The sequence below is a fragment of the Lithobates pipiens genome, unplaced genomic scaffold, assembly GCF_037356315.1.
Source record: "Lithobates pipiens isolate NorthernLeopardFrog02 unplaced genomic scaffold, aLitPip1_a1.2 Scaffold_27, whole genome shotgun sequence".
NCBI lineage: Eukaryota > Metazoa > Chordata > Amphibia > Anura > Ranidae > Lithobates > Lithobates pipiens.
The window spans coordinates 65,242,405-65,819,120 of NW_027507788.1; the positions used below are offsets into that span (position 1 = coordinate 65,242,405).

General features: G+C 42.9%; 2 protein-coding genes across 35 annotated transcripts in view; one reads left to right on the forward strand and one right to left on the reverse strand.

Annotated features, from left to right (window-relative positions):
- The first annotated feature begins 543 nt into the window (after positions 1 to 543).
- LOC143933904 (excitatory amino acid transporter 2-like) lies at positions 544 to 409,653 on the forward strand. The gene is made up of 10 exons (XM_077457022.1): positions 544 to 767; positions 175,398 to 175,570; positions 275,336 to 275,488; positions 278,803 to 279,053; positions 283,716 to 283,896; positions 300,185 to 300,311; positions 332,432 to 332,665; positions 366,291 to 366,485; positions 366,573 to 366,707; positions 407,725 to 409,653. The coding sequence occupies exons 2-10, from the start codon at positions 175,441 to 175,443 to the stop codon at positions 407,987 to 407,989; spliced, it is 1,671 nt and encodes a 556-aa protein (XP_077313148.1). The 5' UTR covers positions 544 to 767; positions 175,398 to 175,440; the 3' UTR covers positions 407,990 to 409,653.
- Positions 409,654 to 436,352: 26,699 nt separating this feature from the next.
- LOC143933905 (uncharacterized) overlaps positions 436,353 to 576,716 on the reverse strand; it is a 259,725-nt gene continuing 119,361 nt past the window's right edge. For 32 of the 34 annotated variants that reach the window (XM_077457035.1, XM_077457039.1, XM_077457040.1 and 29 more), the window contains 114 exons: positions 573,916 to 574,090; positions 572,653 to 572,753; positions 570,740 to 570,961; positions 569,980 to 570,154; positions 569,522 to 569,599; positions 568,857 to 568,909; positions 567,075 to 567,219; positions 566,860 to 566,970; positions 566,572 to 566,713; positions 565,589 to 565,732; positions 561,985 to 562,116; positions 557,984 to 558,085; positions 557,770 to 557,880; positions 556,863 to 557,019; positions 556,752 to 556,778; positions 556,476 to 556,631; positions 554,285 to 554,560; positions 553,469 to 553,586; positions 551,755 to 551,834; positions 550,894 to 551,429; positions 547,926 to 548,031; positions 547,281 to 547,391; positions 546,993 to 547,009; positions 546,372 to 546,395; positions 545,918 to 545,941; positions 543,624 to 543,659; positions 542,790 to 542,901; positions 541,276 to 541,374; positions 540,400 to 540,422; positions 538,795 to 538,900; positions 536,974 to 536,993; positions 535,871 to 535,891; positions 535,250 to 535,352; positions 534,337 to 534,386; positions 534,128 to 534,233; positions 532,962 to 533,057; positions 532,116 to 532,144; positions 531,663 to 531,689; positions 528,474 to 528,585; positions 527,927 to 528,025; positions 525,297 to 525,319; positions 524,428 to 524,533; positions 523,379 to 523,398; positions 519,665 to 519,685; positions 519,101 to 519,203; positions 518,553 to 518,605; positions 518,343 to 518,448; positions 517,600 to 517,695; positions 516,830 to 516,867; positions 516,352 to 516,390; positions 514,018 to 514,129; positions 513,526 to 513,624; positions 511,577 to 511,599; positions 510,707 to 510,812; positions 509,684 to 509,703; positions 505,983 to 506,003; positions 505,418 to 505,520; positions 504,494 to 504,552; positions 504,287 to 504,392; positions 503,475 to 503,570; positions 501,490 to 501,527; positions 501,011 to 501,049; positions 498,614 to 498,725; positions 498,312 to 498,410; positions 496,353 to 496,375; positions 495,404 to 495,509; positions 494,395 to 494,414; positions 490,241 to 490,261; positions 489,676 to 489,778; positions 488,810 to 488,868; positions 488,603 to 488,708; positions 487,792 to 487,887; positions 487,098 to 487,135; positions 486,619 to 486,657; positions 483,589 to 483,700; positions 483,097 to 483,195; positions 481,195 to 481,217; positions 480,247 to 480,352; positions 479,185 to 479,204; positions 475,030 to 475,050; positions 474,466 to 474,568; positions 473,600 to 473,658; positions 473,397 to 473,502; positions 472,585 to 472,680; positions 471,873 to 471,910; positions 471,394 to 471,432; positions 469,071 to 469,182; positions 468,579 to 468,677; positions 466,635 to 466,657; positions 465,687 to 465,792; positions 464,625 to 464,644; positions 460,493 to 460,513; positions 459,929 to 460,031; positions 459,039 to 459,091; positions 458,829 to 458,934; positions 458,017 to 458,112; positions 457,308 to 457,345; positions 456,829 to 456,867; positions 454,480 to 454,591; positions 453,946 to 454,044; positions 452,685 to 452,707; positions 451,766 to 451,871; positions 450,838 to 450,857; positions 448,649 to 448,663; positions 448,083 to 448,185; positions 447,384 to 447,430; positions 447,166 to 447,271; positions 446,382 to 446,477; positions 445,704 to 445,771; positions 441,631 to 441,660; positions 441,428 to 441,533; positions 439,410 to 439,502; positions 439,192 to 439,262; positions 436,353 to 437,400 (listed from right to left, as the gene is read on the reverse strand). In XM_077457035.1, the coding sequence (XP_077313161.1) occupies positions 437,104 to 437,400; positions 439,192 to 439,262; positions 439,410 to 439,502; positions 441,428 to 441,533; positions 441,631 to 441,660; positions 445,704 to 445,771; positions 446,382 to 446,477; positions 447,166 to 447,271; positions 447,384 to 447,430; positions 448,083 to 448,185; positions 448,649 to 448,663; positions 450,838 to 450,857; positions 451,766 to 451,871; positions 452,685 to 452,707; positions 453,946 to 454,044; positions 454,480 to 454,591; positions 456,829 to 456,867; positions 457,308 to 457,345; positions 458,017 to 458,112; positions 458,829 to 458,934; positions 459,039 to 459,091; positions 459,929 to 460,031; positions 460,493 to 460,513; positions 464,625 to 464,644; positions 465,687 to 465,792; positions 466,635 to 466,657; positions 468,579 to 468,677; positions 469,071 to 469,182; positions 471,394 to 471,432; positions 471,873 to 471,910; positions 472,585 to 472,680; positions 473,397 to 473,502; positions 473,600 to 473,658; positions 474,466 to 474,568; positions 475,030 to 475,050; positions 479,185 to 479,204; positions 480,247 to 480,352; positions 481,195 to 481,217; positions 483,097 to 483,195; positions 483,589 to 483,700; positions 486,619 to 486,657; positions 487,098 to 487,135; positions 487,792 to 487,887; positions 488,603 to 488,708; positions 488,810 to 488,868; positions 489,676 to 489,778; positions 490,241 to 490,261; positions 494,395 to 494,414; positions 495,404 to 495,509; positions 496,353 to 496,375; positions 498,312 to 498,410; positions 498,614 to 498,725; positions 501,011 to 501,049; positions 501,490 to 501,527; positions 503,475 to 503,570; positions 504,287 to 504,392; positions 504,494 to 504,552; positions 505,418 to 505,520; positions 505,983 to 506,003; positions 509,684 to 509,703; positions 510,707 to 510,812; positions 511,577 to 511,599; positions 513,526 to 513,624; positions 514,018 to 514,129; positions 516,352 to 516,390; positions 516,830 to 516,867; positions 517,600 to 517,695; positions 518,343 to 518,448; positions 518,553 to 518,605; positions 519,101 to 519,203; positions 519,665 to 519,685; positions 523,379 to 523,398; positions 524,428 to 524,533; positions 525,297 to 525,319; positions 527,927 to 528,025; positions 528,474 to 528,585; positions 531,663 to 531,689; positions 532,116 to 532,144; positions 532,962 to 533,057; positions 534,128 to 534,233; positions 534,337 to 534,386; positions 535,250 to 535,352; positions 535,871 to 535,891; positions 536,974 to 536,993; positions 538,795 to 538,900; positions 540,400 to 540,422; positions 541,276 to 541,374; positions 542,790 to 542,901; positions 543,624 to 543,659; positions 545,918 to 545,941; positions 546,372 to 546,395; positions 546,993 to 547,009; positions 547,281 to 547,391; positions 547,926 to 548,031; positions 550,894 to 551,429; positions 551,755 to 551,834; positions 553,469 to 553,586; positions 554,285 to 554,560; positions 556,476 to 556,631; positions 556,752 to 556,778; positions 556,863 to 557,019; positions 557,770 to 557,880; positions 557,984 to 558,085; positions 561,985 to 562,116; positions 565,589 to 565,732; positions 566,572 to 566,713; positions 566,860 to 566,970; positions 567,075 to 567,219; positions 568,857 to 568,909; positions 569,522 to 569,599; positions 569,980 to 570,154; positions 570,740 to 570,961; positions 572,653 to 572,753; positions 573,916 to 574,090 (9,641 nt within the window). In that variant the 3' untranslated portion in view covers positions 436,353 to 437,103. The remainder of the gene's footprint in view (positions 437,401 to 439,191; positions 439,263 to 439,409; positions 439,503 to 441,427; positions 441,534 to 441,630; positions 441,661 to 445,703; positions 445,772 to 446,381; positions 446,478 to 447,165; positions 447,272 to 447,383; positions 447,431 to 448,082; positions 448,186 to 448,648; positions 448,664 to 450,837; positions 450,858 to 451,765; positions 451,872 to 452,684; positions 452,708 to 453,945; positions 454,045 to 454,479; positions 454,592 to 456,828; positions 456,868 to 457,307; positions 457,346 to 458,016; positions 458,113 to 458,828; positions 458,935 to 459,038; positions 459,092 to 459,928; positions 460,032 to 460,492; positions 460,514 to 464,624; positions 464,645 to 465,686; positions 465,793 to 466,634; positions 466,658 to 468,578; positions 468,678 to 469,070; positions 469,183 to 471,393; positions 471,433 to 471,872; positions 471,911 to 472,584; positions 472,681 to 473,396; positions 473,503 to 473,599; positions 473,659 to 474,465; positions 474,569 to 475,029; positions 475,051 to 479,184; positions 479,205 to 480,246; positions 480,353 to 481,194; positions 481,218 to 483,096; positions 483,196 to 483,588; positions 483,701 to 486,618; positions 486,658 to 487,097; positions 487,136 to 487,791; positions 487,888 to 488,602; positions 488,709 to 488,809; positions 488,869 to 489,675; positions 489,779 to 490,240; positions 490,262 to 494,394; positions 494,415 to 495,403; positions 495,510 to 496,352; positions 496,376 to 498,311; positions 498,411 to 498,613; positions 498,726 to 501,010; positions 501,050 to 501,489; positions 501,528 to 503,474; positions 503,571 to 504,286; positions 504,393 to 504,493; positions 504,553 to 505,417; positions 505,521 to 505,982; positions 506,004 to 509,683; positions 509,704 to 510,706; positions 510,813 to 511,576; positions 511,600 to 513,525; positions 513,625 to 514,017; positions 514,130 to 516,351; positions 516,391 to 516,829; positions 516,868 to 517,599; positions 517,696 to 518,342; positions 518,449 to 518,552; positions 518,606 to 519,100; positions 519,204 to 519,664; positions 519,686 to 523,378; positions 523,399 to 524,427; positions 524,534 to 525,296; positions 525,320 to 527,926; positions 528,026 to 528,473; positions 528,586 to 531,662; positions 531,690 to 532,115; positions 532,145 to 532,961; positions 533,058 to 534,127; positions 534,234 to 534,336; positions 534,387 to 535,249; positions 535,353 to 535,870; positions 535,892 to 536,973; positions 536,994 to 538,794; positions 538,901 to 540,399; positions 540,423 to 541,275; positions 541,375 to 542,789; positions 542,902 to 543,623; positions 543,660 to 545,917; positions 545,942 to 546,371; positions 546,396 to 546,992; positions 547,010 to 547,280; positions 547,392 to 547,925; positions 548,032 to 550,893; positions 551,430 to 551,754; positions 551,835 to 553,468; positions 553,587 to 554,284; positions 554,561 to 556,475; positions 556,632 to 556,751; positions 556,779 to 556,862; positions 557,020 to 557,769; positions 557,881 to 557,983; positions 558,086 to 561,984; positions 562,117 to 565,588; positions 565,733 to 566,571; positions 566,714 to 566,859; positions 566,971 to 567,074; positions 567,220 to 568,856; positions 568,910 to 569,521; positions 569,600 to 569,979; positions 570,155 to 570,739; positions 570,962 to 572,652; positions 572,754 to 573,915; positions 574,091 to 576,716) is intronic. The other 2 variants (XM_077457049.1, XM_077457050.1) reach the window with 2 other exon arrangements.

The window sequence follows — 576,716 nt, forward strand, 5'->3', positions numbered from 1 at the left end:
TCCACGTACTATATACCCAGCTTTACTCCCAGGATCATTAGGAGAAAATAAAGCAAAAAAGCATGAAAACAGGAATGTACTTAATCCACCACATTTTAGAACTGGTAAGCTAACTGCCACATTTGCTCGTGCTTTCAACCAAACTGCCAAACCAACACCAAATTGATCACATGCTCAGCATCATGGCAGTTGCAGATTAAACAGAGGCTAAGATGGCAGCCTCCTTGTCTGAAAAGGATACGAGAGTTTAGTTCCACTTTAACCAGTGAAATGTCATAGTCATTCAAGCTTCTCTGTGCAAAGAAATATTAGCAATGACTTTATATAGGTCTTTTGAAGAGAATAGAGGGGCAAAAGAAAGAATGGGGCAGTTACTGTATTTGTGAAAAGGGGTCTGACCCCTATTTTAGTGTTGAGGTACATTTTTTCCTCTGTATGTTATAAAATGGAAAAAAAATTAATGGGGTCAGGGAATGGCTTTCTGTCATATAGTACAGTATTACTACTTGATGCAGTTTAATCCCCTAACTGGATTCCTTTCAGAAAGATTTAGCTATCAGTTATCTGCCTTCCCTTGAAAACAGTGAAGACGGGGACATTGGAGCATCCAATTCTCATCCAGATGTGACTTTTCCTGTCTTAATTATTCTCTAGACTTTACTACTATCCTGCATCTGTTGTTTTTCATTTTTTTTCTTATCCTTCTGGGCATTGCATTTTCCACTTGACAGAAGTCATTGTCAAGAAAACTGGACCGTCTGTGTAAGGTAACGCTCTAACAATATTGTTGTAGCAACATTTCTTCAAACAGAGCCATTATAGTTCACAACCAGTAAGCAGAAATGTGTTTTTTAGTAGTCAAACTTCTATCTACTGCTGTAATTGTATTGTTGTTGGTTGCTATGGCATTGCTGTTTGCAGCATTTTGGCAAATAAGCCCATGCGTACTGAACACACTGTGCCGCTTTGGTTATAGAATTTAAAGTTGATGCTTTTCTTATAAAATGTATGTTGCCTACTTAGATGTTTAAGGTGAATATTTCATTTTGATAACAGAATTTTGGAGTTATGTTTTTTTTAATTGTACTGTATATCCATAAGCTTGATACACCGTAGAAAGACCTTAAAAATGTATGCCCATCAAGTTGTATCAGAAAATTTCTAAGATTCTATATGTAAATAGAAAGCAATTGTAACAAACATACCACTGTTATTGTATTACAACGAATGACAACTAAATTGTTCCAGAAGCAGGTGACTGGTATGCTACTCATTTTTTTTTATTCTGCAGAGCTTTGGACACTTTTCCTATATGTATTTCAGGGAAATTAAAATTCTAAATTTTGCTAATCCTTATTTATTACTTGAATGCACGCAGTTACAGAAATATACTCTATTTCCAATACATATAAATGTATACTTCTAAGCATTCTGTATAATAGAGGTACTGTATTAACTTTCCATTTAAGCTTACATAAATACAATATATGCAATTTATTGGATAGAATAGGATATTCAGAGTGGGGAGATTTTATTTATGACATTTGTATTTTATAGAAAAGAAAAATCACTATTGAAAAAAATATTTGTACATGCAGACTTGAAATAACATCTAGTAGTTTATTATTACAATGTAACTTCAAAAATTGTGTGTGTCTTAGTGGATAATTATCTGTGGTTTCTAAGCACAGAACAGTGTTAAGCGCTTAAAGATCAATGCAGCTTTTAAAGAAGCAAGCTTTAATAAAAGATCCAAAACCTGGGGGCAGTCTGTATCACATCAGAGTGCAAAACAATCCAGAAATCCTCAATTGTTGTTCCTGTGAGTTCTCTTTTAAGTGGAAATTTTTGCTGAGGCACCTCCAAAGGGATGCTGACAATGTATATTTCCTCATTACAAAACTGAAATTGCGCTAGTGGTTATAGAAATTATGAAATTAATGAATAGAATGATTGAGAAATTGCATAGTAAAACAAATACCAGTTTGTTTAAGCAGTAGCTTAAACCAGGTATACACTTTGAAAATTATAAATTTGTTTTAAACTTTTTCACCATGGAAATTCAGTTTTGGTGGTCACGATGAGTAGGTGGGGTTGCACCACTCCTGCCTCCAACACTCAGCTGATTGGAGGAAGAATCTGCAAACAGTTCCATTGCTGTGCCTGATACCACCATTAGCAATTGACACTTTCCATCACAACCAAACCTGTTTAAATAGTTTAAATAGTTGATAAGGATAAGAAAAAAGACACAGGCCCATCCAGTTTAACCTATGTGTGTATACATGCTTGATTTTATTTCCCCCCTAACAAACCCTCTAGCTTTATATATTCTGTTTCTTGAGGAACACCTCTAAAAGCTTTTTGAAATTGTCAACACTCTCAGCTAAAATCACTTCCTGGGGGAGGGAGTCCCACAATTTTACTGCTCTAGCATTAACAAACCCTTTCCCCAATCTAAGGTTGAACCTCCTTTCTTCTACTCTCAAATCATGGTCTCATATCCTCTTCAAGGACCTTAGAGTAAACCGTTTATTACAGTTGCTGATGTCACCTTTGATATATTTGTATATTATAATGATATCCACTCTTTAAAGCCTCTTCTTCAAAGTGAATAATCTATGTAATTAATATTCACAGCTGAGGTCCTTCACCCCCCTTGTAGATTTTTTTATTCTTCATTGATATCTTTCTAATTCAAATATGTCTTTCCTGAGGATTGGTGACCAAAACTGAACTGCATATTCAAGATGAGACTGAACCATCGACTTGTAAAGGAGTAGAATTATTGATTTATTTGTTGAACATGTTTATGGCATGAAAGTATGTTGCTAATTTTATTATCTGCTGCTTGGCATTTCTTGCTATTTCAAAGTCTGTGATCTAAAAGCACCCCAGATCTTTTCCCATCATTGATTCTCCCAGAGGAGCCCTTAATAATGTGTATTTTGGTACCCAAGTGCACAGTTTTACATTTCTCAATATTGTACTTAATCTGCCATGTAGCTGTCCAACCACATATTTTGTCACAGATTTACTGTAATCGAGCTACAGCATGGGTCTAATTAACTAAGAATAAGGAGAAAATGTAGTCACTCTACATCTAGTTTCTCCCAATTAAGCCAATTAAGACCTCAACTAGGTAAACACGCAAATGGAAAAGTGAGTAAGAGAGCATTAGTCAATTTCAATTTGGCATAGTCGTGTTCCATAACTGGCAATTTCCAACAAGTTTTCTATATGGAACTGCACTACAGTATTTAGCTATGATCATGTGTGTACATGTATGCCAGTAAACCATTCGTATATGGGGTGTGCTCTACCTTGTGTTTGGCTATTTATTTATTTAACAATTAGTGTGCATAGTTTGTGTTCTTTTGCCATGAATGCTGTTTATAAATGATTATTACAGAGCAATGTCTGCTATTCCGTAAGGTTACATGTATTTATCATTTACAGTTACATATCTGTTAAATGTTAATTTATTTTTCATGTTACATTTCTTTTTTAGGAGACTATAGAGTTCTAATTATCTATGTTCATTCTTTAATCATAATAAACTATTATGCAAATCTAAATGCAGTCAGCACATTGGCCCAGTGGTCTGCACCGATGAACAAAAAGCACTTAGGTCATGAGTTCAAATACCAACCATGCTAACACCCTGCGTGTTGTTCACTAGTGTTTGATTATTATATTTCAACACAATAATATTTTTGCTAAATAACATACCATTATATGCAATTGAGCATGCAAATTATGGAGACAACCATGATGATGTGGCAGTGGCGATTAGGCATTCGCCCATTTTCAGTATACTATGCTGTTTAAAATTTAAGCAGGTGACACCTTGGGTAATGTACATTTTTTGGGGATATCGCCATTGAAACTTTAGGGAGGTGGTAGGTAGCATAGGTGGGATTTGAACCCATGACCTGACTGTTGGTAGATCAGAGCATTAAGCCACTGTGTTGATCAGATTTCTACCTAGAACATATAGTAGTACCATGATGGAAGGATAAACATATATAACTCGAAGTCAACATTCTAAAAAATATATTTAGACATAAATAACAATTATTATATAATAGAGACCTAAGAGTCTGGTTTGGATTGGGGGGACCCCCACACTGATTTTTTTTCTGATCAAATTAGTTTTACACCCAGTTGTGGTGAGCAGCACTCCACTGCACAAAGCTACGTAGAGTTCCCTGGACACAATTAAGAGCTACCCCTAACTTTCTAAACATTACTAAAGTTAATGTATATTTTGAAAATGTTGTTGCAAAGTAAACAAGGATTAGAAGTAGTTAGCAACTAGCTAGTTTTAGGTGACCATACAATTTACAATCTGATTGTACAAGCTCTGTACAATCTCCTTTGGATTTACCAAAACTATATAATGGGAGGACACACCAGCTATCCGATCACTCTGTATCCAATCAGGCAGGCCTTTGCACTACATAATTGATGGCAGATCTAAAGGAGATTGTACAATCAGATTGTATAGTGATTGTATAGCTGAGCTTTACAGAACCCAGTACACATTTCTCCTGTTTTAAATACTACAGCTATCAATATAGGCTGTTATTTGATCTCTTACTCTCCAAAATGAACAGATGATCCCTGATTAATTTTATTAGAAAACCGTGCACCTAGCTTTGGGTGGCTGTGATCTGCTGGAAGGAGGGAGGGCAACGATAGGTGTGCGCTAATGAAGTCAGATGATGAATGCTTATCTGTGTCTTACTAGATTCTATGTATAATATCTACATACCAGCAAGAGATGGAGCGTTGTACATGTACAAATGCGGGAAGTCTACTATGCATAGAATCAGAAGTGATGTGTGTTCTGAGGATCACTAAACATGAAATTCCAAACACTACATCTCCCTAAACCCTGGGAATACCAGGACATCTCCCACACTTACCTTGCAAATCAGCAACATTTCCTAATGATAAAAAGGATTGGAGATAAACAGCATTGGACCTGTTAAAAGCTTGCTCTTTTAGTTTTGAATTTACACTTTTTTCTATTTAATGCCTTGCATGTGTGCAGAATACAATTATTTAGTAGCAAAGTATGTTTAATAGACAATGAAAGGTGTGTTAACAATACATTCCACTTATAAAATATTTTAATAATCCTCAAAAAAAAAAAAAAACTGTTCAAAACCCATTCTACATTTTATTTGGACAATAGGAACACTATTTTGTACATTCATCTACTTTGCCCACAAAATTGCCTGACATTTAATGTTGCAACCTTTTTTACAGAACTTTACAATAAGGTTAGATGGCCCCTGCTCTAAGGAGCTTACAATCAACTTAAAGCGGTTGTAAACCCGCTGTTGTGGTTTTTTTTGTTGGCCACCTGCAAAGAAAAAGGCATAATGAGCTAGTATGCTCCGCATACTAGCTCATTATGAAATACTTACCTTAGAACGAGGCCCACGCCGAGGGAGCTGACATGTTCCCTCTGCGTTTCTTCCGGGTATCGCGGCTCCGGCACTGTGGGTGGCCGGAGCCGCGATACCCGGAAGAAACACAGAGGGAACATGTCAGCTCCCTCGGCGTGGGCCTCGTTCTAAGGTGACATGTTCCCTCTGCGTTTCTTCCGGGTATCGCGGCTCTGGCCACCCACAGCGCCGGAGCCGCGATACCCAGAAGAAACGCAGAGGGAACATGTCAGCTCCCTCGGCGTGGGCCTCGTTCTAAGGTCGCATACGCGCCGGAGCTTTCTTCCCGGCAGGGTCCGGCGTCTGCCGGGCTTCCAGCCGGGAATCCCCTGTGCACATGCGCCGCTGCAGTCAGCGGCGCATTGCGAGTGGAATATCACCTAAGCCGTACAGGTTTAGGAAATATTTTTTTTTACCTACTTATTATAGGCTTTCCTGTAGGTAAGTCCCCAAAATGACTATACAACCGCTTTAAATTGGACAAACCTTAATTTCCATAGTGTACAGCAGGAACAAAAAAGGTGAGCACTAACCATGTCAAAAATTTTAGGATATAACAACTTTCACCACCCCACCCTCATCAAAGGTTTGTGTGCAGGATTAACCTTTTCGCTGCCAGCTCCGTATGGTCCTACAACACTGCCCCCAGGTGGCCAAGTCTGTATGCAATACGGACCTCATTTCTCCTTCTGCTATAAGCTCATGGTCACTTCGATCCCACCCCTCGCAAACTCTGATCCCTCTGTGGCTGTCCTGCAGCTGTCACATTCACTCCTTTGCCCTTCCTCCTGATATTTGTGTTGCAGGGAAGCCACAGAGGGATTGCCCTGCAAAAAAAATACCCCCCAGTGCTGCTCCGACCCCCTCTCCAGTGCTCACCCCACTTGTCTAATTACTAGGTGCTGCCTGCCCGGCACAGAGGGATCATTTTTTTTTAAAACTGCCCCCCTGCGCTGCTCCAACCCCCCCTCCCACTGCCTTGATGTACCCCTTCCATGCTGCTAACTGGCTCTCCGCTCCTTCCCTCCCGCCAGCTGCAGCCGCTCACAGATTGCGGTCAGCATGGAGGGGGGAGGGAGGTGTTGCAGGGTGGGGGCTGGTAAACGTGTTTTACCACCCCCTCCTTTTCCTGAAAGAATGCAGCCCAGCATTCTTTCATCACTGACAGATATGACACTTTATGAATCAATAAAAGTCTATACAGACTCCTTATTGATTCATATGCAGCTCAGCTCAGGTTGCAGAGAAAGTCCTTTTCTCTGTTTCAAAAAGAGACATTGGAGGTCTTTTTAGACCCCTGATGTCTCTCCAAAGCTCCCCCCCCCCCAAAAGAAGTATTTAAAATAAAAAGTTGTAAAACAATTAAAAATAATAATAACACTGGGGCGGGGTAGGCATTAGCAGTAAAGTGATGCTTTTCGCCTGCTAGCGGGGCATTTTTAACCCCTGCTAGCAGCCGAGGAAAGGGTTAAAAGTGATAGAAAAGCATTGCTGCCGAAGCACTTTGCAGACTCTTCGGCAGTGTTGCCAATTGATTTCAATGGCAGGGGCAGTTTAGGAGCAGTGTATATAACAAAACGACACCGCCCCAAAGATGCAGCTTGCAGGACTTTTTTTTCCTGTCCTGCAAGCGCACCGCCGTAGTGTGAAAGAACTCAGGCTTTCACACTGGGGCTGCAGAAAAGGCAGTTTACAGCCACTTTTCGTGTGCTATTTTTAGCAAAAAAAACCCTGTAAAACGCCTTAGTGTGAAAGTAGCCTAAGGGTAGATTTAGACATGTCAGTGGAGGCCGTTTGGAGAAGTTTTGCTGCCCCACTTTGATGGTCCTTCCTGGAGCTTTAGTGGCATTGATTGTGAGCTTGGATTTTTTTTCTGTCTGGTAAGCGCGCATTTAGATTGATAATCAGCACATCAGTGGTGAAGGAAGATTTGTTGGTGCACTGAAATCTACTTAAAGAATCACTTCTTTATTAATTTAAATGGACTGTTGCACTCTTTTTTCCTTAGCACTTTATTGGGCACATTAATTTATTTATTTATTTATTTAATTCATCACGTTGGGACTCAAAGTGTTTTTTAAGTTATCTATATTTATTATCTTAATTTATTTATTAATTTATTTATTCACTAATATCATGTTTTTGATCAATTTTAACAAAATTATTTATTTTTATATTTTATTTTCAGTTGTTAATGTTCATTTATTGTTATATATCACTACTCTTATGAGGAGCATATCGACTCTTTATATTATTAAGGGATTGGTATCATTTATTAATTTATTATTATTTTAAAACAAACTTTGATGTGCATAATATTACTGGCGATCATATGTCCATATGGTAATATATGTCAATATAGGTGTAAATAATTTTTGGCGTAGAGATTTGTTAGGATAGCGCAGTTATATTTTTTGTTTTATATTGATCCTTGATGTGTATTACATTGTAATAATTGCGGCTTTAAATAATTAGAGTATCTTTTGGTGTTGTTTCTAGGTAAGCGCAGTATTTTCCTGTTTTTATATGTGTCTAAATCTCCCTTGTCTTGGAAGCCCAATCTTGGTTAGAGTTGGCAGGAAGCTTCATTTTTATAAAAATGAAACTAGATCAACATTAGGAGTTGTCTAACACGTGAGATTTGTAAGTAACAATCAAAAGAGAAGGGTCAGTTGATGCTCATAAACAAGAAACACATGGTCCCACTGGACAACGACACACAAAAATCTACTTTTGAGGGCCAAAATGCAGAACAATTACAACAGACATAACATGCATCAAACCACAGCTGGTGTGGGCCATTAAGTACACTATAGCACCGTGCCCGCAAATAATCTGGCTTTTTTTCAGGCAAAGCAAACCACACTAGTGCAAGCCTTTATATAACATAGGTTGGATTGATAGCACACCTACACCCACACAGTAAAGGACACACCCACCAGTGTAATTCATTCTGTCTCTTCATGTATGCCTCAAGTACTGTTGATCAGGTACACACACTCTTGGAAAGAATGCATACGTTGTATAAGCATATGTATCTGTGCAGTGTATAATGGAAAAGATCAAATGTCCAAAACCTCTGGCCATGATCAGTGATACCAAAAACAAAACAATTCAAGTTGTAAGTTGTTGGGCATGTGGAGGGTACAAAGCAGGATATGTCAACTTTGTGAGGGCTGCTTCACACAAATTGTTGACAAGCACATTTGTCATCAGCGTCCAACATTTAAATATGTATGCAGGATCACACCATACTTATAAATCTATATCTGACCAAAAAAAACTGTAATAGATTTGGTGTAAAACCCACACTCGTTTTATTTATAATGTCATTTCTTTTGTTTCCATTATTTGAAACCCATTAGAAATATAATACCTTGTGAAAAAAGAAGCTATACTACCACAACAGAGGAAGAACATACAAACCTCTAACCAGATAGTGACATGCTTGGGATTCGAAATGTCGACCCCAGTGCTGCAAGGCAGAAGTGCTAACCAGTTATCCCTGGGCACACACAACACAAATATACTTTGTATATACACCACCTCTTCATCTAGATAGATAAATAGATAGATATAGATCTATATATAGGTATAGATATGGAGAGAGAGAGAGAGAATTATATCTGTTCTGAAAACATTACACATTACTAGCTTTGTAAAAAAAAAAGGAATAAGTAGCAACATAAAATCCCAGCAAGGACTATTTATTTTATGAATTAAAAAGTTAATCTCGGGGGCGTGGTCTGGCGCGCGAGAGCGATGGAAGCCTGAGATGGAGCTCCGGTGTAGAGCAACGGCTTTAGCAACTTTCCGGGACGAACCGAAGCACCATGGGCAGACTCTCCAAAGGAGGAACCCATCACAACCATCCCCGGACACCAGGAACGTCTAAAAACAAGGCGATCCCGGATATATTCCTGTCCCAAGGACAGGGAAGGAGAGGCCCGGCGGAGGCCAATATGGCGCAGGCGAGCACGAGGGAGGAGGAGGAAGAAGACTTTGATACAGAGTCCTTAGCGAACTCCGAGGAGCTGGTAAGACACCCTCTACCACCCGACCACCCACTCACACATGCAGCAATGATGGAGATTGCTGCGGACATTAAATCTTCCTTCTCCACCGCCATCACTGACCTTAAAGCAGATATTATAATGCTGACTGAGCAAATGGCAGCGGGGGATAGAGCGGGCAGACAGAGGGACAGAGCCATTCAAAGGCTTGAGGAGGTCTCACATCAGCATTCCCTACATCTAATTCACGTAAACAGACATTTAGAGGACCTGGACAACAGGGGACGAAGATCAAACATTAGAGTCAGAGGAATTCCTGAAACGATCGCCCCTGACCAAATTAAACCTGCTCTCTGTTCAATATTCAACAGGCTCCTGGAAAGGCCCCAAGAATCCCCCATTGAATTCGATAGAGCACACAGGGCACTCAGACCTAGAGCACCTGATCCTGCGCCTCCTCGTGACATTATCTGCTGTCTCACAAGCTTTACCCTAAAAGAAGAAATTCTTCAAAAAGCGAGACAAAATGACCAGATATTTTTCAATGACGCTTCAATTCAGCTATTCCAGGACCTTTCCCCTATCACCCTCAGGAATAGGAAAGCTCTCAAACCACTCCTCGATGTACTCAGGGAAAAGGGAATACAATACAGGTGGAAATTCCCCTTCGCCATACAGGTCTCTCACAACGGGAAGGTTCACATGCTACGCACCCCAGATGAGCTACCCACTTTTTGTAATTCCCTACAAATTGAGCACATTGAACTTCCAGATTGGTATCAAGAATTTAAGCTTCCCCCTCTGGCCACTGCCATGGCTTCCCCCTCTCACATCTCGCCGAGCAAATCGCCATTTGTTAAGGGGCTAGGTGGAAAGAAACAGAAGCTATATGACAACTTCAACCTCTCCACACCTCTGCATAAAGCCAGCAAAATTAGAGACGGCCGCTAAACTACCCTTAATCCTACTGGCCTGAAGACCTATTCATAACACCCTTTTACCAATAACCTGCTATCTAATATTTTCTTATAAGGGAGGCAATCCTGAAAACCTGTCTTAATTCCTCACATACAACATGACTTTTTAAGTTCTAACCACTAGATGGCAGCATCTGGTCACAGAAGAATACTTGAAACTGCACTTCACTCATATTCTTTCCCCCTTGTACAGGCGATTCTAACTTTTTCTTTTCTTACAAGTCATACTTGAACAACACACTGAGGACCATCTATGAATCATCGGGAGACCTCCCTCACACCGCAGGAGAACTGATGTCTGATCAATCGTCACCATTGCCTTTCATATCAAAGACCTGCCTGATTAAACAAAGATTCACTGAGGTATTCCACTGTTCTGACTGTGGCTTCAGATGGAACTTCAAGGTAAAAACTCTTATGTTTATCCTCCACACCATTTTTCATACCTGCACCGAGATGCAACATACCATCCATCTGAGATCAACGTCTCCCACTCGTTTAAGCTACAGGTCATGACCACTCAGGTGTTCTTTTTCTCTAAACCTCCAACTCACACAACTTACAACACCCAAGCCACCCCTATTCTGTCTTTTCAAGCTACTGAAGGTCCAAGTTCCCATCTTAGAGGGCCTTAGCTATATTTTCACAGGCCCCACCTAAGTCACCACTCTGCAGATGAGACACACGATAATCTGGATGCATAAGAAAAGTATTTACTACACCTTTGGAGCACACAAAACCCTGCAATCTTTCACTTATGGTTGGTCAGAAGTGTAACCTACCTCCTGGAACGTGAGGGGAAATTTCTTCTAACCAGCATTTTTTCTTACAGTTCACTATAGACATTATGCTTAATGCACAGACCTTCCTCCTGTCTTCAGGACCAGTGGGCATGCCCACAGTTTTGAACATTTTGTCCACCCGGACTGCACAACATGTTTTTTTCTTCTTTTTTCAGAGAGCCGTTGCTCTACCGGTTTTTCATGACGTTTAATTGTTTTTTCTTCTACACACTGTTGTTATTTACTTATTGATATTGTATAAGTAATTGCTCTCAGTGGGTTCACGCCACGTTCCCCACAGAGAACAACTTTTCTCTTCACATACTTGCCTAAGGATTATTTCCTTTCATAAACATTCTTCACAGATTTACAGACATTAAGTTGATCGATACTACACTTACGCCACATACGTTACTACTCTTTTCTCTCCAATTAGTTCTTCTCCCCCTTTCCTCTTTCTCGCTCAATACTCTCTTTCCTCCCACCCAACCTTTGCTCTTCTAATACCCTATCCCTCACTCTTTCCCTTCTCTCTTTCTTCCCTTCTCATTCCAGACTCTAATTATGGCATACATAGAATTAGGCAAAACGCCTACTATAATATCACACAATGTGAATGGCTTAAACATCCCTGCGAAAAGACATAAATTACTACGTGAACTCCAAAAGAGTAATCCTCAGATTGTATTCTTACAAGAAACACATTTTATCAGCACACAGGTTCCCAAGTTAACAAACAACCTTTTCACACAAGCATATCATGCAACAAACCCCCAAGCCAAGACAAAAGGAGTCTCCATACTCATAAACAAGAAATCTAAATTAGATATCCAACACCAACTAATAGATCCGGGAGGCAGGTATCTATTTCTGAAGGGGACTATAGGCAATAAACCGATCACACTGGCAAACGTTTATTTCCCCAATTCCTCCCATGTAACCTTTTGCAAACTGATAGTAGACGAGCTTAAGGGGTTTGCAGAGGGTTGCATCCTCTTAGGAGGCGATTTTAACATCCCCTTAGAACCACACCTGGACACTTCTTCAGGCAAATCAAGTATAGCTTATCCCACCCTAAAAAAAATCAAAGGTCTTTTAAAGTCCCTCACCCTCATTGACACATGGAGATCACTAAATCCCTCAGAAAAATATTTCACGTTTTTCTCTCCTGTCCACAACAGATACTCCAGAATAGACCACCTTTTCATAACACAAAGAGACATCCAAAACTTAACTAAGGCCAGAATCGGCTCGATTGGCCTTTCTGACCATGCCCCGATAGCGATTAAACTCAATCTATACAACAACCGCCCCTCTTCCTTCAGTTGGCGATTAAATCCTTCACTTCTGGCAGACCCAGATGTTCAGGCTCAAATTCTCAAAACACTGAAAGATTATTTTTCTGAGAATAACGACCATGAAATTTCCCCAATGACAGTGTGGGAAGCACACAAAACTGTCATAAGAGGAGAACTGATCAGATGGGGGGCCAGAAAGAAGAAGGAGAAAGAAAAAAAGGTATTTGATCTAGCCCAAAAAATTAACAGACTCGAATTGGTACATAAAAGATCTCTGGCCCTTTCGAGCTTAACAGAACTTACATCAGCCAGGAAGGAACTTCAAGACTTACTTGACAATAAAACTAAACAAAACTTATACTTCCAAAAATCCCTATATTACGAACACGGAGATAAGGGAGGGAAACTCCTAGCTAGAGCACTTAAAGACACCTTGAACTCAAACAACATCCATAGGATTCGCACTAGAAATGGTTCCATTACTCATGATACACGGAAAATAGCAGAAACATTCCATAACTACTACGTACTCAAACCAATATAATATCCCGGCACAAACAAGAAAACAACCAGGCTTCTCTACTAGAGATCAAGCAATCTCCTCTTACCTAACTAACTGCGCAATGCCTTCTATACAAGCAACTGACACTGAATCCCTAGAATCATTGATCACCAAAGCGGAAGTTTCTAAAACTATCCACGACCTCACAAATGGGAAGAGCCCAGGCCCAGACGGCCTGACAGCCCAATATTATAAAACCTTTGAACATACTCTAGCAGAACATTTGACCACAGCATTCAACTCCATTATTTCGAGCAGCAGACCTTCTAGTGAATTTCTAGCAGCACACATAACTATTATCCCTAAACCCAACAAAGACCCCTCAGAATGCACAAACTATAGACCCATTTCACTCCTCAACCTAGACCTTAAAATTTTGACCAAAATTATCGCCAACAGACTTAGACCGCTCCTAGGCAATTTAATAGGACCTGAGCAGGTAGGTTTTATGCCCAACCGAGAGGCTAAAGATAATACTACAAAATCTATTAACCTGATTCACAGGATGGGGAGGGAGGGGATCGGAGGCCTTCTCCTGTCCACCGACGCGGAGAAGGCCTTCGATCGCGTCGCCTGGGACTTCATGTTCAGGGTGTGCGAACACGTGGGATTCGGACAAAACCTAATGAAGTGGATTCATGCCATATATGCAAATCCTAGTGCTAATATTAAAGTGAATGGCTCTCTCTCTAACAAAGTCTTGATCAAAAATGGCACAAGACAGGGGTGTCCGCTCTCACCCTTGCTCTTTATTCTGTCGATTGAACCACTAATAAGAATGATAAACAAACAAGAAGCGATCCATGGAGTTAAGCTGAATAACAAAGAATACAAAACCGCGGATGATCTGCTTTTCTACATCACACAGCCACACATATCAATCCCCAATCTTTTGAAAACATTCCAAGACTTTACTCACCTCTCCAACTTCAAAATAAACCAAAAAAAATGCGAGGCTCTGGGTTTGAACCTAGACTCGAAAACAGAGAAGCTGACCAAGTCCAACTGCCCGTTTAAATGGGAACCAAACTCCCTGACATACCTTGGCATCCATCTCTCCCAGAACCCGCATTCATTATACTCAATCAACTTTCAACCTCTCCTGACAAAAATAGAAGCTGACCTAAAAAGATGGACAAAAGGGAGGTTTTCCTGGTTTGGCAGGGCTGCGATCCTAAAAATGGCAATACTGCCAAGACTTCTATACCTGTTCCACACCCTCCCGATAGAATTACCAGAAACTTTCTTTACAAGACTTTCCCGAATACAAAGAAACTTCCTTTGGGCAAACAAAAAACCACGCATTAAACTCACTTACTTATTTAAACTAAAACAAGAAGGAGGGATTGGATTACTGGATTTCAGGAAATATTACCAGGCCGCACAATTATCCAGAATTATAGATTGGCACTGCCATGCTGCTCACAAAGACTGGGTTAACCTGGAAAAAACATATGCCACCCTAGACATAACACACCTTCCCTGGTCAAACTATCTAAACCTCCCGCTTTCAATTAAACAACATCCCACTATTAACAACACACTCAAAATTTTTCATAAGGTGGCAGTCCCCCTAGGATTATCCTCAAGCCCAAGCCCCCTCTCGACCCTAGCTAACAATCCAGATTTTATCCCCGGCCTTAATAACCCTAAGATGTACACTATCTTCCCCTCTGACCCACTACTAATAACAAACTGCACTCAAAATAATAAACTGAGATCTAGACAGGATATAAATAGGGCTTTCACCTCCCTTTCCCTATCCAAATGGTCATATTTGCAAGTGCATGATTTTATATCCAATAATAAACACAAAGACGCAATTTTTAGACCCATGACCCCATTTGAACTTATCTCTCAAAAAAAAATCCCAATCAGAAAAACAACCTCTATCCTATACAAATGGTTACTAACCCAAAATAAACATGGAAGAGATACATACAAAGCCAAGTGGGAAAGGGATCTCAACATTCAGATCTCCACCAGTCAATGGGAAAAAGCAAACATTTTCACCCACAAATGTGCACTCAGCACACGTATGCAAGAAATTTCATATAAGGTTCGTACGCAGTGGTATATTACACCACTTACCAAACACTACTGGTCCCACCAGTATTCTAGGGTCTGTTGGAGATGTGGATCTGAGATTGGCACTTTCCTTCACATTTGGTGGAACTGTGAGAGACTGAAACCCTTCTGGAATCAAGTCCGACATTGGACCAACTATATTTCAGGCTCTCAAGCGGTTCTCGATTCGGCTTGGTGTTTGTTACACATAAATGACCTTTCTTACAGAACATATAAAAAATCCTTGATCAGACATTTTCTGAATGCAGCTAAACACCTGATCCCACTACACTGGAATGCACGATCCTTACCTTCCATTGGGGATTGGCTCCGTAAAATTCAACATATTTGTGATATGGAAGAAATCATTGCCATCAAACGAGGCTCTATTACTCAATTTGTGCAAATTTGGGAACCATGGCGGAATTTCGCCAAAACAAAGATATTCCATACTCTCACAACATGATATATAAACCCAAGCTTTCCATTTTCTTACTTTGAGAATGTACCTGAGATTGTGTTTCTAGGACCATTGATACTGGTCTACTAATGCTATATCCACTCTATAACCTGTGTCTAGTAAATTTAATTTCACCACAACATTACCAAGAGAATTACTTTGCAATGATATGATTAATCTCATTATACCTATTTTTCTGTCATAGTTACTGTATCAGCCTCATTACGTGATTTCAGCTTTTAGATATTTTCCTTGTGATTACAAGTTTAAGAGCTATGTCCATAATTTTCATATTGTTTTTCTTCATTCGATACAATCTATTTTCTGTATCTACTTTATTCTTTCTAATAAACTTTATTGTGAAAAAAAAAAAAAAAAGTTAATCTCAAAATTAAAATGTATGATTTTGTAGAAGTAACGGTAATACAATGAGAATCCTAAATGTCTTGCAGGACAATTTTATGGGTCAGATGGTAGATGCACCAACTATAAATAAAGCGTTACTGGAACTACTGATTACCAACAACACAGGCCTGATCACGGATGTGGAAATATGGGGCAATTTCGGCAACAGCGATCACAGGTCAATTGGCTTCAGTATAAATCACACAAATAGGAAACATAAGGGGAATACAAAGACACTAATCTTCAAAAGAGACAACTTCCCTAAACTATGAACCTTGCTACAAGGCATAAATTAGGATACAATCTTAGGAACAAAGAACAAGGAGGAGAAATGGGTTTGCTTTAAGAGCATATTAAATAAGGGCATTAGCCAATGCATCCCATTGGCTAACAAATTTAAACAAGTGAAAAAAAGTCCTGGATGGCTTAACTCCTATGTAAAAATGCATATACAAGCAAACGAGAAGGCCTTAAAAAAATACAAAGTTGAAGGATCATCATCAGCATTCAAACTTAATAAAGAATGCAACAAGAAATGTAAGGGTGCAATTAGGTCAGCTAAGATAGAACATGAAAGACACAGCGGAGGAGAGCAAAAAAAAAATCCCAATAAATTCTTTAAGTATGTAAACAGCAAAAAAAAGAGGACAGACCACACTGGCCCCATAAAGATTGAGTAAGGACATCTGGTTACAAAGGATGGGGAGATGGCAAAGGTTTTGAATTTATTCTTCTCCTCGGTCTTCACAAAGGAATTGGGGGGCTTCAGTAACTAAAACTGCAGTGTTTATCCTCATGACACTTCACATGAAGCACCTCCATGGTTAACAGAGGACAGAATTAAAATTAGACTTGGGAAACTTAACATTAATAAAGCACCGTGACCAGATGGCTTGCACCTGAGGGTACTTAGGGAACTCAGTCAAGTAATTGCCAGACCATTGTTCCTAATTTTTACTGACAGTCTACTGACTGGAATGGTACCAGCTGATTGGAGAAAAAACAATGTAGCACCAATATTTAAAAAGGGCCCAAAATACATCCCTGGGAATTATAGACCAGTTAGCCTAACATCAATAGTATGTAAACTCTTGGAGGGGATGATAAGGGATTATATACAAGATTTTAGTAATGAGAATGATATCATTAGCAGTAATCAGCATGGATTCATGAAGAATCGTTCTTGCCCAACCAATCTATTAACTTTCTATAAGGAGGTGAGTTGCCATCTAGATAAAGGAAGGCCCGTAGACGTGGTGTATCTGGATTTTGCAATCACAGTTCCCCATAAATGTTTACTGTACAAAATAAGGTCCATTGGCATGGACCAAAGGGTGAGTACATGGATTGAAAACTGTCTACAAGGGCGAGTTCAGAGGGTGGTGATAAATGGGGAGTACTCAGAATAGTCAGGGGTGGGTAGTGGGGTCCCCCAGGGTTCTGTGCTGGGACCAATCCTGTTTAATTTGTTTGTAAACAACCTACAGGATATGGTAAACAGTTCAGTCTCGTATGTGTGGACAATACTAAGCTAAGCAGGGCAATAACTTCTCCACCGGATGTGGAAACCTTGCAAAAAGATCTGAACAAATTAATGGGGTGGGCAACTATATGGCAAATGAGGTTGGATGTAGAAAAATTTAAAATAATGCATTTGGGTGGCAAAAATATGAATGCAAACTATACACTGGGGGGAGAACCTCTGGGGGAATCTAGGATGGAAAAGGACCTGTGGGTTCTGGTAGATAGTAGGCTCAGCAATGGCATGCAATGCCAAGCTGCTGCTAACAAAGCAAACAGAACATTTTCATGTATTAAACATGGGATTAATTCCAGAGATAAAATGATAATTCTCCCACTCTACAAGACTCTGGTCTGGCCTCACCTGGAGTATGCTGTCCAGTTCTGAGCACCAGTCCTCAGGAAGAATGCACTGGAAATGGAGCGAGTACAAAGAAGGGCAACTGAGCTAATAAAGGGTCTGGAGGATATTAGTTATGAGGAAAGGTTGCAAGCACTGAACTTATCCTCTCTGGAGAAGGGATGCTTGAGAGGGGATATGATTTCAATATACAAATACCAAACTGGAGACCCCACAATAGGGATAAAACTTTTTCACAGAAGGGAGTTTAACAAGACTCGTGGCCTTAAACTACATAGAGGGTTCTTAACTGTAAGAGCAGCAAGGATGTGGAATTCCCTGGTCTTAGCGGAGGGCATTGATAGTTTCAAGAAACTATTAGATAAGCACCTGAATGACCGCAACATACAGGGATATACAATGTAATACTGACATATAATCACACACATAGGTTGGACTTGATGGACTTGTGTCTTTTTCAACCTCACCTACTATGTAACTATGTAAGAATCAATGGTTGACACTTGCATTTATATACAAATAGTACATAGTTTGCCAGCTCTCACAAATCCCCGGTCTGGAACGCTTGTTTGTCATTCCCAAATTCCAGAATTTACTATAGCACAGGGCTAAAATTAAATGAGAGTAGAATTGTGACTAGTTTTCAGTCTGGGCATGCTCAGTTGTGTCAGTATAGAGTTCTAAAAACAGGGGGAATGTATCTCTTCTCAGACTTTCAAGCATATTTCTGCTTTCACAACAATATTTCAAGAAATTTAAAAGCAAATCATCTCCAAACAATATACCACATGTTTAGGATCCATTTAATATATGAGATTAATCACTAAACATTATTTCTATGTGCAATTCCTGTGCTTCTACCACGAGTACTGATTTATGTGACCTATAGTGAATTTGATTTTGCAACTATTTATTCCCTGCGTGCTATAGTGAATACATTTTCTGACTAGATTTAGTTGTTTTCTATGGATTTTTGCCATTTGTGACCATTTGTTCCCCCATTTGCCGACTAGGTTCTATAGTAAATAAACCCCTATGTGTCAAATTATTTCCCTGCATAACTTGATCATTAGCAAACACTAAAATTGAGACATTGATTCCAACTCTCTATATCATAATATATAATTTATCTAGTAAACAAATTGAACAGCATGGCTGACATACACAGCTAGGCTCCACCTATATGTAGCACACCCCCTTATGAGTCACAAGCAGAATGGGTTCCCCCAACCTGCACAGCCAGGCACACCAAATGTCCACAGTCACTCCAGAGTCAGAGAACAGTCCGTGACTTAAGTTTTTTTTTTTTATTGAGAGATAATAACTTGGATAGGGTTGGGAGATTATGGGATGCCCACTTTACTTGAAAACAAACTTCAGAAACACTCTATCTATATACAGTCTCTATATACAGCTCATCTTCTTATTCCAACACACACTTGCTTGCAGAACCCAGCTATGTCACCCTGTAGTAATTTTCTAGCAAAGGCTCACTACAGGCAGGGACTCTAAGCCCCTATACTTGAAGAACAGATAGGGTGACACATCTCACACTTTCCCAGCAGTTCATCTCTGAGGTCACTGAACCCAGCACCACCTCTTTAGGTCTTGCTAGCTCACCTTGCTGCAGTTGCCCCTCTTATTAACCCCCCTGGCTAATTCCCCAAAGTCCTCCAGACTGACACTCACCAGCCCACCTGGCTGACTCTCAGGAGATCTCATGGATGTGCTGACCTGCTCCCACTGTCCTCTCTTTTTGATCCTCTGCCTTCAGGAAGGTTTTCCTCCTTGTCTTGTAGGATTATTCTTATAGCACCTAAATCTCAAGCACATGGTCACCCCCCCCCCCCAGACTAGAAGGCACCCTCAAGTGCCACCGACAGCCTCCTCAGCACACCAGCTCCATATTTCACATGACTGCCCCTGCTGGCATGACTCATGCTTATTTATGAGGAGACCTGCTCCCCGACAGACCTTTACTGGGGATTGGCTGAGTTTCTCATAAATATTCCTAACAGCCCTTCCTGACTTCCACCCACTATGTCTAGAACATTCTCCAATTTTCCAGAGAACAGGGAGAAGCACCAGAAGAGCTGTCAGGGTGAGTCATCCAGCCCCTGAGCTCTTCTTTATATTACTTGATGGTGTGTTTGTGTCAGTTCATCCTCGCTGGCATCTTCTGTCCTGTACCACTAACATAAAATCTTTTGTTATATCTTTTGCTTTGGATAACTGATGTTCATGACATTACTGGAGGTGCAGTTGTGTGATCCTAGTTTTATTACCATTGCAGTTTACATTTGTGTGTGGGTTTGTGTTTTTTTTCCCTTTCCCTCAGAAATGTTATTTTCTTTGTGAACTTTGTGAATCGGTACTGCTCAGACCTTGAAGAAGGGGACAAAGTTTGTGCTACAAAACAGGTCCAATAAATCCTTTTAGTAGGACTTGCACTTCTTTATTAAGGTACAGTGGTACTCTTACAAATTTTATTACCTACTGTACCTTACAAAGTAAAACACAGTATAATTGAAAAACAAGGACACTTGCATGGAAATAAATGATTAAGGCTGGGTTCACATTGCAGCGGTTACGAGAACCGGATGTGATTCGCACCGCACTGCAGTGCAAATCACATCCGATCTCTGAGCGATGCGAGTTCAGCCATACATATAGTATGGCTGAATTCGCATCGCACCCGGCCCAAACTCGCACAGGACCCTTTTTTTGGTCCGCAGTAGAATCGGATTGCATGGGTGTTCACACCATGCGATCCGATTCCTGTCCGAGTTTGCAGATCACACTGCGACATGCGAACTGATCTGGGGGTGTCATTAATGTTTCACTGACACTCCCAGCAGTTCGCATAGGGCAGTGTGAACTGCCGCCGGGAGGTATGCGATGCGGGAACCCGCAGCGGATTCGCGGCGCTCCCACATCGCTGCAATGTGAACCCAGCCTTAAATAGCACATAGGGTACCTGCCTTTTAGCATAACAATTTGTCCCCAGGTCAGAGCATTTTGTAAAAAGAGTAAGAAGAAAAAACATATTGGGAAATGTGTGAATTTGTGGGTGTTTGTTACTACAAATGGATATCCCACAATAAATCTAATAAAAAAGATATATTTTTTTACAGAAATAAATAACGTTAAAAAAGTCACTTCCTTCATACAATTTTCCACGCAATTGATACACATGTTTTGCCTTGCGGCTTCTTCAGGAAATGTGTGGACTTTGTTTCTAATAAATAGATACAAAGATAAATCAAAAAACAAAAAAGTACACGTACAAAATGAAAAAAATTAGAAAGTAAAGAGAATAGCATCAAAAACTTATATGTGAATATATATCAATACATACATGGATGCATCCGCATGGATGGCGGGGATTTCCAAACCGAAGGTTCTTACCTCAATGTTTTGATGACTCAGAGCTGGGTTTATAGTAGAGGGTTGAAGTCAGAGTGAAGTTCACCCAAACAATCCCACCGACCAAAACCTCCCAAATATGCTGGATCACCCGCAGAGAGAGATATAAATCAATGACTTATATATATTTTAAAACTGTGTATCCTGTGAATCAATCAGAGTGTTAATATGACATGTCAACCTCTGTGTATGTCCATATATATGTACTTGATTCAGATACTAGGTACTAGGTACTAGTATCCTAAATAAATTAAAGTTAAACTGACATGATATGGAGAAAAGGGAGCGAGAAAAAAGGAACAATATAAAAATAACTGGCATGAGGAATAAAAACTAATTGTATAAAAATCATGATGTATTAAAAAGTTACTACTGATGCAACTGTTAAAAAAATGTACACATATAAAAATATATGTACATATGTGCATGAACATAGAAACTATAAAGTATGTACGAGGCGCATGGCTACACAGAGGTGGATGCATCTAAAGCTCTGTGCATATATATATATATATAGATATACACATAAAAACATGTACGTGCACCTTGAGTTAATGATGCACGCCAATGTGTTTAGTTACTATTTTACATATTAGGGAGAAGGAACGCACATTAAACACATGTGCGCACATATACACACGCACGCGCAATATATGCTCTCACGTACCCATGCATATACATGCGCGCACACGCGTGCACCACAGGACAACAATGCACAACAATGTTTTCATAGCTATTTATGAAAGGAAACTTCAATCGCGCAACCTGAATAAACTAATCAAACGAGTGCTCACAAATTTCCGTGTCCAGACCACTCCAAAAGATCAATAATCAGTTAATCAGTGATAAAAAATACTTAGAGTTGATGAAAAATATCCCTATTATACCACTCAAATGGATATTGACCTTCAAACAAAGTTGTTTCTCCAGAAAAGATATAGGGATATTTTTCATCAACACTGAGTATTTTTTATCACTGATTAACTGATTATTGATCTTTTGGAGTGGTCTGGACACGGAAATTTGTGAGCACTCGTTTGATTAATTTATTCAGGTTGCACAATTGAAGTTTTCTTTCATTTATATCTAAATCTTATATTCAGGTTTTTTAATTGCAGCGACTGTTTGTTTATTTTTCCACTCAGAGAGTAAGGTGTAGTGATTCACTCTTTCTAGGTAATGGCTACAGCTATTAATATTGGTTCAAACCAAGAGTAATTTGATAGCGCAGACTTTTCCTTTCTAATACTTTCATAGCTATTTATAAGAGGAGAAAAGCATATTGTACTATACATATATTGGTTATGCACATGCGCGCGTATATATATAGAAGAGGTGAGGATAAAAAAATTAATTAAAAAAACTCTCCAAGAGGTAAGGGCACATTAGATAACAGTAGAAATGTTAATACTCTCATTGATGCCACCAGGGGAAAGTACATACAGAGTATATATCCAGTACGTTTCACGTGCACAGAGCTTTTTAAATCTCTCTGCTGCAAGAAGGGCGCTGGAGATCTGTTCAATCACCCAAACTTGAAGGCCTGCAGTGGATTTTTGGTGAACTGTAGCAAAGTGTCAGGGAACACTATGAGGGTCTGTGCCACCCTCTATAAACCTTCTGTGTTCACCAAATCTTGTTCTCAGTGCCCAGATCGTCCGGCCTACATAAAGCAGGCCACAAGGGCAGGTAAGGGCATAAATGACATAGTCTGATGAACAATTAATAAAGTCCTTTAGTTGATAGGATTTCCCTTTTGTTGTGAATGATTTTTGGCCATGACAGACAAAATGGCAAGTTTTTCATAATTTTTTTTGCATTGATACATGCCTGTAATAGGGATTAGGACAGGTACATTTGGTGAGACAGTATTGGTCTTTAATTTGCTGGGTGCAATTTTATTTTTCAAGTTGGGAGCTCTCCGGCAGGTAATGATAGGGTGAGCTGGTAAAATAGTTTTTAAATGGGGATCCTGCTGAAGGATATTCCAATGTTTCGATAGTATTCCTTCCATATTTCTGTGTTTAGAGTGAAAGGTTGTAACAAATCTCACAGTACCAACCTTGGGATTTTTGTGGTTTTCCCCGAAGGTATGATTCATAAGCCTCATAAATCAGATCTTCGGGGTATTGTTTATCCAGAAATTTATTTTTGAGCTGGGTACTCAATTCAATGTAGTCAGACTCTTTGGTACAGTTTTGCCTAAGCCGGCAAAACTGACCCTTTGGGGTATTTTTTATCCAGTTGGCATGGTGGCAACTTCTAAAGGGCAGATAGGAATTTCCCACTGTAAGTTTGGTATACTTTTTGGCACAAATCTGTTGACCATCGTGACTTAAATCTAAGTCTAGAAAAGCCATGATAGAAGGGTGGGTTACAAATGTAAAGGACAATCCATAGGTATTGTTGTTACAGTGTTGGATGAATTGAGGACTGGAGAACCATCCCAGATGAGAATGAGATCATCAATATACCTCCCAAAGAAAACTATATTGGCTGCAAAAGAGTTATCTTTATAAATATGATTATTTTCCCAAAAACCCATTGCAAGGTTTGCGTATTAAGGGGCAGAGTTGGTCCCCATCGCAGTACCTTGCAGTTGCTGATAGAAATCATCATCAAATGTAAAATAATTGTGCGTCAGGCAGAATTTTGTAGCTTTTATAATGAAGTCTGCCTGATGTGGATTGATTAATGGGTCTAGGAGCAAATATTGCTCCAATGCCATTAATTCAAAAGTATGTGGAATTGAAGTGTACAATGAGCACACGTCCAGTGAGAGCCAGACATAAGTTGGTTCCCAAATGTAAGGCTGCAAGAGTTCAAGTAAATGTGTGCCATCACAAATGTACAATTGTAATTGGCGGACTAAGGGTTGCAAAAATTGGTCTATGTAGAGGCTGAATTCAGTGCTAGCACTGTCCATAGCCACCACAATAGGCCGTCCTGGAGGATTTTGTAAGCTTTTGTGGATCTTAGGCAAGAAATAGAAATATGGTATGGAATAGAAAGGTTTTCGTAGAAATGAACCTTCAGTTTTTGTGATAATACCATCTCGGAGTGCATGGTCAATCAAAATGTCTGCTTCTTTGGAAAAATCTGGGGTGGGGTCCTTTCTAAGTTTTTTATAGGTAGCTTTATCGGTGAGGAGTCGCTGAGCTTCCTTCATGTAGTCAGTCCTGTCTAAAATTACAATGCCTCCTCCTTTGTCTGCAGATATTATCACTAATGCCGCGTACACGCGATCGGGATTCCGGCCAGAAAAAGACCGATAAGAGCTTTTCATCGGAAAATGTGACCGTGTGTATGCTCCATCGGAATTTAGCTGTCCGAATTTCTGCCAACCAAAAATTTATAGCATGTTCTCACTTTTCCCGATGGAATAACTTTCTATTCGTAATTCCGATCGTGTGTATGCAATTCCGTCACGCCAAAAATCACGCATGCTCAGATTCAACTACGAGACAGAAGCTATTGACTACTGGCTATTGAACTTCCTTTTTACTAGTCCCGTCGTACGTGTTGTACGTCACTGCGTTATAAACGATCAGCTTAAACTACTCTATAGAACGTTCCAGATATAGACTGGGCACAGTCACACATTCGTCTAAGGCTCTCCAGTTCCTAAATGTCTTGCAGGACAATTTCATGGTTCAGATGGTAGACACACCAACTAGAAATGAAGTGTTACTACTAATTTAGGAAACAGCAATGTCAATTGGCGATGTCAATGTCACATAGGTCAATTGGCTTCAGTATAAACCACACAAATAGGAAACATAAGGGAAGTATAAAGACACTGCATTTCAAAACTTTTCTAAACTACAAACATTGCTAGAAAGCATGAATTGGGATAAAATCTTAGGAACAAAGAACACAGAGGAAAGATGGGTTTGCTTTAAGAGCATATTAAATAAGGGCATTAGCCAATGCATCCCATTGGCTAATAAATGTAAAAGAGTGAACAAAAGTCCTGGATGGCTTAACTTCAATGTAAAAATGCATAAAAAAAGCAAAGGAGAAGGCCTTCAAAAAATACAAGGTTGAGGGATCATCATCAGCATTTGGACTTTATAAAGAAAGCAACAAGAAATATAAGGGTGCAATTAGGATGGCTAAGATAGAACATGAAAGACACATAGCCGAGGAGAGCAAAAAAAAAAAATCCCAAGAAATTCTTTAAGTATGTAAACAGTAAAAAAGAGAGGACAGACCACATTGGCCCCATAAAGAACGAGGAAGAACATCTGGTTACAAAGGATGGGAGATGGCAAAGGTATTAAATTTATACTTCTCCTCAGTTTTCACGAGGGAGTTAGGGGGCTTCAGTATCCAAAACTCCTTACACCACATCACAAGAAGCACCTCCATGGTTAACAGAGGACAGAATTAAAATTAGACTTAGGAAACTTAACATTAATAAATCACCAGGACCAGATGGCTTGCATCCAAGGGTACTTAGGGAACTCATTCACGTAATTGCCAGACCATTGTTCCTAATTTTTACTGACAATCTACTGACTGGAATGGTACCAGATGCTTGGAGAAAAGCCAATGTAGCACCAATATTTAAAAAGGGCACAAAATACATCCCTGGGAATTACAGACCAGTTAGCCTAACATCAATAGTATGCAAGCTCTTGGAGGGGATGATAAAGGACTATATCCAAGATTTTAGTAATGAGAACGGTATCACTAACAGTAATCAGCATGGATTCATGAAGAATCGTTCTTGCCAAACCAATCTATTAACCTTCTATGAAGAGGTGAGTTGCCATCTAGATAAAGGAAGGCCCATAGACATGGTGTATCTGGATTTTGCGAAAGCATTTGGCACAGTTCCCCATAAATGTTTACTATACAACATAAAGTTCATTGGCATGGACCATAGAGTACATGGATTTAAAACTGGCTACAAGGGTAAGTTCAGAGGGTGGTGATAAATGGGGAGTACTCAGAATGGTCAGGGTGGGTACTGGGGTCCCCCAGGGTTCTGTGCTGGGACCAATCCAATTTATTTTGTTCATAAACGACCTGGAGGGTGGGGGTAAACAGTTCAATTTGAGGACAATACTAACCTAAGCAGGGCAATATGGTTGGACTTACTTCCAATCCTCTTACAGGCCTGGATACTGGCCATCCTGGCTTAGCACCCCAAAGTGCCCGTGAAGTTCGGGAGAAATATGTTAAGTATTTTACAGATAGGGGGGCCACTGCAGTGACAGACAATGTCAAATTTTTAATAATAAAAAAAAAATGATCTGATAAAATCTTGAAATTTCTTTATTGCTTGTTTTTCTTTTTGGCTGTCTCCTAGGTTCTCCTAGTGCACTTGTAGTGCCAAGTGGATTTTCCTTTAGAAAAAACACAAAATTACTTACAAAACTGATATTGAGCATTGAAAGAAGAAGCCACACATTGTTGTTCCTCAACATTTTTACTCTGTGTATATTCACATGTGCATTAGAATTTTTTTTAGAAAAATATATATTTTTTTTATAATTATTTTTTTTTTTTTTAGAAACAGGCATGCTTTAAAACATAACATACACAACTCTGGAACTTACAAAGTTCAGCATATAAAAACTGAATTCAATATCAGACATTATAGTGTCAAAAATGTCTTGACATTGCCTTCATCAGATGGGGTGATATCACCCCTGTAAAAGCCAAATTTTGAAGATGCACACAAATTGGGAGTCTAAATTGGTATTTCCCTCCTGATCCCATTCCTAATGTCAACATGTGCTATCTCCCATCATGGGGATCAATGAACGTGTTTTGGGGGTGCAACCCCTTTCTCTCATCTACTAGAGTTATGAGGAAGGGGTTGCACCCACAAAACGTGTACATTGAGATCCCCTGATGGCAGATAGCACATGTTGACACACCGTGTTCATCTTCAAAATTTTGCTTTTAAAATGTACAAAAAAAATTTGTTTGTTTAGTCCAACAAATGGGAAAATTTATGGGATTTTAAAGAAGTTTATATTCTCCCCAACACATCTATCATGTTCTTCATTTGTTGTTCCATAACATTCAGTTTATTGCTAATAATGTTGATTTTCCCATTCCACATCATGATGTCGTGGATGAGCCTTTGGGCGCTGTCAGTAGTGAAAGGTTCAGCTTGCTGTTCCACAACCAGCACATCACCTAAAAATTGGTTAAAAAACATGTATTAGAAATATGCAGGGATACATATATAACCTGAAGCTGGGGTGTCAGACACTCACCTGTTTGGGTGACAATCTCGCCCACTTCCTCCACCTCTCCTTCCTCAAGATCCTCGGGGGGCTTGGGCTGATTTCCCCTTCTTAGTGATGTGGGGGGGGGGTCCCTCTGAGTCTTTTCTCCCCTATGAGAATGAAACAAAAGGTATACTTAGCACACAGATATTTGAGTCCAGAAATAGGAATATGAAACATTGCTTGGAAATGGTGTACAATTGTCTGTTTGGGCAGAGTTCCAAGTTGAAGACATGATTAATTAGCTTTTAACCAAGCTGGAATACTTACCTTTTTTGGACAAGTTTCACAGATGGAGACACCCCAAGTATCCACTGGAGCACCTGTGTGAGTTACCCTAAAAAATGTGCTCTGGTGTCCCACACTAGTGCTCCTGAGTCCAGATGTTTAAACAGCTGCTGAGTGTCCTCTCCTTACTTTCCACTGAATCAAGTTTGTAATTCATTCTAGTTTCAAAGACATCTAGACAACAATGTCCTAAACTTTTTTTAATACAAATTAGCATGACCAAATGTAGTTAACCCTGTATCATCTAAAAACATTGTATTTAGTTGACCAAATGAACGATGTTTCCTACGAACGATTACTGTGCCCACAAACATGAAAGTAGCCATTTAAAACTGTACAACAGTAAATAAAAGCACATGAAGCAGCATGCAAGTTAATAATCATAATAGGAACACTAGACAAGTACTTCCTTTTTTTAAGCACTTTCTTTATCCTTCTGTACTGATCCTGCTCCCTTAATTTTAGGTCTGACCAGCGTTTTCTTAATTGCTCCTTTGATCGTCGTATCCAAAATTTCTGTTGCAGACTCTTCACCACTTTCATCATGATTTTGGCCTCTCGCGGATTGGGCTTTGGGTATAGCCAGGGGCAGACTGACACCTCATGGGGCCCCCGGGCAATAGGAGATTACGGGGCCCCCAGGCAATCAGACATTATGGGGCCACACAGTATACACAAACACACACATTCAGTATACAATCACACAGTATACACAGACACGTTTTTATTGGCTGAGAAGGTACTTGAGAGTAGTGAGGGACGAACTTCCGACGGGATGTTTCGCGAACGCGGACCGCGAATGCGGCCGATAGTTCGCAAACCGTAACATTCGCGGCGGGCCCCAGTGACTTCAATGGGAGGCGAACTTTGCAAAACTACAGGTCAAATTTGCAGACACAAAATAATTACTAGCTGTGCAAACATAGTCCCACCACATGGCCAATGACATAACACATGTATGAGGTGAATCTGGGATCGACAACTACAAGCATTCTTTTTTTATATGTGAAATTGTGACAATTCAGGACTGTGGAGCGCATGAAGGCAATGGAGGAGAGGGAAGGTCAGGGTAGGCAAAGAAGAGGGTGCAGGAGATGATCACCAGCAGCGTGACATACAGCAATGACACCTGCACCGTGATAGAGTGATCTGGCACCAGCACCGTGATAGAGAGCACTGACATCAGCAGCGTGACATACAGCAATGACACCTGCACCGTGATAGAGTGATCTGACACCAGCACCTTGATAGAGAGCACTGACATCAGCAGCGAGACATAAAGCACTGACACCAGCACCGTGATAGAGTGATCTGACACCAGCACCGTGATAGAGAGCACTGATATCAGCGTGACATAAAGCACTGACACCAGCACCGTGATATACAGCACTGACACCAGCACCGTGATAGAGAGCACTGACATCAGCAGCGGGACATACAGCAATGACACCTGCACCATGATACAGTGATCTGACACCAGCACCATGATAGAGAGCACTGACATCAGCAGCGTGACATAAAGCACTGACACCAGCACCGTGATATACAGCACTGACACCAGCACCGTGATATACAGCACTGACACCTGCACCGTAAGCAGCCCCAGGAGGAAGTCAGCATAGCACAGGGATGGTGGGAGCCCCTCATAATGAGCATAGCACAGGGATGGTGGGAGCCCCTCATAATATGCACAGCAGAGGTACAGCCCCAGGAGGAAGTTAGCACAGCACAGGGATGGTGGGAGCCCCTCATAATAAGCAGCCCCAGGAGGATGTCAGCATAGCACAGGGATGGTGGGAGCCCCTCATAATAAGCAGCCCCAGGAGGAAGTCAGCACAGCACAAGGATGGTGGGAGCCCCTCATAATGAGCATAGCACAGGGATGGTGGGAGCCCCTCATAATGAGCATAGCACAGGGATGGTGGGAGCCCCTCATAATATGCACAGCAGAGGTACAGCCCCAGGAGGAAGTCAGCACAGCACAGGGATGGTGGGAGCCCCCCATAATAAGCAGCCCCAGGAGGATGTCAGCATAGCACAGGGATGCTGGGAGCCCCTCATAATAAGCAGCCCCAGGAGGAAGTCAGCACATCACAGGGATGGTGGGAGCCCCTCATAATGAGCATAGCACAGGGATGGTGGGAGCTCCTCATAATGAGCATAGCACAAGGATGGTGGGAGCCCCTCATAATATGCACAGCAGAGGTACAGCCCCAGGAGGAAGTCAGCACAGCACAGGGATGGTGGGAGCCCCTCATAATAAGCAGCCCCAGGAGGATGTCAGCATAGCACAGGGATGGTGGGAGCCCCTCATAATAAGCAGCCCCAGGAGGAAGTCAGCACAGCACAGGGATGGTGGGAGCCCCTCATAATGAGCATAGCACAGGGATGGTGGGAGCCCCTCATAATAAGCAGCCCCAGGAGGAAGTCAGCACAGCACAGGGATGGTGGAAGCCCCTCATAATGAGCATAGCACAGGGATGGTGGGAGCCCCTCATAGTAGGTTGTAATTAGCAGACTGTCACTCAACCCTATATACTGTAGTACACTATACCTTACCAGTCCTTAGAAGGACCTTTGTGGAACTAGTAGGTTGTGATTAGCAGACCGTACCTCAGTCCCTATACTGATAAAGGACTGCTGCAGAATAGGGCAGCAGTCAGCAGTAGTGCACCTCAGCCCTATATATTGTGGACCTATACCAGTCCTTAAGGAATAGCAGACTGTACCTCACTCAACCCTATGTACTGTAGTACACTATACCTTACCAGTCCTTATAAGGACCTTTGTGGAACTAGTAGGTTGTGATTAGCAGACTCTACCTCAGTCCCTATACTGATAAAGGACTGCTGCAGTATAGGGCAGCAGTCAGCAGTAGTGCACCTCAACCCTATATATTGTGGACCTATACCAGTCCTTAAGGAATAGCAGACTGTACCTCACTCAACCCTATGTACTGTAGTACACTATACCTTACCAGTCCTTATAAGGACCTTTGTGGAACTAGTAGGTTGTGATTAGCAGACTGTACCTCAGTCCCTATACTGATAAAGGACTGCTGCAGTATAGGGCAGCAGTGAAGTATAATATTCTTTCTATATTTGGAAGAAAGAATATTATATGTGTACAAGCCTATTACCATACTAGTCCTGAAAAGAACCTTTGTGGGCTTAATAGTAACAGCTACTGATTAAACTGACTGTCCCTGCTGCACACAGCATCCTGTCCCTCTCTCTACACTGACAAATGACAGGCTGCTGCAACAATGACTTGAATAGCAGTGCCTCAAACCTATATCCTGAACTACACCTAACACCTATACCATACCAGTCCTTAAAATAACTTTTGTGGACCTAATAGCTAGTGATTTGGGTCACTGCAGTCTCTCCCTGCTCCACACAGCAACCTCTCCCTATAGTGACAAACGAAAGAATGTAAAATGGCCACCGGATCGGGTCTACTTATAAGTTAGGGGGAATGTCCAAGTGTCCATGTGCTGTAATGTCTCAATTGGCTGTCCTGTACCACATGATGGATGTGTCATCATAGGTCAAAGTTCTTTTACACAGTAAACACGGAAGTCCGCCGGGTGAACAGTGGCAATAGTCCGCCGATCGGGCAGACCGCGAACAGCCGAAATGCGCCGCAAAACGACTGCCAGGCGAACCGTTCGGCCATCCCTACTGGAGAGGTGGGGCAGCTATAATCTCTGGATTTTTAGACCAAAAGGATGTCGGTAAGGGACATTTCAGAGACAGATGTAAAAAAAAACACAGATTTTTACATACTTTTCATGGTTTTACTGAGGCTGGCAACTTTGATGGGGCCCCCTAGTGGCATGGGGCCCTCTGGCAGTGCATGAGTGGCCCAATGGTCAGTCCGCCCCTGGGTATGTTTGTGACCAGCTTGAAAAATTCTGAGGTCAGAATGATAGTCTTTTCTATTTATTAACAGTCAATTTGCAAGTCATGAGTTGAAATTTGTGTGCGATTAATGAAGCAAACATGAATATGTCCCTTTTTTATACACAGGATGAGCTCAGACAAGAGGAGGGTCTAGAAAGCATCAGCCAGGAGGAGGCTGTGCCCAGTGGCAGCCAGGAGGTGGCTGGGCCCAGTAGGAGCCTCATCCAATCCCAGGTGCCTCCCCTCTGCCTTACCACCAAAAGGCCCAGGAAGGGGACAATGACGGAGGAAGCAGCACTGGGCCTCATTATGGAAGCCAGCGATTTCCTCAGGACCCCCCTCCAGATGCTCAAGAGGCCTATGGCTGCTATCTAGCCACCAGGTTGCTGGAATTGGAGAAGGGCAAACACCTCCTCTGTAAGGGAAGTCAGCATAGCACAGGGATGGTGGGAGCCCCTCATAATAAGCAGCCCCAGGAGGAAGTCAGCATAGCACAGGGATGGTGGGAGCCCCTCATAATAAGCAGCCCCAGGAGGAAGTCAGCACAGCACAGGGATGGTGGGAGCCCCTCATAATAAGCAGCCCCAGGAGGAAGTCAGCATAGCACAGGGATGGTGGGAGCCCCTCATAATAAGCAGCCCCAGGAGGAAGTCAGGATAGCACAGGGATGGTGGGAGCCCCTCATAATAAGCAGCCCCAGGAGGAAGTCAGCATAGCACAGGGATGGTGGGAGCCCCTCATAATAAGCAGCCCCCAGGATTAAGTCAGCACAGCACAGGGATGGTGGGAGCCCCTCATAATAAGCAGCCCCAGGAGGAAGTCAGCATAGCACAGGGATGGTGGGAGCCCCTCATAATAAGCAGCCCCAGGAGGAAGTCAGCACAGGGATGGTGGGAGCCCCTCATAATAAGCAGCCCCAGGAGGAAGTCAGCACAGCACAGGGATGGTGGGAGCCCCTCATAATAAGCAGTCCCAGGAGGAAGTCAGCACAGCACAGGGATGGTGGGAGCCCCTCATAATGAGCACAGCAGAGGTACAGCCCCAGGAGGAAGTCAGCATAGCACAGGGATGGTGGGAGCCCCTCATAATAAGCATAATGACTGAGTCGTCGATGCAACGACAACTGCTTGGAAATCCGAAATTCGTAAACAAAAATTCGTATTGAGTACAGAATTCGGACGCACGGCAATTCGTATTTTTGGGAAATTCGTACGAATTTGAGATTCGTACGAAACTAATCGCACATGTCTACTCCACAGCCTGATCCTGATGGTGAGCCACCAGGACTCTAATAACCAGATAGGGCCAGGGGACCCAGACCCAGAGTGGGAGGAGGATCTGGTCACAAAGGATCGGAAAGAAGGAGAAGCTGAGGACTCTTCTACGGGAGAGTCTAGCTCGGACGAGCCATTCTCAGCCTCCCATTCCCAAAAATTGTTTGTCCATTCTCTGACCGAGATGTTTCAAGCTGGGTTTAAATTACCCCCAGTCCAGGAAACTTGACCCTCCTATTCTACTTTGGGTTCTCTTCGACCTCAGCAGGGTTCCCAGGCATTTCCTTTGCATCCGTTGTTAGGACAGGTGATCTATGCAGATTGGGATCATCCTGACAGGATATATTTACCTCCAAAAAGGTTTCCCCTATCCCCTATATATTGTATCCTATGGAGGAGAAATTCAAGAAGAAATGGGGTACACCTCCGCCATTTCTTCAGTAAATAAAAATTTGACCTGCCTGGTGGATAACGCCCAGGTATTTAAGGATCCGGCCGATAAAAAGCTAGAACCTTGCTAAAGGCCTCCTTTACAGTAGCTGGTTCAGCTGTTCAGCCAGCGATAGCGGCTATTGGCATCTGCCAGTCCTTAAAGGATCATGTTAAGAAATTGGTCAGAAAACCTTCCTTGTCAAGGAGAAGCTACTGAGGAATTATCAGAGCTCCCTCGCACCTTGTGCTTTGCAGTAGATGCATTAAAAGATGCAATCAAACAGATGTCTAGCTGTGCACTTCTGTCTGTGCATATGCGCAGGGTCTTGTGGCTAAAAAACTGGTCGGCCGAAACACCATGCAAAAAGCTTCTTATAGCTTTCCCCTTCCATGATGAATGCCTGTTTGGTGAAGATCTGGATAGGTATATCCAAAAGATCTCAGGTGGGAAAAGCACTTTTCTCCCTGTTCATAGGAAGAATAAGCGACTCTCCTTTAAGATTCCCCGTGCTCGGCTGGGGGCATGGCCAGAAGCCGAGGACGACGGACGTGTCTGGGGAGAGCTCCGCCGAGGCCTAGCTCCATCGAGCCCCATCCTCGTCCACCGCAACTTTTTTCTGCCCGCCGGCCTCTTCATCTCGCCGGTGGGCCATCGGAGCTCCGGACGGAGCTGATATTTTTGCCGGATCCGCTGACGTTTCTACTCCGCGGCGGCGGGCGGCGAGACAGGCCGGACGCCGCCATCTTGCGGCCTACACCGCTCCACGGAGCCTCCGGACGGCGCATCCTGGGTCCCACCCCAGCCGGGACTGCGGAAGACACTCAGCGCGGACCCCTCAGGACAGCCTCCCCTGCACCGGACCCCCGCTGGTCGCCGCTCGGATGCCTGTAAGGAAGCCCAGACTCCAGCTGGAAAGGTGAGCTCCGGCGCCCATCTTGCTCCACCCGAGGCCTCTAGCAGCATAATTGCTCTCCCTCTTCTGTGGCCGGATTGCTGCCCCATCCATCGCAGGCATTAATCCCTGCCTCAACTAAGCCTACCAACCCTCCTGAGTGACTGCCTGCATACATCAGTCACACCCTCCTACCCTGCATCTACCCTCGGCCTGCTCAGCGGCCATCTTGGTTCACCCATCTCCTTCTCCTACTCCCTGTAGCCTGCACCTGCTTGCTATTTGCCCTGGTTTCTGTCCTAGCTGGTGCCCTCTCCCCTTATACAACCCAGTGGGGCAGTGGTGTCTGGATCTTCCCCCCCTGACTGTTTGGGACTGCTGCGGCCTGCTCTCCTGCTCCACCTCCCCTCCCCTCACAGTTGGCTTGTGTTCTCTAACTGACAGCATACTTTCTTGGGGTCTCATCTTGGGTCCCTCCCTGTTTGACAGACATGTGATCATCCTACATAGGCCTTAGCCGCCTTCCAATGCTCCAGTGCTGCTCACAGTCGCTGCACCTCTATGGGAAACACCACATGTAACTGAATATACACCTAGTCCCAACGCCTCATGGTGAAATACGGGCCGAAAAACACCTTCCTCAGTCTTTGTCCCCGGATTTGCGGCCCTCACAGACTCTGGATCGATTTTTAAGCAGACCGGCCTCCCCAGCTCCTTCTCCAGGTTCTTTCACGTACACACAAGTGGCCTCCCAAGTACCGGCACAAGACAGTCCACATTCCTTGTCACATAGCCACTCAGTCGCGATGTCCGCCCCGGTCACAGACGATGTACTTGATGATAAACTGCGAGTTCTCCTGCAAGACTTGACAAAGTAATGTTTCTAAGGAAATGGGTAAACTGGCCCATGAATTACGGGGGGAGCTTGCCCAGATTGGGGAACGGACTGATGTCCTGGAAACCAAATTTGATGACCTGATACAGTATGTCCACGTTTTGGAAGAAGACAACGCCGGTCTGAAACAATCTGTCTCTCAGCTCCAATCCCAACAGGAAGACCTGGAGAATAGGGAACGTCGCCAAAACCTTCGGATTAGAGGCGTCCCTGAGGCCGTTAGTGAGGGGGAGATCAAATCATACCTACTTAGTCTCTTTAATGTTGTTGCCCCTAAAATCCTGGACATAGACTGGAGAATGGATAGGGCCCACAGATCCCTGGCCCCAAAGCCTCCTGCCGGAGCCAACCCTAGAGACATTATCGTACGCTTTCACTACTACGATAGCAAGGAAGCTTTGACCATGGCCACCCGGAACAAATCCCGTTTGGAATTTAAAGGGGCCAAGATACAAATTTTCAGTGACTTATCCCCTATCACTCTTGCCAAGCGTCGTAGCTTCTGCCCTGTGACTGCCCATCTGCAAAACCATCAGTTCCCGTATCGTTGGGGGTTCCCCTTCCGCCTCTCTACTACTAAAGATGGGATTCAATACTCTATGAGAGATCTTCAGGAGAGTGAAGCTTTCATACGTAACCTGGGCCTACCACCGCTTCCAGATGAGGATCCCATGCCGCTTCCGACGACGCCCAGACCCTCCTCCATTCCTGCTCGGATCTGGACCCCTGCACGCCAGAAGTCGCAGAAATCCTTTTCTACCCCTCAGCGTAACCTGCATCCTAGACTCCCTCCCTGATGGAAGCTTCCTTGTGTAGTGTTTGGCTGGCCTCGGCCTCGGCCCCTATCTCACCATGTTTCCTCTTTAACAAGGGGTGTTTGCAACTTTAGTTACAGGTTATATTTTTTACTGCCCCTGTTTTTTTCTGGTTGTTGGGACTACAGTGTTCTGCTCTTATTCCCTGTAACTATTGCTGGAAGGTGGCGGGGTCTCTCCAGATGAGCTGGAACCCCTGATGTGCCTCCTTTTGTTCCACGGCTACGGCTGTGGACTCCTGGGTGGTTTTTACCCCCCAGGCCTTTTTTCTAATAGTAATGTTTTTTTTTCTATTTTTTAGGCCTATTTTTCTGCCTTTTTTTCATTTTTTGTTCAATTTGGATGCACTTTTCTACGCTTTATAATCGCATTGTTGTTATTATATGCCTTCATCTGCCTTTCACTTCTAGGACACACCACGGGTCCCAGTATCTTCCTGGTTGGTATGGTTATATCCGTTTTTTGTATGTATATTATGGGTATCTTAAGCTTTCACTGTTTTCTACACGATGGCTTTGAGGGTACTTACTTACAATGTTAAGGGCCTGAACTCAATCCATAAGCGCTGGTTAGCTTTGAAGGAGTTCAAGTCCTCAAATGCAGATGTGGTCCTAGTCCAGGAGACCCACTTTCGCCCAGGGGGATCTCTTAAATTTGCAGCCAAACATTTTCCGGTCTCTTTTATGGCCTCTGACCCCTCTGGTAAAGCAGGGGTGGCAATACTGATTAAAAAGACCTGCCCGCTACGGGTTAAGTCCTCATTTATTGATCCACAGGGTAGATACATCCTCCTGGACTATGACTACTTATCTCGTTCTCTTACTGTTATTAATGTCTATGCCCCCAACTCGGGCCAGATTCACTTCCTTACTGAGGTCTTGGATAACCTGGGCACCTATGCTCAGCCATTCATGATCCTTGACGGGGACTTCAATATGTCCATGTCTGCTAGGAAGGATAGGCAGACCCTGTTTTCAGACAATCCCTCCTTAAAAACGGAACATCAAGCTACTGCGTTTCGCAAGCTCATTAGATCCCATAACTTCTTAGACATCTGGAGGATTAAACACCCTACGCATCGGCAATTTTCCTTCTACTCTCCCCCACACAAGATGTACTCCAGATTGGACTACATCTTTGTTACGGCGCCTCTTCTAACGTCGGCAGTGGCCTCAGAGTTAAATCCCATAACGTGGTCTGATCATGCATCGGTCCAGCTTGACCTCGCCCTCACCCTCTCTACACCTAAGACCTGCCACTGGAGATTCAACGAGTTTCTCCTCCGTGATCCGGTTACCGAAACCCATTTATCCCACGGTTTAGCCGAAATTTTTCAACTTAACGAAGGGTCGGTGCGGGACGTGTCCACTCTTTGGGAGGCCCACAAGGCCGTTTTTAGAGGATTGTGTATTTCGGCTGGCTCCCGCCTTAAGCGAGACTCGGCTGCGCAGAGACTAGACCTCCTTTCGCAACTGCAAAAAGCTGAAGCTCTGCTTTTTTCCTCCCCATCGGTGCCACGTCTTCGCACAGTGACCTCTCTCCGCGAACTGTTAAAATCCTTAGATATGCATAAGTGCTCTAAAGCTCTGCTTTGGGCTAAACAGAGGTTCTATGAATTTGCCAACAAGCCTCATAGGATGTTGGTGAACAAGCTAAAGCCCCGTCCATTTCACTCCTATCCTGATCTCCTGCTGCAGTCGGACGGCACTCCGACTTACTGCCCCTTGACGATGTCTAAAGTATTTGGTGCTTTCTACAAAAAATGATATAACTGCCTAGCTTCAGACCCTAACCATGTGTTCTCCCAAGACAGCTTTGATGATTTCTGCGCTTCCTTGAAATTGCCAGTGTTGTCTTCCCCACAAGTAGACACCCTGAATGCTCCCGTTACACCAGAAGAATTGGCTGCGGTTGTAAAAGACCTTCCGTCCCATAAGTCCCCGGGCCCCGACGGGCTTCCTTATGTTTATTATAAAACTTTTCTCCCGACGCTGAGCCCTCATCTGCTTAATCTCTTTACCTCCCTACAGAAGGGCATTATACCGCATTCTCAGTTTCTCCATGCACACATCACAGTTATCCCGAAGCCGGGTAAATCCCCTACCCTACCAGATAATTACAGACCCATAGCCTTACTTAACTCCGACTATAAAATTTTCACCAAAATCTTGGCTAACAGGCTTTCCTTATTGATCCCCGCCCTGGTTCACAATGACCAGGTGGGATTTGTACTGGGCAGACGGGCTGGGGACGGGAGGATTCGGACATAAGTGGAATTTCCCTCAGACTGAAAGAATACAAGCTGTCTCTTTTTGCAGACGACATACTCCTCACCCTGACGAAACCTCTAACCTCCCTTCCCAAACTTCACACTCTTTTAGATTCATTCGGTAGACTCTCGGGTTATAGGGTTAATACGACTAAAACCGAAGCGCTCCCTATTCATATTCCCCCCACGCTTCGAGCTTCCTTGGAATCCACATACCCCTATCGTTGGTGCCCCGTTTCCCTCAAATACCTCGGCATTAACCTGACCGCCAAGTACAGCTCCCTCTATGAAGCTAACTATATATCTTTAATAGCGGAAACGCATAGACTGCTCAGAAGTTGGTCGTCGTGTCCCCTATCTCTCCTGGGCAGGATTAACGTATTGAAAATGGCCATACTCCCTAAGTTTTTATATCTTTTTGAAACATTACCAGTTGCTATCTCTATGCCTCAGCTTAGGAATATTCAGCGAGCCTTTGCTAAATTTATATGGGGGAATAAGTTGCATAGGATAGCCCAAACAGTGGTTTTTGCTCCACGGTCTCATGGAGGACTGGGAGCCCCCGATATAGTGAAGTATTACTATGCAACGCACCTTCTGGCGGCTGTCTCCTGGTCGTCATATTTTGCTACCAGTAGATGGTCAGAGCTGGAAATTAGTGTGGTCACCCCTGTCCATCCCTGCTCCATGCTGTGGTCTGATCTGATCTCCTCTATGGCTCAGCTTAGGCGCATATGCCTTGGACCGATGCTTTTTACTCTCTCCATATGGAAACAGTGTCACAAACGGTTCTCTCTCTCTTCTCCATGCTCACCCCTGTTGAATGTCATTTTTAATCCAGATATGCCTGACAGCCTCTCGGTGAAGAATATGTTTCCTTGGTATAGGTCTGGCATCTTCCAACTCCGCCATCTGGTGCATCCGGTATCTCGCAAATTCCTATCCTTTCCTGAGCTTCAGGATAAATATGACATTCCAGATCGACTCTTTTTTTCATACATTCAATTTAAACATTATTTCCACTCCAGATCCCCTGACCTGACTTTGGCCAACCCTAACACCTTTGAAACTTTGTGCTCCCAAGGTCCATGCCAGAAAGGACTTATATCCTCTATATATAGTGTCCTCCACAATTCAATCTCGCCCACCACAGAAACACATCTCTACATGAGAAGATGGGCTACAATTTTACCGTCCCCCTTAACCATTTCTCAATGGCAGGACGTCTGGACTTCTACTTCTAGAGTCTCCAGATGAGTGGAGCAGAGAGAGACGGCCTATAAGATACTAATGTTCTGGTACAAAACCCCTGAAATGTTACATAAATATGATCATTCCATATCTAAGCTGTGTTTGAGAAGCCTAAGAGATGAGGGCACCCATTACCATATTTTCTGGAGCTGCCCTTTGATTATACCTTTTTGGTCTATGGTCCAATCCCTACTACAATCTGTTTTGGAGGTAGATATCCCGTTAGACCCTAAACACTACTTGTTAGGCCTACCTATCGTGGCGTTATCTAAACACGCCAAGAAACTGACAGCCTATATTCTCCTAGCTGCCAAGAGAGTGATTCCTGCTCTTTGGTTGTCCCCCTCCCCTCCGTCCCAGCCGCAGCTAATTTCTGCAATTGCATACATACGCAGGATGGAACGTATGACTGCGCTGGTACAAGACTCTCTACCCAAGTTTTCTAAAATATGGGACAGGTGGGACAATTCCACGTTTAACCCTGAGACGACACATTAATCTATGGCTATTTACGCTCGGGAATGTTTTTCTCAGGTTTGACCTTGGGATTCATACTCCACGACCCCTCCCACAAATATAAATACATCTCTTGGTCTATTTACGTATCCTTATTGGTAGATTCGTAGTGTGTCCTTTTCTCCTTACCTTTTGACGTGCTGTATTAAAATGTTAACATTTTATATCCCGCCTGCGGTGGTTTTCTTTGTTGCTGTTACATTGTCAATCTTGATTATTTGTATCGGAATGTACAAATTCATCTGTTGTACAAAAATCTTTTTTTCAATAAATATACATTTAAATAAAAAAAAAAAGATTCCCCGTGCTCCAGGACCTAGTTCTTCTTCTCCCAATCGGTATCGACGGCCTCAGCAGTCCGGTTTTAAAAAAATGCAGGTTTAGAAAAAACCCTGGATTCCAATGTCGAACAAACACCGTTCCAAGTCTACCCTGTGAAGGGGTGCCCCCACTCTTACGGGTGGGGGGAAGACTTCAGCTGTTTTTGGATGCTTGGGAAAAACAGGTTTAGGACAAGTGGGTCATTTCCATCATAACGTCAAGATAGAGTTTCGGGAGTTTCCTCCAACTCGGTTTCTGAGCTCAAGGGTTCCGGCGGAACCAGAGAAAAGGAAATGTCTGCTCCTAGCCTTAGAGCATCTGCAAAAGCAGGGAGTAATCATCGAGGTCCCACACAGGGAAAGGTTCAAAGGGTTTTACTCTAACCTGTTCACCGTACCGAAACCGAATGGGGAGGTAAGGCCCATTTTGGACCTCAAATCTCTCAATCTATTTCAAAGTGTCCGAAGTTTCCGTATGGAATCAACTCGCTCAGTGGTAACATCCCTAAAGAAAGGGGATTACTTGGCGTCCATAGATATCAAGGATGTATACCTTCATGTGCCCATCTCATCTGCATGCCGCATCAACGTTTCGCATTTCGCGGTAGAAGGGTGACATTTTCAATTAGTTGCATTGCCGTTCGGTTTGGCCATGGCCCCTATGGTCTTCACAAAAATTCTGGCCCCTGTATTGGTGGTCCTAAGATCCCAGGGAAATGCTGTGGTAGGATATCTAGATGATCTTCTTTTGAAGGATCAATCTCGTCCCGTCCTGCTCCAAAACATCTTAAAGACCGTACAAATTTTGCAACACCTAGGCTGGATTCTGAATATAAACAAATCAAACCTTCACCCCACTCAAGTATTAATGTACTTGGGCCTAAACTTGGACACAGTCCAAGAAAAGCTGTTTCTACCTCCTGTAAGGATCAACTCCATAGTGGAGCTCGTCCGGAAAGTGAAAAAAGAAGAAAAAACATCTGGTCGCCTTTATATGAGGCTATTGGGCAAAATGGTTTGGTCTTTCAGCGCAGTCCCTTATGCTCATTTCCACTCCAGGTTGTTCCAGAGCAACATTTTAAGGTCCTGGAACAAAACAACTCTAACTTTGGATCATCCTATGGTCTTGTCCCAACAGACTCTACAGAGCCTAACTTTGTAGTCAAAAACCAGCAATTTAAAGGTCGGGAAATCCTTTCCACCAGTGGCCTGGAAAGTTGTGAAAGTTGTGATCACAGACGCCACCCGTCTGGGCTGGGGAGCAGTTCTGAGGGAAGCATCAGTCCAGGGACAGTGGTCTCAAGCAGAGAGGACCTTGCCAATCAATCTCTTGGAGATTCGGGCAGCCCGACTAGCTCTGCATCTCTGGACGACCAAGCTGTAGGGTCTCCCAGTCCAAAGTTCAAACCGACAATTCCACAGTGGTCACTTATATCAACCACCAAGGGGGCACCAGGAGCGTAGCGGCTCAGAAAGAGGTGGATCACATATTAAGATGGGCAGAGAGGCATGTGCCATTTCTGTCGGCGGTATTCATACCGGGGGTAGACAACTGGAAGGCAGACTATTTAGGTCACCAGAAGTTGTTGCCAGGGGAATGGTCCCTTCATCCTGAGGTGTTTCTCCAGATTTGTCAGCATTGGGGGACCCGGATGTGGATCTCCTAGCATCCAGGTTCAATGCCAAACTGGACAGATTTGTGTCCAGAACCAACGATCTTCTTGCAGTCGGGACAGACGCATTGGTGACTCCTTGGAACCGGTATTCCCTGCTGTATGCCTTTCCTCCAATCCAAATCCTGATGCATCTGCTGCGCAGGATACAGGAGGAACTAAGACCAGTGATCCTGGTGGCCCCAGCCTAGCCCAGGAGGTCCTGGTACATGGAAATTGTGAAATTGGCAGTAGGGAACCAGTTGCTCCTTCCGTTACGCCCAGATCTATTGTCCCAAGAACCAATATTCCATCCTGCTTTACGGTCGCTGAATTTGACGGCCTGGCTATTGAGGCCAGAGTATTAAAGGACCGCGGGGTTTAGAGGTGCAGCCTTGTCCACTTTGTTAAATGCTAGGAAACCGGTTTCCAGGGCCATTTACTACAGGGTTTGGAAATCATAAATTTCCTGGTGCGATGAGAAAGGTTGGAACCCTCGTAAGTATACAATTGGAAAGATCCTTGCTTTCCTTCAGGCAGGAGTATGCTTAAGATTGGCCTTGGGCACAATTAAAGGTCAGATTTCGGCCTTGTCTGTTTTTTTTCCAAAGATCAATTGCAGCCAATTCCTTGGTGCGTACCTTTGTGAAGGGAATGACGCACCTAAGACCACCGGTTAAGCCCCCCTTATGCCCCTGGGACTTGAATTTGGTACTATCAGCCCTTCAGGATCTAGCCTATTAAGCAGATGCCTTTAGTCCTATTGACCAGGAAATTAGTCTTCTTGGTGGCCATAACTTTGGCCAGAAGAGTGTCGGAGCTAACCGCCCTTTCATGCAGAGAACCTTACTTGATTCTGCACCAGGACAGGGCAGTCTTGCGCCCTTGTCAGGAGTTTTTGCCAAAGGTAGTTTCCAACTTTCATTTGAATCAGGATATCATTCTGCCCTCCTTTTTTACAAATCCCGGGTCTAAGGAAGAAAGGTTACTCCACTGGATGTAGTGAGGGCTATTAAGGTCTACTTAAGGGCATCAGCCCCTTTCAGGAAGACTGACTCTCTATTTATTCTGCCTCAGGGTCCTAAGAATGGACAGGCAGCTACGACTTCAACTATCTCAACGTGGATTCGCCAAACTATCGTTCAGGCATATGAGTTGAGGCACAGGGTTCCACCGAGAGACCTGAAAGCACATTCCACTAGAGGGGTTAGTGCTTCATGGGCAGTGTATTGATGGCTGTCTATGGCTCAGGTCTGCAGGGCAGCCGCTTGGTCTTCAGTTCACACATTCACCAGATTTTACCAGGTGGATGTCAACTCTCGAGAAGAGACAGTCTTTGGTCATAGCGTGTTGCAGGCGGCCTTATAGGGCCAAAGGACAGTTGGGACTTGTCTAAGCTGTGTATCCCTCCCCTCAGGTGCCTTGCTTTAGGACATCCCAGATAGTCATGAATAACTGCTCTGTGTCCCGTGATGTATGATAAAGAAAAACTGATTTTTTATATACAGCTTACCTGTAAAATTATTTTCTTTGAATACACCACGGGACACCGAGATCCCTCCCCTCTTTCCTGGGACTTTTCATTGCTTGCTACAAAACGGAGGTAATTCCCGTATGGGAGGGGTTATATGGGAGGAACCTTTTTGCTATTGGTTGCCAGTGTCCAATCACCTAGAGGTAGTGTATAACCCATATAGTTGTAAATAGCTGCTCTGTGTCCCATGATGTATTCAAAGAAAAGTATTTTACAGGTAAGCTGTATTTAAAAATCAGTTTTTTATAAGCATTTTAACTCCTGACTTCTGACAGGCAGGAAGAGAGAGGGGGAGAGAAGACAGCACAAGTGAAAATGTCCAAACTGGGCCCAAAGTGTCAATATTTTGCGTGGCCACCATTATTTTCCAGCACTGCCTTAACCCTCTTGGGCATGGAGTTCACCAGAGCTTCACAGGTTGCCACTGGAGTCCTCTTTCACTCCTTTATGACGACATTACAGAGCCGGTGGATGTTAGAGACCTTGCACTCCCCCACAGATGCTTAATAGGGGTTAGATCTGGAGACATGCTTTGCCAGTCCATCATATTTCCCCTTAGCTTCTTGAGCAAGGCAGGGGTTGTCTCGGAGGGGTGTTTGGGGTCATTATCATGTTAGAATACTGCCCTGTGGCCCAGTCTCCGAAGAGAGGGGATCGTGCTTTGCTTCGGTATGTCACAGTGCATGTTGGCATTCATGGTTCCCTCAATGAACTGTAGCTCCCCAGTGCTGGCAGCACTCATGCAGCCTCAGACCATGACACTCCCACTACCATGCTTGACTGTGGGTAAGACCACTAGTCTTTATACTCCTCACCTGGTTGCCGCCTCACACACTTAACACCATCTGAACCAAATAAGTTTATCTTGGTCTCATCAGACTACAGGACATGGTTCCAGTAATCCATGTCCTTAGTCAGCTTGTCTTCATCAAACCGTTTGCAGGCTTTCTTGTGCATCATCTGTAGAATATGCTTTCTGCTCGGACAACAGCCATGTGGACCAATTTGATGCAGTGTGCGGCATATGGTCTGAGCACTGACAGGCTGACCCCCCACCCCTGGCAGCAATCATACGTCTTTTTCCCAAAGACAGCCTCTGTTTATGACGCTGAGCATGTGCACTCAACCTCTTTGATCAACCATGGCGAGGTTTGTTCTGAGTGGAACCTGTCCTGTTAAACCATTGTATGGTCTTGGCCACCATGCTGCGGCTCAGTTTCAGGGTCTTGGTAATCTTCTTATAGCCTAGGCCATTTTTATGTAAAGCACAATTCTTTTTTTTTCAGATCCGCAGGGAGTTCTTTGATATGAGGGGCCATGTTTAACTTCCAGTGACCAGTATGAGAGAGTGAGAGTGATAACACCAAATTTAACACATCTGCTCCCCATTCACACCTGAGACCTTGTAACACTAACGAGACACCTGAGAGAGAATTGGGCCTAATTTGGACATTTTCAATTAGGGGCATACTCACTTTTGTTTCCAGCAGTTTAGGCATTAATAGCTGTGTGTTATTTTGAGGGGACAGCACATTTACAAGCTGTACACTCACTTTACATTGTAGCAAAGTGCAATTTCTTCAGTGTTGTCACATAGTTTCATAGTTTCATAGTTTCATAGTTAGTAAGGTTGAATAAAGACACCAGTCCATCCAGTTCAACCTGAGTGAGTGTCTACAATTGTCCCTATCCCTGTACATTGCACACTCTCATTGGTCCCTACCCTCAAGGAGCCCCCAATTCTAGGTCCCCATTCATATACTAGGGCTGATTTTGGACAGAAGCCAATTAACCTACCTGCATGTCTTTGGAGTGTGGGAGGAAACCGGAGTACCCGGAGGAAACCCACGCAGGCACAGGGAGAACATGCAAACTCCAGGCAGGTAGTGTCGTGGTTGGGATTTGAACCAGTGACCCCTCTTACTGCTAGGTGAGAGTGCTAACCACTACACCACTGTGCCGCCCGGCACAGATATATATAATATATGAAAAGATATAATAAGTCATTGATTTATATCTCTCTCTGCGGGTGATCCGGCATATTTGGGAGGTTTTGGTTGGTGGGATTGTTTGGGTCCTGAACTTCACTCTGACTTCACCCCTCTACTATAAACCCGGCTCTGAGAACTCAAAAGATTGAGGCAAAAACCTTTGGTTGGGAAATCCTTGCTATCCATGCGGATGCATCCATGTATGTATTGATATGTATTCATATACTGTATATGTTTTTGATGCTATTATCTTTACTTTCTAATTATTTCATTTTGTACATGTACTTTTTTGTTTTTTGTTTTATCTTTGGATCTATTTATTAGAAACAAAGTCCATTCATTTCCTGAGTGGATTGGTATGTAAAGTGCATTGCTACACTTTACATACCAATCCACTTTTTTGAAACAAATGTATCTATTTGTTGTGTTAGCTGCTTGATTTCATTCATTCTAAGTTTCCAGGCAGAGCAGTGTTCCCCAGATTGCATGCATTTCCTGAGGAAGCCGCAAGGCGAAACATGTATAACGATTGCGTGGAAAATTGCATGAACGAAGTGACTTTTTTAACGCTATTTCTTTCTGTAATAAAAAAAAATATATATTTTTTATAAACTGTATTGTGGTATATTCATTTGTAGTAACAAGCATGCATAAAGTCCCACATTTCCCAATATGTTTTAGGAAACACCATCCAGGGTGTGTATTTCTCTCCAGCTGAAGTGCCAAAACAAACTGTCAGCCCGTCCATTGTGGGACCGATCGGAACATGTTTTGGAAGCTAGCCATGCCTCATTTGTCAGCCTGACACACCAGCTGGGGAAAAATACACACCCTGAAAGGTATCCTCATGGCGACTGACTCATCCCGGCTTTTGAGGGCAGCCTGATGCCATCTCCTCCGTGACAACTCCTTGGCTCATCAGGCTCCCTCCTCATGGCTTTCCACACCATCCTGGAAAGAGACTCCAGTCTCTGATTTATATTTGGACTTTCCCTTACGATCTATCATTGCTTATCCCACCTGCTTGTTAGTGCATATATACTGGACTGTATAATATGTTATAATTTTAACTTTTATTAAACTGTGCTACACTATGCCTGCGTGACGCTATCTTTCCCTGCTCCCTTGTATTACATTATTTCATGATATGTTACAATCCAAGAGTTCATTTGTTCAAGATTCAGCCCTTAAAAGATGGGAGAAAGATCTAATGTCCTCTGTTTCAGACCTCCAATAGCTTTATTTAATTTACTACAATAACAGGGCTTCCAAATGTATCAACTATTGGCAGCTTTCATAGATGTGGTACCTAACCCCTGTCCAAATGTACAGATTTGCCAGTCTAGATAACAAGAAGTGCTGGAGAGTTTTCTCCCAAACAGGTTTTCTACCCCATATACTTTGGTACTGTCCTCACCAGTGGTGGCTGGTGCTCAAAATGTTTGGGGGGGGGGGGGGGGCGCAACTGAACTGAAAAATTCTGAAAAATACTGAAACAAAAATATCAGTTGCAGCCACTGTGCCCATCATATGCAGCCACTGTGCCCATCATATGCAGCCACTGTGGCCATCATATGCAGCCACTGTGGCCATAATATACAGCCACTCTGCCCATCATATGTAGCCACTGTGCCCATCATATGCAGACTCTGTGTCCAGCAAAAGCCGCCACTTGTGCCCATAATATGCAGCCAACTATGCCCATAATATGCAGCAACTGTGCCCATCATATGCAGCCAACTGTACCCATAATATGCAGCCAACTGTGCCCAGCAAATGCAGCCACTGTTTCCATCATATGCAGCCACTCTGCTCATCAAATGCAGCCAACTGTGCTCCATCAATTGCAGCCTTTGTGCCCATAATATACAGCTACTGTGCCCCCCCTGCCCGGCACTTACCCATCGTGGAGGTGGATCAGGCAGCGGGACAGACAGCGAGCTGTGGTGGCGGCGAGCCTGCGCATAGCGCGGCGATGGATGCAGTACTCCTCTGTGCATGTCTTCTTCCTGTTCTGTATGGTGGCCAATGGGATTGCCTCTACCTTTAGCCAATCAGGTGCCCAGTATTAGAATTCAGGCCTCCTGATTGGCTGAGTGGCGGTTCTGTGCTAGCAAAGCAAATATTAATTTGCTTTGCTAACACACCTGGGTGCATTGTGAGCACAATGGTTTGCATTTTTGAAGCATATTAAAGCCTGTGGCTCTAATCAGGTGCTTCAAATCCCCCCTCCCCCACAGCTGTAAATTCAGATGCCCAAAAAGAGGATGGACACCTGAATGAGGGGTGGCTACAGAGGCTGTGCAATGCGTGAATCTATCCATAGTACATAGAGGGAGTGGCTGGAGTGAGGGGATGGCGCCCGAACGCTCCTAATGGACGCACCACCACTGTCCTTGTCATGCGTTTTTGGGGCAGCATAGTTTTTAAAAGGGTTATACAGGTTTTACATCTATTTGTACTACATTTAATTTTTCATTTGTTATGTATAACACTAAAAACGTTTTTGCCATTTACTGCTTAAGTGTTCGGGTTTGGCTTGAAGCAAAGGTGTTAATCCTAGAGCCAACATCTATAATATATTTATTTTTGCAATATTAAGCTCTACCACTACTAAACGTATCTTTCACTGCTAGAAAAAATCTGGGTAACTTATCCACATATTCTGGCAACTACATTTTAGGACTTAAAGCAGAAGTAAACCATCATCAAAAAAATAAATGGGTTGCACTAATTTACCATAGTGTATAAGCAGAGCAATTCCTTGCAGCACTGCAATGTCCACACACGCCTTTATGGCAGCTGCTTCCATCTTCACCTTGTCTTCTTTATGGTTTGGAGTCTTTGGTCATCCCGACTGGCCAAACCAAGATGATACAACCCCAACACATGTGCATGGGATTTACTTCGTCCTGGAACAGAATCATATTGAGATTGTATACTAAGCTGTACATGGTCAGTTCAGTGTACACTCAACATATTATAGAAGAGAAATACACAGTCTAGAACTAGATTTGGACAGCTCAGTAGATTTTTTTTTAAAGAGGGTGCATGCATTCTTTAATGCACAAACCATGACTGGATCTTGACAAACAAGAGATTGTCGAATCAGGGAATATCTGATTGCCTTCAAGGCATCAGGTAGGAATTTATTTTTCTCCTCCTGAGAAAATAGGACCATGTTTTTCTAGGGTTTTATATGCCTTCCTTTGGATCAACTGTGGGTATATGATTATATTTAGACCCCTTTCACACTGGGACGGTGCAGGCGTCGGCGGTAAAGTGGCAATATTTTTAGGGATGATTTACTGTAGTTTTAGCGGCAGTATTCGGCCACTAGCAGGGCAGTTTTAACCCCCACTAGCGGCCAAAAAAGGGTTAAAACCACCCGCAAAGCGCCGCTGCAGTGGCGCTTTGCAGGCAGTATAGCCGCTCTGCCCCATTGATTTCAATGGGTAGGAACAGTTTAGGAGCAATGAATACACAGCTCCTTCACCACTCCAAAGATGCTGCTAGCCGGACTTTTTTTTACCTTCGTGCTAGTACACCACTCCAGTGTGAAAGCCCTCCGGCTTTCACACTGGAGTGAAAAGAGACACTGTTTTCCTGTGCTATACAGGCGCTATTTTTAGTTATCTGTAGCGCTTGAAAAATGCCTCAGTGTGAAAGAGGCCTATGGAGGGTTTCTGTTTATACATTCTATTTATTTTTCTATTGGTTGAACTAGGTAGAAAGCCTAACTATGCATGAAACAGAAGGAATGTTTTATTATCAAGAATTATTTCTAACGATCATTTAATAAATTATTGCTTTGGACTTTCAGAGCTTTCATCTGCCTTTGATTCTGTTTCCTGTATAGTTGGATGTGTCTGAAGACCCTGCTTCTTTTGGGGGCATTTTCTGATATATGTGAGCTGCATAACCAAAGCAAATTAGCTTGACCAGTAAGATGCACCAATGGAAGGAGCCCCAGACTAAATGATAAGAGTCCAAATAAATGTATTGGATTACATTAGAAAATGATCCACATATTTTTTCATTAGGGCTTCTATTACAATTAGAAGAACCTTGAATGGACTCAGAATAAGATTTTGCTGGTTCAGCTGTATGCTGGATCAGATGTAGAGAAGCTGATTGCTGGACTAGGAACGTTACTAGCCAGTAGCAGGTTACAGTACAGGTACGTGAGCAATCAAGATAAGACCTTATCTTAATTTTAATGGAAAACCCTTTTTTCCAACCCCCCAAATGAAATAAATTAATTTGGACTCTTATTGTTTGGTTTGGACTTGTTTACCCTTATATTGGTGCATATTATTCCACTAACCTGCTGGGTACCGACCGGATGGTAGCCCTGTCTGTTGCAAGCAGCCTAACCTCAGCAAGTGAGCTCTCCAAATATTTTTGTCCTCTCACTACTTTGCATGAACTCACATCAAAGTCCCAGCACCTCTTGGACATTTTTTTCTTCTTTATTAATAGGATTATCTTTGACATCCTCCAGTGCCAATAATAGAGGATCTAGTGCTGTGGTTTCCAAACTGCGGCCTGTGGGCCAGATGTGACCCTTTGCTAGCCTTTATCTGGACCTTGGGGAATTAATCCTCCCACTAATACAAGGCACTATTCCTCTCACTGACAACAACAGTGGGGCATACTGTAATTTCTGACACTGATACCAATGATGAGCACTATTCCTCCTACTGAGACAAACAATGGGGCGTAATTCCTCCCACTGATACCAATGATGGAGCACTATTTATCCCACTAACACCAATGATGGGGCACTATTCCTCCCAAAGATACCAATAATGGGGCAGTATTTCTCCCACTGATACAAATGATGGGGCAATACTTCTATCCACTAATACCAATGATTGGGCACTATTCCTCCCTCTAATAACAATTATGGTGCACTATTCCTCCTCCTACTGACCACAATCACTATGTCATTTATTTTCTCCTACTAACCACCAAGCCTAAAACATTGTTTATTTCCACTGAATACAGGACAATTCCCACTACCACTGATCACAATCTGCCCCCCCCCCCCCCAAAGTCACAAGGACAGTACACTGGCCCTTTGTTTATAAAGTTTGGAGACCCCTGTTTGTAAAGCAGTAGTAAACCGCAATAAAAAAAAAAAAAAAATCTTAAAGGTAATATATGCATCGCATAGTAGCACTTTATTTGAAACTTACCTTAAAACGAAGCCCTCTTGCAAGGAGCGGTCACCGCTGGGCTTCCATATGCGTGGGAGCCGCAGTTTACGTCACAGAACTCTGAAGGGGCATGCCTTTCCTTCAGAGTGAATGCACTGGTGATGTCACTGGGCCATTCACAAGTAAATATCTCCTAAACGGTGCATGTTTAGGAGATATTTTCTGTACCTATAGGTAAGCCTTATTATAGGCTTACCTATAGGTAGAAATCAACCACTGCAGTTTACTCACAGTTTAATACATGGGTTTACTTCTGCTTTAAATCAGAAACCTAAAACCTCACATGTTACAAGTTACACAGCTGCTTACAGACTGCTGCCAGCTGTGAGATATCTAAATATTTAAAAATCTTCCTCTTCCACACAATATGGTCCTGACAGAAAGAATCTAGCCTTGCACAGCAATTTACTTCATTTTCAGAAGCCTTGCTGCTTGCCACAAATATTTGGCTCTGCTGCCATTTCCATCTAATCACGAACATTCTCTCTTTCTAATGTTTCCAGAAGTTAAGCAATACTATTTAGTTACGTTATTTTCTCATGACTCTTCATTTAGATATAAAGTTTGCCCCCTTCTCTTTCTCTCGTTCTTGGTTGTGCATATTGTCTTATATGTTTTATTCTGTTCTGTTCTAATTTCTCTCTGTTAAATGTTAAAGTAGAACTCCATTTTTTTTTACGCTTACCTTCAACAGAGTATGACATGCTGTCTCCTCTTATTCTTTTCATCACAGCAACATTTTGATCTATTCTTGGCCTGAATAGGCTGCCATACAATTCTGTCTGGCTAACTCTCAGCAGAGACTGCAGCCCAGCAGTCAAGTGTACAAACTTCTGTAGCTTTTTGCACCACAGAGCTGACCTCATGATGCCCATTTCCAAGTTGTTGAACTGTGCTTGACCAGTGTAGTTCAGAGGTACCCAACCTGTCTCTTACTGCTATACCACTTGTACTCCAACATCCCCATTTCTTACCCTTCTAAAATGATGAGACCACACATTAATTTTGGAGAATAAATGGCCATTGCAGCCTATTTATTATTCACACCATATAAATAACTCCAATATCAAATATATACCAAAATATCACCCCCTGTAACAACTTGTTTAACTCCAGTCTGTTAGTCTTTGACGGCACCCCCAAACTCCAACACATATTCCACCAATACACTGCGGGACCTTTTTCCACATGATAGGCCTCCAGCGGATAATCAGCTCGAAGATAACCCCCTTCCTGCAGTGCTACCATTTTAGTATTCCAGGTAAACTGTCGCTGGAATACACCGGAGCGGCACATACTACCGATGAGTCCCCCACCCCTTTCCATCACATATATTTACTGCCCCCGTCAAAGACCAACAAAACACCGCCACAGCCTGCAAGGATGACACCTTACCCTTAAGGGTTCCCCAACACCCCCAGGGCCCACTGGATCCCATCTTGTAGCCCCAGCACCCATAAAACAATTTCCCGCTACCTAGAGGTGTATTCCAAAACCCTCAATTACAGGCCCACATTAGTTTCCACCTCTACTTACCTTATCACCATGCCCCCCATTCTGAGCCACAACCTCCCCACCACCTGAGTGTTAGGCAACCTTACAAAAGTCATAAAATATCTGACTTAACGTCCAAGATCAACTGATCATCCGAAACCAAAAGCATTAGCTCTGGCATGCATAACCCAAATGACCGGCGGTCTATCCCGCCACGCCTAACGTTCCACTTCCGATATCACCTTGCTCCACCTCAACACACATAGTGAACACATGCCTCCCTCTTCTAGCTACCCAACTCTGCCAACCAATCTCGCATCTGCTCTCCTGGCCCCCAACAAATATACAGATAACAAAGAAAATCCAGACAGGGCGTCCTCCATCTGGACAAAAAAAATGCCAAACAAAGGCAGCACCAACTTTAAAGTAAACCAACGTACCCCACACCAGAAACAACACAGCTTATATGTACAGCCAACCTTCCCTTCCCCCCCACTCATTTTTTTTTATTTATTCCACCACCACATGAAGGCATAGGTAAGTGCAGAATCTCTTTGCTTCCTACCTACCATTCCTCCTTACTGCCGCCTCATCCAACCCACATCTGGCCGCTTCTACAGCCGCCCCGATGCGGACGGAGTGTGAAGCATATTCTGCACCATCCAACCTTGCGTCCCAGCGGCATTTTCAGAACACCCACCCGAACTGGAACCTTGAACAACACTTCCCAGCCTTGTGCCGCATGAACTGCCCCCCATGCCATCTGTTCCAAACCCTAGAAACTCCCTTACCATTTTGTCACATTTTTTTTTTTTATTATTACCCTGAAGCCTGGTAACACAAACAGCAGCACCTCCACTCCTCTAATCCTTTGATCATTTATTTTTATTTTTTTTAAACTCCTTTTTCAATCCACCCTGCACAGCAGGTTAAACAAAAGCCAAATACCCACCAGTTTCTGCTCAATGGCAGACACCGATCCCCGTTTACCAAGTTCCTGGAAGCACAGTACCACCAACCTTACCCCCCACATAGCCATGTTTGACCTCAGACTCCTGCACCAAATAATCCACCCTTCCTTTCATACCTTCACGTAAGCCGCCCATGTGGACTCACTGGCTGACTGCCCTGTTACCTTCCGTGGTGACTCCAATGCCATCTCCCATATTCAGCTTGAGTAGGGAACTTCTCCCCCTCTATGGCCGGCTAACTCTCTGAACCTGTCCCACTAAAAATAGATGCAAGGAGTAATCCCCCCATGTTTCCGATGGCTGCAAGATGAATAGCATATAGAAAATGTTAAACTGCACCTAACGCAACACAAAATGGCGTAGCCACCGTATGACCAGAGACAATGCGGACATGTGGTTGACCACATAAACCACACCCACATAATTGAAATTCAGCTCCGTGTCAGGTTCCTGCATGACACTTACCCCAGCTCCATAACCAGAACCACTGGAAAAATTCTAATAGCACCCATTTACGAATGAACACCCCACTTCCACCCAACAAAAATGGGGCCAAAATTCCTCACTCTGTTTACCCTGCCATGTTCGTGACCTCTTTTCTCATCAACCTTACTCACCGGTTTTAATGTAAAAAAAACACCGAACTGACAGGAGCTCACATTGCACTGCCAACCCACTCCCCTTTCTTTTCGGCCAACCATCCAGAGGGGGGTATACTCCCCCAAGGAACTGCTTCGGGGGCCTCTACTATTACAGAAACTGCATCCGGAGGCCACTATCCTTTGATCCCCACAAAGAGACGGTCTAAACTGTTCATCATCCCGTAGCCAATCAGATCCCCCTTTTTAACATGTGCACCTACCAATGGCCTACATATAATAGAACAACATCGAACCATGTTTGGGTTCTTCCCCCCATGACAATCGCATAATAGCGACCGCCTTCCGTAAAATCAATCGGTACCTCCTCTTACCTTCATCCTTTTTCATATTAACCCATGCATTGTCTCCCCTAAACACACTGTCATGTCAGGCCCTGTACTACTTTTTCTTTTCTGTCTTTTCCGTTCCGGGCCTCACTGTCTGGAGTCATCCTATTCACACAATCTGTTTTTCCATTTCATGTGACAGTGCTGCCATAGTGCATACAGATAGGAGCGGTGCAGAGCAGACCGCTCACCTGCCACAACAATGCTTCAGCGATGACAGCAATGTCAGTACCAACTTAGCTGCTAATTAAAGATGCACAAGCATGTGTTTTGTTGTACCTGGAGATCAGATTTAGGTAATACTGTGAATAGACCATAAATGGAGAAGCAGCTGATAGATGAGCTTACCTCTTTGTCACTCTGCCTTCTTGTCCAATCAGCATGCTAAATGTTGGCATTTGAGCACTGCAGCACAACTGCCTGGCTTCATGTGCTGCATCGCCTCCCAGTTTGAGCTCTGTTGTACATTAGATGACAAGACGCTCATTCAAGGTAACATTCAGGCACTGCTTATAATTAAAAAAATATGGATGATTATGTATTACCGGTACTTAATACCGTGGTTGCATTAAGCGTCTTCTTACCTAGTTAGAGTTCACCATTGACTGTATACTGCTTTTACCTTTAAACAAATGTTATACATTTAAAATTTTTGTAATTGTCACCCCCCCCCCCCCCCCCCAAAAAAAAAAAAAAAAACCTAACTAAGCTGGTAAAGAAATCCTTTCCACCTCCTAATTACTTTAGTGTACTGTAAGCAAATGGATTTCACCAATGACCAATTACTTATTTTCATCCTGAATGGTATCTTTCTAGTATTCCTTTAGAAACCCTACTAAAGGAACACCATAGGAATTAACATACAGTAAAAAATATAAAAAAAAATGTAATGAGAGTACACCCAACAGGCATTCACTTGAAAACAATCAGCACATGTATTACATTACAAAGATAGAGCAGATATCCCACCTTTCACTCGTTATGTGATCAATTGATAATAGGAAGTATTGTTCTTAAGTAATTCCTATAATGACTTACCAACTTTTCCTTTTCATGCACCAGGTATGTAAAATGGGAATTTAGCTAATATGGGCAATAAAGTTTATTTTAAACACACGTCATCTTGACGTCTTGAGCAATGATTTGTGGTCAGCTATAGTGATCGTTCGGATTTCAGTAGTTAACAACAGTACAGACAATGGAAAATGACTGCTGATAGCTCCCTATAAGTTACTGGACTTTAGCATATTGTTCTTTGTCTTACAAAATCATCTTTTTGTGTATCCTTGTAATGTAGTTCTGGTTATGCTGGGTATTCATTTTCCTTGTAAAGATTATTTAATGTCTAGAACAAATGAAAAACTCTATCTTTTTTATGGATTAAAGTTTAGCCAGCTGTGGCCAGATGCCACATCGAGACCATAAATTGATACTTAAAGGAACAGATTATTGCATATTTGTAATCCCTTGAATATTCTTACTGGCTCAAATACAACCCGGGACTGTTTTTTCTGCACTAGGAATTTTTCATACATACATTATTCCTGGAAGAGCTCCAGGTTATCTGCCAATTTCACCCCTCCCTGTGCCCTCCTTTACTTGCCAGCTGTCTCTATCCTGCACTTGATATAGTTTAGGCAACTACTGGAATAACCTGATGCAAGGTGTGGAATTGCTCTCACTTTTACTAGATATCGACTAATGGAGAAAAGAAGTAAAATATAAATTATACCATTGAATCCTGATACTTAGTTGTTAAAAAATATATACAGTGAAGTTTTCTCCCGATTTTTATTTTTTGCATGTTTGTCACACTTAAATGATTTAAATATTAAAAAATATATATATAAAATTACTATACAAAGATTACCTGAGTAAATACAAAATGCAGTTTTTTGATGATTTTGATGAATGATGATTTAATTTATTAAGTGAAAAAAAGCTATCCAAACCTATGTGGCCCTATGTGAAAAAGTAATTGCCCCCAAAACCTAATAACTTGTTGTGCCACCCTCGGTGGCAACAACTGAAAACAAGCATTTGCAATAACTGGCAATGAGTCTTGCACATCGCTGTGAAAGAATTTTGAGGTGTTGTTTTTGTTGATCGTTTAGCATACTTCACTTTGTCAGGCAGGTCAGCAGTAATCAGGCCTGGATGTGGCAAGTGAAATTCAACTCTTTTTTTCAAAAACAAAATGTGGTTAATCACAGATCATTCATGATTTGGCAAGGGGGGAGGGGGGAGGATTACTTTTTTTTCACACAGGGCCATGCAGGTTTGAACAGATTTTTTCCCCTTAATAAATGATATTAATAAATCATAATTTAAAAAACGCATTTTGGATTTACTAGGGTTATCTTTGGGCAATAATTTGTTTAATAATAATAATAATAATAATAATAATAATAATAATTTGTCTGGTGATCTGAATTATTTTAGGTGTGGCAAATATGCAAACAAATAAAAAATCAGGAACAAACAAATAAAAAATCAGGAACAAACAAATAAAAAATCAGGAAGCGGGAAAATACTTTTTTACATTACTGTATATGTTTATAAAAAACAGCTAGTTTATGTACTTCATAATTTTCTTTATATGGGATTACATAAAGCATAGCAGCCGGTCTGTGCTGTATTGCACTGTTAATCAAATACTGTGAATAGGGATGAGCCCGTGTTTGAGTCGAATGTAAGTTTGACTCGAACATCGGGTGTTCGCCGAATAGCGAACAATTTGGGTTGTTCGTGGCAAATTCAAAAAGCAGTGGAACACCCTTTAAAAGTTTATTTTAAAGGCTTATATACGTGGTATTGTCATAAAAATTGATGTTTTTTTGAGAGCAGTGATTTTAATAATGCTTAAAGAGAAACAATAAAAGTGAAATATTCCTTTAAATTTTATACCAGGGGGGTGTCTATAGTATGCCGCTAAAGTGGAGCATTTTTCCCGTATTTAGAACAGTCCCTGCAGAAAACAGCATTTCTAAAGGAAAAATTGAAATTTGAAACTACTCATGGCTATAATGAATTGTTGGGTCCTGGCAATACAGATAAAAGTCACTGAAAAAAACAGCATAGGATCCCCCCAGTCCCTTTGGGTCTGGTATGAATATTAAGGGGAACCCTGAACCAAAATTTAAAATAAACATGCTTGGGGGTCCACCCAAATTCCATACCAGGCCCTTCAGGTCTGGTTTGGATTTTAAAGGGAACCCGCTACAAAATGTAAAAAAAAAATGGCGTGAGGGTCCCCCAAAAATCAATACCAGACCCTTATGCGAGCACGCAACTTGGCAGACTGCAGGAAAAGAGGAGGGGAGAGAGAACCCCCCCTGCACCGTTCCAGGCCACATGCCCTCAACATGGGGATGGGGACAAGGGCCTCATCTCCACAACCCTTGCCCGGTGGCTGTGGGGGTCTGTGGGCAGGGGGCTTATTGGAATCTGGAAGCCCCCTTTAACAAGAGGACCCCTTTAACAAAGAGATCCCGGCCCCCCCTGTTTGGAATGGTAACAGGTACATTGTACCCATACCATTTCACAGAAAAAGTGTCAAAATGTTAAAAAATAAACAAGACATTTATAAAAATGGCTGTTTTTAAAACTTTTTTCGCATTGATACATTTCTCCTGGGGCCGGACCCAGGTCCCCAAACACATTACACTTTTTATGACAAAAACTTGCATACTAACCCTTACAATTAGCACTTTTGATTTTTCACGTTTGTGTCCCATAGACTTTAACAGTGTTTGATTGTTCAAACTAACTTTTTGCCTGTTCGCATGTTCTGCTGCAAACTGAACCGTGAACATGCTTACACAACAAGAAAGGGGGGCGTGGCCTGGCGCGCGAGAGCGATGGAAGCCTGAGACGGAGCTCCGGTACAGAGCAACGGCCTTTACAACTCTCCGAGACGAACCGAAGCACCATGGGCAGGCTCTCCAAAGGGGGAACCCAACACAACCACCCCCAGACACCGGGAACTTCTAAAAGTAAAGCGATCCCGGATATTTTCCTATCCCAGGGACAAGGAAGGAGAGGCCCAGCGGAGGCCAATATGGCGCAGGCTAACACGAGGGAGGAGGAGGAAGAGGACTTTGACACAGAGTCCTTAGCGAATTCCGAGGAGCTGGTAAGACACCCTTTACCACCTGACCACCCTCTCACACATGCAGCAATGATGGAGATTGCTGCGGACATTAAATCTTCCTTCTCCACGGCCATCACTGACCTTAAAGCAGATATCATAATGCTGACTGAGCAAATGGCGGCGGGGGAGAGAGCGGGCAGACAGAGGGACAGAGCCATTCAAAGGCTTGAGGAAGTCTCACACCAGCATTCCCTACATCTAATCCACGTTAACAGACATTTAGAGGACCTGGACAACAGGGGACGAAGGTCAAACATTAGAGTCAGAGGAATCCCTGAAACAATCGCCCCTGACCAAATCAGACCTGCACTCTGCTCAATATTCAATAGGCTCCTGGAAAGGCCTCAAGAATCCCCCATTGAATTTGATAGAGCACACAGGGCACTCAGACCTAGAGCCCCTGACCCTGCTCCTCCTCGTGACATTATCTGCTGCCTCACAAGTTTTACTCTAAAAGAAGAAATTCTTCAAAAAGCGAGACAAAATGACCAGATATTTTTCAATGATGCTTCAATTCAGCTATTCCAGGACCTCTCCCCCATCACCCTCAGGAATAGAAAAGCTCTCAAACCACTCCTCGATGTACTCAGGGAGAAAGGAATACAATATAGGTGGAAGTTCCCCTTCGCCATACAGGTCTCCTACAATGGGAAAGTTCACTTGCTACGCACCCCGGATGAACTACCCGCTTTTTGTAATTCCCTACAAATTGAGCAAATTGAACTTCCAGAATGGTATCAAGAATTTAAGCTCCCTCCCCCGGTCACTGCCTTGGCTTCCCCCTCTCACATCTCGCCGAGTAAATCGCCATTTGTTAAGGGGCTAGGTGGAAAGAAACAGAAGCTATATGACAACTTCAACCTCTCCACGCCACCGCATAAAGCCAGCAAAATTAGAGACAGCCGCTGAACCATTCTAAATTCTCCTGGCCTGAAGACCTATTCCTAACACTATCTTACCAATACCTTGCTGTCTAACATTTTCCCTACACATAAGGTAATACTGGAAACCTGTCTTAATACCTTACATACAACTTGACTTTATAAATTCTAACCACTAGATGGCAGCATCCGGTAACAGAAGAACTCTTGAAACTGCACTTTCATCCTATACTATCTCCCTTGATCAGGTGAAATAACTTTTTCTCTTCTCACAAGCCATACTCGAACAACACACCGAAGACCCTCTACAAAACACCGGAAGACCATCTTCACACTTCCAGAAAGCTGCTGCCTGAACGGTGGTCACCACTGTCTTCCATGTCGAAGTCTTGCCTGATTAAACAAAGATTTACTGAGGTACACCACTATACTGACTGTGTCTTCTGATTGAACCTCAAGGTAAAAACTTTTTATGTTTATCATCCACTCCTTTTATTTACACCTGCACCGGGATGCAACATACCATCTGTCTGAGATAAACGTCTTCTACCTGACCAAATTACAGGTCATGACCACTCAGGTATCCTTTTTCTCTAGATCCCCAACTCAAATAACTTAAATTACCCAAACCACCCCTATTCTAACTATTCGAGCTACTTCAAGCCTCCACCTTAGAGGGCCTCAGTTATACTTTTAAAGGCCCGACCTCAGTCGTCAATCTACAGGCGAGAAGCACGATAAACTGGCTACATAAGAAAAGTATTTACTACTCTTTTGGGATCCACAAAATCCTACAAACTTTTACATTAGGGTAGTCAGAAGAGTAACCTACCACTTTTAGTAGGAGAGGAAACTTCTCTAGACGGCATCTTTATTACAGTTTTCTATACACATCCTGCTTAATTTACAGGACTTCCTCCTGTCTTCAGGACCAGTGGGCATACCCAAAGTTTTGAACATTTCATCCACCCGGACTTCATAACATTGATTTTTCTTCTTATCTAAGAGAGCCGTTGCTCTACCGGTTTTTCATGTCGTTTAATTGTTCTTTTTACATACTGTTGTTATTTACTTATTGATTTGGTATAAGTAATTGTTCTCAGTGGGTTCACGCCACGTTCCCCACAGAGAATCACTTTTCTCTTCACATACTTGCTTAAGGATTATATCCTTTCATAAACAATTCTTTACAGATTTACAGACGTTAAGTTGACTGATACTACACTTACGTCACTTACATTACCATTCTTTTTTTCTTTGTTTAGACCTTCTTCTCTTTTCCTTCTCTCTTGCTCAATACTCTCTTTCCACTCACCTAACCTTTGCTCTTCTAATTCTCTATCCTTCACCCTTTCCCTCCTTTCTTTTTCCCCTTTTCCTTCCAGATCCTAAATATGGCATACATAGAAGTAGGTAAAACGCCTACTATAATATCACACAATGTGAATGGCTTAAACATTCCTACGAAAAGACATAAATTATTACGTGAACTCAAAAAGAGTAATCCTCAGATTGTATTCTTACAAGAAACACATTTTAACAGCACACAGGTTCCCAAGTTAACAAATAACCTTTTCACACAAGCATACCATGCAACAAACCCCCAAGCCAAGACAAAAGGAGTCTCCATACTCATAAATAAGAACTCTAAATTAGATATCCAACACCAACTGATAGATCCGGGAGGCAGGTATCTATTTCTGAAGGGGACCATAGGCAATAAGCCAATCACACTGGCAAACGTTTATTTTCCAAATTCCTCCCATGTAACTTTTTGCAAACTGATAGTAGACGAGCTCAAAGGGTTTGCAGAGGGTTGCATCCTTTTAGGAGGCGATTTTAACATCCCCTTAGAACCACACCTGGACACTTCTTCAGGCAAATCTAGTATAGCTTATCACACCCTAAAAAAAATTAAAGGTCTTTTAACCACCTTCAGACCGGACCATTTTGCTGGTAAATGACCAGAGGTCTTTTTACAATTTGGCACTGCGCTGCTTTAACTGGTAATTGCGCGGTCATGCAATGTTGTACCCAAACAAAATTTGCGTCCTTTTCTTCCCACAAATAGAGCTTTCTTTTGATGGTATTTGATTGCCTCTGCGATTTTTATTTTTTGCGATATAAACGTAAAAAGACCGCAAATTTTGAAAAAAAATGATATTTTCTACTTTTTGTTATTAGAAAAATCCAATAAACTCAATTTTAGTCATACATTTAGGCCAAAATGTATTCAGCCACATGTCTTTGGTAAAAAAAAAGTCAATAATTGTATATTTATTGGTTTGCGCAAAAGTTGTCACATCTACAAACTAAGGTACGTTTTCTGGAATTTACGCAGCTTTTAGTTTAGGACTGCCTATCTCATTTCTTGAGGTGCTAAAATGGCAGGGCAGTACAAAACCCCCCCAAATGACCCCATTTTGGAAAGTAGACACCCTGAGGAAATTGATAAGTGGCATGTTGAGCCCATTGAATATTTTATTTTTTTGCCTCAAGCGATTGAATAATGACAAAAAATAATTTTTTTTTTTTTTTTACACAAAGTTGTCACTAAATGATATATTGCTCACACATGCTATGGGCATATGTGAAATGACACCCCAAAGTAAATTCTGCTGCTTCTCCTGAGTACGGGGATACCACATATGTGGGACTTTTTGGGAGCCTAGCCGCGTACGGGGCCCTGAAAACCAAGCACCGCCTTCAGGCTTTCTAAGGGCGTAAATTTTTGATTTCACTTCTCACTACCTATTACAGTTTTGAAGGCCATAAAATGCCAAGATGGCACAAAACCCCCACAAATGACCCCATTTTAGAAAGTAGACACCCCAAGCTATTTGCTGAGAGGCATTTTGAGTCCATGGAATATTTTTTATTTTGCCACAAGTTGCGGGAAAATTACAAACTTTAATGTTTTTTTATTTTTTTTTCACAAAGTTGTCACTAAATGATATATTGCTCACACATGCTATGGGCATATGTGAAATGACACCCCAAAATAAATTCTGCTGCTTCTCCTGAGTACGGGGATACCACATATGTGGGACTTTTTGGGAGCCTAGCCACGTACGGGGCCCCGAAAACCAAGAACCGCCTTCAGGTTTTCTAAGGGCGTAAATATTTGACTTCACTCCTCACTACCTATTACAGTTTTGAAGGCCATAAAATGCCAAGATGGCACAAAACCCCCACAAATGACCCCATTTTAGAAAGTAGACACCCCAAGCTATTTGCTGAGAGGCATGTTGAGTCCATGGAATATTTTATATTTTGCCACAAGTTGCGGGAAAATAACAAACTTTTTTTTTTTTTTTTTTCACAAAGTTGTCACTAAATGATATATTGCTCACGCATGCCATGGGCATATGTGAAATGACACCCCAAAATAAATTCTGCTGCTTCTCCTGAGTACGGGGATACCACATATGTGGGACTTTTTGGGAGCCTAGCCGCGTACGGGGCCCTGAAAACCAAGCACCGCCTTCAGGCTTTCTAAGGGCGTTACAGTTTTGAAGGCCATAAAATGCCAAGATGGCACAAACCCCCCCCAAATGACCCCATTTTGGAAAGTAGACACCCCTAAATTTAGGGGTACACTAGTGAGACTAGGTAATAAATGGTAATAACAGTTATTACAGTCACAAATGACACCCGCCGGGTGATCAGGGGGTTAAACCTTTATTAGGTAATAAATGGCGGGTGCCCTGAAACTATAAAAAAATAACTAACCAACCAGCGTCACCTGTAACAGTTATATGGTGATCACTGGTGAAAGGGTTAACTAGGGGGAAATCAGGGGGCTTTATGCGGTAGTATATGGGGGTCCCTGGCGCTATAAAAAGCTGCGGCGAACCTAAATACCTACCTGCCTAACTAGCGTCACCTGTGACACTAATACAGCGATCAGAAAAATGATCGCTTATTAGGCTGGGTTCACACTGGAGCGATGCGGGAACGCCATGAATCCGCGGCGGGTTCCCGCATCGCATGCCTCCCGGCGGCAGTTCACACTGCCCTATGCGAACTGCTGGGAGTGTCAGTGAAATGTTAATGACACCCCCAGATCAGTTCGCATATCGCAGTGCGATCTGCAAACTCGGATCGCATGGTGTGAACACCCATGCGATCCGATTCTGCTGCGGGCCAAAAAAAGGGTCCCGTGCGAATTTGCGGCGGGTGCGACACGAATTCAGCCATACTATCTGTATGGCTGAACTCGAATCGCACAGAGATCGGATGTGATTTGCACTGCAGTGCGGTGCGAATCACATTCGTTCTCATAAACCGCTGCAATGTGAACCCAGCCTTAGTGACACTGGCGAGGGGGGGTGATCACGGGGTTAAACCTTTATTGGGGGGGTTAGGGGGGCACATTAGAACTAAAGGGGGCTAACCCTAACTGCCCTAACAGTTATTACAGTCACAAATGACACCAATGCAAAAAAAAAAAAAAAAAAACAATTGGTGTCACTGTGACTGGGGGGGCAGGGGTAATTGGGGGGGGTGATCGGGGGATAAAGGGGGGGTGTGAGTGTGCCTGGCATGTTCTACTGTGTAGTGTAGTGCTTGTGCAACTCACCGATGCTCTCTCCTCGGTGCCGGAACGAAAAATACCGACACGGAGGAGAGAATACATCACTTCCTCTCCTGTGTTTACATTACAGGAGAGGAAGTGATGTCACGGGACATTTTCATTCGTCGGGAGCGATCGCGAGGGGGTGGCCATGAATGAATGGCCGTCCCCTCGTCCGGGATCGCTCCCGAACGGATACCGACCGCCGCAGGCACCGGGCGGGGGCCCGATCGGGCCCCCGACCCGCAGGCAGGCAAGGACGTACATGTAAGCCCTTATGCCTGCCCGTGCCATTCTGTCGACGTACATCGTCGTGCGGCGGTCGGCAAGTGGTTAAAGTCCCTCACCCTCATTGACACATGGAGATCACTAAATCCCTCAGAAAAAGATTTTACGTTTTTCTCTTCTGTCCACAACAGATATTCCAGAATAGACCACCTTTTCATCACACAAAGAGACATTCAAAACTTATCTAAGGCCACAATTGGCTCAATTGGCCTTTCTGACCATGCCCCGATAGCAATTAAACTCAATCTATACAACAACCGCCCCTCCTCCTTCAATTGGCGATTAAATCCTTCACTTCTGGCAGATCCAGTTGTTCAGGCTCAAATTCTCAAAGCACTGAAAGATTATTTCTCTGAGAATAACGACCATTAAATCTCTCCAATGACAGTGTGGGAAGCACACAAAAGTGTCATAAGAGGAGAACTGATCAGATGGGGAGCCAGAAAGAAGAAGGAGAAAGAAAAAAAAGTACTTGACCTAGTCCAAAAAATTAACAGACTCGAATTAGTACATAAAAGATCTCTAGCCCTTTCGAGCTTAGCAGAACTTACATCAACCAGGAAAGAACTCCAAGACCTACTTGACAATAAAACTAAACGGAACTTATTCTTCCAAAAATCCTTATACTACGAACACGGAGATAAGGGAGGGAAACTCCTAGCTAGAGCACTTAAAGACACCTTGAACTCAAACAACATTCATAGGATACGCACTAGAAATGGTTCTATTACTCATGATACACGAAAAATAGCAGAAACATTTCATAACTACTATTCAAACTTGTATAATATCCCGACACAAACAAGAAAACAACCAGGCTTCTCTACTAGAGATCAAGCAATCTCCTCTTACCTAACTAACTGTGCAATGCCTTCTATACAAGCAGCTGATACTGAAACCCTAGAATCATTGATCACCACAGCGGAAGTTTCTAAAACTATCCACGACCTTACAAACGGGAAGAGCCCAGGCCCCGACGGTCTGACAGCCCAATATTATAAAACCTTTGAACACACTTTAGCAGAACACCTGGCCACAGCATTTAACTCCATTATATCGGGTAGCAGACCTTCTAGTGAATTTCTAGCAGCACACATAACTATCATTCCTAAACCCAACAAAGACCCCTCAGAATGCACAAACTATAGACCCATTTCACTCCTCAACCTGGACCTTAAAATTTTAACTAAAATTATCGCCAATAGACTAAGACCACTCCTAGGCATTTTAATAGGACCTGAGCAGGTAGGTTTTATGCCCAACCGAGAGGCTAAAGATAACACTACAAAATCCATTAACCTGATTCACAGGATGGGGAGGTAGGGGGTCGGAGGCCTTCTCCTGTCCACCGATGCGGAGAAGGCCTTCGACCGCGTCGCCTGGGACTTCGTGTTCAGGGTGTGCGAACACGTGGGATTCGGACAAAACCTAATGAAGTGGATCCATGCCATCTATGCAAATTCCAGTGCCAATATTAAAGTGAATGGCTCTCTTTCTAACAAAGTCTTAATCAAAAATGGCACAAGACAGGGATGTCAGCTCTCACCCCTGCTCTTCATCCTGTCGATTGAACCACTAATCAGAACAATAAACAAACAAGAAGCGATCCATGGAGTTAAGCTACATAACAAAGAGTACAAAATCGCGGCATACGCAGATGATCTGCTTTTTTACATCACACAACCACACATATCAATCCCCAACCTTCTGAAAACATTCCAAGACTTCAATCATCTTTCCAATTTCAAAATAAATCAAAAAAAATGTGAGGCTTTAGGTTTGAATCTAGACTCGAACACAGAAAATATGACCAAGTCCAACTGCCCGTTTAAATGGGAACCAAACTCCCTGACATACTTAGGGATTCATCTCTCTCAGGACCCGCATTCATTATACTCAATCAACTTTCAACCTCTCCTGACAAAAATAGAATCAGATCTAAAAAGATGGACAAAAGGGAGGTTTTCTTGGTTTGGTAGAGCTGCGATCCTAAAGATGGCAGTACTGCCAAGACTTCTATATCTGTTCCATACCCTCCCGATAGAGCTACCCGAAACTTTCTTTACACGACTTTCTCGCATACAAAGAAATTTTCTGTGGGCAAACAAAAAACCACGCATTAAACTCGCTTACTTACATAAACTAAAACAAGAGGGAGGGATTGGACTACCGGATTTCAGGAAATATTACCAGGCCGCACAATTAACCAGAATTATAGATTGGCACTGTCATGCTATTCACAAAGACTGGGTTAACCTGGAAAAGGCGTATTCCACCTTAGACATAACACACCTCCCCTGGTCAAACTATCTAAATCTCCCGCTTTCAATTAAACAACACCCCACTATTAACAACACACTCAAAATTTTCAAGAAGGTGGCAATCCCCCTAGGATTATCCTCAAGCCCGAGCCCCCTCTCGACCCTAGCTAACAATCCAGATTTTATCCCCGGTCTTAATAACCCCAAGATGTACGCCATCTTCCCCTCTAACCCTCTACTAATAACAAACTGCATTCAAAATAATAAGCTGAAATCTAGACAGGATATAAATAGGGCTTTCCCCTCTCTCTCCCTATCAAAATGGTCATATTTGCAAGTTCATGACTTTATATCCAATAATAAACACAGAGACGCAATCTTTAGACCCATGACCCCATTTGAACTTATCTGTCTAAAAAAAATCCCAATCAGAAAAACAACATCTATTCTGTACAAATGGTTACTAACCCAAAATAAAAATGGAAGAGATTCATACAAATCCAAGTGGGAGAGAGACCTCAATATTCAGATCTCCACCAGACAATGGGAAAAAGCAAACGTATTCATCCACAAATGTGCACTCAGCACACGTATGCAAGAAATCTCATATAAAGTCCATACGCAGTGGTATATTACGCCACTTACCAAACACTACTGGTCCCACCGGTATTCTAGGGTCTGTTGGAGATGTGAATCAGAGACTGGCACTTTCCTCCACATTTGGTGGAGCTGCGAGAGACTGAGACCCTTCTGGAATCAAGTCCGACACTGGACCAACTATATCTCAGGTTCTCACGCAGTTCTCGATGCGGCTTGGTGTTTGTTACACATAAACAACCTTTCTTACAGAACATATAAAAAATCCTTGATCAGACATTTTCTTAATGCAGCTAAACACTTGATCCCACTGCACTGGAATTCACGCTCTTTACCTTCACTCGGGGACTGGCTCCATAAAATTCAACATATCTGTGATATGGAAGAAATCATTGCTATCAAACAGGGCTCTATCACTCAATTTGTGCAAATTTGGGAACCTTGGCGCAATTTCTCCAAAACAAAGATTTTCCATACTCTCACGACATGATACATAAACCCAATCATTCCATTTTCCCATTTTTAGAATGTATTTGAGATTGTGTTTCTAGGATCACTAACACTGGTTTATTACTGTTACATTCACTCTACAACCTGAGTCTGGTAAATTTAACTTTACCACAACCTTACCATGAGTATTACTTTGCAATGGTATGATTAATCCCATTATACCTTATTTTTCTGTCATAGTTAATATATCCTCCTCACTATGTGATTTCAGCTTTTAGATATTTTTCTTGTGATTACAAGTTCAAGAGCTATGTCCATAATTTTCATACTGTTTTTCTTTATTTGATACAACCCATTTTCTGTATCTACTTTATTCTTTCTAATAAACTTTATTGTGGAAAAAAAAAAAAAAAAGAAAGAAATAAACTTGCAGCTACCTCACTATACATTTGAAAGATGGAGAGTAGTCTCATAAATGCTTGTGGCTAACTCTTGTAAATATTCAGGACTAGGGTTGAGCTCAGGCATGCATGGATACAAGTCCAAAACCATCTGCGCTATTCCTCCGAGAAGCTGTTAAAGATGATAGCAATCGTAGGTGGCAGAGGCTTTCCCCACCCCATAGCCACACCTATGCAGGGAGGGATGCTTCTGCCAATTAGGATTGGCTGTTGGCTTTGACAGCTTCCCAGTGGGATAGCTCAGCCAGGATCGGACTCACCTGAGCTCATGACTGTCTAGGATATTAAAACTTCAACAAAAGGGATCATATTTTTAACGGATCAACAGTAAGAATAAACGACATAACCAAATGTAATAACAGGGCAGGGATCCAGGTGACATCAATGACTTAATATGGCCATGTGGGCTTAATAGGTCAATGATACCAACGGCATCCCTGCCCTTTGTTATATGCAGTTACGTAGTTGGGAATTCTTAAACCACAGCTGATTGGGAACACAACCTATCATGTGTCCCACTGGTTCAGGTCATGGTGGGGATGCTGGTGACATCCTTGACCTAATAAAGCCACATGGCTATATTTGGTTGATGACATTATTTAGATATGTAACTATGTAACTATGATATGGCCATATTGGCAAGTTAGGGCATTATTGTAATCTGCATCCCAACGCCTTTGTTACGGGTGGCTGTGGGGTGGGGAATTCCAGTCTAGCCTAGCCCAGTCTAGCTAGCCTGCTTTCAGGTGACAGCTTCCCATGGCTTCAGGCTGAACTGAGTTTGGCCCGAGTAGCTCATCGCCATTGACCAGCATTGTCCAACTCCCCGCAGCATATCCTTTCCTCATTCCCCATTACTGAATGACAAAGCCTCATTCTCTGCTGTGTCAAGGAATTCAAGATAAAAGGTAAAATTTTTTGGTACTATGTAGGCACAATTAAAGAGGAAGTAAACCCTGAGGGGTTTTACTTCCTCTTTGTCTCCCTGCAAAGGTAAAGCATAATGGACTAGTAGCCCATTATGTGTCACTTACCTGATACAGGAGCAAGCGATATTAACGCTGTCCCCTGTAGCACAAAGCGTCCATCTTCTTCCAGATATCGCTGCTCCGGCGCTGTGAGTGGCCGGAGCAGCAATGACGTCACTGCCATGCACGGGAGCCGCCACTATCAGCATATCGCCTTTAGCAGCGGCATGCTCAATGTGCCTGTGCCTGCGCCTGCCCTGTCTGTTTGCAAATATCTCCTAAACCACATGGGCCTACAGGTAAGCCTTAATCTAGGCTTACCTGTAGGTCAAATTGGTTGGTAAGGGTTTACAACCACTTTAAAGTGGATGTAAACCCAATTCATGAAATTTGAGCTGGACACATATATCTGTAGTGTTTTCTTTTTTTTTCAAATATAAGTTTTATTGAATTTTAAAGAGGGGTACGGGGAATGTACAGTACAATGGTGGCCATAACAGACAATAAACATACATGGTGGCATTTAAGAAAAGGCCCACTCTCTGTCCACAATGTAGACCAAATAATAATGTCACAAAAGACAAGCTAATGTAGTATTTTACACATACACCATTTGACAGTTAACATTCCTAATCCTGTATGATTGGGTATGAGATGTTGCCTTAATTTCTTAATTGAAAATTTAGTCGGATTGTCTGCTCCCTGACCACTATAGCGGAGATGAAAAAGAAGGAGGGTACTGAGGTATCCAAAGATAGAATCAGTGGGTGAGAAAGTGAAAGATAGAGCAGGAGGAAGGAAAGGGATGAGGGTGTTGTTCAACCCGGGAGTGATGCATGTAATGATAGTATCACTCTTCTTTTGGCCTATGTCAGGTTACTCTTCAAGGGTTTAGTAAGGACTTTCCTTCATCAGAGAGCATGAACATGTTCTACAGCCTCTGGACTTTAGAGTGTTTTTCTGGTTTGCGTTGTGCCGTGAAAACAAGATCCTCTACTTTTTTAATGTCCTCTACTTTACGCAACCACAGTCCATTAGATATATAAAAACAACTTAGGTAAAAAAGGGCAATAGGTATGCAGCCTACCCTGCTAGGTCCCCCCAGAGGGACTAGAGTATAAGAAAAATAGAAAAAAAGAGTAATCCGACGCTCCCTATATAGTGAGATATGACAGTCCTATCAATAAAATATAGTGAATAATGATGTGGCTAAAACAAAATAAATGTGATAGATGAAAAGTCTAAAAAGCGACAAAGAATCTACTAAGTCGCCTTACTGAGTGCTAAACTCCTTAGTTGCTAAAATGTACATGTGTCATATGTGTCCCATGTGACATAACAAATATTAACAATGTGAAAATAAGCCGTGATATTCATACAGTGCCAAAAAATAAAAATTGCATAGAAAAATTACATAAAAAATATTGCATTAAAAAATAAGTAAAATGTAAATGTGAAATAAATAAACACATCAGATAAGGGTAACTCTCCGCTGGCTTACATATAGGAAACATAACACATACAGTAGAACACATCATACATATAAAATAAATATAATATTGCATACTTGATAACATAATACATCCAGGAGGATCTGCTATAGTGCAAAAGCAGCCTCATCATTCCTAAAAAAATTTACCTGGATATCATAGATAAGGACGAGCTCCGGCGTGTTCGCACACTCCACCAGAGTCCACCAGGAAGTCAGAGCGGCGCTGCGCTAATCACAGGCAGTGAGACATTTCCTGATGTGCGGCTGCAGAGATTGGGAAATAACTCACTGCTTGTGATTAGCGCAGCGCCGAGCAGACTTTCTGGCATGCTCTGCACATGAACACACCGGAGCTCATCCCTAATGATAGAGCCCAGCATGAATACACATTAACAATATATAAATAAGAGTTAGAATTAAAATTGTGCCCCCCTTAGTGGTGGGGAGGGGAAAACAAGGGATAAAATGAGGTAGAATCAGATATTACCTAGTAAAACCTACCAATGTGCCTCTCTCCCTGCTACCCATGGGGTCGAACAAGTGGTTCAAATGTCAGCAAAAAAGCAGGGGCCACTAGGAACTTTTATCCGGAGGTAGTCTCCAATGGGCATAGGTGGCATCAAAGTAGGAAAAGGTGTCAGGGGACTCCAACAGAGGGGCATAACAAAGGGAACACTGGGATTAAGGCAAGATGGCGATATCTGTAAATATGATATCTCACCGCTGTGGCAGCCACCGCTAGTCTTCCAGTGAACTTATGCATGATCTGCGCCAGCTCCTCTGTGGCCTGGGTGAGCGGGCTCTCCTCTGACTTGACCTGCCTGGGTGGGAGACAAATTGTGGAAGCACTTGCAGCCAGTCTGAAATCTCCAGGGTAGGTTGTTTTCTAAATGTCACCGCTATAGGGAAGCCCCATCTATAGCTAATTTCAGAGTGCTGGGCTATTTCTAGTACAGGTTTCAACATTGCTCTTCATTGCAGGGTGGCTTGTGCAAAATCTGGAAGGATCTGAATGGTAGCCCCATCAAACTCAGTGTCTCTGACTTCCCACACCTTCCACAAAACAATTTCCTTTTGGGAGTACTGGTGGACCCGGCAGTTCACATCCTTTGGGTGATTTAGATCTGTGGATCGTGGGCCCAGAGCTGTTAACTGGGAAGGCGTCATGGACTCACCTGCAATATTCCTGAAGATGGATAGCACAGTTGCTGCTAGGTCTTCTGTACCTGTGGCTTCGGGTAAGCCCCAGAGTTGCAGGTTGTTTCTCCAGCTGCGGTCCTCGATTTCTTCCAGTTGCAGTTGTTGTGTGAGCATAGCTGCCCCCTGGGAGGTCTGTGTATCCTCTACCTTCCGCATCCTTCACTCCAATGCAGTCACTGTTGCTTCTCCTGCTCCCATCCATTCTTTGAGTACTGTGATGTCCGTTCGTATCCTATTTCTATTTCTTTGTGGTGGGAAGCTTCTAGCTCTAGCCTGCTGACAAGTGACTCTATGTCAGATCTCGTCAGCAAGGCCTGCAGCAGCGCCCTCAGCCCCGCATCAGCCCACAAGATAAGAGGTGTAAGGTGCAGGTGTATCGTGTCCTGGGTGTCAAGGTGAAACACCGCTGGGGTACAGAAGTCTCCCTCCAGAGTATGAGAGGATATGGGGGAGGCCTGGGGATCCCACAGCACTAAACTCAGATGTGCCTCGTGGCGTCCACCAGTAGCCAGGGAGGTCTCCTGGGTGATGGTTTGTGGTCTGGGAAGCAGCTTCTTTCTGTTCTTTCCTCTTCGCTTCCTTGTGGAATACATGCTGCGTTTTTTCTGGAGATGATTGCTGATATTTAGGCTGGGTAGGCCAGGACGGACCGGGAGCTCCACAAGAACAAGTCCTTACTCAGCCATGTCTAGACCATGCCCCCATCTGTAGTGTTTTCTTATCTTTCTCCAAAGTCCTGAGTCCCATGGCTTTCTCTTGCTCCATTCTTCTGTTATCAGCATGATAGCGTCTGACAAGTTCTCTGACACGTGATAAAATCAGCCGGAAATTTGTGTCAGGGCGGGTGCTATAAATAGATTAGCAGACAGCTGGTCAATTTACAGCATAGCTCTACAAGTCTCTGCCTATGTGGAGAGGGAGTGTGTGGCTTTCCTCCAGTCAGCTGTCTCACAGTGTATGGCAAGACTCCCCTCCCCTGCTGGAACAGGAAGAGAAAATTCGAACACAATGTGCCCTGTTTAAACAGTATATAAAGCTGAAAACAGCAGATATACATGTACAAGGTATGTAGGGAGATTTGTTTCATCCCTGAGTATCATCTGAGGCTGTTTACTTCACTGGGCATATGTGAGGGTTTACCTCCACTTTAATATCCCTAAATTTTACCTATAATACAGAAACTGTTCCTCATAGTTACATAGTTAGTGTAGCTCTCACCCCCGAAGGAGCCGTTGGAATATTGCCCAGGGAAATAAATCCTTCCTAATCCCTGAAGAGGCAATCAATGATTGCCTGGATCAACTTTACCTATAAATATTAGTATCCAGTTATATTTTACTAATTTAGGAAAGAATCCAAGCTTTTTTTTAAACAATCTATGAAGCTGGCCAGAAACAGCTCTTGAAGGAGTCTACTGTATATTACATTTTCACAGCTCTTACTATAAAGAAGCCTTTTGTATTTTGAGGTTAAATCTCCTTTCCTCCAGACGTAAAGAACATTAACTTGTACTCGGAATCAATCTGTGGATAGTATAGGAAAGGAACAAAGAACAACAGAGAACATTGACCTGTGGTGTGCCGGGGTCACGTGGTCAGTATGCCTAAAAGGGGGCATACACAAGTATGAAATTAAAAGAATGAAATGAAAAGTAAAAGAAAAAAGGGAATGGGTGAGTGGGATACGGGAGCCTACAACCACAAGGAAGGAGGCAAAGGAGGGAAGGCTTTATGCAGCCTGACTCCTCTTAGAAATACAGGATGATCCGCGGTCAGCCTTACACTTGTACTCGGAGTCAATCTGTGGATTGTATAGGAAAGGAACAAAGAGCAACAGAAAACATTGACCTGAGGTATGCCAGGGTCACGTGGCCAGTATGCCTAAAAGGGGGCAAAAATAAACACAGTAGGATGAAAGTTTAACAAACTGATTTATTACACACTGAATTAACGTTCAATCTGCCAAATTGACAAACGCTTGTGACATCTCAAAAAGTGGCTCTGGGATAAACCCATAGAAACAAGACGACTTCCACCTACCCAAATTCTAAATAAAGGCCGGGACCCCTTGGCGCAAAGCCACGGAAGACGCTCCTATCCTGAATGAATGGCAAGAGTATGCTTTAGGGTCAAGACCCCGATTGGCCGAGGGGACGGCAATGAAGTATGCATTGAGCTGTGGAGAGGGGAGCACTAGGAAAAGGCAACAGAGGACCATCCCTGGGTTTATCAGATGTAGCACTGACGAGCTGGTCTAACACCAACACCGGGCACCACTTCTTGCCAGGCTCCAAGTACCTGATGACAGCACGGCCTCCTGATTGCTGCATCTTGCGAGCATGCAGATGTAAACAGAAGAAGCAGGGGTGCCAAACCAGTTGATTGGCTACACGTATGCGAAACCCTGGGCCAGAAGCATAACTCCCCTGGCCTAAGGAACCATGAAAGGCCAGATATAGCGCTGCCTTGAACACCACGCTGGTAAACAACCCAAAAGGAGACCTTGAAAGCATGTCAGATATGTCACGCGATGGGAGGTTTGCAGAGCACAGCAGGAGGGCTACTCTGCTGGATCCCTTTGCGGATGGCTTAAATAGGGTTGCGCAGAAAATAAAGAAAAGCCTATCGGGGTCTTAAAAAAACATGAAAGTCTCAGCCAAATACGCCCCAATAGTGCTGTATGCTGATTTGAGTTGGAAGTGGCAAAAAACAGAAAAGCAAATAGGAACTGGATGTTAACCATCAGGACTAGGAAACCTTTCACCAGAAAGCCTGGAAAACACCCCAAGCAGTGTCATGAGCCTTCCTGGTATATAAAAATAAAGACTTATCGATCAAGGCTGCTGCATCAGCCCAATAGAAATCCAATCCATCACAAATTGCTGGAAACCGAGGAGAAGGCGTGATGCCAGCATCTGCATCCAAGACCTGGGCCTACTGGTACCGGCCTAGGCACCAAGAGGGTTCCAGAATCCACTAAAAGCCCCTGAGCCAGTAGAGGCTGCTGGAGCTGCATTAGGTTGACTTACCAATGGTTCCATACTATTATACAACTCCTGGCTGAATGTAGCTAGGGAATTAAAGGTAGTGTGGATTTGGCACAGGGAAGAAACCACAGTCCGCAGAATAACCTGCTCTGCACTTGTGTCCGACACACAAGGGAACACTAACCTAAATAGCTGGGCTTACCAAGACGAAGCCAGGAAAGCAATCCCCCTGCGTTGTAATACTGCCATCAGATCAAAGAGTGGAAGCTAGCTATGTGTGAACAATGAGGTCTTGGGATGGTCCAGGTTCTGAGAGCGAGTGAGCTACCGTGCTCCGACCCCCCAGCTGAAGAAGGAAGGAAAGAAGCAAAATCCCCAATATCTGCTGCTTGAGACATGACCTGCATAACCGGAACTTGAAACCTGAAAACGTGTCCGGGTACTGAAGTACATGGTAAGATGTAAATTTATGAAACAGAAACCGTAATATAATGAATGTAACCCGGCTGAGGAGACTTGCCACTGCCCAAGCCAATTAAAAATGACCAACTTAACCATGCGAACCTGAAAATGAGACAGGTAACTGCAGAGGAGATGCCATGATATGACCGTGAAGACATGAACTCAAAACACAACAAATGAACGGTACCCAGTGAAATTATGAAAATTGCAACCAGAGACTGAGTGGAAATGACACAGAACTGGGTCAGGAACATAAACTGCGAGAGAAATGTGAGCAGACTATGAAAAGTAACCTGTGACAAGAATGTAAGCTGCGTGAAGGAACGTAACTGATCGAGCAATGTGAGTAGCGTGACCTGACAAAAACGTGCAACAGCATGAGAACCGAGGCTGCATGAGAAAAGCAATCAGCATTCTTTCACGAGAACGTGAATTGATGAACAACATGAGAAACATGAGTAACACGGGAAAACTTGAGAACCATGAGCAAACGAAAGTAACATGAGAAAAATGTGAGTAACATGAGAAACGTGAGTAACATGAGAAAAACACGAGTAACATGAGAAACGTGAGTAACATGGGAAACGTGAGTAACATGGGAAAAATTTGAGTAGCATGGGAAACGTGAAACATGAGAAAATGCGACTAACATGAGAAAACGCGACTAACATGAGAAAACGTGAGTAACATATGAAACGTGAGTATCATATGAAAACATAAGTTTCATATGAAAACACAAGAGTAGTATGGAAAATGAGAGTAAAATGGAAAGACGAGAGTAACATGGAAAGACGAGAGTAACATGGAAAAACGAGAGTAACATGGGAAACGGAAACTGCATGAGAAACGGAAATTGCATGAGAAAACGTGAGTTTGAACGAAAACGCAATCTGCGTAAGAACAGATGAGGAGACTTGCCACAGAACAAGCCAATTAAAAAACGATCACCTCAATCTGTTAAACCCATAGACGTGATGGGTAACCTGCAGTGAAATAACGTAGACAACCCAGCTGTGTGAAAACGACCAGAGAACAAACAGACAAAACAGCCCATGAAATAACAACAAACCTTGGTACCTGACAAGTATGAGGATGTGGGTGCCAAAATGACGAAACCAATAGCGCATGAACATGAACCTAATGCCAGCACCACCCTAGTGTATGCAGTAAGTGATCCCGAGCAACCTGCAGCACCAAGACAGGAAATTAAAAACAAATACTCAGGGCTAAGGTACCCACAGACGGTGGCGAGTAGTAGTAAAGGTGTAATGGTGAACGTGCATGTATGATGTATGGCATATGGGCGAGAAGAATGTGGGACGACAATCAATTAAAAACAAAACCTCAGCTCATATGGATCTGTAAACGTGATAGATCCTAGATGTGAGCGCTAGCTAACGGAAATGCAGAGAACAAAAGGCTATGACATGAGAAGGCTTGCAGCGTGAACAAGGGCTACGACATGAAATACTACGACATGAAATTCTATGACATGAAATGCTACGACATGAAAAACTGCAACATGAAAAGCCACGACATGAAAAGCCACCACATCAAAAGCCACAGAACTAAATGCCACTACATGAAATGTTACACAGGACAAGCTCCAAATTAAATGCTACGGACAAAAAAAAACCTACAAACGAAAACCAATGATCTAAAAACTATGAATGAAAAGCTACAAAATGAAAACCTATGACCGAAATGCTACGATCTAAAAATTATGTAAACAAGTGGCAATACAGTGCTATCTGAAAAATATTTGAAAAACAAAAATAAACTATGCTTAAAAAACTGAATGGAATGAAACCATTAAAATGAAACGTGAATAAATTAGAAGCTGCAACTCAAATGTGAGATACACACAATAATGCCAACAAATTTTCCAAAAAAGCTGCGCTACAATAAGTGAATGGCTATATAATATCTAACTCATATAGCATAATAAAGTAAAATAGAAAATGGTGAGATAAACCTTATTCAATTTACCATATAGTGTTAACCCATGTGACATAGATTAAATACAAAAATATGAAAGGTTACATACAAATGCATACACCACAACCACTAGGATCAGGATATTGTCTCTAAAAAAAAACCTAGATATAAAGGGTTAATTAGTCCACTTTTCAGGTCAAACAATATTCCATAGGGTCTCCACTGTGATGGTAAACAACACCCACAAAGAAGTGCCACAGAAAAGAGCCAGGATCCTCCACCACCAACAATACTGCCGCTTACCAGCTGCTTTGATCCCTTGTGAGAGATTAGATGTCGCCAATGGCTTATCACCCAGCCAGAGTCTATGTAGCAGAGAAGGTGGATCCCATTTTGAAATGCTCCACTCAGGCAATAATTATGCTCTTATGTACACACCGCTCATTTCCCACATTCAAGAGAAAGTAACCACCATAGCGTAATACTTTAAATTACTTGTTATTCTATTCTGGAGATTCTTCATTATGATAAAGCATAAAAAGGTCTGAAAAAATAAGATTTACCAACACCTCCAAGCATGGGTATTGTAAAATACTTTCCGGTTTTGTATTGCTGTTATGGATACAGTTCATTTTGTCTTTGAAAGTTGCTCGCACAAGGGTACATGTAGATTCAGCAGTCCACACACTTATCCACAGGAGGTTTAATATCTTATCAGTTTATTTGAACTTTTTTAATGATTTTTAGATTCCATTACTTCCTGTAGATTGTCTCATCATTCAGATCGAAAAATTATGACAGAAATGCCATGAATGAAAACTACGAATTACAAAAATGGACAAAAAGAGGCTCAGCTAAGCGTGGTATAGAAAGTGAGGATATCAATGGCACCGATTTAAACAACCCTGAAAAACAGTTAAATAGGCTGCACCCACCTAATGTGCTCTCAGTACATTCCCTTATTACCTCTTCCCTATTGTGTAATGACAAGCCTATAGGGGATCTGTATTGAAAACAAAAGAACAGTAACAGCAGCTATATAAGCCACATGAAGAAACCTGCATGTCTCCCAGTGAAAGGATTCCAATACACAGAATGCAGCCTACTCCTAATGGAAAGAACTGGACGCTGTAGCTAATAATTGCTACATATCCCACATGGTTCAACCCAGAGATGCATGGAACCGCCATCTCATAGACATGTGCGATTAGTCTCGTACAAATTTCTGTAAATTTCTACATTCGGGAGGATCCAAAATCCGAATTGCCATGCTTTCTGAATTTTGTAGGAAATACAGACTGTCATTTACGAATTTCGGATCCTTGGGTTTTTGTAACAATTATGAACATTCGTTATGATGAATTTAAAAAGCAAAAAATGCCTTTCTCAATATGGCAGTCATCGTCGTCGACTCATGATGCTTATTATGCTTATTACCATCCCTGTGCTATGCTGTGCTATGCTGACTTCCTCCTGGGGCTTTAGCCCTGCTGTGCTCATTATGAGGGGCTTCTACCATCCCTGTGCTGTGCTGACATACTGAGCACAGCAGGGGTACAGCTTCAGGAGGAAGTCAGCACAGCACAGGGATGGTGGGAGCCCCTCATAATGAGCACATGGCTGCCATGCACAGTTGCTCCAGTTTTTGCCTGCTCCAGTTTTGATAGATCCCCCGCACTGTGCGGGGTCACCGGGGATGTGCGGGGTCACTGGAAATTGTTTGGTGTTACCGCACATCCCCGGTGACCCCAATCAGTGCTGGGGGTCTGTCAAAACTAGAGCAGGTGAAAACTGGACCAGCTGTGCATGGCAGACAATCAGATTCTCTCATTCATTTTTAAATCTTAACGGAACAAACTAAAGAGAAGCTGATTGGTTGCCACGGGCAACTGATCCAGATTCTGTTAGTTCCAATTTTGATCAATTTCCCTAAATGTATTTTTATCTGTTCTAGCAGTCATATATGTAAAGAGAAGAATGGTGGGGGCACATAAGGGCACATTAAGGCACATAAGGGCACATTGGAGCACATCAGGGCACATTGGAGCACATTGGGGCACATCAGGGCACATTGGGGCACATCAGAGCATATTGGAGCACATCAGGGCATATTGGAGCACATTGGGGTACATCATGGCATATTGGAGCACATTTGGGCACATCGGGGCACATCAGGGCATATTGGAGCACATTAGGGAACATCAGGGCACATTGGGGAACATCAGGGCACAGCATTTACCAGCCAGCATGCGTGTGTAATAAGTTCTCTCTCCGCTGCTCCCTGTCAGCCCCTCCTCTCTTCTCGCCCATCCCAGATGATGTCACAAGCAAATAGGGATAGATGAAAAGCAAGGGGAGGGATTGTGTGGAGGGACAGGGACCAGCTAAGACTAAATGGCCATCTCTGCTGCAGACAGTCAGTTCAAGGAATGTTCAGAGTGAGGGAGGGGTACCCCAGCTTTGGGAAATTGATTTTCAAAATGCTAACTGCTCCATTAGCTGGGGGACAACTGGGATCTTTAGGGTGACAGGACGTTTCCCGTCACAGAAAACACCCGCTCACTCTGGACACTTGTCGGAGGGCAGGACAGTAGCTCCTTGGCAATATCTGCGAGGGCAGGCCACTCCTCACTCTTCTCCTGCCAAAAAAACATGGGATCTGTGGTGGGGGGCACTGGTGGGGCTGACAAATGGGACATGACAACCTCCTTTGCTGATATGGGTTTCTTGGGGTGCACTATGCTGGAGGTTCCCATTAGGGTGTCCAGTGCCTCAGCCAAGACAAAAAATGCTACTGGTGGGGCTGACAAATGGGACATGACAACCTCCTTTGCTGATATGGGTTTCTTGGGGCGCACTATGCTGGAGGTTCTCATTAGGGTGTCCAGTGCCTCAGCCAAGACAAAAAATGCTATGCTGGCAGGACTAGATGATGCATGGGAGAGGGGTTGTTCAATATCTTCTTCCTCCTCTTCCTCCTCTCCCAGCCTTACCATCTGGCATCCCGCCATGTTGTCAGAGCACTACACTGCGCAGCCATTTTGCCCTTGATGGGAGGGTCACGCATGGCAGCCAGCATCAGTTCTGGGCAAGAGGCGGTCAACTCCTGCTTGCGCCTGCCCATTTCCATCAGAAATGTGTTTAGCAGAGCCAACACATCAGGTTGAGGGCCACCACCAGGCAAAGGTTCCTCAGCCGACTTAAACCGCTCCAATTTGCTCTGAAGGTGGTTGAAGAGTGAAAGGACATGACCAATGCTGGCATCCTCATGGCTTAGGTGTTCTGTGACAGCGAGGAAAGGTTTGAGGACTGCCACAATCTGCCCAGTTATGGCCCAGTCCTCCCTGCCTAAAGGTATCTCTATGCCAATGTTATGATCACAGTCCATGTTTCAGCATTGCTAGGGTTGAATTCCACCTAGTCCCCACATTCCGTTTTAGGCAGTGTTCTGGAAGGCCTGCCTTCCTCTGTTCCACCCTGAGGAGGTGGCTGTCCCTCACACTCCGATGGAAGTGGCCTGCCACCAATGTGCCGTCAGAGACAGGAAGGCATGCTGGGCACTACACGCACTTCACAGGTCAGTGATCAGGTGCACTGCCTGTCCACCTGCCCTTCCAATCTCCTCCTTGAGCACCCCAACACAAGACCTGTATAAGGCTGGCACCACAGTTTGGGTGAAGGTCTTACGTGATGGCACACGGTACTGTGGTGCAACAGCCTGCATCAATTCCTTGAAAGGCTCACCTTCCACCATGTTGAAAGGTGCTCATCAAACTGCAATGAGCTGACCGATCAGGCGTATTATTTTATGTACCTACGCCCAAGACATACCCTTACTCTGAAAGCCACCAAAACCTTCCAGGGTGGCCTGGCTGGTATGGATTGGATGTGGGGTGGTAACATCATTCTTTTCTGCCTTATACTGGCTGGTATTGCTGGCACTCATGGTGGCTGTGGCGGTGCCACTATTGGTTCCCCTTTTGGTGTTTGGAGGAGTGGCCATAATACTTTTCTCCCCTAACAGCACTGCGTGGTGGTGTACATGCATGTGCTGGTTCATGCCACTATTACAGAGATGCCCTATGTCTCAGCCCCGGCTGACCTCCCTGCCACAGTGATTGCATTTAGCCTTCTGACAGACACCAATTCTTTTAAAATGCTGATGGAATCCCTTCCACTGCAGTGGTCACACTCTCTTCTTGAGCTTCAGCAGGAGCAGGAGGAAGAGACCTGAACATTTCAGGTATTTTGGGTGCTGTGATGGATTGAGGCCCTATGGTTGCATTGGCCCATTCTGATGCTGGAGGCTTATAAAGCACATGGGCAGTGGTCTTTTCAGGAGAGAAAAGTAGTGGGGACTGAGGGGAGATACTTTCTGGGCTGTCGGTGGTGGCAACATGGGTAGAGGGTTGGAAATCAAATTTGTCTACAACAATGTCAGGAAAGCCTGCTTCCACCTCTTCCACATTGCCAAGGGAACAGTGATCATTAGAAGCAGTAAACTCTGTCTCCTTGCTGATCACTGCCAAGCTCCCTGTAGTGCTGATGGTGATGGCACTGGCAGCAATGGTGGTGGTGACATCATCATGAGCCTCGGCCTCCTGACATGTTTCCTGCTGCATGGACAGGATCTCCAGCTTTGTATGTGCACAAATGTATGTGCACTGGGAACCCCTTTGGCCTGCCATCTTCCATAAAAGGTACCAATGGGCACCATGCTACCAGCAGCAGTGGCAGAGGTGGTAGCGCCCATTTTGCTATGAACTGTGCTGCTGGTTCTAGGAGGTAAATCCTTCAACAGCTGGTGATGTGCAAATGTCTGCTGTTTGCCAGTCTCTTTACCAACAGCAGTCTTCACTCCCGTTCGCCTCAGCTTTATGGGAGGTGAGCTGAGCTCAGAGGGCACAGAGACAGAACTTCCCACCTGCTGCTCATGTACACAGCTCATAGCTCTCACTCTCCCAGAAGCCCTCTTACTGCTTTTTTGGCCTTGTTTGCTGCTCATTTTAGCTTTAAAAGTTAGAAAAATGATTTTGATCACAGCAAACGAATAACCAAAATCACCAAATGTACAAAAAAATATTATACCAGCAGAAAATAACAAAATATTAACTAAATGAAACAAGAAATGAAAAAAAAAAAAAAATCTCTCAAAACCAACCAAAAAAGAATAAAACACTAACAGATGATACACTCGCACACTACAACAGATATAAACTAAAATGAACAATGAAAAACTAAGGATTTCAAAGATATTCGCTCAGATGCACAGACAAGTAATTGTGTGATCTGCTTCACTACACTAACTAACCCACAAAGGGAAGTCACATGATCGGGCCTACCCTGTAGGCCTCAGCAGCAGAAGAAAACCTCTGATTGGTCACATGTTTCCGTAGTAACGAAATTTGGACCGAACAGTGAACACATCTTACGAAAATTCATATTTCAGATTGGAAATTCTTCAACGGAATTTCGTATTTCGGATAAAAAGCAAACTACCATCAGCATTGACTTTCATATTGAGGTATATATATTTTTGCCTTTAAATTCATCATAATGAATGTTCGTAATTGTTATGAAAAATTCACGAAAATTTGTATTCCGTACGAATCGAAATTTAATTTTCAGACACGAATTCCGAAATACGAATTAATTCTAATATGAGATGGAACGGAACGAAACAAACAAATTTTTTGATGGCGCACATGTCTACCATCTCATCTGTCCCTGGAAGAACTTCTGTGAGTGAGGCATTCAGAAACGACAGGCTCTACTGAAATAAAAGTTCTAGAACCACACAGCCCCCAAGGACACATAATAGAATAAAATGGGATGACAGGCGACAAGAAAGTGTCCTGTCATCTCCACAGCCTGTTTCAACCCCTGAAGACCCACACCACTGTGCGTGCATAGCACATGGTGTCAGGGCACTGACAGTGTGGCCCCATACAGGTGAATGGCAGCAGGTAGCACTGTATGCTAATTGTTGCTACTGCGGATATTCCCAATCCGCTGCCTCTACTGAAGGAGGCAACACTTGCTTGAGCTGGGTATAGAACAAATTCCACATACTTCAGGCGAACAGTGAGATCCTTCACTAAATGCTGAAGATTAAAGATCTAGCCAAACTACTGCCTGTAGAACATGACCTGTCAGAACCTTGACTAAGAAGTCATTCGGATACTTCATGATAGGTATGCCCTGGAAGTGTAGCAAGGCTTGCACGGGAGCCAGAATTGCAGAGAACACCAGGTGGCTCTGATCACAGTTATAACAGGTGTCAGAGGATGATTCCTGCACTGCCATTTATAAATGCACAGCAACAAATGTTTACGACATCGCTGGTTCGCTGGCATATAAGCCTTTAAAATTAGCACTTTAGATTTTTCATGTTTGAGTCCCATAGACTTTAACGGTGTTTGGATTTTTGAACTAATTTATTGCCTGTTCGCATGTTCTGATGGGAACCGAACTGGGGGGTGTTCGGCTCATCCCTATCGTACACACGATCTGACTTTCTGACAACAAAACCATGAATTTTTGTTCGAAGGTTGTTGGCTCCAACTTGTCTTGCATACACACGGTCACACAAATGTTGGCCAACAATTGCGAACGTGGGAACGTGTTGACGTACAAGACATACAAAGAGCCAATAAAAAGGAAGTTCAATAGACAGTGCGCCGCCCTTTGGGCTCCTTCTGCTAATCTCGTGTTTATCTTGTTTTAGTAGAAGTTTGGTGAGAGACGATTTGCGCTTTTCAGCTTCGTGCTTTTCAGCTCATTTCTGCTTTTCAGTTTGTGCTTGTCGGTTCGCATCTGTTCATCAGTGCGTGCTTGTCAGTTTGTTCCTGTCTTTCAGTGCGTTCTATTTATAGTTCACTTCTGATTTTCCATGCGTTCTTGCCTGGTCATTTCTGCTTTTCAGCTCGTTCTTCTCAGGTCCTTTCTGATTTTCAGTTCATTCTGTCAGTTTGTTCTGAGCAGCCATTCGTTTATTAGCCATGTTGCAGTTACATACTCAATGTAGAGTTCGTACTGTTGTTGGTCTTGGTGTTGGAGTTATTGCTTTGACCCAAGTCCAGTCCCTGAACAGGCAGAGGAGGAGTTTTTGTACCAAGAATTGGTTGCTAAATCGTGACCAATGCTCTCATATGCCTTTGTTGTGGGAGCTCCAGGAGAATAATACTGATGATTTCAGGAATTATCTCCAGATGACGGACCCTGTCTTCACTGTCGGTTGGCTTTGCTGTCCCCTTATATTATGAAGCAGGACACCTGCATGCGGCAAGCCATCACTCCCGAACAAAGGCTTGTCGCCACCTTGCGGTACTTGGCGACGGGGAGAAGTCTCCAGGACATCAAGTTCACGACTGGGATCTCACCCCAGACTCTGGGAATCATTATTCCAGAGACCTGTTCTGCCATCATTCAGGTCCTGCAGAAGGACTATATTAAGGTAAGTTTTATCCTTTAACATCACATTCTATGTATTTAATGTTTGCTAATGTATTGTATTTATATCATCATTCCATAATTACCATGATTGTTATATGCTGTGAATGTCCTCTTTGTCCTCATGTATGCTGTAAGCTTTTAATACTCGTTTTTTTGTCCTTCATGCATATTTGCATGACCTCCCCAGCATTCTATCCTGGGCCCAAACACACCTAGCCTAGTTACATAATAATGTATTTTGTCAGCTTCATTGTAGTGCTTACCCTAAATACCCCCTAAAATGTGTCCAAATGTTATTGTTGTCCTTAAATTCTGGCAGCGTGCAAGAGGCTTTTTTTGGGGGTCAAAACTCATTTGGAACTCTCCCTCCTCCCAACTGCTAAGTCAACCAATACTCTATCTGCTGACTTTGCCAAACCCATACACACTATACCTACCACTTTTGTGGTCAGATTTATGGATGAATTCACCAAAGCATGTAGTGAAAGGGCCTGCCTGAATACTGTCAAATGGTATTGTTTAAAGTTTTATTCTCCTATTATCTTGATAGGTAATTGCAGAATGTAAAAATGTTCTTCAATTTGTACAGTGCGTATTCACATTTTTGGATTATGACACTTCTTACCTGTCCAGTGGGCTGCCAATAGTGTAAGTAAGGAGGGCTGGCCAAAGTAACACACATTATTTATGCATTCAGGCCTCAATGAAGTGGAGAGGGTTACCTGTCCAAAACACCCCCCCACCATAAAAATTTTACAATGGACCATCAGAGGGGGGTGAGGAATCTGATAAGTGGACCTTATACTTTTGGCTTTAAATACTCATTTCAATATATGTTATACTTATTTTGGCCAAGAATGTTTGTGTCTAATCTGCTTGCAATGTTATGTTCAAAAGTACCATTTTTTTTACTCCACAGTTTCCTTCCAACCCACAGGAATGGGAGACTGTGGCCTCCCAATTCCACCAGCAGTGGGACTTTCCCAACTTTGGTGGTGCGATAGATGGGAAGCATGTCTGGATTGTCCCACCACCCAGTTCAGGGTCAAACTACTTTAATTATAAGGGGTACAGTAGTATTGTGATGTTGAGTTTTTACAGGTGGACATAGGGAAGAATGGCCGAATGTCTGAAGGAGGAGTGATCACACAGATAAAATTTTACCGGTTTCTTCAGAATGGCACCTTGATGTTGCCACATCCAGCTGATAACGTGGCGGGCCACCAGTTTGTTTTTGTGGCGGATGAGGCCTTTGCACTGGGGGACCATCGGGTGAGGCTGTTCCCCATGAGGACCCTGACCCCGGAGCAGAGGGTTTTTAATTACTACCTGGCCCATGCCAGAAGAGTGGTCAAGAATGCCTTAGACATAATGGCCAGCCGGTTCCGGCTTTTCCAAGCGGCCATCAACATGGCCAAATACAAACTCAGTTACATCATCTTGAGCTGCTGCATTCTTCATAATTTCCTACGAAAGGTGCAGCCAACTATCTGACCTTAGCTGCGACTGAGGCCGACTTTTCACCGGCACAAACTTATGACGGTGCTTGAAAGTGGCCATCCTGGCTTGCCCCCCCAAAGCGCCCGCGAAGTACAGCACAACTATGTGGAGTACTTTGTGGGTGGGGGGCAATTGATTTACCAGAAAATCTGGAAGCTGTTTAAAATATTTTTTTTTAAACTAAACTCATATTTCATTTGATTTACTGCTAGTGTTTCTGTCTCTTAGGTTCTCCAATGGCCTTTTATTTTTGGCCATTTTCTTCAATAGTGCAAACATAACTTATTTGATACATGAGGTGACAATCTCTACTTCAGCTTTTATGTTGTACTGTGGGTCTGCTACACACACACACATTGTTTTTGTTGTTAATGTAAGTAATACATTAATGATAAAAAAATAGTCATCTGTTTCAGCTCCATTAAATAATTGCTTGTAGTCCCTAAAATGGCCTGATTTTGGCAAATTTTACAGCACAGGGGGTTATTTAGTAAAGGCAAATCCATTTTGCAGTGCACTTGTAGTGCAAAGTGGATTTGCCTTTAGTAAATACCCCTCATTGTCACTGTAACTACACCAACTTAAAAAAAAACTGGTATTGAGCATTGAAAGAAGTCACACATTGTTGAGTATAAAACATTTTACACCAAGCACATTCACATGATGCATTTTTTAACAAACCAACATCTTGGTGTATAATAAGGATGAGCCGAACACCCCCCTGTTCGGTTCGCACCAGAACCTGTGAACAGACCTAAACTTCGTGTGAACTTTAGAACCCTATTAAAGTCTATGGGACTCGAACGTTTAAAATCTAAAGTGCTAATTTTAAAGGCTAATATGCAAGTTACTGTCCTAAAAAGTGTTTGGGGACCTGGGTCCTGCCCCAGGGGACATGGATCAATGCGTTTTTTCAGGAGCAGGGATTTTAATAATGATTAAAGTGAAACAATAAAGTGTAATATTCCTTTAAATTTCATACCTGGGGGTGTCTATATTATGCCTGTGAAGGGGCGCATGTTTCCCATGCTTAGAACTGTCCCTGCACAAAGTGTCATTTCTGCAGGAAAAAAAGTATTTTAAAATCACTCGTGGCTACAATGAATTGTCGGCTCCCGTAATACAGAGAACACTCAATGAGTGTTCTCTGTATTACGGGAGCCGACAATTCATTCATTGATTAAAAAAAGTGTGGGTTCCCCAAAATTCAATTACCAGGCCCTTCAGGTCTGGTATGGATATTAAGGGAAACCCCGCGTCAAAAAAAAAAAATTGACGTGGGGGTCCCCCTAAAAATCCATACCAGACCCTTTATCTGAGCACGCAACCTGGCAGGCCGCAGGAAAAGAGGGGGATGACGACGAGAGAGCGCCCCCCCCCTCCTGAACCGTACCAGGCCACATGCCCTCAACATTGAGAGGATGCTTTGGGGGTCTGTGACCCCTCAAAGCACCATGTCCCCATGTTGATGGGGACAAGGGCCTCATCCCCACAACCCTGGGCAGTGGTTGTGGGAGTCTGCGGGTGGGGGGCAGGTTTCCGTTACATCAGAGGGGGGCGGGGTCACCCATACGTCATTGGGGAACCCCTGGCTTCCCTCGCTAGCATCAGAGGGGGCAGGGTCAGGTGACAGGTGGCCCTGTCCCTCCTAATATAAGAAATGTCAAGTGCTGGGATCCTGCAGTGTCTCAGACAGTGGAGACAGAAAATGTATGGATGGACTGCTCTGGACTGAAAATCACCCATCGCTGGATCAGATCAGCCATAGCTGGACCCCGGAGAGATGATCATCCATTGCTGGATAGCAAGAGGGGATTACCACCGCTGGAATCTTTTTTTTTTTTTTTTTTTTTTTTTTAATAAAGGAATTTTTCAAAAGTGTGTTTGTCTTTAACCATTTTTAATAGCATTAGCATTTTTAACCATTTTTTACACTTTCTTTGTGAAATGGTAGGGGTACTTTTGTACCCCCTTACCATTGCAAACAGTGTGGGCTGGGATCTGGGGGTCCCCTTGTTAAAGGGGGCTTCCAAATTCTGATAAGCCCCCCCACCCTCAGACCCCCACAACCACCAGCCAGGGTTGTGGGGATGAGGCCCTTGTCCCCATCAACATGGGGACATGGTGCTTTGAGGGGTCACAGACCCCCAAAGCATCCTCCCAATGTTGAGGGCATGTGACCTGGTACGGTTCAGGAGGGAGGGAGCGCTCTCTCGTCGTCCTCTCCTCTTTTCCTGCGACCTGTCAGGTTGCGTGCTCGGATAAAGGGTCTGGTATGGATTTTTAGGGGGACCCCCACGTCAAATTTTTTTTTAATTTGAAGCGGGGTTCCCCTTAATATCCATACCAGACCTGAAGGGCCTGGTAATTGAATTTAGGGGAACCCCACACTTTAGAATGAATTGTCGGCTCCCGTAATACAGAGAACACTCACTGAGTTTTCTCTGTATTACGGGAGCCAACAATTCATTGTAGCCGCGAGTGATTTTAAAAGACTTTTTTTCCTGCAGAAATGACACTTTGTGCAGGGACAGTTCTAAGCATGGGAAACATGGGCCCCTTCACAGGCATACTATAGACACCCCCCAGGTACGAAATTTAAAGGAATATTACACTTTGATTGTTTCACTTTAATCATTATTAAAATCACTACTCTGCAGTTTTTAAAACTCTTTTTTGCATTGATCCATGTCCCCTGGGGCAGGACCCAGGTCCCCAAACACTTTTTAGGACAGTAACTTTCATATTAGCCTTTAAAATTAGCACTTTAAATTTCTTCCATAGATTTGTACAGGGTGTTCCGGCTTTTCGAATTTGCCACGAACAGCCCAAATTGTTGACTGTTTGCTGAACAGGCGAACAGGCAATGTTTGAGTCGAACATGAGTTTGACTCGAACTCGAAGATCATCCCTAGTGTATAACATGTATGCTTGACAATATATAGCCTTTTTGTGGCTAAACAGGCATGTTTAAAACCATAACTTATACATCCCAAACTCAGGTACTTACAAAGTTCAACTTTAATAAAGTGAAGGCCATATAGACATTATTATGTCAAAATTGTGTTGATTTTGCCTTCATCGGATGAGATGATCTCACCCCTGTAAAAGCCAAATTTTGAAGATGCAGACAAATTGGGACTCAAAATTTACATTTTCCTCATGATCCCATGCCTAAAATGTGTGTAATTTCCCTGCATCTATTTTGCTAAAGACACAAAACAAACAGTGTGTCAACACGTGCTATCTGCCATCATGGGATATGTATGCCTTTTGTGGATGCAACCCCTTCCTCCAAACTAAAGTAGGTGAGAGAAAGGGTTTGCACCCCTGAAACACATCCGTTGATCCCCATGATGGGAGCTAGCACATGTTGACACACTGGGCCTTATTTCAGAAAGAACAATCCACTTTACCCTACAAGTGCACTTTCAAGATTTAGATCTAGATTAACTGCAAAGCGCTCAGCAATAGAATATGAATAAATTAATGTCTGTTGTGCCTCCCTGTGTAATCTTAGTGATAATTATTTGCAAACCTCATAAATCAGGAAAAGGGTGTGACCAGACTTATACAGTAAAGTACATGTTGTGAAAATAAAAACATAAACAAACTTCAAAAATTCATGTATGACATCAATATTGAAAATACTTAATATCTTCCACAGTGGTTTATAAAGCCAGGCCTTCTTGTCCACATCAGTGGTCAAACACTCCCATAGACACACTCCTAAACCTTGTGGACCGCCTTCCCAGAGGAGTTGAAGCGGGTATAGCTGCAACTCTATATTGAACCCTACAGACTAAAACTGGGATGTCATTAAAGTTCACTCCAGAATCAAGCCAATCAGAACAACACACCTCTTCCTGGTAGTGATCCCATCACTTACCTCACCTGATCTCACTATTGACAGAGTCAATTGTGTTCCAAAACCTTCCTATCTACCTTCAGAAATCCCTCATGATGGTCTGTTAAGCGTACTTTTTTTTCCCCAAGCTAACCGATTGCGGGCTACCCCACCTACATGTACTGTGGGGCAGTGGCTTCTACGGGCAAAATACCTGTACATCTTCTGCATGTGCCAACCAGCTCCCACTGTGGTTGGACCCGTCGGGACCCCCCGATCATTCTCAACAGAGGCAGAACGGTGGTCTACCTATATAAACAATGCAGATCGCTGTTCTGTGACAAGGGAAGACAGAGATCCTGTGTTTCTGCTAAGCAGGATTTAACCCTTTTTCGGCCGCTAGCGGGGATTAAAACCACCCCGCTAGCGCCCGCAGACCGCCGCTAAAACACCCGCACCAGTCTCTTGGAATATGGTGGGATTATTATCCAATGCTTGAAACTACTGCTATCTGGTAAGAAGTGATTCTATGTGGTGATTAGGGATGAGCTTGGTGTTCATGTTCAACTTAAACACCGGCTGTTCGCCGAATCCAGAACTTTGTGGGCCATTCACGCCATATTCGCGTGGCACTCACGGCCCACAATGCACTGCGCCATCGCAGTGCATTTCTGGCTGATGATTAGCCAAGCATGCACTTTGACCCCGCATGCTTGGCCATTCACAGCGCCGGCAGCGAGGAGAGCCATAATTGGCCACAGGCAGGATGCCTGTGGCCAATTATAGCTCAGGGGGGTTTAGTACATGCCCCACACTATATAAGGCCGCCAGCACGGCGCAACCTAGCGCAGTTACAGTGGGTGTATTGTGCCTCCTGCACAGTATACACCTGAAGCTAACCCTTATTACTGGTGTTGTTCTGTTTCTCTAACACAGGCATCTTCAGCAGTTACAGTGGGTGTATTGTGCCTCCTGTACTGTATACACCTGAAGCTACCCCTTATTGCTGGTGTTGTTCTGTTTCTCTAAAACAGGCATCTGCAGCAGTTACATTGGGTGTATTGTGCCTCCTGCACAGTATACACCTGAAGCTACCCCTTATTACTGGTGTTGTTCTGTTTCTCTAACACAGGCATCTTCAGCAGTTACAGTGGGTGTATTGTGCCTCCTGTACTGTATACACCTGAAGCTACCCCTTATTGCTGGTGTTGTTCTGTTTCTCTAAAACAGGCATCTGCAGCAGTTACATTGGGTGTATTGTGCCTCCTGCACAGTATACACCTGAAGCTACCCCTTATTGCTGATGTTGTTCTGTTTCTGTAACACAGGCATCTGCAGCAGTTACAGTGGGTGTAGTGTGCCTCCTGCACAGTATACACCTGAAGCTACCCCCTTATTGCTGGTGTTGTTCTGTTTCTCTAACACAGGCATCTGCAGCAGTTACGGTGGGTGTAGTGTGCCTCCTGCACAGTATACACCTGAAGCTACCCCTTATTGCTGGTGTTGTTCTGTTTCTCTAACACAGGCATCTGCAGCAGTTACAGTGGGTGTCTGCAGCAGTTACAGTGGGTGTATTGTGCCTCCTGCGCTGTATACACCTGAAGCTACCCCTTATTGCTGGTGTTGTTCTGTTTCTATACCACAGGCAGCTGCAGCAGTTAGAGTCAGTGTATTATGCTACCTACACAATATACACTTTAAGCTACCCGTAATTTCTGGTGTTAATCTGTTTCTATACCACAGGCAGCTGCAGCAGTTACAGTTGGTGTATTATGTCACCTGCACAGTATGCACCTGAAGCTACCCCAATTGCTGGTGTTCTTCAGATCCTATACCACAGGCAGGCAGCTGCAGTAATTACAGTCGGTGTACTGTGTCATCTGCTCAGTGTGCACCTAAAGCTACCCCAATTACTGGTTTTCCCATCTCCCTGCAGGCCATTAGTATGTCTGGAAGGCCAACAAGGAGAGGCAGACAGTCACGAGCCAATAAAAGAGGGAAAGCAGGCTCTGTGTCTAGAGACAACAGTGCTCCTCATCCTCTCTCACCTAGGCTCAGGGTACTGGCAAAGCAGCTGCCAAGACATCCTCTTTCCTTGTCTCAATGTCATCAGTCACTCCTTCCCTAGACCCACCATGTCCTTCTGAGGAGTCCACCGAACTGTTTGAGCACAGTGTTGGGTACATGCTCCAGGAGGATGCCCAGTGTTTTGAAGGCTCTGATGATGATACCCAGATAGAGGAAGGCAGTAGCGTGAGCGCAGAGAGAGGGGATGCTCAAGAAGGATAGTAATCTGTCATGTTCCACCAGCTGCAGCATACTGCCAGGTTTGCTCAAGTGATGAAGAGGAAGGGGATGATGAGGTCACTGACTCCATGTGGGTGCCTGATAGGAGAGAGGAGGAGGAAGAGGCACATCTCCAATGAGGCAGGATGCCCTCCGGGGGCCAGCTTAAGGGCAGCACATCAACTGAATCAGACCGCAGAGCTCCGCCTGTGCAGGGCGCTGCCTCTGCGTGTTATTCCAAAAGTTCTTTGGTGTGGGCCTTTTTTGAGACGAGTGCATCAGATCACACCCCTGCTATTTGCAACATATGTCTCAAGCGTATCTCACGTGGCCAAAACCACATGCTTGACCAGACATATGTTGACCTGCCATGCAGCTCGTTGGCAAGCGTACCTTAAAGACCCACACCAAAGAACAAAGCGGACCTCTCCTTGCTCCTCATCAGCTGTGATCTCCAACCCCACTATACCTTCAGTCCTCTCTGAAACCTGCACTGAGAAGAATGAAGGTGTAGAATTAGGTGTGTCACAGCCAAGTACTTGTGGGCAGCTGCTGGACCATTGAAAGAAGTTCACTCCCAGTCATCCACATGCCTAGCGGTAGACATGTGCAAAAGGAAAAAATTTGTTTAGTTTCGTTTCGTTTTAATTCGTTAATTCATTAATTTCGTTTAGTTATATTCGTTAACTTCCTTAAATTCGTTTTCGGATTTCATTTAGTTTTCTACCGAATTCGAAAAATCGGCCACATTCGAAAATATTTCAACGAAATTCGAAAATATTTCTACCGGATTCGAAATGATTTCAACATGATTCGACATTATTTCAACCACATTCGAAAATATTTTGTGACCCGAATTTAGGGCCATGTATCTCGGGGTCACTTAGTGCTAGAAACTCCAAATTTGGGTATGTTGTAGTGCTAGTACTATTGTGTTTGCATATTAAATTTGGGGTTTCTAGCTATAAGTGACTCCGAGATATGTGGCCCCAAAATCGGGTCGCAAAATGTTATTAGTTAATAGAGCAGAGAATGACATTTTGCGACCCGATTTTGGGGCCACATATCTCAGGGTCACTTATAGCTAAAAACCCCAAATTTGGTATGCAAACACAATAAAATTAGCTCTACAACATATCCAAATTTGAAGTGTCTAGCATCAAGTGACCCCGAGATACATGGCTCTAAATTCGGGTCACAAAATATTTTCGAATGCGTTTGAAATAATGTTGAATCATGTTGAAATCATTTAGAATGCAGTTGAAATATTTTCGAATCATGTTGAAATAATTTCGAATGCATTCGAAATTGTTTCAACATGATTCAACATTATTTCAACCGCATTTGAAAATATTTTGTGATCCGACTTTAGGGCCATGTATCTCAGGGTCACTTAGTGCTAGAAACTCCAAATTTGGATATGTTGTAGTGCTAGTACTATTGTGTTTGCATACCAAATTTGGCGTTTCTAGCTATAAGTGACCCCGAGATATGTGGCCCCAAAATCGGATCGCAAAATGTCATTCTCTGCTCTAATAACTAATAATATTTTGCGACCCGATTTTGGGGCCGCATATCTCGGGGTCACTTATAGCTAGAAACCCCAAATTTGGTATGCGAACACAATAATACTAGCACTACAACATATCCAAATTTGAAGTGTCTAGCACCAAGTTACCCCGAGATACATGGCCCAAAAGTTGGGTCACAAAATATTTTCGAATGCGGTTGAAATAATGTCGAATCATGTTGAAATCATTTCGAATGCAGTTGAAATAATGTCGAATCATGTTGAAATAATTTCGAATGCGGTTGAAATAATTTCGAATCATGTTGAATTCATTCAAATTCATTCATTATATTTCTTTCGTATTCGTTGTAATTTGTTATTTTTTTATTCGGACATTCGGATGCATCCGAATGTCCGAAAGATGCAAAATTCGGCCGAATTTCGATTCGTTACGAAACGAATTGCACAAGCCTACCCAGCGGTTGAATGCTAGCTTGGCTAAATTGCTAGCACTTCAACTACTGCTTTTTCAGTTGGTAGACTCCGCCCCTTCCGTGAGTTTGTGCAATGTGCGGTTCCTCAGTGGCAGGTTCCCAAATGCCACTTTTGCCCATGGAAGGTGATTCCGGCTTTCTACTGGCATGTAGAAGGCAATGTCCATGCCTCGCTGGACAGGGCAGTCAGCAGTAAGTTGCATATTACCGCTGACTCATGGTCCAGCAGGCATGGACAGGGACATTTCCTATCTTTCACGACCCATTGGGTCACTCTTCTGGCAGCTGGGAAGGATGCAGGGCAAAGTGCAGTAGTGTTGGCGATTGTTCCGCCACCATGCCTCCAAAATGCTACTACTGGTTGCGACACACCTCTCTCCTCCACCCCCTCCTCTTTTTCTTCCTCCATGGCCTCTTCCTGTGCTTTGTCCTCGAAACTAGCGGTGCTCCGTAGGCATTCAAGGGGCTACACAAGTACGCAGAAAAAAAGATGCCATGCCGTTCTTGCGCTGATTTGTTTGGGGACAGGAGCCACACTGGGGCAGATATTTTGTCAGCTTTGCAGGGGCAGGCCGAGAGGTGGTTGATGCCACTCCAGCTTAAGCCAGGAATTGTGGTTTGCGACAATGGCACCAACCTCCTCACCGCCCTCCAACAGGGACAACTGACCCATGTGCCCTGTGTGGCTCACGTCCTTAACCTAGTGGTGCAACAGTTCTTGGGCAGGTACCCAGGCTTACAGGATGTCCTGAGGCATGCCAGGAAAGTGTGTGTGCATTTGCTGGCTGAGCTCCAAAAGGAATTGAACCTGTCCAAGAACCTCCTTATATGTGACATGCCCACCAGGTGGAACTCAACGTTGGCCATGCTGCAGTGACTGCACACGCAGCAGAGGGCCATCAATGAGTACCTGCGCAACAACAGCACCAGGACAGGGTCAGGGGAGCTCTTTTTTTTCACCACACCAGTGGGGCATGATCAGGGATGCATGCACTGTCCTGTCACCATTTGAGGAGGCCACGAGGATGGTGAGCAGTGACAGTGCATGCATCAGTGACACTGTACCTCTTGTCCACCTGTTGGAGCATAAGCTGCATGGAATAATGGACAGGGTACTTGAGGCAGAACAGAGGCAGGAAGAGGAGGACTTCCTTGCCTCTCAAGACCCCCTTTATCCAGACAGTGTTCCTGCTGTCCCACCCATCACACAGGAAGAGGATGAGGAGGAGGAGGAGGAGAAGGATTGTGTCAGCATGGAGGTGGAGCCTGGCACTCAGCAGCAGCAGTATTTTAGGGATGATTTACAGTCCCAAGAAACCCGTGGACATGTACGTGGCTGGGAGGAGGTGGCTGCGGATCATGTTGTCCTTAGTGACCCAGAGGACTCCAGACCGAATGCCTCAGCAACTCTCCTTGATCCACGGTACATGGGATAAGGTTGCGGACCTTATTTTGCCATTGCAGAGGGAGCAGAGGATGAGACATCTTCGGGAGGCCTTGAAGAAAGGTCTGTGCAATGCGTTCCCAGAGACTGGGAGGTTACAAATTTATGGTCCTGGACAACGTGTTGCTGAGGCTTCGGTCAGTCACAGAAGGAGCGATGGAGAAGGTAGCCGTCTGACCAATGCATTCAGGCAATTTTTTAGTCCACAGCCCCAAGGTATGATCGGTTCCAGCGACCATCGCCAGAGTCTAATTTACATGGTGCAGGAATACCTAGGGGCAAGGTCAGACTTGGACACTTTTCCCACTGAAAATCCTTGGCTTACTGGGTCTTGAGGGTGGATCACTGGCCAGAGCTTGCACAGTATGCAATTGAGCTACTGGCCTGTCCTGCATCCAGCGTTCTTTCGGAATGCACAATCAGTACTGCTGGAGGCTTTGTAACCAATCACAGGGTGCGCCTGTCCACCGACTCGGTTGATCGACTGACCTTCATAAAGATGAATCAGTCTTGGATCACCACCAGCTACCAAGCACCTGAAGCTGATGTAACCGAATAATTTTTGAAATGTCACATCCCTTCAAAACTGGCTATGCTGATGCTGAGTGACTGTCCTGTTATGTTGATTGACTATCCTCTTCCTCCTCAATGATCCGGCTGATAGCTTGGAAGAACATTTTTGGTTCTGGGTGCAGCCACCAGTGCCCAAGGCCCAATTTTAGCCCCCGTTTAACAGGGGCGTGTAATTACAATTTTTGATGCAATACTTTGCAGCAGGGCTCATTCCTGCTCTCCAACTAGAGTATCTGTGAGGGGTTGCAGTGTTGTGGCACCAGTGCCTAAGGCCCAATTTTTCAGCCCCCATTTAACAGGTGCATGTAATTACAATTCTTGATATAATATTTTACAGCAGGGCCCATTCCAGCGTCCACCGAGAGTAAATTTGAGGACTTACAGTTTTGTGGCACCAGCACCACCACAACCACCAGAGGCCCAATTTTTCTACTTCTGTTCAACAATGGCATGTAATTACAATTCTTGATATAATAGTTCACAGCAGGGTGCTCCAATCGCCCACCAAGAGTCACTTTGAGGCTTACAGTGTTAACTTGTGGCAACACCAACACCTTAGGGCCAAATTTCTGCAGAGCATATAGTGCAGGCCCCTACTTTCAAACATCCAACTTACAAACATCTCCTACTTGCAAACGGAAGGAGACAACAGGAAGTGAGATGAAAAAAGACGGACAACCCAAAAAAATTATACAGGGGTGATAACCCTTCCCTATGTTTTCCAAAAAGCTTAAAAATAGATTTTTTGACTGGAACTACACTTTAAAAATGTACCAGTCCATTTCATTTAAAACAATCCTACACATTGCAGAATATTGGCAGGGCATTGCTGGGTATTGCAGAGTATTGGCAGGGAATTGAGGGGTTAATTGTCGGTGAACAGCGCTGTGGGCACTGCAGATCCAGCCCACAGCGCTGCTGACACCGATCCGTCCCCTCTCACTGTACTGATCGGTTTGTTTACTAGTGATGACGGAGTGATCACATGATAAATGGCCACGATGAGCGGCCGTTTACCGTGATCCGTGATGTGCAGGGTCCTGTGGACCCAGCGGTCACGGATGCTCTTGAGTTCCCGCCCCAGGGGGTGGGAGAGAGAGGAATTCTGGGAGAATGTCATATGATGGCCTCCCAGAGTTAAGCAACCGCCCTGTAGCCGTCATTCGGCTATGGGTTGGTTGTTAAGTGGTTAATATCCATACAAGACCCAAAACGGCTGGTAATGGGCAGGGGGGCTACCCATGCAATTTTTCTAAATGATTTTCATCCGTATTGCCGGAGCCAGACATTACATTAAAACCGCAAGCAGTTTTAAATGACTTTTTTTCTGTTAAATATCATTTTGTGCAGGGACTGTTCTAAACACGGGAAACACGTGCCACTTCACGGGCATACTATAGACACCCCCAGGCACGATATTTAAAGGAACATTTCACTTTTTTTTCACTTTAATCGTTATTAAAATCAGTGCTCCCGAAAAAACTGATGTTTTAAAAAAAAAAAATTGCATTGATCCATGTCCCCTGGGGCAGGAGCCGGGTCCCCAAACCCTTTTTAGGACAATATCTTGCATATTAGCCTTTAAAATTAGCACTTTTGATTTCAAACATTCACGTCCTATAGACTTTAATGGGGTTCTAAAGTTTGTACAAATTTTTGGTCCATTCGAAGGTTCTGGTGCGAACCGAACCGGGGAGTGTTCGGCTCATCCCTAGTGGTGATGGGATATTAAAGTCTTTCTTTTTTTGAAGAGCACAGAAGTTTTTCACATACTTGGTTCACTTAGCTCCACTTTGCCAGTTGAACATTTTTTTATGCACATCTTTGTATGCACATTTGTTTATGCACCTTTTATGAACTGAATCATATATTTTTCACTTTATGAGTCATTTCATCAAATTTGTTTTATTTATTTTTATACACTTGTTTTTGCAGGAGTGGACTTTATGCCCTTACATTTTTGTCAAATGTATTTTTGCACTGTGAATATTCTTATAGATTAGCGCACCTGTTTCTTTTAATAAAAAAAAAAAAACCTGCAGAGGTAATCAAATACCACCAAATTAAAACTCTGTTTGTGGGAAAAAAAAGGACATCGATTTTATTTGGGTACAGCATTGCACAACCGCGCAATTGTCAGTTAAAATAATGCAGTGCCGTATCGCAAAAAATGGCCTCGTCATGAAGAGGGATAAACCTTCCGACAGCTGAAGTGGTTAAAGAGAAATTACTGGAGGCTCCGTAATGCTAACCAGCTTCTCGCTCAAGCTGCCAATCTACAGGTGCTTCCAGATTTCTCCCAACACAAGTTATAGCAATGCAGAAACATCTAAGGTCTTGAGTAATCACAAGATCATATTTAAATGAAAATACCAAACTAAACTCAATATTTCCCACCAGGTCTCTTCCTACACAGTCACCTCTGTGGGTAAAGATTTTAGACTTCTTCGAGAATGTGACACTGTCCCTACTCCTCAGTTGTCCAATGGCTCCTCTTCAACTTCATCACCTTCTCATATTGTTCAGGACTGGCGGGTTATGTCTCACAAACATTCTGCACTAAAGAAATCATAAAGGCTCAAATCCCTATGATTTTTCACCATATTCAGTTCCTGTTCCTTGAGTAAGTTGGGGTACCTGTCACTGTACTCCACTACACTAAGAATGTTATGTAGTGTACAATGCTCAGGTTCCTTATAGACTGTATTTTTTTACTCTGCTCTGATGGATTTGTTTTGTTTCAAATTGTTATACATACAGCTTCCACTGCACACCGTTATATTTTCTGTTACATATTTTCTTTGTTACTTTAGGTTACTCCCTGTTGATCTGTTTATTCTAATAACTCTCCTCATCATTCAGGGCTTCATATTACACCTTATCGAATTGTAGCCTGCATGATCATCCAAATACTATCCACTATATTCTGAGAAAGATCTTCTACCCACATCATCAGCATGGCCTTGTCTTAACTGGACCTACTCCTTTTGTATCATACATCTCTACTCTTATATCATTTGGATTGCTCACCATGGGACTTAAGCTGCTTTCCATTAAAGCATGAGGCCTAAATCATCTGGCCAAGTGCCACTCTCTGTTGCAAGAAGCAACATACCACAAGGCTGACATTGTTGTTGATCAAGAAACCCACTGTGACTTCACACTCAAATGCATTCATTTTCCCCACATATTCATGGCTTCAACCACAAAAAGTTGTGTGCTGCTTGCACATTAAAGACTTATTAAAGATGGGAAACTCCCAGTAGTTCCGATGGCCAGTACACGCCTGGTATGTTCCCACCCTCATATATCTGGTTTTTGCTTCTGAAACAGATCTCATGTGATCCTACTTCTAACTAATCCCCTGAAATCACTTCCTTTTGGCCTACTTTAGTTCATTATAAAATACATTTTACTAAATCACTAAGACTATATCTGGGCGTGCACAAGGATAACTCCAAACACCTATCAACATATTTACCTTACTCATTGGCAGACACGGAATTCCATACTTAAAATGTTGACCCCCCCCCAATACAGCTGCATTGGCAGAAGCCTTCTTATATGTCAGGAATTAAAAAATCTTTCACAGTTCGAGTTGTCATGGGTAGGATGGCTAACATTCTTCAAACTTATGATCCTACCCAACATCCTATACTTATTTTGTACCTTTCTTATCCCAATTTAGTCCTCTTATCTCTCTGTGCTAACAACTCCTCTCAAAAATTTTCTATGTCGAGGCAAGAGGGCATGATACTTCTTCAAACAGCTCATAAAACATTTGAGGGTTGGAGCTGTGGGCATGCCGGATGTCAAAGAATGCTATGTTGTCTCAACTAGCCCAGCCTAAACACTGGTTCCTTGCTCCAGCAGAGGCCCTATGGTGCGACATAGAATCAATACTTACGCATACTGTGAAACTGTATTTTCTCTTGCTGGCCAATGTTTGGAAACCACTTGATCTGAACTTTATACCTTTGACAACATGCTCTGCATTAATCCATCAGCCAGACCAGGGTCCTCAGGTTCACCCTTTACTCTTCCCTATTGAGACACTGAAGATTCTTGTTCCATATTAGGGATGGGACGAATAGTTCAGCCCAAGCATGAGTTTGGGCCAAACATTGGCTGTTTGCCCATTCGATGAACACCCAAATTTTGAGGCATTTGACGAACACTCAAATTATCCGAGCATTCACAGGTTTGCCCCCCGAATGACCACAATGCACTGCACTGTTGCACAGTGTATTGGAAGCCATTATTGGCTGTAGCAATGAAATTTTTTTTTTTAAATCTTTATTCATAACAGTGTATAACAGAGGCAGAGGCGGAGACAGCCCTTTCCTGGGCTAGCTGTGCCTCCCCCTCCTCTTCCCTGGACTAGATGTCAGTAAACATCTGCAGACTGGATCTGCTTGCTTCCGTTTGACAGTGCACTCCCTCTCCGCTGTTTCTGTGGCTTAGAGAGACCTGGAGTGGTTACAGTGTATCCACAGTGAACATTAAAAAGTCTTGCATACCTGTTACATTCCCTGCCAGTATGACCAGCAGGCAAAGGAGAGCTAATAAGCCTAAACAGGAGAAGTAGACACCAGCAGGTCAGCAACAAGACAGATTGTGTGGCCAGACATCTCTTTTCCAGGAGAGAGGAAGGATTCCCCTGTAGCTGTCACAGCTTTTGCAGGACCTGCGAGATCTGAGGAAAGGAGAGCAGTGAGTCTGGCATCAGCCATCGTCAGTTCGGAAGATGGGCATAATGAAAGAAGCTTACCTGGGTCAAGTGGTATTCAGAGAAGTCTGCAAACAACAAATGCAAAGATTGGGGTGAAACAGGTTGAGGGTGAGTCTTGATGGACCTGATTTACTTGAATTACCTATGTCTCTCCATATATCTGCACCACCTCTTCATTCTGTACCAGCTGCATCCCTTCAAACTATAGAGAAGCCATAGCCATCTATATAGGTCCAATCACAGCAGGAATCTCAAATGCAGTTACAGCCTCACCCATATTTATTATCTCAAATGCAGCAGACACAGTTACAGCCAATGCCACAATTACAGACTCTGCTACTGCCACATTTACAATCACAACTTGAACAGCAATCAGAACAGCAGCAACAGCTAATGCCACAGCAAGAGGAGTGGCAGCAGCAGGAGTCGCAAACACCATTACAGCAGCAGCTGCAAACACAGCACCAGCTACAGTCTTTGCAAACACAGCAACACGTACATATGGTTTCTCAGACCCAATTGCTAATACAGCAAACACAGCAGCAATCTGAGTTACAGCTAAGGCCGCTGTCCCAGCAGCAAGAATAGACATTGCCACAGCCACAGTCACAGACACTGTCACAGACACTGCTACAGGCGCACTTGATGCCCCAGACCTCTCAGAAACAATTTCAAATGCAGCAGCACCTAGAATTGCAGCAACGGCCACAGTCACTGTCCCAACAGCAGGAACAGGAACAGACATTGCATCGGCCACAGTTGCAGAGCGATAACCACAGGTAGAGCTACAACAAGACAGACATTTTTGCAATCGCAATTTCAGACTCAACTGCAGATACAGCATCCACATCAGTCCCTATCACTGCAGACACAATCACAGGAAGATTTCGTTTTTCAAAATCAACTGCAACCACATCAGCAATTAGAACAACAACTGGAGGCACAGTTACATTTACAGATCAATCTGCAGGAATTTCCCCCACTGTATCCTCTCTTGCAGAATCAGAGGCAGCTGCAGCAGCAGTGTCTAGAGCAGCAAATGCAGTCACAATTATTTTGAGAACCACATTCAGAATTACAGCTACAGATGCAGTTAGAGAGACAGCTGCTGCCACAGACACGAGGGCAATCACAGTCTCTCTATCGCAGGCACAGCTATTGCAGACATGGCCTCAGCTGAGGGCACAGCCGCAGTTAAAGTGCAAGTGGGGCAACAGATACAGCAGGCACAATAGTAGGTACAATTGCAACAGCAGTCTAGACATCAGGAACAATTTCAGAGGTGCACCTACAGCCGCAGTCGCAGACACAATTGCTGCTACAGGTAGAGCTTCAATTACAGAATCAACTGTAACAACAACCACTGATGTAATTGCAGTCTTAAATGTAAGTAAAGCTACTGTAGAAAAGCTGCAACCATCGGTACAGCTACAGCCACAAAACCAGAAACAAAAACAACCATATAATCAGTTATATTCAGGTGCTGCGGCATCCAACACTCTTGAACAAGGCTGGAATATTAGAGAGCATATTAGATCTCTCCCTACCAAGGCGGACCTTGAGAAAAATGGAAACTGCTTTTAAACAGGAATTAGACTGCCTTAAAGTGAACACTACACAGTTGGATCATACAATTGAGGCCTTAGAAACCAAACAGGATGATATTACACTGTCAATGAAGCAGTTAAAGGACAAAATAGTTTCACAAGATCAACAGATAAAATCCTTATTTTCTCAATTAGACCATCAGGTAAATAATAATAGGTGCTCTAATATTAGAATAAGGGGCCTCCCTGAGACAGTCAGGATGCAAGACCTTAGCTTAACCTTACAGAGCATTTTTAATTCAATCCTGGGATGAATAGCCACTACCCAGATTGAATTTGATCAGGTGCATCAGGCATTTAGGCAATCTAGTCTGGGCATTAATGCTCCTAGAAATGTTATCTGAATGTACAAATAATCGATTAACGATTCTGTCATGAACAGAATGCATTCTAGACAATTGAGTTAGGGGGCACTCTTTACATCTAGAGGAAACAATATTTCATCTTCAAATACAGGAAGGTTTCTTCACAGTAGGACCTGTGAGAATGTGGAATAGGCTTCCTCTAGAGGTGGTTCTGGCAAGCTCATTAGATTGCTTTAACCACTTAACAACCGGCCCATAGCCGAATGACAGCTAAAGGGCGGTTGTTTAACTCTGGGAGGCCGTCATATGACGTCCTCCCAGAATTCCGCTCTCGTGCGCCCCCTGGGGCGCGCACTCGAGAGCATCCGTGACCGCCGGGTCCACAGGACCCGCACATCACGGTAAACGGCCGCATCTGTGACCGCCAGATCCTGTCATCGCGGCCGTTTACCACGTGATTGCTCTGTCAAATGACGGAGTGATCACTTGTAAACAAACTGGCATCATGTTATGTTATGATGCCGGTTCTTCCCTCCCCCTCTCTGTACCGATCGGTACAGCGGAGGGAGAAGAGATCGGTGTCAGCAGCGCTGTGGGCTGCATCTGCAGTGCCCACATCGCTGCTCACCGAAATTTAACCCCTCAATTCCCTGCCAATACTCTGCAATACCCCCCAATACTCTGCAGTACCAGCAAATACTCTGCAATACCCCCAATACTCTGCAATACCCCCAATTACTCTGCAACACCCGCAAATACTCTGCAACACCCGCCAATACTCTGAAACACCCGCCAATACTCTGCAACACCCGCCAATACTCTGCAACACCCACCAATACTCTGCAACACCCACCAATACTCTGCAACACCAGCCAATACTCTGCAACACCAGCCAATACTCTACAATACCCGCAAATACTCTGCAACACCCACAAATACTCTGCAATACCCACAAATACTCTGCAACACCCGCAAATACTCTGCAATGCCTGCCCATACTCTGCAGTACCCGCCAATACTCTGCAGTACCCGCCAATACTCTGCAGTACAATTCCAGCCAATACTCTGCAGTACAATTCCAGCCAATACTCTGCAATACCCTGCCAATACTCTGCAATACCCTGCCATAAATTGCCATACCCAGAGATACCCAGCCGTACTTGGAGATACCCTGCAATACACAGCCATAGTCGGTGACACCCTGCAATACCCAGCCATAGACATCCCCCCCGCTACCCTTTGGTGCTTCTACCGACTCGCCAATACGATCAAAGCCAGAATCTTTTTTTTTTATTTCAGGCTTCCCAGCTTAGAGGTGAGATCTGAGGTCTTATTGACCCCATATCTCACTGTAAAGAGGACCTGTCATGCCATATTCCTATTACAAGGGATGTTTACATTCCTTGTAATAGGAATAAAAGTGATCAAAAAATGTATTTTTGGGGAAAAAAATGTCAAACTAAAATAAATAAAGTAAAATGAACAATAATAATAAAAAAAAAATTATTTAAAGCGCCCCTATCCCCATGTGCTCGCATGCAGAAGCGAAAGCATACTTAAGTCCCGCCCACTTATGAAAACGGTGTTCAAACCACACATGTGAGGTATCGCTGCGAACGTTAGAGCAAGAGCAATAATTCTAGCCCTAGCCCCCCTCTGTAACTTAAAACATGTAACCAGTAAAAAAATTTTAAAGCGTCCCCTATGGGGATTTTTAAGTAGCGACGTTTGGCGCCATTCCACGAGCGCGTGCAATTTTGAAGAGTGACATGTTATGTATCTATTTACTCAGCGTAACGTCATCTTTCACATTATGCAAAAATTGGGCTAACTTTACTGTGTTTTTTTTTTAAGCACAAAACAGTTTTTTTTCCAAAAAAAGCATTCGAAAAATTGCTGCGCAAATACCATGCGAGATAAAATGATTGTATTCTCCAGGGTGTTTGCTAAAAAAACATATATAATGTTTTGGGGTTCTATGTAATTTTCTAGCAAATAAATGATGATTTTTACATGTAGGAGAGAAATGTCAGAATTGTCCTGGGTGCTCCAGAACGCCTGATGGCGCTCCCTGCATGTTGGGCCTCTTACACAGTGTGGCCACATACAAAGTCTCACACATGTGGTATCGCCGTACTCAGAAGTAATAGCAGAATGTGTTTTGGGGTGTAATTTGTGGTATGCATATGCTGTGTGTGAGAAATAAACTGATAATATGACAATTTTGTGAAAAAAAATACAAAAATATCTTGATTTTGCAAAGAATTGTGGGAAAAAATGACAACTTCAAAAAACTCATCATGCCTCTTACTAAATACCTTGGAATGTCTTATTTCCAAAAAGGGGTCATTTGGGGGGCATTTGTACTTTTCTGGCATGTTAGGGTCTCAAGAAATGAGATAGGCCATCAGTCCTTCGGGTGTGATCAATTTTCAGATATTGGCACCATAGCTTGTGGACTCTATAGCTTTCACAAAGACCAAATAATATCCACCAATTTGTACTTATTTTTACCAAAGATATGTAGTAGTATAAATTTTGGCCAAAATTTATGAAGAAAAAATTACTAATCTGCAAAATTTTATAACAGAAACAAAGAAAAATTCATTTTTTTACAGAATTTTTGGTCTTTTTTCTTTTATAGCACAAAAAAAAAATGAGCGGTGATTAAATACCACCAAAAGAAAGCTTTGTTTGTGTGAAAAAAAGGACAAAAATTTCATATAGGTCCAGTGTTGCATGACTGAGTAATTGTCATTCAAAATGTGAGAGCACCAAAAGCTTAAAATTGGTCTGGTTATTAAGGGTGTTTAAGTGCCCAGTGGTCAAGTGGTTAAAAAAGGCCTGGATTCTTTACTTAACCACTTCAATACCGGGCACTTAAACAACCTTCCTGCCCAGACCAATTTTGAGCTTTCAGCGCTGTCGCACTTTGAATGACAATTGCGCGGTCATGCTACACTGTACCCAAATGAAATTTTTATCATTTTTTCCCCACAAATAGAGCTTTCTTTTGGTGGTATTTGATCACCTCTGCGGTTTTTATTTTTTGCTAAACAAATAAAAAAATACCGAAATTTTTTTTTTGTTTCAGTTTCAAAACTTTGCAAATAAGTAAGTTTTCTCCTTCACTGATGGGCACTGATGGGGTTACACTGATGGGCAATGATAAGGCGGCACTGATGGGCACCGATGAGGTGGCACCAATGAAGTGGCACTGATGAGGCGGCATTGATGGACACTGATATGTGGCACTGATAAGCGGCACTGATGGGTGGCACTGATGGGCGACACGGATGGGCACTGATAGGTGGCACAATTGGCACGGATTGGCAGGGATAGGTGGCACAGGTGGGCATGGGTTAGGCGGCACAGGTGGGCATGGGTAGGCGGCACAGGTGGGCATGGGTAGGCGGCACAGGTGGGCATGGGTAGGCACTGATAGGCGGCACAGATGGGAACTGATAGGCGGCATTGTATTATAATATATTGTACTAATGGATGCCAATCAGTGCCAATCAATAATGCATGCCAATCAGTGATGCCCATTGTGGGCACTGATTGGCATCCATTATGGGCACTGATTGGCATCCATTGTGCCACTGATTGGAATCCCTGGTGGTCTAGGGTGGCATACCTTGTTCTTGGCATCCCTGGTGGTCTGGTGGCGTCCCTGGTGGTCCAGAGTTGGCATCCTTGGGGGGGCTGTGCTGATAATCAATCAGCACAGACCCCCCCTGTCAGAGGAGCAGCCAATCGGCTCTCCTCTACTCGCGTCTGACAGACGCGAGTGAGGAAAAGCCGATCACCGGCTTTTCCTATTTACACTGTGATCAGCCGTGATTGGACACGGCTGATCACGTGGTAAAGAGTCTCCGTCGGAGACTCTTTACCGAGATCGTAGTTGCCGGGTGTCAGACTGACACCCCGCAACAACGATCGCCGCGATGCGCGCCCCCGGGGGCGCGCAGCGGCTCATAATCCTGATCACGTCATATGACGTCCGGTCAGGATTATGAAACCACTTTGTCGCCGTCTATTTGCTATGGGCGGGCGGCAAGTGGTTAATGTACATTTATATAACTGGGTACTAACATTTATAGGTAAAGTTGATCCAGGGAAAATCCAATTGTCTCTCGGTGATCAGGAAGGAATATTTTCCCGAGTGTAGCAAATTGGAGCATGGGTTTTTACTTCTTCCTCTGGATCAACTGTGGTTGAAGGATTGTGTATATGGGATTGTGTTTGTTTTTTTGGTTGAACTAGATGGACTTGTGTCTTTTTTTAACCTGCCTAACTATGTAACTGTCTGGAGTTTGGCAAGGGCTCAGTTATGTCCCTGTCAGGGCTGGCTTAGCCCTTCCTCCTTTGGGTTGGCTGCTCAGCTGTCGGCTAATTGCCAGCTCTCTTCTCTCCCCACAGTTACCAGCTGTTCCCGATGATGCTCATCTGACCTGCCTATTTAAAGCCTTCCAGCTCATTTCTCCATTGCCTTCACGTTGGTCACATCACAAGGAACCATCTCCTGCTGTTTGTTTCAAGACTGGCTTGCTGACATCCCTCCTGGCTTCTTATCCTGCTTGCAGTTGCTCTCCTTGGATCCCTGACTTCTGGACTGGCTGATTACCAAATCTGGTTTATGAACTTTGGACTGGCTGACTACCCAATCTGGCTACTGGACTCTGGCTATGCTTGACTACGCTTTTTTCTATTTACCTTTTTATTTTTATTATTAATAAACAAGTTTGATTTGATTGTACTTCTGTCTCGGTCTGTTTCATGGTTCCTGACAGTACGTGAAGGCCATGAATTCAGAAGATACAGTCAATCCACTTGTTGGTAATATTTTTTCCAGATTGGATGAGCAAGATCACCGCATGGATCAGTTTGCCTTGGTGTGACAAACACTCCTGAATTGCACGGCTCACCTGGAATCCACCACGGTGGCTGCTCCGGTATAACCTGAGTCGCAGGCTATCCCTGCTGCTGCGCCAGTCTCTGTGCAGGCACCCGCCTCGAGTATTACCTCTATAAGAGGTATGTCTGATTCTGCTCCGCTTCCCCAGCGATTTGGGGGGGGCGATCCAGTTCAATGGAGAGGGTTTCTCAATCAGGTTGAGATATACTTCGAAATGCTGCCCCAGGCGTTTCCCATGGACAGAAGCAAAGTAGGTTTCGTGCTTTCTGAGAGAGCCTTGGCCTGGGCTAACCCTCTATGGGAGATGCAAAAACCTGTTGTCTTGAGTTACCCTCAGTTTGTGGCCTCCTTTAAAAGGGTTTTTGACGTTCCCGCACACTCCGCTTCTGCTGCTAAGTTGCTCATGTCCATCAAACAGAGTACGAGAACTGTTGCCGACTACGCCATTGAATTCCGTACTCTGGCAGCAGAGGTTGCTTGGAACAATGAGGCCCTTGTGGCTGCTTTTTCTCATGGTCTCTCGGATTCCATCAAGGATGAGATAGCAGCCCGAGATATACCCACTGAGCTAGAGAGCTTGATCTCGTTTGCCATCCTCATTGACTCCAGACTCAGAAAAATACTTTCTTATAAGGAGCGCTTGCGGAAGCCTCCTGTACGTTTGCTCCGAGCTTTGTAGTCCCACCCATGCCTCCCTCACCTCCCATGCCTCCTGGTACCGAATTGGTCAGTGAAGATGAACCCATGCACCTGGGCTTCACGCATCTCTCTGCGGATGAGAGAGCCTTTAGGAGGAGGGAGAGATTGTGCCTTTATTGTGGCCAGGCAGGTCACTTTTTGAAGTCTTGTCCTACCCGTCCAGGGAACGCCCGAACCTTGAGGTCCTGTCATGGACAGACCTTAGGTGGTGTTGTTTCGTCCCCAGTTATCCAGAAGGATAAGCCCCTGATTTTGGTCACCCTTTCTTGGGCTGAGTCGTCCATCGAGATACAGGCTCTAATCGACTCTGGGGCTGCTGGCCTGTTCATTGATGCTGCCTTTGTTTCACAGCACTCGATTCCGCTGCAGCTGCGTGACACTCCACTTGACATTGAGGCTCTTGACGGGAGACCTTTACAGCCTGCCCATGTGACTCATGAGACTGTTCCGTTGTCCATGGCCGTAGGGGCTCTTCACCATGAGATAATCCAATTCCAAGTTATTTCCTCACCCAGATTTCCACTGGTTATTGGTTATCCTTGGTTATAGAGGCACAACCCCTCTTTTGATTGGCTCCGTGCTGAGGTTCTCTCCTGGTCACCACAATGCAGTGAGACAGGCTTCCTGAAGGTATCCAAAGTCCTATGCACTACTTCACTCCCCTCCCTGCTGGAGGAGTACCGTGATTTTGGCGATGTCATTGATAAAGGTCAAGCCGGTAGTTTGCCTCCACACCTGCCTTATGATTGCGCAATTGACCTTCAACCTGGTGCCATACCTCCTCCTGGCCGGGTTTACCCTTTGTCGGTCTTGGACGATTAGGCCATGGAGGAGTATGTTGCTGACGCACTTTCTCGAGGTTTCATCCGCAAATCCTCGTCCCCTACTGGTGCTGGTTTATTCTTTGTGAAAAATAAGAGCAGTGAACTGAGACCTTGTATAGATTATAGGGGTCTCAGTCATGTCACAATTAAGAATGCCTACCCGATTCCATTGATTACAGAGTTATTTGACTGCCTCAAGGGAGCAACGGTTTTCACGAAGCTTGACCTGAGAGGGGCGTACAGTCTCGTGCGCATTAAGTAAGGCGACGAGTGGAAGACCAGAACAGGCCATTAGGAATACCTGGTAATGCCTTTTGGCCTTTGCAAATCCCCGGCAGTTTTCCAGAAATGTATTAACAATGTCCTCCGAGATTTGTTGCAGTTGTGTGTGGTGGTTTATCTCGATGATATCCTCATATTTTCCAAGTCCCTGGAGAGCCACCACACAGATGTCTGTCGTGTACTTCAGAAACTAAGAGAGAACAATCTCTATTGTAAACTGGAGAAGTGGGAGTTCCATCGTGAACAGGTTACATTTCCACTGCTGGTTTTTCAATGGACCCAGAGAAACTTTCGGCAGTCCTACAGTGGCCTCAACCCATGGGTTTACGTCCTCTGCAGCATTTCCTGGGCTTTGCCAACTACTATCGGAAGTTTATTCGTAACTTCTCGTCTCTGGTCAAGCCTCTGACTGATATGACTAGAAAGGACGGTAACCCCCAGAGTTGGTCTCCGAAGTCCATTAAGGCCTTTGAGACTATCAAAGCTGCCTTTGTTTCTGCTCCTGTGTTGGCACATCCTGATTCTACATTGCCTTTTATCCTAGAAGTTGATGTTTCTGAGACTGGAGTTTGCGCCCTTCTGTCTCAACGTCCTAACTCTGAGAGCTCTATGCATCCGTGTGGCTACTTTTCCAAGAAATTGTCACCTGCTGAGTGCAATTATGAGATTGGTGACAGAAAGCTGTTGGCGATCATTTTAGCCCTGAAAGAATGGAGACATCTCCTTCAAGGTACCACTGTGCCCGTTCTTATTCTTACTGACCATAAGAATCTTTCATTCTTGTCTGAGGCTAAGCGACTCTCTCCCAGAAGGGCACGATGGGCTCTTTTCTTGTTGAGCTTTAATTACATTGTCTCATTCTTACCCGGAACTAAGAATGTAAGGGCTGATGCCTTGTCACGACAATTTTCCTCCACTTCCAAGTCGGATTCGGTTCCGGTTTCTATGATTCCTCCTGACCGTATCTTAGCTATGGTTTGCACCAGTCTTACTTCTCCTTTGGGCGACAAAATTCTTGCTGTTCAGGTCCATGCTCCTCCTGATAAATAGTGATGGCCGAACGGTTCGCCCGGCGGTCGTTTTGCGGCGAATTTCGCTGTTCGCGGTCCGCCCGATCGGCAGACTATTGCCGCCGTTCGCCCGGCGGACTTCCGTGTTTACTGTGTAAAAGAACTTTGACCTATGACGACACATCCATTATGGGGTACAGGACAGCCAATTGAGACATTACAGCACATGGACACTTGGACATTCCCCCTAACTTATAAATAGACCCGATCCGGCGGCCATTTTACATTCTTTCTTCTGTCACTATAGGGAGAGGTTGCTGTGTGGAGCAGGGAGAGATTGCAGTGACCCAAATCGCTAGCTATTTGGTACACAAAAGTTCTTTTTAGGACTGGTATAGGTGTTAGGTGTAGTTCAGGATATAGGTTTGCTGTGCTACTGATTGTTGCAGCAGCCTGAGTGTCTTTTGTCAGTTTAGAGAAAGGGACAGGACGGTGTGTGCTGCAGGGACAGTCAGTTTAGTCATTAGCTGTTACTATCAGGTCCACAAAAGTGCTATTCCAGTTATTGTTCCAGTAGCCTGTTTTGTCAGTTTATATAGAGACAGGCAGGAAGCTGTGTGTGAGGCAGTGAGGGTCAGTTTAATCAGTAGCTGTTACTATATTAGGTCCACAAAGGTTCTTTTCAGGACTGGTATCAGTGGTATGGTAATAGGCTTGTACACGTATAATATTCTTTCTTCCAAATATAGAAAGAATATTATACTTGACTGCTGCCCTTCTGCTGCAGTCTGCTAATCAGTCACACACAACCTACTTGTTCCACAAAGGTCCTTATAAGGACTGGTAACCTGGTGTAGGGTGCTATAGTACATAGGGTTGAGTGAGGTACAGTCTGCTATTCTATAAGGACTGGTATAGGTCCACAATACATAGGGTTGAGTTGCACTACTGCTGACCGTTGCCCTATACTGCAGCAGTCCTTCATCGATATAGGGACTGACGTACAGTCTGCTAATCAGTCACACACAACCTACTTGTTCCACAAAGGTCCTTATAAGGACTGGTAACCTGGTGTAGGGTGCTATAGTACATAGGGTTGAGTGAGGTACAGTCTGCTATTCTATAAGGACTGGTATAGGTCCACAATACATAGGGTTGAGTTGCACTACTGCTGACCGCTGTCCTATACTGCAGCAGTCCTTCATCGGTCTAGGGACTGACGTACAGTCTGCTAATCAGTCACACACAACCTACTTTTTCCACAAAGGTCCTTATAAGGACTGGTAACCTTGTGTAGGGTGCTATAGTACATAGGTTTGAGTGAGGTACAGTCTGCTATTCTATAAGGACTGGTATAGGTCCACAATACATAGGGTTGAGGTGCACTACTGCTGACCGCTGCCATATACTGCAGCAGTCCTTCATCGGTATAGGGACTGACGTACAGTCTGCTAATCAGTCACACACAACCTACTTGTTCCACAAAGGTCCTTATAAGGACTGGTAACCTGGTGTAGGGTGCTATAGCTCACGACAGTGTTAACTACCTCACATTTCTAAAAAGGAATGAGGCATGGATCTCGGAGGAATTCAACACATGTGACCAGTAGACCATGTATATGTCGATAAACAATTTTTTTAATCGAGCACACAGACCTTCTTTCTTCATTTTGCTCACTTCCTTGTCCAAAAAAAGCACACCGTACTATATGCCCGTACCCTACTCTTTGAAGAGGTTGAGCGGTGTCATATTTCTACTGGGGCTGCTTATTATGAGGGGCTCCCACCATCCCTGTGCTGTGCTGACTTCCACCTGGGCCTGCTTATTATGAGGGGCTCCCACCATCCCTGTGCTGTGCTGACTTCCTCCTGGGGCTGCTTATTATGAGGGGCTCCCACCATCCCTGTGCTATGCTGACATCCTCCTGGGGCTGCTTATTATGAGGGGCTCCCACCATCCCTGTGCTATGCTCATTATGAGGGGCTCCCACCATCCCTGTGCTATGCTCATTATGAGGGGCTCCCACCATCCCTGTGCTATGCTCATTATGAGGGGCTCCCACCATCCCTGTGCTATGCTGACATCCTCCTGGGGCTGCTTATTATGAGGGGCTCCCACCATCCCTGTGCTATGCTCATTATGAGGGGCTCCCACTATCCCTGTGCTATGCTCATTATGAGGGGCTCCCACCATCCCTGTGCTATGCTCATTATGAGGGGCTCCCACCATCCCTGTGCTATGCTGACTTCCTCCTGGGGCTGCTTACGGTGCAGGTGTCAGTGCTGTATATCACAGTGCTGATGTCAGTACTCTCTATCACGGTGCTGCTGTCAGTGCTGTATATCACGGTGCTGGTGTTAGTGCTTTATGTCACGCTGCTGATGTCAGTGCTCTCTATCACGGTGCTGTTGTCAGATGACTCTATCTTGGTGCAGGTGTCATTGCTGTATGTCACGCTGCTGATGTCAGTACTCTCTATCACGGTGCTGCTGTCAGTGCTGTATGTCACAGTGCTGGTGTTAGTGCTTTATGTCACGCTGCTGATGTCAGTGCTCTCTATCACGGTGCTGTTGTCAGATGACTCTATCACGATGCAGGTGTCATTGCTGTATGTCACGCTGCTGATGTCAGTGCTCTCTATCACGGTGCTGCTGTCAGTGCTGTATATCACGGTGCTGGTGTTAGTGCTTTATGTCACACTGCTGATGTCAGTACTCTCTATCACGGTGCTGCTGTCAGATGACTCTATCACGGTGCAGGTGTCATTGTTGTATGTCACGCTGCTGATGCCAGTGCTCTCTATCACGGTGCTGCTGTCAGTGCTGTATATCACGGTGCTGGTGTTAGTGCTTTATGTCACGCTGCTGATGTCAGTGCTCTCTATCACGGTGCTGGTGTCAGATGACTCTATCATGGTGCAGGTGTCATTGCTGTATGTCACGCTGCTGATCTCAGTGCTCTCTATCACGGTGCTGCTGTCAGTGCTGTATATCACAGTGCTGGTGTTAGTGCTTTATGTCATGCTGCTGATGTCAGTGCTCTCTATCACGGTGCTGTTGTCAGATCACTCTATCACGGTGCAGGTGTCATTGCTGTATGTCACTCTGCTGATGTCAGTGCTCTCTATCACGGTGCTGGTGTCAGATGACTCTATCACGGTGCAGGTGTCATTGCTGTATGTCACGCTGCTGGTGATCATCTCCTGCACCCTCTTCTTTGCCTACCCTGACCTTCACTCTCCTCCATTGCCTTCATGCGCTCCACAGTCCTGAATTGTCACAACAATTTCCCATATAAAAAAAGAATGCTTGTAGTTGTCGATCCCAGATTCACCTCATACATGTGTTATGTCATTGGCCATGTGGTGGGACTATGTTTGCACAGCTATTAATTATTTTGTGGCTGCAAATTTGACCTGTAGGTTTGTAAAGTTCGCCTCCCATTGAAGTCAAAGGGGCCCGCCGCGAACGTTACGGTTCGCGAACTATCGGCCGCGTTCGCGGTCCGCATTCGCGAAACGTCCCGTCGGAAGTTCGTCCATCACTACTGATAAACCTTGTGACCGCTGCTTTGTCCCAGAGAGTCTCCGTACTGCAGTGCTCCAGACTTATTTTCCCAAGGCAGCTGGTCATCCTGGGAGGAATCAACTAATTTGGGCCATCTCCCAACAATTCTGGTGGCCTAGTCTATGGGCTGATGTTACTGATTTCGTAGCTGCCTGTCCCGTGTGTGCTCAGAGTAAGACTCCACGACACCTTCCAGTGGGCCTCCTACAACCCATACCCAATGGAGAGAGGCCCTGGACTTACCTGTCTCTGGATTTCATTGTGGAATTTCCCAACTCCCAAGGCAACACTGTTATCCTTATGGTGGTTGACCGGTTCTCAAAGATGTGTCATTGTATTCCACTTAAGAAGTTGCCCACCTCTAAGGAACTGGCTTCCATTTTTGCTCAGGAAATCTTTCGCTTACATGGGCTGCCCAAGGTGATTGTCTCGGACAGGGGCAGTCAGTTTGTCTCCCAGTTCTGGCGAGCCTTTTGTGCACAGTTGGGAATCCAGCATGCGTTCACTTCTGCGTATCACCCGCAGTCTAATGGGGCCGCAGAGCGAGCCAATCAGTCCTTGGAGCAATTCCTACATTGCTATATTTCTGACCACCATAACAACTGGTCCGACCTATTACCTTGGGCAGAGTTTTCTCACAACTGTGCCTTGAATTCTGCCTCCCAATTGTCTCCATTTATGGCAAATTATGGTTTCCAACCTTCCATGTTGCCTGACTTGTTTGTTCCGCAGAATATTCCTGCGTTAGAGGAGCATCTCTGTAGTCTTCGTTCCACTTGGGTACAAGTCCAGGAGGCTTTGAGTCATGCTAATGATAGGTACAGACTCCATGCTGACCGCAGACTCCTGCCTGCGCCTTCCTACCAGGATGTGGACAGGGTCTGGCTGTCATCTCGCAACCTCTGGCTTCATGTTCTCTCACTGAAGTTTGCACCTCGGTTTATTGGGCCTTTCCGTATCCTTCGCAGGATTAACCCAGTAGCTTATGCGTTGGAACTTCCTCCTAGTATGCGCATCTCAAATGTGTTTCATGTCTCCTTGTTGAAACCATTGGTCTGTAACCGATTTACCACCTCGGTGCCACGTCCTCACCCTATTCAGGTTGGGAACCATGAGGAGTGTGAAGTACAATCCATTGTTGACTCCCGTAGGTTCTGTGGGCGCATACAGTACCTAGTGCATTGGAAGGGGTGTGGTCCGGAGGAATGTTCCTGGGTTTTATCCACTGACGTACATGCCCCTGTCCTCTTCCGCGAGTTCCATAGACGGTTTCCCCTAAAGCCCGGTGGTCCTCCGAGGGAGAGGGGTCATTGGGGGGGGGTACTGTCAGGACTGGCTTAGTCCTTCCTCCTCTGGGCTGGCCGCTCAGCTGTCGGCTAATTGCCAGCTCTCTTCTCTCCTCACAGTTACCAGCTGTTCCTGATGATGCTCGTCTGACCTGCCTATTTAAAGCCTTCCAGCTCATTTCTCCATTGCCTTCACGTTGGTCACATCACAAGGAACCATCTCCTGCTGTTTGGTTCAAGACTGGCTTGCTGACATTCCACCTGGCTTCTTATCCTGCTTGCAGTTGTTCTCCTTGGATCCCTGACTTCATGACTGGCTGATTACCCGATCTGGTTTATGAACTTTGGACTGGCTGACTACCCGATCTGGCTACTGGACTCTGGCTATGGTTCCAGACATCCCCATTCCCACGGTCAGAAATTCTGACGGAAAAAGTCTGATCGGATTATGTTGTCAGAAAATCCGATCGTGTGTGGGCTCTATCGGACTTTTTCTGTCTGAATTTTCGACAGAAAAAGTTTGAGAGCTGGATCAAAAATTTTGCCACAGCAAAGTCAAATCTGACCTTTTCCGATCATGTGTAGAGAATTCCGATGCACAAAGTGCCACACATGCTCAGAAAAACTTTGGAGACGAAAGCTATTGACTACTGGCCTCTACGTAGTCCCGCCATACATTTTGTATGTCACCTCGTTCCAAACGATCGGATTTTCCGACAACTTTGTCTGACCGTGTGTATGCAAGACACGTTTCGGCCAAAATCTGTTTGTGGTCGGAATGTCCGACCATGTGTATGGGACATTATACTTTATCCCAGATATATCACAACTGCATTTTTTGCGACCTCTTTTAGAGGCCTTAAGACAGGCAGGGATTACATACCACTGGTGCTCTCCCTTTGGGTTATACGCTAAAAAGGGTGATGTTACTGCGGTCTACAGATCATATAGTGATTTAGCAGGCTTCGTGGACATTTTAGGCCTCTCAGAGGGGACTTCCCCGAAAATCAGAGGATGGATTTTGCACGAATCGCATTACCATCGACTAGAGTAAGGTCCCCAGTGGTTCTCGTAGGAGACAAAGAGCGACAACTAATCGGAGAACGGTCGACTCAACTTAAATGCACTTCAGGCTCAAGTGGACATGGTCCAAAATTAAGGGAGATACTAACATAACTTACGGTCTCTCTTTTATCTCTGTGGAAACCAAATGACGTAACTAATTGTGTATGGCAACATTTCTCCAAGGAGACAAAGAGCCTTCATTTAAGAGACCCATAACTGGGTTGTTCGGAGCCATGTCCTTTTTGGACACTCACACATGGCCTGGGGTGTGCGAGCAGGCCCTGTGTGAGTCTGGTGGTTAGGATTGTGTGTTTTTTTTTCTCTTCTTTGTGGGAAGGGGTACCTGGTCCTGTTTCATGTATATTATATGGATACCACATCTGACCTATGAAATAAACAATTACGTTTTTTTTCCTATAATGTCTGTGGGATGTGTTCTTCAATTAAACAAAATAACATTTGATAAGAATTAAGACATCTGAATCCTCAGATTAAAATGCTGCAAGAGACACATTTCAAGTCCTCTAGAACCCCCAAATTGCCTACACATACATTTAAGCAGTGGTATTTAAGCTTATCACCAGTCTTAAAGGCCAGAGGGGTGGCTATAGTTATCCATAAGAACTGTCCCTTTCTGGTCAATGATTCCTGTATAGACCCCGAGGGCCGCTTCGCTTTTTTGAAAGGTCAGATCCAGGGCCAAACATACACTTTTGCTACAATATATGCCCCCAATCTTCATCAAATAACATTTATAGAAGGGGTCCTCTCCAAACTGGTATTCTTCCAGAAGGGCATACTAGTTCTGGGGAAAGACTTTAATCTAAGCCCCAACCCAAGGCTGGATATATCAACTGGAAGGTCAGCACTATCCCAGAAGGTCTTAAAGCGTTTTTGGAAGACTATGCAGTCAAATTCTTTAATTGACTGCTGGAGGTTGCTTAATGCATCTACAAAGGACTATAGTGGTTGCTTAATGCATCTACAAAGGACTATAGTTACTATGCTAAATTCCATAAGTTATACAGTATTCTAGAATTGATTTGCTATGGTTGGAACAGTTTTATTTAGATCTGTTAGAGGGAGCAGTTATCGAACAGATTATGTTGCCAGATCATGCTCTGGTCTCAATTACGATTAGACCTCTGATAGGACAGAGAGCGCATGAACGAAAACATTTTGGTAGCCCCTATGGCCTTAGTAGCAGTCACTGAAGCAATTACAACATACTTTGAGATAAACAATACAAAGTCTCTCAAAGGGTAATATGGGAAGGGCATGGACTTATAGGTTCTATGAACAGGGCAAAAAAATCCTGGGAAAATGCTGGCCAACATTTTGAGAAAGATAAAGGAAAAGTGCCATGTTCATAGGCTTGTGTCGTGGGATGGACAACAGGTCTTTCAATCATCTGAAATAACTAGGCTGTTCCAGGAATTTTATTGCAATCTCTATTGCTTATATCCAGATCGTCACATGCTTCTTTAAAACATAGAAAGAGGATCAAAAGCTACTTAGCAGAGAAATCCAAAACTTTCTCCTGACCTGGTTACTTCCTGTGAGGAACCAATTACTCAGAAAATATCATTAAGAACCTACCCTAGGGGAAGAGCCCTGGATCCGACGGATTTAATAGTACATACTGTGGGAGGTTTTCACAGCTTCTACTCCCACATATGCAGGATTACTTCAACTCAGAGGCTCTTAAGGCTTATGTAACAGTAATCCCTAAAGAGGGAAAGGGCCCTACACTATGGGGCCAATGCGCAAGGCCATTTTCGTATATTCACAAAGCATTTGCACCTGTAACATAACGTAATTCCCCATTTACGATTAGACATGGCGCACGCATTATTCAACTCACAATTAAAAGAAGCTGAAAGTGCAAATATTATGGAGGTGATGTGGGTGATGTGAGGAAGTATAGCTATAACTGTCCAAGTGACAAATATGCTCAAAATAGAATGGAAAAGTAACTTTCTGTGAACAAGCCTGCTGCCAGTGCTAATGTTTACTGCGCCTGCAAAATCTTAGTAAATGTCAAGCCATGCAGATGCATTTGCATAAGTTGAACAGGCGCACCTCTCAACTTGACTTTTTTTTTACGTTGGTTCACTATGTTTTTTTTAAGGCTATTTGCACATAGGTCATGTTAGCATGAAGAAAAAAAAATAAGAAAAAAAAATGGCGTGGGGGTCCCCCTCAAAATCCATACCAGACCCTTATCCGAGCATGCAACCTGGCAGGCCGCAGGAAAAGAGGGGGGAACGTGAGAGCCGTACCATACCAGGCCACATGCCCTCAACATTGGGAGGGTGCTTTGGGGTACACCCCAAAGCACCTTGTCCCCATGTTGATGAGTAGAGATGGACAAACTTCAGAGGGTGCTGGAGATGTTCACCAGCACCGTGTTATAGAGCACTGACACCAGCACCTTGATAGAGTGCACTGACACCAGCACCGTGACAGAGCACACTGACATCAGCATCGTGATATAGAGCCCTGACACCAGCACCGTGATATAGAGCACTGACACCAGCACCGTGATATAGAGCCCTGACACCAGCACCGTGATATAGAGCACTGATACCAGCACCATGATATAGAGCACTGACACCAGCACCGTGATAGAGTGCACTGACACCAGCACCGTGATATAGAGCCCTGACACCAGCACCGTGATAGAGTGCACTGACACCAGCACCGTGATATAGAGCACTGACACCAGCACCGTGATAGAGTGCATTGACACCAGCACCGTGATATAGAGCACTGACACTAGCACCGTGATAGAGTGCACTGACACCAGCACCGTGATAGAGTGCACTGACACCAGCACCATGATATAGAGCACTGACACCAGCACCGTGATAGAGTGCACTGACACCAGCACCATGATAGAGAGCACTGACACCAGCACTGTGATAGAGAGCACTGAGACCACACCAGCACTGAGCACGAGAGCACTGACACCACACCAGCACCGAGATACAGAGAGAGCACTGACACCAGCACCGATATAGAGAGCACTGACAGCAGCACTGATACCAGCAACTCGCTGCTGGGCCCCAAAAATATGACACTACTCAACCTCTTCAAACAGGAGGGTACGGGCATATAGTACGGTGTGCTTTTTTTGTACAAAGAAGTGAGCCAAATGTAGAAAAAAGGTCTGTGTGCTCGATTAAATAGTTTATAGAGATATACATGGTCTACTGGTCAAATGTGTTGAATTCCTCCGAGATCCATGCCTCATTAATTTTTATAAATGTGAGGTAGTCAACACTGTCGTGAGCTAGGCGAGTGCACTTATCGGTCACGATCCCCCCTGCTGCACTGAACGTCCTTTTGGACAGGACACTGGATGAGGGGCAAGCCAACAGTTCCATTGAAAATTGGGCAAGCTCTGGCCAGAGGTCAAGCCTGCCCACCCAGTAGTCCAGGGGTTCATCACTCCTCAGAGCATCCACATCGGCCGTTAACCCGATGTAGTCGGACACCTGTCAGTCTAGGCGTTCCCTGATGCTGGATCCGGATGAGACCTGTTGATGGGTCAGCTGAAAGAATGACCTCATATCAGAAGTCACCAACACATCTTCAAACCGGCCTCTTCTTGAAGGTGCTGTTGGATTGATACCCACAACTCTTTCTCTGGGAGTGGTAATTCCTCATCTGCCAGTGCACGCAAAAGCAGAATGCAGCATTTCTCGAAGAAAGGCCTGGAAGTGCTCCATTCTTACAGCCCTCTGTGACGGTGGTAACATTTCCGCCATTTTGTGTTTGAACCGGGAGTCTAAGTACGTAGCCACCCAGTACTGGTCCTTGACCCTTATGCTTTTTATACGGGGGTCCCTGTTAAAACACTGGAGCATGAAGGCCCCCATTTGCACTAAACTGGAAGTGGTGTGGTGGCCTGGCTCCTGCTCATCATCCAGGATAATGTCGTCCTCCTCGTTCTCCTCTCCCCATCCACGCACAACAACAGGGATCCCAGAAAGGTTTAAAGCATGCTCTTCTTGCTCCTCCTCATCCACCCCGGCACCATCCTCCTCTGACTCCTCTTCAGACTCCTGTTGTTGACTTTTCTCAGATAGAGTAGCCCCCCGGGAATTCATCCAGCATTGCGACTTCCGCATCTTCCTGCTCCTGCTCCTCCACGGCTTGATCAATGACACGACGCAATGCATGCTCCATAAAGAAGGCATAAGGTACCATATCACTGATGGCGCCATGGCTGCGACTGACCAGTTTGATGATCTCATCAAATGGCTGCAGAAGTCTGCATGCGTCGCGCATGAGCAGCCACTGGCGAGGTGAAAATACCAAGCTCCCAGAACCTGTTCTGCCGCAGAGTTTGTACAGATAGACGTTAACTGCACGTTTCTGCTGGAGCAGCTTATCAAGCATATAGAAGGTTGAGTTCCATTGTGTCGGGCAATCGCAAAAAAGACGTCTGACTGGCAGATTGTGTCGCCGCTGAATGTCAGCAAGGCGAGCCACGGCCGTGTAAGATCTTCTGAAATGGGCCGAGATTTTCCTTGCCTGCCGCAAGATGTCCTGGACCCCAGGGTATTTGACAACGAATCACTGCACGACCAAGTTTAAAACGTGTGCCATGCATGGCACATGCGTAATTTTGCCCTGTTTCAATGCGCTAAGCGGATTGGCACTGTTGTCACACACCACTTTACCAACTGTCAAATTGAGCGGTGTTAGCCACTTATCTGCCTGTGAACGCAAAGCTGAAAGGAGTGCAGGACCAGTGTGGCTCTTGGCTTCCAGGCACAACAGACGCAGCACAGCATGGCAACATCTCACCTGGCATGTCGAATAGGTTCTGGGGAGCTTTGGCGGTGCAGCGGAAGAGACGCTAGCAGCGAAAAAGGAGGAGTCAGCTGAGGAGGAGAGGAAGGAGGATGGAGTAGGAGGAGGAAGAGAAGAGCCAGGCCTGCATGCAATCCGTGGCGGTAAAACCAAATCTACGCTGGTGCCATGGGTTACATGCTTGACGGCCGTCAGACGGTTCACCCAGTGGTCAGAAAAAGTGATATACCTTCCCTGCCCGTGTTTGCTAGACCACGTGGCTGTGACACTGTGTGCCAGAGATACATTCACTTGCCGCTGAACATGGCCATATAGCTCTGGGATGCCCTTCTGCAAGAAATACTTCCTTCCTGGGACCTTCCCTTGTGGTGTTCCAATGACCACAAATTTTAAAAGGCCTCGGGGTCCACCAGTTTATATGACAGTAGTTGGCGGGCTATCAGTTCTGACAAGCCAGCCATCAACCGTTGGGCAAGAGGGTTATCCGGCGTCATCATTTTTTTACGCTCAAACATTTGGCCCACGGAAGCCTGCCTTTTTCCAGAAAAATGTGAGGATGGCATGATGGAAGGTGGAGTGGAGGACAATTGTGAGGAGAGAGGAGAAGAAGAAGTAGAAGACGAGGCTGGATGGTGAGAGCCTGGAGTGTGGCTTTGTGGGTTCCGTTGCTCCCAGTGATGGCAGTTCATGTGCCTTCTTAAGGCGGTCATCCCTAGGTGAGTGTTGGGCTTACCGCAACTTATTCGTTGACTGCAAAGATTGCATATGGCAACACTATTGTCAGCAGCGGACACGTTAAAAAAAGCCCACACTGCGGAGCCATGTGCCGGCGTCCTGGGAGCCCCAGATGTGGCCGTACATGGTTGATGCCTCACTCCTGATACATTAGCAGTCTGCTTTGTCCCTCCTGTGCAATGTAAGTTCTTCCTGCTTCTCCTCCCTATCTGCTGGTCCATATCGCCCTCTGAACTCCCCTCCTCTTCCTCTCTTGTGGGCAACCACGTGACATCACTAGACATGTCATCAACAACTTCCCCACTGCTATAATTAGAGATCTTGCAGTAGGCAGCAACAGCGGGGACCAACCTCCTCCTTGGGCTGATCTGGGTACTGTCGTCAGACTGCTAAGTGGCGGTTGTTGCTACCTCCTCTTCCTGATCCAATGCCAAGAATGGCTGCACATCGGAAATGTCTTGATATGGAATGGAAAATAATTCCTGTGACTCAAGCGGAAGATATATGGTGGTGGTGGTGTTGGTGGTAGTGTCTTTGGGGTGCACATAGCAGAGAGTGAAGAAGAGGCTGCAGATCAAGAGGATGAGAAGGGTGCAGAAGAGTAAGGCTGAGTGAGCCACTCAACCAAGTCTGGTGCGTCCTTTGACGTAATCACACGCACCTTCTGCAATTTGCCACTTTGGCTCAAGCCTGTTGCTCCTGCCCTACCCCTACCACCCCTGCGGAAGGGCCTGCCTCTTCCTCTGACTGTCATTTTTTAAATGACCCTGTGACAAAAGTCTCTAGAGAAGTAAAGTATGTATGTGGAAGAAGGTATATAACACCCCGCTTCAATCTGTCATTTTTGGGGGCCACTGGTCTATCACACCAGTTAGAATACTTTTTTTTAATTGCATGTGTCACTCTTTGTAGTATCACTGCAGAACCGCTCAGCAGTCACAATGCTGCACAGTGGAAATGCACTATACTATGCTTTCAATATGTGCAAGTATTTTATACGTGTATTACACACCTATATACTGTACACCAAATAGTACACCTATACCAGTCCTTAAAAGGACCTTTGTGGACCTAGTAGCTAGTGATTTGCAGACTGTCCCTTAGTCCCTACACTGATAAAAGACTGATGCAGAATAGGGCAGCAGTCAGCAGCAGTGCACCAGCACCCTATATACTGTACACCTATACCAGTCCTTAAAAGGACCTTTGTGGGCCTAGTAACTAGTGATTTGCAGACAGTCCCTACACTGATAAAAGACTGTTGCAGAATAGGGCAGCAGTCAGCAGCAGTGCACTAGCACCCTATATACTGTACACCTATACCGGTCCGTAAAAGGACCTTTGTGGACCTAGTAGTAATAGCTAGCTAGTGATTAAACTGACTGTCCCTGCTCCACACAGCGTTCTGTCCCTACACTGACAAAATACAGCTGCAATCACCAGCACAGCAGTGCACTGAACCCTATATACTGTACTACACCTATACCAGTCATTAAAAGGATTTTTGTGGACCTAATAGCTAGTGATTTGTGTCACTACAGTCTCTCCATGCTGCACACAGCATCCTGTCCCTACGCTGACAAAAGACAGGCTGCTGCAATCACCAGCACAGCAGTGCACTGAACCCTATATACTGTACTACACCTATACCAGTCCTTAAAAGGACTTTTGAGGACCTAATAGCTAGTAATTTGTGTCACTACAGTCTCTCCCTGCTGCACACAGCATCATGTCCCTACACTGACATAAGACAGAATGTAAAATGGCCGCCAGATCAGGTCTATTTATAAGGTAGGGGGTATGTCCAATTGTCCATGTGCTGAAATGTCTCAATTGGCTGTCCTGTACCCCATGATGGATGTGTCATCATGGGTCAAAGTTCTTTCACACTGTAAACACATATGTCACACACAGAAGGTAACCATAATCAACACTACCTGGTCAGACCACTCACTAGTCCTCCTTTCTTTGCAAAACTCCCTGACCCGGTCGTCGGGTTCAAACTGGCGTATGAACGAATCCATCCTGAGTGACCCCATTAAAACCACAGAAATAGAAAAATCCTTAGATATAGGAATATTTCCTACTCAACAATGTAGATGACATCTCCCCCGAGACCCTCTGGGCTGCCCACAAAGCCACCATTAGGGGCAAATAATCAGCATAGCAACTAAAGAAAGAAAGACTAATAGACATTAAAAAACTTGAAAAGAATTTTGCTCTAAAAATCCCCCAAAAAAGCAAAAAAAAAAGCCCTAAAAATCCAACATAAGAGGTGCCCCTCTAAAGCCCTAATAGATCAATTGGACGCAGTAAAAGTGGAGAAACGCTGCAGTGAAGGTAAATTCTATAACTAAAAAGATAAAATAGGACCAATACTGGTGTCTAAGCTATCCCCACGGCCATGTACCCACTGCCTTCCCAGGATTAGAGTAGCAGGCAATTCTCCCTTGGCCGACCTCAACAAGGTACTAGAGGCTTTACGTGGTTTCTACACCATCCTCTATAGCATGACCCCCACGGATAAGGACCCCTTGATTTCCGGAATTCCTACCAATACCAACTCTAACTGACGAACATAAGGACGTGATGGAGGCGAGCATCTCTGCTGAGGAAATAAGGCAGATCACCAAAAACCTCTAAGGCCGCGTACACACGCGGGGACTGTTCGCTCAACTTTGTCCGTCAAACAGTTTCAGCGGACAGTCCGCTCAAAATTAGCATGGACGGACTTGCCCACACACGACGAAAGAACAGTCCGCTGAAACCGTGCGCGATGACGTGAACGGCACGTACGACGGGACTAGAAAACGACGTCCTATACACTGCAATGCAACCTTCGGCGTGTAAATTCTTTCTGAGCATGCGCGAGACTTAGTTTGACGAACAAGCCTACACACGGGCGGACTGTCCGCTCAAACCAAGTTTCAGCGGACAGTTTTTCGGAATTTCCGAAAAACTTTGTTCGTCAGACTGTCCGCTGAAACTGTCCGCTGAAAGCCCACACACGAGCGGACTGTCCGCCGAAACACTGTTCAGCGGACAAAGTTGAGCGAACAGTCCCCGCGTGTGTACGCAGCCTGAGTAGGCTCGGCTCCTGGGCCAGATGGCCTATACATGCCATACTATAAAGCCTTTGCAGACACGTTAGCACCTCACATGGCAAAATTATTTAACGCAAAGGCACATGGATCTCCTTTAGACTCCCTTTAGACTCCCAGTTCAATACTGCCTACGTAACAGTAATCCCCAAACCAAATAAGAACCTCAAAGTGGTTGAGAATTATAGACCAATCTCCCTCAAATAATGACCTTAAGATTTTGATGAAAATCCTGGCCAACCGCTTCCTTCATAAATCAGTATGTCCATAAAGATCAAGTCAGACCCAATCAGAAGGGCCATTGATCTAGTCTCCCTTCTACAGTCAGGTTGGGACGAGGGCCCCAAACAAGAAGGGATGCTTCTATCCTTAGACCTGCACAAGGTATTCAACACAGTCATATGGCCTTATCTATCCGCTTTACTGGAGCAATGGGGATTCGGAAATCGCTTTCTGGGCATTCTACACTCCCTCTACTCTATACCAACAGCACTGATTATCCTCAGCGGGCACCACTCTAAACCTTTCAACATAGTACAGAGCACTAGACAGGGATGCCCCTATCCCCTTTAATATTCGCCATAGCCATTGAGACACTGGCAGTCGCAATTCATTCCAGTCCCAATATCCAAGGAATTTCCTGCGGTTCCCAAATACACAAATGCGGCTTCTTCGCAGACGACATGCTATTATTCATAACATCACCTATCACGTCCCTCCCCAACCTCTGTAAGCTCCTGAATGATTTTGCAAGGGCATCAGGTCTCCAAATTAACTATGACAAATCCCATGCCTTCAACATATCTCTGAAACCAGCCACAGTGGAGATGCTGAAAAGCTCCTTTAAGTTTAGATGGAACGTCTCTTCAATAGAATATCTAGGGAATAACTCTACCACCAAAATAGACCAACTGTATACAGCAAATTTTCCACCCACATACCAGAGACTTGAGTCGAAGTTGAAGGCCTGGGCCAGTGAAGAACTATCCTGGCTGGGCAGGATCCACTCAATAAAAATGACACTCCTCCCCTGACTGCTATACTTATTTAGAGCTATCCTGATTAACCTAAGGAAGGACCATTTGCAATCTCTCCAAAGGAAAGTCATAATGTTTATCTGGGGAGAAGCAGGACATAGGTTGCCAAGAAACACTCTATACCGACAGCGTACACAGGGTGGATTAGGTCTACCAAGACTACTTTAGTACTATCAGGTGGCAAGACTTGCTCAACTCTCTACAGTCTATTCCAGAACCCGAAAAACCAGACTGGATCCAAATAGAAAGACAGGGGGCTCCCACCTTTACCCTCGACTAATTACTATGGATCCCCTCCAGGGAAAACACCCCCATACTCTCACTGATCCTTTGGCAGTCCCTAACCCTTTGAGATAAATTGAAAGCCCATCCATCCTTAACCTCTGACTGCCCCCCCCCCCCCCCCCGGCCCACATTTTCAACAACCCTGACTTCGCTCCTAGTCAGGACATAAAATCCTTCAAATGGTGGTTGGACAAGGGGTTGTATAGGATCGGACACTTCTTTACCGCAACAGGCATAATAACTATAAAATTCTGTGAGCAACAACTGGAAATCCCCACATCTCCACAAAATATGGAAAAGGAAACCCATCCCACCTAGATTTACTCCATAGTTATGGACAGTACAAGCCACAGATCAGGAGAGAGGAATCTCTGTTATCTACCAATCACTAACCCAGCAAGTAGGCAAAACCCCTTACTTGACTGCATGGGAAATGATCTCCAAATTCAATGGGATCTTGAAAATTGGCAGAAATCTTTTTCCAGAGCCTATAAGGGGGGATAAAGAATATTTTCCTAATATAATCTAACCTCAAAGTAATGACCAGATGGTATCTCACACCTACTAAATTAGCCCACATGTATCACTCTGCAAACCCCCACTGCTTCAGGAGATGTGAACTGAATGGCTCCATGGCCCACATATGGTGGGAATGTCCCAAAATCAGGCCATTCTGGAAGAGGATGTTTAACCTAATCCAAACAGTGGTGGGCCTCCAGATACCTAGAACCCCCGAAGTAGCCCTTCTGAATGCTAATATCCCAAAGAATCCTAAATGGAATCACAAATTAATCCACTTCATTCTTTTGGGCGCTAAGCTGACAATTGCCAAGACCTGGAAATGCCCCGGGGTCTCCTTCTCAGCTGCCAAGCTCAACATATCTTGGATGATGATGTCCAAAGAGAAGTTGACCAGTGTTCTGCTAGACTTTAAATCACAGTTCGAATCCACCTGGGAACCTTGGGCCAAACACATGGGTATTTCCCTCATTCCTGGGATGCAAGCATAACAAGTAAGCCTCAACACTTTCCCTTCAGCCCTATCAATTCAACACATGCAGTACTCTTTGCCACCCAGTGGAATTGGCTACACTCCGGGTGTCCCAGGGTGGCTGTACCGGCACAGTATGATCCCTTTAGGGGTGTAGGGGGAGATCCCCAGGGTTCCTGGAACCAGGTTTTGCAAGGCAGGTGTACTGTGAGGTATCTCAATTGCTTTTCATATCTGTCAATGAATATGCCCTTTCCAGGCCTACAAGAGGCACTTTACGTGATGCTGCATTGTATGTCGTTTTCATGTATCGCATGTTTCTTCTTTTTCATTTTTGATAATAATAAAAAGCTTGAAAGTAAAAAAAAATTAAAAATAAGAGACTTCCGGTTTCGGCCGTAACCGGAAGTGACGCCACCTGCCTCCTCCCTGACACTCACTGTTTACTTCGGAAGAAGGACTGTACCTTTAGTGTTATTTGATTTTTTGATTTTATTTGTGCACTGGACTCATAATTTGTTTTCATTTGTATTTTATAGTGTATATTGTTTCAACTTTATCTGTCTTTATACATAGTTCTTAAATTTTTACATTTTATTGGTGTATACAAGCGTTATTAACAATATTGCTGTTGGTGACACTAAAGGAGTTTTGCAGCTTTGCCACCATTTTTTGCATTTAATATCTACAATTGTAATCTATACACAGTAGCGCATAAGTTAATTTCTACTTTCTCTCCTAGAATCTACATAATAACAAGAGGACCGCCTCACCCGATAATTTTGTGTGTATATATATATATATATATATATATATATATATATATATATATACATACATATACACACACACACACACACACACACACACACATACGTACATACACAAAACGACACCCATAATATACTACATTCCTACAATTGATCTGCTGATCATGGGTGCAATGCTTTCCAGGATCCTGATTAAATAAATTATAAATGCAAGTTTTTTACCTGCAAAAAGTTGGACTTTTTTTTTGTTTTTATAAGCTGAATTTATCCTTTTCATTTAACCTTTAAAGTGAACCTTCCCTTGTCTTTAGTCAGCCACCTGAAGTCAGAGACTCCCTAACCAAGCTGTTATAATTAAAATGTCACTTTTGGATGGATTGACCATTTAAACCTTAAACAGACTCTGTGTCAACCTCATTGACAAAAATTGCACATAAACCCACAAAATCAAGTTTTTTTCAACCCATACTAGCAGTGTTTTTCTTTTAATATACAGTATATATATTTGAGGGGACAGCAAATTTAATGTTTTTGTTGGTTATAAGCATAACATATCATATTGCTGATACAATAGCTGTAGGTATGAAAAGTCAAGTCATTAGATACCAGTTTCCAATATCATACTCTGTAATATATTTATGATAGGTAATCATTGTATCAGGTTGTTACTACAATCAATCTCTCATTAGCTCAAAGAGATAAAATGTATAAACTTGGTTTACTAATGAGTTGACAATGCAGTTTAGAGCATGTGCTAATTGGAGCTCTGTTGGGTAGATATAGATTATATGAAAATAAGCTAAACAAACTAAAAGAAACTAAAGAAACAAACTGTTCATCACATTCAGGTTGGAGTCAGAAGGTTGTATTCTCAACAGATACAAAAGAAAAGGAAAACACTGCGCTAATTCAAATGCAAAAATAGTGAAACTACAATATTCCTGTGGAAAACACAGCCAAGCCACTAGCACCCAAACAAACCAAGTTCAAATTAACATATATAAATCAGTGCAGCGCTTAAAGGCACCTATCACAATAAGTGAGAATATACATTTCAAACAAACAGACAAATAGTAGTGATAAAAAAGTCCACTGGATATGTGTAAACAGTCCCAAAATTAATCACTCTGGTGCATCTGGAGCTTTGTTAGAGTCCTCAGATGGTATTCATGGCTGAATAACTCGCAACGTTCTCAGACCTCCGAACCTCTTGAAATGGATTTTAAGCAAGTTAAAGAAGGTAGGTACTCTTACCAGATGGGTTGGACACATCCACCTTATAGTAGTGTGTCTTACGAGCTTACGGGGGGGCTCCAGCCACTCACCCCAATACACCGGCCGATATTTTCCCCTTGGGATTCCTTGCGATATCCAGATGGAGAAGGTGAATGGAGTTTCTGTACCATGAATCACTGTAGAACCTGGTGCCAGAATTCTTGTGAGGGTTCACTATAAAGGGGACTGTGATTGGTCAAGATGATGTCACTTGTCCTAAACGGTCCTCCGGCACAAGCTGCCACCACACTATCCTTGTGTGTTGGGTTGTTTTGCTCACTTCTCCACTAACTTGCTGCTGCAGGACACAAGCCAGCTGTTTTCCTGGATCAGAGCAGAGGCCAGGACTTATGGGGAGGCCAGGCAAGATAATCTAACCAAGGTTTCCACTTCAAGTTAACTAGCTGGAGACGATTTTGTGTGGAGGCGAACATTAGTTCATACGTGGCATGTGGGTGGGTGGTTATTATTACTTCTCGTATGGAGTGAGTTGCGTGGTCTTTCCAGTGGCGGGTTAATACCAGTCTAGCACTCAATAGGATATGGGAGATTACTGTTTTGGTTTCCCCTGGGTGTGTCTCAATGGTTATAGATAGGAGAGCCAGTTCTGGGATTTTTTGGATTTTTAAGACTTGCCTGATCAGTTGGTATACTGATTTCCAATATGTTTTTATCACTGAGCAGGACCATAAGATGTGATAGAGAGTTCCTTCTAGTTGATGCACAAGTCACTTTGAAAGCCTTTTGCCATTGGTCTGGAGTAAAAGTAATCCCTATTTCTCTTTACCAGGTGGACATTGTTAACTTTTAATGTACACATCTTTGTTATTGAGCATCATATAGAACAGGGATCTGCCCTTGGTTTTAGTGTTTGTGCTAAAGTAGAATTGAGATAAATTCCATGGTATAGATATATGAGTGTTCAGGTGTGAACAAAGAAAATGGGTAATACGTAGGTAAGTGTAGTAGTCATGCGAGGTTAGTTCAAACTCTATTTGAAGGGATCGGAAGGTGTTTTGAGTTGGTCCAATCATTAAGTCTTGTACTACTTTGATCCCTTTTTCCATCCATCTTCCGATATTCAAGTCAGGTATAACTGTAATCAGGCTTTGTATTGGTAGAGGTAGTATTGTGTTCTTAGTCTGTTGGAAAGGGAAGTTTACAAGTGTATCCCAGGCTTGTAGGGAAGCTAATATTGTTGGAGATAAAGTTTTGTTCTTGGGGTGATATAGTGATGTGTAAGGAGTAAGTGATAGAGGTTATGGTCAAGGAGTTGGGTGCTCTATATTTCTGTCCATCTATTCTTTTTGGAGGTAGGGATGCATGACTTAAGCTGGGTTAGTATGGTGGCTATGGCGTAGTCTTTTAAATTTACCATCCCTATGCCTCCTATCTTCCTAGTTGTAACCAGTCATGAGAAGGCACATCTTGCTCTCTTATCTTGCCAGATATAATGATTGATTAATGGCTAGGCTGTATTGAAAAAAGAGTTGGGTATAGGTATTGGAAGCATTCTAAATATGCAAATTAATTGGGGTAAGATAGTCATTTTGAAGGCCGCTAGTCTTCCAGTCCATGAAAGTTCAACTTTAGTTAAGTCTTGGAGTTTTGCCTTTAGTTTGTCTACAAATGGTCTGTATTGAGTGTTAGAGTGATACCAAAGTATTTAATCCCCACTCTCTTCCATGTGTACGGATATGCTTTGGCTAGTTTCTGTTGCATTGCATGAGGTATATTCAGGCCTAGTATATATGATTTTTATTCATTCACTTTATAATAGGACAAGTGGCTAAACATTTGCAGTGTATGGTGTACCGAAGTCAGGGAATTCTCCACATCCGTGAACATTAGAATGACATCGTCAGCGAATAGGCTGATGGTTTGTGATGAGTTATGCATTTTAATCCCTGAGATGTGAGGATGGGTATGGATGTGACACACCAGGGGCTCCATCAACAAGTTAAATATTAGTGGCGATAGGGGGCAACCCTGGCGCGTCCCATTCATAATAGCAAATGGGGTTGAGAGAACTCCAGATGTAAACACTTGGGCCGTAGGGTTAGTATAAAGGGCCATGATTGCAGAGAAGATAGGGCCTACGAAACCGAAAGCGGTTAGAACTCTCGCCAGGTAGCCCCAGTGTATGCAGTCAAATACCTTCTCCGCATCCAAGGCCAGGAGAAGAGAAGGCGTCCCCGTCATATTTACATTGTGAATGATATTTATTAGTCGCCTAGTGACGTCTGAGGTTTGGCGTCCCTTGGTAAATCCTGATTGGTCAGGATGAATGAGATCAGGGAGAACATTTGTTAATCTTTGTGCTATGAGTTTAGCAAAGAGTTTCAAATCGTTATTGAGAAGTGAGATAGGCCTGAAATTTTGTGGGGTGGATGGGTCTTTCCCTGGCTTAGGTATGGTTATTATCAATGCTTTCAACATTTCTGAGGGGAAAGAGGAAGAGGCAACAGCTGCATTGAATAAGCGGAGTAGGTGGGGAGATAGAATTTGTCTAAATGTTTTGTAGTATTCCCCTATGAATCTGTCAGGTCCAGGGGACTTGTTGGATGGTAGTGAAGCTATAGCATTGTCGATTTCTAGAAGATTGAAGGGTAGATTCAACTGTTGGAGTTGGTCTGGTGTTAGTTGTGGAAGGGGTAGTTTGGCTAGAAAGTTGGTTATCTGTTCTGGATCAGGTTGATGGGTAAGGTGGTCTTTTATTAGATTATACAGGGATCCATAGCAGTCACAGAAAGCATCCGCAATATATTTTGAGTGATGATGTTTATGTTTTGTGGTAGGGTGAATAATATACAGTATTCTTGCTTTGTATCTGTAACCTTATAGGCGTTGGGCAAGAAATTTCCCTGCTCTGTTGTTGTTGGCATAATAGGTCATTTTTAGTCTTTTGGTTGATTTTTCAAAATCTCCCAGAAGACAGAGTCTAAGATCATTTCTAATTATTGACATTTTGTTGGACAGGGAGTTTGAGGGGTGTTGTTTATTTTGGGTTACTAGAATCCAGATGCTGTCAGTAAGTTCTTTTATATGCTGTTGCCTCTGTCTTCTCATCCCTGCCCCAATTTTGATAAAGATACCCCTCATGAACACTTTGTGGGCATTCCACATGATAGAATAATCAGATACAGAATCTATGTTATCAGCAAAATATTCTTTTAGATGAGTTTCTAAAGTGTTTCCGGTGTCCTCCCTCTGCAAGATATAAGGATTTGCTATCCAAACTGGTTTGGCCCCTGACGAGCGTGAGTCTGCTATAGTTAAAGTTACTGACACATGGTCAGACCAGGTAATATCATTGATCGTTGTTTTGGTGGTATGAGTTAATATCTTTTGGTTGACCAGGAAGAGGTCATTGCGGGAGTAAGAACGATGTGCTGTAGAGAAAATATCTCTTTCTTCTGCATGACAACAGTGCCAAGCGTCTTAGAGGCTGTATTTATGGCGTGAGTCTTGAGGAGAAGGGCTTGTGCGAGTGGATGTAGATGTTGTATCCATAGTTTTGTCAGGTGCAAGGTTGAAATCTTAGCAGATCACTAAGGCACCTCTCCTAATCAAGTCAATCTTCTTCAACAGTTTTTTGAGAAATTTAATTTGATGGGAGTTAGGTGTGTAGACATTAGCTATTGTGTATGTGACAAAGTTGATGTCGCAAATTATAATGAGATATCTGCCATTGGAGTCTTTGAGTTCATTGTGGAGCTGGAATGAGACCGTGTCTCTAATCGCTGTTAGAACTCCCCTTTTCTTTGACTCACCGTTAGCGGTGAATATGTAAAGGTAGTTTTTGTGTAAGCATTTGGGTTGTGCATCAGCACAAAATTGCGTTTCCTGCGCAAACAGGATATCACTTCTGTATTGTGTTGCTTCAGTCCACAATGATTTCCGTTTTGCTGGGTGATTAAGGCCTTTTGTGTTAATGGATAAAAAGGTTACCCCCATGTGGACTGTGTGTGAATGCTTTGCTGCTGAGCCTTTGGGAAGACTGCCAAGTCATATAGCGGGTGCTTTTCTCTGAATATAGGCAGGGAGTGTTTTTGTGGTGAAAGAAATGCGTGGGAGCTGTTAGTTAAGGTACTTATGCGTTGATAAAGCCTCATGGGAGGATATATGGGTGAGTTGGCCGTGGTTTGGCGTAGGCTCTTGTAGTCCATGGTGTACATCTTCTTCATAGGTGGTTCATGTGGAAATAGTTGAGTGCAACCTTTGATAAGTAGTCAGGGGACAGCAAATTTTCATTGTTATAAAAGCTGTACACTCACTACTTTACATTGTAGCAAAGTGTCATTTCTTCAATGTTGTCACATGAAAAGATATATTAAAATATTTACAAAAATATTGTGAGGGGTGTACTAACTTTTACTGTATAAATATAAATATAAATATATATATATATACACATACACAGTATCTCAGAAAAGTTAGTACACCCCTCACATTTTTGTAAATATTGTAGTATGACTTTTCATGTGACAACATTGAAGAAATTACACTTTGCCTCAATGTAAAGTAGTGAGTGTACAGCTTGTATAACAATGTAAATTTGCTGCCCCCTCAAAATAACTCAATACAGCCATTAATGCCTAAAATGCTGGCAACAAAAGTGAGTACACCCCTAAGTGAAAATGTACAAATTGGGCCCAATTAGCCATTTTTCCTTCCTGGTGTCATGTGACTCGTTAGTGTTACAAGATCTCCGGTATGAGTGGGGAGCAGGCGTGTTAAATTTCGTGTTATCAGTCTCACTCTCTCATACTAGTCACTGGAAGTTCAGCATGGCACCTCATGGCAAAGAGCTCTCTGAAAATTTGAAAAAAAGAATTGTTGCTCTATATAAAGTTGACCTAGGCTATAAGAAGATTTCCAAGACCCTGAGACTGAGCTGCAACATGGTGGACAAGACCATACAGCAGTTTAACAGGACAGGTTCTACTCAGAACAGGCCTCACCATGGTCGACCAAAGAAGTTGAGTGCACATGCTCAGCGTCATATCCAGAGGTTGTCTTTGGGAAATTGACGTATGAATGCTGCCAGCAATTCTGCAGAGGTTGAAGGGGTGGGGGGTCAGCCTGTCAGTCTCAGATTATATGCCGCACATTGCATCAGATTGGTTTGCATGGCTGTCATCCCAGAAGGAAGCCTCTTCTAAAGATGATGCACAAGAAAGCCCACAGTTTGCTGAAGACAAGCAGACTAAGGACTAGGGATGAGCCGAACACCCCAATGGTTCGGTTCGCGCCAGAACCTTTGAACGGACCGAAAATTCGTACGAAATTTAGATATTATTAAACTATTAAAGTCTACGGGACTCAAACGTTCGAAATCAAAAGTGCTCATTTTAAAGGCTAATATGCAAGATATGCAACAGACAACACCAGCAATAAGGGGTATCTTCAGGTGTATACTGTTCTGGAGGCACACAACACCCACTTTAACGCCTGCAGATGCCTGTATTAGAGAACACCAGCAATAAAGGGTAGAAACAGGTGTATACTGTGCTGTGCTGGAGGCTCACAACATCCTCTAACTCCTGCAGATGCCTGTATTAGAGAAAAACAGCATAAAAGGGTAGCTACAGGTGTATACTGTGCTGGAGGCACACAACACCCACTTTAACTCCTGCAGATGCCTGAGAAAAGAACACACTGTCCCTGCCTATCTTGCTCTTTCCCTGCACGCCGGAACACACTACACAAGGCTGCCGCGCTGGCGGCCTTATATAGTGTGGGGCGTGTACTAAACCCCCTGAGCTATAATTGGCCACAGGCATCCTGCCTGTGGCCAATTATGGCTCTCCTCGCTGCCGGCGCTGTGATTGGCCAAGCATGCGGGGTCACAGTGCGTGCTTGGCCAATCATGAGCCAGCAATGCACTTTGATGGCATAGTGCATTGTGGGCCATTCATGCCACAAGAATTTGGTGCAAATGTGTCCACAAAGTTCTGAATTTGCCGAACAAATGAACGGCCGATGTTTGAGTCGAACATGCGTTTGAGTCGAACACCAGGCTCATCCGTACTAAGGACATGGATTACTGGTATAATGTCCTGTAGTCTGATGAGACCAAGATAAACGTATTTGGTTCAAATGGTGTCAAGCGTGTGTGGCGGCAATCAGGTGAGGAGTACATAGACAAGTATTGAGGAGCTACAGTTCATTGAAGGAATATCAACATTTATTGTAACATACTGACGCAGGGCATGATCCCTTCCCTTCAGAGACTGGGCCCAGGGCAGTATTCCAACACGATAATGCCCCAAAACACACCTCCAAGAGGACCACTGTCTTGCTAAAGTAGCTGAGGGTAAAGGTGATGGACTGGCCAAGCATGTCTCCAGTTCAAACCTTTTGAGCATCTGTGAGGCATCCTGAAATGGAAGGTGGAGGAGCGCAAGGTCTCTAACATCCACCAGCTCTGTAATGTTGTCATGGAGATGTGGAAGAGGACTCCAGTGGCAACCTGTGAAGCACTGGTGAACTCCATGCCCAAGAGGGTTAAAGCAGTGCTGGAAAATAATGGTAGCCACATAAAATATTGACAATTTGGGCCCAATTTGGACATTTTTACTTAGGGGTGTACTCACTTTTGTTGCCAGCGATTTAGGCATTAATGAGTGTTTGTTATTTTGAGGGGACAGCAAGTTTACACTGTTATACAAGCTGTACACTCACTATTTTACATTGTAGCAAAATGTAATTTCTTCACATGAAAAGATATAATAAAATATTCACAAAAATGTGAGGGGTGTACTCACTTCTGTGAGATACTGTGTTTGTGTGTATATATATATATATATACATATATATATATATATATATATATATATATATATATATATATATATATATATATACATATATATATATATATATACATATATATATATATATATATATATATATATATATATATATATATATATATATATATATATATATATATACTATAAATATATATTTAATTTTTTTTTCAATTTTGCGTATGAGCTTGTAAAATTTGACTAGAGAATTTGAGGTGTCAGTTCCCTAATATAGCCAGCCCACTCCTTCTTGGCACAGTCCCCCCCGGGGGGGTCATCACATTCATTTGCACCGCCTCTATTAACAGAACACATTACAGTCTGTGAACAGAGGATAAGACATTTTCTGATAGAAACTGCAGTGTTGAGTGACCATCCATCATCTGTGTACTCCAGCCCGAAGTGTTAGTCTGAGCGCAGGATGTTCAGCGCTTACTGCAGAGGCTAAATAAAAGTAAGCCCTTGTACACATGGTCAGAAATTCTGACCACAAAATCCGTAGGATTTTTTCAGACGGATTTTGTCTGAAACTGGTGTTGCATACACACGGTGGGACAAAGTTGATGGAAAATCCGATCGTTCTGAACGTGATGACGTTCGTTCGTTCCGACGGGACTACATTCAGTTGGCACTTTGTCCGATCGGAATTCCCTACAAACGATCGGAAAAAGTCCAATCGGATTTTGTTGTCTGAAAATTTGAGATCCTGCTCGGAATTACCGATGGAAGATGTTCGATAGAGCCCCCACACGAACGGATTTTCCAACAATATAATCTGATCGGACCGTTTCTGTCTGAATTTCCAACCGTTAGTGCAAGGGCTAAGAGTTTTCCCAAAAGCAGCAGCAGCTACACATGGCACACACTTCATTAGTGGTATTTTCTTTTTCCAATGTAAATTGATAGAGTACTGTTCTAAATATTGCCATTTTACCACTTTTAATAAATCCACTGGCTTAAAGGATAAGTTCACCTTCTGTAACATGGTACACACGTATTCAGGGTGTAACATGTTACTGTAAGCCCCCTCCCCCAACCCACCATTGTGACAGCTAGCAGGGGATCTCCTCCCCCCTCGCTGTCACAATTAAAAAAAAACATTGCTCTGCAGGGCTCCACCTGCCAGGTCGCATCATTCATTCACAGAGTTCTCAGTGAACTACCAGGGTTCTGTTCAGCGGTCTGGTAGTTCATTGATTCTTCCTGTTGTTGTGGAACTGTCTGCCCACATGACATAAGGGCAGACAACTTACACTGACAGTCTGTAGGTGTCCAGCATGGCATGTGCGCTCTACTAATCGTGGGTGCAATGCTTTCCAGGCTCCTGCACAAAAAACGCACACTTTTGTTACCTGGAAAAAATGTGCATTTATTTTTTATGTTCTTTAACCACTTGCCGACCGCCGCACGACGATATACGTCGGCAGAATGGCACGGGCAGGCATATGGGCGTATATATAAGTCCCTGCCTGCCCGCGGGTGGGGGGCCCGATCGGGCCCCCCCCCGGTGCCTGCGGCGGTCGGCATTTCTTCGAGAGCGATCCGGGATGAGGGGGCGGCCATTCATTCATGGCCACCCCCTCGCGATCGCTCTCGACGAATGGAAATCCCCCGTGACATCACTTCCTCTCCTGTAATGTAAACACAGGAGAGGAAGTGATGTATTCTCTCCTCCGTGTCGGTATTTTCCGTTCCGACACGGAGGAGAGCGGATCGGTGAGTTGCACCAACACTCTACACACACAGTAGAACATGCCAGGCACACTCACACCCCCCCTTTACCCCCCGATCACCCCCCCAATTACCCCTGCCCCCCAGTCACAGTGACACCAATGTCATTTTTATTTTTTTTTATTTTTTTTTTGCATTGGTGTCATTTGTGACTGTAATAACTGTTAGGGCAGTTAGAGTTAGCCCCCTTTAGTTCTAATGTACCCCCCTAACCCCCCCAATAAAGGTTTAACCCCGTGATCACCCCCCGTCGCCAGTGTCACTAAGGCTGGGTTCACATTGCAGCGGTTTATGAGAACGAATGTGATTCGCACCGCACTGCAGTGCAAATCACATCTGATCTCTGTGCGATTCGAGTTCAGCCATTCGCCGCACCCGCCACACCCGCCGCACCCGCCGCACCCGCCGCAAATTCGCACGGGACCCTTTTTTTGGCCCGCAGCAGAATCGGATCGCATGGGTGTTCACACCATGCGATCCGAGTTTGCAGATCGCACTGCGATATGCGAACTGATCTGGGGGTGTCAGTAACATTTCACTGACACTCCCAGCAGTTCGCATAGGGCAGTGTGAACTGCCGCCGGGAGGCATGCGATGCGGGAACCCGCCGCGGATTCGCGGCGTTTCCGCATCGCTCCAGTGTGAACCCAGCCTAATAAGCGATCATTTTTCTGATCGCCGTATTAGTGTCACAGGTGACGCTAGTTAGGCAGGTAGATATTTAGGTTCGCCGCAGCTTTTTATAGCGCCAGGGACCCCCATATACTACCGCATAAAGCCCCCTGATTGCCCCCTAGTTAACCCTTTCACCAGTGATCACCATATAACTGTTACAGGTGACGCTGGTTGGTTAGTTATTTTTTTATAGTTTCAGGGCACCCGCCATTTATTACCTAATAAAGGTTTAACCCCCTGATCACCCGGCGGGTGTCATTTGTGACTAATAACTGTTAGGGCAGTTAGGGTTAGCCCCCTTTAGTTCTAATGTACCCCCCTAACCCCCCCAATAAAGGTTTAACCCCGTGATCACCCCCCGTCGCCAGTGTCACTAAGGCTGGGTTCAGATTGCAGCGGTTTGAGAACGGATGTGATTCGCACCGCACTGCAGTGCAAATCACATCCGATCTCTGTGCGATTCGAGTTCAGCCATTCGCCGCACCCGCCGCACCCGCCACACCCGCCGCACCCGCCGCAAATTCGCACGGGACCCTTTTTTTGGCCCGCAGCAGAATCGGATCGCATGGGTGTTCACACCATGCGATCCGAGTTTGCAGATCGCACTGCGATATGCGAACTGATCTGGGGGTGTCAGTAACATTTCACTGACACTCCCAGCAGTTCGCATAGGGCAGTGTGAACTGCCGCCGGGAGGCATGCGATGCGGGAACCCGCCGCGCATTCGTGGCGTTCCCGCATCGCTCCAGTGTGAACCCAGCCTAATAAGCGATCGTTTTTCTGATCGCTGTATTAGTGTCACAGGTGACGCTAGTTAGGCAGGTAGGTATTTAGGTTCGCCGCAGCTTTTTATAGCGCCAGGGACCCCCATATACTACCGCATAAAGCCCCCTGATTGCCCCCTAGTTAACCCTTTCACCAGTGATCACCATATAACTGTTACAGGTGACGCTGGTTGGTTAGTTATTTTTTTATAGTTTCAGGGCACCCGCCATTTATTACCTAGTCTCACTAGTGTACCCCTAAATTTAGGGGTGTCTACTTTCCAAAATGGGGTCATTTGGGGGGGGTTTGTGCCATCTTGGCATTTTATGGCCTTCAAAACTGTAACGCCCTTAGAAAGCCTGAAGGCGGTGCTTGGTTTTCGGGGCCCCGTACGCGGCTAGGCTCCCAAAAAGTCCCACATATGTGGTATCCCCGTACTCAGGAGAAGCAGCAGAATTTATTTTGGGGTGTCATTTCACATATGCCCATGGCATGCGTGAGCAATATATCATTTAGTGACAACTTTGTGAAAAAAAAAAAAAAGTTTGTAATTTTCCCGCAACTTGTGGCAAAATATAAAATATTCCATGGACTCAACATGCCTCTCAGCAAATAGCTTGGGGTGTCTACTTTCTAAAATGGGGTCATTTGTGGGGGTTTTGTGCCATCTTGGCATTTTATGGCCTTCAAAACTGTAATAGGTAGTGAGGAGTGAAGTCAAATATTTACGCCCTTAGAAAGCCTGAAGGCGGTGCTTGGTTTTCGGGGCCCCGTACGCGGCTAGGCTCCCAAAAAGTCCCACATATGTGGTATCCCCGTACTCAGGAGAAGCAGCAGAATTTATTTTGGGGTGTCATTTCACATATGCCCATGGCATGTGTGAGCAATATATCATTTAGTGACAACTTTGTGAAAAAAAAAAAAAAAAAAAAAAAGTTTGTAATTTTCCCGCAACTTGTGGCAAAATATAAAATATTCCATGAACTCAACATGCCTCTCAGCAAATAGCTTGGGGTGTCTACTTTCTAAAATGGGGTCATTTGTGGGGGTTTTGTGCCATCTTGGCATTTTATGGCCTTCAAAACTGTAATAGGTAGTGAGAAGTGAACTCAAAAATTTACGCCCTTAGAAAGCCTGAAGGCGGTGCTTGGTTTTCGGGGCCCCGTACGCGGCTAGGCTCCCAAAAAGTCCCACATATGTGGTATCCCCGTACTCAGGAGAAGCAGCAGAATTTATTTTGGGGTGTCATTTCACATACGCCCATAGCATGTGTGAGCAATATATCATTTAGTGACAACTTTGTGTAAAAAAAAAAAAAAAATTTTTTTTTTGTCATTATTCAATCGCTTGAGGCAAAAAAATAAAATATTCAATGGGCTCAACATGCCTCTTATCAATTTCCTTAGGGGGTCTACTTTCCAAAATGGGGTCATTTGGGGGGGTTTTGTACTGCCCTGCCATTTTAGCACCTCAAGAAATGAGATAGGCAGTCGTAAACTAAAAGCTGCGTAAATTCCAGAAAACGTACCTTAGTTTGTAGATGTGACAACTTTTGCGCAAACCAATAAATATACAATTATTGACTTTTTTTTTACCAAAGACATGTGGCTGAATACATTTTGGCCTAAATGTATGACTAAAATTGAGTTTATTGGATTTTTCTAATAACAAAAAGTAGAAAATATCATTTTTTTTCAAAATTTGCGGTCTTTTTACGTTTATATCGCAAAAAATAAAAATCGCAGAGGCAATCAAATACCATCAAAAGAAAGCTCTATTTGTGGGAAGAAAAGGACGCAAATTTTGTTTGGGTACAACATTGCATGACCGCGCAATTACCAGTTAAAGCAGCGCAGTGCCAAAGTGTAAAAAGACCTCTGGTCATTTACCAGCAAAATGGTCCGGTCTGAAAGTGGTTAAATTAACTTATCCTTTAATTTTTCATTTAGCTGTTTTCTAGCTCCAAAAAATAGAATCAGCAAAACATAAAGATGAATCCAGGTGGCACACTTTTAATTGGAGGTGGCATGTACAGCTGGCCACCAAAGTTAATGGCTGCCTACAGCCATATTTGAGTGTACGGCAATTTTGTGATGCATCGGTGTAAAAAGGAGCACAAATGATGCATTCTCCCAAATTGACAGACTGGGGGTTATTTATGAAAGGCAAATCCACTTTGCACTGCAAGTGCACTTGGAAGTGCAGTCGCTCTAAGGCCGCGTACACACGGGCGGACTATCCGTCCAACTAAGTCCGTCAGACAATCCGACAGACAGTCCGTCCTACTTTTGAATGAACGGACTTGACCACACACGATGAACAGACAGTCCGCTAAAAAGCTTGCGCGATGACGTGTACAGCACGTACGACGGGACTAGAAATATGACGTCCAATACACTGCAATGCAACCTTCGGCCGTGTAAATCCTTTCTGAGCATGCGCCATACTTAGTCCGTCCAACTTGCCTACACACGAGCGGACTGTCCGCTGAAACCAAGTTTGGACGGACTGTATTACGGAAATTCCGAAAGACTTAGTCCGCCAGACTGTCCGCTGAAAAAGTCAGCTGAAGCCCACACACGAGCGGACTGTCCGCTGAAACACGTTTCAGCGGACTAAGTTGGACGGACAATCCTCTCGTGTGTACGCGGCCTAAATCTAAGGATAAGATCTGAAATGAGGGGAAGCTCTGCTGATTTTATCATCCAATCATGTGCAAGTTAAAATGCTGTTTTTTGTTTTCCTTGCATGTCCCCCTCTAATCTACAGCGACTGCAATTCCAAGGGGATTTTAAGTGCACTTTCAAGTGCACTTGCAGTGCAAAGTGGATTTCCCTTTAGTAAATAACCCCCACTGTCTGTCTGCATGACAAACAAATGTTTTTCTTAACCACTTCAATACCAGGCACTTATATACCTTCCTACCCAGACAAATTTTGAGCTTTCAGCGCTGTCGCATTTTGAATGACAATTGTGCGGTCATGCTACACTGTACCCAAACTAAATTTTTATCATTTTGTTCCCACAAATAGAGCTTTCTTTTGGTGGTCTTTGATCGCCTCTGGGATTTTTATTTTCTCCTTAACAAATAAAAAAAGCAGGACGTTTTGAAAAAAACATGTTTTTTTTTGTTTCAGTTACAAAACTTTGTAAATGAGTAAGTTTTCTCCTTCATTGATGGGCACTGACAGGGCTGCAGTGAGGGGCACTAATAAGGCGGCACTGATGGGCACCGATGATGTGGCACTAATGAAGTGGCACTGATAGGCGGCACTGATAGGTGGCACTGATATGCGACACAGATAGACACTGATAGGTGGCACAAATAGGCACTGATAGGTGGCACGGATTGGCATGGATAGGTGGCATGGATTGACATGGATGGGCGGCATGGATGGGTACTGATAGGCGGCACGGATGGGCACTGATAGGCAGCACGGATGGGCACTGATAGGCAGCATTGTAGTGTACAGTATTGCCAATCAGTGCCAGACAATAATGCATAGCAATCAGTGATGCCCATTGTGGGCACTGATTGGCATCCATTGTGGGCACTGACTGGCATCCCTGGTTTAGGGGGGCATATCTGGTGCTGGGCTTCCCTGGTGGTCTGGTGGCGTCCCTGGTGGTCCAGTGTGGGCATCCTCGGGGGGCCTGCACTGATAATCGATCAGCACAGACCCCCCTGTCAGAACAGCAGCCGGTCGGCTCTCCTCTACTCGCGTCTGACAGACGCGAGTGAGGAAAAGCCAATCACTGGCTCTTCCTATTTACACTGATCATCCATGATTGGACACGGTTGATAACATGGTAAAGAGTCTCCGTCAGAGATTCTTTACTGAGATCATAGTTGCGGTGTGTCAGTCGGACACACCGCAACTACGTTCTCGGTAAAGCATCTCTGACGGAGACTCTTTAGCAACAACGATCACCGCAATGCGCGCCCCCGGGGGTGCGCAATGGCTTAACATCCTGATCACATCATATGACGTCCGGTCAGGATGTTAAAACCACTTTGCCACTCTCATTTTGCTATATGGCGGGTGGCAAATATACTACAGTGGTTAAATACACTGCACACAAGAGATTGCTGTTCACAAGAGATTGCTCTGATACAGCAGAAAAATAGGGAATGCCGGCAAGAGATTTAAAAAGGGACAGGGTAAATTTAGATCAGTTTCTGTTCCCGGCTGTTAATTTATCAGTACATGGATTTACTTCATGTCTATGGGGGTGATTTACAAAGAAAATATGTGCTGCTCCTCGCCCTGCGCCTCTACTGATGGCGCCCGGTAAGGCTCCGCGTATATTTCCATATTTACAAAATGGTGTGCCGGTAACAGAGCTCAAATATAGCGATCTCGGCGCATGGGAGAATACAATCTGTGCACCATTATGGACATGGCTCATGGCTATCTCCAATTCAATATTGACAAAAGATGAAGGTGCCAATATTATGGGGTGATGCGAGGAAGTTTAGTAACAACTGGCCAAGTAACAAATATGCCCAAAATAGAATGAGAAAGAGAGGCACGGAGCAATGCCGAAGGTATTCGGCAGGGGGCCGGCATGACAGGGGTTAACGGGGTGGAGCCAGGTAGGGGGTGAATGCATGGGGCTGGCTGGCTTAGAGGATGGGCAGGCCCCATACCGAGCTAGGCAGGAAGCGGAAGGGGAGAGGCCAGTCTGCACGAGGAGCCGTGAGGGTAAGGAGCTTCTTCCTTCCCTGCGGCCGTTTGTCTATTCGTGGTCGCGAACCACCCCCCCCCCCGTTCCGGATCTCTGCAGGGGGAAGTCGAGCGGCCGCTAGTAAAAAACAAAACAAAAACAAAAAACGCTTGCTGCTGCTCGTCCGGCCGGCCATGTAACAGCAGCTGCGGGCTGCGGCGGCGGTGCACGGCACCGATTGGCTGCATGCCCAGGTTGGGGGGTTATTGACAGGAGCCGGAGACGGGGAGCTGTCCCTGTGCCCCCTGCTGTATCATGGCCTAGGAGGTCTAGGCCTCCGGAGCGCCTCAGCCCGGAACTCTCCTTCAGAGTCCAGCGCCACTCTAGGAGCCCCACTGAGCATGCCTCTAGGGACCCTCCGGCTCCTGCACGCAAACGCCGTACTCAGGCGGGGCGGTTAGGCCCGGGAGGAATCCACTGCCCCAGTGGGACTCACGGGATGGGGCGGGGGTCGCCCGCAGCCCATTCCTCCGCGGGGGATCAGAGCTGCAGTGCAGCGCCTGGGTCGGCCTCTGGGGACGCCCGGGTGGCTCGGCGGGGGGGAGCTATGGCTTCGGGGACCAGCCTGATGCCTAGAACGGCTGGTACCCCCCACCCCTTACAGGAAGGGGCGAGGGATCGGATGGAGGTCAGCAGCGGTGCAGTGTTGGAGGCAGTGTTGGAGATAGGGAGGACGCCCCCTTGTCGGAGCTGGAAGACGGGAGCGAAGATGAGTCAGTTTCGGTGCCGACAGCGATGGAAAGCGTGATGACGGCTCGTGGAGGTCCAATTCCGCGGCAGCCTGGTAAGCGGCCATATGGCCACCCCTTGTTGTCTTCTATGTGTGCGCCTGTGGTTGGGGGTATGAGTGCTGGGGTGGGGAGCATGGTGTGTCTGTCTCAGGGACAGGGGGGAGGTTGGATTCAGGAGGGCCAGGGTCCGGTTCACAGGATCTGGCGCTGTTACTGGCGGGTTTGAGAGATATCTTGGGGCGGCTGGCTCCGACGCAGGGTGCTGCGTTGCCCACGGCGGCTTGGGTACCTACCTCGGATTCGATAGTTAGTGGAACATGGCCCAGGGGATCCGGGGCATTAGGTGTGGTGCCTGTCACGACCTTGGCAGCTGTGGGGGCGTCTCCTGGCCCGGGGACAGGGGGCACAGGGAGCCGGAGCTGGAGTCGCGAGTGCGGCGGATGGCGATCAAGGTAAGTCGAAGTAGAAGGAAGTGGACAGAGTGCGTTTGGCAGATTCTGCCAAATGCGAGGTGTACGCTTGTTTTGAAGGGCCGCTGGGAGCACACCTGAAGCAGGAGGTTCGAGAAAAAATATGGCGAGGGGAGTATGTTGAGATCTTTTTGCTTCTTCCGCTGGAGAAATTTAATCTGGACAGAGGTAAGTTGGATGATAGCAAGAAGGAAGAGGAGGATAAGAGGAGATACAGGCTCATCCCCCGATCATTTGCTAATTGGCTTCACGCGTTTGCCATTCTAGCTAGTGTGGTGGGTGAAAGAGCGCCGAAAAACTGCTCCGCGCTGTTTTGTTACCTCGATGCGATAGGGGAAGCTCACCGAGTTTACAGGGGTCTGGCTTGGCTCAGGTACGATGAGCAGTTCCATCAGCGAAAGGCGGTACGTCCATTATTGCGTTGGGATCACAAGGACATTAGTCTTTGGATGCGTCTCATGACTTCGGTGCGGCCTGGAAATTCTTTTTTTCAGGCGGGGGCCGGCGGATCTTCTGCCTCGGGACAGTCGGCCAACAAACGTAAGGGGTGTTGTTGGGCTTTCAACGAGGGGACTTGCAAGTTCGGCACCACATGCAAATTTAAAGTGCTCCGGCTGCGGTGGCTCCCATTCCTTTACTAGATGTGCACAACGAGGCAAGGGTGGAAAGGGGGAGCTTGCAGGAAAAAGGGAAGACGCCGGTGAGCATAACAAGGATGCGCCCATTTCTAGGTAGGTATCCACGGAGGGAGGCGGCGGAGCTGCTGGTTTCAGGATTCGTCTAGGGCTTTCGGATTCCGTGTAGACTGGCACAACCACCACCTCCTGCGGATAATTTGAAGTCAGCGTTGGCCCATCCAGAGGTGGTGTCTGCGAAGTTAGCGAAGGAGGTGGAGTTGGGACACATGGCTGGTCCGTTTTCCTCCCCGCCGCTGGATAGGTTGGTAGTTTCCCCTTTGGGGGTGGTTCCCAAGAAGGAACCCAACAAGTTTAGGTTAATTCATCATCTGTCCTATGCCAAAGGGGGTTCGGTGAACGAGTTCATAGATGCAGATCTATGTTCAGTTTCTTACACTTCCTTCGATGCGGCGGTGCGTTGGGTTTTCGAGCATATGGGCAGGGAGCTTTATTGGCAAAAACGGATATTGAATCCGCTTTTAGGTTGTTGCCGGTGCATCCGGACAGTTTTCATTTGTTGGGTTGCAAGTGGCAGGGGTCATACTTTGTTGATCAGTGTTTGCCCATGGGGTGCTCCATTTCATGTTCCTTGTTTGAAACTTTTAGTTCTTTCTTCGAGTGGATGGTCCGGGAAGTGGCTGGGCTTCAGTCGGTCATCCACTACTTAGATGATTTCTTGTGTATTGGGCCGGCCGAATCTAAGCAGTGTAGGATTTTGTTGGCTACTGTTCAGCACATGGCGGAACGCTTTGGCATTCCGCTGGCAGCGTTAAAAACGGAAGGCCCAGTGAATGCCTTGTGTTTTCTCGGGATTTTGATTGATGCTGTGGCCATGGAATGCCGCCTCCCGGAGGACAAGTTGACTGCGGCGGTTGTTGCGGCACGGGGTGCTGGTAAGTTGACGCTGCGCCGGCTTCAGTCACTTCTGGGGAAGCTCAACTTTGCTTGTCGAATTATGCCGATGGGCAGGGTTTTTAACCGCCGGCTTCGGCAGCTACAGCGGGGGTTTCAGCGCCAGGGCATCACATTCGCTTGACATGGGAACATAAGGCTGATCTGGGGGTTTGGGAATCCTTTTTGGATTCTTATAACGGCAGGTCTATGCGGATGTCAGAAGCCTTGTCCAGGTTTGACTTGGAGCTGTTCACGGATGCAGCGGGATCGGCAGGTTATGGGACATATTTTGGGGGCCAGTGGAGTGCGGGCCCGTGGCCGTTGGAATGGCGTGAGGCGGCATTTACTCAGAATTTGGCCCTTCTGGAACTATTTCCCGATTGTGCTGGCGGTGGTGCTTTGGGGGTCACAGTTTTGTAACAAAAAAATCAGTTTTAATTGTGATAACATGGCGGTGGTGCAGGCAATTAATAGTGTGTCAGCGTCCTCGCCACCGGTGATACGTTTGTTGAGGCGTCTGGTGTTGGCATGTTTGCGATGCAATGCTTTTGTTTATACTGTTCAGATCCCAGGGTGCACTAATTCATTGGCCGATGCTCTTTCTCGGTTTCAGTGGGACAAGTTTCGTTTGTTGGCGCCGGGAGCTGCGCAATCGGGAGTTCCTATTCCGGCATGGCTGTGGCGGATTGCCTTGGAGTGACCGCGGCGCTGATTCGACGGTCGGTGAGTGAGGCGACCTGGTCCACATATTCAAAAACCTGGGAAGAGTAGTTTGTTATGGTTCGGAATTTGGGTGAGGTGGTTGATGTCGGGGAAGAGGTATTCTTGGTGTTGTATTTTATCGGAAGGAATGCAGAAATGGGAGTTTCGGTGTCGACATTGAACAGTAAGTTAGCGGGATTGGCGTTTTTGTTTAAGTTGATGGGTAGCAAGGATTGCACTAAGGATTTTTTGGTGCGGCAAGCGGTTAAGGGATACCGCCGGGGCCGTCAATCGGCGGATTGTCGCCGCCTGGTGTCCTTTAAGTTGTTGGGATCGTTGTTTCAGGTGCTGCCAGGAGTGTGTTCATTGGACTATGAGGTCCTGTTGTTTAAGACGGCTTTTTCCTTGACATTTTTTGGGGCGCTGCATATCAGGGAATTGGTTTCTTCATCAAAAAAGGGGTTTGATGGGTTGCAGTCTGCCGATGTGCATTGCAGCGGTGTTTCTGTGTTGTTTTGGATCAGGAGGTCCAAGACTGATCAGGTCGGGTGGGGGGTAAGGGTGGAGTTATTTGGTGTGGACGGGTCTCCGGTTTGCCCGGTACAGGTGATGTCTCGTTTCCTGGAGTCTCGCCCAGCTGGGCCAGGACCCCTTCTATTGCATCCGGATGGTTTGGCATTGTCTAGGTATCAGTTTACGGCAGCGTTTAGAAAATGTCTGGGGGTATTGGGGTTTTGCCCTTCAGACTTTTCACTCCTCACTCCTTTCGGATTGGGGCAGCTACTGAGGCAGCCCGCTGGGGGTTAAGCGAGGGGGTATTATGGCACATCGGCAGGTGGGAATCAAGGCGTTTCCGCCTGTATGTTCGTCCACAGTTACTTTGAGTGAATATTTGTGTGTTTTTTTTTTTTTTTCCTTTATAAGCTTAATTCAGTTTAATATTTTCCATTAAAAAGAGAAAACCATACATATATAGAGAAAAGGGGAAACAGAAAAAAAGAACCAACAATAAAATTGACATCTACTTGGTTATCATTGCCATCTTATTCTTACTACCTTATCTCTTTATTTAACTCCTTATTTTGTTAGATTTTTCCACGCCCACCCTTCCATCTTCTCCCCATCTGTTGACCTTCCCCATACCCACTACTCTTTATTCCAATAATGCTTGGGTATAATGCTTCGTCTTTTTAAATATTCTCCACTTTTCCCACGTTCTACGGTATTTTATCATTTTATTTTCCTCCATTTTTCTTAAGTATTCCATATTATTGATATATTCTATTCTTTGGATCCAATCTCTGATCAGGGGTTGTTTCACCTGTAACCAATTTTTTGGTATTAAAGCTTTTGCGGCATTGAGTAAAACGGGTGTTAATGAGTTTTGTATACTTCTTTTGAAGTGCTTACACGTTTTTACATCTACCCCTAAAAACAAACATTCCCCTGGGGTTAAAGGTATTTTTTGCCCTGTTATTTTCTCTATATATTCTGTAATTTTACTCCAATATTGATTTATTACTGGGCATTCCCACCAGAAGTGGAATATCGTTCCCGGTTTCCCACATTCTCTCCAGCATAACTTGGAGTTGGATGGTTCCATTCTATGTAATTTATCTGGTGTTAAATGCCATCTCATTAGGCATTTATAATTTACTTCCATTGATCTTATATCAAATACAGAGTAATATACTGAGTTAATCATTTGGGTCTCATCGACTTCATAACCCAAGTCCCTCTCCCATTTGGCTATAAATGGGATTTGTCCTTGGCCTTCTATTTCCGATAACCAGTCATATAGTTGTGAGACACAATGTTTAACTGCTCTTTTCTTTGTACATAATTTTTCCATTGCTGTTAACCTTTTTTCATTTCTTATTGGTTTTGGGATGGAATTAACGAAGTGCTGAATCTGGAGGTATTCCCAGTCCTTCACTATTTGCCAATTGTGCTTCGTCATTAAATCTTGTTTTGACATTAACTTCCCCTCCCTTATGATGTCTTTTAATTGTAAATCCCTCATTCGATTCCCTAGTGATGTGTCGTGACCTGGTATAAAAAAACTCGTTCCCTCCAGAGGGATTAATGGTGAATTATATTGCCATTTGTTTTTGCGCTGTGTTGTGTCCCATTTTTTTAGTGCCGTTAAAGTGATTTCGTGCGTTCTACTACTAATTGCTCTAAATTTTGGTGGAATCCATATTTTTTTTTTTAACTGTGACCCGGTCAATATCTCCTCCATTTTTGCCCATTTTTTTTTCGTGTTTTGATTTGTCCATTCAACCAATCTCGTAAAAATAATTGCTAAGTAATATCTGTGAATGTCTGGTAGTGCCATTCCTCCCCTATTTTTTTTCCTAGTTAATAAATTAAATTTTATCCTGGGTTTTTTATTTTGCCAAATAAATTTTGAAAATAATGTTCTTAATATATTAAAAAAAACCTATTGGGATATTTATCGGAAGCATTTGCATTTTGTATATAATTTTTGGTAATACCACCATCTTCAGCACACTGATTCTTCCCATCCAAGATATTTTTCCTTTATTCATCTTCGTTAATAACGCTTTGACTTCGTTTATCAACGGGATATAATTAGCTTGATATAACCCCCGGGTTGTTTTTGTTATTTTGATCCCTAAATATGTTATTTCTTTTTTTTCCCATGTGAAAGGGAATTTATGCCGTATCTTTTCTTCCTCGTGTAGATCTAATCCGATATTCAGGATAACTGTTTTAATTGGGTTTATTTTGAAATTAGAAAGGGCCCCGTAGTCTCTGATCTCCTTCATCATACCTGATAGGGATGTTTGGGGGTTGATCAAGTATAGGAGTATGTCGTCCGCGTATGCCGCCACTTTATGTTCTTCCCCCCCCATTCTTATTCCTTCTATGACTGGGTTGTTGCGAATTTTTGCTAATAAGGGTTCCAGAGCTAACACGTATAGCAATGGCGAGAGGGGACACCCCTGTCTTGTACCATTCTGCATATCGAACGCGGACGACATACTCCCATTTACCCCCACTCTGGCTGATGGATATGTACCGTATATACTCGAGTATAGGCCGACCCGAATATAAGCCGAGGCCCCCAATTTACCCCCAAAAAACTGGAAAACTTATTGACTCGTGTATAAGCCGAGGGTGAGACATGGCTGTCCATCCCTGTGTGTCCGTCCATCCCTGTGTGTGTGTCCGTCCATCCATCCCTGTGTGTGTGTCCATCCATCCATCCATCCATCCATCCCTGTGTGTGTGTCCGTCCATCCATCCCTGTGTGTGTATCCATCCATCCATCCATCCCTGTGTGTGTGTGTGTGTGTGTGTGTATTCATCCATCCATCCATCCCTGTGTGTGTGTGTGTGTATTCATCCATCCATCCATCCCTGTGTGTGTGTGTGTGTGTGTGTGTGTGTATCCATCCATCCATCCATCCATCCCTGTGTGTGTGTGTGTGTGTGTGTGTGTGTATCCATCCATCCATCCATCCATCCCTGTGTGTGTGTGTGTGTGTGTGTGTGTGTGTGTGTGTATCCATCCATCCATCCATCCATCCCTGTGTGTGTGTGTGTGTGTGTGTGTGTGTGTGTCCGTGCAGCCTTGTGTGTGTGTCCAGCCTACCTGTGTCCCAAGCCTCCGTCCCGAGCCGCCGTCGTCCCGAGCCTCCTCCGTCCCGTGCCTCCTCCGTCCCGTGTCGTGCCGATGGATCGCCGCTCCAGGATCGCCGCTCTTCTCGGCGGCCATTCTACAATTCAAAAGCCGCGCCTCCGCCTCCGCCTGTGATAGGCGGAACACTCAATTTCCCAGCAGCCTGTGTTCCGCCTATCACGGACATCCTCTCATACTCGTCCGTAGTATGAGAATGAGCGGATGTCCGTGATAGGCGGAACACTGACTGCTGGGAAATTCAGTGTTCCGCCTATCACAGGCGGAGGCGGAGAAGGAGGCGCGGCTTTTGAATTTTAATGTCCGCCGTCTGTCTGCTCGATACGCTGATCGAGCAGTCAGACAGCGGTGACTCGAGTATAAGCCGAGGGGGCACTTTCAGCCTCAAAAAAGAGGCTGAAAATCTCGGCTTATACTCGAGTATATACGGTATATATTAATTTAAAGATACACACTCCACAAACCCTTTACCTAGTGTATCATCACAGCGCTGTGGATAACTCAATATTTTATATCTTAGCTGCCACTTACCATAAAATGTCACATATAAAAAGGTGCATACAAAAATAGTAGTAAACTTCCAAAAAACTAATTAGTTGCACGTGGCGCTATAACCTGTGTACCTTTCAGTGCACAAATCCTCACCTCCTCAGTGATCCTATCTCAAATCATAAATTGTCTAATCAATAACAAAATATATAAATATTAATCACTCAGTGAATACCCAAATTTACATTTAAATTACACATATAGTGAAAAATATATAATCAAATGTGAATATAGTCCATCCACCACACAATATTCGAAAAAGCATCCAGATTCCAGAAAGTCTTTCTATAAATGCATAAGAAGAATATCCAGTGCTCAGATTCCTTTCTACAAGTGACTCCTTCACCACACCATCCGTGATTTATGCTCCCCCCTTCGTGAAAACACTCACCGACTGCTAAGCCTTACACTCTCGTGTGAGGCTCAAGGGCTTTCAAATGATCTCTCAAGATGAAATTCAGACCCCAGCACATCCGATTGGAACTTCTCCACTTACGCACTTCATTGTATAAATATATACCTCAAAGAGAAATCACAGAGGGAGACCCCAATAGTGTAATACTGCAAACACTCTTTAATGTATAAAAAATCTCACTCCTTATGCACTCACATGAACTTAAAAACGCAAAATCACTTCAAGAGAGTAAAAAGACTCGCTTCACAACTTCACTCCACAATATTATTCTGAATACGTCGGGGCATTGGTGGTCACGGCGGACTCATAAGATACGGTACTGTATCGCTTGATCTCACCCCTCCTCGTGCGTCCCGCCTGGTCCCACACAGCAGGTCTATTTGAAAAAGGGCGCCTTCAAGTCAGATGAAACAGTCCTCTTAGTCCTGTGCCTCCTTCCCAGCTCCGTGTATGTCAGCTCAATAGTCACCAGATAGCCACGCCCCCGACATGTTTCGTCACATCAGACTTAATCATGGGATTGGCTATCTGGTCCAGCATCCCTCCTTATATTCCCCCATCGTCGAATCAACGTCCTTAATTTTTCTTCTGTCACTCCCATATTAATGGAGTGTATACTAACGTCCATAACACGCGCCGACGCCAAATGCCCGATTTGCGCATGCCCAAATCACAGCATTCGATTTCTCCATTTCGAAAACTGGTGTATCATACCAGACATTCGATTTGAGAGTTTGCTACAGTTTCCTGCCCGTGCGTCGATATTTGTCACGTGTGTCGAAACATTCGATCTTAGATATTGCATTCGATGCTTTATAGGTTCCGCTCCGGTCTCAATGCTTAACAAACTCTGCATGCTAATAGATCTCGCATGCGCCGGGATCGAGACAAAGTGTCCCCATCTCCACAATAATCAAGTATTGAGTTCCATGTCCCCACATTCCATCATTGAGAAAATGTGGAACCCATTCCACATTTTCTCAATGATGGAATGTGGGGACATGGAACTCAATACTTGATTATTGTGGAGATGGGGACACTTAGTCTCGATCCCGGCGCATGCGAGATCTATTAGCATGCAGAGTTTGTTAAGCATTGAGACCGGAGCGGAACCTATAAAGCATCGAATGCAATATCTAAGATCGAATGTTTCGACACACGTGACAAATATCGACGCACGGGCAGGAAACTGTAGCGAACTCTCAAATCGAATGTCTGGTATGATACACCAGTTTTCGAAATGGAGAAATCGAATGCTGTGATTTGGGCATGCGCAAATCGGGCATTTGGCGTCGGCGCGTGTTATGGACGTTAGTATACACTCCATTAATATGGGAGTGACAGAAGAAAAATTAAGGACGTTGATTCGACGATGGGGGAATATAAGGAGGGATGCTGGACCAGATAGCCAATCCCGTGATTAAGTCTGATGTGACGAAACATGTCGGGGGCGTGGCTATCTGGTGACTATTGAGCTGACATACACGGAGCTGGGAAGGAGGCACAGGACTAAGAGGACTGTTTCATCTGACTTGAAGGCGCCCTTTTTCAAATAGACCTGCTGTGTGGGACCAGGCGGGACGCACGAGGAGGGGTGAGATCAAGCGATACAGTACCGTATCTTATGAGTCCGCCGTGACCACCAATGCCCCGACGTATTCAGAATAATATTGTGGAGTGAAGTTGTGAAGCGAGTCTTTTTACTCTCTTGAAGTGATTTTGCGTTTTTAAGTTCATGTGAGTGCATAAGGAGTGAGATTTTTTATACATTAAAGAGTGTTTGCAGTATTACACTATTGGGGTCTCCCTCTGTGATTTCTCTTTGAGGTATATATTTATACAATGAAGTGCGTAAGTGGAGAAGTTCCAATCGGATGTGCTGGGGTCTGAATTTCATCTTGAGAGATCATTTGAAAGCCCTTGAGCCTCACACGAGAGTGTAAGGCTTAGCAGTCAGTGAGTGTTTTCACGAAGGGGGGAGCATAAATCACGGATGGTGTGGTGAAGGAGTCACTTGTAGAAAGGAATCTGAGCACTGGATATTCTTCTTATGCATTTATAGAAAGACTTTCTGGAATCTGGATGCTTTTTCGAATATTGTGTGGTGGATGGACTATATTCACATTTGATTATATATTTTTCACTATATGTGTAATTTAAATGTAAATTTGGGTATTCACTGAGTGATTAATATTTATATATTTTGTTATTGATTAGACAATTTATGATTTGAGATAGGATCACTGAGGAGGTGAGGATTTGTGCACTGAAAGGTACACAGGTTATAGCGCCACGTGCAACTAATTAGTTTTTTGGAAGTTTACTACTATTTTTGTATGCACCTTTTTATATATACGGTATATAGATTGTTTACCCATTTTAGCATTTTTGGGCCAAGTCCCGTTGACTGTAATGTTTCCATTATAAAGCTCCAATCGACTCGGTCAAAAGCTTTTTCTGCGTCGATCGAGACCAAAATCATTGGAGGATTGGTTTCCTTATCCTTCCCCATTAATAACAGCGTTCGCAAACTGTTATCACGGCCCTCCCTCCCTGGTACAAATCCTGCTTGATCTTCATTGATCAATTCTGGGAGTAGGTTTTTTATCCTCGTTGCCAACACTTTTGCATACAATTTAATATCTGTATTCAAGAGTGCAATTGGACGGTAATTAGAGCAACTCGAAGGATCTTTACCCGGTTTTGGAATTAATATGATATTAGCTAGGAGTGATTCTTTCCTCGGGAGTTCATCCTCTGCCAGTTTGTTCCAGAGTTTACATAACTGTGGGACCAACAGCTGTTTGAATTTTTTATAATACCTGATGGTGAAACCATCTGGTCCTGGGCTTTTCCCGTTGGGCATGTCCTTTATTGCATGCTCAATTTCCTCTGGAGTGATTGGGGCCTCTAGGCTATTAGACATTTCGGGGGTTATCTTTGGTAGATCTGCTTCCCTCAGGTATTCTTGTATTTTAATTTTCCTGGTATACTATATTTACTATATTAATAGTAAAAAGGTCAAGTCTGAGCATGTAGGCCCTTTACAAAACAATCTAGAGTTGGTGACTGGGGACAAAGAGAAGGCTAATTTATTAAACACTTTCTTCAGCTCTGTGTACACAAAAGAGCATGGGGGAGCGCATGTCCATAATGGGGGTGATAGTGACACAGCCCCAAATGATCCACAATGGCTCAAAAGTGATATGGTCCAGAAATACTTAGACAGAATAAAGGTGGATAAAGCACCTGGCCCTGATGGCATCCACCCACGGATCCTAAAAGAATTGAGCTCTGTAATTTCAGAGCCATTGTATCTAATTTTTAGGGACTCATTAATGACGGGAATAGTCCCACTGGATTGGCGCAGGGCGAACATGGTGCCTATATTTAAAAAGGGATCAAAGTCTTTACCAAGTAACTATAGACCTGTTAGCTTAACTTCTATAGCTGGGAAGATACTGGAGCATTTAATAAAAGACCACATCGACGAGTTCTTGCTGAACAAAAACACTTTAAGCAACAGACAACATGGATTCATGAAAGACAGAAGTTGTCAGACAAATCTGATTTCTTTTTATGAGGAGGTAAGTAAAACCTTGGACAGAGGGGTGGCGGTGGACGTGGTATACTTGGATTTTGCAAAAGCATTCGATACAGTTCCCCACACATGGCTCATGTGTAAGGTAAAGTCTACAGGTTTGGAAATATCAGTTTGTAAATGGATCGAAAATTGGCTAGAAGACAGAATTCAGAGAGTAGTGGTTAATGACTCTTACTCTGAATGGTCTAAGGTTATCAGTGGTGTACCCCAAGGTTCAGTGCTGGGACCCTTACTTTTTAACATCTTTATAAATGATATTGGGTCTGGGATCAAAAGTAATATTTCTGTCTTTGCAGATGACACCAAGATATGCAGTGGAATAACGTCTTTACAGGATGTCTCCAATTTACAAGCCGACCTCAATACACTGTCTAATTGGGCGACTATGTGGCAGATGAGGTTTAATGTTGATAAATGTAAAGTTATGCATTTGGGGCCTAAGAATATGCATGCATCATACATGCTAGGGGGAGTACAACTGGGGGAATCCATAGTGGAGAAGGATCTGGGGGTTTTGGTAGACCATAAGCTCAATAACAACATGCAATGCCAAGCTGCTGTTTGCAAAGCGAGCAAAGTCCTTTCTTGTATTAAGAGAGGTATGGACTCCAGAGAAAGAGATATAATTTTGCCCCTGTTCAAATCATTAGTAAGACCTCACCTGGAATATGCCGTTCAGTTTTGGGCACCAGTTCTCAAAAAGGATATCGGGGAACTGGAGAAAGTGCAGAGAAGGGCAACCAAACTGATAAGAGGCATGGAGGAACTCAGCTATGAGGAGAGATTAGAGGAACTAAATTTATTCACTCTTGAGAAGAGGAGATTAAGGGGGGATATGATCAACATGTTCAAATACATTAGGGGTCCATATAGTGAACTTGGTGTTGAGTTGTTCTCTGTACGGTCAACCCAGAGGACACGGGGGCACTCTTTACGTCTAGAGGAAAAGAGATTTCATCTTCGAGTACGGAAAGGTTTCTTCACAGTTAGAGCTGTGAAAATGTGGAATAGACTCCCGCCAGAGGTCGTTCTGGCCAGTTCAGTAAACTGCTTTAAGAAAGGCTTGGATACTTTCCTGATGGTACATAATATAACTAGGTACTAACATAGGTAAAGTTGATCCAGGGAAAATCCGATCGCCTATTGGGGGATCAGGAAGGAATTTTTTTCCCCTGCTGTAGCAAATTGGAGCATGCTCTGCTGGGTTTTTTTTTCGCCTTCCTCTGGATCAATTGTGGGCATAAAATTGGGTATCTGGATTGTACGATTATTTTTTATTTTATTTATTTGTTTTTAAGGTTGAACTGGATGGACTTGTGTCTTTTTTCAACCTGACTAACTATGTAACTATGTAACTATGTAACTATGGTCTCCTTCTGACTTTCAGTCTCCTTGTTCCTGATTGAGTATAGGGCGCTATAATATGTTTTAAACGCGTTTGCTATTTCTGATGTTCTGTGTTTTATTTCACCATTCGCGTTTTTGATTTTTTCTATATAATTCATAGCTTTTTTATCCCTTACTATTCTGGCCAATTGTTTCCCAGGTTTATTTAGGACATGAATGAAAACTGTGCTTTTGAAGTTCATAAATAAGCAGAGTGCTGATAAGTTGAAATAGACAGTCTCTTAATGCATCCAAATCTTCGTTAGACCATCACTGTGCTCAGTAACACAAAGTGAATCCCACCACCGATATCAGAGCAGCTTACCAGATGGTTGAGATTTGCACAGCATTCATATAAACACAGCCTTAGTCTTTTCACAACAAGACCAGACCAACACCACAAGATTTCTCCAGGTAGATAGTGATAAACCCTTGGACTCGGCAAACAGTGTATTTTGTGGCGGCATGGACCATATAAATTAAAGAAGGACCATAGCGTAATACTGTATTTAACACTAAATGTATTTAAAAGCAAATGATACTCACAATATTGCAGATAGTGAAGACATTTAAAAACAAAGATGCCGGCCGGCACACACGGAGCCCTTCCTCCTTCGTCAGTAGCGTGGTGACGTCACTGCATGTCCTCCCAGACGCGTTTCGCCATCAAAACAGATGTTCTCAATGGGGATAGGGTGGTCAGTAATTCACCGCTATTTATGATACCACACCTCATTCTGGCGTGCAAGGAAATGGCTGGAAACCATCTTAATTAAGGGAGAAATTGCCCATAGTTTGCCCAACACATAGATATTGTAGAAAACAATAATCAACTAAAAATAAATGAAAAATAAGTGAAAAATTTGATATCTTATAAAGAGAACAAATGTGCCGTCCAACAGACACAAACCTCACGTTCCTGCGTGTCTGTACGGACAACACACCCGCCCGCAAAACAAAAAGAAGGATGAGAATAGAAAAGTTATTATATATAACCACAACAAATAAAATGTTGTAAATGAATAAAAGTGAGAAATAAAATTAAAATAAAAATGAAATGGGCACATCACGAATAATATGATTGGAAAGGAGAAAGAATTCTATCTAAAAAATAAATATTAACCCTATAATATTGTGAATATCGTGAAGATACATTAATATTATTTCAAATTTATCCAGAGTAAGCATGGACAAAATATGAATTCAAACCTAAAAAAAGTGTGTATAAAAAAAAAGAAATAATGCGGATAAAAATATATATATATAGTAAGTCAATAAACCGCACATCCTTGCATGACAAAGCGAGCGTCTTAAGTAACCCGGGAAATCGGGCAACTATATTAGATGTACAATATCCCCCCCCCCCAAAAAAAAAGTGTTGGATGCATACTCCTGCAGCACTACAACCACAAATATGTATACATCAATAAGTGGGCACCCAAAAAAATAAATTGTATCATAACTAAAACACATACAACTTATAATTGATAGGTCACTAAGCAAACTAAAGGGGATTCAAGCATTATTGATGAAAGCGTTGACATCTGTGTCGACGTTTAACCCATATGGAGTATATGTTTTTAGGCGATGGATCCATGCTATCTCAAGCTTTGAGATTTCTCTCCCCATATAGCTCCCCCTCCAGTTGGGCTTAAACTTATCAATTGTTGACTGGATCTCTATTGTGTACCTGAAGACAGTGTTTTGAAACCAAATGATTCTTAAACCCTTTTTTGATATTTGTAATGTGTTTGTTGATGAACTTGTAGGGGGCGTTTGGTATGGTCCACATATTGCAGGCCACATGGGCACTGCAAAAGGTAGACCACCCCAGTGGTCTTTATTTTCCTTATTGGTAGAGCAGTTTTTCTTGTTACCAGGACCTCTTAAATATGAGATCTGGGGTCAAAAAGGCCTCGGATCTCATATTTGGACTCAAATGCAAAAAAAAAAAAAAATTGTAATTTTGATAAAATGACAACAAAAAAATGTGCATTTAAGACGTATGGGCAAAATTGACGCTTTGACATCGCTTCCGAACATGAACATAAAATGAAGTGAAATGAGTACTCTTGTGAGGAGTATGATGCCTTGAGAAATGCCCTAAAAAGGGGATGGGAGGGTGGGTATCGCGCACAGGAACCGACAAGGAACACAGCCGAACGGGCTGATTAAATACTGCTCCGGGCTCCTCCCATAAATTCAGGCCACCATACTGGCCTTCTTATTTATGGTTCAGAGCCCTATGGCCGGTACAGATAAGGATGACAAACAGGGTTAACACAAACTTACCACTAGAAATGGACCTGAAAGTGTGCCTTGGTCTAATGTACGGTATACCAAAATAAGGGGGCAAAAACATTCAGGTAGGGATTGTGCTTTATTGATTTAATCTAGTTACTGAGTGAATTTGACGAAGGCCTGTGCCATCTCTACTTGTGGATTGGGAATATAGCGGGCAAAGCAGGTGGACTTCCATCTGCCCAGTTTCCTGATTACGTGGTCCGGGACCCCTTGGCGGGAGGCTGTTGAGGCTGCTCCGATACGGAACGAATGTCCGGAGTACTGAGCAGGGTGGAGCTGAAGGATACGTAGAAGTATCCTAATATGTTCCATGAACCGGGCAGCGTTTAGGGGCTTGGTATAGAACGGCAGGAGCGGACTAGCGTCTGGTTGATCGGCCAGAAGGGACAACAGGCGGGTGAGAGTGGAGACTGGACACCAGCTGTTGTTGGTCTTATAATAATGGATGTACCAGAGCCAACCTGTTGTGTTTTGGAGACCGCTAGATGTAAGATGAAATGGTCTTCATAACGGACCAGGTGGCGTTTGTGAAGCATGCGTTCTGCGGGGTTGTTACAGGTGAACTCTCCTGGAAGCCGTAGAAGGCCAGATGTATGGCTGCTTGTAAGACCACGCTAGGATGTAGACCGAAGGGTGACGTGGCCAGGATATCTGACATGCTTCTGAAGATATCTCCTGTAATAAGCAGGCGTTTGGTGCTGATCACTGGCTGGCGCCTCTGGACGCCACGCAAGACAGCCCTTACGACATGGTAAGAAAACAACGAGGGTTCAGTAGGGTCCTGGAGGGACGTGAAATGTTGGACACCGGCTAGATACATCTGGATTGTATTGTGGGATGATGCGAGTTCCGAGTGGCAGTAGAAGATAAAGGCCAGGACTTGTTTGACACGGGATGTCTCTGTGCCGTGGCGTGTCATGAAACAGTTGAAGGCCCTTCAGGCCATTTGGTAGACGTGAGAGGGAAAGGTTGATGAGCTGAGTTGCTTCTAGAAGGTCTGTGGCTAGTCCAGGGTCAGCTTAGACCAGGCCGGGATAGCTGCTGACATCGGTTTGGCTTCGGGCACCTGTTCAAAAAACGAGACAAAATTAAAGCGAGAGAGGGCATCTGCTTCCAGATTGCATTTACCGGGGATAAAGGAGCAGTAGATATTGAACTGAAATAGTAACGAGAGCTGAACCAGCCAATGCAGGAAGGACATCCCCACTAGAGACCTGGACCTGCCTTTATTAATGATTTCTGCAGTGGCCAAGTTATCTGGCGAAAGGGCCACGGTTTGGCCCGACCAGCTGCGGCCCCAGATGTGTGCTGCTGCTACGATGGGGTACAACTCAAAAAGGGAGGATATTTCGGAGAAGCCGGGTATTGCCAGTATCTGGGGAGGCCAGGGAGCTGCGAGCCAGAGGTGGCCAAAAATTGCCGCGAAGCCTGTGGAGGCAGCAGCGTCGGTCACCACCTGGGGTGAAAGGGAAGATATCGAGGGAATGAACAGGGATACGCCATTCCAGGATGACAGAAATTCCTCCCACATAGAGAGGTCCGCTATCGCCGCGGAATCAAGGCTGAGGACCTGCTCTGGATCCTGCGTGTGGGACAGTAACACCAGTAGGCGGGACACAAAGGAGCGACCCTGGGGGATGATACGCATGGCAAAGTTCAACATGCCGAGAAGGGATTGCAGCTGTTTCTTGGTGCATGCTCTGGAGTGAGTGAAGTCCTTCAGGACCGCCCTGATGCGGGCCAGTTTATCCGGGGGGAGGCTGGCCTGCATGGTGTTGGTGTCCAAGTTAACCCCGAGAAAGGTGATGGACTGCGCTGGACCATCCACCTTGTGTTCCACAATAGGGACATTGAGATTCCTGAATACCACCCTCAACTTATCCAGGTCCCCTGGAGGTGAGCCCGGTGGCTCAATCAACAGGAAGTCGTCCAGGTAGTGCATGACCTCTTGACACCGGGCTACGTGTAGGAGGATCCACGTAAGCAACTGTGCAAACGTGTCAAAGAGCCAGGGGCTGCTTTTAGACCCGAAGGCCAGCTTGGTAGAAAAATAATACAGCTCCCACTTGATGCCATGCCAGCACCAAAGAGATGGGTGGATGGGAAGGAGCTTGAAGGCATCCAAGATATCGGCCTTGGAGAGCCAGGTGCCCATGCCTGTCTTGAGTATGGCCTGGATGGCCATGTCTACGGAGGCATATTTAAGAGAGAACTCCTCGGAGGGGATGAGAAAATTTAGACTGGGGATAGGAGAGGAATGAGGCACTGACAAATCGTACATCAATCTCAATTTATTCGAAAACTTGCCTTTGACAAGTCCAATAGGGCTGACTCTCCAGGTGTTGAAGGGGGGCTGGGTGAAAGGGCCTATCATAAAGTCCCGATCTAACTTGGCTTGCAGGAGCTGATCTATGGCCTGTTCGTCGATGGCTGCTGACCGTAGGTTCCGGCACTCATATATGACATGAGGGAGAGAGATGAGACCTGTGTGGAAGCCTTGGGTGAAGCCTTGAACGAGGTAGATGGACAGCGAGGGAGTGGGGTGTGCAGCAAGGTAGAAGCTGAGTCACGAGACGTCGACCCGGCTTAGTCACGACTTCTTGAGTTGTTTAACCTCGCACATGAGCCTGGGGTGAGCCCTTTGGCACAGGGTGCAAATATGGAGCAGCCGGCATTGGCTAAAGTTGCATGAGCCGTAGTTATAATTGTTGCAGATTGCTGCTCCTCCTATGGTCTTGACCGGGCGCCCAAATTTATCTAGCTGAGGCAGGCGTGTTGGCCCTGAGCAGTACCCGAGATAGAAGGGTTTTCTGAGGGGCGAGCTGCTATCGAGTTGGCGCACCAGGTGGCGGTGTGGGTGGCCGACTGGCAAATTGCGCAGAGGGGAGAACGTAGGCCCGCAAAGTGGCGACAGAACAGCTCAGTGTCCATGACGCTCCAGTCAGTAGGAGTCTGGAATTGCAGGAGTCTGGCGGCCGCTTTAGCAGAGAAAGAGTGGTGGTAGTCGTAGAAACCGAAACCCCCATATTTGTAGCCCAGGTCTACGACTATGTGGAGGTACAGATCCAGCTCCTCCCTCCTGCTGGGGGAAGCTGAGCTGATGACATCCCTCAACATGCCAAAGGCCAATGTAAATTCTGTGACTGAAACCTTCCTGTCCAGCCTGGGATCTTTGGCCTTGAGGACCACTGACATATCCCCCCACGTTTACGCCTTGTTCTCCACAAGATCATGGACGGAGATGAGCAGGGAGGTGAGATTGACGTCCTTGCCCTCTAGGATGTCCTTCCTGACGTTGGCCGGGACCAGATGAGAAGGGTACACCATGGTAGTGCACCCTGTGGTACCTGTGAGAGAAATAGCCACTGCCTGGGCTGCTGGTTCGGGAGAAACGGGCTGGCGAGTCTCCAGGAGGGCCACCCTATTCTGGACCTCAGAAACTGAGGTAGCCAGGGAAGACACCAGGGTATGGAGTTGAGTAATAGAGGAGGCGATAGAATCCAGGGAGGTCTGCTGGGTACTGGATCCTGCCATGGCTGGAGGAGGGAAGAGGAGCTTGAAGAGCTCAGCCTTCCTGGCTGTCACAGGAAAGGGTACACCTCTACGCCTCAACTCTGATGTCAGTCTAGGAATGGTCCATGTTCTGGGGGACCGCAGGCTGCCACTCTCTGAAACTGGAGATGGGGACAACGGGGCTGTGAGATTCTCACTGCTAGCCAGGGACATGGTGGTGTAGTCCAAGCCTAGGCGAGTCAACTTGTCCTCGGGGTTGGATTCTCTCTGAGCGGAACCTATTTAGGGTGACATGGATTACAAGACTCGCTGGTGATCTCTGATGGTATACATACCTAATGAAAAAAGGGGCACTCCTGCTTACGTGCGCCTTCTCCATTTTTTTTTTCTTACCTAAGGAGGCACCGTCCGAACAGGTGCAGAGTGGACCTACTGAAACTCGACTGACCTAAGAACATGAAGGCAAAACTTGTTGAGAGTTCTACACCTGTTTACAGACAACTAGCTGAAATAGTGACTTCAGTGAGGTGGTGAGTTTTGAAATGAAATGAAATGAAATGAGACAAACAAAAATGAAATGTTGCCTTTAAGTGAAACGTCTGCCATGACAGAGGCGCTACTCGGTCGTGTTACAGACGCAACTGACAACGAACCGGACTCTGGAGCAATTACTGAAATGAGGCAATTAGTGAAATGAGGCCAATGAGTAAGTCCCCGGCTAGAATCGGAACATTGCAAAACAACTGGAATCTAACCGGGATGCAGAACGTGACAGTGAAATTAGTGAGTCCGCCATGGCAGAGGCCCGGATCGCCATGCCGTAACCTTACGACTGAGCACGAAACGGACTCTGGAGCATGTACTGAAATTAGGCCTGTCCTGGGGCGAGCCAAGACGAATTTAGTGCACAAGTGTGACTATTCATGTCGGAGCGTGATAGGTGAAACGAAATGATACCCATGACAAAGACAAGAATCAGAGGATGCGCCCATGCTTTGACAAATGAATCCTGTCTCTGGAGCATGTACCAAAATGAGGCCAAACAGCTGGGCACACCGGAACGAATCGGTGCATCTAAAAAATGCGACAGGATTTGAATCGGAGCGTAATAAGTGACCAGAAATGATATGCCATGACAGAGACAAGAATTAGTGACTGGACCAATGATTCGACAAAGAATCCATCTCTGGAGCATGTACAGAAATGAGGCCAAACAACTGGGTGCACCGGGGCGAATCGGTGCATTCCTGAAATGCGACTGGATTCGTAATAGAGCGTAATACGTGACAAGAAATGATATGCCATGACAAAGACAAGAATCCGAGACTGCGCCTGAACCTGTGAGTGATTCTGTCTCTGGAGCATGTACTGAAATGAGGCCGAAAAACTGGGGCACACCAGAGCGAATCGGTGCATCGAAGATGCGACTAGATTCAAATCAGAGCGCGACTTGTGACAGAAATGAATGAAATGATTTTGAAATTATTTGAAATGATCCGGACTGATTAGAACATTCTGACATGATGAACAACCGCCTGTAATTTTTAGAAATGATCCGAACGATTCGGAATGTTTAGAAATGACCAGTGACTAGTCCGAATGAATGAAATGTCTGTGAAACGAATGCCTAATGTGGTGTCACGAACGAGTGACAACGACTTCTTTCGAGAAGCTAAGGAGCAGCCGATGTTTGCGGTAACGAATGCGTGCGACATGATCGGAATACGTTTGTGAAATGTTAGTGAGTGGTTTCTGAGTTCAGACTATCGCAGTTTAGTGACATAGTAAAACATGAAATGAGAAATGGGAGCCGAAGCCCTACCTGCGACAGCCGGACCAGATGCGTTGTACGACAATGGCAATTTTGAGTATTGCGACACTCTGACAACGACAACACACGAACGCTCACGAAGACAAGACAGACTCGTAACACGGACTCACGGAGACGGGACTAATGAACACGGGAACTCACGAACACTGAACTCACAACGTATAATCTCGAATAGTCGGCCCTAGATCTCTGACGTAACAGATATCGCGCACAGGAACCGACAAGGAACACAGCCGAACGGGCTGATTAAATACCCCTCTGGGCTCCTCCCATAAATTCAGGCCACCATACTGGCCTTCTTATATAAGCCAGCCAAGTGGAGACAAGCAAAATTAACAAGTCAGTTTCCATAGTAGTGGTATTTGTTGTATAACTATTTGTATGCGAACAGCACTTGGATTTTTCTGTGCATGCTCAGATAGTGTATTTTTTGGGTTAGAAATTTTTTTTTTTTTTGTTCAATAAATTTTTATTGTTTTATAAAGGATATACAAAGGCAAGTGGTACAGGACATGTTGACTTGTACAGTTGTATTTAACAGTCGATGCAATAGAGGGAGGGAAAAGGGGAGAGGGAGAGAAAGGGTGAAAAAGAAATGGATAAGTAGGTGGTTACACAAACAGTAATGCAAATACTGGTTACTACACAGGGTATATCTTATCAGGATTAAGATCTAGTTCACAGAATTCTTATATTTGTTGGTCCAAATTTTCCATTGCTTATCAAATAGATCGCACTTCAATGTATTTATGGCAAGAGCACGCTCTATAGTGTGGTGTTGGTTCACTCTTCTAATTAGGTCAGAGATGTTTACCGTCATGGCAGTTTTCCAATGTTGTAATATCATGGATCTAGCAGAAAGAAGGATGTTGGAAATAACAATCCACATATCATGCGGAAATTGTTCAATACCCATATGTAAAATTCCTAGGGATGGATTGGGGCGAGTGACAATACCTGTGAGTGATGTTATAAGTTGGAATACTTGGTTCCAGTAACTAACCAAATTGGGACACTCCCAAAACATGTGCAGTAGATGTCCTAGCTGTCCACAATTTCTCCAACATGTATTTTGGGCAGACGGAGAAAATGTTGCCAGTCTACATGGTGTGTATTGCCATCTGTTAATAATTCTAATAGTCATTGCCCAATGATTAATAGAACGGGAGGCTTTTTGGATTTCCCGAAATGTAGTTGTCCACTGATCATCTCTAAATGTTTTCCCTAAATCCGCCTCCCATTTATCAATCGATTTTGTTTTCACAAAGGATTGTTTATCATGTAGAAAGGAGTAGAAAAGCGAAATGCCTTTCCTGGTGGGGCGTTCGCGAGTTAAGAAGTTCCATGCACTGGATGGCATTGTTATAGTAGGGGGAGGGTTACGTTTTAGAAAATGTGCCACTTGGATACATGTAAACTGGTACTTGTTGGGGAGATTGTATTGAGCCATAATCTGTGTGCTGGAAAGAGCTGTACCATTAGACAATAGGTCTTGGATGGTATGGATACCGTGGTTGGGGAACTGTTTTAGGGATAGCATAGGGATTTTATGCTCGAGCAGGCTAAGCGGAAATTTGAATTCCACAGCATTTTGAGATTTATGGGTATGATGTAGGAAGAACCTCCATGCTTGTAAGGAGGCTATAAGGGTGGGAGCCATGGAATAGAGAGCCCAGGGTTTCCAAACATCACTCACGAGCAGTGCCACTAGATCTGGCATTGGGGCCATGTGCCTTTCCAGCTCAACCCAAGGTGGTGAATCGATAGTTTTGAACCAGTGTTGGAGTTGGTCCAGTCTAGATGCCCACAAATAATCAGAAACATCAATTAGTCCTACTCCACCTACTCGGTTATTCGGGATCAGGTTACTAGGAGAGCAACGAGCTTTTTTACCATTCCATATGAATTTCCACAGAGTAGTAGATAAGGTCTTAAGGAAATGGGTTGGGATAGGTATAGGTATGGATCTGAACATATACAATATGAGAGGAAGAACTAACATCTTACACGCTGCCAGTCTACCCATCCAGGAAAGTTCAGTCTTGGCTATGCATTTAAGCGTTTCATCTATCTTTAGAAGCAGTGGCTTAATGTTGACAGAGACTAGAGTTTTCGTGGAATTGGTGATTTTTATACCTAAGTAGGGTATGCCATCCTCTTTCCACACATACGGAAGGGTGGTTTGAAGTTGGAGTTTGATACGTTTGTCAATTCCTAAATCTAGAATCAATGATTTAGCGAAATTAACTTTATAGTACGAAATCTCACCAAAGTTTTTTAAAGTTTCATGAACTAAGGGGAGAGATCTGGACGGGTTTGTCAGCATCAGTACAACGTCATCGGCAAACAAGTTGATAACGTGGTTACGAGATCCTAACACGTGTCCAGTAATATCGGCCTGGGATCTAATGGCCTCCGCCAGAGGTTCTATCATAAGGTTAAAAATGGTTGGGGATAGTGGACACCCCTGACGGGTGCCATTAGAAATAGGGAACGGTGTGGAAAGCATTCCAGCTGTTAAGACTTGGGCGGATGGGTTGGAATATAAAGCCAACATTGCGTTGGAGATGAGACCTTGAAAGCCAAATTTTTGGAGAACTGCCCTCATATAACACCACTCCACCCTATCAAATGCCTTCTCTGCGTCTATGGAGAGCAGCAGAGAAGGAGTTTTAGTCAAATTAGCATAATGAACAATGTTAATAATGCGTCTTGTAGCATCAGAAGTTTGTCTCCCCCTGATGAAGCCCATCTGGTCGCTTTTAATTAAGGAAGGCATAAACTCTGACAGTCTAAGGGCGATAAGTTTGGCGTAGATCTTTATATCCGTGTTTAGGAGAGAAATAGGTCTAAAATTACTAGGGGTAGTGGGATCTTTGCCAGGTTTGGGAATGGTGGTCACGTATGCTTTTAACATTTCATTTGGAAAGGATACTGAGTGTGCTGCCCGTGTGAACATCTTTTGGAGATACGGGGAAAGAATAGTGGAAAAGGTTTTAAAATATTCATTATTTAGTCCATCAGGACCTGGGGATTTCCCATGAGGGAGTGAAGTAATGACTGATGTAATTTCATGGCTTGTGAACGGTGAATTCAGCAATTCAAGCTGTGATTCGGACAGTTTAGGGAGATCTAAATCATTGAGGAAATGCTGTATTTTGGGGACAGTGGGTTGAGGAGTGTGGGGGTCGGTGCTAAGGTTGTAAAGCTCACCGTAATATTGTGCAAAGTGGTTTGCGATTTCCTGAGGATTGATGATTTTATGAAGGGATGTAGGGTGTATCAGGTGGGAAATCCAGTTTTGGTGCGTATTGCTCTAATCCTATTGGCAAGATATTTACCTGCTCTATTTGCACAGGCATAGGTACGTAACTTCAAGCGTCTAAGGTAGAAATCATAGTTTTGGGCCAAGTGATCTCTTAATTTTTCTCTAAGAGAGGTTATTTGGGTAGTCCGCTGGGGAGAGGGAGATGCTTTATTGAGGGTTTCTAAATTGTGGATATCGGAAGTAATGGAGTCTATGGTTGCAGTATACTTTTTTTTAGCTCTAGCTCCTAGCTGGATAAGGATACCTCTAATAAACGCTTTGTGGGCGTTCCAGAGTGTGAAGGGACTCTCTACTGAATGTTCATTTTGTTGGAAATATGTTTTAAGGTTTTGAGAAATCAGTTCCTTGGTACCGGGGTCCGGTAGTAATCTAACACTGCAGCGCCAGATGGGTGACGAGGGAGAGACACCCTTCTCATGAATAGAAAGTGATATGGCAGAATGGTCAGACCACGTAATATCATATATCTCAGAGGATGAAACATTTTGTAAGGTCCATTGATCTGATAAAAAGAAGTCTATTCTGGAATAAGACCCATGTACATGGGAGAAGAAGGTAAAGTCTTTCTCGTTGCCATGTGTGCATCTCCATACGTTGTACAGTTTTTCAGAATGCAGGACCGTATTTAGACAGGTGTTGTTGTTACGTTTAACATTAGAAGTGTCAAGTTGTGGGTCGATAATGAGGTTAAAATCGCCACCAATAATGAGACTACCGTATTGGATAGGTTGTATTTTACGGATTAGTCTATTCAAAAATCGAATCTGTCGGGTGTTTGGGGCGTATAAGGATACAATGGTGTACGGTTTAGAATTAATATTACCCTGGAGAATAATATAGCGACCATTGTCGGCTGTGATGGATTTCTTGAGATGGAAGGAGACCGTGTCACGGATGGCAAGAAGGACACCTCCGCTTTTTTTATTCGGGTTATTTGCCAGGAATATATGTGGGTAGTTTTTATGTGTACATTTGGGATGGTTGTCCTGTTGAAAATGAGTTTCCTGTACACATAAAATATCCGCCTTTAGTTTCTGAGCTTCGGTCCACAGCGAGTAGCGTTTCACAGGGTGGTTGAGGCCTCTGGCATTAATGGAAACAAAAGTAATGGTCATATTTCAGGTAGGAAAAAAATGTGTGAGTGTACTCACAGAATCCTTTGAGAATTGTTAGAGCCATCTGATCTCCATGAGATTGACAGAAGAGATGCTGCCATGGTATTCAGAAATGTAGTAGAACAGGAGATGAAGATGAAGGGTCCATCACGTGTAGGTCCAGTGCTAATGGAGCAAAGGGTGTAACCACAAAAATAAACAATAACGTATAGAATAATAAAAATAGAATCATATAAGCGATCCATATGCAAACAAAGCTGCAAAAATGACAAATGTCAGGGGTAAGAACAAGGAGAGATGAAGAAATCCTTGTGCCCAGGGAGAGAACATATTTGTCAACGGTGTGTGATTATTTACTACCATCAGTGAAATTTTTGGGGGCTCGTCTGCGCGAAACTACTTGCCACTCATCCGGAATAGGGCGTAGTTGTGTTGCAAGTGGTTCCAGAGGGCTTTGTTGTGGAAGTATGCCCCATTGACGCAGGAGTGCGATACCTTCAGCTAAAGTGGTAACTGTGTGCGTGGTACCATCATGTGAGATGGACAATTTTGCTGGGTAACGCCATTTGTGTGGTATATTGTGGTTGCGCAGGGCCTTAGTGATGGTTGCTAAGTTTCGGCGCAATTGCAGAGTATGCCTTGATAGGTCAGGGAGGAGGATCAATTCAGCATATTGAGATATGTTGTTGCCCCGAGTACGAAACGCAGTCATAATTTGTTCCTTTATATGATAGTAATGCATCTTGAGCAAAACATCCCGAGGGGTACCTTCAGGGAGAAATGCTGGCTTGGGGATTCTGTGAATCCTGTCAATGGTCAGTTCCTGAGGAGATAATGTAGGGATAATGGTGGAGAATAGCGTGTGTACATACTGCAGTAATTGGTTTGGAGGTATGGCTTCAGGAATACCTCTGATTTTAATATTGCACCTCCTAGAGCGGTCCTCGAGGTCTGCTACTTTACTCTTTAGCCATGCTATCTCTTCATCATGGGACTTGTGGGCCTCTACTAAAGTATTGAAGGAAGTTGTGCATTCCCCCATGTTGCGCTCCACTTGATCCACTCTATTACCTAGGGCCAATACTTCCCTATGGCAGTTAGTGATTTCTACAGTTAGGTCAGCTTGTATGGAGGCTTTGAGTGACATCAGCATCTCCTTAAGGACTGTATCTGAGACCGGTCGATCGGATGTGGGGTAGGCCGCAATCAGGTCGGATGCCGGTGGATGTATAGCGTGGCCTACAGGAGCAGATCTGCTTACCTCCATGTCACGGTCCGCTCGGTTTACCTCTGGAGAAGATATCCGTTGCCTTTGTTTGGCTGGACTTCTAGTCGTTGGGCTATTCGTTCCCGAGGAGGAATCGCTGAGGGAAGTCGTTCGGAGGTGAGATTGTTGTGAGGCCTGCTCTTGAGTTTCAGTCACGCACGAATCGGCGCCATTTTGTGTGATTCCGCGCGCCTTGAAAAGGTTCGGAAGTTTCCGCGGCGGTTGTTGATTCTTTCTATTTTTTGGCATCTTCGGTAGAAGCAAAGGTGTCTACACTGCGTTATAGATAGGTTTATGTGGAAATATGTCACCAATGGAGTTGCTATAGGGTTGTTCTCTCCGGTGGCCGAACGGAGCTCTCAGCTCAAGCGTCCATCTTAGCGCTCGGTCGCCACGCCCCCTTTGGGTTAGAAATTTAAGGACACCCTTAACAGATGTACCCACTTTGGAGAGAGAGAGACTTTTGTTTATTTTATTTATTTTTGGGGGGGATTTTTTTTTATGTTGTCAATGTGTGTTATTTGTTGGTTTCACTTCGATTCAATTGTCTGTGCTGCATTATTTTGCAAAAACGTCCTCACGATGTTGTGACTAATAAATCCTTAATAGACTGTGCGTTTGTGAGCGCAGTCCTTTTAACTCCTGTTAATTTCCATTGCAAAATGGTGAGACCTCAAAACCATATTCTGTCTCTCAAATTAACATACATGTGTTTTTTGCTTCTCTTGCTCTTTTCCAAGTTTTGCTTTGTTGACCAATAAAATTTCTAGAAAATGTTTATGTTTTATGTGTTTTGTTAATAATTTGATTTGCAGATGCATGCTCAATCCAAGTAATGCATTTTAAAATCTAGCTCAAGACAATCCTATTCTAATTGTGGGCATTTGAGGGAAACCAAGTGAGTGTTAGAATTCCTGCTTGTCTTTTTTAAGTTGGTCCCTTTTCTGAAAATAGGCTCCACTTCCTGGCACATAGCCAAACAGGAAGTGAGGGTAAAACCCTATCAATGTCTTTCCTTGGAGACACATAGGTCAATCCAACTAGTGTACCCATTAGGCAAATTGTACTCTAGCACGTTGTTGTGTACACCCCAAATTATTAGGTATTTTGGGGTTTATCCACTCTGCAATACAAGTGTACTCGCTGTAAATCTGAGGGGACTGGCAGTGGTTATTTTATCATCCAATCATGTAGAAGCAAAGATGCTGTCTCAAGCAACTGCACTTCCAAGTGCACTTGTAGAGCAAAGTGTATTTGCCTTTAATAAATAAACCCAAAAGTCCAAGATGCCTAATAATTTGAGGTGTACAGAGCTAAATGCTAGAGTGCAATTTACCTAATGGGGAAACTATTTAGCTTGCCCTGTGTGTCTCCAAGGAAAAACATTTGTAGGGTTTTACCCTCACTTCCTGTTTGGCTATGTGACAGGAAGTGAATAAATTTGAAGGAGAAACTGGCAAAATTTGAGAGGTGTCTTCAATGTCTTCACCCTATCAGGGGTGCAGACATCCCCAAAAACTGACAAGACTTCTAATCCCTCTGCACTCTATCCCCAAGTAAAAATAAGAAAGGATTCCATTTAGTTTAACTATGCAAAGACACATTCCTAAGTTCAAATGTGATACATGTCAATGGCCCATTTAGACCTTTTTAATAGAAAACACCAGTTGACTTTCACTGTAAACATTTGTTAGTCCAGTCCTGGAAATCTGCATCTGCATTACTATTAATTTCCATCAAAATTGTGTTCCTGCAGCTAGATGCACAAAATGCATCTAGATGCGCGACTGCTGTGTATGCGAGATGCGCAACTGCTGTGTGCACAGAGATATATATATACCCGTGGAGCATATCTGGCTCCCGGAAGCGGTGGCCAGCACACAGGAATGACATCACGCCCCTCCAGTAAGTTGCTTGTACTGCTGCTAATTTCTTCCCACCACCATGCCCCGATCACTGTTCTCTGAGGAAGAGATGATCCTTATTTGAAAATTAAGATCATTTTTTATCTATTTTTAAATAGGGTGATGTTTGTGTGGGTCATGTATGCATGTCTAAATGATATGGTCTCAAAACACACACCTATCCTGTGTACAGATTCACTTCTGGGCCAATGTATATTGCTTCCTGCTTCAGGGTGTGTATCTATCTATCTATCTATCTATCTATCTATCTATCTATCTATCTATCTATCTATCTATCTATCTATATATATATATATATATATATATATATATATATCCACAGGGATCTTCAAACTACGGCCCTCCAGTTGTTCAGGAACTACAATTCCCATCATGCCTAGTCATGTCTGTGAATTTCACTGTACCAGGCTGCATGCCCTCAACATGGGGGGGTGGGTGCTTTGGGAAAGGGGGACGCCATGTTGATGAGGACCCAGTGCCTCATTCCGACAACCTTGGCCTTGGTTGTCGGGGTCTGCAGGCGGGGGGCTTATTGGAATCTGGGAGCCCCCTTTAATAAGGGGGCCTCCAGATCCCGGCCCCCCACCCTATGTGAATGAGCATGGGGTACATCGTACCCCTACCTATTCACCTGGGGGAAAAAGTGGCAATAAAAAACACACTACACAGTTTTTTAAAGTAGTTTATTAGACAGCTCCGGGGGTCTTCTTCCGATTTCTCTGTGCTTTCCGGTTCTGACATGATGCTCTCTCTCGCTGTAATGCTGTGTGCCAATGTGTCCACGGCATTACAGCAGGAGAGAGCGTTGTGTCAATATTGGAAGAACAGAAGAAGGAAGAAGAAGAAGAAGATGGCGGTGATGAAGGAGAAAGCTGGGCTCCTCTCCTAGCAAAAGAGCAGAAGATAGTGGAGGAGCCCGGCGAGAAGAACCGGAAAGTGTGGAGAAGTCGGAAGAAGACCCCGGAGCTGTCTAATAAACCACTTTAAAAACCTGTGTAGTGTGTTTTTTTATTGCCATTTTTCCCCCAGGTTAATGGGTAGGGGTACAATGTACCTCGTACTCATTCACATAGGGTGGGGGCGCCGGGATCTGGGGAACCCTTATTAAAGGGGCTCCCGGATTCTGATAAGCCCTCCACCCGCAGACCCAAACAACCCTGGCCTTGTCCTCATCAACATGGGGACAAGGTGCTTTGGGGTGGGGGGGCTGCAGGGTGTCCTCTTCCCTAAAGCACCCACCCCCCATGTTGAGGGCATGCGGCCTGGTACAGTTCAGGAGGGGGGTGCTTGCTCGTCCCTACCCCCTTTCCTGACCGGCCGGGCTGCGTGCTCGGACAAGGGTCTGGTATGGATTTTGGGGGGACTCCTATGCTGTTTTTTTGGCGTAGGGGGTTACCCTTAAGATCCATACCAGACCTAGGTGCAGGTGCTGTAGTTGCCATTGCGCCATAGTTGGTCCGTTGGACCAGCATACAGACGAGCGGACTTCCCGACAGGAACTGGGTCCGGCGGACTTTCAGCGCAAAGATTTAAAACATGCTTTAAATCTAGGTCCGCCGGACTTTGGGGAAGAAAAAGTCTGCTGGAGTCCACACACGATTGAATTGTCTGACCGACTGTGGTCCGCCAGAAAGTCTGATTGTGTATACATGGCATAACATGTCTCTGTACAACTCGATATTTACGTAAAATAGATAATAGGAAGACGCACTTGAACAATTAAAATGGAAGTAAGCCCATCCATTTAAACAGTTTCAAAAAACGGCATGCCGGGAATGCTAACTGCACATTGGCTGTGCTCTCAACCACACTGTCAAACCATCCAATGGCTGTTGTCATAACTGATCACATGTGCAGCACCGTGGCAGCTGAAGATTAAACAGAGGCAAAGATGGCAGCTTCCGTGGATGAAAATGATAGGGGAGTTTACTTCCACTTTAATTCAAATTATAGGAAATCAAGCAGACTCTTGCGCTAAATCTTATTTATTTAAAATCTAACTGTGTAGGGTCACCTTTAAAGATCAAGATCTGAAAAAAAATGACTTATTGGGTTTATAAACACTTCTCTATTCTTAGCAATGTATTGAGAGATTTGGGTGAAAAAAAAAAACACATTTCAAAGATATATTAGAAGTGATAGGAATGAGATTAGCATGAAACGTGTTAATTAACTGAGAACACCTACTAATTGCCTAACAAGACGCATCCAATGAGATGAAATTAACCAACTGTATTGGGCGTGCGCTATTATCAATGTGAAAACCCCAGTTACCCTAGCGCCAGTTGCAGTTTACATATGCGGGTATTTATTATCGCTATTTGCGCTTCAATGTGTCCCGGTTAGCACATTCAATTTAATGACTTTTCCGGAGCACCAATTAATGTATGAACTGGTGCAGTGCCTCCTTCTTAGTAAATCACATCATGTTAGAGTTGAATTGGGGCAAATTTAGATTATGTGCAAGTCCTGTAGTGCTGATTATTTACTTTGTGTGCTCAAAATATATATTAGCAATTGTACACATTTTGTAAAAGATGTTCCTATGTTTATTAACCGCAATTTTTATGTGTATTGTGTTATAGTGGTTGTAAACCCTTACAAACCACTTTGACCTACAGGTAAGCCTAGATTAAGGCTTACCTGTAGGTCCAAGAAATATCTCCTAAACCTACACGGTTTCGGAGATATTTGCCAAAACATTTCCGGACTACAGGGGACAGCGGTGACTTCACTGGCTCCTGTGTCAGGTAAGTGACACAATAATGGACTACTATGCGATGTTTAGGGGTATAGGAGCATATTCTATAAAAAAATACTTGGATTTCTTAATTTAACACAAATTTTACACTGAATTTAAATAACTGTCCTTCTTTTTCAGGTTGTACCCTGACTCTGGCCATTGTTTTACCAACATATCTAGGATGACTAATCACATTGAAGTTCCTATTTCTGATGGACATCATATGAGCCTAGAAGAATTTCCCAAACCATGTTGGACAAAGTACTGTAGCTGGTTTAAAAGAAATCTTCTCTTGATCCTAACTATAGGAGGTACATGATTAACTGCAGTGTTTGGTTTTTGTTTTATGGTAGATGTTCATACTTTCAGTTTACATTTTTTTTTTTGCATGATTCAATTCCCTGAAGTGGTCTGTGCAACACTCTATCATCTGCTGTCCTAGTCCTGATGAAGAGCAGGGGCAGTTCCAGATACATTTTTGGGGGGTGCTATGGCGGAGTTTGAGGAAAAAGGGATGCTGCTAATGTGACACCACTATTGCACATCTGTAGGTGTGACCATAAAGAGGGCATGACCAGCATGTGGATGTTTCTTCATGGTCTGTGACTGTGGAATTAAGGTAGTTTGTCAATGCGCATCTGCACAATGGAGGTTGGTGTGCCCCCTGTACAATGGTGATCAGTATGTCCTGATCTCTGTATACCAATAAAAAGTCAAAAAATACAGCCCAACCCTACACTTCCTTTATACAATTCTACAAATGGACTTATAAGTACAATGGTAAAACTTATAAATGAATATCCAGTGCAAATCAACCAATGTATGGAAATATAATAGTAATGTGTCTCCCTCTCTGCAATTTTTTTGAAAAATTGCAGAGCTGCAATGTGCAAATAATGCTGTAACCCCCTACATAAAATAATAATAGCAAAGATGCAAATCAACCAGTGTATTGAAAAATAGTAGTGATGGTGTCTCCCTGTCTGCAAAAGTTAAGAAATACTGTAGAGCTGCAATGTGCAAATAGTGGTAAATCCCCTATATATAATCATATTAAAATGATATACATATGAAAATGATGTAGATTTAAAACAATTGGTGTACACATTTTACATTTTATTATTAATATATATAGGTGGCTTCACCACTATTTGCACATGCTGCAAATTATGGTTCTGGTCAAACTGTGCTAACAGTGGAAGGGTCTTAAAGGGGCATTGTTAAAAAATAGGCTTGCGTTACACACATGGTGTATAGTTCAGGAGTACCCTAGGCATAGAGTGAAGGGTTAAGGTGTGTGCACTGTGCTACATACAGAGTGCAGGGTTGAGCAGCATGCTAAATGCACAGTGCATGTTTCAGAAGTGCACAACTCAGGGAATGCTCTCCCTTCGAAGTACTATGTACGAGGACTGAACCCCAAAGACACCCAATCTCTGACCTCTACACACTCTTGTTCATCTCTTTTGACCTTAAACTGAATAAAGCTAGCCAACAGTGGGAAATTAATCTTTCCCTAGACCTGATAACTGAGGATTGGAAATACATCTTCACCCACATCCATAAAGGATTGACTAAACATTGCTGTGGAACAATTTTGTCCCACTCTTCTTTGCAGAACTGTTTTAACTCAACCACATTGGAGGGTTTTCCAGCATGTTTTTCCGGCATAAGATCATGATAAAACATCTCAATTGGATTTAAGTCCAAAACCTAAATTTTGCTTTGTTTGAACCATTTGGAGGTGGACTTGCTGTTGTGTTTTGGATCATTGTCCTGCTGCATAACCCAAGTGCACTTGAGCTTGAAGTCACAAATTAATAGCTGGACATTCTCCTTTAGAATTTTCTGGTAGAGCTCAGAATTCACAGTTTCATCAATTTTGGTAAGTCGTCCAGGTGCTGAAGCTACAAGGCAGCCCCAGACCCTCACACTAGGGATGAGCCGAACAACCGCCCGTTCGGTTCGCATCCAGAACATTTGTTCGAACACGCGTACACTGTTAAAGTCTATGGGACACAAACATGAAAAATCAAAAGTGCTAATTTTAAAGGCTTATATGCATTATATTGTCATAAAAAGTGTTTGGGGGACCTGGGTGACACTTTAAATTTAAAATTTAAATTTTTCGTTTTAAATAAACAGTATTATGCTATGGATATTGTTTGATCTTTCCTAGTTCCCTACGGCTTTTGTCAGAGGGGGGCGTGGTCACCCGTTTACATAAACAGGGTGGCCTCACCCCCCTCTGACAACATGGGGAAAGCAATAGGGAAGTCACCGTGCGTCAGAGGGGGCAGGGTCATTGGGTGGCCCCTCCCTCCATTATATAAGAACTGTCACCTCAACAGAAGCGTCACACAGCGGAAGACTCCCACTGAGGCGGAGCATGTGGAGGACAAAGCGGAGAAGAAGCCGGAGGAAGATGCCAGACGAGAAGAACAAAGGAAGAAGCAGAGGAAGAAGTGGGGGAAGAAGAAGATGGAGGAAGAAGAAGAATACCGAAGGAAGACCAAACGAAAGAAGATGGAAGAAGAAGAAGAAGAAGTGGGGAAAGAAGAAGAAATTAATAAAGGACTTGTCAAAAACCGTCTGTTGTCTTTTTAAAACTTTTTTCTAAATGATAGGGGTACCCCATTACCAATTCACACGGGGGCAGGGATATGGGGGTCTCCTTGTTAAAGGGGGCTTCCAGATTCTGATAAGCTCCCTGCCCGCAGACCCCCACAACCACAGGGCAAGGGTTGTGGAGATGAGGCCCTTCTCCCCATCAACATGGGGACAAAGTGCTTTGGTGGGGCCGATACTCCAAGGCACCCTCCCAATGTTGAGGGCATGTGGCCTGGTATGGTTCAGGAGGGGGTCTGGCATGGATTTTGAGACCCCCACACAGGGTCTGGTTTAGATTTTAAGGGGCACTCCAATGCCATTTTTTTTGCATGGGGTTCCCCTTAATATCCATACCAGACCTGAAGGGCCTAGTATGGAATTTAGGAGGACCCCCACGCATTTTTTTTTTAAATTTTGGTTTGGGGTTCCCCTGTGGGGAAATTCAATGCCGTTTTTATCAATGAACTTTTAAGTGTATTGCCGGACCGAAAATTCATTATAGCTGGCGCTAGCGATAGTACTTTTAAATGACTTTTAATTTCATTTTGCACTCAGACTGTTCTAAACACGGGAAACATGCGCCACTTTACAGGCATACTAAAGACACCCCCGAGGTACGAAATTTAAAGGAATATTATACTTTTATTGTTTCACTTTAAGCATTATTAAAATCACTGCTCCTGAAAAAACAGCCATTTTTAAAACTTTTTTTGCATTGATACATGTCCCCTGGGGCAGGACCCAAGTCCCCAAACACGTCTTATAACAATAACTTGCATATAAGCCTTTAAAATTAGCACTTTTGATTTCTCACATAGACTTTTAAGGGGTGTTCTGTGGCTTTCGAATTTGCCGCAAATACCTCATATTGTTTGGTATTCAGCCAATGTTCGAGTCGATCTTATGTTCGACCCAAACATAAAGCCCATCCCTACCTCACACTATCACCACCACGTCTGACTGTTGGTATGATGTTCTTGTTATGAAATGCTGTATTCGTTTTATGCCACATGTAACGGGATGCACACCTTACAAAAAGTAAAATTGTGTATCATCAATCCACAGAATATTTGCCTAAAAGTCTTAGGGATAAGCAAGATGTGTTTTGGTAATTGTGAGATGAGCCTTTGTGTTCATTTTGGTCAGCAGTGGCTTTGCTTTAAACTCTTTCAAAGCCAGCCATCTCTTTTAAATAGAGTTCAAACCTATAACGTTACACACGAGGAACTTTAGTGCCATGACATGTTAACCTGTTGAGAAAGCATTTGATACTTTCCTTAAAAGTATTGGGTGGAAGGTTCTATGGTGCAAGGGTAACATAGTGGTTATAAGGTAACATTGCAATATGTGAAACAGAGGCAGCATTATGGCATGAACATATCAAGTCTATAAGAAGCAGCAACTTCAAGTCAGAAAAAAAGACCTGAGAAAAAACAAAAAACACAAAAACAAAAAAAAGAGCATATGAAAAATGAAAAAAAGGAAAAAAAAAAACGATTATCCAGACCAAACCTGGGAGCACAAAAGCCTAGGGCTGGAAAGGGAGCATGAGAGCCTCCAAAAGATGGTGACGGGCTCTCCGATGAATGAGAGATCTGGGTTTCACCTCAGGAACAGTAGTAGAACACAAACTTGAAAACCAGAGTAACTTGAAATACCATCAGGCGGTCGCCCCATGGGCCATGGGGGTGGGTAAACCCTCTCAGATGTTAATGGTTGATCATAAACAGGAACCAAAGGAGGGCTAAGACAAAATAAAGAGCAGGGCTGAGGCCATGTTAGGTGTTATTCAGGTCGGGTACCTAGAAGCAGGGCGTCTTTGGGGAGTAGAGTTGAACTTAGACAACTTTTGCCGTACTGGGGTCCAGATGTGACTTGGGATGTTTGGTGGTTTAGGAGTAGCAGGAAATGGCACAGGGTCTTTATCTGGAAGAAGTGGTAGGCCTAAGTTGCATAGGAAGACATCACTTTCCTGGAAGTCTCGACGAGAGTATTGTATGCCTTTCCGGGATGCAGAAAGGCGGAAAGGAAACCCCCAACGGTATAGGATTTTGTGGGATTGGAGGTGCAGCATCAGCAGGCGTAGATTTCTCAGTCTTGCCAAAGTAATAGGTGAGAGATCGCTAAAGTTCTGGATCTTAGACCCTTTAAACTCAACCCTGGATTGGTTGCAAGTGGCAATAGTGAGCGCTTCTTTGCTGTCGTAGTAAGGGAATCTGAGGTTAACATCTCTGGGATTAGCTCCCGCTGGTGATTTGGGAGTGAGCGATCTATGGGCTCTATCTAAACGCCAGTTTATATCAGCAATATTAGGAGCCATAGCATTAAACAGGTAAGGCCTGAGGCCTTTGTCATCCACTGCTTCAGGAATGCCTCTGAACCTCGGGTTTTGTCTGCGTTCTCCATTTTCCAGATCTTCCTGCTGATTTTGGAGCTGGGAGACTGTTTACTTTATAGTGGCATTGTCCTCCTCCAGCACTTGTACATACTGCACCAATTCATCAAACTTAGACTGCAGAGTATCTGTACATTCCCCCAGTTGGCCTTTTTCCCCTCTCAGTTCTTTAGCTAGTTTCCCCACCTCTTGCGCAATGTTATGGGTGAGGGCTTGAAGTAAAGACTGTAATTTGGCATCCTGGACTTCTTCTGTTAAAGGGGGGGTGATCCCTGTGTGATCATGGGGGGTATATCGAAAAGAGTACCTGTGTCAGACTCATAGTGCTTTCTTGTGCCCAGAGCGGCATCCTGGAAAATCGAGGCCGCGGATGCAGGCCTATTCACAAAGTGGTCCATCGTGGTGTAGGCTTGAGGCTTTAGAACTGCTGTGTATGTCTATCTTTGGTCCCCGATCTTGCCCATGGGGCGCACGACCGCCACGGGTGTCTAGTGGAGTGTCTCCCGTGGGTAAAGAAGCTGTGGAGTCGTTAGCGGGAGGAGATGCGGCGTGGGACGAAGCTCTGGACTTGCGCGTCCGCCATCCTCAGAAGCCACACATGCGCCCGACTTCTGCGTCTGTCCAATTTTATGGCCAGTTGAATCAAGTCTTTCAGGGAGGTAGGAGTTTCAACTCATGTCAGCTCATCTTTAAGTGTTTCTAAAAGGCCCTGACTGCATTGATATTTGAGAGCGGCCTCATTCCATCCAATATCCGCAGAGCATTTTTGGAACTCAACAGTGTAGTCCTCCACTGGTCTTTTTCCTTGACACAGGGTATGTGTTAGAAGTTTTTGAGGTAATTAATATCTTAAAAGATAAAAGTTTCTGAAAATATATGTAAGTTATATGTTTGGTGGTAAGTGATGGTTTCTGAAGGTCACACAACAGCAGATCGTATAGATAGGAGTTGATTTGCTGAGTAGGTATTTCTATTTTTGAGTTACTAGTCAGAACAATGGGTGGAGTTATGCTACTTATCTATAGACTGAACCATATTGGGTATATATGCAAATGTGGGTGTTATTAGGATATGCTGACATAACATCTTGAAACAGTATAAACAGTATAAGAATGGACTAGGGTTATAGGAAAGGTAGGATTGGTGGGAAGAGAAAGGATTCTACACTTTGGAACTGAATGTAAATCAGAAGACCCATTCCTCCTTCTGAGGCCATCACCATGCCATATGTTACCAGATGTCAATCTTGTCTTTGCTTGTCTTTCTGAATAATAAACGAACTATTGGATGAACGAAGGATTCTTCAATTTCTACTCCTGAAAGTACGTTTGAAATGCCTTGGAAGGAAGACAGACTTTACTGATTCACATATTACACAAAGACTTTGCTATTCATTAAGAAACGCCCCTGTGAGTGAGTATGTAGAGTTTCCATTAAACTACATTTACATTTTTGTATTTACTCTCTACACTTCACTTTTAACATTGTCAAGCCAGCCGAAATGATCAATTTCTACTCCTTGACAAAGGGGGGAAATGAGTTTTGGCAACAAATGATCAAAGAACCTAGAAGGAGGCGTTTGCGTCAGATGCGGGCACCGGTCCAGAGAAAACAGTGGAGGTTGAGTTTTTTTTCTCTTTGTTTTCTCACCTCTCTGTACACAGAAGATTCACGAGATTGTCTTCTAAACAATTTTTTGTCATTATTATAATCAGGAAAGTCATATAATATGGTGTACATGATTTCTCGCAGATGTACAAACAAAATATGTTTAAAAAGTGTTAAAAAGTTTAAACATTTTAAAAAACGAGAAACAAGATTGTTACCGAATTGTACAGTGTAGGGTGTACAAAGCATGGTAGCCAAGACTGTCAGTAACAGATCATTCTCTGAAGAGTATGTGACATGTGAGGAGTGTATTACCAACAGAGAGATGCAGATCAAGTTACAGACTGGTCAGTCATGCCATGACATTTTTCACTTTTATGGATCAAAGCACAATATATTTTTGTGTTAAATTTTCCAGATACTTGGAAGAGGATTCATTGGTGAGGAAAATATATTTAAAATGTATTATTACTTACTAAAAGTAATTGTTTTAAAAAAAAAAAAAATTTTTAGGCCTTAATAACTTTTTTTGAGAGTTCATTGAGATTTTTGCAGACAAAGTATCTGTCTGAGTAAATTTTAATTAATTATATAGGCTTACTGTAGGGCAAATATATTTTTAATAACAAAAGATAACTTATATACAAACATTTGAAGATCTGAAGAAAGCCCTTATAAATTTAGTATTTTTGGTAAATATAGAGATCTCTCTCAGCCATTGTAAATTCAAATTGTATGTGGATGATGAGACAATTTCATTGGTATTTATAAATAAATGTGTTAAGGGTGCATTGTCCAATGCTACAGATCTGAGACATAGTGGGTTTAGCACCATTTGTTTTGAAAAACATCTTATGTTACACTAAAGGTGTTATTTCAAGGAAAACAGGAGGTGTCAATACACACAACTTTGTCTAATGGCAATTGAATGATAAAAAGATCAGTTGTAGTGTGAGGGACAGAGCCACAGTTGTGTAAATTAATCATGAGAATGTCACTTTTTCAACTTTTAGTGGACGCATTGAAAGCTGAATTTAAGACTGCCATGTGAGCAGCCAGTGACAGAGCAGGTGTGATTCATTCAATCATACTGTATGAGGGGAATGCTGGGTTCTGAAAAGAAACTTCAACATGATCAAATTTCTTTCAGAAACAGAATATTTAGGAAAGCCCAACCTAAATTAATGTTCTTTTATAAAATTAAAATAAATTGTCAGTGTAGAGAAAAAAACAGTAATCTGGCAAGATTATTCTTTTACAAGATTTAATATTAGTCACAGGATAAAGAGGGGGACTATGACATGTTGTATTAGTTAGAATCAGTACAGACTGATAAAGGAGATAACATTTATTGTAAAAATAAGTGGATTACAATAATAATGGATAGAGTTATTTTTAAATGAAAATATTTATTTTTGCATATCCAGGTACCTGACTGATTGATTGATTTTTGTTTTAGCTTATGAAAAAAATTCTGAACTACTCATTTTAGAACACTTTGTCATCAAACTTCTGAAAATTATTTTATTGGTTTATAGAATTATCTAAAGTGAAAGAGGCCTAACCTGATACTACAAAGTATTGAGGGATTTGGCAAGTCTATATAGATTGATTATATTAGTTTTTTCACTTGCTACAGGAGGATTACAAGGATATTGTTTTTTTAGTAAATGTTTCTTTTTGATAAATTAATTGAGGTAATTCTAGAAAAAATAATATTTTTTATAAAAACGAAGTTGTTGTGAACTTATGTCATATTCCATTGGGGTTGAATTTCAAACCATGGAATCAGTTAATGATTTCAAATTTTATAGGACAGGTAATGAAGGACATGTATGCTATTTTAGGTTTAGTAAAGTTTTTGTTTCTTATCATCTTAAGTACTCGGGTATTGTAGAACGTATGAATAGTATTGGTTAAGATGATAAAGGTAAATATTGGGTGACGTATTTACCTGCTATAGTTTTAGTTTAAAAACTTTATTATTTTCTAAACATAGGGTTTGTTAACTTTTTGAGTTAATGACAGTCTTTTGAGATTAGCATACTTAGTTTTTTTATATTATCTGTTGTATAGAAAGTAGTATGGATGCAAATTTTGCAAACAACAAGTATAGGTATTTCAGAAGTTTGTTCACAAAACATGGCTAGGCCTTTGCTAAATTTAAATAGAAATGATGTCTTGAATGAGATTTCTACTTCTAATGAGTATGTTTAGTAATTTATTCCAGTAGCTAACGTTATAGTACCAAGGATGTCAACTGGGATATCAGTTGGGAAGATTATTTTGTTATTTTTAAGGTACATTGGGATTATAGTTTTTTGTTTCAAAAGTATTTGTAAAAATAAAAATAATTGGAAAAAATAAAAATAATTGGTAAAAATAAGAATAAAATGGGTAAACACAGAAAGGATTATCAGTTTAAAATGGTTTAAATTGATTAATGAAAATTATTTAGGAAAACATAATTTTTAAAAGAATTTGATACTTGTTTTCATTTTCTTTTATAGATATATCTTTCGTTTCTAAATTTAAAGAAAACGATTTTATTTTATTTTTTATTTCGTTTTTTAAAATTCTTCCATGACAATGCAACAAGCACAACTAAATTTCTATCTGTTACTATTTCTTGTTTTTTCAAAAATTATTATTTTTTGATTATGTTATCTAGGACTATCATTTTTTGGTGAACTTGCATCAAAAGCGACATATTGATCGTTCGATCATTATGTGAGGGGGAGTTAGGATGTGCTTCTCATAAGAATTTTTTTATGAATTATCTGAATAATGATGATAGTAGTAAGATAATAGGAAAGACAAAAAGGTATAATTAGAGTATATGAAGAAAAGGATTTCAATGTGTCTAAACAAAGTTATTGTTGAATTTAAATAATTTTGGAATGTTTTAAAAAAAAAAAATAGAAAAAGTTGCTTGCTGGTCATGGATAGATGGATAAATAAATCGAAAAATAAATAGAATGATAGATAGAATATATAAAATATGACAATCGAATAATGGGAAAGTTTTAATGTATTTTGTTTCAAATCTGTATTAGGGTTAGAATGAAACAATTTTATAAATTGATTAAGGAAGACACGAAAAAAGGTGAAAAAATTATGACAAGTATTTTTAGTCGGAAAATGACTTCTGGTTTATCTGATCCAGTGATTAGCTATGGTACATCTGGAGCAATTGATTCAAAATGTGTATGAAAGGGCCATAAATGAAGTGTGAGTGATTTAGGTAATATTTAAGTTGTGTGAATGTCATTTTGGAACCAGTTGTTCTCTATGTTCAGAGTTTATGACTAAAGGTCAGTAGGTCAGTGGTTTCACAGATAAGAAAACACATAGAGAATGTGTCATATAATGGAACAATATACTTGAAAAGAAGATCATTTTTAAAGTAAGATCATAGATTATTCATAAAATATTTATATGATATGGTTAAAGTTATAAGAGTTTCACAAGAAGTTAAATACATTTATAAAGTGGAAAGAAGAAAATATTTAATATTACATGATTTAGATGGAGAATTAATTAAAATTAAATATAATAGTTTATACTTTCTCAATGGAATGAAATATTTAAATATTTTTCATAGAAACATCTCAGAATTTTTGAAAATGTTTATGTACAAATTCTGACTCACTAAAATGTATTAATGTTTATTGTATTGTTTGTATTGGAAAAAAGAGAATCAGAAACATTTATTATTTAAGATGAATGCACTTATTATTTGTTGATTATAGTGCATTGAGGGGGAATATGTTAGAAGTTTTTGAGGTAATTAATATCTTAAAAGATAAAAGTTTCTGAAAATATATGTAAGTTATATGTTTGGTGGTAAGTGATGGTTTCTGAAGGTCACACAACAGCAGATCGTATAGATAGGAGTGGATTTGCTGAGTAGGTATTTCTATTTTTGAGTTACTAGTCAGAACAATGGGTGGAGTTATGCTACTTATCTATAGACTGAACCATAGTGGGTATATATGCAAATGTGGGTGTTATTAGGATATGCTGACATAACATCTTGAAACAGTATAAGAAAGGACTAGGGTTATAGGAAAGGTAGGATTGGTGGGAAGAGAAAGGATTCTACACTTTGGAGAATGTAGATCAGAAGACCCATTCCTCCTTCTGAGGCCATCACCATGCCATATGTTACCAGATGTCAATCTTGTCTTTGCTTGTCTTTCTGAATAATAAACAAACTATTGGATGAACGAAGGATTCTTCAATTTCTACTCCTGAAAGTACGTTTGAAATGCCTTGGAAGGAAGACAGACTTTACTGATTCACATATTACACAAAGACTTTGCTATTCATTAAGAAACGCCCCTGTGAGTGAGTATGTAGAGTTTCCATTACACTACATTTACATTTTTGTATTTACTCTCTACACTTCACTTTTAACAGTATGCAAGATGGTTTCGGCAGTGGCTGTGCACTGGGGATTGTCATACAGTTGTGCATGGATTCAAAGAAAGTTTCCACAGAGTTTAGTAGGGGGTAAGGATGAGCCGAACACCCCCCTGTTCGGTTCGCACCAGAACCTGCGAACAGAGCTAAACTTCGTGTGAACTTTAGAACCCTATTAAAGTCTATGGGACTCGAACGTTCACAATCTAAAGTGCTCATTTTAAAGGCTAATATGCAAGTTACTGTCCTAAAAAGTGTTTTGGGGACATGGATCAATGCAAAAAAAGTTTTAAAAAACGGCAGTTTTTTCAGGAGCAGTAATTTTAACCAGTTCCCGACCGGCGCACGCCGATGTACGTCAGCAGAATGGCACGGGCAGGCATATTGGCGTACAGCTACGTCCAATCTTCAATGCCGCCCTGCCATCGTGAGTGCGCCGCCGGCTGCGTGCTCGCGTGCCGGTCGGGACCCCATGAGTCCGGTCGCGTGTCCCGTGGACTCAATCGCTGCGGGCATACCCGCGATCGTCTCACGGGGCGGCTGAATGGAGGAAATGCCATGTAAACAGCATTTCCCCATTCTGCCTAGCAACTAGTGACGCTGATCTCTGCTCCATGTGATTGGAGCAGAGATCAGTGTTCACTAAATGAAAGCCCAGCCCCCACACAGTTAGTAACACACCCCTAGGAACACTTAACCCCTACCCTGCCACCCACTGGTTAACCAATCAATAATCCCTTATTGCGATTTTTTTTTAACCAAAAATATGTATAAGAATACGTATCAGCCTAAACTGAGGGAAGAAAATGTTTTTTTTATATATTTTTGGGGGATATTTATTATGACAAAAAGTAAAAAATAATGCGTTTTTTTCAAAATTGTCGCTCTATTTTTGTTTATAGCACAAAAAATAAAAACCACAGAGGTGATCAAATACCACCAAAAGAAAGTTCTATTTGTGGGAAAAAAAGGACGTAAATTTTGTTTGGGAGCCACGTCGCACGACCGAGCAATTGTCAGTCAAAGCGACGCAGTGCCGAATCGCAAAAAGTGGTCTGGTCTTTGACCAGCAAAATGGTCCGGTCTGTAAGTGGATAATAATGATTAAAGTGAAACAATAAAAGTGTAATATTCCTTTAAATTTCGTACCTAGGGGTGTCTATAGTATGCCTGTGAAGGGGCACATGTTTCCCGTGCTTAGAACTGTCCCTGCACAATGTCATTTCGCAAGGAAAAAAAGTCTTTTAAAATCACTTTCCATTATCGGCTCCCGTAATACAGAGAACACTCAATGAGTGTTTTCTGTATTAGTCGACAATTCATTCATTGATAAAAAAAAATTCAAAATAAAAAGTGTGGGGGTTCCCCTAAATTCAATTACCAGGCCCTTCAGGTCTGGTATGGATATTAAGGGGAACCCCGTGTCAAATAAAAAAAAAAAAAAATTACGTGGAGGTCCCCCTAAAAATCCATACCAGACCCTTTATCCGAGCACGCAACCTGGCAGGCCACAGGAAAAGAGGGGAGACGAGAGAGCGCCCCCCCTCCTGAACCATACCAGGTCACATGCCCTCAACATTGGGAGGATGCTTTGGGGGTCTGTGACCCCCTCAAAGCACCATGTCCCCATGTTGATGTGGAGAAGGGCCTCATCCCCACAACCCTGGCCAGTGGTTGTGGGGGTCTGCGGGCGGAGGGCTTATCAGAATCTGGAAGCCCCCTTTAACAAGGGGACCCTCAGATCCGGGCCCCCCTGTTTGAAATGGTAAGGGGGTACAAAAGTACCCCTACCATTTCACAAAGAAAGTGTAAAAATGGTTAAATAAGACAAACACAAGACAAATCCCTAGTAGTGTTCCAAGAGATTATGGGCTCATGCTTGGGGTTCTCCGGACAGTAAAGAGATAATGAACCCCACTTTTACTGTTTCAGTGCAAAAAGTCTTAGGCTGGGGGGCCAGGTATAACAGACAGGTGTTTTTAAACGCCCTGAACTTCTTCCGGTTTCCCGAGAATCGCTCAGGTGTGAGGACCCTTAATTCGGGAAGAGTCATTACAACTAGGGATGAGCTTCACGTTCGAGTCGAACATCGGCTGTTCGCCCGTTCGGCGAATTCCGAACATTATGGGCAGTTCGCGCCAAATTCGTGTGGCGCTCACGGCCCACAATGCACTGCGATGGCGCAGTGCATTGCTGGCTCATGATTGGCCAAGCATGCACTGTGACCCCACATGCTTGGCCAATCACAGCGCCGGCAGCGAGGAGAGCCATGATTGGCCACAGGCAGGATGCCTGTGGCCAATCATAGCTCAGGCTGTGTAGTACACGCCCCACACTATATAAGGCCGACAGAGCGGTGGCCTTGTGTAGTGTGTTGGCGTCTGTAGCAGTTAGTGGGTGTTCTGTGTACCTTCAACACAGTATACACCGATCGTTAGCGGATGATTTTTCGTTCTTGCTCTTCTGTAGTGGTTGTTGTCTGCGTGCCCTGACTGCAGTATACACCTCTATATTCACCTATATAGCTAGCGATATATCTATCTTTTATAATAGAGCTTTCAGTCAGTGTTAGGAGATTGTGCGTGCTGTCTGCGTGCTCTGAACGCAGTATACACCGCTATATCCACCTATATAGCTAACTATCTTGCTCGTTTTAAATAGAGCTTTCAGTCCGTGTTAGGAGATTGTGCGTGCTGTCTGCGTGCTCTGAACGCAGTATACACCGCTATATCCACCTATATAGCTAACTATGTTGCTCGTTTTGAATAGAGCTTTCAGTCAGTGTTAGGAGATTATGTGTGCTGTCTGCGTGCTCTGAACGCAGTATACACCGCTATATCCACCTATATAGCTAAATATCTTGCTCGTTTTAAATAGAGCTTTCAGTCAGTGTTAGGAGATTGTGCGTGCTGTCTGCGTGCTCTGAACGCAGTATACACCGCTATATCCACCTATATAGCTAACTATCTTGCTCGTTTTAAATAGAGCTTGCAGTCAGTTGTAGGAGATTGAGCTACACTTTAAAAATGTACCAGTTGAAAATTACAAACAGATTCAACTTAACACAACAAATCTACACAGTCCCTGTCTTGTTTGCACCGCCTGTATACTGCTGTTCTGAGTATATAGGGCCTGGGGGCCACACGCATTTCCTTTTTTTAATATGGGTACGGGGTTCCCCTAATATGCGTACAAGACCCAAAGGGGCTGGTAATGGGCAGGGAGGGCTACCCATGCCATTTTTCTCAATGATTTTCAACCATATTGCAGGAACCAGATATAACATTAAACCGCAAGCAGTTTTAAATGACGTTATTTCCGTTAAATGTCATTTTGTGCAGGGACTGTTCTAAACACGGGAAACACATGTCACTTCACAGGCATACTACAGACACCCCCCAGGCATGATATTTAAAGGAATATTTCACTTTTTATTCACTTTAATTGTCATTAAAATCAGTGCTCCCGCCAAAACTGCCATTTTTAAAACTTTTTTTTGCATTGACCCATGTCCTCTGGAGCAGGAGCCAGGTCCCCAAACCCTTTTTAGGACAGTATCTTGCATATTAGCCGTTAAAATTAGCACTTTTAATTTCGAACGTTTGAGCCCCATAGACTTCAATGGGGTTCTAACGTTCGTACGAATTTGGGGTCCGTTCGAAAGTTCTGGTGTGAACCGAACCGGGGGGTGTTCGGCTCATCCCTAATTACAACTGCAGGAGCTGCATTGGCCCGATCATGTGAAGAAGGCGCCCCACTGGAGGATGCCCTGGAACTGCATTCACAGGAATAGGATACACTGTCGGGTGCTGGGGACGGCCTTCAATTTGGAAATAGCCCTTTTGTGGTCTCTGAACTGCCTGCGTGAGAGCTGTAACCTGCTGGCACAGAGCCTTGAGAGGGAAACCTGCTCTGTTGGCCTCTGAAAGGGCTGGTTTGTACTTTCAGAGTACTCACCAAGGCTGAAATGCTGAGAGCGGCTCCCCTTGCAGCTGAGTGCACTTTACTCCTGAAGGTGGTACAGAGGGTATAGGGCACAGAGGGGCATGGGTTACCAACAGGAAGGTGGGTCTTGAGTGAAGATCTCCCGTAGAGCTAAAATGCCGTGCAGGGGAAGACTTGACACCAAACTGGAGCAAGAAGTCCGGCTGGGGCTCAAACCCAACAAATCCAAGTTAGTGGCTGAGGATGAGTCTTTTGGAGGAGGCTGGGGTTCAAACACAGGAAGTCCAGCATAAGCAAGTCCTTAATACAAGCTGGATCATACACAGAAAGCAGGCAAGTAGAGGAGTCCTTTTTTTTGTAATTCTTTTATTTAATGCCGGAAGAAATAACAGGCACATGGACAACAAAAATAGAACATACAGAATTTCAAAACATACAGCTTACAGTATCACCCAGGTGGGATATACATAGAGACCACCCCCAATATAGGCTTAAACTAAACAAGATAACATTCCCGAACCAGGGGCTAGAGTCCCTTCTCAAGACCTCCAACACCAAGTAGGCAAACCAATCCCACCCGGGTGGGCAGTAATCATCGCATGGCCATGCATTACAGCGAGATGCTCAAATTTTTGTTGTTTTATAAAGAAAGGGAAAAGGAGGGAGATGGGCGATGAGCCAGGCCCCAGGCGGACAGAGCATATACTTGTTGAAACTGGTCATTCCCAGGGAAGCCCACAACCCACCGCTGCCTGCCAGGGCTAACCGGCAGGATCTAATCATGAAAGATAAAGGGCTGAGGAAGCGAAACGGTAAGGGGGAAGGGAATTACGGAAGGAAGGGATTCCAGGGGGAGACAGGGAGGAAGGAGGGTCAGGGAGAAAGAGGGGGGATCAGAACAGAGAGACAGACCAAGAAGAAGAAACACAGAAAAGGCTCCAGGCGAGCTAAAGCGATGAAGGCTAACAGAAAAGAGCAAAACAGGGACTGTGGGCGCCACCCGACCGCGGGTGGGGGGCCGAAGCCAGCAAACAGAGACTTTCTCTCAACGGGCATTTGAGGCTACCACCCGAAGGTACGCCTCAGTGTAGGTGAAATGATTCCAAGGTCTCCAAGTCTCACGAAAGGCCTCCTCCCTATTATGAAACGTCGCTGTGAGGTCTGCCATATCTCTTAATTCATTTACTTTAGAGAACCATAGAGCCATTGCCGGTGGGTTCTCTGATCTCCAGCACAAAGGGATACAAGCCTTCGCCGCGTTCAGCAGCTGAATAGTCAACCAGTTCCTATACTTTTTAATGGATCGCTCCGACAGGCGCAGCAGGCAGGCCGCAGGGTTCCCCTCCAGAGAGACACCAGTCAGACGACCGATCGTGTCGGTCACCCCGCGCCAGAAGGGTACCAGCTTGGGACAGGCCCAAAAAACGTGCAGCATCCCTCCGCCTCCCCACAACGCCAGCAACAAGCCGGCACCTGGGGGAAGATGCGGTGGAGAACGGATGGGACCCTATACCACCTAGTTGTGATCTTGTAGCACGTCTCCTGAACCCGTGTAGCCATAGAGGATTTCTGTGCAAAATGGAGAATTTTCTGCTGTTGATCTGGTAAAGTGGGTGCCAAGCTCCGCCTCCCACTTCGCCACGAACGGGGGGACATACCCCTCAGCCGGACGAATCAGGGCAGAGTAGAGAAGCAGTGCCGCACCGGTTCCCCTCGATGACAAATACGCTCTAACTCCGTGAGGGGGCGAGAGATGCCCGGCGTCCGCAAACAGTTACGCAAGAAATTCCTCAATTGCAGACCGCTCCAAAAATCCAGTGGAGGGTCCACTGCCCGCTGCCCTGCCTCCGGGGTGAGTCGACCATCCGGGCCGATAAAGTCACATAGCCGCCGCCTGTCACCCACCCGTAGACGATGAAAGCAGGGATTCTGGAAGCCCGGTATAAAGTCCGGGTTTCCCAGAACCGGCACCATAGGGGAGGGGACCGGGGACACCAACGAGTTCCGAAAGGCCTCCCTCGTCACCCGTAGGGTGCCTCCCAATGTGGGATGATCCAGTATAGCCCTTGGCAAAGGCGCTGATGACCAGGGCCTGCTCCCGATCGTGTCCCCAGAGTCCTCCCTCTCCATGGCCACCCAAAGCTTCGCCCCCTCATGACAGTGCCAGTCCACCAACCTGGACAGGTGAACCGCCTGTAGTATGTCCTCACGTCTGGAAGACCAACTCCACCCCAGCGCTTTGGCAAATGCAGAAGCTGCAATCTAAGACGCGGTCTCCGGTGCGACCAAATAAAAGCACGGAATAGGGAGTCTATCCCCTTGAAAAAGGTGGAGGGGAGGTAAATGGGCAACGCGTGCAACAGATACAAATGTTTGGGTAACAGAGTCATCTTAAGCGCAATGCACCGACCGAACCACGTCAGCGTTAGTGAATGCCAGTGCAAGAGATCAGCCCTCAAGCGGTCCACAAGAGGTACAAAATTGGCTGTATAGAGGGACGCCGGGTCAGGGGTAACCTCAACACCGAGGTAGCGGATATGACTAGTAGCCCACTTCAGCGGATAGGCCCCCCGAAGGTGCCGTGCCACCTCTCCCCCTACGGTGATGTTAAGGATGGAAGATTTAGCTAGATTAATTTGAAAAAGGGAGAGAGAACCGTACTCCGCCAAGGAGGACAGCAGGATAGGCAACGACGTAAGGGGATCCGTTAAAAAGAAAATTAGGTCATCTGCAAATGCGGCCACCTTGTGGATACCCGACGCCTTTGCATAACCAGCAATGTCCGTATTTGACCGAATATGGCACAAAAAAGGTTCAAGAGACAAAATAAAAATCAATGGGGACAGGGGACAACCCTGTCGGGTGCCGTTCTTGATAGAGAAGTAGGGAGACCTCGTTTCATTTACCTTAACCGCCGCAGTAGGGCTTGAATAAAGGGACAAAACCCAATGTAGCATGGTGTGGTGAAGTCCTATATGTTCCAGGGTAGCTCTGATAAACGACCAGTCCACGCGGTCAAAAGCCTTCTCTGCGTCAGTGGACAGCAGGAGGAGGGCTCGCTTAGAGGTTCTGGCCGCGTGGACCAAGTTGAGAACCCTAATAGTGTTGTCCCGAGGTTCACGCCCCGGGACAAACCCGGCCTGGTCCCTGTGAATGAGGCTAGGGATGTGCGGGAGCAGCCTGTTCGCCAGAATTCTGGCAAAGAGCTTCAGGTCAGAATTTAACAGAGCGATTGGGCGGTAGTTTCCACAACACAGTGGATCCTTTCCCTCCTTCGGAATGAGGGAGATATGGGCTCTGAGGGAGTCCACCGGAAAGGAAGCGCCCCCGGCGAGAGAGTTAAGGGCAGCGACCAGGGGCTTCCCCAGTATCCCAAAAAAGGTCTTGTAATACGCCGGTGTGAAGCCGTCAGGGCCCGGAGCTTTCCTAGGCTTAGACTCCGCCAGAGCCACCCCCAGCTCCTCAACCGAAATCGGTTCCTCCAGCTCAGCCCGTACCTCCCCAGGGAGGGAAGGCATACCCGAGGCCACTAAATACGACTGAGGGGTCGGGCCCTCCGCCCCATGGGGGCAAGGAGCAGGGGGCCCCTTCAGATTGTAGAGGCCTTCATAGTAGGCCTGAAATTTGGCCGCTATGTCCTCTGACTTACTCAATTTCTGACCAGACGCCGACTTAATATGGGGAATGTAGGTCTGGGTTCGCGGGCCCCTCAAGGCCCTCGCCAGCAAGGACCCCGGTTTGTTAGAGTACTCAAACATAGTCCGACGGGCCCAGGCCAGCTTTTGTTTAGTCTTCTGGAACAGAAGGGAGCGCAGTTCTTCACGAGCCTTAAGAAGATCCTGAAAAACCGCCCGTGCCAAGTGCGCCTTATGTTGGGTCTCCAGCCTCCGAATCGTGGCTAGGAGTTCGTCCGTGCGCTTCATCCTTTCCCGCTTAAGACGAGCCCCTATTTTCATCAGCACGCCCCTGATCACCACCTTATGCGCCTCCCATACAGTAAGAGGGTTAGCCACCGAGGCCTCATTAATAGAGAAGTACTCCCGCAACGCTGTCTGGATCTCCAAACAAGTATCTCCAGACTGGAGCAAAGCCTCTATGAGTTTCCAGGACGGCGGAGGGCGTGATACCGACCCCAACTGAAGGGTTAAGTGGACGGGCGCATGATCAGAGAACGAGATAACGTCGATGGAGGTGGACACCACCGCAGGCAGATCCCTATGCGACACCAATAAGTAGTCCAACCGGGAGTACGTATGGTGGACCTGTGAGAAAAAGGTATAGTCTCTGGTTTGTGCATGCAGCAACCGCCACGGGTCGACCAGGCGCAGCGCCTGGAGATCCGTTTTCAGCCGTTTTAAGCGTGCATATGATAAGTGGGAAGCCCCCCTAGAGACATCAAGTGCTGGATCCATGGCAAAGTTAAGGTCTCCGCCAAATTAGTAGCCCGTCCGCAAACTCCAGTAGCTCAGGGATAAGAGTCCGCAAGAACTGCACATGGTCAGTGTTCGGAAAGTACACGTTGACAAAGGTAACCTGCCTACCAAACACCGTCCCCTTCAGAAAAATAAAACGGCCCTGTGAGTTCGCCCGCTGCGCCTCGAACAACCATGGAACAGATCTGGCTATCAAAATACTCACCCCCTTTGATTTGGAGATCGGAGAAACACTATGATAGGCCCAGGGGAAGGCCCCATTAGTAAGTTTGGGTGTGCAACCCGTGCAAAAATGCGTCTCCTGCAAAAATGCTACCAGCGACCCACCCTTGCGGAGGTTCGTCAACAGCTGCGAGCGCTTCTCCGGGGTGTTGAGGCCCCGTACATTCAGGGAGGTGACCTTAAGGAGACCCATTCCACCCCACTGGAGACCAACGGCAAAGGAGCTCGCCAATCCCCAACCCACAGCACGGGATCAACCCACAGGAGCCCCAAAAGAGAGAGGGCGGAAAACACAGGGGAAGAGGGGGGAGAGGAAGGGAAATAGGGGAGAAAAGAGGATTCCCATCATGGTCAGCAAGCTGGGGATGATCAGTAGGTCCGCACCCAAAGCATTATCAGTGTGGGGGGGTGACTCTCAAACCTTCAAACAGCGGTAGTAGGGGAGGGGCAAAAGGACCGGAGGGAGGGGCCAGCACCCCGAAACCCGCCGGGTGAGGCCCGAATATGTGAGGGCGAGTAAGGGCACCACAGAAGGACCAAGGGAATCCCAACTGTCGGGCAACGGGGGGAGGAAAGGAGGCAGGGCCCCAGCTATGCCGTGGGCAGGCGGACCTACCCATCCCCCCGCATGGACCCCCTCATCCCTCACCCAGAACACAAACCCCCCCCCCCCACCACACAGAAGAGCAGCCCCGTCCCCACCCAAGCAACCAACAGGGGATACATGAGAAAGGACATGCAATATCAATTACAATAATACCCCGCAGTTCATCATTGACAAACTCCTGGGAACCAAGGAATGTACTAAGTAGCACAGTAGTAATGAGGAAAAAGTTCAGCTGCTTACCAACCCCGGACAGGGGCAGGATCAGTCCTCCGAAGCCAGTGGATGTCGTCTAGTGTCCTCTCTGCTGGGTGCGCGAGACCGGGGGCGGCGCACTCGCTGCGGCCTTGGCAAAGGTGGTCCGAGCGCCTCCTGGGAAAGCAAATAGTCAAACCAGTTAGGGACTGAAACGGCTGGCCTACCAAGAAACCTAAAGAGGTTCGGCAACTGATCAGGAGAACGAAGAAAAAACTCTGCTCCCCTCTTCCGGACTATTAAATGAAAGGAGTGGCCCCATCGATAAGTAGCTTCGGCCATACGGATCACCTCAAGAAGGGGGCGCATAAGGCCCCGCAGGGCTCTCGTTTGCCTGGAGACATCAGGGTAAATCCTGATAAGAGCTCCATCAAAATCGATAGGGCCCCTTTCCCAAGCAAGACGTAGGATTTCCTCCTTTACAGTGAAGAAGTGCACTCTGCAAAGTACGTCACGGGGTAGGTCTGCTGCTCCTGGGTCCCTGGATGCTGACGGAGTCACTCTGGGGCCTGGGATCTGATGGACCCGGTCTAGCTCCAGGTCAGTACCTGGGGGCTTCCCAAGGACCTGATTCAGTAAGGCCACCACCGTAGTACGTAGGTCAGGTCCCATAGTCGCCTCTGGGATGCCCCGGAGGCGCAGATTGTTCCTCCGACTTCTGTTTTCGCCGTCATCTACACGAAGTTGCATTTCAATCAAGTGTCGCTGCAGGGCTTGCTGCCCGCTCTCGAGGGCGGCCAAGCGGTTTTCCGAGGAAGAGCTGGAGGTCTCCAGTGCGGTGACCCGTTCATCAACAGTGTCCACTTGTTGGCGCAGGTTGTGGAGTTCGCGAGACAGGGCATTGACTATGGAAGCAGCCATCTCCTGCAGGTCCTGCTTGGACGGCAGGCCTGCCACTAAGTCCCGCCAGGGGCCGTCCACCCCAGCCCCCGTGCCCCCCGCCTGTTAAACTGCAGGGAATGTCCAGGTTTGGAGAGGCCGGTGAGGCAGGGGAGAGGTAGAGGAGTCCTTTTAAGTAAGCCGGGGTCATACACAGGAGGCAGGTGGAGCAGAAATGTCCTTAGTAAAGCCAGGGTCAAAGTGTTGGAGAAGATCAGAGCAGGTCAGGGTCAGTTCAGGTCACAACAGATATACACAGGTTAGCAGAATTTGGGACAGGAACACAGGAAGCTGAGAGACAAACCAGCAATTAGACAAGGGGCTGGTCAGCCTTTTATAGGCCAGCAAGGGGGTGTCACTTTATGCGTGCTTCAGTGCGCACACACGCCCACACCGCCACGCTTTATCGTGCACCTGCATGCGCCGGAGTGATATTCTATCACGCATGCACATGGGAAAGTGCCGATACTGACATGTCCGGCTCCTGCTATTTTTCTGACACAGACCTTCATGGGTACAGAACGCTGTCAGCATATGAGGCTTCCCTCTGGACTGTTGGAAGAGATCAATGTCAGTGAATTGAGTGGTCTGATGAACATGTTTCAGGGACCCGCCCCTTTGTTAACATCATGCCAATCAAGGTAAAAACAAGGCTATTTAAACCAGCTGCAAAACCCATTAAACCTTTGTTTAAAAAGGCTAACAAGGGAAAATGAAAGGGTCTGCTTTTAGCCATGTAAAGCAATATAAAGATGGGCTCAAATACCAAAAAATTAAAAGGTGAAAAATAATGTATATAGAAATCATTTAAAATAATGGAATGGTGAAACATAAAGTAAAAAATAAATGAGAAATAAAGAATTAAATAATAAAATTATTAAAATCAATTGTGAGTCCTACCAGCCAGTTCAGGGTGCAACCACATCATAATTAACAACAATACATTTTATATTGACCTAATGTTCACTTGAAGATCTGCTCTCTTATTTGTCTATCACATTTTGTATTTTGAGAGGACTACATCCCTTTATCCCTGGCTTTGTCAAACAAAAACAAATCAAAAACATTGAATACAATTAAAATAAAAAAAATAATAAACAGTTTATTTTTACACTGAAACATACTGGCTTGGGGACCTCCTTGAGTTTACTTGGGGCTATGATGCATCCTTTTTACTGTATATGCGAAACAGGGCCTGGACCCGATCACTGGTTTAAGTTTGGATCTTTAGTCAAAATGGACCAGTGTTTCAATATTATCCTTTCCATCTGCCTGTGTTTACAGTGAAAATCAGTAACAACATGGATTTGACCCTCACCCATGTGTGGAACCAGAACTCTGATATTTCTAGATCTGGAGTTAGGTCATCTAGGTAATAAGATTATATCCAAAACGCATTTCAAGCCAACATCTACATCAATTCCTATCTATACTTGGATAGCTGTCACTATCAGTGGATCAAAAACATTCCCAAAGAGCAATACACCAGGTTGAGGAGAAACTGTACCATTGATATGGATTACAACATTCAAGGAGCTTTGCTTAAGAAAAAGTTTTTGGAAAAAGGTTATGACGAGCAGGTTATATTCAAAGCCCAAGCAGAATGTCTGGTCAGTTCTAATTTTTATTGGGTTTTCACAAAGAAAAATGAACAAAAATACATTTTCATATGGCAGAAACAATATAAACAATAAGGTATGATTATTGCAAAGTCAGAACAATCAATGTATGTTGAGTAATACATAGGGACTGTGAAATTGTCAAAGTATTCGATAAACCATTAAGTTGTATATATTATCTTCAGAAGGAGTGACCCCTCCCCCCGAGCACCCCTATTGGGAACATACTGTGTCTTGGGGTTAAGGGCATCCCCTCTGAGTTTTTAACACTTCAAATATTACTTTTACATACCTTCATAATATAGTTAGATTAGAACCAGGAATACAGGAGAGACCGTAACAAACATTTAACTTTTAATAAAAAGACCCATACCTTATTGTTAGAGTTTGGTTTGTTTATGTTTAGCCATTAGGTGTTCCTAAGTTGTTCTTTTAATCATTAATCATCAAGGTGACACAAGGCCCATGTGTTCCAGCAAGAATTAAAGTTGGAGAGGTTCTGAGATCTTGTTGCAAAGTATTTTTTATGTGTGTAATGGGTTTTTACCCTGTATATTACCTCTGTAATGTTGGGAGCTAGTATAGATTTCCATTTAGATGTAATGGTTAATTTGGCAGCGGTGACGATATGTGTTATGAGGGGTGTGAACTGGGATGGTATATTGTGTATGCCTATTTTGAGTAAGGCTAGTTTTGGAGATGGGTAAATGACTAATCCTGTAACAGTAGTAGATTTTTACAACTCCATAATATATGTAAAATGCCATGTTCCCCATACTGTCTCCAACATGTATGGGAGGAAGTAGGGTAAATATGCCTGATTCTAACAGGAGTTAGGTAAGTCCTGCATATCATCTTTAGGATTAGTTCCCAGTGGTTCACACAATAGGAGTAGCGGTACAGGGACTGAATTGATTTTTGCCACTCCAGTTGTGTAAAGGAGGAGTCTAATTCTCGTTTCCAATTTAACATATTAGAGGACTTTTGGAATGGTCCTCTATGTTGTAATGTGTTATAGAACCATAATAGCCCTTTTGGTTTGTTGTAACTATTAAGCAGATAACTCCATGTTTCTCTGTGGACCTTATAATGTAGGTTCGGATAGTTGCTATGAAGATAACAGAGTTGAATTTGAGAAAATGATGTGGGTTTAGGTTGTTTGGATAATAGTTCCTTGTAGGTCAATATGTTATTTTGTAACCAGGGTGTTAAATTGGGTATTATATATTTATAGAGGGTCAGTACATTTTTCTAGTGAGTTTGGGGGAGTAGAGAGGTGTAGTTTGTCCCACTCTAGCAGTATAGCATCTATCGAGGGAAAATATTTGTAGTGTACCTGTAGATGAGTACATCGAGCTAGCAAAAGAGAAGGTATGTGCCTGTTTCCTATTATGTGTTTCTCAATATGGACCTACAGTTTTTCAGAATGTGGCTCAAATCATGCTTTAGTTTGGTTTTAAAAGAGCTACGTAATAGTAGTACCTCAGGTTGGGGAAGTCCACACCCTCTTTACTTCTATGTTTTATTAGTAAGGGAAATTAAATTCTACCTGTTTTTTATTCCATATATATTGTCTAAGTAATTTTTCTGTGACAATAAAGAAGTGTTTGGGTATTCTTATTGCTATGGTTCTAAAATGGTAAATCATTTTGGGTGACACTATCATTTTCATGGCTGCTATTTTCTCCATCCAAGACAACTCGTAACTGGATATATGTTGTAAGTCTTTTTATTATTTCTATAAGTTTGGGGAAGTTGGAGTCGTAAGTTGCGTGTGATGAAAAAGATAGGGTGACTCCTAAATAAGACAAGATATTGGTGACCCATTGGAAGGGAAATGTCCTTTTAAGTTGAGCTATTATATTTTTTGTCATTCCTATGGGCATGATATTAGATTTATTTGTGTTTAATTTGTAATAGGATGACAAACCATATTTTTCTAACAATTCTTGTACTTTGTCCAGAGAAGAAGCTGGATTTGTTAATGTTAAAACTACGTCATTGGCGAAGAGCCCTATTTTGAGGGAGTAATTACAAACTTCTATACCTGTGATTGAGTCACAGGATCTAATGGCCTCTGCCAGAGGTTCCATCAACATAGAAAATATCAGGGGTGAGAGATGACATCCTTGACGGGTACCATTGCTGATATAAAATGTGTCCGATAATACATTGGATGTGAACATTTTGGCTGATGTTGTTTTATAAAGAGCTGATATAGCTGAGTTTATAAAGCCCTGGAGGCCAAATGTATCAAGGGTTGCTCTCAAATACCCTCAGTGCACCCTGTCAAATGCCTTTTCAGCGTCAAGCGTCATTACAGTGGGGGCATTACATGTTCCTGCTATTCGAATTAGGTTGTAAAGCCTATGAGTGCCGTCAGGTGCCCTTTGTGAACCCCACTTGGTCAGATTTAATTAGTTGTGGAGTTATTGTGGCTAGGCGGTTGGCTGGCTATTTCACATAGATTTTAAAATCTGTATTCAACAGAGAAATCGGTCTGAAGTTTTGAGGGCTATCCATCTTCTTTCCTGATTTAGGCATTGATACAATTGTGGCTTGCAGCATTTCTTCAGGAAAGGAAGCAGTTATGGCCGCCTCAGTAAATGGCTTTCAAGTGCAGTAATAGAATTGATGAGAAGGTTTGGTAGTATTCTGCTGTAAAGCCATAAGCCCCAGGAGATTTATGTACTGGAAGGGCTTTGATAGTGTCTATAAGTTCTTTATCCGTGATTGGAGAATTTAGAAATGTCAGGTCTTCCTCTTTTAACATGGGTAGATTAACAGAGTTTAGAAATTTGTTGATCTTGTGTTAGTTTGGTTGTGGAGTGTGTATGTCAGAATTTAGATTATAAAGGTCCTGGTAGTGTGCTTGGAAGGCTTTAGCTATTTTAGATGGATGGTATACTACTTTACTGTACATTACTGTGTGGGTCTATTATATGGCTTAAGCCGCGTACACACGGGCGGACTGTATGGCCTACTTAGTCCGTCATACAATCCGACGGACAGTCCGTCATACTTTCGAATGAACGGACCTGACCACACACGGATGAACAAACAGTCCGTCAAAAGCTTGCGCGATGACGTGTACAGCACGTACGACGGGACTAGAAATAGGAAGTCCAATACACAGTAATGCACCCTTCCGCCGTGTAAATCCTTTTTGAGCATGCGCCATTCTTAGTTCGTCGATTTAGCCTACTCACGAGCGGATAGTCCGCTGAAACCAAAGTATGACGGACAGAATTACGGAAATTCCGAAATACTTAGTACGCCAGACTGCACGCTGAAAAAGTCAGCTGAAGCCCACACACGAGCAGACTGTCCGCTGAAATGTGTTTCGGCGGACTAAGTAGGCCATACAGTCCGCCCGTGTGTACGTGGCCTTAGTTTCGAGTTATGCTGTCTTTTGCACAAATAGTTTGCTAAAAGTTTGCTTGCTTTATTACCGTGAGTATAATAAGAAGCTTTAAAGCGTCTCAAAGAAGTTTTATGTTCTGTTAATAGAGCTAATCTCAATTGGTGTCAATTAAGTAATTCTGTTTGGGTAGCTGGTGATGGGTTTTGTTTGTTTTGTGTTTCTAGGGCGCTAAGGTTAGCAAGTAGAGCTGTAATTTTTATGGCCTTCTGCTTCCTTTCCATGGCTGTAGCTTGAATTAACATTCCTATGCTATATGCCTTATACCATAAAGATACCACATTGACATCAGTAATATCATTAACTTCAAAATATTCTTTAAGTAGCTTAGTTAATCTCTCTTTATGGAGAGCGTCATTCAATATTAAGGCATTGGGGGTTATTTACGAAAGGCAAATCCACTTTGCACTGCAAGTGCAGTTTAAAATCTAAGGGGTGGACCTGAAATGAGTAGAAGCTCTGCTGATTTTATCATCCAATCATGTGCAAGCTAAAATGCTGTTTTTTATTTTCCTTGCATGTTCCCTTCAGATCTACAGTGACTTTACTTCCAAGTGCACTTTCAGTGAAAAGTGGAGTTTCCTTTAGTAAATAACCATTGCACCTAAATAAGTAAGCTGGATTATAGGAATGTTGTTCTTCTAATATAACAGTCACCGTAGAATGGTCTAACCAAGTGATTGTATGTGTACAGTTCCTTGTAGAGAGCAAGGTCAGAGAGAAATAAGTTAATGGAGTATGAGTTATGAGGTGCCGAGACATATGCATAATCCAACAGAAAGGATTTCAGTTCGTATCTACAGAAGCTCTGGAGTGCTGAACAGTCCATAGATCTATCCACAACTCAGTTGACGTCTCCACAGATGAGCATTGAATGTCTCTTGTGTTGGTTTACACACTTTATTAGAAATTTCAAAAAACCTGACACACATAGTGTGGCTCGGCCCTGCTTCCTCATAACAGGATTTGATTGACAGAACCAAGAGCCAATGCCTCTTGCTGCTCTCACACATTCCAGTGAGGAGGGAGAGAGAGAGCACAGCACTGCACTGAGATTGGGCTCAGGGAGGCAGCTGCAGCTAAAAGGTTTTCTACCTTAAAGTGGAGTTACACCCAAAAGTTGAACTTCTGCTTTAAGGACTCCTGATCTCCTGACATGCCATGTCATTTTTTTTTGGGGGGGGGGGGGGTAGCTAGTTGTGACAAGTACCCAGCTTTCACTTCCACTCAGGCCACATCTCAGGCCACTCGAGTGAAAGTTGTCCTCTCCCCCTCCCTCCCTGCAGTCTTCTGGCACACGTCACAGGTCCCAGAAGTTTGCCTTTCAAGATGTGGAAAGCGACTCATGCATGTGCAGTGCACACCTGGCTGTGAAGGCGAAAGCACACTAGTGATGGCAATGCTGGGGAGAGAACCAAGGCTTTGGGCAGCCACATCGCTAGATTGTCAACAGGTGAGGTGTGTTTTTGAAAATTATTTTATTGTTTTATACAATACATATTATAACAAGCCACACAACGTGGGCTGCAACTGGTCACATACTTGCTGGAACAACAATACAACATAAACGTTAGGTGAGGTGTGTTCATTAAAAGTCAGCAGCTATACTTTTTTTAGTTGCTGACTTTTAATAAACACAGAAATGGCTGGAACTCCGCTTTAATAAGAAAATAAATTTAAGTAAAAAATAAAAAAAAACTTTAGTCTTTAGAACCACTTTAATTTTTTTGTTTATTTCAGCAATCTATCCACCATACATCATCCAACATGTCAGTCTGTCAACATACACCTCTTTTCTCCTTTACCAGAGACCAATTCTAATCATAATAGATGTGACTATCAATAGCCCAAAATGCAAAACTTCAATCATGAATTGAATATGGAAATGTGTATATATATATATAAACAAAATATATTCTGAAAATTGTGAAAAAAGTTAAAAAAACACATATGAATGAACAAACAAATGTGTCCTTATATAGCAATCAAATGTGTTCTTATATAGCAGTCCTCAATGTGGATCCGTCTGTAAGATCAATTATTCACAAATACAAAACACCACGTGTTAATTATAGTGTTTAGAAGGGTAATTCTTTGCTTCATTCTCCAAACCGTGAAGCATGCCACAGTGCACCACCACCAAAAGTCAGGATTGGCTCCTTACCAGATGTCACAAGATAATTTGCTTATCAAAGGTTTAAAACCAGGCTGTATAAACTCTTCAATCCTCCAAACTCCACCCTCCTTCGGAGTCACGGCTCAATTTCATAAATCTCCGGTTTACATATAATGTATGATCCACCATAAAAGAGGGACGAAAAAGCACTCTGATAGTGTAAAATCGCTTATTTAATAAAAGTTAAAACTTAAAGAAACACACTTACAAACATGCAGTGAGGTATGGCATAACAGGTGGGAAGCGTCGGCCGCACGCAAATCTCCACAAGTCAATCCTTCTCCAGCTGGTACAGTTCACAAGGCAATAAACAGCGTGTCACACCGCCCTACGCGTTTCGTGATACCTGTCGTCGGGGCACGGGTGACACGCCATATTGCCTCTCTTATATATACAGAAATGGCCCAAGCCTCCTCCTCCATGGAGAGCCCAGACCTCGCTCTCAGTCCCGCGGCGGAAGTGACACACACGCGTCCTCACCCCCGCAACCAATCCCCATGTCGCCAGAGCCTGGTGGCCAATGGGATCTGGTTTCACGCCGTTCGAGTGCGAGGACCAAGCCTCGCTCTCGATATCACAGCGGAAACAGTATCTGTATGGTGGCAAAGGCAGAAGTGACGCACGAAAAGGTCACCACCAGCATAGACAACCACAATACACTCCAGCCCCATGGCCAATCCGCGACGGCATCCCTCTGCTCGGGAGCGAGGACCACGCCTCGCTCTCAACCGCGCACCAAGGGAAACTACACACACGGACAAAGCCTCGCTTTCAATTACATGGCGGACGCGTAAGACAGTCCAGCCTCCGTCACGTCGCCCATCCCCTATATTCTAACCCCTCCCAGTGGGCGCAATTAAAATTGTCGTCAGAGGGGGAAAGACAGTATACAGGTACTGTATATATATCAGTACATATTATTAATTTTCGAGCGTGGTATAGCACCACCGGAGGAGGAGACTTAAACCCACATCCTGCCCTAAAAATATCATAACTCATCATGATTACATCCAAGCAGAAGCAATAGGACATATAATACAAGAATCATGACATCATGTTAACCATATCCTTATCCATAATTACATGTCGAAATCAAATTATATACATATATGCACTAAATGTATGACTTAAAAATTGTGAGGAAAAATAATAAAAAAATACATAAAAATGTATCCAGTAGTGAGATACAAGAAGGAACTGGAAAGAATTGGTGATGGGGGTTCCCGGAAAGGAATCCTCAATGATAAAGAAAAACTGTTCTTAGTACCGGTTGCTCCTCTCACACCAGTGATTTATTATCTCCCAAAGTTGCACAAGAATTCCACTTGCCCCCTGTGACGCCCAATAGTCAGTGGAATTGACTCGGTGACGTCCCGAGTGGGCAAGTATATTTACCATTTCCTTCAACCAGGGCAGCACAGTGGTGTAGTAGTTAGCACTCTCACCTAGCAGTAAGAAGGTCGCTGGTTCAAATCCCAACCACGACACTACCTGCCTGGAGTTTGCATGTTCTCCCTGTGCCTGCGTGGGTTTCCTCCGGGTACTCCGGTTTCCTCCCACAATCCAAAGACATGCAGGTAGGTTAATTGGCTTCTGGCTTCTGTCCAAAATTGGCCCTAGTATATGAATGGGGACCTTGGATTGTGGGCTCCTTGAGGATAGGGACCGATGTGGGTGTAGAAACATACAGGGAAAAGGACAATTGTAGACACTCACTCAGGTTGAACTGGATGGACTGGTGTCTTTATTCAACCTAATTAACTATGAAACCCCTGGTGCAGGGAATACCGTCTTATGTTAAAGATACCAAACAAATTATTAATCTATTAGCAAGGATGAAACCTAAGAAAGGTCTCTGGCTTGTAACTGCCGATGTCACATCTTTATATACTATTATCCCCCATGACTTAGGATTGGAGGCGGTCAAACTTTATTTAGAGAGAGGTTAAGGCTTAATTCAAACCCAAATAGATTTTATTTTAGAACTTTTGGAGTTTGCCGCCGGGCATAACTATTTTTGGTTTGGCAACCAGTTTTTCCGCCAGGACAGGGGAGTGGCCATGGGGGCTAAATTTGCCCCCAGTTTGGCCAACCTGTTAATGGCAAAGTGGGAGGAGGACGTGGTCGATTCTCCAAGGAGATCGGAGGTGGCCCTTTGGGCACGCTATATCGACGACGTCCTCCTCCTATGGGATGGCGAGGAAACTGATCTACATAGTTTTATGACCATATTGAATGAGAATGGCAGAGGTATTAGATTCAACTATGAGGCGAGTTTGGAGGAGGTCAACTTTTTGGATCTGAACATTAAAGTAGTCAATGACACTTTTGTAACGTCTACTTTCTTTAAGACAACAGATAGAAATTCATATATTCCTTTGGGAAGTTGTCATTTTGAACCATGGTTGAAGGCAGTTCCCCTGGGGCAATATATGCGCCTTAGAAGGAACTGTACTGAGATGGCAACATTTGATGAACAGGTCTTGTTATCTCAGAGATTTATTGAGAAGGGATATGATGTAGAGACTCTAGCCGAGGCAGCCAATACCGCACGAAATAAAGATAGATCACTCTTGTTGGCAGAAAGGGGCACTAATGGGGATAGTAATCAGGTAACTTTGCCTTTTATCACCACGTTTTCTGTACAACATCAGAGTATTTGTCACTACCGAGGTAAGGAGGCCGAGATGCTGAGAGGGCTCCCCTTGCGGCCGAGTGCAGTGCAACCCTGGAGATGGCACAGGGATGCAGTGCCCACAGTAGCACAGGTTGCCGGGTAGCAGCAGTAGATGGAAATGCTGAGCAGACCAGTCTCTGGAGGCAACTGTGCAAGAAGTCCAAGGCGGGGTCAGGGTCAAGCCGAAGGTCAAACACGGGAGGTCAATCCGGAGGTAAGAAGGATGGATACTGAACTGGAGACCAAGAACGGAGGTCAAGCCAAGCCGAGGTCGGGTGCCGGGAGCAGACAAGGAGTATCAGGGACAAGCCAGAAGTCGGAGCCAGGAGAGTAATCGGAAGCAGGTCAAACAAGCCGGGTCGGTAACAGGAGATCAGGTAGCAGAGATAACAGGCACGGGTACTCAGGAAGAGCTGACGATAAACCAGCAATGTGATGCTGTCAGGTGAACGTTTAAATAGGCACGGCGCTTGGATTACGCCGTGAGCGCGCCACCGCGTTCGTACGCCTACGACGTGTAACGTAATGCGTTCGTACTACCCGGCGCACGCGTACTCGATCGGAGGCTCCATCAGGCGTTCGTCTGGGAATCATATTGCGTCTTCGTGGGCGCTGACGCGCGTTAACACGATCGCGTCCCACAAGGTAACTCCTATTTCCCTGACAGTATTAAGAATTTAATCCGAAAACATTGGCATCTTTTGACTGGTGATCAAATTTTGGGCACCGTTTTACCCAAAAACCCCAGAGTCATCTTTAGGGGAGCCCCCTCATTGGGTAGTAGGGTCGCCCCTAGTGTACAAGATCTGCCTAAGAAGAGTAGATGCTTTTTTCAGAACCTCACAGGATTCTTCAGATGTAAAAACTGCCAAGTATGCTCGTTGAATGTTAATACACAAAGGACATATGAAGTTGAACCCTTCATTACATGTTCCTCTGAAGCGGTAGTGTACCTTATACAATGTCCCTGTGGTCTCCAATATGTGGGGAGGACCAAGAGGGCCTTGAAGGTTAGATTAAATGAGCATATTGGAAACATCAGGCGTGGTTTTTATAAGGACCCAGTATCCAGACATTATGACGAGGTACACAATAGGGACCCTTCTAATACCCTTTATATGGGTATAGATAAATATAAACCACACTGGAGGGGTGGGTCACTAGTAAGAGAAATCTCTCGCCTTGAAATGTCATGGATTTATAGGCTAAAGACATATGCCCCGTTTGGAATGAACGTGGACACTGATGTCAATGCTTTTATCAATAATGCTTAAAAAAGTATGGGAGTCTGATGAAAGAAAAGACTCAAAGGGGGTGGTTTCGGGATACCCTGTGCTTTTTGACCTTGGTGTTATTGGGGCCTATACTGTATTTTGCAAGTTTTATGTCTGAGTGCATTTTTGGTAACGCTCCATTGAATTTTAATTTTATGTGGGGTTCTTCATTTTTATGTATTTTTTATGATTTTTCCTCACAATTTTTAAGTCATACATTTAGTGCATATATGTATATAATTTGATTTCGACATGTAATTATGGATAAGGATATGGTTAACATGATGTCATGATTCTTGTATTATATGTCCTATTACTTCTGCTTGGATGTAATCATGATGAGTTATGATATATTTAGGGCAGGATGTGGGTTTAAGTCTCATCCTCTGGTGGTGCTATACCACGCTCGAAAATTAATAATATGTACTGATATATATACACAGTACCTGTATACTGTCTTTCCCCCTCTGACTACAATTTTAATTGCACCCAGGGGTTAGAATATAGGGGATGGGCGACGTGACGGAGGCTGGACTGTCTCACATGTCGGCCTTGTAATTGAAAGCGAGGCTTTGTCCGTGTGTGTAGTTTCCCTTGGTGCGTGGTTGAGAGCGAGGCGTGGTCCTCGCTCCCGAGCAGAGGGATGCCGTCGCGGATTGGCCATGGGGCTGGAGTGTATTGTGGTTGTCTATGCTGGTGGTGACCTTTTCGTGCGTCACTTCTGCCTTTGCCACCATACAGATACTGTTTCCGCTGTGATATCGAAAGCGAGACTTGGTCCTCGCACTCGAACGGCGTGAAACCAGATCCCATTGGCCACCAGGCTCTGGCGACATGGGGATTGGTTGCGGGGGTGAGGACGCGTGTGTGTCACTTCCGCCGCGGGACTGAGAGCGAGGTCTGGGCTCTCCATGGAGGAGGAGGCTTGGGCCATTTCTGTATATATAAGAGAGGCAATATGGCGTGTCACCCGTGCCCCGACGACAGGTATCACGAAACGCCTAGGGCGGTGTGACACGCTGTTTATTGCCTTGTGAACTGTACCAGCTGGAGAAGGATTGACTTGTGGAGATTTGCGTACGGCCGACGCTTCCCACCTGTTATGCCATACCTCACTGCATGTTTGTAAGTGTGTTTCTTTAAGTTTTAACTTTTATTAAATAAGCGATTTTACACTATCGGAGTGCTTTTTCGTCCCTCTTTTATGGTGGATCATACATTATATGTAAACCGGAGTTTTATGAAATTGAGCCGTGACTCCGAAGGAGGGTGGAGTTTGGAGGATTGAAGAGTTTATACAGACTGGTTTTAAACCTTTGATGAGCAAATTATCTTGTGACATCTGGTAAGGAGCCAATCCTGACTTTTGGTGGTGGTGCACTGTGGCATGCTTCACGGTTTGGAGAATGAAGCAAAGAATTACCCTTTCTGAACACTATAATTAACACGTGGTGTTTTGTATTTGTGAATAATTGATCTTACAGACGGATCCACATTGAGGACTGCTATATAAGAACACATTTGATTGCTATATAAGGACACATTTGTTTGTTCATTCATATGTGTTTTTTTAACTTTTTTCACAATTTTCAGAATATATTTTGTTTATATATATATATATATACACATTTCCATATTCAATTCATGATTGAAGTTTTGCATTTTGGGCTATTGATAGTCACATCTATTATGATTAGAATTGTATTGCACTTATCTTAATTTTTATATATACAGCTTCCCGGTTGGGACATTGGTCTCTATGGGGAGGTATATGTATTAAGCACTTTTGTAGAGAGCACGGTTCTTTTATTTTAATTTTTGTATATGTATATTTTTGGTATATAATAGAACTGCAGCACTGACGGGATTTGATTTTCCGATTCTTATTCTGTAGCGCGATATTTCTTTTTCTTTTCAAGTGCCTACATAGCACTGTCCCCCTTTGGCTGATGTGCATTTGTGATGTTGCTAAGTCAGAGACAGGAACCTGCTGATCAGTGACTGTGTTAGCACAGGAAAAGTCCCAATGGAGGAGGTATATAGAAGGGGCTGTTCACCTGTGCCACAGTCAGAAGCCCTTCTGCAACTATAATTATAGAATAATTTGATGCCAGGATCGCCATAACCAAATCCTTTGCTGTCTCCTCAGCTGTCTTGATCCATGTTGGAACCAATTTTAAAATACATGGAAGGCGGAGGCTTCTTAAGAGTTAATTTAAAGAACTAGGCTGCAATTTGAAGGGAAGGACGTTCAAGATAATATTCGTCTAAATATTACCCGTGTCATGCGCAATATAGGAAAGAAAAGGGGGAGCTTAGAGAACCGAATGCATGGCTAAAGACCGGTTGTTAACAAGAAGGATTTGGGTTACTAGAGCACTGGATCGACTTTTAATTGGGGTACAATCTTTATGCTAAAGATGGTTTCCACCTAAATGAATGGGGTCTATGGTGCTAGGGGAGAGGTTTATGGGAAGGCAGGAAGAGAATTTAAATTTGAATTGAGTAGGGAGAGTGAATTAGATTATAATGGGGCAGACAGGGGTCAGTCCACAATGGTGGGTGAATTGGGGGAAGATGGAGGGCTATGGCAGGTGATAAGGTTCCCACGTTACAAACAAACATTGCAAATGGTACTATTTGTACTGAAAAAATATGCAAAATATTTGTGCAAAACGTGACAATGAATTAAAGTGTTTGTTCACCAATGCCAGAAGTCAGAAGAGGACTATGATTTAATTGGTATTGCTGAATCTTGGCTTCATTCTACACATGACTGGGCTATTTATATTCCTGTCTATGCTCCCTTTCGGAGAGACAGAGTAAAACTGAAAGGTGGTGGTGTCTGTCTCTATATGAGAAGTGACCTAGTTGATGAAGAGGGTGATGAGGCTGAAGCATTGTGGGTGGAACTGCATATGGGTGTACAAACTAAAAAGTTAATCACTGGAGTTTGTTCTAGACCACCCAGTGTTAATGAGGATGAGGTCAATGCCATTATATATACAAATCAACGTTCTATATCTATGTGGTAATAATAACATCTACCAAGTTTAAATGGTAAAACAACTTTTCTTACATATATAAGTATAGACAATTCTGGTGAGGGCAGTTGTGCGCTCCGTCCTCTCCGCTCTCTCTGCAGTTCTCTAGCCAGGCAACCAATTGCTAGAGAATTGCTGGAAGACGGAGAGAGCAGAGAAGACAGAGCACACATTGGAGAGGATGGGCAGTGTGACCCGGGGAGGAAGGATCAGTGATCGGACAATGAGAGGCTGCAGTGCCTGTGTCCCCGGGATGTGACATTCTCCTCTGCTGCATCATCCGATGAATTTGAAAACAGTTGATAAAGGTACTGGTTGGCCAAAGTTTTCAAGATATTTCACAATAAAGATTTATACACAAAGGATGCCCAAAACCTGACTTATCTGAGTGCAGACCTCTGTGAAAATCAATGAGACAATCACATAAACAGGAAATAACATTTCCAGGTTGCCACATTGCATTTTATTACAGGATTACAGCACTGCAGATTAAAAAGGAAAGTGGAGTTCTTGACTTTATCCAAATTCTTTACCCTGATTTGGGACCTGTGTATTTGACCATTGGTTAGTTCAGTGATCCAGGTGAGCAGAGCAAGTGCTTTGGAGGTGGAGGGTCTGTCACCATTGTTTCCTGAATTGTGTCTGTCACATGGAAGTCTCTTGGTGTTTGCTGGGATCCTTAGTACTCTTCATCTTTCTTTTGGACTTTTATTGGACTGTTTTTTATTAATTGTTTATGTGCTGCACTTTATTTTGCAGCACTCTATTGGAATTATATGATGATCTTTCTAGTATATCATACAGGGTGCCTTTGGGCAATTATAGCTCAGAGGATTAAGTCCATGCCCCACACTATATAAGGCTGCCTGCACGTCGGCCCTGTGTAGTGTGTTGCTGGCCTTGACCGCGAGAGAGTGTCATTTCATTTAGACTGAGCAGGCAGACGATTCAGTACATATATATGTATATATATTATATATATATATATATATATATATGTATATATATATGTATATATATATATATGTATATATATATATATATGTGTGTGTGTGTGTGTGTGTGTGTGTGTGTGTGTGTGTGTGTGTGTGTGTGTGTGTGTGTGTGTGTGTGTGATTCAGTCAGCTGCAGTGCATAAAATATATATACAGTCTCCTACATATATATTCACTGCATTCTAGTCTAGCCAAGCCTTTATCTGACTGCAAGCCATTCCTGGTGTACATTTTCAAATACACTTTCAGGCAGTTGATTCAGTGATCTGCACTGCATAAAATATATATACACAGTCTCATACATATATATCCACTGCATTCTAGTCTAGCCATGCCTATATCTGACTGCAGGCCATTCCTGGTGTACGTTTTCAAATATACTTTCAGGCAGGCAGGTGATTCAGTGATCTGCAGTGCATAAAATATATAAACACTATCAGCTCTATCTCTATCTCCATACACACATACACACATACAGTATTGTTGGAGCTTGTTCCGCCACCACGCCTCCAAAATGCTAGTAGTGGTGATTCTGCCACACCTCTCTCCTCCACCCTCTCCTCTTCCTCTATGGCCTCCTCCTCTGCAGATTTGTCCTTGGAACCAGCGGTGCTCCATAGGTGTTCAAGGGTTTGTTCCTGCGCTCAACTCTGTGAGGGTTTGCAGTGTTGTGGCACCACCACCAGTGCCTAAAGCCCAATTTTTCTGCCCCTGTTTAACAGGGGCATGTAATTACGATATTTGCTTAATATTTCACAGCAGGGCTCGTTCCTGAGCTCAACAACAGAATCTGTAAGGGCTTACAGTTTTGTGGCACCACCACCACTGCCTAAGAACCAGTTTTTCTGCCCCTGTTTAACAGGTGCATGTAATTACAATTTTTTATCTAATATTTCACAGCAGGGCCCGTTCCTGTGCCCACCAAGAGTAATTGGGAGGGCTTACAGTGTTGTGGCATCACCACCACACCACCACCAAAGGCCCAATTTTTCTGCCCCTGTTCAACAGGAGCTTATAATTACAATTCTTAATATAATATTTCATAGCAGTGCCCGTTCCAGCGCCCACCCAGAGTAACTGGGAGGGCTTACAGTGTTCTGGTACCACCAACACCTATGCCCAATTTTCTGCATAGTATATATGGTAGGCTGTATAGTATACACAGGCGGTCCCCTACTTTCAAACATCCGACTTACAAATGACTCCTACTAAAAAACAGAGGGAGACGACAGGAAGTGAGAGGATATCTACCCCTAGGAAGGGAAATTCTCTCCTCTAAGAGTTAATATGGGAAAAAGGTGTCTCCACTGATGCTTTATCACCAATCCTTGTTTGCCTAATAACCCCAAATTTTCAAAATCCAATTGTCATTGGGGCAGAAAATGAGGTGAAATCTTCTGAACAGGGGCACAGACAGCAAAATGAATGTTACAGGGGTGATAACCCTTCCCTATTTTATCCAAAAAGCTTATAAATAGATTTTTTGGCTGGAGCTACACTTACAAAATGTACCTATCCAAATTGCAAACATATTCAACTTAAGAACACACCTACAGTCCTTGTCTTGTTTGGACTGCCTCTATACTGCTGTTCAGAGTATATAGGGCCTGGGGGCCCCACACCTTTTCTTTTTTTTTTATTTGGGTGCAGGGTTCCCCTTAATATCCATACAAGACCCAAAGGGCCTGGTAATGGGCTGGGGGGGTGGGGGGGTACCCATGCGGTTTTTATTAATAATTTTCATCCATATTGCCGGGACCCAACATTACATTACAGCCGCAAGTTTTAAATGACTTTTATTCCTTTAGAAATGTCATTTTGTGCAGGGAATGTGCTAGCATGGGAAACACGCTCCACTTTACAGACATACTATAGTCACCCCCAGGTAAGATATTTAAAGGAATATTTCACTTTTATTTTTTTAACTTTATCATTATTAAAACATTGCTCCTGAAAGAACGACTGTTTTTAAAACTTTTTTTTGCATTAATACATGTCCCTTGGGGCAGGACCCAGGTCCCCAAACACTTTTTAGGACAGTAACTGGCATATTAGCCTTTAAAATTAGCACTTTAGATTTTGAATGTTCGAGTCCCATAGACTTTAATAGGGTTCTAAAGTTCACATGATAGGGATGATAGGGATGAGCTTTGAGTTTGAGTCGAACTCATGTTGGACTCGAACATTGCCTGTTCGCCTGTTCAGCGAACAGTGAACAATTTGGGCTGTTTGCGGCAAATTCGAAAAGCCAGAACACCCTGTAGTCTATGGGAGAAATCGAAAGTGCCCTTCGGGTCTGGTATGGATATTAAGGGGAAACCTGCGTCAAATAAAAAAAAATTGATGTGGGGGTCCCCCTAAAAATCCATACCAGACCCTTTATCCGAGCATGCAACCTGGCAGGCCACAGGAAAAGAGGGGGGACGAGAGAGCGCCCCCCCTCCTGAACCATACCAGGCCACATGCCCTCAACATTGGGAGGATGCTTTGGGGGTCTGTGACCCCTCAAAGCACCATGTCCCCATGTTGATGGGGACAAGGGCCTCATCCCCACAACCCTGGCCAGTGGTTGTGGGGGTCTGCGGGCTGGGGGCTTATCAGAATCTGGAAGCCCCCTTTAACAAGTACTACCATTTCACAAAAAAAGGTGTAAAAAATGGTTAAATAAGACAAACACACTTTTGAAAAATTCCTTTATTAAATTCCTGCGGGGATCCCAGCGCTGACGTTTCTTATATTAGGAGGGCAGGGCCACCCGTCACCTGACCCCGCTCTCTCTGACGCTACTGAGGGAAGCCAGGGGTTCTCCAATGATGTATGGGTGACCCCACCCCCTCTGATGTAAAGCAGGTTTCTGTTACATCAGAGGGGGCGGAGTCACCCATACATCATTGGGGAACCCCTGGCTTCCCTCATTAGCGTCAGAGGGGGCGGGGTCAGGTGATGGGTGGCCCCGCCCTCCAAATATAAGAAACGTCAGTGCTGGGATCCCCGCAGTGTCTCCTCAGTGGAGACAGAAGATGGATGCATGGATGGACTGCGCTGGACTGAAAATCACCCGTCGCTGGATCAGATCAGCCATCGCTGGACCCCGGAGAGCTGATCATCCGTCGCTGGATAGCAAGAGTGGATTAGCTCTGCTGGAATCTTTTTTTTATTTTTAATAAAGGAATTTTTCAAAAGTGTGTTTGTCTTATTACCATTTTTTACACTTTATTTGTGAAATGGTAGGGGTACTTTTGTACCCCCTTAACATTTCAAACAGGGGGGTGGGATCTGGGGGTCCCCTTGTTAAAGGGGGCTTCAAGATTCTGATAAGCCCCCCGCCCGCAGACCCCCACAACCACCGGCCAGGGTTGTGGGGATGAGGCCCTTGTCCCCATCAACATGGGGACATGGTGCTTTGAGGGGTCACAGACCCCCAAATCATCCTCCCAATGTTGAGGGCATGTGGCCTGGTATGGTTCAGAAGGAGGGGTGCTCTCTTGTCCCCCCCCTTTTCCTGTGGCCTGCCAGGTTGCCAGGATCTGGTATGGATTTTTAGGGGGACCCCCACGTCAATTTTGTTTTTAATTTGACACGGGGTTCCCCTTAATATCCATACCAGACCTGAAGGGCCTGGTAATTGAATTCAGGGGAACCCCACGCTTTTTTTTTTTTTTTTTTTTTAATGAATGAATTGTCGGCTTCCGTAATACAGAGAACACTCATTGAGTGTTCTTTGTATTACGGGAGCCGACAATTCATATAGCCGCAAGTGATTTTAAAATACTTTTTTTCCTGCAGAAATTACACTTTGTGCAGGGACAGTTCTAAGTATGGGAAACATGCGCCCCTTCACAGGCATACTATAGACACCCCCCGGTACGAAATTTAAAGGAATATTACACTTTTATTGTTTCACTTTAATCATGATTAAAATCACTGCTCCTGAAAAAACTTCAGTTTTTAAAACTTTTTTTTGCATTGATCCATGTCCCCTGGGGCAGGACCCAGGTCCCCAAACACTTTTTATGACATAAACATCCATATTAGCTTTTAAAATCAGCACTTTAGATTTTGAACGTTCGAGTCCCATAGACTTTAATAGGGTTCTAAAGTTCACACGAAGTTTAGGTCTGTTTGCAGGTTCTGGTGCGAACCGAACAGGGGGTGTTCGGGTCATCCTTATCACATGAAGTTTAGGTCTGTTCGCAGGTTCTGGTGCGAACCGAACAGGGGGGTGTTCGGCTCATCCTTATTCTCTGCTAAATAAAAAAGATCTACAGTTAATAAAGAGTGTAGTGTTGGATTCAAGTCCCTTCTGTTGATACATTCTGTTTGTCCCACCACTTTCCTCTGTACACAGTACAGTACATTACAGTGGGGATCGAAAGTTTGGGCACCCCAGATAAAATGTGTATTAATGTGCATAACAAAGCCAAGGAAAGATGGAAAAATCTCCAAATGGCATCAAATTACAGATTAGACATTCTTATAATATGTCAAAAAAAAGTTAGATTTTATTTCCATCATTTACACTTTCAAAATTACAGAAAACAAAGAAATGGCGTCTGCAAAAGTTTGGGCACCCTGCAGAGTTAATATCTTGTACTGCCCCCTTTGGCAAGTATCACAGCTTGTAAACGCTTTTTGTAGCCAGCCAAGAGCCTTTCAATTCTTGTTTGAGGTATCTTTGCCCATTCTCCCTTACAAAAGTGTTCCAGTTCTTTGAGATTTCTGGGCTGTCTGTCACGCACTGCTCTTTTAAGGTCTATCCATAGATTTTCAATAATGTTGAGGTCAGGAGATTGTGAAGGCCATGGCAAAACCTTCAGTTTAAGCCTCTTGATGTAATCCCCCGTGGATTTTGAGGTGTGTTTAGGATCATTATCCAATTGTAGAAGCCATCCTCTCTTTAACTTCAGCTTTTTCACAGATGGCATCAAGTTACCATCCAAAATTTGCTGACATTTTATTGAATCAGTTTTTCTTTCTACTCGTGAAATGTTCCCTGTGCCACTGGCTGCAATACAACCCCAAAGCATGATTGATCCACCCCCATGCTTTACAGTTGGACAGAGGTTCTTTTCATTAAATTATGTGCCATTTCTTCTCCAAACGTACCTATGTTCATTCTGGCCAAAAAGTTCTATTTTAACCTCATCGGTCCACAGAACTTGTTTCCAAAATGCCTCAGGCTTGTCTATATGTTCATTTGCAAAGTTCAAATGCTGATTTTTGTGGTGAGGATGTAGAAGAGGTTTTCTTCTGATGACTCTTCCATGAAGACCATATTTGTACAAGTATCTCTTTATAGTGGAATAGTTTACCACAACTTCAGTGTCTGCCAGATCTTTCTGGAGGGATCGTGCAGTCAAACGTGGGTTTTGAATTGCTTTTCTCACAATCCTGCGAGCTGTTCTGTCTGATATTTTTCTTGATCTTTCAGATCTTGCTTTAACTTCCACTGTTCCTGCTGACTGCCATTTCTTAATTACATTCCGAACAGAGGATATTGACATCTGATAATGATTTGCTATCTTCTTATAGCCTTCTCCAGCTTTGTGAGCGTCAACTATTTTCAGTTTCAGTTTTCTAGACAACTGCTTAGAATAACTTATGGTGCTGATTAGGGATGAGCCGAACACCGTTCGGTTCGCACCAGAACTTTCGAACGGACCCCAAATTCGTACGAACTTTAGAACCCCATTGAAGTCTATGGGACTCGAACGTTCGAAATTAAAAGTGCTAATTTTAACGGCTAATATGCAAGATACTGTCCTAAAAAGGGTTTGGGGACCTGGCTTCTGCCCCAGGGGACATGGGTCAATGCCTAAAATGTTTTTAAAAATGGCCGTTTTAGCGGGAGAACTGATTTTAATGATGATTAAAGTGAAAAAAAAAGTGAAATATTCCTTTAAATATGGTGCCTGGGGGTGTCTGTAGTATGCCTGTGAAGTGCCATGTGTTTCCCGTGTTTAGAACAGTCCCTGCACAAAATGACATTAAACGGAAATAACACCGTTTAAAACTGCTTGCGGGTTTAATGTTATATCTGGTTCCTGCAATATGGTTGAAAATCATTGAGAAAAATGGCATGGGTAGCCCTCCCTGCCTATTACCAGCCCCTTTGGGTCTTGTACGCATATTAAGGGGAACCCAGTACCCATATTAAAAAAAGGAAATGCGTGTGGCCCCCAGGCCCTATATACTCAGAACAGCAGTATACAGGCGGTGCAAACAAGACAGGGACTGTGTAGGTTTGTTGTATTAAGTTGAATCTGTTTGTAATTTTCAACTGGTAAATTTTTAAAGTGTAGCTCCAGTCAAAAAAACTATTTTTAAGCTTTTTGGAAAACATAGGGAAGGGTTATCACCCCTGTATAATTTGTTTTGTCGTCCATCTTTTTTCATCTCACTTGCTGTTGTCTCCTTCCGTTTGCAAGTAGGAGATGTTTGTAAGTTGGATGTTTGAAAGTAGGGGCCTGCCCTATATGCTCTGCAGAAATGGCGGAACAAGGTGTTGGTTTTGTCACAACATTGTAAGCCCTGAAAGTGACTCTTGGTGGGCGCTGGAGCGCCCTGCTGTGAACAATTATATCAAGAATTGTAATTACATGCCATTGTTGAACAGTGGTAGAAAAATGGACCTTTGGTGGTTGTGGTGCTGGTTCCACAACACTATAAGTCCTCACAGTTACTCTGGGTGGGCACACGAACGGACCCTCCTGTGAAATATTATATCAAGAATTGTAATTACAACACACAGAAAAATTGGGCCTTAGGCACTGCTGCTGGTGCCACGACACTGCAACCTCTCCCATATACTCTAGTTTTATTGCAGGAATTAGCCCTGTTGCAAAGCATTGCATCAAACATTTTAATTAAACGCCCCTGTTAAACAGGGACAGAAAAATTGGGCTGATGGCATCACCCAGAGCCAGAAATGTTCTTCCAACATATCAGCGAAGGAGGAAGAGGATAGACAATCAACATAACAGGACAGTCACTCAGCATCAGCATAGGCAGTCTTGAAGGGATGTGATATTTCAAAAAAAATTATTCGGTTGGGCCCCCCACCCCAAAGCACCTTGTCCCCATGTTGATGAGGACAAGGGCCTCTTCCCGACAACCCTGGTCATTGGTTGTCGGGGTCTGCGGACGGGGGGCTTATCGGAATCCGGGAGCCCCCTTTAATAAGGGGGCCCCCGGATACTGGCCCCCCACCCTATGTGAATGAGTATGGGGTACAATGTACCCCTACCCATTCACCTGTAAAATAAAAGTACAAAAAAACACAACACACGAGATAAAATACTTTATTGCACAGCTCCGGGGGTCTTCCGTCTTCGGGGGTCTTCTCGCCGGACTCCTCCGCTATCTTCTTGTAGCTCTTTTGCTAGCGGAGGAGTCTGGCTTTCTTCCTCGCCGCCGGCCTCTTCTTTCGACTTCGGGGGTCTTGTCCCCCTCTTCGGGGGAAGGCGGCGGCGGCGGCGACAGAAGACTGAAGAGGGGGACAAGACCCCCGAAGTCGGAAGAAGAGGCCGGTGACGAGAAAGCAAGAAAGCCGGGCTCCTCCGCTAGCAAAAGAGCTACAAGAAGATAGCGGAGGAGTCCGGCGAGAAGACCCGCGAAGACGGAAGACCCCCGGAGCTGTGCAATAAAGTATTTTATCTCGTGTGTTGTGTTTTTTTGTACTTTTATTTTACAGGTGAATGGGTAGGGGTACATTGTACCCCATACTCATTCACATAGGGTGGGGGGCCGGTATCCGGGGGTCCCCTTATTAAAGGGGGCTTTCGGATTCTGATAAGCTCCCCGCCCGCAGACCCCGACAACCAATGGCCAGGGTTGTCGGAAAGAGGCCCTTGTCCTCATCAACATGGGGACAAGGTGCTTTGGGGTGGGGGGGCCGCGCGGCCCCCCCTTCCCCAAGGCACCTCCCATGTTGAGGGCACGCGGCCTGGTACGGCTCGGGGGGGGGGGGGGCGCTCGCTCGCCCCCCCTTTCCTGGCCGGCCGGGCAGCGTGCTCGGACAAGGGTCTGTTGTGGACTTGGGGGGACCCCACGCCGATTTTTTTTCGGCGTTGGGGTTCCCCTTTAAGTCCATACCAGGCGGCGGGGCCAGCGACGTCTACTTCGCGGGCCCCGCCTACCTGGAGACCCGCTCGAAATGAGTGGACTTTTCTCCGGGCGGGAAAAGTCCGCTCATTTCAAAAGTACGGCGGACTGGCATACACACGGCCGGATTGTCCGCCGAAATGCGAATCCGGCGGGAAGATTGGAGTGCAACACGGCATTCTAAGTCCGCCGTACTTTCGGGTCAAAAAAGTATGCCGGAGGCTACACACGGGGGGATTGTCTGGCGGACTTGAGTTTGCCGGACTTTTCCAGCCGCTTGTTTGATCGTGTGTACGCGGCATAATCTGTCATTTGATGCCATTTGGAGATTTTTCCATCTTTCCTTGGCTTTGTTATGTACATTAATACACATTTTTACCTGGGGTGCCCAAACTTCTATACTCTGTATTGAACGCTCTGTGCTGTATAGGGATGAGCTTAGAGTTCGAGTCGAACTCATGTTCGATTCGAACATTGTCTGTTCGTCTGTTCACCGAACAGCGAATAATTTGGGTGTTCGCAGGAAATTCGAAAAGCCACGGAACACCCTGTACAAGTCTATGGGAGAAATCAAAAGTGCTCATTTTAAAGGCTTTTATGCAAGTTATTGTCAGAAAAAGTGTTTGGGGACCTGGATCCTTCCCCAGGGGACATGTATCAAAGTGTAATTTCTGCAGGAAAAAAAAGTCATTTAAAATCACTCGTGGCTATAATGAATTGTCGGCTACCCATAATACAGAGAACAGTCATTGAAAGTCATTGATAGAAAAAAAAGTGTGGGGTTCCCCCAAATTCAATTACCAGGCCCTTCAGGTCTGGTATGGATATTAAGGGGAACCCCGCGTCAATTAAAAAAATGACATGGGATTCCCCCCAAATATCCATACCAGACCCTTGAGGTCTGGTATGGATTTTAAAGCGAACTCCACGCCAAATAAAAAAAAAATGGCGTGGAGTTTGCCCTGAAAATCCATACCAGACCCTTTATCCGAGCACGCAACCTGGCAGGCCACAGGAAAAGAGGGGGGACGAGAGAGCGCCCCCCCCTCCTGAACCCTACCAGGCCACATGCCCTCAACATTGGGAGGATGCTTTGGGGTCTGTGACCCCTCAAAGCACCATGTCCCCATGTTGATGAGGACAAGGGCCTCATCCCCACAAACCTGGCCGGTGGTTATGGGGGTCTGTGGGCGGGGGGCTTATCAGAATCTGGAAGCCCCTTTAACAAGGGGACTCCCAGATCCCGGTCCCCCCTGTTTGAAATGGTGAGGGCCTACCATTTCACAAAGAAAGTGTAAAAAAATAGTTAAAAAAGACACACACACACACACACCATTGCAAAAGTCCTTTATTAAAAATTAAAAAAAAATAAAAAAAAAGATTCCAGCGGTGGTAATCCACTCTTGCCATCCAGCGTTGGATGATCATCTCTCCGGGGTCCAGCGATGGCTGATCTGATCCAGTGATGGGTGATCCATGCAGCGCAGTGCATCCATCCTCTATCTCCACCTGCAGAGACACTGCGGGGATCCCGGCAGACTGACACTTCTTATATGAGGAGGGCGGGGCCACCCGTCACCTGAACCCGCCCCCTCTGTCGCAAGGGGAAAGGCTGGCTTCCCCAGTGGCGTATGGGTGACCCCACAGGTTTCCGTTACATCAGAGGGGGCGGAGTCACCCGCACGTCATTGGGAAAGCCGGGCTTTCCCCTTGCATCAGAGGGAGGTGGGGTCAGGTGACGGGTGGCCCCGCCTTCCTCATATAAGAAGTGTCAGGCTGCCGGGATCCCTGCAGTGTCTTCGCCAGTGGAGACAGAGGATGGATGCGCTGCACTGGAGGGAGAGATCACCCATCGCTGGATCAGATAAGCCATCGCTGGACCTCGGAGAGATGATCATCCGTCGCTGGATAGCAAGAGTGGATTACCACCGCTGGAATCTTTTTTTATTTTTAATAAAGGACTTTTGCAACAGTGCGTGTGTCTTTTTTACCCCCTTACCATTTCAAACGGGGTGGATCTGGGGGTCCCCTTGTTAAAGGAGGCTTCCAGATTCTAATAAGCCCCCCGCCCACAGACCCCCACAACCACTGGCCAGGGTTGTGGGGATGAGGCCCTTGTCCTCATCAACATGGGGACATGGTGCTTTGGGGTGACCCCAAAGCATCCTCCCAATGTTGAGGGCATGTGGCCTGGTACAGTTCAGGAGGGAGAGTGCTCTCTCGTCCCCCCCTCTTTTCCTGCAACCTGCCAGGTTACATGCTCGGATAAAGGGTCTCATATGGATTTTTAGGGGGAAATCCACGCTTTTTTTAATTTGGTGTGGAGTTCCCCTTAAAATACATACCAGACTTTCAGGTCTGGTATGGATATTTGGGGGGGAACCCCGCATCCTTTTTTTTTAATTTGATGCGGGGATCCCCTTAATATCCATACCTGACCTGAAGGGCCTGGTAATTCAATTTGGGGGAATGTCACGATTTTTTTTTTTTCATCAATGACTTTCAATGACTGTTATCTGTATTACGGGGAGCCAACAATTCATTATAGCCGCGAGTGCTTTTAAATGACTTATTTCCTACAGAAATTACACTTTGTGCAGGAACAGTTCTAAGCACAAGAAACATGCGCCCCTTTACAGGCATACTATGCACACCCTCCAGGTACAAAATTTAACCACTTGCTTACTGGGCACTTAAACCCCCCTCAGTCCCAGACCAATTTTCAGCTTTCAGCGCTGATGCACTTTGAATGACAATTGCGCGGACATACAACACTGTACCCAAATGAAATTTTTATCATTTTTTTTCCACAAATAGAGCTTTCTTTTGGTGGTATTTAATTACAGCTGGGAGTTTTATTTTTTGCTAAACAAACAAAAAAAAAATGCAAAAAAAAATCATGTTTAATAGTTTGTTATAAAATTTTGCAAACAGGTCATTTTTCTCCTTCATTGAAGTGCGCTGATGAGGCGGCACTGATAGGCTGCACTGGTGGGCACTGATAGGCTGCACTGGTGGGCACTGATAGGCATAGTTAAGGCGGCACTAATAGGCACAGATAAGGCGGCACCGATGGGCACAGATAAGGTGGCACTAATGGGCAAAGATGGGCACAGATAAGATGGCACGGATGGGTGGCACAGATGGGTGGCACGGATGGGTGGCACTGATAGGTACCACTTATAGATGGGACTGATGGGCACTGATAGGTGGCACTGATAGGTGGCTCTGATAGGTGGCTCTGATGGGCGGCACTGATGGGCACTGGTAGATGACACTGATGGGCATGGATATGTGGCACTGGGGTGCAGCACCTTTGTTGAGGCAGATTGTGGGCACTGCTGGGTGGCACTGTGGGCACTGCTGGGTGGCACTGCTGGGTGGCACTGTGGGCACTGCTGGGTGGCACTGCTGGGTGGCACTATGGGCACTGTTGGGTGGCACTTATTTTTTAATCATCTTTATTGATGAGGGGGCAGGTGGGCACTGGCAGGGGGCAGGTGGGCACTGTCAGGGGGCAGTCCAGATCACGGCCGCCGGTAATCGGCTCTTTTGACAGCACGAGGAGGAATAATAGCCGATTACCGGCTCCGTTATATCACATGATCAGCTGTCATTGGCTGACAGCTGATCACGTGATAAGGGGTCGGGATCGACCCCTTGCTCTGATCAGTGATCAGGCGAGTCTCATAGACTCGCCGATCACAGAGCGCGCGCGTGCACGGGACTACGTAGACGTAGTCCCGGAAAAGGAGATCCGCGCTGTAGCCGTCATTCGGCTATAGCGCGGGTCTCAAGTGGTTAAAGGAATATTACACTTTTATTGTTTCACTTTAAGCATTATTAAAATCACTGCTCCCGAAAAAACGTCAGTTTTTAAAACTCTTTTTTGCATTGATACATGTCCCCTGGGTCAGGACCCAGGTCCCCAAACACTTCTTTATAACATCAACTTGCATATTAGCCTTTAAAATTAACACTTTAAATTGTTCTTTAGTGCACATTACTCCACTCTGTACACTGCAGTAAGTATTGTACAATGCACACTATTATGCTGTTCATATTCTTCTGTACCATATATCTTAATTGCACAGTACAGGACACAGGCTGGATTTTCACATACCCTGGGTTATAGACAGATAACTTCATGTGATTGAACACTGGCAAAGCTTTGCTGGACATGCCCCCTGGCTGTCCCCATATAACCCTTCCTTCCTCCACGAGTCCTTCTCCCATACAGAAAAATCATCCTAAGCTTATAGTTTATTATTTTACTTTTGATTCTTCAATCAAATCTTTAATCAATGCTTAACTGAACTGTTTTCTAATACAATAATAGAAGCAATGCACCTGGATCAGCGCAACCTTGGTAAAACCTTGCTACATAGTTAGGTTGAAAAAAGACACAAGTCCATCTAGTTCAACCCCCCAAAAAACAGCAAAGCATGCTCCAATTTGTTACAGCAGGGGAAAAAAATCCTTCCTGATTCCCCACGAGACAATAGGATTTCCCTGGATCAAGTTTACCTATAAATGTCAGTACCCAGTTATATTTTGTACATTTAGGAAAGAATCCAGGCCTTTTTTAAAACAATCTACTGAGCTTGCCAAAACCACCTCTGGGTGGAGTCTATTCCACATTTTCATAGCACTCACTGTGAAGAAACCTTTCCATATTTGGAGATGAAATCTTTTTTCTTCTAGATGTAAAGAGTGCCCTCTTGTCTTCTGTGATGTCATTTAAAGTGAATAGCTCAACACCAAGTTCACTATATGGACAACTTATGCATTTGTACATGTTGATCATATTCCCCATCAATCTCCTCTTCTCAAGAGGGAATAGATTCAGTCCCTCTAATCTTTCCTCATAGCTGAGCTCCTCCATGCCTCTTATCAGTTTGGTTGCCCTTCTCTGCGCATTCTCCAGTTCCCTGATATCCTTTTTGGGAACAAGTGCCCAAAACTGAACTGCATATTCCAGATGCAGTCTTACTAATGATTTTTACAGGGGCAAAATTATATTTCTCTCTCTGGAGTCCATACCTCTCTTAATACAAGAAAGAACTTTGCTCACTTTGGAAACCACAGCTTGGCATTGCATGCTATTATTGAGCTTATGATCTACCAAAACCCTCAGATCCTTCTCCACTATGGATTCCCCCAGTTGCACTCCCCCTAGTATATATGATGCATGCATATTCTTATCCCCAAGTGCACAACTTTACATTTATCAACAGTAAACCTCATTTGCCACTTAGTTGCTCAATTAGACAGTGCATTGATGTTGGCTTGTAAATTGAAGACATCCTGTAAGGACATTATTCCACTGCATAGCTTAGTGTCATCTGCAAAGACAGAAATGTTACTTTTAATCCCAGACCCTGTATCATTTATAAAGATATTAAAAAGTAAGGGTCCTGTTCCATCAGGTGAGGGAGTCTCCAAACAAGAACATTCAGATGAGATAGTAAATCAGAATAGGTGCAATTTTATTATACTGCTATTATATATCTATTATACTACTAAGTAAATCATGTTAATCTTGCCTGAGGCAGTTTTCCCTTGACCTATTATTAAGTGTGCTAATGAATTCTCCTGTTGTCCGCTAGGGGAGGTATTGACACTCAGAATAATCCATATTGGGGGCTCGTTATGTAACCATTGTGTGAAGTTGTGGGTGGATCCGGGTCATTGTTCATGTGGCGCCTGCAGTATTCTCAAGTGTATAAAAAGAGCCTGCATTAATTTCAATAAAGAGTCTGAGGCCGCGTACACACGCGGGGACTGTTCGCTCAACTTTGTTCGTCAAACAGTTTCAGCGGACAGTCCGCTCAAAATTAGCATGGACGGACTTGCCCACACACGACGAACAAACAGTCCGCTGAAACCGTGCGCGATGACGTACGTCACGTACGACGGGACTAGAAATAGGAAGTCCAAGACACAGCAAAGCACCCTTTGAGCTCCTTCTGCTGACTTTGCGTTAGTAGAAGTTTGGTTAGAGACGATTCGCTCTTTACAAACTTCAGCTTAATTTGTCCGTTCACTACGGCGCAGTCTACCTGTGAGGTTTATATCTGTCTTTCGGTACGCGTGGATCAGTTGTACCTGTTATTAGGCGCTTCTGGTCCGCTCGTTTCTGGGTTTCAGGTCGTTCTTCATAGGTCTAGCTGTTCTTCAGTGCGTTCAGTTGAGCTTGTCTGTCCATCCGACCGTTTATATTGGGGCTTGGTGTTTTAGTTGTTATGAATTGTTTTTATTTAATGACTATTTTTTTTTTTCCCTGTGTTTGACTTCCCAGTGTCCTTCCACACCACAGGAATGGCAGACTGTGGCTTCCCAATTCGCTGCCCGTTGGGACTTTCCCAACTGCGGAGGGGCGATCAAAGGGAATCATGTGAGGATTGTGCCCCCACCCCATTCGGGGTCCTACTATTGGAATTATAAGGGGTTCCATAGTGTGGTGTTAATGGCGGTGGTGTCGGCACAATGTGACTTTCTTTATGTGGATGTGGGGAAGAACGGCCAGATGTCTGACGGAGGAGTCTTTAGGCAGACCGAGTTCTGCCACCGTCTTATCACTGGTGGCCTGGACTTGCCACCAGATGCCGAGAATGTGGAGGGTCTACCGTTTGTGTTTCTGGCTGATGAAGCGTTCGGTCTGAGTGAACATCTTATGAAACCCTTCCCCCAAAGGACCCTCACCCCGGAGAGGAGGGTTTTTAATTACCGGCTGGCCAGAGCAAGAAGGGTTGTGGGGAGTGCCTTTGACATTATGGCCAGCCGGTTCCGTCTGTTACTGACAGCCATCAACCTTGCGGAATATAAACTGAACTATGTGATTCTGTGCTGCTGCATTCTGCACAATTTTCTAAGGAAATTTTCCGGTAACCAGTACCTGCAGCCTATTGGGCCTGAGGCTGGACTCAGGCTTCCAGAACTGACAGGGCTGGATCTTCCTGGCTTAGCCCCCCAAACAGCACGTGAGGTGTGTGACCGCTATGTCAGCTATTTTAATGGTAGGGGGGCTATTCCAATGGCAGCTGACCAATAAAAATGTATTTTTCTGGAAATATGTCTTGTCTGTTCAAATTTTGAGGTTTGGTTCTTGTTTGCTTTTCACGTTGCTTGTATCCTACATTCTCCTAATTCAGGGATATGCAATTGGCCAACCTCCGGCTGGTGCAAAACTACAAGTCAATCATGCCTCTGGGTCTCATGCTTGTGGCTGTCAGTCTTGCTATGCTTCATGGGACTTGTAGTTCTGCAACAGCTGGATTTCCACTAAATGCATATTCCTGTCCTAGTGCATTTGTATAGCAAAGTGGTTTTTGACAATAGGAAATAAGGCCCTTTGTGACAGAAAACACAAAATGACTTCCCAAACTGGTATTGTGCATTGAAAGAAGTAGACACACACACACACACACACACCTTTTTTTTTATGATTTTTTAATAGTGCACATTCAAACCAGTGCCTCTTATTTAGATTTTTTTTGTTTTTTGTGTCTTTTTTTTTTTTTTTTTTTATATAAATTCCTTTTTTTTTTTATTTATTTTTTTTGGGAAATTGGGTTTTAAAAAAAAAAAAATTTATATATATATATATATTTTTTTAATTCTTCTTTTTTTTTTTTTTTTGTTTTTTTTTCTTTTTTGGTAAACATAGAAATATATAGATAGATAAAAAATGCAATTATCACAACAATAAAAAAATAAAATCAGATTTTTAACTATTTACATAAAACAAGGGGTAAAGCCAAATTTTGAAGATGCACACCAAAAATTGGTAATGTCAACATGTGCTATGTACCATCATGAGTGATCAATGGACGTGTTTGGTGTGTGCAATCCCTTCCTCTCACATACTAGAACGAGGAAGGGTTTGCAAACACCAAATGCGTCCATTGCGATCCTCTGATGGCACATAGCACATGTTGACACACCGTGTGCATCTTCAAAATTTGGCCTCTAAAAACTCTGTTTTTAAAACATTAAAAACGTTTTACAAGGGAATGAAGAACATGATCGTTTGGGTTTTAGGGAAAAGGGGCTTAGATTCTCCCTAAAACATCGATCATGTTCTTCATTCCCTGCCTCATAGTGACCAGTTCTCTTTGAATATTGAGAATCTGGTTCTCCATCCGGTCAATCTGCCCATTCCAGGCCATGATGTCACCAATTAGCCTCTGGGCACTGTCCGCTGAAAATGGCTCCGCGGCTTCTCCAACCACAACCAGATCATCACCTAAAAACATGTGTAGATAAAAAATTGGTTAAAATATACAGCCATTAATTGTTTACCTTAAGCTGGGTTGTCAGACACTCACTTTCACTTTGTGGGGTGTGTAACTCCACCTGTTCTTCCTCCTCCACATCTAGCCCTGGGCTGGGCTCATCCAGTGGAGCTACGGAGCTTGGTCCAGCGGAGGATACCGAGCTTGGCTGCTCCCTCTCCGACACTGGGCTGGGCAGCTCCAATAGCTGGGGCTGGGGCTAATTGCCCAATCAGGCTGGCGAGGTCGGGGGGTCCTGGGCTGCTCCGCCTCTTGTCTGAGTTGTTGTTCCCCTATGAGAATGAAAAGAAAAAATAAATAAATAAATAAATACTTGTAAGCATGGTGATATTTGAGTTCCGAAATTTGAATATGAAACATTGGTTTGAAGTGGTGTACAATTATTAGCTGGTTATTACAAGCTCCTAGTTTAATACATCCTTAAAATTACTTTTTTTTAGTTAGGCTGTGTTCAGACTGCTGCGATGTGCGAACGCTGCAAATCTACTGTGGTTTCACGCATCGCATGCGCAGTTCGCACTGCCCTATGTGACCTGCTGGGAGTATCAGTGTAAAGTTTGATTGACACCTCCAAATTAGTTCTCATTTCACAGCGCAATCTTTAAACTCGGACAGGAATCGGACCACATGGTGTGAACATTCGGCTGTGGACTAAAAAAAGGGCCATGTACAAGTTTGGTCCAGATGCGATGCAAATTCAGCCATACTATATGCATGGCTGAAATCGCATCACACAGAGATCACATTTGATCTCGTACATTGCAGCAATGTGAACCTAGCCTTTAACCTTTAACCAAACTGTGATACTGTGATACTGTATATCTATTGTCCAAGTTTCACAGACGGACACACTCGAATCATCGCCTGGAGTACCTGTGTGTGATTATGTCAAAAATGTTCTATGATGGCCCAAACTACACTTATAAAAGTTTCCTAGTCCAGATGTTGAACCAGCATTTTTTCTATCTATCTCATTTTTTTTAATTGAGTCTACATTGCACTGAATAAATTTATGTAACTTTAATAAAAATTTATATCCTATAAACTGAGCATGACAATTCAGTTTATCATGAACAATACAAAAAAAAATAATAACTAATTAAAATCTAATCCAACACCAGATAAATTTACACCATACACAAATTCATGCTATTTACGCCCACATATACGAACAACCATATGCGCTCATTACACAAACTATTAACTACACGAACGATCAAATCCGCCAGATTTACATACACTACCTACACGAACGATTACGATCAAATCCGCCAGTTGCATGCACTACCCACACGAACGATTACGATAACATCCGCCAGATGTACATACACCACCTACACGAACGAACACGTTAAAATCCGCCAGTTTCATACACTACATACACGAACGATAACGATAAAATCCGCCAGATTTACATACACTATCTACACGAACGATTACGATCAAATCGCAGAGTTTACTCACTTTTTTTCAGGACCTTTTTGATGCGGTAATATTGGTCCGGCTCCCTGGACTTGATGTCCGACCATCATTTCCGCAGCTGGTCCTTTCCTCTTCGTACCCCAAATTTCGTCTCCAAGGCTGTGACTACCTCATCCAAGATGGTGCTTTTACGGACATTAGGTTTTGGGTAAGGGCCACGTTCCCCATCATAATCCTCCCTTTTTAAGATAGCCACCATCTCCACCATCTCTTCAAAGGCCATATTGGTGGCCTTATATCTCCTCCTTCCTCCGGAAGCATGGGGCCCATGGCTTTCCTCCGCGCTGCTCACGCTGCTCATAGAATTTGCGTCCGCCATTTTCTCCTCTCATTCACCCACAGCGGAACGAGGGTAAAAGGGGCGGGGAAACACGGACTCAAGGAACGTCAGGGGCGGGCGACGCAGGCGGAGCCTGAGCGCATCATGCGCTGTGTATAAAGCGTTACCACTAGGCCGTACGCTTGTCCGAACGGAAGCAGCGAGTGCTACACGCGACGGTAAGATAGTTATCGTTTTATTTTCGTTTAATTTAAAGCCTGCGTTAGGGATGTGCATATTGAATTTTATTCTTATTGATGTTTAATTGATTTTTATGTGGGTTGGTGGTTGAGTGGGTTTGGTGTTTTGTGTGGTAGTGTGGGGGTGGAGGTGGGTGTATAGGGGGAGGGGGTGGGGGTAGTGTGTGTGTGTGTGTGTGTGTGTGTGTAGGGGGGGGGGGTAGTGTGTGTGTGTGGGGGGGGGGTAGTGTGTGTGTGTGTGGGGGGTAGCGTGTGTAGTAGTGTGTGTCTCACCTACATTACATTGTCACAATATAGTGTGCATTTGGTCTGACTTTATTTTATTTTTTTGTTTTTTGTTTTTTGTTTTTTTTTGTTTTGTTTTTTGTTTTTCAGAAAATGCAAAGGTATACTGCAGACCCCTTTACGGAGGAGGCCTTCCTCTCAACATTTCTCGATTTAGTGGAGTCGCACAGCAATCTTTGGGATACAAAACACCCCCAATATTCAAGCCGTGCTGCCCGGAAGAAGACACTGGAGACAGTTTTGGCGTTTGTGAAAACCCGAGTCCCCCAGGCAGACACAGACTTTGTGAATGCCAAAATTAAGAACCTGCGTAGCGTGTATAGGCGGGAGCAAAGAAAGATCCTAGTGTCCCAAACATCAGGATCAGCAGCAGGTCAGGTCTATGTACCCAAGCTGTGGTATTATGACAGGCTGCATTTTCTGGATGACACGTCAGAAGCCAGGCCGTCACTTTAGACTCTTCTGTCTACCCGTCCCTCCACCCTTCCCTCCGCCTCAGGTGAGCCATCCCTGGAAGATCCAGACCCTTCCTTGCTGGACGAAGTTGATGCGCCCAGCTGGAGCCAGGTATATTTTAGTTTCTAAAGTTTGGATTGCTCAAATATTAATGATGTCAAGTTCAATGTTTGAATTGCTTCCAAATCTAGGATTTCATCACAAATTAAATTAGATAGAAGGATACAGTAGTTTACACAAATGTGGCTCAAATCTTGGTGAACTGATGGAAAAATGATGGTGTCATAATGATAGCCTTTTGTATTTCAAGACAAATGTATTTGCAAGTGAGAACTGTAAAATTGTTAGTGATTGATGATTTCTAAATATAGACATATTTTATTTATTGATTTCTTTGTTTTTTTACACAGGATGAGCTCACCCAGGAGGAGGCCGGGACCAGTGGTATGGAGGAGGAGGCCGGGACCAGCCACACACAAGAGCTAGCTGGGCCCAGCAGGAGTCGGACTGAAAGCCAGGTCCCTCCCCTCCGCCTAGCCAGCAAAAGGCCCAGGAGGATGGGCCGTACAGAGGAGGAGTCCTTGGTGCTTATACGCCAAGCCACACAAATTTTGTCAAAACCCCCCAATCCGGAGGAGGCCTATGCCACTTATCTGGCTAGTAAGCTACAAGAAATGGACAAACCACAGTGAAACTTGTGTGAAGCAATCTTTTTTGATGCCATCCAACGGGGTCTGAAGGTTGAGCTCACAGCCACCACTAAGCTTTACAACACAGACCCTACTCCTCCTCCTCCTCCTCCTACCACAACTCCACCACCAGAGGCACAGCCTCCAGCGACGCGTGGAGGGAAGGCTAGACGGAAGAGTCGCAAGTGACTGCCTGGCTTCAGTCTGCTCTGAAAGAAGACGCAGGCTGTTGTAGTACCACAGTCTGGGGACATAGATCTCATCTGCTGCTGTTCCTGGTCTTTGGGATTCTAGGACCTGGTTGTGCTCCCTATGTACATGCTACGCAGGTTCGGAATTTTGGTGTCCACTCACTTGATGTGTGCCTGGGGGACAAAAGGCTTCACAAACGTCAAAATTGTCTCCAATGTTGCCTCCCTCTTGATTTATTTTGGTTCTGAGGAAAAATAAAAATTTATTATTTCCAAAAAATCTTGTATGTTTTTTTTCTTTTATTTTTTTTTTTAATATTTTTGTATAATTTTGGATTAAAAAACAAAGTTTATTTGTGAGTAGGCAGATACATGTCAAAAGACTCTGGGGGTTATTTACAAAACACACGTTCATGTAAATATGCTAACTTCAAGTGCAATTTTTAAAGCACTGCAAGTGCACTTGGAAGTGCAGTCGCTGTAAATTTGAGGCTTAACATTTGAAATGAGGGGAAGCTCTGCTGATTTTGAACATGCAATCATGTGTAAGCTAAAATGCTGGTTTGGGTATCTATCTATCTATCTATCTATCTATCTATCTATCTATCTATCTATCTATCTATCTATCTATCTATCTCTACTTGCATAGTCCTGCTTGGCCAAAAAAAATGCAAGTCCATCTTGTTTCAAACCCCCCACAAAAAAAATAAAAAAATAAAAAAAAAATATGATAATAATAATTCCAAAAATATATAGTAATAGATAAATTCTATATTTTTTTTTTCAGAAATATAAATATATATATATATATATATTTTTTTTTTTTTTAAGATAGACATATATATAATTTTTTGATTATTTTTTGTTTTTTAGAGGGTTTTTTTTTTTTGTTTTTTAATTTGGAATATATTTTTTCTACAATTGGAAGATTAATCATAGGATGAGGATGAATAAAAACATGTAGTATAACTCTGTGTGAATATAAGCAGCAAAGCTACTTCACTTTTCTTGCATTACAAAGAAGAAAAGAACGGGCTATATTAAAAAACCACAAAATTAGCAGCATGACGAATATGCTAGCTTCAATACGAACACTAGTTTTACAAGACCGAGCGCTTCCGCCCTGTAAATTCTTTCTGAGTATGCGCGGAACTTAGTTTGACGAACAAGCCTACACACGAGGGGACTGTCCGCTCAAACAAAGTTTCAGCGGACAGTTTTTCGGAAATTCCGAAAAACTTTGTTCAGCGGACTGTTCGCTGAAACTGTCCGCTGAAAGCCCACACACGAGCGGACTGTCCGCCAAAACACTGTTCAGCGGACAAAGTTGAGCGAACAGTCCCCGCGTGTGTACGCGGCCTGATTCCTGTTTGACCCTCTGTACAGAGCCTCATCTCGTATTTGGGGGGAAGAATTATTTGTATGGGTTTCTTGTTTGGCTGATTGGAGTGTTCGGTAGCTGCCTTTGTGTTTGTAAACAGAATGTCCTAAACGGCTTTAACCCCTTTCATACTCAGGGTGTCGTTACAGATGGGGAATGGAATCCCCATCCATCTGTTTTTAGAGGACTGGATCAGATGCAGGCTGGTGTAAATGGACACATGTCCATTTACATCAGTCTCTCCATAGAGAACAATGGGTGGTCCGATTGGGCCCGACTGAAAAATGAACAGGCAGACCCGATCGGTGTGCTTGTGTGAAAGGGGTCTAAGACCTTGTTCACACAGGGCATACACAGTGTACCTTTACAGGGATGCACGTGTGATCCGTGCATCTCTGTGCAGGCAGTCCCATTGATGTCATTTGGGATGTAACAACTGCACAAACAGAACCGTTGTTTCCAATTTTACATCCATGTAGGTCCGCATGCATGTCCCTGAGCTCATACTGTCTGCATTTGGGATCATGTTTCCACAATCACACAGATGTCAGTTATGCCTGTTCAGCCGTTGCATCCCAATTGACATGAATAGGACTTCCTGTACAGGGATGCACTGAACACCTGTGCATCCCTGTGCAGGTAAACATGGACCTCCATGGGCATACACTTTAGTAGGGATGAGCCGAACACCCCCCGGTTCAGTTCGCACCAGAACTTTCGAACGGACCCCAAATTCGAACGAACTTTAGAACCCCATTGAAGTCTATGGGACTCGAACGTTCGAAATGAAAAGTGCTAATTTTAACGGCTAATATGCAAGATACTGTCCTAAAAAGGGTTTGGGGACCTGGCTCCTGCCCCAGGGGACATGGGTCAATGCCTAAAATGTTTTTAAAAATGGCCGTTTTGGTGGGAGCACTGATTTTAATGACGATTAAAGTGAAAAAAAAAGTGAAATATTCCTTTAAATATGGTGCCTGGGGGGTGTCTGTAAGTGCCACGTGTTTCCCGTGTTTAGAACAGTCCCTGCACAAAATGACATTAAACAGAAATAACATCATTTAAAACTGCTTGCGGTTTTAATGTTATATCTGGTTCCTGCAATATGGTTGAAAATCATTGAGAAAAATGGCATGGGTAGCCCTCCCTGCCCATTATCAGCCTATTTGGGTCTTGTACGCATATTAAGGGGAACCCAGTACCCATATTAAAAAAAGGAAATGCGTGTGGCCCCCAGGCCCTATATACTCAGAACAGCAGTATACAGGCGGTGCAAACAAGACAGGGACTGTGTAGGTTTGTTGTGTTAAGTTGAATCTGTTTGTAATTTTCAACTGGTACATTTTTAAAGTGTAGCTCCAGTCAAAAAAACTATTTTTAAGCTTTTTGGAAAACATAGGGAAGGGTTATCACCCCTGTATAATTTGTTTTGTCATCCATCTTTTTTCATCTCACTTGCTGTTGTCTCCTTCCGTTTGCAAGTAGATGTTTGTAAGCTGGATGTTTGAAAGTAGGGGCCTGCCCTATATGCTCTGCAGAAATGGCGGAACAAGGTGTTGGTTTTGCCACAACATTGTAAGCCCTCAAAGTGACTCTTGGTGGGTGCTGGAGCGCCCTGCTGTGAACGATTATATCAAGAATTGTAATTACATCCCATTGTTGAACAGTGGTAGAAAAATTGACCTTTGGTGGTTGTGGTGCTGGTGCCACAACACTATAAGTCCTCACCGTTACTCTGGGTGGGCACAGGAAGGGGCCCTCCTGTAAAATATTATATCAAGAATTGTAATTACATGTCCCTGTTAAACAGGGGCAGAAAAATTTGGCCTTAGGCACTGCTGCTGGTGCCACCACACTGCAACCTCTTCCATATACTCTAGTTTTATTGCAGGAATTAGCCCTGCTGCAAAGCATTGCATCACAAATTGTACTTAAACGCCCCTGTTAAACAGGGGCAGAAAAATTGGGCCTTAGGCACTGGTGCCACCACACTGCAACCTCTGCCATATACTCTAGTTTTATTGCAGGAATTAGCCCTGCTGCAAAGCATTGCATCAAAAATTGTACTTAAACGCCCCTGTTAAACAGGGGCAGAAAAATTGGGCTGATGGCATCAACCAGAACCAGAAATGTTCTTCCAACATATCAGCGGAGGAGGAAGAGGATAGACAATCAACATAACAGGACAGTCACTCAGCATCAGCATAGGCAGTCTTGAAGGGATGTGATATTTCAAAAAAAATTATTCTGTTACATCAGCTTCAGGTGCTTGGTAGCTGTGGGTGATCCAAGACTGATTCATCTTGATGAAGGTCAGTCGATCAACTGATTCGGTGGACAGGCGCACCCTGTGATCGGTAACAAAGCCACCAGCAGCACTGAAGGTGCGTTCCGAAAGAACGCTGGATGCAGGACAGGCCAGTAGCTCAATTGCATACTGTGCAAGCTCTGGCCAGTGATCCATCCTCAAGACCCAGTAAGCCAAAGGATTTTCGGTGGGAAAGGTGTCCAAGTCTGACCTTGCCCCTAGGTATTCCTGCACCATGTAAATCAGACGCTGGCGATGATTCCTCCAACCGATCATACCTTGGGGCTGCGGACTAAAAAATTGTCTGAAAGCATCAGTCAGGCGGCCACCTTCTCCACCGCTCCTTCTGACCGATGCCTCAGCAACACGTTGTCCAGGACCAGGAGTTTGTAACCTCCCAGTCTCTGGGAACGCGTTGCACAGACCTTTCTGCAAGGCCTCCCGGAGATGTCTCATCCTCTGCTCCCTCTGCGATGGCAAGATAAGGTCGGCAACCTTACCCTTGTACCGTGGATCAAGGAGAGTGGCCAGCCAGTAATGGTCCCTCTCCTTGATCCGAAGAATACGAGGATCCTTCCGCAGGCTTTGCAGGATCAGGGAGGCCATGCAGCATAGGTTAGCTGAGGCATTCGGTCCGGAGTCCTCTGGGTCACTAAGGACAACATGATCCGCAGCTACCTCTTCCCAGCCACGTACAAGTCCACGTGTTTCTTGGGACTGTAAATCATCCCTACAAGACTGCTGCTGCTGCTGCTGCTGATGCTGATGCTGAGTGCCAGCCTCCACCTCCATGCTGACACAATCATCCTCCTCCTCCTCTTCCTCCTCCTCATCCTCTTCCTGTGTGATGGGTGGCACAGCAGGAACACTGTCTGGATAAAGGGGGCCTTGAGAGGCAAGGAAGTCCTCCTCTTCCTGCCTCTGTTCTGCCTCAAGTGCCCTGTCCATTATTCCACGCAGCGTATGCTCCAAGAGGTGGATAAGAGGTACAGTGTCACTGATGCATGCACTGCCACTGCTCACCATCCTTGTGGCCTCCTCAAATGGTGACAGGACAGTGCATGCATCCCTGATCATGCCCCACTGGCGTGGTGAGAAAAAACTGAGCCCCCCTGACCCTGTCCTGGTGCCGTAGTCGCACAGGTACTCATTGATGGCCCTCTGCTATGTGTGCAGCCGCTGCAGCATGGCCAATGTTGAGTTCCATCTGGTGGGCATGTCACATATAATGCGGTTCTTGGGCAGGTTCAACTCCTTTTGGAGCTCAGCCAGCCGAGCACAGGCATTAAATGATCGGCGGAAATGCACACAGACTTTCCTGGCCTGCTTCAGGACATCCTGTAAGCCGGGGTACCTGCCCAAGAACCGCTGCACCACCAGGTTAAGGACGTGAGCTACACAGGGCACATGGGTCAGTTGTCCCTGTCGGAGGGCGGAGAGGAGGTTGGTGCCATTGTCGCAAACCACCATTCCTGGCTTAAGCTGGCTTGGCGTCAACCACCTCTCGGCCTGCCCCTGCAGAGCTGACAAAACATCCGCCCCAGTGTGGCTCCTGTCCCCCAAACAAACCAGCGCAAGCACGGCATGGCATCGTTTTGCCTGCGTACTTGCGTAGCCCCTGGAACGCCTACGGAGCACCGCTGGTTCTGAGGACAGAGCACTGGAAGAGGCCATGGAGGAAGAAGAAGAGGAGGGGGTGGAGGAGAGAGGTGTGTCACAACCAATAGTAGCATTTTGAAGGCGTGGTGGCGGAACAACCTCCAACACTACTGCACCTTGTCCTGCATCCTTCCCAGCTGCCAGAAGAGTGACCCAATGGGCCGTGAAAGACAGGTAACGTCCCTGTCCATGCCTGCTGGACCATGAGTCAGCGGTAATATGCACCTTACCGCTGACCGCCCTGTCCAGCGAGGCAAGGACATTGCCTTCCACATGCCGGAAGAGACCCGGAATCGCCTTCCGTGAGAAAAAGTGGCGTTTGGGGACCTGCCACTGAGGAACCGCACATTGTACAAACTCACGAAAGGGGGCCGAGTCTACCAACTGAAAAGGCAGCAGTTGAAGTGCTAGCAATTTAGCCAAGCTAGCATTCAACCGCTGGGCTGGGAGTAAACTTCTTTCGCCGGTCCAGCAGCTGGGGCAGGGACATTTACCTGCTATAATCGGACGTGGGTGTACCGCTAGCAGAGTTCCCGGAAGCACTTGGCTGTGACACACCTAATTCTACACCTTCATTCCTCTCAGAGCAGGTTTCAGAGAGGACTGAAGGTCTAGTGGGGTTGGAGATGCCAGCTGATGAGGAGCAAGGAGAGGTCCGCTTTGTTCTTTGGTGTGGGTCTTTGAGGTACGCTTGCCAACGAGCTGCATGGCAGGTCAACATATGTCTGGTCAAGCATGTGGTGCCCAAGCGGCTGATGTTTTGGCTGATGTTTTGGCTGATGTTTTGGCCACGTGAGATACGCTTGAGACATATGTTGCAAATAGCAGCGGTGCGATCTGATGCACTCGTCTCAAAAAAGGCCCACACCAAAGAACTTTTAGAATAACGCGCAGAGGCAGCGCTCTGCACAGGCGGAGCTCTGCGGTGTGATTCAGTCGGTGTGCTGCCCCTAAGCTGGCCCCCGGAGGGCATCCTGCCTCGTTGGACATGTGCCTCCTCCTCCTCTCTCCTTCCAGGCACCCACGTGGAGTCAGTGCCCTCATCATCCCCTCCCTCTTCATCGCTGTAGCAAACCTGGCAGTATGCTGCAGCTTGTGGAACATGACTGCCAGATTGCTGTCCTTCTTGAGCATCCCCTCTCTCTGCGCTCACGCTACTGCCTTCCTCTAGCTGAGTGTCATCATCAGAGCCCACAAAACACTAGGCATCCTCCTGGAGCATGTACCCAACACTGTGCTCAAAGAGTTCAGGAGACTCCTCAGGAGGACGTGGTGGGTCTAGGGAAGGAGTCACTGATGATGACATTGAGAGGAGGGAAGACGATGCGTTGGCAGCTGCTTTGCTAGTACCCTGAGACTGGGTGAGAGAGGATGAGGAGGATGAAGAGGGCTTGGTCATCCACTCTACCAAGTCGTTGGCATGTTGCGGTTCAACATGTCCAGCTGCCGAAAAGAAGGAAAAGCGTGTCCCATGGCCACGTGCTGATAACAATGCACCGCGTCCACGACCAGCACTGTTGTCTCTAGACACAGAGCCTGCTTGCCCTCTTTTATCGGCTTGCACCTGTCTGCCTCTCCTTGCTGGCCTTCCAGACATGGTAATGGCCTGAAGGGAGTTGGGTAAAAAAGCAGTTGGGTAGTGTATATTGTGCCAGAGGCACACAACACCCACTAACTCATGCAGATGCCTTTATTATAGAACACCAGAGATAAAGGGGTATATACAGATGTATACTGTGCTGTGCTGGAGGCACACACAACTTCCAATAACTCCTGCAGATGGCAAGTGGTCTCAAATAGAGAAGAGCTATGTAGGTGGATATAGTGGTATGTACTGGGTACAGAGCACGCAGACAGCACGCACTATCTCCTAACACTACTGACTGCAAGCTCTATTATAAAAGATAGATCACTAGCTATATAGGTGAGGTGAATATAGCGGTGTATACTGCGGTCAGGGCACGCAGACAACAACCACTACACAACAGCAAGATCAAAAATCGTCCGAAAACGATCGGTGTGTACTGTGTTGAAGGTACACAGAACACCCACTAACTCCTGCAGATGCCTTTATTATAGAACACCAGAGATAAAGGGGTATATACAGATGTATACTGTGCTGTGCTGGAAGCACACACAACTTCCAATAACTCCTGCAGATGGCAAGTGGGCTCAAATAGAGAATAGCTATGTAGGTGGATATAGCGGTATGTACTGGGTACAGAGCACGCAGACAGCACGCACTATCTCCTAACACTACTGACTGCAGGCTCTATTGTAAAAGATAGATCACTAGCTATATAGGTGAGGTGAATATAGCGGTGTATACTGTGGTTAGGGCACGCAGACAATAACCACTACACAACAGCAAGATCGAAAATCGGCCGAAAACGATCGGTGTGTACTGTGTTGAAGGTACACAGAACACCCACTGCTTCAGACGCCAACACACTACACGAGGCCGCCGCGCTGGCGGCCTTATATAGTGTGGGGCGTGCACTACACAGCCTGAGCTATGATTGGCCACAGGCATCCTGCCTGTGGCCAATCATGGCTCTCCTCGCTGCTGGCGCTGCGATTGGCCAAGCATGCAGGGTCACAGTGCATGGTTGGCCAATCATGAGCCAGCAATGCACTGCGCCATCGCAGTGCATTGTGGGCCGTGAGCGCCACACGAATTTGACGCGCACGGACCAAAATGTTCGGACTTCGCCGAACGGACGAACAGCCAATGTTCGAGTCGAACGTATGTTCGACTCGAACACGAAGCTCATCCCTACACTTTAGTATGCCACATGTGAACAAAGCTTTAGTACTAATATAGCAGGAATTTTGTAAGTTAAGTTGTGTTTATGTGCAATATTCATGATTATATTGTATTTTTTGTGAAAATAGCGATATGATGAACATTTACACAATTATTGAGGGACCCAACCAATCTGTAGCACTTGTTTTTATTCTACTGGCCATGTGCTTTTAGAAAATGTCTTTTGAAATTCTGAAAGCTGTAAAATGAAAACCTCCAGATTTTTTGAGAAATTTTTGGATACGTTAGATTTTCACCATTTTGCAAAAAGGTGCAATTTAAAAATGTACAACTACTTGTTATTTATTAACTCCATACAGGTTAAACTTTTATATTTAGTAGGGATTTAGCAGGAATTTTGTAAAATTAGCTGTGTTGTTATCTGCTAATAAAGGTTTTATTGTATTTTTTGCCAATATTGGTTTGATAAACATTTGCGCAAATACCGCGGGGTCTAAAAAAATCAGTAGCACCTTATTTTTATTCTAGAGGTCATGTTTTCCGAAAATATTTGGTTTTGGTGGTCTTTCACAAATTCTGAAAGCTGTAAGGGAAAAATTAAAACCTTCAGATTTTTTGAGAAATAAGCCTATTTCTAACATTTGGTGTTTACAAGTTAAAATCCGTATTTTTTCATAGAAAATTACTTAGAGCCCCCAAACATTATATATATTTTTTAGCAGAGAATCTAGAGAATAAAATGGCGATTGTTGCAATATTTTATGTCACATGGTATTTGTGCAGCTGTGTTTTAAACGCAATTTTTGGGGAAAAGGGACACTTTCATGAATTTAAAAAAAAGATACAGTAAAGCTAGCCCAATTTTTTTGTATAAGTTGAAAGATGATGTTATGCCGAGTAAATAGATATGTCACCCTTTATCTAACTGCACTCACTCATGGAATGGCAACAAACTACAGTACCTAAAAATCTCCATAGGCGACGCTTTCATTTTTTTTAATGGTTGCCAGGTTAGAGTTAGGCCGCGTACACACGGGCGGACTGTTCGCTCAACTTTGTCCGCTGAACAGTGTTTCAGCGGACAGTCCGCTCGTGTGTGGGGCTTCAGCGGACAGTTTCAGCGGACAGTTTGACGAACAAAGTTTTTCGGAAATTCCGAAAAACTGTCCGCTGAAACTTGGTTTGAGCGGACAGTCCGCCCGTGTGTAGGCCACTTTCAAAATGAGCAAACTGTTCCCGCTCGGAGGAAAGTCTGCTCATTTCGAGCGCGTCTCCAGGTAGGCGGGGCCCGCGAAGGAGACGTCGCGGGCCCCGCTGCCTGGTATGGACTTAAAGGGAAACCCCAACGCCGAAAAAAATCGGCGTGGGGGTCCCCCCAAAGTCCACAACAGACCCTTGTCCGAGCACGCTACCCGGCCGGCCAGGAAAGGGGGGCGAGCGAGCGTGCCCCCCCTCCCGAGCCGTACCAGGCCGCGTGCCCTCAACATGGGGGGTGCCTTGGGGAAGGGGGGGCCGCGCGGCACCCCCACCCCAAAGCACCTTGTCCCCATGTTGATGAGGACAAGGGCCTCTTCCCGACAACCCTGGCCGTTGGTTGTCGGGGTCTGCGGGCGGGGGGCTTATCGGAATCCGGGAGCCCCCTTTAATAAGGGGGGCCCCCGGATACCGGCCCCCCACCCTATGTGAATGAGTATGGGGTACAATGTACCCCTACCCATTCACCTGTAAAATAAAAGTACCCAAAAAAAGAACACAACACACGAGATAAAATATTTTATTGCACAGCTCCGGGGGTCTTCCGTCTTCGGGGGTCTTCTCGCCGGACTCCTCCGCTATCTTCTTGTAGCTCTTTTGCTAGCGGAGGAGTCCGGCTTTCTTCCTCCCCGCCGCCGGCCTCTTCTCCCGACTTCGGGGGTCTTGTCCCCCTCTTCGGTTCTTCTGCCGGGCCACCGCGCCTTCTTATAGCTCTTTTAGAGGCGGTGGCCCGGTCTTCTGTCGCCGCTGTCGCCGCTGTCGCCGCTGTCGCCTTCCGGTCGCCTTCCGTTCTTCTTCTTGTTCTTCTTCTTCTTCTTCTTCTCCAGGAGATGTTGACACATCGCTCTCTCCGGCCGGAATGCCAGAGCCGCGCTGCGCGGCCACTTATATAGTGACAATGGGGCGGTGTCACATGGTATATGTCACATGGGTTGGTCACATGGGTTGATGTCACATGGGGACTATGACATCGTAAGGGGGCGGGGTCACCATGTGACCAACCCATGTGACATATACCATGTGACACCGCCCCATTTTTACTATATAAGTGGCCGCACAGCGCGGCTCTGGCATTCCGGCCGGAGAGAGCGACGTGTCAACATCTCCTGGAGAAGAAGAAGAAGAAGAAGAAGAAGAACGGAAGGCGACCGGAAGGCGACAGCGGCGACAGAAGACCGGGCCACCGCCTCTAAAAGAGCTATAAGAAGGCGCGGTGGCCCGGCAGAAGAACGGAAGGCGGCGGCGACAGAAGACCGGGCCACCGCCTGTAAAAGAGCTATAAGAAGGCGCGGTGGCCCGGCAGAAGAACCGAAGAGGCCGGCGGCGGGGAGGAAGAAAGCCGGACTCCTCCGCTAGCAAAAGAGCTACAAGAAGATAGCGGAGGAGTCCGGCGAGAAGACCCCCGAAGACGGAAGACCCCCGGAGCTGTGCAATAAAATATTTTATCTCGTGTGTTGTGTTTTTTTTTGGGTACTTTTATTTTACAGGTGAATGGGTAGGGGTACATTGTACCCCATACTCATTCACATAGGTTGGGGGGGGCCGGTATCCGGGGGCCCCCCTTATTAAAGGGGGCTCCCGGATTCCGATAAGCCCCCCGCCCGCAGACCCCGACAACCAACGGCCAGGGTTGTCGGGAAGAGGCCCTTGTCCTCATCAACATGGGGACAAGGTGCTTTGGGGTGGGGGTGCCGCGCGGCCCCCCCTTCCCCAAGGCACCCCCCATGTTGAGGGCACGCGGCCTGGTACGGCTCGGGAGGGGGGCGCGCTCGCTCGCCCCCCTTTCCTGGCCGGCCGGGTAGCGTGCTCGGACAAGGGTCTGTTGTGGACTTTGGGGGGACCCCCACGCCGATTTTTTTCGGCGTTGGGGTTCCCCTTTAAGTACATTCCAGGCGGCGGAGCCCGCGACGTCTCCGTCGCGGGCCCCGCCTACCTGCACACGCGCTCGAAATGAGCGGACTGTTGCCTCGTGTGTGGGCAAGTCCGTTCATTTCAAAAGTTGCGCGGACTTAGTACGACGAACAAAGTTTGCCGTATTTGTCCGCTCAAAAAGTGCCGTGTGTGGGCGTGTTCGTTCATTCAAAAGTTTGAGCGGACTGTTTGACGAACTTAGTTTCGGCAGACAGTCCCCGCGTGTGTACGCGGCCTTACAGAGGAGGTCTAGTGCTAGTTTGCACATATGCACATATTCTGTGCTGCGTGAGCTCGCGGGGACAGGGGCGCTTTAAAAAAATAAATAAAAATAATTCTTATTTATTTTTATATTAAGTTGTAGTTAAAAATATATATTTTTTGATCACTTTTATTGCTGTCACAAGGAATGTAAACATCCCTTGTGACAGTAATAGATGGTGACAGGTACTCTTTATGGAGGAATCGGGGGGTCTAAAAGACGCCTGATCCCTCCTTTGCACGTCATTGTCGCCATTGTCGGCAATTCTGAATACTGTATATTTTTTTTAAACCGGTGTCATTGGCAGCCGAGTAAACCGGAAGCAGCATTGTGATGTCACTTCCATGTTTACAATCAGGAGATTGGAATGAAGCCATTTCCAGCTTCATTCCAGTCTGTCCCTAGCCACTAGTGATGGACGAACTTCCGACGGGACGTTTCGCGAACGTGGATCGCGAACGCGGCCGATAGTTCGCGAAACGTAATGTTCGTGGCGGGCCCCATTGACATCAATGGGAAGCGAACTTCGCAAACCTACAGGTCAAATTTGCAGCCACAAAATAATTAATAGCTGTGCAAACATAGTCCCACCACATGGCCAATGACATAACACATGTATGAGGTGAATCTGGGATCGACAACTACAAGCATTCTTTTTTTATATGGGAAATTGTTGTGACAATTCAGGACTGTGGAGCGCATGAAGGCAATGGAGGAGAGGGAAGGTCAGGGACCAGGGTAGGCAAAGAAGAGGGTGCAGGAGATGATCACCAGCAGCGTGACATACAGCAATGACACCTGCACCGTGATAGAGTCATCTGACAGCAGCAACGTGATAGAGAGCACTGACATCACAGCGTGACATACAGCAATGACACCTGCACCGTGATAGAGTGATCTGACAACAGCACCGTGATAGAGAGCACTGACATCAGCAGCGTGACATAAAGCACTCATACCAGCACCGTGATATACAGCACTGACAGCAGCACCGTGATAGAGAGCACTGACATCAGCAGCGTGACATAAAGCACTCACACCAGCACCGTGATATACAGCACTGACAGCAGCACCGTGATATACAGCACTGACAGCAGCACCGTGATAGAGAGCACTGACAGCAGCACCGTGATAGAGAGCACTGACATCAGCAGCGTGACATAAAGCACTCACACCAGCACCATGATATACAGCACTGACAGCAGCACCGTGACAGAGAGCACTGACAGCAGCACCGTGATATACAGCACTGACACCTGCACCGTAAGCAGCCCCAGGAGGAAGTCAGCATAGCACAGGGATGGTGGGAGCCCCTCATAATGAGCATAGCACAGGGATGGTGGGAGCCCCTCATAATAAGCAGCCCCAGGAGGAAGTCAGCACAGCACAGGGATGGTGGGAGCCCCTCATAATAAGCAGCCCCAGTAGAAATATGACACCGCTCAACCTTTTCAAAGAGGAGGGTACGGGCATATAGTACGGTGTGCTTTTTTTGGACAAGGAAGTGAGCCAAATGAAGAAAGAAGGTCTCTGTGCTCGATTAAATAAATTGTGTATAGACATATACATGGTCTACTGGTCACATGTGTTGAATTCCTCCGAGATCCATGCCTCATTCATTTTTAGAAATGTCAGGTAGTTAACACTGTCGTGAGCTAGGCGAGTACGCTTATTGGTCACGATCCCCCCTGCTGCGCTGAACGTCCTTTCGGACAGGACACTGAATGAGGGGCAAGCCAACAGTTCGATTGCAAATTGGGCAAGCTCTGGCCAGAGGTCAAGCCTGCCCACCCAGTAGTCCAGGGGTTCATCACTCCTCAGAGCGTCCACATCGGCCGTTAACCCGATGTAGTCGGACACCTGATGGTCTAGGTGTTCCCTGATGCTGGATCCGGATGACACCTGTCGATGGGTCGGCTGAAAGAATGACCTCATATCCGAAGTCACCAACACATCTTCAAACGGGCCTCTTCTTGCAGGCGCTGTTGGATTGGTACCCGCAACTCCTTCTCTGGGAGTGGGAATTGCTCCTCTGCCAGCGCACGCAAAGGCAGAATGCAGCATTTCTCGAAGCAAGGCCTGGAAGTGCTCCATTCTGCCAGCCCTCTATGACGGCGGTAACATTTCTGCCATTTTGTGTCTGTACTGGGGGTCTAAGTACGTTGCCACCAAGTACTGGTCCTTGACCCTTATGCTTTTTATACGGGGGTCCCTATTAAAACACTGGAGCATAAAGGCCCCCATTTGCACTAAAGTGGAAGCGGTGTGGTGGCCTGGCTCCTGCTCATCATCCAGGATAATGTCGTCCTCTTCATTCTCCTCTCCCCATCCACGCACAACAGGGATCCCAGAAAGGTTTAAAGCATGCTCTTCTTGCTCCTCCTCATCCGCCCCGGCACCATCCTTCTCTGACTCCTCTTCAGACTCCTGTTGTTGACTTGTCTCAGATAGAGTAGCCCCCCCCCCCCCCTGGGAATTCATCCAGCATTGCTACTTCCTCATCTTCCCACTCCTGCTCCTCCACAGCTTGATCAATGACACAACGCAATGCACGCTCCATAAAGAAGGCATAAGGTACCATGTCACTGATGGCATATAGAAGGTTGAGTTCCATCGCATCGGGCAATCGCAAATAAGACATCTGACCGGCAGATTGTGTCGCCGCTGAATGTCAGCAAGGCGAGTCTTGGCCGTGTAAGATCTTCTGAAATGGGCCCAGATTTTCCTTGCCTGCCGCAAGATGTCCTGGACCCCAGGGTATTTGACAAGGAATCGCTGCACGACCAAGTTTAAGACGTGTGCCATGCATGGCACGTGCGTGATTTTGCCCTGTTTCAATGCGCTAAGCAGATTGGCACCGTTGTCACACACCACTTTACCAACTGTCAAATTGAGCGGTGTTAGCCACTGATCTGCCTGTGAACGCAAAGCTGAAAGGAGTGCCGGGCCAGTGTGGCTCTTGGCTTCCAGGCACAACAGACGCAGCACGGCATGGCAACGTCTCACCTGGCATGTCGAATCGGTTCTGGGGAGCTTGGGCGGCGCAGCGGAAGAGACGCTAGCAGCGGAAAAGGAGGAGTCAGCTGAGGAGGAGAGGGAGGAGGATGGAGTAGGAGGAGGAGGAGAAGAAGAGTCAGCCCTGCATGCAATCCGTGGCGGTAAAACCAAATCTACACGGGTGCCACGGGTTACATGCTTGACGTCTGTCAGAAGGTTCACCCAGTGGGCAGTAAAAGTGATATACCTTCCCTGTCCGTGTTTGCTAGACCACGTGTCTGTGGTCAGATGTATCTTGGCACCGACACTGTGTGCCAGAGATAAATTCACTTGCCGCTGAACATGGCCATATAGCTCTGGGATGCCTTTCTCTGAGAAGTACTTCCTTCCTGGGACCTTCCATTGTGGTGTTCCAATGGCCACAAATTTGCGAAAGGCCTCCTAGTCCACCAGTTTATATGGCAGTAGTTGGCGTGCTATGAGTTCTGACAAGCCAGCCGTCAACCGTTGGGCAAGAGGGTTATCCGGCGTCATCATTTTTTTACGCTCAAACATTAGGCCCACGGAAGCCTGCCTTTTTGCAGAAAAACGTGAGCGTGGCGTGATGGAGGGTGGAGTGGAGGACAATTGTGAGGAGAGAGTAGAAGGAGAAGTAGAAGACGAGACTGGATGGTGAGAGCCTGCAGTGTGGCTTTGTGTGTTCCGTTGCTCCCACTGGGCTCGGTGATGGCTGCTCATGTGCCTTCTTAAGGCGGTCGTCCCTAGGTGAGTGTTGGGCTTACCGCGACTAATGCATTGACTGCAAAGATTGCAGATGGCAACGCTATTGTCAGCAGCGGACACGTTAAAAAAAGCCCACACTGTGGAGCCATGTGCCGGTGTCCTGGGAGCGCAAGATGTGACCGTACATGGTCGATGACTCGCTCCTGATACATTTGCAGTCTGCTTTGTCCCTCCTGTGCCATGTAAGTTATTCCTGCTTCTCCTCCCTATCTGCTGGTCCATATCTCCCTCTGAACTCCCCTCCTCTTCCTCTCTTGTGGGCACCCACGTGACATCACTAGACACGTCATCATCAACGTCACTTTCCCCACCGCTATAAGTAGAGATCTCGGAGTAGGCAGCAACACCGGGGACCAACCTCCTCCTTGGGCTGATCTGGGTACTGTCGTCAGACTACTGAGTAGCGGTTGTTGCTACCTCCTCTTCCTGATCCAATACCAAGAGTGGCTGCGCATCAGAAATGTCCTCTTGATATGGATTGGAAAATAATTCCTGTGACTCAAGCGGAAGGTATGTGGTGGTGGTGGTGGTGGTGTTGGTGGTAGTGTCTTTGGGGGTGCACATAGCAGAGAGTGAAGAAGAGGGTGCAGATCGAGAGGATGAGGAGGGTGCAGAAGAGTAAGGCTGAGCGAGCCACTCAACCAAGTCTGGTGCGTCCTTTAAAGTAATTGAACGCACCTTCTGCAACTTCCCACTTTGGCTCAAGCCTGTTGCTCCTGCTCTACCCCTACCACCCCTGCGGAAGGGCCTGCCTCTTCCTCTGCCTGTCATTTTTTTAAATGACCCTGTGATAAAACTCTCAGTCCCTATACCGATGAAGGACTGCTGCAGTATAGGGCAGCGGTCAGCAGTAGTGCACCTCAACCCTATGTATTGTGGACCGATACCAGTCCTTATAGAATGGCAGACTGTACCTCACTCAACCCTATGTACTGTAGTACCCTATACCTTACCAGTCCTTATAAGGACCTTTGTGGACCAAGTAGGTTGTGTGTGAGTGATTAGCAGACTGTACGTCAGTCCCTATAGCGATGAAGGACTGCTGCAGTATAGGGCAGCGGTCAGCAGTAGTGCACCTCAACCCTATGTATTGTGGACCGATACCAGTCCTTATAGAATGGCAGACTGTACCTCACTCAACCCTATGTACTGTAGCACCCTAGACAGACCAAGTTACCAGTCCTTATAAGGAGCTTTGTGGAACAAGTGGGTTGTGAATGATTAGCAGACTGCAGCAGAAGGGCAGCAGTCAAGTATAATATTCTTTCTATATTTGGAAGAAAGAATATTATACGTGTACAAGCCTATTACCATACCACTGATACCAGTCCTGAAAAGAACCTTTGTGGAACTAATAGAAACAGCTACTGATTAAACTGACCCTCACTGCCTGACACACTGCTTCCTGCCTGTCCCTATATAAACTGACAAAACAGAAGCTACTGGAACAATAACTGGAATAGCACTTTTGTGGACCTGATAGTAACAGCTAATAATGATGACTAAACTGATTGTCCCTACAGCAGACACAGTGTCTTGTCCCTTTCTCTAAACTGACAAAAGACACTCAGGCTGCTGCAACAATCACTAGCACAGCACTGCCTATCCTGAACTACACCTAACACCTATACCAGTCCTGAAAATAACTTTTGTGTACCAAATAGCTAGCGATTTGGGTCACTGTAATTTTTTATTTTTTTTTTGCAAATATAAGTTTATTCAAGAATTTTCACACAAATAGGGTAAAGCCCCCAAATAGGAAATTACAACATAGACAGTGGAGGTCGCAGCCTCCAGGATGTGCAGCACATTAACAGAAATACGACTCCCAGCTGATATATTACATCGTGAATAGTAATTCGACTGTTTCAGAACCACCCCCTCTGTCGGCTCCGGCCGAGGGGGGACAAAAGTATACCAGAGCCAGTCAATGTCTCAGCTTCTAGCTCCATAGGCCGGGATCATGACCGCAGTGAGCAGTCAGCAGGTCGTATTGATACGAAAAGAAAAAGAGGGTCAACAATTAGCGCACCCACAAGAGAGAAAAGAGGGGGAGGTGAAAAATACAGAACAGAAGTGAAGGAAAGAGAGAGGAGAAAAGAAAAAAGAAAGAAAAAGAAAAAAAAAAAGGGGGGGGGGTGGGTGGGATAAAAGAGAGAAGCAGTAAGAAAAAAGGGGGGAGAAGGATTAAGGGAGGAGGGGGATAAGGGAAGGAGGGCAAGGGAAAGATTGGGGAGGGGGAGTGGAGGTGATTCGGAGTTCCCAATAGGAGCGTCCCTTATCGCCCAAGGAGGGCTCTGCCTTCTGTCGAGTACACAAACGTATTCCAAAGGGACCAGGTCTTTCGGTAAATTTCTTGCCTATCTTGGGCAGTCATTAGAAGATCTTCCATTTTGTTAATTTCTTCCACCCGCCGTAGCCACATCGCTACGGAAGGGGGAGTTTGTTGCTTCCAGAGCAAAGGGATGCAAGATTTGGCCGCATTGGTGAGATGGCGCAGTATTGACCGCGCATATTGGGTCACTGTAATCTCTCCCTGCTCCACACAGCAACATCTCCTTATAGTGACAGAAGAAAGAATGTAAAATGGCCGCCGGATCGGGTGTATTTATAGGTTAGGGGGAATGTCCAAGTGTCCATGTGCTGTAATGTCTCAATTGGCTGTCCTGTACCCCATGATGGATGTGTCATCATAGGTCAAAGTTCTTTTACACAGTAAACACGGAAGTCCGCCGGGCGAACGGCACCAATAGTCCGCCGAACTTGCGGACCGCGAACAGCCGAAATTCGCCGCGAAACGACCGCCGAGCGAACTGTTCGGCCATCACTACTAGCCACTAGAAGCGGCGGATTGTCGATCGTGCCTCCCAATGGTATGGGAGACCCGGGAAGAGCGGCAGGAGGGGAGATGTCCCCTCCCACTCCTCCAGTATAACAGCCGAGTGGCTTTTAGCCACATCAGTTGTCATCCCTGGATAGCCGTTCGCCTCTAAACAACGGTACCGGGATGATGCCTGCAGCTAAACCTGTGGTAAGTATAGTAACAAGTCCTATTTGAACCCTCAGAACACCCAATAAGGAGATAATATGCGCCCGGACAAAACTACTAGGCTTGTTTACTAATGCCAGGAGTCTGGCAGACAAGATTGGAGAACTAGAGCTGCTATTTTATGAGGAGGATTTTGATTTTGTGGGAATTTCAGAGACTTGGTTCAACAGCTCTCATGATTGACTGGCAACCATTCAAGAGTATTCCCTATATCACAGAGATAGGGAGGGTTAAAAAGGGGAGTTATGTCTGTATATCAAAAATAATGTACAGGTCAATGTGAGGGACAACATCACTAATGGAGCAAGAGAGGAAGTGGAATCTTTATGACTAGAGCTACAAGGGGTGGAAACCAAGGGGAAAGTAATACTGGGAGTATGCTATAGGCCCCCCAACCAGAGGGAGGAGGGGAGGTGGACCTCCTATCACAGTTTGGAATGGTGGCAAGGATGGAAAGTGTCATTATAATGGGAGATTTTAATTATCCAGACATAGACTGGGCGGAAGGAATCTTGAATTTGTCTAATGCCCCGTACACACGAGCGGACTTTTCAACATCCAAAGTCCGAAGGACCGAGTCCGTCAGACTATCCGATCGTGTGTGGGCTGCAACGGACTTTTGATTCGCCAAAGTCTGACGGACTTTAGAAATGAAGCATGCTTCAAATTTTCCCGAAGGAACTCCGCCGGACCCGGTCCCCTTCGAAAACTCCGCTCGTGTGTATGCTACTCCGACGGACTAAAACCGACGCTAGGGCAGCTATTGGCTACTGGCTATGAACTTCCTTATTCGAGTCGGGTCGTACGTCATCACGTTCGAATCCGTCGGAGTTTAGTGTGATTGTGTGTGGCCAAGTCCGTTCGGCCGAAAAGTCTGTCAGAACTCCGTCGGAATTCCAGCAGAACTCCGACGGAACTCCTTTGGAAGTCTGTCGGACATAAGTCCTCTCGTGTGTACGGGGCATTAGGCTCACCATTTCCTATATGTCTTACAGGACAATTTCATGGGTCAGATGGTAAATGTACCAATAAGAAACAATGCTTTACTAGACCTACTGATTACTAACAATAATAACAAGACAGACCTGATGTGGAAATACAGGGCAATTTTGGAAACAGCGATCACAGGTCAATTACACAGTATAATCACACAAAAAGGAAACATAAGGGGAATACAAATACACAGAATTTCAAAAGAGCCTACTTCCATGAAATATGCTCCTTGCTAGAAGACATTAAATGGGATAAAATGCTAGGAACAAAGAACACGGAGGAAAAATGGGTGTGCTTTAGGAGCATATTAAATAATTGGTATTAGCCAGTGCATCCTAATGGGTAATACATTTAAAAGAGCTAAAAAAAAAGTCCTGGGTGGCTTAACTCCAACATAAAAATGCATGTAAAAGCAAAGGAGAAGGCCTTCAAAAAATATAAGGCTGAGAGGTCATCAACAGCATTCAAGCTGTACAAGAAATGCAATAAGAAATGTAAGGGTGCAATCAGGGCAGCTAAGATAGAACACGAAAGGCACATAGCAGAGGAGAGTAAAAAAATCCCAAGAAATTCTTTAAAGTGGTGTTCCCATTATAAAAATAAAATAAAAGTCAGCAGCTAAAAATACTGCAGCTGCTGACTTTTACTAATCGGACACTTACCTGTCCCGGGGGGGATTGAAGCCCCGCTTGTCTCCCCGTCCATTCGGCGGGGCCGGCATTGTAACTGTGGGTACCTGGCTATAGCTTCACAGCTGGATACCACTGCACATGAGCAAGCGGGGCCACGCGCCGTGATTGGCCAAGCAATCATCTGGGACCTGTTACATGTCCCAGATAATTGACAAGAGGGAGGGTGCAGAGCTAAGCCCTTGCTGTGCCGAGGGGAAGTGATGTCAAGAGCCCAGGCACTGATGGAGGCAGACTACGAGGGACCCCCTAGCAGCAGCTATTAAAAAAATCCCAAAAATTTTTTATTTATTTTTAGGCACATTCATAATTTTTTTTTTTTTTTTTTGGGTGGAACACCACTTTAAGTACATATATAGTACAAGATGGAGGACAGATCATATTGGCCCTATAAAGAATGATGAAGGGAATCTGGTTACAAAGGATGGAAAAGGTTTGAATGTACTCTTCTCCTCGGTCTTCATGGGGGAAACGGGGGGCTTCAGTAACCAAAACTGGAAGGTTTATCCTCATGACACATCACAGGAAGCACCCTCATGGCTAACAGAGGATAGAATTAAGAATAGACTTGAAAAACATAACATAAATAAGTCACCGGGACCAGATGGCTTATACCGGGGGGTCCTTAAGGAACTCAAGTAATTGCCAGACCATGATTCCTAATTTTTACGAACAGCCTACTGACTTGTATGGTACCAGCTGATTGGAGAAAAGCCAATGTAGCACCAATGTTTAAAGAAAGGACCAAGATATATCCCTGGGAATTACAGACCAGTTAGCCTGACGTCAATAGTATTCAAGCTCTTGGAAGGGATGATAAGGGACTATATACAATATTTTAGTAATGAAAACTGGGTCATTAGCAGAAATCAGCATGGATTTATGAAAATCATTCTTGCCCTAAATGAATGGTTAGGCCAATGGCTTGATAGACAGTTACAACTTCCAGGTTATTTGAAAGATATGAATAGGGATGAGCTTCGAGTTCGATTCAAACTCATGTTCAACTCGAACATTGCCTGTTCGCCGAACAGGGAACAATTTGGGGTGTTTGCGGCAAATTCGAAAAGCCGCAGAACACCTTATAAAAGTCTATGGGCGAAATCTAAAATGCTAATTTTAAAGGCTAATATGCAAGTTATTGTCATAAAAAGTGTTTGGGGACCAGGCCACATGCCCTCAACATTGGGAGGATGCTTTGGGGGTCTGGGACCCCTCAAAGCATCATGTCCCCATGTTGATGGGGACAAGGGCCTCATCCCCACAACCCTGGCCGGTGGTCATGGGGGTCTGCGGGCGGGGGGGCTTATCAGAATCTGGAAGCCCCCTTTAACAAGGGGACCCCGGGGCGCATGCGCGGTGCGATGCTGGGAGGAAGCGAGTGATCACCACTCTGCCAGACCCGGAGAAAGCAGGCCAGATCCCCAGTGCTAATTAGCCTTTAAATGAGCACTGGGGGCGTGGAGTTTCCCCCCAAAAAACAAAACCAGACCCTTTATTCGAGCACGCAACCTGGCAGGCCGCAGTAAAAGAGGGGGGATGAGAGAACGCCCCCCTCCTGAACTGTACCAGGCCGCATGCCCTCAATATTGGGAGGATGCTTTGGGGGTCTGTGACCCCTCAAAACACCACTGCAACACTGCTTTATCATTGGGAAAAATACCCAACACCCCTGTGGGAAACATTTGTGCATGCCAGGGGGGACAAACAGGCACTCTAGCCGCCTGCAACGTAACCTGACAAACTTTCTAATGAATAGCAGTGACAGACAGTGCAGAATGTCTCAAAATGGTGCCGGCCTCAGATCCCATGCGGAACCAGTGAAAGCCACACTGAACCTCAACTCCTCTCATGAGAACAGTGAGTACATGTCACCCCTTGCCTAAAGCCAACTTGGATGCCAGCCTGACAAATATATTTGATAAGCTGTTTGAGAAAATAGAGAGAGTGAGGTTTACAAATCTACCATTGCCCTTTCTCAGGAGATAGCATGCATAGGCAATCACACTGATGTGCTGGAAACAAAGCATGATGAACTCTCATTAGCACATAATGATCTGCGGAAAATCGATGAGACTTTAGCTGACAGTTTTGCATTTATGCAGGCTCAAGTTGAAGATCTCGACAATAGGAACCGCCGTTATAATATCAGAGTACGCGGCGTCCCTGATTCTTTCCAGACAAACACCTTTCAGCGTTTACTTGCGATAGAATTCATAGAGAACTACGCCCTAAGCCAACACCGGTTAAACCTCCCAGAGACATTATTATGTGTATGAAAGATTTTTTGGTCAAGAAAGACATAATGCTTGCCTCAAGGAGCACACATAACATTAAACTAGATGGCAAAGGGTCAGGGGCGTACCAATATGGGGGTGGGGGGTGCGGTCCGCCCCAGGTGCCACACTTTGGGGGGGTGTCAGTGGCCAAGTGACTTTGATATGGGGGTGCATTCCGCACCCAAGTCGGTGTGACACCGTCAGATCATCTCAAGGGCATCCCTGCTGTCTCTGGTGGCCACAATGGACTGTTCCAGACTGTTCAGTGAGTGACTGTATTCCCTCCTGCTAGCTCCGCCTCCACCCACCACTGCTGCTGCCTGTGTGTGTCTGTCTCATCTCTCTCCGCTGGGGTGGCTGCTTCCACAAAGTGAATAGGAGTCCTCCCTAGCCGACTGAGAGCCCGAGGTGGTGAGCAGGGGGGGGGGGGGGGGGTTGATGTAAGAAGAGGCTGCAGCCTGCAGAATTGTGTCTACCCCTGTGCTGGTCTAAGATGGGGGGGTCAGTGACTGTGATTGCTATATTCACCACTCCCTCTCCCTGCCATGTGTATTGTGTAGCTGTCTGACCTGATTGGGGGGGGGGGGGGTTGATGTAAGAAGGGGCTGGAGGAGTGTGTCTACCCCTGCCATGTGCTGGTCTGGGGGGGGGGGTCAGGGTGATTGCTGTGTCCCCCCTCCCCCTGCCATGTGTATAGTGTAGCTGATGGGGGGGGTTGATGTAAGAAGAGGCTGTAGTATTGTGTCTACCCCTGTGCTGGTCTGGGGGGGGGGGGAGTCAGGGTAACTGCTGTGTCCATCACCCCCTCCCATGTGTATAGTGTAGCTGACCTGATGGGGGAGGGGGGATTTCAGAATGCAGATATGTGCTATATACAGGGTGCAGAATGCAGATATGTCCTATATACAGGGTGCAGAATGCAGATATGTCCTATATACAGAGTGCAGAATGCAGATATGTCCTATATACAGAGTGCAGAATGCAGATATGTTCTATACACAGAGTGCAGAATGCAGATATGTCCTATACACAGGGTGCAGAATGCAGATATGTCCTATACACAGGGTGAAGAATGCAGATATGTCCTATATACAGGGTGCAGATATGTCCTATACACAGGGTGCAGATATGTCCTATATACAGGGCGCAGAATGCAGATATGTCCTATATACAGGGTGCAGATATGTCCTATATACAGGGTGCAGATATGTCCTATAAACAGGGTGCAGAATGCAGATATGTCCTATATACAGGGTGCAGAATGCAGATATGTCCTATATACAGGGTGCAGAATGCAGATATGTCCTATATACAGGGTGCAGAATGCAGATATGTCCTATATACAGGGTGCAGAATCCAGGCGTGTGCTGTATACAATAAATATTCTTGAGAAAATGGAAAATAAATCGTGGGTGTTTTTTCATTTTAAATGGGGGGGGGGGTGCCAGATGTAGGATCCGCCCCGGGTGCCAAATGCTCTAGGTACGCCCCTGCAAAGGGTTACAGATCTACCTTGATATTTCCTCTGCTACACTTGATAGGAGACACAGGATGAACGATGTAACCAGTATTCTCCAAAATGCAAGAATTAAATATAGATGGGGTTTCCTCTTTAAACTTACAGTTCCACACAACGGATCGACTTACACAGTATATAAAATGTGATTGAAGGCAAGGAGCTATTGGTTAAACTGGGTCTCTTGGATCCTGAACCTCCTAACCGTCTTCCTTCCACTCCAAGATCTTCACCAATATGGTCCACACCATCTTCTCTTCGCAACCAGAGAAATCAGAGAATTTTGCGTCAATCATTTCAGGATCAAGTACCCTAGTGGTCCGAAATCCACTTCCTTCCTCTTTTTCATGTAACTTTGGTAACTAACTTGCAACTTTGGTAACTAACATTTTCCCCTGATTATGCCAACTGGAGTCCTCCTTTAAGACTATGGTGTAAGTCTCACCAGGCTTACTGAGCTCAAGACCATGCCTATGGAGGCTGAAAACTGGATCTATGGAGCCCCTCTCCATACCAGCTGTACCCCCTCTTATGACTCTGGAGGAAAATTAACACCGGGAGTCCCCTGTACCTCCACCCCTTTCCTAAGACAATTCAGCCCCCCCTCCCAATTTTTTTTTTTTTCCCCCATTAGTCCCCAACACCATCATCTATACAGTTTATTGTTTGATTATGTGGTTGGAAGTGTTGGTGGGTGGTTGGGAGCGGGGTTGGTCTGGGGTGGAGGCTTTCATTTGATGCTCCCACAAATTGTTTTGTTCCTTGTGTTTTTCAGGGCCTTGCACCCATTTAGGCCAAGTTTGATATACAGCTATTTAAGAGCCAATTATTGTATTTTTAGATGGTATCCACGGTTCTGAGATTCCCTATTTTACCCCCAGGCTTAAAATTGCACACCCTTATAATCAATTCTATAACCTGCAAATGTCTGCTACGTCCGTCGTTGCTGGTTTGTCCCTCATCCTGTGTATGTGGCTAACTGCGATCCCCGCAATTTTGCAGTGTTGCACCTAGCCGTGTATACAGGAATAGGACATGTTAGTCCTAATGCTAAACATATGTTTTCAAGTGACAGGCCTATTCTTGTCCCTATGACAATATACTACATTTTTTGTTGTTATTTAATTTACGCCCTTTTGGCTAATAATGCACCTATCCCGAAACATGGAAGCCAATATTATTATATACAGCTATGCAAGTTACTCAGTGGTTATGTATCTCTATATTTCTGCATAATGTTCATACTTTATGATATTCTATTCTTTTTGTCATTACATGTGATGCCATATTTCACACCCCCGGTGTTGGACGAGGAAAAAACCCTTATCGTAGGGGCATTGCTTTGTTGTAATTTTATCCTCCACAGACCTCTGTTGGTTGGATACTGTAGCCCTCAATGAAATGTTTTGTATCAATGGGTCTTAAAATAATTTTTACACAATGTGCAGGGCTTCAATTCCCCGCACAAAAGGAAAAAAGCCTTTCAGCATTACAAAAGAATTGGTGCTGACACCATATTGATGCAAGAAACGCTTTTCCTTCTCCAACCACCCAAATTACTTTAATAGGACCTACAACCAATACTACTACACCACTTTTGACAACAAATCCCGTGGTGTTGCAGTCTTTATTCGTAACTCTATTGTTATAGACATTCAAAACATTTACAAAGACACAGATAGTCGCTTTATTATCACTAAATGCACAATCAACAAATGTGATTTCACTATGGCCTCGATCTATGCTCCTAACGAGTCACAGTCAACTTTTTTTTCCAAAATTTTTTGAAACCCTAAACCGATACAGCTCTCCCCACATAATCTTGGGAGGTGATTTCAACCTAGCCGCACACCCTGCTTTGGATTGAAGTAGGGTAGTCCCCTCCTCTAAGGCCTTCTCAAAAAAATCGTACTCGCTCTCTCAACAAATTTCAATTCATAGACACTTGGCGGACACATAATGTTGGCATGAGAGCCTACACATTATTCACAGCCCCATGATGTCAACGCCAGACTGGACTATATTTTCTGCACCCCCATCCTTGTGGCCAACTCTTCTAAGGCCACTATCCACCCTTGTCCCTGGTCCGATCACGAGATCACTACTTTTGAAACCTCACATATAGGCAGTGGCGGCTGGTGCTCCATTTTTTTAGGGGGGTGCAGAAAAAACCCCAACCAACCCCCCCCAATGTCACTTGCCGTGATGGGGCCTATAGATAGAAAGACAGAGGGATAGATTGGATAGGACAGACAGATAGACAGAAGATAGACATACAGACAGGTAGATATGCAGTTAAACAGATAAATATACATAGATACATACATACATACATAGATACATACATACATACAGACAGACAGATAGTTAGATATACAGATAAATAGATAGTTAGATAGACAGAAAGACAGACAGACAGACACAGACAGACAGACAGATATACCTACAGATAGATAGATATACAGATAGACAGACAGACAGACAGATAGAGTGATATTTGGGGGTTATTTAGCCTCTGTGTAGAGCACACCAGTGAGCAGAGTCCATGCCAGTTATGCCATTTAAGGGCTTGTTGGCCCACTTTTATTAAAAGTAAAACAAAACAAGTCCAATAACAGGAGGGTTTCCCACACAGGGGTTTCAGCTTTCCACAGCAACAGCGTAATCATAAAACGAAAAATACCAAGCCACCTGGCTCTCCAAAGCAATACCGCCGTTCAGGCTTACACTTCAGCCCTCTTATCCCTATAACAGGGATGTCGTACAACTACTGTACCTCTTTTTCTGTTCTTTGCTGCTCAGCCCACAGCTTTGGGCCCTCTGGCTATACCATGCAGACATGCATGCTTCTCCCTTGCTTGCCTGGACTCCTCGGGAGGGTGGAGCCCAGAACCCTGGTCTTGGCTCTGTTATAAGCCCATGACCCACCTGTTCAATCATCCAGACAGACTTCTGGCTGTTCCCAAAACCCGGTCCCAGGATTGGAGATTCCGTCCCACCCATAACACTATGGAATCTCAGGGGGTCCAGGTCCCAAACTGGATTTTTGAAAACGAGGAAACTGAAAAGCCAGTTTCCTCACAAACAAACAACTTTCCTGGAGCCCCTCAACCTGCCTGGTTGAGAACCCTGCATTCTTCTGCTGGTGGGGTACCATACTACCACAATAGATATACAGACAGATAGATATACAGATAGATAGATAGATATACATACATACAGATAGATAGATAGATATACATACATACATATAGATAGATAGATAGATAGATAGATAGATAGATAGATAGATAGATAGATAGATAGATAGATAGATAGATAGACAGACAGACAGACAGACAGACAGATAGATAGATAGATAGATAGATAGATAGATAGATAGATAGATAGATAGATAGATAGATAGATAGAAAGGGCAGATAGATAGATATGCATACAGATAGATATACATACAGATAGATAGATATACATACAGATATACATACAGATAGATATACATACAGATAGATAGATATACATACAGATAGATAGATAGATATACATACAGATATATAGATAGATAGATAGATAGATAGATAGATAGATAGATAGATAGATAGATAGATAGATAGATAGATAGATAGATAGAGAGATGAGAATACTGACCTGTGGAGGATGACAGTAGGACGCAGTGCTGGGAGCCCTCGTTGTGTACACATACAGGAGATACGTGTAATGAAGGCTCCAGCAGATTTTCAGGTGAAGGGCTGGAGCAGAAGTGGATTCCAGGGCAGAGGTGAAGCACAGGATGGCTCCCTCCACCCCACAGACTGGAAAATACATACAGCACAAGGTGCTGCTGTAGATGTCCGGGGTGGACAGATCATTAAAGGCTGTAAGTAATATTACCTGGGCTTCTCCATCCACACAGAGCCAAACGAAAGTAACATGCCGCCCGTCCATGGCTCTGCCAAGACAGAAGGAGATGCAGGAGAATGACCCAATGAACATGTAGCGGCGCACTGCATAGCGCCACAGGGCATCAAACACCAACGCAAATGAAGTGATTTGCCTGCAATCACGGGATTGCATTGGCATAACGCTTTGATAGTGCACTGTGACCGGCACCCTCTTTTTTTTTGTTATAATTTTTTTTTTGTGTAACTGGCTTTGGGGGGGCGGCCCCCATGCGCCCCCTATGGACGGGACTCCACTGCATATAGGCCTTACTCCCTCCCCGTTCAACTGGCGTTTAAATGACTCATTACTCACAGACCCCTCTATTTTTCAATCTATATCTACACACATTGAAAATTAATTTATAGAAAATAGGAGGGATGATATCCCCCCAACGACACTTTGGGTAGCTCATAAAGCGGTTCTCAGAGACCAATTAATACGTTTGGCAGCAAAGAAAAATAAAGAAAGACTTGTGGACATCAGAAGTCTCACTATGGACCTAAATTACCTTTGCAATAAAATTCAACACAGCCCTTCCCAAGAGATCACCAAACAAATTCAAGATAAGTGCCAAGCCTTAGACCATATTCTATCTGCAAACACCGAAAAATCCCTTAGGCCGCGTACACACGCGGGGACTGTTCGCTGAAACTGTCCGCTGAAACCAAGTTTCAGCGGACAGTCCGCTCGTGTGTGGGCTTTCAGCGGACAGTTTCAGCGAACAGTCCGCTGAACAAGGTTTTTCGGAAATTCCGAAAAACTGTCCGCTGAAACCTTGTTTCAGCGGACAGTCCCCGCGTGTGTAGGCTTGTTCGTCAAACAAAGTTGCGCGCATGCTCAGAAAGGATTTTCACGCCGAAAGTTATAATGCAGTGTATAGGACGTCGTATTTTTCGTCCCGTCGTACGTGCCGTTCACGTCATCGCGCACGGTTTCAGCAAACTGTTCGTCCGTCGTGTGTGGCCATGTCCGTCCATGCTAATTTTGAGCGGACTGTTTGCCGAAACTGTTTGACGGACAAAGTTGGGCGAACAGTCCCCGCGTGTGTACGCGGCCTCAGATTTTCAAAAGATAAAATTTCTACTTCACTGCAACTCCCCTTCGGCTATTTGCTAAGAAACTTAATCAAGAACACAAACCTCCCCACACTTACAAAATTAGAAATCACGCCGGTAATCTGGTCACCCACCCACAAGAAGTTTTTAATATTTTTTCTACCTTCTATAAAGACCTCCTCTCTGGACCTCAATCTCAACCCAGTCATACCTCAAAAACTTGGCTAGATGAAACCCAACTACCCTCCCTTGATGCTCAACAACCTGAGGCCCTTAATGCTCCCTGCACAGATTCTGAGATACTCAAAATTATTAAACCTCTCAAGACTTCTACTGCCCCGGGACCAAATGGTTTCTCCTCAGTATACTATAAAAAAATATGCCTCCCTTCTAGCTCCCTACTTAACAAAACTTTTTAATTTCATCCTTAAAGGCAACCAATTCCCAGAAGAAATGCTTTTAGCTAATTTAGCTTTAATCCCAAAGCCAGGTAAAGATCACTCCCTTCCTCAGAACTTTTGCCCTATTTCAGTCCTCAACAATGAACTAAAAATTTTTGGGAGACTACTCGCTGACAGACTGGCATCCGTCATCACAAATCTAATACACATTGTCTAAACAGGTTTTATTCCTGGCCGTCAGATAGTAGATAACATCAGATTAGTCACCAACATTATCCAGGATGCTAACCTACACTCTCGTAAATTATGCCTCCTGAGTTTAGATATTCACAAGGCATGAGACACCTCCTACCAAAATACATCATCTCTGGTAATTTTCTACATGGCTTTAATGCTTTATATTACTCACCTCAGACCAGAATCAGGATCCCTGGACATAATTCAGAATTCTTTCCTCTTAGCAGAGGCACAAGACAGGGCTGCCCCTTATCCCCCTACTATTTGCACCAGCAATTGAACCTTTGGCCCAGAGGATTAGGAACAATATAGATATTAAGGGTTATACCAATGGGGAAGGGGAGTTCAAAATTAGCCTATATGCTGATGATGCACTCATATTCCTCACACCTCCATCCCCTCTCTTCTCAAAGAACTCAACTTCTTCCATGACATATCTGGCCTAAAAATGAATCTAAACAAATGTTCTGCCTTACCGATCAGCCACTCCCAACATGCACATGACCGTCTATCTAATAATTTCCCGTTTATTTGGTGTTTATTTGGTGTTCTCAATCGTTCAAATATCTAGGTATTATGGTGACATCTTCCCATAATCTTCTATACAAAACCAATTATTTCCCTCTTTTTACCCATATCACTTCCCTTCTTAAAACTTGGTCATATTTTCAAATATCTTTCCTTGGTAGACCATGTGCCATTAAAATGACGAATCTTCCCAAACATTTATACTACTTCCGTGCTCTCCCTGTGAATGTCTCAAAGTCTAGGCTTGCTTCTCTTCAGAGAGAAATTAATAAATTTATTTGGACTGAGAGGAAACCCAGATGTAGTTATGCCCACATGCACAGACCTCAACCCTTAGGCGGGCTGGGCCTTTCTAAAATCTGGCTCTATTTCTCCTCTGCTAGATTGACGCAACTCTCCCAATGGTTCTCACCGACACAGTTTACCCCTTGGAAAAAATTTGAGTCCTATTCAATTGCTCCATTACATTTACAGGGTATACTTTGGACCAAATCGACCTCTTATAATAAACTTATTAAGCTTAATATTATAGTTGCCCATTTTTATCAACTATGGCTCAAGATTAATAGTCCATGCAAATTATCCTCGGAATCATCTCCTCTTTCCTCTTTTCTGGGAGACCCCAGATTCACACTGGCATACAACAACATATGCTGTTTTTCTCACTGGATCGGGAAGGGTCTAACCATCCTTTGTACATTGTTGAATGATGATGATTTTACCCCATTTCTGAATTGGCAGGCGAGATGGGATATTCCCTCCTCGGAGTTACAACACTATCAACAAATAATAACCTTCTTCGCAAAACATTTTCCACTCCTTTCACATCCTCAAATTACTTTTTTTGAGAAACTTTGTGCGTCCTCTACTGGTGACAGGGGCCTCATATCCAGACTGTATAATTATCTTAACAGTCTTGATATGCCAGATAAATCTGGACCAATGCTTCACTGGGAGTCAGATTTGGAATGCACGTTTTCAGCCGAGGATTGGTACAATATGTCGGACAATCTCCGGAAAAGCAATAAGGCCATTTCATTTAGAGAAACCCCCACAAAAGTATTCTCCAGATGCTACTTAACCACTTCCAAACTCCACACTTTTTATCCTTCAATCTCTCCAAACTGTTTTAGGGGTTGCCAAGCACTAGGTACAATTCTTCACACATTTTGGAGTTGTAACCACCTCGAATACATATGGCAATACAAGGGCAATTGAAAGAATAGAAAGATCTTCTAAACAAAAGATTGTACCCACCCCCCAGATTTGTCTTCTATATGCAAATATACCTAACATTCCATCACCTTGTGTGAAACTCTTTCACTCATTATGCAGCTCTATCCAATGGATGATTGCTTTTAACTGGAAGTCTAACAACCTACCGTGGCCTCAGGTACTTGCCAGAATGGAAACAATTAGACTTTCAGAGATGATTTTTCATACTTTACATGACACAGTTCATATTTATGAAAAAAAAATTGTCTTATTGGAACCTACTTTAATCTGTACCCTGCTTATGCAGACTACTCTTTGTCTCTTTGGTCTAGCACTTACTATCATGAATATCTACTTGTACTCATTATTGGAACATAATGTACACAAGAAACTTAATCCAACATACTACTTTAATCACTTTATTTGTTTTTTTAATATTACATTTCACTGAGATACTAATGTTTAATGCTGATTTTATTTTTCTTTGGCTGTACTTGTCTGTATACAATTGAGCTTCCAAATAAAACTTTTGTAAACAAAAAAACAAGGGGACCCCCAGATCCTGCCCCCCCATTTGAAATGGTAAGGGGGTACAAAAGTTCCCCTACCGTTTCACAAAGAAAGTGTAAAAAGAATTGTTAAAAATTGTTAAAAAAGACAGACAATGTTGGGATAAGTCCTTTATTAAAAATAAAAAAAATAAAAAAAAGATTCCAGCGGTGGTAATCCACTCTTGCTATCCAGCGATGGCTGATCTCTTCTCCGGGGTCCAGTGATGGGTGATCTCTCCCGATGGTCCAGTGCAGAGCATCCTGTCTCCAACGGAGACACTGCGGGAATCCCGGCAGCCTGACAGGTCTTAGCTGAGGAGGACGGGGCCATCCATCACCTGACCAAGCCCCCTCTGATGCAAGGGGAAACCCAGGCTTCCCCAGTGACGTGCGGGTGACCCCGCCCCTTTGATGTAACAGAAACCTGCGTTACATCAGAGAGGGTGGGGTCACCCATACATCACTGGGGAAGCCTTGGTTTCCCCTTGCGTCAGAAGGGGGCGGGGTCAGGTGACGGGTGGCCCTGTCCTCCTCAGCTAAGACCTGTCAGGCTGCCGGGATACCTGCAGTGTTTCTGGTGGAAACAGGATGCTCTGCGATGGACCATCGTGAGAGATCACCCATCGCTGGACCCCAGAGAGATGATCAGCAATCACTGGACCCCGGAGAAGAGATCAAGCATCACTGGATACCAAGAGTGGATTACCACCACTGGGATCTTTTTTTATTTATTTTTTATTTTTAATAAAGGACTTTTCCCAACGGTGTCTGTGTGTTTTTTAACAATTTTTTACACTTTTGTACCCCCTTACCATTTCAAACAGGGGGGAGGGCCGGGATCTGGGAGTCCCCTTGTTAAAGGGGGCTTCCAGATTCTGATAAGCCCCCTGCCCGCAGACCCCCACAACCACTGGCTAGGGTTGTGGGGATGAGGCCCTTGTCCCCATCAACATGGGGACATGGTGTTTTGAGGGGTCACCGACCCCCAAAGCATCCTTCCAATGTTGAGGGCATGTGGCCTGGTACAGTTCAGGGGGGCACTTTCTTGTCCCCCCTCTTTTCCTGTGGCCTGCCAGGTTGCATGCTCGGATAAAGGGTCTGGTATGGATTTTTGGGGGGAACTCCACACCATTTTTTTTTATTTGGTGTGGAGTTCCCCTTAAAATCCATGCCAGACCTGAAGGGTCTGGTATGGATATTTGGGGGAACCCCTCATATATATTTTTTTTAATTTGACGCAGGGTTCCCCTTAATATCCATACCAGACCTGAAGGGCCTGGTAATTGAATTGGGGGGAACCCCATGCATTTTTTTTTAATCAATGACTTTCAGTGACTGTTCTCTGTATTACGGGGAGCAGACAATTCATTATAGCCGTGAGTGCTTTTAAATGACTTTTTTTTTGCGGAAATTACACTTTGTGCAGGGACAGTTCTAAGCACGGCAAACATGTGCCCCTTTACAGGCATACTATAGGCACCCCCCCCCCCCCAGGCGTGAAATTTAAAGGAATATTACACTTTTATTGTTTCACTTTAAGCATTATTAAAATCACTGTTTCTGAAAAAACTTTTGTTTTTAAAAGTTTTTTTTACATTGATAAATGTCCCCTGGGGCAGGACCCAGGTCCCCAAACACTTTTTTAGGACAATGACTTGCATATTAGCCTTTAAAATTAGCACTTTTGATTTTGAACTTTCGAGTCCCATAGACTTTAATAGGATTCTAAAGTTCATGCAAATTTTAGGTCTGTTCACAGGTTCTGCTGCGAACCGAACTGGGGGGTGTTTGGCTCATACTTAGATATGAATCATCTTCTTTGCATTATGGAAGATTTCATATGAGAAGGTGATTTCTCTTGGGTCACTTTTGATGTTAGTAGCCCTTACTCCTCTAAACCTCACAGTTATGCAGTAACAGCTGTCCTCTATTTGGAAGCGCTGACAAACTTGTCATTGGAACACAGGCTATATATTATATATAGACATACTTGAATATCTGCTGACACACAATTATTTTGTGTTTGATGGGGACTTCTACCTCCAGAGGTGTGGGGCCACGATGGGGGCAAAATCTTCACTCTCTTCCTTACCTATATATGGGTTGGTGGGATCGGTCCCACATATTTGGAGGTAGAAACCCATATAGGTCGTCTATTAGGATCTATCTTAGATTCATTGATTACCGCTTGATTGTTATGTGGAATGGGGTGGATCTTCTGCCATCTTTCTTGAATTATCTTAATGACAATAACATCAATCTTACCTTAACTGGCAGTGAGGATAATAGGTCTGTATGTTTTTGGATGTTTTTTTTCCGGACAGGGACTTATGTTCTGGTTGGGACTGCTTTATATAGAAAACCCTAATCTGGCAATTCTCTTTTACTTGCCCAGTCGGGCCATCCAAAGCATACCATTAAAGGCATTCCTGTTTATCAGTTCCTGCGAGTGAGGCGTATTTGTAATAATGATCAGCAATTTGAACAGGAAGCCAAATTCCTTCATGGGAGATTCTGGGGGTATCCAAGGTGGATTCTTGACAGGGTTCTGGCTATTGCCAGACAGAAAATTAGAATTGAACTGCTGCAAAAGGTGAATCACAAGAGGAGTCAAAAGCATAATCTTTTAACCCTCTCTAACCTCTTCAGAGTTTAGTGAGATCAAAAACATTTTAATAGACATCTACACTCACTATAGTCTGATGAGATATGCGCCAATATCTTTTTTTATAATTGTAATTTTTATTAGTTTTCAAAGCAAATACACTATAATTGAACATTGGAGAATTCAATAAGCAGAAGTGAATATCGATAGTAACATTAACAGTGATTACAGAAGACAGAGAATAATGTCCACATATGCAGGCACAAGGGTAAGCTGCATATCCATAGCTTATACAGTGAGTAACAAACAGTTTGTGTAAACCAAAATGAATAATTCCTTTCAACAGAAGGTCTGAGGCCAGAGAAAGCCAAAGCAACCAAACAATCACATGGTCATTATGGTGAATCCCCGAAGGGGGTGAGTTACCTGGAGGGTTATGTAGTGGAAGATGGGAGAAGTAGCCAGCAAGGAGAAGCTACGACCGGCAGCTGCGATCAAAAGGGTCTCCAAGTAGGGGGGGGGCTCTATATTCCGACCGATCCCAGGGTTCCCACACTTTATCAAACTGGGGAACCAAATCGTGCACCGAGGCCGTCAGATACTCCATTCTCCGAATTTCGGACACCAATTGAAGAAATCTAGGCCAGGGAGGAGTTGCACCAGACAGCCAACACAACGGGACAAGCCTCTTAGCAGCTAGTAAAATGTAGGAAACCAGCCGGTTGGTATTTTTAGGTAGGCCTGGGACAGGGAGACCCAACAAACAATATAATGGATCGATCGGGAGGGACACCCCCGTCACCTTCACTACCAACGACCCCACCGCTGTCCAAAAAGGTCGTATCAGGGGGCATTTCCAAAAGATATGGAACAGTGACCCAACATCAAGTCCACAACGCCAACAACGTGGCGAGGCTGAGGAGTCATATTTGTGGATGCCATCGGGGGTCCTATACCAAAACATGAGGATTTTCTATTGCCGTTTCCCTTTGTGTGACACACTTGGAGGATTTAAAGGTAGAGGACCAAATCCTATCCCATGTCTGTAGGGTGATAGGTTTGTCCAACAACTGAGACCATTTACCCATATATAGATGTGTAAGTTCATTTAAAGGAGTCGACTCATGGAGGATTCGGTGAATAGAGGAAATTAAATGTAGTTGATGGGGGCCCTGAGCACAAAGGTGCTCAAAGGCCGTGGGACTGTCAAGGATTAAAGTCGGAGATTTGGAGCTAAAGAAGTGTCTAACCTGTAGGTAAAAGTAAAACGAGTGCTTGGGGATGTCATATTTTTCATGCAAAGTCTCAAAAGCATGAAGTCTACGTGAAACAGGGTGTACCAGGTTTCTAAGTTGGAAAAGGGGGGGATCTAGCCACAGAGAAATCCTACCCAGGGACAGACCATCAGGAATGATAGGGTTAAACAAGACATTCTTAAGGGGGGGGGGGGCAGGCTGAGGAGAGGGAGTACTTTTTGTTGCACTTTTGCCACAGGTCCAAGGTAAAGGACATTGAGGCCGTGCATTGACGTCTAAGGTTAGGATGTAGTGGGGATGGAGTTCCCCAGATCAAGGAGCACGGGTGAACCGGATATAGGACCCCCTTCTCAATAGCAGCCCACTGACTCGTAGCACTAAGAGAGGACCAGGTAGCAATGATTCGTAAATGGGTGCATGATAGTATTTCACGATATCTGGAGCCCCCAATCCTCCCCGATTCCTAGGCACAAACACCACTGAACTGGCAAAGCGATGAGACCTGTCAGCCCATATAAATTTTAGAAAACGCCTTCAAAGAAGTTTAAGGTGTGGGGTTGGGATGGCAACTGGCAGTGTCTCAAAGTGGTAGAGCAATCTGGGCAAAACTGACATTTTAAGGACGTTAATCCTGCCCAGTAAGGACAAAGGGTATTTAGACCAGGTCAGTAGGGAATTATTTATTTCCTGAAACAGGGCAGGGAAGTTTGCACGGAACAGGTGGGAATAAGAAGGAGTAAAAAAAAAACCCAGGTATTTGAGGGAGTCATTGCCCCATCTATAAGGATAAGTTTCTTTCAGTCTAGAGAGTTGAGTAGCAGGTATGTGTATGGGAAGGGCCTCAGTCTTGGAGGTGTTAACTTTGTAACCAGAGATACCCCCAAAGGATGCTAGTAGCTTATGCAATGAGGGGAGGGAGACCTGTGGATTGGTAATAGTTAGCAAGATGTCGTCCGCGAAGAGTGATAGTTTATACTCCACCTGTCGCATCACCACCCCACAAATATCTGGATGGTAGCGTACAGCCTCGGCTAGGGGTTCTAAACATAAGATAAATAACAACGGTGATAAAGGACACCCTTGCCGAGTACCGTTTATCAAGGGGAAGCGAAGCAACAAGAAGGACGACATCTGTACCTGGGCAGTAACCGTTGAGTACAAAGCCTCAAGTGCGTTTAAAAAAGGGCCCCTAAACCCATATACTTTGAGCGTGGCGAACATATAAGGCCAGCTAAGCCTATCAAAGGCCTTTTGTGCGTCTAAACTAAGTAGAAGTGCTAATTTGTTGGTCCTATCCAGAAGGTCAACCAGATTGATTGTGCGGCGAGTGTTGTCTCCGGCATGCCTGCCAGGGACAAACCCCACCTGATCTCTATGAATAAGTTTGGGGGCAAGAACTGATAGTCTAGAAGCAAGAATTATTGTAAATATCTTGTAGTCCGAATTCAGAAGGGCTATAGGCCTATAATTATCTGGTATGGAGGGATCCTTACCCGGCTTGGGAATCACTGAGATGAAAGAGTGTGAAAAGTGGGGGTGAGGAGGGGTGCCCTTTAGTAGAGAATCAAAAAAAAATAGCATTTGTGGTCCCAAAATGTCTAGGTAGGTTTTATAGTAGAAATAGGAGAGACCATCAGGGCCGGGTGACTTATGCGTTGGGAGCTCTTGTATTACATCAGAGAGCTCATCTGCCGTTACTGTTTTATTTAGGGCCTCTAAATCACTCGACGAGAGCTTGGGAAGTTTCAGGTTGGAGAAAAAGGACTTAAATTTCTCTTGTGTAAACTGAAAATAATTTTCTGGGGATAGACAATTATGGAGTTTATGGTAAAAATCGCCAAAAATGTTTGAGATTTCACGGGGGCAATAGGTCCTAGATCCGTCAGGCCGGGAGAGGAACTCATGAAAGGAATTGAATGCGTGCGGACGTAGTTTATTAACTAACATTTTATGGGGTTTATTGGAAATTTCTTAGAATCTCTGCTTCATCCAGAGCAGCGATTTGGCTGCCCGGTCGAGTTGTGCCATTTTAATCTGTTCCCTAAGTAGAGTGACTCTCCGCAGCCTCTCCACCGTGGGGGCACCCAGAAGCCTCCGCTCAGCCGAGAGAAGAGCAGTAGTTAATGATCGAATATATTCGATTCTATCTCTCTTCAGTCTAGAACTCTCTGCAATACAAGCGCCTCTAAAAATTGCCTTGTGGGCTTCCCACGGGGTGAAACAATCAGGAACGGACCCTTTGTTCAATTGGAAGAATTCCGTAAGGCTCTTCGCAAGGACAGAGCTGGAGCTTTCAGACTGTAAGAGGTGATTGTTAAGCCGCCAATGGCAGGATCTGGGGTAGGCCCGGGTGAGGAAGAGGTCTAGGGTAAGGGGGGCATGGTCAGACCAGGTAATCGGCATCACCTCAGAATCAACCACGTGTGGGATGAGAGGGGCGGATATAAAAAAGTGATCAAGCCGTGAATACATTTTATAAACTGGAGAATAAAAGGTAAATTGCTGAGCTGTGGGGTGTTTAATCCTCCATGAGTCGAAAAGTTGGTGGGATCTAATAAGCTGACGGAAGGAGGTAGCTTGGGAGGCAATCCTCCTGGAGGGTGTTGATGAAAACAGAGTTCGTCTATCTCTGGAGGGAGACATGCCAAGTTAAAGTTCCCGTCGACTATCATAAAGGGCTGTGATGGGTAATGGGGGGACTCAAACATGGCACTAAGGAAGTCAATCTGACCAACATTAGGAGCATACAAGTTGACGAGGGTCAGAGAAGTGTTAATGTATTGACACTCTAAGACTAGGTATCTACCATGGGGGTCTGCATGGGATTTTTTAACCTTAATGGGACATGACTTTTTGATCAGGATCGCAACACCTGCCCTGCCTGTGGAATCAGAGGCTAGGAAGGAGATAGGGAAGTGTTTGGAGGCAAATTTAAGGGAGCTATCTGTTTTAAAATGGGTCTCTTGCAACATAATCACATCCGCACCGGAGGACCTGAATTCCTTCAGGGCCAGCCAGCGCTTACGTATAGAGCCTAGGCCCTTTACATTATATAACAAAAGTTTTAAGGCCATAGGGGCAAGTTAAATGGGTAAGCCTGTGTAAGTACCTGGGAGTTGTAGTACAGCCAAAGATAAGCAACATTGAACCAGGGCATCATTCGACAGAATGTGACAATAGCGTCAGTTATACCCAGGCGATGGGGAAAAAAAAGGAATATCCAGGGCCAGGGTAGCCTGAGGCCTAACCAACCAATATAATGCATAAGTAAACAGTGAAACTGAGCTGTAAAAATTGACATTTTAGAACAAAAAACTTTGAAAAGAAACATTAACAAAAGAATCAGAAAAATAAAAAAGAGAAAAAAAACAAAAAAGAATAGAACATCTGGAGGGCCTGAGGGAGTTATGTGCCTCAGGGGGCCCAGGGTACTAACCCAGGCCAAGAGGGTCATGGCCAGACGATCACCGGAGGTGGTCGAACTTGAAAGTGGAAGGGCCATCTACTCTCCTTATGAGATCGGAAATTTGCATATAGCATTAACAACATATAGTCAGTGGGAAGGACGGAACCCCATGGGATGGAGAAAAATAGTCCCAGCCTGAACTATCTAGGCAAAGGACAAACTTGATGTTATCATAGCAACAGGATCCTCTCCTTTCAAATTCACAGGGGAAAGAGAAAAGATGAGGGAGTATAAGCAGCATACAAAACTGTACCAAGTGGGATCTGGCGGGGGAGTTCAGGGGGTTTGTTTGGAGAACCGTGGACGTTGAGGTGTAGAGAGATGCCTCCCGGATTTGCTCCTCAAGGGTGTCCAGATGAGTATTGGGAAGTGGGCGAATCTGGGCTTCAGCAGGGTGTATGTCCTCCTCAGGAAGGGGGGGGGGGGGTATGGGAGTCCAAGGCCCTTTAAAAAGGATTCGGAAGGTCCCGTAAGGTGTGCTGAACTCCATTTTTTGACACCAGCAGATGAAAGGGAAACCCCCAGTAATACGGAACCTTGTGATGTTGCAAGTAGGAGGTGATCGGCCGAATGTTCCTGTGTTTAGCCAGGGTGATGGGAGAAAGGTCACTATAAATCTGCAATGTCACCCCTTTGTAGATGATTTGAGGTTTGGTGCGCGTGGATTGGATCAATGCCTCTTTGCTTTCAAAGAAGTGGAATCGGACAACAACATCCCTGGGCCTGGCTCCAGCAGGAGGCTTGGGGGCCAGAGAGCGGTGGGCCCTATCTAGGCGCCATGTCCACGACCGTAGGGGCCAGGGTGTTAAAGAGGCCTAGGAGGAAAGGACGTAAATCAGAATCTCCCACAGTCTCCGGGATACCTCTAAAACGCAAATTCTGACGTCTCTCTCTATTTTCCAGGTCCTCCTGTTGCAGCTGTAATTGGGAGACTGAGAGGCGGAGGTTATGGTTGTCCTCTTTGACGGCCTGGACATAGCTAACCATCTCGTCAAATTTATTTTCGAGTGTGTCTGTGCGCTCACCCAGCTGGTTAATCTCCTTTCTCAGTTCCACCGCAAGCTTATTTACCTCGGCTGAGACATTAGTTGTAATCTGTTGGAGCAAAAGATGCAATTTGGCATCCAGCTTGGCACCCAAAATAGCAGGTGTAAGGATCCCCTGCATTGGAGGCGGACCCGGTTCAGAGGCCTGGGAGACATTAGCTGGGGGGTGTCAGAACCCTCAATTCCCAGAGGCGAATCCATGGTGGAGAAAGGATCCGGAGGGGAATGGGAGGGTGTAGGTTGAGATCTGGTAACAAAACGGTCCATAATAGGCCCTGTCTGCTGTTCATGGATTTGTTTGTAATGTTCCTGTTGATGGCCAATTTTTCCCATGGGGTGCTTTGGTACTGTAAAGAAAAAGAAAGCTTACCCCCAGAGCTGTTAATAGCTAGCATAGCTTAGCGGGGGTTGTGGGGAGCAGATAGACCCCTTAACTCATTTAAAAGTCACGGTGGTTAAAGATGATAAAGATCATGATGATAACTGATGATGGGTGCAGACAATTCCAGGAGGAGCCACTTTCCCTTCACCCTGTTAGGCTGTGATAAAAGCCACTATGAGATGCTGGGTGTAGCAGGGTGTAGCAAGATGGCCACCAACATCCAGTATAGGCCAAAGCCAGGGCCTTGCCTGAAGAGGGCTGCAGAAGAAACTATCTAGGCCCGCTGCGGTCAGATGTGGATTTCAGCCCCTCAGAAATACTTGATGGTACCCCCAAAGATGCGCCCACCCAGCGATGTGGAGGGGGGACTAGGACGTAAGATCCAAATGGCCCCTTAGAGGACTCACCAGGCCGGAGGAAGGCTGAGTAGGGGATCCCAGGAGGCTCCTGTTCTGGTGGATGCAGCAGCTGGGTTCCTCCTCCCCGGATGACACAAATCCGTCGGCGGAGCGGTCCTCGGTATGCTCCGCAGGAGAGGCTGGTGCTCGAGTAGGCCTAGAGGGCCACAAGATGGCATCTAGCGAGGCGGCTAGTAGCGGCCGCAACGGGCTGCTTTCCGCGGCCCACGGATGTCAGAAAGCGCCCAAAACCCCGTAGAGTTGTAGAGCAGGGCCCAACGGACAAGATGGGCTGGGTTGTGGATGTCTGAGGCGATCCGCTGCGGAGGATGGCGACAGATTGCAGAGAGACCGACAGAGCTCTAAAGACAAGCGTCCGTCCTCGGTTCCGGCTGGCCACGCCCCCATGCGCCAATATCTTAAGGGAGGGGGTCAATGTAGTCTCTCGGAGGGCTTCCACCTTGGGTCGCTCTTTGTCCCCAATTTTTTTCCATAGTAAACGAAACGTCCCCAATCGATTACATGGCTGCATTGTAAGGAGAATTATAAATGTGGATCAGTAAGATGTTTTTTTTTTTTTACTTTTATTCTTTCCTTAATTGCAGAACGAGTTATTTGGTGCACTTAATCACATGTGCTATATGAGAGGCACAATAAATGGGAAGAGACGCCTCCGTGTCCGCTTCCAGGAACATATCTATAGTGTGGAGAAAAACATATCCACAAATGTGGCTAAAGCATTTTAACAAATGCCACAATGGAGCCAAAATAGCTATGCAGGTTAAGATCATTGAAAAAATCAGGATCCCCAAAAGAGAGGGATGCCTTCCAGACTTTGTGTTGGAGGGAGGTGTTCTGGATCTTTCACCTACAGACTTGGATTCCCAGAGGGTTGAACTTTGAATGGGATGTTAGTCATTTTTATGAGTAAATCCAGTAACGCTTCCTTCTGCCCAAATATTGGACAGTTTTGTATTGTCTCTTTCCAATGGGTTGTCCATATTATTTGTATTGTCCATGCATGTACCCACTCCACAAATAGCGCTGCTCATGAAGCAATCTTCTGGGGATTTATTTGTTTACCAAATGTATGTTTTTATGCATGTATTGTACTTAGTCGTTAAGTCATAGAGTGTATTACCTTGTGACACTGACTTATTAGTTCATTTTTTGATTTAAAATCATAAACATATGACTCTATGGCTATGTGGTTTTCCTTTATCACCTCATTGACGCTATTCATATTTGTTCCATCTGGGTATACATATTGATTTGATCTTTGAGCTATCCATATTCACATACAATTTTTTCTAATTACTTTGTCTGTTATTTGCTTAAATTATTGGTATGGTTGGATATGTCTTTAGAACACTATCGAATGTGTACACGTGTGGACTGTGTAAACTATAATTTATAATTGATTTTCCATATATAGCTGTATATTGTTGGCTAAATACATAGAATTTTATCTATATACATACACATACATTTCTTCATAGATTTCTTTATTCTGTGTTTTTTTTTTTTCATTTTAGGTGTTTTTTTCACAGCCTTTATGGCATTTTATATTGATCTTTTCTGTTTTGTTTTTATATGTCTCTTCTTTGTTTTTCAAATTATGTGTATTGACATGAATTGTTAGTGACCTTTAATATGTAGTAGGATCCTTATTAGTATTTACTTATACTTTATATGTTTAATTTGAATAGGGATTCCTTTATTTGTTTATGCGTTCATTATGCCCACTTGGTATAGGCTATTGTATGTACATTTATGTATAACACAATCTTTTTTAGAGAAGTATGAGCTGTCCTGTGATTTATGCAAATAGTTGATTGCGATGTGTGCCTGTTACAGATTAGAACAGCTGGTAATACAAGGACGGGCCTATGTAAGTTCTGGCAGTAAGGGAAGTCATTATAATGATTAAGCACAAGATGTATGTGTGAAATGTGTCTGTGGGACTGTTTGCGGGTGCACCTGTTGTCATTACGGTGATTCAATAAAGGCAATTGGAACCTCTGGATGTGCAACCTTTTCTTCTTATCTTCAAATGTTATACTTACCTGCTCTATGTAGTGGTTTTGCACAGAGCAGCCCCGATCCTCCTCTTCTCGAGTCCCATGCTGGTGTTCCTGGCTCCGCCCTCCTGCCGGGTGCAAGCTGTTTGCTGTGGGGGCAACCAAGCAGGTGCACTCCTTACCCACGGCTCTGTGTGTCATTCACACACAAAATCACAGCTTGGCCCCACCCCCTCCATCTCCTGATTGACTCATTAGCTGTTATTGACAGCAGCCAATCAGGAATGTGAGTCCCCAGAGAGGCAAGGCTCTCGTGGACATCGCTGGATCGAGAGGGGGCTCAGATAAGTCTTGGGAGGGCTTGGGGGCTGCTGAACACAGAAGGTTATTTTATACACTTTGCCTCTATCTGTTGTTACCCCTCTGAATCACTGCACACGTTTGTATCTATCATAATGAATATTTACTGTGTCACACTGATATTTGTTAAAATATTTTGTTGACATTTATTTCCTTATCCCTAGGTGTCATATTTGGATCTCTCTTTGGCTGCCTGCTTCGATTACTTCCACCTTTGGATGGGAACATTCTTATTTTGATCTCTTTTCCAGGAGATATACTTATGCGGATGTTGAAGATGTTGATTTTACCCCTAATCATCTCCAGCCTAATTTCTGGTAATTAACACATACCATTTACTTACAGGATTTTAATCTTTCTATATAATGTAACTAGGAAAACTTTTATTACATGAAGGGTACATTTTAAAGGATATGTGCACTTATTAGTTTGCCTGTGTGGATGTGCTGCTGAGGAGTGGCCAGCTCAAAGAAGGTATATTTAAAGCATTAAAAACATTGTGGGGATGCTCAGCTACAGGATGTAGGTAAGTATGCGTCTGGGGAAATATAAAGGCTTCCAATGCAAATCTTCTAAAAATCCAAGTTACCTGTATTTTATGCTGACTATGTGGCATCAATATTGTCCCTAACTGGAAACAAGTATGCAGGTGAGCAGGTAGGCATGTTATATGTGTGACCATATAGTTTAGTCCAATCAGCATTCATATCTTCTAATGCCACGTACACACGATCAGACTATCCGGCCTTTCTGAACGAGCGGACTTGCCCACTCACGAACTGACTTTTCCAGCGCATTGCATGTTTAGGCAGCACAGTGATGTAGTGGGTAGCACTCTCACCTAGCAGTAAAATGGGTCAAAGGTTCGAATCCCAACCACGACACTACCTGCCTGGCGTTTGCATGTTCTCCCTGTGACTGCGTGGGTTTCCTCTGGGTTCTCCGGTTTCCTCCCATGCTCCAAAGACATGCAGGTAGGTTAATTGGCTTCTGTCTAAAATTGGCCCTAGTATATGAATGTGATTTGGGGACCTTGGTTGTGGGCTGCTTGAGGGTAGGGATGGATGTATGTGTGGAGTGCTGCATAAATTGATGGTGCTATATGGGTACCTTAAATAAATAGGGATAATTGCAGACATGCACCCACACTCAGGTTGAACTGGATGGACTGGTTTCTTTATTCAATCCTACTAACTATATAACTATGTAACTTCATTGTCGACGATGAAGGAGAAAGCCGGGCTCCTCCGGTAGCAAAAGAGCAGAAGATAGCGGAGGAGCCTGGCAAGAAGACCCCCGGAGCTGCCTAATAAACTACTTTAAAAACCTGTGTTGTGTGTTTTTTATTTACACTGTTTTCCCCCATGTGAATGGGTAGGGGTACATCATACCCCATACTCATTCACATAGGGTGGGGGATGGAATCTGGGGGCCCCCTTATTAAAGACCGCAGACCCCGAAACTAACAGCCAGGGTTGTCGGGAAGAGGCCCTTGTCCTCATCAACATTGGGATAAGGTGCTTTGGGGTGGGGACCCGTAGGATAAGGGTCTGGTATGGACCTTGGGGGGACCCCCACGCCGTTTTTTGGCATAGGGGTTACCCTTAAAACCCATACCAGGTGACGGGGCTCACGAGGTGTCAATCTCACTAGTCCTGTCGTACCTGAAGTCACGTTCAAAATGAACGGACTTTAGTCTGTGTGTGGGCTAGTCCATTCATTTGGAAAGTCTGGCAGACTAGCAAACAGATGAGCGGATTGTCCGCTGTAAAGCCGAGTCTGGCAGACAATTTTGAGTCAAGACTTCTTTCAAAGTCTGCCGGACTTTTGGGAATAAAATGTCCGCCGGAACCCCCACATGGTCGAATTGTCTGGCGGACCAGAGTCCGATCATGTGTGCATGGCATAACAGCATGGGAACAGTTTAATTATCAGACCCCTATAATTCTACCCATCAGGGTCTTGCAATGTGTCATGGGACTTGTAGTTTCACCACAGCTGGAGGACCGAGGTTGCCTGCTTTAAAGGATATAAAGGACAACAGACACCTAGAATTTACAGAATTAAGATTCAACAATGGCAATCTATATGTTTTTCCTTCATTTCATGTTTTAATGCATGGGTCACCTAAGGAGTAGGAGTACACATTGCTTATATGACATCTTTGGGCGGCACAGTGGTGTAGTGGTTAGCACTCTCACCTAGCAGTAAGAAGGGTCACTGGTTCAAATCCTAACCACGACACTACCTGCCTGGAGTTTGCATGTTCTCCCTGTGCCTGCGTGGGTTTCCTCCGGGTACTCCGGTTTCCTCCCACAATCCAAAGACATGCGGGTAGGTTAATTGGCTTCTGTCCAAAATTGGTCCTAGTATATAAATGGGGACCTTGGATTGTGGGCACCTTGAGGGTAGGGACCAATGTAAGTGTGCAATGCACAGGGATAGGGTCTATTGTAGACACTCACTCAGGTTGAACTGGATGGACTGGTGTCTTTATTCAACCTTACAAACTATGAAACTACTATCTGCTTGTGTACGCTAGTATCAAATAGCTAATGTTGAATTCCAATTATGGAAATTTTTGGACCACGTTTGACCATGTTTCATGTTGCTATGTTCATGATGTAACATAAAACATGGTCAGAGTTACCCACCCTCAAAGCGCCTATTTAGATTTTAAGAATACAGAAAGCAATAGGAACATTTACAGATATGCCATACAGGAAACTTTTTAGTGTACCTGGGACATCGCCAGATAGCAATACATATTTAGCTACAGATAATGAATTGCCAGTGCTTCATTAAAAGTTTTTGCTGGTCACTATAAGCACTTTAACATTCTGTTCTGCTGTTTTGGTTGAACTTATTGTCTGCTGCCTTGGCTTTCAGCCTGTTACAACCTTACCTGATCACTGCCTGTCCTAACCACAACTGCCTATTTGTCTGGCAATTAGATACAGGCTTTGAATGCCCATCAGGAAAGTGTTACACACTGAAATTTTTTGAGTGACTAAAGGCCCGTACACACAATCTGACTTTTTGACAACAAACACGCAAATTAGCTGTTTTAAGGCAACATCCGATGGTGTGTATGCTCCATCGGACAAACTTTTTCGTTTTTCATCTGACTTTTGTTGGCTGTGCGAACGGACAAACTTTTCGACAACATAAGTCCAATCGTGTGTAGAGAAAACCATCGGACTTCACAAACATGCATGCTCAGAACCAATGCAAAAGATCAGACAACAATACAGAAGTTGACCAAAGGTGGCGGTAAAGAGCATAAAAAACACGTGATTTGGTGAAAATTTTGGCTGAAAAAGTCAGATCGTGTGTATGCTTAACAAGTCCATGGGCAACGCCCTTTGTACAGAAATCCACGTGAAAGTTTGTACAAAGTCCGATCATGTGTACGAGGCTTTAGTGAATTAGTAAGAACTGTTCTTCCTCTTAGTTTTGGAACCAGATTTATCCATATGCAGCCTGAAGTGGTATAACTGATTAAAGGATAGATTTACAGATCTCTTGATATGGTCTGCTTTGACCTGCTGATCTTGGCATGAGCTCAAAAAAGATAATAGTTGTGTTATTTAATATTTCTTTCATTATACTATTCTCTTTTTATCAACAGGTTTAGCAGGACTTGATGCCAAGTCTAGTGGTAGGATGGGTACACGTGCTATGGTCTATTATATGTCTACTACTATTCTAGCTGCACTGCTTGGAGTCATCCTTGTTCTCTCTATTCATCCTGGAAACCCTAAATTAAAGAAACAGGTCAGCGTCTCAACCAAAAATGAAGAGGTGTCCAGCATTGATGCATTTCTGGACCTCATCAGAAACCTGTTTCCAGAGAACCTAGTACAGGCTTGCTTTCAACAGGTATGCACTTGTAGAATTAGTATTTTATGTAGCTACAGTATTGTGTGAAGTAAAAAGTTTATATTTTATCAATCAATTGTTTTATTAAAGGTTTTGCATTAAGAAAACAAAGATGTATATACAGTAAAAAACATACACACGTCACAGTTATGTCCAACGTTTCGTGAATTCAGCAGGGAAATTAGGAACCTTAAGGGGTTTGGTCTTCTACCCCTGGGATGTCTATTTTCATAGTTGTAAAGCTCTGGGATCAGTTTGGGAGTAAACTATCTATGGAGTCCAAATTTTAAGGCCCCTTTAAGGTGAGTCTAGTGCGGGGGTCAGCATGATCATGGCCAGGTGACTGGTCTGGGCTTGCTGACCCGACATCTAAGAGCATCAAATGATGTGCAATGTAGAGGGACTACTTATGAAGTTGGAGCTGTAGTAGGGAGAAAAAAAGAATGCATAAGCCGATGCCTCCTCTGTAGTGCTGGCTTCTGTTCCATGCAGAGTGATACCAGCTGCACTCCACCTCTTATCCGGGCTAGCTGTCTCTGGAGTGGTGCCAGCAAGAAGAGATCTTCAATTCAGTGTGAAGAAATACAGTAATAATAGTATATAGTATAATAAAAGTATAGGGCTGCTTTCACACTGATACGCTGTGGTTTACCCACACCACAGGTGCAGTGCAATGTACCTGCAGCTTTGCCATAGACTTCAATTATATCCTGCAGGTTTGGTGCACTTTCTGAATGCAGGAGTATTGGTGCATTTCCAGAAAGTGCACCACACCTGCAGAATATAATAGAAGTCTATTGCAAAGCGCAACAACCCCAGGAAGGTAACTGCTCTGCACCCACGGTACAGGTACAGCACAACACATCAGTGTAAAAATAGCCTTATAGAGGGCTCAGAACAGTAAGGGTTAATTTACATTTGTGGTTTAGTAAAACCCCATAGTTAAGATATTGTGTTTTTACCACTCTTGCCCCAACCGCACCCCTTTAGCTGCAGTGCCCAGGGATGTACACATGTTACAGCCACAGCAAAAGTTATAGGAATTTTCAGGGTTGGTGGGTGTAGCACCCGCTAAGTATGACCCATTCAAGTGAATGAGGCAACTCTACAAATACCCTGAAACATTGTGCAGAGTTAAGGGGCGCTAACAGAGTGGCCCCATTTAATTAAATGAGTCACATTTAGCAGCAGTAACACCCACCAAAAGCAACAGGGGGTTTAATTCCTTTGTCTGCTGCCTCAGCAGCTAAGGGGGGTGGGATTGGGGGGTAGTAAATCCACGACTCAACCTGCAGAGTTTTACCACTTCCATCTTTATGTGTGAATGAGCCAAAATGGTGCAACTGCTGAATGCAACTAAAGCCCCATACACACTATCAGATTTTCTGCTGATTTTTTCCTTCAGATTTACTGAAACCATATAATATGAGGTCAAACCTTAGGAGTTTCAATTTGTATGCAATCAGGCAGGCCCTTGCACTACATGGTTTTGGTAAATCTGAAGACAAAAATCAGCAGAAAATCTGATAGTGTGTATGGTGCTTAAGGGCTCATTCACAAGTGCAGCGGGCACTACTGCTCCTCTGAAAAGTGATCTGAGTGTGTTTGACAGGTGATGAGGGGGTGATATGTTGGCTTCTGAGTTAAACCCATAATTTCCAATGCATGTGATTGCAACCTGGTAGTATGGCACTTATAGGTTTAAATCAGGTGTGAAGAAGGGACACTGCCAAGTGTTCTTTGACTTCTCCATGTTGTTCAGATAGATATCCACCTCTTTATAATTGCCTAACCCTGGTCTAGTGTATTGGCAGTCAGCTTTTTATCATTGTTTTACTTGCACGTATTGTAACACCCTGCCAATTCAGTGGTGGAGATTTCCAAGATGATGATACAATTTGCTTAGTAGCACTGAATATAAATCAAATGAATCTAACTATAGATTGCAGGACTTTTCAATGGGTTTGTTTAGTAAAGTTTCCACTGGATCTTTGTGTAAATAACAACCCAGAACTGTATATATTAAAGCGGAAGTAAACCCCTCCATAAAACAGTTTCATTTACGGCACATGATGGAAATGTAACAATCCCATTGCTTGTGCTCTCAGCCAAACTGTCAAACCATCCAATGGCTGGTGGCATAACTGATCACATGTGCAGCATCTGGCAGTGGTAGATTATACAGAGGCAAAGATGACAGCTTCCTTGGCTGAAAACGATAAAGGGGTTTACTTTCACTTTAAGAAGTAGACTCTAATCCATAACCTTTTTGTCTTGGGGCATTAGTATCAATTATTTACCATTGTTCCTTCCTGTTTGCAATAATGAAAGTGGGGAGTATAGGGGCACAAACTTGAGTTCTCCAAATGGAGTGAGGTACCAAAAGATGAGTACTTTGTATACGTTAGCCAAAGGCTTGCTTGAACTTTTAACTGTGCAGCGCCAAATCCCCTCCCCCCATCCCCATCTCTGTCAGATAGATTGTCTTCCAGTTCTTTCTCCCAAAGTAACTTATAATGCATTTTGTGGTGACTTTTATAGTTAATAGACAATTGTATTATGCACAACATTTATTTTCAAAACTTGCATTAATGAAGGGCTGTTTGAGTGCATTTAAGTGATGGGGAAATACAATGTTGTGATTGTATATACTGAAAAAGTTCCTGTTGGAAGTACTACCTTTTTATTAAAAATGTAAACAACTGAAAAATATGAGTATGAACTAGATAACAAATACTCAGTGTAACAGATAATGACAAGTATGCAGAGATTTCTGCATGTCTGTTTTCCCCTTTTGTGGACAAACACATTCTATAGTCTTGATTTTAATGCCCAGCTTTAAGAAATCTAAATGTTCTCCCTTGCAGTGGGGCTGTTCTCCCAATGCAAGGGTTCACTGCTAGTTTAGGTCTAAGAGAGAGTAAAAGAACTTTTACTTACCTGATCTTCTGCTCCCCCCCAGCAGATGGCTCTCCTCCATGTTCCGGCAGTGGACTGTCCCTTGGCATCCCCACGTCCAGTGCAGGGCTATGGACCCTACATTGGCCGTGATGATATCAGGACCTTAGACATCTGGATCATGGGGTAGAGGATGCTCCAGGACTGGTCTAGTAGCATAGGATGAGGTAAGTAAATCTACTTTAACAAGCCCCCCCAGACCTAAATGCAGTTAAAGTTTGCAGTGGGGACGTAGCCCCACTGCAAGCAAGGATTTTCAAGTTTCCTATAGTTGAGTATTGGATAGTTATATTAGGGCTCATTTACATTGGCTTCCACTTCAATGCACATTAAAGCCCCTACTACTTCAACATGCTTTTTTGGTGTGTGTTTTTTCTGCTTCTGCAATGCTTCAATGATGGTTCGTGGTGCTTTGATGATGCTTCTGTGATGCTTTTTGAAGCATTAATGAAGCTTGGTAGATGCCCAGTTTATTGATATTTAATACCTGCGATCCCTCCAAAACAAAACAAAGCTAAAGCTGTATAAAAGCCTCTCAAAAACTTCAGGTGCTGTAAGTCAGCTTTGTTAGACTTTGATGGAGGCTTTGAAGATGATTTGAAGCACCACTAAAGCGACATTGGGTATCATTTTTTAAACAAGGCAAAGCAAATGCAATGTTTGAACAGGACTGAAAGGGCTCGTTTACACTTGCTTCAAAATATGGCATTGAAAACGCTTTTTAAAAGTACTCTAAATTCCAGTCAAAGCATCTGTCACTAAATACAATGATTAGCTTACAGTCCTGTTCACACATTGTGTTTGCTTTGCTTCAAAAATGATACCCTGTGTCTCTTTAGTGGTGCTTCAAAAAATCTTCAAAGCTTCTATAGAAGTCTATCAAAGCACTCGCTTACAGTACCTGCAGCTTTTGAGAGGCTTATATTTAGCTTTAGTGTCGCTTTGTTTTGGAGGTATTGCAGGTATGGGATATCCAACACACAGGGCATCAGCCAAGCTTCAAAGCTTCAAAAAAGCATCACAAAGCATTCTTGAAGCATCACCAAAGCTTTATTGAAGTATCGCCAAAACATTATCGAAATATCACAGAAGGAATACAAAAGCATCACAAACACAAAAAAAGCATGTTGAAGCAGTAGGCACTTTAATGTATGTTGAAGTCAAAGGAAGTATAAATGAGCCCTGAGCTAACCATTTTATTTAGTGAAAGGTGCTTTGGCTTTAAAAAAGCATGTCCGAAGTCATGTTTTGAGGCAAGTAAAAATTAGCCCTTACACTAAATATATTTATCAAAATTTAGTAATGTTATGAAACCTTGATTCTATAGTTTTCTATTTTTGTTATATATAGTATGTACAAAGGAGCAGTCAGTATTTGCTTGCTGTACTATTATTGCATCCCTAACATCCTGTTACTATCCCACAAGAGTACTTACAGCAACGACTGTAGTAGGGTTATCAGACCAAAAGTGAAAATGAAAGGAATGTATTATTATAAACAATTATTACTTTGCAATAAACAGTAAAAATTCAGGATAAATACACTTAAAATACAAAAAAAATGGCACAAATTCTGGTGTCACAAGAACTGCTTGAACATTTCATCAATTGCCATAAAGTTGAGAAACAATTTGAGATTAGCTATTATTAAGACAAATGCTAGTTTTGCTTTTTTCTGCATAAAGCCCCAGATTATCTTTTCCAGATACAAACTGTTTCTAAGAAAGTTCCAGCTCCACCCTCAGCCTTGGATCTTATTCGACCTATCAATGATACTGGAATGTCAAGCAATGTTTCACAAGCAAACTCTACTTCTGAAGTGAATGCAGTGCCTGTCATGATCACACAGAAGAAGCTTGAGTTTAAAGGTGGAATGAATGTTCTTGGTAAGGTCTTCCTTTCTCCATCAATTGCATTCAGTTTATGTTTATTATTAGAGCCTGCAAGACCAGGTAAAATAGGGCTGGATAACAAACGTCTCACATGATGAAGGAACGCCATCATTCTGTGCTGATCTAATTGCATATCCCTGGCAGGGCCGAACTGGGAATAAAAACCAGCCCTGGAAAAAATATCATTCCAGCCTCATAGCATTATTATACAAGCCCAACATCATAACATCATTATTTCCTTAGCCATGAAAGGGAAAACCATGCATTTTAAAGCACATTTGAAAAGGTGCACTGTGCGGGGCTCTGTTAGACAGCTCCAGGTTGGTGGCTCTGGTTTTATCCTATAGTCTCCTCTCCACAGTACACACACGTCTGACTTCTCCCATGACCCCCATCCTGGCAGCACTGCCACTCTTAAATCCTCTCCAGACCCCTCAGAGACTGCAGACATGATATAAGACAAGAGATGGTCAGAGGTTGCGGATATGATACAAGTGATGTTTAGAGACCGAGGACAGAATACAAGAGATGGCTAGAGACTGGGGAAATTATACAAGAGATGGCTAGAGACTGAGGACAGGATACAAGAGATGGCTAGAGACTGAGGACAGGATACAAGAGATGGCTAGAGACTGAGGACAGGATACAAGAGATGGCTAGAGACTGAGGACAGGATACAAGAGATGGCTAGAGACTGAGGACAGGATACAAGAGATGGCTAGAGACTGAGAACATGATCAGAGGCTGCAGGCATGATAGAGTAGATGTCAGAGGCTGCAGACATGATACAAGAGATCAATGCAGCCTTATCAGTGCCCATCAAATTCATCCTTCCTGTGCCCACCAATGCAGAATCCCTTTACCCATCATTGCAGCCTCCCTGTGCCCATCATTGCAGCCTTCTTGTGCCCATCATTGCAGCCTCCTTGTGCCCATCATTGCAGCCTCCCTGTGCCCATCATTGCAGCCACTCTGTGCCCATCATTGCAGCCTCGCTGTGCCCACCAATGCAGATTCGCTGTGCCCAGCAATGCAGCCTCGCTGTGCCCACCAATTCAGCCTCGCTGTGCCCACCAATTCAGCCTTGCTGTGCCCAATGTAGTTTCTCTGTGCCCATGAATGCAGCCTCACTGTGCCTACCCATTGAAGCCTCTCTGTGCCCACCAATTGAAGCCTCTCTGTGCCCACCAATTGCAGCCTAGGTATGCCCACCAATTGCAGCCTAGGTATGCCCACCAATTGCAGTCTCTGTGTGCCCACCAACTGCAGCCTCGTGATGTCCATCAATGCAGCCTCCCTGTGCCCACCAACTGCAGCCTCCCTGTGCCCACCAACTGCAGCTTCACTGTGCCCATGAATGCAGCCTCATTATGCCCATCGATGCAGCCTCACTGTGCCCATCAATGCAGCCTCACTGTGCCCGTGATTGTAGCTTCACGGTGCATATCAATGGAGCTTCTTTGTGCCCATCATTGCAGCCTCACTGTGCCCACCAATGCAGCTTCTCTGTGCCCACCAATGCAGCTTCACTTCATTGCAGCCTCACTGTGGCCATTAATCCAGCCTCATTATGCCCACCATTGCAGCCTTTCTGTTCCCAACAATACAGCCTCACTTTGCCCACCAATTGCAGTCTCTGCGTACCCACCACAGCAGCCTCTGTGTGCCCACCAATTGCAGCCTCTCTGTCCAACAATTGCAGCCTTTCTGCCCCCTAATGTCAGCCTCACCATTTTCTGGATAACATATCGTTCCCCTCCCTCTGCCCTCTGGGGCTCGTATGTCACTGAGCTGGGTTTGTGTGCAAACTCCCACCCCCCCAGACCAGCTCATGTGATAGGCAGAACACTGATTCAATCTACTATCACATGAGCTGGTCTAAGGGGTGGGACTTTACACACAGACCCAGCTCCATGAAAAATCAGCACCGGAGGACAGATGAAGGGGAACGCTGCAGGTGCCGCTCAAATCGGCCCCAGGGCAGGCGGCCTACCGGGAAATTTTCTGGTGTCCCGGTAGGCCAGTCTGACTCTGATCCCTGGCCTAAATCAATAAGTAAGCTTGTTACAAATCTGGGCAAAGCTGTAGCTGCATGCAAATCGTGACTTAAAATAAAAGTCAAGGCTAGTCCTTCCCACACCCACCCCATCAGCTTTCATCATCTGAGCCTCACCTGTCACATTCAAAGAACATGGAGGCTTGGAATACAGTAGGAGCGAGGTCGACCTTGACTTTTACCAAAAAGGTCAAGATGTTAAATATGTAAAAAAAAAAAGCCACACCACTGCTAAAAAGTCCAGATATGACTTGATTGCAATGAAGGTCATAGAGACAATCAAAAAAAGTAGCCATCTCATTTCAGGGATCCAAAAATGCTTCCTTCATCAGGGCTTAAGACTGAAAACAATGTATATAGACCAGAAGGGAACTTCTCCCAGTATGATTTCAAGCACAGGTCTTATTAGTGGTTGGTTTGACAGCAAAATATAATTTATATATAACTACTATAATTGCCTAAATCTCTGGATTTACTAATCATTTTGGCATACATTTTTTTTCCAAATATATCCACTGTTTATATGTTTTTTTTTTTTTTTTATGTGATCAGCTTGAATTGTCTGTATTTGTGGTGGGGTTACTTTACTGTACTCTTAGATGCCTAAGTGTTTTTAAACAAACCAAAGATTGTTTTCGAACATTAAAGGACAGTTGAAGTCCTTCAACTCCAAACAGCTTTTTTTAACCACTTCAGCCTCGGACCAATAAACACCTTAAGGACCAGAGGTCTTTTTACAATTTCGCACTGCGCTGCTTTAACTGGTAATTACGCAGTCATGCAATATTGCACCCAAACGAAATTTGCGTCCTTTTCTTCCCACAAATAGAGCTTTCTTTTGATGGTATTTGATTGCCTCTGCGATTTTTATTTTTTGCGATATAAATGGAAAAAGAGCGAAAATTTTGAAAAAAAATGATATTTTCTTCTTTTTGTTATAAGAAAAATCGAATAAACTAAATTTTAGTCATACATTGAGGGCAAAATGTATTCAGCCACATGTCTTTAGTAAAAAAAATGTCAATAAGCGTATATTTTTTGGTTTGCGCAAAAGTTATAGCGTCTACAAACTAGAGTACATTTTCTGGAATTTACACAGCTTTTAATGTATGACTGCCTATCTCATTTCTTGAGGTGCTAAAATGGCAGGGCAGTACAAACCCCCCCCCAAATGACCCCATTTTGGAAAGTAGACACCCCAAGGAAACTGCTGATGGGTATGTTGAGCCCATTGAATATTTTTTTTTTTTGTCCTAAGGGATTGAATAATGACAAAAAAAAAAAAAAATTTACAAAAAGTTGTCACTAAATGATATATTGCTCACACATGCCATAGTTATATGTGGAATTGCACCCCAAAATATATTCCGCTACTTCTCCCGAGTACGGGGATACCACATGTGTGGGACTTTTTGGGAGTCTAGTCGCGCACGGCACCCCGAAAACCAATCACCACCTTCAGGATTTCTAAGGGTGCAAATTTTTGATTTCACCCCTCACTACCTATCACAGTTTCGAAGGCCATAAAATGCCAAAATAGCACAAAACCCCCCAAAATGACCCCATTTTGGAAAGTAGACACCCCAAGCTATTTACTGAGAGGCATGTTGAGTCCATGGAATATTTTATATTTTGCCACAAGTTGCGGGAATATTACAAACTTTTTTTTTTTTGCACAAAGTTGTCACTAAATGATATATTGCTCACACATGCTATGGGCATATGTGAAATGACACCCCAAAATACATTCTGCTGCTTCTCCTGAGTACAGGGATACCACATATGTGGGACTTTTTTGGAGCCTAGCCGCGTACGGGACCCCGAAATCCAAGCACCGCCTTCAGGATTTCTAAGGGCATAATTTTTTTCTTTTACTCCTCACTACCTATCACTACCTATCACAGTTTTGACGGCCATAAAATGCCAAGATGGCACAAACCCCCCCAAATGACCCCATTTTGGAAAGTAGACACCCCAAGCTATTTGCCGAGGGCCATCTTGAGACTATTGAATATTTTTTTTTTGTCCCAAGGGATTGAATAATGACAAAAAATTAAAAAAAAACATTTTTTTACAAAAAGTTGTCACTAAATGATATATTGCTCACACATGCCATGGTTATATGTGGAATTGCACCCCAAAATATATTCAGCTACTTCTCCCGAGTATGGGGATACCACATGTGTGGGACTTTTTGGGAGTCTAGTCGCGTACGGCACCCCGAAAACCAATCACCACCTTCAGGATTTCTAAGGGTGCAAATTTGGGATTTCACCCCTCACTACCTATCACAGTTTCGAAGGCCATAAAATGCCAAAATAGCACAAAACCCCCCAAAATGACACCATTTTGGAAAGTAGACACCCCAAGCTATTTACTGAGAGGCATGTTGAGTCCATGGAATATTTTATATTTTGCCACAAGTTGCCGGAATATTACAAACTTTTTTTTTTTGCACAAAGTTGTCACTAAATGATATATTGCTCACACATGCTATGGGCATATGTGAAATGACACCCCAAAATACATTCTGCTGCTTCTCCTGAGTACAGGGATACCACATGTGTGGGACTTTTTGGGAGCCTAGCCGCGTACGGGACCCCGAAATCCAAGCACCGCCTTCAGGATTTCTAAGGGCATTAATTTTTTTATTTAACTCCTCACTACCTATCACAGTTTTGAAGGCCATAAAATGCCAAGATGGCACAAAACCCCCCCAAATGACCCCATTTTGGAAAGTAGACACCCCAAGCTATTTGCTGAGGGGCATGTTGAGACCATTGAATATTTTTTTTTTGTTCCAAGGGATTGAATAATGACAAAAAATAAAAATATATTTTTTTTTTTTACAAAAAGTTGTCACTAAATTATATATTGCTCACACATGCCATGGTTATATGTGGAATTGCACCCCAAAATACATTTTGCTGCTTCTCCTGAGTACGGGGATACCACATGTGTGGGACTTTTTGGGAGCCTAGCTGCGTACGGGGCCCCAAAAACCAATCGCCACCTTCTGGATTTCTAAGGGCGCAAATTTTTTATTTCACTCCTCACTACCTATTACAGTTTCGTAGGCCATAAAATGCCAAAATAGCACAAAACCCCCCCAAATTACCCCATTTTGGAAAGTAGACACCCCAAGCTGCTTACTGAGAGTCATGTTGTCTGAACGAAAAAAAAAGAGATTGATCGGTGGGTATGCCCACCATTAGATACCTCCCTTCATCCACCCACTTCTAATGATGGACATACATGCACCATTTATATATGCCGAAGCATGGGGGCATCCTCCCGCAAAAAAGTTATGCCGCGTACATACATTCAAACTTTTCCATGGGCAAGCCCTCCGTCGGAATTTTGACCGTATGTACGCGGCATTAGGAGCAAAATCGCTCCTCCACCCCTTATGCCCCCATGCTTCGGCATATATGCTCTTTTTTAACTGTGGTGGTGAAATCACCTCCTACAGCACTGGAGTCACGGCTTTATGTATCGTGGGAGCAAACGCTGTTGCTGTCAAGATAAATAAATCCGCGCTGCAGCTGAATGGCGTACCTGCTAAGCAAATTATGGTTAACGTTAAAACAAAGTAACATCACAGGAAAACCTTACCATACCATACCTGCAAAGCAAATGCCAAAAAAAACAGTAAAAAATAAAACATTTTTTAACACAACCTGTGCCTAAAATATATATATGCCGAAGCATGGGGGGCATCCTCCCGCAAAAAAGTTATGCCGCGTACATACGTTCAAACTTTTCCACGGGCAAGCCCTCCGTCGGAATTTTGACCGTATGTACGCGGCATTAGGAACAAAATCGCTCCTCCATCCCTTATGCCCACATGCTTCGGCATATATGCTCTTTTTTAACTGTGGTGGTGAAATCACCGCCTACAGCACTGGAGTCACGGCTTTATGTATCGTGGGAGCAAATGCTGTTGCTGTCAAGATAAATAAATCCGCGCTGCAGCTGAATGGCGTACCTGCTAAGCAAATTATGGTTAACGTTAAAACAAAGTAACATCGCAGTATAACAGTAAAACCTTACCATACCATACCTGCAAAGCAATTGCCAAAAAAAACTGTAAAAAATAAAACATTTTTGAACACAACCTGTGCCTAAAATATATATATGCCGAAGCATGGGGGCATCCTCCCGCAAAAAAGTTATGCCGCGTACATACGTTCAAACTTTTCCACGGTTAAGCCCTCCGTCAGAATTTTGACCGTATGTACGCGGCATTAGGAGCAAAATCGCTCCTCCACCCCTTATGCCCCCATGCTTCGGCATATATGCTCTTTTTTAACTGTGGTGGTGAAATCACCTCCTACAGCACTGGAGTCGCGGCTTTATGTATCGTGGGAGCAAACGCTGTTGCTGTCAAGATAAATAAATCCATGCTGCAGCTGAATGGCGTACCTGAAAACATGAAAAATGGTTAACAATAACACAGTAAACAGTAAAGTATAAAAAATTAGAGAGAACAGAGAGAGAGAGAGAGAGAACAATAAAACAACAACTATTTTTGGTTTTTATATTTTATATTTTTTTTGGTTTTTTTATTTTACTTTTTTTTTTTATACACTTTTTTTTAAACTGTAAACTGTAACGGTTCGGGTCTCTCAAAATGCGATGGCATCTTGGGAGACTCTGTGTTAGTGTGCCTAGCCTGTGAAATGCTGTACCCTACGCTAATACTTCACTAGTGTGTGGTAGCGTTCAAAACACTCACCCTGACAAAGACCAGGATTGCCAGGACAGCGTGGGGGGGTTCGTTGGGTAGGGGTACTCGGGAGGACATAAGAATAATGCCTCTCATGCAGCCGGCTTACTGCATTTGGTTGGGAATGGTGAGGTGCAGAACCCTCTGGATACAGAAGCTCTGTGACAACCTCTCTTTGGAAGAAAAGAAAGGTTAATGTCCCGCCTGAAGTTTTGTATAGCACAAAAGCATTCAGCAAAGCCAATTGAAATAAGTAAGCAGACACTTTTTTGTACCAGCGTCTGGGCTTACAGGAAGCTAGATACGGCGCCAACATCTGGTCATTGAGGTCCACCCCTCCCATATTTTTGTTATATTCGTGGACACAGAGGGGTTTCTCCACAATACCAGTCGCCGTAGAAATTTGGACCGTCGTGTCTGCATGAAGGGAGGTAAGAACGAAAACATTCTTATTATCCCTCCACTTCATAGCGAGCAAATTGTTACACCGATAGCAGGCTCTCTCCCCCAGCCTAAGACGGGAATCTACAAGCTGCTGGGGAAAGCCCCGGCGATTAGGTCGCACGGTGCCACATGCTCCAATCTGATGATCAAATAAATGACTAAACAGTGGCACGCTGGTGTAATAGTTGTCCACGTACAAGTGGTACCCCTTTCCGAATAAGGGTGACACCAATTTCCACACTATCTTGCCAGCGCTTCCTATGTAATCAGGGCAGTTCTCCGGCTCTACGTAACTATCTTTACCCTCATAAACCATAAAGCTCCATGCATAGCCTGTGGCCCAGTCACAGCACTTATAGAGCTTGAACCCCGTATCTGGTACGCTTGTTGGGAATGTACTGTTTGAATGACAAGCGACCAGTAAACTTAACCAGGGACTCATCAACGCAGACAACTTTTTGGGGAGTAAACAAGTCTGCAAAACGTTGGTTGAAGTGGTTTATGAGGGGCCGAATTTTGTAGAGCCGGTCGTATTCAGGGTCTCCACGTGGACGACAAAGTTCATTGTCACTGAGTGCAAGAACCGCAAGATCTGCTCGTATCGTTTCCTGGACATGGAGTTAGAGAACACGGGCATGTGGTCAGCCGGATGCGTGGACCAATAAGCCCGCATCCTCATGAATTTATGTGTGCCCATGTTGAGGGAAAGGCCCAGAAAGGTCTTAAATTCGGAAACCGTAACTGGTTTCCAATCTCTGGCAAGAGACGGCAACTGGGGATTAGCGGCGATGTGTTGACCAGCATATAAATTGGTTTGGTCCACAATAGATCTATAGAGATCTTCCGTGAAATACAGAGAATAAAAATCGAGTGGCGTAAAATCATCTGTATCCACCTGAATACCGGGTTGGGCAGTGAATGGGGGAAGTACTGGTGCTGCAGAAGTGGTGGGCACCCAATCAGGACTGGCGAATTCTGCAGGAAGGGCACTATGGGAACGACGGGCCTGTCTTCGTCTTCTTCTTGGTGGCAGCGGGACACTACTTGTGCTTGCCACCTCGCCAGCTTGAACTGCACTTATGGGACTCGCCACCTCACCACGTGATACTGCAGTGCTGGATGTACGTCCAGGGTGTACTAGGCCGCTGGTGCTTGCCAGTTCACCAAAAGGATGAGCGGCGCTAGTACTGGCTCTATACTCCATACGAGGGACTTGCGGTTCCTGCACCTCAACAACATCAGAAAATCGGGGTCGGGTACGCCTGACGTTAGCAGGGACCTCTTCTTCGTCGTCAGAGCTATCTGACATGGAGGCGCTGTCCTCTACAGGTTCGTATTCTGAGCCTGAATCTGACAGATCAGTGTCTTCCTCTTCACTATCTGTCATGCTCAGAAACGTGTAGGCCTCTTCACTAGTGTACCTTCGCTTTGCCATTTTGGGCTCTAAATTTAGGGGTACAGTAGTGAGACTCACAGGTAAAAAAGCACCTAGCCTGTCAGCGACTGTATAAAACGCTACAAAAAAAACTGTTAGCGATCGCAGGGATCAGGTCTGACTCTGCGAACGCTGCAGTTATGTGTGTTGTGTTTTGTAAGTGACAGTGATCGATCGATACTGCACTTGGGTGGGCTGGGCTGGGCTGGGCAGAGGGGCAAAACGCAGGTGCTAGCAGGTATCTGGATTGATCCTGCTAACAATGCGTTTTTTTAGAACCCTAAATTGCTGGGCACGCTAGTATAGATCTGATCAGATATTGATCTGTTCGGATACTATACCACTAAGGGAGGTGTATGCTTTGCGCGTGGGTGTTAGCGGTACTGGCACTAACCTAGCACTGCCTGGGGCGACGCAGACCCTTTCTGACCCTAAAACCAAATTTATATCACCCGCCGGGTGATCAGGGGGTTAAACCTTTATTAGGTAATAAATGGCGGGTGCCCTGATGCTATAAAAAGCGAACTACCTAACCAGCGTCACCCGTAACACTTATACGGTGATCACTGGTGAAAGGGTTAACTAAGGGCAATCAGGGGTTAAAACCTTTATTGGGTATTTATATGGGGGTACCTGAAGCTTTATAAAAACCTGACGGAGAACCTAAATAACTAAATAACTAACTGGCTAACCAGCCTCACCAGTGACACTTATGCAGCGATCGCTGGTGAAAGGGTTAACTCTAGGGGCAATCAAGGGGTTAAAACCTTTATTAGGTTATATATCGGGGTACCTAACGCTATAAAAACCTGGCGTTGAACCTAAAAAAAAAATAGCTTCCTAGCGGGACCAGTGACACTATTGCAGCGATCAGAAAAACGATCGCTTAGTGACACTGGTAAAAGGGGGTGAAAGGGTTAACTGGGAGGGCAATCAAGGGGTTAAACCTTTATTAGGGGGGGTAGGGGGCTACCCTGGACCTAAAGGGGCCTAACACTAGCTGCCCTGACACTTTTTACAGTCACAACTGACACTAAATGTAGTGATCAATAAATAAATGAACACTGCATTAGTGACACTGTGACTGGGGGGGGGGGGCGGGGGGCCGATCGGGGGGGTGATCGGGGGGTGACTGGGGTGAAATGTGTGCCTATGTGTACCTATGTGTCAGTGGACTGTTGGTGCACTTACTTGTATGTCTTCACTCCTCGCTGTCCGGTCAAAAAGACCGCCACGAGGAGTGTGACATCACTTCCTCCTCCTGTGTTTACATTTTCACAGGGGAGGAAGTTCATCACTGGCCAGGAGCGATCGAGAGGGGATGGCCAGAAACCAACGGCCATCCCCTCATCGCGGATCGCTCTGGCACCGAAAGGGACCGCCGTATCCAGCGGGAGGGGGTCCGATCGGACCCCCCACCCGCTGGAAGGCAGGCACGTACATCTACGTGCTTGTGCCTGCCTGTGCCATTCTGATGACATATAATGGCAATACGGCGGTCCTTAAGTGGTTAATAGTAGCATCATAATTATGTGTAGCCAGGAGCTGGCTAAATCACCTGCATTGTCAGGGGAAATAGTACAGCTAGACATGTGCAGAACAAAAATTTTTTTTTTGTTTTGATATTTTTATTTACATAAAAGAATTTAATAAAATTAGTTTAATTCATTCTCTGAAATAGTTTTGTTTATTCGAATTCAAATCTATTTAAATTTTCTGAATTCAGTCGAATTGAACTCAATTCAACCAAATTCTGAAAATTTTAATCGATTTGAATTAGAATTCCATTTGAATTGAATTTGAATCGAATTCCATTCAAAATCAAATTTATTCTATTAGAAATTTGAATTTTGAAAGCTGGTTATATTCTTTCTATTGCAGTCTATTGTTAATGGATTTTTTTTCTTTTATTTTAAATTCTATTCTTTTTTATTATAATCTAATATTTTCTATTCTATTCAAATGTTTTCTATTTGAAATTCAAATTTCAGAAAATGGTTATATTCTTTCTATTCTAATAGCCAAATGAAAGTGTATTGCCGGCAACTCCGTTGATCCTTATAAAGTCTTTATTGTTACATATCAGTGAGTAAAAACAGTGGCTGCTGCTTATTAATTGTGTAACAGTGGCTGCTGCTTAATTTATAAGCATCAATGTAGGAGCCAGCTATTCCCCTTTGTTTGACTATTTGTCTACCGGTGAATGAGAGGATGCCTGAGCCTGAGCACCTGGTATATGGCTTTCACTATTCATTGACATTCTGTGGCTCCACTGTTCTGAGTGTTGCACCTGTCTATCATTTCTATTCTAGTCTATTATTTTCTATTGTTTTTTATTCTATTGTATTGTTTTATTTTCTATGTTATTCTATTATTTTCTATTTCATTATATTCTTTTCTATCCTACTTGAATTCAAATACATTTTATTTGAATTTCAGAAGATGGTTATATTCTTTCTATTCTATTGTTTTTTTTTATTCTATTATTTTCTTTTCTAGTCAATTTTATTCTTTTATTTTATTTTCTATTATATTTTCTATTCCATTTTAATCTTTTTTATTCAAATTTATTTTAATAAAGTTTTGGGAAATGGATATATTCTTTCTATTCCTTATATTTTATTCTGTTTCACTCTATTTGCGATAGATAGATAGATAGATAGATAGATAGATAGATAGATAGATAGATAGATAGATAGATAGATAGATAGATTTTTTTTTATTCTATTCCTTTGTTTTCTATTCTATTTTATTCTCTTCGGAAATTCAAATTTAATTTGAAAAAGATTCACTATTTTAATTTGGCCAAAATTGTGTTTCGTTATTTCGAATTTGTTTAAATTCATTACTATTGCAATTCACAAACTTGTTCAAATTTCAATTTGTAGTGAAACGAACTGCACATAATCATTTACAGCATCTGCCACAGTGAGGATTTTCCCACTAGTGCTCAGCCTGGACTTTGCCTTGTTACATCAGTAACAGTAGTCTGATAAAACTGGTCAATCTGGCAATGAATGGTGCTAAGAGTTAATAACTTCATATTTGCCTACATCACTCCTTGTCGATTTGTTTGACTGCAAATAATTACTTGATTACTGTGTCATAATTTGGGTGTCTGTGTGATTGCATTCAGAAATGCCAGAACCCAGGGTGTCAGAGGTGTTGGGAGACTTGCAAGGTTAGGGCAATCATTGGGGTCAAATATCTCTAAGCGGCCCTCATGGTGGTAGAGCTACATATGCATATGTAAAGGTTAAATGCACCTTAATGTGTGTGTTTATAGTATGGAAATCTGGTGACCGTTTTTTTATGTACATGGGTATCACAAAGGGCAAACTTCAAGGTGCAGTATTCTAAATCAACTGATTAGGAATAAAAATTTCTTTAACCTTATGCTAATATCTGATTGATTGATTTAGGTTACTGAAATCTGAACTTCAGCATTATTATTTGCAGTGCCCTAATTAATAAATGTACATGTAGCACATCCCCTAAAGAGCCGTTGGTGAATCTTTGTTTAATTCTCCCCATAGATCACACACAGCCAGACACAGAGCATTTCCTGCACTCCAAAGAACAGTTTAGGAGTTTCATTTTGGGTTTTTATTATGAACAATACATCCTGGATATGGATAAGGAGCATGGGATACCCAAAGTTGTCAATTTCTAATATATATCCAACACATAGCATGTATATAGCAAAAATGACACCCCAAAACACATTCTGCCACTCTTTCCGAGTATGGCAATACCACATGTGTGAGACTTTTACACAGCCTGGCCACATACAGAGGACCAACATTGAAGTAGTGCCTTCAGGCGTTCTAGCAGCATAAATTACACATCTCATTTCATTCCTATCACATTTTTGAAGGTCCTTGAGCACCAGCCCAGTGGAATTACCCACAAAATGACCCTATTTTGGAAAGCAAACACCCCAACGTATATTCTATGAGGCATGGGCTGCAGATAGGTACTCAGTTACTCTGATGGGCTGGTGACAAGTACTCAGTTACTCTGATGGGCTGGTGACAAGTACTCGGGTACTCTGATGGACTGTGCCAGGTACTCGGGTACTCAGATGGACTGGGGTAGGTACTCGGGGACTCAGATGGACTGTGGCAGGTACTCGGGTACTCAGATGGACTGTGGCAGGTACTCTTATGGACTGTGGCAGGTACTCTTATGGACTGTGGCAGGTACTTTGATGGGTGGTGACAGGTCTTTTTTATTGGGGGGGGGGGCAATCAGTGTGTGTTGGTGTACACTGTAGGCGGTAATGGTGTATGAGGAGAAAAACCCGATAACATCTCGTGCACACATCCCGGGAACACGCCGCCATCAACGTGAACACGCCGCCATCAACGTGCACGCGCAGCACTCTCCCATTCGTGTGCATGTGCCATGCGAAGTGGGGCGGTATGCCATGCCCAATGGTTGTTCACCCCCCTCGGTGGCGAGTGGTATCTCCGTGACACGCCACCACCGAAGGAACAGGGATGCGCATGCATGATCACACATATTTCCTGTTTAAATGGGAGGCTATCATAAGACGCCCCCCCCCAGAGCGAGAGCTGCACTGCCTGGCCGTCATATAATGGCTGGTGGGCGGCAAGTGGTTAAAATGATCACTCGCTGGGGCAACTATTATTCAACAAGTAGTTCATGCTGCTAAGTCCTCCAAGTACTTTTGAATGTAAAACATTTGCTTGGAAAGTTCCTCAAGTGTTACAGTATCTACTTATGCAATGCACTGACTTATTGTCAATACAGTGAAACTTCAGGCAAACAAATTGTAAATAAATATAGGTTTTATGTCATATCTGCCAAAGAATTTGTAATATTGTTCATTGTTGTAATTTACACACATATCCCACACTTAAAGTGGAACTTTAGTAAAAAAATTAAGTCACACCAGATCACTTCAGGCTGGTCCCTTTTGCAGGTATAGCTATGTAAACCTTTAAACATAAGTGCCTATATGGTTTAAAATCCAGTAATACACTGACGTTAATTTACTAAAGGCAAATAGACAAGTGCAGTTACTCCAGAGCTTAGTAAACGAGTTAAAGCTTAATTTTGCAAAGAATACCCAATCACGTGCAAGGCAAATATAAAAAAACTGCTGTTTTGCTTGCACCCAGAGAGCAAGCAATTAAGCTGCACGTTTGAAAATGACTTACTAAGCCATTGCTAGACTTACCAGGCCTAAAAAGTGTGTTGCCCAATTGCAGCAAGTCTGCATTGAATGACTCCAGATCAAATTTCTTTGCAAACAGTCTGCAAGTCTGCTGTAACTTCTGGTTAACTTATGTTGTGCAATATAGTCATCCCACCACAGGGGTCACTATGACTTGAAGAGTTCTTACTGTAGACTCACAACTGCAACTGTTGCTAGAGACTTGCCATGCAAATTTTCTACAAATTTGAAAAGTGTCAACTAGAACTTGTGCTTCAAGTGCTCTGCAAGTGTACAACTTGCCAGTGAAAATGTGCAGCAAGTTAACAGGACTTCAAATTAAACACTGCCACAAGTCTGTGGCAAATTATTATTGCTATCTGGGCACATGATGGAAGTCAGCACAGCTTCTGCTCATTTACTAAGTTCTGGAGCAACTGTGATTCGGGTACTATGGGCTTCTGCAAAAGAAACAGGAGCAAGACTGGAATTGCAATTTACAACATACAATAATTTTGCAAAGTGCACTGTCTATTTGCCTTCAGTAAATCTCTCTAAAGATTCACTGCTGTTCAGGTGCTCTGGGCTTCAGAAAAATGGCAGCCTCTTGCAAAAAGAAACAGGAACAATTTACAACACACTATAGTTTTGGTAGCATAATTATTCATGTGAAATGTATGTTGTTTGCTAAAGAACATAATTATCAAGTTGTTATGGGTAAAGTTTCACTTTAACAGTCCAGAAAATCACTGCTATTCCCTGATTCTACTTCACTACTTCCTGGTTCATATGTATTGTTTTCTGGATCACCGTCCTTCATATTGGACAGATTATGCTTTTTTTTGTGAAATAGCTGAAAATGAGAGTTAATGTCCACATCCAGCATATATGTCCAATCTATATATATAACTACAGTATGTGTCTTTCATATATGTGCATGCACCCATGTACTCTATATAACCTTGGCCATTCCTTCCACTACCCTCCTCTTAGTAGTTTTGTCTTTCCCTTCATATACAAAGTCCTTAACAATAGAGATTTTTCTAATTAGCCGATCAGATGATCACCGCGATGTTACATGAATTAACCTAATAAGCAGTGTACAATGTTCAGTGGCATTTAAGTAAATTGAATTCTTTTGAAGATAACTCTGCTTTATGACCCTGAAAAACAGTCTTATCACAGGCCCAATTGGTGAGGATGTTTATTATTAACAAAAACCTAGTTAGCAGATAATAATAACACATTTTTAAAAACACCCCATGGCTTCTAATACCACCTCTATGCTGACGACACCCAGATCTATCACTCCACTCAATTTACCCCCTTAATCTCCTCGTATATATCACAACCTTACTGAACGACATATCAGCATGGATGTCACACCACTTCCTTACGCTCTATCTTTCTAAAACTGAGCTTGCAATATTTCTGCTAGACTAATATACCTTACTAACTGATCCACTACTGCTGCTACCCTCTGCCAATCCTTTCACTTGCTTCCACTACTCCACTGTATAAAATTCAAAATACTAACCACAACATACAAGGCCATCCACAACATTGCCCCCCAGCTACATCACCAGCCTCATCTGCAGATATGGTGCAAATCATCCTCTATGCTCCTTCCAATACCCTCTGCTCTCTAGCTTCCTTGTTACCTCCTCCCATGCTTGCCTCCAGGACTTCTCCAGAACATCTCCCATCCTCTGGAACTCCCTACCCTAGTATGTCTGGTCAGCACCTACTCTGTCCACCTTTAGGCAATCCCTGAAAACTCACTTATTCAGGGAAGCCTACCCCACCGCCACCTAAGAACTGTACCCGAGCCACCTCCATCAAACCAGCCCCGGCAGCTATTACCTTTTGTACCACCTCCCCCCTTCAGATTGTAACCCCCATCCATCAGGGCCCTCCTGCCCCTTCTGTATTGAATTGTATTATAATTGTACTGTCCCCCTTTACATTGTAAACTGCTGCACAAACTGTTGGGGCTATATAAATCCTGTATAATAATGCAATTTGTTCCCACTAAAAAAAAAGGAAGGTAGTTGCAAAGCTAGCCTTAGAGGATAAGCTTTTTTTCTGATATTTTTTCTTTGAAGGGAAAGGGCGACTTTATGCACAATGGTTTGTAAAAAAATCCAGAGTCAAAGGCTTTAAAAAACAAAACAAAAAAAAAAATAGTGTGTAATGTTTGCTATAACTTTAATTCAGGTCAGATCTATTTTTCTTATGCTTTGATCAGCCAATATATTAAGACTTCCTATTTGTCTACAAACATTATCTGTTTTCTGTAAACCAGAGTATCATTTTTGCCTAGTGACCTGCTAAACAAAGACATTAATTTGCTATTATTTTCTTTCTTTGACACAGAAAAAAGATGCATTATTTGTATATGTATGGAATGACCTTTGTGCCTCCTTTTCCTCTTAGGACTCATTGGCTTCTTCATTGCCTTTGGCATTTCCATGGGAAAAATGGGAGACCAAGCCAAAATAATGGCTGATTTCTTCAATATCCTCAATGAGATAATAATGAGGCTGGTCAGCATGATAATGTGGTAAGAGATGCAGTCTGAGCTTGTATAAATTATGGTTTTCTCAATACATGATTGTAGTATAAAGGTCAGTGGCCTGGCTTGGCGGAATGTTGATCCCACATTAGTCTTTGGAATTCTTTTGGTTTACAGAAATACAGCCTTCCAATAATCTAAGGTTCCTAGCTTTGAGATAGATGCTGCTTAGAGATCTTTCCAAAGGGACAAACTCCATAATTGTTCTTGTACATGAACAGAACTAATGTTTTTCATTCAATGTGTACTGTTTTCGTACAACTTGCATATGAGAAAAAAATCAGATACAAAAACAACAAAAAAAAAGCATTTGTAGTTTGAGAATTCGAATGTTCATTTAGTTTGTTCGTACAATACCATCCTTGGTTTCAACCTACTGTGAAACATAGAAGAAAACCAATTTTCTTATAGTGTGTACTAGACATTACTCTTTAAAGAGTAACTTGTCTGGATAGGAATATCAAAGCTGGCATTGCTGACTTGGGGCTTTCATCCTTATTCTTGCTTATGGCAGCTCATATTTCCTTGGGTCAGTGGCTCATTTAGTACTGCAGAAATGTTAGGGCAAACCTATGCTGTGATTTGATTTAATGCATCCCTTTCTAGCAGCACTTATTGATTTATAGTATTTATATAGCACTTACAAATTATGGAGCCATTTACATATAAATTGAACATGAACATCAATCCCTGCCGTCAGGGAGCTTACAATCTAAGATCTCTAACTCACATTTATATATACACTGTAAAGTTTGGGGATACTAGCTCCGCGAGACCAAGTACATAAACCGGTATAAGGTGAAACCAAAATACTTTTTATAATTAAATCAAAAATAAGGCTTTTCTTCAGCATACAAAAATGTAAAATTAAAGTCCGCTTATCTTCAACACAAATAATAAGAAAAGAAAGCACCTACAGATCTGTAGTCAGGTCTTCACCCAAAAGTTTTTAGAGCCCTTACAGAGATCTTTTGCAGTCTCCAAAGCAGCAAAACAGCAACACAGCAACACAGCAACACAGCTCCTCAGAGAGGTGTTCATCTCCTTCTCCTCCACACCACCATCTCTCTACTACTTCCTGTCTTATTGGAGGCTGTTAACCCCCTGTGTGCCGAATCCCTGTGGTCAGGGAGGGAGGCTCTTTCCCACCCAAAAGTCGCTTCAGAGCCCTGCAAATTCTGGGTCCCAACTATCTCTCTTGATATAGAGAGGATCGGTAGTCAGTCCTCTCCTAAAACTATCCCCGGAATTTGTCACCCATTTTTGGGTGACTTCCTAAAACCTACCAGGATTCCCTTAAAGGGACCACAACCCGAATATAGGTGCTACATAGCACCTGTCCAGGACCCAACCTTGGCGTCCTGTACAACACATACTAAGACCAACTTAGAAAAGTGGCAAGTAACCTTCCAGCATGCCTTTTGAGTGTGGAAGGAAACTGGAGTACCTAAAGTAAACCCATGCAGGCACAGGGAGAACAGGCAAACTCCTTGTAGGTAGTTCTGTGGTTGGGATTTAAACCAACGATGCTAGTGCTGCCAGACAGACGTGATATCCACTTTGCTCCCCACTCAGATATCACTTTTTTTATTCCTCTCTGTTCTATTCAGAGCAAAAAACAAATGAGGAAAATAATTGGTACCTCTGGGTAGGGATGAGCTTGGTGTTCGAGTCACATGCATGTTCGACTCGAACACCAGCTGTTCACCCGTTCAACTAAGCCAGAACTCTGTGGGCCGTTCGCACCAAATTCGTGTGACGCTCACGGCCCACAATGCACTGCGCCATCGCACAGCACAATATACACCTGTATCTACCCTTTATTGCTGGTGTTCTCGAATAGAGCCGTCTGCAGGAGTTAGTGGGTGCTGTGTGCCTCCAGCGCAGTATACACCTGTATCTACCCTTTATTGCTGTTGTTCGCTAATAGAGCCATCTGCAGGAGTTAGAGGGTGTTGTGTGCCCCCAGCATAGCACAGTATACACCTGTATCCACCCTTTATTGCTGGTGTTCTCTAATACAGCCATCTGCAGGAATTAGTGGGTGTTGTGTGCCTCCAGCACAATATACACTACCCAATTGCTGGTTTTCCCATCTCCCTGCAGGCCATTACTATGTCTGGAAGGCCAACAAGGAGAGGCAGACAGTCACAAGCCAATAAAAAAGGCAAGAAGGTTCTGTGTCTAGAGACAACAGTGCTGGTCGTGGACGCGGTGCATCGTCATCAGCACGTGACCATGAGACACGCTTGTCCTTATTTTCGGCAGCTGGACGTGTTGAGCCGCATCATGCCGGCGACTTGGTAGAGTGGATGACCAAGCCCTCTTCATCCTCCTCATCCTCTCTCACCCAGGCTCAGGGTACTAGCAAAGCAGCTGCCAACGCGTCCTCTTCCCTCCTCTCAATGTCATCAGTCACTCCGTCCCTAGACTCCCCTGAACTGTTTGAGTACAGTGTTGGGTACATGCTCCAGGAGGATCCCCAGTGTTTTGAAGACTCTGATGATGATACCCAGCTAGAGGAAGGCAGTAGTGTGAGCGCAGAGAGAGGGATGCTCAAGAAGGACATCAATCTGGCAGTCATGTTCCACCAGCTGCAGCATACTGCCAAGTTTGCTCCAGTGATAAAGAGGGAGGGGATGATGAGGTCACTGACTCCACGTGGGTGCCTGATAGGAGAGAGGAGGGGGAGGAGGAGGCACATCTCCACTGAGGCAGGATGCCCTCTGGGGGCCAGCTTAGGGGTAGCACATTGACTGAATCACACCGCAGAGCTCTGCCTGTGCAGGGCGCGGCATCTGCACGTTATTCCAAAAGTTCTTTGGTGTGGGCCTTTTTTGAGATGAGTGCATCAAATCGCACCGCTGCTATTTGCAACATATGTCTCAAGTGTATCTCGCATGGCCAAAACATCAGCCGCTTGGGCACCACAAATGCTTGACCAGACATATGTTGACCTGCCATGCAGCTCGTTGGCAAGCATAACTTAAAGACCCACACCAAAGATCAAAGCGGACCTCTCCTTGCTCCTCATCAGCTGGGATCTCCAACCCTACTAGACCTTCAGTCCCCTCTGAAACCTGCACCGAGAGGAATGAAGGTGTAAAATTAGGTGTGTCACAGCCAAGTACTTGAGGGCACTCTTCTAGCAGTACACCCACGTCCGATTGTAGCAGGCAAATTTCCCTGCCCCAGCTGCTGGACAGTAGAAAGAAGTTCACTCCCAGCCATCCACATGCCCAGCGGTTGAATGGTAGCTTGGCTAAATTGCTAGCCTCCACCCCCTCCTCTTCTTCTTCCTCCATGGCCTCTTGCAGTGCACTGTCCTCGGAACCAGTGGTACTCTGTAGGCGTTCAAGGGGCTACGCAAGTAAGCAGGCAAAAAGATGCCACGCCGTGCTTGCTCTGGTTTGTTTGGGGGACAGGAGCCACACGGGCCAGATATTTTGTCAGGTCTGCAGGGGCAGGCTGAGAGGTGGTTGACGCCACCCCAGCTTAAGCCAGGAATGGTGGTTTGCGGCAATGGTACCAACCTCCTCTCCTCCCTCCGACAGGGACAACTGACCCATGTGTGGCTCACGTCCTTAACCTGGTGGTGCAGTGGTTCTTGGCAGGTACCCGGGCTTACAGGATGTCCTGAGGCAGGCCAGGAAAGTCTGTGTGCATTTCCGCCGCTCATTTTATGCCAGTGCTCAGGTGACTGAGCTCCAAAAGGAGTTGAACCTGTCCAAGAACCGCCTGATATGTGACATGCCCACCATGTGGAACTCAACGTTGGCTATGCTGCAGCAGCTGCGCATGCTGCAGAGGGCCATCAATGAGTACCTGTGTGACTACGGCACTAGGACAGGGTCAGGGGAGTTTGGTTTTTTCACCATGCCAGTGGGGCATGATCAGGGATGCATGCACTGTCCTGTCACCATTTGAGGAGGCCACGAGGATGGTGAGCAGTGACAGTGCATGCATCAGTGATATTGTATCTCTTGTCCACCTGTTGGCTCATACGCTGCGTGGAATAATGGACAGTGCACTTGAGGCAGAACAGAGGCAGGAAGAGGAGGACTTCCTTACCTCTCAAGGCCCCCTTTATCCAGACAGTGTTCTTGCTGTCCCACCTTGTGTCAGCTTGGAGGTGGAGCCTAGCACTCAGCATCAGCAGTTTTTTAGGGATGATTTACAGTCCCAAGAAACACGTGGACTTGTACGTGGCTGGGAGGAGGTGGCTGCAGATCATGTTGTCCTTAGTGACTCAGAGGACTCTGGACCGAATGCCTCAACTAACCTACTCTGCATGGCCTCCCTGATCTTGCAAAGCCTGCGGAAGGATCTTCGTATTCTTCAGATCAATGAGAGGGACCATTACTGGCTGGTCACTCTCCTTGATCCACGGTACAAGGGAAAGGTTGCGGACCTTATTTTGCCATTGCAGAGGGAGCAGCGGATGAGACATCTCCGGGAGGCCTTGCAGAAAGGTCTGTGCAATGCATTCCCAGAGACTGGGAGGTTACAAACTCCTGGTCCTGGACAACGTTTTGCTGAGGCTTCGGTCAGTCACAGAAGAAGCGGTGGAGAAGGTGGCCGTCTGACCGATGCATTCAGACAATTTTTTAGTTCGCAGCCCCAAGGTATGATCGGTTCCAGCAACCATTGCCTGCGTCTGATTTACATGGTGCAGGAATACCTAGGGACAAGGTCAGACTTGGACATCTTTCCCACCGAAAATCTTCTGGCTTACTGAATCTTGAGGATGGATCACTGGCCAGAGCTTGCACAGTATGCAATTGAGCTACTGGCCTGTCCTGCATCCAGCGTTCTTTCGGAAGGTACCTTCAGTGCTGCTGGTGGCTTTGTAACCAATCACAGGGTGCGCCTGTCCACCGACTTGGTTGGTCGCCTGACCTTCATAAAGATGAATCAGTCTTGGATCACCACCAGCTACCAAGCACCTGAAGCTTATGTAACCTAATAATTTTTATTGAAATGTCGCATCCCTTCAAGACTGCCTATGCTGATGCTGAGTGAGTGTCCTTTTATGTTGACTGACTATCCTCTTCCTCCTCAATGATCCTGCTGATATCTTGGAAGAACATTTTTGGTTCTGGGTGATGCCACTAGTCCAATTTTTCGGCCCCTGTTTAACAGGGGCATGTAATTACAATTTTTGTTGCAATGCTTTGCAGCAAGGCTCATTCCTGCACTCCAAATAGTGTATATGGGAGAGGTTGCAGTGTCGTGGCACCAGCAAGCAGTGCCTAAGGCCCTATTTTTCAGCCCCTGTTTAACAAGTGCATGTAATTACAATTCATAGTTTCATAGTTAGTAAGGTTGAATAAAAATACCAGCCCATCCAGTTCAACCTGAGTGTCTACAATTGTCCCTATCCCCGTACATTACACACTCACATTGGTCCCTACCCTCAAGGAGCCCACAATCCAAGGTCCCCATTCATATACTAGGGCCAATTTTGGACAGAAGCCAATTAACCTACCTGCATGTCTTTGGTTTGTTGATATAATATTTCACATCAGGGCTGGTTCCTGCGCCCACCAAGAGTAACTGTGGTTACAGTGTTGTGGCACCAGCACCACAACCACCAAAGGCCCGGTTTTTCTACCACTGTTCAACAATGGCATGTAATTACAATTCTTGATATAATCGTTCACAGCAGGGTGCTCCAGCGCCCACCAAGAGTAAATTTGAGGGCTTACAGTGTTGTGGCAACACCAACACCTTAGGCCCACATTTCTGCAGAGCATATAGGGCAGGCCCCTACTTTGAAACATCCAACTTACAAACATCTCCTACTTGCAAACGGAAGGAGACAACAGGAAGTGAGATGAAAAAAGATGGACGACCAAAAAATTATACAGGGGTGATAACCCTTCCCTATGGTTTTCCAGAAAGCTTAAAAATAGATTTTTGGACTGGAGCTACACTTTAAAAATGTACCAGTTCAAAATTACAAACAGATTCTACTTAACAACAAACCTACACAGTCCCTGTCTTGTTTGCACCGCCTGTATACCGCTGTTCTCAGTATATAGGGCCTGGGGGCCCCATGCCTTTCCTTTTTTTAATTTGGATACAGGGTTCCCCTAAATATCCGTACAAGACCCAAAGAGGCTGGTAATGGGCAGGGGAGGCTACCAATGCCATTTTTCTCATTAATTTTCATCTGTATTGCCGGAACCAGATATTACATTAAAACCGCATGCAGTTTTAAATGACTTTTTTTCAGTTAAATGTCATTTTGTACAGGGACTGTTCTAAACACGGGAAACACGTGGCACTTCACAGGCATACTATAGACACCTCCAGGCACGATATTTAAAGGAATATGTCACTTTTTTTTTCATTTTAATCGTCATTAAAATCAGAGCTCCCGAAAAAAACGGCAGTTTAAAAAAAAAAAATAGGCATTGACCCATGTCCCCTGGGGCAGGAGCCAGGTTCCCAAGCCCTTTTTAGACAATATCTTGCATATTAGCCATTAAAAGTAGCACTTTTTATTTCAAACGATCGAGTCCCATAGACTTCAATGGGGTTCTAAAGTTTGCACAAATTTTCAGTTCTTTCGAAAGCTCTGGTGCGAACTGAACTGGGGGGGGGGGTGTTCGGCTCATCCCTAACTGTGACTAATATAGTGCTCCCTAATTAGTCACTGTACCTAGAAAAATGTATATTGTGCACATCCTGGGATTCCTCCATGGATTCGGAGAAGGCTGCTGTTTACCACCCATGTGATAAGGGAAAACAAAACGCCAGCCTTTGAATTGGAACAAATTACAATAACACCAACAAGACACTCAATACTTTAAATGTATTTCCAGATAACTGAAATATATTTCTAATTATAATATTATTAACATCAGTTGATGGAAATTTCACATACATTCATTATCTAACAGTTTCAAGGCAATTGATTGAGGTTTATACGCATTATGGTACGATTGGGAAAATAGTTACATCAGAATAACTTTTGGTATGATTTATCAAAGGACCTAAGATTTTCAGAATATGTTGGCATATATACAGTCTTCTAATGTGTGAAGTGGGGGAAATTGGATAACATCCAAGTTTTTTTTTAGGTTAAGTTTACCTTATGGGAAACTATGAAACTTCTCGGATATGTTTGGGAAGTTGAGAACTGTGCAAAGTTTCAAGACAATTGATTAAGGTTTAGGCACATTATGGTCAATTAAGCTCCTGTTACCTACACATTTTAGAATTGCAAAAAATAACTTTTAGTATGATTTAACAAATGACCTGATTTAAAAAAAAAATAATAATATTTTGGCATATATAGAGTCTTGTATTGTGGGAAGTTTGGGGGAAATTGTGATAATAAATAGAAAGATAGTGTTGCGCTCCACAAGAAATACCAAATTAATTCAATAAATACATAGATAGTGATAAATAAATAATACCATGCAAATACAAAAATAACTATATGTGACTGTTTAGAATCAATTCCTTCAGGGTGTGCAACCTATTTTAAAGTGTATCAGTGCCAATCAAACACTATACAAACCAGTGTAATGTGACCGGTTAAATATTTCAAATCAGGGTAATAAAAATATTCCCAATAAAGTGCAAATAGAACAAAATAAATAAATACTAAAATTACAAATAGGGTTCAACCAGTGCAATAAGATCCAAAATGTGTCTCAATCTATAAAGTGCATCCAGTGAAACAAATAATAGGAAAAAATATTTAAAAATATTAATAAAATAAAGAGCACAGTCCAAAAAAGGAGTTCTTATGCCCCGTACACACGAGCGGACTTTTCGACATCCAAACTCCGACGGACTGAGTCCGGCGGACTATCCGATCGTGTGTGGGCTGCAACGGACTTTAGCAAAGCTAAAGTCTGACGGACTTTAGAAATGAAGCATGCTTTAAATTTTCCCGACGGAACTCCGCCGGACCCGGTCCCCTTTGAAAAATCCGCTCGTGTGTGTGCTACTCCGACGGACTAAAACCGACGCTAGGGCAGCTATTGGCTACTGTCTAGGAACTTCCTACATCGAATCCAGTCGTACGTCATCACGTTCGACTCCGTCGGAGTTTGGTGTGATGGTGTGTGGTCAAGTCCGTTCGGTCGAAAAGTCCGCCAGAACTCTGTCGGAACTCCGGCGGAACTCCTTTGGAGGTCTGTCAGACTTAATCCCTCTCGTGTGTACGGGGCATTAGAGTGTCTCTATTTTTAACAATAAAAGCAATCCATATCAAGCCATGCAATAGGTGAATCCACACTGTGCCATATAACGGGCTAATTCCGTGAATAGAAATGGGATAATTCCACCGGTGATCTTGTAAATCCTCAAGACAGGTGTTCACACACTGAGTGCAGTGGGTACCTTACCTCCCTGCTGTAAGGTAAACAGCAATTAATTCCAGCGGTTAAAGCAGAGGTCCACCCTAAAGTGGACCTTCCGCTTATCGGAACCCTCCCCCCCTCCGGCGCCACAATTGGCACCTTTCTGCACCCACTTCCGGGATAGCTCTCTGCGGAAAGGGGCGTTGATTACGCCCCTTTCCGAAAGTCCCCCGCTGCCTGCTGGGAAACACACAGATCCCACACTGCCCATTAGAGATGCCAGTAACTGCTGTCTTTCAGTGCCAATCAGTGCTACATGTCAGAGCCAATTATCAGTACGGCATATATTAGTGCCGCCTCATCATTGCCACCTAATCAGTGTGCATAAGTACCACAACTGCTGCCCATCAGTGCTGCCTCATCAGCACCCATCAGTGAAGGAAAAAATTTCAAAATTTTCTGTAATTTTTCTTTTTTTTTAGTAAAATATTAAAAGCCCAGCAGTGATTAAATACTACCAAAAGAAAGCTCTATTGTGTGAAGAAGATAATTAAACAAGAATTTGGGTACAGTGTTGCATGACCGCTCAATTGTCAAAGTGCGGCAGCAATGAAAGCTGAAAAATGGCCTGGGCAGGAAGGGGATGAAAGTGCCCTGTAGGCAAGTGGTTACAGTAGTTGTAAAGCCTCATAGCCTTCAAAAGCGCCACTGCAACCCTAAGCAATCAATCAATAGCCTTCCTGGTATGCTCGAAAAGTTAAAAATTGCTGGTTTTGAAGCTTTTCTAATGTACTATTGCTTCCTTTCACGTGACTGCAGTCCCTCTGCACTGAAAAACACAGAGCTGCTGGTGGGCACTCACATTATCGTCTATGGTAATATCTGAGGTGCACAGGGTTCTAGTTGTGGAGGGATTATTCTTGTTTTGGGTTTCAAGTAGTTTAATCTTTGATACAATATCATCCATTTGCGCCGTTTCTTAATCCGTGTCCTAGTTTGATCATTGAGGTGTTTTTTTTTTAATGCCGCACACACACACACACAATTGGACTATCCGGCGGACTAGGTCTGGCGGACAAACCGCCGCACTATGGCTGGAGTCCGCCGGACTTTTGAAATGAACAGACTTGCCCACACACAGAGAAAAGTCCATTCATTTTCTTTTTTTCCTTTTTTTTTTTCCAGACTCTTTCCAAAAGATTGGCGGACTTAGAAAGAAGTTTTGACTCAAAATTGTCCGCTGGACTCGGCAGTCCAGTGGACAATCCAGCCATATGTGTGCTAGTCGAACAGACTTGCCCACACATGGAGAAAAGGGAAGCCCTACGCCGAAAAAAAAGCCATACCAGGCCGCATGCCCTCAACATGGGGGGGGTGCTTTGGGAGGCCCAAAGCACCTTGTCCCCATGTTGATGAGGACAAGGGCCACTTCCCGACAACCCTGGCCGTTGGTTTCGGGGTCTGCGGACGGGGGGGGCTTATCAGAATCTGGGAGCCCCCTTTAATAAGGGGGCACCCAGATACCGGCCACCCACCCTATGTGAATGAGTATTGGAGTACCATGTATCCCTACCCATTCACCTGGGGGAAAAAAAATGTGTAAAGGAAAAAACACAACACATGTTTTTAAAATAATTTATTGCACAGCTCCAGTGGTCTTCCATCTTTGGGGGGGGGGGGTGTTTTCTCGCCGGACTCCTCCACTATCTTCTGCTAGCTCTTTTACTAGCGGAGGAGCGCATCTTTCTTTCTTCAGTGTCTGGAGCAATGCTAACATCACCGCATAAAAGTAATGATCCTTGTTGGATTTTTTGTATTAACTTACGCAGAATATAAGTCACATATTAGGATCAGGTAGCGGTCCATTAACCCTTTCATGACTAAGCCTATTTTTGACATTTGGTGTTTACAAGCTAAAATCCATATTTTTTGCTAGAAAATTACTCAGAACCCCCAAACATTATATATATATATATATATATATATATATATATATATATATATATATATATATACAGTGGTGTGAAAAAGTGTTTGCCCCCCTCCTCATTTCCTGTTCCTTTGCATGTTTGTCACACTTAAGTGTTTCGGAACATCAAACCAATTTAAACAATAGTCAAGGACAACACAAGTAAACACAAAATGCAATTTGTAAATGAAAGTGTTTATTATTAAAGGTGAAAAAAAATCCAAACCATCATGGCCCTGTGTGAAAAAGGGATTGCCCCCTAAACCTAATAACTGGTTGGGCCACCCTTAGCAGCAACAACTGCAACCAAGCATTTGCGATAACGTGCAATGAGGCTTTTACAGCGTCCTGGAGGAATTTTGGCCCACTCATCTTTGCAGAATTGTCCTAATTCAGTTACATTAGAGGGTTTTCGAGCATGAACGCCCTTTTTAAGGTCATACCACAACATCTCAATAGGATTCAGTTCAGGACTTTGGCTAGGCCACTCCAAAGTCTTCATTTTGTTTTTCTTCAGCCATTCCGTGGTGGACTTGCTGGTGTGTTTAGGATCATTGTCCTGCTGCAGAACCCAAGTTCGTTTCAGCTTGAGTACACGAACAGATGGTCGGACATTCTCCTTCAGGATCTCTTGGTAGACAGCAGAATTCATAGTCCCCAGACCATCACACTACCACCACCATATTTTACTGTTGGTATAATGTTCTTTTTATGAAATGCAGTGTTCCTTCTACGCCAGATATACTTGGACACACACCTTCCAAAGAGTTCCACTTTTGTCTCATCGGTCCACAGAATGTTGTCTCAAAAGTCTTGGGGATCATCAAGATGTGTTGTGGAGAAATTGAGACGAGCTTTGATGTTCTTTTTGCTCAGCAGTGGTTTTCTCCTTGGAACTCTGCCATGCAGGCCATTTTTGCCCAGTCTTTTCCTGATGGTGGAGGCATGAACGCTGACCTTAACTGAGGCAAGTGAGGCCTGCAGTTCCTTGGACGTTGTTGTGGGATCTTTTGTGACCTCTTGGATGAGTCGTCGCTGTGCTCTTGGGGTAATTTTTGGCGGCCGGCCACTCCTGGGAAGGTTCACCACTGTTCCATGTCTTCGCCATTTGTGGATAATGGCTCTCACTGTGGTTCGCTGGATTCCCAAAGCTTTGGAAATGGCTTTATAACCCTTTCCAGACTGATAGATCTCAATTACTTTCTTTCTCAATTGTTCCTGAATTTCTTTGGGTCTCGGCATGATGTGTAGCTTTTAAGGATCTTCTGGTGGACCTTACTGTGTCAAGCAGCTCCTATTTAAGTGATGCCTTGATTGTGAACAGGTGTGGCAATAATCAGGCCTGGGTGTGGCTAGAGAAATTGAACTCAGGTGTGGACAACCACAGTTATAGTATGTTTTAACAAGGGGGGCAATCACTTTTTCACACAGGGCCATGATGGTTTGGATTTTTTTTCACCTTTAATAATAAACACCTTCATTTACAAATTGCATTTTGTGTTTACTTGTGTTGTCCTTGACTATTGTTTAAATTGGTTTGATGTTCCGAAACACTTAAGTGTGACAAACATGCAAAGGAACAGGAAATGAGGAAGGGGGCAAACACTTTTTCACACCACTATATATATATATATATATATATATATATATATATATATATATATATATATATATATATTTTTTTTTTTTTTTATTTTTTTTAACAGAGACTCTAGAGAATAAAACGGCGATTGTTGCAATATTTTATGTCACGTGGTATTTGCGCAGCAGTGTTTTAAAACGCAACTTTTTGGGGAAAGGGATACTTTCATGAATTAAAAAAAAACTAAACAATAAAATTAGCCCAATTTTTTTGCATAATGTGAAAGATGATGTTACGCCGAGTAAATAGATACCAAACATGTCACTTTATAATTGCACGCACTCGTGGAATGACGACAAACTACGGTACCTAAAAATCTCGCTTTAATTTTTTTTTCCGGTTACCAGGTTAGAGTTACAGAGGAGGTCTAGTGCTAGAATTATTGCTCTCGCTCTGACGATCGTGGCGATACCTCACATGTGTGATTTGAACACCATTTACATATGCGGGTGCGACTTCCGTATGACTTTTCTTTGCTGCACGAGCTTGCGGCGACGGGGGGGGGGGGGGGGGGGCACTTTAAAAAAAAAATCTTATTTATTTTATTAATTTTTAAATTATTAAATAGTTTTTTTTTATTTGATCACTTTTATTGCTGTCACAAGGAATGTGAACATCCCTTGTGACAGTAATAGGTGGTGACAGATACTCTTTATGGAACGATCGGGGGTCTAAAAGACCCCCAAACCCTCCTTTACACTTCAAAGTATTCAGATCGCCGAAAACGGTGATTCTGAATACTGTATATTTTTTTAAATCCGGCGCCATTGGCACCCGAGTAAACAGGAAGTGACGTCATGACTTTGCTTCCGTGTTTACAATTAGGAAACTGGAATAACGCCACTTACGGCGTCATTCCAGTCCCTCCCTAACCGCTGGAAGCGGCGGATGTGAGATCGGTGCTCCCGATTGAGCCGTGGGAGGCTGCGGGAGGGGGGGGCGTCCCCTCCCGCTCCTCTGGCATAACAGCCGAGCGGCTTTTAGCTGCATCGGTTGTTATGGTTGGAAAGCCAATCGCCCGCTTAGAAAAACGGTACCAGGATGATGCCTGCAGGTGCGGGCATCATCCCGGTATAACCCCCGGAAGCCGAGTACGCAGATCTGCGTACGCTCGGCGGGAAGGGGTTAAATTGTTCATTTTCTTATGGAACATGAAAGAGATGGGGTCTTTGATGTCTATCATAATCCCCCTTTTTTTAGCAACCATGCTAGCTATGAGTATATGTGGAAGCATCCAATACATTCTGTTCTGTCTCAAGGACATATAGCTAAACCTTTTGTCCCATAAACTTCTACCATATTTCTTTGATCTCAGTTTTATTAGAACAAGCCAGGTAAAACTACAAAACAACAGAAATAGACCTCAATAAGTACAATATTGCATACATTGCAGCATAAATTACAGAAACAACGATCTGCAATATAGGATGAGATAGTAAAAACATACTTACTACTTACTTACTTTTTACGTTCTCTAAGGGGGGATGGCGATATATTGAGAAATACATGTCTTGCTCCCTGCAAAGAATGGTGGCTGCTTCACTTCCTGTGAATATTCTACCCAGAATTCCCTGCTTACTAACAACTTCCTTAACTACACATAATAAATCAAATGAACAGAACAACTGCAGCAATACCAAAAAAGAACGCTAGATGGAGCCTGCACTCACATATGATTTACTTATGTTAATTACAAACCTTACATGTAATTTTAATAACACAGGTACAGATAATCAGCATAGACATCTGGTGGACAGAACAGATTCAACTAGGAGGAGATTTCTGGAGAAGGTGGGTCTCCTGTATGCATAAGAAATCACTCTTGTGAATTTGACCTTCTTTCAAGAGGGATATATGCTTAACTGGATGGTTTACACTCTTGAACCCCATACACACATCAGATTTTCTGCAGATTTTTTCCTTCAGATTTACCAAAACCATGTAGTGCAAGGGCCTCACTGATTGCATACAAATTGAAACTCCTAAGAGTTCATCTTATATTATATGGTTTTGGTAAATCTGAAGAAAAAAAAATCTGCGGAAAATCTGATATTTTGGATCTATTGCATGAAACAACATACCTGTACGTCATTTTGTGCAATAGACAACGCTAATTGGCCAGGAGGGGAGCCAATCTGCGGGTCTGGTGGGCGTGATGTCAACCAGGATCCACCAATCATGTAAACAAGGCAGATCACATTCTAAAAAGGGAAGGATACAGTGATCTTGTGTTTCTTCAAAGCAGGAACACGGAGCTCTGTGTTCACCCAGTCAGTCCATCCCCCACAGAGTTAGCAAAAGCCCCTAGGCACACACTTAACCCTTTGATCACTCTGGGTGTTCACCCCTTCCCTGCCAGTGTCATTGGTACAGTAACAGTGCATATTTTTAGCACTGATCACTGTAATAATGTAACTGGTTCCCAAGAAAGTGTAAAAGGTGGCAGCTAAGTGTCCAATTTTTCTGCCGCAATGTCGCAGTCCTGCTAAAAACCACTGATCGGCATCATTACTAGTAAAAAAAATTAAATAAAGAGGTCATAAAAATAGCCCATAGTTTGCAGACACAATAACTTTTTGTGCACACCAATCAATTTGCACTTCTTGGGATTTTTTTTACCAAAAATATGTAGCAGAAAAATATTTACCTTAATTGATGAAGAAATTAGCCAATAACATTTTTTAAATAATCTATGTTTTATAGCAGAAAGTAAGAAACATTGTTTTTCTTTTCAAAATTTCCACTTTTTTCACAAGAGACAGCCCAATCCAACAAAGAGACATCCCCATATAGCAAAGAGACAGCCCAATCCAGAAAAGAGATCTCCCCATATAGCAAAGTGACAACTAAATCCAGCAAAGAGACATCCCTATCCAGCAGAGACAACCCAATCCAGCAAAAAGACATCCAAATCCAGCAAGGAGACAGCCCAGCCCAGCAGAGGCATCCCAATACAGTAAATATATGTCAAAATCCAGCAAGGAGATATCCCAATCCAGCAAATAGACATTGTAACCCAGCAAAGAGACAGCCAAATAAAGCAAAGAGACAGCCAAATAAAGCAAAGAGACATCCCCATCCAGCAGCCATGCACTGTCACTACAGAGCAGGACTATTTGGCGTTGACACTTGATCAGTGTAGGGTTCAGTGCTCTCACCTTCCTCCCAGTGTGTGACGGACAGCCGTCTCCACCCCAGTGCAGCTGTCATGGCATTCCCGCTGGTGTTATGAAGGAGAGAGTCTGTCATGTTCCTTCATTGCGGCTGTGTCTCCAGCGGCCGGCCCAGGAGATGTGTGTGTCCACCTTCAGGCAGTGATTCCTGTGTATCACTCGAGCCATGTCATATACCTTCTTCTACACCGTATCCTGCACCTTCTACTATGCTGCCATCAGCCCCTCTTTAAGGAAAGCCTGTGAGAGCTGGCCCAGTCAGCCCCTGCCAGGTGGCTTTTGCACTTTTGCAGCCGTGTGTTTGCACTGAACACTCAACAGCTCACATTCCTAGACTCCTTCCGAGTATCTCTCTCCATATTTATAGAAGGCCAACTGATTTTGGGGAGGGGTTTCAATGTCAGCCCACACCCGCAGATGGACACGTCTACAGGCCACTCTACCCACTCATTTGCTTTCCTTAAGCACTTCAGAAAATCTCTACACTCCCACCATCTTAACTTTAGGGCCATGTATCTCAGGGTCACTTGGTGCTAGAAACTCCAGCTCAACTCTAGCTATAAGTAACCCTGAGATATGTGGCCCCAAAGTCTTGTCGCAAAATGTCATTCTCTGCTGCAGAAAAGTACTTGACATATTGCCTATATCTATGGGTCACTTGGTGCTAGGAACCCCAACTTGTGGCAGGTGACGTGGCAAGTGTCCAATCCACAACTTGGTCATGTGGCAGGTCATGTGGCACTTGTGGCAGGTCACGTAGTACACGTGGCACTCGTGGCTGTTCACATGAAACTCATGACAAGTCATGTGGCACCCCTGGCAGTTCCCGTGCCACCCGTGGTCGGTAATGTGGCACCCGTGGCAGGTCACGTGGCACTCATGGCCGGTCATGTAGCACTCGTGGCCGGTCACGTGGCACTCGTGGCAGGTGTCATGGCACTTGTGGCAGGTGTCATGGCACTTGTGGCAGGTGTGGTGGCAAGTGGACAATACACAACTTGTGGCAGGTGATGTGGCAAGTGGACAATCCCCAACTTGGAGTTCGGGTTAAGTTTAGGGTTAGGGTTGTGGTTAGGGTTTCCCCTTGAAGAATAAGGCTTGGACTCAGTGATAGAATAAAAATAAATAGAAAAATAATATTTTATACTATTCTGTTCAATTGTTTTTCTAGTCAATTCTTTTGTATTCAAATCTTTTCTATTCTAATTCATTCTATAGGAAATTCGAATTTCGGAAGATGGTGTATATATATATACCGTATATACTCGAGTATAGGCCGACCCGAATATAAGCCGAGGCCCCCAATTTACCCCCAAAAAAACTGGCAAACTTATTGACTCGTGTATAAGCCGAGGGTGAGACATGCCTGTCCATCCCTGTGTGTGTGTCCGTCCATCCCTGTGTGTCCGTCCATCCCTGTGTGTCCGTCCATCCCTGTGTGTCCGTCCATCCATCCCTGTGTGTGTGTGTGTCCATCCATCCATCCATCCCTGTGTGTGTGTGTCTCCATCCATCCATCCATCCATCCCTGTGTGTGTGTGTCTCCATCCATCCATCCATCCATCCCTGTGTGTGTGTGTCTCCATCCATCCATCCATCCATCCCTGTGTGTGTCTCCATCCATGTGTGTGTGTGTGTGTGTGTGTGTGTGTGTGTGTGTGTGTGTGTGTGTCCAGCCTACCTTTGTCCCGAGCCTCCGTCCCGTGCCTTGCCTCCTTGCCTCCGTCCCGTGCCGTGCCGTGCCTTGCCTCCTTGCATCCGTCCCGTGTCGTGCCTTGCCTTGCCCCCGTCCCGTCCCGTCCCGTGCCGTGCCGTCCCGTGCCCTCTTCGTCGGCGGCCATTGTAAAGTTCAAAAGCTGCGCCGCCGCCTTCGCCTGTGATAGGCGGAACACTGAATTTCCCAGCAGCCTGTGTTCCGCCTATCACAGACGTCGTATCATCCTCGTCCGTAGTACGAGGATGATACGATGTCCGTGATAGGCGGAACACAGGCTGCTGGGAAATTCAGTGTTCCGCCTATCACAGGCGAAGGCGGAGCCGGAGGCGCGGCTTTTGAATAGAATGGCCGCTGTCTGTCTGCTCGACACGCTGATCGAGCGGGCAGACAGCGATGACTCGAGTATAAGCCGAGGGGGGCACTTTCAGCCTCAAAAAAGAGGCTGAAAATCTCGGCTTATACTCGAGTATATACGGTATATTCATTCTATTGTGTTATTATTTTATATTCTATTTTACTGTATTCTTTTTTAGAAATCGATTTATATTTTTTCGATTTTTATTCAAATTTGTTTTCAAATTCGATTCAAATTGTTTTCGAATTCGATTAGACTAGAATTGTTTTAGAATTCGATGTTGAATGCATTAGAATTCATTCGAATCCATTCGTTATATTTCTTTCGTATTCGGTGTAATTCGTTATTTTTTTATTCGGACATTCGGATGCATCCGAATGTCCGAAAGATGCAAAATTCGGCCGAATTTCATATAGTTACGAAACAAATTGCACATGCCTAGTCACCAATGGACAAACAAACCCCACAGATATCCCAGTGCCTTTAGGCATATTTTCAGAAGCCATCCCAAACATTCCACTTAAAGATTGGCAATCTAAAGGAATCATGCAAGTGGCTGACTTATTTCACAACAACTCCCTCAAATCATTTGATGCTCTTAAAAGGGAATCTGGGCTTCATGACAAAGAATGGTATGCCTATGGTCAAATCTCTCATTTTTTGAGGTCACTAAAAACTTACCACTTGTTTATCCATGAGGTCGCATGGAAATATTTTACCTCACCGAACAACCCTACCAAGGGACTATCCACCTTTTACTTGCTCTTCCAAAACAAGACTAAATTTGTCAAAACAACACCATACTTAAAATGGGAGGAAGATGTAGAGACAACATATACGATACAACAATGGCAAACAGCCTTCACAACAATATACAAATCTACTAATCTACAAATCTAATTGTATAAACCATTAGGAACTATCTCAAAAAATAGCACTGGGATGGTACTTGACGCCATATCGCATGTTTACGTTTTCGCATGTTTACGTTTTCGCATGTTAATTCTCAATTGTGTTGGAGGGGATGTGGAGAAGTAGGAAATCTTATGCATATCTTGTGGTCATGTAAAAATCTGAGTAGTTTTTGGCATGCAGTGTTCCGTTTAATCTCCTCTGTTACTGGGATGATTACTTTCCCGAAAGAAGGCTTAGCTCTTTTGAATTTAGGAATTGATGCTTTTCCTCTGGATCTCCGTGTGGTAGTTACTCATATACTCTTGGCTGCCAGACTGCTTATAACCATAAAATGTAAAAGTAGTGTGGCGTCGAATATATCGTAAATTTACTCAATTGTGCAAACACACTACATGTACGAAACTTTATTGGCTGGAATGTGGGGATCTGGGGGGAGAGCTGAGAGACTGTGTAAAATGTGGACAAAGCAGTTTCCCATGTAAGCTTAGTGATATGATGTAGATTATTGATGACTACCTAAACGTAACTGATAGATCTTTTTCCTTCTTTTAAGACAGCGAATCAGTTGTATATATTTTTGCTTAATGGCAGAACAACATAAAGGTCCATCCCAAGACCAATCCTTTTATTACCCTGTTAGCAACCCTATCCTTTCCCCTACCCCATCCCTAATCCCTACTTTTTTTATGTACATGTACCTTGTTGAGCGTATTTCTTTTTTGTTTTTGTATTTTGACTCTGAGGGTTCATACTGAACTGATAACAACTGTTGCATACACACGGTCGGACAAAGTTGGCGAAAAATCCGATCTTTCAGAACTTGATGACGTCATTTCGTTACGATGGGACTACATTCAGGCTAGTAGCCAATAGCTTCGATGTAGGAATTTGATCTGAGCATGCGTGGCACTTAGTCCGATCAAAATTCTCTACACATGATCGGAGTATGTCCGATCGGCCCAGTTGGTCGGGTAATATTTCCAACATGTTGGAAAATTGGGCCCGACGGATATTCCGACGGAATCAGTCCGATGCATACCACACACAGTCGGATTATCCGACGACACGGTCCGATAGGACACATTCTGACAGATTATCCGACCGTGTGTACAAGGGCTAAGACTATACTGGTTTCTCTGTGATTTGGCTACTTGTGTGCTGTATCTTCTGCTCAGAACTGTCAGATGTCTGTATAGATTTATGTTCCTTGTTTTGCGAAACTTTCAATAAAAATTAATGTGAAACTCACCCCCAGGAGGTTATGGAAATCTTCACAGCCTTCTATAAAAATCTTCTCTCTGACCCTAACCCCCATCCTCAAACCCCACCGCTTGATTGGATAAACAACCTACACCTCCCTTCCCTCTCGAATGACCAAATTAATTCTTTGAAAGTCCCATTCACAATTCCTGAAACCATAAAAGTCATTAAATCTCTTAAAACCTCCACCGCCCCAGGCCCGGACGGCTACACATCCTCCTACTATAAAAAATTCACTCCCCTCCTGGCTCCCAAATTAACTAATCTTTTCAATCATATTCTTCAAGGTAACCAGTTCCCCGAAGAAATGCTCCTGGCCAATATGTCCTTAATCCCCAAGCCACATAAAGACCACTCCCTTCCACAAAATTTCCGTCCAATATCTGTTTTAAATAATGATCTAAAAATATTTGGCAGATTGTTGGCAGATAGACTTGCAGCAGTAATTCACAATCTAATTCACATAGACCAGACTGGATTCATTCCTAATCGTCAAATAGTTGATAATATTAGACTTGTCACCAATATTATACAAGACGCTAATCTGCATGCCAAACCAGTCTGTCTTCTTAGTCTCGATATTCATAAGGCTTTCGACAGTGTTGATTGGTCATACCTTAATCTTCTTCTTCCCAAATTCGGCATCCCTGACAAATTCCTTCATGGCTTTAATGCCCTTTATCATTCCCCACACACCAGGATCAAAATACCTGGCATAAATTCAAAATTTTTCCCTCTTAGCAGAGGCACTAGACAAGGCTGCCCTCTATCCCCCCTCTTATTCGCCTTAGCCATAGAACCCCTAGCCCAAGCACTAAGGAATAACATCAATATTAAAGGGTATACCAAGGGTCCCCATGACTTTAAGTTGAGTTTATATGCTGACGATGCTCTAATATTTCTATCTGACCCTCTTATTTCTATACCTAATCTTCTCAATGAACTTAAAGTCTTCCAAAGGCTCTCGGGTTTAAGTATTAACATCAGCAAATGCTCAGCCCTTCCCATTAATATTCCCCAAAACATACTAAATATCCTACACTCAAACTTCCCATTCACCTGGACCACAAGCTCATTTAGATACCTTGGCATTCACATATCCCCCTCTTTCAAATCCCTTTATAAGGTCAACTACCCCCCTTTATTTTCCCACATAAGTGCCCTACTAGATAAATGGTCCTCTTATCATATCTCCTTTTTGGGTAGAATCTGTGCCATTAAGATGTCCATAGTTCCTAAACTTTTATACTATTTTAGGGCCCTCCCCATAAACGTCCCCAAAACTAGAATTCTAAAGCTTCAAAGAGAAATAAACAAATTTATTTGGGCTAATAAAAAACCCAGATGTAGTAACTCCCTCATGCACAGGCCGCAAAATTTAGGAGGTCTCGGTCTCCCAAACATCTGGCACTATTTCCTCGCATCCAAGCTCTCCCAAATTTCTCAATGGCATGCCCCTATATATAACATCCCATGGAAAACATTTGAATCTTCTTCTATCCTTCCTCTATACTTACAAGGCCTCTTATGGTCGAATCACAGCAATTTTCGTACTTTAAACAAGGCTAACATGATAGTTGCACAACTTTTCCAAATTTGGACAAAGATCAAGGATACATTTAACCTTGCATCTACCATTTCCCCACTAACCACATTCCTCGGTGATAGGAGATTTTCTCTTTCTTTAGATGTCTATAATCAATATGCTTTATGGTCTAAATACAAACTTTCTACACTGGGCTCCTTTATCTATAAATCTTCTTTCCCTACATTTAACTCACTTCAAATCAAGCACGACCTCCCCCCTACGGAACTCGCACGTTATGACCGAATAAAACAATTCTTTGATCTTCACTACACCTTACAACCCCTCTCTTCAGAAACACTCTTTGAACACATTTGTTTGCACTCCTCCAGAGACAGAGGTCTCATCTCACTACTCTATAACCTGTTAAACTCCTCCTCCACCCCAGAAAAATCTTCCCCAATGTTACACTGGGAGGAGGAGCTTGACTGTTCTTTCACCCCAGAACTTTGGAGCGAGATGACTGACAATCTCCGGAAAAGTAATAAAGCAATTGCCTTTAGAGAAACCCCTCTCAAACTATTTTCAAGATGGTACATGACCCCTTCCAAAATTCACTCCTTTTATCCCGAAACTTCCCCTAATTGCTTCAGGGGCTGCACAGAACCAGGCACATATGCTCATATTTTCTGGAGTTGCCCTCAACTTCAACCCATATGGCAAGCAGCTATCACCAGATTTGAGCTATCCTCAAAGCACAAAGTCTCCCTTACACCACAAGTATGCATATTGTATGCCAATCTCCCTAACACTCCTACTCCTTGCACGAGACTGTTTCACTCCCTCATTAGCTCGATACAATGGATGATTGCTTTAAATTGGAGAACTAATACCCTTCTCTGGTCGCAAGTTTTGAACCGTATGGAAATGCTCAAACTATCAGAAAGAATTCACCATACTTTATATGACAATATGCACATCTTTAACAACAAATGGTTATACTGGTCCCTACCTTGATCACATTCTGGTACCCCCACTCGAAATCTCTCTTCTCTCTTTATGTCCCGTACATAAAATTGTAATTCTATTATCTGTATCACTTTTCCCATCCCCTCTAATTTCTGTACCACCCTCACATTATGTAAACCCTAGCTTGTATTATCATCTACGCTTTATGCTATATTTTTACCGAAAATTATCTTTTTATGCATTTTATTTGTATTTTCTAACTGACAAATAAAGCTTTTGTAAACAAAAAAAAAAAATTAATGTGAAAAAAAAAATCACTGATCGCCGCCATTACTAGTAAAAAAAAAAAAAAAATTGCCATAAAACTATACCCTATTTTGTACAGGCTATAACTTTTGCGCAAACCAATCAATAAATGCTTATTGCGATTTTGTTTTTACCAAAAGTTTTTTTTTTCAAAATTGTCGCTCTATTTTTTTTTTATATCGCAAAAAAATGAAGAGTGGTGATCAAATACCACCAAAAGAAAGCTCTATTTGTGGGGGAAAAAAAGTATGTCAACTTTGTTTGGGAGCAACATTGCACGACCGTGCAATTGTCAGTTAAAGAGGAAGTAAACCCTGATGAGTTTACTTCCTCTTTCATTCCCTGCAAAGGCAAAGGACTTTTCCTGCATCCAGATGTGAGAGCAAGATTCCAGGGACAGTTGCGGGGATACAATGTCATTGGATCACTTTCGGCGGCCCCGTCGAAAGTCTCGTAACCGGTCTTGAAGCTGAAACCGGTCAGGAGGGCGACAGTGTCGTTGAGGACGGGCACCCATCGACTCAGGATCGGAGGAAACAGGGTCGACTGGAATGGGCACTGGCGGTGCCAAGAAGGGATCCCCCAGCTCAGTGGGTGAACCAACCTCTGGACCCGGGCTGGAGGGCTCTGTTGGAGCTGAGTTCAAAAGATCAGAGTCCCCCCAATCATCAGTTCCCATGCATCCTGATCCACTGGGAGCAGTTCCTTGCAACACTGGTGGTTCAGCCAGCGTCAGGGATTCATGCAGTTGAAAACGAGGGCGCAGTTGGTCCGCATGCCTTCTGCAAATGGAACCATCTTCCAGGCAGACCCTATACATCTTGGGTCCCAAAGTCTCTGCAATGACAGCAGGAAGCCAACGGGTGTTGGAAGCCCCATAAGATCGGGCCCATACCTTTTGTTGGGCTGTGAATCGGGGAATCTCATGGTGTTTGACCATCTTGTCTTGGGACTGCAGTACATGTTCCTGGACTGTTTGTGGGCGGAGCATGTCCAAAACAGTCCATGGCTGCCGACCCAGAAGGAGTTCTGCTGGAGTTTTCCTGGTGGTTGCATGTGGTGTGTTTCTGTAAGCAGAAAGGAAGGAGTCCAGCTGCTGGGGTGACAGGGACTGCTGTTTACTTGTAGCAACTGTAGCTTTGAAATAGCGTTTAAAAGTCTGCACAAACCGCTCTGCTTGACCATTTGTAGATGGGTGGTAAGGTGCGGTCAACTTGTGCTTGATGTTGTGAGCAGTCAAGAAACGCTGAAACTCCTGACTGGTGAATTGTGCACCGTTGTCTGTGACGATTTCTCTGGGGTATCCAAATGTAGCAGCGAGATGTAACAGTATGGAAACTGTTGCCTTAGTTGTTGGCTGAGTAACAGGAATTACCTCAGGCCACTTTGAATGGGCGTCCACTATGATCAAGAAGGTGTGTCCTCTGATCGGACCTGCAAAGTCCAAGTGTAGTCGAAACCAAGGAACCGTGGGCCAAGTCCAGGGCTGGACGCACCCTCGAGGAGGGTCTCTTGCAGTTTGTGCACATCCAGCACAAGCATTCACATATGTTGTGATATCCGAGTCTAAGTTTGGCCACCACACATAGCCTCGGGCCTTTTGTTTCATACGTGTGCCCCCGGGATGACCAGTATGTAGCAAGTCCAGAATGTGTCTCCGGAGGGTCTGTGGAATGATCACTCGGTCTCCCCATAAAACACAGTTACCAGCCACAGTTAATTCCATACGCCTACGGAAATAAGGTTCATAATCCTGTGTGACGGTTGCAGGCCAACCGGACCATACCCAGGAGAGTATTGTTTTCAGAAAGGTATCCTTGGCTGTATGGGCTGCTATCTCCCCAGAAGACAAGAAGGACAGGCTGGTGTAACGACAACTCTTGACCGGTGGAGAGGAGTCCATTGACCTCCCTGTCAGTCGGGACATTGCATCCGCATTAGCATTGGCATCATGACCGCGATACTGGATTTTATAACTGTACGCTCCCAAGAACAGGGCATAGCGTTGGAGGCGGGCCGCAGTAGTCTGAGAGATGCCTTTGTCAGGGCTAAAGATCTGAAGGAGTGGTTTATGGTCTGTCAGTATGGTGAATTCCCTACCATACAGGTAAAGATGAAACTTCTTAATTGCCAATATCAGCGCAAGAGCCTCTTTGTCAATGTGAGAGTAATTGCTTTCTGCTTTTGTCAAAGACCTGGAGGCAAATGCCACTGGTTTTTCTGACCCATCAGGTAGAATGTGAGACAGTACCGCCCCCAGACCATAGGGTGAGGCATCACAAGCCAAGGTCAGAGGCTTCTGGAGGTCATAGTGAACAAGCATGCGTGACACCAACAGCTTCCGCTTAGAGACTTCAAAAGCGCGTTGGCATGCAGCCGACCAGTCCCATCTGGAGTGTTTCTCCAAAAGCTTGTTCAACGGAAACAAGGTGTGTGCCAGATCTGGCAGAAATTTGTGGTAATAGTTCAGCAAGCCAAGGTATGATCGCAGCTGCTGGACATTGGTTGGGGCAGGAGCTTTGACTAAGGCATCAACATTGGCTTCTGTGGTGTGTATACCGTCTGCATCCACAAGGTGGCCACAAAACTCCAATTTCGCACCATGAATTGGCATTTTGCTAAGTTCACTTTCAGACCCTGCTCTTGGAGTCTTTCCAACACAAGCTCCACGTTTTGCTTGTGTTCCTGGTCCGTCCGTCCCGTGACGAGCATGTCATCTAACAGGCACTGAGTGAAAGGAATGTCCGCCAAAATCTCATCCATCTTCCGTTGCCAAATGGCTGGGGCAGAGGCTACACCAAACACCATCCGATTGTACTCATACAGTCCCTTGTGGGTGTTGATGGTCAGAAACTTGCGGGAAGAAGGATGGACCTCAAACTGTAAATATGCTTGTTTGAGATCAAGCTTGGTGAACTTTTGACCCCCTGCAAGAGAGGCAAAAATGTCATCTACTCTGGGTAGAGGATACTGGTCTATTTCCAGTTGGGAGTTCAGTGCCATGCGGAAGTCGCCACAAATGCGCAAGTCCCCATTCGCTTTCTTCACTGGTACAACAGGTGATGCCCACTCGCTGTGCTCTACCTTTGAGATGACACCTTGTTCCTCCAGCCGACTTAGTTCTGCTTCCACTCCTGCTCGGAGTGCGAAAGGTACTGTGCGAGCTTTGAAGAACTTAGGCTGGGCGTTGGGTTTCAGCTTGAGTCTCACACAGTTATGCTTTATTTTCCCCAACTGGTCATCAAAGATCTTTGGGAACCGCTGCTTCAGGGACACCACCCATCCCTCATTATCTCCTAATGGAATTGTCACAGTGTTACAGGGATTTATGGCGATGTCTGGCATACCAAAGTGAGCAATCCAGTCTCTCCCAAAGAGAGGGGGTCCCCCTTTTTCTAGTATATATAATGGCAGTCTCTTTGTCTGACCCTTGTATAATACCTGCACTTTTGCATAACCCAGTGGGTGGAGTATCTGCTTTGAGTATGTCTGCAGTTTGATTGGCGTTGGGCGGACAGTTGTTCGGGTCTGAAGTTGTCTCCATTGTTTCTGAGTGATAACGGAAACTGCTGCTCCTGTGTCTACATCCATCTTTAGTTTCTTTCCCTCAATGGTTACCTCTACAGTCATTGCAGAGGGTGCTGAATGCATATGATGTATGTTTAAACTGTGGAGCACTTCCTCATCCTCCGACTCAGATGATGATGTATATGTTCCCACCATATAGGTCTTTGTCTTGGGGTTCAGAGGTTGCTTATCTCGCACCTTTTTGGTCCGGCAAACTCGTTTCAGATGTCCTGTTTTACCACAGTTATGACAGGTCTGATCCTTAAACCTGCAGACTTTGTGATCATGGTCTGTCTTCCCACAACGGTAGCAAGTTGGCCCCCGGCTTGGTGGAGGTCTGTATTTCCAGTTTGCAACTGTGGGCTTGACTGCTGTTCTGAAAACTTCTTGTTTCACCTCTTCTCTTCTGCCCTGGGAGTTCAATTCCTCTGTATCTTTCACAGCCATTTCCATCATTGAAGCTATATCAATTGCCCTTGCAAGGGTAAGGTCTTTCTCTGTTAACAGTCTCTTTTGGCTAGAGTCACAATTCAGTCCCATGACAAACTTATCTCTCAGTGCAGTAGGTAGGTACTCCCCAAAAGAACAGGTAGAGGCTAGTCTGCGAAGGGCGAGCACATAAGCTTTAATTTCTTCACCTGGCTGCTGCTGCCTCTGATAAAAACGAAATCTTTCTGCAATCTCTAGGCATAGTAGCCCATTATGTGTCACTTACCTGACACAGGAGCCAGTGAAGTCGCCGCTGTCCCCTGTAGTCCGCCAAATCCATCTTGTTGGTGGGTTTGCGCAGCTCCGCCGCTGTCATTCGGCGAAGCCACGATGCCATCACTCCCGCGCACGGGCTCCGTCGCTGAGAATGCCGCACGGGCTCCGTCGCTGAGAATGCCGCGCTCAGTGCGCCTGCGTGCCGCTGTCTACGGCGCATGTGCCGTAGACAGCGGTGCCCGTTTTCGGGCAAATATCTCCTAAACCATATAGGTTTAGGAGATATTGCTTGGACCTACAGGTAAGCCTTAATCTAAATGTGTAGAAACAGAACGAAACTCTGGATAGCCGCACTCCGGATTGTGTAAAAATTAGATGCCTTATTTGGAGAGCTAGCAGCCTGTCAGTGGTTTTGACTTGGAGCGGTGAAATCTTTGTTTGTTTTGTCGACTTTCTGGATCTTTAAGCCTTAATCTAGGCTTACCTGTAGGTCAAAGTGGTTTGTAAGGGTTTACAACCACTTTAAATTGATGCAGTGCCGAATCGCAAAAAGTCGCCTGGTCATTTGGCAGCCAAATGGTCCGGGGCTGAAGTGGTTAACCCTGCCATGCCAAGGTGGCGTATGTGGAAGGCAGGACCATTCAGGCCATGGGAGATCACTCCCTGTTGGCCCATTGCTTTTCATGCGCAGCCTGTTATTTTTGGGCGGCTGGGCCCAGGGCTTTTCTTCTCAGAGAATAGGTGCAGGAACCCCACCCCCTTCCTGCAGGGGCACACGCCACATCATAGGGTGGCTGCGGGCAAACTTTAGAGAGTGAGAGTCTTAAAGGGACGTTGTTCAATAAAATTAGAAATGCATAACTAGTGTTCATTTTAGTCTTAGGACTAAAATGGCATTTTAGTTTTAGTTCCATTTTCGTCTTCTGCAATTGTTTTAGTTTTAATCGTATTTAGTCGACTAAATATCCAGTACATTTTAGTCAAATAAAATGTCCTATGTTTTAGTCTACCAAAATATCCTACATTTAGTCGACTGAAATCTCCAGTACATTTCAATAATTGCAATTTAGTAGTCACAGTCTTTTGACTAAAATTGCATTTTAGTTTAAGTCTCATTTTAGTCTCTTGACTAAAATGGCTTTTAGCTTTAGTCGTATTTTAGTCATCTCAATTGTTTTAGTTTTAGTCTTATTTTAGTTGACTAAAATAGTATTCATTTAGTCGACTAAATTATTTTAGTAATTTTAGTTGACTAAAATATTTTAGTCATTTTAGTCTACTAAATTAACACTGTGCATAACACAGGGTTCAGGAGAAGCAGAGCTTAATACACAGAGTGCTGGGTTCAGGAGAGCTTAATACACAGAGCGTTGGGTTCAGGCAGGGCCGTCTTTAAGGCAGGGCAAAAGGGGCAGCTGCCCTGGGCCCTGTCATTGTTGTGGGGCCCAAAGCAGCTGCCTCATACTTGCCAACTATCCCAGTTTACATTCCTGTGTCCCTTGAAGTTTTAGTCCTGTGCTGCTACTAATGCTGCCCAGCTCTGCCTTATTGTTGTGTACAGATGACTCACCTGCAGACCTGGGTTTACATGTAAATACTGGTATTCATACGTAAATAGCAGTGACATGCATATGTAAATAGCTGAGACCAACTGCATTGATATGTAAATAAAGGCAGCATTCCTAGGTATATCATGTCCCCCTGCAGCGAGGAGAAGATGTGATGTAACCTATAGCAATCAGTGAGCAGTATTACTGTACAGCAATCTCTAACAGCCAATCAACAAGCAGAAATGTGCTGTAACCTCTAGCAACTAATCAGTGAGCCTTAAGGAGTGCTGTAACCTCTAGCAACCAGTCAGTAAGCAGTAATGATATGCTGTAACCTCTGGAAAACAATCGCAATTGCTGCCTGATCTGATACAGTAAACTGATTTTAAGTCTAGCTGCTATTTATGGTATGTCTCAGAGAAGGGGGAGAGCGAAATTGCATGTGGGGAGGGGGGCCCTAAGAAAATTTTTGCCCAGGGTCCAATCAATATTAAAGACGGCCCTGGGTTCAGGATAGCGTAAACATCGAGCACTGGATTCAGGAGAGCATAATACATACAACGCTGGGTTCAGGAGAGCGTAATACACAGAGCGTGGGTTCAGGAGAGCGTAATACACAGAGCACTGGTTTTAGGAGAGAGTAATACACTGGTTGCTGGGTTCAGGAGAGTATAATACACAGATTGCTTGGTTCAGGATAGCATAATACACAGAACGTTGGGTTCAGGAAAGCGTAATATACAGCACATGGGTTCAGGAGAGCATAATACACAGAGCAATGGGTTCAAGTGAGTGTAATACACAGAGAGTTAGGTTCAGGAGAGCATAATACACAGTGCACTTGGTTCAGGACAGTGTAATACACAGAGCGTTGGCGTTCAGAAGAGTGAAATACACAGATCGCTGGGTTCAGAACATAATACACAGAGCCCTGGGTTCAGGCGAGCATAATGCACAGAGCACTGGGTTCAGGAGAGAGTAATGCACAGAGCGCTGGGTTCATGACAGCATAATACACAGGTCGCTGGGTTCAGGAGAGCGTAATGCACATGTGGCATTGGTGAGGCTTCATTGATGAGCACTGGTGACGTTGCACTGATGGGCAGTGGTGAGGCTGCACTGATGTTTGATAGCTGTTCAGTCCTGTCCACCCCCGACATCACTGCTGAGGTTTCACAGCTGGTCTTTCTCCCTGGAAGCAGTTACATTCCCTGACAGTTTCACACACAATGAACGGCTCTTGCAAAGCCGCACAATCTGCTGAATGTGAAACTGTTTCACAGGTAGTGCGGTCTACACACTCCTTGAATGCAGCCTTTCACAACAGCCCAGCGGGCAGCCGATGGGGGGGAATACTATGATAGTAGTAGGGTGCCAGCAGGGAGGGGGTAAGATGACAGCCAACAGCACAGCTGCCTCTCCTCTGGGTATTTCCCTACCCCCAGTGGCAAAGATGGAGATCTGGGGAGACAGACAGCTTTTGGCTGCACTAACAGGCACCAGTGATTTGAGTGTGCCCAGGCACAGCCGGCACACCTCGTACACACACCTATAAAGAGCATGTTGTGAAAGATCTGCATAGAACTGAAATTTGGAGTATGGGGTGGGATGTTGTTCAGTATTCCTTGAGCATACGTTACTCTTTCATGTGAATAAAAAAGTTTAAAACATCTCCAGGCACTTGGTCAGGTAGATGGAAAGTTCTGGGTATACAGTGTATTATATTGATAATTAATTCAGAGGTATTCAGATCAGGTAGGCAGCACTGATTGGCATTTGGCAGCACTGATGGGCACTGATAGGTGGTACTGATTGGCAGCACTGATGGGCACTGATTGGTGGCAATGATGGTAAGGTAGCAAGCATATCAGTAGCAAATCTTTGTAGATCTGATTGCTGGACTGTTTTGGCTATACCTCTAATTTTTACACTATTGCACCTAGCTCTGGCTTCAAGATCTGCTAACTTTACTTTTATTCAAATGTGCCCATCTCCATGCATGTCATGGTTATCCACCAGATCATTAATGGTGGAGGCAAATTAACCCATTTTTTTCAATGAGGTTAATTTTACAGCCTACAGCTTGTATTGTGCTGACTTTTTACATATCAGCATTCAATGTGCCCCCGAGAGATATTAACATGTTTTTCAATGTGGTGACAAGCATATTCTGGTTCAATGTGGGAAATGAGTCGATAGATTTTGGTAGCTCCCTGGTATCATCAAAAGAGTCACAATTATAGTTCACCTCATAATGCTGATTAGCCTGCCCATCCGTCTTAAATCTTGCTTTCGCTGGGTTGTCAGACAGTAAAGTGGAAAGTGCAGGAGACATAGCAATCTGTGTGGTACTACCACACACAGATCTGCTTGTCTGCATAGTCTTCAAACTGGGAACATGTAAATGGCAGACATTACATTAACTTATTTTATCCCGTGCAAGCAGATAACAGGATCAAGATAGGCCTTTTAGTTTTTAAGGATTCCAGGGGTGGCCCATCCATTAAGGGCGCAGGGCTGTTTTTTGTAAGCACCGATTAGAGCCAGAGGCGCTAATAAGCTTCAATATAGGGTGGGCTCAGGTCACAAAGATTTTGCTCCAATCCCACCCAGGTTTGTTACAACAGCAAATTGATTTGCTGTTATAACACCGATCCTCCTTCCAGACAATCAGGAAGTCGGTTTTGGTATTGGTTATCCCTGGCTGAAAGGACAGGTGATCCTTTTGGATGTCTAGGAGGAGGAGAGGAGGCGCTGGAAGCCAGCATGGAGGAAAGGACAAGGAGCCACAGAGCCGTTGCACCATGCTGTCTGCTGCCTGCCGCCTGATGGGGGCAAGTGCCGGACCAACCGGCAAACAGCGGGGGGGCTGCCGCTCAGGAGGTTTGGTGACGCTTGGGGTGGGTGGTTGTTTTCCCCCACCACCCCAAATAAAACACCAGCTGCCACTGCAGGCTTCTATATTGGCTGCTCTTATAGAGGGTCTTTGAGCAGGTAGCAGTAAAGCAAAAAAACAATTTTCCCTCTTTCATTAAATTTCCCTACTTGTTACTTTTGCCATTTTGGCTGTGGATAGCACTATTTGTAGACTAATCATTTAATATGAATGCATTTTTTCATTACACTTTTTTTACAGAAATATTTTATGCTGCTTCTGTTAGTGAAGACTAAAGCCGTGTACACACGGGCGGACTGTCTGTCCAACTTAGTCCACTGAAACACATTTCAGCGGACAGTCCGCTCGTGTGTGGGCTTCAGCTGACTTTTTCAGCGGACAGTCTGGCGGACTAAGTCTTTCGGAATTTCCGTAATATTGTCCGTCCAACTTTGGTTTCAGCGGACAGTCCGCTCGTGAGTAGGCAAGTTGGGCGGACTAAGTATGGCGCATGCTCAGAAAGGATTTACACAGCGAAAGGTTGCATTGCTGTGTATTGGACGTCCTATTTCTAGTCCCGTCGTACGTGCTGTACACGTCATCGCGCAAGCTTTCAACGGACTGTCTGTTCATCGTGTGTGGTCAAGTCCGTTCATTCAAAAGTAGGACAGACTGTCTGTCGGATTGTCTGATGGACTTAGTTGGCCAGACAGTCCGCCCGTGTGTACGCGGCTTTACAAGTATAGGGTAATATTTCCAATTAACATCATCAAACAGAATCACAGACCATGAAGGAGGTATTGTTAATCCAATAACGTCAATGCTTTCTGAGTCACAAACTCAACACCTATATGCATTTATTTCTGTGGCTGCATATGCTGGTTCTGGGTCACCTTCAGAGCTGGAAGTCAAAGTTTGTATATTGAGAACCCCATGTATAAGGGTTCTGAAGGTGACCAAGAAGATAAAGAAGATAAAGAATGTCTTTGTGTGTATAAAATGATTGGTTCCTGCAGATTTACATTAAATTGCCATCATCTTACTATTTGAAATTTAACATTTGCATGATAATAAAACTCCCTAAACTTATTGATGGGGCACTATGAATGTTATTGAAGCACTTCATACTACAGCTTCTTCTGTCTGTGGCTATTTGTGTTCCACTTTGTGCATTTTTCTTCTACAGTAGGAAAGCAGGCTTTAGAAATATGCTCAGTATTCCTTTTTTATTGCTTACTAATAATGTCTCTTCTGTTTAGGTACTCACCTCTTGGGATTGCCTCTCTTATCTGTGGGAAAATTGCAGGCATAAAAGATCTAGAGACTGTTGCCCGGCAGCTGGGCATGTACATGGTTACGGTGATTGTTGGCTTAGTGATCCATGGAGTTATTATCCTGCCACTTATATTTTTCTCCATCACCAGGAAAAACCCCTTTAATTTCTATGCTGGAATATTCCAGGCATGGATCACTGCTCTTGGGACAGCTTCCAGGTATTATCAGATAATCGATTAGAGATAATAGTTTGAAAAACAGAGGCACAAATAAATATTTTCTAAATGCCAGTACTCACATTTCATTTCTAAGCAATGGTTCAAATATTTACAGAGCAATGACAAATGTGATAGCCCTAAATCATGTCTGGAGTACAGAATCTCTGTTGGTGTGTTATATAAACTCATGATTAATATGTGCAATCATTTTATTTTTTGTTTACAAATGATTTTTATTTTGTAGCAAAGAAAAAGACATACAATAATATACGAAACATACCTATGCACATAATATCTGATACCATCTCATATTCAAGCCGATGGGGGCCACATAACAAGTGGCAGATGGTTACATACAGCATTAATAAGGTTATCCATGTCCTGTGGCTGTCATATCAGGTATCTGAAACTAGCATATAGGCGTAAGAGAAAATTGAGGAGGTATACCAAATACAAAATCATTAGGAAGGGGAAGGGGGAGGGGAACACTGGCACTCCAGCTGTAAGGTAAATTGTGTATGTATACCAAAACAAACCTGAACCCTAAAAACCATATGATGACCAGGAGGCCTACTTCCTTTCAAATAACGGCATAGTGTCCATCAACGTGTGGTGGATATGTTCCATAAGACTAATTGCTTCTATGCATCTTAAAACTTGGTCCCAGGGGACTGCTGGCGAGTGCCAGTGTAGCGCTATTGATCAGTGTACTGCACTGAATAGCATGTGGGCGAGTTTCTGAACTGGGGGGTAGCCTCTGGGAGTTCTGTGAAAAAGAGGCATATCTGATAAGTCAGGGTATGGTGAATCCCAGTGATTTGAGCAACCTTGGTAGCTATCTTCTGCCATAGGGGGTGCAGAACTCTACAGCTCCAAAATATGTGACGTGTGCCTCGATTGGGGCTACCTCTAAAGCCATTCCCTGTGACCAAGGGGCAAAATCTATTTAAATTTGAAGGTGTATAGTACCATCTGGTGTGGAGTTTTACCACGGTCTCCTTTACTGCCATTGATTTCGTACATTTGTGCATATTTGACACCATACTGTATCTAACTAATCCTCAGGGGCCATCTCTAAACCCGTTTCAGCTTCCCAATTGAGCATTGCTAGGGATTTTTTTTTTTGTTCATTTAGATATTGATGCATAGTTGAGATTATCTCTGGAGGAGAACCTACACATGTTTAAAAGTATTGGTGGTATTTTTTGCCTCCCTGTGGAGTGGAATCGAAGTGTCTAATCTGTTAATATTTATAGAACTCTGTTCTAGGTAGGGCATGTTTTTCTTGCAGAAAGGTGAAAGAGCTAAAAGGGGGTTCTTGGGTCAGGGCATCTAGAGTGGTTAAGCCACTCTGTGTCCAGTGGGAGAAATCTTGGATAGAGTGGAATGCAGAAGGGAATCTAGGGTCACCTAGAAATGAGGCTAAGCGAGGACTGTGGGGTTCCAGTGAGTACGATGATTTATATAGAGACCACAACTGTAACGATTGGCCCACTACTCCATTCAATTGTGTCAGATCTTTGGGCCTAATTTGGTCTAACCAAAGGAGACCTGGGAGGTAATGCATGTCCACCGAGGCCCGGTCAAATTGGAGCCATGCCACGCCCCCAGGATTGCACCAATCTGGCGGAAGCATAGTAAAGTCATAAATGTGTTAGTCCGAGTCCACCCAGGGTCGTTGGTCGGTAAAGTAGTCTTTTATTCAAATGGGGCTTCTGGGCCTGCCAGATAAAAGCATTCACCTCCTTTTGAATTAGTTCTATGATCTGACAGGAAACATATGTAGGCAAGGCTATAAAGTAAAATAGCAGCTTTGAGTGTATAGACATCTTGATGACCTGTATCCTACCAAAAGATTAGATGTGGTAGGCAGGCCACAGGTGTAATAATTGCTGGATGTGAGAAAATACCTGGGGGTAATTAGCAAAGCAAAATTTATAGAGGGAAGTGGCCACTTTTACTCCCAGGTAAGGTAATGCTTCCCCACATAAAGCAAAGCCAAACGTGGACTGGATAACCAAAAGCATGTTTTGTGGGATATTGATCGGAGTGCAGCACATTTCAACATATTAACCCCTAGACCCGACAAGTTGTGGAAGGTACTTAAACTGGGGATCAAGTTTGGCAAAGAAACCACAGGATCTGATAAAAATAAGAGGACATTGTCCTCATGCATACTTAATTTGAATTCCTGATCTCCTTTCCTTGGGATTCAGGCAAATTGAGCATGCCAGAGGTTCAATCGCAGAGGCAAATAGCAAAGGGAATAGGGGACATCCCTACCTTGTCCCACGGCCCAGTGTGAAATACTCAGAGGTACATCCTGTGAATTTAATGTGAGTATGTGGGTGATGGTATAGAGCCCTGACTCCGGGCAAAAATGCCCCCTGAAACCCAAATTTGGTAAGGATAGATTCTAAGTAGGGCCATGTCACACTATCAAATGCCTCATGTATGTCAAGGCTTAGCAAAATAACTTTTTGGGAGAACATGTCAATGTCTTGTATTATATTAGTGGCCAAATGGATATTATCTGTGATTTGTCTAGTGGGGATAAAACCTGTTTGGCCTGAGGAGATCAGCTTGGGAATAGTAACAGAGAGTCTATCTGCTAGGAGGCGACCAAAACCTTTTAGGTCGTTGTTTATGACTGAAATAGGGTAGTAATTTTGGGGAAGGGTGTGATCTGGGGAGGTGTAACCGGGACTAATTGATTAGAATTTTTTTTGTAGTAGGTGGAAGAAAACCCGTCTGGACCTGGGGCTTTTGAGGTTTTCAGGGATGCAATTATTAGACATGTGCACACTGAAATATTTTGTTTCAGAATTTTGTTTTCTTCCGAAAAATACATTTATTTAGTTACTCCTGAAATTCATTTTTATTTATTTTGTTTTTCGTAAAAAAAATGCATTCGTCCGAAAATCCAATTTAATTAAAGTCAAATCTTTCATTGAAGGCTTATGGTGTCTGTCGAATGTTCAAAGAAGATTCGACAGAGTAGCTAAACTGTATGACTCCGTATAGTTTAGCCGCTCCGTCGAATCTTCTTAGAACTTTCGACAGACACCATAAGCCAAAGATCCAACGTTTGTGTGTTTTTCACTGCTTTGTCAAATCTTTGTCGTTCATGTTGAATGTATATAGTTCAAACAGAAAATAGACTGGTGATAGTGATCACTGATCAGACAGGTAACAAGATAGGGTATATAGAATCTATATAGAATCTCAATCTATAATATAGAATTTATAATACTCAATCCCCCCCCCCCCCCCACAACACGGGTAGCCTTTGAGGCTATCACAACACTAGCAACACTAGTATCACTATCAAGTTCACAACACTAACACAATAGCAGCAGATTATTATGAAAAAGTTAAGTTGAACTGTAGCTTTCTTCACTATTTCTCTGCTGCTGTGCTTGTGCTTAATTGCTAAATAATTCAGGTTCTCTGACAAACGGACCAGCTAAGATTGACTGTCTTCTGAAATGATTCAGTGTGTGTGTCTCTCTCTGCTAGCAATCGTAAGGCCGCTGTCACGTACCTGATGGTCGAGCCTGAAGTGCAGGGAGCGGCCCCTCGTATCCCCTGGCTATTGAACCCCTGAAGGTGGAGACAGGTGTTCAACAGTCCAGAGGGCACAAGTGCCTGGTAGACGGTATTAGTCCGGGAGGTCAGCTGGGCACAGATAACAGGCTGGTATAGCGGATGGTGCTTGACTGTCGCTGGCAGGCACAAGTGCGGGAACTGGCTGGAGAGCAGATGTTCCGTAATGCAGGAACTCAGGTAGGTAGCAGGAACAGCGGAATCAGATACAGGCCGGGTCAGCAGGAGACGATCAGCAAGGTACAAAGGGATGAGGCAGAAGATGTGGTCAAACAGGCAGAGGTCGTAGGCAGGCAGCAATCGATCAGAGTCAAGGAACAAGCCGGATGTCAGGAATCAGATAACAGGTTCGGATACAAACAGCACGGATCACGGACACGCTGTAGACTGGACAGCACAGATGGAAGGGAGCCAATGACTAAAGAAGGCTTCAGGGCGCCAAGCGAACGTACGACGGGTCAGCGCGCCCTCGCACGTAGACGTGCACCCGTTCGTGACCTACGTGTGCGCGTGTGCGCGTTCGTGTCGACGCAAGTGCGTTCGTTAGCTTTGACGCGCGTTGACGGGAAACGACGGACTCTCCACGACAGGTTCCGACGGGTAAGGTTTCTATGTCTAGTCGAGACGTTAGGGCGATCGTGACATTGCCCCCCCCAAGGGGCAGCCCCCGGATGCCCAACCGAGCCCACTTGTTCGGGTGAGAATTCTTGAAGGCGCGGATAAGTCTCTTGGCATGAATATTAGCCTCTGGCTCCCAGGAATTCTCCTCGGGTCCGTAGCCCTTCCATTTAACTAAGAATTGGACCTGGTTTCCTCTTTTCCTACAGTCCATGATGGCCTCAACTTCGAACTCGATCTCTCCATCGACCAACACCGGTTCCGGAGGGCAGGAAGTCCTGTCAGAGAAAGGATCCTCAACTGCAGGCTTGAGGAGCGAAACGTGGAACACCGGGTGAATTCGGAAAGACTCAGGGAGTTCCAACTCAAATGCCACGTCATTTAGCTTCCTTTTGATCGGGAAGGGACCCAGGAATTTTGGACCCAATTTCTTGGAGGGACAGGATAACTTGAGATTTAAAGTGGACAGCCAGACCCTATCCCCGGTCTTGAGATCCAGCTCCCCTCTTCTTCTTCTGTCGAAGACTTTCTTATTATGTTCCTGCGACTTAGTCAAGGTTTCCTGTAAAAGTTTATTATTCTCTTCAAAGAAAGCAAGTCTCTTCTGAAGGGCTGGTACCGGACATTCAGGAAGATCGCCAGACAAGAACAACGGATGGTACCCGAAATTTGCATAAAAAGGGGACTGTTTGGTGGCTGAATGGACTGAATTATTGTAGGCGAACTCGGCCATAGGTAGCAGGGAGACCCAATCGTCTTGTGAGAAGGACGAGAAGCAACGCAGGTACTGCTCTAAGGTCTGATTCGTCCTCTCGGTCTGACCGTTGGTCTGCGGATGGTAGGCTGAGGACATGCAGAGGTCGATCTTCAGAGTTGCACAGAGTGCCTTCCAAAATCTAGATGTGAACTGCACCCCCCTGTCAGACGTGATATTGGCGGGGATGCCGTGAAGTCTTATAACTTCCTTTATGAAGACGTTAGCTGTCTCCGCGGCAGAGGGAGTGCCCTTCATGGGTAAGAAATGAGCCATCTTCGTGAACCTGTCGACTACGACGAAGATCGCTGTATGGTTCTCCGAAGGGGGGAGTTCGACGATAAAATCCATGGAGATCATTCTCCATGGTCTATCAGGGACAGGTAGAGGTCTTAGTAAGCCCCAGGCTCTGGACTTGTCGCCCTTACTCCGAATGCAGGTCGTGCAGGCCTGTACGTAACTCTTGCAGTCGCTCTTCATCTGCGGCCACCAGAAGTTACGCCTGAGTAATTCTAATGTTTTGAACGTTCCAAAGTGGCCAGCCATGGGATGGTCATGACAGGAAGCCAGAACCAAGGTCCGAACTGTCTGGGGGACGAAGATCCTGTTCCCATGCCACATAAGATCATCGCTGGAGGACAGCGGGATACCGGGTGGAGGTAAGGCGCCTCTGGAAGCCTGTTTAACTTGAGAGACCACATCTCCTTGGAGTAAGAGGAAGTTTCCAGCAGAAAGGATGGTGTCACTGAGAGGTGGATCTTCCGGCTGGCTAAACATACGGGATAAAGCATCTGGCTTCGTGTTCTTGGATCCGGGGCGGAAGGTTATGTGGAATACGAACCGTGAGAAAAAGAGTGCCCACCTGGCTTGACGAGGCTTCAACCTTTTAGCTGTCTTCAGATATTCGAGGTTTTTGTGATCTGTATAAATCAGGATTGGGTGGATAGCCCCTTCTAACAGATAGCGCCACTCCTCCAGTGCCGACTTAATTGCCAGTAGCTCACGGTCGCCCACGTCGTAGTTTCTCTCGGCTTCGGATAGTTTGCGGGAGAAGAACGCAACTGGGTGGAGTACGGACTTAGGTCCCTGCCTCTGGGACAGCACAGCTCCGACTGCCACCTCCGAAGCGTCAACCTCAAGGGTGTATGGCAGGGTAGGATCAGGATGTTTCAGAATCGAAGCTGAAACGAATAGCTTTTTCAGGGCTTCGAAGGCCTCTTGTGCCTCAGGTGTCCAGCGGAACTTGGTGCCCAGCTTAGTTAGCCCGGTAATGGGGGCGATGATGGAGGAGAATCCCTTTATGAATTTGCGATAGAAATTCGCGAAGCCCACAAACCGCTGAACTCCTTTTCTATCGGATGGGGCAGGCCAGTCCTGGATTGCAGTTATCTTCTGGGGATCCATCTCGACCCCTCGAATCGAGATAATCAGACCAAGGAACTGGATACTCTCCTTCTCGAAAACGCATTTTTCAGGCTTGGCATACAGGCCGTGAGAGCGGAGGCGAGTCAGGACCTTCTTGACATGTTCTCTGTGGGTGACTAAAGTGGAGGAAAAGATTAGTATATCATCCAAATAAATGATAACAAACAAATCTAAATAGTCTCTGAAGATGTCGTTCACAAAATGCTGGAACGTAGCCGGGGCGTTACATAACCCGAAAGGCATCACTAAATATTCATAGTGTCCGAAGCGGGTACGAAAAGCTGTTTTCCACTCATCGCCTTTTCTGATACGGACGAGGTTGTAAGCCCCCCGAAGATCCAGCTTTGTAAATAGTTTAGCGGAACCCAGTCTCTGGAAAAGTTCAGGTACTAATGGCAGAGGGTAGCGATTTTTAACTGTGATTTTATTTAGTGCCCGATAGTCCACACACGGACGTAAGGATTGGTCCTTCTTCTCTACGAAGAAGATCCCAGCGCCAGCTGGGGAGGTGGAAGGTCGGATGAACCCTTTTCTAAGATTATCGTCCAGGTAGGTCTTTAGAGTACTCAATTCGGATTCGGACAGTGGGAAGATCCTTCCGAACGGAATTTCTGCCCCCGGGAGCAGTTCAATAGGGCAATCATAAGGCCTATGAGGAGGGAGAGTCTCTGCGCCCTTTTTGCTGAAAACATCGAGAAACGCATGGTATTGCTCAGGTACAGCTTGTCGGGTTTCTTCATCCGCATCCAGACAGAGAAGGACTGATGAGTCCCCATTGGGAGTCGGACAACAATGCTGGTGGCAGTAGTCAGAGGGGAACTTGATTACTCCGGTGGCCCAGTTGATGTGTGGATTGTGTGCCCTCAGCCAAGGCATGCCTAGGATGATGGGGAACAGGGGAGACTGGATGACATCCAGGCAAAGGAGTTCTTGGTGAGACCCGGCGATGATGGCGGGTAGAGGACTGGTCTCCTGAATTACTGGTCCTGATTCCAAGGTAGACCCATCAGCCAGGTATACCGAGAGCCCCTTCTCTCGTGGTCTAAGAGGGATCCTGTTCATTCGGGCGAAAGACGAATCAATAAAGCCACTGCATGCCCCGGAATCAATTACCGCGTGGGTTGAGATAGTCCTTCCTGGGAGCTGCAAGAGAACAGGAACAGCTAGATGGGAGATGTTATCTGGCAACATAGGAGACGAGACAGGTGGAACACGGAGGCACTTACGCATCTTCGCCGGGCAGGAACGAACAAAGTGCCCTGGTTCCCCGCAGTATAGGCATAGGTTATTGACCCGACGACGCTGGCGTTCTTCCGGGGTCAGGGACGGGCGTAGTAGCCCCAGCTGCATAGGCTCCGGAGCGTCCGATGTGGATGCAACTGGAACAGGCGGAGGTGGGTGACTAGGCACCCGTGGTAACATCCAAACCGGACGGGGAGTCGTGGTGGATCGTTCTTGGCGGCGCTCCCTCAAACGCCTGTCAATCTGGATAGCAATGTCAATCAGGGCCTCCAGGGTCTCAGGAACACCCACTCGTGCCAGCTCGTCTTTCAGGGCCTCGGAAAGCCCCATGCGGAACTGGTACCGCAGGGCCGCATTGTTCCAGTCCGTGTCTGCACTCCAACGTCGGAATTCAGAGACGTAGTCTTCTACGGGTCTGCGTCCTTGTTGTAGGGCATGTAGGGCTGCTTCGGCAGTGGCGGCTAGCTGGGGATCCTCATAAAGCCTGGACATTGCCCGGAAGAAAGTGTCCATGGAGTCTAGGGACGGATCCTTCTGTTCCAACAGTCGGTGTGCCCAGGCCTGGGGTTCATTGCTTAACAGGGAGATGACGAACCCCACCTTCGTTGCCTCAAGGGAGAAAGTTCTAGGCTGTAGGGCGAAGTAGAGTTCACAGGAGTTGCGGAATGCCCTGAACTTGCTCCGGTCCCCTGTGAACCGTTCCGGGGTTGGGACCCTGGGTTCCGGTGGCAGCATCACGACTGACGGCGGGGCATGGGCCCCAGGAGCCGCTGGTGCAGAGGCGGATAGCGCCTGGATTTGTTCCTCCAGTCTGCCGTAGCCCTCTTGTAGGTTTTTAACTGCCTGTGTAAGGCCGGCCAGATGGTGGCAGAGTTCGTCCATGGGGGAGGCTCCCTGCGTAGGCTCGGACATGGCTGTCCAGTACTGTCACGTACCTGATGGTCGAGCCTGAAGTGCAGGGAGCGGCCCCTCGTATCCCCTGGCTATTGAACCCCTGAAGGTGGAGACAGGTATTCAACAGTCCAGAGGGCACAAGTGCCTGGTAGACGGTATTAGTCCGGGAGGTCAGCTGGGCACAGATAACAGGCTGGTATAGCGGATGGTGCTTGACTGTCGCTGGCAGGCACAAGTGCGGGAACTGGCTGGAGAGCAGATGTTCCGTAATGCAGGAACTCAGGTAGGTAGCAGGAACAGCGGAATCAGATACAGGCCGGGTCAGCAGGAGACGATCAGCAAGGTACAAAGGGATGAGGCAGAAGACGTGGTCAAACAGGCAGAGGTCGTAGGCAGGCAGCAATCGATCAGAGTCAAGGAACAAGCCGGATGTCAGGAATCAGATAACAGGTTCGGATACAAACAGCACGGATCACGGACACGCTGTAGACTGGACAGCACAGATGGAAGGGAGCCAATGACTAAAGAAGGCTTCAGGGCGCCAAGCGAACGTACGACGGGTCAGCGCGCCCTCGCACGTAGACGTGCACCCGTTCGTGACCTACGTGTGCGCGTGTGCGCGTTCGTGTCGACGCGAGTGCGTTCGTTAGCTTTGACGCGCGTTGACGGGAAACGATGGACTCTCCACGACAGGTTCCGACGGGTAAGGTTTCTATGTCTAGTCGAGACGTTAGGGCGATCGTGACAGCCGCGTACACACGCGGGGACTGTTCGCTCAACTTTGTCCGTCAAACAGTTTCAGCGGACAGTCCGCTCAAAATTAGCATGGACGGACTTGCCCACACACGACGAACGAACAGTCCGCTGAAACCGTGCGCGATGACGTGAACGGCACGTACGACGGGACTGGAAAACAACGTCCTATACACTGCAATGCAACCTTCGGCGTGTAAATTCTTTCTGAGCATGCGCGAGACTTAGTTTGACGAACAAGCCTACACACGGGCGGACTGTCCGCTCAAACCAAGTTTCAGCGGACAGTTTTTCGGAATTTCCGAAAAACTTTTTGCAATAGACTGTCCGCTGAAACTGTCCGCTGAAAGCCCACACACGAGCGGACTGTCCGCCGAAACACTGTTCAGCGGACAAAGTTGAGCGAACAGTCCCCGCGTGTGTACGCGGCCTAAGTGAAAGTAAGTTGGCTGTACATGTGTACTTAGTTCTAGCTATTTTACTGCTCCTCCTCTTTTGTTACAATCAGCCAATAGCATTCATCATCATCATTGTTTTTATTTTACTTCCCCCACCCAATTCCAGCAGCGATCTTTTCTCTCTATGTCGAATCTTTTCTCTCTATGTAAAATATTTGTGGACTAATAGAGTTAAGGTTAGGCACATTCGACCACAGGTTCGATAGACACAGATTGCTATTGTCAGCATCATGTGGAATCTCCTATCTCTATCGAACTGTTGTCACAACGAAAAACAATAAAGCATTTGTTTATGTTGGATCTTTCGTTTTTCGTATTCTACACTTTCGTTATCGTTTGTTAAAACGATAATGAAAATACCTGAAATTCGGACGAAAATGCATTCGGACGAAAACAAATGCACATGTCTACCAATTATAGGTCTCTGCAGGGGGCGTTTATGGTTTTAATTTGCTCCTCAGACAGGGATGGGAGAGACATATTCTCCAGCCAGGATTTGGATGCAGGCCAGGCAGGAAACAGGGGGCCGCTAATAGGTCTTGTTAAAAATTGGAGAAGATTTTGAGTACCTCCAAGGGGTGGGTGACAGTATTACACCTGTTATTCCTAAGTTTATTAGAGTGTGGAGGTTGGATGGTGAAATTCAGTTTTCTGGCGAACATTGCTGAAGCCGAGTTACTGTGAAATAAAAACCTGGCTTTTGACCATCTCACGTCCTTTTCTGTTTGCTCAGAGAGGATCGTGTTTAATTAGATTCTCTTATTATTAATCTGTCTGAGAGTGTCAGAGGAACGGGATTGGTTGTGTATATGGTACAATTTAGTCAACTCTTGGGAGAGTTTAGTGATATCTGTTAGTTTGTGTTTTTTCTTTGCTGTGGCTAGTTCAGATGTCCCTGAATTACCGCCTTGTGGGCAGCCCACAAAATAGTGAGGAGCGTATGATGCATGTTGTCGATGCAAAGTATTCATCTAAGCGGTCTGAGACTTTAGTAACCAATTCTGGATCTGAGAGAAAGGAGTCATTAAGGCGCCAAGTGGTGTTTGTTGGTGAAATGCCTATATGTGAAATAGCTAGCTGAGTTTGAGTTGGCTAACAGGGCAGGAGTACTGTAAATATAGTCTAGCCTAAAGAAACTGTCATTGGTGTGTGAGTAGAAGGTATAGTCCCAAGTGCCCACATTGTGAGCCCTGAATTATCAGAAACCTACTTGTGGGGTCCTTGTACATATGCTGCACATCCAGTAAAACTGAATTTTTTATAAATATAACCACCCCTCTAAACCTAGAGTCATATGTAGTAAAAAAAATGTTGCTTATAAAGGAGGTCAAAGTAGCTAGGGTGGTTGGATTCTGAGAAGTGGGTCTTCTGAAGTAGAAATATGTCTTCTCCCAGGTGTAATAGGATCTAAAGGCTTTCCTTCGTTTCTGTGGAAAATTAAAGCCTATGACATTATACAAAATTATTTTAATACCTATTAGTATATCTTAAAGGGAGGTTAATTTGAGTAGATGTCTGGGATAGAGAGGTGGTCATCAGCTGGTTAACCACCAATGGGAGCTGGAAACATAAAGATACATACACTATAAGGAATACTGTAAGCACTATATCACATATTTTCTGATGAAGTGCCTTCAAAATGCTATATCATTCTGTGCCAGAAACAAAGAAAGGAAAAATGAAAGGCATAAAAAAAAAAAAAAAAAAAAAAACAACATGAGTTCTAGTGTTGAGAGAGCTGGAGGGGGGGGTAAGAAAAAGAAAAACATTTCTTCCCCACCGGCTAACATAAAAAAACACTTGGAGAACTTGGATCGGAGGCCCAGATGTCCACTCTCTGGAGGGCTTTCTGTGATCAACAAGCCGGGCCTGTGTGAATTTAGAGCAGGGGTCAATCAGGCAGGCGCAACAAGACCTAGTAGCCGTCCTGCGACACATGTTATAGCAACAAAAAAGGGAATATGAAAGTATCATTAGTATATTATAGTTACTATAACCAATAATCTTATCCATATGATGAATCAGCTAGTAAGCTGAAGGGGTGTGTCGGTGCATCAATTCATGAAGCTCTTGACGTTGTCGTCTACGATCCCATTTGGGAGAGGGGGTGGCCAAGATCTGTGTTGGACGTGGAGTAGAAGGTTGCCTGGGTAGGTGTTCAGGGACTAGGAATCCCAACTTGATCAACAACTCTTTGTCTTCTGGTAGCATGGTGACCGTATAGGTGGTGCCCTTGGGAGGGACCTGCAATTTAAAGGGGAAGCCCCATCTATAGCGAATCCTAGCCAACTGAAGTGCAGTGGTGACTTTTTTGAGTTTCCTGCATTTCTCCAGTGTAGCAGGAAAAATATCCAGATAGATCTGGAGCTTGGTCCCCGTCCTCTTTGATGAGGCAAAGCACAATGTCCCTCTGTGGTTTATCATCTGGTGATTTGTGGCGCAGAGCCCCATGGATCCTCTCACAGGAAAAAGAGGTATCTGGGGTATCAGGCAACAAGGATTGGAACAGTCTCTTAATTGCTGGGAGTAAATCTGTGATATGTTCTGGGACCCCCTAATCTTAAGGTTGTTATCCCTGTTCCTGTTGTCTAAATCTTCAAGGTTAGTTTACAGTGGGGGAACTGTCTCTGCAAGGGATTCATGGTCTCTACAGAGATCAGAATAGGCCAGATGGAGTTTGTCGTGCTTTGTCTCTAACATGTCTGTTTCCCCCTAGTGCTCCCAGTTCCTGGGTCAAAGTATTAGTAGAGTTGTGGAGCTCAACTTGAAATTTGTCAGCTTGGTTTCGTACATGTCTCACAGACTGGCATCCAGCTTGGCCTTTGTGAGATGTACTGGGTACTCACAGTTTCCTGAAGAGTGAGCTGGGCTGTGGGCTGCCACCTGAGTGCGTGGTTGCTGTGCGCCATTTTCCAACATCCTATTCAGCTCCAAGACCTGGAGGAGATAGTTGATCAGGGAATTCTGAGCTGGCTTGCCGCGGCGTGACTTGTGTGTCGACATGCACCAATATGTCCCCCATGTAGGCAACTTTGAAAAAAATATGGTGCAAAATGGCCCCAGGGGAGTGTTATAAGTCTCTGCAGCCTGCGGAGCTCACACTACAGGTAGCCTTCGCTCATCGCGCTGCTCATGCACCCCCGTGCACATCATGTTAAATGCAAAAAAAAGCATGTTGACTGTGTGCAGGCAGTTCCACTTTCTCCTGTTTTATTAATACAATTTTGATTTTTTTTCTACATACTTACCTGTAAAATCCATTTATTGGAGTAAATTATGGGACACAGCGCAGGTTATAATCATAACTATGTGGGCTATGCACCACCTATTGGTGAATGGACACTGGCAGATCAGTCAAACAGGAAGTCCTCACCTATATAACCCCAACTATACAGGAAGCACCTCAGTTTTGTAGCAAGCAATGAATTACCAGAAAAGAGGGGAGGGACATCTGTGTCCCATGATGTACTTCAAGATATAGATTTTACAGTATGTAGAAAAAAATCGAATTTTCTTTATCATACATCACGGGACACTGAGCAGGGAGGCAGACACAATCACTGAAACCATCACCAGAGAAGGATCTACTCTTCTGTTTGTAATACACTGAGGACAAAGGCAGACTCCTCTGTGACTCTGACATCCACCTGGTAAAACCCTGTGAATGTATAAACCAAAGATCATGTAATGACCTTGAAAACCCGAGCCACTGACGTCTAATGGCGTATAGCCCAAGATGCCCCCATACTCCTAGTAGAGTGCTCTCTCACCAGAAAGAGTGGGACCTTGCCTTTTTCAAGCCACAGATTTGAATGAATAATAGGCAGATCCAATGAGAAATAGTTGATCTGGATGCTACCTGCCCTTCCTGGGCTCTTCTGGCAGCACAAACCAGGATTCTTGACCTGTGCCGACAACTCAAGTAAATCCTGACCCTCTGAACTACATCCAGAGTATGCAGTGATCCTACCTTTGCTGACTGTGGAATAGGAAAATATAAAGGTAAGACAGTGTCCTGATAGAAGTGAAAACTAGAAATCAGTCTAGGCAAGAAAGATGGATGAGGATCCAACATCACCTTATCATGATGCAAGACCAAGAATGGCTCCTTACATGAAAGAGCCACCAGCTTTGACACTCTTCTTACCAAATTGATAGACACCAAAGAAGCCACCTTCCAAGTCAAAGGACTAATGGAGTTTCTTGAATTGGTTCAAAGGGTGGTTTCTGCAAGGACAGAAAAAAACAAGGTTCAAGTTACAAGGACACAGGGGTGGACTGACAGGTAGGACTGTCTATGTTATACCCTGCATGAAGTAAGAATCAAGGAGTGATAAGCAAAGGTCTCTGAAAAAAATGGATAGAGACAAAATCTGACCCTTAATGGTACTTAAGGCCAATTTCATTTACCCTCCCAATTGGAGAAAGAAAAAATCTCCCACTCACATATTTACACAGGCACCACTCCCTGGCTAACTCCAGGCATATAAGAGTCCCAAGACCTGTAATGGAATCTCCCTGAAGCTGGTTTCCTGCCGCTCAACAGTGCAGAGATAACAGGACCCAAGATCATAGGTCTGGACCTATGACCTATAGACTCCAAGGAGTGTCCACTGCCAGATTCTCTAATGCTGGCAGATTACTGAGAACAATTTCTGTACCTGGAATATGTACTGCCAACAGAGATGGCACTTTCTGTTATGACCCAGACCGAATGTGATTCAGCTTTTCTTGAGCCGCACATCTTCTGGTGCCACCCTGGTGATTGATATACCCCACTATAGTGGCATTGTCAGATTGAACCCTGATCACAATCCTGTGCAATTGGTTTGCCCAGTAATCCAGAGCATGGTGTACTGCTCGAAGATGTCAATGGGTAATATTCTCTCCTGTGGAGTCCAAGTCCCCTGAACTGTAGCCACCTCCAAACCAGCCCCCCAACCGGAGAGACTGGCATCAGTGGTTACTATCTACCATGTCACTGGAAGGAAAAATGTCCCCTTCCCCAGGTTCAATCAATCACCAATTTGAGCTCTGCATTACCCTAAATACCCTGGGGACAGAGCCTTCCATTAATCCAATGCTTGGACCTTCATGTTTCAGAAAGAGAGAATGTTCCTCTACAAAAGACCTGGATGGGAACCGCTTCAATGTAGACAACAGTTCCTCATGCAGAGATGTGTCTAAGGATACCTTTCACTTCTTATATTTCACTTTAAATCTGTAACCGACCGCTCCCTGAACAAAAGATTGTTGAGGTATCCTGAAATTGACACCCCCTGTGTTCTCAGCAAGTCCAGCACCTGGGCTAGGAGCTTTGTGAACCCTTGGGGGGCCATATCTAGCCGGAAGGGCAGCGTCACAAAACAAAAATGGTAATTTTTTACTTCAAATCACTGAAACCTTTGATGAGCCTGGAAAAACTGGCTTAAGAAAATATGCATCATTGATGACTATGTACACCTGAAATCTACCTCTTGCAGAGAGGTCAGGTCTAATCAGACCAATCCCATCTGAAACAGAAGGACGTTTAGAAATGTGTCTAGTCTCTTGAAATCTAAGATAGACCTTGTGTCCCTGTTTGATTTTGGGGCCGCTACCGAGGCCCTCACGACCTGTACAGTACTCTGAAGCCGAGGAGGGGATTTCTTCACTCTCACTCAAGCCGTGGCAGTGGCCAAGGAATACTGAAGCAGGCTGAGTCTTGCCAAGGTTCTACAGAATTTAGCCAAAGTCAGCCGAAGAACACAAAGGAGCTACGAGAGTACCAAGGCCAGCTGGGCAGTGATGGGATCACTCAATTAATATGTGGTGGTTTGATATTAGGTGCTGAAGAATAAGAATAGAATAGTAAGAATAGAGCTTTGTATTTCACCTGCATTTTATCTGCGACCCCGAATCTCTGCAATATATTCTGTGCCACACATGCATAAAATTATAGCTTATTAAACCTTTTAATACTACCTGTTGCCAGCTGTCTAATAAGGATAACATGCCAATTTGCTCAGCTACATCATACCATATTTTACAGGCATCACCATTAGGCAGACACTCAAAAGGGCATTCAAAAGGTTGTTCGGCCTCAAAACAGAATCAACAGACACAGCACTCAAGCACAATGAAAAAACATTTGACAGGAGAAAGAGAACCAGACAAAACAGTAGAAAGATCAGACAGAATGGGCAGATCTGGATCTCAAGGGGCTTATTCATTACAAGGAGCTAGCAGATCACCATCTATACATGCTGCCTGTCAGGTCACTTTGAGGCCAGGTGACAGATGCACACCGTAGGGATCAGGAGTGCACCGCAAGGTTGTGGACCCTACGGCTGACTGCTGCGGATGGGGGTCAAGGTGATAAGGAAGGCAGGACCGCCAGAACACCCAGACGGATCCCACCGGGGTTAGAGCGTAAGATTCCCTGGGGCACAGAGTCTAAGAGCCAGCAGGTGTTCACCAGAGCCTCTAGTGGTGAGAATGGACTTGGCTGCAACTGGCTCCAGGTCGCGACCCCCAGGGTCTCCCAGCTCGCACCCACAGTAGGCAACAGGAGGATAGGGATAGTGATGGACAAAGCCAAGGTCGGGGCCACAAGCAGACAGGAATAGTCAGGGACACGCCAAAAGGTCAGGATCACAGGCAAACAGGGATAGTCAAGGACACGCCAAAGTCGGTAATGGAACAACAGAAGAGCACACGGCAGGTAACAGGAAGCTGACACACAAAGGATACACAATGGTTGATCAGCACTGTTGGCTTGCAGTACACAGGTTAATATAGGGTTCCCTGATAGGGCCTGGGGTGGAGCCATGCTTAGAGGAGAGGTTATAAAAACCACCAGGTGGAAGTGGCTGGCCTCTTAGTCAGAACACATGAGGGGAGGTAAGAAACCAGAGGAAGATCACTGCATAACCATGACACTGCCTCCCCCATCAGAGTTCTATGACATCCCTCACAGGTTCTGAATGCCCTGAGGACCAGAGCCCAGAAATATCAACTGTTATGCTTGAAGCAATTGCTGGCGGGCATGTTCAAAATGTAGAAAAATCTATTAAAAGAGAGATGACTGCTGCCTACACCGACCTTTCTCACCTGCTCTCACATGTAGAAGATAACGAACAGCAACAAGACAACTAAGAGGAGGCGATTACAGAACTTCAAGAAAAGGTAACAAAGCGAACAACAGATCATAAAGCAGCATTATATTAGAGGCAATATTTAAAAAACAGGAACAAGAGGAACAATCTCCGTACCTGAGAAAGTTAAAGATGATTGAAGACATGCCAAATACGGTTAAAAAAATCATGAATTCTATATTGGGGCAGCCAGAGTCTAACCACAAAATGTTTATATGAAGCAACTGCATGACGTTATCTGTAGATTGCATTACTTTGAGGAGAAAAACACAATTATGAAAATATGGGGAACAGCAACTGCAAATTTTAAAGGCACCCCAATATTTATTTTCTCAGGTTTATCAAAGGAAACACTCAAATGCCGACAGGTGCTGAGACCTCTTCTTGATAAGTTACGTTACGTTCTACAGACATGTCAGGTTGGAATTAAAGATGGTCACTCGTTAGTAGGGATGAGCTGAACACCCTCCGGTTCAGTTCATGGCAGAACATTTGAACAGACCAAAAATTTGTACCAACACGCAAACCCTGTTAAAGTCTATGGGACTCGAACGTGAAAAATTGCTAATTTTAAAGGCTAATATGCAATTTATTGTCATAAAAAGTGTTTGGGGACCCGTGTCCTGCCTCAGGGGACATGAATCAATGCAAAAATAAGTTTTAAAAACGTCTGTTTTTTCAGGAGCACTGATTTTAATAATGCTTAAAGAGAAACAATAAAAGTGAAATATTCATTTAAATATCCTGCTTGGGGGAAGTCTATAGTATGCCTGTAAAGTGGTGCATTTTTCCCATGTTTAGAACAGTCCCTGCACAAAATGACATTTCTAAAGGAATAAAATTAAATTAAAACTGCTTGTGGCTGCAATGTAATGTTGCCCCCCCCCCCCCAGCCCATTACCAGGCCCTTTGGGTCTGGTATAGATATTAAGGTGAACCCTGTACCCAAATCAAAAAAAGGCATGGGGCCCCCAGGCCCTATATATTCTGAAGCATTATACAGGCGGTCCCCGGGTTACAAACAAGATAGGGACTGTAGGTTTGTTCTTAAGTTGAATCTGTTTATAATTTGGAACAGGTACATTTTGTAAGTGTAGATCCAGCCAAAAAATCTTTTTTTAAGCTTTTTGGATAACATATGGAAGGGTTATCATCACCCCTGTAACATTTGTTTTGCTGTCTGTGCCCCTGTTCAGATGATTTCACCTCACTTTCTGTCCCAATGAGAATTGGATTTTGAAAATTTTGGGTTGTTGTAGAAACAAGGATTGGTGATAATGCATCAGTGGAGACACCTTTTTCCCATATTAACTCTTACAGGAGAGAATTTCCCTTCCTAGGGGTAGATTTCCTCTCAATTCCTGCTGTCTCCCTCTGTTTGTAAGTAGGAATCATTTGTAAGTCGGATGTTTGAAAATAGGGGACCGCCTGTATATACTATACGGCCTGCCCTACAAACTTGGCGTAAAATTGGGCCTTAGGTGTTGGTGGTACCAGAACACTGTAAAGCCCCATACACACTATCAGATTTTCTGCTGGATTTTTGTCTTCCGGTTTACCAAAACCATGTAGTGCAAGGGCCTGCCTGCTTGCATACAAATTGAAACTCCTAAGGTTTGACCTCATATTATATGATTTTGGTAAATCTGAAGGAAAAAATCAGCAGAAAATCTGATAGTGTGTATGGGGCTTAAGTCCTCACAGGCCAAAAGTTTGCGAACCGCAAAGTTTGCGGCGGACCCCGTTGACTTTAATGGCAGGCGAACCTTAAAGACCTCCAGGTCATATTTTCAGCCACAAAATACTTACTAGCTGTGCACACATAGTCCCACAACATGGACACTGACATAACAAAAGTATTAAGTGAATCTGGGATCGACAACAACAAGCATTCTTTTTTTATCTGTGAAATTTTTACAATTCTGGAGTGCATGAAGGCAATGGAGGAGAGGCAAGGTCAGGGCAGGCTATGAAGGGGCTGCAGGAGATGATCAGTGCCACAGTCAGGACAGCGCAGTCCTGTGCCAGTGTCCAAGTGTGCCAACCTGTGCTTGAGCCCCTCCCTCTGCCCGGCCCTTACCCCCACCTATGCAGGGCTCCACTGCAGTGGTCCGGAGGTGCCACTCCAGTGCTGATCCTCAGCTATGGTGCTGGCACTGCCTACTGATTGGCTTCTCCACTGCTATCTCCCTCACTGACACCAGCACCGAGATAGAGAGCACTGACACCAGCACTGTGATAGAGAGCCCTGACACCAGCACAGTGATAGAGAGCACTGACACCAGCACCCTGATAGAGAGCACTGACACTACACCAGCACCGTGATAGAGCGCTGACACCACACCAGCACCGTGATAGAGAGCACTGACACCAGCACCATGATAGAGAGCACTGACAGCAGCACTGATACCAGCAACTCGCTGCGGCACCCAAAAATATGACACCGCTCAACCTCTTCAAACAGGAGGGTACGGGAATATAGTATGGTGTGCTTTTTTGTACAAGGAAGTGAGCCAAAGGTAGAAAAAAGGTCCGTGTGCTCGAATAAATAAATCGTTTATAGAGTTATGCATGTACATGGTCTACTGGTCACATGTGTTGAATTCCTCCGAGATCCATGCCTCATTCATTTTTATAAATGTGAGGTAGTCAACACTGTCGTGAGCTAGGCGAGTGCGCTTATCGGTCACGATCCCCCCTGCTGCTCTGAACGTCCTTTCGGACAGGACACTGGACAAGGGGCAAGCCAACAGTTCCATTGCAAATTGGGCAAGCTCTGGCCAGAGGTCAAGCTTGCCCACCTAGTAGTCCAGGGGTTCATCACTTCTCAGAGCGTCCACATTGGCCGTTAACCCGATGTAGTCGGACACCTGTCGGTCTAGGTGTTCCCTGATGCTGGATCCGGATGAGACCTGTCGATGGGTCGGCTGAAAGAATGACCTCATATCAGAAGTCATAATATAAATACAGAAAAAATCAGCGCAGTACAACCCCTTTACGAAAAGCTGCTGAACACCAAGGATCAATTACCAAATCCCAAAATACAATATATCAAACAGATGGTACAGCGCTCTAACTAAAATAAAATGATTACTAACATATTAAAATTAATTAAAAGTCCAAAGATAGCTTTTGTGTCAAAAAGTCCATGTGAGGAATCTTCAGTAGTATACAGTCAGTTCATGCATAAAGTGACTTAGTGCCAAGGGGGGGACCACCACCAATGGTAAAATTGGCTGCTCACCTCATCGTATGGACCCTTTAAATTACAGAGGGTCGTATGCACTTAAATATCAACGAATGCTTATCAACTCGTCCAATCGCTGTACTCCTCTCAGACAATATCCGACCGGTTCAGAAACGAAAACACAGCTTTCTCCCATTCAGGGTCAAATGAACTGACACATTCGTGGAATACCTACACTGGATCGGTATATAACAGTATTCACATTTCCTCAGACCATGTGGATAGAAAGACAGGCCATAGTGTTCTCCATAGAAAAATGTTTTAATGATGAATATACATAAAAAACACACTTACAATAACGAAGCTTCATACGATCGTTAAAATGAACAATGACCGTGGGTGATGTCACGTGATCTCCGTCCGTACTTTACGTCCCTATGGGCGGGACTTTATCAGCGGACACGCAAGCTACGTGACACCCGATATATAAATAGACAATAAGTGGTTCCTATAGTACGCTTACTGTGAGCACGACGTGACGGACAACCTCTCCATGTTTACGAAAGTTACCAAGGTAACCACACATCCTGTCGTGTAGTACGAATCTACACGATAACAGGCAAAGACTATCTATAGACTGTATATATATATATATATATATATATATATATATATATATATATATATATATATATATATATTAATACACCGCCTGAAGTATATTAGAAATAGTACACCACAGAATGCACTGTAGATATAGGCTACACTGGATGCTGCAGTGTGTGTATATATATATATATATATATATTTATACACTATATATATATATATATATATATATATATATATATATATATATATATATATATATACTGTATGTGATATATACACTAGACTGACTGTATATATCTATCAAATACACTGCCACTAACTGAATAACCTGCCTGCTTAATCTAAATCACACTATCTGTCTGCCCACACCAACAACACTACACAAGGCATGATTGGCCAAAGGCACCCTGTCTGGCCAATTTTGGCTATCTTAGCAGAGGGAACATGGATTGGCCAAAGCATGCAAGTCAAATGCATGCTTTGGCCAATCATCATACAGCAATGCACTGCGATCTCGCAGTGCATTATGGGGCATTCCGCGGCTCTCAAATCTGCCCAAATCTCTCAAAATGCCCCATAATGTTTGCTGTTCTGCTCATCCCTAATTTTAGTTAGGAGTATCAGAGTAAAAGGGGCTGAATACAAATGCACACCACACTTTTCACATATTTATTTGTAAAAAAAAATTGAAAACCATTTATCATTTTCCTTCCACTTCACAATTATGCACCACTTTGTGTTGGTCTATCACATAAAATCCTAATAAAATATATTTATGTGGTTGTAACATGACAAAATGTGGAAAATATCAAGGGGTATGAATATTTTTTCATGGCACTGTAAATGCAGTGGTATGCGAAGATATATCAGAAATGAAATAAAGGGCTTAGATCAAACACAAATTAATCATCTGATTATTAAAATAAGTCCCAGGTAATAAAGTACATGTGCATAAAATAGTGATGAAATGTGAAGATCACATGCTCAATAGAACAGTTCTTGAAAAAAGTGAACACAATTGCTCCCTCTATCAAGACATCCGCCAGGAGTGTGCCCTAGCAGCTCACCTTGAACAAAGACCACAACAGGTTTAGTAGTGCTCTGATATACAAATCCCTTTACAGCAGTTCACGTACCACTCTCCTCTCCTTTCCTGTATCAAGATCCACAGCGAGTTTGGCAAGGTTTTAATGTATGGATCCTTTATAGACAATCGCATTCTACTCTTCTCTCCTCTCTCTATAGCATAAACCCAAGGCTGTGGTGTGTGGCACAGTAATCAAGGATAGATATCCACTATGCTGTATTAGATCTCCTCCTCTTCTCTATTCATAATCCATACAAAACAGATAAAATATCCATAGTGTAGTAATTCCATATAAAAAGTGGAACAGTTTTAGTGGTTCAACATCATACAACACCTAATAGATAAGGCACCACATCCCTGAAAATTGAAACATGAATCAAAAAGCTAGAGAGGGAATTAGGGATTTTAACGGTGCAAGTGACAACTAGATAGTAAACATTATTAAATAGGATACAGAATTATAATACAAGTATCTATTAAATTCAAAGTTAAAATCATTAACAAATTATGCTAAAAACAAAAACACAGGACAATACAGTGCAGTGGTTGTTCTCATTAAACACACATAATCCCGACATGTTTCGCAATAGGTTGCTTCTTCAGGGGATGTGTGAATATTTCAACGAAATCTAAATCAAAATGCAAAATACTAAATAATATTATATTATTATTATAGCTTTTTGATCCATATAAAAAGTATTTTTTTTAAAACATAATACCTTACATCTAAGTTAGAAATGAGCAGTATCAATAAATTCAGGACTTACATAGTTATTAAGGCTGAATAAAGACACCAGCCCATCCAGTTCAACCTAAGTGAGTGTCTACACTTGTCCCTATCCCTGTACATTGCACACTCACATTGGTCCCTACCCTCAAGGAGCCTACAATCCAAGGTCCTCATTCATATACTAGTGCCAATTTTGGACAGAAGCCAATTAACCTACCTGCATGTCTTTGGAGTGTGGGAGCTGGAGTGCCTGGAGGAAATCCATGCAGGCAAAGGGAAAGCATGCAAACTCCAGGCAAGTAGTGTTGTGGTTGGGATTTGAAACAGCAACCCTTCTTATGGCTAGGTGAGAGTGCTAACCACTACACCACTGTGCCACCCCAACTTCTGGTGACTTCTGGTCTCACCGACTCTCCAACATGTTACGTCACTAGTCACGTGACTTTTCCATGGATGGGAGACACCTGACAGACGTCGGTCTTATATAGCCCAAAGGTTACTGTGGAGACTAATAAATACTGTCCCAGAGATCAAATTAACTCATATAGTAGCCACTGATGGAATTACAAAAAAAAAAACCCCAGTGGCCAGAGAAAAGCATTGCATGTCCCAAAATAATTAAGTCGAAAACGGTACATACTATTAGAATAAACCACAATTCATTAATATCTATATGATCAAAAAATTAAAAATAGAGTACATATTGAAACAAAATTACAAAAATTACCAAAAAAAAGAAAAGAGCATAACATTAATTGAAAGAATAAATGAATAAAACAAAAATAAATAAAATAAAAAAAATATTGTTGATGTATATTATATAGTATATATAGACTACTGACATCTCCCAGGGCATTAAAAAGGGGATTAATTCCAGAGATAAAACGATAATTCTCCCACTCTACAAGACTCTGGTCCAGCCGCACCTAGAGTATGATGTCCAGTTCTGGGCACCAGTCCTCAGGAAGGATGTACTGGAAATGGAGCAAGTACAAAGAAAGCTAATAAAGGGTCTGGAGGATATTAGTTATGAGGAAAGGCTGTGAGCACTGAACGTATTCTCTCTGGAGAAGAGATGCTTGAGAGAGGATATGATTTCAATTTAGAAATACCATACTGGTGACCCCACAATAGGGATAAACTTTTACGTGGTAGGAAGTTTAATCACCTCAATACCAGGCACTTTCAGCCATTCCTGCCCAGGACAATTTTCAGCTTTCATCGCTGTCACACTTTGAATGACAAATGAGCGGTCATGCAACACTGTACCCAAACTAAATTTTTATAATTTTCTTCCTACAAATAGAGCTTTATTTTGGTATTTTATCCCCTCTGGGGTTTTTATTTTTTGCTAAACAAACTAAAAAAGACCAACATTGATGAGAAAAAAAAAATAATTCTTAGTTTTTGTCATAAAATTTTGTTTTCTCCTTCATTGACGGGCACTGATGAGGCAGCACTGACGGCCAATGATGAGTTGGCGCTGATAAAGTGGCACTGATGGGCACTGGTGAGGAGAATTGATGGGCACTGATATGCAGCACTGATAGGCACTGGTGGGGACTGCCAGGTGGCACTGATGGGCACTGACAGGTGGCTGTGATGGGCGCTGGCAGGTGCCACTGACTGGCCCTGATTGGTGGTACTGATTGACACTGACATGCGGTACTGACAGGTGGCACTGATGGGCAGCACTGATGATGAGGTACTGAGAGATTACTGTCAGGTGTTACTGCTGGGCACTGATTGGCACTGTGGTGGGCTCTGATTGGCACTGTGGTGGGCACTGGCACACTTTATTGTTGGGACACTGCTGGGCACTGATTTACAGGTGATTTGCACAGCTGAGGGGGCTGTGCTGATCAATGTGCTGATTATCAGCACAGACCCCCCCCCCCCCCCCCCCGTCAGCGCAAACTGAGAAATGCCCTTTACTGGCACTTCCTGGTTCACACAATGATCTGACAGAGGCTCCTTATCACAATCAGAGATGCGGCGTGTCAGACTGGCATGGCAGCCGGCATGTTATCCTGCTGGACATCATATGATGTCCAGTCAGGATAACAGAACCACTTACTGGCCGTCATTCTGCATACGGTGGGCGGTAAATGGTTAACAAAACACGTGCCCACTCATTAAAATGAGAAGAAAAGAGGTTTAACCTTAAACTACGTAGAGGGTTCTTTCTTGTAAGAGCGGCAAGGATGTTGAATTCCCTTTCACAGGCAGTGGTCTCAGCGGGGGGCTTCAATATTTTCAAGAAACTATTAGATAAGCACCTGAACGACCACAACATACAGGGATATACATGGTAATACTGACATATAATCACACACGTAGGTTGGACTTGATGGACTTGTGTCTTTTTTCAACCTCACCTACTATGTAACTATGTAACTATGTAACCCCCGGGGTTTTTTCATGACTGGAGAAGTGCATGCTAACTATTCCCTGTAACTCTGTACTTAATCACAAGAGAAATGTAAATTGAAATATGTTTATTGACCACCCAAGTGTATTTCTGTAAAAAGCAATGCTATGAATAACCAAAGTTTTTTCTTTTGTATGTTGGTGTATGAAATTCAATAAAAATATCTTTAAAAAAGAAATAAAAGACTACTGACATCTAGTGTGCCTCGAGCGATCGTGGGAGCCCGACGATGATCGCGACCGCCGGGCACTTGCATTGGCTCTGTGGGCGAGCGGGGGGCACATGCATGCCCCTAGTGGCCAAAGATAAAAGTGATGTAACATGACGCCAATTCGCGCAGCTGAGCTATGTTGCTGCGGCTGGTCGGCAAGCGGTTAAGAGCAGATAATCAGTTACGCACAATCTTTCCAGAACATCCTAAATTCACGTATAGGAGAGCGCCAATGCTACATGATATTATTGCCAAAAATGTCGCAGACCCCCCCCCCTCCCCAAGTTGTCAAGAAATGTAACTTTTTTCTGGGAAAAGTTTTTTCCATGCAAAAGATGTTATGCCTGTAGGAATACCAATGGTCAAAAAGGTGGACATTAGTTTTAGTGTTACTAGAAAAGAATATATTATTAAGGATTTAATTTCATATAGGACAGAGGGTGTTGTTTATGTCCTTCAGTGCCCTTGCTCGATGCAGTATGCAGAGAGAACCAAAAGCCCTATGTGCAAGAGTATACGTGAGCACATTCAAAATATTCGTAAAGGCTTTAGCAAACATAAGGGGTTATTTACTAAAGGAAAATCCACTTTGCACTGCAAGTGCACTTGGAAGTGCAGTCGCTGTAGATCCGAGGGGGATATGCAAGGAAAAAAAAAAGCATTTTAGCTTGCACATGATTGGATGATAAAATCAGCAGAGCTTCCACTCATTTCAGATCTACCCCTTAGATTTAGAGCGACTGCACTTCCAAGTGCACTAAAGCCGCGTACACACGGGCGGACTGTCTGGCCAACTTAGTCCGTCAGACAATCCGACGGACAGTCCGTCATACTTTCGAATGAACGGACTTGCCCACACACACCACTTTTTGAGCGGACTAATACGGCGTACTAAGTCCGCCATACTATCCACCCTACTTTTGAAATGAACGGACTCGCCCACACACGCGGAGGAAAGAGCGCGTCTCCAGGTAGGCGGGGCCCGCGAAGGAGACGTCGCTGACCCCGCCGCCTGGAATGGACTTAAAGGGGAACCCCAACGCAGAAAAAAATTGGCGTGGGGGTCCCCCCCAAGTCCACAACAGACCCTTGTCCGAGCACGCTACCCGGCCGGCCAGGAAAGGGGGGCGAGCGAGCGCCCCCCCCCCCCTCCTAAACCGTACCGCGTGCCCTCAACATGGGGGGGTGCCTTGGGGAAGGGGGGGCCCCCCCACCCCAAAGCACCTTGTCCCCATGTTGATGAGGACAAGGGCCTCTTCCCGACAACCCTGGCCGTTGGTTGTCGGGGTCTGCGGGCGGGCGGCTTATTGGAATCCGGGAGCCCCCTTTAATAAGGGGGCCCCCGGATACCGGCCCCCCACCCTATGTGAATGAGTATGGAGTACAATGTACCCCTACCCATTCACCTGTAAAATAAAAGTACAAAAAAAACACAACACACGAGATAAAATACTTTATTGCACAGCTCCGGGGGTCTTCCGTCTTCGGGGGTCTTCTCGCCGGACTCCTCCGCTATCTTCTTGTAGCTCTTTTGCTAGCGGAGGAGTCCGGCTTTCTTCCTCGCCGCTGGCCTCTTCTCCCAACTTCGAGGGTCTTGTCCCCCTCTTCGGTTCTTCTGCCGGGCCACCGCGCCTTCTTATAGCTCTTTTACAGGCGGTGGCCCGGTCTTCTGTCGCCGTCGCCGCCGCCGCCGCCTTCCGTTCTTCTTCTTCTTCTTCTTCTTCTTCTTCTCCAGGAGATGTTGCCTCGACGATCTCTCCGGCCTGGAATGCCAGGGAAGCGCTGCGCGGCCACTTATATAGGGACAATGGGGCGGTGTCACATGGCTTTATGTCACATGGGTTGGTCACATGGGTGGATGTCACATGGGGACTATGACATCGTAAGGGGGCGGGGTCACCATGTGACACCAACCCATGTGACATAAAGCCATGTGACACCGCCCCATTGTCCCTATATAAGTGGCCACGCAGCGCTTCCCTGGCATTCCGGCCGGAGAGATCGTCGAGGCAACATCTCCTGGAGGAGAAGAAGAAGAAGAAGAAGAAGAACGGAAGGCGGCGGCGGCGACGGCGACAGAAGACCGGGCCACTGCCTGTAAAAGAGCTATAAGAAGGCGCGGTGGCCCGGCAGAAGAACCGAAGAGGGGGACAAGACCCCCGAAGTCAGGAGAAGAGGCCGGCGGCGAGGAAGAAAGCCGGACTCCTCAGCTAGCAAAAGAACTACAAGAAGATAGCGGAGGAGTCCGGCGAGAAGACCCCCGAAGACGGAAGACCCCCGGAGCTGTGCAATAAAGTATTTTTTCTCGTGTGTTGTGGTTTTTTTTGTACTTTTATTTTACAGGTGAATGGGTAGGGGTACATTGTACCTCATACTCATTCACATAGGGTGGGGGGCCGGTATCCGGGGGCCCCCTTATTAAAGGGGGCTCCCGGATTCCGATAAGCCCCCCGCCCGCAGACCCCGACAACCAACGGCCAGGGTTGTCGGGAAGAGGCCCTTGTCCTCATCAACATGGAACCCCCCATGTTGAGGGCACGCGACCTGGTACTTCTCAGGAGGGGGGCGCTCGCTCGCCCCCCTTTCCTGGCCGGCCGGGTAGCGTGCTCGGACAAGGGTCTGTTGTGGACTTGGGGGGGACCCCCACGCTGATTTTTTTCGGCGTTGGGGTTCCCCTTTAAGTTCATACCAGGCGGCGGGGCCAGCGACGTCTCCTTCGTGGGCCCCGCCTACCTGGATACCCGCTCGAAATGAGCAGACTTTTCTCCGGGCGGGAAAAGTCCGCTCATTTCAAAAGTACGGCGGACTGGCATACACACGGGCGGATTGTCCGCCGAAATGCGAGTCGGACGGACAGTATTACGGAAATTCCGAAATACTTAGTCCGCCAGACTGTACGCTGAAAAAGTCCGCTGAAGCCCACACACGAGCGGACTGTCCGCTGAAATGTGTTTCGGCGGACTAAGTTGGCCAGACAGTCCGCCCGTGTGTACGCTGCTTTACAGTGCAAAGTGGATTTGCCTTTTGTAAATAACCCCCATAGTGTTTCAAGACATTTCGCACGATATCATTCGAAAGACCCTACAGTACTAAAATTTTGGACTATTGAAAAATGTAAGCCCCATTGGAGAGGGAATAATACGATTAATCAAGTAAAAGTGAATTTAAATGGATTTATGAGTTAAGTTTGTTATATCCTCAAGGAATGAATATTGACTTTAACCTTAATTGTTTAATTTCCAATTATTTAAATTTTTTTAGCTATCAATGTGTCTTTATCTTTTTAAAAAATATATTTTTTTTAGGATTTTTTTTTATATTTTCATATTATTTTTTATCATTTCACATCGATTTCAGGTATTTTTAATGTCAGATGGTGCTATTTCAATGGTCTGCTCAATTAGGTGTATTTATATCTTGCTCCACAAGATGTCAGTAGTCTATATACAATATATAATATACATCAACAATATATTTTTATTTTAACTTTATTTAATTTTGTTTTATGTATTTATTCTTTCAATTTATTTTATGCTTTTTTTTTGGTAATTTTTGATCTATTTGTAATCTATTTAAAAAATTTTGATCATATAGGTATCAATGAATTGTGGTTTATTTTAGTAGTATGTACCATTTTTGACCTAATTATTTTGGGACATGCAATTCTCGTCTCCAGCAACTGGGGTTTTTTAATTCCATCAGTGGCTGTGAGTTCATTTGATCTCCGGGTCAGTATTTATCAGGCTCCATAGTAACCTTTGGGCTTTATAAGCCCGACGTCCATCAACTCTCTCCCATTCATGAAAAAGCAGTGAGGTCACTTCCGGTCACGGCTGAGACCCGAAGTCCTGAATTTAATGATACTGCTCTTTTTTAACTTAGATGTAAGTTATTATATTTAAAAAAATACTTTTTATATGGAATTACTACACTATGGAGATTGTATCTGTTTTGTATGGCTTATGAATGGAGGGGGAGGAGATCTAATACAGCATAGTGAATATCTATCCTCAATTACCATGCCACAGACCAAATCCTTGGGTTTATATTATAAGGAGAGGAGAGAAGAGTAGAATGTGATTGTCCATAAAGGATCCACACATTAAAACCTTGCCAAACTGTGGATCTTGATGCAGGAGAGGAGAGTGGTATGTGAACTACTGTAAAGGGATTTGTATAACAGACCTGTTGTGGTCTTTGTTCAAGGTGAGCTGCTAGGGCACACTTCTGGTGGATGCCTGGAAGGTGGGAGCAATTGTGTTCCCTTTTTTCAAGAGCAATACTATTGAGCACGTGATCTTCACATTTCATCACTATTTGATGCACATGCACTTTATTACCTGGGACTTATTTTAATAATCAGATGATTATATGTGTTTGATCTGAGCACTTTATCACATTTCTGATATATAATCACTTACCACTGCATTTATATGTTTATAAAACTAAAGATAGTTATTTATGCATATATTTTTTTTTTTTTATTAGTGGACCATTTTTTATATCATCATTATTCTATGTTCAACAACCAAGGATCACTTTTCCGAATTTACTTAGGTTAATACAGGAATTTCAACCAATATCTAACTTTAAAATTAATATGACTAGATCTACTTAATGTGATTGTAGCCGTATTAGTGCAATTGTGACAGAGAAAATTGAGTACTGTCCGTGATACTTTTTTTATTTGCACTAACATACAATTTTTCAGGACAAGCTTTCGGGATATGTCCCCTTCTTCAAGGTCCAAGCAGTACTGGAGGGGGGGTTGCTAGTCACAGAGGGGGTTGTAAAACTTTAGTATAATGAGTAAGGAAACCTATATCTAAATTCAGGCCATTATTTTCTATCCAATGCAAAAGGTGCAGTAAAGGATCTTATGTTGGTGAAACAGGACAGAAGTTGCAAACGAGGATGAATTTACACAGACATGCCATCAAGGAACATACAGAAGACAGTTTATGTACACCTGTGGGACATCACTTCTCACAACCGGACCACACTATAGAAGACCTCAAAGTTTTAGTTCTTAAAGGGAATTTCAGAACTATCCAGGAAAGGAAAACCTTTGAACTAAGAATGATAATTCTTTTTGACACAAAAAATAATGGCCTGAATTTAGATATAGGTTTCCTTACTCATTATACTAAAGTTTTACAACCCCCTCTGTGACTAGCAACCCCCCCCCCCCCTCCATTCCATAGCTCTCCCTCTGTCTTATCTCACTAACTCTTCTGTTATCTTTATTGCCATTGATTTGTATGTGTTTTTTTGTTGTTTTTTTTTTTTTTTCTCTTCTTTCCCTCATAGGTGTTTTTTTGTTTGTTTTGTTTTTACATTCTGCTTAAAAATTTGTAAATCAGTACTGCTTGGACCTTGAAGAAGGGGACATATCCCGAAAGCTTGTCCTGAAAAATTGTATGTTAGTGCAAATAAAAAAAGTATCACGGACAGTACTCAATTTTCTCTATGACTAGATCTGAAATATTAAATATACCAATATCCATGCATGAAGCTGAAATCTTAAAATTGTTATTTCCCTTTACCTTAACTTATTCTAACACAATTATCTCACTTTTCTTAATAAAATTTAATTAGACTTACTTAAATAGTCTTCTTTGTTTCAAGATTAAGAAAGATTAATGTTCTTCCCCCGAGTTTTATATGTCTTTCAAATGCTACTTCTAGGAGTTCCTATAGGATTTTTATTTTTTTGCGCTTTAGTCTATAATTGCACACTATATTTGGAAGGGACATTTTACTAGAGTAGCACAAACTACTTTATACCATTCCAAAAGATTGGGGGGACTTGACTTGGGGGGGGGGGGGGGGGTGACCAGAAAATATTTTGAGACATGGGCAAATTGGTTTGAATTTAAAACTACTACGTTATATAATGAAATAATCTCAGACTCCTAAGTAAAGCGAGTCAGAATATGGCATTATCTTTCAACATTTTGGTAGTGTTACTTACCTATTTGTTGTAGGTCCTCAGCCTCTTTTTTGGGTCTCCCCCTCCCCCCCTTTTTTTCCTTTCTTCTCTTTCCTTTTATTTAAACTTTCCTATTTTGCTTTCCCTCCTCCCTTTTTTTCCCAAAGGGGAGAGGCATGGAATAAAAAAATAAAGGTTTGTGTTTAAAGATAATGTAAGTTATAAGTTTGAAACATATTGTATATTTTAACTACATCTGATTTTAGGAAAAATTTTGCTAGCCATAGGAAGATGTGATTTAATGGCTGTTTTGATATTTTCCATGTGATTCGATATATAATACATTGTATTATTCTTCTGCCTGAAATAGCAATAAAATAAAAATGCAGTTCACTTCAAATATACATGCAGGTATGCAGTTTAATGCAAGTAAGCATGTAAGAATGCAGTTCAATGCAAGTAAGCATGTAAGAATGCAGTTAAATGCAAATACTCATGTAATTTTACAGTTTAATGCAATTTGCATGTAAATATGCAGTTTAATGCAATATGCATATACAGTGCCTTGAAAAAGTATTCATACCCCTTGAAATGATGCACGCCACACTTTCACACCACATTTTGTCATGTTACAACCAAAAACGTAAATGTATTTTAATGGGATTTTACGTGACAGACCAACACAAAGTGACACATAATTGTGAAGTGGAAGAAAAATGATTAATGGGTTTTCATTTTTTTTTTTTACAAATAAATATCTGAAAGTGTGGCGTGCATTTGTATTCAGCTCCCTTTACTCTGATAACCCTAACTAAAATCTAGAAGAATCAATTGCCTTCATAAGTCACCTAATTAGTAAATAGAGCCCACCTGTGTGTAATTTAATCTCATAGTTTCATAGTTAGTAAGGTTGAATAAAGACACCAGTCCATCCTGAGTTAGTGTCTACAATTGTCCCTATCCCTGTACATTGCACACTCACATTGGTCCCTACCCTCAAGGAACCCACAATCCAAGGTCCCCATTCATAGACTAGGGTCAATTTTGGATAGAGTACAATTAACCTACCTGCATGTCTTTGGATTGTGGGAGGAAACCAGAGTACCCAGAGGAAACCCATGCAGGCACAGGGAGAACATGCAAACTCCAGGCAGGTAGTGTCTTGGTTGGGATTTGAACCAGCGACCCTTCTTACTGCTAGGTGAGAGTGCTAACCACTACACCACTTTGCTGCCCAAATCTCAAAGTACATATACAGCTGTTCTGTGAAGCCCTAAGAGGTCTGTTAGAGAACCTTAGTGAACAAACAGCATCATGTAGGCCAGGAGAGCATTAATCAGAGAAGCAGCCAGGAAGCCCATGGTAACTCTGGAAGAGCTACAGAGATCCACAGCTCAGGTGGGTGAATCTGTCCACAGGACAACTATTAGTTGTGCACTCCACAAATCTGGCCTTTATGGAAGAGTGGCGAGAAGAAAGCCATTGTTGAAAGATAGCCATAAGAATTTCCTGTTTGCCATTTTCGAGAAACCACACAGCACACATGTGGAAGAAGGTGCTCTGGTCAAATGAGACCAAAATTGAACTTTTTGGCCTAAAATAAAAAACGCTGAAGGAGAAAAAAGTTGACGGAAAATCCGATCGTTTGGAACGTGATGACATTCGTTCATTACGATGGGACTATGTTGAGGCTAGTAGCCAATAGCTTTGGTCTCATAATTTAATCTGAGCATGCGTGGCACTTTGTCCAATCGGAATTCTCTACAAACAATCGGAAAAAGTCCAATCGGATTTTTTTGTCGGAAAATTTGAGATCCTGCTCTCAATTTTTTTTATTGGATATTTTCCGACAGAAACGGTCCAATCGGATTATATTGTTGGAAAATCCGATTGGATCGCTTCCGTCTGAATTTCCGACCGTGTGTACAGGACATTAGCATCCACTGAAAGATTTCTTGAACGTTTTATTATTAGATAGATGCACTGACTCAAATCCTGTAAACCTGTATAAACTATAAGCACTTCAATATGTCATGGTATCAGACTATTGTTAAATAGGCAGGATAGCCCCAATATACACAAATGGTTGGGCCCACACAGGGACATTTTCGTCAGAGCATCCTTAACATCAGTGTACATCAAGACTATTATTTATAGCACTGACTATTAAGTGGTAGTAACATCTAAATATTATTAGGTTCTAAGTGACTGGTAACTGTGTTCATGACTATTTTTACAGCTGCTTGCCTGGAATACAGATTTAACATGGACTGATATGTATTATATGTATATTCCTTTACTTTTACAGTTATGCTTTCTGTTTATAATAGTAAAATTATATTGTGAACATACAATAGGGCATTTTTTTAAGTTTTACAAAGTATCAGGTTTAACAAATTTCAAGTTAAAGTATTGTGGGTGCACAGCTGCAGCTTATAAATATTATCAAATTATGGACATACATGTTCTGCAAATACAAAGCAATATAATTATGCTAAAGGTTTCTCCTCTAACTTTTAATACACTTCATAGATTATTTCATATTTCAGTGCCGGCACACTTCCTGTAACTTTCCGCTGCTTGGAAGAGAATCTGAAGATCGACAAGCGAGTAACCCGTTTTGTTCTTCCTATTGGAGCCACAATCAATATGGATGGCACAGCCCTCTATGAGGCAGTGGCAGCCATTTTTATTGCTCAGATGAATGGCATTTCCTTGGATGCTGGTCAGATAGCAACAGTCAGGTAAACTGAATTGGTGTGACAGGAACATACTGACTTGTTAACATTTCGTAGAATTATAATTATTGTTGTTTCTTTCTTGCCTTGTAGTCTTACAGCCACATTAGCAAGCGTGGGGGCAGCCAGTATTCCAAGTGCTGGACTTGTCACTATGCTCCTCATCCTAACAGCTGTGGGTCTTCCAACTCAAGACATCAGTCTGCTCATTGCAGTGGACTGGCTACTGTGAGTAAACTGTTTTTTTATTCTTACCTTTTGGGAAAATTACAAAATATTATTTTAGAAATTTGACCTTCCTTTTTAAGACAGCTATAATGTAGCTAAGTGAAAGGAACTCCCAGGAAGAAACAGTTGCAAGCCAAATTGTTGCACCCAGCAGTTTTATGACTGGGTAATGTCTCCCTGACCAACATTCTCAGGAACACATCTGCCAGCCTAAGTGCTGGTTCACACAGGGGCGACACGACTTGCAGTGCGACTCACAGAGGCGATCTGCACATGACTTCAGCACCGACTTGCAAAACTACTTCTGTATAGAAGTCAATGCAAGTTACCTGAAGTCGCCCCAAAAATAGCACAGGAACCTTTTTCTAAGTCAAAGCGACTTGAGTCGCTCCCATTAGAACAGTTCCATTGTACAAAATGGACCGTGACTTGTCAGACGGTTAAGACGCCTGACAAGTCACCACTGTGTGAACCGGGACTAAGTCGGCCTCCACAATGCTTGATTGCAAAAACAAGTTAGAAATGCATACCGTATATACTCGAGTATAGGCCGACCCGAGTATAAGCCGAGGCCCCCAATTTACCCCCAAAAAACTGGGAAACCTATTGACTCGTGTATAAGCCGAGGGTGAGATATGCCTGTCCATCCCTGTGTGTGTGTGTCCATCCATCCATCCATCCCTGTGTGTGTGTGTGTCCATCCATCCCTGTGTGTGTGTGTGTCCATCCATCCATCCATCCCTGTGTGTGTGTGTGTCCATCCATCCATCCATCCCTGTGTGTGTGTCCATCCATCCATCCATCCCTGTGTGTGTGTCCATCCATCCATCCCTGTGTGTGTGTGTGTCCATCCATGTGTGTGTGTGTGTGTGTGTGTGTGTGTGTGTGTGTGTGTGTGTGTGTGTGTGTGTGTGTGTGTGTGTGTGGCCTTGTGTGTCCAGCCTACCTGTGTCCCGAGCCTCCGTCCGGTCCCGAGCCTCCGTCCGGTCCCGTCCCGTCCCGAGCCTCCGTCCGGTCCCGTCCCGTCCCGAGCCTCCGTCCGGTCCCGTCCCGTCCCGAGACTCCGTCCGGTCCCGTCCCGTCCCGAGACTCCGTCCGGTCCCGTCCCGTCCCGAGCCGAGCCTCCGTCCGGTCCCGTCCCAGGATCACCACTCTTCGTCGGCGCCCATTCCCCTGTTCAAATGCCGCGCCTCCCTGTCTGTGATAGGCGGAACACAATTTCCCAGCAGTCTGTGTTCCGCCTATCACGGACATCCTCTTATCCTCGTCCGTAGTATGAGGATGAGCGGATGTCCGTGATAGGCGGAACACAGACTGCTGGGAAATTGTGTTCCGCCTATCACAGACAGGGAGGCGCGGCTTTTGAAAGTTAGAATGGCCGCTGTCTGTCTGCTCGACACGCTGTTCGGGCAGACAGACGGCGATGACTCGAGTATAAGCCGAGGGGGGCACTTTCAGCCTCAAAAAAGAGGCTGAAAATCTCGGCTTATACTCGAGTATATACGGTAGGTGTTTTTGCCATGGTTTTGTCTTGAATTGATGCATTTCTGATGCATTTGCATTGCTTGCACCTGTGAAAAATGGACATGTGACTCAAAAAAGGTACCAAAAACACGAAGGTGATGTACTTTTGATGCTTTTTTGCTATGTTTTCTATTCATTTCAATAGGGAGGTGCACTTTGGTCCAATTTTTTAACATGCACCGAACATGCATCAGAAAACACCAACTGAAACGCAACTGACTGATGTGAAGAGTTCCATAGGATTTAAAGGGATGCATTTTTCATGCATTTTTGTTCCCCTTTTTTTAACTAAAAAATTGATCATTGTGATCAATGATCACCTTACGACTGCTTTCGTACTGCTGATGTGCATTTGCACCAAAATCTATAACAGTGTAAATGATTAGTGTTCCGCTTAATGAAGCTAGAGTTGTTTTGGGCAGTGGCGTAACTAGCATATCTGGAATCCAGTGCCAATAATTTTTAACATCTAACATGAAAAAAAAATTATAATTATTATTATAGGATTTATATAGCACCAACAGGTTGCTCATTAGAACTTACAATCTAGAAGGGAGGGTCAAGTGAAACAAAAGGTGATAACTGTGGGGGATGAACTGATGGAGAAAATGAAAATGCAGTTGTTAGGTGTGAATAGGATAGGCTTTTCTGAAAAGGAGGGTTTTCAGGGATCATTTAAAAGCTAATAGAGTAGGTGATAATTGGACAGATTGGGGTAAGGAGTTCCACAGGATTGGAGAGGCTCTGGAAAAGTCCTGGAGGCGAGCATGGGAAGAGGCGACGAAGGAGCTAGAGAGCAGGAGGTCTTGAGATGAATGAAGAGAACGATTAAGTTGGTATTTTGAGATTAGGCTAGTGATGTAGCTGGGTGCTAAATAGTGGATGGCTTTGTAAGTTGTGTTAGTATTTTGAACATAATTCAATGGGTTAACGAAAGCCAGTGGGGAGATTGACAGAGATGAGTAGCAGAAACAGAGCGATTGGAAAGTTGTTTGAGTCTGGCAGCCTATGTAGAGGTAAGCCAATGAGAAGGGAGTTGCAGAAGTCAATGCGAGAGATGACCAGGGTTTGAATTCAGAGCTTTGTTGTGTCAATGGTTAGAAAGGGGTGTATTTTTGAGATGTTGTGGAGGTTGAGGCGACAGGATTTGGACAGTGATTGGACATGGGGCTTAAAGGAGAGTTAAGATTCCAGGACAACAACCTAGGACCTTGGCATGCAGGAATGGGTTGATATTTGTGCCATCAGTTTTGACAGAGTGATCAGGGGAAGGGGCACGTGGTTGAGGAAAAATTATAAGTTTGGTTTTGGATAGATTGTGTTTGAGGAAGTGGTATGACATCCAGACTGATATATCTGTTATTAAATAAGTGAGGAGACTGAGAGAATGAGAAATATATTTGGGTGTCGTCATACAGAGACACCTTTTCTGTACAGACCCCCCTCACAGCCCAACTCCTTAGTACAGTACACCCTCACCACCACCAGCACATACCTCCTTCAGCACAGATTTCTCTCATCAACTTACTAGATGCAGGGGCAGTTTAGAGCTTGGGAAGTCCTTATCTTGGTTGTGTTGGTTGTGTCAGATCCAAGGAGGAGCGTCCCCTTGGCTCTGAATTTTGGTATTTATATTAATATGTGCAAAATGTTGAACTTTCACATCATCAAAACACAAACAATTCATTAAAAGCATTACATTTATTTAACAGGATTAGGATACATTGTTAAAGTTTGCTAAGAATTCAATAATCTTGACTGTAGGCTTATAGCACCTAATAAAAAAGCCTCCAGGCGTTATACCTAGTGATGGATGAACTTCCAACGGGACGTTTCGCAAACTCGAACCGCGAACACGGCCAAAAGTTTGCAAACCTTACGATTCGCAGCGGACCCCATTGACTTTAATGGCAGGCGAACCTTAAAAACCTCCAGGTCATACTTTCAGCCACAAAATACTTGCTGGCTGTGCACACATAGTCCCACAACATGGACACTGACATAACAAAAGTATTAAGTGAATCTGGGATCGACAACGACAAGCATTCATTTTTTTTATCTGTGAAATTATGACAATTCAGGAGCCCATGAAGGCCATGGAGGAGAGGCAAGGTCAGGGCAGGCTATGAAGGGGGTGCAGGAGATGATCAGGGCCACAGTCAGGGCAGCGCAGTCTGGTGCCAGTGTCCCAGTGCGCCAACCTGTGCTTGAGCCCCTCCCTCTGCCCGGCCCTTACCCCACCTATGCAGGGCCCCACTGCAGTGGTCCAGTGGTGCCAGTCCAGTGCTGATCCTCAGCCATGGTGCTGGCACTGCCTGATGATTGGCTTCTCCACTGCTATCTCCCTCACTGTCTGAAACCAGCACCACGATAGAGACTGAGCACTGACACCAGCACTGTGATAGAGAGCACTGACACCAGTACCGGGATAGAGAGCACTGACACCAGCACCATGAGAGCACTGACACCAGCACCGTGAGAGAGCACTGAGACCACACCAGCACCGAGATAGAGAACACTGACACCAGCACTGAGATAGAGAGCACTGACACCAGCACTGAGATAGAGAGCACTGACACCAGCACTGAGATAGAGAGCACTGCCACCAGCACTGAGATAGAGAGCACTGCCACCAGCACCAAGATAGAGAGCACTGACACCAGCACCATGATAGAGAGCACTGACACCAGCACCGTGATAGAGAGCACTGCCACCAGCACCGAGATAGAGAGCACTGACACCAGCACCATGATAGAGAGCACTGACACCAGCACCATGATAGAGAGCACTGAGACCACACCAGCACCGAGATAGAGAGCACTGACACCAGAACTGAGATAGAGAGCACTGACACCCCACCAGCACTGAGATAGAGAGCACTGACACCAGCAACTCGCTGCGGGACCCAAAAATATGACACCGCTCAACCTCTTCAAACAGGAGGGTACAGGCATATAATACGGTGTGCTTTTTTGCACAAGGAAGTGAGCCAAAGGTAGAAAAAAGGTCCGTGTGCTAGATTAAATAGATCGTTTATAGAGTTATGCATATACATGGTCTACTGGTCACATGTGTTGAATTCCTCCGAGATCCATGCCTCATTCATTTTTATAAATGTGAGGTAGTCAACACTGTCGTGAGCTAGGTGAGTGCGATTATCGGTCACGATCCCCCCTGCTGCGCTGAACGTCCTTTCGGACAGAACACTGGACGGAAAGCTAACAGTTCCATTGCAAATTGGGCAAGCTCTGGCCAGAGGTCAAGCCTGCTCACCCAGTAGTCCAGGGGTTCATCACTTCTCAGAGCGTCCACATCGGTCGTTAACCTGATGTAGTCAGACACCTATCGGTCCCTGATGCTGGATCCGGATGTGACCTGTCGATGGGTCGGCTGAAAGAATGACCTCATATCAGAAGTCACCAACACATCTTCAAACCGCCCTCTTCTTGCAGGCGCTGTTGGATTGGTACCCGCAACTCTTACTCTGGGAGTGGGAATTCCTCCTCTGCCAGCGCACGCAAAAGCAGAATGCAGCATTTCTCGAAGCAAGGCCTAGAAGTGCTCCATTCTGACAGCCCTCTGTGATGGTGATAACATTTCCACCATTTTGTGTTTGTACTGGGGGTCTAAGTATGATGCCACCCAGTACTGGTCCTTGACCTTTATGCTTTTTATATGGGGGTCCCTGTTAAAACACTGGAGCATGAAGGCCCCCATTTACACTAAACTGGAAGCAGTGTGGTGGCCTGTCTCCTGCTCATCATCCAGGATAATGTCGTCCTCCTCGTTCTCCTCTCCCCATCCATGCACAACAACAGGGATCCCAGAAAGATTTAAAGCATGCTCTTCTTGCTCCTCCTCATCCGCCCTGGCACCATCCTCCTCTGATTCCTGTTCAGACTCCTGTTGTTGACTTGTCTCAGATAGAGTAGCCCCCCCCTGGGAATTAATCCAGCATTGCGACTTCCTCATCTTCCTGCTCCTCCACGGCTTGATCAGTGACACAACGCAATGCACGCTCCATAAAGAAGGCATAAGGTACGATGGCGCTGATGGCGCCATGGCTGTGACTGACCAGTTTGGTGATCTCATCAAATGGCCACAGAAGTCTGCATGTGTCGTGCATGAGCAGCCACTGGCTCGGTGAAAAAAAACCAAGCTCACCAGAACCTGTTCTGCCACAGAGTTCGTACAGGTAGTGGTTAACTGCACGTTTCTGCTGGAGCAGCCTCATATAGAAGGTTGAGTTCCATCGTGTCGGTCAATCGCAAATAAGACGTCTGACCGGCAGATTGTGTCGCCGCTGAATGTCAGCAAGGCGAGCCATGGCCGTGTAAGATCTTCTGAAATGGGCCGAGATTTTTCTGGCCTGCCACAAGATGTCCTGGACCCCAGGGTATTTGACAACTAATCGCTGCACGACCAAGTTTAAGATGTGTGCCATGCATGGCATGTGTGTAATTTTGCCCTGTTTCAATGGCTAAGCAGATTGGCACCGTTGTCACACACCACTTTACCAACTGTCAAATTGAGCAGTGTTAGCCACTGATCTGCCTGTGAACGCAAAGCTGAAAGGAGTGCAGGGCCAGTGTGGCTCGTGGCTTCCAGGCACAACAGACGCAGCACAGCATGGCAACGTCTCACCTGGCATGTCGAATAGGTTCTGGGGATCTTGGGCGGCGCAGCGGAAGAGACGCTAGCAGCGGAAAAGGTGGAGTCATCCAAGGAGGATGGAGTAGGAGGAGGAGAAGAAGAGCCAGGCCTGCATGCAATCCATGGAGGTAAAACCAAATCTACACGAGTGCCACGGGTTACATGCTTGACGGCCGTCAGAAGGTTCACCCAGTGGGCAGTAAAAGCCATATACCTTCCCTGCCCATGTTTGCTAGACCACGTGTCTGTGGTCAGATGTATCTTGGCACCGACAATGTGTGCCAGAGATACATTCACTTGCCGCTGAACATGGCCATATAGCTCTGGGATGCCCTTCTGTGAGAAATACTTCCTTGCTGGGACCTTCCATTGTGGTGTTCCAATGGCCACAAATTTTTGAAAGGCCTCCGAGTCCACCAGTTTATATGGCAGTAGTTGATGGGCTATCAGTTCTGACAAGCCAGCCGTCAACCGTTGGGCAAGAGGGTTATCCGCCATCATCTTTTTTTAAGCTAGAACATTTGGCCCACAGAAGCCTGCCCTTTTCCAGAAAAACGGGAGGACGGCATGGTGGAAGGTGTAGTGGAGGACAATTGTGAGGAGAGAGGAGAAGGAGAAGTGGAAGACGAGGCTGGACGGTGAGAGCCTGGAATGTGGCTTTGTGGGTTCCGTTGCTCCCACTGGGCTCGGTGATGGCAGCTCATGTGCCTTCTTAAGGCGGTCGTCCCTAGGTGAGTGTTGGGCTTATCGCGACTTATGCGTTGACTGCAAAGATTGCAGATGCAAACACTATTGTCAGCAGCGGACACATTAAAAAAAGCCCACACTCCGTAGCCATGTGCCGGCATCCTGGGAGCGCCAGATGTAACTGTACATGGTTGATGCCTCGCTCCTGATACATTAGCAGTCTGGTTTGTCCCTCCTGTGCAATCTAAGTTCCGCCTGCTTCTCCTCCCTATCTGCTGGTCCATATCTCCCTCTGAAATCCCCTCCTCTTCCTCTCTTTTGGGCATCCATGTGACATCACTAGACATGTCATCATCGACGACACCTTCCCCACCGCTATAATTAGAGATCAGGGAGTAGGCAGCAACACCAGGACCAACCTCCTCTTTGAGCTGATCTGGGTACTGTTGTCAGACTGCTGAGTGGTGGTTGTTTCTACCTCCTCTTCCTGATCCAATGCCAAGAGTAGCTGCTCATAGGCAATGTCTTGTGATCGATCGGAAAATAATTCATGTGACTCAAGCGGAGGGTATATGATGGTGGTGGGGGTGTTGGTGGTAGTGTCTTTGTGGGTGCACACAGCAGAGAGTGAAGAAGAGGGCACAGATCGTGAGGATGAGGAGGGTGCAGAAGAGTAAGCCCTTGTACACGCGGTTGAAGATTTCCGATGGAATGTGTCCAATCAGAACGTTTTGTCGGATATTCCGACTGTGTGTGGTATGCATCGGACTGTTTCCGTCAGAGTATCCGTTGGACCAAATTTTACAACTTACCGGAAATATTTTCCGACAAACTGCTCCAATCGGACATACTCTGATCATGTGTAGAGAATTCCGATCGGACAAAGTGCCACGCATGCTCAGATCAAATTCCTACATCAAAGCTATTGGCTACTAGCCTGAACGTCCCATCGTAACAAAAATATGTCATCACGTTCTGAAAGATCGGATTTTATGACAACTTTGTTCGACCGTGTGTATGCAACAGTTTCGGACAAGATCCATCGGACAAAATCCGACGGACAAAATCCGACGGATTTGGTTGTCGGAATCTCCGACCGTGTGTACAAGGGCTAAGGCTGAGTGAGCCACTCAACCAAGTCTGGTGCATCCTTTGATGTAATTGAAAGCACCTTCTGCAATTTCCCATTTTGGCTCAAGCCTGTTGCTCCTGCCCTACCCCTACCACCCCTGCGGAAGGGCCTGCCTCTTCCTCTGCCTGTCATTTTTTAAATGACCCTGTGACAAAAGTCTCTAGAAAAGTGCAGTATGTATGTAGAAGAAGGTATATAACACCCCGCTGCAATCTGTAGTTTTGGAGGGCCACTGGTCTATCACACCAGTTATAATACTTTTTTTTTTATTGAGTTGGTCACTCTTTGTAGTATCACTGCAGAACTGCTCAGCAGTCACAATAGCAGTAGCTAGTGAATTGCATACTGTCTCTGCTCCAAACACCAAACTGTCCCTCCCTACACTGAGAAACGACAGCTGCAGAATCGGTCAGCAGCACAGAAGTGCAGTGCACTATAATATGCTTTCTATACTTGAAAGAAAGTATATTATACATGTACAACCCTATATATTGTACACCTATACCAGTCCTTAAAGGGACCTTTGTGGACCTAGTAGCTAGTGTTTTGCAGACTGTCCCTGCTCCAAAACACCAAACTGTCCCCTCAGTCCCTACACTGATAAAAGACAGCTGCAGAATCGGTCAGCATTCAGCAGCACAGCAGTTAGCAGTGCACCATAATATACTTTCTATATTTGAAAGAAAGTATATTATACATGTACAACCCTATATACTGTACACCTATACCAGTCCTTAAAAGGACTTTTGTAGACCTAATAGTAATAGCTAGTGATTAAACTGACTGTCCCTGCTCCACACAGCCTCCTTTCCCTACACTGACAAAAGACAGCTGCAGAATTGGGCAGCACTCAGCAGCACAGCAGTCAGCAGTGCACCATAATATACATTGTATATTTGAAAGAAAGTATATTCTAAGTGTATTACAACCCTATATACTGTACACACATACCAGTCCTTAAAAGGACTTTTGTGGACCTAATAGCAATAGCTAGTGATTAAATTGACTGTCCCTGCTCCACACAGCGTCCTTTCCCTACACTGACAAAAGACAGAATGTAAAATGGCTGCCAGATCAGGTCTATGTATAAGGTAGGGGGTATGTCCAATTGTCCATGTGCTGAAATGTCTCAATTGGCTGTCCTGTACCCCATGATGGATGTGTCATGGGTCAAAGTTCTTTGCAATGTAAACGCATATGTCCACCACGCGAACAGCGGCAGAAGTCCACCGGTTTGGCGCGAACTACCAAAATACCAAAAATCGCTGTGAACCGACCGCCGGGTGAGCTGCAAGGCCATCTCTAGTTATACCTCACATTTCCACTGACCATATGAACTGGATAAACAAACCCTGGTTAAAAGTATGGAACCCCCACTCTTGAAAAATGTATATTCAATTGTAGAAATGTGAAGAAAAAAATAATAATAATCACAGACATGCCTCAAAACTATTTTCATTTAAAATCTCAACCTTCTGGCTTTAAGAAACAGTTAAAGAAATTTAAAAATAAAGAGAACTATAGTCAGTTATCACTGTTTTTGGAGATCAAGCAGAGGAAACAAATGTGGAATCACTCAATTCTAAAGAAATTTTTATGGAATCACCATGTGCTTTGTAGTTCTATAAACAAACATCTGCATCAGATTACATTTCGAAAAATGATTGCCATTGTCACCAAACATCCTTTCAAATAATGGAATAAGAAAAGTATCCAAAATCTCAATATAAACTTGTGCATTTATTAAAGATTTAATGACTTTCATCCCCCCCATACTTTTACCTGACATGCAACCCCATATTATCAATGATTGTGAAAATTTGCATGGTTTCTTCAGGCAGTCACCCTCGTGAATTTCATTGGAACGGCACCAAACAAAAGATCCAGCATCATCACCCTGCCCAATGCAGAGTTGTGATTCATCACTGAATATCACTTTTATCCAGTCATCCACAGTCCATGATTGCTTTTCTTTAGCCCACTGTAACCTTGTTTTTTTCTGTTTAGGTGTTAATGATGATTTACATTAGTGCATATCAAATGGGGAGGTTGTTAAAGGGAAAAGTACTGGTAGACCAGGGAAGACATCAAAGCGTCCAGTTTGCTAACCCAAAAAAATGAAAAATAAATCCTGTTCCCTTAACCGCTTCCCGACTGCCTCACGTCGGCAAATGGTCACATACAGGCAGAATCATGTACCTGTATGTTGCCCTTTAAAAGGCCGCGGGGGCACGTGCCCGCAGGAAGCTCAGTGAGACGGGTCGCGGGTCCTGCGGACTCGATCACTGCAGGGATACCCGCAATCGCCTCACGGAGAAGAAAAACGGGGAGATGCTAAAGCAAACAAGCATCACCTGTTCTGCCTAGCAACAGTGACACTGATCTCTGTTCCCTGTGATTGGAGCAGAGATCAGAGATGTGTAAAACAGCCCCCCCCCCCACAGTTAGCAACACAACCCTAGGACACACTTAACCCCTACACTGCCACCTAGTGGTTAACCCCTTCACTGCCAGTGTCATTTACACAGGAATCGGTGCATTTGTATAGGACTGATTGCTGTATAAATGACAATGGTCCCAAAAATGTGTCAAAAATGTCCGATGTGTCCGCCATAATGTCGCAGTCATGATAAAAAAAATTGCATATCGCTGCCATTTAAAAAAAAAATAATAATAAAAATGCCATAAAACTATCCCCTATTTTGTAAACACTATAACTTTTGCGCAAAAATCCAATCAATAATCACTTATTGCGTTTTTTTTTTTTTTTTTTACCAAAAATATGTAGAAGAATACATATCGGCCTAAACTGAGGAAAAAAGTTTTTTTAGATATTTTTGAGTGATAATTATTATAGCAAAAAGTAAAAAATAATGATTTTTTTTCAAAATTGATGCTCTTTTTTGTTTATAACGCAAAAAATAAAAACCGTAGAGGTGATCAAATGCCACCAAAAGAAATCTCTATTTGTGGGAAAAAAAGGACGTCAATTTTGTGTGGGAGCCTCGTCGCACAACTGCACAATTTTCAGTTAAAACGACGCAGTGCCGAATCGCAAAAAGTGCTCTGGTTAGGAAGGGGGTAAATTCTTCCAGGGCTGAAGTGGTTAAAGCATGTTATACAGCACAGTGCTTGTGCTTGTGCTGTATCATTTGGACCCCTCTATCACCTGTAATACCTGGCTGATCCTGCGTGGCTATACCCTCCCCCCTGTAAACTGACCACAGTGTATTGACCTTGGTCAGTTTACGTGCCTTCATCATCCGCAGCCTGCTGTCTGTCTCCTCTGTGCTCTTTCCCCCCTTCCCTCCCTGCCTGTCAGCCCCATGTCTGTGCCTCTATGCTACCCAGCCCCCTCTTCTCCTGCTGCTCAAATTATAGTTAAAATTACCTAATCCTCTCTATGTATTAATGTAATGTTTATTTTTTAAGTGTTTCTTAAAGCTAGAAGGTTGGAATGTTAAATGAAAATCGTTTTGAGGCATGTCTGTAATTAGTTTTTTTCTTTTTACAAAATTAAACAATTGAATGAACATTTTCCACAAGTGGTGATTCAGGGATTGTATTTTACATTGGGGTTGATTTACTAAAATTGAAGCGTGCAAAATCTGGTGCAGCCATGGTAGTCAATCAGTTTCTAACTTCAGCTTTGTTTAACCACTTTCAGACCGGACCATTTTGCTGGTCAATGACCAGAGGTCTTTTTACAATTTGGCACTGCGCTGCTTTAACTGGTAATTGCGCGGTCATGCAATGTTGTACCCAAACGAAATTTGCGTCCTTTTTTTCCTACAAATAGAGCTTTCTTTTAAAGGTATTTGACTGACTCTGCGATTTTTATTTTTTGCGATATAAACATAAAAAGACCGCAAATTTTGAAAAAAAATGATATTTTCTAATTTTTGTTATTAGAAAAATCCAATAAACTCAATTTTAGTCATACATTTAGGCCAAAATGTATTCAGCCACATGTCTTTGGTAAAAAAAAAGTCAATAACTGTATATTTATTGGTTTGCGCAAAAGTTGTCACATCTACAAACTAAGGTACATTTTCTGGAATTTACACAGCTTTTAGTTTATGACTGCCTATCTCATTTCTTGAGGTGCTAAAATGGCAGGGCAGTACAAACCCCCCCCAAATGACCCCATTTTGGAAAGTAGACACCCTAAGGAAATTGATAAGAGGCATGTTGAGCCCATTGAATATTTTATTTTTTTGCCTCAAGCGATTGAATAATGACAAAAAAAAATGTTTTTTTTTTTTTTTACACAAAGTTGTCACTAAATGATATATTGCTCACACATGCCATGGTTATATGTGGAATTGTACCCCAAAATACATTCTGCTGCTTCTCCTGAGTACGGGGATACCACATGTGGTTGACTTTTTGGAAGCCTAGCCGCTTACGGGGCCCCGAAAGCCAAGCACTGCCTTCAGGATTTCTAAGGGCATACATTTGTAATTTCACTCCTCACTACCTATCACAGTTTTGAAGGCCATAAAATGCCAAGATGGCACAAAACCCCCACAAATTACCCCATTTTAGAAAGTAGACACCCCAAGCTATTTGCTGTATTTTATATTTTGCCACAAGTTGCGGGAAAATTACAAACTTTATTAATTTTTCACAAAGTTGTCACTAAATGATATATTGCTCACACATGCTATGGGCATATGTGAAATGACACCCCAAAATAAATTCTGCTGCTTCTCCTGAGTACGGGGATACCACATGTGTGGGATTTTTTGGGAGCCTAGCTGCGTACGGGGCCCCGAAAGCCAAGAACCGCCTTCAGGCTTTCTAAGGGCGTAAATTACACCCCAAAATAAATTCTGCTGCTTCTCCTGAGTACGGGGATACCACATGTGTGGGACTTTTTGGGAGCCTAGCCGCGTACGGGGCCCCGAAAACCAAGCACCGCCTTCAGGCTTTCTAAGGGCGTACATTTTTGATTTCACTCCTCACTACCTATTACAGTTTTGAAGACCATAAAATGCCAAGATGGCACAAAACCCCCCCAAATGACCCCATTTTAGAATGGAATATTTTATATTTTGCCACAAGTTGCGGGAAAATTACAAACTTTTTTTTTTTTTTCTATTAATTTTTCACAAAGTTGTCACTAAATGATATATTGCTCACGCATGCCATGGGCATATGTGAAATGACACCCCAAAATAAATTCTGCTGCTTCTCCTGAGTACGGGGATACCACATGTGTGGAATTTTTTGGGAGCCTAGCTGCGTACGGGGCCCCGAAATCCAAGAACCGCCTTCAGGCTTTCTAAGGGCGTAAATTTTTGAGTTCACTCCTCACTACCTGTTACAGTTTTGAAGGCCATAAAATGCCAAGATGGCACAAAACCCCCACAAATGACCCCATTTTAGAAAGTAGACACCCCAAGCTATTTGCTGAGAGGCATGTTGAGTCCATGGAATATTTTATATTTTGCCGCAAGTTGCGGGAAAATTACAAACTTTGCTGTTGCTGTCAATCAATAAGTATCTCACCAGAATTGCCAATGCTCCAAAGAATTCAAAGTCTTAGACAACAGTCAATATAGGGCAGTGTTAAAGAAAGTCTCTCTATATTTGTTATAGCGAAAAAACGCACAAATCAGAGTGAGGTTTGATAGTAACATTCATTCTCTATTATCTATTACCTTAGCTTTGTTGGCTGTTCAATCAGTTTTTTCCTGAAGAAGCCCATTCCGGGCGAAACATGTCGAGAATGATTGCAGCTTGCCTTCTTTTCACTCTTCTTGTTTGGTGAAAAATGGGATCAAACATGAATATGCTCTTTCTGGCAAATTGATGTCAAATCATCGTTTTTATGAATGTCTAAAATTGTGTATAGCTTGAATAAAATTGTAATATTTTATACATTAAGATTTTTTCTCTGCGAATACTTTTTGACTTGATACCGTTAAAGTCCCGGGGGTTGGTGATTCCCCGGCCCTCTTTTGGCCTCCCTCTTTTTTTGTTGTCAGCGTACAAATTGGTTTGGTCCACAATAGATCTATAGAGATCTTCGGTGAAAAACAGTGAGTAAAAGTCAAGTGTCGTAAAATCAACTGTTTCCACGTTAATGCCAGGTTGGCCAGTGAATGGGGGAAGTACGGATTCTGCAGAAGTGGTGGGCACCCAATTAGGATTGGCGAATTCTGCAGGAAGGGCACTATGGGTACGACGGGCCTGTCTTTGTCTTTGTCTTGGTGGCAGCGGGACACTACTTGTGCTTGCCACCTCACCAGCTTGAACTGCACTTATGGGACTCGCCACGTCACCACGTGCTACTGCAGTGCTGGATGTACGTCCAGGGTGTACTAGGCCACTGGTGCTTGCCAGTTCACCAGAAGGATGAGCGGCTCTAGTACGTCTCTGCTCCATACGAGTGACCTGCGGTTCCTCCACCTGAACAACAGAATACATTCGGGATCGGGTACACCTGCCCTTAACAGGGACCTCATCTCCGTCGCCAGAGCTATCTGTCATGGAGCCGCTGTCCTCTACAGGATTGTATTCTGAGCCTGAATCTGACAGATGAGTGACGTCCTCTTCACTATCTGTCATGCTCAGAAACGTGTAGGCCTCTTCACTAGTGTACCTTCGCTTTGCCATTTTGGGCTCTAAATTTAGGGGTACACTAGTGAGACTCACAGGTAAAAAAGCACCTAGGCTGTCAGCGACTGTATCAAAACGCTACAAAAAAAAACTGTTAGCGATCGCAGGGATCAAGCCTGACTCTGCGAACGCTGCAGTTATGTGTGTTGTGTTTTGTAAGTGACAGTGATCGATCGATACTGCACTTGGGTGGGCTGGGCTGGGCTTGGCGGAGGGGCTAAACGCAGGTGCTAGCAGGTATCTGGGCTGATCCCGCTAACAATGCATTTTGGAAAACCTAAAATGCTGGCAACGCTAATATAGATCTGATCAGATACTATATTACTAAGGGAGGTGTATGCTTTGCGCGTGGGTGTTAGCGGTACTGGCACTAACCTGACGCGGCCTGGGGCGACGCAGACCTTATCTGACCCTCAAACTTATATCACCCGCCGGGTGATCAGGGGGTTAAACCTTTATTAGGTAATAAATGGCGGGTGCCCTGAAACTATAAAAAATAACTAACCAACCAGCGTCACCTGTAACAGTTATATGGTGATCACTGGTGAAAGGGTTAACTAGGGGGCAATCAGAGGGCTTTATGCGGTAGTATATGGGGGTCCCTGACGCTATAAAAAGCTGCGGCGAACCTAAATACTTACCTGCCTAACTAGCGTCACCTGTGACACTAATACAGCGATCAGAAAAACGATCGCTTATTAGTGACACTGGCGACGGGGGGTGATCACGGGGTTAAACCTTTATTGGGGGGGTTAGGGGGGTAGCCTAGAGCTAAAGGGGGCTAACCCTAACTGCCCTAACAGTTATTACAGTCACAAATGACACCAATGCAAAAAAAAAATGCAATTGGTGTCACTGTGACTGGGGGTGCAGGGGTGATCGGGGGGTGAATGTGTGCCTGGCGTGTTCTACTGTACGTGTGGTGTGTTGGTGCAACTCACCGATCCTCTCTCCTCGGTGCCGGAAACGAAAAAGACCGACATGAGGAGAGATTACATCACTTCCTCTGCCTGTGTTTACATTACAGGAGAGGAAGTGATGTCACGCTGCACTTCCATTCGTCAGGAGCGATCGCGAGGGGGTGGCTATGAATGAATGGCCGCCCCCTCATCCTGGATCGCTCCTGAATGGATTCCGACCGCCGCTGGCACCGGGGGGGGGGCCCGATCGGGTACAGGTACGCCCATATGCCTGCCCATGCCATTCTGTCGATGTACATCGTCGTGCGGCGGTCGGCAACTGGTTAATAAGCTTTGACAAAAAAACATGGAAGCTGATTAGTTTCTATGCAGAGCTGCACCAGATTTTTCACTCTTCAGTTTAGTAAACCAATCCCATTATGTCCCTGTAGCACTACCCCCAAAGGAGCTGCTGGTTAGATTTGGGCTTACCGTTACCTTCTGTTTTCCTCGTTTCACCTCTAGGGGTGTCCCATGGTAGATGGCCCAGTAACTTGAGACACTGACAACAGATCTACTTAGACAATAAACAGTCTCTTAAATTGGGATCAGAGGGTTGGAAAGGAAGTTCAGGTACTCTTAGTGCCAAAGTGCAAATGTTGAAGAACTTGCTTACTTTGACTGCATCCAGAGAATAGCCATTCACAACTGGATGTTCACTCAAGTTGGACAGTCCTTCTCTCACAAGTCCTAGCAGCCAACAAGGTGCTTACTCAGGAACAAGTCTCTGCCACAGACATTGTTGTAGAACTTACAGGAATACGTCTCTGCCACAGACTGTGTTGTAGAACACGTAGGGAAACTTACTTGAAGAACACTCATAGGATACCTTGATCTTTCAGTCAGCTTGGCGATATCCACGAGACCGGATTAATTTGGGTACTTCAGCCCTTCCAGGCTCTTACTAAGAAATCAACCCATACGTGGTCTTCTTCTGAAGAGTCCTCTCCTGGAATGCTTGAAGTCACTGGGTCTCTCCCAAACCGGAGACGGCACCCAAACACCTCAGAATCCTCCTTTAGTTTCCTTGCCTCGGGCTAGCCAGCCCTAAGACATCAAGATAGGGTGGATCCGCACCCCAGGCCATAGCCTTCCTGGGGGCTGGTCAGGAGGACCAGGACCATGAAGTCAGTACATCATTCTGGACCGGAACCCCGAACCACGGGACATCCACATCTTAAATGCTCTCTTCCAGAAAGCACAGCAAGAGCGCCACTCCCACTGGGCGGGCTCCGAGACAGAGTAACTTAAGCACCTAACCATGCCTGCCAGAAGAGACAGTGCCCCCTGTGGCCAGTCTGAACATCTCACAGTCCAGTCAGATTGATGCTGAAGTCCAAATTTAGACAATTGTACCCAAACTAATATGCAGTTCAGGCATAAATTTAACTTTGAAAAACGCATAGTACGTGCTCTTCAGGAGCCGCTGCTACAACTCAATTAAAGAACAATTTGACCAAGATTATCATTGAATCAGTGGAGTGATCCTGACTGCTTCATCAGGAAGGCATCAAAGGCATATCTATGAATGATCAAGTCAAGGATAACATAAGTACTTATACATAAGCAAATGTTTCTTGGATACATTTCACAAAACTGAAGCTCTGTATCATAATTACAAGCGTCCCTGTGCCTGTGTAATGTAAGCAATCTTCCGATCTGTACCTATATGAGCTCCTCTTCCAGCGATCAGCTGACTGTCAGCTCTCTATCTCCTCTCTTCCCCTCCTCCTGGATGACATCAGCGGGAGGGCTTGGCCAGGCCCACTGACTCTGTGAGCTGGAAAGTGAAAGGATGCAAGGAATCAGCTGATCACCGGGAGCAGAACTCCCATAGGTACAGATCGGAAGACTTTTTATATAACACAGGCACAGGGACACTTGTTATTATGGTACAGAGGGAATAAGACGGTTTACTTGCAGTGGGTTAACAACCACTTTAAGACTTTTTAAAAGCTATAGATTGATTTGATCAGAAACCAAGGTGACCCAGATAACTGCTTTGATATGAGAAGCTGAGACCATTTATAATGATTAAAAACATATGGAAGCAGTGCTATCAAGTGAAAAGTGAATACATACATACATAAATAGACAAATAGACAAATGTCCAAATACAAGTGATGAACTTCCCAAAGTCAGAAAGTCATTGATGCAAATCCAAAATTCATAAGGTGCAAAATATATATACAAAAAGGTGTTTCCTCCTTAGACCCCACTCGATTAGTGAAATTCCCAAAATTGATAACCAAAAATCCTTGGTGCAAATCCGAAATTCATAAAATAATAAAATACAATATATATATAAATATGGAAGAACTTGTATCCCCCTTAGGAGACCACACTCACCAAAGAGGAATCCTCAATTTTAAGTCCAAGGCTCAGCCCCACAGATGATGATTGAACAAATTTCAAAACCATTCAATGGATATTTGATTGGAAAAAATGCTGCACTCCACCGATAAAAAAAGAGGAGAAAACATATATGGTGAAGCACCGTCAAACTGTATTCAACTTTGCGCACTACGGCGCTACTTACAGGAGCAGAGAATACGAGCAAACTTTCAGAAAAACTTCAGTGATCATCGCTAGTTCATCACTATTCATTTATTTGGTTTACCACTTCAGCGCCAGTTTTGTGTTTTATACATTTATAATGATTGTCGCTTATTACAATATATGGTATATTTAAGTATATTTTTTTATTTATATGCTAAGTTAATGTACCATAGTGTAAATATTTAAAGCAGTTATAACAACAATGGGCTTTATATATATTTTCTCCAGTTACACCAGTGACCATAGCGGTATGGAATGGCATACCTTTCTCCTTCTATGACCCCCACATCTACCATTATATGGGGGAGGTTTGAGTTTCGTACATGGCTAAAGTGGAAAAAACAAGCAATGTTGAATGTACACTGTATTACCAAAAGTATTGGGACACCTGCCTTTACACACGCATGAACTTTAATGGCGTCCCAGTCTTAGTCTGTAGAGTTCAATGTGCATATGTATTCACCCCCTTTGTTATGAAGCCCATAAAAAGCTCTGGTGCAACCAATTACGTTCAGAAGTCACATAATTAGTGAAATGATGTCCATCGATGTGCAATCTAAGTGTCACAGGATCTGTTATTACATATACACACCTTTTTTGAAAGGTCCCAGAGGCTGCAACACCTAAGCAAGAGGCACCACTAATCAAACACTGCCATGAAGACCAAGGAACTCTCCAAACAAGTAATGTTGTTGAGAAGTACAAGTTAGGTTTAGGTTATAAAACAATTTCAAAATATTCAATGATCCCTAGGAGCACCATTAAATCTATCATAACCAAATGGAAAGAACGTGGCACAACAGCAAACCTGCCAAAAGATGGCTGCACACCAAAACTCACGGACCAGGCAAGGGGGGCATTAATCAGAGAGCCACAGCAGAGACTGGAGTATCTGTACATAGGATGACACACTCCATAGAGTTGGGCTTTATGGCAGAGTGGTTAGAAGAGCCGCACACTCCATAGAGTTGGGCTTTATGGCAGCGTGGCCAGAAGAAAGCCATTATTTTCAACAAAAAACAAAATGGCACATTTTGAGTTTGCAAAAAGGCATGTGGGAAACTCCCAAAATGTATGGAGGAAGGTGATCTGGTCTGATGAGACTAAAATTTAACTTTTTTAGTCATCAAAGAAAATGCTTTGTCTGACGCAAACCCAACACATAACATTACCCAAAGAGGGGATTTCAGCAGTCAGAACTGGGAAACAGGGGAGAGTTGAGAGAGAGTTGGATGGTGTCAAATACAGTGATATTCTTGAGCAAAACCTGTACCAATCTGTGTGTGATTTGAGCCTAGGACAGAGGTTCACCTTCTAGCAGGACAATGGCCCCAAACACACTGCTAAAGCAACACTTGAGTGGTTTAAGAGGAACATGTAAATGTGTTGGAATGGACTAGTCAAAGCCCAGACCTCAATCCAATAGAAAATCTGTGGTCAGACTTAAAGATTGCTGTTCACAAGCACAAACCATCAAACTTGAAGGAGCTGGAGCAGTTTTGCAAGGAGAAATGGGCAAAAATCCCAGTGGTAAGATGTGGCAAGCTCATAGAGACTTATAAAAAGCGACTTGGAGCTGTGATAGCCACAAAAGGTGGCTCTACAAAGTATTGACTTTAGGGGGGTGAATAGGTATGTACATTGACTTTTTCTGTTATTTTGTCCTATTTGTTGTTTGCTTCACAATAAAAAAAATCTTCAAAGTAATAGGCATATTCTGGAAATTAAATGAGGCAAATCCTCACACATTCCATGTTAATTCCAGGTTACATAGTTAGTAAGGTTGAATAAAGACACCAGTCCATCCTTGGCGGGTGAATACTGTTGCAAAGCACTTGTGTTCTTGAACCTGATACTGCTTACTTCTGTATTAGACTTGGCTGGCCTTTGACTACGCTTGATTATATCCTACCCTGACCCTGGCCTGAATCTGGACTTTGCCTCTACCTTCTGCTTATCTGCCTGAAATTGTGTTGCCAATCTCTTCCTGTACCTTGACCATTCCTTGTTTGACGTCCATGCCTGCATCTGACCATCTGTTACCAAAGTTATCTGACTATGCATCCTGTGTCACTTCTGCCCTGCATGCACCTGCCTAGCTCCTGCTGGAGCAGCGTCTCTCATGGGCCATTAGTCTTTCTGCACCAGCTACTGCCACTGCCTACTTCTGCCTGCTGCCACCAGCCCAGAGTCTGCTGTTCCTGCAAACACCTGCTGTTCCTGCCAACATCTGCTGTTCTGCTATCTGATCCATCTTGGTGATTCATCTGCTTCAAGCAAGACTGTACAGGCACTTTTACATCACTGCACTCTCACAGCCACTGTTACAATATCGGTAGTCTTCGAGGCAGGGCTATACAAGAGGCCATCCTTCTGCACATCTGGCTCAGCTGTCAGGTATGTGACAGCAGCTATAACAGCTTCAACTCTTCTGGGAAGGTTGTCCACAAAGTTTAAAACTGTATCTATGGGAATGTTGGGAATGTTTGACCATTGTTCCAGAGGTCAGGCACTGATGTGAATGAGAAGGCGTCACTCGCAGTCTCCATTCTAATTCATCCCAAAGCTGTTCTATTGTGTTGAGGTCATGACTCTATGCAGGCCAGTCAAGTTCCTCCATCCCAAAATTGGCTATCCATGTCTTTTATGGACCTTGTTTGTGCACTGGTGCGTAGTCATGTTGGAACAGGAAGGGGCCATCCCAAACTGTTCTCACAAAGTTGGGAGCGTGAAATTGTCCAAAATGTCTTGATATGTTGACACCTTAAGAGTTCCCTTCACTGGAACTAAAGGGCCAAGCCCAGCCCCTGAAAAACATGCTTCACACCATAATCCCCCTCCACCAAATGATTTGGACCAGTGCACAAAGCAAGGATCATAAAGACATGGGATGAATTTGAGTGGTGACTGTGAGCCAGGCCTTCTCGTCAACATCAGTGCCTGACCTCACAAATGTGGTTCTGGAAGAATGGTCAAGCATTCCCATAGACACACTCGTAAACCATGTGGACAGCTTTCCAAAAACAGTTGAAGTTGTTATAGCTGCAAAGGGTGGGCCAACTCAATATTGAAACCTACAGTCTAAGACTGGGATGCCATTAACATTCATGTGAGCGTAAAGGCAGGTATCCCTATAAATTTAGTAATAAAGTGTACATTCAACATTGCTTGTTTTTGCCACTTTAGCCATGTGCAAAACTCCTACCTCCCCCATATAATGGTACATTAACTTGCATATAAATAAAAATATATTTAAATATACCATATATTGTAATAAGCGGCAATCATTATAAATGGTCTTGGCTTCTCATATCAACGTGGTTATCTGGGTCACCTTGGTTTCTGATTAAATCAATCTATAGCTTTTAAAAAGTCTTAAAGTGGTTATTAACCCACTGCAACTAAATCGTCTTATCCCCTCTGTACCATAATAACAAGTGTCCCTGTGCCTGTGTTATGTAAAAAGACTTCCGATCTGTACCTATGTGAGTTCTGCTCCCGGTGATCAGCTAATTCCTTGCATCTCTTCACTTTCCGGCTCACAGCTTTAATGGGTGGGGCAGAGCCCTCCTGCTGATGTCAACAGGGAGGAGGGGAAGAGAGGAGAGAGAGAGCTCACAGTCAGCTGAGCGCTGGAAGAGGAGCTCAAATTGGTACAGATCGGAAGATTGTTACATTACACAGGCACAGGGACACTTATTATGGTACAGAGGGGATAAGAAAATTTAGTTTCAGTTATGAGAGCATCAGGAGTGGGGAGGAAGGGGGGCGGGTGCTGGTATGAGCAGACAGGCAGGGAGGGTAAGGAGGAGGACAGATGAGACACAGGAGACAGGAAATAGATAGCAGGCTGCAGATGGCGGAATCACGTAAATTGACCACAGTGTCAGGGCTCATCTGTAATATGCAGTTCATTTTTGGACACCATTTGGGAACTGGAGAAATTGCAGAGAAGGGTGAACAAACTTAAAAGAGCCATGAAGGAGCTCAGCTGTGGGGAAAGATTAGCTGAACTGAATTTATTCTCTCTTGAGAAGAGGAGATTAAGAAGGGATATGATCAACATGTCTAAATACATAAATTGCTCTTGTGCCTGTAGTAACTTGGTGTAGAGTTATTCATGGTCATAGGGGGAGTGACACTTGTAATATAAAATATATTTATTGCAGGGAAAGACAATTGGCATTTTACACAAACAGTTAAAAGAATGCGCTCCTCAATAGGTTAGGGCCTCCGGTGGTAATCTTCTGCATAGTCTGGCACCCCCTGGTGTGTCTTCTTGGCTCTACAGGTTATCCACCAGCCCACCTAGTGTGTTCGCTTCGCTTGTACTAAGGTGTCATGTTATGCTGAAGATTACCACCAGACGCCCTAACCTATTGATGAGCGAGTTCTTTATACTGTTTGTATAAGTTGGCAATTATTTTTTACAATATATACAGTATGTTTTATATTACACTTAGATTGGGCCCCATATTTTCTCTATCAGTTTACCTTGAGCCACTTCAGTCTCTAAGGAGGTGCTGCATCAAATGTCTGAGGCCAGCAAGAAGCTGCCCTGGATGTTCCAATTGAACTTAATGGACTTTTTTTTACTGAACTCATATCATCAGTAAACACACGGCACTCATGCGCCATAAACCCCCCTTTTTCTATCTATACAGGCAAAGAGATTTAACCTCCAAATACAGAAAGGCTTCTTCACAGTAAGAACTGGGAAAATGCAATAGATCCCCCCCCCACTAGAGAAAATTGGATCCACTTTTGTTTTTTGCCTTCCTCTGGATCAACTGTGTACATAGGATTGTGTATATAGAGAATTTCCTGACGCCTTCATGGCAGCACACATTGGGTTGTGACTCCGCCCCCACAACCTGACAGGATTGGATTAACTATAAATTTGAAGGGGAGACACCCTGCTGCATTCTCTTTTTTATCCTCACCTGACAGGTTGGACAGACGGAGTTTTCCTGTTACAGATGAATAAGCCTCTACCGCATTCGCCCCAGCAGGTTCAAGCCTCTCCTGTTTGGAAGTCCCTCCTGTAAGTCTCTAAAGGAGCTTCTATGGAGGGAACCCCCGCTCTGGTGGTCTCAAGGGGCTACTGGATTTCTGGCATTACCAAAGCTTTAAAGAAGCTTTTTTACCTTTGCAGTGGACTCCCCTTCTTCTTTTGCCTATTAATTCCTCTTATTTAAATAATATCCATCTTTTATTCCTATAGTAAGTGGTGGTTTATATTCCCTTTTTTTCTCTACCTTTGGGATTGCTGTCTCTTGTAGTCCCCTGTCATGGCCGCCGTTTGTTTCTCCTTCAGTGGTGTTTTCTCTATGCTGTAATTCCAGCCTAGATGGCGCCGTTCGGCCACTCTGAGCACGTGCAGTGCTAGTGTTTTTTTTTCCCCTATGTTTTTAATGTGTGTTCCCTTATCCAAAATGGCGCCGGAACACTCGGGACGCTTCTGTGTATGCGCAGAGCGTCAATTAGCCACCGCAATGGCGCTATTTTCAAATACAGAGCTGTATTGCTCTGTGATTCTGCTGTGCAATCTGCAAAACTTAAGGAAGGTTGCTGCCTCTGCATGTAGATCACTCTGCAGTCTCCAGGTAAGTCCCTGTGGGACTCCTATATATATTATTATTGTTATTATATTGTTTCTTGCAGATAAACTTTGTTAATAAATAATATATATATTTATAAGTGAATTGTATGTGTGTATGTGTGTGTGTATGTATATGTATATGTATGTATGTATATATATATATATATATATATATATATATATATATATATATATATATATATATATATATATATATATATATATATGTATATGTATGTGTGTATATATATATATGTATGTATATATATGTGTGTGTACACATTATTTCTCTCTATATCTCAGACTGTCCTTCACCCCTTTTTTTCTATGGAGTCCACTGCCCACGCAGACCACCATCAGCAAGTTAGGTAAGAGGCTTTACCGGGCAAGGTAAGTATTAAAGGGGAGAAAAAAAGAGAGTGCCAGACGTTAAATGCTGCATTTATTTGGCAGCCCATCTAGATCAAGAGGCGCAAGTTCCAGCCATGGGAGAAGGTCTAGCCATACATCTAGCAGGATGTCCCGCAGGAGCCGCTCAAGATCTCCTTCATGGCACTGAAGACACAGCCACTCACAACATAGCTACTCATGCCACAGTCGATCAAGTCGCAGGAGATCTCCTTCCTCACAATGTCAAAGCCGCCACACCCAACCTGCAGCAAACGCTTGCTGGGTATGCGGCGTTCTGGCACTGCCAGATAACTTGCCTGTCGCAGACGCAAGAATTGCTACAGACTTCATAAGTGAATCAGTGCGGGGGTCCATACTGGAAACAACAACACCAGCATTAGATAGAGCTGCTCCCAGTACGTCTTCAGCAGACCCCCATCTCACTCAGGCATCACAATCTTCCTCTGAAGATGAGGGTCAGGAGATGTCAGTGGGCTTTGATTTTTCCCTGGTGGAACCCTTTGCAAAGGGTGTTAAAGAAGCATTCGGCTGGCAAGATGATGCGGTGGAACCTCAGAAAATACGGAAATATTTTCCAAACCTAAAAAGAGATCCGTTATCCTTCCCATTTATAGAGGAGCTGGTGGATCTCATTAAAGATGAGTGGGAGAGGTCTGACAAAAGATCTAGTCTTACAGTCTTAGCCAAGATGTACCCTTTAAAAGAGTCAAAAGTGAAGGCTTTAATTAATGCTCCCATCGTCGATTCCTCATTAATGCGCCTCACCCGCCACGTCACACTACCAATCGAGGATGCTGTTTCCTTTCGGGATGTGCTCGACCGAAAGATGGACCTAGAATTGAAGAAGGCATATTCCATGGCTGGGGGAGCCTGTAGACCAGCAATTACCACAGCAGCAGTGGCCACAGCCATCTCAGGATGGGCATCTAAAATAGAAAAAGACCTACAGGATGGCATTGAAATGGGAAAGATTATTTCCTCTCTGCAAGAAGTCAAGCTAGCAGAGGCATCAGTAGATATTATAAGATCTTCAGCCAAGGCTATGCTGGCCTCCGTAACAACGAGAAGAGCGCTATGGCTCAAACCGTGGATGGCCGATACAGCATCAAAAATAAATTGGTGCAGAATTCCATATGATGGCGCAAATCTGTTCGGTGCCAAGTTAGACTCTACCATATCCAAGGTAACAGGAGGGAAGTCAGGCCTGATCCCCTCCGACAGGAGACCCAAGACGCAGAAGGGACCTGTTTACAGACGTAATCTTCCGGACAAATATAGAGAGCCCAAGTCCTACTCTCCTGGTAGGGAATTTAGAAGGGACTGGAAAAACACAAAACCTTCTTTTCTAAGGATACAGAAATCTAAGGCCACCCCGGCAGGGGAACAGAAGGAACTTCACCAAGATCTGGTCAGACCATATAAAGGATTTATGGACATTGTCCACAATCCGATTCGGACACAGGTGGAAATTCAAAAACAGACTCCCACCAAATCATTTCCAGGCAACCAGAGTACCATCCTCAGTACCCCAAAGGATTTTGCTAGTAAAGTACATAGCAGAATTGAAACAAAAGGGAGCGATCCTGGAGGTCCCATCATGCCAAAAGGGAAGAGGGTTCTACTCTTCCTTGTTTCTGCTAGAAGACAGGGGATTTGCGTCCTGTATTAGACCTCAAGATGCTCAAAAAGAATATCAAAGTGGAGGCTTTCAAAATGGAAAACCTTCAATCCATACTTCTAGCAATAAATCTGGGCGTTTGGATGCTTTCAATAGATTTATCGGACGCTTATCTGCATATACCAATTCATCCGGCCTTTCAAAATTTTCTCCGGTTAGCCATAAACCAACATAATTTCCAATTCCAGTGCCTCCCATTCGGCATCTCTTCGGCACCCAGGACATTTACAAAAGTATTGTTACCGTTGGTGGCTTTCCTCAGAGAAAAGGGATTACACGTCCACCATTATCTGGACGACATCCTACTTTTTGCAAAGGATCAAGAGACGTTGATTCATCACCGAGAGATCCTCCTTACAACCTTCCAGAAGTGGGTGGATAATCAATTGGGAAAAGAGCTGTCTGCGACCCACACAAAATATGATATTTTTAGGGGCAGATCTGAACACCAAAACAAACAAGATACAGCTCCCACAAGAGAAGATCCGGCCTCTGATACAGAAAATGCAGAAGCTGCTATCAAGGAATCACTTACCAGCCAGAGCCTGTCTGAGTGTACTAGGGTCCATGTCCGCAACCATACCCATGGTGCGATGGGCACAGTGACACATGAGAACCTTACAGAACTCATTCCTCAGGCAGTGGGATGGAGTCTCAATGCGTCAGACCATCTTCATCTCCAGATCGGTGAAGCAATCGATATGGTGGTGGACGCGCCTGAGCAATCTCAGGAAATACAAACCGATAGTCCCTCCAGACCCGGAAGTAGTCACTTCGGATGCATGCCAGAGCAGTTGGGGGGCCCACTATCAAGACCAGGCAGCCCAGGGCCAGTGGCATATTCAGGCTCAAGGTTTGGTCTCGAACATTTTAGAGCTCAGGGAAGTCGTTTATGCCTTAAGGGCATTCGCACCATTTCTGATGGACAAGAATGTGCTCATTCGAATGGACAACCAAGTAGCAGTGTCTTATGTTCAGAAGCAAGGGGGTACCAGGAGTGCCACCTTGATGGAAGAAGTTCGGCCCATCTTGGAATGGGCTCAGATACATCTAACAAGTTTAAAAGCAGTGTATGTCCCAGCGGCACAGAACATACTACCCGACTGCCTGAGTCAAGAAACGCTATCCAACAACGAGTGGTGGTTGAACCCTCAGACTTTCTCCCTCCTTACGGAAATTTGGGGAACGCCGGAAGTAGATTTAGCAGCCACTCCGACGAATACCAAGTGCCACAGATTCCTGTCAAGAGGTTCATTCCCATCGGTGGAGGGAGTGGACTGTCTAGTTCACCCATGGAACTTCATGTTGGGGTATATATTCCCTCCAACTCCGTTAATTGTGAGGTTCCTATCCAGGCTTCGGTGATCCTCGGTGACGGTATTTACGATTATTCCACTGTGGCCGAGGAGGCCGTGGTTCACGACACTCTTACAGCTCAGCCTTCAACCTCCAGTTCCTCTCCCAATAACTCCGGATCTTCTGTCTCAAGGTCAATTTTTACATCCTGCATCAGAGAAATTGCACCTGATGGCCTGGAGATTGAGAGGGCTAGACTAAGAGCTCAAGGCTGTTCTCATGAAGTCAACCCTGATGCAAGCCAGGAAAGCCACTACCAATACCATCTATTCAAAGGTTTGGGGAAGATTCTGCTTCATGGCACAACAGAAAGGATGGAATTCCCTTTCTCCGGAACCCTCTCAGGTCCTGGAATTCCTCCAGTCAGTGGTCAACAAGGGTCTAAGCTTAAGTACCCTAAAGGTTCAGGTATCAGCTCTGTCAGCTAAAACAGATACTAAGTGGGCATTCCACCCATTGGTAATCCAATTTACAGAGCCTATCTAAACATTAAACCCCCCAGGAGGCCAGTCTTTCCATCATGGGATCTTTCAATAGTTCTCCATGCTCCCGCTTCTTCTCCGTTTGTTCCATTTGAAACTATCTCTTTATGGGACTTGACTTTAAAACTGTCTTTTCTCATTATGATTACATCAGCTAGGAGAGTGTCTGAGATCCAAACATTAAGTTAGTTCTCTTTCCTGACAAAGTAGTCCTCAGACCTTCCAAACACTTCATACCCAAAGTGGCAACTTCCTTCCATTACAACCATCATCCTTCCATCCTTCACGGACGATCAGGGTAATCCTCATCCACTAGATTTTAAAACAACCATCATGAACTACTTAACTGCTACCACCTCTTTTAGGAAAACTAACTCTCTTTTGATCATTCCCCATGGAACCAGTCGTGGGCAAGCCGCCTCCTCATGCACTATTGCATCCTGGTTAGTCAGAACCATTAAAAAAGCTTACTCCACCCAGCATATGGCGATTCTTGAAGACATCAGGGCTCATTCAACTAGGGCAGTGGCTACCTCTTGGGCAGCGTATTGCAGGGTCTCACCAGAGACAATATGCAGGGCAGCAACGTGGTCCTCCAGGAATACCTTTATTTTCCACTACAAGGTGCATTCTGCTCATTTATCCATGGCCGACTTCGGCAGATCCGTCATTAGAGCCAATTCTTCAGCATTATAAGGAATAAATATTATTTTACTTGCACCCACCCGACTGGCGAGTTATTTCCCAGTGTGTGCTGCCATGAAGGCGTCAGGAAAATGGAAAATTGTATACTCACCTTTCCATAATTTTCCTTTCCTGACACATCTTCATGGCAGCACACAGTTGCCCTCCATGTTTCTTTTGTGATGATATTTACAGAGAATGCAACAGGGTGTCTCCCCTTCAAACTTATAGTTAATCCAATCCTGTCAGGTTGTGGGGGCGGAGTCACAACCCAGTGTGTGCTGCCATGAAGATGCGTCAGGAAAGGAAAATTACGGAAAGGTGAGTATACAATTTTCCATTTTTTGTGTGTGTGTCTGTTTTTGTATGCTTTTATCACTGTGGGTTAAACTGGATGGACTTGTGTGATTTTTTCAACCTAACTACAGTGCCTTGAAAAGAGTATTCACACCCCTTGAAATTTTCCACATTTTGTCATGTTACAACCAAAAACGTAAAATTTTTTGGGGGGGATTTTATGTGCTAGACCAACACAAAGTGGCACATAGTTGTGAAGTGTAAGGACAATGATAAATGTTTTTCAAAAGTTTTTATAAATAAATATCTGAAAAGTGTGCCGTGCATTTGTATTCAGCCCTCTTTACTCTGATACCCCTAACTAAAATTGAGTGGAACCAATTGCCTTAAGAAGTCACCTAATTAGTAAATAGAGTCTGCCTGTGTGTAATTTAATCTCAGTATAAATACAGCTGCTCTGTGAAGCAGGTCTGTTAGAGAACCTTAGTGCACAAACAACATCATGAAGGCCAAGGAACACACCAGACATGTCAGGGATAAAGTTGTAGAGAAGTTTAAAGCAGTTTTAGGTTTTATAAAAAATATTCCTAGCTTTGAACAGCTCACAGAGCACTGTTCAACCAATCATCCGAAAATGGAAAGAGTATGGCACAACTGCAAACCTACCAAGACATAGCCGTCCACCTAAACTGAGGTGACTCTCTAATTAGGCAACTAAGACGGCCACCTAAGGCCTTGCACTCTCAGGGGCCTCGCGGCCGCCCAGTATGCCTAACGAGCATGTGGGAGTTGCAGGGAATGTCCCCCGATTGGTGTCCCCGACTTGCTTCCGGGGCCGCAACTCATTTTTCCCACCCAGGAGTTGACTGTCACTGACCACTGCCCAAGGTCGGAAGATCAGTGGGTGGAGCCATGTACTCCTCTCCCCCGGCTCCTCCCTCCTGCCGTGCATCGCAGATCTCTGCCTCCGGCTATGTGCAGACCTTGGCTAATACTTGCAGTAGCTGAGCAGCTCCCCCGGCTCTGCGATCTCCTCTGCAGGGTGGACAATCTGAAATGGAGGAGGACCTGTCAGAGTCCGGCGATCATCCAGGAGCCAGTCTGCAACTAACAGCCTCAAAGGTACAGCCCTGCCCATGCCCGACACTGACACATCCCTACCCGTGACATCACCTCCTGACTGAGGGCCCCCCCCGAGAATTACCGCTGCCTTCTGCCCCTGTGACCTCACACAGACTGCTCTGAGTGATGATATGCATGCAATCCGGCATATGATGCCACCTACTGACCCCATGCTATCATCATTATCCTCCTCATCCCCCTGTTCCTGGCATCCTAACTCCTGTAATACTTCCCTTTGTCAGCTTCCTACCAATTTACCCCTGTCTTCATCTCCATCCTTATCCTAATCCCCCTGTTCTAATCCCACCACCCTACCATCATCTCTGCTGTACTCCACTGCCAACTGACTACCACCTCACCCCCCATCATCAACATCCCCTACCCCACCTCTGACATCCTACCACCCTGCCTCCTGTCATTATCATCGCCATGTACCCCACCTCTAGCATCCTCCACCCTGCCCCTGTTATCCTTATCTTCATCCCCCTGTACCCCACTGTCAGCTGCCTACCACCCCACGTCATCATCATCCCCTCCCTGTACCCCACTGTCAGCTGCCTACACCTCACGTCATCATCAACCCCCATGAACCCCACTGTCAGCTGCCTACCAACCCAAGTCATCATCATCCGCTCCCTGTACCCCACTGTCAGCTGCCTAAATCCCACGTCATCATCAACCCCCCTGAACACCACTGTCAGCTGCCTACCACCCCAAGTCATCATCATCTCCTCCCTGTACCCCACTGTCAGCTGCCTACCACCCCACGTCATCATCATCCCCTCCCTGTACCCCACTGTCAGCTGCCTACCACCCCACATCATCATCATCCCCTCCCTGTACCCCACTGTCGGCTGCCTACCACCCCACATCATCATCATCCCCTCCCTGTACCCCACTGTTGGCTGCCTACCACCCCACGTCATCATAATCACCCCCCCCGCACCCCACTGTCAGCTGCCTACCACCCCACATCATCATCCCCCCTGTACCTCACTGTCAGCTGCCTACCACCCCACATCATCATCATCATCCCCCCTGTACCCCACTGTAAGCTGCCTACCACTCCACCTCATCATCATCCCCCTGTACCCCACTGTCAGCTGTCTACTACCCCACGTCATCATCACCCCTTCCCCCCGAACCCCACTGTCAGCTGCCTACCACCCCACATCATCATCTCCCCCTATACCCCACTGTCAGCTGCCTACCTCTCCACATCATCATCATCATCCCCCCTGTACCCCACTGTCAGCTGTCTACCACCCCACGTCATCATCACCCCTTCCCCCTGTACCCCACTGTCAGCTGCCTACCGACCCACATCATCTCCCCCCTGTACCCCACTGTCAGCTGCCTACCACCCCACATCATCATCCCCCCTGTACCCCATTGTCAGCTGCCTACCACCCCACATCATCATCATCATCCCCCCTGTATCCCACTGTAAGCTGCCTACCACTCCACCTCATCATCATCCCCCCTGTACCCCACTGTCAGCTGTCTACCACCACACGTCATCATCACCCCTTCCCCCCGGACCCCACTGTCAGCTGCCTATCACCCCACATCATCATCTCCCCCTGTACCCCACTGTCAGCTGCCTACCTCCCCACATCATCATCATCATCCCCCCTGTACCCCACTGTCAGCTGTCTACCACCCCACGTCATCATCACCCCTTCCCCCTGAACCCCACTGTCAGCTGCCTACCACCCCACATCATTATCTCCCCCTGTACCCCACAGTAAGCTGTCTACCACCCCACGTCATCATCACCCCTTCCCCCTGTACCCCACTGTCAGCTGCCTACCAACCCACATCATCTCCCCCCTGTACCCCACTGTCAGCTGCCTACCACCCCACATCATCATCACCCCCCCTGTACCCCACTGCTGACATCCCACTCATCAACATCCCCATCATCCTTCTGTATTCCATCTCTGGCATGCCACCACCCCATCACCTGTCATCATTCTCATCTTAATCCCTCCTGGTACCCCACTGTCAGCTGCCTACCACCCCACGGAATCATCATCATCCCCCCTGTACCCCACTGTCAGCTGCCTACCACCCCACGTAATCCTCATCATCCCCTCCCTGTACCCCACTGTAAGCTGCCTACCACTCCACATCATCATCCCCCCTGTACCCCACTGTCAGCTGCCTACCACCCCATGTCATCATCACCCTCCCCCTGAACACCACTGTCAGCTGCCTAGCACCCCACTTCATCATCACCCCTCTCCCCTGAACACCACTGTTACCTGCCTACTACCCCACGTCATCATCATCCCCTCCCTGTACCCCACTGTAAGCTGCCTACCACCCCACGTCATCATCATCCCCTCCCTGTACCCCACTGTAAGCTGCCTACCACCCCACGTCATCATCATCCCCCCTGTACCCCACTGTAAGCTGACTACCACCCCACGTCATCATCATCCCTCCCTGTACCCCAATGTTAGCTGCCTACCACCCCACACCATCATCTCCCCCTGTACCCCACTGTCAGCTGCCTACCACCCCACATCATCATCTCCCCCTGTACCCCAATGTCAGCTGCCTACCACCCCACATCATCATCATCACCCCCCTGTACCCCACTGTCAGCTGCCTACCACCCCACATCATCATCCCCCCCCTGTACCCCACTGCCGACATCCGACTCATCAACATCACCATCATCCCTCTGTATCCCACCTCTGGCATCCCACCACCACATTACCTGTCATCATTCTTATCTTAGTCCCTCCTGGTACCCCACTGTCAGCTTCCTACCACCCCACGCCCTGACATCCTACCACCCTGACTCCTGTCATCATCATCCCCATGTAACCCACCTCTAGCATCCATCACCCTACCCCTGTTTTCATCATCATCTTCATCCCCTGTACCCCATTGTCAGCTGCCTACCACCCCACCTCATCATCATTCCCCTGTACCCCACTGCTGACATCCTGCCACCGCCTCATGTCATCAACATCCTCATCATCCCTGTACCCCACCTCTGGCATACTACCACCCTACCTCCTGTCATTATCATCTTCATTCCTTCTGTACCCCACCTCTGGCATCCTATCACCATACCCCCTATCATTATAGGGGAGATATGATCTCAGCCTCTCCCCAATACTGCCATCATGACCCCAAACTACATCCTGTCATCCAACCAACTGTACTCCAACAGTTGCATCACACACCATAATACTGCCCTGCCACCCAGTGAGCAAACAGTGAGTGACAATAATAAGCAGTAACCCATAGCAACCAACCAGTGAGCAGTAATAATGTACAGTAACCTCTAGCAACCCACCAGTGAGCGCCAATAATGTGCAGTAACATCTAGCAACCGATGATTAAGCGGTAATGACATGCAGTAACCTCTACCAACCAATGAGTAGGCTGTAATAATGTGCAGTAACCTCTAGCAACCCATCAGTGAGCTGTAATAATGTGCAATACCTTCTAGCAACCAATCAGTAAGAAAAAATTATGTGCAGTGACCTCTAGCAACCAATCAGTGAACCTGGAGTAATCAGTGAGTGTGAACTAGATTGTTATGTTTACATTATTAAAGTTTTTTTTAGATAAGTCTATGTGCATTTGTTTTTTTGGGATGTTGGGATGGGAAGCGAAAATGCTAGGGGTGGGGGCCAGGAAAATGTTTGAATTATTTTTTCCCATTATGGGCATGAGTGGGGCCTCATGTCTACGATTTGCCAAGAATGTCAAGAAGAAAGCCATTATAGAAAGAAAGCCATGAGAATTTCAGTTGGGGAAGTCATGGGGGGACACAGCAAACATGTGGAAGAAGGTGTTCTGATCAGACCAATATTGCACTTTTTAGCCTAAAAGCAAAACGCTATGTGTGGCAGAAAACAAACACTGCACATCGCATTGAACACACCATCCCCACTGTGAAACATGGTGGTGGCAGCATCATGTAGAGGGGATGCTTTTCTTTAGCAGGGACAGGGAAGTTGTTCTGAGTTGATAGGAAGATGGATGGAGCCAAATACAGGGCATCCTTAGAATAAAACCTGTTATGCCACGTACACGCGATCTGAGTTTTCTTCCGAAAAATCTTGGATGGTTTTTCCGATGGCATTCCGCTCAAGCTTGGCTTGCATACACACGGTCATACAAAAGTTCTCTGAACGTGGTGAAGTACAAGTACGATGGGACTATAAAGAGGAAGTTCAATAGCCAGTGCGCCACCCTTTGGGCTCCTTCTGCTTATATCGTGTTAGCAGAAGTTTGGTGAGAGATGATTCGTGCTTTTCAGACTCGTACATTTCAGATCGTTGCTGCTCTTCAGTTTGTGCTTGTGGATTCGTATCTGTTCTTCAGTACTTGTAGTCAGTTTGCATCTGGGTTTCAGTGCATATTATTATTATAGTTTGATTTTCAGTGCGTTCTTGTCCGCTCATTTCTGGTTTTCAGCTTGCTCTTCTCAGGCCTTTCTGTTTTTCAGTGCATTCTGTTAGATCGTTCTGACCAGCTGACCGTTTTGAAACCATGTTGCGGTTACGTACTCGTCATAGAGTTCGTGCTGTGCGAAGGCTTGGTGTTGAGGTTCTTGCTTTGATCCAAGCCCAGTCCATGAACAGGGTGGCGAGGAGTTCATGAACCAAGAATTGGTTGCTCCAGAGTGACCAATTCTGTCATATGCCTTTGTTGCAGGAGATCCTGATGATTTTAGGAATTTTCTAAGGATGACAAACCCAGTTTTTTACCATCTATTGGCTTTGCTGTCCCCTTATATTATGAAGCAGGACATCTGCATGTGGCAAGCCATCACTCCTGAGCAGAGGCTAGTCGCCACCTTGCGGTACTTGGCGACAGGGAGAAGTCTGCAGGACCTCAAGTTCTCGACAGGCATCTACCCCAGGGTCTGGGGATCATTATTCCAGAGACCTGTTCTGCCATCATTCAGGTCCTGCAGAAGGACTATATTAAGGTAAGATTTCTCTTTTAACATCACATTATATGTATTTAATTTTTGCTAATGTATTGTATTTCTTTCATCATTGCCTAATTACCATGATTACAATATGCTGTGAATGTCCTCTTTATCCTCATGCAGGTTGTATGCTTTTAATGCTCCTTTTTTGTCCTTCGTGCATATTTTTGCCTTCACTAACCTCCCCAGCATGCTATCCTGGGCCCATATACACCTAGCCTAATCACTTAACAATGTATTCTGTCAGCTACATTGTAGTGCTTTACTCTAAACACCCCCTAAAATGTGTACAGATGTTATTGTTGTCCTTAAATTCAGGCAAAGTGCCATAGGCTTTTTTTGGGGTCCCAAACTTATCTAGAACCCCCCCAAATTATTTTTTTTACAATGGGCTATCAGAGGAAGTGAGGAATATGATAAGTGCACCTTATCTTTTTGTCTTTAAATACTCATTAAAATAAATGTTATACTGATGTTGGCCAAGAATGTGTCTAATCTGCTTTCAATGTTATGTGAAAAAGTACTAATTTAATTTTATTTATTTTTTCTGTTTTGACTCCACAGTTTCCTTCAACACCACAGAAATGGCAAACTGTGGCCTCCCAGTTTGCCGACCATTGGGGCTTTCCCAACCGTGGGGGGGGGGGGATCGATGGTAAACATGTCCACATCGTCCCACTACTTCACTTGTGGTCATATTATTTAAACTATAAGGGGTTTAATAGTATCATATTGATGGCGATGGTGTCGGTGACATATGAGTTTTTATATGTGGACGTGGGGACGAATGGCTGGATGGTGGAGTCTTTGCCCAGACTGAGTTCTACCAATGTCTCCAGAGTGGTAGCTTGGGATTGCCACATGCAGAAGAGAATGTGGAAGGACTCCCATTTGTGTTTGTCACAGATGAAGCATTTGGTCTGGGTGAACATCTGATGAGGGCATTCCCCCAGAGGACCCTCATCCCGGAGAAGAGGGTTTTTAATTACTGGCTGGCCAGAGTCAGAAAAGTGGTGGCGAATGTGTTTGGTATAATGGCCAGCCGTTTTCACCTATTCCTTATGGCAATAAACATAGCGGAGTATAAACTGAATCACATAGTGCTAGCGCGATGTATTCTCCATAATTATTTAAGGGTAAATGCTCCAAATTATGGGGCTGAGGCCACAATTCAGGACTACAATGATGGCCCTGGAAGCTGGCCATCCTGGTTTGCCCCCCCCAAAGCGCCCATGATGTGTGGCAAAAGTATCTGGACTATTTTACGTGTGGGTGGGCTATTGCTATGCTAGTAAATTTTTTATCCTTTTATAAAATAAAAAATTATTTTGCTCTGAAATCATCTTGAATTTGATTTACTGCTTGTGTTTCTTTTAGCTGTCTCCTTGGCTCTCCTAGTGCACTTGTAGTGCCAAGTGGATTTTGCTTTATTAAATAACCCCCATTGTCACTGTAAACAACAACTTAATACAAAACCTGGTATTGAGCATTGAAAGCCACACATTGTTGAGTACAAAACTTTTACTCCGTGCACATTCACATGTGCATTGTAAAACATTTTTCCACCAAAAATACTTCTTTGTTTAATGAAGTTTGACATTTTTAGTTATAGAATTTGCTTTAACCGGTATGTTTCATACCCTAACATACACAACTCTGGAACTTACAAAGTTCAACATACAAAAATTCAAGGCAATATCAGACATTAGTATGTAAAAAACGTTGATATTGCCTTCATCAGATGGGGTGATGTCACTCCTGTAAAAGCCAAATTTTGAAGATGCACACACATTTCTTTCTTTCTCACATTTGGGTTTAGGTATGGTCCATGCTTCCCATCATAGTCGGCCCTCTTCACCATCTCAACCATCTCACCAAAGGTCATATTTGAAGCCTTAAATCTCCTCCTGGATCGGGAAGTTTCTTGCTCTGGACTTTCCTCCTCCTCGTTACTGCTATTCCACACCTGCTGTGTCTCCAACATGTTCCGCTCCCACTGTGATGAAAGAAATGGGGCAGGGAATAATCTAGAAAGAACATCAGGGGCCGGCAACGCGGGCAGAGTTTCACACATGAGCAGTGTATATAAAGCAGCGGACGTACGATCGGTGAGTGGAGGAAGTGCCGAAGGTAACATCTTAGCTTGGGGCATCAGTGGCCTATACTGCTTCTAGATTGAGGCCTATAGTGGGATAAGATTATGAGAGTTTAGCCTGACATTAGGGTTTTTCTCTTGTTTTTTGTCTTGCAGAAATAATGAATCCCTTCAAAAAGCCGGTTTATGAGCTAGCTTATAGATAGGTACAGCGAGTTGGCCATAATGTGGATAATGAAAGAACTGGTTCCAGCTATGAGTAAGCACTACCCTTAGTGCGAAACACGTCAGCTGTTAGCATCTTTCGCTGTGATGTAATTTCTGTGTCCTAAATATTATTTGAATAAAGCATAGTTTTAGCATTGGAGTACGGCCGTCCAGAGTTCTGTCATTATGCACATTATCTGCATGCTGTTTCTCGCACCTGGATCCCTTCACCTGGAGCAATTATCTCTGAGTTCCCAGGACCTGCCTTTGAGTGGTGGTGTATATCTCTCTACAGTGAGATGCCTATTTTGTGGCAAGTCAAACATAATTTATACCATAATAGACCAGATAGGAAGGCAGCGCTGGAGAAACTGTTGGAATTTGTGAAGATGGAGGTCCCCAATGCAGAAAATTGGTAGCTTGAGGAGCACATACAAGAAGGAGCGTAATAAGGTTCTGGTATCCCTGAGGTCAGGAGCAGCAGGAGAGGACGTGCATGCACCCAGTCTGACAAACTGCATTTTCTGGAAGACCAGACTGAAGGGGGGTCATCACTTTCCATACTTCCTTCCACCCCAGCTGAGGCTTCCAAAGACCAACCTGAGCCTTCCAGTCAGGAAAAAGTGGAGGAGCCCAGCTTGATGCAGGTATAGTATTTTTCTACATATTTCTTGTCCTAAAATGAATGATAACTATGTTAATTATTAATATTAATAAGAAATTAATGATTGAACAAAAGGTTTTACATATCAATAGACATTAGTGGCCAAAAATGATTGGGACACGAATGAAAAATGCTTTTCTATTTATTAAAATTCAATTTGCAACAGTCATGAGCTGAAAATTGTGTGTGATGGATGAAGCAAAAACTAAAACTATGTCCCTTTTTTATACACAGGAAAGCCTCAGCCAGGGTGAGGGTCCGGAATGTGGCCCCCAGGAGGTGGCAGGGGGAAGTGGCAGCCACGAAGTGACCGGACCCAGTGGACTGACCCAATCCCAGGTCCCTCCCCTCCGCTTTTCACCCAAAAGCCCCTGGAAGAGGAGGAACATGGAGAAGGCAGCACTTGCCCTCATTCGGGATGATCATGCAACCCTGAGAGAACCCTCCAGAGTTCAAGAGGGCTATGGCTGCATAGTAGCAGCAAAAATGCATAAAAAAAATGCAGGAAATGGAGAAGGGACAACTCCTCTTATGTGAGAACATAACGTTACAGTCCCTAAATAAGGGGTTGAGTGGCCAAATGACAGAAAATACACACCTTTGTGAGTTCATCCATCCTCCTCCAGCTCCTCCTCCTCCACCTCCTCCTTCTACACCTCCTCCACCTTCTGCCATAACTCGACGAACAAAAACACAGCCTGGAAGTAAGTGTGTAAGTAAGACAAGAAAGCGATGGCCTGGGTTCAGTCTGGTCTGACAGAAGACGCAGGCTGTTGTAGTACCACAGCCTGGGGACATATATGTCATCTGCTGCTGTTCCTGATCTCTCAGAGTCCATAACCAGATTGTGCTCAGTATTGTATGGACTCCTCAGGCTACCAATTTTCTTTTTCAAATAGTTGGTGTCTACCCTGGGGTCCAAAGGCTTTGCAAATTTCTGCAGTTTCTCCAGCATTGCCTTCCCGCTTTCTTTTGTTATGACCCAGAATAAATGGTAATTATTTTTTTTTTCAAAATTGTTGTGTTTTTATTAAAAAAGGCCAGTTTGTTTGTGAGTAGGCAGGTACATTTCAAAAATACAATGTCAAATTAACAAGGGACACCAACCAACCTCCTTGAGGTTAACAAATACAAGATAATAATAAAAAATAAAAATTATGGAGATCACTAGAAAATCATTTTAAAACTTTACTAAAAAAAGTAAAAAAAAACAACACTATAACATATAATTCTAAACATTATTATGGAGATGTGGCTTTAAAAACTAAAAATATTATTAAGGAGATCACAAGAAATAATACATGTAAATGATTCAGTTATGAATGTATCCATTCATAACTGAAGCATAGTAAAATGTGTTTACAAAGCTTCATAGTTTGTCTTTACTAAGCTTCAAGAAATAAGTACCATGCTTCAAGAAATAAGTTTGTCAGAATTCTGTGTGAATATCAGCAGCAAAACAACTTCAGTCTTCTAGCATTATAAAGAACAAAAGAATGTGCTGCATTAAAAGATCCAAAAATTTACAGCCTGACGAATGTGCTATCTCCATTATGAACGCTAATTTTACCAGACCGAGCGCTTCCGTTTCATATTTTATTCTGAGCATGCGTGTTTTTTTGCATGATGAAATTGCATACGGACGGTCGGAATTTCCCATCGGAACTTTTTCCAGCGGAAAAAAAGAGAACCTGCTCTCAATTTTTTGCTGGGCGGGAATTCCGCCAGAAAAAGTCCAATGGAGCATACACACGGTTTTCCGCAATTTTCGACCAAAACCTCACATCTGAATTTTGCTGGTGGAATTTCTGATCATGTTTATGGGGCATTAGAACCTGCAAAAGACCTGAGACTGGGACAGAGGTTGGGGCTGAATGCAAATGCATGTCACATTTTTTAGATTTTTTTTGTAAAAGATTTTGAAAACAATTTATCATTTTCCTTCCACTTCCCAATTATGTGCCACTTTGTGTTGGTCTATCACATAAAATCCCAATAAAGTATGTAGCACTGACCCCCGAAGGAGCTGCTGGTTTGATTTGGACCTGCACTCTGCTAATAAACCCCACTAACTTGTCTTAGTCCCCTTGACACAGCTGTGGTGCAATACAATACAGTACAATATAATATAACACAATATGCCTGTATTGTCCTCTCAGGATCCACTGGCTCCACCTGCTGGGAGAAAACAATACTCCACACAATGGGGTACTGAACCAAAGTATATTTACTTTATATATTGGTAAACAGGCGATTACAGCAATTGTACTGTCATCCCAACATAGAATGACAGGACAATGAATTTTGATAAAACAGTTCTAAACAAAATATGTGTATATGGGAGCTCCCTCTACTTTTATAGCTATATGTGAGATCTCACTTAAAGTGCTCTTTAGTCTTCTTGTCTTTGCTAGCAATGTTAATTCCTTATAAATTGTAATCCAAGGGTTAAAGTTATTAAAGTTGACTTAAGGATGATCCTAGTGTTGCTTCCGTAATTATAATACAGTACTTGAGATGCAGTAGTAAGTGGGCCTTATACCTGCCTAGTGTCAGTTACTATACACCTCCTCCATGGGACTATGGATCCCAGCAAGGCCTGTATACAAGTCTGACTAAGTGAAAATTTTAAAAAACTGTGGGCCGCAACCCGCTCACCAACTGGATTGGAAGCTCGGTATGATAACTTGCTCCTACTTCAGATGACTCCTTCACTCCGTTGCGGTCCGATAGGTAGACTGGTCTTCCGATGCTCAAACGAGTGTCTCTGGATCTTCCCAATCTGATCACTGTGTCCCTGGCACTTCAGGTCACTCACACAACTGAGCAGGGTTGTGCTCCGCAAGGGCAATAGGCTGCTTCCTCCGGGAGGCCTCCTCACATGTCCTCACAGGCAGCCCATGCATTCCCAAGATACCTAAGATGGCCACTCGGGGTCCTTTTTATGTCCTACCCAGCATGCAGTGCAAGAGAGGGTGTCCATGGGTAGGTCACCCGGCATCCTGAGTAAAAAGGTCAACTGTCCAATGTAATTAACAGTCACTTCCTTTAAATAGTTCAATGCTTGTGAAAGCAAAAATCATTTAAGTCCACTTTCAGTGTTTGGCCGCTAGATGGCGCCAAACACTAAGCCATAGAAACGTCCATAGACTTTCATTGTAAATGCTAATACACATTAGTAGACAAGGATACCAGTGCTACAAGTACATTTGTGTTTTTGGTTGTAACATGACAAAATGTGGAAAATGTCAAGGGGTATGAATCCTTTTTCAAGTGCACTGTATGTAACTATGTCACAATATATTTTAACAGAGACCGAATGAGGACTTCAATCAATGTGGTTGGTGATTCATTTGGAGCTGGCATCATCTACCACCTTTCCAAAGCTGAGTTAGCTGCTATTGATGCCAAACATGATGTGAAGGATGGAACAGATATAATGAAATTGCACACAATGAATCATGAAGGTGCAAGGAAACCAATCAGGGAGGGCATTGGCACCCCACCATTCTCTGGTTATGCCTCCTTGCCTACTGATGAGTACGAAGTTCAGGTGGAGCCATCTCTGCACCATTAATTTTTACCCTTTGCTGCATTTGCTGTTATTTCAGCTACACTGTGATTGCAGCAGTGAGTTTATTTTTCAGTGCCAGCCTCAGGTTACCCAGCTTTCCTTACTAACATTAGCAGCTTCAGGCATGGCATTGGTGCAATGTCTACTGGTTAGCTGATGCCTTTGCTGTCCCCTCTATTCACTCCTATAGGAACTATAATTCAAAATCTGGGTGCCCAACTTTGCAGTTAGTGGAAGCTTGTGAAATTAACCCTCATCTATGAATATCATAATTTGTAGTGTCTGAAGTATCCATCTCCTGAGTATTGTATAGCTTTCAAGGCTCCTTCTGCCACAGAGGTAACCAAACAGGCCAATTCTGAGCACCAAAATCATGGAAACACACAGCTGAAGGTTATTATGCTATTGGGTCTTTTCATGAAAGCTATTTTATTGTATTTCTAAATAAAACATAAATTAAATAAAAGTCATTGTAAACAAAATGTGGTACATCTGAGTAGGTGACATTTTAAAATGGAAGGTACAATAATGCACAATTTCAAATGGGGATGGCATTCTTGCATCTATTTGAGCCACATAGGGGCTTTGCTCCAATGTATGACATGCACTGCAAGCCTTGTACACACGGTCGGACATTCTGATTGGACCGTGTTGTCGGATAATCCGACCATGTGTGGGCTCCATCTGCCTTTTTCCATTGGAATGTCCGACCAACAAAGTTTGAGAGCTGGATTCGATAGTTTGTAAAGAATTCCAATCGGACAAAGTTCCATGTATGCTCAGATCAGATTACGAGACCAAAGCTATTGGCTACTAGACTGAACGTAGTCCCGTCGGAACGAACGAACGTCATCACGTTCCGAACGATCAGATTTTCCGACAACTTTGTCCGACCGTGTGTATGCAACACCAGTTTCTGACAAAATCAGTCGGAAAAAAATCAGACAGATTTTGTGGTCGGAATTTCCGACCGCGTGTACAAGGGCTTACATGTGTCTGTCATAATAATGTGGGCACAGTCAAATTCACATTAAAATAATGGGACAAGTAATTTGATGGTGCATGTTTACATTTTGAACAAAGTATTACGTTATGCAGTAGCTTTAATTTAAAAAATGCAGAGTTTATTATAGAGCTTCGCTCTTGGTCAATGTCCTATACATTCCCTGCGTAGGATGGCAGCATATTTTGCAGCGTTCCTTAACCTATAATTCAGCATATACATGAAAGCATGGCAGCCACAGTCCTCCTTTGCAAATTAATTTCACTTAAACTTATTAGCAAAACAACTAGCATAAGCAGCTTGTACAGGATATTGGGACTAAATAAAGTTTGCTGCAGTGGGAAGTGTTTCAGATTGTAGCTACTGTTCTTTCATCTTTGATTTGAAAGAGTTAAAGCAGTTCTAATATGGCAAAATGCAGCATTTAAATGGAATGTATATTCTATGTTAATATTTACCTTAAATAAAAAAAAACGTTGTTTTCATATTTTTGCAAGCTTATTCTTTTAAAACAATGTGTTAAATACAGAGATTTGTAAATTACCTATTAGACAAAGCTCTCAGTGGACTGAAACTTCATCTGTTTAACAAATGTTAAGATATACAGTAATGTCCGCCAAGGTACATTATATTCTACATCAGCAGACTCATAGACTTGTTTTGTAGAGAGGGATTGTGTCTGCTGCAGCCTGATCATAGGTGTGCGCGGGGGGGGGGGGGGGGATGCCAGGTACCCTAGGCAACACTAGGTGTGTTGTCAATAGCCCAACTTCCTGGGTTTACCCTCCTCCTTGTCCCCGCCCACCCTGCATTGCTATTGGTTTCCCTCCTCTCCTTTCCCCCAGCTGCTGTGGGGGATGTTTCAGGATGGAGAGCGGTGGAAGGGGCTATAGTTTATTTTCTAAATGAACACAGTGAACACTCATTCACTGTATCCATTCATAATTGAAGCATAGTAAAATGTGTTTACTATGCTTCAGTTTGTGAATAAACAAGAAGCCACTCATCACAGAGCACTTCCCATTCATTCACTGCCCCATGCAGCTGAGGCCACAGAGAAAGTCATATGTGTTTGAGCTTTGGGGTGCACACCCTAATGCGCACACCTGTGAGCCTGATACATTGGAAGCGGATTACAAGATATGCTCTTTTTATACACAGGGTGGTTTTCAGCCACATTTCATAGGGACCAGATACTGGGTTCTAAATTTGCTACTCCTCCATTCTATGGAAAGAAAATAAACTGTAAATTGGTTATATTTGTATTAACAAATATAATCAGTTTACAATATATTTTCTTTCCATAGAATTCTTCAGATTCTCTTTGCATTGTGTTTTCTACTATTCAATTAGTCTCATGGTATAGCAGAGTAAAAAAGATATAAACTCACATGGGTTACTTCTGTATTATTCACCCTTGCTGTCCTATAGTAATTCTAATAATTCCTACAATACCTTAATTACTTTACATTTTATAAATAGTATGTATATATATATATATATATATATATATATATATACTGTATATACTGTATATTACAACCAAATATGTAAATGTATTTTATTGGGATTTTATGTAATAGACCAACACAAAGTGGCACATGATTGTGAAGTGAAAGAAAAATGATAAATGTTTTTTACACTTTTTTTTTAACAAATACATATCTGAAAAGTGTGGCGTGCATTTGTATTCAGCCCCCTTTACTCTGATAGTCTCATAACTAAAATCTAGTATAACCCATTGCCTTCAGAAATTACCTAATTAGTAAATAGAGTCCACCTGTGTGTAATTTAATCTCAGTATAAATGTAACTGTTCAGTGAAGCCCTCAGAGGTTTGTTAGAGAACCTTAGTGAACAAACAGCATCATGATGGCCCAAGGAACACACCAGACAGGTCATAGATAACTTGTGGAGAAGTTTAAAGCAGAGTTAGGTTATAAAAAAAATATCCCAAGCTTTGAAAACCTCACGGAGCACTGTTCAATCCATCATCCAAAAGTCGAGCCAATAGTATGACACAACTGAAAACCTACCAAGACATGGCCGTCCACCTAAACTAACAGGCCAGGCAAGGAGAGCATTCATCAGAGAGGCCCATGGTAACAAATGGGAGAATCTGTCCACAGGATAACTATTTGTCATGCACTCCATAAATCTGGCCTTGATGGAAGAGTGGCAAGAAGAAAGCCACTATTGAAAGAAAGCCATAAGAAGTCCCATTTGCAGTTTGTGAAAAGTCATGTGGGGGACACAGCAAACATGTGGAAGAAGGCACTCTAGTCAGATGAGACCAAAATTGAACTTTTTGAGCTAAAAGCAATCTATTACTGCACATCACGCTGAACACATCATCTCCTCCATGAAAGATAATGGTGGCAGCATCATGTTGTGGGGATGCTTTTCTTCAGTAGGGACAGGGAATCTGTTCAGAGTTGATGGGAAGATGGCTGGAGTCAAATACAGGGCAACTTTAGAAGAAAACCTGTTTGAGTCTGCAATAGACTTGAGACTTCACCTTTCAGCAGGACAACGACCCTAAACATACAGTCAGAGCTACAATGAAATGATTTAGATGTTAGAATGGCCCAGTCAAAGTCCAGACTCAAATCCAATTGAGAATCTGTAGCAAGATTTGAAAATTACTATTCACAGACGCTTTCCATCCAATCTGACAGAGCTTAAGCAATTTTTCAAAAAAGAATGGGCAAAAACGTCACTCTCTAGATCTGCAAAGCTGGTAGAGACATCTCCAAAAAGACTTGCAGCTATAATTGCAGTGAAAGGTGGTTCTACAAAGTATTAACTCAGGGGGGCTGAATACAAAAACACTTGCTTTCAGATATTTATTTGTAAAAGAATTTAAAAACCGTTTATCATTTTCACTTCACTTCACGTGCCACTTTGTGTTGGTCTATTACATTAAAGCACAAAAAAATACATTTAAGTTTTTGGTAGTAACATAACAAAATGTGGACAATTTCAGCGGGTATGAATACTATTTCAAGGCACTGAAATGTACAGGGTGCAGTGGTCAGGTATAAGTATTGTACATAGGATTTTTTCTTCTGGTGTTATTCTAATGCGGTTTTCCACTCTTTAGAAACAAGCGTGGAAACTTTCAAGGAGTATGAATACTTTTTCAAGGCACTGTATGTGTATAATATGGAAAATTGTTATCAAATACTTACCGTAATTTTCCTATCCTCATGTCAGCACACAGTGGGTTAAAGCCTCCTCTGGCGCCCATGACCACCTAGCTGAATAAAAGACAGCCAACCCCCCACTGATGTGTTCGATAATCTAGCCTGCGACAGGCCACTTGGGAGGGAGTCATGTGGTAACGTGAGGATAGGCCAGCAAAGGAAAATTACAGAAAGTATTTGATAACAATTTTTCACATTCCTGGCCATACCTTACGTCAGCAGACAATGGGATTTAACTAGCTGAATAAACGGGTCGGAGAGAACACATGAAAAGAAACACTGACAATTGCAGAAAAGTTGCCAAAGACAAAAATGTATATGTCTCCTCCCAAAATTTACAGAGCTTGCCGACTGCACGCATATCTTTTAAAGTTCAATGAAGGGCTAGCCATCTCTCATATACTCTTCACTGACATCCTGGCATAACTGCCACAAAGACTTCCACCCCTCAGTTTGAAGAAGCTTGCCCCTGTTCCTGAGCAGAAAGGCCCACTTTCTGCATGCCAATCTAATCACCCTGGTAAACCAATAGAAGATGACTCAAGTAATGAAAAGGATTGTCCACTTTCCTCATGACTTTTACATAGTTACATAGTAGGTGAGGTTGAAAAAGACACAAGTCCATCAAGTCCAACCTATGTGTGTGATTATATGTCAGTATTACATTGTATATCCCTGTATGTTGCGGTAGTTCAGGTGCTTATCTAATAGTTTCTTGAAACTATCAATGCCCCTCGCTGAGACCACCGTCTGTGGAAGTGAATTCCACATCCTTGTGGTTCTTGCAGTAAAGAACCCTCTACGTAGTTTAAGGTTAAACCTCTTTTCTTCTCATTTTAATGAGTGGCCACGAGTCTTGTTAAACTTCCTTTCGCGAAAAACTTTTATCCCTATTGTGGGGTCATCAGTATGTTATTTGTACATTGAAATCATATCCCCTGTCAAGTGTCTCTTCTCCAGAGAGAATAAGTTCAGTGCTCGCAACCTTTCCTCATAACTAATATCCTCCAGACCCTTTATCAGCTTTGTTGCCCTTCTTTGTACTCGCTCCATTTCCAGTAAATCCTCCTTCCTGAGGACTGGTGCCCAGAACTGGACAGCATACTCCAGGTGCAGCCGGACCAGAGTCTTGTAGAGTGGGAGAATTATCGTTTTATCTCTGGAGTTGATCCCCTTAATGCATGCCAATATTCTGTTTGCTTTGTTAGCAGCAACTTGGCATTGCATGCCATTGCTGAGCCTGTCATATACTAGGACCCCCAGGTTATTTTCTATCCTAGATTCCCCCAGAGGGAATGCATTATTTTACATTTTTCTACATTGAACCTCATTTGCCATGTAGTTCCCCACCCCATTAATTTGTTCAGATCTTTTTGCAAGGTTTCCACATCCTGCGGAGAAGTTATTGCTCTGCTTATCCCATCTTCCAGGTCATTTCTGAACAAATTAAATCTCTTTGATCTTTGATCTTTGCATGTACACTGTTAGCAACTTGTGTAAGGACCTGAAGTCTTCCTGCTGTATACTCAGTAACTCCATGTGAATGCTTACAAGGGACTGCCCCCAGGTTTTCCTGCAAACTGGGTACCACTTGCAGATGGATGTAGTATCACTAAAAAAGACACAAGAAGGATCTTTGCAGGAAAGTGCTGCAACCTCCAAAATCCGTCTGTCTGAAGCAACTGCTGTCAGAGGAACTAGTTTTACCACTAGGGTCTGCAATGGAAACAAAGCTATTGGAGCAAAGGATGCCTGTATGAGCTCTTTCAGAACCAAGCCTAGGTCCCATGAAGGGAACAAGAATTTCCTTGGTAGTTGTATATGGATTACGGCCTGCATGCCGCATTTATTCAATAGAGTTGTATGCCAGACCAACCAGAGAGAAAACTAGGTTGAGTAAACAGAACAAACGTCTTTCATATTCTCATATGTAGTGTTCATGGTCTTGTAGTCTTTGCCAAGGTCTCAACCACCTCAGATGAGCCTCCCTGCACCTCTTGTCCGGTCAATTCAATAGTCAGGCTATTAAGAGTAGTGATGGACGAACTTCCGACGGGACGTTTCGCGAACGCGAAACGCGAACGGGCACAAACGTTCGCGAAAACGACCGTTCGCCGCGGGCTCCATTGACTTCAATGGGAGGCGAATTTCGCAAACCTTTAGGTCGAATTTGCGGCCACGTGGTAATTATTAGGGGGTAGCACGTAGTCCCACCACCTGGACAATAGCATAATACATGTATGAGGTGAATTTGGGATCGATAACTACAAGCATTTTTTTTTTATTTGGGAAATTGTTCTGACAATTCAGGACTATGGAGCTAATGAAGGCAATGGAGGAGAGGGAAGGTCAGGGACCAGGGTAGGCAAACAAGAGGGTGCAGGAGATACAGAGCACTGACAGCAGCACCGTAATACAGAGCACTGACATCAGCACCGTGACATACAGCGCTGACAGCAGCTCCGTGACATACAGCGCTGACAGCAGCACCGTGACATACAGCGCTGACAGCAGCTCCGTGACATACAGCGCTGACAGCAGCTCCGTGACATACAGCGCTGACAGCAGCACCGTGACATACAGCGCTGACAGCAGCTCCGTGACATACAGCGCTGACAGCAGCTCCGTGACATACAGCGCTGACAGCAGCTCCGTGACATACAGCACTGACAGCAGCTCCGTGACATACAGCGCTGACAGCAGCTCCGTGACATACAGCGCTGACAGCAGCTCCGTGACATACAGCACTGACAGCAGCTCCGTGACATACAGCGCTGACAGCAGCTCCGTGACATACAGCGCTGACAGCAGCACCGTGACATACAGCGCTGACAGCAGCTCCGTGACATACAGCGCTGACAGCAGCTCCGTGACATACAGCGCTGACAGCAGCTCCGTGACATACAGCACTGACAGCAGCTCCGTGACATACAGCGCTGACAGCAGCTCCGTGACATACAGCGCTGACAGCAGCACCGTGACATACAGCGCTGACAGCAGCTCCGTGACATACAGCGCTGACAGCAGCTCCGTGACATACAGCGCTGACAGCAGCTCCGTGACATACAGCGCTGACAGCAGCTCCGTGACATACAGCGCTGACAGCAGCTCCGTGACATACAGCGCTGACAGCAGCTCCGTGACATACAGCGCTGACAGCAGCTCCGTGACATACAGCGCTGACAGCAGCTCCGTGACATACAGCGCTGACAGCAGCTCCGTGACATACAGCGCTGACAGCAGCACCGTAAGCAGCCCCAGGAGGAAGTCAGCACAGCACAGGGATGGTGTGATCCCCTCATAATAAGAACCCCCAGGAGGAAGTCAGCACAGCACAGGGATGGTGTGATCCCCTCATAATAAGAACCCCCAGGAGGAAGTCAGCACAGCACAGGGATGGTGGGAGCCCCTCATAATAAGAACACCCAGGAGGAAGTCAGCACAGCACAGGGATGGTGGGAACCCCTCATAATAAGCAGCCCCAGTAGAAATATGACACCGCTCAACCTCTTCAAAGAGGAGGGTAGGGGCATATAGTACGGTGTGCTTTTTTGGGTCAGGGAAGTGAGCCAAATGAATTAAGAAGGTCTGTGTGCTTGATTCCAAAAATTGTTTATAGACATATACATGGTCTACTGATCACATGTGTTGAATTCCTCCGAGATCCATGCCTCATTCATTTTTAGAAATGTGAGGTAGTTAACACTGTGGTGAGCTAGGCGAGTACGCTTATCGGTCACAATCCCCCCTGCTGCGCTGAACGTCCTTTCGGACAGGACACTGGATGAGGGGCAAGCCAACAGTTCGATTGCAAATTGGGCAAGCTCTGGCCAGAGGTCAAGCCTGCCCACCCAGTAGTCTAGGGGTTCATCACTCCTCAGAGCGTCCACATCGGCCGTTAACCCAATGTAGTCGGACACCTGACGGTCTAGGCGTTCCCTGATGCTGGATCCGGATGACACCTGTCGATGGGTCGGCTGAAAGAATGACCTCATATCCGAAGTCACCAACACATCTTCAAACCGGCCTCTTCTTGCAGGCGCTGTTGGATTGGTACCCGCAAATCCTTCTCTGGGAGTGGGAATTGCTCCTCTGCCAGCGCACGCAAAAGCAGAATGCAGCATTTCTCGAAGCAAGGCCTGGAAGTGCTGCATTCTGACAGCCCTCTGCGACGGCGGTAACATTTCCGCCATTTTGTGTTTGTACCGGGGGTCTAAGTACGTTGCCACCCAGTACTGGTCCTTGACCCTCATGCTTTTTATACGGGGGTCCCTATTAAAACACTGGAGCATGAAGGCCCCCATTTGCACTAAAGTGGAAGCGGTGTGGTGGCCTGGCTCCTGCTCATCATCCAGGATAATGTCGTCCTCTTCATTCTCCTCTCCCCATCCTCGCACAACAGGGATCCCAGAAAGGTTTAAAGCATGCTCTTCTTGCTCCTGCTCATCCGCCCCGGCACCATCCTCCTCTGACTCCTCATCAGACTCCTGTTGTTGACTTGTCTCAGATAGAGTAGCCCCCCCTGGGAATTCATCCAGCATTGCGACTTCCTCATCTTCCCGCTCCTGCTCCTCCACAGCCTGATCAATGACACGACGCAATGCACGCTCCAGAAAGAAGGCATAAGGTACCATGTCACTGATGGCGCCATGGCTGCGACTGACCAGTTTGGTGATCTCCTCAAATGGCCGCAGAAGTCTGCATGTGTCGCGCATGAGCAGCCACTGGCGCGGTGAAAAAAAACCCAGCTCCCCAGAACCGTTTCTTTCGCAGAGTTCATACAGGTAGACGTTAACTGCACGTTTCTGCTGGAGCAGCCTATCAAGCATATAGAAGGTTGAGTTCCATCGCGTCGGGCAATCGCAAATAAGACGTCTGACCGGCAGATGGTGTCGCCGCTGAATGTCAGCAAGGCGAGCCATGGCCGTGTAAGATCTTCTGAAATGGGCCGAGATTTTCCTTGCCTGCCGCAAGATGTCCTGGACCCCAGGGTATTTGACAAGGAATCGCTGCACGACCAAGTTTAAGACGTGTGCCATGCACGGCACGTGCGTGATTTTGCCCTGTTTCAATGCGCTAAGCAGATTGGCACCGTTGTCACACACCACTTTACCAACTGTCAAATTGAGCGGTGTTAGCCACTCATCTGCCTGTGAACGCAAAGCTGAAAGGAGTGCCGGGCCAGTGTGGCTCTTTGCTTCCAGGCACAACAGACGCAGCACGGCATGGCAACGTCTCACCTGGCATGTGGAATAGGTTCTGGGGAGCTTGGGCGGTGCAGTGGAAGAGACGCTAGCAGCGGAAAAGGAGGAGGCAGCTGAGGAGGAGAGGGAGGAGGATGGAGTAGGAGGAGGAGAAGAAGAGTCAGGCCTGCATGCAATCCGTGGCGGTAAAACCAAATCTACACGGGTGCCACGGGTTACATGCTTGACGGCCGTCAGAAGGTTCACCCAGTGGGCAGTAAAACTGATATACCTTCCCTGCCCGTGTTTGCTAGACCACGTGTCTGTGGTCAGATGTATCTTGGCACCGACACTGTGTGCCAGAGATACATTCACTTGCCGCTGAACATGGCCATATAGCTCTGGGATGCCCTTCTCTGAGAAATACTTCCTTCCTGGGACCTTCCATTGTGGTGTTCCAATGGCCACAAATTTGCGAAAGGCCTCCGAGTCCACCAGTTTATATGGCAGTAGTTGGCGGGCTATGAGTTCTGACAAGCCAGCCGCCAACCGTTGGGCAAGAGGGTTATCCGGCGTCATCATTTTTTTACGCTCAAACATTAGGCCCACGGAAGCCTGCCTTTTTGCAGAAAAATGTGAGCTTGGCGTGATGGAAGGTGGAGTGGAGGACAATTGTGAGGAGAGAGGAGAAGGAGAAGTAGAAGACGAGGCTGGACGGTGAGAGCCTGCAGTGTGGCTTTGTGTGTTCCGTTGCTCCCACTGGGCTCGGTGATGGCTGCTCATGTGCCTTCTTAAGGCGGTCGTCCCTAGGTGAGTATTGGGCTTACCGCGACTAACGCGTTGACTGCAAAGATTGCAGATGGCAACGCTATTGTCAGCAGCGGACACGTTAAAAAAAGCCCACACTGCGGAGCCATGTGCCGGTGTCCTGGGAGCGCCAGATGTGACCGTACATGGTCGATGACTCGCTCCTGATACATTTGCAGTCTGCTTTGTCCCTGCTGTGCAATGTAAGTCATTGCTGCTTCTCCTCCCTATCTGCTGGTCCATATCTCCCTCTGAACTCCCCTCCTCTTCCTCTCTTGTGGGCACCCACGTGACATCACTAGACACGTCATCATCAACGTCACCTTCCCCACCGCTATAAGTAGAGTAGGCAGCAACACCGGGGACCAACCTCCTCCTTGGGCTGATCTGGGTACTGGCGTCAGACTGCTGAGTAGCGCTTGTTGCTGCCTCCTCTTCCTGATCCAATACCAAGAGTGGCTGCGCATCAGAAATGTCCTCTTGATATGGATCGGAAAATAATTCCAGTGACTCAAGCGGAAGGTATGTGGTGGTGGTGGTGGTGGTCGTGTTGTTGGTGGTAGTGTCTTTGGGGGTGCACATAGCAGAGAGTGAAGAAGAGGGTGCAGATCGAGAGGATGAGGAGGGTGCAGAAGAATAAGGCTGAGTGAGCCACTCAACCAAGTCTGGTGCGTCCTTTAAAGTAATTGAACGCACCTTCTGCAACTTCCCACTTTGGCTCAAGGCTGTTGCTCCTGCCCTACCCCTACCACCCCTGCGGAAGGGCCTGCCTCTTCCTCTGCCTGTCATTTTTTAAATCACCCTGTGACAAAACTCTTAGTCCCTATACCGCTGAAGGACTGCTGCAGTATAGGGCAGCGGTCAGCAGTAGTGCACGTCAACCCTATGTATTGTGGACCGATAGCGGTCCTTACAGAACAGCAGACTGTACTGCACTCAGGCCTATGTACCGTAGCACCCTATACCAAGTTACCAGTCCTTATAAAAACTTTTGTGGACCAAGCAGGTTGTGTGTTAGTGATTAGCAGACTGTACGTCAGTCCCTATACCAATGAAGGACTGCTGCAGTATAGGGCAGCGGTCAGCAGTAGTGCACGGCAACCCTATGTATTGTGGACCGATAGCGGTCCTTACAGAACAGCAGACTGTACTGCACTCAGGCCTATGTACCGTAGCACCCTATACCAAGTTACCAGTCCTTATAAGAACTTTTGTGGACCAAGCAGGTTGTGTGTTAGTGATTAGCAGACTGTACGTCAGTCCCTATACCAATGAAGGACTGCTGCAGTATAGGGCAGCGGTCAGCAGTAGTGCACGGCAACCCTATGTATTGTGGACCGATAGCGGTCCTTACAGAACAGCAGACTGTACTGCACTCAGGCCTATGTACCGTAGCACCCTATACCAAGTTACCAGTCCTTATAAGAACTTTTGTGGACCAAGCAGGTTGTGTGTTAGTGTTTAGCAGACTGTGCGTCAGTCCCTATACCGCTGAAGGACTGCTGCAGTATAGGGCAGCGGTCAGCAGTAGTGCACGGCAACCCTATGTATTGTGGACCGATAGCGGTCCTTACAGAACAGCAGACTGTAACGCACTCAGGCCTATGTACCGTAGCACCCTATACCAAGTTACCAGTCCTTATAAGAACTTTTGTGGACCAAGCAGGTTGTGTGTTAGTGATTAGCAGACTGTACGTCAGTCCCTATACCAATGAAGGACTGCTGCAGTATAGGGCAGCGGTCAGCAGTAGTGCACGGCAACCCTATGTATTGTGGACCGATAGCGGTCCTTACAGAACAGCAGACTGTAACGCACTCAGGCCTATGTACCGTAGCACCCTATACCAAGTTACCAGTCCTTATAAGAACTTTTGTGGACCAAGCAGGTTGTGTGTTAGTGTTTAGCAGACTGTGCGTCAGTCCCTATACCGCTGAAGGACTGCTGCAGTATAGGGCAGCGGTCAGCAGTAGTGCACGGCAACCCTATGTATTGTGGACCGATAGCGGTCCTTACAGAACAGCAGACTGTAACGCACTCAGGCCTATGTACCGTAGCACCCTATACCAAGTTACCAGTCCTTATAAGAACTTTTGTGGACCAAGCAGGTTGTGTGTTAGTGATTAGCAGACTGTACGTCAGTCCCTATACCAATGAAGGACTGCTGCAGTATAGGGCAGCGGTCAGCAGTAGTGCACGGCAACCCTATGTATTGTGGACCGATAGCGGTCCTTACAGAACAGCAGACTGTAACGCACTCAGGCCTATGTACCGTAGCACCCTATACCAAGTTACCAGTCCTTATAAGAACTTTTGTGGACCAAGCAGGTTGTGTATTAGTGTTTAGCAGACTGTGCGTCAGTCCCTATACCGCTGAAGGACTGCTGCAGTATAGGGCAGCGGTCAGCAGTAGTGCACGGCAACCCTATGTATTGTGGACCGATAGCGGTCCTTACAGAACAGCAGACTGTAACGCACTCAGGCCTATGTACCGTAGCACCCTATACCAAGTTACCAGTCCTTATAAGAACTTTTGTGGACCAAGCAGGTTGTGTGTTAGTGATTAGCAGACTGTACGTCAGTCCCTATACCAATGAAGGACTGCTGCAGTATAGGGCAGCGGTCAGCAGTAGTGCACGGCAACCCTATGTATTGTGGACCGATAGCGGTCCTTACAGAACAGCAGACTGTAACGCACTCAGGCCTATGTACCGTAGCACCCTATACCAAGTTACCAGTCCTTATAAGAACTTTTGTGGACCAAGCAGGTTGTGTATTAGTGTTTAGCAGACTGTGCGTCAGTCCCTATACCGCTGAAGGACTGCTGCAGTATAGGGCAGCGGTCAGCAGTAGTGCACGGCAACCCTATCTATTGTGGACCGATAGCGGTCCTTACAGAACAGCAGACTGTACCGCACCCAAGCCTATGTACCGTAGCACCCTAGACAGACCAAGTTACCAGTCCTTATAAGAACTTTTGTGGAACAAGTGAGTTGTGAATGATTAGCAGACTGCAGCAGAAGGGCAGCAGTCAAGTATAATATTCTTTCTATATTTGGAAGAAAGAATATTATACGTGTACAAGCCTATTACCGTACCACTGATACCAGTCCTGAAAAGAACCTTTGTGGAACTAATAGTAACAGCAAGTCTTTAAAATTATCCTCACTGCCTGACAACACTGCTTCCTGCCTGTCCCTATACAAATTGGCAAAAAAGAGTAGGCTGGAACGATTAGCTGGAACAGCTCTTTTGTGGACCTGATAGTAACAGCTAATGATGATGATGATGATGATGATGAAGAAAGACTAATCTGGCTGAGCTGTCCCTAAAATAGCAGCATACAGCGCTCTGTCCCTTTATCTAAACTGACAAAAGAAACTCAGGCTGCTGACCTAACACCTATACCAGTCCTGAAAAGAACTTTTGTGTACCAAATAGCTAGCGTTTTCTCTGTCCCTACTCCACACAGGATCCTTTCCCTACAGTGACAGAAGAAAGAATGTAAAATGGCCACCGGATCGGGTGTATTTATAGGTTAGGGGGAATGTCCAAGTGTCCATGAGCTGTCATGTCTCAATTGGTTGTCCTGTAACACATGATAAACGTGTCACGAAAGGTTAAAGTTCTTGTATACATTAAACACGTAAGTCCGCCGGGGCGAACGACGGAAAAAGGCGTTCGAACCCGCGGACGGCGAAAGTCGGAAATTCGCCGCGAAACGACCGCCGGGCGAACCGTTCGGCCATCACTAATTAAGAGTCTCACTGGATTGGGGTGCTGCCATTAATGTTGGTGTTGTTTGACTGGAAACAGGATAGGTGGTGCTGAATGGCAACCAAGGCCTCTTCGGCAGGGGAAAAGCACCTGTATGGCATAGATATGTTTTGTCTAAATCTTCATAATCAAAAAGAGGCTGGAGGAAGACAAAAACCAAATTGGAAAACGCCTATGTCATTGTGAATCCATCATCTATCACTTCACCTTTGTACATTATTAAAAATACTGGAAGCTGTGTGTTCAGAGCACTCGCTATGAAAACTAATGCTGGAATGTACCATAGAGCCAATACTAGTTGAGATACTTATTGTTGGAAAATGATTTGCCTAACTAATCCGTTAGTGGATCCTGCTTTCCCAGTAAGTAGAATGCCTTTAACTGCCTGTAAGCGGCTCTCCGTCCAGTAAAAAGTTTATGTTATGAGAAGTAACAGGAAAAGACAGGCACGTTGTGTAAGCAATGTAAGCTACTGCTGTCTTGTTGTTGATCATAAACTTTACTCGGGCCCCTTGGAGAAAGATCCTGAAAGGCTTGCAAAGCTAGAAAAAAACTGCCTTATATTTAAGTCAGTCAGAGCATCCGCATTCCACTATGCTCCAATGGCCTTGCACTTGTCTCTTCAGACTGGAGGCAGACTGGCATCCGACGTCAGAATTATTCCATCTCCTGGGCTGAGAGGCACACCACAAAATAGACACACTTGTGTCCAAACCTCCAGTTCTTGCTAATTGCTGCAGACACAAAGATGTTCTGATCCATAGGCAGCCCATTCTATTGACAGAGGAAGGCAAATTGAAAAGCCCCCCCCCCCCCCCCCCATGTGCCACTTGGTCCAAGGCAGCACTGGAATAACTGCTGTAAAATGTCCCAATGGGGACAATGCAATCCCTCGCTGACATAAATGCTGTCTCCATGACTCCTCATATGCAGATATTCATCTGCCGTTTTGGAAAACTTCTTGACATATTTGGGTATGAAAAACTACTCCAAGATGCTTCATAGCTTAAGAAGGGGTTAACTGCTTTTCCTGTTTGGTCACTAATTGACTGAACTTGGAGAAAAATTCTAGGAAAAAATTGTGATGCTTTGCCAGCTCCTGCCTTACAGCTGCGACAATCAAAACATTGTCCAAATAATGGCAAGGCCTTACCCTCAAAGATGAATTACTGGTACTACTGCCTTCAAAATGTTAAAAAAGTTTCTTGGTGCAGTGCCGTATTTTAAAAATGGCAAACCCCTAAACTGGAAGTGACAGCCAGTCACTGCAAATCTCAGATGTCTCTGGTGTTACACACTGATTGGTATATGGTATATGTCGGGCAGGTCGATTGACTCTAACTGGTCCTCATGCTGAACTATCGTCATGACTGTTTGCACGGACACGATCTTGAACCTTTTGTTGTGTATGTACCCATTTGATTTCTTCAAACCCAGACAGTAGGGACAGCTCCTGAAGCCTTGGGTACTAGAAAGAATGGGGAGAAACCCCCAGATTTGTTCTTTTAGTGGCACCAGCACTATGGACTTGTTGCAGTATAATTCTTATACTTAATCTTGCAGTAATTGTTTCTTCTTGAGATCTGTTGGTCATGAATGAAAGGATTTGGTGATTGTACTCCCAGCTATCTTTAATGTTTGTCACCCAAACCCTCCAAAAAGGAGACTATCCTGGCTCCCACTGGAAGACACTAAATGGGTCCACCTTCAAAAGACCTTCCAAATGTCTAGCAGCCTGCTCTGGATTGGTTTCCATGTAAAAAGGAAGGAAGGACAAAGGAAGTTTGAGCCCCCTTAATTGTGATCTGATGAATTTCAGCCTGGCCTATTAGATTTGGCCTCCTGAACCCTTACCCTAGTCGACAGGTAAAATCCTGCCACAGTATAGATTTCCTGCAAGTCTGCAGGCCAATTCACCATAAATCTGATTTGAAGAGGTTTTCTGCATGCACACTTTTGAGGTGTTCACATGCTTTTTCAATGCGTTTGCCATGTTATAGATACGTCCTATAGAGAAAAAATGCAACATGCTCTCCATTTATTGACTGTACTGGAACACATAGCACACGTGTGATGTAGACCATTGGAATCCATGGTAAACACTGTTCATGCATTTTTGGCTCTAATAAAAATGCATTGAACTGCATCCAGTGTGAACCAGCCTTAAGTACATTTTTCAACCCGTTGGATTACTAAATGTATTAAAAGGCAAAGACACTAGCGCACTTGATGCTGGCAGGCCCCATCCACTGCTAGAAATGCGTTGCTTAAACATGCATCAGCCAGCTTCATTGGATAAAGCTTGGAGACCTTTACTGTAAATTATTATTTTTATCACGTCTCACACTCTTCTTCAATGAGCTTTTAACTTCATCATTATGGGAAAATAAGTTCTTCCTTTTTCACATTTGGAAATATCTGCGTGCATTTGCGATGGTCAGGCCTGCATCTTGCCTGTTCCTTATCCATTGGCATTTGAGGCAATTCATGCCAATTAATGTTTGATACAGGGCTGGGCAAGGCATTTATTATTGCACTGCTGTAAACACATGTGAGCCATTGCCATGTGAGTTGCTTGAGGATCATGAAAGCCACCCTGTGCAGGAATGTGAGGAGTGCATATTGTCCTGGTCAGGGGATGACTTTTCTTAGATTTTCTGGAGTGTTTGCGTTTAGGGCTTCTGCTGCTAAAATCATGCAGGACACCATACTGCATTTCTTGAGCATTCCTTGAGCACTCTTATTAAGATATGCCCCTCATACTTTCGCTAATCTTTTGTGCCACTGACAAATGTGGTGAGCTCATATGTGCACAAAAAAATTGAAAAAACCCATAATTCTGTCACCAAGAAAAAAACAGGTACCTTGTCTCTTTAAGACCCAACTGCTTTTATCTACTTACTTAAGCAGCAGCAGGTGAGGTCAGACAGCCCTGCAGAGGCAGACAACACAGAATTTGAGACAAAACCAGTCAGACTGTCTAACTCTTGGGAACACACAGCATAGAAGGGAGGCAAACAGCAACAAGTCTTTACAACACAAGAGAAAACTGTCAGGACCACAGAGAGAGGAGAGAAACCAACTCCTCTGCCTGCTCTAAGCATTTTTTTTCTTCTATCTCAAATAATATGTGTGGAATATATTTAACATTACAGAGTCCAGAGCATATGCATATCCCCAACATGCTCAAGATCCCAAGTGAATGTGCTATTGCACCTTGCACGATCTCCAAAGGGGCAAGGCATAGTGAATTGGGGTCCCAGGTAAGTATTTTTACATTTTTTCTTCTAATGGGGCTTTCTTTGGCACCTTTTTTAAACATGTTTTATTTGGAGGGTTTTCATTAAAGCAGACCTTGCTTTTTCATGTAACGTACATTTTAAACCTTAGCGGCAAATGAAAATACATTTTTCAATGACCTGATTCTGGTAAATATGGTTGGTTGCTGTGGACTATAGTGCTTTGCCCGCTCTGATTTCTTTTTGTACTGCTTTTCTGGCCGAATCAAGAAGCATATGAATTTAGCTTTATACAGAAGATTATTGTTTTTTTCAGTTAGTTGTGTTGCATAAAGGATGCAGTTATACAGTAAAATGGACACTAATAAATATTGTTTGATACACATAGCAATGTAATACATTGCATTAATGGCTTAAAGTGATACTAATGGTTTTGCACAGAGCAGCCCAGATCCTCCTTTTCCCAGGTCCTTCACTGGCGCTCCTGGCCCCTCCCTCCTGCTGAGTGCCCCACAGCAAGCAGCTTGCTATGGGGGGCAGATCCGTGTGTCCACTCAGACATGAGGCCGTGGCCCTGCCCCACCCCCTTTCTCTTCTCAATGGCTTTGACTTTGATTGACAGCAGCGAGAGCCAATAATGAGCCAGCCAATAAGGAGGGGAGTCTCGGGCAGCTGGAACACTGCTGAAACATTACTGGATCTAGATGGGGCTCAGGTAAGTATTAAAGGGGCTGAGGGGGTCTGCTGCACACAGTAGTTTTTTTTTTTATCTTGCTGTATCACAAAGATACAGCAATATAAAAAATAAAAATATGTGTTCTACTAATAAAGTATATAAAAATATATATTGTGTATAGTTGCTTGCATGTTGCTATCAGCATTCATCATCTGCTATGAACAAGCATAACTTATGGTTGAGATATATAAATTAGGTTGACTTGTTTTGCAGAGATCACCATTTCTCCAGGACCTTCTATCTCTCATATATGTGCAAATGATCAGAAAAATTACTTCTAAAGATACAAAAAACATATATGCAATTTAAAGAGCAAAAAATCTGAAAACTAGCCCTGGGATAGAGCTTCTACAGGGAACATGGGTAAGCAAAAAAGGAAGGGAAAAGTGATATGAAATGCGTCAACCTATTTGCTATATCTCAACCATAAGTTATGCTTGTTCATAGTAGATGATGAACGTTGGTAAGGTTCGTCCTAGAATGGTTGGTTTTATGTTTGCGATGATAAGGATGATAAGTGTGAAGGTCAACATAATGGTTTAGGTTACAGGAAGGGTTAGTGTTACAGATTAGGTATAGTGTGAGGTGAGCCTAAAGGACGTGTATACTTCACAGCCTTGGAGTTTTGTGCTGAACACTATCAGCACTATTTTTTTGCCACTGAAAGCTTATCAATTAACAGGGAAGGTAATCAACTCAAGCACCACAGTGCTTACACAGATCTCCCTGTCTGGATCATGCAGAAAATTACACTTTTTTTTCTAGAAAAGAGGCGCACTAAAATAATATTGAGCTAACAAAAATAACATTTCAAATATGAAAAACATCAACAATGGTGTTATAAATTATATTAGATTTGAGTGCCAACATACTATATAAACAATGAATTAGAAAACACCCACATGTAACAAAATAAAAAACCAAATCACCAGCATACTGACACAGTGACATAGCTCACAGATATAAATTCATAAAGTTCATAAAGGACAAGGACAAAAGAGATGGCAATGGCATAAGAGACGAAACACGTAGGGCAGAGTGACGTGCTAACGTCATTGCATGTTCCAGTAAGTACAGGATGCCTCTGTGTTTCAGCTGGCCAGCTGTTACTAATACGAGTTAGGCTCTTCAAATGTGTAAGTGCAATTCTTTTTATACAATAAAATAATTTGTACCATATTAGACTATGTGGAGTTTTTATTTCTTATGTGGATTGTGGTCCCTTTGGAGTATTATCGGGATAAGGAGTACAGCCTACACTTCTATCCTGTGATTACCCCCGTCATGGTATTTGGCCATATGTGCATCTGACCTCTCTTTAGCTAGAGAGTCCAACGCTTTTGGTAAACCTACATCCATATTAAGGTGGTGGTGTCACACTTTGGAGATCTATTAATAGTGCTTATGAAGAGGAGTTACTTAACCTTTGTGAATTTATATCTGTGAACTATGTCACTGTATCAATGTGCTGGTGATTTTTAATTCATTATTTATATAGTAGGTTGGCACTCAAATCGAAACCAATTTATATCACAATTGTTGATGTTTTTAATATGTAAAATGTTATTATTTTTTTAGCTAACATTATTTGTATAACTTTTCTAGAAATATTGAATCTGTGACAAAATATCCCGCAGCAGAGCTGCTGCTCTTTATTATCATTTTGACAGCGATATTATTATTTTTATTTACACTCTTTGTATCACATGATGTATTGTTATTTCCAAGTGTGTTTTTTTTTTTTAGTAGGAAGAAAATCACAAGTTGGGTAGAGCTCTACTTTTTTATTTCAATCCCTTTGCTTAAGGCAGAATTTGTATACTTGTCCAGTTATTTTTTTTTTACTTTTTTTGTGTGCAAACATTTTGGTAGATGATGCTTTGTGGATGATGTTTATAAATGCCTCCCTTTTAGAATATGTATTTAAGGCTTTTCAGAACCACATGTACTATGAGTTAATATAATTCTGCTGTTTACTAATATTGTCTTAATGTTTTTTTAAAAGGTTTCCTACACTTTTGGATTTGCTATTTGTTTAATGTGTGTTCAATGTAATGCTATTGTCCATAAAATAGACCTGCCTTTTCCGTTAAGACTCCCTTTCCCCAGGCTGACATGGCTTAGTGATGAAATGTATGAAGTCACAATAAGAGTTCTTATCTTATTTTTTCATCTGTTTCATCTGTTTTCAGTTCCACTAGCGGAGGGACTGACAAACATCAAGTTTTTAATATCTCTGTATATGGTATAATAATGAAAAAGGTTGAAGCACACTGAAAATTATTTAACAATATATATATAAATATATATATAAAATGTAATGCTCTTACATTTTCATTGCATAAACTTAAAGCGGGAGTCCACCGGGACTCCGCGTTTTTTTTTTTTTTTTAAAGTCAGCCGCTACAAATACTGCAGCTGCTGACTTTTAAATAGTGACACTTACCTGTCCAGCGCGCCCGCGATGTCGGCACCCGAAGCCGATCGCTCGCTCGTGCCGCCGCCATCTTGGGTATGGGAATCAGGAAATGGAGCCTTTCGGCTTCATTTCCCGGTTCCCTACTGCGCATGCGCGAGCCGCGCGGCGCAATCCGGACGGTCCCCGCTGCCTCTGGGAGCTGTGTGTTTCCCAGCAGGCAGCGGGGCACTTGCTGAAGGGGGCGGGCGGTTGCGGAAAGGGGCGTAACGTACGCCCCTTTCCGCAGAGAGCTAGCCCGGAAGTGGGTGCAGTTACCTGGATTATCCAGGTAACTGCACCCCCCTCCCCCCTGAAAGGTGCCGATTGTGGCGCCGGAGGGGGGGGGATTCCGATGAGCGGAGGTCCATTTTAGGGTGGACCTCCGCTTTAACATATCACACATGCTTTCTCCATTTATCATGGTGTGAAGTATGACCTAGAATGACAGAAATGCTCTAACTTCTATCGCTGGTCTGAGAGAAGCATGGGCAAATAGCAACTTCTCAAACAGGATGGTTATAACTTGGTATATGAGTAGATCCTTCTGCTGCTATTAATGCATTTCAGGGAGTCTAACCTCTTTTTCGTGAAACACATACATTTTAGCCTTTCTACCACTTTACAGTAGTTGACTTTGAAATCATTCTTTTTAATGAGTTGCTCTCTTTCTCTAAGCCCTTGTACACACGGTCGGATATTCAGACGGAAAATGTCAGATCAGACCGTGTTGTCGGATAATCAGACTGTTTCCATCAGAATGTCCGACCAACAAAGTTTGAGAGCTGGATATAAAATTTTCTGACAACATGATCCGATCGGACATTGTCTGATCGTTTGTAGAGAATTCCGATCGGACAAAGTGCCACGCATGCTCAGATCAAATTAGGAGACCAAAGCTATTGGCTACTAGGCTGAATGTAGTCCCCTTGTAACGAATGAACGTCATCACGTTCCACACAATCGGATTTTCCGCCAACTTTGTCCAACCGTGTGTATGCAACACCAGTTTTGGACAAAATCTGTTGGAAAAAATCAGACGGATTTGTGGTCGGAATGTCCGACCGTGTGTACAAGGGCTAAGAATTGCTGTGCTCTCCTCTAGCAATAGAGTGTATAGGGTTACTTTATTCTGGGACATTTATCATACCATGGTAAACACAGATGGCAAGTATGATAAGACAATTTTAGGTTGTGTAAATGCATCAATTGTATCTAGTTTTGTTTCATTTAATGTGCAATCTGGCAGCATTTGGTCTTTTTAGTTAAACGTATATATTGGTCTTAAGGAATGAGATTGGAAGGGTTTTCTTGGAAATTACTGGCCAATTTATAGGCTGTGATGAAATTAAAAGATACCTCTTGAGTGGAAAGCTATGAGTCACATTAGATTAGCATAAAGAAAACAATTCATACAGTAATTTGTTATATCCTATTCTCATGTGAGTGGGCTGAGCAGTCTATCCAGTATGTTTTAGTCTTAGTCTCAGATAGGGTACGAAAGGGTTAGATCCTCTACTACATCTTTGTTGCTGCCAGTGTTCCTATTGAGGAATTTCTTCATACTCCTTATTCTGATAATTGGTGACAACTGGGACAGAAAGTAATGGGAACCAGCACATCAATTCCACCAATGGGAATAAGAACACTCTTTGGTAGTGCACTAAAGCATTAGAACCCCTGTTCAATTTAGGGGCTGTTTGTGATATTGTGGGTTGATTTTCTTCTACTTCCCACATTATTTTCTGGTGTCATCTTGGACCGGATCAATATTCGAATAGGTAGAGGTTCTAACTGTTTTATACACTCTGTAAAACCAAAAGAAAAATGGGTAGACAAAGTATTTATGAATATATTTATTTTTGCTGGGAGCTGTTCCTGTGTAGTCTCAGCAAATTAAGGATCTCAAGCAAATATTTATTAAATAATTATTGTTGTCTTTAAGCAGAATATTTGCAATGCATCATTTTTACCTTTACTAAAGTGGTATTGTAATTCTTATTTAAACCTCTTCTAATCCAATATAGCCTATTGCAAGCAAAGCAAGCTTTTAATTTATATTAAGAAAGTCAGACATCACACCAAAGACCACTATTGAACCAGTGATCACAGCCATTTGCTGGTTGGTGGAGTTCCTGAACAACCCAATATGAATTCTACCTAGACAAAGTTATTTTTCTATTGGCTGCATGCTGACTAGTTAAATGACATGAGGGAGGGAAGACATAGGCAATGACTGTAGAGAGAGGCATTCAAATGTTAGCAAAGTATCACTTAATTTGTAGTTACACCCCATAATCAATTTACATTTATTGTAACAGGCCTAGAATAAGCACAATAAAACTTAATGGATACAAACAAAGCACTTGACCTTTTTCTTCCATAAGTACACTATGATTTTGTTCATCCTTTACAGTTTAAGGTTGTGAAATTAGGGCCCTCACCTCTTTTGTTTTGTTTTCTGTTAATCATTGTAAGTTTACTTTGTAATTTGCCCAAAATGTAAGGAGCATGTTGACATTATATTAATAAAAGTAATAAAAAGTTTTTCTTGTTTTTTTTTTATAAATGCTGTTGGGGCATGCTAACTTTGTGGTCACATTGCTGGCATGATGACACTGACGTTTTTCTAAAGGAATTTGTGCATTTATTTTGGTGGCTAAATATAACCATATTACTCAAGTAGATAATGTACATGTTTCTGCTGTGATGATCTCAATGTTGTACATATGACATACCCAACTATTGTGTGTCAAATGATATGTAGTAAATGTTCACATAATGAAAATGATGAAACTAAATTAAACTGTTTTGTACTTTCGGTTTGTGTATTTATTTTTGTTTTTGTTATTCATATTATATAGTATGAAGTTTCTTGTGAATGGAAAGAAAGCTTAAGACTGCTGAAAGCCTAAATTCTATATTGCATATAGGACCCTTTTGCCAAACCCTTAATTTCAACAACAATCTTACCATAAGAATATTTAGTATGTACATTTATTGTACATGTTATTTAACTGTAAAGCTTTAAAGCTTCCCTGTGTAGACTTTCAAAAGTCCTGATACTACTTTTGCATGTCTCCATCTTGGACAAGATGTCAGTAGCCAACTTGGATGAGATGGCAGTACCCTCAGCAGTCTCAGTGCTTTTACTCAAGTCACACTCAATATTGCGCCCCTTCACTCGTTCCCCCTACAATTAAATAGGGAATTGTAGAGGGGAGGGGATGGTTGGTGAGGCTGAGCCACAACAGAGAGTAATGAGACACTCCCAGAAGAGGAGAGGGCAATGACGTGCAAGGGGGAAGAGGATGTACTCGAAAAATTAACTCTTTTTGGAGTAGTCACATTTTCTATCAAGTTCAGATGTACATTGCAAGCAAATCAAAAATTTATGAACAAGTAAAATGCTGCAAGTAAGCTTTATGATTTGTCTGTACTCCACAGACACCAGAAAATAAAATCTTATGGTTCATTTTCCGTTAGATGAGGTCACTATCCAATGTCCATAAGCTACCTACAGATGCCATTAACTCAAGGTCAGTGGAGGCGGGATGGGGGAATAAGTTGGAAAGTTTAAAAACCTTGTACTATTGGTAAATTATGTGCTGTCATCCATTAATATATGAGCACAGGAAATGTTTGCAGGGTGTGTCCACATCACTGTAGATAGGTGTACATTTATCAAACAGAGATTATTTATCTAATTTCACTTCTCAGCAGTTCTCAGAGAAAAATCATCTCCTCTGGCACCCTGTTTATGAAGCGGAGAACATTTGTTCTCAGAAGGAGAAGAGAGAAGAAGTTTTTCCTCTGAGAATACTTGAGATCTGTGTAGAAGGGGAGGGCTGCCTGTGATCTAGTGAGAGACCTGTGTGATTACAGAGCAGGTGAGTTTTAAAAGTGAAACCAAAGTTTAAAAGCCTGTGTAATCACATGAAAATCATAAGCACTTGCACATTTTTTAACTCACAGTTTTTTTAACATACATTTTGGCACATTCTTTAAATGTGTATTTTGGCCCTTTTTTATTGCTCATTTTGGTATTATTTACGTGCATTTTGCTGCTTTTTAACATGCCATATTTTTTTAACGTGCATCTGGCCGTATGTTTTTTTATTGTGCATTTTGGTGCTTTTTTAAACACGCATTTTGGCACAGGTTATTTTAACACGCATTTTGGTGTGGTTTGTAACGTACATTTTGTCACTTCTTTTAGCATTTAGTTTGACACTTTAGTGTGCATTTCGTGTTTTTTTTATTTTTTATGCATATCTTGACAAACAGCACATTTGCAAGCCACTTTTGGAGTGCCATTAGCAATTAATGTCACCACAAGCATGTCATGCATTTTGCACCTGTTTCAGGAATGCACACAAAAATGCAGGTAAAAAATGAACCAAAATTCACATAAAAATGTGATAAAATGCACTTTAAAAAAACACGCAAAAATGTGTGTTAAAAAAAGCACAAAACATGCATTAAAAACTGTACCATAATGCACACAAAAAGGGACACAAAGCCAAATTGAAAAAATTTTGGGCATGGTGTTTTGGGCATTTTTTCAATTAGCATTTTTGGCACGTTGGTAATATATTTGTCAAATGACAAAATGTGTAGCAAAATGCATGTCTGCTAACTGCATTTGGGGTGCCATTAACAATAAATGTCACCCAAAAGCGCATTGCGTATTTTGACACAATTTTACACCAATTTGCAATTCTACCAACAGTTCTGCATTGCTCAGATGTGAATGGATCCTAAAAGAAAATACATTATAACTATGCTATATGTGTGTTTGTACTGTGTATATATATATATATATATATATATATATATATATATGTATGTATGTATGTATATATATATATGTATATATATATATATGTATATATATATGTATATATATATATATATGTATATATATATATATATGTATATATATATGTATATATATATATATGTATATATATATGTATATATATATATATATGTATATATATATATATATGTATATATATATATATATATATATATATATATATATATATATATATATATATATATATATATATATATATATATATATATATATATATATATATATATATATATATTGTAAATGTATATGCTATATAGGTATTATTTATATCAATCTTTAAGCTTGCTGTTGCTGATGTTAGGAAGAAAGCAGCCTACTTCCTCACATCACAGCAGCTTCTCACCCATATTCTCTACCTCTGAGCTAGAGAATCTGGGATAGAGATATTTTACAGGGATGGCCAGTGAGATCTTCAGATCTCAACTTCATAAACTGGTCATCTGTGTAAAAGTGAATGACAGAAGTGTGTGTCCTGTGATGAGAAGTGAAGAACATGTTCTCCACTCCTCATTTCAGCTTCATAAACTGACACACCTGAAAGATCAGCTGTGATCATCAGGATCTCAGCTCTTCTCTGTTTGATAAATGTATACCATAGACTTAAGTATTAGGTCATCTGAGTCAACAGTTTGTGTTTCAGTATAGCCTAAGTTCACACTTGACCGCACTAGAGGGGGTGGTTGCGGGTGTAGGAATCACAGCTGTTCCTGCATTCGCAGCCAAATTGTGCTGCTCTGTAGAGCATCATTCATTCTTAATGACACCCCCATGCATCTCAACTTGCAGTGCGGTTGTGGGTGCGGGAACCACAGGGAAATCATCACTGCCATTTTACAAAGGTGCAAGCACCTTTTTTTGCGGGAAATGCATGGGCTGCTGTACCTACACAAACACATGCCGCAAACCCACACAGGGGAACTAGGGGTAATGGAAATACAGGATTCAGGGCAGTCACATCATGTCTGAGCATCTTTTACTGGCCAAGAATAGCTTTCTTTTTTATTGACAAATAACCTGAAGATCTGTTTAATTTATTTACATAAATTATTTTGTCTTGATGTATAGCATCTTATACCACATTTGTGATTTGAGCATGTCAATTTTCAGCTGTCTATAGAGATGAGAAGACTGCAGCAGAACCAGCTATACAACTACTGTTAGGAGGAAAGGTTGAGGAGACAGATCTGAGAATCCTATCCATTCCCCTCTGATTGCCCCTCGGCTATCCAGAGTGTCCCGCTGGTCCTTTCCTCTCCTTGGGTACAATACAAATACTCAGCTAGGATCCTTTATGTATTTATTCTCATTTAGAAGAATTGAGGTCTTAGAGAGTCTTTGGAAACTTTTTTCCAGCTCCAGGTTTTTAAAATTTTTTATTTAACTTTCTGTGTCTATATAGTTTTATGCTATTGTGTTTAACCTTGCAAATTCAATGGTCACGATTTTAAACTCTTAAAACCTTGTTTCTGTAAAGAAATGTAACATCTGTACTTAGACAACTGTGGTCAAAGATGAATCTGAGCAGATTTACTAGCAAACAATGAGACCCGATTCCAAAAGGATGTTTATAATAATGAAAAATTGTAGAAGGAAAAAAAAAGCCTGGCAGCTTAGAAAAGGAAATCCCCCATGTCATTAATTACAACACAGGACTCCCTATGGATGGCAGACTTTATAGCATGGCATGCTGATCTGTCTGCCTGGATTAAGACATCAAATACAGTTCAACCTGTAATCTGCTCTGAAAACCACAATGTCCCCAAGATTCTAAGAGCCAAGAGATTAAAGTTCTTTCTGTCTGTCCTTAATCATCTTTTTTTTTAAGTTGAGGCAGTGCTTACATTTAACACTGCAGAATTGTTTTGTTTTTCTTTTTCAAATTTTTTTTTTTTGTACAATTTATAGGTTTATAAAATGATGAAATGCATGTTTCCTATATGTGTTTTTAGAATGTATGCATATATTTTTGTTTTACAAATAGACATTAAACACAACAAAGGATTCCCATAGCACTATGGGTTAAAGATATTCCAGAGGCTACCTGCTTGGCATTATTGTCTGACTGGAACTTTAAATGGGCCCTACAATAAGGGGTGAGTCACTGCTCTTACACATTCAATTGTATGTGTAAATTTCATATTACGTTATTGAGGAAGCTTTTATAACTGGCTGTTGTTCTGTATAGAATAATATGTCTGCAAAGTGGCCAAGGTAGAGTAACAATCTCATGGCACAGAGAACTGTGCCAAATTGCGAACTAAGCGGCTATAAATATTTCAGTTCCAGTTGCAATTCATCAAGCAATAACTTTAAACTAAAAAAAGAGTATTAATGGAGGTTGGGGGGAACGTGCAGGGCACTAATTGTGTAGCTTGGCAGATAGGAGACACAAGTCACATACCAAACAATAGGAGATGTGCAGTCAGCATGTGTAATACAATAGGAAGGATATGTAAATCGGATACTAAGCAGGTACCTTTCCTTTCCCTGAACCCACTACACTTTCTGACTAAAACTAACAGACTTTCATTACAATGAAATCATCAGCACTAGGCTTTCTCCACTTGATATCATACTTATGCAGATAATACAATATAAGAGTTTAAACTGGGCAGCAGGGGCGGACTGACAACTCATGGGGCCCCCGGGCTATAGGAGATTATGGGGCCACACAGTATACACAAACACACACACAGTATACAATCACACAGTATACTCAGATATGTTTCTATTGGCTGAGAAGGTACTGGAGAGGTGGGGCACCTATAATCTTGGGTTTTTTAGACCAAAAGGATGTCGGTAAGGGACATTTCAGAGACAGATGTAAAAAAAAAACACACATTTTTACATACTGTCCCTGGTTTTACTGAGGCTGGCAACCCTGATGGGGCCCCCTAGTGGCATGGGGCCCTCGGGCAGTGCCCAAGTGGCCCAATGGTCAGTCTGCCCCTGCTGGGCAGGCACTAATAACCCTGCTGAGTAGTAAATGAGCGCTACTGCACATCCAAAGTAGCTCAGATCTGTAGTTATGAATTGTAATTATGTAATAGTCACCACAAATAAGCACTGAGAATTCACAAATGTTGATGAAAAGCATTTTATTTAGAGAATCACAGCAAGTTTTCATAAATCAAATGCATATCTTGTCTTAACAAACAGTAAGACGTAAAAGAACATTTGAAAAGCCTGTACTTCAACACATTGCTTTATATACATCACATTCAAAATTACTCACAATCTATTTATACTTTCACAAAATTACTTCATCGCCGGTATCAAAATAAATCCTTCATTTACAACATATTTCAGTGGGATGTAAATATATGAGGGTTGTTTCAGGGTTGTTTCAAAATGATCAAATTCAGATTTAATCTGCATATACAACATTGAGATAGAGCTAACTCGGTTCCTGGGTGTGTGCTGTTTTTTATCTAGATAAAACAACATTTGTACTGATGGTACTCACTGCATCTGCATAGTAAAATGATAATGTAGTAGTTAAACCACTGGTTGTCCAGGCTATGTGCATATGACTTGTTGAAATAAATTCTGGAAACTCTATTTTTACATAATGTTTTTTAGTACAAAAATAATGGTTACAGTTGAAGAATCTTGTGAATGTTAGTTCTAAAGTTTTTTTTGTTTGTTTTGTTTTTTTGTCATATTCATTTCTACCACTACGTCGTGACAGGTACAAGTAAGTGCAGAGAACAAGGAATGTATATACGGTAACAGACTGTTCTAAAACTAGTTCTGTTTCAAAGAGTTGATAAAAGTAACAACTTTGGTAAATAGCTTTGTCTATTTCAGATGATAGTTACATCCTTAAAATTTAGTTTGTCTGTTGAAAGTTTGACCATAAGGTAAACCCGCTTCCATCATCTTCATTTCCACTCCCACTTCCATCGCCACTTCCATCGCCACTTCCATCTTCAGAACAGTGGTGGCATCCACACTGTGATGCTTCCTGCACTGTTATATGGGCTCTTGAGCCATCTTGGCAGGACAGCTCAAAGTTCTTAGGACGTGTTGATGTTACAGAACAGCATCTACACTGAGAAATTGGGGCCCACTGTTTGTTGTATTCTGTTTTGGAGTGACAATATCCACTACAAGTGGCGAGGATGACCTGGAGAGAAAGCAGAGAAATTAAAACATTAGACATTGTTAAATATGATACATCTAAAAAGAAAGGTTTCTTTTGAGATACAAGCAGAATATAGTTATAAGATTCAGATGTGATACACAAGCATGGCATGCAATACACATTACCAAACCTCTCTGCACATTATTATAAACATGCCTATATATTTCAGTATTCAACCAAGAACTACCAATTTTACATATTGCCATACATTTTATGCTGACCAAATGCATCGAAGAAGTTGGTTGGTTGGCCATAAAAAAAAAAAAAAAATTACAGGAAACTAATATCCCTTATAAAAATATGGGACCAGCATGTGTCTAGTGTCACATAAAACATCTTCTCAATTAAAATACAGAATATTACATACATACAAAACATTATTATACAAACATATATATTTATACTTTAGAAGGATGATTATAGGCAGAGGAGGGAGGCAGAGGAGGAGTTGAAGGAAGTAACAACACATTTTATATCTCTTCTTGAGCTGTTGAGTTTATCTCTGTATAGTGTATATTTAAAGCAAAATCTCCAGCCAAAGTGTTTTAATTGCTTTCCATATTCCTATAGAGGAGGGGATCTTGCACTTCCTGTCTCAGTAACAGCAGTCACTAAAACAAGATAACACTGATAGGGAACAATAGAGTATTAAAGTGTCATTAAACCCACATTGTTTAAAAAAAGTATCAATAAATGCTATATTACATGCTGTTCATACTCGATCGGTCACTATGGGATTCATTTTCTGTATTCTGCAAAAAAAAACCCTGGTGCATCCTGATTCTCTGTCCCCCATCCCCCCACCCTCCCTATCCATGCCCCCCCCCCCCCCCTGCAGTTGGGGATTTTTCAAATCAGTGTTGGCAGCTAATGCAAATGCTCAGTTTTCAGTGTATTTTTTTTTTACCCTGAGCATTTCCTTCCTATCACATCTGAGCAGCACATGTGATTATACTGTAGAGTTACACATGTGGATGTATACACTCCCTCCCTCCCTCCTCCACAATTTTCTCCTGCTACTGTGTGTCTCCTGTGTGAATAAAGAAAATCAACAGTGTATGCAAGCTTCATTCATGAACAAAACTGTTATCACATATTTTCATTGGAGTGTTTATGTTCAAGTCAAAGAAACATGCATTAGAAGGAAAACTGTTTAAATATTTAATGAATAATTGTTCCTATTTCATCCCCTTAAGCCCCATACACACTATCAGATTATCTGCTGAGTTTTTCCTTCAGATTTACCAAAACCATGTAGTAGAAGGGCCTGCCTGATTGCATACACATTGAAACTCCTAAGGTTTGTCCTCATATTATATGGTTTTGGTAAATCTGAAGGAAAAACTCAGCAGATAATCTGATAGTGTGTATGGGGCTTTACTGTGTTAACTGTAAGTAGCCATGATATACATACTATAATCAATCTCTCCATTTCACAGTAATGAAAAATGCAATAAATAATAAAAATGCTATCATTTCATTTATAAAATGCCTTTGTCATGCTTTGAACAAAAATGTAATTTCAGTTTTATCCAAAATGGAAAGAAAATTACAGAATACAATTTGCATTTTGTAACTGTCCTAATCCAAACACTAGACAGGCTAGCAAAAGCATTTATTTTATTTAGTTGTGTTATATATTTTTGTTTTTGGAATATAAAGCAAATAAATTATTTTTTGCAAGACCTTACAATAGGTCCATGGGTGAAACAAATTACTCTTGTGAAACAAGTTACTCTAACTATTGCTTGCCCTATATTGCACTATACTTACATTGGCACTGCATTGCCCGGATTGTAGGCTCACTGCTGTGTTTACTGGGTGGCATTCATCTTTCTTCCTCTCTAAACACAGAAAGAAGAAGAAGAGGTCAGTTTAAGTACAGGAATGACTTCCTCCTCCAATAGATGAACATTATCCAAATAATAAAGTATCCATCATTGACCACCTTTACAATTCAGTTTCACACTCAGATAGATTTGAGTACTTACCGCATTTAAGCTTCGGACAGCACTGGTTATTCTGGCGCACTGCTACCAGCCTCTCATCACTGCCACAAGATGGGATAGTCTTGCAGGTACATTCTGTTGAAAAAGAATACCAAGTTATCACAGTGTATCACAGTGTTAATAATAATAAAAAAAGACACATACAGAACAAACAGGGCATACAGAGCAATGCAACAAGTTACATAATTACATAATTGGTAAGGTTGAATAAAGACACCTGTCCATCCACTTGGGTATAATGTGTGTGTGTGTTTATGCCAATGCTTATTCCCATAGCCCTGTATATTGAGTTTGCTAAAGATTTTTTAAAGGCAGCCCCCGCTGCATCTAATATTTACTTTTTCTTCAGTCTCTTTACCAATGGGAGCAAAAATGAATAATAGTTAGATCCAGATACAGCCCTAGGCTAGTCACCAAGCAACAGCACTGTTACAGGAAAAGGAGGAGTGACATGATCCCCATCTCCAATACCTGATATAGGCATGGGCCCACTGGGCCTAATAGTAAACACTATTTTTGGTTTTAGAGAATGTTTCATGTTCAGATAAACGGGGGGGGCTTTATTTTAGAGGACAAAATGGTAGACAGCTGCACTATTCACATTGGTAAATACAGTGCTAGGAGCCTTACACAGAAAATTGCTTTGATACTGAGCATGAATGTATAAGTCAAAAGCATCACATCCTACTGATTTGCCTCCAAGACTGCTAATACAATAAGGGCTCATAAGAACAAATTTACCTTGGAATTCATGAAAGTTGATGCAGAAAGATTTAGCAAAAGTGTCTTTCATTAGCTCTAAAAGTGGCACAGAATGCGTAAAATTATTCTATCCAGGGCTTTTTTTGCGGAAATATGGAGGAATGCGGTTCTGGCACCTCCAGCACTAAATGTATGTAATAGCAGGGGATGCCAGAGTGTGCTGGAGGGTCTATTGATGATGGCTGCTGGGAGATCTATTATTACTGGTGGGGGATCTATTGTTACTGGTAGGGGATCTATTGTTATTTAGCACCACAAAAAAAAAATATGGCTCTGTATTCTCTAAAGGGGATGGTACTGGGAGGTGGGTAGGGGGTGGAACCAGAGGACGGTGCTCAGAGGTGGGTAGGGGCAAAGACAAGAAGTGACTCAGAAGGGGGGAGTTCTTGTGCCGATTCTCTGAGAAAAAAGGTCTGCATCTACCTGTCTAGAACTTGTATATGAATTTGACTTGACTGCTGTGCCACTTTTAGAACTCCTGAGAAACACTTTTGCAAAATCTGTCTACACCAGTTTTTCTCTCTGTACGCCAAAAGAGAGTTGGTCTTAATTAGATCTTCTTTCATAAGAAAGTAAGTAGTTGGTATAATATTTTAAATTTGGCACAATTATTGTGCCACAATGTAAAAGTGGTGTAATCTAGAATTACCTGAATTTGATGTACAAGTCACTGTTAGAAACCAAAAGTGTTGCAAAGGCTTTTACGAATTTGGCTCAACACTCTAACAAGAGGAATTAACACCAGAAAATTGATACAGTGGCTTTATTGAATCCCACCATTAGGGGTCACTGTGGAGTTTGCAGGTAATGCAAATCTTGCTTATCTTAACACAAGGTTAAGGACTTCGGCCAGGTTTCATCCTCTATGGGCAATAGAAACAAGGCTGTAAGCTTGCATTGTTGCTGTACTGCCACCTGCCTTTTAGCTCTGTATCAAATAAAGGAGATATTTTTCTGCTCCCCAAAACTACCCACAGGGGAAGTGACTTGTGCCTCCAATTTACTGATAGAAGCACAGCAAATAGTATCCCACACTACACGCATGGAGAACTTAATAAAATGAAAAGCAGCAAGATGCCTACTGCTTTAATGTTCATTAAGTATCCTTTGGTGACCCTTATGCAATTCAATTATGGCAAGCAGACTTTGAACTGATTTGTAGAAATAGGGACATTTATTTATGCCTTCTATAAAGAAATATTTAGCTATTTTTCTATCACTATTTTCTCTATACTTACCGCAGGTCTGTAGTGGGCAGCATGGATCTTTTGGATTAAAATGTGTGACTACATTTTCAAAATCTTTGCATTGTTTGACTGGGCAAATTCTGTCCTTACATCCATGCTAAAGAAGTAAAAAAATAGAACATGTTACACACAAGGAGTAAAACACTTGGACCTTACTGCTTATTCATTGAAAACAAAGTTTAGCCATCACTTACTGTAGTTGATGAGATGATGACAGTTGTTTTCTATAAAAGGAATGAACAGAAAACTCAGTAAAAAAGATAACAGATTACATATACCTTTAAAGTAGAAGGCAAGAAGTGTTGTTTAGGATGTCCATGGAGCAGTGTTTGAAAAGTGCTTATAAGTGGAACGTCAGCAAGACTTTCTTTTGGACAACATAGATATGGGTTAGAATCTCTGTCAACTTTTTGTAACTGTATCTCCCTTAGTGAGAAGTCCCCCAGTGGAGACATAGAGAGCAACTAAAACCTAACATTTGTTCTAACACCTCCCTACAAAACAAAGAGAGAAAAAAACAGACTGGGTTATTTAACCACTTAATGTCCATGCTATAGCCGAATGGCAGCTACAGCGCGGTCCTGAATTTCCGGGAGGCTTTCATATGATGCCCTCCCCTTTGCACACATGGCACGCGCTGTGATCACCGAGTCACTGAGACTCGAGTGATCACAGATCCGATTAAGGGGCCGATCCCGGCCCCTTACCATATGATCAGCCGTCAGCCAATGACAGCTGACCACATGATGTAAACAAAAGCTCGGTAATCATCTTTTTTTCTCCTCATGCTCACAGTGTGAGGATAAAAAAATGTTGATCACTGGCTTATGTACAAGGGACATCGGTCCCAAAGAGGAAGAGGCAATTCTGCCTCATCTGTGCCCACCAGTACCCCCTGCCAGTGCTACCTGCCATTGCCACCTGCTAGTGCCCACAGTGCCCACCAGTGCCACTTATCAATACCCATGAGTGCCCCCTATCAATGCCCACAAGTGCCAGCTATCAATGCCCCCCAGTGGTGCCAATCAGTGCCACCTAGCAGTGCTGCCTATCAGTGTAACCAACCAGTAACGATCAGTGCCCATTATTGCCACCCATCAGTGTCCATCACTGCCACCTATCATGCCCATCAGTACTGCCTCATCAGCATACATCAATGAAGGAGAAAAAATACCTGTTTGCAAAATTGTATAACAACATATAAAAAAAATAAAAATTGTTTTTTAAAAAAAATTTTTTTTAAATTTTAACAATAAAGAAAAACTGCAGAGGTGATCAAATACCACCAAAAGAAAGCTCTATTTGTGGGGAAAAAATTGGGCACAGTGTTGTATGACCGCGCAATTGTCATTCAAAATGCATCAGCGCTGAAAACTTAAAATTGGTCTGGACGGGGGGGTTAAGTGCCCAGTAAGCAAGTGGTTAACCACTTCAATACAGGGCACTTTCACCCCCTTCCTTCCCAGCCCAATTTTCAGCTTTCAGCGCTCTAGCGCTTTCAGTGACAATTGCGCGGTCATGCTACACTGTACCCAAATGAAATTGTTATCATTTTGTTCGCACAAATAGAGCTTTATTTTGGTGTTATTTATTCACGACTCCGTTTTTTTTTTTTTGCGATATAAGCGCAAAAAAAGCGGAAATTTGGGAAAAAAACAATATTTTCTTTTTTCTATTTGAAAAGAAATCCAATAAAATCAAATTTTGTCATAAATTTAAGCCAAAATGTATTCTGCTACATGTTTTTGGTAAAAAAAATTCCGTTAAGTGTATAATAATTGGTTTGTGTGATCACGGACATATGTACGCAAATGATCATGTACATATGTGTGCAGGTGATCACGTACATATGTGTGCAGATAATCATTGGGACATGTGATTTTAGTGGGACATATGTGGGGGACAAGTTTTTATTATTAGGGACATGTGTTTTTATTATTTGGGGACATGTATGTTTTGGGGACATGTGTGTTTTGGGGACATATGTGGGGATTGTGTTTTCACTGTGTGGTGTGTTGTGTGTTTACACTACACTGATGATCAGTGAGTAAAAAGCTGTGAAAAGCAGCCCATACTCACTGATCATCAGCCGGCTGCAGCGATCTGCTCTCCTCTTCTCAGCGGTGACTTCCGTGTGAGGAGAGGAGAGCCGATTGCCTAGCAACCGGCTGTTTGTTTACATCACATGACGGCCGTGATTGGACACGGCCGTCATGTGATCAGGAGGGCCAATCACAGAGCCCTCCTGCCGATCTGAGATGTGCCGTGTCCGGGTGACACGAGCACATCGGGATCGCGCCGCTGCGCGCGATCCCGCTACTCCTGAAGGACGTTCCTGAACGTCCTATCAGGAGCAGGCGGCTCCCACCCGGCCGTATATATACATTGGGCGGGTGGGAAGTGGTTAAAGCAAACATTCAAAACTTTACTGTTCATGGAAAACAAAAAGGGTTTTCGACACAGACTAAAATTCCCATTTCAGTTGGTACAGGCTCAACCACCTGCTGCCTCACGAGACTCTAATAGAGGCCTTCCTGCTGCAGACCCTGTCTGTAAAGTGCCTGTTTTTTTTGATAGCTGAAATGCTGAATAATTTGATCAGTAATTGGTTAGGATGGGATAACAGCATCTCATCCTGCATTCATGGGGACCATAACAAAATTAAAAGCACCAAGGATGCTGGTTATCCCTGGAGACTAACAGCTATGTAGTGTCATGTAAGAATCCCACTAGGATCTAAGTGGAGTTAGTACACTCTTGCCATCTTTGAGTTGGTTTTTCCAAGGTACACACAATACTCATGCTAGTGAATGAAATGGCCCATCCAAAAGTGTCCCTACCATGATAGTGTCTGTAGGATAGTAATTAGGAGATCAGGCTGTCAGGGGATCAATATTCATTGCATAAGGTTCTATATATTTAACCTCCCTGGCGGTACGATTATTTCGGATTTTAGGTGCTAAAAGCGGTACCATTATTTTGCATGAAAATTTGGCGTTTTATATTGTAGTCCTGCAATTCTTAGGAATAACTCTCTTAAATCTGTCCAAACCAGAGTCTAGCAGACATCCCGGGTATGATAAAGTTTGAAAAATTAAATCATAAATTATAATATAATAAATAATTATAAATAATTGTACCAAATAATAATATAACAATAATAAAAATTATTCAATAATGTAATCATATCAAAAACACTGAAATTTGCTCAGTTGCAGAATTGTCACTGTCATTACTTTTCAATATTTGATGACGGATCTCCCCACAAATCGCTATCGCTCAATTCTGCGAGTGATTCTAATTTATTATCGCTGTTTTCTAGCTGGTCTAAAATCATTTTTGATGTACAGTGACAGTTTTGGTTGCTATGGGCAATCTCCAGTTTCCAGGCATAAAGAACAGTTTTTATTATATAAAACTGCATGCAGGACACTGGGCAGACCACTAGGGACAACGGGGATGTGAAATATTTACATACAGCAATGTAATCTGTAAGATTACATTATACTGTATGTTTACTGTTTGTTTCACTTTTTGAATTTGGCGCCGATCTCCGTGCCCGTGCGTCGCAACGCTCGCAGGGCACGGAGATCGGCGATGTAATGCATCGAGCGAGACATGGCTCGCTCGTACAGCGGGGAGACAACGCTGGATCCGAGGGAGAAGGTAAGTAATCCTCCTCCTGGATCCAGCGATGCAGTCCCGAGTCTGACTCGGGGATACCGCTCTTGGTATAAAAAATCCACCCCGAGTCAGACTCGGGAATACCGTCAGGGGGGTTAAAATATAACCTTGCACCCTGATGCCAACCATTAATATTCTGAGTTACATCAGAAATGGTGATATAAAAAGGTCACCAAAAGCAATAGGGAGTATTTATCAAGATTATCTTGGTGATTATGGTTGCTGATCTGTCAAATCAGGTATTTTATTTTGCAAGCCAGATACAGATTTAAAACCTGTATGCAAAGTTGCATAGTAAATTAGAATATATATATTTAAAAGCGCTCCTTAGAGTTTCTTAGTTTTGCATTAGATGTGTGATAATATTAACTTTCAAAAGAGGTGCTCGCAGTTGCGACAAAAGAGAAAAACTAGACAAGTTGCTTTGGTTGTAAAACAGACCCAAAGGTTCACGCTAACATGTTTTAATGTAAAAAAAAATGGCATGTTATTTAATATGCAAATGCTTTAATAGATATCTCCCAATGTTCAAAAGAAGGACTGAACTGTTTTGCAAACCAATATACATTTTTTTTTTACTTACTGGAGTAGTGTATTCAGGTGTTGATGGTGGTGATGGCGGCGGTGGTGGTGTTATGGGTGTTGGTGGTGCTGAAAAGTAAAGAATATGTTAGTCCTATAGAGTCATATATCCCATGTCACTATTTAATATTAAAGTGGAACTCCAGTTTTGTTTTTTATGTTAAGGTTAGAATTTTTATCAAATTATGATTCCAGTGTGTTTTCTCCATGGGCATTCAGTGATTGGTGTGAGCTAAACTTTCTTTTGCTCAAGTGCATGCTCAATATTAACTTCTGTTTTTAATGATCTGCTGAGAGCTACTTAATTCCTGAATATTCAAATAAAGTTAATTGGCTAACTCCACAATTGTCTGTCAGTACCTACTCAGGTAGCATGTCTCAATACAAACAAATATGTATAATATGGCATTGCCAGCATCCCTCAGTGAAGTCTATTTCTGTTGGTACTTCATTGCAGATGTTTACATACAAAGTCACATGGGATGGAAGGGAAAATGTATTTTTTATATATTTTTTCATGACCTAGATTTTCACCTTAAGCCAACAGATATGTACAGGTAGACACAAAGCAGGTCTGATTTTTTTTAGTTTATGTGATATTGCAGTGAGATCTTTCCTGGAGGTCTTCTGGAAGTGTGGAAAATGTGGGTGTGTGTAAAGCAAATGCATGAATACTTACGACATTCATATATTGGACAACACTCTGCATCCAGGTTGAAGTTCACAATTGGCAGCTTATCACCACAATAAGGAGCTGGTGGGCATGGGTCACACTCTGTAAAACAAAAAGCGTACTTATTCTAATTGTATTAGACTATCATTTGGAGTATGTAGGCTAAATTAAGCCCTGGAGATTTCTCTTTATTACTTACAGAGAGCTGCATCATTTGACTGGCCAAACTGAATGCACTCTTAGCTTATGGTAAAATGTATGTTAATTTTTAATTTCCCCTCATGTGCAATCCCTCATTAATTTGAAAGAAATATCAGGGTGTTGTCTGCACATGAAAGATTACTAAAGTGAACAGAGACTCACCCCATTAACTGAGTGAATATTTACTTTTAAAAAGTGACAATCCTCTTTGAATTTAGTAAATCAGTGAAATTACCAACTTTGCTATTTTTCTTAGTGTGTGACACTTTGGAGAAAAATTCTACCCAAAAAATTGAATTATCCCCCCTCTCTCCATCTCCTTGCTGGCTCCTTAGACAGAGCAATAGAGAGTTTTAATTATAGAGAAGGTGTCTGAAGGCAAACACATTCTGCTCTGCTCTTTCCCATAGTGCTCTGTGACACCAGTATCTTTTGTTGGGTACTGGAATTTTTATTTCTAATATAAAGACTGTATTTAAATATTACAAGTGATACAGAACATCAGTTTAAACATGAAATAACTTAAAACATGTAAATCATTACAGTTTCCTTTCAAATTGTTCCATAAATAGGCCACAAACACACTTACGACATTCGAATGCTGGACAGCAAGGGTCAGAGGTGGAAACCGGGACTGCTCTTTCTCCATTCCGTAAGCACACAGGCACATTGCATGTGATACCTTGGCATATAGGCTATAAAACATATGAAGAATAAATGTGGGTTGACACACATAATAGTTCTAATTTCTCCTAATATTCCTAATATAATTAGGTGAGATATTACTTAAGTCATAATAGTACTTACAACATGTGTAGTTGGAATCGGTGGAGGAGTGGTTGGTGTTGGAGGTACTGTAGAAAATGATACATTTCACATTAAACAGGAAACTATACTACTACTATTATTACCAGATGCATGTTCTGGGATGTGTCTCTCACGTGGGCACTGCTGCAAAAATGCCCCATGATATCTGTGGAGTTCGATTCCTTAGCAGAAATACAATGTCCACTGCTGTTTTAGTTTAAAGTACTAGAGTCCTATTGACAGGAAACTCCACCATCTTTCCACTATGTCCTACCCCCTTTTATTCAGCTGTGTCATGACCGTTACAAAAAAAACGCACCTTCACATCCCACATTGGAGGAAACAGTGTGAGCAAAGGTCAGGCTAAATTCGATTTTTTAGGTTATATAAATAACTGCCTTGGTAACATTATAAATACAACTTTTTTTTCAATGCAAATATTGCCTGAGATTTTCCCACTTTCTGCGGTAAGCATACATCATTTTTTTGATTCCTGAAAAAAATGTTCTAGCAATGTACTTACTACACATATAGGAAATGCAGGAAACTCTTTCCACTATGTCTTACCCCCTTTTATCCAGCTGTGGCATGACTGACAAAAAGCCACACCTTCACATCACACATGGGGGGGGCAGTGTGAACAGTGTAAGTTTAGGCTAAATCTGCTGAAGAGCAATGTATGTCTAGCATTGTACTTACTACATATGTATGAGGGACAGCAAGAATTCTCTGTGTTTGGCGTCTCTAATACTTTTTCACCATCTTTACAGTCTGATGGTGGGCATCCGCTGCTTTCACAAGTCTGGAAGTGAAAGATACAAAATCGAATCACTTTCATTTGGCAATCAATATACAGAATATTTTATAGATAGCAGATTAATCTCAGGTTGGAAAGAGGTTTTGATACCACAGCAATTATAAATCAGATGTGAGAGGTACCATACAAATCTGTAAGGGTTCTATGTAAAGGCATGGACAATAAATGCAGAGGATTAAGGGATTTTAAACATTGGAAGAGGTTACAGCTGTGCTATTGTGGTCAGTAAACAACGGAGGCAGAAGGTTTTAGAGGGCTTCAGAGGGTTGGCTAGTCGTTAGTTTTGTTAAAGGCACACCTGTGCTCAAACCTTCTAAACTTTAAAGCCTTACTCTAAATAACCCACATTTACACTAAAAACTCAATGGGGAATACTACTGCTCTAACACTCATTATTTTATATGCTATCCTATCAATTTGAACTTCAGGAAATAAAAAATAAACTTACCGTCAGAGATATTGGCTGTAAAAAACAAAAAATGTATAAATAAATGTTTATATACAGTATATTTTATTAATGGCAATATTAAACCTTTGCTGCAAAAAAGCTAATTAATAAAAACCTATTGCATAGGTGTAGTAGGTACCATAAGATGCCAGCGCATACCAGTACATACCAAAGATAGGTTCCCAATACTCCAGCCATGGTATAGGTAGATTAGGCACACAAGACTGCACTGTGGTGGGGGCAGGGTAGGGCATGCCTATTTACTAGTACCAGGAATTATATTTTTTAACGATCAAAAGTGTCTTTTGGTTTTTGCTATGCACTAAAACTATATTAAGGTTAAAGTTATGTGACAGTTTTTGTTAGAAATTCTGTATATAGCCCTTCCGAACAGACACACAGTGCACAGTCCACAAAGGCTTTGCTGCTTAAAGTGTTACTAAAGCTAGGACCCTGCATTCTCTATATCTGGTCTCCCACTGTACACATAGCATAGAAATGCAATTATTTTAGTGAATGTAAATTGCTAAATACCTTTTCTCACCAGCATTATACAGCAGTCATGTGACTTCTATCAGTGTCCAGCCGAGCACTGTACAGTGCTAATTGGCCCTGCGCCGATCACATGCACCCCCCCAAAAAAAAACTCTATAGCAATACTACAACAAAGCGAGCATGTGCAGACTGTTCTGTTCAGCAGATGGATTGGGAATAGTAAAATAAGGGGAGAAGAGCAGACAGGATCAAACCGCCTTTTTTACACAATGTGCAGGCGCAACCGCTTTGGTTCCCCAGTGATTATAACAAGCATGTTTTACTGTATATAGAGACTGATTTTACAGTTGTTGGTTTAGTAACACTTTAACTTAATGTTTCTCAATTCCAGTCCTCATGGCCCACTAACAGGTCATGTTTTCAGGCTTTCCATTATTTTGCACAGGTGATTTGATCAGTTTCACTGCCTTAGTAATTACCCCAGCTGTTTCATCTGAGGGAAATCCTGAAAACATGACCTGTTAGTGGGCCAGGAGGACTGGAATTGAGAAACACTGCTTTAACTGCAGACAGGAAGCAGAGTTTTTTATCATAGAAAAATGCAGTTAAAAACTTATAGACACTGCCATCCACTGGCTGTTGTAGTTGTTGCACAAAATATATGAACAATGCATTCCAACAGTTTTTAAAGTGTATTTTTGGAAATATTTACTTTTTATTTCAAATGTTTGTATCCAGGGAAGAGTACAAAGAACACATGTATGCACAAAACATGTAGCAATATAGTATAGAAATAATTGGTGGTAAAACACCTAAATAAAAGCACATATCAGTGAATGATTTTTCCAGCACAGGTTTACTTTAAACCTTAACTCCTTGCAGATTGAAATACACATGAATGCAGCTCTGTATTCATTTACACATTGGTAAATGTACATTATTATATGCAAACAGTGCAAGTAGCTTGAATCTGATCTGGATTCAACCTGTTGCAGTCCCTGCACAGCAAAGTTCAGACTGAGAGATGCAGAAGTAGCGCAAGGAGCCAAAGGACAAATGACAAGCAGTCTGCTTCTCCTTTCACTGTTCTGTCAGGGGCTTGGAGTTAGACAAGAGCTGAAAGCATTATGGAACTGCAGCATATAAAATTTAGATATCCTGCCCTGTCAGTCGTGACTGAGCTCTGAAAATCTCAGGACTCATGGAAAAACATACAAATTCTTTAGCAGGTAAAACAGCTCCCATATATTTATTTCATGTGCTTGCTTATCTCCTTGCCTGGAGTTCAACTTTAGAATGAGTAATGATGATGTGTACAGTACACACATCAGTAGCAGCCAATCATCTTTTAGCCATAGCAGGTAAGGCATGTGTTTTGGGGTCAAGCAGCACAGAAGGGCCATGACAGTCTTGCTGAATAATGGTTTATACAGGCACCAACAGCATTTGGCATATGTATGTTTGAAATGAATGTACAGTTCTATAAAATAAGACTCAAGGATACAGTCTAGCCAGTCAGAAGGTCTGCAGTGGTTATGCAGTGGGGCTTGACCACATACAAATTATAGTTGTCATTCAAAGCTCTACCCGCATTTTGTAAAATTCAACCGAACTTAAAAAATCATCCTGATAGTCCTATGATATTGTACAGTACTACAATCAGATTTTACACATTATGCCTTTTTTGTACTTACGGGAGTTGTTGGTTTTGGAACTGAAGAATAAAAATAGGAATATGGTATTACCAGCTAGAATAACCCAACAAACAACTTACAACTGTGTATATCATACTACAAACATGAGTTAAATATCAACATCCAAACAGCAAAACATGTTTATTCAATAATTCAAAAATTGAAAAGTATAGGGACCAATAGCCACCTATCAGATGAATGTTAAGGGTCAAATGATGGCTACATGCAGATGTTACAGTTTGCAGCACTTTGCCTTTTTGAATAAACCTGATCGGATAGTAGACACATGAACTACATTTTTATATTTTCCCATCTAGAGCGTAAATGGCAGATCACCACATGGACAGAGTTCATTTTACAACCAAGGACTAACACTGGCCTCATACAGCACTGTTTATTCACTGTACACAGCTCTTGCAAAATGTGTGAATAATAAACCATCATTCCAGAGATTTCATAAAACATTTTTTTTTGGAGAGGAATTATCCATGGCTACCCTAAACTGTAATAATAATTATGGTTGCTTCCTCTGAAATATGTTTTCCTTTATCTAATATAAGCATAGAAATATCTAATACTTTAACTATACATGTGCAGCATTTTCCATTTCCATAAACTTGCAATGTCCCTTTGAATTTGCTAGGCAATATGACTGATAACAGATTATACTGTAAATTCAAACCAGTATTGGATTACCAAGGACCTGTGAAGCATCAACAATGGATCTGAAGAAAAATGTCAGAATTCTTTTTGCTTTCCTTGATATCCTCTAATTTTCTTTCCAATTAAAATTAATCTTCAAATACTTTATTAGCACTATTCTTTGTTATTTCTGTCTACTCGTTGTAACATGTGGTTTGTATTACAAAAGTCTTTCTTTGAAAATAAAGGATGCAACCAAAATTAAATAATAAAGGTCAGCACTTACTGCAGAAGATTGCCTTGCAGCAAGGGTCGTCAGTTGGACTTTGAATCTTATACTCATTTTCTTCACATGTGGGTTCAGGAGCGCAGGTTACGTGTCTACATGGTGTCTACAATATAGAGAGAGTTGTATAATTAGAATTTTTCATAGGAACATATTATGGGGTACAATTATCTTTACTAGGCATGCTTAGGAAAAGTCTTGCTTCAATGTACTTTGTTTCAAACTAATGTCAAAGTAGGCCTATGGTGAAAAACTTTAAAATGAAATGCTAATAGAACAATTAATGTGTGTACAATACATAACAACAAAATATATGGCACTGAAAGCACGTCACTACTTGTGTATCAAGTGCATTCTGGGAATATTATCTAGTACTAGTTGTATGGTTGGAAACATACTAAGCGTGCTCTTCACAAGAATTCATTCATTAAGAATGTTTGTGAATATTTCAACACATTTTGGGCAAAGTAATATATAAATTTCAGTGGTAATTACAATGTGAATTAAGCACCCCCCCCCCCACCAAAATACATAGTTTAAATGGGCACCCAAAAATTATATTGTAGTAATAGATTTAACATTTTGTGAAATTTCTTTCTTTTCTTTTTTTCTTAGGGCTTTGGTGATCAGATATTCTCTCCCAAATTCCTGAACTCACCTCACTGCTTAATCCCTTACTAGAGAGTCACGCTCACATTGATGGGTGCTCATTATTCATATATTTTCTACAATGTTAGGAATATTATATTAAAGTTAGCATGACACACATTTTAAGCTTTATAATATGGATGTGCCAGAAACTATGGTGGGGATTACTTTCCAATGGCACCCTGAAAACAAGGACCGATACCCATCTAAAACTGAAGTATGAACTTTGGGTGGACGCAGCTATAAAGTTTTGTGACAGGTGAAAACTTACAGGAGGTGGAGTTGGTGGAGGTGCTGAAAAAGATAAAAAAAAGTACACAAATCAGCATTAGAAAATGTTATAAAGCAAATTGTAAAGTATCACAATAACAAATCACAATTCATTTTCATTCATTTGGATTAAGGAAGCTAATGTCTTATTTGTTGTTGTGGGAGTTTCTCTGCTTTGCACTCTCTTATTGAATTAAGGTCACAACATATTTCTAAGGAAGGTCAGATGGGCAAGTATGAGCTTTCTGACAGAAGATATTTAAAAAAAAAATTCACACTCCTAAACATGCTTGTTTAGACGTATGGCAATCAAGACAAAAGATCTCGTTCTGGACCTTCTGGCTATGCTCCTGCCACAGAGTTCCACTCTGCCTGCTCCTTTTTTTTAAATTTAAAATTATACCCGAGTAGGTGGGTGCCACTGGAAATGCAGAGATAGCACTGCTGGAGCAGAAGAAGTATTAATACAGTAAGCATATCATTCAATCTGTCCGCATTCTGAGACTAGAACCCAAGGCAAAGATGTCAAAGAACAACCATCCCCCATCCCAAAATCAGTAACTAATAATGAACTGACAGAATAAAAACACTAATATTAATCCAGTTACCTGATGTTTTTCAACTGACATAAACTGATAGTAAACCACAGTTAAATAACAAAAAAAAAAGATTCCCTGCAGGGTAATGCATGGCGTTTGGGAGCCGTCATTTACCGCACAGCCTCTGAAGGTCCGGCACGGCATGGTATACAGGACTTTTAGAGCGCATGCGCCTGACCTCACTGGCTGCATGCACTCTGAATATCTCCTAAACAGTGCAAGCTAAGGAGATATTCACAGTACCTACAAAAGATGAAAAAGTGAGTTTCCTACCACTTTAATGCCATGATCATCACTTTTTTAATATCAGTGGCAATGGTGTAGCAGCAGAGGTAGCAGAAGTGACTGCTACATAATCCATAGCTTTGGGAGACAGCTGGGACCCTCTCATTTCATTCTCCCTTATTGCAGTAGTACAGGCATTACATGCTTTACTGGCTAGGACAGGCCACAGCACTTGCAAGTTTATTATACTGTGAAGATCTGGTACTCATATAATGTGAAACTAATATTTTTTAGCTTAGAATAATTATCAATTTAGAATTTGCACTGGAAAAAATAAAGCTGTATTCTGAATGGTTTCTAATGCTAGCAAAGACAGTTTATTATTTAGACAAGGTCTGCTGGAAAGTTCCCTCACTCTTTTGCTATAAAGACACTTACGACATTGATGCTTGGGACAGCACTCTCTTTCAGGGTCTCCAAGCAGCAGTGGTGGTCTGTTATCATCGCATGTGGGAATATTGCAGTCCTTTGGACATTCTGCATGTAAAGAATAAACAACACCTTAAACAGTTAGCAACTATTCAATGCACAAGAAATTGTATTTTCAAAATGAAAGGTAAAGTACAGTCAGTGATGTTATGCAGACATAGGCTCTCATACACCACTTTCATGCTGGCTAACTAGCCTGAAATGGAAATAGCCAGTTTGGATTAATTCTGCACAGTTGGCCATGCTGCATAAAGAATAATCACTATGGCTTTACTTACTACCCATAAGATGGAAAATACTTTTGATGGGGGGGGGGGGGGGGAGGAATTTGCAATAAACGCAAATAATCTTCTGATTTAAGAAGGTCCTGCCACGCTTTGGAGTAAAATAAAAACTGTGCATAAATTGAACATTTTTGAATTTTTCTTTTTACTTCTTTACGGTGTTATCTAACTAAAAATTACTTTGTACAAGTCAACTTACGGCACTCAATAACTGGACAGCAGCGAGTCTCAGAAGATGGTTCTGTTACCACTGGTTCTGCACCCATCTTTTTACAAGACACAGGAAGACAGGACACATCCCAGCATGACGGCTTTTGGAAACAAAAATGCAATTATGTGTAAGTGACTGCACATATGTATAAAATCATCAAATATAGGAAAAAGTGTTAGTAGTAACTGAATGGGTAATCCAACCAGAAGTATTATTTGCTTTAACCTAGTTTCATTTGCTTTAAAAAGAGGATTCATTTTCATCTTTTCAGTGAGAGAAAGTTTAAAAAGACACTCAGCCATACACTCAAATGGGAAAATAAGTGGTTTAAACTTAAACTTCGTAGTGGATTCTTTACTGTTAGAGCGGTGAGGATGTGAAATTCTCTTCCACAAGCAGTGGTATCAGTAGGGAGCATAGATAGTTTAAAAAAACTATTAGATGGACATCCTAACGATCACAAAATACGGGGATATATGATTTACTAATGACATAAACACATGTACCCCAAAGTTTGAACTGGTCTTACTGACTACCTAACTGTGTAATCATCAGTGGGACAGTTATGACATGAATAGGCAAGGTCCTGCTGTTTTATAAAATGGCAGCCTCCACACTGTCTTTAAGTCAGTATTAAGAATAACTACAGTAAGCATAAATGCATTAAAGTGGTTCTACAGGTTTTTTTTAACCTTAATGCTTTCTTTGCATTAAAGTGGTTTTAAATCTCAGACATTAATTATGAACTAAGCATATCTATCTATAATGTGTTTTTGTCTCAATTAAGAGGGCTAAGTGACATTTCTGTCTGCTGCTTCATTCCTCTGCTATCAGCATGATTCACATCTGACAAGTTTTCTTGATACCAAGAGAAAAAATGTGACAGTGCAGTAATTTACAGCCTCTTCTCTGTTCCTATGCTGTGTAAAGGGGGCTTGTCCCTTCCCTCCTGTCATCTCTCAGACCTCTTCTGACTGAGCTCTCCAGAGTGTGACTTCAGCTCTCCACCCCCTGTTTTCTAACAGCTCAGCCAAACTTTATAAGTTCTGCACTTTGAACAGATGTAGAGAAAAGAAGACCGCAGATAAATAGGTACAACGTATATAGGAGGATTTGTTTTATCTCTTTGTATCACCTGAGACCAGTAATTTCACTGGTAAATGTAGGGATGTACAACCACTTTAAGGTAAAAAACCTTCTGTGAACAGAATCCCCTCCGTTCCCCCTAAATACTCACCTGAGCCTGATCTCCATCTATTGTGCCCGAGAGCAGCATTTCTCTCCATGTTCTATTATCTCACAGGACACAGAGACAGCAGTGGGTGCCATTGTCTCCTATTACTGTCAATCAAATCCTGTGATTAGAGAGCTGGGTGTGGGGACATGCTATGTCTGTCTCCATAGCAAACAGCATGCTATGGGGGCTGTGGGGGCACTCGCTCAAGAGGAAAAGCCAATATGGCTGGCATGGGACCTCACAAAAGGAGAAGCAGGGCTGCTCTGTGCAAATCCATTGCATAGAGCAGGTAAGTATAACTTATTTATTATTTCATTTTTTGAATCACTTTTCAGTATGCCTAAAGGCAAAATATTTCCTATAGTTTTGGGCAGAGTGGACACCTGTCATTATTTATTGCTGTCTGTAACCCCTTTTAGAGATCCCTCCTCTATATTTGTCCTGTTTACCATTATCACTGAGAGTGAAAGTAAAAGAAAATCCCAAACATTGGGCTCTTCCTAGAAGAGTAATAGAGGGGAAATCTTCCAATATGGATACTAGTCCTGGTTACATGGGGTTCACAAGGGGATTCTTTTAATTTGCAGGGATTTACTCTCAGTTCCTGTTTTGGCCATGCAATAAGAAGTGAAGGTAAATCACTGCAAGGGGACACAGGTCTAAAAAAAAAAGTGACATGGGTAAAAACCCTCACTTACTTTATCCAAAATAAAAACAAATGTTTTGCTTATACTTTTCCTTTGCCTTTTCTTGCCTTTTTTGGGGGCACAGTTTCTAGAGTACAGGAACATATACATTGAAATATACAGTATACAGTATATAGGCTGGTATTGCTGACCTATTCAATACTTTCTAAGTCCCTGGAACCTGAATGCATCAAACAAAGCACAAAGTAAGAAGTTGTGCCAGTGACTGGGTAAAGCTCCATGGGATAAACAGAGATAACAGGCAAATAGCATTTTCTGAGGGGAAGTTCATCAATGCCAGCCTATGTATTTCTCTCAATGCATAGTCTTGACTTTACCTGAGTCCACACCGCTTCCTTAGCACATTAACAAAATGATATATAGATGATAAAGATAACATGTTGCATAACTTACGGGAGGTGGAGGTGGAGGTGGAGGTGAAGCGGGTGCGGTCTATGAATGAACAGAAAGAAAAATGTCAGATGAAGCTCAACTTATCTTAAAATGCAGTCATATTTTGTCAGTGTTGTGATAACAGACACATTTTGTATCAAATATCAAATGTCCAGTTTTAAAGGATCATGTTATTGTGTATAATTTTTAATTCTATATTGATAACTTTCAGTCGAATTTACTCATTGCATTTACATGCTCTGTTTATCATCTCTTTTCTTGTCTCAATATTTTAGCCATCCAGAAATGTAGATAGTAAGCAAGCATATTTAGAGAATAGAATGAAATATAATTTGGGTGATATTACAATAATAATAACAATAGCATCAACAACAACAAAGGCAAAACTATACATTATAATGATTTAAAGGAAAAATATGATCAAAATAGCAAATTGAAAATGATGCTTCATGTTGGTATAATATTGAGTAATGACTTACAGTCTCGGGAGGAGGTTGCTGTGGTGTTGTTAGTGGTGCTAAAATGTAAAGAGACAAAATATCAGCTCTATATATTCTTACGGAATCACAGCACCACACTATATTAAGGTACAGACACCAAAAATGTATACCATGGCATTTCTATCATCCCTTAGTGATGTATTTTTCTGTTGGCACTGTATTTCAGATATTGTTGTGTATATAAATGGATGATGTATGGGGACTCATAAACAGTGCTTGTTTTTTTTTTTTGTTTTTTTAAGGGACCAGTCTAGATGCAAATGGCCTTTCCTTGAGGCCTTCTTTAAAGTGGTAGTAAACCCATGTACAAAACAAAAAGTTTCTAGGCATTGTCACTGCTGTCAGTGCTGCAGAGGCTTCCTTTTTCACACAGTCTTCCTTCTGGGTTCACGTGCTGCCGCAGCTTGAATGACTGGGCAGCGACCACATCACTTCTGTGCAGGAGTGCAGGAGTCTCTAGCACAGTACACAGCTCTGAAGGAACAGCACGGGTACTCTGTTCCTTTAGAGCGCATACACTGGTGACATCACCAGATGCTGCCTACTAGAATATCTCCTGAATGGTGTACATTTAGGAGATATTCCCTTTATCTGCAGGTAAGCTTTATTATAAGCTAACCTGTAGGTAAAAATAAATGCAGAGCGTTTACTACCACTTTAAGTATGGAAGGCGTGTATAATTACTTACGACATTCATAGATTGGACAACACTCTGTATCCAGGTTGAAGTTCACAATTGGCTGCATGTTTCCACAATAGGGAGCTGCTGGGCATGGATCACACTCTATAAAACAAAAAATATATTTATGTTAATTTTATCAGCCAACCTTTTTGAAGTGTGTAGGCAAAATGAATTCCTGGAGATTAACCTTCAATACATACAGAAAGATAAATAATTTGATTGTCCAAACTGAATGTTCTCTTAGCTTGATTTGTTTTGGTGAAGTACATGTTAATTTTGAGTTTTCGCTCATGTGCAATAATTCAGGAAGTGGCAATAAAATCAGCATTTTGCTTGCACATGAAAGAATTTTTGAAGTGAGCCTTGTCTCATTAACCAGTTAATATTCTCTTTGTAAAGTGACAATGCTCTATCCATGTACTTAGTAAACCAATCAATTTTGCTTTCTACCTTATTTCAGTGTAAAGTTTGCTTCAAAATGAAAGAGAAACTTTGGTGTAAAATTCCACCCAAAAGAGTGAATCATCCCCCTCTCTTTCTGCCTCCTTGCCTGCTCTTCAGGAAGGTCACTAGCAAGTTTGCATGATAGAGAAGGTGTCTGAGGGCAAACGCCTTCTGCTCTGCTCTTTCCCATAGTGCTCCGTGACACCAGTATCATTAGTGCTTTCTGGACTGGACTTTGAATTTTCAATATAAAGATTGTATTCAAATATTAAAAGTAGATAAGAAAACCGTGTTTTGAAAACTGAATAACTCAAAAGCTTAAATTATTTGTTTTCTTCTAATTTGCTATAAAAACAGTCTGCAATTACACTTACGACATTCATAGGCTGGACAGCAAATGTCAGAGGTGGGAACCTGGACCGCTCTTTCTCCATTCCGTAAGCACACAGGCACATTGCATGTGATACCTTGACATTCAGTCTGGAAAAGAACCAAAGAATAAAATGTTGGTTGGCACACATTATTGTTATCTTTTCTCCTAACATAAGTAGGTGAGATATTACTTAAGTCATAATGGTACTTACAACAGGTGTAGTTGATACCACTGAAGGAGTAGTTGTTGGTGGAGGTGGGGGTACTGTTGAAAAATACATTTTTCAGTAAACAGGAAGCTATACTACTACTAATATTATCAGATGAATGTTCTGGGATGTGTCTTTCATATGAACACTGCTGCAAAAATGTCCTACAGATCTGTGAAGTTAGATTCCTTAGCACAAATAAAATACCCACTGCTCTTTTAGTTTCATCTACTATTGACAGGAAACTCCTCCATCTCTACACTATATCCCTTGTATCCAGCTTGTATAACTGTGTATAGCACACTCTATATAAACATCCAAACAACACAACAGGTATATTCAATAAGACAATGCAAAATAAAATGTGCAGAGACCAATAGCCCCCAGATCAATCAGATTTTATAATGTTAAAAGTTAAATGATAGCTAGGTGAAGATGTTATGAGTTGCGGCACTTTGCCTTATTGAACAGACCTTATGGGTTAGACACATGAACTACATTGATACCACTAGAGGAGTAGTTGGTGGTGGAGGTACTGTTGGAAATCATACATTTGTCATTAAACAGGAAACTATACTGCTACTAATATTACCAGATGTATGTTCTGAAATGTGTCTTTAATGTTAGCAGTGATGCAAAAATGTCCTACCATATCTAGGAAATTAGATTCCTTAGCACTAATGTAATGCTCACTGCTGTTTTAGTTTTAGGTACTGGAGTCCTATTGACAGGAAACTCCACCATCTTTCCACTATGTCTTATCCACTTTTATCCAGCTGTGTCATGAGTGACAAAAAGCCACACCTTTATGTCACACATGGGGGGGCAGTGTGAACAGTGTAAGTTTAGACTAAATCTGCTGAAGAGCAATGTATATCTAGCATTGTACTTACTACATAGGTATGAGGAACAGCAAGAATCCTCTGGGTTTGGGATCTCTACTACTTTTTCGCCATCTTTACAGTCTGCAGGTGGGCATCCGCTGCTTTCACAAGTCTGTTGGAAGTGAGAATTACAAAATCAGATCACTTACATTTGACAATCAATTTATAAAACATCTTAGAGATAGGAGTACATTTTAATCTCAGGTTGGAAAGGGGTTTTGGCACAAAAATACAATGTGAGAGGTACCATATAAATCTATGAAGGTTCTCTGTACAGGCACGGCCAATATTGCAGAGGATTAAGGGATTTAAAACATTAGAAGAGGCTGCAGCTGTGCTATTGAGGTCAGTAAAATGGGGAGGCAGAAGGTTTTAGAGGGCTGCAGAGGGTTGGCTAGTTGTTAATTATGTTAAAGGAACACCTGTGGTTAAACCTTCTAAACCCTAAAGCCTTTCTCTAACTAACCCACATTTACACTAAGATCTCAATGTGGAATACTACTGATCTTACACTGATTATTTTATATGCTATCCTATCAATTTGGTCATCAGGAAATAAAAAAAGAAACTTACTGGTACAGGAGGAGGGGGAGGCTGTAAAAAAAGTGTAAATAAATATTTATACACGGTAAATTTTATGCATGACAACATTAAACCCTCGCTGCAAAAAGCAAATGAGTAAAATCCTATTGCATAGTTTAGGTACCGTAAGACCTACCATTACACATCCCAGATAGGTGCCAGTGCTTCCCAATACTCCAACCTCTGTATAAGTAGATTAGGTGGAGTCACACAGGATTGCACTTGGGTGGTGGTTTGGGGGAATGCCATTCACCCTTGAAGTCTTTTTGGCTTTTTCTATGCACTAAAACTTTATGATACCTAAAGTTACATTTTTTAAATGTGTTTTTGGATATATTACAAAATATTTGTATCCAGGGAACAGTACAAAGAACACATGTATGCACAAAACGTATAACGATATATGATACAAATAATAGGTGGTATCACACTTAAACAAAAGCAAATATTAGTTAAGTATTTTTTTTTTTTAAACCTGAACTCCTTGCAGATTGAAATACACATTAAAAGAAGGTACCAAGAAACAAAATTGGGAGTTTTGAGGTGCAAACAATCAAATCAAATTGATATTACAAATTTCATAATTTTATTAAACAAACATGATTAAAATGAAATACGTTTAAAACCAGAACATGAAAAATCATGCGGTCACAATACAAAAGCTGAAGTATCGAGGCAACCAACTTTTGTATTATGATCGTAAAATTTTTCATGTTCTGGTTTTAATCTTTATTTATTTTAACCATGTTTGTTTAATAAAATTATGAAATTAGTAATATCAATTTGATTAGATTGTTTGCACCTCAATACCCCCAATTTTGTTTCTTGGTACTTCTTTTAATATATCTAGGAGAGGGGGTGCTTGTAGTTAAACCTCATGTCTCTGGTATCAAACCTAATTCCTATGAAATACACACTATTTCAGCTCTGTGTTCATGTATACATTAGTAAATGTATATTTTTAAATGCAAACAGGGTAACTAGCTTGAATCTAACCTTGAATGAACCTGTTGCAATGCCTGCACAGCAAAGTTCAGACTGGGAGATGCAGAAGCAGAACAAAGAGCCAAAGGACAAATTACATGATGACAGGTGGAGAGCAGATGTGACAGAGACATGAGCTGACAAGTCTGCTGCTTCTCCTTTCACTGTTCCGTCTGAGGCTTGGGGTTAGACAAGAGCTGAAAATATTATGAAACTGCACTAGATAAAATTCAGATATCCTGCCCTGTTAGACGTGACTGTGCTATGTGGCAAAGCTGTTAAAATTTAAGGACTACATGGACAAAAATACAAACACTTTAGCAGGTAAAACAGCTCCCATGTATGTTCAGAAATTTTTTAGAAGGAAAAAAAACAATAAGTCTCAACAGGTTGCATCAAACGTAAACGTTCCCCCAGGATAAGGGGAAGCATTAGCAGTATAATGACACATTGCAGAGATAGGGACACAGCCTTTTGTAACAGAACATGCATAGTGAGCAAAAAAGAAAACAAAACAGAAAACAGGGCATGAAATAACATTATAAGGCTACGTGGTGTGAGTTGGTTTGGGGACACTTAGTAGGATGTTGGTAGGTGAAATCCAGGAACCAATATGATTCCTATGAACCAAGATTGATTACCAGGGATTCCAGTCGGAGTTGTCTCATAGTGAGCTAATAGACTACTGTCTTGGAGTCCTTGAAAATTAGAAAGATTGAGTTGTAGGACACACACTTGAGAGCATTTGTAGGTCTGACCTTAGGGGGATTGTGGATGGGGGGGGGGGGCAGTCCCAGTACCATGGGCAGATAGATTGGTCAGAGCTGAAAGATTTGCATCCAGAGGAGAGAAGTTGAAACGTGAAGAGTAAGGAGAGGAAGAAAGAAGAGTGAGGGGAGCAGAAAGAAAGGGGAAAAGGGGAGAATTGAGAAGGGGGGGGGGGGGTAGGCAGCTGAGAAGAAGGGGGTGGAGGGCAGGGAGAGAGTTCACCAGGGGGGAGATAGTGGTATGGTCTCTAAGAGTAGGCAGAGTTATCCATTGGGCTATTCAGGGTAATAGTATAGTGTTATCGAATTTGGGAGGGAGAAAATGGTTGACTCAAGGTCTCCAAAGGCATTCAAACTTTTTGATCCTGTCTAGGAGAACTGCTTCTATTTTGGCATAAACCATGGCTCTGGTAACCCTATTTTTGGTTTCCAAAATAGTGAGGTGTGGGGTTTTCCAGACCTTCACAATGGTTTGCTTCACTACAGTTGTAACCTGCAAAAGTAGCTTGAATTAGAGATAGGTTACATCACGAGATAGGTTACATCAGGAGGTTTCTTATTGAGTAATGGCCGGGTTAGGGGCCAATAAGTGTGGAAATAATACAGAAAATGTTGGCCCAGTATGATTGGGCTGGAGGGGCAACTCCAACAGATACAAAAGTGTGTGTCATTGTCTGGGCAACCTCGGAAACAAGCAAGAGAGTAGGATGGAAGATAATTGGCTATCCGGGAAGGGACCAGGTACCAACGCATTAACACTTTGTAATTTGCACAACATTCAGTGCAGCTGATTTTGTGGCAGCCTAGATGTTGGACCAATCTGTAGTGTCTAGTTGTAGGCCAAGGTCAGATTCCCATTGGTTTACATAGTGTAGAGATGTGTGTGGTGGGGGGTCTACCAGTTGTAAGTAGAAAGAGGAGATCAAGCCCTGTGTATGGGGATCGTTCTTGCAAATACGTTCAAAGTGTGTCATGTTGAGTAGGAGGGGCAATCACGCCAGGGGCAAGGCAGACCAAGAGGATATCAGAGGAACCAAGAGCAAACCAGACAAGTGGGTCAATATGGGTGGGTAGTTGGCTGAATACAGAACGGCAGGGTTTAATGCTAAGATACGAAATGCATTGAGGTGATCAGAAATAGGGGAGGGTCTGCTAAAGCTGCGATAGAGTTGACTGAGGTAAAGAGATGTTAAGGGCTCTAGATTTCTGTGGATTCATGATTAGTCCAGAAATTGCTGCAAATTGGTCCAAGGTTGAGAGAAGGGTGGGAGTGGAGTCTAGGAGAATGACATCTGCAAATAGGCAGAGCTTGTGGTGGGTGCAGCCAGTTTCCAGGCCCTTGATGTCTGGGTTGGAATATATGAGTTGGGCTAACGGCTCAATGGCAAGAGCAAAAAGGAAGCGGAGCCAGGGAGCAGCCCTGCCTAGTTCCACGGCTCATTGAAAAGGGGTCAGATTTGTAGCCTGCATAATTGAGGTATGCGGTGGGAGAAGTATGTAAGGAGGAAACCCAGCAGAGAAAATGCAGAACGAAGCCCCATCTTTGTAATATGAATTGGAGATATGGTCATGAGATGGCGTTGAATGCCTTTTTAATATCTAAGGCCGCGTACACACGGGCGGATTGTCTGCCCAACTAAGTTCGTCAGACAATCCGACAGACAGTCCGTCCAAATTTTGAATGAACGGACTTGACCACACACGATGAACAGACAGTCCGCTGAAAGCGTGCGCGATGACGTGTACAGCACGTACGACGGGACTAGAAAAACGACGTCCAATACACTGCAATGCAACCTTCGGGCGTGTAAACCCTTTCTGAGCATGCGCCATACTTAGTCTGTCCAACTTGCCTACACACGAGCGGACTGTCCGCTGAAACCAAGTTTGGACGGACAAAACCAAGTTTGGACGGACAAAATTACGGAAATTCCGAAAGACAAAGTCCGTCGGACTGTCCGCTGAAAAAGTCCGCTGAAGCCCACACACGAGCGGATTGTCCGCTGAAACACGGTTCAGCGGACTAAGTTGGGCAGACAATCCGCCCGTGTGTACGCGGCCTAACAGTACAAGGCAGATATGGAGGCGATGAGAACTGGCCACGTGCGTTAGTAAGACTGCTCTTCGAACATTATTTCCAGCTTGTCTCATGGAAATAAACCCCACCTGGTCCTTATGGATGAGAAACCTAACCCATGTATGTATTTCATCTGTTTGTTTATCTGCTTGCCTGGAGTTCAGCTTTAAAAAGATTAATGATGATGTGCAAAGTACAACCTTCAGTTGTATTCAAACACCAGCATTTAGCATATATGTTTGATATTATACTACAATCAGATTTTATTTGACACATTCTAGCTTTTTGTACTTACTGGAGTTGTTGGTTTAGGAACTGAAAAATAAAAAGCGGAATATGGTGTTACTATCTAGAATAGCTCAGCAAGCAAATAACAACTGTGTATAGAATACTATATATAAACATCAGTTAAATATCAACATCCACACAACACAACAGGTTTATTCAATAAGACAATGCAGAACTGAAAAGTGCACTGACCAACAGCCACTAATCAGATTTTAAAATGTTAAAAGTCAAATGCCGGCTAGGTGCAGATGTTATGGTTTGCAGCACTCATGGGATGGACAGATAAACTACATTTATTTATTTCCTCATTTAGAGAATAAATGGCAAATCACCACCTGGACAGAGTTCATTTTACAACCAAGGACTAACACTGACCGCGTACAGCACTGTTTATAGCAAACAACGCAGCGTAGTCACTGTACACAGTTCCTGAAAAATGTGTGAATAATAAACCTTCATTCCACAGATTTCAAAAAAGGTTTTCTTTCTTTTTGGAGAGGAATTATACACAAATACTCTAAACTGTAAAAAAGAACTATGGTTGCTTTCTCTGAAATATGTTTCCTTGATTTAATATAATCACAGACAAATCTAGTATTTTTAATGTACATGTGTAGTATTTTCCCTTTCCATTCATTTGCAATGTCACTTTGCACTTGCTACTAGTTAATGTGACTAATAATCAATATACTGTAAATGCAAACCAGCATAAGATTACCATGGGCTAGTGAAGCATCAACAATGGATGATGGATGATTTGACTTCCTAGATATCCTTTAATTTTCCTTCTAATTAAAATAAAGTCAGATTTCCTGTGTATGCCCCTCTGGGCTTATGTTATAAAATGTGATTCAAAAAAAGAGTTTGTAGAATTCAGCTAGATAATCTGAAAAGAACATTTTAAGGAAATCGGTGTTCTTTTTTTACTTTCCTTGGTCTACAAACACTTTTTTGCACTCTTTTACTTTGTTATTTCTGTCTACTTGCTGTAGCATGTGCTATATATTACAAAGATTTTCTTTGAAAATAAAGAATGCAACAAAATAAGATAATGAAGGTCAGCACTTACTGCAGAAGATTGCCTTGCAGCAAGGCTCATCAGTTGGACTTTGAATCTTATACTCATTTTCTTCACATGTGGGTTCAGGAGCGCAGGTTACATCTGTACAAATGTCCTACAATATAGAGAGAGTTGTACACTTTGAGTGGTCATAGGGACATGTCATGGGGTACAATTATTGCTACTAGACGTGCTTAAGAAAAATCTTGTTTGCATGTACTTTGCTTCACTCTAATGTCAAAGCCTGTGATAAAAATAAATATAAATTAATTTTTAGTGCTATTTAAAGCTGCAGTGCAACATGGAGGCCCCATAACAGTTAATTTGTGAACAATACATAACAACATAATATATGGCACTGAAAGCACATCGCTACTTGGGCTTAAAGTGCATGCTGGGATTATTATCTAGTACCAGTTGTATGGTTGAAAACACACTGGCCGTGCTCCTCACCAGGACACCTGTATTCACAATATCAAGAATGTTTGTAATTATTCCAACACATTATGGTCAAAGTAATATCCCCTTCTCAATAAAAATGACAATGTGTATTCCTCTCCCCCACTGACAGACATTATTAAATGAGCAGTCCCCCCAAAAATTATATTCTAGTAATAGATGAATGATTTTGGCTGCATTTCTTCTTTTTCGGGGGGGCTCTGGTGGTCAGATATTCTCTCCCAAGTTTCTGAACTCTCCTCACTACTTAGTCCATTACTAGAGAGTCATGCCCACATTGATGGGTACTAATTATTCATGTATTTTTTTTACAGTATCAGGAACAATATATTAAAGTCAGCATTACACCCATTTTAAGCATTGCAATGGCCACATGGAAAGGTGGTGCCAGAAACTGTGATGGGGATATCTTGCCAATGGAGGACACCCTGAAAATAAGCTGAAGTATGAACTTTGGGTGGACTTGACTATGAAGTTTTGTGACAGGTGAAAACTTACAGTAGGTGGAGTTGTTGGAGGTGCTGAAAAAGATAAAAAAAGTATACAAATTAGCTTTAGAAAATGTTATAAAGCAGTAAAGTATCGCAATAACCAATCACATTTAATTTTTCATTGCTCTGGGAAGCTAACGTCCAATTTTTTTGTTGTGGGGTTTACTCTGCTTTGTACTCTGTTATTGAATGAGGGTCACAACATAGTTCTGAGGGAGGTCAGATGGGCAGGAATGAGCTTTCTGACAGATGACCCTTTTAAAAAAAACTTTCACACTCCTAATCATGCTTATTTAGACGTTTGGCAATCAAGGCAAAAGATCTCCCCTCTGGACCTCCTGGCTATGCCCCGGCCACAGAGTTCCACTCTGCCTGCTCCTTTTTTCAAAATGTGAAATTATAACCAGAGCAGGTGGGTGCCATTAGTAATGCTGAGATACCACTGCTGGAGAAGTATTAATACAGGACGTGTTTCATTCAGTCTTCCTTTATTCTGAGACAAAGTCTACTAGAACCCAAGGCAAAAATGCTAAAGAACAACCATCCCCCATCCCAAAATCAGTACCTAATAATGAACTGATAGAATAGAATAGTTTCCAGTAAGACACACATATCATCTAATAATACATGAACTAAAAACACTATTATTAATTCAGTTAACTGATGTTTTGCAGCTGAAAGTGTTACTAAACCCACAACAGTAAAATCAGTCTGTGTATTTAGTAAAACATGCTTGCTATACTCACTGTGAAGCCTAAAGCCCCATATACATATACATCAGATTTTCTGCTGATTTTTTACATCAGATTTACCAAAACCATATAATATGAGGTCAAACCTTAGGAGTTTCAATTTGTATGCAATCAGGCGGGCCCTATCACTACATGGTTTTGGTAAATCTGAAGAAAAAAATCAGCAGAAAATCTCATAATGTGTATAGGGCTTTAGGGGTTAAGCCTCTGCATTATGTAAAAAGGCTGTTGGATTCCATCTTCTCTGATCCCCCCCTTCTTCCACTGTCCCCAAAACCATCTCCCGATAGAACAGAGCATTGGGGACAAGCTGCACATGCTCAGTTTGGTTTGTATTGCTAGAGAGTTTTTTGTCTTGGGAGAATGCATTTGATCAGCACAGGGCCAATCACTGTCCACACAGAGGGTCAGGAGTCCTGCAGCCTTCTTGGGACAGCCAGAGTGGAATGAAAACTCCTCCTACCGGCTTTAACCAGGCACTCATAGAAGTCACAAGATTGTGATATACTACTGACAAAAAAGGTATTTAGCAGTGTATATTTACTAAAATGATTGCATTTCCATGTTCTGTGTACTGTGAGAAACCAGATATAGGGAATGCAGAGTCCTGGGTTTAGTAACACTTTAACCACTTAATGCCTTTCCTGTAGACAAAAGACGACTAGATGGTGGTTTTGTTATCCTGACTGACCATCCTTTGATGTCCTGTCAGAAAGTGTCAATCACGTGGCCCCGTGGCTTAATCTGTCAGTGGCTGTGTGCATGGGACATGGCCGATCAGAGTACCGACTCGTTGCAGATACTATGGGACCGCTGGTCACATGACAGATGTACACAATGGATTGCTTTCTTTTATGCCATCCAATGTGTACAACTGTGTTGCTATCTGTGATCGGTCAATTTGATCACATGGTACAGGCAGGACCAATCACAACCAATCTGGACCATGTGATTAGCGCTCCACCAATCACAGCTAATCACAACAAAACAGACTGAATGAATCAGTTTCATTCAGTAAAATGATTGCTTATAGTTATGTAATGCACTGTTATAGCTTACAATAATTATCAAATCCAAATTTGCATTAGAAATAAATAAAGCTGTATTCTGAATTGTTTTTTACAATAGCAACGACAGTTTATCATTTAGACAAGGTCTGCTGCAAAGTTCCCCCAATCTTCTGCTATAAAGACACTTACGACATTGATGCTCGGGACAGCACTCTCTTTCAGGGTCTCCAAGCAGCAGTGGTGGTCTGTTATCATCGCATGTGGGAATATTGCAGTCCTTTGGACATTCTGCATGTAAAGAATAAACAACACCTTGAACAGTTAGGTAAAGTACAGTCAGACATTTTATCCAAACAAGGCCTCTCATACCCTGCTTTGGTGCTGGCTATCTAGCCTGAAATGAAGATAGGTAGTTTGAATGAAATCTGTATATGATTGCACAGTTGGCCATGCTGCATAAAAAATAATTGGTATGGCTCTTAAAATGGGAATAAACACTTTTTTTTGGAGGGAAGGGGGAATTTGCAATAAAAGCAAATAATCTTCTGTTTTAAGAAGGCTCTGCTATGCTTTAGCGTAAAATGAAAACTGCATAAACTGAACATTTGTATAAAAAAATGAATAAATGAACTTCTTTACAGTGTTATCTAACAATAAATGACTTTACACAAGTCAACTTACGGCACTCAATAACTGGACAGCAGCGAGTCTCAGAAGATGGTTCTGTTACCACTGGTTCTGCACCCTTCTTCTTACAAGACACGGGAAGACAGGACACATCCCAGCATGACGGCTTTTGGAAACAAAAATGCAATTATGTGTAAGTGACTGCACATATGTGTAAAATCATCAAATATAGGAAAAAGTGTTAGTAGTAACTGAATGGCTAATCCAACCAAAAATATTCATTTATTTGACCTAGTTTCAGTGTCCTAAAAAAAACAAAAAAACTTGTTATTAAAGTGGGCCTGAACTCATTTGTTATCTGATAGGGAAACATATAAAAATGTTTTTTGTTTTTTTATTTTGTACCTAAGCAGTCTCACAAAAAAGGTTATCTGTCCTAAATTCCTCCAGGAAAAGAGCAGATCACTTCCTGACATATGACAGTTTCCATGTAACCCTATCTTATAACCTCCTAGCTTTATATCTGCAATGTGAGCTCATCTAAGGCACTGCTGCCTCTGACTATTAGCATTTCATGAGCTTTGGAGTGAGAATTGAAGATGTCCCTACTGTGCTGCTCACTGTTCTGTTTTCAGGTAAGGAAGTTTTGTCTGAAGACACACAGGGCAAGAATCTCTCTGATTCTGCTTCATTCATTCTTTGGATCTGTGCTTCCTACACCTCTCCTGCTGCTTATTGATTATTGCCCCATAGTTATCCGATCACCAGTCATCTGCTGACATGAGTAGGCAAGGCTCTGCTGTTTTATTAAATGACAGCCCCCACACTGTCTCTATGTCAGTAGTGAGAAAAGGATTAGGTACCAGAAGCCTACATGCATTAACGTGGCTCGACAGGTTTACGTTTTTTTTTTATTACCTTAATGCATTCTTTGCATTAAAGTGGTTGCACCTTAGACATCAAATATGAAATATGAACTAAGAATATTTCTCTATAGTGTTTTCTTGTCACAATTAAGAGCACTAAGTGTCGGTTTGCTGCATCATTTCCCTGCTATCAGCATGATTCACTACTAACAATATTTCCTGACACCAAGAGAAAAAAGGTGACAGTAGAGGGAGCTCCAACTGATTGACATCCTCAGCTCTGTTCCCATGTGCTGTGTGGAGATGGATGTATTCCTTCCCTCCAGAAAGCTCTCAGACCTTTCCTCACTGAGAAAGAGAACACTGCAGATAAACAGGTACAACTTATGCGGTTTACAACCACTTTGAGGTGAACCTCGCCCCCCAACTCCATCCATTGTTGTGCCCGAGAGCAGCATCTCTCTCCATGTTCCATTATCTCACAGGACACAGAAACAGCAGTGGGTGCCATTGTCTCCTATTACTGTGAATCAAATCCTGTGATTAGGGATCTGGGTGTGGGGACATGCTGTCTCCAAAGCAAGTGGTATGCTACGGGGGCTGTGGGGGCACTCGCTCAAGAGGAAAAGCCAATATGGCTGGCATGGGACCTCACAAAAGGAGAAGCAGGGCTGCTCTGTGCAAATCCATTGCATAGAGCAGGTAAGTATAACTTATTTATTATTTCATTTTTTGAATCACTTTTCAGTATGCCTAAAGGCAAAATATTTCCTATAGTTTTGGGCAGAGTGGACACCTGTCATTATTTATTGCTGTCTGTAACCCCTTTTAGAGATCCCTCCTCTATATTTGTCCTGTTTACCATTATCACTGAGAGTGAAAGTAAAAGAAAATCCCAAACATTGGGCTCTTCCTAGAAGAGTAATAGAGGGGAAATCTTCCAATATGGATACTAGTCCTGGTTACATGGGGTTCACAAGGGGATTCTTTTAATTTGCAGGGATTTACTCTCAGTTCCTGTTTTGGCCATGCAATAAGAAGTGAAGGTAAATCACTGCAAGGGGACACAGGTCTAAAAAAAAGTGACATGGGTAAAAACCCTCACTTACTTTATCCAAAATAAAAACAAATGTTTTGCTTATACTTTTACTTTGCCTTTTCTTGCCTTTTTTGGGGGCACAGTTTCTAGAGTACAGGAACATATACATTGAAATATACAGTATACAGTATATAGGCTGGTATTGCTGACCTATTCAATACTTTCTAAGTCCCTGGAACCTGAATGCATCAAACAAAGCACAAAGTAAGAAGTTTTGCCAGTGACTGGGTAAAGCTCCATGGGATAAACAGAGATAACAGGCAAATAGCATTTTCTGAGGGGAAGTTCATCAATGCCAGCCTATGTATTTCTCTCAATGTATATTCTTGACTTTACCTGAGTCCACACCGCTTCCTTAGCACATTAACAAAATGATATATAGATGATAAAGATAACATCTTGCATAACTTACGGGAGGTGGAGGTGGAGGTGGAGGTGAAGCGGGTGCGGTCTATGAATGAACAGAAAGAAAAATGTCAGATGAAGCTAATATTATCTTAAAATGCAGTCATATTTTGTCAGTGTTGTGATAACAGACACATTTTGTATCAAATATCAAATGTCCAGTTGTAAAGGATCACGTTATTGTGTATAATTTTTAATTCTATATTGATAACTTTCAGTTGAATTTACTCATTGCATTTACATGCTCTGTTTATCATCTCTTTTCTTGTCTCAATATTTTAGCCATCCAGAAATGTAGATAGTAAGCAAGCATATTTAGACAATAAAATGAAATATAATTTGGGTGATATTACAATAATAATAACAATAGCATCAACAACAACAAAGGCAAAACTATACATTATAATGATTTAAAGGGAACATATGATCAAAATAGCAAATTGAAAATGATGCTTCATGTTGGTATAATATTGAGTAATGACTTACAGTCTCGGGAGGAGGTTGCTGTGGTGTTGTTAGTGGTGCTAAAATGTAAAGAGACAAAATATCAGCTCTATATATTCTTACGGAATCACAGCACCACACTATATTAAGGTGCAGACACCAAAAATGTATACCATGGCATTTCTATCATCCCTTAGTGATGTATTTTGCTGTTGGCACTGTATTTCAGATATTGTTGTGTATATAAATGGATGATGTATGGGGACCCATAAACAGTGCTTGTTTTTTTTTTTTTTTTTTTTTTTATGGGACCAGTCTAGATGCAAATGTTCTTTCCTTGAGGCCTTCTTTAAAGTGGTAGTAAACCCATGTACAAAACAAAAAGTTTCTAGGCATTGTCACCGCTGTCAGTGCTGCAGAGGCTTCCTTTTTCACACAGTCTTCCTTCTGGGTTCACGTGCTGCCGCAGCTTGAATGACTGGGCAGCGACCGCATCACTTCTGTGCAGGAGTGCAGGAGTCTCTAGCACAGTACACAGCTCTGAAGGAACAGCACGGGTACTCTGTTCCTTCAGAGCGCATACACTGGTGACATCACCAGATGCTGCCCACTAGAATATCTCCTGAATGGTATACATTTAGGAGATATTCCCTTTATCTGCAGGTAAGCTTTATTATAAGCTAACCTGTAGGTAAAAATAAATGCAGAGCGTTTACTACCACTTTAAGTATGGAAGACGTGTATAATTACTTACGACATTCATAGATTGGACAACACTCTGTGTCCAGGTTGAAGTTCACAATTGGCTGCATGTTTCCACAATAGGGAGCTGCTGGGCATGGATCACACTCTATAAAACAAAAAATATATTTATGTTAATTTTATCAGCCAACCTTTTTGAAGTGTGTAGGCAAAATGAATTCCTGGAGATTAACCTTCAATACATACAGAAAGATAAATAATTTGATTGTCCAAACTGAATGTTCTCTTAGCTTGATTTGTTTTGGTGAAGTACATGTTAATTTTGAGTTTTTGCTCATGTGCAATAATTCAGGAAGTTGCAATAAAATCAGCATTTTGCTTGCACATGAAAGAATTTTTGAAGTGAGCCTTGTCTCATTAACCAGTTAATATTCTCTTTGTAAAGTGACAATGCTCTATCCATGTACTTAGTAAAGCAATCAATTGTGCTTTCTACCTTATTTCAGTGTAAAGTTTGCTTCAAAATGAAAGAGAAACTTTGGTGTAAAATTCCACCCAAAAGAGTGAATCATCCCCCTCTCTTTCTGCCTCCTTGCCTGCTCTTCAGGAAGGTCACTAGCGAGTTTGCATGATAGAGAAGGTGTCTGAGGGCAAACGCCTTCTACTCTGCTCTTTCCCATAGTGCTCCGTGACACCAGTATCATTAGTGCTTTCTGGACTGGACTTTGAATTTTCAAAATAAAGATTGTATTCAAATATTAAAAGTAGATAAGAAAACCGTGTTTTGAAAACTGAATAACTCAAAAGCTTAAATTATTTGTTTTCTTCTAATTTGCTATAAAAACAGTCTGCAATTACACTTACGACATTCATAGGCTGGACAGCAAGGGTCAGAGGTGGGAACCTGGACCGCTCTTTCTCCATTCCGTAAGCACACAGGCACATTGCATGTGATACCTTGACATTCAGGCTGGAAAAGAACCAAAGAATAAAATGTTGGTTGGTAGTGTTATCTTTTCTCCTAATATAAGTAGGTGAGATATTACTTAAGTCATAATGGTACTTACAACAGGTGTAGTTGATACCACTGAAGGAGTAGTTGTTGGTGGAGGTGGAGGTGGAGGTACTGTTGAAAAATAAATTTTTCAGTAAAAGTGAATGTTCTGGGATGTGTCTTTCATATGAACACTGCTGCAAAAATGTCCTACAGATCTGTGAAGTTAGATTCCTTAGCACAAATAAAATACCCACTGCTCTTTTAGTTTCATCTACTATTGACAGGAAACTCCTCCATCTCTACACTATATCCTTTGTATCCAGCTTGTATAACTGTGTATAGCACACGCTATATAAACATCCAAACAACACAACAGGTATATTCAATAAGACAATGCAAAATAAAATGTGCAGAGACCAATAGCCCCCAGATCAATCAGATTTTATAATGTTAAAAGTTAAATGATAGCTAGGTGAAGATGTTATGAGTTGCAACACTTTGCCTTATTGAACAGACCTTATGGGTTAGACACATGAACTACATTGATACCACTAGAGGAGTAGTTGGTGGTGGAGGTACTGTTGGAAATCATACATTTGTCATTAAACAGGAAACTATACTGCTACTAATATTACCAGATGTATGTTCTGAAATGTGTCTTTAATGTTAGCAGTGATGCAAAAATGTCCTACCATATCTAGGAAATTAGATTCCTTAGCACTAATGTAATGCTCACTGCTGTTTTAGTTTTAGGTACTGGAGTTCTATTGACAGGAAACTCCACCATTTTTCCACTATGTCCTATCCACTTTTATCCAGCTGTGTCATGAGTGACAAAAAGCCACACCTTTATGTCACACATGGGGGGGCAGTGTGAACAGTGTAAGTTTAGACTAAATCTGCTGAAGAGCAATGTATATCTAGCATTGTACTTACTACATAGGTATGAGGAACAGCAAGAATCCTCTGGGTTTGGGATCTCTACTACTTTTTCGCCATCTTTACAGTCTGCAGGTGGGCATCCGCTGCTTTCACAAGTCTGTGGGAAGTGAGAATTACAAAATCAGATCACTTACATTCGACAATCAATTTACAAAACATCTTAGAGATAGGAGTACATTTTAATCTCAGGTTGGAAAGGGGCTTTGGCACAAAAATACAATGTGAGAGGTACCATATAAATCTATGAAGGTTCTCTGTACAGGCACCGCCAATATTGCAGAGGATTAAGGGATTTAAAACATTAGAAGAGGCTGCAGCTTTGCTACTGAGGTCAGTAAAATGGGGAGGCAGAAGATTTTAGAGGGCTACAGAGGGTTGGCTAGTTGTTAATTTTGTTAAAGGAACACCTGTGGTTAAACCTTCTAAACCCTAAAGCCTTTCTCTAACTAACCCACATTTACACTAAGATCTCAATGTGGAATACTACTGATCTTACACTGATTATTTTATATGCTATCCTATCAATTTGGTCATCAGGAAATAAAAAAAGAAACTTACTGGTACAGGAGGAGGGGGAGGCTGTAAAAAAAGTGTAAATAAATATTTATACACAGTAAATTTTATGCATGACAACATTAAACCCTCGCTGCAAAAAGCACATGAGTAAAATCCTATTGCATAGTTTAGGTACCGTAAGACCTACCATTACACACCTCAGATAGGTGCCAGTGCTTCCCAATACTCCAACCTCTGTATAAGTAGATTAGGTGGAGTCACACAGGATTGCACTTCGGTGGTGGTTTGGGGGAATGCCTGTTTATTAGTACCAGGAAATGAGTCCTTTGCTGGTCACATTCACCCTTGAAGTCTTTTTGGCTTTTTCTATGCATTAAAACTTTATGATACCTAAAGTTACATTTTTTAAATGTGTTTTTGGATATATTACAAAATATTTGTATCCAGGGAACAGTACAAAGAACACATGTATGCACAAAACGTATAACGATATATGATACAAATAATAGGTGGTATCACACTTAAACAATAGCAAATATTAGTTAAGTATTTTTTTTTTTAAACCTGATTGAAATACACATTAAAAGAAGGTACCAAGAAACAAAATTGGGAGTTTTGAGGTGCAAACAAACAAATCAAATTGATATTACAAATTTCATAATTTTATTAAACAAACATGGTTAAAATGAAATACGTTTAAAACCAGAACATGAAAAATCATGCGGTCACAATACAAAAGCTGAAGTATCGAGGCAACTAACTTTTGTATTATGATTTTCATGTTCTTCATGTTCTCGTTTTAATCTTTATTTATGTTAACCATGTTTGTTTAATAAAATTATGAAATTAGTAATATCAATTTGATTAGATTGTTTGCACCTCAATACCCCCAATTTTGTTTCTTGGTACTTCTTTTAATATATCTAGGAGAGGGGGTGCTTGTAGTTAAACCTCATGTCTCTGGTATCAAACCTAATTCCTATAAAATACACACTATTTCAGCTCTGTGTTCATGTATACATTAGTAAATGTATATTTTTAAATGCAAACAGGGTAACTAGCTTGAATCTAACCTGGAATCAACCTGTTGCAATCCCTGCACAGCAAAGTTCAGACTGGGAGATGCAGAAGCAGAACAAAGAGCCAAAGGACAAATTACATGATGACAGGTGGAGAGCAGATGTGACAGAGACATGAGCTGACAAGTCTGCTGCTTCTCCTTTCACTGTTCCGTCTGAGGCTTGGGGTTAGACAAGAGCTGAAAATATTATGAAACTGCACTAGATAAAATTCAGATATCCTGCCCTGTTAGACGTGACTGTGCTTTGTGGCAAAGCTGTTAAAATTTAAGGACTACATGGACAAAAATACAAACACTTTAGCAGGTAAAACAGCTCCCATGTATGTTCAGAAATTTTTTAGAAGGAAAAAAAACAATAAGTCTCAACAGGTTGCATCAAACGTAAACGTTCCCCCAGGATAAGGGGAAGCATTAGCAGTATAATGACACATTGCAGAGATAGGGACACAGCCTTTTGTAACAGAACATGCATAGTGAGCAAAAAAGAAAACAAAACAGAAAACAGGGCATGAAATGACATTATAAGGCTACGTGGTGTGAGTTGGTTTGGGGATACTTAGTAGGATGTTGGTAGGTGAAATCCAGGAACCAATATGATTCCTATGAACCAAGATTGATTACCAGGGATTCCAGTCGGAGTTGTCTCATAGTGAGCTAATAGACTACTGTCTTAGAGTCCTTGAAAATTAGAAATATTAAGTTGTAGGATACACACTTGAGAGCATTTGTAGGTCTGACCTTAGGGGGATTGTGGATGGGGGGGGGGGGGGGCAGTCCCAGTACCATGGGCAGATAGATTGCTCAGAGCTGAAAGATTTGCATCCAGAGGAGAGAAGTTGAAATGTGAAGAGTAAGGAGAGGAAGAAAGAAGAGTGAGGGGAGCAGAAAGAAAGGGGAAAAGGGGAGAATTGAGAAGGGGGGGTAGGCAGCTGAGAAGAAGGGGGTGGAGGGCAGGGAGAGAGTTCACCAGGGGGGAGATAGTGGTATGGTCTCTAAGAGTAGGCAGAGTTATCCATTGGGCTATTCAGGGTAATAGTATAGTGTTATCGAATTTGGGAGGGAGAAAATGGTTGACTCAAGGTCTCCAAAGGCATTCAAACTTTTTGATCCTGTCTAGGAGAACTGCTTCTATTTTGGCATAGACCATGGCTCTGGTAACCCTATTTTTGGTTTCCAAAATAGTGAGGTGTGGGGTTTTCCAGACCTTCACAATGGTTTGCTTCACTACAGTTGTAACCTGCAAAAGTAGCTTGAATTAGAGATAGGTTACATCAAGAGATAGGTTACATCAGGAGGTTTCTTATTGAGTAATGGCCGGGTTAGGGGCCAATAAGTGTGGAAATGATACAGAAAATGTTGGCCCAGTATGATTGGGCTGGAGGGGCAACTCCAACAGATACAAAAGTGTGTGTCATTGTCTGGGCAACCTCGGAAACAAGCAAGAGAGTAGGATGGAAGATAATTGGCTATCCGGGAAGGGACCAGGTACCAACGCATTAACACTTTGTAATTTGCACAACATTCAGTGCAGCTGATTTTGTGGCAGCCTAGATGTTGGACCAATCTGTAGTGTCTAGTTGTAGGCCAAGGTCAGATTCCCATTGGTTTACATAGTGTAGAGATGTGTGTGGTGGGGGGTCTACCAGTTGTAAGTAGAAAGAGGAGATCAAGCCCTGTGTATGGGGATCGTTCTTGCAAATACGTTCAAAGTGTGTCATGTTGAGTAGGAGGGGCAATCACGCTAGGGGCAAGGCAGACCAAGAGGATATCAGAGGAACCAAGAGCAAACCAGACAAGTGGGTCAATATGGGTGGGTAGTTGGCTGAATACAGAACGGCAGGGTTTAATGCTAAGATACGAAATGCATTGAGGTGATCAGAAATAGGGGAGGGTCTGCTGAAGCTGCGATAGAGTTGACTGAGGTAAAGAGATGTTAAGGGCTCTAGATTTCTGTGGATTCATGATTAGTCCACAAATTGCTGCAAATTGGTCCAAGGTTGAGAGAAGGGTGGGAGTGGAGTCTAGGAGAATGTCATCTGCAAATAGGCAGAGCTTGTGGTGGGTGCAGCCAGTTTTCAGGCCCTTGATGTCTGGGTTGGAATATATGAGTTGGGCTAACGGCTCAATGGCAAGAGCAAAAAGGAAGCGGAGCCAGGGAGCAGCCCTGCCTAGTTCCACGGCTCATTGAAAAGGGGTCAGATTTGTAGCCTGCATAATTGAGGTATGCGGTGGGAGAAGTATGTAAGGAGGAAACCCAGCAGAGAAAATGCAGAACGAAGCCCCATCTTTGTAATATGAATTGGAGATATGGTCATGAGAGGGCGTTGAATGCCTTTTTAATATCTAAGGCCGCGTACACACGGGCGGATTGTCTGCCCAACTAAGTTCGTCAGACAATCCGACAGACAGTCCGTCCAAATTTTGAATGAACGGACTTGACCACACACGATGAACAGACAGTGCGCTGAAAGCGTGCGCGATGACGTGTACAGCACGTACGACGGGACTAGAAAAACGACGTCCAATACACTGCAATGCAACCTTCGGGCGTGTAAACCCTTTCTGAGCATGCGCCATACTTAGTCCGTCCAACTTGCCTACACACGAGCGGACTGTCCGCTGAAACCAAGTTTGGACGGACAAAACCAAGTTTGGACGGACAAAATTACGGAAATTCCGAAAGACAAAGTCCGTCAGACTGTCTGCTGAAAAAGTCCGCTGAAGCTCACACACGAGCGGATTGTCCGCTGAAACACGGTTCAACGGACTAAGTTGGGCAGACAATCCGCCCGTGTGTACGCGGCCTAACAGTACAAGGCAGATATGGAGGCGATGAGAACTGGCCACGTGCGTTAGTAAGACTGCTCTTCGAACATTATTTCCAGCTTGTCTCATGGAAATCAACCCCACCTGGTCCTTATGGATGAGAAACCTAAACCATGTATGTATTTCATCTGTTTGTTTATCTGCTTGCCTGGAGTTCAGCTTTAAAAAGATTAATGATGATGTGCAAAGTACAACCTTCAGTTGCATTCAAACACCAGCATTTAGCATATATGTTTGATATTATACTACAATCAGATTTTATTTGACACATTCTAGCTTTTTGTACTTACTGGAGTTGTTGGTTTAGGAACTGAAAAATAAAATGCGGAATATGGTGTTACTATCTAGAATAGCTCAGCAAGCAAATAACAACTGTGTATAGAATACTATATATAAACATCAGTTAAATATCAACATCCACACAACACAACAGGTTTATTCAATAAGATAATGCAGAACTGAAAAGTGCACTGACCAACAGCCACTAATCAGATTTTAAAATGTTAAAAGTCAAATGCCGGCTAGGTGCAGATGTTATGGTTTGCAGCACTCATGGGATGGACACATAAACTACACTTATTTATTTCCTCATTTAGAGAATAAATGGCAAATCACCACCTGGACAGAGTTCATTTTACAACCAAGGACTAACACTGACCGCGTACAGCACTGTTTATAGCAAACAACGCAGCGTAGTCACTGTACACAGTTCCTGAAAAATGTGTGAATAATAAACCTTCATTCCACAGATTTCAAAAAAGGTTTTCTTTCTTTTTGGAGAGGAATTATCCACAAATACTCTAAACTGTAAAAAAGAACTATGGTTGCTTTCTCTGAAATATGTTTCCTTGATTTAATATAATCACAGACAAATCTAGTATTTTTAATGTACATGTGTAGTATTTTCCCTTTCCATTCATTTGCAATGTCACTTTGCACTTGCTACTAGTTAATGTGACTAATAATCAATATACTGTAAATGCAAACCAGCATAAGATTACCATGGGCTAGTGAAGCATCAACAATGGATGATGGATGATTTGACTTCCTAGATATCCTTTAATTTTCCTTCTAATTAAAATAAAGTCAGATTTCCTGTGTATGCCCCTCTGGGCTTATGTTATAAAATGTGATTCAAAAAAAGAGTTTGTAGAATTCAGCTAGATAATCTGAAAAGAACATTTTAAGGAAATCGGTGTTCTTTTTTTACTTTCCTTGGTCTACAAACACTTTTTTGCACTCTTTTACTTTGTTATTTCTGTCTACTTGCTGTAGCATGTGCTATATATTACAAAGATTTTCTTTGAAAATAAAGAATGCAACAAAATAAGATAATGAAGGTCAGCACTTACTGCAGAAGATTGCCTTGCAGCAAGGCTCATCAGTTGGACTTTGAATCTTATACTCATTTTCTTCACATGTGGGTTCAGGAGCGCAGGTTACATCTGTACAAATGTCCTACAATATAGAGAGAGTTGTACACTTTGAGTGGTCATAGGGACATGTCATGGGGTACAATTATTGCTACTAGACGTGCTTAAGAAAAATCTTGTTTGCATGTACTTTGCTTCACTCTAATGTCAAAGCCTGTGATAAAAATAAATATAAATTCATTTTTAGTGCTATTTAAAGCTGCAGTGCAACATGGAGGCCCTATAACAGTTAATTTGTGAACAATACATAACAACATAATATATGGCACTGAAAGCACATCGCTACTTGGGCTTAAAGTGCATGCTGGGATTATTATCTAGTACCAGTTGTATGGTTGAAAACACACTGGCCGTGCTCCTCACCAGGACACCTGTATTCACAATATCAAGAATGTTTGTAATTATTCCAACACATTATGGTCAAAGTAATATTCCCTTCTCAATAAAAATGACAATGTGTATTCCTCTCCCCCACTGACAGACATTATTAAATGAGCAGTCCCCCCAAAAATTATATTCTAGTAATAGATGAATGATTTTGGCTGCATTTCTTCTTTTTCGGGGGGGCTCTGGTGGTCAGATATTCTCTCCCAAGTTTCTGAACTCTCCTCACTACTTAGTCCATTACTAGAGAGTCATGCCCACATTGATGGGTACTAATTATTCATGTATTTTTTTTACAGTATCAGGAACAATATATTAAAGTCAGCATTACACCCATTTTAAGCATTGCAATGGCCACATGGAAAGGTGGTGCCAGAAACTGTGGTGGGGATATCTTGCCAGTGGAGGACACCCTGAAAATAATCTGAAGTATGAACTTTGGGTGGACTTGACTATGAAGTTTTGTGTCAGGTGAAAACTTACAGTAGGTGGAGTTGTTGGAGGTGCTGAAAAAGATAAAAAAGTATACAAATTAGCTTTAGAAAATGTTATAAAGCAGTAAAGTATCGCAATAACCAATCACATTTAATTTTTCAGTGCTCTGGGAAGCTAACGTCCAATTTTTTTGTTGTGGGGTTTACTCTGCTTTGTACTCTGTTATTGAATGAGGGTCACAACATAGTTCTGAGGGAGGTCAGATGGGCAGGAATGAGCTTTCTGACAGATGACCCTTTTAAAAAAAACTTTCACACTCCTAAACATGCTTATTTAGACGTATGGCAATCAAGGCAAAAGATCTCCCCTCTGGACCTCCTGGCTATGCCCCGGCCACAGAGTTCCACTCTGCCTGCTCCTTTTTTCAAAATGTGAAATTATAACCAGAGCAGGTGGGTGCCACTAGTAATGCTGAGATACCACTGCTGGAGAAGTATTAATACAGGACGTGTTTCATTCAGTCTTCCTTTATTCTGAGACAAAGTCTACTAGAACCCAAGGCAAAAATGCTAAAGAACAACCATCCCCCATCCCAAAATCAGTACCTAATAATGAACTGATAGAATAGAATAGTTTCCAGTAAGACACACATATCATCTAATAATACATGAACTAAAAACACTATTATTAATTCAGTTAACTGATGTTTTGCAGCTGAAAGTGTTACTAAACCCACAACAGTAAAATCAGTCTGTGTATTTAGTAAAACATGCTTGCTATACTCACTGTGGAGCCTAAAGCCCCATATACATATACATCAGATTTTCTGCTGATTTTTTACATCAGATTTACCAAAACCATATAATATGAGGTCAAACCTTAGGAGTTTCAATTTGTATGCAATCAGGCGGGCCCTATCACTACATGGTTTTGGTAAATCTGAAGAAAAAAATCAGCAGAAAATCTCATAATGTGTATAGGGCTTTAGGGGTTACGCCTCTGCATTATTTAAAAAGGCTGTTGGATTCCATCTTCTCTGATCCTCCCCTTCTTCCACTGTCCCCAAAACCATCTCCTGAAAGAACAGAGCATTGGGGACAAGCTGCAAATGCTCAGTTTGGTTTGTATTGCTAGAGAGTTTTTTGTCTTGGGAGAGTGCATTTGATCAGCACAGGGCCAATCACTGTCCACACAGAGGGTCAGGAGTCCTGCAGCCTTCTTGGGACAGCCAGAGTGGAATGAAAACTCCTCCTACCGGCTTTAACCAGGCACTCATAGAAGTCACAAGATTGTGATATACTGCTGACAAAAAAGGATTTAGCAGTGAATATTTACTAATATGATTGCATTTCCATGTTCTGTGTACTGTGAGAAACCAGATATAGGGAATGCAGAGTCCTGGGTTTGGTAACACTTTAACCACTTAATGCCTTTCCTATAGACATCCTTTGATGTCCTGTCAGAAAGCGCCAATCACGTGGCCACGTGGCTTAATCTGTCAGTGGCTGTGTGCAGGGGACATGGCCGATCAGAGTACCGACTCGTTGCAGATACTATGGGACCGCTGGTCACATGACAGATGTACACAATGGATTGCTTTCTTTTATGCCATCCAATGTGTACAACTGTGTTGCTATCTGTGATCGGTCAATTTGATCACATGGTACAGGCAGGACCAATCACAACCAATCTGGACCATGTGATTAGCACTCCACCAATCACAGCTAATCACAACAAAACAGACTGAATGAATCAGTTTCATTCAGTAAAATGATTGCTTATAGTTATGTAATGCACTGTTATAGCTTACAATAATTATCAAATCCAAATTTGCATTAGAAATAAATAAAGCTGTATTCTGAATTGTTTTTCACAATAGCAACGACAGTTTATCATTTAGACAAGGTCTGCTGCAAAGTTCCCCCAATCTTCTGCTATATAGACACTTACGACATTGATGCTCGGGACAGCACTCTCTTTCAGGGTCTCCAAGCAGCAGTGGTGGTCTGTTATCATCGCATGTGGGAATATTGCAGTCCTTTGGACATTCTGCATGTAAAGAATAAACAACACCTTGAACAGTTAGGTAAAGTACAGTCAGACATTTTATCCAAACAAGGCCTCTCATACCCTGCTTTGGTGCTGGCTATCTAGCCTGAAATGAAGATAGGTAGTTTGAATGAAATCTGTATATGATTGCACAGTTGGCCATGCTGCATAAAAAATAATTGGTATGGCTCTTAAAATGGGAATAAACACTTTTTTTTGGAGGGAAGGGGGAATTTGCAATAAAAGCAAATAATCTTCTGTTTTAAGAAGGCTCTGCTATGCTTTAGCGTAAAATGAAAACTGCATAAACTGAACATTTGTATAAAAAAATGAATAAATGAACTTCTTTACAGTGTTATCTAACAATAAATGACTTTACACAAGTCAACTTACGGCACTCAATAACTGGACAGCAGCGAGTCTCAGAAGATGGTTCTGTTACCACTGGTTCTGCACCCTTCTTCTTACAAGACACGGGAAGACAGGACACATCCCAGCATGACGGCTTTTGGAAACAAAAATGCAATTATGTGTAAGTGACTGCACATATGTGTAAAATCATCAAATATAGGAAAAAGTGTTAGTAGTAACTGAATGGCTAATCCAACCAAATTATTCATTTATTTGACCTAGTTTCAGTGTCCTAAAAAAAACAAAAAAACTTGTTATTAAAGTGGGCCTGAACTCATTTGTTATCTGATAGGGAAACATATAAAAATGTTTTTTGTTTTTTTATTTTGTACCTAAGCAGTCTCACAAAAAAGGTTATCTGTCCTAAATTCCTCCAGGAAAAGAGCAGATCACTTCCTGACATATGACAGTTTCCATGTAACCCTATCTTATAACCTCCTAGCTTTATATCTGCAATGTGAGCTCATCTAAGGCACTGCTGCCTCTGACTATTAGCATTTCATGAGCTTTGGAGTGAGAATTGAAGATGTCCCTACTGTGCTGCTCACTGTTCTGTTTTCAGGTAAGGAAGTTTTGTCTGAAGACACACAGGGCAAGAATCTCTCTGATTCTGCTTCATTCATTCTTTGGATCTGTGCTTCCTACACCTCTCCTGCTGCTTATTGATTATTGCCCCACAGTTATCTGATCACCAGCCATCTGCTGACATGAGTAGGCAAGGCTCTGCTGTTTTATTAAATGACAGCCTCCACACTGTCTCTATGTCAGTAGTGAGAAAAGGATAAGGTACCGGAAGCCTACATGCATTAACGTGGCTCGACAGGTTTACGTTTTTTTTTTTTTATTACCTTAATGCATTCTTTGCATTAAAGTGGTTGTACACCTTAGACATCAAATATGAAATATGAACTAAGATATTTCTCTATAGTGTTTTCTTGTCACAATTAAGAGCACTAAGTGTCGGTCTGCTGCATCATTTCCCTGCTATCAGCATGATTCACTACTGACAATATTTCCTGACACCAAGAGAAAAATGGTGACAGTAGAGGGAGCTCCAACTGATTGACATCCTCAGCTCTGTTCCCATGTGCTGTGTGGAGATGGATGTATTCCTTCCCTCCAGAAAGCTCTCAGACCTTTCCTCACTGAGAAAGAGAACACTGCAGATAAACAGGTACAACTTATTTGGTTTACAACCACTTTAAGGTGAACCTCGCCCCCCAACTCCCCTTAAATATCTGAGTCTGATCTCCATTCATTGTTGTGCCCCAAAGCAGCATCTCTCTCCATGTTCCATTATCTCACAGGACACAGAGACAGCAGTGGGTGCCATTGTCTCCTATTACTGTGAATCAAATCCTGTGATTAGGGATCTGGGTGTGGGGACATGCTATGTCTGTCTCCAAAGCAAGTGGTATGCTACGGGGGCTGTGGGGGCACTATACTGCGTTTTTGTCTCAATTAAGAGGGCTAAGTGACATTTCTGTCTGCTGCTTCATTCCTCTGCTATCAGCATGATTCACATCTGACAAGTTTTCTTGATACCAAGAGAAAAAATGTGACAGTGCAGTAATTTACAGCCTCTTCTCTGTTCCTATGCTGTGTAAAGGGGGCTTGTCCCTTCCCTCCTGTCATCTCTCAGACCTCTTCTGACTGAGCTCTCCAGAGTGTGACTTCAGCTCTCCACCCCCTGTTTTCAAACAGCTCAGCCAAACTTTATAAGTTCTGCACTTTGAACAGATGTAGAGAAAAGAAGACCGCGGATAAATAGGTACAACGTATATAGGAGGATTTGTTTTATCTCTTTGTATCACCTGAGACCAGTAATTTCACTGGTAAATGTAGGGATGTACAACCACTTTAAGGTAAAAAACCTTCTGTGAACAGAATCCCCTCCGTTCCCCCTAAATACTTACCTGAGCCTGATCTCCATCTATTGTGCCCGAGAGCAGCATTTCTCTCCATGTTCTATTATCTCACAGGACACAGAGACAGCAGTGGGTGCCATTGTCTCCTATTACTGTCAATCAAATCCTGTGATTAGGGAGCTGGGTGTGGGGACATGCTATGTCTGTCTCCATAGCAAACAGCATGCTATGGGGGCTGTGGGGGCACTCGCTCAAGAGGAAAAGCCAATATGGCTGGCATGGGACCTCACAAAAGGAGAAGCAGGGCTGCTCTGTGCAAATCCATTGCATAGAGCAGGTAAGTATAACTTATTTATTATTTCATTTTTTGAATCACTTTTCAGTATGCCTAAAGGCAAAATATTTCCTATAGTTTTGGGCAGAGTGGACACCTGTCATTATTTATTGCTGTCTGTAACCCCTTTTAGAGATCCCTCCTCTATATTTGTCCTGTTTACCATTATCACTGAGAGTGAAAGTAAAAGAAAATCCCAAACATTGGGCTCTTCCTAGAAGAGTAATAGAGGGGAAATCTTCCAATATGGATACTAGTCCTGGTTACATGGGGTTCACAAGGGGATTCTTTTAATTTGCAGGGATTTACTCTCAGTTCCTGTTTTGGCCATGCAATAAGAAGTGAAGGTAAATCTCTGCAAGGGGACACAGGTCTAAAAAAGTGACATGGGTAAAAACCCTCACTTACTTTATCCAAAATAAAAACAAATGTTTTGCTTATACTTTTCCTTTGCCTTTTCTTGCCTTTTTTGGGGGCACAGTTTCTAGAGTACAGGAACATATACATTGAAATATACAGTATACAGTATATAGGCTGGTATTGCTGACCTATTCAATACTTTCTAAGTCCCTGGAACCTGAATGCATCAAACAAAGCACAAAGTAAGAAGTTGTGCCAGTGACTGGGTAAAGCTCCATGGGATAAACAGAGATAACAGGCAAATAGCATTTTCTGAGGGGAAGTTCATCAATGCCAGCCTATGTATTTCTCTCAATGTATATTCTTGACTTTACCTGAGTCCACACCGCTTCCTTAGCACATTAACAAAATGATATATAGATGATAAAGATAACATGTTGCATAACTTACGGGAGGTGGAGGTGGAGGTGGAGGTGAAGCGGGTGCGGTCTATGAATGAACAGAAAGAAAAATGTCAGATGAAGCTAAAATTATCTTAAAATGCAGTCATATTTTGTCAGTGTTGTGATAACAGACACATTTTGTATCAAATATCAAATGTCCTGTTTTAAAGGATTACGTTATTGTGTATAATTTTTAATTCTATATTGATAACTTTCAGTCGAATTTACTCATTGCATTTACATGCTCTGTTTATCATCTCTTTTCTTGTCTCAATATTTTAGCCATCCAGAAATGTAGATAGTAAGCAAACATATTTAGACAATAAAATGAAATATAATTTGGGTGATATTACAATAATAATAACAATAGCATCAACAACAACAAAGGCAAAACTATACATTATAATGATTTAAAGGAAACATATGATCAAAATAGCAAATTGAAAATGATGCTTCATGTTGGTATAATATTGAGTAATGACTTACAGTCTCGGGAGGAGGTTGCTGTGGTGTTGTTAGTGGTGCTAAAATGTAAAGAGACAAAATATCAGCTCTATATATTCTTACGGAATCACAGCACCACACTATATTAAGGTGCAGACACCAAAAATGTATACCATGGCATTTCTATCATCCCTTAGTGATGTATTTTTCTGTTGGCACTGTATTTCAGATATTGTTGTGTATATAAATGGATGATGTATGGGGACCCATAAACAGTGCTTTTTTTTATGGGACCAGTCTAGATGCAAATGGCCTTTCCTTGAGGCCTTCTTTAAAGCCGTAGTAAACCCATGTACAAAACAAAAAGTTTCTAGGCATTGTCACCGCTGTCAGTGCTGCAGAGGATTCCTTTTTCACACAGTCTTCCTTCTGGGTTCACGTGCTGCCGCAGCTTGAATGACTGAGCAGCGACCACATCACTTCTGTGCAGGAGTGCAGGAGTCTCTAGCACAGTACACAGCTCTGAAGGAACAGCACGGGTACTCTGTTCCTTCAGAGCGCATACACTGGTGACATCACCAGATGCTGCCTACTAGAATATCTCCTGAATGGTGTACATTTAGGAGATATTCCCTTTATCTGAAGGTAAGTTTTATTATAAGCTAACCTGTAGGTAAAAATAAATGCAGAGCGTTTACTACCACTTTAAGTATGGAAGACGTGTATAATTACTTACGACATTCATAGATTGGACAACACTCTGTGTCCAGGTTGAAGTTCACAATTGGCTGCATGTTTCCACAATAGGGAGCTGCTGGGCATGGATCACACTCTATAAAACAAAAAATATATTTATGTTAATTTTATCAGCCAACCTTTTTGAAGTGTGTAGGCAAAATGAATTCCTGGAGATTACCTTCAATACATACAGAAAGATAAATAATTTGATTGTCCAAACTGAATGTTCTCTTAGCTTGATTTGTTTTGGTGAAGTACATGTTAATTTTGAGTTTTCGCTCATGTGCAATAATTCAGGAAGTTGCAATAAAATCAGCATTTTGCTTGCACATGAAAGAATTTTTGAAGTGAGCCTTGTCTCATTAACCAGTTAATATTCTCTTTGTAAAGTGACAATGCTCTATCCATGTACTTAGTAAAGCAATCAATTGTGCTTTCTACCTTATTTCAGTGTAAAGTTTGCTTCAAAATGAAAGAGAAACTTTGGTGTAAAATTCCACCCAAAAGAGTGAATCATCCCCCTCTCTTTCTGCCTCCTTGCCTGCTCTTCAGGAAGGTCACTAGCGAGTTTGCATGATAGAGAAGGTGTCTGAGGGCAAACGCCTTCTGCTCTGCTCTTTCCCATAGTGCTTCGTGACACCAGTATCATTAGTGCATTCTGGACTGGACTTTGAATTTTCAATATAAAGATTGTATTCAAATATTAAAAGTAGATAAGAAAACCGTGTTTTGAAAACTGAATAACTCAAAAGCTTAAATTATTTGTTTTCTTCTAATTTGCTATAAAAACAGTCTGCAATTACACTTACGACATTCATAGGCTGGACAGCAAATGTCAGAGGTGGGAACCTGGACCGCTCTTTCTCCATTCCGTAAGCACACAGGCACATTGCATGTGATACCTTGACATTCAGTCTGGAAAAGAACCAAAGAGTAAAATGTTGGTTGGCACACATTATTATCTTTTCTCCTAATATAAGTAGGTGAGATATTACTTAAGTCATAATGGTACTTACAACAGGTGTAGTTGATACCACTGAAGGAGTAGTTGTTGGTGGAGGTGGAGGTGGAGGTACTGTTGAAAAAATTTTTTTTCAGTAAAAGTGAATGTTCTGGGATGTGTCTTTCATATGAACACTGCTGCAAAAATGTCCTACAGATCTGTGAAGTTAGATTCCTTAGCACTAATAAAATACCCACTGCTCTTTTAGTTTCATCTACTATTGACAGGAAACTCCTCCATCTCTACACTATATCCCTTGTATCCAGCTTGTATAACTGTGTATAGCACACGCTATATAAACATCCAAACAACACAACAGGTATATTCAATAAGACAATGCAAAATAAAATGTGCAGAGACCAATAGCCCCCAGATCAATCAGATTTTATAATGTTAAAAGTTAAATGATAGCTAGGTGAAGATGTTATGAGTTGCAGCACTTTGCCTTATTGAACAGACCTTATGGGTTAGACACATGAACTACATTGATACCACTAGAGGAGTAGTTGGTGGTGGAGGTACTGTTGGAAATCATACATTTGTCATTAAACAGGAAACTATACTGCTACTAATATTACCAGATGTATGTTCTGAAATGTGTCTTTAATTTTAGCAGTGATGCAAAAATGTCCTACCATATCTAGGAAATTAGATTCCTTAGCACTAATGTAATGCTCACTGCTGTTTTAGTTTTAGGTACTGGAGTTCTATTGACAGGAAACTCCACCATTTTTCCACTATGTCCTATCCACTTTTATCCAGCTGTGTCATGAGTGACAAAAAGCCACACTTTTATGTCACACATGGGGGGGCAGTGTGAACAGTGTAAGTTTAGACTAAATCTGCTGAAGAGCAATGTATATCTAGCATTGTACTTACTACATAGGTATGAGGAACAGCAAGAATCCTCTGGGTTTGGGATCTCTACTACTTTTTCGCCATCTTTACAGTCTGCAGGTGGGCATCCGCTGCTTTCACAAGTCTGTGGGAAGTGAGAATTACAAAATCAGATCACTTACATTCAACAATCAATTTACAAAACATCTTAGAGATAGGAGTACATTTTAATCTCAGGTTGGAAAGGGGTTTTGGCACAAAAATACAATGTGAGAGGTACCATATAAATCTATGAGGGTTCTCTGTACATGCACGGCCAATATTGCAGAGGATTAAGGGCTTTAAAATATTAGAAGAGGCTGCAGCTGTGCTATTGAGGTCAGTAAAATGGGGAGGCAGAAGGTTTTAGAGGGCTACAGAGGGTTGCTTAGTTGTTAATTTTTGTTAAAGGAACACCTGTGGTTAAACCTTCTAAACCCTAAAGCCTTACTCTAACTAACCCATATTTACACTAAGATCTCAATGTGGAATACTACTGATCTTACACTGATTATTTTATATGCTATCCTATCAATTTGGTCATCAGGAAATAAAAAAAGAAACTTACTGGTACAGGAGGAGGTGGAGGCTGTAAAAAAAAGTGTAAATAAATATTTATACACAGTAAATTTTATGCATGGCAACATTAAACCCTTGCTACAAAAAGCAAATGAGTAAAATCCTATTGCATAGTTTAGGCACCGTAAGACCTACCATTACACACCTCAGATAGGTGCCAGTGCTTCCCAATACTCCAACCTCTGTATAAGTAGATTAGGTGGAGTCATACAGGATTGCACTTTGGTGGTGGTTTGGGGGAATGCCTGTTTATTAGTACCAGGAAATGAGTCTTTTGCTGGTCACATTCACCCTTGAAGTCTTTTTGGCTTTTTCTATGCATTAAAACTTTATGATACCTAAAGTTACATTTTTTAAATGTGTTTTTGGATATATTACATTGTTTATTTAAAATGTTTGTATCCAGGGAATAGTACAAAGAACACATGTATGCACAAAACGTATAACGATATATGATACAAATAATAGGTGGTATCACACTTAAACAAAAGCAAATATCAGTTAAGTATTTTTCCATTACAGGTTTACTTTAAACCTGAACTCCTTGCAGATTGAAATACACATTAAAAGAAGGTACCAAGGAACAAAATTGGGAGTTTTGAGGTGCAAACAATCAAATCAAATTGATATTACTAATTTCATAATTTTATTAAACAAACATGGTTAAAATGAAATACGTTTAAAACCAGAACAAGAAAAATCATACGGTAACAATACAAAAGCTGAATTATCGAGGCAACCAACTTTTGTATTGTGACCGTAAAATTTTTCATGTTCTGGTTTTAATCTTCATTTATTTTAACCATGTTTGTTTAAAAAAATTATGAAATTAGTAATATCAATTTGATTAGATTGTTTGCACCTCAATACCCCCAATTTTGTTTCTTGGTACTTCTTCTAATATATCTAGGAGAGGGGGTGCTTGTAGTTAAACCTCATGTCTCTGGTATCAAACCTAATTCCTATGAAATACACACTATTTCAGCTCTGTGTTCATTTATACATTAGTAAATGTATATTTTTAAATGCAAACAGGGTAACTAGCTTGAATCTAACCTTGAATCAACCTGTTGCAATGTCTGCACAGCAAAATTCAGACTGGGAGATGCAGAAGCAGAACAAAGAGCCAAAGGAAACATTACATGATAACAGGTGGAGAGCAGATGGGACAGAGACATGAGCTGACAAGTCTGCTGCTTCTCCTTTCACTGTTCCGTCTGAGGCTTGGGGTTAGACAAGAGCTGAAAGTATTATGAAACTGCATTAGATTAAATTCATATACCCTGCCCTGTCAGATGTGTGCTATGTGGCAAAGCTGTTAAAATGTAAGGACTACATGGACAAAAATACAAACACTTTAGCAGGTAAAACAGCTCCCATGTATGTTCAGAAATTTTTTAGAAGGAAAAAAAACAATAAGTCTCGACAGGATGCATCAAATGTAAATGTTCCCCTGGGATAAGGAGAGGCATTAGCAGTATAATGACACATTGCAGAGATAGGGACACATCCTTTTGTAACAGAACATGCATAGTGAGCAAAAAAGAAAACAAAACATAAAATGGGTCATGAAATAACATCATAAGGCTACGTGGTGTGAGTTAGTTTGGGAACATTTCGTAGGATATTGCTAGGTGAAATCCAGGAACCAATATGATTCCTATGAACCAAGATTGATTACCGGGGACCCCAGTCGGAGTTGTCTCATAGTTATCAAACAGACTACTGTCTAAAGCCGCGTACACACGGGCGGACTGTCTGTCCAACTTAGTCCGCTGAAACACATTTCAGCGGACAGTCCGCTCGTGTGTGGGCTTCAGCGGACTTTTTCAGCGGACAGTCAGGCGGACTAAGTCTTTCGGAATTTCCGTAATACAGTCCGTCCAACTTTGGTTTCAGCGGACAGTCCGCTCGTGAGTAGGCAAGTTGGACGGACTAAGTATGGCGCATGCTCAGAAAGGATTTAGACGGCGAAAGGTTGCATTGCAGTGTATTGGACGTCGTATTTCTAGTCCCGTCGTACGTGCTGTACACGTCATCGCGCAAGCTTTCAGCGGACTGTTTGTTCATCGTGTGTGGTCAAGTCCGTTCATTCGAAAGTAGGACGGACTGTCTGTCGAATTGTCTGACGGACTTAGTTGGCCAGACAGTCCGCCCGTGTGTACGCGGCTTTAGAGTCCTTGGAAATGAGAAAGATTGAGTTGTAGGATACAGACTTGAGAGCAATTGTAGGTCTGACCTTAGGGGGATTGTGGATGGGGAGGAAACAGTCCCAGTACCCTGGGCAGATAGATTGGTCAGAGCTGAAAGATTTGCATCTGGAGGAGAATAGTTGAAAGCTGAAAAGTAAGGAGAGGAAGAAAGAAGAGTGAGGGGAGCAGAAAGAAGGGAGAAAAGGGGAGAATTCAGAAAGTTGGGGAAGGCAGCTGAGAAGAAGGGGGTGGACGGCAGGGAGAGAGTTCACCGGGGGGATATAGTGGTCTGGTCTCTATGAGTAGACAGTGTTATCCATTGGGCTATTCAGGGTAATAGTAAAGTGTTATCGAAGTTGGGAGGGAGAAAATGGTTGGCCCAAGGTCTCCAAAGGCATTCAAACTTTTTGACCCTGTCTAGGAGAACTGCTTCTATTTTGGCATAGGCCATGGCTCTGGTAACCCTATTTTTGGTTTTCAAAATAGTGAGGTGTGGGATTTTCCAGACCTTAACAATGGTTTGCTTCAATGCAGTTTAACCTGCAAAAGTAGCTTGAATTAGAGATAGGTTACATCAGGAGGTTTCTTATTGAGTAGAGCAATGGCCGGGTCAGGAGCTATGGTATTGCCAATATGTGTGGAAATGATACAGAAAATGTTGGTCCAGTATGATTGGGCTGGGGGGGCAACTCCTCCAGATACGAAAATGAGTGTCATTGTCTGGGCAACCTCGGAAACAAGCAAGAGAGTAGGAGGGAAGATAATTGGCTATCCGGGAAGGGACCAGGTACCAATGCATTAACACTTTGTAATTTGAACAACATTCTGCGCAGCTGATTTTGTGGCAGCCCAGATGTTGGACCAATCTGTAATGTCTAGTTGTAGGCCAAGGTTGGATTCCCATTTGTGCAGAGATGTGTGTGGTGGTGGGTCTACCAGTTGTAAGTAGAACGGGGAGATCAAGCCCCGTGCATGGGGATCTTTCTTGCAAATACGTTCAAAGTTTTTCATGTCGAGTTGGAGGGGCAACCACGCCAGGGGCAAGGCAGACCAAGAGGAAATCAGAGGAAGCAAGAGGAAACCAGACAAGTGGGTTAACATGGATGGATAGTTGGCTGAATACAGAGCAGCAGGGTCGGTGGTAAGTTTAATGCTAAGATACGAAATGCATTGAGGTGACCAGGAATAGGGGAGGCTCTGCTGAAGCTGCGATAGAGTCAACTAGGGTAAAGAGATGTTAAGGGCTCTAGATTTCTGTGGTTTCATGATTAGTCCAGAAATTGCTGCAAATTGGTCCAAGGTTGAGAGAAGGGTGGGAGTGGAGTCTAGGAGAAGTCATCCGAAAATAGGCAGAGCTTGTGGTGGATGCAGCCAGTTTCCAGGCCCTCTGGGTTGGAATATATGAGTTGGGCTAACGGCTCAATGGCAAGAGCAAAGAGAAGTGGGGCCAGGGAACAGCCCTGCCTAGTTCCACGGCTCACTGAAAAGGGGTCAGATTTGTAGCCTGCATAATTGAGGTATGCGGTGGGGGAAGTATGTAAGGAGGAAACCCAACAGAGAAAATGCGGACCGAAGCCCCATCTTTGTAATATGATTGGAGATATGGTCATGAGAGGGCGTTGAATGCCTTTTTACTATCTAACGATACAAGGCAGATATGGAGGCGATGAGAACTGGCCACGTGCGTTAGTAAGACTGCTCTTCAAACATTATTTCCAGCTTGTCTCAGGGAAATAAACCCCACCTGGTCCTCATGGATGAGAAACCTAACCCATGTATGTATTTCATCTGTTTGTTTATCTGCTTGCCTGGAGTTCAGCTTTAAACAGATTAATGATGATGTGCAAAGTACAACCTTCAGTTTCATTCAAACACCAGCATTTGGCATATATGTTTGATATTATACTACATTCAGATTCTATTTGACACATTCTAGCTTTTTTGTACTTACTGGAGTTGTTGGTTTAGGAACTGAAAAATAAAAAGAGGAATATGGTATTACTATCTAGAATAACTCAGCAAGCAACTAACAACAGTGTATAGCTACTATATATAAACATCAGTTAAATATCAACATCCAAACAACACAACAGGTTTATTCAATAAGACGATGCAAAACTAAAAAGTGCACTGACCAACAGCCACTAATCAGATTTTAAAATGTTAAAAGGCAAATGTCAACTAGGTGCAGATGTTATGGTTTGCAGCACTCATGGGATGGACACATAAACTACACTTATTTATTTCCTCATCTAGAGAAGAAATGGCAAATCACCACCTGGACAGAGTTCATTTTACAACCAAGGACTAACACTGACCGCTTACTGCACTGTTTATAACAGACAAAGCAGCGTAGTCACTGTACACAGTTCCTGCAAAATGTGTGAATAATAAATCTTCATTCCACAGATTTCACAAAAGGTTTTCTTTTTGGAGAGGAATTATCCACAACTACCCTAAACTGTAAAAAAGAACTATGGTTGCTTTCTCTGAAATATGTTTTCCTTGATTTAATATAATCACAGACAAATCGAGTATTTTCAATGTACATGTGCCGTATTTTCCCTTTCCATTAATTTGCAATGTCCCTTTGCATTGCAACTAGTTAATGTGACTAATAATCAATATACTGTAAATGCAAACCAGCATAAGATTACCATGGGCTAGTGAAGCATCAACAATGAATGATGGATGATTTGACTTCCTAGATATCCTCTAATTTTCTTTCTAATTAAAATAAAGTAATATTTCCTGTGTATACCCCTCTGGACTTATTTTATAAAATGTGATTCTAAAAAAGAGTTTGTAGAATTCTTTACTTTCCTTGGTCTACAAACACTTTTTTGCACTCTATTACTTTGTTATTTCTGTCTACTTGCTGTAGCATGTGTTATATATTACAAAGCTTTTCTTTGAAAATTAAGAATGCAACAAAATAAGATAATGAAGGTCAGACTTACTGCAGAAAAATGGCGTGCAGCAAGGGTTGTCAGTTGGGCTTTGAATCTTATACTCATTTTCTTCACATGTGGGTTCAGGAGCGCAGGTTACATATCTACAAATTTCCTACAATATAGAGAGAGTTGTACACTTTGAGTGGTCATAGGGACATGTCATGGGGTACAATTATTGCTACTAGACGTGCTTAAGGAAAATCTTGTTTGCATGTACTTTGCTTTAATCTAATGTCAAAGCCTGTGATAAAAATAAATATAAATTCATTTTTAGTGCTATTTAAAGCTACAGTGCAACATGGAGGCCCCATAACAGTTAATTTGTGAACAATACATAACAACATAATATAAGGCACTGAAAGCACATTGCTACTTGGGCTTAAAGTGCATGCTGGGATTATTATCTAGTACCAGTTGTATGGTTGAAAACACACTGGCCGTGCTCCTCACCAGGACACCTGTATTCACAATATTAAGAATTTTTGTAATTATTCCAACACATTATGGTCAAAGTAATATTCCCTTTTCAATAAAAATGACAATGTGTATTCCTCTCCCCCACTGACAGACATTATTAAATGAGCAGTCCTCCCAAAAATTATATTCTAGTCATAGATGAATAATTTTGGCTGCATTTCTTCTCTTTTGGGGGGGGGCTCTGGTGGTCAGATATTCTCTCCCAAGTTTCTGAACTCATCTCACTACTTAGTCCATTACTAGAGAGTCATGCCCACATTGATGGGTACGAATTATTCATGTATTTTTTTACAGTATAAAGAACAATATATTAAAGTTAGCATTACACCCATTTTAAGCATTACAATGGCCATATGGAGAGGTGGTGCCAGAAACTGTGGTGGGGATATCTTGCCAATGGAGGACACCCTGAAAATAAGCTGAAGTATGAACTTTGGGTGGACTTGACTATGAAGTTTTGTGACAGGTGAAAACTTACAGTAGGTGGAGTTGTTGGAGGTGCTGAAAAAGATAAAAAAAAAGTATACAAATTAGCTTTAGAAAATGTTATAAAGCAGTAAAGTATCACAATAACCAATCACATTTAATTTTTCAGTGCTCTGGGAAGCTAACGTCCGATTTTTTGTTGTGGGGTTTACTCTGCTTTGTACTCTGTTATTGAATGAGGGTCACAACATAGTTCTGAGGGAGGTCAGATGGGCAGGAATGAGCTTTCTGACAGATGACCTTTTTAAAAAAAACGTTCACACTCCTAAACATGTTTATTTAGACGTATGGCAATCAAGGCAAAAGATCTCCCCTCTGGACCTCCTGGCTATGCCCCGGCCACAGAGTTCCACTCTACCTGCTCCTTTTTTCAAAATGTGAAATTATAACCAGAGCAGGTGGGTGCCACTAGTAATGCTGAGATACCACTGCTGGAGAAGTATTAATACAGGACGTGTTTCATTCAGTCTTCCTTTATTCTGAGACAAAGTCTACTAGAACCCAAGGCAAAGATGCTAAAGAACAACCATCCCCCATCCCAAAATCAGTACCTAATAATGAACTGATAGAATAGAATAGTTTCCAGTAAGACACACATATCATCTAATAATACATGAACTAAAAACACTATTATTAATTCAGTTAACTGATGTTTTGCAGCTGAAAGTGTTACTAAACCCACAACAGTAAAATCAGTCTGTGTATTTAGTAAAACATGCTTGCTATACTCACTGTGGAGCCTAAAGCCCCATATACATATACATCAGATTTTCTGCTGATTTTTTCCTTCAGATTTACCAAAACCATATAATATGAGGTCAAACCTTAGGGTTTCAATTTGTATGCAATCAGGCGGGCCCTATCACTACATGGTTTTGGTAAATCTGAAGAAAAAAATCAGCATAAAATTTGATAATGTGTATGCGGCTTTAGGGGTTGAACCTCTGCATTATGTAAAAAGGCTGATGGATTCCATCTTCTCTGATCCTCCCCTTCGTCCACTGTCCCCAAAACCATCTCCTGATAGAACAGAGCATTGGGGACAAGCTGCACATGCTCAGTTTGGTTTGTATTGCTAGAGAGTTTTTTGTCTTTGGAGAATGCATTTGATCAGCACAGGGCCAATCAGCACTGTCCACACAGAGGGTCAGGAGTCCTGCAGCCTCGTAGGACAGCCAGAGTGGAATGAAAACTCCTGCTACTGGCTTTAACTAGGCACTCATAGAAGTCACAGGATTGCGATATACTGCTGACAAAAAAGGTATTTAGCAGTGTATATTTACTAAAATTATTGTATTTCCATGTTCTGTGTACTATGAGAAACCATATATATAGAATACAGAGTCCTGGGTTTAGTAACACTTTAACCACTTAATGTCTTTCCTATAGATAAATGACGACTAGATGGTGGTTTTGTTATCCTGACTGGACATCATATGATGTCCTGTCAGAAAGCGTCAATCACGTGGCCAGGGGGGGGCAAGCAGAGGCTTGATCTGTGACTGGCTGTGTGCATGGGACATGGCTGATCAGAGTACCGACTCGTTGCAGACACTATGGGACTGCTGGTCACATGACAGATGTATACAATGTTTTGCTTTGTTTTATGCCATCCAATGTGTACAACTGTGTTGCTAGCTGTGATTGGTCAATTTGATCACATGGTACAGGAAGGGCCAATCACAACCAATCTGGACCATGTGATTAGCGCTCCACCAATCACAGCTAATTACAACAAAACAGACTGAATGAAACAGTTTCATTCAGTAAAATGCTTGCTTATAGTAATGTAATGCACTGTTACAGCTTTGAATAATTATCAAATCCGAATTTGCATTAGAAATAAATAAAGCTGTATTCTGAATTGTTTTTCACAATAGCAAAGCCAGTTTATCATTTAGACAAGGTCTGCTGCAAAGTTCCCCCAATCTTCTGCTATAAAGACACTTACGACATTGATGCTCGGGACAGCACTCTGTTTCAGGGTCTCCAAGCAGCAGTGGTGGTCTGTTATCATCGCATGTGGGAATATTGCAGTCCTTTGGACATTCTGCATGTAAAGAATAAACAACACCTTGAACAGTTAGGAACTATTCAATGAACAATAAACTGTCTTTTTCTAAATTAAAGGTAAACTACAGTCAGACATTTTATCCAAACAAGGCCTCAACATTTAAAAAAAGAAAAAAATTAATAAATTAACGTCTTTACAGTGTTATCTAACAATAAATGACTTTACACAAGTCAACTTACGGCACTCAATAACTGGACAGCAGCGAGTCTCAGAAGATGGTTCTGTTACCACTGGTTCTGCACCCTTCTTCTTACAAGACACGGGAAGACAGGACACATCCCAGCATGACGGCTTTTGGAAACAAAAATGCAATTATGTGTAAGTGACTGCACATATGTGTAAAATCATCAAATATAGGAAAAAGTGTTAGTAGTAACTGAAAGGATAATCCAACCAAAAGTATTCATTTCTTTCACCTAGTTTCAGTGTATTAAAAAAAATAAAAAAAAATAAAAAAAAAAACTTGTTATTAAAGTGGGCCTGAACTTCTGTTAAAAAAAATAAAAATAAAGTGGGCCTGAACTCATTAGTTATCTGATAGGGAAACATAAAAATGTTTTTGTTTTTTTTATTTTGCACTTAAGCAGTCTCACAAAAAAGGTTATCTGTCCTAAATTCCTCCAGGAAAAGAGCAGATCACTTCCTGACATATGACAGTTTCCATGTAACCCTATCTTATAACCTCCTAGCTTTATATCTGCAATGTGAGTTCATCTAAGGCACTGCTGCCTCTGACTATTAGAGTTTCATGAGCTTTGCAGTGAGAATTGAAGATGTCACTACTGTGCTGCTCACTGTTCTGTTTTCAGGTAAGGAAGTTTTGTCTGAAGACACACAGGGCAAGAATCTCTCTGATTCTGCTTCATTCATTCTTTGGATCTGTGCTTCCTACACCTCTCCTGCTGCTTATTGATTATTGCCCCACAGTTATCTGATCACCAGCCATCTGCTGACATGAGTAGGCAAGGCTCTGCTGTTTTATTAAATGACAGCCTCCACACTGTCTCTATGTCAGTAGTGGGAAAAGGATAAGGTACAGAAGCCTACATGCATTAATGTGGCTCGACAGGTTTACGTTTTTTTTTTTATTACCTTAATGCATTCTTTTCTTTAAAGTGATTGTACACCTTAGACATCAAATATGAAATATGAACTAATAATATTTCTCTATAGTGTTTTCTTGTCACAATTAAGAGCACTAAGTGTCGGTCTGCTGCATCATTTCCCTGCTATCAGCATGATTCACTACTGACAATATTTCCTGACACCAAGAGAAAAAAGGTGACAGTAAAGGGAAATCCAACTGATTGGCATCCTCAGCTCTGTTCCCATGTGCTGTGTGGAGATGGATGTATTCCTTCCCTCCAGAAAGCTCTCAGACCTTTCCTCACTGAGAAAAAGAACACTGAAGATAAACAGGTACAACTTATGTGGTTTACAACCACTTTAAGGTGAACCTCGCCCCCCAACTCCCCTTAAATATCTGAGTCTGATCTCCATCCATTGTTGTGCCCCAAAGCAGCATCTCTCTACATGTTCCATTATCTCACAGGACACAGAGACAGCAGTGGGTGACATTGTCTCCTATTACTGTGAATCAAATCCTGTGATTAGGGAGCTGGGTGTGGGGACATGCTATGTCTGTCTCCATAGCAAGTGGTATGCTACGCGGGCTGTGGGGGCACTCACTTAAGAGGAAAAGCCAATATGGCTGGCATGGGACCTCACAAAAGGAGAAGCAGGGCTGCTCTGTGCAAATCCATTGCATAGAGCAGGTAAGTATAACTTATTTATTATTTCATTTTTGCAATCACTTTTCAGTATGCCTAAAGGCAAAATATTTCCTATAGTTTTGGGCAGAGTGGACACCTGTCATTATTTATTGCTGTCTGTAACCCCTTTTAGAGATCCCTCCTCTATATTTGTCCTGTTTACCATTATCACTGAGAGTGAAAGTAAAAGAAAATCCCAAACATTGGGCTCTTCCTAGAAGAGTAATAGAGGGGAAATCTTCCAATATGGATACTAGTCCTGGTTACATGGGGTCCCCAAGGGGATCCTTTTAATTTGCAGGGATTTACTCTCAGTTCCTGTTTTGGCCATGCAATAAGAAGTGAAGGTAAATCACTGCAAGGGGACACAGGTCTAAAAAAAAGTGACATGGGTAAAAACCCTCACTTACTTTATCCAAAATAAAAACAAATGTTTTGCTTATACTTTTCCTTTGCCTTTTCTTGCCTTTTTTGAGGGCACAGTTTCTAGAGTACAGGAACATATACATTGAATATACAGTATATAGGCTGGTATTGCTGACCTATTCAATACTTTCTAAGTCCCTGGAACCTGAATGCATCAAACAAAGCACAAAGTAAGAAGTTGTGCCAGTGACTGGGTAAAGCTCCATGGGATAAACAGAGATAACAGGCAAATAGCATTTTCTGAGGGGAAGTTCATCAATGCCAGCCTATGTATTTCTCTCAATGTATATTCTTGACTTTACCTTAGTCCACACCGCTTCCTTAGCACATTAACAAAATGATATATAGATGATAAAGATAACATCTTGCATAACTTACGGGAGGTGGAGGTGGAGGTGGAGGTGAAGCGGGTGCGGTCTATGAATGAACAGACAGAAAAATGTCAGATGAAGCTAAAATTATCTTAAAATGCAGTCATATTTTGTCAGTGTTGTGATAACAGACACATTTTGTATCAAATATCAAATGTCCAGTTGTAAAGGATCATGTTATTGTGTATAATTTTTAATTCCATATTGATAACTTTCAGTCGAATTTACTCATTGCATTTACATGCTCTGTTTATCATCTCTTTTCTTGTCTCAATATTTTAGCCATCCAGAAATGTAGATGGTAAGCAAGCATATTTAGAGAATAGAATGAAATATAATTTGGGTGATATTACAATAATAATAACAATAGCATCAACAACAACAAAGGCAAAACTATACATTATAGTGATTTAACGGAAAAACATGATCAAAATAGCAAATTGAAAATGATGCTTCATGTTGGTATAATATTGAGTAATGACTTACAGTCTCGGGAGGAGGTTGCTGTGGTGTTGTTAGTGGTGCTAAAATGTAAAGAGACAAAATATCAGCTCTAGATATTCTTACGGAATCACAGCACCGCACTATATTAAGGTGCAGACACCAAAAATGTATAAAAACATAAAAAAAACAGCGCTGTTCCTATGTAAACTTAATGTGAAGTAATGAAACAAAAAAAAAAAAAAATTGTGAATTATAAACGCAGCAGCAGCTTTAACCGTGAGATACCCACAATTCAAATAATTATTCCCAAATAAGCTGCGCTATACTGATCCGATAAATGCTATGTGAAGCAAATGAGTGAATAAATAAAGCATGAAATCAAAAAATATTAACAAAGTGCAGACAGGGAAATGCATATACTAATGTTCAAATATTAGTCCATCATCCCATCAACAAAAAATGTTTTGCTTGTAATGTCCAACGTGTTTTAAACACACCACACCGATATAGGAAAAGTGTCATCAGAGTTTGCAGGAAAAAAGAGGACTTCCACCACCAACACTACTGCCGCTTACCAGCTACACTGATCCCATCTCAGAGACCAGATATCGCCAAATCAAAAACGCTTCCTCTGAGTCAGGACTGCATGGAGGGCGTATCCTCTTTAAGCGCTTGGTTCAAATGGTTAGAAGAATCCTACGGCCACACCGCTTATTCCAATGGTTAGAAAAATCCTACGGCCACACCGCTCATTGCCCAGCACATATAATAACGAAAGGAATCGCCATAGTGTGATATAGTCACGAAATTTAATATAATAAAAAAGATTGCACTTACATCAAGTAGAAAAAACTTTGCTTTGTAAAACAAACAAATTCAAAACAAAGTTTTTTCTACTTGATGTAAGTGCAATCTTTTTTATTATATTAAATTTCGTGACTATATCACACTATGGCGATTCCTTTCGTTATTATATGTGCTGGGCAATGAGCGGTGTGGCCGTAGGATTTTTCTAACCATTGGAATAAGCGGTGTGGCCGTAGGATTCTTCTAACCATTTGAACCAAGCGCTTAAAGAGGATACGCCCTCCATGCAGTCCTGACTCAGAGGAAGCGTTTTTGATTTGGCGATATCTGGTCTCTGAGATGGGATCAGTGTAGCTGGTAAGCGGCAGTAGTGTTGGTGGTGGAAGTCCTCTTTTTTCCTGCAAACTCTGATGACACTTTTCCTATATCGGTGTGGTGTGTTTAAAACACGTTGGAGATTACAAGCAAAACGTTTTTTGTTGATGGGATGATGGACTAATATTTGAACATTAGTATATGCATTTCCCTGTCTGCACTTTGTTAATATTTTTTGATTTCATGCTTTATTTATTCACTCATTTGCTTCACATAGCATTTATCGGATCAGTATAGCGCAGCTTATTTGGGAATAACCAAAAATGTATACCATGGCATTTCTATCATCCCTTAGTGATGTATTTAACTGTTGGCACTGTATTTTAGATATTGCTGTGTATATAAATGGATGATGTATGGGGATCCATAAACAGTGCTTGTTTTTTTTTTTTTTTTAAGGGACCAGTCTAGATGCAAATGGCCTTTCCTTGAGGCCTTCTTTAAAGCCGTAGTAAACCCATGTACAAAACAAAAAGATTCTAGGCATTGTCACCGCTGTCAGTGCTGCAGAGGATTCCTTTTTCACACAGTCTTCCTTCTGGGTTCACGTGCTGCCGCAGCTTGAATGACTGAGCAGCGACCACATCACTTCTGTGCAGGAGTGCGGGAGTCTCTAGCACAGTACACAGCTCTGAAGGAACAGCACGGGTACTCTGTTCCTTTAGAGCGCATACACTGGTGACATCACCAGATGCTGCCTACTAGAATATCTCCTGAATGGTGTACATTTAGGAGATATTCCCTTTATCTGCAGGTAAGCTTTATTATAAGCTAACCTGTAGGTAAAAATAAATGCAGAGCGTTTATTACCACTTTAAGTATGGAAGGCGTGTATAATTACTTACGACATTCATAGATTGGACAACACTCTGTATCCAGGTCGAAGTTCACAATTGGCTGCATGTTTCCACAATAGGGAGCTGCTGGGCATGGATCACACTCTATAAAACAAAGAATATATTTATGTTAATTTTATCAGCCAACCCTTTTGAAGTGTGTAGGCAAAATTCATTCCTGGAGATTAACCTTCAATACATACAGAAAGATAAATAATTTGATTGTCCAAACTGAATGTTCTCTTAGCTTGATTTGTTTTGGTGAAGTACATGTTAATTTTGAGTTTTCGCTCATGTGCAATAATTCAGGAAGTTGCAATAAAATCAGCATTTTGCTTGCACATGAAAGAATTTTTGAAGTGAGCCTTGTCTCATTAACCAGTTAATATTCTCTTTGTAAAGTGACAATGCTCTATCCATGTACTTAGTAAACCAATCAATTTTGCTTTCTACCTTATTTCAGTGTAAAGTTTGCTTCAAAATGAAAGAGAAACTTTGGTGTAAAATTCCACCCAAAAGAGTGAATCATCCCCCTCTCTTTCTGCCTCCTTGCCCGCTCTTCAGGAAGGTCACTAGCGAGTTTGCATGATAGAGAAGGTGTCTGAGGGCAAACGCCTTCTGCTCTGCTCTTTCCCATAGTGCTTCGTGACACCAGTATCATTAGTGCATTCTGGACTGGACTTTGAATTTTCAATATAAAGATTGTATTCAAATATTAAAAGTAGATAAGAAAACCGTGTTTTGAAAACTGAATAACTCAAAAGCTTAAATTATTTGTTTTCTTCTAATTTGCTATAAAAACAGTCTGCAATTACACTTACGACATTCATAGGCTGGACAGCAAATGTCAGAGGTGGGAACCTGGACCGCTCTTTCTCCATTCCGTAAGCACACAGGCACATTGCATGTAATACCTTGACATTCAGTCTGGAAAAGAACCAAAGAGTAAAATGTTGGTTGGCACACATTATTATCTTTTCTCCTAATATAAGTAGGTGAGATATTACTTAAGTCATAATGGTACTTACAACAGGTGTAGTTGATACCACTGAAGGAGTAGTTGCTGGTGGAGGTGGAGGTGGAGGTACTGTTGAAAAATAAAATTTTCAGTAAAAGTGAATGTTCTGGGATGTGTCTTTCATATGAACACTGCTGCAAAAATGTCCTACAGATCTGTGAAGTTAGATTCCTTAGCACTAATAAAATACCCACTGCTCTTTTAGTTTCATCTACTATTGACAGGAAACTCCTCCATCTCTACACTATATCCCTTGTATCCAGCTTGTATAACTGTGTATAGCACACGCTATATAAACATCCAAACAACACAACAGGTATATTCAATAAGACAATGCAAAATAAAATGTGCAGAGACCAATAGCCCCCAGATCAATCAGATTTGATAATGTTAAAAGTTAAATGATAGCTAGGTGAAGAGTTGCAGCACTTTGCCTTATTCAACAGACCTAATGGGTTAGACACATGAACTACATTGATACCACTAGAGGAGTAGTTGGTGGTGGAGGTACTGTTGGAAATCATACATTTGTCATTAAACAGGAAACTATACTGCTACTAATATTGAATGAATAAATGAATGAAATACTTGTATAGCGCACAATGCGAACTGAATCGCCTCTAGGCATATTACCAGATGTATGTTCTGAAATGTGTCTTTAATTTTAGCAGTGATGCAAAAATGTCCTACCATATCTAGGAAATTAGATTCCTTAGCACTAATGTAATGCTCACTGCTGTTTTAGTTTTAGGTACTGGAGTTCTATTGACAGGAAACTCCACCATTTTTCCACTATGTCCTATCCACTTTTATCCAGCTGTGTCATGAGTGACAAAAAGCCACACCTTTATGTCACACATGGGGGGGCAGTGTGAACAGTGTAAGTTTAGACTAAATCTGCTGAAGAGCAATGTATATCTAGCATTGTACTTACTACATAGGTATGAGGAACAGCAAGAATCCTCTGGGTTTGGGATCTCTACTACTTTTTCGCCATCTTTACAGTCTGCAGGTGGGCATCCGCTGCTTTCACAAGTCTGTGGGAAGTGAGAATTACAAAATCAGATCACTTACATTCGACAATCAATTTACAAAACATCTTAGAGATAGGAGTACATTTTAATCTCAGGTTGGAAAGGGGTTTTGGCTCAAAAATACAATGTGAGAGGTACCATATAAATCTATGAGGGTTCTCTGTACATGCACGGCCAATATTGCAGAGGATTAAGGGCTTTAAAATATTAGAAGAGGCTGCAGCTGTGCTATTGAGGTCAGTAAAATGGGGAGGCAGAAGGTTTTAGAGGGCTACAGAGGGTTGCTTAGTTGTTAATTTTTGTTAAAGGAACACCTGTGGTTAAACCTTCTAAACCCTAAAGCCTTTCTCTAACTAACCCACATTTACACTAAGATCTCAATGTGGAATACTACTGATCTTACACTGATTATTTTATATGCTATCCTATCAATTTGGTCATCAGGAAATAAAAAAAGAAACTTACTGGTACAGGAGGAGGTGGAGGCTGTAAAAAAAAGTGTAAATAAATATTTATACACAGTAAAGTTTATGCATGGCAACATTAAACCCTTGCTACAAAAAGCAAATGAGTAAAATCCTATTGTATAGTTTAGGCACCGTAAGACCTACCATTACACACCTCAGATAGGTGCCAGTGCTTCCCAATACTCCAACCTCTGTATAAGTAAATTAAGTGGAGTCACACAGGATTGCACTTTGGTGGTGGTTTTGGGGAATGCCTGTTTATTAGTACCAGAAAATAAGTCTTTTGCTGGTCATATTCACCCTTGAAGTCTTTTTGGCTTTTTCTATGCATTAAAACTTTATGATACCTAAAGTTACATTTTTTAAATTTGTTTTTGGATATATTACATTTTTTATTTAAAACAGTACAAAGGGAACAGTACAAAGAACACATGTATGCACAAAACGTATAACGATATATTATACAAATAATAGGTGGTATCACACTTAAACAAAAGCAAATATCAGTTAAGTATTTTTCTATCACAGGTTTACTTTAAACCTGAACTCCTTGCAGATTGAAATACACATTAAAAGAAGGTACCAAGAAACAAAATTGGGAGTTTTGAGGTGCAAACAATCAAATCAAATTGATATTACAAATTTCATAATTTTATTAAACAAACATGGTTAAAATGAAATACGTTTAAAACCAGAACATGAAAAATCATGCGGTCACAATAAAAAAGCTGAATTATCGAGGCAACCAACTTTTGTATTGTGACCGTAAAATTTTTCATGTTCTGGTTTTAATCTTTATTTATTTTAACCATGTTTGTTTAATAAAATTATGAAATTAGTAATATCAATTTGATTTGATTGTTTGCACCTCAAAACCCCCAATTTTGTTTCTTGGTATTTCTTTTAATATATCTAGGAGAGGGGGTGCTTGTAGTTAAACCTCATGTCTCTGGTATCAAACCTAATTCCTATGATAAATACACACTATTTCAGCTCTGTGTTCATTTATACATTAGTAAATGTATATTTTTAAATGCAAACAGGGTAACTAGCTTGAATCTAACCTGGAATCAACCTGTTGCAATGCCTGCACATCAAAGTTCAGACTGGGAGATGCAGAAGCAGAACAAAGGGCCAAAGGACAAATTACATGATGACAGGTGGAGAGCAGATGTGACAGAGACATGAGCTGACAAGTCTGCTGCTTCTCCTTTCACTGTTCCGTCTGAGGCTTGGGGTTAGACAAGAGCTGAAAATATTATGAAACTGCACTAGATTAAATTCAGATATCCTGCCCTGTTAGACGTGGCTGTGCTATGTGGCAAAGCTGTTAAAATTTAAGGACTACATGGACAAAAATCCAAACACTTTAGCAGGTAAAACAGCTCCTATGTATGTTCAGAAATTTTTTAGAAGGAAAAAAAAACAATAAGTCTCAACAGGATGCATCAAATGTAAATGTTCCCCCAGGATAAGGGGAAGCATTAGCAGTATAATGACACATTGCAGAGATAGGGACACAGCCTTTTGTAACAGAGCATGCATAGTGAGCAAAAATGAAAACAAAATAGAAAACAGGGCATGAAATAACATTATAAGGCTACGTGGTATGAGTTGGCTTGGGGACACTTAGTAGGATGTTGGTAGGTGAAATCCAGGAACCAATATGATTCCTATGAACCAAGATTGATTACCAGGGATTCCAGTCGGAGTTGTCTTGTAGTGAGCTAATAGACTAGTGTCTTAGCGTCCTTTAAACTGAGAAAGATTGGGTTGTAGGATACGCACTTGAGAGCATTTGTAGGTCTGAACTTAGGGAGATTGTGGATGGGGGGGGGGCAGTCCCAGTACCATGGGCAGATAGATTGGTCAGAGCTGAAAGATTTGCATCCAGAGGAGAGTAGTTGAAACGTGAAGTGTAAGGAGAGGAAGAAAGAAGTGAGGGGAGCAGAAAGAAAGGGGAAAAGGGGAGAATTGAAAAGAGGGGGGTAGGCAGCTGAGAAGAAGGGGGTGGAGGGCAGGGAGAGAGTTCACCAGGGGGGAGATAGTGATATGGTCTCTAAGAGTAGGCAGAGTTATCCATTGGGCTATTCAGGGTAATAGTATAGTGTTATCGAATTTGGGAGGGAGAAAATGGTTGACTCAAGGTCTCCAAAGGCGTTCAAACTTTTGACCCTGTCTAGGAGAACTGCTTCTATTTTGGCATAGACCATGGCCCTGGTAACCCTATTTTTGGTTTCCAAAATAGTGAGGTGTGGGGTTTTCCAGACCTTCACAATGGTTTGCTTCACTACAGTTGTAACCTGCAAAAGTAGCTTGAATTAGAGATAGGTTACATCACTAGACATGGCTAATGGCTGGGTCAGGGGCCAAATAAGTGTGGAAATTATACAGAAAATGTTTGCCCAGTATGATTGGGCTGGGGGGGCAACTCCAACAGATACAAAAGTGTCTGCCATTGTCTGGGCAACCTCGGAAACAAGCAAGAGAGTAGGATGGAAGAAAATTAGCTATCCGGGAAGGGACTAGGTACCAACGCATTAACACTTTGTAATTTGCATAACATTCTGTGCAGCTGATTTTGTGGCAGCCCAGATGTTGGACCAATCTGTAGTGTCTAGTTGTAGGCCAAGGTCAGATTCCCATTGGTTTACATAGTGTAGAGATGTGTGTGGTGGTGGGTCTACCAGTTGTAAGTAGAAAGAGGAGATCAAGCCCCGTGCATGGAGATCGTTCTTGCAAATACGTTCAAAGTGTGTCATGTTGAGTAGGAGGGGCAATCACGCCAGGGGCAAGGCAGACCAAGAGGACATCAGAGGAACCAAGAGCAAACCAGACAAGTGGGTCAATATGGGAGGGTAGTTGGCTGAATACAGAACGGCAGGGTTTAATGCTAAGATACGGAATGCATGGAAGTGACTAGAAATAGGGGAGGGTCTGCTGAAGCTGCGATAGAGTTGACTGAGGTAAAGAGATGTTAAGGGCTCTAGATTTCTGTGGATTCATGATTAGTCCAGAAATTGCTTCAAATTGGTCCAAGGTTGAGAGAAGGGTGGGAGTGGAGTCTAGGAGAATGTCATCCGCAAATAGACAGAGCATGGGGTGGATGCAGCCAGTTTCCAGGCCCTTGATGTCTGGGTTGGAACATATGAGTTGGGCTAACGGCTCAATGGCAAGAGCAAAGAGAAGCGGAGCCAGGGAGCAGCCCTGCCTATTTCCACAGCTCACTGAAAAGGGGTCAGATTTGTAGCCTGCATAATTGAGGTATGCTGTGGGGGAAGTATGTAAGGAGGAAACCCAGCAGAGAAAATGCAGAACGAAGCCCCATCTTTGTAATATGAATTGGAGATATGGTCATGAGAGGGTGTTGAATGCCTTTTTAATATCTAACGGTACAAGGCAGATATGGAGGCGATGAGAACTGGCCACGTGCGTTAGTAAGACTGCTCTTAGAACATTATTTCCAGCTTGTCTCAGGGAAATAAACCCCACCTGGTCCTTATGGATGAGAAACCTAACCCATGTATGTATTTCATCTGTTTGTTTATCTTCTTGCCTGGAGTTCAGCTATAAAAAGAGTAATGATGATGTGCAAAGTACAACCTTCAGTTGCATTCAAACACCAGCATTTGGCATATATGTTTGATATTATACTACATTCAGATTTTATTTGACACATTCTAGCTTTTTTGTACTTACTGGAGTTGTTGGTTTAGGAACTGGAAAATAAAAAGTGGAATATGGTATTACTATCTAGAATAACTCAGCAAGCAAATAACAACTGTGTATAGCTACTATATATAAACATCAGTTAAATATCAACATCCACACAACACAACGGGTTTATTCAATAAGATGATGCAGAACTGAAAAGTGCACTGACCAACAGCCACTAATCAGATTTTAAAATGTTAAAGGCAAATGCCGGCTAGGTGCAGATGTTATGGTTTGCAGCACTCATGGGATAGACACATAAACTACACTTATTTCCTCATTTAGAGAAGAATCACCATCTGGACAGAGTTAATTTTACAACCAAGGACTAACACTGACCGCGTACAGCACTGTTTATAACAAACAACGCAGCGTAGTCACTGTACACAGTTCCTGCAAAATGTGTGAATAATAAACCTTCATTCCACAGATTTCAAAAAAGGTTTTCTGGAATTATCCACAACTACCCTAAACTGTAAAAAAGAACTATGGTTGCTTTCTCTGAAATATGTTTTCCTTGATTTAATATAATCACAGACAAATCTAGTATTTTAAATGTACATGTGTAATATTTTCCCTTTCCATTCATTTGCAATGTCACTTTGCATTGCTACTAGTGAATGTGATTAATAATCAATATACTGTAAAATGCAAACCAGCATAAGATTACCATGGGCTAGTGAAGCATCAACAACGGATGATGGATGATTTGACTTCCTAGCTATCCTTTAATTGTATTTCTAATTAAAATAAAGTCCTGTGTATGCCCCTCTGGGCTTATAAAATGTGATTCTAAAAAAGAGTTTGTAGAATTCCTCTAGATAATCTTAAAAGAAAATATTAAGGAAATTGGTGTTCTTCTGTACTTTCCTCGGTCTACAAACACTTTTTTTGCACTCTATTACTTTGTTATTTCTGTCTACTTGCTGTAGCATGTGTTATATATTACAAAGCTTTTCTTTGAAAATAAAGAATGCAACAAAATAAGATAATGAAGGTCAGACTTACTGCAGAAAATTGTCGTGCAGCAAGGGTTGTTATTTGGACTTTGAATCTTATACTCATTTTCTTCACATGTGGGTTCAGGAGCGCAGGTTACATCTCTACAAATGTCCTACAATATAGAGAGAGTTGTACACTTTGAGTGGTCATAGGGACATGTCATGGGGTACAATTATTGCTACTAGACGTGCTTAAGAAAAACCTTGTTTGCATGTACTTTGCTTCGATCAAATGTCAAAGCCTGTGATAAAAATAAATATAAATTCATTTTTAGTGCTATTTAAAGCTGCAGTGCAACATGGAGGCCCCATAACAGTTAATTATCTAGTACCAGTTGTATGGTTGAAAACACACTGGCCGTGCTCCTCACCAGCACACCTGTATTCACAATATCAAGAATGTTTGTAATTATTCCAACACATTATGGTCAAAGTAATATCCCCTTCTCAATAAAAATGACAATGTGTATTCCTCTCCCCCACTGACAGACATTATTAAATGAGCAGTCCTCCCAAAAATTATATCCTAGTAATAGATGAATAATTTTGGCTGCATTTCTTCTCTTTTAGGGGGGGGCTCTGGTGGGCAGATATTCTCTCCCAAGTTTCTGAACTCACCTCACTACTTAGTCCATTACTAGAGAGTCATGCCCACATTGATGGGTACTAATTATTCATGTATTTTTTTTACAGTATCAGGAACAATGTATTAAAGTTAGCATTACACCCATTTTAAGCATTACAATGGCCATATGGAAAGGTGGTGCCAGAAACTGTGGTGGGGATATCTTGCCAATGGAGGACACCCTGAAAATAAGCTGAAGTATGAACTTTGGGTGGACTTGACTATGAAGTTTTGTGACAGGTGAAAACTTACAGTAGGTGGAGTTGTTGGAGGTGCTGAAAAAGATAAAAAAAAGTATACAAATTAGCTTTAGAAAATGTTATAAAGCAGAAAAGTATCACAATAACCAATCACATTTAATTTTTCAGTGCTCTGGGAAGCTAACGTCCAATTTTTTTGTTGTGGGGTTTACTCTGCTTTGTACTCTGTTATTGAATGAGGGTCACAACATAGTTCTGAGGGAGGTCAGATGGGCAGGAATGAGCTTTCTGACAGATGATCTTTTTTTAAAAAAACTTTCACACTCCTAAACATGTTTATTTAGACGTATGACATTCAAGGCAAAAGATCTCCCCTCTGGACCTCCTGGCTATGCCCCGGCCACAGAGTTCCACTCTACCTGCTCCTTTTTTCAAAATGTGAAATTATAACCAGAGCAGGTGGGTGCCACTAGTAATGCTGAGATACCACTGCTGGAGAAGTATTAATACAGGACGTGTTTCATTCAGTCTTCCTTTATTCTGAGACAAAGTCTACTAGAACCCAAGGCAAAGATGCTAAAGAACAACCATCCCCCTATCCCAAAAATCACTACCTAATAATGAACTGATAGAATAGAATAGTTTCCAGTAAGACACACATATCATCTAATAATACATGAACTAAAAACACTATTATTAATTCAGTTAACTGATGTTTTGCAGCTGAAAGTGTTACTAAACCCACAACAGTAAAATCAGTCTGTGTATTTAGTAAAACATGCTTGCTATACTCACTGTGGAGCCTAAAGCCCCATATACATATACAACAGATTTTCTGCTGATTTTTTCCTTCAGATTTACCAAAACCATATAATATGAGGTCAAACCTTAGGAGTTTCAATTTGTATGCAATCAGGTGGGCCCTATCACTACATGGTTTTGGTAAATCTGAAGAAAAAAATCAGCAGAAAATCTCATAATGTGTATAGGGCTTTAGGGGTTAAGCCTCTGCACTATGTAAAAAGGCTGTTGGATTCCATCTTCTCTGATCCTCCCCTTCTTCCACTGTCCCCAAAACCATCTCCTGAAAGAACAGAGTATTGGGGACAAGCTGCACATGCTCAGTTTGGTTTGTATTGCTAGAGAGTTTTTTGTCTTGGGAGAGTGCATTTGATCAGCACAGGGCCAATCAGCACTGTCCACACAGAGGGTCAGGAGTCCTGCAGCCTCGTAGGACAGCCAGAGTGGAATGAAAACTCCTGCTACCGGCTTTAACCAGGCACTCATAGAAGTCACAAGATTGTGATATACTGCTGATAAAAAGGTATTTAGCAGTGTGTATTTACTAAAATGATTGCATTTCCATGTTCTGTGTACTGTGAGAAACCAGATATAGGGAATGCAGAGTCCTGGGTTAAGTAACACTTTACCCACTTAATACCTTTCCTATAGACAAAAGACGACTAGATGGTGGTTTTGTTATCCTGACTGGACATCCTATGATGTCCTGTCAGAAAGCGTCAATCACGTGGCCACGTGGCTTGATCTGTCAGTGGCTGTGTGCATGGGACATGGCCGATCAGAGTACCGACTCGTTGCAGATACTATGGGACCGCTGGTCACATGACAGATGTACACAATGGATTGCTTTCTTTTATGCTATCCAATGTGTACAACTGTGTTGCTACCTGTGATCGGTCAATTTGATCACATGGTACAGGCAGGACCAATCACAACCAATCTGGACAATGTGATTAGCGCTCCACCAATCACAGCTAATCACAACAAAACAGACTGAATGAATCAGTTTCTTGCAGTAAAATGATTGCTTATAGTAATGTAATGCACTGTTATAGCTTACAATAATTATCAAATCCAAATTTGCATTAGAAATAAATAAAGCTGTATTCTGAATTGTTTTTCACAATAGCAACGACAGTTTATCATTTCGGCAAGGTCTGCTGCAAAGTTCCCCCAATCTTCTGCTATAAAGACACTTACGACATTGATGCTCGGGACAGCACTCTGTTTCAGGGTCTCCAAGCAGCAGTGGTGGTCTGTTATCATCGCATGTGGGAATATTGCAGTCCTTTGGACATTCTGCATGTAAAGAATAAACAACACCTTGAACAGTTAGGTAAAGTACAGTCAGACATTTTATCCAAACAAGGCCTCTCATACCCTGCTTTGGTGCTGGCTATCTAGCCTGAAATGAAGATAGGTAGTTTGAATGAAATCTGTATATGATTGCACAGTTGGCCATGCTGCATAAAAAATAATTGGTATGGCTCTTAAAATGGGAATAAACACTTTTTTTTGGAGGGAAGGGGGAATTTGCAATAAAAGCAAATAATCTTCTGTTTTAAGAAGGCTCTGCTATGCTTTAGCGTAAAATGAAAACTGCATAAACTGAACATTTGTATAAAAAAATGAATAAATGAACTTCTTTACAGTGTTATCTAACAATAAATGACTTTACACAAGTCAACTTACGGCACTCAATAACTGGACAGCAGCGAGTCTCAGAAGATGGTTCTGTTACCACTGGTTCTGCACCCTTCTTCTTACAAGACACGGGAAGACAGGACACATCCCAGCATGACGGCTTTTGGAAACAAAAATGCAATTATGTGTAAGTGACTGCACATATGTGTAAAATCATCAAATATAGGAAAAAGTGTTAGTAGTAACTGAATGGCTAATCCAACCAAAAATATTCATTTATTTGACCTAGTTTCAGTGTCCTAAAAAAAACAAAAAAACTTGTTATTAAAGTGGGCCTGAACTCATTTGTTATCTGATAGGGAAACATATAAAAATGTTTTTTTGTTTTTTTATTTTGTACCTAAGCAGTCTCACAAAAAAGGTTATCTGTCCTAAATTCCTCCAGGAAAAGAGCAGATCACTTCCTGACATATGACAGTTTCCATGTAACCCTATCTTATAACCTCCTAGCTTTATATCTGCAATGTCAGCTCATCTAAGGCACTGCTGCCTCTGACTATTAGCATTTCATGAGCTTTGGAGTGAGAATTGAAGATGTCCCTACTGTGCTGCTCACTGTTCTGTTTTCAGGTAAGGAAGTTTTGTCTGAAGACACACAGGGCAAGAATCTCTCTGATTCTGCTTCATTCATTCTTTGGATCTGTGCTTCCTACACCTCTCCTGCTGCTTATTGATTATTGCCCCATAGTTATCCGATCACCAGTCATCTGCTGACATAAGTAGGCAAGGCTCTGCTGTTTTATTAAATGACAGCCACCACACTGTCTCTATGTCAGTAGTGAGAAAAGGATTAGGTACCAGAAGCCTACATGCATTAATGTGGCTCGACAGGTTTACGTTTTTTTTATTACCTTAATGCATTTTTTGCTTTAAAGTGGTTGTACACCTTAGACATTAAATATGAAATATGAACTAAGAATATTTCTCTATAGTGTTTTCTTGTCACAATTAAGAGCACTAAGTGTCAGTCTGCTGCATAATTTCCCTGCTATCAGAATGGTTCACTACTGACAATATTTCCTGACACCAAGAGAAAAAAAGGTGACAGTAGAGGGAGCTCCAACTGATTGACATCATCAGCTCTGTTCCCATGTGCTGTGTGGAGATGGATATATTCCTTACCCTCCAGAAAGCTCTCAGACCTTTCCTCACTGAGAAAGAGAACACTGCAGATAAACAGGTACAACCTATGTGGTTTACAACCACTTTAAGGAGAGCCCTCCAACTCCCCTTAAATATCTGAGTCTGATCTCCATCCATTGTTGTGCCCCAAAGCAGCATCTCTCTCCACGTTCTCTCATCTCACAGGACAGAGAGACAGCAGTGGGTGTCATTGTCTCCTATTGCTGTCAATCAACTCCTGTGATTAGGGAGCTGGGTGTGGGGACATGCTATGTCTGTCTCCATAGCAAGCGGTATGCTATGGGGGCTGTGGGGGCACTCACTCAAGAGGAAAAGCCAATATGGCTGGCATGGGACCTCACAAAAGGAGAAGCAGGGCTGCTCTGTGCAAATCCATTGCATAGAGCAGGTAAGTATAACTTATTTATTATTTCATTTTTGGAATCACTTTTCAGTATGCCTAAATGCAAAATATTTGCTATAGTTTCGGGCAGAGTGGACACTTGTCATTATTTATTGCTGTCTGTAACCCCTTCTATATTTGTCCTGTTTACCATTATCATTGAAAGTGAAAGTAAAAGAAAATCCCAAACATTGGGCTCTTCCTAGAAGAGTAATAGAGGGGAAATCTTCCAATATGGATACTAGTCCTGGTTACATGGGGTCCCCAAGGGGATTCTTTTAATTTGCAGGGATTTACTCTCAGTTCCTGTTTTGGCCATGCAATAAGAAGTGAAGGTAAATCTCTGCAAGGGGACACAGGTCTAAAAAAAAAAGTGACGTGGGTAAAAACCCTCACTTACTTTATCCAAAATAAAAACAAATGTTTTGCTTATACTTTTACTTTGCCTTTTCTTGCCTTTTTTGGGGGCACAGTTTCTAGAGTACAGGAACATATACATTGAATATACAGTATACAGTATATAGGCTGGTATTGCTGACCTATTCAATACTTTCTAAGTCCCTGGAACCTGAATGCATCAAAGCACAAAGTAAGAAGTTGTGCCAGTGACTGGGTAAAGCTCCATGGGATAAACAGAGATAACAGGCAAATAGCATTTTCTGAGGGGAAGTTCATCAATGCCAGCCTATGTATTTCTCTCAATGTATATTCTTGACTTTACCTGAGTCCACACCGCTTCCTTAGCACATTAACAAAATTATATATTGATGATAAAGATAACATCTTGCATAACTTACGGGAGGTGGAGGTGGAGGTGGAGGTGAAGCGGGTGCGGTCTATGAATGAACAGAAAGAAAAATGTCAGATGAAGCTAAAATTATCTTAAAATGCAGTCATATTTTGTCAGTGTTGTGATAACAGACACATTTTGTATCAAATATCAAATGTCCAGTTTTAAAGGATTACGTTATTGTGTATAATTTTTTATTTATATTGATAACTTTCAGTCGAATTTACTCATTGCATTTACATGCTCTGTTTATCATCTCTTTTCTTGTCTCAATATTTTAGCCATCCAGAAATGTAGATGGTAAGCAAGCATATTTAGAGAATATAATGAAATATAATTTGGGTGATATTACAATAATAATAACAATAGCATCAACAACAACAAAGGCAAAACTATACATTATAATGATTTAAAGGAAAAATATGATCAAAATAGCAAATTGAAAATGATGCTTCATGTTGGTATAATATTGAGTAATGACTTACAGTCTCGGGAGGAGGTTGCTGTGGTGTTGTTAGTGGTGCTAAAATGTAAAGAGACAAAATATCAGCTCTATATATTTTTACGGAATCACAGAACCACACTATATTAAGGTGCAGACACCAAAAATGTATACCATGGCATTTCTATCATCCCTTAGTGACGTATTTTTCTATTGGCACTGTATTTCAGATATTGTCGTGTATATAAATGGATGATGTATGGGGACCCATAAACAGTGCTAATTATTATTATTTTTTTTTTTTTTATGGGACCAGTCTAGAAGCAAATGGCCTTTCCTTGAGGCCTTCTTTAAAGTGGTAGTAAACCCATGTAAAAAACAAAAAGTTTATTCCTGCAATAATGTGCTAGTATGCACCATGTACTAGCATATTATAAGTGATTTACCTTGAAATGAAACCCTCCAGTGATGCATTGTCACTGTTGTCAGTGCTGCAGAGGCTTCCTTCTGGGTTCACGTGCTGCCACAGCTTGAATGACTGAGCAGCGACCACATCACTTCTGTGCAGGAGTGCGGGAGTCTCTAGCACAGTACACAGCTCTGAAGGAACAGCACGGGTACTCTGTTCCTTCAGAGCGCATACGCTAGTGACATCACCAGCTGCTGCCCACTACAATATCTCCTAAATGGTGTACGTTTAGTAGATATTCCCTTTATCTACAGGTAAGTTTTATTAAAAGCTAACCTGTAGGTAAAAGAAATGCAGAGCGTTTACTACCACTTTAAGTATGGAAGGCATGTATAATTACTTACGACATTCATATATTGGACAACACTCTGTATCCAGGTTGAAGTTCACAATTGGCTGCATGTTTCCACAATAGGGAGCTGCTGGGCATGGATCACACTCTATAAAACAAAAAACATATTTATGTTAATTTTATCAGTCAACCTTTTTGAAGTGTGTAGACAAAATGAATTCCTGGAGATTAACCTTCAATACATACAGAAAGATACATAATTTGATTGTCCAAACTGAATTTTCTCTTAGCTTGATTCATTTTGGTGAAGTACATGTTTATTTTGAGTTTTCACTCATGTGCAATAATTCAGGAAGTTGCAATAAAATCAGCGTTTTGCTTGCACATGAAAGAATTTTTGAAGTGAGCCTTGTCTCATTAACCAAGTTAATATTCTTTTTGTAAAGTGACAATGCTCTATCCATGTACTTAGTAAACCAATCAATTGTGCTTTCTACCTTATTTCAGTGTAAAGTTTGCTTCAAAATTAAAGAGAAACTTTCTCTTCCCTCTCTTTCTGCCTCCTTGCCTGCTCTTCAGGAAGGTCACTAGCGAGCTTGTATGACAGAGAAGGTGTCTGAAGGCAAACACCTTCTACTCTGCTCTTTCCCATAATGCTCTGTGACACCAGTATCATTAGTGCATTCTGGACTGGACTTTGAATTTTCAATATAAAGGTTGTATTTAAATATTAGAAGTAGATAAAAAAAAATGTTCTTCTAATTTACTATCAAAACAGTCTGAAATTACACTTACGGCATTCATATGCTGGACAGCAAAGGTCAGAGGTGGGAACCCGGACCACTCTTTCTCCGTTCCGTAAGCACACAGGCACATTACATGTGATATCGTGACATACAGGCTGGAAAGGAACCAAAGAATAGAATGTTGGTTGGCATACATTATTGTTATCTTTTCTCCTAATATAAGTAGGTGAGATATTACTTAAGTCATAATGGTACTTACAACAGGTGTAGTTGATACCACTGAAGGAGTAGTTGTTGGTGGAGGTGGGGGTACTGTTGAAAAATAAAATTTTCAGTAAACAGGAAGCTATACTACTACTAATATTACCAGATGAATGTTCTGAGATGTGTCTTTCATATCAGCACTGCTGCAAAAATGTCCTACAGATCTGTGAAGTTAAATTCCTTAGCACAAATAAAACACACACTGCTCTTTTAGTTTCCTCTACTATTGACAGGAAATGCCCCCATCTCTCCACTATATCCTACCCCCTTGTATCCAGCTTGTATAACTGTGTATAGCACACTCTATATAAACATCAATTAAATATCAACATCCAAACAACACAACAAGTATATTCAATAAGACAATGCAAAATGTGCAGTGACCAATAGCCCCCAGATCAATCAGATTTTATAATGTTAAAAGTTAAATGATAGCTAGGTGAAGATGCTATGAGTTGCAAGCACTTTGCCTTATTGAACAGACCTTATGAACTATATTGATACATCTGCTGAAGAGCAATGTATATCTAGCATTGTACTTACTACATATGTATGAGGAACAGCAAGGATCCTCTGGGTTTGGGATCTCTACTACTTTTTCACCATCTTTACAGTCTGCTGGGGGGCATCCGCTGCTTTCACAAGTCTGTAGGAAGTGAGAATTACAAAATCAGATCACTTACATTCGACAATCAATTTACAAAACATCTTAGAGATAGGAGTACATTTTAATCTCAGGTTGGAAAGGGGTTTTGGCACAAAAATACATTGTGAGAGGTACCATATAAATCTATGAAGGTTCTCTGTACAGGCACGGCCAATATTGCAGAGGATTAAGGAATTTAAAACATTAGAAGAGGCTGCAGCTGTGCTATTGAGGTCAGTAAACAGGGGAGAAAGAAGGTTTTAGAGGGCTACAGAGGGTTGGCTAGTTGTTAATTTTGTTAAAGGAACAATTGTGCTTAAACTTTCTAAACCCTAAATCCTTACTCTAACTAACCCACATTTACACTAAGATCTCAATGTGGAATACTACTGGTCTTACGCTGATTATTTTATATGCTATCCTATCAATTTGGTCATCAGGAAATAAAAAAATAAACTTACTGGTACAGGAGGAGGGGGAGGCTGTAAAAAAAGTTTAAATACATATTTATACACAGTAAATTTTATGCATGGAAACATTAAACCCTTGCTGCAAAAAGCAAATGAGTAAAATCCTATTGCATAGTTTAGGCACCGTAAGACCTACCATTACACACCTCAGATTGGTGCCAGTGCTTCCCAATACTCCAACCTCTGTATAATTAGATTAGGTGGAGTCATACAGGATTGCACTTTGGTGGTGGTTTTGGGGAATGCCTGTTTATTAGTACCAGGAAATTAGTCTTTTGCTGGTCACATTCACCCTTGAAGTCTTTTTGGCTTTTTCTATGCATTAAAACTTTATGATACCTAAAGTTACATTTTTTAAATGTGTTTTTGGATATATAAATTTTTTTATTTAAAATGTTTGTATCCAGGGAATAGTACAAAGAACACATGTATGCACAAAACGTATAACGATATATATGATACAAATAATAGGTGGTATCACACTTAAACAAAAGCAAATATCAGTTAAGTATTTTTCCATCACAGGTTTACCTTAAACCTGAACTCCTTGCAGATTGAAATACACATTAAAAGAAGGTACCAAGAAACAAAATTGGGAGTTTTGAGGTGCAAACAATCAAATCAAATTGATATTACACATTTCATAATTTTATTAAACAAACATGGTTAAAATGAAATACGTTTAAAACCAGAACATGAAAAATCATGCGGTCACAATACAAAAGCTGAAGTATCGAGGCAACCAACTTTTGTATTGTGACCGTAAAATTTTTCATGTTCTGGTTTTAATCTTTATTTATTTTAACCATGTTTGTTTAATAAAATTATGAATTAGTAATATCAATTTGATTTGATTGTTTGCACCTCAAAACCCCCAATTTTGTTTCTTGGTACTTCTTTTACTATATCTAGGAGAGGGGGTGCTTGTAGTTAAACCTCATGTCTCTGGTATCAAACCTAATTCCTATGAAATACACACTATTTCAGCTCTGTGTTCATTTATACATTAGTAAATGTATATTTTTAAATGCAAACAGGGTAACTAGCTTGAATCTAACCTGGAATCAACCTGTTGCAATGCCTGCACAGCAAACTTCAGACTGGGAGATGCAGAAGCAGAACAAAGAGCCAAAGGACAAATTACATGGTAACAGGTGGAGAGCAGATGTGACAGAGACATGAGCTGACAAGTCTGCTGCTTCTCCTTTCACTGTTCCGTCTGAGGCTTGGGGTTAGACAAGAGCTGAAAGTATTATGAAACTGCATTAGATAAAATTCAGATATCCTGTCCTGTCAGACGTGTGCTATGTGGCAAAGCTGTTAAAATTTAAGGACTACATAGACAAAAATAGAAACACTTTAGCAGGTAAAACAGCTCCCATGTATGTTCAGAAATTTTTTAGAAGGAAAAAAAGCAATAAGTCTTGACAGGATGCGTCAAATGTAAACGTTCCCCTGGGATAATGGGAGGCATTAGCAGTATCATGACACATTGCAGCGATAGGGACACAGCCTTTTGTAACAGAACATGCATAGTGAGCAAAAAACAAAACAAAACAGAAAACAGGTCATGAAATAACATCATAAGGCTACGTGGTGTGAGTTGGTTTGGGAACACTTCGTAGGATGTTGCTAGGTGAAATCCAGGAACCAATATGATTCCTATGAACCAAGATTGATTACCGGGGACCCCAGTCGGAGTTGTCTCGTAGTTAACAAACAGGCTACTGTCTTAGAGTCCTTGAAAATTAGAAAGATTGAGTTGTAGTTGTCTCGTAGTTAACAAACAGGCTACTGTCTTAGAGTCCTTAAAAATGAGAAAGATTGAGTTGTAGGATACACACTTGAGAGCATTTGTAGGTCTGACCTTAGGGGGATTGTGGATGGGGGGGGGCAGTCCCAGTACCATGGGCAGATAGATTGGTCAGAGCTGAAAGATTTGCATCTGGAGGAGAGTAGTTGAAAGCTGAAGAGTAAGGAGAAGAAGAAAGAAGAGTGAGGGGAGAAAAAAGATACGAAAATGTGTGTCATTGTCTGGGCAACCTCAGAAACAAGCAAGGTGAAATCCAGGAACCAATATGATTCCTATGAACCAAGATTGATTACCGGGGACCCCAGTCGGAGTTGTCTCGTAGTTAACAAACAGGCTACTGTCTTAGAGTCCTTGAAAATTAGAAAGATTGAGTTGTAGTTGTCTCGTAGTTAACAAACAGGCTACTGTCTTAGAGTCCTTAAAAATGAGAAAGATTGAGTTGTAGGATACACACTTGAGAGCATTTGTAGGTCTGACCTTAGGGGGATTGTGGATGGGGGGGGGCAGTCCCAGTACCATGGGCAGATAGATTGGTCAGAGCTGAAAGATTTGCATCTGGAGGAGAGTAGTTGAAAGCTGAAGAGTAAGGAGAAGAAGAAAGAAGAGTGAGGGGAGAAAAAAGATACGAAAATGTGTGTCATTGTCTGGGCAACCTCAGAAACAAGCAAGAGAGTAGGATGGAAGATAATTGGCTATCCGGGAAGGGACCAGGTACCAACGCATTAACACTTTGTAATTTGCACAAAATTCTGCGCAGCTGATTTTGTGGCAGCCCAGATGTTGGACCAATCTGTAGTGTCTAGTTGTAGGCCAAGGTCGGATTCCCATTTGTTTACATAGTGTAGAGATGTGTGTGGTGGTGGGTCTACCAGTTGTAAGTAGAAAGAGGAGATCAAGCCCCATGCATGGGGATCTTTCTTGCAAATACCTTCAAAGTGTGTCATGTCGAGTAGGAGGGGCAACCACGCCAGGGGCAAGGCAGACCAAGAGGACATCAGAGGAAGCAAGAGGAAACCAGACAAGTGGGTTAACATGGGTGGGTAGTTGGCTGAATACAGAGCAGCAGGGTCAGCGGTAAGATTAATGCTAAGATACAAAATGCATTGAGGTGACCAGGAATAGGGGAGGGTCTGCTGAAGCTGCAAAAGAGTCGACTGGGGTAAAGAGATGTTAAGGGCTCTAGATTTCTGTGGATTCATGATTAGTCCAGAAATTGCTGCAAATTGGTCCAAGGTTGAGAGAAGGGTGGGAGTGGAGTTAAGGAGAATTTCATCCGCAAATAGGCAGAGCTTGTGGTGAATGCAGCCAGTTTCCAGGCCCTTGATGTTTGGGTTGGAACATATGAGTTGGGCTAATGGTTCAATGGCAAGAGCAAAGAGAAGCGGGGCCAGGGAACAGCCCTGCCTATTTCCATGGTTCACTGAAAAGGGGTCAGATTTGTAGCCTGCATAATTGAGGTATGCTGTGGGGGAAGAATGTAAGGAGGAAAACCAGCAGAGAAAATGCGGACCGAAGCTCCATCTTTGTAATATGAATTGGAGATATGGTCATGAGAGGGCGTTGAATGCCTTTTTAATATCTAACGATACAAGGCAGATATGAGGGCGATGAGAATTGGCCACATGCGTTAGTAAGACTGCTCTTCGAACATTATTTCCAGCTTCTCTCAGGGAAATAAACCCCACCTGATCCTTTTGGATGAGAAACCTAACCCATGTATGTATTTCATCTGTTTGTTTATCTGCTTGCCTGGAGTTCAGCTATAAAAAGAGTAATGATGATGTGCAAAGTACAACCTTCAGTTGCATTCAAACACCAGCATTTGGCATATATGTTTGATATTATACTACATTCAGATTTTATTTGACACATTCTAGCTTTTTTGTACTTACTGGAGTTGTTGGTTTAGGAACTGAAAAATAAAAAGAGGAATATGGTATTACTATCTAGAATAGCTCAGCAAGCAAATAACAACTGTGTGTAGCATACTATATATAAACATCAGTTAAATATCAACATCCAAACAACACAACGGGTTTATTCAATAAGACAATGCAAAACTAAAAAGTGCATTGGCCAACAGCCACCAATCAGATTTTAAAATGTTAAACGTCAAATGCCAGCTAGGTGCAGATGTTATGGTTTGCAGCACTTTGCCTCATGGGATAGACACATAAACTACACTTATTTATTTCCTCATCTAGAGAAGAAATGGCAAATCGCCACCTGGACAGAGTTCATTTTACAACCAAGGACTAACACTGACCACGTACAGCACTGCTTATAACAAACAAAGCAGCGTAGTCACTGTACACAGTGCCTTCAAAAGGTGTGAATAATAAACCTTCATTCCACAGATTTCTTTTTGGAGAGGAATTATCCACAACTACCCTAAACTGTAAAAAATAACTATGGTTGCTTTCTCTGAAATATGTTTTCCTTGATTTAATATAATCACAGACAAATCTAGTATTTTAAATGTACAGGTGTAGTATTTTCCCTTTCCATTCATTTGCAATGTCACTTTGCATTGCTACTAGTTAATGTGCCTAATAATCAATATACTGTAAATGCAAACCAGCATAAGATTACCATGGGCTAGTGAAGCATCAACAACGGATGATGGATGATTTGACTTCCTAGATATCCTCTAATTTTCTTTCTAATTAAATTAAAGTCAGATTTCCTGTGTATGCCCCTCTGAGCTTATGTTATAAAATGTGATTCTAAAAAAGAATTTGTAGAATTCAGCTAGATAATCGGAAAAGAAAATATTAAGGAAATCGGTGTTCTTCTTTACTTTCCTTGGTCTAGAAACACTTTTTTGCACTTTATTACTTTGTTATTTCTGTCTACTTGCTGTAGCATGTGCTATATATTACAAAGATTTTCTTTGAAAATAAAGAATGCAACAAAATAAGATAATGAAGGTCAGACTTACTGCAGAAAATTGGTGTGCAGCAAGGGTCGTTAGTTGGACTTTGAATCTTATACTCATTTTCTTCACATGTGGGTTCAGGAGCGCAGGTTACATCTTTACAAATGTCCTACAATATAGAGAGAGTTGTACACTTTGAGTGGTCATAGGGACATGTCATGGGGTACAATTATTGCTACTAGACTGTACTTTGCTTCAATCTTATGTCAAAGCCTGTGATAAAAATAAATATAAATTCATTTTCAGTGCTATTTAAAGCTGCAGTGCAACATGGAGGCCCCATAACAGTTAATTTTTGAACAATACATAACAACATAATATATGGCACTGAAGGCACATTGCTACTTTGGCTTCAAGTGCATGCTGGGATTATTATCTAGTACCAGTTGTATGGTTGAAAACACACTGGCCGTGATCCTCACCAGCACACCTGTATTCACAATATTAAGAATTTTTGTAATTATTCAAACACATTTTGGTCAAAGTAAATCAACCTAAAAAATATATTCCAGTAATAGATGAATAATTTTGGCTGCATTTCTTATTTTTTTTTTTGGGGGGGGGGGGGGGGGCTCTGGTGGTCAGATATTCCCTCCCAAGTTTCTGAACTCACCTCACTACTTAGTCCATTACTAGAGAGTCATGCCCACATTGATGGGTACTAATTATTCATGTATTTTTTTTACAGTATCAGGAACAATATATTAAAGTTAGCATTACACCCATTTTAAGCATTACAATGGCCATATGGAAAGGTGGTGCCAGAAACTGTGATGGGGATATCTTGCCAATAGAGGGCACCCTGAAAATAAGCTGAAGTATGAACTTTGGGTGGACTTGACTATGAAGTTTTGTGACAGATGAAAACTTACAGGAGTTGGAGTTGGTGGAGGTGCTGAAAAAGATAAAAAAAAGTATACAAATTAGCTTTAGAAAATGTTATAAAGCAGTAAAGTATCACAATAACCAATCACATTTAATTTTTCAGTGCTCTGGGAAGCTAACGTCCGATTTTTGGGTTGTGGGGTTTACTCTACTTTGTACTCTGTTATTGAATGAGGGTCACAACATAGTTCTGAGGGAGGTCAGATGGGCAGGAATGAGCTTTCTGACAGATGATCTTTTTAAAAAAAAACTTTCACACTCCTAAACATGTTTATTTAGACGTATGGCAATCAAGGCAAAAGATCTCCCCTCTGGACCTCCTGGCTATGCCCCGGCCACAGAGTTCCACTGTGCCTGCTCCTTTTTTCAAAATGTGAAATTATAACCAGAGCAGGTGGGTGCCACTAGTAATGCTAAGATATCAGTTACAGATACAAAGTCAACTAGAACCCAAGGCAAAGAACAACCATCCGCCCATCCCAAAATCAGTACCTAATAATGAACTGATAGAATAGAATAGTTTCCAGTAAGACACACATATCATCTAATAATACATGAACTAAAAACGCCCTTATTAATCCAGTTAACTGATGTTTTGCAGCTGAAAGCTAAACCCACAACAGTAAAATCACTCTGTATATTTAGTAATAAGCACAGATATTTCCTGGTTACTATGATCTACGATGTATGAGTGGAATGATTAGCTAGATTGATCAGCTGACTATGTGTATTTAGCGGGCGTTCAACGTCACGCCGTCGCCACTGATGAAGTCCCACCCCTTTTGAGAGGTACCACGTACGGAATACCACATGACCGAGTTTGTGACGTCATCTGCTTTACCACACGCTGATCTGGGCATGATTGCTCATCGGAACTATATGCATGTTACCTAGCACTGGGGCGCAGTGCGTGCTAATGTGAGTATCTTTGTTGTTTTAAATAAATGTATAATTTTAATCAGAGATCACTAGATGCTGCTATTCTATTTTTTATATGATACATGGAGTTACTATGATGAGGCTACGCTAATGGGATATGAGATATGACGAGCCCTAGGAGTGACTAATAGGAGCTGGATCCATCTGTTAACCCTGAAGGGAAATGCTGTTTGAGACCTGTCTGATCTTTCAGGGGTCCATTATCTGAGGTGAGAGGCCAATCCTGTCGCTGGTGGAGGGGATCACTAAAGTCACCCCAATTTGTTGGATAGATCACCTGACACACGGGACTTCTTTCATTGATCTCATCGTTCCTTCTGAATTACTGATGTTTATCAGACATTCTGTTTAGATAATTACTATTATGCATTCATTATATTTTGAGTTTGTACTAGGTTTAATATCTGCATTGTACTGCCTTTCTAAAATTGTATATTTAGTAAAGCATGCTTGCTATACTCACTGTGGAGCCTAAAGCCCCTTATACACTATCAGATTTTCTGCTGATTTTTTCCTTCAGATTTACCAAAACCATATAATATGAGGTCAAACCTTAGGGTTTAAATTTTTATGCAATCAGGCAGGCCCTATCACTACATGGTTTTGGTAAATCTGAAGAAATAAATCAGCAGAATATCTGATAGTGTGTATGGGGCTTTAGGAGTTAATCCTCTGCATTATGTAAAAAGGCTGTTTGATTCCATCTTCACTGATCCTCCCCTTCTTCCACTGTCCCCGAAACCATCTCCTGATAGAACAGAGCATTGGGGACAAGCTGCACATGCTCAGTTTGGTTTGTATTGCTAGAGAGTTTTTTTGCCTTGGGAGAGTGTATGTGATCAGCACAGGGCCAATCAGCACTGTCCAAACAGAGGGTCAGGAGTCCTGCAGCCTTCTTGGGACAGCCAGAGTGGAATGAAAACTCCTCCTACCGGCTTTAACCAGGCACTCATAGAAGTCAAAAGATTGCGATATACTGCTGACAAAAAGGTATTTAGCAGTGTATATTTACTAAAATTATTGCATTTCCATGTTCTGTGTACTGTGAGAAACCAGATATAGGGAATGCAGAGTCCTGGGTTTAGTAACACTTTAACCACTTAAAGCTTTTCCTATAGATAAATGACGACTAGATGGTGGTTTTGTTATCCTGACTGGACATCATATGATGTCCTGTCAGAAAGTGTCAATCATGTGGCCACGGGGGCAAGCAGCGGCTCGATCTGTCACTGGCTGTGTGCATGGGACATGGCCGATCAGAGTACTGACTCATTGCAGATACCATGGGAACGCTGGTCACATGACAGATGTACACAATGGATTTCTTTCTTTTATGCCATCCAATGTGTACAACTGTGTTGCTAGCTGTGATTGGTCAATTTGATCACATGGTACAGGCAGGGCCAATCACAACCCATCTGTACCATGTGATTAGCGCTCCACCAATCACAGCTAATCACAACAAAACAGACTGAATGAATCAGTTTCATTCAGTAAAATGCTTGCTTATAGTAATGTAATGCACTGTTATTGCTTACAATAATTATCAAATCCAAATTTGCATTAGAAAAAAATAAAGCTGTATTCTGAATTGTTTTTCACAATAGCAACGACAGTTTATCATTTAGACAAGGTCTGCTGCAAAGTTCCCTCACTCTTCTGCTATAAAGACACTTACGACATTGATGCTCGGGACAGCACTCTGTTTCAGGGTCTCCAAGCAGCAGTGGTGGTCTGTTATCATCGCATGTGGGAATATTGCAGTCCTTTGGACATTCTGCATGTAAAGAATAAACAACACCTTGAATAGTTAGGAACTATTCAATGAACAATAAACTGTATTTTTTCTAAATTAAAGGTAAAGTACAGTCAGACATTATTATTATTATTTATCCAAACAAGGCCTCTCATACCCTGCTTTGGTGCTGGCTATCTAGCCTGCAATGAAGATAGGCAGTTTGGATGAAATCTGTATATGATTGCACAGTTGGCCATGCTGCATAAAAAATAATTGGTATGGCTCTTAAAATGGGAATAAACACTTTTTTTGGAGGGAAGGGGGAATTTGCAATAAAAGCAAATAATGTTCTGTTTTAAGAAGGCTCTGCCCTGCTTTAGCATAAAATGAAAACTGCAGAAACTGAAAATTTTTATAAAAAAAAATAATAAATTAACTTCTTTACAGTGTTATCTAACAATAAATGACTTTATACAAGTCAACTTACGGCACTCAATAACTGGACAGCAGCGAGTCTCAGAAGATGGTTCTTTTACCACTGGTTCTGCACCCTTCTTCTTACAAGACACGGGAAGACAGGACACATCCCAGCATGACGGCTTTTGGAAACAAAAATGCAATTATGTGTAAGTGCCTGCACATATGTGTAAAATCATCAAATATAGGAAAAAGTGTTAGTAGTAACTGAATGGCTAATCCAACCAAAAGTATTATTTTCTTCAACCTAGTTTCAGTTGTTTTAAAAGGAGGATTCATTATTAAAGTGGACATAAACTCATTTACTATCAGATAGGAAAACAGCTAAAAAAACATTTTTGCATCTAAATAATATCCCAAAAATTGACTTTGTCTTGAATTCCTCCAGGAAAAGAGCAGATCTGTTCCTGACATATTACAGTTTCCAAGCAACCCTATCTTATAACCTTGTAGCTTTATATCTGCAATGTGAGCTTATTGAAGTCACTGCTGCCTCTCACATATATACAGTAGTTTCATGGATTTTGGAGTGAGAATTGAAGATGTCACTACTGTGCTGCTCACTGTTCTTTTTTTCTGGAAAGGACGTTTTGTCTAAAGGCACACAAGGGCAAGAATCTTTCTGCTTCTGCTTCATAAATTCTTTGGATCTGTGCTTCCTACACCTCTCCTGCTACTTATTGATCATTGTCCCACAGTTATCCAATCACCAGTTATCTGTAGGACAGCTGTGACATGACTAGCCAAAGTTTTGCTGTTTTATCAAATAGCAGCCTCCACATTGTCTCTATGTCAGTAATGAGTATAAGATTCGCTATACTCTGCATCAAAGTGGTTGTAAACCTCAGACATGAAATATGAACTAAGCATATCTCTCATATTCACTTCTGACAAGTTCTCTTAACACCAAGAGAATAAAGGAGACAGTGGATGGAGCTCCAGCTGATTGAGAGCCTCAGCTCTGTTATGCGTGTTGTATGAAGGAGCCATGTCCCTTCCCTCAAGTCACTTCTCAGATCTCTCCTTACTGAACTCTCCAGAGTGTGACTTCAGCCAATCCGCCCCCTGTTTTCTAACAGCTCAGACAAGCTTTATAAATTCTGCACTTTGAACAGATATGTAAAGAAAAGAAGACTGCAGATAAACAGGGGATACACAGAGATATGTTTCCCTGAGGCCAATCACTTCACTGGTAAGCATTTACAACCACTGTTAGGTAAAAAACCTTCTGTGAACAAGGTCCCCCCCCCAGCCTCCTTAAATAGTTATCTGAGCCTGGTCTCCAACTGTGCTCGAGAGAAGCAGCTCTCTCCCCTCACATCTCACAGGACAGAGAGACAGCAGTGGGTGCCTTCCGCTCCTGCTGCTGTCAATCAATCGTGTGATTAGGGAGCTGGGTGTGGGGCTGGGTCATGCTGTCTGTGTCTATGGATGCAGGCAGCAAGACTCAGGGTCAAACTTGCATGAGTGCCCTCATAGCAAGTGCCTTTCTATGGGTCACTGGCTGAAGAGGAGAAGCCAGGAGGGCTGGCATGTAACTTCACAAAAGGAGGATCAGGGCTGCTCTGTGCAAATCCATTGCACAGAGAAACTAAGTATGACATGTTTAGTATAAAAATCAAGGTTTAATATAGTTTTACAGTATACCTAAAGGCAAAACATTTATTTTAGTTTTGGAGAGAATGGACACCTGTCATTTTTTATTGCGGTCTGTAACCCCTAAGGGAAATTCACCTTCTACATTTGTCCTGTTTATTGTTGTCATTGGAAGTGAACATAAAATAAAATCCCAAACCTTGGGCTGTTCCTAGAAAAGCAATAGAGGTGAAACCTCCAATAGGGACACCTGGGGTCCCAAGGTGATTTTCTCAATTTGCAGAGATTTACTCTCAGTTCTTGTTTTGGCTATGGGGCAGGAAATAATGGTAGATCTCCCCAAAGAGCTTGTAAAAAAAACTGACATGGGTTATAACCCTCCCTTACTTTATCCAAAATAAAAATAAATGTTTTGCTTATAGTTTACTTGAAGGTTCTTTGCCTTTGCTTGCCTTTTTTTTGTTCGGGGGGAGACACAACTTCTAGAGTACAGGATACATTGAAATATATACAGTATATAGGCTGTTATTTCTGACCTACTCAATACTTTCTAAATCACTGGAACCAGAATGCATTAGACAAAGCACAAGCTAAAAGGTTGTGTAAGACTCCACTGCATAAGCAGTGATGGCATGCATCTAGCATTTTCTGCAGGAAAGTTCATCAATGCCAGCCTGCATTTCTCTCAATGTATATTCTCTACTTGATCTAGGCTCCAAAATCCCCACTGCTCCCTTAGCACAGCGGTGCCCAACCTTTTTGTCTCCTGGGACCTGTTACATGGCATACATTTTTCTTAGGGACAGGGGGGCAGCGGATTGGGGAAGATGGTGGTTGTGGTGAACAGGGATGGAATATTCACCAAGTCTGTCCTCAGCCACCTTCACACCTCAACCCCCCTTTACATCAGTGTCCACAGTCCCCCTTTACATCACAGTTCCCTTTTTAAAGCAGTCCCAAAGTTTCCTCAGTTCTGCTTCACATCACAGTGCCCCTCTACAGTTCAGTCCCCTTAATTAATGAATGAATTAATTAATGTAACAGAGACTGCTCTGTAAAGGGGGCACTATAATATAAGTGGGGGCTGTGACATAAAGGGCTCTGTAATGTAAAGGGGGGCTGTGATGTAAGGGGTGCACTGTGATATAAAAGGGACTGCACTGTAAAGGGGACACTGTAATGTAAAGGGGGCACTGAAAAGGGACACTGTAACTTTTCCTCTCTTGCTCAGGACCTGCAGGACAGAGGATGTTAACAGTCCATGTGTCCTCTCCCAGCCCCTCCACCCACCAGCCTGATCAACAATGTCATCCTATCAGCAGGGCAGGGGGCAGGAGGAGCTCTCCATTACGATCTACAGCTCCTCCCGCCCCATGCCCCGCTGATAGGATGACATTGTTGGGCCGGGCTGGTGGGCAGAGGAGCCAGGAGAGAACACACAAATTTGATGCACAGCAGGAGGTAAGCAGCGACCGTGGCCTGTGATACCCTGTGCAGACCAGTCAACAGCAGGCCATGGGCTGGCATCTGGGTTGGGGACCCCTGCCTTAGCGTATTCAAAAATATATTATACATTATAAAGATAACTACTCGCATAACTTACTGGAGGTGGAGGTGGAGTGGGTGCTGTCTATGGATGAACAGAATGAAAAATGTCAGAGTTAAAATTAAATTAAAACACAGTCATATTTTGTCAGTGTTATGACAACAAACACATTTTGAATCAACTGTCAAATTTTAAAGAAACATATTATTGTGCATTATTTTTAATTCTATATGGATACGTTCCAATCAAATTTACTCATTGCATTTACATGTTCTGTTTACAGTGATATTATTTATTTCGTCTATTATTTACTTCCTTGTCTCAATATTTTAGCCATCCAGAAGTGGATGGGACTATAAATACATATAATTTGGGGAAAATAATAATAAAAATTGTAACAATAACATCAACAACAAAAATAATATACGTTAGAATGGTATATAATAATAAAAAATAAAAAAATAGCAAAATTAAAAAGATGCTTCATGTTGGTATTGAGTAATGACTTACAGTATAGGATGGAAGTGTTGTCGGTGGTGCTAAAATGTAAAGAGAAAAATGTAAGCTCTAGATATTCCTATAGAAACACAACACGCATTTTAGGTGTAAAGATGCTCAAATTACTACATGACCAATTAACACTTCATCTTTCTCCTGCATTAGGAGAGCAGCTACTATTATAAGACTGTGTATGTGCTACTCCCCCTAAATCAGTGTGGGACCCAGCAGTATAAGGAGGTTCCTATCACATATTTTTTCTGGTACAAATCTTTCCAGCCATGACATGAAGAAGGGACAGAGATCATGAAGGTCTTAAAAATTCTTAACTCTTTCAAATGTGTCTGACTAATAGAGGTGCTAAAAATCCAATTTTTACAGAAAAGTTTGTGGATTTTCTGAAATTGTAAGAAGTAGTATTATATGGTAAGCTTTGATACAAATACATTTTTTTTTTTGTGTTATTGTAGGATATTTTGTTATTATTATGATAAATGAGAAAGTTCAATTCAGTTTAAGAAATGGATGGTCAACAAAATGCAGGGTTCTTTTTGGAAAATCTCAATCGAGTTGAATATCTAAAGGAATACAGAATGTTTGCTTTGCAAAATTAATGTTCACTTAGTTTTAGATGAAGCCATCTTCAATCCAGTGATTTTGTTTAATTTTTCTTTTCACGTGATTGGGTAGTCAAAGCGAACATAGATCTACTTTAATCAATTGAACATTTGCTACCCCTTTAGCAAATGAAACTCGCAATGTCAGTTCTAAAATTATGATTTATGTTTCTGCTGAAATCTACTAAACTCATGGATATTCAAACATGTTTAAATGTTGAAAATGTGTATGCATACTTACGACATTCATATATTGGACAACACTCTGAATCCATGGTGAAGCTCACTTTTGGCTGTGAATCACCACAATAAGGAGCTGCTGGGCATGGGTCACACTCTGTAAAACCAAAAAATTGTATTGTCATTTTACAAGGCAATTATTTCAGGAGTGTGTAGGCAAAATTAAACTTTGCAGATCTACCTTCATTTGAATAAGCCAAAGTGAATGTTCACTTAGCTTAGTAAAACATGTTAATTTTGAATTACCCTCATATGCAATCATGCAGGAATTTAAATAAATGTTTGCTTACACATAAAATAATTATTGAACTCAACACAACCTCACCTCATTGAATATATTAATATATTACTAACTGTCTCGTTTTAGCAGTGTAGTGTTTTGCTTCAAACCTACAGAGATACTTTAGATCTCCCTCTTCTTGCCTGCTCCTCAGACAGGGCACTAGAGAGTTTTGATCACAGAGAAGGCGTTAGAAGACAACCAGCATCTGCTTTCTCTTTAAAGTGTAACTAAAGACAAAACTTTTTGTTTTGGATAGAGTGGAGGGGGATCAGCACAGCTGTCAGGTTTTATTGTTGTCTGTTTCCTCATTAGGAGATTTCACTCTCTCTATTTTTCCTGTTTACTGTTATCATCAAAAATGAAAGTAAAAGAAACTCCCAAATTTTGAGTTGTCCCCAAAACAGCAACAGAGGTGAAATCTTTCAATGGGGACACTGGTTCTGGTGACCCTGGTAACAGCCAGGGGTTCCCTAGTTTTGGAGGGATTTCCTCTTATGTTGTGGCTATGGTACAGGAAGTTAAGGGAAATCTGCCATACAAATGGCAAAAAAAGGAAAACAAAGGGTTATAATCCTTCCCTCTATTCAAAATGAAAAAAATAGTTCTGCCTTTAGTTCTACTTTAAGAAGTACTTAGTTATCTGTGATACCAATGTCAATAGTGCATCCTGGACTGGACTTTTAATTTCCAATATATATATATATATATATATATATATATATATATATATATATATATATATATATATATATAATTATATAGACAGTGTTTAGATATTAGATAGATATAAAAAGCATCACTTTTGGATGGAAATATATCTTAAAACTTTAAATCATTACAGTTTTTTTTTTATTTGCTCAAAAAATGTCCACAAACACACTTACGACATTCGTATGCTGGACAGCAAAGGTCAGAGGTGGGAACCTGGACTGCTTTTTCTCCATTCTTTAAGCACACAGGCACATTGCATGTGATACCGTCACATTTATTCTAGAAAAGATACAAAGAATAAATGTTGGTTGTTACATATAACTGTAAGCTTTTCTCCCAATATAAGCAGGTAGGATATTACTTAAGTCATAATAATACTTACAGAAGGTTCAGTTGGAGGCACTAGAGGAGTAGTTGATGGTGGCGGACCAACTGTAGAAAAAGCATACATTTTACATCAAATAATAAATTAAACTACTACTATTATTACCAGATGCATGTTATGTTCTGCTACAGCATCTGTGGAGTAATGCCATGTACATACGACCGGTTTTCCCATCGGAATAAACTCTGAAGTTTTTTCTGATGGATTTCCTCTGAAGCTGTCTTGCGTACCCATGATCCCACCAAAGTCTGATCGTCAAGAACGCGGTGGCGTACAGCACGTAAGACTGAACTAGAAAAAGGAAGTTTAATAGCCAGTAGCCAATAGCCTCCGTCTCGTACTTGCTTCAGAGCATGCCTCGTTTTTGGTCCATCGGAACAGCATACAGACGAAATTGGTTCCATCGTAAATATTTAAAACATGTTCTATTTCTAGGTCCATCGGAATTTTCAAAAAAAAAGTCAGATGAGGCATAAACACGTTCAGAATATACGATGAAAAGATTCCATCAGACTTTTTCTGTCGGACATTCCGCTCGTCTGTACACAGCATTAGACTCCCTAGCACAAATGTACACTGTTGTTTCATTTTTGGGTATTGGAGCCCTATTGACAGGAAACTATACCATCTTTACACTATGTACTACCCCTTTTTATCCAGCTGTGTCATGACTGGTGCAAAAAGCTGTATTTTTACTTCAAACATGGAAGGAAACTGTGAGCAAAATTCAGGCTAAGGCTGATGAAGGAGATTTTTTTGGTTTTTAAAGGACTGTATTGTTGAAAAATTATACTGTATACTGTATAATGCAGTAAACTGCAATTTTCATTCAAGCATTTCCTGAGAGTTTTACTATTTCTACAATGTATGCAATTTGTAAAGTTTTTATGATCAATAAAAAAATACTTACTACATATGTATAAGGGACAGCAAGCATTTTCTGTGTTTGGCATCTCTACTATTTTTTCACCAACTCTACAGTCTGCTGGTGGGCATCCGCTGGTTTCACAATCCTGTAGAAAGTGAGAGTTACAAAATCATATCTCTCTCTTTCGATAATCATATATGCATCTTAGAGATAGGAGAGCATTTTAATCCTAGGTAAGAAATGGGTTTTTGTATTGTGGATGTAAAAAACATGATAAAAACAGTCATAGATTTGTATGGGAGAGTTTTCCAAATCTATGAGAGTGCACAGGCATGGTTAGTACTGAAGTGGACTTCTGCTGCAGGGCTGTAAACATTAGAAGAGCCTGCAGCTCTACTATTGAGGTTAGTAAACAGTGGAGGCAGGCTTACACTTAGATCTGTTCAGGATGGGTACAGAAGGTAGGTGGGCTATTTTCTGGTTCTTTAAAAAAATGCGCATGTATTTTAACCTTCTAATGCCCAGCATTGCACTAACATTTAAAGACCTACATTTACACCTAGGAAGTTCTCAGTGCAGAATACTACTTATCTGACACTCACTACTTTCCATGTTATACTATCAGCTTACTCATCGGGAAAGAAAAAAAAAAAAAAAACTTACTGTTACAGGAGAAGGGGGTGGCTGTAAAAAACAGATGCATGAATGAATATTTATATACAATACACTTAATCAATGCCAATGTTAATGATGTAAACAAACAAAAGTAAACCAATGATGGATAGTAGGCACCAGAAGATGCTAGTACATACCAGTACATACTACAAATAGATGTCAGTGCTTCCCAAAGCTCCAGCCTTTGTATAGGTAGATAAGGCTGAGGCATACAGGATTTCACTAGCAATCCTAGTACAGGTAAATTATATTCACTCTTGAAGTCTGTTGGAAGAGCTTTTGGTATGCATTGTCATCTTATTTAGCCTAAAGCTATATGACATTTTTTAAAACATCTTTTTGGATATACTCAACATGTATTAAAAATATTTGTATCCAGGGAAGAGTACAAAGAGTACAAGCACATGTATGCACAAAATATACAATGATATATGATACGAATATTAAGGGATAAAAAGCAAATAGTGCATATTTTTTCCATACATTCCATCCAATACAGGTTTACTTTAAAGCTGAACAATGGGCAATTGTTTTATAGAAATATCCTTCTATAGTGTACACTTGCCTCAATCCAACGAGCTGAGTGTGATTTATGACTGCAGTCTGATTTCTTTCTGCATGAGCCATTTCTGACAGGTTGTGCAAATTTCAAGGGATCGAGGAGGATGGGGAGAGAAGCTCCAGCACACAGCTTGTGATTGACAGACTCAGATGTGCATGTTTCCCTATGAGATTCTATATCCCTTCTCTCCACTCATGTCTCTAAATACACTCAGCTCTCCTCTGAGATATGCAGTGTGTGGCACCAGATCCCTGCTGTTTGCCTGTTTGGCAATCAAAAATTTTATAAAATCTGTGCACTTTGAATGGCTGTGGGTAAGATATGGCTGAAAATAAACAGCTTATGTAGAAGGATTTTTTTCATCTTTGTGTATAACCTAAGCCTAGTCACTTCACTGGATATATGGAAGGGTTTACTACCAGCCAGAAAGCCTTCAGTTGATATGCAGTAGGGCCTGATTACACATAATTATTTTTGTCATTCAAAGCTCAACCTGCATTTTGTAATATTTTACCCTCCTTGTACTTACAGGAGTTGTTGGTTTGGGAACTGAAAAATAAAAAGAAGAATATGGTATTACCATCTAGCATAAATACAGCAAGCAACTTACAACTGTGTATAGTATACTATATATACATAACTGAATATCAGCAACCAAATAATATGACAAGTTCATTCAATAAGATACTGCAAACATGCAAAGTGCAGCAACCAATAGCAACTGACCCAAATTTAAAAATATCAGATGATTGACAGGTGCAGATGTTATGGTTTGCAGCACCTTGCTTTATTAAACAAACCTGATGGCATATACACAGTAGCTAAATGTGTTTAAATTCCATGTCCAGTGGGGAAATGGCAAGCCACCACAGAGGACGGAGTTTATTTTACAACCAAGGACTAAACACTGGCCTTATACAGCACAGCATATAATAAACACAGCAGCATAGCCACTAAGTAGAGTGTCTTAACTTGCATTAACTTATTATTGACTTGCAATTAACTTATTATTGACAACCGCTGCAGATCACAGCCACAATGTGGTGCAGGAAAAGCAAACAGAACGTGGCTTTCGCACATCACGACTGATGTGAACTGGTCCTTTGGCATAACCATTCTGTTTGCATTGCCTAGAGGCGATTCAGTTCGCATTGTGCGCTATATAAGTATTTCATTCATTCATTCATTCATTTCCAGCACCATGTTCGAAACCCATTGTGGCTATAATCTGCAGTGGGCGTCAATAATAAGATAATCACAAGTCAATAATAAATTAATGCAAGTTAAGATACCCCAAAACACAGGATACAAACACAGTGAGTTTGCATGCACTGGATTGCACGGTACAGAAGTATCATGCAATACAGTTGCAGTGAGTTTCCAAAAGTACTGCATGCCCTATTTTTGGTGCGCTGTGGTGTGATTTCTGCCCATACAAAATTAATTGCATGTGTATCTCACAAGAACACACAGCAAGTTCCTGTGGGATTCCTGGTGTGAACCAGCCCAAAGGGTATGACTGGCGGCACATAAGCAACCATCATTCCACAGATTTAGTGAAATATTTTTCAAAGAGGAAATATCCATAACTACCCTAATGTGTGATAATTCTGCTGAGCCTAAAAATGTTATTTTCCATGAACTATGCTTTCCTTTGTAAACTTTGGAGCCTTAACCTAATCCCTAGCACCACATTTACTTTCCATAAACAATTTTGATTCCCTATAGTTCTCCCTCTCTCCTGCCATAGAAGTACTGTATGTCATTACTGACTGTGCTGGCCCAGCTACTCCACCCTCCTTACCTGCCTATATAAACTTTTATGTAGCTACTGGGGTTAATGCAGAATGGGGCACTATATATTGCCACTTGAGTGACAGCTCTGAGTCTGCCGGGTCTGCTGACATTAATTTCAAGATGGTGGGGCCCATTAGCTGTCTCAGACCTTTTGGATGTCTACACAAAGGAGGCTTTTACAGGTAAATAACAAACATAAAATATGTTAAATCCATATATAATCTTATTGGAAGATTTTTGATGAAATTAATAGCCTGTTGGCAGATTCTCCTTAATTAAATTGTAAGCTGGCATAGGTAGGATTCTTCTTTATGATGTTTCTGTACTTGTTTGTCTGGGTCCTTTGAATTGTTTACGACTGCTGTAAGCATATGTGCAATGGTAGGGTGGGTGAGCCTCACCGCCCATCTTCTGCATAAAAGGTATGCCTCGCCTTGTAATTCTGGGGCGTGCTCCATCAGCACCCCCAGAACTGTGATTGAGCTGTCATCTACAGCTCACTGTCACATACTGATAAATAAAGAATGTAACAAAATAAAATAGTAGCACTTACTACACAGGAATGTCTTGCAGCAAGGGTCATCTGTTTGACTTTGAGTCTTATATTCATTTTCATCACATGTGGGTTCAGGAGCGCAGGTTATTCGGCTACATGGAGTCTACAATATATATATAATAAAAGAGGTGTAAAATTAGAGAGGTCATAGGGACACATTATAGAGTACAATTATCATCAAAAGACCTATTTAGCTAAAATAAGCTATGAGGTTAGAGTCAATTCATAAAGATATGTAAGGCATTTTAATGCATTGTTATTTAAACTTTTAAAAATACTAAATTTATAATAATAATCACCCCATCACTGTAGAATTTATATTTTCTTCCAAGAAACTGATAACTGAATAATGCAATCCTTTGATCCTGAGTATTTTATGTCACACTTGTGTAGCACCCTCACTGTTACTAGTATAGGAAAATATAGTTTGGCTCCCCTGCAGGCAGAGTAGCATCTGTTAATCTTGTTTAGGAAGCTATGCAGTGCTTCAAAGGCTGTGGCTCTGTTAGCCCCGCTGTCTTCTGGAACTCTCTGGATATTTACACAACATAGTGGGTGGAGGGATAAAGGCTGCGGCATGAATATTTATGGAGTTTCTGCCAATCCCCTGGTAGGCAGGGTCCAGAAGGTCAGGAAACAACCAAAAAATATTTAGGAGACTTGCAGTCTTAAAGCAGAGTCTGGGGTCTAGTGGTCTGGAGGAGACCCCTGTGCTGGGTACTCTGCCACTGAAGCAGAAAAAAGCTTCAAATCTTCACTCAGCCCAGCCTGAGCTAGGCTTAGCTGCAGACAAGACAAGCCAGGAACAGCCTACCCAGTAGAGAGGTAAGTCCGGCATCTTTCTAGATTTGAGAAACTACTTAAAGGGGACTGAGTGAGTACAAACCATCATCACACACAAAGGTACAGAGCTGGATCATGAAGGCTTTATAACAGTGAATCTCTATACGTTATACATAGTGACATAAAATATGCTACTGAAAGCACACATCACGTGCGTGCTGCAAAAAATATCTAATACCATAATGTTTGGAAACATACTGAGCATGCTCTTTGCCATCACATATATATTCACAATTTCAAAGAACTTCTCAGTATATTTCAATAATTTTTTTTGAAAAATGTATATCTATTTTAATGATAATTACCATATGCAAATTTCCCAATGAATAGGGCCAATCTCTTTAAATCCCCACCCTCAAAAAGACACAGTTTAAAGGAACAGTCCACCCAAATATATAGACTGGATGATCAACATTGGAGTGGTTTCTTATTTCTCTTGGGGATTCTGGTGGCCAGATATTTCGTATTTTTCTTTTTTTCCTGGAGACTCTGATGATCAGATATTCCCACCCATTCTTCCTAAACCCACCTACTTTTCCCATTACTTGAGAGTCGTGCTCACATAGTATGTACCAACGTTAACGTGACACCCATTTTCAGCTTTATATCAGCAATAAAGAGAGAAGGTGCTAAGAGAGAATGGTGGTAATAGTTTGCCATTGGAGGACCCTTTGAAAAAAATGCTAATGTCCAATCAAAATTAAAGTATGAGCTTTGGTTGGACTTGGCTATGACGTTTTTAGACTGGTGAAAACTTACAGGAGGTGGTGTTGGTGGAGGTGCTGAAAAGGAAAAAAAATAATCTTAGTGCATAAATCAGCATCAGAAAATGTTACTGAAGCAATAGCTGAATAAAACAAAGTGTAACATGGAACAATAACCAATCGTTATTAATTTTAAGTAATATCTGCCTTAGGAAAACTAACATCAGAAGCTTGCATGTTTAGGCTTATATCAATCGAGGCATAAAAAAATCTTCTTTTTGCAAATCCTGGTTATGCCTCTGCCATGGAATGCTACTCTGTCTACTCCATTTTTAATTATTTAAACTTATGGCGGGAGCAAGTGGGTGTAGCTGGGAAAGCAGAGCCAAATAGACAAAGATGCCAAAGAGCGACCCCCCCCCCCCCCAACTCAGTGGCTGACAGTAATGAACTGTCAGAATAAAATAAAATAGCTTTATGTAACACATACAGTATATAATCAAACACAGTGTTTCTCAACCCTGGTCCTCAAGGCACCCCAAAGGGTCATGTTTTCAAGAACATGTAATCCATAGACTTTGGGAGGCAGCTGAGACCTTATCATTTCAGTCTCATTCACTTTGGAGACAGCTGAGACCTGACATTTTTATTCTACCTTGCTTTAGCAGTGCAGGCATTATCATACTTTATTGTCTAAGCCAGGCTTTCACAATCACAAGTCTATCACAGTGTGAAAAACTGGTGCTTATATAAAGTGTAACTAATAAGGATAATATGTCATTTTTATTTTTCCAGTCACTTGTGATATTTGAATTGCAAAAAATGAAGCTGAATGGTTCCTAAGGGTAGCAAAGACAGTTTATCATTTAGATGAGGTTTGCTATGAAGCTCCCTCTGCTCACAATCACTTTGCTGCTTTAAAGACACTTACGGCATTCAAGTGTTGGGCAGCACTGTAGTTCAGGGTCTCCAACCAGCAGTGGTGGCCTGCCATTGCTGCATGTGGGAATTGTGCATTGCTTTTGGCATTCTGCATGTAAAGAGACAAAAATAATAATAATGGTCTATAAAAGCTAATAGACTTGACAACACCTTGAACAGTGTATGTAATAAACCAGAGACTGCTTTTCAAAAATTAAACGTAAAGCATACCCAGAGAGATTATACTGATAATGCAAATAAAATCTAAACAAATGAGGCATGTGTATTCCTGTCCTTTGTATATATCTCCCTGATCTATGTGATAATCCAGTGTGATACTTTGCAGCAGCTGGCGCATGAGGTTCCTCTAAAAACTGATCACTATTCTTTCATCTGGTGCAGGGTGATTAGTCTTTTTGTGCCCTAAGTTCAGCTTTAATTTCATCTCACTATTACCTTTCTAGTTAGACTTTTTATTCCTCCCAAAGTGTTACTAAGTGAGAGCCTATTTTTCACCCTGCTGAACCTTGCATTCATCAAGAGTACCTCTAAAAGTTTACTGGGGGAAGGCACCACCAACACCCAAAGCCCAATTTTTCCGCACCTTTTACTTCTATACAAAGTCTGCAAAAGAGACACTTGGCTTCTTTGCATAAGGCTTGCTTACTGTGGTGCAAACATTTGTTATTTCCATGCAAAGTCTGCCAGAGATGCCAAAATGTATCCCAAAAAACTCTCATCTTGTGCTGAGTGCACTAAACTTTGGCCTCATCAAACAAACTGGCTCCCCAAACCATTGTTTACAAAATAAGGAAAACTTGAAGGGAAAATCAATTTACATGTAATTTGTTTTCTTTGTAAATGTCAGTTTTTCTGCAGCAGGTTCTATTCAAGGTATAGATGTGCCACTTTGCAGGCAGACTAAGGGGACCCCCAAACACTATATTTAAAGGAATTTTTAATTTTTATTGTTTCACTTTAACTATCATTAAAATCACTGCTCCTTTGAAAATCATTTTTTTTAAAGTTTTATTTGCATTGGTTCATGTTCTCCAGGGCAGAAACCAGGCCCCCATACACTTTTTATGACCAATACTTTGCATATAAGTCTTTAAAAAGGGGAATTTTGATTTTTCAAGTTTGGGTTCCATAGACTTCAATGGGGTTTGCCGTTCGGGTCCGAACTTTTGCGCTGTTCTGAAATTAATCACAACTGGGAGTGTTTAGCCTAGCTCTAGTGGGCAGCTATAATTAATATTATTTTAAGTTATTTTATTATTTTTAGTTAATTTAACTGCATGAAGGATGACTTGCAGTTCACTATCCTTACATTGGGATTAAACCCCTTTTCTGTATTTTTTAGGGAATTTTCATTTAAATATATACTTCTGTTTCAGGGCATCTCTGCTATGCTTTGCAGTAAAATTAAAAGTGTGAAACAATTGGGAAGATTTGAAACAAATGGTTCCTGAACTTCTTTACAGTGTGAGCGTACAATACATTACTTTGTATATTTCAACTTACGGCATTGAAAAACTGGACAGCAGCGAGTGTCAGAAGAGGGTTCAACTACCACTGGAACCTCATCTACCTTCTTACAAGTTACGGGTGGACAGAATACATTCAAGCATGGTGGCTTTTGGAAACAAACATACAATTATGTGTAAATACATACATATATGTATAAAATATTGTATTACAATAATTAAAAGGAAACTAGTTAGCAGTAAGTGAAAGAGTAGTCCACCCAAAGATGTTCCTTTTTTCTACCCAGTTTCCATCACTTTAAAAGGAGGGTACATTATTAAAGTTCCTGACATGTGACCACTGCCTCATAGCTGTATGTCTGCAATTTGATATTGTCGAAAGCTGCCTCTGTCTTGTGGGCTTGGTGAGAATTGTTGTACTGCTGTTCCACTCACTATTCTTCTGCCTGGACCTGCCTGAGGTAGTGCAAGGATCCCCCTGCTTCTGCTTCATTCATTCTGTGAATCTATGAGTCTTTCACTTTTCCTGCTGTTTTTTGATCATCACCCCACAGTTATCAGATCACCAACCATCAGGGAGGCAGATCTGACACGAGTAAGCAAAAAGCTGTTAAAGACTCCGCCCAGACTTCTACCCAGAGACACAGTATCTACGTGCCACCAATGAGGAAAATAATACCTGCAGGAAGCCTGCATGCACTACTGGTTGACTAGTTTTTGCCCTTGCTTGACCTTTTTGGGCACATTTCCCAGAGTCCAAGAACGTGTACTGGCAGATGCTTTATCTTTGAGAGATATATTCAGAAAGACACTAAATTAAGTTTATCCCATAAAATAATTATTTATACAGGTAACAGCTTGTACAACTTACTGGAGGTGAGGGTAGTGTTGGTAGGATGGGTTTGGTCTATGAAATAACAAAAAGAAAAAAATGTTAGATACAGTTATAACAATGTTATTTTGTCAGTTAAACGACAATGGGCACATTTTGCATAACTTTCAGAAAGAGCTGTTTTTGGTGGAACATGCTATGGGGCAATAAACCACTTTCCACCCTTAGCCCATTTATAAATGGTTTGAGGTTGGAGTCATTATACCAGGATCATAATTGAGGCTACAACCACGATCCAAGTATCAGTTTTTTTCAGCTGGCCATTGTGTCTAAAGCCACTGAACCACTTTTACAGGCAGAGGAAAAGGGACCTCCTTCCTTCCATCATCTTTCCTGGGCTATTGGGGAGCCCAGTAAGGACACAACTGGCAGCATTTGATTCCTGGGACATGATGAGAGGAACTGATGTTGTTTGCCCCACTGTGTGAAGTAAAAAACCGGAAGCAATGAGATTTTGTCAATTCCAGTTTGTGAACAAGTCATTACTAGCTGTGAAAGCATCTGATCAAATCGATCTTGGTTTGATCAGATACTTTGAAGGCCAGAGGAAAGATATGGGGTCTAATAGAGGACATACCATCACCAATGTTATCGCAAAAGATGTTTTTTCATCCCTTGAGATAAGGTACAATGAGAATTAAAAAAAAAAAAAAACATGTTAAAGCACCCAGTCCCCCCATGCTCACAAGCAAATGCGAATGTGCACAAAGGCCCCACAAGTATATGTAAACAGTTATTACACCACACATGCGGTGCCACGGGGAATGTCATAGCACGTGGCAGAAAGAAGGCCAACAAGCACTGGAATTTGTCCTAGTATAGGTTGTAGATTTACAAACCACATTCGAACATGGTGACTTTGAGAAACACAAATACAAAGAAGCTTAAGTGCTAAATATACATTACAAGGACAATACAGTAGTTACACTAAAGGGTTAGTTAAGCCAAATGTATGGTCACTTTTGCAAGTCTGCAAATGGGTCAAATGGGACCTAGATGCTAATATAACCTCCCACTTCTCTCTAATCTAAGCAGATAAGATGACAGGTATACTACAGTTTAGCAGCTACAAGTCCACTCTGGAATCCAGTGCTGAAACATAGCCATGGTATTTCTGTCCCAGGAATCCTAGGGTCCCACGGGCATACCCCATGTTTCAATGCTAACGATGATCTCCTGTTCAACGGTGCCTACATAGTTCCAGCAATGATTTCATCACGGCAGGAGGACACTGAATGCTTCTTCAGGCATTGGTGGGACTTTTGTTAGCCCACTGAACACTAATATACTGGCACATTCAGTATGGAGGTCTTTATTCTTAAGTGCTAATTCCTAACCACAGCAACCAATCAGCATTAATTCACCAGTACAAAATTTATATTTTGTATAAGATACTATATTTACTGTGTATGCGGAATTGTTAAACCCCCTGTCAAGCTTTTGTTGCTGGAAAGATTCACCCTCTCTGTTTGTCTTGGTGACCATTGTGTTTAGTGCAAAAAGTAATGGGAAATCCAAAATTTAGAGTTTTCATATGAACACGAGGGGATGGGAAAATAAGGATGGGGACATCTGACAACTGGATTTGCCCTTGCTTTCAAGAGAATTATCTCACACCCTTTTGTGTCTCTGATAGGGCGGATGGGAATTCTCCACAAAAGAAATGTAATGCAAAAAAAAAAGGAACACCTGTCAGAGGTTTTAACTTTGTTATACTCATTCAAACCTAAACAAAATGTAGGCTTTATACACACTTTAAGAATTCACAATTAAAGAGGAACATCAGCTTGATCCTTTTTTTTTTTTATAGTCAGCAGCAACAAATACTGTAGCTGGGGTCTGGTGCTTTCTTCTTGCAGCTAGCTCTTCTAACTGAAACAGATCAGCAGTGCTGCCCTCTTAGATACAGGAGCCGGCTGTAGTTTCCTGGTGAACCACAACTGGCTTCCCACTGTGCGTTCCCAAGCTAATGCGTCACCGTGTGAATGGACCTGCAGCCTCCTGAGACATGCAATGTGTACAAGGAGGCATCAGGAGGGGTTTTGGCGGGACAAGGGGCGGGACAACCTCACCTAAGATTGCAGAAGTGGGAGCAGGTACAAATAAAAATCGGTACTCACCCCCCCCCCCCCCCCAAAAACAAAACAAAAAGAAATAAAACCTCAGTTACAGCTCAAAGGGAGAAAAACAACATGATTTCCCCTTTTGAGGAATTAAGAACTCTTTACTAAACTAGATCAGCCTTGTTTCTTTTTCATATAAGAATAAATTACCGTTGTTGTGTCAGGGACTGGTGGCTGTGGGAAAAATATATAATAATAACAAGATTAATAGTGACACATGTAGCTTAACTGTAACATTTCAATTAAATCAGCATAAATGGATTAGCCTTGGCTTTTGGCAAGATTAAATTGTATTTTTATCTCAACACTTTTGTTAATATTTTCAAATTGTTATCCAATTTTCCTTATGAATGTACATTATTTAGAATTTTGCACATTCAAACTAAATATATTTTACGATTAGATTGCAAGGGGTAAGTTCTAAATTACCAGTATTACTGAGGAACAAGGAAGAAACTTCCAAACTATTAACAGCTAATTATTCACGTGTGATCCACAAACCAAATAGCTACTTGCCAATTGGCCCATATATGCATAACTAGGAACTGTTTACTAAATGAGACCAACATTGTTGCTTTATATTTTTTATATAAGTAGAAATTACCAGTGTTGTGCCCGGGACTGGAGGCTGTGGAAAAAAATATATAATAATTTTAATATCGACACTTGTAGCTTAACTGTAATATTTCACCTTATTCAGCATAAAGGGATTAATGTTGGACGTTGGCAGGATTACAATTTATTTTACTCCAAGCTATTTTTTTAATATTCCCAGTTTGTTATCCAAGTTTATGTATATATATTGTATATTAGTTAGAATTTTTCACATTCAGACTAAACATATTGTACAATTAGAATGTAAAGTGTTTGGCCAGTCTAAGTTATAAACTAATCGTACTACCAAGAAACAGGGCAGACATTTCCAAACTATTAACAGCCTAAGTAATCATCTATGTAATCCACAAACCAAATAGCTGCTTGCCAACAGACCCAGATATGCATAACATACTTGACTTCTTTGCAGCCAACTGATTTAGGCTTCACCAAAATTAGTCCGAGGTAAGGGGGAGTGATGGGTTGGATTACTGCATGACCAAAAATGGTTAAGGGTGGAGTTAACACTGCTATGAAAATATACCCTGAAGTGTTGGTAAGTGTATAACTACTAATTGAAAAAAAAAATAGAGTTAATTCTATACAATGGACAGATATTTCAATGACTTACTGGTATTGTTGGTTTACCTACAAAAATAAAACAAAAAAAGTATTACTAATTATTCAGATATATTTATTAATATATTTAACAGTTATATTTATACAATATGCCATTTGTCTGAAAGGTCAGCAATAAATGGAGTTGCAAAGTAAGTACTGTTATGAATAATGCTTTGTAAAAGTTTATTTACTTCCATTTTATTGGTGAAATTATATCTTATATCTTGCTACACAAACCTTTATAATAAGACTGTTTTCACTATTTACATACATGAATCAAAAAAAGACACAGACTTACTATTAGTACCAGTGCAGTTGTATTGAAAACAACACTGGGTTTCTGGGTCAATAGACTTGCTGAGTATGCCATCAGGTCCACAGTCTGGTGGTGGACTGCAAGGGTCACATACTGGGAGAAAACAAACACTTTTTAGCTATTCTGTGTATTCAGATGTATCCTACCCCCCTCCTAAAAAATCACCTCCCCCTGAATAACTACATGCAAAGCCAAAGGAATTAATAATCATCTGCAACCTGTGATCTGACATACACATCCTGAACAACTCCCCAGACTGATGTGTTGATCAGTAAATATATACATCGCTAAAAAAGAAACTATTTTGAACAAAGCAAAACGCTTCAAGAATAATCTAAAAATACAGAAGTTATAATGGCATATGTGTTTTCCTCATTCTATATTGCTGCTGTTTTGTAGATAAACACAGTTTTATTCATCATGAACATAGTATAGCAGATCTCATTTTAAAGGAAGCCTGTCATGAGAGGATCATGGAGGCTACCATTCCTGAATTCCTTCTGAAAATGCCAATGCCTGTCTCTGCCTTCAGTCAGTGAGATTAAGCTTATCTTGTTCTGAAGTAAGTCGGCAGTGGCATTCTGTTTATTGTTTAGGAAAAGCCGCTTGCTTTACATCAACACTTACCACAATCAACTTCTGGGCAGCAAGGATCTTCTGATTGGCTATAAACCTTCCTAGAGCCTTGCATGAAGCAGTCAGGTTCAGGGGGACACACTTTGCCTTTGCAATTCTGGAAACAATACACAAAGAACAAAGAACTGATATTATTTTCCTAGTATAGCTGTATACATGCTGTATACTCAAGCATTTGTTAGCTAGTGAACCTCATAAGGTTATAACAAGCACTGGTGAGCAGCATTAAGCCCAGAATTCAATGAAATGTTGCAGTTCACACCAGATGGTGGTGCGAGAAACCGCATCCAAAAGTTGCAATCTGCAGTGGGTGTCAGTAATTAGTTATTGACACCTGCACCAGAAGATGTACAGTAGGTATTCAGCATTTTGTGAATGCCAACAGCCCAGTACTAGAAGTGTTTGCTCACCATTTGGGCAAAGAGGTTTTGGGTTGTTGTTACACACTATAAAAACCCTGGAAACTTTACACACAGCCTAGTGACAGATTTGATTGTAGGGATCTGCTGTCACTACTACATTTTTGTTTTTGAGTTTAGATCAAGGGGCTTTCAGGTTAATCAACAATAAATAATAGTGTAATCACATTTATGCTCTGGAAAAATATGTGTGTTTTATCACATATTTTTATCCAATTTTGCATGCTTTTTAACACACTGCAGGCCATGCAGTTCATTTATAATGGAAACACTACAAGGCAGGTATTAGGCATTCTCTTCCTGTTTACTTCTCATAACGCACATAGGACCTAACTCATTGTACCTAACTCAAAGGGGCTTTAACTCTAGGTTCACACCTATGCGTTCTTTCATGCATTTTGCAGTTTGTTATGGTACACATTCACACCTATGCGTTTTTTAGCTGGTGCATTTTTGGAAAGGGTTAGGGACTATTTTCCCATAGCAAATTGTGTTTTGCATGTAATAGACCTCAATGAACTTGCACCAAAAACAAAAAAGTGTTGCATTTTTGATGCATTTTTGCATGTGTTTTGCATGTTGCATTTTGAATTTTTTTTTCTCTTTAACAAACATTGTATAGCTGGTTGCTAAGAAGTAGCCTGGGAAGCTGGCCGCCATGTCCTTAACAACCGATGAGTCATCAGCTGTCAGCGGACTTCCCCACTGACAGCTTACAAAAAACAAAAATTGCTGGCAATAAACAAAATCGTTAATAAAATTGTGTGGGCGCTTAGGGTCTGGTAAAGATTTTGAGAGGAACCCCACACCAATTTTTTTTTTTTAAATGGCATGGGGTTCCCCCCCAAAATCCATACCAGACCTTTATTTGAGCATGCAGCCTGGCAGGTCAGGAAAGGTAGGGGATGAGCGAGCGCCCCCCCTCGAACCATATTAGGCCACATGCCCTCAACATGGGGGGATGCTTTGGGATGGGGAGGCTCTGCCCCCCACCGCAAAGCACCTTGTCCTCATGTTGATGGGGACAAGGCCTCTTCCCTGCAACTCTGGACTGTGGTTGTGGGGATCTGCAGGCAGGGGGCTTATTGAAATCTGTAAGCCCCTCCATCTGAATGAGTATGGGGTGAATAAAGGCACTTTGAGGTGGGGGGCCCAGATCCTATACCCATGTGAATGAGTATGGGGCACATAGTATCCCTGCCCATTTACCAAAAAAGTGTAAAAGTGAATAAAGACAGTACAAGAATTTTTGACAATTTCAATGTCCCAGATGTAGATCCATCATCAATCACAATGCCTGCCACCAAAAAAAAGAAAAAAGAAAAGAAAAACTCAGCTCACAACGATCACTCCCACAGTTTGCCTGCTCCGCTGTGTGACATTTCTTAAACAGCTAACAGACGGGCCAACCAGCATTGCTACCTGTTGGTACTGCCCCCTGTGACATCATAGACCTGTGCATGCAGGGCCGCCGATGTCACAGGGGGAGGTGCCAACAGGTGGCGTTGCTGGGTGGCCCCACCCATTAACTATTTAAGAAATATCACATAGCTGGGCAAGCTGACCGTTGGAGTGTTCGTCATGAGGGGAGCTTTTTTCTCTTTTTTTGTCCGGTGGGGGCAGCAGGCGTTATGATTGATGATGGGACATTGTTTTTTTTTTAATTAATAGAGGACTTGCCAAAAACTCTTGTACTGTCTTTATTCACTTTTACACTTTTTTGGTAAATGGGCAGAGGTACTATGTGCCCCATACGCTGCCATGTTGAGGGCATGTGGCCTGGTATGGATCAGGAGGGGTGTACTCACTCGTTCCCTACCTTTCCTGACCTGCCGGGCCACATGCTTGCATAAGTGCCTGGTATGGATTTTTTTCTATTTTGGCATTTTTTTTTTTAGATTTTTTTCATTCATGTCAGCGGGTCATCCATTGTTAAGGATGCAGCAGCAGCCTCTCCTTAACAACCAGCTAAACACAGTTTATTAAAGATATAAAAAATAAAAGACACGTATTGAAAATGCATGTTCAAAAACACGCCTGAAAACTGCATCAACCGTAACCGCATAGATGCAAACCTAGGGTAAGTGTACAATAAAACCCATGAAACACAGAAGTGCAAAATGGCTTTCAGACATACAGTATTGCTGAAATTAAAAAATGACATTCATAAAGACAACATTGTTTCATTGATTTATATTTAACAGTTCTTAGGATGTGCTAAATGGCACCTAAGAACCTAGAACCATAGAACTTAATATATTATAAGCACAAACGTGGATCCAATGGATGTTGGCACATCATGACTAACAAGTGGTGGTTCTGTTGAAGTTTAGACAAGTAAAACAGATATCTAGTTTGTTACATTGGGCTGCTAGGAAAACTGAGGACTGCTTGGTTGATGCCATCAATCATTTACCTCTATATTTATTTTACTACTTTTAAATTTTAACTACTCTTGTTTGAAAGCAATACAAAAGTAATTCAATAAAACTGAAGTGATTTTATTTTGCACTGTACATGCAAAGTCAAAAAAAGTTTACCTGTTCAGGAGTACTTGGCAGAGGAGGAGGCTGAGTGTGAGGAGGTGGAGTCTGTGGAGGTGGAGTCTGTGGAGGTGGAGTCTGGGGAGGTGGAGTCTGTGGAGGTGGAGTCTGGGGAGGTGGAGTCTGAGGAGGTGGAGTCTGAGGAGGTGGAGTCTGAGGAGGTAGTGTCTGGGGAGGTGGTGTCTGGGGAGGTGGAGTCTGAGGAGGTGGAGTCTGGGGAGGTGGTGTTTGGGGAGGTGGAGTCTTGGGAGGTGGAGTCTCAGGAGGTGGTGTCTGGGGAGGTGGTGTCTGGGGAGGTGGAGTCTGAGGAGGTGGAGTCTGGGGAGGTGGTGTTTGGGGAGGTGGAGTCTTGGGAGGTGGAGTCTGGGGAGGTGGTGTTTGGGGGGGTGGTGTTTGGGGAGGTGGAGTCTTGGGAGGTGGAGTCTCAGGAGGTGGAGTCTGGGGAGGTGGTGTTTGGGGAGGTGGAGTCTTGGGAGGTGGAGTCTCAGGAGGTGGAGTCTGGGGAGGTGGCGTCACAGGAGGCAGATTGATACCTGAAATAAATTAGAAAGGCTAGTAAATTCATAAACAAGTTAATTATGAGGTTTACATGAATAACATGAATAAATAGGTATTGCTTTTAATTAATCTTGGTATGACAGCCTACAAGAGATAAAAATTTATTCTACATATAGTAATATAATATTCTCCATGCCTCCATTACTAGTCAAAGTAGAAGTCTTCTTCAGCAAGCAGATTGACTTGAAAACATCACCATGACAATATTGTATTTTTCATTGTATATTTTAAGATCTGCTGTAGATTTCTATATTTCCAAACTTTGACATCTATAGCACAGAGAACCTGTATAATACTTACAGTCCTCCAATTGTACACAGCGATGGGTCACTTCATCAAACACCATTCCGGGGGCACAGAGGGGGTAACAGCCTTCAACTCTACAGCAGCAATCAAGCACAGTCAGTTAGTTTATTGAATGTTATACATTTAATCAGCAGCAGTGGAGGCCAGTAATGCAGGGCTCAGGGGCATTGCCCCCCTATCCATGCGTTCAGCTACCTAACCTGCATGCGGGGTGCAGGATGCATTGGATTTCAATGTTTTTTGGTTTTTTTGAAGGACGTGAATAGAACCAGAGGATCTAATAGGCTTCAAAAAAAAGGTGGGTTCAGGCCGCATATCCAGTTGTGTAACAATAGCAAATTAATATTCACTATTGCCTCCCTGATTCTCCTCCCGGCCAATCAGGAAGTGGGTCCTGAGACCCGTCACACAATTGACCGAAAAGGAGAAGCGATCCCATTGGCTGCCTATGAGGAGGAGATGCAGGGAAAACCGCCACTCGGAGGAAGGGTTGCCCGATAGATGAGGTAAGTGCGGGGCTAGTGACCCGACCGGGGGGGTAGCTGTGGGTGCATTGTGTGCCACCCCCCCCCCCCCAAAAACAATATATCACCAGTTGCCACTGGCAAGCAGTCAGCGAAAGTAAACTTGTCACTAGAGAAAACAGGGGCTGCTATTGCTTTTCTTTTCTGAAAATGCTAGTTGCCTCACTATTTTGTCACCTGACTTCAGTACTTTTGAGGCACTGAACAGCAAGTGTGTAGATCAGAAACCTCCCATGTCTGTACTTGTTCTGAATCACTGATGGATTATTGAAGCAAGAAGTTTAGCATGACAGCAATGGAGTCACCATTTTTATAAGAAAAGTACAATATTGGCAACTTCATTTTTCTCTCAGCACGATTCCTCTAAATATGTCAAAATATTGGAATAAATACAGGTTAACAATCCCAGCGAAAAATCCATAGAGAATAATTTTTGCAAAGGCCCTGAATCTAGCATTTGATGAATTTGTGTTTTGTAAATATGTTAGATGGATGAATGCTGTTTTGTTTAGTGTCATGCTTCACTTTTTTAAGGTTTCAATTTACACCTATAAAGATCAATTCATCATCAACACCAACTCTTCCAGTATTATCAGCTTTCTATAATTTAAAGTGGGCCTCAATAATAAAGGTAAACATGGGAGATCCCCAAAACGTCTGGCAGCGCACAGCTTAAGCATCTCATTGCCTCTAAAGTGCATCTTGGGAGAGGATGCCAGCAAGCTTCCTTCCCCTCATCTGTTCATCTCTCTTCCTTAAAGTGGTTGTAAACCTCAGTAATGGAATTTGAACAAAGCACATGTATCTGCAATGTTTAGTTATCTCTTTACAAAGCTCTAAGTGCCTTTTCTCTATGGTGTTTTGTTCCTCTGTTATAAGCATAAATCACTTCTGAGTTTTCCTGACACATGAGATCAATTTGTAAAAAACTTATGTAGGTGGATTTGTTTAATCTCTGTGTATCATCTGAGGCCATTCACTTTACTGGGCATATGTGAGGGTTTACAATCACATTAACTTCACAAGACTCATAAAATTCTGAATCCCTTACAGGTGTTTTAGCAATTATATTTTAAACAATAAAAGGTTATCTCTTTCGAGAACTTTGACTATATATTAGACTATGACTGTTTACATTTCGTTTTTAAGTGTGCTTCAAGGAATACAAAATGTCTTCTACTTACTTGAGTGTTAACGTGCATTTGGTACCCAAGGGATCTTGGCATGTTGGAATGCATGGGTTACCACAAGCTCTGTATTTCCATGTACAGATAGAGAACGATGGCAACCCAAAGGTTTCCTCTGTTAAATAATAACACATGTCAGCAATGTCATTTTAAATATGTGTTAAATAAAATATATAGTCTTTAATTATTTTTTTAAAGGAACAACTATATAAAATGTGTATTGGTACTTTCCCCTGCAGCCTGTGGAAAAATACCAGTTCATTTTACTTTGTTATTGGAGTCTCACTTCCCTAGTTTCACAACCACTATCCAATAAAATGGCAGGTCAGCTAGGGTACACTCATTAGACACTCATTGGACAGAAGGGTGGCAGCTGCTGGAACTTCCAGAACTACCAAAAAGTCACACCCTGGTAACAAAGTGAAACTAAGGCAAAGAAGAGACTTTCTGGCTAATAAAAAATTTAGCAGGCATTGTATCTGTGCTTAGGCAAGATACCTAAATTAAAAATGTAAAAATTGAGTACAGGTTTACTTTAACATACTGTAAATGGGACATTCTAGGAGAAGAGACTTCTGTACACATAGTTGATTCATTTTTCCAGAGGAATGCCACTAAATGCTTATTTGCAAGCCTCTTTGGCATTAAATTTGTAGTTAACACAGAACAATAGGTTACAAAATTAATACAACCTCAGTGATGCCATTTTCCATATAGCTATATACACTTTTTTATATTCACTCGTTCATCATAAAATAACTCGTATTTTAGGATTACAGTTTTTTTTAGGAGTCATCGACAAAAATATCTTACCAACTAAATTGAAGTTCATCTGCAACATACTTCCTGACTTCACCCGTGACATAACTAGCTTATTGTTGTTAAGGGACAGATAACTTCCACGAGATATGTAGGATTCTAAAGCATCATAATTCTTCACCCAACGGCTTGGCCTCAGGATGAACGTGGCCTGTGAACGGAATTCCACACTTGGCTGCCACTTCCTCAAGCTTAGCATTCCATCATCATTCTGCACAATGAAGAAGTTGTGGTGCTGAGCGGACTCCAGGGAGATCAACCTTCTGCCATCTGGAGACAAATCAGATTCAATGTGTTTATTGATAAAGAAGATATAAATGTTTAAAATATTTTCCAGGAAAATACAAACAATATTTTAAGTGGAAATGTCTTTTTTTTTTTTTTTTATATATATATATTCAAACTAGCATGTCTTGTCAACAACTGTTTAGGACAGCATACATGTTATTGAACAAATATTGGCCCACGCATGGGCATACACCAATATAATATGTATGTTCATACATGGGAAACAAATTAAAGTATATGTGAGCCTCACCTTGCAAAACAACCCATCCAGTTTAAAATGAAAGGCAAAACATTTATGTATAGATGTGAAAAAGCATTATAAATACAATGTTTTTTCCTTTTTTATAAGTGATTATATATCCTCAGTTCTCAGCTGCATAAGGAGCTTAGAGAGCCGAGGGGGGGGGTGCGTTCAAGCACAAGTCTGATCAGGAAAGAAAGCAGGCTGAGTTCCCATTAAAGCTAGAAAACTCACCACACGGTGCCTAGTAGCAGGAACAGTGGGTATTTCATAAAAAGAATATACAAAGAAAACAGAATACTTTGATACTATAATCAGACTTCCACACACACACACCCCACACCCCTGTACAGCAGGCACATATCAGGAAAGTCTTCCTGATTAAGCGCTTTGCTTTATCACTACTGTTATTTCACTACTGCTGGATAAGCCTGTCATGATCCCACATGTGGATGTGGAAAGTATTTTTTTTTTCTTCAGCCTCTATGGTGAGGCAAAATATATTTATTTTGCAAAAAAAATTTTTTGGAATGTTATGCAATATAATTAAAATTGTCATGCTTTGACATTAATCCAAGTCATGCAGACAAGTGAGATGCCCAGATGATGGAAAAACAAATTCATTTCAAGGGTTAAAGGAATGCTTGACCATTCAGTTCCCTGGTAATTAGCTGACAAGCAGCTCATAGCCTGCACATGCTTTAAACTTCTGCTTTATTGTCTGGGAAATGCTGCCCACCTGTTTAAGATACCTGGTTGATTCCAGTATCGGTAGTTTAAATGTATTATGGCCTTTAAATTCACTCAGCTATAGTTTTACAAGCATGGCAATACTGATCTGTGGTAACCTCAGGGCTGCTCGCCAGAGCTGATGAACCTACTGACCCATGCCGTTTCTGAGCAGGACACCCCTCAGGGGTTAGAAAATGCTGTTTTTTTTCTGAATTCTCTCTGAATATTGAAAGTCTCTTTAGACACATGCATATCCTTACATTCACAGAAATGCATAGTCTAAGCTAAATGGCACATACTCAGGTGTACTGTCCACTTTCTGTGACTACATTGTTTTTAGCATCAATGGTTAGCATGAATAGGTTTGTAGCCAAATACAATGTCTCAAAGCTGGTGAGCTACCTTGTAGTGATCAGCTATAAAAACATTGTCACCAATATCCTTGGTTGCCATACAAGACTTATCAACCTCAGAGCTTTTCTGGTCAAAAAGCAGAGATGATATATTGTTGCAGCATCCAGTATCTGTAAATAATTTATGTTTATAGAGTTACTAGAATTCCCCTATCATTACGTGATTAAGGTAAGAGAGTTGCATCAATCACTCATTGCATCCTGGAGACTCAAGCTTCAAGAATCCATCCACTGGCAAATTGTGTCATATGTTGGCTTCTTGCTGTCTACCTTTCAGTGGTTTCAGTTGTAAAATATCACAAAGTTGCCTTACTCTTCTGTCCACTACAAAGCCAAAATTCTTGTATGAAGCTCCTCAAAAGGATTTTCCATAATGCAGGAAAATAAATAGACCAGACATCAAGCAATGAGAGAGTAACATGTTTGTTTTGGCCTTATATTACATATAATAATTTGCAAGAAAGGTATATAAACATACAGTAAGAAACATTATCAAAAGTTCTGGACTTACTCAATGGGTCTACAAAAAGGCCTTTGGTAACCATAAAGCTAGCTTGAAGATTTCCAGGAGTTTTGATCTCTTCCAGTGCCACTGCTCCATTATCATAATCAGCTACCAGAGATTTGCCATTGATCATTTCAAGGCGGTACGGTCCCTCTCCAGCATCTAAAACAGAAATCAAAACCTAAAGTTAATACCAGTGGCTTAGTGGCTTTCTGCATGAAAATGATTACCCTATTAACTGGACTTTACACTTTGGACTGTGAGAAAGTATGGACATCTTACCTCTGTTATAATATTCACAAGGAGATGCTGAAAGAGAATTAAAAAAAAGTTTATTATCAGGTCCTTCCCATGCAGACTATAATAATTTCATATTTGTGCAAATATACTTACGACAGGTGTCAGGGCCCCTCCATTCGACTGTGACCCCCTTTCGGCAGCAGGCACGGGCATAAGCTGCCAATGAGGTGCAGTAACAGAGGCAGCTTTCACCCTCTCTGCAGGCCTCTGTCTCCTCCACACAAGCTGAGAAATAAGGCTCCACATTGACCTGACATGAAGGCAGAGGCGTCATTAGCATTAAAGGCGTTTAATAGTCAAAATATAAAAGAATTTGGTAAGAATTAGGAAGAGTTGTGTGTTTTTCAGTACTGTGCTACTCTGTTCTTAACAATCTTTCTATTCTTCATTTCAAAAGCAATTTCTCTAATGATACAGAATAATGCTTTGATAGCAATTATATAAAGGATTCCAAACTACTTTCCTTTAATATTTATCTAAGTGTTTTTACTAGCTCCATAAATCACTTTGTAACTGGACAACTCTAGGCCCCTGTGCTTTCAGGGACGTCAGCAGTTGCAAGGTCTATTATGGCTATGGCTAGTAGCAGTTAGTTACATTTAACTGGACATGCCTATAATGCTGAAAATGTTTTGCCACGCACCCAAATAGCTTCCTCAGTTCTAAGTATTATGGTGCATGACATCTGATATTCTTTGCCTAAATGTACTACAGTACAGGTCAGTAAAATTCTAAATAAGACCACAATCTATTTTCTGTATCCATCTAGGTACTGCATAGACCCTATTTACAAGTTAATGTATTTCTTCCTGGTGCATCCAATTTAGTATAGTTTAAATGCAATCAATTTAGGAAGGGATTGCATGACAAACATCATTTTGTGGGAACATCATGTGTGGATTATATGCAATATATGCAATGACATCAATTTGTTATTGAGCAATCATAGTAGCTATTACAATTCTATATAACCTTGTAAACAATTAAATGCAATTTTTACCACATAATGGCATTCAGCAAAGGCACTGCTCTTGAGAAGGTTGCATCGATCTTCCACAAACTTCTTATGATTCTCAGATGGAGGAGGTAGAGGATTTTCATCTTCAGGACACTGTCGAAATGTTCGGAGAAATGACAATAAAGTTGCAAACTTATTGAACACACTCATTAAATTTTCATATGACAAGTACAATGGTGCTGAAAAGAGTACCTACCTCACCAATCACAAAGCGAGAGGCATACTGAGCCATGTTACTGATTTCTATCTCAGATGTTGTAGTTCCATCAGCATCACCGCACATACCTTGGACTTTGCCCTGTGTAAATAGAGAATATAAAACATTGGGCACAGGTTTCAGATCATATAAATCTAAATATCAGCCACAAAAAGGTCAGCTGATGCAGAACTGTTTATTAAGCTAATGAACATATGCAGTGACCTATAGCAATCAGTGAATTTACAGTTATCAACATGAACATAGTCAATTGAAATCATATAGGTGAATGTTCTTTACACTGTGTATTATTAAATAAACCAAGCAGTGTTTCAGCTTGGTCTAGGGGCTTTTTTGATTTCTTAATCATAGTGCCCTATAATACAGAAAGAAAGGTCATAAAACATATGTTGATAGTGGCTCTACAAACAATAAAGCATAAAGGTAAAACAAAATTAAACGAAAAACTGATTATGTTAAAAAGTAAATATTGGTGCTTTAGATATCAGCCTCTCAAATCATATTGAGTTTGACTTCAATTGCATTGACATACAGTAGTTGAGTTCCATAATACATATTATGCAGGAGTGCAGTTATTTATTTATTTTATCCAGGCCTCCAAATGAATCCTGCAGTATCTTGTGTCGGTTCAGGGCTGTGGTGCGCGGCTTGCAAAAATACTTCAGTATAGAAGTCAATGCGAGCCACTCTGAAGTCACCCAAAAGTAGTACAGGACCCTTTTTCTAAGTTGGAGCAACTTGAATCGCCCCTATTAGAACTGTTCCATTGTACAGAATGGAGCACGACTCACCAGGTGGCTAAGTCACCTGACAGGTTGCCCGTGTGTGAACCGGGTAGGGCTTATAAGATTATTAATTTTTGATTTTATCCTATTAGCAAAGCGATTTTTTTTGAGGTCCAAAAAATGAACCTTTGATACTTGGAGTTTCAGCATAAATAAGGATGACAGCCTTTCCTTGATTAATTTGAAGGACTAGACACTAGGGATATGCAATTAACGGACCTCCAGCTGTTGCAAAACTGCAAGTCCCATCATGCCTCTGTCTCTGGGTGTCATGCTTGTGTCTGTCAGTCTTGTTATGCCTCATGGGACTTGTAGTTCTGCAACAGCTGCAGGTCCACAATTGCATATCCTAGACGGACTGTGGTGCAATTTGACTTTGAAGTAAGAAGACACAGAGGTGTCTGTTTTAATAGTTAAACACTGCTGACTATTTATGATGCTTCTTGTCTTATGAAATCCCATGCTCATGGAATTTAAAGATGTATTTCTATGATTAGCCATTGTGTCTATTGTGTTTAACATACAGTAAAAACATACTGTAAAAGATAACATCAATTAGTTACTTTAACTCTACAGCTACAATGTAAAAAGGTCACATCTTGCAGTTTTGTTGTCATTCTGTAAGACTATTACAACAGCTAGTCTTTTCACGTTTATAGCATTTACTTTGTTTTGTTAGTGAAATACTGGTGGCTATTTACAATCTCACGCACAAGGAAAGATATATTTTCCTCTGACTAATCATTGAGGGAGATTTACTAAAAGTGGCGCATGCAGAATCTGGTGCAGATGTACGTAATAACCAGCTTCTAGGTTTTAGCTCTGGTTCACATTGATGCTAATTTGAAATCATGCTACTTTACTTGAAGTAGCGCTATTCCAAAATAGCAGGTCAGCACGATTTCAGAAACTACCTGAAGGACACCTGTGCGGCTTTATGCGCAGATGTCAATTGAAATCGCACCTGAAACTGGCAAAATTAGTGCAGGAACTACTTTTGCAAATCGATGCGGTATCGCAAAGTTGGCGTCACACTGCCATTGGTGGCAAAAGGCTGCAACTTGTCATGCGACTTGACCTGTCAAATCGCATGACAAATCGCTGCAATGTGAATGAGGGTTTATTGTGAAAACTTAATTTAAAAAAAGCTGAAGTTAGAAGCTGATTGGTTTCTATGCACAGCTGCACCAGATTCTGTGTGAACCAGTTTCAGTAAATCTCCCCATTGTCTCTATTCTTGTTAGCATGCAATAAATACGCACTGTAAAAAGAAGGTCATGGCTACATAGATGTGTTTTTTCTCTTATAATGGAATTCCTCCACTGGGTCTGTCTGAACTTACAATACTTGCAATACTACCTAGACAACATTCCACTAATGGATCAACACAAAGGCTATGATATTTAAGATACAAAGACATGTTTAACCTCTTCTTATACAAAAATTAGATTGAAGTCAGACCACAATGTTTATATGTAAAATATAATATACACATAACAGCATACTGTAAAAGCATGTTGTGTTCAAAGAATAAAAAACTGATATTAGAGAGAGATAAAAAAAAGAAGCGAGGGGAAGGGAAAAGGGGTAAGAAAAGAATGGTTCCAATGGTTCCCACTGTGACTCAGTTCCAAGATAAATGGATGAACTAAATATAGCAAAGCTAAAGGGATTTAGGGATAGAAGTAAATCATTAAATTATGGCATGGAGGCTCAGCTATGAGAAAAGATTAGATTAACTGAATTTATTCTCTCTTGTGAAGAGAAGATTAAGATGGGAAATATTCAATATGTATACATACATAGGTGGTCCTTATAGTTAACTTGGTATTGAATTATTCACTTTAAGGTCATCACAGAGGACAAGGGGCAATTCTTTACATCTGGAGGAAAAAAGATTGAACCTCCAAATGTGGAAAGGCTTCTTCACAGTAAGAGCTGTGGGAATGTGGAACAGACTACCTCAAGAGCTGGTTCTGACCAGCTCAGTAGATTGTTTTAAAAAGACTGGATTCTTTACTAGATACACATAATATAACAGGATACTAATATTAAAGGTAAAGTAGAACCAGGGAATATTCAATCGCCTCATAGGGGATCAGGAAAGATTTTTCCCCTGCTGGAGCAAATTGGACCATATTTTATTTGGGGGGGGGGGGGGTTGACTTCCTCTTGATGATCAACTGTGGGTTTAGGATTGTGTTTATAGGATTGTATATTCCCCCCCCCCCCCCTCTATTGGTTGAACTGGATGGACTTGTGCCTTTTTTTAAACCAGGCTGACTATGCAACTATGTAAACACTGTACATCTTCTCTTTGACAAACATTATATTCATGACATTTCAGATTTTATCTAGGTTTTTTAGAAGCTCAGGCTATGTTTTGGTTGGGCTATGAAAAGATAGGTGGCCATTTTGTGTAGAGACCTCAGGAATAGTATGGTGTTGAAGGGCTGACCTTGGTTCTCTCTGAACAGTACTGTGAACATTGTTATGCTAAATGATTTAGACCAAAAAGTAATCTGAGACATGACCATCAAGTGTGTAGCACATCATCCCGCACATCATCCCGCTGGTCACAGCCCATCAATTTGTGCAAGGGGTCCAATAAAACTTCAAGAACACCTTATTGGCCTATTCTAGAGTGGTCTTGTGGTCTAAAGTGGTCTTATCTTGGACCAAATTTACCCCAGTCCCTCAGAGCAATAGAAGAACTTAAGTCAAATTCCCATCTAGCAATGTAAGAGCAAGGAAGTTCATGTGGCTGAGCATTTAAAGTGGAGTATAAAAGGGTGATAAGTTTGGGAAATTAATATTATTATACAGGTTTCAATTAGCACCAACAGTTTGCAAATGCAGACAGATGTGCTCAAAAAACTATTTATAATAGGAGAATTCAATGTTTGTGACAGGTGTGAAATACAATGTTTAATTTGGAGATATCTATAGTATTCTGTTTGGGCACTGCATTATGATCCTGTAAAAGCAACCACTCTGGAGAATGGCAAGTGGCAAGAAAGTGGTGCACATGGGAAAATTATTTGGTAGTCTAATCACAACATTTTTAAAGCATTTAGGCAGACTCAATACAGTATAAAATATATCTTGCCTCTAGTGGCTATTCTACTAATCTCTACATTTCTTGCTGAAAACGAACTATACTTTCCCTTTAAGTAGCTAAAAAAGCCACTATACCTGTAGTTTGGGCTCCAGCTGAATGATGACATCCAAGTGTTGATCATAGTAAACAGCAAGTCCTCCCAAGAAATGGGCAACCACGTAGAATCCAGATCGGTAGGTTCTAAATTCAGAGTTAGCACCGTTTATCTAAAGAAAGAATACACCAAGCACACAATTACTCTTTAGCATACTGGAGACAATGAAGTGACCAGCGCTTAAAGTGGAACAACACTGTATCTGAGCACCACAATCCAAAAATGCAATTTGATCTATTTTTAACATTCAAAGCAAACTTCCCCATTAATCTTTGACTACATGCTTTATTTAGAAAAAAACTTTCTAGCATTTTAGGCTGTGGCCATCTTGGGTCATCTTGGGTAAGGGTAAATGATTTATGTAGCATTATTTCCTAGAATCCATCTGCCCTTCAGGCATTCAGGCAGGCAGGTGTTTTAAGCTGAGAAAAACCCTTCTCCCTCCTGAAGACACCTGGGATGTATGACATCATTTGCCTGGGCATGGAAACCAAGAAGTAACTGAAGAAACGTAAAAAAGAAGTTTAAAACAAATAAATATGATGTACTTTACTATCTATTTACTAATGCTACCAGCACAAGGATTAAGAATAATCAATGTTGACAGAGAGAATGAAGTTCTTCTTTAAGTTTATTCATGTTAAAAAGCCACTCCAGGTAAACAGCTAAATATACAGTTTGAATACATATCTAGAACCTGTTTTACCCTCCTTAGGATTTGCAAACTAATGGGTACAAGATTATAATCCTCCTACTTATGCCCTATTGAATGGGTGTACAGCATAAGGAAAGTTAGGTTCATGTACAACTACACTTTTATGCTGGGTTCACACTATTGCAAATTGGATGTGGGTTTCCCCGCAATCCAATTAGCATGTCAGGAGCCTGTGCCTGGTTCTCAATGGAGCAGGTTTACACAGCTCTGGGACAGCTGCGGAGCGAATTGCACAGGAGTCCTTTGCATCTTCTGGTCCGTTTTAGGTCCGAATTCAGCCCAAAATTCAGACCAAAATCAGACCTGAAATGGTGAACAGAGATGCACCGGGCCCCTGCTGTGAGTCGCTCCGCACAGGGACGTGAACCCAGCCTTAATGCAGCTGAAAGCAATGCAAAGTGAGCAAAGTAGTGCAACACAATACATATTAATGCATTTGTTTCAGCTTTGGAGTGTTTTGAGATTAACTGCTTTAACTTTTGAAGTTGTTCTAAAAGCTCTCAAAGCATGCTGAAGCAGCAAATGCTGCTTTAAGTCTTATACTGATATATTTCTTTGCTTTTTTAAAACCCTGTACATAAGCTCTAAGAACACTTTTCAGGCTTACTTAAGATAAGATTTTGCTCCACTGCCTGCCCCCCTTGTAAATCACAGCACCATGGACACATACCTGCTTTAAACTCTTTTCTTCCTATAAGTTCACCAAAATATTTTTTCATTCACGAGTGCTTACAGAGCAGGAACACCCAATACAAGCTTGATTTCAGCTTGTATGTTGTATGTGGGCATTCAGTAATAATGGAAAAGGGAAGCCAGGATAAGAGATCTACCTCTATTACATATAGTAGAGCAGTGGTAGCTCTCTTATTCCTCATCTCACATGTTCATTTTTAATATAGACTCCATGTAAAATAGGACATCTTTCTTGGCATAAAATGTTAAAGACAAAGAGGAATACAACTAAGCAGACAGTTGCTTTGCTTTATCAAGTATGACGAGGTCTTGATCCTTCTCCTGATTTTGCCAGCAAATAGGTATGGAAGTGTATGTAAGATTTGTTCTCATTCATCCACATAAAAAGGAACAGAATGGGCTATCAGTCAAAAGGAGAGGACAATGACTGCACCTCTACATGGCCTGACTGCTGTAACAATGCACAGGTTGGTTGAACTAATTGTTTTTGTCAAGTCCTGTATGGCCAGCATATTAGATGAAAACCTGAAAATCAAGTGTGTCTGGCTTGTTTCCTGGAGATCAATAGAGAAATATTTCTTCTATTGCATTTGATGTAAATGTTAGTATTTTACAAAAGAATTGAGTTTGGCAAGGTCAAAAGCAGGGTGTGAATAGTTTCTATGATTCATTCCCTATTTGTCATTTGTGCAATTTTTTCTGTACACGCTGGAATGGATTTACTAAAGCAGATAGATTGTGAGGCAGTTTCACCCATTTTTCATGGTAAACATAAATGGATTTTTTTTAAAAAGCAGGTTTGCTTTGCATATGATTGGATGCTAGGAATCAGCAGAGTTGTGCTACATTTATTAAGCCCTGGGGAAAATGAGTGCAACTGCATATGCAGAAGGCAAAGCCTTTGCAAAGTGAACATTTTACTTGGCTTTAGTAAATCCACCCTGCTGGTTGCAGTGTGACAATGCAGGCACGCATTGAGGTTTATTTACTATAGGCAAATCCACTTTGCACTACAAGTGCACTTGGAAGTGCAGTCACTATAGATCCGAGGGGTACATGCAAGGAAAATAAAAAAACAGCATTTTTGCTTGTACATAATTGGATGATAAAATCAGCAAAGCTTCCCCTGATTTCAGATCTTCCCTTCATATTTACAACGACTTCACTTCCAAGTGCAGTTTCAAGTGCACTTGTAGTTTGCACTTGTAGTGCAGAGTGGATTTGCCTTTAGTAAATCAACCCCCATTGTGCCTTGTTTTTCTTATGAGGCAACTTAACTTTAATTTTCCATTGTTCTAGGCATGCAATTTGCCTGGTAAAATACCAAAAAGATGACTGTATCAATACTTTTGTAAGGTTTTATTTGATTACAGATAGTGGACCCTCCAATAAGTTTTGTATTGTAAGTGTAAAAGGAGTAGATCTTATCACATGTTTACATATTGCTGTCTGTGGCCCTCTTTGGAAGGCTTTGGCTACACATAGATTGGTTGATTTTGAGCGTTCCTGGCAGGCGCAACACAATGGAGATGGTTTTCTCAAATGGGAGAGTGCACAATCTGGTGAAGCTGTGCATTTTTGTCAATCAGCTTCTAACTTCAGCTTGTTTAATGAAGCTTTGACATAACACCTGGAAGCTGATTGGTTTCTATGCAGAGCTGCCCTGGATTTTGCAGTCTCCCATTTTAGTAAATCAACCCCAATGATTACTGCTAGCTGGAAGCAATCACATGTAAAAAAACACAACTGGTTGGTTGTACCCATCAGCTTGCCCATACCTGGATTGAATCTCAGCCAGTCCCTGCTGAACAGGTCAAATTTTGTTACATCTGTGGCTGGCTTTCCCCTCCCTTTCTGTCAATAACTATAATACTGTTATCAGGTGATCAGGAAGCAGAAAGGGAATCAACATCCTAAACACTGATAAATTAAAAGCTGATGTTGTTAGGACATTAAATAAAATTTCCCCAAATGGCACGCAGATAAAAGCTAACAGAGGTATCATCCTATTTTGGATGGAAATATGGAGAAATGCAAAGTACGAGAGGTCATGAGCCTGTAATTACTGCATAAACCATACAATTCACATAAAGTCAAATTATGCTGCATTAGACTTTGTAAAATAGCATTTAGTCCCTGTAAATTTTTCTATCCTCAAATGGTCATGAACACTTACCACCACAGGATCAGAGTCACTGAGAAACACTGCAGTCTCTCCAAATTTGATGGTAATGATCTTCTTGTGTAAAGCTCCTCCACCTTCCTCATTTGGGGTATTTTGCATGACAACACTGAATGATGGGCTTACACCTTCCACAGACTAAGAAATAAAATCAAATATTATACATTAAATACTATTATTTGTTATTATATTTTTTGTATATATTTGTCATAATCTCACAATATTTCACAATGTGATCAGAAACACACCTTTGTGACTGGGTGTGTTGTGGTAATGTGCATTGTAAAGTGTGTGTTACTACAAAACACAATATATAAATTAGTGTGTTGCAGAGCCATTTATTCTGAATGGCTCTTCAATGCACTAAGACAATGCCGAGCCAACGCACATGTTGCAGCACTGCACAACACAATACCGTGTGCTGTGGTGCGTTGTGTCGGAAAATATGCTGCATGCCTGTATTTTGCAATAAAGCGATGCATGGGAAAGGAGACGCGTGAGTCCACAACTTTCTTGCTGGGAAGAGGGCAAACAATATAATTGGATGGTCATAAAATGTACCATGCCAGTTATCATATAATCTGAAAAATGAAGGGACAATTTACACTATGGCAGCAGCACGTTCATTGGTCATATTGTAATAGAAAAGCAGTCTTCATAAATACATTTTGTTTTGGGCATAATTAAAAAAATATATTTTCAAAACTAGAAGGACTTTTAAAGGGTACATGTAAAATATGGAAATACCAGTTGAACACAAGAACACCAGTACTAGGAAAGTGTGGGTGCTAAAACTGCAGACATTCACTCCTGAAAATTCCTGACTGTCATTTTGGTCGAATGGCTTGAGTACTTTCTGAGTGACTGAGCTGGAATTCACTAGAGCTTCCTTCATATTATATGAATTTACTGAACTTTTTCCTTAATTAAATACCCTGAATAAACGATGCTATATAAACCTTCCATTTTCAACTTACCTCAACCAGCAAAATCGCACAGTGCCTTGTAGCAAAAGTCTTCCAGACTCCATCAAACAGGAAGAACTGGGATCCGGCATAAGTGTTACACACTCTGTTACATGGGTTGTTACTACATGAAAACCTGCCATTTTCACATGTGCTAAAAGGAAATAATAATAATTTAAAAAAAAACAGCATCTAAAATTGTTTTGCTTTTATTTTAACTTTAACATTATAACTTTGCTTAAGTACAATAAATAAACTTCCACATCACTGCCCAAGATTATGACTAAAGTGTTTGCTTACCATGTGTTGCAGTCTTGTGCCAGTGTTTCTCCAGGGTTGTACACATCTTCGCCATGCACACAAGGACACTCATTTAGTGGCACACAATTTCCATCACTGCTTCTCAACAAACTAGGAGGTAATGCAGTGTTAATTAGAAAAGAGAATATAAAAAAAATACTGTTGTCTATCGTTATTACATATCAAGAACACCTTAAAATTTCTAGAAAACCTACCCAGTCCTGCAGATACATCCTGGTTCACATTTCGAAGTGCAGACTTGGTCTAGCATTGCTAAGCTCTGGCAAGATGGTTCGCATGACTTGCCAAAACCCACTAAACAGTCTGAGTATATTTCATCATCGGAACATGTTTGCACATCTGCCAAGTAAACAAAACAAATTAGTTATGGTCATTGCAATCAAAGGTTACCATCAATATACTTTCAATGTCTTTTTGTTTAAAAAATTGGATGGAAAAACAAATATCTATACTACACCCACTCCACCCCAGTCAAGGTCTAAGCTTTTGTGGTGCAATTTGCTCTAGGACACTTAGAAACTTTCCTTTTTTTAAAGTTTTTTGAAGGTTTGTCTGTCCATCAAATATATGATCCCCATCAGTAGCATGCTCTATGATGTGCTCCTTAACCAAATCTTTATCAACATTGCTTATTTGTCTCATTGAATCCTTGTGTTGCTTCATTTGCTGTATTTATGTGAGTGAGTAATATAATCAAAAGTATAAAATCAATAGTATAAAATCCCATCATTTTGTAATTAGTGCTGGAAAATGACAGCTATTTACACAGCGGGATCTCTACTCATAGGATTACTAAAGTACCGCACCACATACAGCCTGCTGATTTGACAGTAAAAAAGCAACAATACACTGATAAGTTAGAAAATCTGCTCACTCGGCTCAGTCAGCATTCATTAATTTACACAACAGCTGCTTGGCTGCAGCATATGAGTGTTAAAGTGGTTGTAAACCCTTACAACTAACTTTGACCTACAGGTAAGCCTAGATTAAGGCTTACCTGTAGGTCCAAGAAATATCTCCTAAACCGTATATAAATCTCCTAAACCGTACATAAATATATTTACCCGAAGACAGCCACCGCTGTCTACGGCACATGCACCATAGACAGCGGTGCGCAGGCGCACTGGGCAGGCCGCAGATTGCAGCGATATGCCACGAGTGTCGGCTCCCATGCACATGCACGGGAGTGACGTCATCGCTACTCCGGCGAATCACAGCGCCGGAGCAGCGAGACCCGGAAGTCACTCCGGGATCCATGGCAGCGGCGGACATGAAGACGGAGGACTGCTTTGGGGGCTTCGTTCTCAGATTAGTTATTCATAATGAGCTAGTATGCTATGCATACTAGCTCATTATGCCTTTGCCTTACAGAGTGTGTTTTTTTTTTTTAAATTCTTAGCCTTTACTTCCTCTTTAAAGAGAACGGTTATTTAAGAATCCTGGAGGCTAGTTGCTGTCAGACTGATGAAGAACAGGTTTTACTCCTTGAAATGCATTTTCCACGAACCAGCATGAATAGATTCAGCTATTCATATGATGTTGAGGTATCCCTCCCTGCTCCAGAGTTCCCTGAGCATGGTTCTTCCCAGAGTGGCTCCAGCCTCATCATCTAAAGCTCTGAAACCTGTGATGGTTCCCACACTGCTATCCTACACTTGTGGGTCCATATGAATGTTTTACATTTTGGCTACACCAATAAAGCTCACTACATTACTAGGCTGCTCTCTGCCCTTTTTCTCTACTATGACTTTCTATTTGTCACATGAAATGCATTCAGAATGGAGACTGTGAGCAAACATGCTCTTACTAATAATATTAGTAAAATAAATCTGCATTCCTTTTTAGCAATCTAGCCAGCTCAAAGTAGTAAAGAAAAATCACAGCCATGTGATTGCATGCATATTGATTCCAGCTCTGGACAGCTCTTTAATGCTATCATAGTATGCTTATGTTACATAGGAACATGAGCAACTTACCAGGGACTGGGGGCTGTTCAGGTTCTCCACACTGTAATACTCTCTCACAGGGGCTGAAAAACAATAAGTTTGTTCATGTTATATAATGATATTATGTTATAAAAATTTAAATATGCCTTTGACTTATAGCTGCATATATTTGGAAGGTTGTTTCTGTAACTTGACTTAAAATTTCAGTTAAAAAAAAAATATTGATAGGGGATGAAAAATCTTTACCCATAAGCAAAATAAGATGTTGGATGTGAGCTTGTTGTTCGCAAAGTCCAACCGTGTGTATGCTCCATAAAACATTTGTAACAAATGTTTGAGAGCAGGTTGCCAAATTTTCCGACAAAAAATTCCGAGCGTGTGTACATATGTCCAGCGCACAAAAGTCCACGCATGCTCGGAATCAACCAGAAGAGCCACACTGGCTATTGAACTTAATTTTTCTCTGCGCGCCATACATGTTGTAGGTCACTACATTCTTGACGTTCAGAATTTCCGACAACATTTGTGTGACTGTGTGTATGCAAGACAAGTTTGAGCCAACATCCGTCGGAAAAAAAATCACGGTTTTGTTGTCGGAAAATCCTATCATGTGTACAGGGCATTAGAGTTAGATACTGGAGATTTATTCTAAACATTACATTTTCTATTAGCTGGATTTATCAAGAGCATCTTACCATGTTTGTCCATCGGGCTGAGTGATGGTCTCTCCTAACTGGTACACACGATTTTTGCTGTAGCAAGGGCATAAATCACTGAAAAACAACAACAAAGAAAAAAAAAGTTTTACCAAAGAGCAAAGTAAGAAACCCTCTTTAGGTATGCTTATATCAGCTAAAACCCAGCTGTTGGATGTCCATCCTTGTGTCAGACAGTTGTGAATTGTCCTCCTCTCTGCATGTCAGGCAGAGTGTCATACCAAACATGGAGCAGCACACGGCTTGCCATGGCTGGTGGAATGCAAAGCAGACCTAAAGTAAAAAAGTTCAGTCCTAGTTTCTCATAAGAAGGAGATATAATAAGTGCTGAATTCAGAGGCAGCCAGGGAACTAGCATTTTCATGTGGACTACTCAAAAAATATTAGGAATAATTCAGAAATATACATCTAATGAATCACAATGGGAGACTGCTTACCCATTTACACATTTATTGATAGAGGCATCATAGTAGAGGTTGGGAGGGCAGATACAGGCTTCGTTCAAAGGAATTGATGATGTAATCTTCTGGAGCTTTATAGAATATTCTGCGCAGTCTTGTTGAGAGAATGTATCATCTGTAGTGAAGATCATATCACCTTCACATGCCGGAGCTGGAAAAGAAATGAAAACATTTAGCTGATAATGCTGGTAATACCTAATCCATTGTATTAGTACTGAACCCACACTTCAAGGTAGGTGTGCTGCCCACTGGTCACTTTAATAGAGTATGACATGTGTGTGGCCCTCAGAATGTCATTTATACCTAAACGGTACACACATTCTTTAATAATGCTTATCCTAAGCCTCTACAGTATAAGCATGTTAATAATGCTTGTAAAAGCTAGAAATGACAAGTAGGGTTTTTTTTCCTAAGTATTATTTCTGAACAGGGCAATCTATACCTTTGTTAGTGACTGCATGTGCTGTGCATGTGCTGAAAATCTCTTTGTGGGACTGGTTTCAGTGTAATAGCAATGTATATTCTGTACAGAACTGGTCTTGGACACAGAGAAAATAGCATGGTCACAAGATGTGATTTTGTACAGCATGCCAAATCATCATTTTATTCATGCCAGAAATATAGTAAATATTAAACCAAAGATTGTTTGCCCCCCTGCCCCCCCCCCCAAAAAAAATGAAGCATAAGACGCCACTGACAAGCAGTAAAAATATGAAGATTCATTTTAAACACTTACTGCAGTCTGAGAATGTAGAGCTAACAGAGACAATGATTCCTGCGCGGGCACAGCGATAGGCATAGTCTGCCAAGGCAGAGCAAAGTCCACTAGATCCAGCATAGTATACACTGTGAGAGCAAGAGGTCTTGTAGCTGTGAGTGTCAATCAGGAGGGCACAGTCTTCAAAAATGGAACTATCCAGGGCGTCAGTGCAAGTCAGATCAGCCTCTACTTTGGTATCTGTAAAATCAGGAAAAATTTCAAATATTGAGAATACACTGGGTTATTTTAGGAAAGTATCAATTCTGCATTGTTACTGTTGGTGTGCTAGAACCTTAAATAGATCAGTACTGATATGGATGCAAGAAATGTGTGTCTCCAGGCAAACAGCTAAATACACAGATGAAACACAGACTTTTTAGGCTCTAGGTTGTTTTAGTTGATAAAGGATTTGTAATTCTGTCCACCCATTTTTGTGAGTCAAATACCTCTGCCAGACAGCGCAGCCAAGAGAGTGATACCACTGTTAATTAATACAGAAGTGTCTCCACTCATAGCTGATTGGTAATGCAGAATCAGCAACACAACATTACCAGCTCTGCTTTCTCGGCTTTCTCCTCTTACAATATTTCATATCAGCACATGTGTATGCAGTAGACCTTAATAGCGCTTGGTGATGCCTCCCCCCTCTGAATGTTGATTTAATGCACTGAATGTGTCTCATGCAAAAATCTTCCATACGACATTTTTTAATAAATACTTCTCATACTCACAAAGATGCTTTAAAAAATTAGCATGTAAAACATGGCTTCCTCCAAGTGAAAGATCTCTTAATTCCCCAAGTGCAGGTGACAACTTTCCAACCTGTTTAGCTATCTCCTTTCTCTGCATTGGCTGTATATGAAGCTGCTCTGTTTCAAGGGCCAAACCCTCCTCTTTAGAGCTCTGAGGAAGAGGATTTGACCATTTAAACAATGTCAGCTTCATGCACAATGGTGGCAGTGACAGGAGGTGGCTAAATAAGTCCTACAGTTAGCTATCTGCATCCAGTGATTTGAGAGAACTTTTACTTGAATGGATGTAATGTTAGATGTGCTAATTTTCAATGTACTTTTGTGAGCATGAGAAGTATTTATTAAAAAGGTGTATGGAAGATTGTTGCACCAATTCAATGTACTTTTTTTGTCTTAAAGCGTGGTGTAAAGATTTCCCAGTCCAAAAAGAGCTACAAGGCTGAGAACATCATGTATATTTGTAGTCCCTCTGTATAATTTAAAAGGATTGTTTACAACAGTTTACCAGTGGGGGGGTCCTTTTAACACTTGCGTTCTGACATTCTTTATGTTTTTAACTGTATTGGCTTTGTTAGTGTAAGGCTTGGTTCACCCTGCAAATCCACTGTGGGTTCCTGACTCGCAAGTAGTTCACACTGCCATATGCAAACTGCTAAAAGTTTAAATAGAAAGTTATTGATACCCCAGATCGGGCCGCATGTTGTAGTGTGAATTGTCAATTCAGACATGAATCGGATAGCATGGGTGTGAACACCCATGCAATCTAATTCTGGTGCGGACCAAAAAAAAGGGTCCGTCAGGACTTTGGTCCAAATGCAATGCAAATTCAGCCATACAATCTGTATGGCTGCGTCCGCATCGCACAGACATCACATGTGATTTGTACTGCAGGAGGTGTGAATCACATCCCATGCCGGACAGCGCACCAGTGTGAACCGAGCCTTAAAGAGCACATTGCATTTATGGACATTGACTTCTACAGCCTGTAAAATGAAATTGCAAATATACTAAGTAAGCAGGTTTACAGATCAAATGTATAAAAAAAAAAAAAAAAAAAAAACAAGAATAGTTAGAGGCCTCATAGACATTTAACAATTTATTTTGCCTAGAAACAATTTTTGCTAGTCCTATGATTACCAGTGTTTTCTGGTGATTTTTGACTTTCTGAGCACTGTGGTTGTGTCTTCCAGGATTTGCTGAACAAGCCGGACACAGTTTCAGTCATATCACTTGAGCTCCTGTGTTTGACAGACATATAATTAATTAGTAAAGGAAATATAGTAGGGGGGGTCATATAACACAATGCATAGAGCCACAGTTGTCTGTCTGAAGGGAAAGAAAGAAAGGTGGGGGGCTATTTTTTATTTTATTTTTAACAGAGAGGCACGAAGTCCCTGAAAACATGGGAAATTGGTCTAGAGATAAAACCTGCTTGATAAATATAAAAATACAAAATATTGGCATTATTATTATTATTCAAGATTTACATTTACAAAGTAAAGGAATGGAGTACCATTACAATACAGCACAGGGGCAGCACAGTGGCTAAGTGTTTATCACTTCTGCCTAGCAGCACTAGGGTTGCCAGCTTGAACCATGGCCATCTGTGCCTGCTTGGGTTTCTAGTTTTCTCCAACAGGTTTTCCTCCAAAGACATGCTGGTAAGTAAATTGGCCCTAGTATGTGGATATATGAATGTGAGTTATGGACCTTAGCTTATAAGCTCCTTGAGGGCAGGGACAGATGTGAATGTAATATATATATATATATGTGTGTGTGTGTGTCTAAAACGCTGCATAAATTGACAGTGCTATATAAGTACCTGTAAAAATAAATAAAAGAGGGTTCAATAGTTTATATTTTCCTTTCTTGATACAATTAATAAAGCAGTGTCAGTTTAGTCCTAACTGCAATAAAGACTGAAAATATACACAAAGCCATTGTACATTCCTTTTAATACAATGGAAGGTAATCAAATCCGAATTATCAGCTTGAACTGGTCAGTCTTTAAAAAAAAATCTTATCTAAAGCTAATATATTATTTTGTGGTAGAAAGGGGAGAGTTTCCAGCTCTGCACATAAATAAGGTGAGGAAGTACCACTTTTATAGTTGTTTTTTTTTCCATTTATTTATGTATTTATTTTTGTGTAATATTATGGAGAATGAAAGAGATAAAATTGTAAAAGCTTTGTTGGCCACCATTGGAGTAGAAAGAGGGCCATAAAAATCTAGATTGAGGAACGGAAGTATTACTTATAGGTGAACTGACCAAAATCTTTGTATAAAAAATAAAGCAAACAGTACTGATGTTCAAGATTGGTATTTATTAAATCAGCTATCACTTGTAGCTTCTGTGCCTGACAAGTACAGCTTTTAATATACATTTTTATTTTTTTTACCTGTAGTCATCATTACGATTATCATTGTATGTCCCACACAAGCCACTGGTTGTATCTTTGTAGCTGGCATCAAGGATAACATAAAGGCGGTTGCTGGCAAAGTCATACTGCAGATGAAATGTTTGGCTGACCACATCCAGGAAGACTGAAGAACTTCTTAAGACAGTAATGGTATCTAGGTGGAAATGTAAATACAGTGGGAATGAAAGCAACTTCCTTCTTAAGAAATCAAACATATTGTTCAACTGAATATAGTTTAGAAATCATTGCTTTTATGGTCAATATTACTGTCTCAGGGAAAATTAAATTGTTAGGGAAGGTTAAAGTGTATAGTGAAACTTTTTCTACATTTTGGATAGTGAATGGAAGGATAGAACCCCTTTCCGATTTTTATTGCTCTCTATTTTTCCTGGTGATTATTGTCACCAAAAATGATTGATTGACATAAAAGGGCTTTTCATAGTTTTTCAACTTAATGCATTCTATTGTATTAAGGTAAAAAACCTTTGATGGTGCTGCAGCCCCCCAAGCCCCTGTTTTACTTACCTGACCCTGATCTTCCTCCACCCGGGAACAAGCACACCAGCGCTAGCTGGTGTCTCGTGTCCTAATTGGATAGATTGATAGCAGTGCAGCCATTGGCTCCTGCTGCTGTCAATCAAATCCAATGGTGCAGCACTGAGGGCGGCCGAGCCCTGCATTCTGTGTGAATGGACATAGATGAGGGACTCGGGAGCTCGCCCGCACGGGTGTCCTCCAAGCAGAGCGTTTCTCCAACGTGGACACTCGATGTGGGGAGGAGACACCAGTGACACCGAGGGACCCCAGAAGAGGGGGACTGGGGCCATTCTGTGCAAAGTCAACTGTACAGTGGAGGTAAGTATGACATGTTTGTTTAAAAGAAAAAAAAGTGTTTAAGTTGTCACCAGAACAATAGGAGAGGAAAAGTATTCCAATGGAGGCATCTGTTCTGTTGACAACTGTCTAAGAAAGAACTTGGCTTCACTTTGTAGATATTTCTCTTCATTTCCAGTTGTGTTTCCAGAACAGGAAGGGAAACATCTCGCAAAATAGTGATAGATAGGAAACAATAAAATAGAAGAGGATTTAACACTTCCCTGCACTATCCAAAACAAAATAAAGCAAACAAACAAAAAAAGTCTGTGCTATAAGTAGATATTAATGGATCAATGCTTGGACAGTTCCCCTGGCTTCATTCAAAAGAAGCATGTGGGTAGGGCCTACTTGCCCTATACACAGGGGAACCTTTTGTGTGGAGCACTTTCATCAATGCCCAGGACCAGGCAAAGACTGTGGTCATGTGAAAAATCAAACATTAAGGCAGTGCCCCAACTTAGAGATGAGGCATTACACTGTATGTTTTAAAAATGCTGAATTCCTCTGAAAAGTGTCCTGTGCCATGTGACTGCACACTGTACCTTTAGTAGATGTTGCATTATGAGGGACATGCTGAGCCTGTGCCCACTTCATTAGTAACAGAACGGGGTCCCACCGTGCATCAAGCACAGACCTCATGCGTACTTATTAAATATTTCACTTCCCGTAGCTTTTGACCAGGCTTTAGACTTCCATAATGCAGGTTCTGATCTTGTTGCTATTGGATACCTAGAGAGGGAGCCAGAACATCAACCCCCCTCACTACTAGAGGACCTGTCATTTTACCAAGTACCAGATCTAACTACTGGTTGCTTGGTTACTCTTAGTAACTATGCTCCTTCCTCCATATCTTGCAGAGTTAACCGCTTGGAGTGGGGTTACTTCATACTCTGTAGTGCTTTACACACCCTGGTTCTTCGGATGCACCAGTACCATCATTGCCCCTTTAGATCAGGCTCAGAATGAAAATGTAACTTTTCTGAGCAAGTAGCAGCATAACAGTTCAAAGGGAACAATGTCCTTGTCTTAGTGTGGCTGCCCAGGCATACCTCTGTGAGGTGAGAGTCTATTTTGGCATTCTTCATAGCTCTGAAGTCCCACTGTCTTCAGCAGACTGCAATGCATTGTAGTCCTGATACCATGGGCAGAACATAACCAACCAATTCGGCAAGAAGAGCCTAGACCTTAGCCTTCCCCCTTTTTAGAGCACAGGTATGCTTGCTAGGGCCAAAAAGCCCAGGAACTGAGCTTACAACAGTTATTCCTGCCCCCAGCCTGGGCCAGCCATTAACTTGCTATGATCAACACACTTCAACCTGCCTACAAGCTATTGTTTTTTTAAAAAAGAGAACTTTATATCTATTGTTTTTTTCCTCCATAAAGTGACAATGTAAATCAGTTGGTCTGGTATGGTCACAGTGTAATGGTGACATTATACTTCATATGCTGATATCTTTCAAGAGTACATTATACAATCCTATGTAATAGCATCTAAAATTATCAGAATATTTTGCCCTTAAAGGTAATTATTAACCTTACTGCAGCCAGTCTAGTCTAATCTAGCTATTCCTACCAGAAAAGATATCAAGGCCTAGGTACACCCAGCTTACTGGTTGGGCAATGAAGGAGTTGCAGCACATGGATAAGATTATGCCTATTCTCTTGCCCCCTTTTAAAATGTTTATTACCCATGCATGTGAACTGTTGAATGGCCTGACTGCTGACCATCCAGTCTAAGTGCTGCTGTACAGATGATTAGAGGAGACTGATATGAAGATAGGTACAAGCACTTATACTAGTTGCATGATTTTTGTAATAAATATCCAATTGCATTTGTGTATGTGTTTGATCTGCCTTGCTATTATTCAAATTCTAAGTATGAATAACTATACATTTCTTTCTGA

Coding starts and splice junctions, on each gene's coding strand:
- LOC143933904 (XM_077457022.1), top strand. CDS start 175,441: ATGACTAATCACATTGAAGTTCCTATTTCTGATGGACATCATATGAGC. Junction 283,897..300,184: donor AGGTGGAATGAATGTTCTTG/GTAAGGTCTTCC, acceptor TTTTCCTCTTAG/GACTCATTGGCTTCTTCATT. Junction 366,486..366,572: donor GGTCAGATAGCAACAGTCAG/GTAAACTGAATT, acceptor CTTGCCTTGTAG/TCTTACAGCCACATTAGCAA.